The sequence below is a fragment of the Trachypithecus francoisi genome, unplaced genomic scaffold, assembly GCF_009764315.1.
Source record: "Trachypithecus francoisi isolate TF-2019V2 unplaced genomic scaffold, Tfra_2.0 Lachesis_group5, whole genome shotgun sequence".
NCBI classification, from domain to species: Eukaryota; Metazoa; Chordata; class Mammalia; order Primates; family Cercopithecidae; genus Trachypithecus; species Trachypithecus francoisi.
In genome coordinates, this window is record NW_022681470.1 from 93,461,773 (window position 1) to 93,921,582 (window position 459,810).

The window sequence follows — 459,810 nt, forward strand, 5'->3', positions numbered from 1 at the left end:
CGACTGTACATATACAGTCATGCATCACTTAACCATGGGACACATTCTGAGAAATATTGTGTTAGGTGATATCGTTGTGTGAACATCACAGAGTGGACTTACAAACCTAGATGGCGTGGCCTATTATACACCTGGGCAGTCTGGTATAGCCTATTGCTCCTAGGGCACAAACCTATACAGCACATTACTGTACTGAATACTGTAGGCAATTGTAACATATGATATTTGTGTATCTAAACATAGAAAAGGTACAGTGAAAATACATTATCATAATCTATGTGACTACCATTGTATATACAATCCATTGTTGACCAAAACATCATTATATGGCACAAGACAGTGTATACATATGTTAATTTACATACAGAGTGAGAGCAAATGGGCAAGATGTTAGTGACTGATAAATCTAGATGAAAGGCATACAGGTGTTAATTCAACCAGTTTTTCAAGTTTCTATAGGTTTGAACTGTTTCAAAATAAATAATTGTGCATGGAGCACTGTTCTTGGCTCTGGAATCTGGTGTCCTTTTCCAGCTAGACCTGACCATTGCAGGGTCAGCAACAGTGACTGTCTTCTCCCCGCATGGCTCAGTTATGCTCAGTGACTACTTATGGGGAAGCTATTCCACAAACACGAGGTGTGTCCCTGCCCTTTAGGTACTCACAGTCCAGGGAGGGGAAAGAGCTGGGACAAGTCATCTGACTACAGTGTGGTGGATGCAGTGGCAGAGCAGGAGCACAGCGCAGGGACTCGCCGACACTGCCAGCGTCCCCTAGTGTCTGGTAGGAGACTGAGTGCACACAGTTCATTGTGGAAAAGAAAACAGACCCCTTGGTAGCTGGTTGGTAACACACATAGACTCCTGGCCTGGGAGATAGGATGTGCATGCATGCCCTTTCTCCCAAAGTTGTCTTCCAGAGTCAGCCTGGAGCAGATACCCAGAAGTCCCTTTTCACAAAAGACCCTTGCCTTGTTCTTATCTACTTTCCCACTTTGTTTTTTGTTTCGTTTTGTTTTGTTTGAGACAAGAGTCTCCCTATGTCGCCCAGGCTGGAGTGCAGTGGTGCCATCTCGATTCACTGCAAACTCCGCCTCCTGGGTTCAAGCGATTCTCCTGCCTCAGCCTCCCAAGTAACTGGGATTACAGGCACCCGCCACCATACCCAGCTAATTTTTGTATTTTTAGTAGAGACAGGGTTTCACTATGTTAGCCAGGCTGGTCTCGGTCTCCCGACCTCAGGCCCACCTCGGCCTCTCAATGTGCTGAGATTACAGGTGTGAGCCACCGTGCCCGGCTACTTTCCCACTTTTAGTTGGGGCCCTACTTCTTCCTGCTGCTGCCTCTTAGGTGAGATCAAAGAGACCCCTGTTTCTGGCCTCCTCACTGACGTCGCCACTCCATCTTCAGAGTGTGACATCTACAACCAAACCAACATGTCATGCTCTCGCTCTCATACTGAGAGACTGCCTCTCAGGATGATGTGCCCTTATGCTAAAATGGCTCCTCATTACTGGCTGCGAGTCTGGGGGGGAACAAGAGGGTGAAAGGGCTGAGAGGACACAGACATCCTTCATGTGTGTAGGGGGAAGGGGGACACCCCGTGCTTTGTACACCTAGAAGCACCTACCTCAGGAAGGTGTCTGGATTCAGACATTCAATAGGGTCAGTCAAGATTTGGAGGTTTTGGGGGGACTCACTGGGAGCTGTCCCACATCCCATGCCTCAGACCTGAGCTTACCCAATGATGGAGGAAGAATTGTTTCAGAGAAAAAGCAGAGAAAATGCTTTCTCAGTAGCAAAATGCTGGGCTTCTGTACTTCAAGCCGAAGTCCAGACATGTGTCAGAGTACACTAGAGCTGTGAATGTTCAATATACTAGCCGCATGTAGCTATTCAAACTTAAATTGAAATGAGTTAAAAAAACGAGGCTGGGCACAGTGGCCCATGCCTGTAATCCCAACACTTTGGGAGGCCAAGGTAGGTGGATCACTTGAGGTCAGGAGTTGGAGACCAGTCTGGTCAACATGGCCAAACCCTGTATCCACCAAAAATACAAAAATTAGCCAGCCGTGGTGGCACCGTCTGTAGTCCCAGCTACTCGGGAGGCTGAGGCAGGAGAATCACTTGAACCGGGGAGGTGGAGGTTGCAGTGAGCTGAGATCGCACCACTGCACTCTGGCCTGTGTGACAGAGTGAGACTCTGTCTCAAAACAATTAAAAATCAATAAAAACAAAACAACCCCCCAAAAAAAGCAATGAGTTAAAATGAAATAAAATTAAAAATTCAGTTCCTCAGTCTGCCCAGTCACATTTCAAGTGCTCAATAGCCACATGTAGTTGGTGGCTACATGTTCGACAGTGGAGATATTATAGAATATTTTCATTACCACTGAAAGTTCTACTGGACAGTGCTGCATTAGAAAGGCATGGGAGGCCGGGCGCGGTGACTCAAGCCTGTAATCCCAGCACTTTGGGAGGCTGAGACGGGCGGATCACAAGGTCAGGAGATCGAGACCATCCTGGCTAACACGGTGAAACCCCGTCTCTACTAAAAAATACAAAAAACCAGCCGGGCGAGGTGGCGGGCACCTGTAGTCCCAGCTACGGGAGGCTGAGGCAGGAGAATGGCGTAAACCCGGGAGGCGGAGCTTGCAGTGAGCTGAGATCCGGCCACTGCACTCCAGCCTGGGAGACAGAGCCAGACTCCGTCTCAAAAAAAAAAAAAAAAAAGAAAGGCATGGGATATTTTCTGTTTAGAGAGAAAGGTAAGAAGATTTCTCTGTTTTGTCCACTGCTATTGCCCTAGGGCCTAGAACAGTGTTTACCACGTAGGAGGGTAATCAGCAAATCTGTGTTGAATTAATATTAGAGAAGTTAGAGCCAGTTTTCCATCACATCTACCTCTTTAACCAACGGATCTCAGATGGATACAGTTTGTCCAAATTGGTGAGGCAGGAAGATCAAGCCTAGGAGGTCAAGACTGCAGTGACCCATGATTATGCTGCTGCACTCCAGCCTAGGTAACAGAGTGAGAATCTGTCTAAACAAAAAAGGTTAAAATGGTCAATTTTGTGTTATGTATATTTAATCACAATAAGAAATTGACCAGGGCCGGGCACAGTGGCTCACGCCTGTAATTCCAGCACTTTGGGAGGCCGAGGCAGGTGGATCACTTGTGGTCAGGAGTTAGAGACCAGCCTGGCCAACATGGTGAAATCCCATCTCTACCAAAAATACAAAAATTAGCCAGGTATGGTGGCATGTGCCTGTTGCCTGTGATCCCAGCTACTGGGGAGGCTGAGGCAGGAGAATCTCTTGAACCCGGGAGGGAGAGTTTGCGGTGAGCGGAGATTGCGCATTGCACTCCAGCTTGAGTGAGACTCGGTCTCAAAAAAAAAAAAAAAAAAAACATTGGCCAGGCACAGTGGTTCATGCCTGTAATCCCAGCACTTTGGGAGGCCGAGGCAGGAGGACTGCTTGAGCCCAGGAGTTCAAGATCAGTCTGGGCAACAGACGAGATCTCGTCTCTACAAAAAATTTAAAAATTAGTTGGGCGTGGTGGCGAGCGCCTGTGGTCCCAGCTACTCAGGAGGCTGGAACAGGAGGGTCGCTTTAACCCAGGAGTTCGGGGCTGGAGTGAGCTGTGATCATGCCACTGCTTTCTAGCCTTGGCCACAGACGGAGACCTTATCTTAAAAACAAAACAAAACAAAACAAAAAACAAAAACAAAACAAAAAATAAAACACAATAAAAAAAAATGTAGGCCAGGCGCGGAGGCTCACACCTGTAATCCCAGCACTTTGGGAGGCCAAGGAGGGAGTATTGCTTGAGTCCAGGAGTTCAAGACCAGCCTGGCCAACATAACAAGACACCATCTCTACAAAAAACAAAAAAATTAGGCATGATGGGGCATGCCTTTACTCCCAGCTACTAGGGAGACAGGATTGCTTGAGCCCAGGATGTTGAGGCTGATTGAGTCACTGCACTCCGGCCTGCGTGACACAGGGAGACCCTGTCTAAAAAAAAAAAAAGAGAGAGAGAAAGAAAAGAAACAAGGCTTGAAACCTGTTATACCATCCTAGGGGCACAACTGACACCATAGGTGGCCTCACACTGGCTCTGTACACCTCCAATCCTGACATACAATTCCTGCTCATCTAACAAAGTCCTACTCAGTCTCTTGGTTTGGAGTCCCCTTGAGGATGGCAGGAAGCATTTGTATTCTTTTGGAGCTCTTTCAACAGAAACGCTTCCTTTAGCAATTGACTCAAAATCTCTCTACTCTAGTCAGAATGAATTCCAGTAGGGAGACTGAACAGAGATGATGTGTCCTCACCAGCCCATCCCTTGTCTGAGACTTTCTGATCCACAGTGAGATATGTGAGAGTTCCAGGGGTGAAATGATCTGTTATCACAGCATTTTCCCAGGTTCTCTCTAGTTCTAGAGAAAAAAAGGAAAAAAATCAATCTATACTAAATCTGAGATTTTCTTGACAGACTCACTTTGACATAAGTCACTTTGGCAGATGTTTCCCATCGACTATATCGGGGATGCGCCACCCCACCCAGCTAATTTTGTATTTTTAGTAGAGACAGGGTTTCTCCACGTTGGTCAGGCTGGTCTTGAACTCTTCACCTCAGGTGATCCGCCCACCTCGGCCTCCCAAAGTGCTGGGATTACAGGCATGAGCCACTGGCCTATGTGTTTTGTTTTGAGACAGGTTGTTGCTCTGTCACCAGGCTGGAGAGTAGTGGTGCAATCATAGCTCCCTGCAGCCTCAAACTCCTGGGCTCAAGTAAGTCTTTCACCTCAGCCTCCTGAGTAAGCTGGGGTTACAGGCACATGGCACCATATCTGGCTACTTAAAAATTTTTTTTTGTAGAGACAGGTCTCACTTTGTTGCCAAGGTTGGTCTCGAACCCCTGGCTTTAAGCAATCCTTCCTTCCAAGGTGCTGGGATTGCAGGTGTGAACCACCTTGCCTGTTTTTTTTTTTTTTTTGAGGAGTGCTTGAACCTCATTTGTCTTTTCATTATGGTTAGGCCTATATGTCATCCTTCTTGAAGGCAGGCTCCATATTCTATTTTGTATCTCTCTTTTTATTGAGATGGAGTCTCGCTCTGTCACCCAGGCTCAAGTCAAGTGCCACGATCTCGGCTCACTGCAACCTCCACCTCCCAGGTTCAAGCGATTCTCCTGCCTCAGCCTCCCGAGTAGCTGGGATTACAAGGGTGTCCCACCATGCCCGGCTAATTTTTGTATTTTCAGTAGAGACAGGGTTTCACCATGTTGGTCAGACTGGTCTTGAACTCCTGACCTCGTGATCCGCCCACCTCGGCCTTCCAAAGTGCTGGGATTACAGGTAGTGAGCCACTGTGCCTGGCCCTATTTTGTATCTCTTATAGTGACTATCACAGTGCTTGACACATAATAGGTGCTCAAAAAATGAATGCTAAATGTACTAATGAAAGAACAAGTGACTTGGATGGGATAGAGGCAGGAAAAGGGTCAATGTGTAAGTGGGCAACCCAAGGATGAAGACATTTCTCTTCTGGACTCAGAAGTGGCTCCATAGTAAGGCGTTTGGACAGTGAGTGCTAAAGATATATTCCTTTTGGGTGCAGCAGAGTCTGAGAAACAAGAACACCCACACTTTCCATCTTTCCGGTCCTGGAGAAATGGCTATAGAAAGTAATATTTGAGCAAACAAGGTGTCCCATGCCTGTAATCCCAACACTTTGGGAGGCAGAGACAGGTGGATCACTTGAGCCCAGGAGTTAGAGACCAGCCTGGGCAACATGGCAAAACTCCATCCCTAAAGTAAAATAAAAAAATAAAAAATTACCCAGGCATGGTAGGGCACACCTGTGGTCCCAGCTACTTGGGAGGCTGAAGTGAGAGGATCAGCTGGCCCAGGAGGTTAAGGCTGCATGCAGTGAGCCATGTTTGTGCCACTGCACTCAGCCTGGGCAAAGGGTGAGACTCTGTCTAAAAAGAAAAAAAAAAAAGCTGGGCGCGGTGGCTCAAGCCTGTAATCCCAGCACTTTGGGAGGCCGAGACGGGCGGATCACGAGGTCAGGAGATCGAGACCATCCTGGCTAACACGGTGAAACCCCGTCTCTACTAAAAAATACAAAAAACTAGCTGGGCAACGTGGCGGGCGCCTGTAGTCCCAGCTACTCGGGAGGCTGAGGCAAGAGAATGGCGTAAACCCAGGAGGCGGAGCTTGCAGTGAGCTGAGATCCGGCCACCGCACTCCAGCCTGGGCGGCAGAGCGAGACTCTGTCTCAAAAAAAAAAAAAAAGAAAAGAAAAGAAAAAAGAAAGAAAGAAAAAGGAAGGAGGAAGGAATAAAAATTTCTCCAATTGGCTGGGCATGGTGGCTTACACCTGTAATCCCAGCACTTTGGAAGGCCGAGGCAGATGGATCACAGGGTCAGGAGATCAAGAGCATCCTGCCAACATGGCGAAATCCTGTCTCTACTGAAAATATAAATAAATTGGCCAGGCGTGGTGACTCATGCCTGTAATCCCAGCACTTTGGGAGGCCGAGGCAGGCGGATCACAAAGTCAAGAGATTGAGACCATCCTGGCCAACACAGTGAAACCTTGCCTCTACTAAAAATACAAAAATTATCCAGACATGGTGGCACATGCATGTAATCTCAGCTACTCGGGAGGCTGAGGCAGGAGAATTGCTTGAACCGGGAGGTGGAGCTTGCAGTGAGTCGGGATTGCACTACTGCATTCCAGCCTGATGACAGAGCGAGACTCTGTCTCAAAAAAAAAAGAAAAAAAAAATGAAAATACAAATTAACTGGGCATGGTGGCACATGCCTATAGTCCCAGCTACTTGGGAGGCTGAGGCAGGAGAATCGCTTGAACCTGGGAGGTGGAGGTTGCAGTGAGCTGAGATAGCACCACAGAACTCCAGCCTCGGTGACACAGCGAGACTCTGTCTCAAAAAAAAAAAAAAAAAAAAAAAATTATCCAATCAGCAGATGTTTCTTGAGCACTTTCTTTGCCCTTGAAAAAGTGTACACTACAGAAATAGGACCTAATCATTAAGGTAGTTTTCTTTTCTTTTTTCTTTTTTTTTGTTTTTTTGAGACAGAGTCTTGCTCTGGCATCAGGCTGGAGTGCAGTGGCGTGATTTCACCTCACTGCAACCCCCGCCTCCTGGGTTCAAGCGATTCTCCAGCCTCAGCCTCCCAAGTATCTGGGATTACAGGCATGCGCTACCACACCCAGCTGATTTTTGTATTTTTTCTTTTTTTTTTTTGAGACGGAGTCTTGCTCTGTCACCCAGGCTGGAGTGCAGTGGCGTGATTTCACCTCACTGCAACCCCCGCCTCCTGGGTTCAAGCGATTCTCCAGCCTCAGCCTCCCAAGTATCTGGGATTACAGGCATGCGCTACCACACCCAGCTGATTTTTGTATTTTTTCTTTTTTTTTTTTGAGACGGAGTCTTGCTCTGTCACCCAGGCTGGAGTGCAGTGGCCGGATCTCAGCTCACTGCAAGCTCCGCCTCCCGGGTTCACGCCATTCTCCTGCCTCAGCCTCCCCAGTAGCTGGGACTACAGGCGCCCGCCACCTCGCCCGGCTAGTTTTTTGTATTTTTTAGTAGAGACGGGGTTTCACCGTGTTAGCCAGGATGGTCTCGATCTCCTGACCTCGTGATCCACCTGCCTCGGCCTCCCAAAGTTCTGGGATTACAGGCATGAGCCACTGTGCCCGGCCTAAGGTATATTTTTCAAGCCAGAAACAATTAGAGGAAAACAAATAAATTGTTGTGCTGTAAAAGAACACTCAAAGCCAAGGAGGGCTTCCCAGAGAGGACGAGACCAGAACAGGGTCCTGAAGGACTGGCTGGATTTGGATAGGAAAGAGGGGCAGGAGGACATTTCAAGGAAGTCACATACCAAGGCCTGAAGTCGGAGCAGACTGGAGGTTGTATGTAGAGAAGTCATTATTAATTCGTGGACTACTTCCTGTGTGCTCAGGCAGGACACTAAGCAACGGGAAATGGACAACCTTTTCTCAAGAAACTGCAATCTTGGAGGTGGAGAATGGAGGGACACATACTAAGGCAGATACAGGCGATGTGTATTATTCTACAAGAACAGCAATACTGATAATTACCATTTACTGAGCACATACATGTGCCAGGTACTGTACAGAGAGTTTTACATACATCATCTTACTTGATACTCTAACCTTTTGTGAGTGCTATAATTATCTTGTTTTACAGATGTGGGAACCAAGGTGTTATATAAGTAATGCTTGTTCAAGGTTACCTAACCACTAAGTGACAGAACTGGGATTGAATTCATGACTGCCTAACTCTACAGTTCATCCTCTGTACCTAAGATCTACTATTCAAAATGCTGTTTTGGGAAGTTCGGCAGCAGATTAAAAAGTGCAGGGAGGCCGGGCGTGGTGGCTCAAGTCTGTAATCCCAGTACTCTGGGAGGCCGAGGCGGGCAGATCACTTGAGGCCAGGAGTTTGAGACCAGTCTGGCCAACATGGTGAAACACCGTCTCTACTAAAAGTACAAAAAATTAGCCGGGCATGCTTCTGTAATCCCAGCTACTGCGAAGGCTGAGGCAGGAGAATTGCTTGAACCCGGGAGGTGGAGGTTGCAGTGAGCTGAGATCGAGCCACTGCATTCCAGCCTGGGGTACAGAGGAAGACCCTGTCTCAAAAATAAAATAAAATAAAATAAATAAAAATAAAAAGAGCAGGGAAAGACCTAAGATAGAAAGACTACTAGAGTAAAACCCACATCGAGTAACCAGCAAGAACTAAAGCAGTTACAGCAGGAATGGAGAAGAAAAGATCTACTTTTTTGGCACTTCAAAGGGCTTCTAAATAAAGCTCAGGGCGCGGTGACCTGCTGGATGTAGGGAATGTCTACGTGTCTTGCCTGAGAATAGAAAAAATACTGATTGGAATAGCTTTTCTCTAATTCTCTGTTCAACAGTATTAGTTGACATTTTAGATAGATGATCCAAATTTCTAGGTTTGCTAGTTTCCCAAAGCACCCAATCAGGTGCGGGTCACATACAGTAGTGAAAAATCAACCTGAAAAGCCCCCCAAAGAGGGCCGAATAAGAAGCGTGGAGAACGCACAAACCTCTCAGGAGCGCTCACAGGTTCTCAGGCAGGCGGGCACTACAAAGAGAAAGGTGGGGCTTCTCTAAGAACTACAACTCCCATAAGGCATTGGGCGGAACACCACGGTTTCCGGCCAGTGCTTATTTCCGGTCTTTCCGACGCTGACGTTCTCTTCCTGTCTTTGTGGCTCCGGAAAGGCATTTGGGATGCCCACGGTGAGTCTGGAGACTTAGGGCGTCCGAGCGGGACAGGCGAGAGCCTTGTGTCCGCTCATCACCCCGTGGCTGGGGGTTAGCTGGGGAAGGCGGGAAGGTCAGAGGACGCGCTGGCTGGAGGATGTGTAACCTAGACAAGAGGCGGGGGGCGGGGGTGGGCAGAGGTGACTGACCCCCGTCCCCTGCCCGAAGGACCCAAAAAGGGATGTGACAGGCGAGGACGAATGGGATCTCAGGGGCTGGACTGGAGAGTGGGGTACAGGGATGTGAGGAGGACCCCAAGAGTCCGCGGTGGGATCCCAGTGGAGCTGTGGCCAAGGAGGAGAGGAGCCGCGGGAAGGCTGCAGCTGTGGGCACTCCTGTGTGAGGGAAAGCTACAAACAGGCCCCTGCAGGTCCAAGATCGGCCGAAATCAGGCACCCCAAAGAAAGCCCTGCTCTGGCCACATGGTGTCCCTTCAGAAGACCCCACCGGCGGGTGAGCATCCCGGGGCTTCTGACAGGAAGAGGGCAGTAGATATACTGGTACTTGTACCGATTTTTCGAGGGCTGCAGGGTGAAGATGGTAGGAGAGTCTGGAGAACGGGTCTGCGCTGGTAGCTTATAGACTACTCTGTGGAAAGGGCTGCTGCTCGGGTAGCATCAAAGGAGCTTTCTACAGGAGCGCTGTCAAGAGGATTTTGGTGTATTTTACATACTTGATTTGATAACTCACTTTGCTTTTTTCTCTAAAGATGAGGCTGCTGGCGTTTGTGGCGTTGGCTCTATTTGCTGTCACTCAAGCAGAGGAAGGAGCCAGGCTTTTGGCTTCCAAATCACTGCTGAACAGATACGCCGTGGAAGGACGAGACCTGACCTTGCAGTACAACATCTACAATGTCGGCTCAAGGTAAGGAGGCCCTGGAGTTACAGATTAAGCCTATTTCTGGATTCTTAGTTTTCAGATGGGAATAGGGAGCATATTGGTGGGTAGTGATTTGTCTTTGGGACACTTCCAGCATCGGATATATTGAGTGAGTGAATATACTTGGTACCTGCTTTTGGAAAGGAGGACATTCTTACCTGAGCTACAAGAAACCATCTTTCACATTTTGGGTTGGAAGAATTTTACAGTAGGGAAGTGGCAAGAATTGTGGAAAAACAAAGAGGAAGAATTAAGACACAAAAAATACACAATCCCTTGTTACCTCAGGGGTTTAAAGTGTCATTTTCCAGCCGGGCATGGTAGCTCACACATGTAATCTCAGCACTTTGGGAGGCTGAGGCAGGCGGATCACCAGAGGTCAGGAGTTCGAGACTAGCCTGGCCAACATGGAAGAACCCTGTCACTACTAAAAATACAAAAATTAGCCGGGTGTGGAGGCAGGCACCTGTAGTCCCAGCTACTCGGGAGGCTGAGGCAAAAGAATCGCTTGAACCCAGGAGGCGGAGGTTGCAGTGAGCTGAGATCGCGCCACTGCACTCCAGCTTCGGCCACAAAACAGAGACTCCATCTCAAAAAAAAAAAAAGAAAAAGTGTAATTTTCCTTTCATTAGCCTAGAGCATTTTTGTTGCCTTTCTTTCATTTTATTCCCTTTAACTTTCTTCTCTGTATTCACTGTGTTCCTCTTCTCCCTCCCTCCACACACACAGGCATGTACATGAAGAAAAATTGAGGCAAGGATGAACTTGGACCTATTGCCTCCTGGATACTTGATTGTTTTGGTGCTTGTGAGCAATAGTATCCAGTCCTTGACCTGGATTCTTCAATGCAACAGAACCAAGTTACTATATTACTCATATCTCTCTTTTGCAATTCTGATTTTTTTGGAGAAACAGGCAGGTTTGATTATTTATTGCTTTAATTTAATTTAATTTTATTATTATTATTTATTTAGATGGAATCTCACTCTGTCACCCAAGCAGGAATGCAGTGGTGTAGTCTCAGCTCACTGCAGCCTCTGCTTCCCAACTTCAAGTGATCCTCCTGCCTCAGCCTCCCAAGCAGCTGGGATTACAGGCGCATACCACCACGCCTGGTTAATTTTTGTATTTTTAATAGAGACGGGGTTTCACCATGTTGGCCAGGCTGGTCTTGAACTCCTGACCTCAAGAGATCAGCCGGCCTTGACCTCCCAAAGTGCTAGGATTATAGGCGTGAACCACTGCGCCTGGACTATTGCTTTGATTTTTTTTGTTGTTTGAGACAGTGTCTCACTCTGTCCCAAGCTGGAGTACAGTGGCACAATCTCAGCTCCCTGCAACCTCCGCCTCCTAGTGTTCAAGCAGTTTTCCTGCCTCAGCCTCCCAAGTATCTGGGATTACAGGCACACACCACCACGCCCGGCTAATTTTTGTATTTTTAGTAGACACAGGGTTTCACCATGTTGGCCAGGCTGGTCTCGAATTCCTGACCTCAGGTGATCCGCCCGCCTCAGCCTCCCAAAAGTGTTGGGATTACAGGCGTGAGCCACCACACCCGGCCTGCTTTAATTTTATATCCATTACTTACTAACCCTTTTTGTTTCGTCCATTTTCTAGTGCTGCATTAGATGTGGAACTATCTGATGATTCCTTCCCTCCAGAAGACTTTGGCATTGTGTCTGGAATGCTCAATGTCAAATGGGACCGGATTGCCCCGTATCCTCTTGCTACTTGGTGATGAAGGGTTGGGGGCCAGGGATAGCCTTGCCTGCAAAGCAGCGGGGGTACTTCAAATAGGCTGGATATGTGTGGCTGTCCTCCTGTCATCTCTCTGGATAAGATGGAGCAAGAGAGGTTGGTGTAAATTGTGTGAGCATGATTTAGAGTAGACATGAAGAATGAGCATCCTGAAGTTCTGATTATAAGACCCTGAAACAAGCAGGGTACGATGGCTCACGCCTGTAATCCCAGCACTTTGGGAGGCTGAGGCAGGCGGATCACGAGGTCAGGAGATCAAGACCATCCTGGCTAACACGGTGAAATCCCGTCTCTACTAAAAATACAAAAAATTAGCCAGGTGTGGTGGCAGGTGCCTGTAGTCCCACCTACTCGGGAGGCTGAGGCAGGAGAATGACATGAACCCAGGAGGCGGAGCTTGCAGTGAGCCGAGATCACCCCACTGCACTCCAGCCTGGGCGACAGAGCAAGACTCCGTCTCAAAAAAAAAAGGCCGGGCGCGGTGGCTCAAGCCTGTAATCCCAGCACTTTGGGAGGCTGAGGCGGGTGGATCATGAGGTCAGGAGATCAAGACCATCCTGACTAACACACAATGAAACCCCGTCTCTGCTAAAAATACAAAAAAATTAGCCAGGCTTGGTGGTGAGTGCCCGTAATCCCAGCTACTCAGGAGGCTGAGGCAGGAGAATGGTGTGAACCCAGGAGGTGGAGCTTGCAGTGAGCTGAGATCATGCCACTGCACTCCAGCCTAGTGACAGAGCGAGACTCTGTCTCAAAAAAAAAAAAAGATTTTCTATGAGCTTAAGTGACTATAATTTCTTTTAACCATCCAAGAAGAAGCACTGATCAAATTAGTGTAATTTTTTTTTTTTTTGAAATGGAGTTTCGCTCTTGTCACCCAGGCTAGAATGCAGTGGCACATCTCGGCTCACTGCAACCTCTGGCTCCCTGGTTCAAGGATTCTCTAGCCTCAGCCTCCAGAGTAGCTGGGATTACAGGCACTTGCCGCCACTCCCAGCTATTTTTGTATTTTTAGTAGAGATGGGGTTTTGCCATTTTGGCCAGACTGGTCTCGAACTTCTGACCTCAGGTGATCCACCCACCTTGGCCTCCCATGGTGCTGGGATTACAGGTGTGAGCTACCATGCCTGACCAAATGACTATAGTTTTTTATCCATAACATATATTTGTTTGGAAGTTTACTTCAAAAACCAGTGCACTGAGTATAACATAGGCCCCTTAAAATTTAGCTGGAGGCCGGGCGCGGTGGCTCAAGCCTGTAATCCCAGCACTTTGGGAGGCCGAGACGGGTGGATCACGAGGTCAGGAGATCGAGACCATCCTGGCTAACACGGTGAAACCCCGTCTCTACTAAAAATACAAAAACTAGCCGCGCGAGGTGGCGGCGCCTATAGTCCCAGCTCCTTGGGAGGCTGAGGCAGGAGAATGGCGTAAACCCGGGAGGCGGAGCTTGCAGTGAGCTGAGATCCGGCCACTGCACTCCAGCCTGGGCGACAGAGCGAGACTCCGCCTCAAAAAAAAAAAAAAAATTTAGCTGGAAAAACAACCTGTAATACCATACACTTTAGATTTAAAAAAGAAGCCTAGGTCCCGTGTGTTGGCTCATGCCTGTAATCCCAGGACTTTGGGAGACCAAGGTGGGAAGATCACTTGAGCCCAAATTTTGAGACCACCATGGTCAACAAAGTGAGACCCCGTCTCTCTCTCTCTTTTTTTAATATTAAAAAAAAAAAAGTAAATTTTAAAAAGAAGCATATGTTTTTTCATTCCTGCAGAGTATTGACTGCATGAGATCAGCACGTACTGGCAACTGTTTTGTAAATGTTGCGTTCAGTCCACAGGTCCACAGGTCGAAAGGCTGCTACAACCTTAGCTTCATCTCTTTCCCTTCCTTAACTCTTGAGCCAGTGCTAGCAATGTCTCCCACACTGTGGTCCTGCGCCCTCTCAAGGCTGGTTATTTCAACTTCACCTCGGCGACAATTACTTACCTGGCCCAGGAGGATGGGCCGGTTGTGGTGAGATGCCCAAACCCTTAGCTGGATGGAGTTTGGATCTGCCTTACCTTAAAATCTCTTGTAGTGGGGGTGAGAGGGAGATGAAGAGAGGTTGATTAATAGGTACCAAAATACAGTTGGGGCTGGGCGCAGTGGCTCACGCCTTAATCTAGCATTTTTGGAGGCCGAGGTGGGCAGATCACCTAAGGTTAGGAGTTCGAGACCAGCCTGGCCAACATGGAAAAACCCCATCTCTACTACAAATACAAAAATTAGCTGGGCGTGGTGGCAGGCGCCTGTAATCCCAGCTACTTGGGAGGCTGGGGCAAGAGAATCACTTGAACCCAGGAGGCAGAGGTTGCTGGGTTGCTGTGAGCCAAGATCACACCATTGCACTTCAACCTGGGCGACAGAGTGAGACTCCATCTCAAAAAAAAAAAAAAAAATGGAATAAGACCTAGTGTTTGATAGTTCAGTAGGGTGAATATAGTTTTTTTTTTTTTTTTTTTTTTTTTTTGTTGTTGTTGTTGAGACGGAGTTTCGCTCTGTCGCCCAGGCTGGAGTGCAGTGGCCGGATCTCAGCTCACTGCAAGCTCCGCCTCCCGGGTTTACGCCATTCTCCTGCCTCAGCCTCCCGAGTAGCTGGGACTACAGGCGCCCGCCACCTCGCCCGGCTAGTTTTCTGTATTTTTTTTAGTAGAGATGGGGTTTCACCGTGTTAGCCAGGGTGGTCTTGATCTCCTGACCTCGTGATCCGCCCGTCTCGGCCTCCCAAAGTGCTGGGATTACAGGCTTGAGCCACCGCGCCCGGCCGGGTGAATATAGTTAACAGTAATCTAATGTATATTTCAAAATAGCCAGATGAGAAGCATTTGAACATTTCCATCATAAAGAAAAGATAAATGGGGCCAGACATGGTGGCTAATGCCTGTAATCCCAGTACTTTGGGAGGCTGAGGTGGGTGGATTGTTTGAGTCCAGGAGTTGGAGACCAGCCTGGGCAGCATGGTGAGACCCCCATTTCAAATAATTAGCCGGGCATGGTGCACGCCTCTGTGATCCCAGGTACTCAGGAGGCTGAGGTGGGAGGATTGCTCGAGCCCGGGAGGTTGAGGCTGCAGTGAGCCATTTTATTGCCACTGCATTCCAGCCCGGGTGACACAGTGAGACCCTGTCTCAGAAAAATAAATAAATAAATAAATAAATAAATTTTTTTTTTTTTTTTTGGAGACAGAGTCTCGCTCTGTCGCCCAGGCTGGAGTGCAGTGGTGCAATCTCGGCTCACTGCAAGCTCCGCCTCCCGGGTTCACGCCATTCTCCTGCCTCAGCCTCCCGAGTAGCTGGAACTACAGGCACCCACCACCACGCCCGGCTAATTTTTTGTATTTTTAGTGGAGACGGGGTTTCACCGTGTTAGCCAGGATGGTCTCAATCTCCTGACCTCATGATCCGCCCACCTCGGCCTCCCAAAGTGCTGGGATTACAGGCGTGAGCCACCGTGCCCGGCCAAGATAAATGTTTAAGGTGATGGATATCCATCTAAAAAGTATAGATTGTAAAAACAAAAACCTCTTACAGAAAATTTCTACAGTAGCTACTAAATTCTGAGGGAGATAACATTAACCAGACACTTGGTATTGTCCTAAGGAAGTATGTTTCAAATTAAAGTTCTGGACAAGAGTGATTGAAATGGATGGAAGAGGTGTACTATGTCCTTCCCCTCCTTTTCATTCCTTCTGCCTTCCTTTTCATCTGGAGTGTGTCATTTGCTGCCTGCTGATGTCCTTGCCTTTCTGATCTGTCTTCTCTGCCACTGTCAGATTCTTCCCAGTCTCCACTGTTACTCTCTCCTTCCCTTGCTTAGATTGCTTCCGCTTGCGGCATCAGGGCTGAGCTTTTCTGCCTCTCACTGCACCCCCTCCAATAGTTTAGCTCTTTTCTGCCTCCAGCCTTCTCTCCCAGTCTGCCCGTACAGACCCTACATCCTTATTAGGCCAAACTACTTCCCACACCTTCTCCCCCAACTCAGTCCTTATTCTTTCCTCTGTGCCTTTGTTCTGTTTGAAGTATCCTTTCCCCTCCACTCCATTATATCTGAAGCCTTCTCAAGACCCAGCTTTGAGCTATGTCTCCTTGTTTTCTGTCCTCAGTTCATATTACTCTTTGCTATTCATTCTTTTCTTTTTCTTTTTCTTTTTTTTTTGAGACAGAGTCTCACTCTGTTGCCCAGGCTGGAGTGCAGTAGTGTAATCTTGGCTCACTGCAACCTCCGCTTCCCAGGTTCAAGCGATTCTCTTGCCTCAGCCTCCCGAGTAACTGGGACAACAGGTGTGCGCCACCGCGCCCAGCTGCTTTTTTATATTTTTAGTAGAAACGGGGTTTCACCATATTTCCCAGGCTGGTCTCAAACTCCTGACCTGTGATCCGCCCGCCTTGGCCTCCCAGAGTTCTGGAATTACAGGCGTGAGCCACAGCGCCCGGCCACTATTCATTCTTTCATAAACATGTTGACTGCATCTAAACTTCTATAGCACTTATAGTCTATGCCACGTGAACATTTAATCACTGTCTTCAGTAGTTTCTTATTTATAGATGTTCCCTCTCCCCACCCCCACCTCCCAATTTAATTATAAACTCCCTGAAGCCAGTGACTGTCTTAGATTTCTCTGTTTCTCATATATGATATAAACTCAGTAGTAAACAATCTTTTGATTGATTGATGTAAAGGTCAACAGACATTTATGAAGTTCGTGAAATGTGCCAGACTCTGGGAATACCTAGAGGATTAAGATACTGTCCAAGGCCTCAAAAAGCTTAAGTCATAAACGTATAAAGCCAAATAAATGTATAAATTTATGAAGCTAAAATGTATGATCCTCCATACAAGTAGGGCTGTAGGCTAATTAGTACACAGTAGGGAAGGGACTTAACACGGTCAACCATGGAATGAAAAGAACTAACACTCAGTGCACCTTCTGCATTTTCATTTTTCATAAACTACATGGAACCATATTCTAAACCCAGCTGTGTTTTCACATCTGGTATCATTTCTGCTTTCAGAACCAACTTCAGGACTCTTTGGTTCTACCTAGTAGTTGATGGGTTAATAGACATAAAATCAGAGGCTCAGCTGCCACTTTGGAATAAAAGTATGCTCCAAACTCTTGGCCTCCTCTCCAAGACAAAGGAATGTGGGCCAGACTCAACCCCTCCTCTAATAATGTACATTTGGGTAGGGCTTTTTTTTTTTTTTTTTTTTTGAGGCAGAGTCTTGCTCTGTCGCCTAGGCTGGAGTGCAGTGGCCGGATCTCAGCTCACTGCAAGCTCCGCCTCCCGGGTTCCCGCCATTCTCCTGCCTCAGCCTCCCGAGTAGCTGGGACTACAGGCGCCCGCCACCTCGCCCGGCTAGTTTTTTGTATTTTTAGTAGAGACGGGGTTTCACTGTGTTCGCCAGGATGGTCTCGATCTCCTGACCTTGTGATCCGCCTGTCTCGGCCTCCCAAAGTGCTGGGATTACAGGCTTGAGCCACCGCGCACGGCGGGGTAGGGCTTTATACTTCATTATATACTTTTGCTATTTCATTTGAGCCTCACATTAACCCTTTGAAGTCGCGGATTTTTGCTGGAGGAATAAGTAAATGATTACCAAGGGTAAGTCATTCCATTGCACACCCTGCACTGTAGAGGGGCCAGTGGTGGTGAGCAACTTCACTCTTTCCAGAATCTGAGGCTCAGACAGAAGAATTTGGCTTTAATTTCAGTTGCATGCATGGCCTACCCTGTTTAATGTACATTCACCATGGGGTATTTCTCAGGTCTTCTGGCTCCTAGGTACTCCTCTTTACAACACACTAAGAGAGAATCATCCAACTCTGTCTAGCCAAAAGCTTTCCCTCATCTTCTTGAAGTTCTCCTGAGCCTTTGGGAACTAAGACTCTAATGCACAGAGTTGGGTTGGTTGGGACCGCCCTTTCTCAGATTAGATGAGGTGGAGACTTGCCTTAATGTTGTTCTTTTCTTCTTTTCAGATTGGCTCTACCAGTGCACCTGGACAGGGAGGAATCCTGGCTCAGCGGGAGTTTGACAGGCGATTCTCCCCTCATTTTGTAAGCTTTCTAGTGTTCTCTCTTATCGGTCCCTTGGTATGAGAATCCCCTTTTGATTCTGGACCCTCTTGGCTTCCATAGATTTGTTTTGTTGGTTGGTTCTTGCCCTGTCTGTTTTTTGGTGTCTGATATGGATACTTATCAAATAGATTGATTTAGCCATGTCCAGAGATTTTTGGCAATGAGATCACAATTGCCAAAACCATAAAACTGACTTGAGTAGAGTCCCATCTTTGAGTAGACACCCATCTTAGACTCTGGATCTATTTTGAGGTTTTAAAAAAAATCTGGTTAGATTCAGAGGGTCATAGATCATTGGGTAGGTTAAGTGGGAACTTTATTGTGGTCTAGTCTAAGAAATAATTTTTTGAAGATTAGCCTGAAGTAGTGAATGATGGAATTCATTCAGTGAATAAGTATGATGTTCCAAATTATGTGCTCATTCTGTTCTCTGCTTTGGGGAAACTGATGAATAAAACACAGTTCCTTCCATTAAAAATCTTACAGGCTGGCTAGGCACCATGGCTCATGCCTGTAATCCCAGTGCTTTGGGAGGCAGAGGCGAGAGGACCACTTGAGGCCAAGAGTTTGAGGCTGCGGTGAGCCGTGATCACACCACTGCACTGTAGCCTGGGTGACAGAGCAAAACCCTGTCTCTAAAAATAACAAGATCTTACAGGCTCACAGAGGGCTCAAAATAGGTAAATGGGGAGGCTGAGGCAAGGGAATTGCTTGAGCCTGGGAAGTGGAGGTTGCAGTGAGCCAAGATCGAGCCACTGCACTCCAGCCTGGACGACAAGAGCGAAACACTGTCTTAAAAAAAAAAAAAAAAGTAAAAGTAAATGGGGAAAATGCTATGATAGAGGTTATATGCCAGGTGCTAGAGGAGCATGCAGCAGGAACATCTTAACGAGACGGGACTTTCTGGAGGAGGTAAGGAAGGGCAGGCACTTGAGGAGAGAGACCAGCTGAGATTGAGAAAAGTGTGGTGTGATTCAGGAATGGCAAGTAATTTATCAAGGCTGAAGGGCAGAATATGAGGTGGAGGAATGGAAAAGAAGGAGCCTGAAGTGTAAACAATTAGATCATAGGAGGCTTGACTGTCAGGGGCAAGACCAGGGTATCTCCATTCTCAAAGATTGTCTGGAGCAGAAGCTTCTCTTCCAGTCTGTATTGGGTCAGGTGAGTCCTTTGGTTTCACAGCTTGAAAGACTGGTCTTTAGAGAGCCATTCTTTTTTTTTTTTTTTTTGAGACGGAGTCTCGCTCTGTCGCCCAGGCTGGAGTGCTGTGGCCGGATCTCAGCTCACTGCAAGCTCCGCCTCCCCGGTTCACGCCATTCTCCTGCCTCAGCCTCCCGAGTAGCTGGGACTACAGGCACTCGCCACCTCGCCTGGCTAGTTTTTTGTATTTTATTTTTTAGTGGAGACGGGGTTTCACCGTGTTAGGCAGGATGGTCTCAAAGTTTTTTGTATTTTTTAGTAGAGACGGGGTTTCACCGTGTTGGCCAGGATGGTTTCGATCTCCTGACCTCGTGATCCACCCGTCTCGGCCTCCCAGAGTGCTGGGATTACAGGCTTGAGCCACCACGCCCGGCTAGAGAGCCATTCTGTATCGGGATTGGTCAGAGAGGAACCTTCCTGGCCAAAGTTCTGCTTAAAATTTGTGCTGAGTTAGGCCTGGTGGTATGCACCTGTAATCTCTGCTTCTTAGGTGGCTGGAGGATTGCTTGAGCCCAGGAGTTTGAGGCTGCAGTGAGCTGTGATTGCACCACTACTCTCTAATCTGAGCAACAGAGTGAGACCCTATCTCTAAAAAAAAAAATTAAAAACTAAGAAAATTTAGGCTGGGTGTTGTGGCTCATACCTGTAATTCCAGCACTTTGGGAGGTCAAGGCAGGAGGATCACTTGAGCCCAGGAATTCAAGACCAACTTGGGCAACATAGTGATATTTTGCCTCTACAAAAAATTTTTAAAAATTAGCCAGGTGTGGTGGTACACCCCTGTGATCCTAGCTACTCAGGAGGCTGAAGTGGGAGGATCACCTGAGCCCAGGAGGTCGAGGCTGTAGTGAGCCGTGATCGTGCCACTCCACTCCAGCCTGGGCAACAGAGCAAGACCTTGTATCAAAAATAAATGTGAACTAGACTGGTCCCTTTCTCCTTGGACTCATATTTTCCCTGGCTTCTCCTGTGCCCTAATCCAGACTTCTAAGCAAGGTCTTTGTTTTCCTTCACAGCTGGACTGGGCAGCCTTTGGGGTCATGACCCTTCCCTCCATTGGCATCCCCCTGCTATTGTGGTACTCCAGCAAGAGGAAATATGACACTCCCAAAACGAAGAAGAACTGAGTGGGGCTTCCACAGCCCTCCGCTCCCAAGAAATCCAGGCTCCTCTCCCAAGAAATCCAGGTGCTTTCCAGACTCCAGAGGGTATCTTAAATGCAATCTCTTCTCTCTTAGCCCTTGGCCACTTTCTCCTGGTTCCTGCCCTGCTCTCAGCCATAGTGAAGGACCAGGCCTAGGAGTCTGTGAGAGCCTCCTTGGTTCCATGTGAAGCCATAAACAGGAATGCCTTTGGCAATAACCTTGAGCTTAGAGGGCCCTCTGATGCCCCACTGAGGTGCTGTTGGTTTATTGCTGGCAATGTGAATTCTCTCAGGGGTCTTGGAGGGGCATTTCTGAGACTGCCTGACACCACCCCCATCCCCTGGCCCCCACTCTCAGAAGAGGGTAGAAGATGAAATGAAAGCTATGGGACTCTTGGAGGATACCCAGTGTCTATTCTGGGTTAGAGAAGTGCTTACTAAGGGGTTTTCTAATAAAAACAAATGCCACATTGACTTGTCTGTTTTCTTAGCCCCCGGGTGAGCACAGGTGATTATTGGAACTCAGTCCTTGAATGCCCAGACCCCTGGGCAAGTGAGCTGAGTTCTGGCCTTGCTGTACAGGTTGTGGGTGGGTCCTGTTCCTGTGGCGATATCTGCCCTTTTGAATCTTTTGCTTCCATTCCTTATTTTCCTCTGATTATTCTCATCAGTCACCACCTATTGCCATACACCTTCCTTGCCAGGAAGCTCCTCCTCACAGCTGGAGAATGTAGGATGGGGAAAGATGGTCTGCAGAGGAACAGCTATTCTCACCCCCTTAGATCTTATCTGATTTATTGACTCAATGTTTGTTTGTTTTTGAGATGGAATCTCGCTCTGTCACCCAGTGGTGGTGCCTGGCCACTGAGTGTTCTTGAAAAGCCATCTCTCGTGCCTGACTCTAGCCCTTTCTCGTTAAGAACTAGCTTTTCGACCAGGCGCGGTGGCTCATGCCTGTGATCCTAGCACTTTGGGAGGCCGAGGTGGGCGGATCACAAGGTCAGGAGATCGAGACCATCCTGGCCAACATGGTGAAACCCCATCTTTATAAAAATACAAAAAATTAGCTGGGCGCAGTGGTACAGGCCTGTAGTCCCAGCTACTCAGGAGGTTGAGGCAGGAGAATCGCTTGAACCCAGGAGGCAGAGGTTGCAGTAAGCCGAGATCGTGCCACTGCACTCCAGCCTCGTGACAGAGCGAGACTCTGTCTCAAAAAAAAAAAAGAACTAGGTTTTCTTGAGCTTTAATTTTACTTTCTTTTTTTTGAGATGGAGTCTCTCTCTGTTGCCCAGGCTACAATGCAGTGTTGTGATCTTGGCTCACTGCAACCTCCACCTCCTGGGTTCAAGTGATTCTCCTGCCTTGGCCTCCTGAGTAGCTGGGATTACAGGCATCTGCCACCACGCCTGGCTAATGTTTGTATTTTAGTAGAGATGGGATTTCACTATGTAGGTCAAGCTGGTCTCGAACTCCTGACTTCAAATGATCTGCCTACCTCAGCCTCCCAAAGTGCTGGGATTACAGGTGTGAGCCACTGGGCCTGGTGCATTTTTTTTTTTTTTTAATTTTTTGAGATGGAGTCTTGCTCTGTTGCCCAGGATGGAGTACAGTCAAGCTCACTGCAACCTCCGCCTCCTGAGTTCAAGCATTTCTTCTGCCTCAGCTTCTCAAGTAGCTGGGATTAGAGGTGCACACCACCACACCTGGCTAATTTTTGTGTTTTTAGTAGAGACAGGGTTTCACCATGTTGGTCAGGCTGGTCTCGAACTCCTGACCTCAAGTGATCTGTCTGCCTCAGCCTCCCAAAGTGCTGGGATTACAGGCGTGAGCCACCAAGCCTGGTCTGAATTTACTTGTAATGCCTCTGTTCTTTGAGCTCTGGCAGGGAAGAAGTGCCTGGATCCCTTGAGGTGGGCTCTAAGCATGACCTGTGGAAAGGCAGTGACTTTTGCTGCTGCAGCAGTGGGGAGAAGCCACTCTGAGCTGACACTGTCCAACCCAGGAATGCCGTGGTCTGAGAACAGCCTCCCAGGCAGGAGGGAAACCCAACAAACGCCGGCTTTGTTTCTGCTACCGAGTTTCCCAGTTTAGATTCTGCTCCCCCGGCTCCACTGCCCAACTGGTTTAACCTTTCCTTAGCCCAGCAATCAGAGCCTCCAGGCCCAGGAGGATGAAAAGAACATGGAGACAACGGGAGGCTCCAAATGGAGTAGCCCTCTGCCAGCTCACATCCCTCTTTCAGGGGCTGCAGCTTGGACATCCCAGGACTGGCCAGGTTAGAGGCAAGGAGGATATATTTGCTTTTGTTCATTGTGTTCCTGGTGGAAACCTGGGACTTGCTCAGGAGAATGGGGAGGAAAGGCCAATGAGTCAGAGGCTTGGGGTTGAGAACAGGTGTGGGGAAGGGAAAGGGAGCTAGTCTGATACACATCATCTTGCACTCTAGGACTATGGAGTGTTATCCTCTGAAGGAGGAAATGCTATTTTCCATCTGTGTAGTCTCCATGAAAAATATAATGAGTTAACCTGTGGGCAGGGGGGATTCTGGCTTAGAGAACAGGGTAAACTTCGTAACTCTGGAAGGTAATACAGGTGCTCCTTGACTTCCAATAGGGTTATGTCTGATAGGTTTATATGATATGCATATCAGGAGGTAACCCTGGTGTAAATTGAAATTGCTTTAAGTTGAAAATGCATTTAATACACTTAACATACCAAACATCATAACTTTGCCCAGCCTACCTTAAACATGCTCAGAACACTTACATTAGCCTACAGTTGGGCAAAATCATCTAACACATAGCCTATTTTATTATTTTTACTTATTTTTTGAGGTGGAGTCTCACTCTGTCACCCAGGCTGGAGTGCAGTGGTGCAGTGCTTCTCTTGTCATCTATGTCAGGCCTGGGTTTCCCTCCTAGTCGCCTTCTCCATGACAAGGGCCAGGACACAAAGTGCTGAGTTTTGTAAGGGAAAGGTACAATAAAGACGCCCCCAGCTTTTGGGAAAGGAGCACCTCTCAGAGTTCAGATTAAGGAAAAAATCAGCATATCTGGGTTGGAGAGAGTCAGCTCAGAGTGGCTTCTCCCCACTGCTGCAGCAGCAAAAGTCACTGCCTTTCTGTAGGTCATGCTTAGAGCCCAACTCAAGGGATCCAGGCACTTCTTCCCTGCCAGAGCTCACTGCAACCTTCACCTCCGGGGTTCAAGTGATTCTCGTGCCTCAGCCTCCCTAGTAGCTGGGATTACAGGTGCCTGCCACATGCCCAGCTAATTTTTGTATTTTATTATTATTTTTTTTCCGAGACAGAATCTCACTCTTGCCCAGGCTGGAGTGCAGTGGCCCAATCTCAGGTCACTGCAACCTCCACTTCCCAGGTTTAAGCAATTCTGCCTCAGCCTCCTGAGTAGCTGGGACTACAGGCACGCGCCACCACGCCCGGCTAATTTTTGTATTTTTTAGTAGAGATTGGGGTTCACCATGTTGGCCAGGCTGGTCTTGAACTCCTGAGCTCAAATGATCCACCCACCTCAGCCTCCCAAAGTGCTGGGATTATAGGCATGAGCCACTGTGCCTGGCCCGCAAAGCCTATTTTATAATAAAATGTTGAATATCTCATGTAATTTATTGACTACTGTACTGAAAGTGAAAAACAGAATGGTTTTATGGTACTTGGAAAAGGGTTTCTACTGAATGTGTATGGCTCTCACACTCTTTTTTTTTTTTTTTTTTTTTTTTTTTTTTTTTTGAGGCGGAGTCTCGCTCTGTCACCCAGGCTGGAGTGCAGTGGCTGGATCTCAGCTCACGGCAAGCTCCGCCTCCCGGGTTTACGCCATTCTCCTGCCTCAGCCTCCCGAGTAGCTGGGACTACAGGCGCCCACCACCTCGCCCGGCTAGTTTTTGTATTTTTTAGTAGAGACGAGGTTTCACCGTGTTAGTCAGGATGGTCTCGATCTCCTGACCTCGTGATCCGCCCGTCTCGGCCTCCCAAAGTGCTGGGATTACAGGCTTGAGCCACCGCGCCCGGCCCTGCTCTCACACTCTTGTGAAGTCTAAAATCTTAGTCAAATCTTAGGTTGGGGACTGTCTGTATAAGATTCCTTCCTTAATCTGAACTCTGAGAGGTGCTCCTTTCCCAAAAGCTGGGGGCATCTTTATTGTACCTTTTCCTTACAAAACTCAGCACTTTGTGTCCTGGCCCTTGTCATGGAGAAGGTGACTAGGAGGGAAACCCAGGCCTGACACAGATGACAAGAGAAGCATTGTGAAGACGGTTGGTGTCACAGGCACCTTGAAAAAACGCCACAGCTAGATACCTCATCTAAGAGATCAACTTTCTTGGAGTCAGGATGGAATGTGAACCTCCCTTAAGTAGTGGTGTTGGAGAATATAAGAGCCTCTAAAATCTATAGACAGAAAGTCTTAGCTGGAATAGTTGGCTTTAGGATTGAGCCCTCTTAACTTCTGAGGTAATTTAATAGGAGGATGAGTGGCAGACAACACTCCTCCGCTCTAACTGAAAACCACCCTAGGGAGGTATGAACCTTGATCTCAGGATTGTGTGCAGATCTGTGAGGGGAGAGGAAAGTAAGCACTGATCCTACATCCTTCCTGGAGGCTGGGTACCCAAACTGAGGCTCCTCCCTAAAAGGCAATACAGACAGTAGGTCAGCCGCCAGCGTGTTCCAGGCGCCCCCACTCCTGGAGACCAGCCCTCCAGCCCTCCCTCATTGTGCAGACTTTCAGCTGGCATCAGCTCACCCACACACCCCACCCTGGTACCAGGAGGAGCCAGGTGCCTTGATTTCCGCCCCCTTCCTGTACTCGACTTTGGCACTCGAAGAAAGTAAGTGGGAATCAGGTATAAGAATTTCTACAGGCCAGGCGCAGTGGCACACGCCTGTAATCTCAGCACTTTGGGAGGCCGAGGTGGGTGGATCACTTGAGGTCAGGGGTTCAAGACGAGCCTGGTCAAAATGGCAAAACCCTGTCTCTACTAAAAATACAAAAAGTAGCCGGGCGTCGTGGTGGACACCTATAATCTCAGATACTCAGGAGGCTGAGGCAGGAGAATCACTTGAACCGGGTGGGCAGAGGTTGCAGTGAGCCGAGATCGTGCCATTGCACTCCAGCCTGGACAAAAAAGCGAAACTCCATCTCAAAAAAAAAAATAATAATAATTTCTAGAAAACTGGAAGTAATGGAGCGATTCAGTGAAAGGATGAGCAGTTCCCAAGGCTTAGTCCCTTGAGAGAGCAGCTAAGAGTAGGGGAAGCAGCATATGCCAGAGGCAGGAGTACTGGGTCCCAGCCCCAACTCCACCACTCACTGGCTGTATGACCTTGGGCAAATCATGCCCCCTTCTACTCAGGAGGCTGAGACAAGAGGACTGCTTGAGCCTGGGAGTTCAAGGCTTCAGTGAGCCATGATCATGCCACAGCACTCCAGCCTGGGTGACAGAGTGAGACCCTATCTCAATGGAAAAGAAAAATTAATATATATGTAAAGTATATATAAAATAACTCTGCCTCTTGGAGCCTGTTTCCTCATCTGCACAATCATGAAATTGTTTAGAGGATTTTTGAGGACCCCTCACCGGTATGATAGGGCAGGTATTACCCCTTCGTTCTTATGCAGTGAGGAACATGAGGAACAACCACTGTCACTTTCTCATCGTGTGGGTGAGATCCAGCCAGGTGGGGAAGGGCACACACAGTTCTACATCCAGCAGCAGCTGCTCTCTTCCACTCACCGACAGAGAGAATTTTTGAGTAAGAATAGACCATAGATTACCTAATGTGATGCTCTCATTTAATAGATCAGGAAAGACACAGGGTGAAGCGGCTTGTCCAAGGTTGCCCACCAGTGGCAGCTAGCATATTTATTTATTATGGATCCAGCATGTATGTTCCACTGTTTGCACATGTCTCATTTAACATCTGCATTTTACAGATGAGAGGATGAGGCTAAATAGGTGACACAAGGTCCTGTAACTAGTGACTTGGCAGAGGCAGCCAAGATCTTCCAGCTCTAACATGCCCTTTCTACTAGCCCACAGGAGGCAAAGAGGGCTCTCCGTTACCTCAGGAAGTCCGACGTCAGCCCCAGCTGTCCTCTGCCCCAGGGAAAGCAGTGAAGGTGAGTCAGCCCCTGCCCCGCCCCAGAAGCTGTTATCTGGGAAGAGAGTGGGGGAGCTGGTCAAATATCCTGCCTCCTGGTATCCACAACAAGCCATGAGCCCCGGATATGCTGAGTTCCTTGGTCACCCTTGTTCCTGGTGCTGACACTAGGGCCCTTCTCAGTACAGCTGCCCTTGTAACCGCTCCACCCTGTACTTTCATCACACAAAAAAAATCTTTCCTCCTCCATCGCTGTAACCTGCCTCTTAAAGGGACCGACAATCAGGTTTTTTTTATTGTTTGTTTGTTTGTTTTGAGATGGAATCTCGCTCTGTTGCCCAGGCTGGATTACAGTGGCTTGATTTTGGCTGGCTGTAACCTCTGCATCCTGGGTTCAAGCGATTTTCCTGCCTCACCCTCCCCAGTAGCTAGGATTACAGGTGCACACCACCACGCCTGGCTAATTTTTGTATTTTTAGTAGAAACAAGGTTTCTCCATGTTGGCCAAGCTGGTCTCTAACTCCCGACCTCAAGTGATCAGCCCGCCTCGGCCTCCCAAAGTGCTGGGATTATAGGCATGAGCCACCATGCCCGGCCGACAATCAGTTTTGAAGCCTAATTTGAGAGGGCAAAGGACACCACTGACCCCACTGAGGACCCTGCTGTGAAGTGGGTTTCCAGCTGCAGCTGTGTCTTTCCTGGAGCTGTCTGCTTTCTCCCCTCCCCAGTTTCTCCCTGACCCTGTTGGAGAAAGGGTGAACGTTCCCTGGGGTGTCAGGTTCCCATATACTCTCTCCTCAGGGTGACCCCAGCATGGCTTCTTGTACCTGTTTCCACACAAGTCTGAATTCTGTAGCCGCCCTGTGTTCAGGGAATGCTGAAGACAGAGGGACCCAGGAGTCCCTGGGATTAGTAGTGGCACTGAAAGAGTTAAGGGCCTGGGCACAGCACTGCTTAGGGTGTTTGAAGTAGGGCGGGGAAGGGAAGGGCTGCAGTGGATGAAGAGGCAGCTGGTCTGGATTGGAATGAGTTCCCCCTTATGCAAACTTCTGGACCATGAGCAGCTCCCTTAAAAGGACCAAGAGAGAGGGGACCCCCACCAAAGTGCTGGACTGGTTCTTAAAGGGGCCACCTGAAGCAGGACTTTTTCCCACACTGAAGTCACCAACTGAGGGCAGAAACAGGTCTCCCATCTTTGGGATATCTCCCAGGTCTGGTGAGTTTCCCTCTTCCCTTTCCTGGGTCCTTGCCCTCAGACCCTCTCTTGCCCCACATGTCTGGCATGGCACCCAGAACACATGCCAGGAAACTGGCAGGAGGTAGAAGAGGACGGGTTGGTCTTGACCCTTTTCTTCTCTATCCCTCCACAAATAAAGGGTTAGTCTAGGTCCCAAGCCCCTGGTAGAATAAGCATACAGCTACAGGTCCAGCAGAAAGGAAGAGGGCAGGGTCCCTAAGTTCAGTTTACTAACCAATTTTTTAAAAAAAAAAAAAAGGTGGTCACACTTGGAAGCCCAGAGCAGCAAAATTCCTGACTGACTTATGAACCTAGTACATCAAGGACATGGGGATGATTTAGGGAGAGTGTCTGAGATGCCTGTGGCTGACTTAGTAGAGGGGTGTGTGGTTAGATTAGGGGGCTGGGGACGCCTTGAAATTCCAGAACTAAGTACAGATGATAATGCCTCTCAGGAGACAACCCGGAAGCTAATACAACAGATGGCTTTTGCCCATACTGGCCTCTGCCCCACTAAGGGATGGTAGCCAGGGCCCACCATTGTATTTGTGCATAGACTCTTCTGGGTCTTCTTCTCTGTGCCTGACACTTAGAAGGTGCTAAAATAATCTTTGCTGAATGAATGGATCCTCTATATCTTTTACTTTGCTTTCATTTTTGGAATTGTGGCACTACTCTCTGACAGTGGTCAGGAAGGTCAGAGAAGGAGAATGAGTTCCAGGACACCAGCGTTCAGCCAAGTCAGGCGGTTGGGTGAAGCAGGAAGGTATGAGAGACTTGGGTGCTCCTGTCTTGGAATGGGGTATCTAGGGAGCACATGGGAAGGAATTGTAGCTCCTGGAGCCTTCTTTATCTGAGGCGAAGAGAAGCTCTGCTTTAGCCTTCTTTTCAGGGCACTGTTGGATTAATGGTTTACTTTCTACAGGAGAAGAAATGTTAGGTTAAATTTTGAACCATCAAAGAGTTTTTGTGACCCTGTGTCCCACCCCCAGGGCCAGGAGATTTGGAGGAGAGCCAGTACAACATGTCATTTGGCCTCTCCTTTCCTCCTCAGTCTTTATTATCTGATTCTCTTGGGTCTTCTCCAACATTGGCCACCTCGCTAGATTTAGGATCCCAGAGCCAGACTCAAAGCTTCTTAGGCTGCAAAAGGGCCAGCCAGCATTGCCTCCAGGCAACAACACCTGGCTGTTTGGTTGCTGTCAGCAGTTTCTCCCCCATGTTCAGTGTTCGCTGGCAGCAAACATAACCAGAGACCTGCCTGTGACCCATCACCTCATTCAGGGGTCTAAGCTAACAGAGGGAGCAGAAAGGATACACTGAACTTCTTTGGGACCCCTATCTCATTTCTTTTGGAAGCTGCTTCGTTTCTTTGGCTGGGGTCAGGGAGGTAGGAATGAGGTGGGTAAAAATATGTTGCCAGATTTCTTTCAAAGCTAGCCACTTGGCCTGGTGTGGTGACTCATGCTTGTAATCCCAGCACTTTGGGAGGCTGAAGTGGGTAGATCACCTGAAGTAAGGAGTTCAAGACCAACCTGGGCAATATTGTGAAACCCCCATCTCTGCAAAAATACAAAAATTAGCCAGGCACAGTGGCAGGTTCCTGTAATGTCAGCTACTTGGGAAGCTGAGGCGGGAGAATTGCTTGAACCTGGGAGGCGGAGGTTGCAGTGAGCCGAGATCGCGCCGTTGCACTCCAGCCTGGCGACAGAGAAAGACTATCTCAAAAAAAAAAAAAAGAAAAAAGAAACGGAAAAAAAAAGCTAGCCACTTGATAGGCTGGGCACAGTGGCTCAGGTCTGTAATTTCATCTCAGCACTTTGGGAGGCCAAGATGGGTGGATCATTTGAGGTCAGGAGTTCAAGACCACCCTGGTCAACATGGTGAAACACCGTCTCTACTAAAATTACAAAAATTAGCCGGGCGTGGTGGTGCATGCCTGTAATCCCAGCTACTCAGGAGGCTGAGGCAGGAGAATCACCTGAAACTGGGAGGCAGAGGTTGCAGTGAGCCGAGATCGTGCCACTACACTCTAGCCTGGGCAACAGAGTGAGGCCGTGTCTCAAAAAAAAAAAAAAGCTAGCCACTTGCTTTCTTTGAGAGCTTGTTTTCTGGTTTCAGAAAAGAATTCAGGCTCCATAATGTGATGGATCGGCTTTGAAAACTCATCTCCGCCTCCTATCAGCTCTGTGACCCCCAGCCAGTTACTTAAGCTCTCTATGCAGCCTGTTTCTTCATATGTAAATAGGGATAATAATGTCTGTTTCAAGAAATATTTGTGAGGATGGCACAAAATGGATGTTGGCACTCATTATCTCTCTCTATATAGGCCTCAGATGACATTTAGGAAGTAGGTATGTTGGTTGGGAGCAGTGGCTCACACCTGTAATCCCAGCACTTTGGGAGGCCAAGGTGGGAGGATCACCTGAAGTCAGGAGTTTGAGACCAGCCTGACCAACACAGTGAAACTCCCTCTCTGCTAAAAATGTAAAACTTAGCTGGGTGTGCTGGTGGGTGCCTATAATCCCAGCTACTTGGGAGGCTGAGGCAGGAGAATCGCTTGAACCCAGGAGGCAGAGGTTGCAGTGAGCCGAGATCGCGCCATTGCACTCCAGCCTGGGAGACAGAGCAAGACTCCGTCTCAAAAAAAAAAAAAAAAAGGAAGTAGTTATATTGAGGTCTCAATGTCTCAATGTCCCTTCTTCCCCAAAGCTTGTAGCCGAATGCCTGGTGTGCAGTGATCCTTTCATGTCCCTCTTTTATCTCTTTTCTCCTTTCTCCTCCTTCCTGAGATTTTGAGACCCGGTTGCTCTAGATTAGGAGTTGGCAAAGTTTTTCTGTAAAGATCCAGTTAACAGATATTTTAGGCCAGGCATGGTAGCACATGACTATAATCCCAGCACTTTGGGAGGCCAAGGTGGGCATATCACTTGAGCTCAGGAGTTCAAGATCAGCCTGGGCAACATAGCGAGACCTTGTTTCTACAAAAATTACAAATATTATCCCAATGTGGTGTTGTGTGCCTGTAGTCCTAGCTGCTTGGGAGTCTGAGGTGGGATGATGGCTTGAACTTGGGAGGTCAAGGCTGCAGTGATCAGAGGTCTCGCTACGTACTCCAGCCTGGGTGACCAAGTGAAACCCTGTCTAAAATATATATATATATATATATGTATGTATACACACACACACACACACACACACACACATATATATATAGCTGGGCGCAGTGGCTCACGCCTGTAATCCCAGCACTTTGGGAGGTCCAGGCAGGTGGATCACCTGAGGCCAGGAGTTTAAGACCAGCCTGGCCAACACGGTGAAACCCCATCTCTACTAAAAAATACAAAAATTAGCCAGAAGTGATGGCAGGTGCCTGCAATCCCAGCTACTTGGGAGGCCGAGGCAGGAGAATTGCTTGAACCCAGGAGGTGGAGGTTGCAGTGAGCCAAGATTACACCATTGTACTCCAGCCTGGGCGACAAGAGCAAAATTCCATCTCAAAAAAAAAAAAAAAAAAAAAATACACACACACACACACACACACACACACACATATATTAGGATCCCAGACTCAGGATGTATCTATATATCAGGCTTTGTGGGCTCTCTGTTGCAACTACCAACTTTGCTGTCATAATGCAAAAACAGCCATAGACAATATGTAAATGACTGAGCATGGCTGCATTCCAAAAATACTTTCTTTATAAGCACTGAAATTTGAATTTCATATAATTTTGTGTCTCAAAGTGTTCTTTTATTTTTTTTTTTTCCAACTATTAAAAAAAGATAGCAGGACAGATTTGTCCCAGAGGCTATAGTTTGCTAACCCTTGCTTTAAATTTCCAGAGGCCCTTCTATGCCTTTCTTCTCCTCAAAGAGGATAACTTTATCAGGGCTCATCAGGGTCTCAAAGGACAGAAAAGCACTCATTTCTTCTTGCTCTTCTTGCTCTGATTGCATATACACTTTTCCATCAGAAGTTGCGTGTAACTTGTTCCCATCATAGTTACGTTAGTGTCAGCCCATGAGTTATTTATTCTCTCTCTCTCTCTTTAAGAGAAAACAGTAGGTCACCATCATATGATGCCTATTTCTGCTTCTGTCCTGGGTTTCTTTCTTTTCTTTTCTTTCTTTCTTTCTTTCTTTCTTTTTCTTTTTCTCTCTGTCTCTCTGTCTCGCCTTCTCTCCTTCTTTTTTTTTTTTTTGAAACGGAGTCTCGCTCTGTCACCCAAGCTGGAGTGCAGTGGCTGGATCTCAGCTCACTGCAAGCTCCGCCTCCCGGGTTTACGCCATTCTCCTGCCTCAGCCTCCCGAGTAGCTGGGACTACAGGCGCCCGCCACCTCGCCTGGCTAGTTTTTTTGTATTTTTTAGTAGAGACGGGGTTTCACTGTGTTAGCTAGGATGGTCTCGATCTCCTGACCTCGTGATCCGCCCGTCTCGGCCTCCCAAAGTGCTGGGATTAAAGGCTTGAGCCACCGTGCCTGGCCCTCTCCTTCTTTCTTTACGGAGTCTTGTTCTGTCGCCAGGCTGGAGTGCAGTGGCGTGATCTCAGCTCACTGGAACCTCCACCTCCTCGGTTCAAGTGATTGTCCACCTCAGCCTCCTAAGCAGCTGGGACTACAGGCATGCGCCACCACGCCCAACTAATTTTTTTTGTTTGTTTTTTGCCACAGAGTGTTGCTCTATTGCCCAGGCTGGAGTACAGTGGCGTGATCTCGGCTCACTGCAACCTCTGCCTCCCAGGTTCAAGCAATTCTCCTGCCTTAGCCTCCTGAGTAGCTGGGATTATAGGCATGTGCCACCACGCCTGGCTAATTTTTTTTGTTTTTTCAGTAGAGACAGGGTTTCTCCATGTTGGTCAGGCTGGTCTCAAACTCCTTTTTTTTTTTTTTTTTTTTTTTTTTTTTTTTTTTTTTTTTTTTTGAGACGGAGTCTCGCTCTGTCGCCAGGCTGGAGTGCAGTGGCCGGATCTCAGCTCACTGCAAGCTCCGCCTCCCAGGTTTACGCCATTCTCCTGCCTCAGCCTCCCGAGTAGCTGGGACTACAGGCGCCCGCCACCTCGCCCGGCTAGTTTTTTGTAGTTTTTAGTAGAGACGGGGTTTCACCGTGTTAGCCAGGATGGTCTCGATCTCCTGACCTCGTGATCCGCCCATCTCGGCCTCCCAAAGTGCTGGGATTACAGGCTTGAGCCACCGCGCCCGGCCCCCAAACTCCTGACCTCAGGTGATCCACTTACCTCGGCCTCCCAAAGTGCTGGGATTACAGGTGTGAGCCACTATGCCAGGCCAATTTTTGTATTTTTAGTACAGACATGGTTTCACCATGTTGGCCAGGATGGTCTCGATCTCTTGATCTTGTGATCTTCCCGCCTTGGCCTCCCAAAATGCTGGGATTACAGGCGTGAGCCACCACACCAGGCCAAGCATTCTTCTTTCTAGCTCTCTGTTTCAATACACCCTGCCGTCTCTATGTCTTTAAGTAATAATAACAACAATAATAATAGTATTTATTGAGCACCTAATATGTACCAAAAACAGATGGAATGGGGACTAGGTGCATTGCATACATTATCATCAAGTCTCAACATCCTTACAAAGTAAGTACAGGCCCAGTGGCTTATGCCTGTAATCCTAGCACTTTGGGAGGCTGAGGCAGGCAAATCAGTTGAGCCCAGGAGTTTGAGACCAGCCTGGGCAACATGGTGAAACCCTGTCTTTGCTAAAAAGTACCAAAAAAAATCAGCCAGGCATGGTGGTGTGCACTTATACTCCCAGCTACTTGGGAGGCTGAGGTGGAAGGGTCACCTGAGACAGAAATCAAGGCTGCAGTGAGCCATCATTGTGCCACTGCACTCAGCCTGCGTGACAGAGTAACAATCCTATCTCAAAAACAAAACAGGCCAGGCACCGTGGCTCACGCCTATAATCCCAGCACTTTGGGAGGCCGAGGCAGGTGGATCACCTGAGGTCAGGAGTTCGAGACCAGCCTGACCAACATAGAGAAACCCTGTCTCTACTAAAAATACAAAAAATTAGCTGGACATGGTGGCATGCACCTGTAGTCCCAGCTACTCGGGAGGCTGAGGCAGGAGAATCGCTTGAACCCGGGAGGCAGAGGTTGCGGTGAGCCGAGATCACGCCATTGCACTCCAGCCTGGGCAACAAGAGCCAGACTCCGTCTCAAAAAAAAAAAAATAGCTAGCTGGGCTGGGCTCAGAAGCTCATATCTGTAATCCCAACACTTAGGGAAACTAAAGCAGGAGCATCACTTGAGGCCAGGAGTTCACGACTAGCCTGGGCAACACAGTGAGACTCCATCTCTAAAAAAAAATTTTTTTTTTTTTTTGAGACGGAGTGTCATTCTTTTTTTTTTTGAGACAGAGTCTCACTGTATTGCCCAGGCTGGAGTGCAATGGTGCAATCTCGGCTCACCACAACCTCCACCTCCCGGGTTCAAGCTATTCTCTTGCCTCAGCCTCCTGAGTAGCTGGGATTACAGGTGAGTACCACCATGCCCAGCTAATTTTTGTATTTTTTTTTTTTTTTTTTTTTTTTTTTTTTTTTTTTGAGACAGAGTCTTGCTCTGTCGCCCGGGCTGGAGTGCAGTGGCCGGATCTCAGCTCACTGCAAGCTCCGCCTCCCGAGCTTCTCCGCCATTCTCCTGCCTCAGCCTCCCGAGTAGCTGGGACTACAGGCGCCCGCCACCTCGCCCGGCTAGTTTTTTTTTTTTGTATTTTTTAGTAGAGACGGGGTTTCACCGTGTTCGCCAGGATGGTCTCGATCTCCTGACCTCGTGATTCGCCCGTCTCGGCCTCCCACAGTGCTGGGATTACAGGCTTGAGCCACCGCGCCCGGCCTAATTTTTGTATTTTTAGTAGAGACAGGGTTTCACCATGTTGGCCAAGCTGGTCTTGAACTCCTGACCTCGTGATCCACCTGCCTAGGGCTCCCATTTGTTGGGATTACAGGTGTGAGCTACCACACCTGGCCTATTTTGTTCTTTTTGTTTTGTTTTGTTTTGTTTGAGATGGAGTCTCGCTCTGTCGCCCAGGCTGGAGTGCAGTGGCCAGATCTCACCTCACTGCAAGCTCCGCCTCCTGGGTTCACGCCATTCTCCTGCCTCAGCCTCCCGAGTAGCTGGGACTACAGACGCCCGCTACCTCGCCCGGCTAGTTTTTTGTATTTTTTTAGTAGAGATGGGGTTTCACCGTGTTAGCTAGGATGGTCTCGATCTCCTGACCTCGTGATCCGCCCGTCTCGGCCTCCCAAAGTGCTAGGATTACAGGCTTGAGCCACCACGCCCGGCGCCTATTTTGTTCTTTCTTTGAGACGGAGTTGCCCAGGCTGGAGTGCAATGGCGTGATCTCAGCTCACTGCAACCTCCACCTCCCAGGTTCAAGCAATTCTCCTGCCTCAGCCTCCCTAGTAGCTGAGATTACAGGTGTGTGCCACTACGCCTGGCTAATTTTTGTATTTTTAGTAGAGATGGGGTTCCACCATATTGGCCAGGCTGGTCTTAAACTCCTGACCTCGTGATTCGCCCCCCTCAGCCTCCCAAAGTGTTGGGATTACAGGAGTGAGCCACCGCACTGGGCCCAAATTTTTTTTTTTTAACTTAGAGCATGGTGGTGCATACCTGTAGTCCCAGCTACTGGATGCTAAAGCAGGAGGATTGCCTGACCCAGGAGTTTGAGGCTGCAGTGAGCTCTGATCACAGCTGCACTCCAGCCTTGGCAACAGAGCCAGACCCTGTGTCCAAAAAAAAAAAAAGTTAAGTTCCCAAGGTTATGTGGTTTATGAAAGTGGCATAGCTAGGCTAGGTGCATTGGCTCATGCCTGTAATCCCAGCACTTTGGGAGGCTGAAGCGGGCAGATCACCTGAGTTCAGGAGTTCGAGACCAGCCCTGCCAACATGGCAAAACCCCATCTCTAGTAAAAATACAAAAATTAGCCGGGCGTGGTGCAGGCATTTGTAATCCCAGCTACTCAGGAGGCTGAGGCAGAAGAATTGCTTGGACCCAGGAAGTGGACATTACAGTGAGCCAGGATGATGCCACTGCATTCCAGCCTGGGCAACAGAGCAAGACTCCATCTCAGAAAAAAAAAAAAAAGAAAGAAAAAGAAAAAAAGAAAATGGCAGAGCTAGCAAATTTGACAGACTTCAAAGCTGTAACATCCTAAAGAAATTATGGTCTCAGAGTTTTGAATAACAGATGTCTCTCTCTATTAAAATATTATATATTCCCATTCCAGCTCCCAGTAGAATATCTAAGAAATCTTTGATGACCAGTACAATCTGTGGAGGTTTTACACCTAGAGGAAGGGACAGCACATGCTGATGGTTTGCAGTGGTGGGAAGACCATTTGATCCAGAGGCAGGAAGACAAGTAAAATGACTTCTTAGAGCCCCTTCCTGCTTTCCCAGCTCCCCTCCCCCATCTCAAGCATCTGATCCCAGACCTATTTCAGAATCTCCTCTCTGCTCAGCGGAAGCAGTGATATGACATGATGTGATCTCATTCGAGAGCTAAATAAAGCCATTGTGTGAGACCCAGCCCTGGCCTCTCCCATGCACCATTTCCTGAGCTCAAGAGGCTAAGGGAAAATGGGAGGGGGACTAGGAGAGTTAATCTAATGGAAAGAGAAGCAACACGATGATGGGAGCCCCAGTTTGAATTTCAGACAGTGGAGGAGGGAATATTGCTAGGAGGGAGTTGAGGAAGCCTTGCTAAACCTCATCTCTTTGAGGGACAGGATAAAAAGTATTGGCATCATAGCATAGGCAGGGTTAGTGGGGATGAGGATGTGAGGGAGAAACTGCCAGACAGATTCCATTTTCACAGAGGGCAGAGACTGTGAATGAAATGACAGAGATGCTGGAAAAAGGGTAGATCTTTGAGAAGAGGTTTGGTCTGAGCTGGAGGAAGAAGGGTGAGTTACAAAAAGATCTTAAGATCTGAAGTACCTGTCAATGGGGCCAGGGTAAGTTTCACAAAGATCTTGAGATCTGAGGTACCCATCAATGGGGCCCGGGTGACAGGACACCATCTCCAGCAGGAACATCCACAGGGACTGAAGAAAAGCAAAGGTCTCCAGTTCACTGCACTTCCTTCACTGCACTTCCTTCATCTTGCCAAATTCAACCACGCAGGCTGGGCGCAGTGGCTCGCATCTGTAATTCCAGCACTTTGGGAGGCCAAGGCAGGAGGATCGCCTGGGCCCAGGAGTTTGAGACCAGCCTGGGCAACATAGTTAGACCCCATCTCTATAAAAAATTTAAGACCGGGCGCAGTGGCTCACACTTGCAATCCCAGCACTTTGGGAGGCTGAGGCAGGTGGATCACCTGAAGTCAGGAGTTCGAGACCAGCCTGGCCAACATGGTGAAACCCTGTCTCTACTAAAAATACAAAAATTAGCTGGGTGTGGTGGCATGCACCTGCAATCCCAGCTACTCAGGAGGCTGAGGCAGGAGAATCTCTTGAACCCAGGAGGCGGAGGTTGCAGTGAGCTGAGATGGCGCCATTGCACTCCAGCCTGGCAACAAAAGTGAAACTCCATCTAAAACAAAGCAAAACAAAACTTTAAAAATTAGTTGGATGTGGTGGCATGCATCTGTAGGCCTGGCTACTCAGGAGGCTAATGTGGGAGGACTGCTTGAGCCTGGGAGGTGGAGGCTGCAGTGAGGCTTGAGGGTGACAGAGGGAGAGAGATCCTCTCTCTGAAAAAAAAAAAAAGAATTCAATCCTGTGGGCATAACTGAGACAAGGCTAGCAGGTAGACGTTGAGTACAGGGGGTATAGTTCAAACCAACTTTTTGCTTCTGGGAGGTCCCTGAATTCCAGAGCTCACAATATCCACCCAGTGTCCCTGCCTCCCCCTCACTGCCTCTCAGTTTCTGTCCTATTTCCAGCCCCTGTTCCCCTTTTCCTAGTATATCTCCAGATCCTACTCTTCTCTCCACCCAGCTTTTCACAATATTTTTGTCAACCTCCCTCTGCCTCCACATCTCAGCTTTGGAGGCCACTGGTTGGGAGGGACCCTGCCATGGCCCTCAGCCTCTGACCTGCTTCCTATAGATCTGCTCATCCTGTTTGTACCCAACATACCTGATGGCACAGGGCCCCTCTGTAGGCAAGGAGGGAGAGGATCTCTCCTGGTGGCTGGCTAACGGGTTCCCTGTCCATTGCTCCCAGACACAATGAGCATAGATGGGCACAGGGCCGTGGCCACTCTCCTAGGCTTCTCCTTTTCTCTCCTTAGACACCCACCCAATGTGGGAAAGCATTGTCGTCTGCAGAGGCCTGAGCACCTGCCTCCCTCCCTTTCCTGTGGTAAGCAGGCACACAGCCACCCCAGGCACAGCACTTTCTTTCTTTTTTTTTTTTTTCCTGCCTCAGCCTCCCGAGTAGCTGGGACCAAAGGTGCCCGCCACCGCTCCCGGCTAATTTTTGTTTTTGTATTTTTAGTACAGACAGGGTTTCACCATGTTAGCTAGGATGGTCTGGATCTCCTGACCTTGTGATCCGCCTGCCTCGGCCTGCCAAAGTGCTGGGATTACAGGCATGAGCCACCGTGCCCAGCCAGCACTTTCTTTTTTTCTTTCTTTCTTTTTTTTTTTGAGATGCAGTCTTGCTCTGTTGCCCAGGCTGGAGTGCAATGGCGCGATCTCAACTCACTGCAACCTCCGCCTCCTGAGTTCAAGCGATTCTTCTGCCTCAGCCTCCCAAGTAGCTGGGACTACAGGCATGTGCCACCACGCCTGGCTAATTTTTGTATTTTTAGTAGAGACAGGGTTTCACCATATTGGTCAGGCTGGTCTCGAACTCCTGACCTCATGATCTGCCTGCCTTGGCCTCCCAAAGTGCTGGGATTACAGGCGTGAGCCACCACGCCCAGCCAGTGGCACAGCACTTTCTTCTCAGCAGCTCTGGGTGGGGTGAGGGCAGAGTGGACAGATTACAGTGAGGGAGGAAAGTAGATTGAAGGTACAATAACTGATCACCTGGACTTCCCTGGGGTGGTTAAGACAACCTGGAGAAGGTCTGACAGCTCCACAGAAAGCCTTGAAAGAGGGAAGGTTCTGGGTCCCGGCTTCCTGATCCTTCTGGGCACTCCTGACATCTTAGTAGCTGAAAGTGGTGCCAGGAGAAAGGGAGCCTGGGAGACTCATTAGAGCAGAAGGTCTAGAAAGACATGGCCTAGGAGTGAAGTGTACAGAGGTATGTGGTAAATGCTGTTTCCCTTCCTGCCCTTCCTGCCCCTGGTACTCTGGGACTTGGCACTTCTTTCTGGAGTGGGGCTTATACTTTTCAACTTTAAGAGCACCTGAGGGTTCTTAAGTCTGAGACACACTGTGGCAAGCCCTGATGCCAACCAGGAGTGTTGGGCAGTGCGAACAATGCCCATATGGGATAGAGTAGAGGAAATACGTGCTCTGTGACTGATGCTTGGAGCCCTTCTCTCTGCACCATTGGGAGAGGTCAGACTGGCTTTCACTCTCCATATGACCAGACTCTTAGAAGAAGAAATCATGCAGGGCATGGTGGCTCACACCTGTAATCCCAGCACTTTGGGAGGCAGAGGCGGGCAGATCACCTGAGGTCGGAAGCTTGATACCAGCCTGATCAACATGGAGAAATCCCATCTCTACTTAAAAAAATACAAAATTAGCCAGGCCTGGTGGCGCATGCCTGTAATCCCAGCTACTCAGGAGGCTAAGGCAGGAGAATCGCTTGAACCCGGGAGGCAGAGGTTACAGGGAGCCAAGATCACCCCATTGCACTCTATCCTGGGCAATAAGAGTGAAACTCCATCAGAAGAAGGAGGAGGAGGAGGAGGAGGAGGAGAGGGAGATGGAGAGGGAGAGGGAAAAGGAGAAGAAGGAGAAATCACAACACTTTATCACTCATGAACCTTTTCCCCCTGCTGCTTTTTTCTACTTTTTTTTTTTTTTTTTTTTTGAGATGGAGTCTTGCTGTTGTCACGCAGGCTGGAGTGCAATGGCATGATCTTGGCTCACTGCAACCTCCGCCTCCCAGGTTCAAGTGATTCTCCTGCCTCAGCCTCCCAAGTAGTTGGGATTATAGGTGCTGGCTACCATGCCCAGCTAATTTTTGTATTTTTATTAGAGACAGGACTTCGCCATGTTGGCCAGGCTGGTCTTGAACTCCTGACCTCGTGATCCACCCACCTCAGCCTCCCAAAGTGTTGGGATTACAGGAGTGAACCACTGCACCCGGCCTCCCCCTGTTACTTTACCTGCCTAAAATCCTCTCCCTCTACCCTGGCCAAATCCTAACCACTTTACCCTTACAGGCACATCTCAAAGACCATCTACCCTTCTGTTTCCTCCTCCCCTTTAAAAACAAAAACAGGCCGGGCGCAGTGGCTCACGCCTGTAATCCCAGCACTTTGGGAGGCCAAGGCGGGCGGATCACGAAGTCAGGAGATTGAGACCATCATGGCTAAAATGGTGAAACCCCCTCTCTACTAAAAATACAAAAAATTAGCTGGGCATGGTGGCGGGCGCCTGTAGTCCCAGCTACTCAGGAGGCTGAGGCAGGAGAATGGCGTGAACCCAGGAGGCGAAGCTTGCAGTGAGCCGAGATCGCGCCACTGCACTACGGCCTGGGCGACAGAGCAACACTCTGTCTCAAAAAAAAAAAAAAAACAAGGCCTGGCACAGTGGCTCACGCCTGTAATCCCAGCACTTTGGGAGGCTGAGGTGGACGGATCACCTGAAGTTGGGAGTTCGAGACCAGCCTGGCTAATATGGTGAAACCCCGTTTCTACTAAAAATACAAATTATCCAGGCATGGTGGGGCATGCCTGTAATACCAGCTACTCGGGAGGCTGAGGCAATAGAATCGCTTGAACCCAGGAGGCAGAGGTTGCAGTGAGCTGAGATCGCACCATTGTACTCCAGCTTGGGCAACAAGAGCGAAACTGTCTCAAAAAACAAAACAAAACAAAAGCAAGCAAGGTCTTATTGTGTCACCCAAGCTGGAGTGCAGTGGCGTGATCATAGCTCACTGCAGCCTTGAACTCCTGGGCTCAAGTGATCCTCCCACCTCAGCCTCCCAAGTACCTAGGACTATAAGCACATGCCACCACGCCCAGCTAGCATTTTGTTTTCTTGTGGAGATAGGGTCTCGTTATGTTGCCCGGGCTGGTCTAGAACAGCTGGGCTCAAGTGATCCACCCGCCACAGACTCCCAAAGTGCTGGGTGAGCCACCTCACCTGGCCTTTTTAGAGTCTCCCACCTGGTCATGTGCCCTTACTTGTTTAACAGCCCAAAGCCTTTTGTTGAAACTTCTCTTGTGGCATTTGGCATATGTGAGCCAGTTATGGAATCATCTGTGTTTTGTGCTTTTGCTTGTGCACACACATGCACACTCACCCACTCAGTACACTCTGATTCCTTGAGGACAGGAAAAATATCGATTTCTCTTTGCTTGGCTTTCTGCTATATAAATCCTCAGTGAATGGAATAAGAATGAGACAATGAGGATCTCTTTATGTGCTAGAAAGGACACTGAACTGGGATCCAGAAAACCTAAGTTCTAGCCTTGACTCTGCAGCTAATTCACAATGTGACCCTGAGCCACACATTCTCCAGTTTTGTGTCTTAGTAAAGTGAGGGGTGGCTAGGCACTCCGAAGCCCAGCTGACTGTGACACACCTCTATTTCCAAGGTTACAGGGTTCTAGAACCCTGCTCACTCTTTTCTTTCTTGCTGATGCAGACTGGTCTGCGTGTGTCTCCCATGAACAGAGCCGTCCCAGACGTGTTCCTCGCAGGTGGAGCCCAGGTGCCCCGAGGCCACACTCGCCGCTGTCTTTCTGCTGTTGAATCCAGAGAACAACTGGAGGAAGAAGAGGAGGGGGAAATAAAGGAGGGGAATGGCTCGCATGCTGTACCCCTCCGAAGGTCGGGGGCTTTCTGGGCCCATGGCCGCAACTATGACGTCTTCAAAAGACATAGTTGGGGGCCTGGCAGGGAGCTCCAGGACCCACTGAGTAGGTAAGCCCCCAGGGAACCTCCTGTACCTCCTTCCCTCCAGGCCTAGGCCTTGGAGAAAATGGGAAAGTGAGAAAGAACTAGATAACTCTCTAGTTATCTCCCTCAAGAGACAACCATCTGAAGAACAACAGGAGTCGAGGAGACCTGGCCCCCAGTCCTTTCCCTGGAGAACCAGAGCTCAATCCCATTGGTGGGCCTTTGGGGAGGATGGATGCTGCCTTCCAAAATATGCCTCTCCCCAGTGGCTCTTATCTCCTTCTCTCAGGGCAGACTGAGGGTAGTAGTGGGTGGGAGGTGTGGAGTCAGGGTGAGTATCAGGACACTGGATCTTCTTGCTTCTGCCTCCTACAGTGGGTTTCATAGAACCACATAATGGTGTCATAGAACCACATAACGAACTCAGAGAGCATATGGCACAATCTCCTCATTTTACAGATAAGGAAATAGAGGCCCAAAGAACTTTCAGAGATTTTTTTTTTTTTTTTTTGAGATAGAGTCTCACTCTATTGGCAGGCTGGAGTGCAGTGGTGCGATCTCGGCTCACTGCAACCTCCGCCTCCCAGATTCAAGCAATTTTCCTGCCTCAGTCTCCTGAGTAGCTGGGGCTACAGGTGCGTGCCACCATGCCCAGCTAATTTTTGTATTTTTATTAGAGACGGAGTTTCACCATGTTGGCCAGGATGGTCTCAATCACTTGACCTCGTGATCGGCCCACCTCGGCCTCCCAAAGTGATGGGATTACAGGGGTGAGCCACCACACCCAGCTGTGAACTTTCAGAGATTTCTTGAGAGAGGTGGTCACAGGGTGGGACATTGGGCCTGCCCCATTGCCAGGTCCCTGACAGGCTTTTGGTTGCAGGCTGAGGACAACCCAGAATGTCTTAGATTAACTCATGGTCCTGCATTGCCACGTGAGATCAGTTGTTCTTGCTCAGACTTCTGCATATACTTGGTGGACTAGAGCAGAAAGATCATCTCTTCCCCCTCCCGTGGAAAACCCCTGACCACTTCCCCAAAGTCAGAGGAAGTCAGAAAGAGAAGGTCCGGGGGTCAGCATGAAGAGTTCAGTGTGAGTGAACATTGTAGGGGCTGCTGGCCATGGAAGGGCACTGTCTTTCTGCTTTGAAAATGGTCCCCTTGAACAAGTTCTTTTAGCTCTGGTGAGTGGACCAACCTTCCCTAGCTCCTGGGCAGGGCTGGCTGGTTTGAGTGAGGGGAGAGGACCCTGGGCCTTGTCCCTGAACTGGCTTGGGTGGGAACTCAGATGAGAAGCAATGCCTGCAGGACTCATGGCACCTTCCTAAGGGTAGCTGGCTGAAAGCAGAGATGCCCAAATGCCTGGGCCCGGCTATGTAGCACCAACTGTATCTCAGGGTCTTTCAAGTGTCACCCACCTTTCACAGTCAGGTATTAATTCTGCCCCTTGGTTAGAGAGGGAAGGGAGTCCTGAGTGCACTATTTGGCTGAGCAGGGGCAAAGGTTGGCATCAGCAACCAGGCAAGGAGGGAGAATTCAGCTTGCTCTTGCTGTTCGCCTTCCCCTGAACCCTGGCTTTCTTGTGGAGGCAGTACTGCCCTTTGACCAGCAGGGGCCACTCTTGCCCACAGCCAACTCTGCAGCCCTGGCCAAGCAGAGCCCCAAAGTGGGACCAGTTTGGGTCTATGTTGTGCCTATGCCAACAGGAAGGGCTGGGCTGGGGGCAAGCAACAGGGCTGGGCTGAGGCGAGGCGGTGTTCCTCCCTGGTGCCCGTCACTGGCCACTAGATACAGACGGTAGTGGTGGCAATGTGTGTTTCAGGAGGAGACTGCAAGCATCGGGATGCCCAGGCCCCCAGGAGGCCCCCTACCTGCAGAACCAAGAAGAACTGGACACCTTTCTGGGACTGCAGCACCAGGGTGGCTACCCTTCCTGGCTGGTATGGACAGACAGATCCCCATGAAGGCCCCTGCCTTGCTCCTCCTCTCCTGCCCCTTGCCTGTCTAGCCACCATTCTATTCCATGTCTCCTCTGTTCTGCCAGCTGCTGGGTCTCTCTGTGTCCAGGCATTGCTCTGACTCCATCTGACCGAATCAGAATCTATCCTCTATGCGCCTCTGTCTGCTTCCCTGGGTCTGTGTGCTCTGTCCCTGACTCTGGGTACCCTGCCTCTGTCTCTTTCTCTTTTTTTTTTTTTTTTTTTTTTGAGACGGAGTCTTGCTCTGTCGCCCGAGCTGGAGTGCAGTGGCCAGATCTCAGCTCACTGCAAGCTCCGCCTCCCGGGTTTACGCCATTCTCCTGCCTCAGCCTCCCAAGTAGCTGGGACAACAGGCGCCAGCCACCTCGCCCGGCTAGCTTTTTGTATTTTTCAGTAGAGACGGGGTTTCACTGTGTTAGCCAGGATGGTCTCGAACTCCTGACCTCGTGATCCGCCCGTCTCGGCCTCCCAAAGTGCTGGGATTACAGGCTTGAGCCACCGCGCCCGGCCTTTCTCTAAGACTCTCTGTTTTTTCCTTCCTGTGTTGGTGCCTCTGTGTTGATGAGGGTTTATCTGTTCCTCTCTCAGTAAAAGGGCCCTATTCCCCTAGTAATGATAACCACTTCTTTCTGTGGACCCCACATTTCCCCAATTTGGAGCTGAACTTATTTATTTATTTACTTATTTATTTTGAGACAGGGTCTCACTCTGTTGCCCAGGCTGGAGTGCAGTGGTACGATCTTGGCTCACTGCACCTCTGCCTCCCAGGATCAAGTGATTTTCCTGCCTCAGCCTGCCAAGCAGCTTGGATTACAGGTGCCCGCCACCACACCCTGCTAATTTTTGTATTTTTAGTAAAGATGGGCTTTCACCATGTTGGCCAGGCTGGTCTCAAACCCCTGGCCTCAAGTGATCCACCCGCCTTGGCCTCTCAAAGTGCTGGGATTACAGGTGTCACAGCCACCATGCCCAGCCTGGAGCCGAACTTATCTGTGGAATGCAACTAAGATCTGGTACTCTGAACAATAATAATTCTCTAACAAAATAATCATAGAATGATCGATGGAGAAAGGATATAGAGATTGCCCAGCCTTCTGGCTTAAGTAAACACAACTGGGGGGATCTTCAGTGTTTAAGGACCACTGAGGATACAGAAGGGCTTTGGAGACCCCACTGGGCCTGCTAGCCAGGAGACCCTGAGTACACCGATTGTCTCAAGCCTGCTGGTTAAAGGTTGCCTCCCCTCCAGCTCATCGTCTAACTGGCCAGGGGTTCCAACCCTGGCCTCATTGTTTGGGCACCTATGGTTTTGGGGAGAGGCTGAAGGGAGCTGTATATAGCCTGTCAGGGAAGCAGCAAAAATCACCCGCTTTTTTTTTTTTTTGAGATGGAGTCTTGGTTTGTTGCCCAGGCTGGAGTGCAGTGGCACGATCTCGGCTCACTGCAATCTCTGCCTCCCAAGTACAAACAATTCTCCTGCCTGGTGTAAACCCGGGAGGCGGAGCTTGCAGTGAGCTGAGATCCGGCCACTGCACTCCAGTCCGGGCGACAGAGCGAGACTCCGCCTCAAAAAAAAAAAAAAAAAAACAATTCTCCTGCCTTAGCTTCCTGAGTAGCTGGCATTATAGGTGCCTGCTACCACGCCTGGCTAATTTTTCTATTTTTAGTAGACACGGAGTTTCACCGTGTTGGCCATGCTGGTCTCAAACTCCTGACCTCAAGTGATCCCATCAACCGCTTTTCTCCATCAGCATCTTTGCATGTCTACCCTGATCTCCATTTCAATGTGCTATAGTAGAAAGAACAGGATTTTGGAGTTGAACTGACTGCTAGATCCTTCATTTATTTACCCACTGAGCAATTTATTTCATCTTTCTGAAAATCAGAATAATAAATTATCTTTTCAAGATGTGATTATTAAATGAACAAAAGGTGTTAAAGTACTCAGCACAGAGGCTGGCACATAAGATGAGCTCAATAAATGTTTTTCCTTTTCTCCCCTTTATTCCATTGTAACTTTCCCTCTCTTCCACCTTACTCTTCTCTTCCCCACTTCTTGGTATTATGTTTTCTTCCTTCCCCCTTTTCCCTAGTGTTTTCTTCCTTCTTATGCCTTCCTTCTCTACTGCCTCAGCACTCTTCACCTAATCCTTACACGTTCTCCTTCATATTCTCTTTGTCTATATGTTTGGAGGTTTTGTTTTACTTTCTTCCTGCAGTAGCCAGTGTGAATAAGTACTACACTAATGTCCACAAACCAAAAGCTTGAGACTTATTAAGCTAGACAAGGGGTTACAGACTGAACCAAGTCTAGCTCCAGTATTCATTTTGTTTGGCCAGTAGTGTGCTTACACTTTTTTTTTTTTTTTTTTTTTTTGAGACGGAGTCTCGCTCTGTCGCCCAGGTTGGAGTGCAGTGGCCGGATCTCAGCTCACTGCAAGCTCGGCCTCCCAGGTTTACGCCATTCTCCCGCCTCTGCCTCCCAAAGTGCTAGGATTACAGGCATGAGCCACCGTGCCCGGCCAATAGTTGTTAATCATGCTTACCTTCCTAGGATTATAACACACTTATTTCAATTATAACATACTTATTTTGATACTTATTTTCTGAAGATTCTAGTAGTCCTTTTATGAGTTTTAATTTTTCCTGAATGATGTGTTTTTTTCCTTGAAGTTTTCCTCTGGAATGATTTTTTTTTTTTTTTTTTTTTTTGAGACGGAGTCTTGCTCTGTCACCCAGGCTGGAGTGCAGTGGCCGGATCTCAGCTCACGGCAAGCTCCGCCTCCTGGGTTTACGCCATTCTCCTGCCTCAGCCTCCAGAGTAGCTGGGACTACAGGCGCCCGCCACCACGCCCGGCTAGTTTTTTGTATTTTTTAGTAGAGACTGGGTTTCACCATGTTAGCCAGGATGGTCTCGATCTCCTGACCTCGTGATCCACCCGTCTCGGCCTCCCAAAGTGCTGGGATTACAGGCTTGAGCCACCGCGCCCTGCCCGTGCTTACACTTTTAAAACTTTAGATGTTCCTTTCATTTTTCTTTGAGTCTTGTCATCCAGGCTGGAGTGCAGTGGAGCAATCATGGCTCACTGCAACCTCCACCTCTCAGGCTCAAGTAATCCTCACTCCTCAGCCAACTGAGTAGCTGGGACTACAGACACACACCACCACGCCTGGCCAAATTTTTGTATTTTTGTAGAGATAGGGTTTCCCTATGTTGCCCAGGCTGGTCTCGAACTCCTGGCATCAAGTAATCTGCCCATCTTGGCCTCCCAAAGGGCTGGGATTACAGGTGTCAGCCACTGTGCCCAGCCAAGATATTTTGTTTGTTTTTTGTTTTTATTTTCCCATATGAATATCAAGTTGCTCCAGTATCACTTATTTATTTATTTATTTATTTTGAGACAGAGTCTCACTCTTGCCCAGGCTGGAGTACAGTGGTACAATCTCAGCTCACTGCAGCCTCTGCCTCCTGGGTTCAAGTGATTCTCGTGCCTCAGCCTCCCAAGTAGCTGGGATTATAGGCACGTTCTGCTGGGTCTGGCTCATTTTTTTTGTATTTTTGTAGTGACAGGGTTTCACCACGTGGCCCAGGCTGGTCTTGAACTCCTGGCCTCAGGTGATCCACCTGCCTCGGCCTCCCAAAGTGCTAGGAGTACAGGCATGAGCCACCATGCCCGGCCTGTAAGTCTTTAAAATCTAGTGGTATAAGTCTTCTAATGTTATTATTCTCTTCAGGAATATTTTAATTTTATTTTTTATTTATGTTTTAGAGATAGAGTTTGCTCTGTTGCCTAGGCTGGAGTGCAGTGGCAGGCGATTCTAGGTCCTTTGCATTTCTGTGTGACATTTAGAATCACCTTATCAATTTCTAAAAAACAAAAATTCCTGCTGGATTTTGATTGAGATTGTGCTGAATTCAAAGATTAATGTAGGATGGGCCGGGTGCGGTGGCTCACGCCTGTAATCCCAGCACTTTGGGAGGCCGAGGTGGGTGGATCACCTGAGGTCAGGAAATTGAGACCAGCCTGAACAACATGGTGAAACCCCATCTCTACTAAAAATACAAAATTAACCAGGCATGGTAGTGGGCACCTGCAGTCCCAGCTACTTGGGAGGCTGAAGCAGAATAGCTTGAACCCAGGAGGCAGAGGTTGCAGTGAGCCAAGACTGCGCCATTGCACTCCAGCCTGGGCAACAAGAGCAAGACTCCATCTCAAAACAAAACAAAACAAAAACAAAACAAAGTTTAATGTAGGATGAATTGACTTATTTCCAATATTGAGTTTATCCATGAAAAATAATATAGCTATTTACCTAGGCTTTCTATAAAAAATGTCTTTAAAAAAATATTTCTTTACCCTTACCTAGTGAAAAAAAAATTTTTTTTTTTTTTTTGAGACGGAGTCTCGCTCTGTTGCCTAGGCTGGAGTGCAGTGGTGTTATCTTGGCTCACTGCAACCTCCGCCTCCCAGGTTCAAGCGATTCTCCTGCCTCAGCCTCCTGAGTAGCTGGGACTACAGGCGTGTGCCACCATGCCCAGCTAATTTTTTGTATTTTCAGTAGAGACGGGGTTTCACCATGTTGGCCAGGATGGTCTCCATCTCCTGACCTTGTGATCCATCCGCCTCGGCCTCCCAAAGTGCTGGGATTACAGGCGTGAGCCACTGCACCCAGCCAAAAATGTTTTTTAATAAAGTGTTTTCTTCATGGGCTGGGCGCAGTGGCTCATGCCTGTAATCCCAGCACTTTGGGAGGCCGAGGTGGGTGGATCACCTGAGGTCAGGAGTTGTAGACCAGCCTGACCAACATGGAGAAACCCCGTCTCTACTAAAAAAACACAGAATTAGCCAGGTGTGGTGGCGGGCGCCTGTAATCCCAGCTACTCAAGAGGCTGAGGCAGGAGAATTGCTTGAATCCAGGAGGCGGAGGTTGCTGTGAGCCAAAATCGCGCCATTGCACTCCAGCCTGGACAAGAACAAAACTCTGTCTCAAAAAAAATTTTTTTTTTCTTCACACAGGCCTTGTCAATCTTTATTAGATTTATTTCTAGGTAACTTGTAGTTTTTGTTACTATTAAAAATACTTTCTATTTTTTCTTTTTTTTGAGACGGACTCTTGCTCTGTCACCCAATCTAGAGTGCACTGGCACAATCTAGGCTCACTACAAGCTCCGCCTCCCGGGTTCATGCCATTCTCCTGCCTCAGCCTCCTGAGTAGCTGGTACTACAGCTGCTCACCACCATGCCTGGCTAATTTTTTGTATTTTTAGTAGAGACGGGGTTTCACCGTGTTAGTCAGGATGGTCTTGATCTCCTGACCTTGTGATCCACCCACCTCCACCTCCCAAAGTGCTGGGATTAGAGGTGTGAGCCACCGCGCCCAGCCAATACATTCTTATTACATTTTATAATTATTTTTGGTTTATAGAAATGGAATTAAATTATTCCTCATACATGGCCAGGTGCAGTGGCTCACACCTATAATCCCAGCTCTTTGGGAGGCCGAGGCAGGAGGATCACCTGAGGTCAGGAGTTCGAGACCAGTCTGGTCAACAATGTGAAACCCTGTCTCTACAAAAATACATAACTAGCCAGGCGTGATGGTGTGCGCCTGTAATCCCAGTTGCTCAGGAGGCTGAGGCAGAGAATCTCTTGAACCCAGGAAGCAGAGGTTGCAGTGAGCCGAGACCGAGCCACTGCACTCCAGCCTGGGCAACAGAGTGAGACTCTGTCTCAAAAGGAAAAAAAATATTCCTTATACAATAATCTTATAGTAATTTATCTTGCTAAACTCTTGTTTTAAATTAAAACCATTTATCCTTTTTTTTTTTTTTTTTTTTTGCTTTTCTAAGTATACGATTATGTCATCTTTACTTTTTTTTTTTTTTTTTTTTTTGAGACAGTCTTGCTCTATCACCCAGGCTGGAGTGCAGTGGTATGATCGTGGCTCACTGCAACCTCCACCTCCCAGGCTCAAGTGATCCTCCTCAGTCACCCCAGCAGCTGAGACTACAGGTGTGTACCACCACACCCAGCTAATTATTTCTTTTTTTTTTTTTTTTGTAGAGACAGGGGCCTCACTATGTTACTCAGGCTGATCTCAAATTCCTGTGCTCAAGTGATCCTCCTACCTTAACCTCCTAACCTGCTGGGATTACAAGTGTGAACCACCTCACCCAGCCTATGTCACCTTTAAATGAGCTTTGTTTTTTTCTTTTCCAATATCCACTCCTTTCATTGCTTTTTCTTGCACTCCTGTGCTGACTAGAACTCTATTTTTATTTATTTATTATTTAGTGTTTCTCCTCTCTTCCAGCATTAATCCATCAAAATAGGACTCTAGTGCTGTGCTGAACAGAAATGGTGATAATGGACATCCTTGTCTTATTTCTGGATTTTATTTTATTTTTTCTTAAAAACTATGCCATAAAAAAGTATTGTTTCTGATTTTAGAGGGAGTATATCTTGTGTTTCACTATTGAGGTTGATTTTTGGTTGCAGGTTTTAAAGATACTCTTTATCAGGTTAAGGAGGATTCTATTTCTTTCTTCTTTTTTTTTTTTTTTTTTTTTTTTTTTTTGAGAGCGGAGTCTCGCTGTGTCGCCCAGGCTGGAGTGCAGTGGCGTGATCTCGGCTCACTGCAAGCTCCGCCTCCCGGGTTCCCGCCATTCTCCCGCCTCAGCCTCCGAGTAGCTGGGACTACAGGCGCCCGCCACCGCGCCCGGCTAGTTTTTTGTATTTTTAGTAGAGATGGGGTTTCACCGTGTTAGCCAGGAGGGTCTCGATCTCCTGACCTCGTGATCCACCCGCCTCGGCCTCCCAAAGTGCTGGGATTACAGGCTTGAGCCACCGCACCCGGCCAGGAGGATTCTATTTCTAATTGCCACGCCTTTGGTTTTAGAATTAGTGGGCATTGGATTTTAATCCTATGCTTTTCTGCATTTACAAAAATGATTATGTATTTTTTCTCTTTAAATATATTAATATTATTATTAATTATTTTGAGATGGGGGTCTCACTGTCACCCAGGCTGGAGTGTAGTGGTGCAATCTTGGCTCACTGCAACCTCTGCCACCTGCGTTCAAACTATCCTCCCACCTCAGCCTCCTGAGTAACTGGGACCACAGGCATGTGCCACCACACCCAGCTAATTTTTTGTATTTTTGATAGAGACAGGGTTTCACCATGTTGCCTAGGATGGTCTCAAACTCCTGAGCTCAAGTGATCCCCTACCTCAGCCTCACCTCAGCCTCCCAAAGTGCTGCAATTACAGACATGAGCCACCACGCCCCTTCTCATTTAATATATTATTGAGGTAAATTACATTTAAGGATTTTTCTCACATTAAACCACCTTTGTATTCTTAGGATAAATCCAACTTTGTCATGACACATTTTATGTTTTTACATACTTCTGGATTTTATTTGTATCAATTATTTATTGCTGTGTAACAAACCAACCCTAAACTTAGCAGCTTAAAATGACAATTTTTTTTTTTAAACACACAATTCTTTGGGTGGGCAATTTGGGCTGGTCTCACCTGGACTCATTTAGGTGGCTGCCATTGTCTGGTGACCTCAATAGAGCTGATGATCAAGGATGGGCTTCCTTATCATTTCAGCTGGCAGCCTACCAGTTGCAGTACCTTGCTTCTCATCCACACGGCCTCTCCAGAATGCCATCTTAGGCTTGTTCAGATGAAAATAGCATTCCAAGTGGGCGAGAGTGGATGCTTTAAGGTTTCATGAAACTTAGGCTCAAAAATCACATGATGGCACTTCTGTGACACTCTAGTCATCCTAGTAAGTCACAGGCCAGCCCAGATTCAGAGTGAAGAGACAGGCTCCTTCTTAATGGGAGGAACTGCAAATAATTTGTGGCCATTTAAAATCTACTACACTGGCCAGGTGTGGTGGCTCACTCCTGTAATCCCAGCTACTCGGGAGGCTGAAGCATGAGAATCGTTCGAACCCAGGAGGCAGAGGTTGCAGTGAGCAGAGATCATGCCACTGTGCTCCAGCCTGGGCAGCAGATAAGACTCTGTCTCAAAAAAAGTAATAATAATAAATAAAAGCAGCTATACTTTCCTAATATTTTGTGTAAGATTTTTGTACTTATATGCATAAGAGAGATCAGCCTATAATTTATCTTTGTCATACTGTCTGTATGTAGTTTTGGAATCAAGGTTGTATTTACCTTATAGAAAGAGTTAAAGAGTTTCTTTTTTTTTTTTTTTTCTGAGATGGAGTTTCGCTCTCGTTGCCCAGGCTAGAGTGCAATGGCGCGATCTCAGCTCACTGCAACCTCCGCCTCCGAGGTTCAAGCAATTCTCCTGCCTCAGCTTCCTGAGTAGCTGGAATTACAGGCATGCAGCACCACGCCTGGCTAATTTTGTATTTTTAATAAAGATGGGGTTTCTCCATTTTGAGGCTGGTCTCGAACTCCTGACCTCAGGTGATCCACCCGCCTCAGCCTCCCAAAGGGTGCTGGGATTACAAGCATGAGCCACCGTGCCCAGCCAAGTTAGAGTTTTTATTTCAGTTGTCTATTCTTTGGAAGAGTTTATGTAAGATTTCAGTGATCTGTTCCTTGAAAGATCTGTCCCTTGTCTCTAAAACTGTTTTGACCTGGTGTTTTTGTTTTGTTTTTAGGAAGATTAATTACTGATTTCATTTCTTTAATAGGACCATTCAGAGTTTCTATTTCTTCTTGATTCCGTTTTGGTAAGTTTTATTTTGGGGAGTAGAAATTTGTCTACTTCATTTGCATTTTGGCATGAAGTTGTAGGTAGTACTCTTTTTTTTTTTTTTAAGATGGAGTCTTGCTCTGTCACCCAGGCTGGAGTGCAGTGGTGTGATATCTTTTCTTTTTTTCATTTTTTTTTTTTGAGATGGAGTTTCGCTCTTGTCAGCCAGGCTGGAGATCTCGGCTCACTGCAACCTCTGTCCCCCAGGTTCAAGCGATTCTCCTGCCTCAGCCTCCTGAGTAGCAGGGGTTACAGGCACACACCACCACACCCAGCTAATTTTTGTATTTTTGGTAGGGACAGGATTTCACCATGTTGGCCAGGTTGGTCTCGAACTCCTGACCTCAGGTGATCTGCCTGCCTCGGACTCCCAAAGTGCTGGGATTATAGGCATGAGCCATCACACCCAGCCATGCGATTTCTCCTCACTGCAACCTCCATCTCCCAGGTTCAAGTGATTCTTGTGCCTCAGCCTCCTGAGTAGCTGAGATTACAGGTGTGCACCACCACGCCCAGCTATTTTTGTATTTTTTGTAGAGACGGTTTGCCATGTTGGCCAGGCTGGTCTCGAACTCTTGACCTCAAGAGATCCGCCCACGTCAGCCTCCCAAAGTGCTGGGATTAGAGGCATGAGCCACCGTGCCTGGCCATAGGTAGTATTCTCTTATCTTTATAATCACTGCTCTTTCTATAGTCAGGTCTGCGTTTTCATTCTAATTTTATTTGTGCTTTCTCTTGTTTTCTTTATCATTCCTATCAGAGGTTTGCCTATTTCATTTGCTTGATCCTAGAAAACAACTTTTGGCTTTATTGATCCTCTCTAATTTATCTTTGTCTACTATTTATTATTTATTTATTTATTTATTTTTTGAGACGAAGTTTTCCTTTGTCACCTAGCTGGAGTGCAATGGTGTAATCTCGGCTCACTACAACCTCCACCTCCCAGGTTCAAGTGATTCTCCTGCCTCAGTCTCCTGAGTAGCTGGGATTATAGGCGCCCACCACCACACCCGGCTAATTTTTGTATTTTTAGTAGAGATGGGGCTTCACCATGTTGACCAGGCTGGTCTCGAACTGCCAACCTCAGGTGATCCACCAGAGTGCTAGGATTACAGGCGTGAGCCACTGTGCCTGACCTTACTATTTCATTTCGGCATTTATCTTTATTATATGTTTCCTTCTTTTTTTTTTTTGAGACAGAGTCTCGTTCTGCTGCCCAGGCTGGAGTGCAGTGGCCGGATCTCAGCTCACTGCAAGCTCCGCCTCCCGGGTTTACGCCATTCTCCTGCCTCAGCCTCCCGAGTAGCTGGGACTACAGGCGCCCGCCACCTCGCCCGGCTAGTTTTTTGTATTTTTAGTAGAGACGGGGTTTCACCGTGTTAGCCAGGATGGTCTTGATCTCCTGACCTCGTGATCTGCCCGTCTCGGCCTCCCAAAGTGCTGGGATTACAGGCTTGAGCCACCGCGCCCGGCCCTCCTTCTTTTTTTTTTTTGAGACAGAGTTTTGCTCTTGTTGCCCAGGCTGGGTGCAATGGCGCGATCTTGGCTCGTTGCAACCTCCGCCTCCCTGGTTCAAGAGATTCTCCTGCCTCAGCCTCCAGAGAGCTGGAATTACAGGCATCTACCACCACGCCCAGCTAATTTTTTGTATTTTTAGTAGAGATGGGGTTTCATTATGTTGGCCAGGCTGGTCTCGAACTCCTGACCTCAGGTGATCCACCTGCCTCAGCTTCCCAGAGCACTGGGATTACAGGCATGAGCCATTGTGCCCGGCCGCTTCCGTCTGTTTTCTTTTCTTTTTCTTTTTTTTTTTTTTTTTTTTTTTTTGAGGTGGAGTCTCGCTCTGTCGCCCGGACTGGAGTGCAGTGACCGGATCTCAGCTCACTGCAAGCTCTGCCTCCTGGGTTTACGCCATTCTCCTGCCTCAGCTTCCCGAGTAGCTGGGACTACAGGCGTCCACCACCTCGCCTGGCTAGTTTTTGTATTTTTAGTAGAGACGGGGTTTCACCGTGTTAGCCAGGATGGTCTCGATCTCCTGACCTCGTGATCCGCCCATCTCGGCCTCCCAAAGTGCTGGGATTACAGGCTTGAGCCACCGCGCCCGGCCTTCTTTTTTCTTTTTTGAGACCTGGAGTCTTACTCTGTTGCCCAGGCTGGAGTGCAGTGGTGCAAACTTGGCTCGCTGCAATCTCTGCCTCCCAGGTTCAAACAATTCTCCTGCCTCAACCTCCCAAGTAGAATAGCTGGGACTACAGGCGTATGCCACCATGTCTGGCTAATTTTTTGTATTTTTGGGACAGATGGGGTTTCACCGTGTTAGCCATGATGGTCTGTATGTCCTCACCTCGTGATCAGTTCACCTCAGCCTCCCAAAGTGCTGGGATTACAGGAGAGAGCCACCGTGCTCGCCTCTGTTTTCTATGAGTTTGTCCTGTTCTTTATCTGACTTTTTTTTTTTTGAGACGGAGTCTCGCTCTGCCGCCCAGGCTGGAGTGCAGTGGCCGGGTCTCAGCTCACTGCAAGCTCCGCCTCCTGGGTTCACGCCATTCTCCTGCCTCAGCCTCCCAAGCAGCTGGGACTACAGGCGCCCGCCATGTCGCCCGGCTAGTTTTTGTATTTTTAGTAGAGACGGGGTTTCACCATGTTAGCCAGGATGGTCTCGATCTCCTGACCTTGTGATCCGCCCGTCTCGGCCTCCCAAAGTGCTGGGATTACAGGCTTGAGCCACCGCGCCCGGCCTATCTGACTTTTTAAGTTAGAATAGGTCAATCCTCTAGCATTAAAAATTTTTCAAAAATAGGCCGGGCGCGGTGGCTCAAGCCTGTAATCCCAGCACTTTGGGAGGCCGAGACGGGCGGATCACGAGGTCAGGAGATCGAGACCATCCTGGCTAATACGGTGAAACCCCGTCTCTACTAAAAAAAAAAAAAAATACAAAAAACTAGCCGGGCGACGTGGCGGGCTCCTGTAGTCCCAGCTACTTGGGAGGCTGAGGCAGGAGAATGGCGTAAACCCAGGAGGCGGGGCTTGCAGTGAGCTGAGATCCGGCCACTGCACTCCAGCCTGGGCGGCAGAGCGAGACTCCGTCTCAAAAAAAAAAAAAAAAAAAAAAAAAAAAATTTTTCAAAAATAAGCACTCTGAGGCTACAACTTGCCCTTGAAATACCACTTTGGCCTTCTCCCACAGGTTTTGTTTTGTATTTTCATTATTGTTCAGTTACAAAACATCTTTAAATTTTCATTATGATTTCTTTGCCAATACATTTTTTTAGCATGGTGTTTTAAAATTTATAAATCTGTATTTTTTTAAACTTTTAAGATTTTTTTGAAATGCACATATACAGAAAAATATATAAAACATATATTTACAGTGTAATAAATTAGAAAGCAAACACCCATATAACCACCCCAGACTAAAAAAAAAAAAAAAAAAAAAAAAAAATAGGCCGGGCGCGTGGCTCATGCCTGTAATCCCAGTACTTTGGGAGGCTGAGGCTGGCAGATCACCTGAGTTCGAGACCAGCCTGACCAACATGGAGAAACCTGTCTCTACTAAAAATACAAAATTAGCCAGGCGTGGTGGCTGTAATCCCAGCTACTCGGGAGGCTGAGGCAGGAGAATTGCTTGAACCCAGGTGGCGGAGTTTGCGGTGAGCTGACATCGCGCCATTGCACTCCAGCCTGGGCAACAAGAGAGAAACTCTGCCTAAAAAAAAAAAAAAAAAAAAAAAAAAAAAAAGTTGGCGCGGTGGCTCACGCCTGTACTGTGTAATCCAGCACTTTGGGAGGCCGAGATGGGCGGATCACAAGGTCAGGAGATTGAGACAATCCCGGCTAACACTGTGAAACCTCGTCTCTACTAAAAATAAAAAGAAATTAGCCGGGCGTGATGGTGGGCGCCTGTAGTCCCAGCTACTTGGGAGGCTGATGCAGGAGAATGGCATGAACCTGGGAGACGGAGCTTCCAGTGAGCCGATATCATGCCACTGCACTCCAGCCTGGGCAACAGAGCGAGACTCTGTCTCAAAAAGAGAAAAAAAAAAAAGAGATTATCATAGCTGAGAAGCTCTCAGGGTTCTTACTCATAGCCCTCTCTCTGGCAGAGATGACCGCATTCTTGACTTTTGAGATCCATTTTCTTTTTTCTTTTTTTTTTTTTTGAGACGGAGTCTTGCTTTGTCACCCAGGCTGGAGTGCAATGGCCGGATCTCAGCTCACTGCAAGCTCCGCCTCCCAGGTTTACGCCATTCTCCTGCCTCAGCCTCCCGAGTAGCTGGGACTACAGGCGCCCGCCACCACGCCCGGCTAGTTTTTTGTATTTTTTAGTAGAGACGGGGTTTCACCGTGTTAGCCAGGATGGTCTCGATCTCCTGACCTCGTGATCCGCCCGTCTCAGCCTCCCAAAGTGCTGGGATTACAGGCTTGAGCCACCGCGCCCGGCCCTTCTTTTTTTTTTTGAGACGGAGTCTCGCTCTGCCTGCGCAGGCTAGAGTGCAGTGGCGCCATCTCGGCTCGCCGCAAGCTCTGTCTCCCAGGTTCACGCCATTCTCCTGCCTCAGCCTCCGGAGTAGCTGGGACTACATGCACCCGCCACCATGCCCAGCTAATTTTTTTGTGTTTTTAGTAGAGACGGGGTTTCACCGTGTTAGCCAGGATGGTCTCAATCTGCTGACCTCGTGATCCGCCCGCCTCAGCCTCCCAAAGCGTTGGGATTCCAAGTGTGAGCCACCGCACCCAGCCTTCTTTTTTTTCTGAGACCCAGGTGACATGATGGTGTCACTCTGTCACCCAGGCTGGAGTCCAGTGGCACGATCTCTGCAACCGCCCCCTCCCGGATTCAAGCGATCCACCTGCCTCAGCCTCCTGAGTAGCTGGGATTACAGGCGCAAGGCAACATGCCTGGCTAAGTTTTATATTTTTGGTAGATACAGGGTTTCACCACGTTGCTCAGGCTGGTCTGGAACTCCTGAGCTCAAGTGATCCACCCGCCCCGGCCTCCCAAAGTGCTGGGGTTACAGGCATAAGCCACAGCTCCTGGCTCTATTTTCTTTATAGGCTTACCATCTATGTAGGCATGGCTAAACAATGTCAATTAGTTTTACCTGTGTTAAACTTCGTATGCATATAATCATACCAGTATATACATCTTTGTGTCTTGGTTCTTTCATTCAACATGTCTGTGGGATTCGTCCTTATTGTTATGTGAGCTGTGATTTGCTCATTTTTATTGTTGAATAGTATTTCAATGCGTAAGTATACTACTGATTCTTTGGTCCACTGAGGAGGGACTTCTGGCTTATTTGCTGTTTTTTGTTTGTTTGTTTGTTTCCGAGATGGAGTATTGCTTTGTCACCCCAGGCTGGAGTGCAGTGGCACGATCTTGGCTCACTGCAACCTCTGCCTCCCAGATTCAAGCGATTCTCCTGCCTCAGCCTCTCGGGTAACTGGGACTACAGGCGCCCGCCACCACGGCTGGCTAATTTTTGTTTTTTTAGTAGAGGCGGGGTCTCACCATGTTGGCCAGGCTGGTCTCAAACTCCTGACCTGAAATGATCCACCCACTTCAGCCTCCCGAAGTGCTGGGAATACAGGCATAAGCCACTGTGCCTGGCCGTTTTTTTTTGAGTTGCTCTGTTGCACCAGTGCAGTGGCATGATCTCAGCTCACTGCAACCTCCACAGCCCGGGTTCAGTGATTCTTCTGCCTCAATCTCCTGAGTAGCTGGGATTACAGGCGCACACCACCATGCCTGGCTAATTTTTGTATTTTTTTAGTAGAGATGGGGTTTCACCATTTTGGCCAGGCTGACCTAAAGTGATCCACCTGCCTCACCCTCCCAAAGTGCTGGGATTACAGGTGTGAGCCACCACACCAGGCCTGCCTGTTTTTTTCATTACCTGGCTGGCCTCTATGGGTTGAGTTTGCCATCTCTGGAAACCATTCAGGGTAAATCTCTCTCCTTAGATACTTCTATATACTAAGAAAGCCTGGGCTTGAACTGCAACAGAATAATGACTGCTAAACAGAAGGAGCAACTTCCCAACTATTTAAAGTGCAATATCCCAATATGGGTTTTGGAAAGGGGTGGGAGGCCTGGATTTGAAGAGGGGCCAAGCTGTGGGGAAGTAAAGAGCATGAGGGGAGGACAGATGAAGCCTGCCCTTGGTGTGAGGACTCTTGACGTGATTCCAGGGCCAGGATTCCTGTCATCCATCTGCTGGCCCTTCGGACCACTCGGCCACTGGCATGCTTTCCAAGTCTGTATCCGTGAGTGGCATCAACTGTCTCTTGGACTGGTCGGATCCAGATGGTGAGCAAAAGTAGGGAGCAAAGCAGGGGTGGCCCCTTCCCCTGTACATCTCGTTGCCACTCCTCAGAGCTAGCTGTTTCGGGTTCAGATGTCCTGGATTATGTTTAGCCACATACCCTTGGAATCCCTAGAATGGTTTTATTATTTTTTCTTTTTTTTTTTTTTTTCGAGACCGAGTCTCACTGTGTCGCCCAGGCTGGAGTGCAGTGGCACAATCTTACCTCACTGCAACCTCTGCCTCCTGGGTTCAAATGATTCTAGTACCTCAGCCTCCTGAGTAGCTGAGACTACAGAAGCACGCCATCAAACCCAGCTAATTTTTGTATTTTTTTAGTAGAGATGGGGTTTCACCATTTTGGCCAGGCTGACCTAAAGTGATCCACCTGCCTCACCCTCCCAAAGTGCTGGGATTACAGGTGTGAGCCACCACACCAGGCCTGCCTGTTTTTTTCATTACCTGGCTGGCCTCTATGGGTTGAGTTTGCCATCTCTGGAAACCATTCAGGGTAAATCTCTCTCCTTAGATACTTCTATATACTAAGAAAGCCTGGGCTTGAACTGCAACAGAATAATGACTGCTAAACAGAAGGAGCAACTTCCCAACTATTTAAAGTGCAATATCCCAATATGGGTTTTGGAAAGGGGTGGGAGGCCTGGATTTGAAGAGGGGCCAAGCTGTGGGGAAGTAAAGAGCATGAGGGGAGGACAGATGAAGCCTGCCCTTGGTGTGAGGACTCTTGACGTGATTCCAGGGCCAGGATTCCTGTCATCCATCTGCTGGCCCTTCGGACCACTCGGCCACTGGCATGCTTTCCAAGTCTGTATCCGTGAGTGGCATCAACTGTCTCTTGGACTGGTCGGATCCAGATGGTGAGCAAAAGTAGGGAGCAAAGCAGGGGTGGCCCCTTCCCCTGTACATCTCGTTGCCACTCCTCAGAGCTAGCTGTTTCGGGTTCAGATGTCCTGGATTATGTTTAGCCACATACCCTTGGAATCCCTAGAATGGTTTTATTATTTTTTCTTTTTTTTTTTTTTCGAGACCGAGTCTCACTGTGTCGCCCAGGCTGGAGTGCAGTGGCACAATCTTACCTCACTGCAACCTCTGCCTCCTGGGTTCAAATGATTCTAGTACCTCAGCCTCCTGAGTAGCTGAGACTACAGAAGCACGCCATCAAACCCAGCTAATTTTTGTATTTTAGTAGAGAAAGGGTTTCACCATGTTGGCCAGGCTGGTCTGAAACGCCTAAGCTCAAGTGATCCACCTGCCTTGGCCTCCCAAAGTGCTGCGATTACAGGCATGAGCCACCATGCCTGGCCTCAGAATGGCTTTATTCAAATGAGCAATCTGAATTCTGGATTTTGGCATTCTGAAACTCCTACCAATGAAAGCGGACATAGGATATAGTGAGGTTCTCCAGCCTCCCCTATCACCAGAGATGGAGGACAGTTACCTGCAATGTACCTTGTCCTCAGATGGAGTACTGGGAGCTCTGGGTGAAACCTCTGATACATCAGTCTCCCAGCCACTGTCTCCAAATGACCCTGGTGCTCTGTTCCCCTGGATAACCCTGGTGCTGTGTTCCCATGGCTCCTAAATTCTTCAGCTCTGCCCTGCTTAGACCCCGCCCTCTCTCCCTGCTGCCCACTGCCCGCCCTCAGGAATGGCGTCACATGCACCTGCAGCTTGGGAACCTGATCCAGGTGAAGTGGGTGGGGGAGGAAGCCCTGGGCGCCTTTGTCTGGCTTTAGCTAGACACTTTTCGTCTCCTTTTGTGTTGGCAGGGAATTTATCCCAGTCCTCTGCCACTGACCTCAGGAAACGGTGAGTGTGGGGGACTCAGAATCCTTCAAAAGCCTCTATAGGGGAAGAGCAATAAGGTCTAGGCCATGGTTTTGTAGCCCCAGGGATCTCCCTGCTTCCCGAATCATTCCTCCCCTTAACATTTCTGATCTAAGACTTCCAAATATCCTTCCCTGAGGTGCATAGAATTCACCCTCTTTTCTTTGGTTTGGGTGGGCTCACCAGGTTCCCGGTAGCTGCATAAGACCCGGGGAGAAATTAGGGAAAGGAAAGGAGTATCCAGGGCACAGGGTGTCCACTGAATAACAGAGCATGGGAATTGCTTGCTGTTGTCAGTGGTATAGGGTGAAAGGGCAGATAGACTGTTGAACAGTCTTAGGGACAGTGACCAAGGACCATGGATCAGTTTAGGATGGCTCAGATAACAGATCAATGGGGACTGGCCCTAAGGAGGGCTGGGCAAGGACTGCGGAGCTCCCAGCAAAGAGGGCAGGGCCTGAAGGCAGAGTTCACGTCTGGAGGTGGAGGCTGGGAGATTTGAATAACTATGTAAATAAGCATGTAAAATCAGCACCTGCTTATTTGGCTCCTATGGCTGAAGCCTGATTAGAGTGGGTCAGCCCTCTAAGACAGTGTGGCTGTGTAAGCAAGTAATGGTCCCTTTAAGATATCAGGCTCTGCTTTGTGGTCCTGAAAATCTCTAGCTGACACATCCTCCTGGCTCTGGGTTTGGGATTAGCTCATGGGATGGGGCTGATGAAATCCCAGGAAATTCAGTCCTTATTGGCTTTAGGCCCAGAGGCCTTCTCCAAACAGCAGAGAGGGTCGTACACAGGGCTCTTGTTCTGAGAGGAGAAAATGCCCCTCGGGAGAGCCCCCACCCCATACCACTTCCGTTGGGGAGCAGCATGAGAGAGGAGACTGGGCCTCCCATCCTGAGCCTGGATTAGGTAGGAAGGAGGAGTCTGTATTTATCTGGGTGGAGCCTGGAGTTTTCTTCCTAAATAGAGGGGCTTGGGAAGCTGAAATGCCCACATCCAAGAAGTCCTAGGAGGTCAGGATGGGGGCTTATCTTTCTCTCCCAGTCCTTCCTCTTTCTTCCTTCCCATTCTGGCTCTGCTGGTCATGGATCCTTCATCCAGCATCTCTCAGGAAGTATCTTTTTCTTCATTTCCAGCATTACCTCCATCTTCTCATGTCTTCTTTTTCTCTCTGCAGCTGCAGCCAGCTGGAAGGACATTCAGGTACCTGGGCAGGCTCCTCCCTGCGACGGACCTTCAGCTTCCTCTTGGGAATGACTGGAAAGGCCAAGGTAGGAGTCAGCTGGGGAAGCAGGAGGCTTGGGACCCACTGCCCTCCCCAGTTCCCTTTCTCCCATCCCACCATCACCACCTCCCACCACTCCCCCTATTAGAAACTCAGAGCAATGGTTCCATTTTTTTATTTTTTTAAGAGAGGGGGTCTCTGTCTCCCAGGCTGGAGTACAATGGCACGATCATAGCTCACTGCAGCCTCTAACTCTTGGGCCCAAGCAGTCCTTTTGCCTTGGCTTCCCAAAGTGCAGGGATTATAGGTGTGAGCCACTGTGCACAGCCAAATGCTTCAAATTTTAAGGGAACACATGCTATCTCTTCCAGCCTGTGTCTCTGTGTCCCAGCAAATCACCTTTTCTCTGCTTTCCCCTACTCCTCCAGCTTAGCAGTCAGCTGTGGACAGCTGGAAGGGGAAAAGGGCCAGGAACCTCAGAAGCTGAGAAATGGCCTAGCCCTCTCTCTCTTCAGGCCTCACATAGCTGACAGGTGGGCAGGAGAAACCTCAACCATTGGGCATAATAATGATAATAATTACAGCACTACTTTTTACTTCTTTTTTTTTTTTTTTTTTTTGAGGCAGAGTCTCGCTCTGTCGCCCGGACTGGAGTGCAGTGGCCAGATCTCAGCTCACTGCAAGCTCCGCCTCCGGGTTTACGCCATTCTCCTGCCTCAGCCTCCCGAGTAGCTGGGACTACAGGCGCCGGCCACCTCGCCCGGCTAGTTTTTGTATTTTTAGTAGAGACGGGGTTTCACCGTGTTAGCCGGGATGGTCTCGATCTCCTGACCTCGTGATCCGCCCGTCTCGGCCTCCCAAAGTGCTGGGATTACAGGCTTGAGCCACCGCGCCCGGCCTACTTTTTACTTCTTCATAGAGTATCAGGGTTTGCTAAGTGCTTTTACACTCATAATTTTATGGGTGGATACAGCAGCTGAAGGAGATGAAATCAGACCACAGGCAGAGTAGAAGCTGGGAAAGTATATGATTATGGAAGCACATGCATACCCGTACGTGTGCGGCCATGTGCTGTTCTGATCCCAGGAAGTGAAGGCACATTGTTCTCATCCTTATTACAAACCGTTGGGCTCTAGTGAAACCGGGAGCTCTGCCTACTCCTTGAATTCATTTCCACTTTCTTCATTTACTGTCAGAGTGAGCTGCCCCCCTTTTCCTCCCCTGGCCTCTCCAAGTATGCATGTGCTTTCCAACTTGGGGTGGCTTCTGAGTATTGAAAGAAACCCCAGGGAAGTTATCATCATATTCACCTTGAAGAGCCATGAGATTCTCACCAGTAAGTTTGCCTGGGCTCCTCTCAGCCCCACCCGCAGTGCCAGGGTTCTCCCCCTTCCAGCCTTTTTTGGCCAAGATTCCCTTTTCTCTGGGTGGGCTGGGAAGGTCAAAATGAAAGCAGGTCATGTTGTTAGCACCTCTCACCACAGGCCATGGGTGAGGAGTTGAGGCCGATGGAGGCATGAGACTGGGTGAGCCTCAGAAGAGGAGCAGCTGGAGAATCTGAAAGCTGATGGGAAGGGAGGGCAAGTGGGACAGTGAGGTTTCTCTCCTGTGGGGGAACGGAGATCTCGAGGGAACAAAGCAAAAACAGAAACTTGGGGTCTGAGTCTCACCTTCCTACAGGCTGTCTCACTACAAGGTAGGGTAGTCTGCTAGTGGAATCACCCCCTTTTCTTGCCGTGGGAATGGTAGGGGAAGTCAGTACTGCCCAGGGGCCATCCAGATCCCAGTTAGTCTGTGTTTGTCCACGCTTGCCCTAACAGTCTGATGGAGGGTTGAGTAACCTGGTGAAGGGGAATGAGGGCAGAGACTTTGGAGCCCAGATGGGGAACAGGGAAGTGCCACAGTGAGTCAGGACATTGCCTCGCTCAGCCTTTCCTCCCCACGTCTGTGGTCCTGTCTTCCTTTGTTTCCCTCTCCGCCATCTCCTGGTCCATCTTCCTTCCACCTTCATGAATATGTGGGCCTGCTTCATCTAATCTCTTTCTCCATAAGCAGTAAACATCAGGGGGTGGGGCTGGAGAGAAGCTCAGTCAAGCAGTGAGAGAAGGAAGTGGCTTAGTCCCTCCTACTTGAGTAGCATTGCACACTTGATGAAACACTTTCCGGGGTCAGCTCATTTAATTCTTATAACAATTCTGGCAAAGATAAGTATTTCAATCTCAATTCTACAGACAAATACTTAAAGGTTAGTTACTTTGCCCAAGATCTCACAGCTCATAAGAGGTGGTGCCATATTAGAAACCCAGGGCTTTGGGTCTGTATTGCCTCTGTTTCTCTCAATAGCCCTAACACAACAGTTCATTCCCTCTCATCCTTTCCTTCTTCCAGCTTCTGGCTGGATGGCCACTTAAGGCAATTTGGCCTTAATCACTTCTTCCCAGAATATACAAGGTCCAGACCAATAGAAGAAAGAAGAAAAACAAACCACCTTGGGACAGTGTAGAGCTTGGGCTTGGGTATCCCCAGGAGACCCATCTCTTCACCAACTGGCCAAGACTTTGGCAACCAGGTTCTTCCCTGGGACCTCCTCCCTACCCCTGAAATGGGAGGGACACATTTCGTCAAGTTAAATGGGCTAAAGAAGGTGGTGGCTATTTTTAGATCCTGGTAGAAATGTTTGATTTTGTGTATCTAAAAAAATTATTTCTGAAAATCCAGAAGATATCACTGGATAGGAGTAGAGGGGAGGCCGGAATGAAGAAGGGGCTTGGAAAAGGGGGGCAGGTGACACCAAGGGGAAGGGAAAAGTGTTCATTGTTCAAGAGGATATAGAAAATGGAAACTGAGTCAAGCTGCAGGCCAAGCTCACTAAACACAGGTGTTTTTAAAGGCAGAACACTTTTCTTTACCCTGTCCCTAGTCCCTTTCCTTGTTATTCATCTCCTAAGAGGAAGAAGAGGGCATAGGGTGAGGGGTAGGGTAACAGCAGGGGGATGGAAAGTAGACTGAAGGTTGGGGTGGGAGACAGAAAAGGGTTGGAGGGTCGGGTCCTCTTCTTTCATAGAGACCTTCTTAGTTGAGTTGAGGGACCGTGAGGTCCCTTGAAAAACCCCAGGGTTCAAATTCTACATTTCCTGGGTACCCAGGCTGGAGTGTGGCCCTTTAAGATAGCTTGCAGCACTCTCCTGCCCCAGGCTTGGGAGAGAAGCTGAGGTCCCACCCCAGATCTTGTCTCTGGGCCTCCCGTGGGTGGAGCCTTGAGGCCAAGATTCTAGCCTCTGGCTGTCTGTTTTTAAATTTAGTACATTCCTGAGTCTTGGCTGCCCACCTCAGGTGAGGTGAGTCTGGAGTTCTGGGGCCAGGAGCCTCAGGATTCTTGGTTTGGGGGAGTTCCTACGCCCTCCCTGTAGGCAGGTATCCTTGGCAGGTGCAAGCCAGGAAGAACCAGCTATGGCCCTAGGAAAGTCCTTCCTGCTTTCTAATTTTCATCTAGCCTGAACTGGGCATGGTTTATTTCCTCTCCCTTTTTCCTGGTCTTTGCTATTTAAGGATTCTAAACAGGGGAATGGGTGAAGAAAGAGGTGAAGAAGGAGTTGCTAGGCAGGAGGGGAAGCCGGAGGGGCAGTGTAGGGGTAGTGCTGGGGGTGAGGAGCCTAACCAGCTCAGCCAGTGGTGAGGCAGTGGAGCCCAAAAATAGTGGCAGAGGCTAAAATTGGCACCTACGAGAGTGCTGAGTTGGGCTTGAAACCTGCAGCCTGGCCCCACTACTGAGCCAGGGCAGGGAGCTGCTGGATCTGGGTTGGGTCTCCCCTCCCTCCCTTCTTCTCCCATGCCCTTTGGGGTCAGAATCAGGCAGGACCCTGTTAACCGAAGGCTCTGTCCCAGGCCTCTCTGTGCTTCTAGTTTCTCCTGAGAAATGGGAGACCCTGAGAGGCAGAAATGAACTTCATTGTAAGTGATCATAGTTAGACTGGAGGAGGAATTTTCCCAATAGCAGGAAACTCACCCAAAGTGGCGGCTGGCTCAGGCTGGGGAAAAGGGTCCAGAGAGATGAATGCCCCACCTTACCCTGCTTCTTGTGGAGAGGCTGGTTGGGCCCTAACTTTCTTTGACTAGGCCAGGCTGGTTTCTGGTCTTTCAGTTTCGGCTTAACTTGCAACAGAGAGAACTGGAGTTAGACACATGGAAGGCCTTCGGTAAAAGTGGAGAATCCCAACCTAGTCCCCCAAAGTAGCTGGCAGATGCGGAGCTAGGAGGAGGATGGGCAGAGTGGGGTCAGGAAGGCCCCAGAAGCGTGGGGCATGTGGGAGAATTCTCTCCTCTCTATTCTTCGACCTCTGCGAGTGAATCCTACCCTTCCCGTGTACTGAAGACCCAGCGTTTAGTTCTCTGATTTCCTCTCTCTCTGGCCACACCTGCCTCAATCGTAAAAGGGGTCAGTCTGCTCAGGCCTGCTTTGATGGGACCCCGAAGGCCAGGAAGGAACTGGTCTTGGGTTCTCCAGGAGCTGGGGGCGGAAGGAATCCTCCTGCCTGCGGGTCTTTAAAGACTGAGGTAACGCAGTGGGGGAGGGAGAAACGGAGGGGGAGGGGAGAAGGGAAGAAGGGGAAGGGAGAGGGGAAAGGGCCGACCTGAGTCCGGCTAGGGCTGCTGTGTTGGGTTTTAGGAAAAGCAGAGCTAAGAGGCGGGTATCTGGGGCTAGAGGGCGCCCCCAGGCGCTGGAGGGGAAATGGGCAGTGGGGCCCCTCAAACCTGTCCTAGGACCCTCGTACCTCTCCAAGCTGCCCCTACACAAACCCTGGCGTCCCGTCCTGCGCGCCGGCACCCCGCCCTCCCTCTGCTCCGCCTCCCCCCTTCCTGAGCTTGGGCGGGGGAGGAGACTAGGGTTTGAGGAACTGGTGCTGGGTGCCGGGCGAGGGGAGTCAGACTTCCTGTCCCCGAGACCAACGCGTGCGGGCTGGACCCCTCCCCCGCCCTCCCCCCACAATAGCCGGACGCCGGGGTCCGCGCCGTGTCCTCCCTGGTCCCCCATTCCGATTATGTCTCGGATTGAATCCCTCACGCGGGCACGGATCGACCGGAGCAAAGAGCTGGCGAGCAAGGTGGGCTCGGAAACCCCTCTCCCTTCGCCGCGGTCCTCGGGGGCTCCCCGAACCTCGGCACCCGCGGTGCATCCCCTGCCTCCCCGTCTGCTTTCTGGGCGCCAAAATCGGGCGGAGCGGTGGATCGGCAAGCGGCGGGACGGGGTGGGTGGGGACTGCGAGCAAGTGGGTAAGGGTGGGGGGAGCGGCAGACGCGACGGTGCTGGGATCCCAGGAGGGAGCGGAGCGGACCTGGGCTTGGTCGCCTCGGAGCCAGCGGGACCGAGTGCTTTAGGCTGCTCGAAAGAAAGTTGCTCCGGTAAGGGACGGAGCAGGAAGAGGGAGGTGTGTGTCCCAGGGGTGGGGGCGGTGGAAGCTCCGGCACCTCCTCTCCCCCCGGGCCCTACCGGCTTGGCCTTGGCGTAGCGACCCCCCTCAACCCCCAGTCGCTGGCTTGGTCGTTCCCCCTTTGTCCCCGCCATCCGGCGGAGGGGACGGGAGGGGGTGGTTTCCCGGCTTCCTCCTACCACCACCACCACCTCTCCAAGACAAAAGTCAGCTCCTCCTCTCCTCGCAAATGGACTTTCCAGCTGTGATTCAGTTCTCCCCTCTGGGTGGGCGGGTGGCTGGGGTCGGGACGGCCGAGGGACGGCTTACTTCCCCCAAGCCATCACCTCTAGGTGAAGGGAGCAGAGGTCTTTGTGTAGCTGGGATCCTATCCTCCATCCTTAGCACTTTGCTTGGAACATAGGGCCTCCATCCCTATCTGCCCCGCCAGCCTCCTAGCTTCTCTTTCTCCCAACCTGAAACCCTTAGGCTGACCCACCTGGCACTATGCTGTGTTCCCTGACCTTCCTCCTCCTCCCCCAGCGCTCTCATTCTCTTATCTGCTTGTCTTGGGGTCCCTTCACCTAGCATTTCATGAGTCCGGGTGTATAATTATCCACACTCCTCCCCCATTATGACCTCTTGGCCACTCCTCTCCAAGTACCCTTTATCCCTGCCTTTTTACCAGCCCCATTCCCAAGTGCCCTGACCTTTCCACACCCAGACCCCAGGAAATGATGAAGCTGACTTGCAGGTGAATCAGTCAGAGCTGAAAGGAAGGTGGTACCTGCAGACAGTACCTCCCAGCTCCTTGGGGCCCCCCCGCACTGTACCCATTATCAGAAAGGCCAGGTCCCAGCCCAGAGCTGGTTTAATCTCTGGCTTCTCTCCGACCTGCGTGCCCTACCCTGGTGCCAGCCTATGCTGATCACCGTCTTCAGCCAAGGGAGCAGTACCCCTCTGGAGTCCTTAAGCGTGATGGAAAGCCCTCCCCTCCACCTCCCTGCTGGTTCCTAGCCAGGCTACCTGTCTTGATGCTAAACTGGGAGAAGCAGAGGTTCCATCCTGGGTTGGGGGCGGAGGGCCAGGGAAGGCAGCTTTAAAAAGACTTTCTTTCGGGGGTTGGGATTAGATTTTGCTCTCCGGAAAGCAATGAGGGATTTGAGTAGGGCCTAAGACAAACAGAGGGCCAGGGTGAGGTGGCTGAAGTGTGGTGGAACAGTGGGGTAGCAGACAGGCTCTTCACAGCCCTGCGCCAGGCCAGGCCCCAGCTCCAAAGTCTGTTTATTTTTTCAACCGTTTGAGCTGAGACCCTGGAGTAGAGCCAAGGGGGGCGGGAGAGGTTTTTTGAAACCACGGAAATTTGGTTCCACCCTAAAAAGGAAAGCCATGGGGGAGCCGGTTGGGGGAAGACCTGGCTAGGGGGTATAGAGAGAGGTTCTCGGGGGGACAGGTAGATACTGGGATCCCTTTTCCATTATTGTGGAGAGCTGGGAGGTCAGACACCTGGGTGTTCATGCTCTGTTTTTGTTTTTGTTTTTTTGGTGGTGAGGGGACTGGCTCTTCTTTCTACCGTGGGGGCTGGCTGTGTGGGGTGGGTAATTTGGGAATCTGGCTGGCAGCGGGGAGTGGGGGGCTGAGTGGGTGGATCTGAGAGGGCAAAGAGACCACAGGAGGAGGGTGGTTGTCAGTTTGGGCCGATCGGAAGGGGAGGGCCACCTCCGGAAAACTGTGGTTACAGAAGGGGGAGTTGGTTCTTAGCCAACAAACCCTGGATCCCCTCTCCCCCTCCCCCCAGCACACCAGCTGTCTCCTTTCTTTTTATACTGTGGTGGGAAGTAGAGGGGCACCCGCTGGAAAAGACATTATTTGAGGAAGATGGTCTCCCCTGCTACCTCCTTGGGGGGATGGGTCACAGCTAAGCCCTGACACCTCAGCCCTTCCCCATTCCTTGCCTCATTCCCTGGGAGCTCCTCCTAGGAGGAGGAATGTAAGTTTAACCTGCCCCTTTCTCTGTCCCATACTCACAGGATCTCTCTGTGTAGCCCCTCCATGCTTCCTTTTTCTTTCCACTCCATTTCTGTTCTCCCAGGCTGTCTTCAGTCCTCCACCTCCTCAGTTCTCTCTACTCTACTTCCTACCTCCACAAGCCCCAGACCTCACAGGTCCCCTTTCTCTCTTTAGCCCCCTGTTCTTCCCTTTCTCCCTTCCCAAACCCCAACCATCATATCCCTTAGAACAAAGGGTCCTTTTCTGCCAAGCAGGGACCAGAGGTCTAGGGATGGCTGTGGAGGCTGGGGGTCCCCTTGGAATCTCTGTGGTGGGCAGGTGGAGTGGGGAGTGTGCAGAGCGACTATCTCTTTGTTCTGAGGAGTGGAGAGGTGGCGGGCTTTGTGTGCAGGACTAGGAGTGCAGCGGAGAGGAGGGTTGGGGGAGCCGAGGAGGGAGCTGAGAGGGCTGACGGTGTTGGAGGAGAGTGGAAGAATAGGGGGTCCTCCCGGTGGCTGAGGCTTCTGGGGACATAGACAAAAATTCTAGGGGTCGTGAAGGTTAGGGAGAGAGTTGAGGGGGAGGGGAGAAGTGAGGATGGGGGAAGGGAGTCTAAAGCTTAGGGAAGTCACTGAGTGACTTGCTGGAGGTTTGACAGGGCCTAGAGAAGGACCTGCTGAGGCGGACCAGAGGAGTTACAGTGGGGCCTGATCTCAGCCACTCTGGCTGTGGAATTTGACCTTGGAATCAAGGAGGGGACAGATGTGAATGTGTACATCCCCTGTGTGCATGTTACTGGTGTGCTGTTGTGTCAGTGTGTCTGTCTGCCTGCCTGCCCTCCTATGTCTGTGCCCAGATGCTCTGGGCCACTGTTTTGAACAGTGGTCAGCAAAGTAGGGGTTCGTGCTCTCTGGCCATGAGAAAGTACTTCATCTTTAGCTTCAGTTTCTGGTTGGAAGTATCATCTAGGAGCTGAGTGAGCAGATTGGTCAGGATTTCTGAAACTGATAAGAGAAAAGGCTGAGAGGAGCTGGCTGGACCCTTCCGGGTTTGTTTATGTCTCCTTGGGAGAGGGTGGGGGTGGGGTTGCAGGCAGCAGCTGCCCCCCTCCCAACCCAGCCGGCCTGCCCTGTGCCAGGAGGGCAGGGAGTCCTGGCACAGCTATTGTTCACTTGCACAAATGCCTGTCTGTTTGCATCGCTACCCCCCCCCCCCTTTCTGCTTGTCTCTCTCTCCTGGCCTGACAGGTGTGGCCGGGTAGGGGGCAGGCTGGGGTCCAGGATGCTTGGGTCTCAGGGTCCCTAACCTGATTTATTCCCTGTGGCCCTTAGCACCCCTCTTCTGTTTCACCCATACCCACCCCCGTTGCCAGTGTCTCATCTTCATTCACTAAGCAAGCATTTATTAAGTGCCTTTGTATGTGCAGTGATGTCTTTCTGTGTAGTTTCTGGCTTTGGCATTAGTGTTTCCATTTGGCTGCCTTCCCCTCAGCCTCCTGTCTTCATCTTGTCCCGGGAAGCTCATAAAGGAGCAGGGCCTGGCTGAGACCACCCCAAGCCCTCTTCTCAGTCCCACTGCCAGCAATCCCTCACCTCTTCATTTCCCGGCCCTATAGCTCCTCCTCCAGGACTCAGTGCCCTTCATGGCCAGCGGCACCTCTGCTGTCCAGGGGCTGAGCCACAGGTGACTCGAGTCCCAGTGGAACACTCCACGGGCTCTCTGGTCACTATTAGAAAGGGTGTGGACAGAGGTGTAACCACCTTGGGGAAGGGGCTGCTGCCAGGTGCAGCTGGAGGAGAGGTGATTCTGAGTACTCTGTGACTCTCCCAGAAGTCTTGATTTGGACATAACTGAGAGAGAAGCAAAGGCAGATGAGAGAGCTGGGCACGGTGACTCGCACCCGTAATCCTAGCATTTTGGAAGACCAAGGCAGCCGGATCGCATGAGCTCAGGAGTTTGAGACAAGCCTGGGCAACATAGCGAGCCCTCATCTCTACAAAACTACTAAGTTTTAAAAATCTATTATTAAAAAAAGAAAAAGATGATAGCTTAGGGCTTGCTTGGAGAAGCTCTACCTTGCCTGGGTAGATCTGCCTGGCCTTGCTGCCCTCTGGGAGCACAGGAAGCCAAAGTCCTAGCCTTGGCATTGCCTTCCCTTCGTGTACGTCACTGTTTCCTCATCCCTTAGCCTGGGAGACAAAGTGGAGAGAAGAAGGGAGACTGTGTCTGCCTTTGAGCTTTTCAGTAGAGATCCACAATGCCCTCTGCCGTTGCTCCCATCTTTCTTTCTTTCTCTCTTTCTTTCTTTCTTTTTTTTTTTTTGAGACAGAGTCTCAAAAAGAGGCTGGAGTGCAGTGGCGCCATCTCAGCTCACTGCAAGCTCTGCCTCCTGGGTTCACGCCATTCTCCTGCCTCAGCTTCCTGAGTAGCTGGGACTACAGGCGCCCGCCACCACGCCTGGCTAATTTTTTGTATTTTTAGTAGAGACGGGGTTTCACCATGTTGGCCAGGATGGTCTCGATCTCCTGACCTCGTGATCCACCCACCTCGGCCTCCCAAAGTGCTGGATTACAGGCGTGAGCCACCGCGCCCAGCCTCTTTTTTTTTTTTTTTTTTTTTTTTTGAGACAGAGTCTCACTCTGTTGCCCAGGCTGGAGTGCAGTGGCGTGATCTTGGCTCACTGTAACCTCCACCTCCTGGGTTCAAGCAATTCTGCCTCAGCCTCCTAAGTTGTACAGGCACTCACCACCACACCTGGCCAATTTTTGTATTTTTCATAGAGATGGGGTTTTCGTAGAGATGGGGTTTTGACCTGACCGAGGCTGGTCTCAAACCCTTGACCTCAAGTGATCTGCCTGCCTTGGCCTCCCAAAGTGTTAGGATTACAGGCGTGAGCCACTGCGCCCAGCCCGGCCCCGTCTTTCTTTCCCAAAAGTGACTGAGATCTGGGATGACAGTGGAAGGAAATTTGAGGTTGGTCTTCTGACTTCCAGAGGAAACCCTCAGGGTCTAAACTCAAAGGAAATAGGAGAGAATGACTTAGAGCCCTTCAGGAGGAGGGAACAAGGAGAAACAAGAAGAGACAGAAGGGTTTAAAGCTCTGATAAGGAAGGAAGAGGGTTCCCAGAGTAGGAGCCAGGGTGCTTCTGAGACCCTGTGTCTTGGTGTCTATACATCCCTTCTTGCTTCTTTGCTTCCTTCCTTTTCTTTCATTTTGAGACTTGTATTGGGTGCCTGTTGTATACCAGGTATTGTGGTAAGGGCTTTCATGTTCTTTCTTTATCCTTGATGTAGCAGTAGTGTGGATGAAGGTGTGTAGCAAGAAGGACTTCCCATGGATTTGTGAGAAAGAGACAGAATGATTCTAGGGCTGAGCGTGGTGGTTCACACCTGTAATTCCAGCACTTTGGTGAGGCTGGGGCAGGAGAATCACTTGATCCCAGGAGTTTGAGACCAGCCTGGGCAACATAGCAAGACCCTGTCTCTACAAAAAAAAAAAAAAATTAAAAAATTAGCTGAGCATTATGATGCATGCCTGTGGTCCCAGCTATTTGGAGGGCTGAGATGGAAGGATCACTTGAGCCCGGGAGATCAAGGCTGCAGTGAGCCGTGATCATGCCAATGCACTCCAGTCCGAGCAACAGAGTGAGACCTTGTCTCAAAAAAAAAAAAAAAAAAAAAGAAAAAGATGATAGCTTAGGGCTTGCTTGGAGAAGCTCTACCTTGCCTGGGTAGATCTGCCTGGCCTGCTGCCCTCTGGGAGCACAGGAAGCCAAAGTCCTAGCCTTGGCATTGCCTTCCCTTCGTGTACGTCACTGTTTCCTCATCCCTTAGCCTGGGAGACAAAGTGGAGAGAAGAAGGGAGACTGTGTCTGCCTTTGAGCTTTTCAGTAGAGATCCACAATGCCCTCTGCCGTTGCTCCCATCTTTCTTTCTTCTCTCTTTCTTTCTTTCTTTTTTTTTTTTGAGACAGAGTCTCAAAAAGAGGCTGGAGTGCAGTGGCGCCATCTCAGCTCACTGCAAGCTCTGCCTCTGGGTTCACGCCATTCTCCTGCCTCAGCTTCCTGAGTAGCTGGGACTACAGGCGCCCGCCACCACGCCTGGCTAATTTTTTGTATTTTTAGTAGAGACGGGGTTTCACCATGTTGGCCAGGATGGTCTCGATCTCCTGACCTCGTGATCCACCCACCTCGGCCTCCCAAAGTGCTGGGATTACAGGCGTGAGCCACCGCGCCCAGCCTCTTTTTTTTTTTTTTTTTTTTTTTGAGACAGAGTCTCACTCTGTTGCCCAGGCTGGAGTGCAGTGGCGTGATCTTGGCTCACTGTAACCTCCACCTCCTGGGTTCAAGCAATTCTGCCTCAGCCTCCTAAGTTGTACAGGCACTCACCACCACACCTGGCCAATTTTTGTATTTTTCATAGAGATGGGGTTTTCGTAGAGATGGGGTTTTGACCTGACCGAGGCTGGTCTCAAACCCTTGACCTCAAGTGATCTGCCTGCCTTGGCCTCCCAAAGTGTTAGGATTACAGGCGTGAGCCACTGCGCCCAGCCCGGCCCCGTCTTTCTTTCCCAAAAGTGACTGAGATCTGGGATGACAGTGGAAGGAAATTTGAGGTTGGTCTTCTGACTTCCAGAGGAAACCCTCAGGGTCTAAACTCAAAGGAAATAGGAGAGAATGACTTAGAGCCCTTCAGGAGGAGGGAACAAGGAGAAACAAGAAGAGACAGAAGGTTTAAAGCTCTGATAAGGAAGGAAGAGGGTTCCCAGAGTAGGAGCCAGGGTGCTTCTGAGACCCTGTGTCTTGGTGTCTATACATCCCTTCTTGCTTCTTTGCTTCCTTCCTTTTCTTTCATTTTGAGACTTGTATTGGGTGCCTGTTGTATACCAGGTATTGTGGTAAGGGCTTTCATGTTCTTTCTTTATCCTTGATGTAGCAGTAGTGTGGATGAAGGTGTGTAGCAAGAAGGACTTCCCATGGGATTTGTGAGAAAGAGACAGAATGATTCTAGGGCTGAGCGTGGTGGTTCACACCTGTAATTCCAGCACTTTGGTGAGGCTGGGGCAGGAGAATCACTTGATCCCAGGAGTTTGAGACCAGCCTGGGCAACATAGCAAGACCCTGTCTCTACAAAAAAAAAAAAAAATTAAAAAATTAGCTGAGCATTATGATGCATGCCTGTGGTCCCAGCTATTTGGAGGGCTGAGATGGAAGGATCACTTGAGCCCGGGAGATCAAGGCTGCAGTGAGCCGTGATCATGCCAATGCACTCCAGTCCGAGCAACAGAGTGAGACCTTGTCTCAAAAAAAAAAAAAAAAAAAAGAAAGAAAAAGAAAAAAAAATGTCTCTAGATGCTGGAGAGCAAAGGAAGGGCCTCTCAGCATTGGAGTGGGTGTTACAGATTGTGGAGCAATGAGCCCTTTGTCTTGGTGAATGGATTGGGTCTTGGAGGTAAAGGGCTGTCCTACTTGGGCATGGGTAAATGGGAGACCAATGTGATTATCTTAAGAATACCTGGAAAAGAGTAGGACAAAGAACCAAACAAGCCCGCTCACTCCACCTCTGGAGCAGGCACCACTGGTAAGCAGGCCCTGTGTCCTTCCATCCTCAGAAGCCCGAGCCCTGGGGCGGGCACAGGCGACCTCTGGGACAATAGCACTAGGCAGTGCCAGGGCCGCTTGCTGCTGGGCAGTGCCCGTGTTGGGATGTGCTGCTGCTGTGGCTGCTGCCCGCTGCTGGCCCACCTAGAGCAGGGGTCACTTCGAGAGAGGGTGAGTGTTGGGAGATGGAGGAGGCAGGGCCCAGAGTACCAGGGCTGTCTGTGGAACATTGATGCCAGAGAGGGGAAGGGCCACTAGAGACCCTGTTCTCTGGCTCCCCCAGTCCTCTCCCTCCATTTGCCACTCCATCTGAGCTGGTCGAACAGATGAGTGTTTGTGGATGCCACAGGGGGAGGGTGGAGGGCAAAGGGCAGAGGTCAGGTGTGGAAGAGGCTACTTGTAGTAGCACTGCCCATTCTGGAGTGACCTTGGTCCAGTCATGTTGTTTTTTTAATACTGTTTTCAGCTTGCTTGCTTTTACTTATGTTTTTGTTTTTATTTTTTTATTTTTTATAGAGATGGGTCTCGCTGTGTTGCTCAGGCTGTTCTCAAACTCCTGGCCTCAAGTGATCCTCCCATCTCAGCCCCACAAAGTGCTGGGATTACAGGTGTGAGCCACCTCGCTGGCCTCTTGCTTTTAATTCAAATGTGATATGTGCTCAAACTTTTGGTTTGTGTTGTATAGAAGGATGGGAGGGTAGGAGAGGAGGAGAAAAGGGAGAGTGTATGGCAGTGGGAAGAGATATTTGGACTTGGTATTTGAGGTCCTGTGAGGTTATTATTCAAAGGTGAATTTGAACTTCTTTTTTTTTTTTTTGAGACAGAGTCTTACTCTGTGGCCCAGGCTGGAGTGCAGTGGCCCAATCTCAACTCACTGCAGCTTCCAACCTCCCCGGTTCAAGCGATTCTCCTGCCTTAGCCTCCAGAGTAGCTGGGATTATGAGTGCCCGCCACCATGCCCAGCTAATTTTTTGTATTTTTAGTAGAGACAGGGTTTCACCATGTTGACCAGGCTGGTCTCGAACTCCTGATCTCAGGTGATCCACCTGCCTCGGCCTCCCAAAGTGCTGGGATTACAGGATTACAGGTGTGAGCCACCACACCCAACCTGAATTCGAACTTCTAAAGAGCTTAATTTGGCACAAGATAGGTGGAGGTTAGACCAAAGGGAGCATTTTCTAGTGGTCCAGGTAGGTAGGTATCAGAATAGAAAAAAGGAGGCCAGAACAGTTTACAGGTTTGAGTTCGAGGCTAGAGGCAGCTCAGCTTCCTGAATAAGCTTAGGTAGAGGAGCAGTTGGCCTGCGTGAGGAGGAGGGGAAAAGAGGCTGTGGGCGGGAGAGGAGAACAGTGGCGGAGAAGCAAGGCTGAGAAAGGGAAGGCAGAGCGGGAGGAGCCCAGGAGGGAGACCCTGGGAGGAGAAGGGAGGACATGGAGAGACCAGGAGACAGGAGGAGGATGCGAACAATAGATGATTGGGGATGAAGAGGATGCATAAGGGGAGAAGGGATTGACCCCAAGACCTCTGGGCTCTGGACATCATCAGGCAAACCTGGAGCTTGGGAGGAGAAGCAGGAAAGAGAAGGATCTTGGGCCACCAGGAAGCTCTGAGACCCTAGGCACTGCAGCCCCATGCCCTCTGTCCCTGCACTGTTGACTCAGCCCCTCCACACTTCCCCTTTCTACCCTTTTCTGCCCCAAGCACCAGGGCCGTGCATCTCTTCCCCTCCTCCACCTCTCAGCTGCTAGTGTGGCCTCGGCTGAGTCGGTACTGGTCTCCTAGAGTCCGGGCTGAGTGCTTCCCGCTGAGCTATAATCCTCTGTCCCCAGCCCAGGTCCTCTGACTTGGGGCTTCTACCCTCAGCCATCTGGATCCTGCTCTTTGATTTCTGAGAGCCTGAGAAACCTTGGAGGGAGTGGTCTTCTCAGCTTCTAGTCCTGCTCTAAGAGGGGAGGGAAAATCCAGAGATCGGAGGTGACAACTGAGGAAGGTCCTAGAATAGTGGGAAGAGTGATATCCCCCTCTTCTCACCTTCTTAGGCTTTTTGGGAATCGCAGGGGCTTAAAGAGGGACGGATTGGAGGTCAGGGAGAATGACTTGACTTGCAGAGGCAGGGGCACTGGGGGAACTGGGAGACAGCAGAGATGGGAAACGCTGGCTCAGAGGCTCCGAGGAAGGTGTGCACCATCTCTGCGGAGACCAACACTGAAGGATGAAGGGTAGATGTCAGAAAGGACTTCCTAGGATGGGAGAGACCAGTTGGGTGAGGAGCAATTGAGGAAACTCTCCTAGGTTTTAACTCTGGAGATTAGTATGAGAGGGATAAAAGTTAGACTACAGGAGAGATTTTCCGCTGGAAGCAACCGAGATGGCTGGCTGAGCTTACTTACTTAAAGATTCCAGAGTGGAAGAATGACCCAAAGGCAGCTGCCCTCGCCTTGAGGTTAGTAGGGGACATGCTGCCTCCCAGACAGACCATGTGTGTTGAGGATGAAGGTGGGTGAAAAGAGTTAGAGGTCTGGGATCCTGATCCCTGGGTTGAGGGTGGCAGGGGAGGCATTCTGCCCCCTTCAGCCAATCTAATAAGGGGATCTCCTGCCCCCCCACTGTGACTGCCACAGAGACAGCGGCTCCAACACTGGTTGTCATGGTTATAAGAGGAGCTAACTCCCATAGATTGGAAAGCGCTGGTGAGCTGGCACCCTCCGCTTCGCCTGCTCTCCCCTCCTCTCTGCGCATCTTCCCCCAGCACAGAGAGGAGAGTACAGCAGCTCGGGGGCGAGCAGAGCTAGGGCTGGGAAGGTGGAGTGAGGACGCAGAGACCTAGAGCCAGGGAGATGAGTGGCAACAGGAGGCAGCCCAGCCGCAGGGGCCAGGTAGGTCAGGGACCCAGAACCCATCCGGACTGGCCGCCCCAGAGCCTGGCCTGGTCATTCCTGGACAGCTGCCTCTGACACTCAGTTGCAGGCTCTGCTTTAGGAACTGGTGTCTTTCCAGCATCCTCAGGCTGGCATTTCTTCCTTGCCTCTGCCCCCAGCCTGTCTCTCTGGACTTCAGGCACCCCGGCATTTTCCAGCCTCACTTCCTCTCCCTCTCATCCCTTCCACAGACCCGGGAAAAGGAGAAGATGAAGGAAGCCAAGGATGCCCGCTATACCAATGGGCACCTCTTCACCACCATCTCAGTTTCAGGCATGACCATGTGCTATGCCTGTAACAAGAGCATCACAGCCAAGGAAGCCCTCATCTGCCCAAGTAAGTTGTTTGGACCCTGAGAGTCACCCAGACTCGGTGCCCACTGACCCTGATCTTTTCATCTGTTTTTTCTGCCTGGATCCATGAGGGTCACTCTTGTCTCTGATCTCCGGCTGGGCACAAATGCCAGGGCCAGATGCTTGATCCCTTGTTCCCTGTCCTCACACTGAGGGGTGGTGGCTGTTGGAATATGGCATAAACCGGACTATCTGGGAATGTGGGGGAGGGGAGGCTGGGCTGGCTCCTCTTGCAGCTGTCATCCACCAGACACCCCCCTTGCTCCCCGAACAGCTGCTAAGGGTTAGGGGAACTGATTGGAGAAGGAGCAGGAATGTTGTGTGTGTGGAGGGGGTGGGGTGGGGGGTGATAGAGGAACTGGGTGGAAAGCTGCCAGCCTTGCAGCTGGCTCTGCCCATCTTGCTGGGCAGAGCTGGGCATTCAGGACTTCACAGTCCCCTTGCCCCTTTCTTTCTATTGACTATGGTCAATAGAAATCTCTGCTGTTTTAAGCAGAAGATGGGATTAGGAGCCTTCATCTCAAATTTCTAGTGAGAAAGAGGGAATGTAGCAGGGATGTGTGTGTTGGGGGGCAGGGGTTAGAATTCCTGCCCTTCATCCACATCTGAGTGTGGTCCTGTCTTTAGGGAGTATAAGCCAGGAATTCTTTCCTTCCCCAGTATACAGAGGGCTCCTGCTGCCCCCTCTTCCTCAATTCCTCCTGAAGTTATGGCAGAGATGCCTCTGATTAGAGCAGGATTGAAGGTATTCTGACGTGCTACTGAATAGCGGACAAAAGCTCTAGCCTGTAAATCCCTATGGAACTTGGGGAAGGAACCCCCAGAAAGAACCAGTGATGGGCAGCCTGTTCGGGTCCCCTTCCAAGCTGTGGAAGCTTTGTCATTTTGCTCTTCACAATAAACCTTGCTACCGCTCAAAAAAAAAAAAAAAAAAAAAGAAAACAACCAGTGAAGCCTCCCTACTTTCCGCACTGTTCAATTTAGAGTTGTGAGGATGAGGAGGGAACCCCAATCTAGATCCCTGTAGAGACCTGACAAAATTCCCAATCCGGAAGCTTGTTGCCAGGGGAACAGGGGAGGTGGGCAGCACTATTTTGAGAGCAGGTGGAAAGCGGAGGTTCGATCCAGAGAGCTGAGTGTTGGGGGTAGGAGAAGGGAGCTTCAGGGGGGTGGGGGCAGCGGCAACCCCCACTTCTGTCTGCCCCCCTCTGCTCCACCCAGTTTGCCTTGTATTTGTGGAAGTGAGCGTGGTGCTGGGTATTGTCTGAAAGAGTTAGCAGAGTTTCCGGTGTTGTTGGATGGGGAAGGGGAAGCTGGAGAGGGCCAGGAGCTGAGGGCATGTTTGGGAAGGGCACGGCCCAGGGTCGCAGTGCCTAGGCTCAGTGAATCCTCCTTTCTTCTTCTCTCCTACCCCATGGCAAGGTGGGGTGGAGGATGGTGGAGAAGCAGATGGAGTGTGGGAGCTGTGGATTTGCCTGAGTTGGGGGAACAGGACTCCCTGGGCCTGGAAGGGAGAAGGCCAGGCTTGGTGGGGAGGCGCCTGTCCCTTCTTTACCACTGGAGCCACTAGCCTTGGAGCTGCTGAGGCCCAGCCAGAGTCCAGGGCATGCGGTGCAAGTGAGGGAGCACAGCCTTTGGATTCAGGCCACCGCAGTGTAAACCCCAGCTCTCCCACTGGCCATGTGACCTCTGACGGATGGTTCAGCCACTCCAGGACAGGTTCCTTATACGTGAAATGAGGATAACTGAACCTCCCTCCATGGGTGGTTAGGATTAAGTAAATGTGGAACATTTGCTATTATAAAAGCTCAGGGAATGTAAATTTCCCCTCTGCCCCTAGCCCCCATCCCGGCTGCCTCTGTGCCATCTTCTGTTCTGTGGGAGTCCTCTCTTCCATCTGCCATTCGCAACCACCTTCGTGCTTCTTGAGCTCATCTCTGGCAGCCAGTGACCCCTGCTCCCCTCTGGTCCACCCTTCAGGCCACCTTGGGGTCAGGATTGCCCATCCCACTTGATTGTTTAATTTCATTCAGCACCTATACCCCCTCACTTCATTTCCTGCTTGAAGGAAGAGGGAGGTGGGAGGAGAGGGACTGGGGTGTGGTAATGGCCCAGAAGTCGGGGTAGGGGGGAGAGTCTCTGAGGACTGTGTGGCCAGGAGGAGATGGGTGTCTGCATGTGGGTGTGTCCCCTCCTGTACCACCCGGCCCTCCCTTCACCCTCTCTACCCCACCCTCCCAGCCTGCAATGTGACTATCCACAACCGCTGTAAAGACACCCTCGCCAACTGTACCAAGGTCAAGCAGAAGGTGAGATGGCAGGGAGGGCAGAGGGCTGGGGGAGAGGGTAGTGAGTGTGTGGTACCCTCATGCCTTTTCCATTCATTCCCTACCCTGTGTTTCTCACCACCCCCCCTCCTCACCAAGGGGCAGCCCAGACCCTCAACCCCAGGCCTCGGGCCCCAAGTAGGCCGGGCCTGTTGCTGCAGACATGTCCTCGCAGCACTGGGCTCAACCACCCTGATCCCCTTAACTACAGTGCCAGCTTTCTCCTAAGGGGACCGGCCACCTAGCTCCTGCCCCATACCTCTTTGGGTGATCCTTGGGTGATAGCCATTCTTGGTATCTCTCTCCTGCTCTCTGTCTCACAGCAACAGAAAGCAGCCCTGCTGAAGAACAACACTGCCTTGCAGTCCGTCTCTCTTCGAAGTAAGAGTGAGTAGTTGGGGAGTGGAGGAGGTCCCCTAAGACCCTGGACCCCAGGCTGCTCAACCCATGGACTCTGCTGCCCCACTAAGGTTGTTCCCAGGCACAGCGCCTTCCTCTTCTCAATTGGAAGCAGATAGTGGGGGCCTAAGGGATGGTTCAGACTCTTGGACTTAGGGGCAGGAGGGAGAGTCCAAATGGGCATGAGGGCTAGGGATGGGTGGTCGCCTGAGCCTGGCCACAGCCTGTATTTTATCAGTTATTTATACTGCATTTTGGGAGTGTTGGTAGCAGCTGTCAAGTGTCAATTCAGACAGCTCTGATGTAACAGAAAGAGCATGGTCCTTAGGTATAAAGAGCAGAGCCTCAGTCCCTACCTAGCCATTACCCAAGTCACCCAGGACAAGCCTTTTTGCCTTTCTGAGCTCCTGTTTGTTCATAGGCTTATGTCAGGGAGGAGATAAGAAAAAGCTCTTTGTGAACATTAGCGTGTTACACAAATGTAAGGTGGCATTCTCATTATCATCTTTCTTGACTAGAGGGGGCTGAGGTGGAGTGAGAGGATGCCTCATGCCTCATTGAGGAGCCTGTGAGGCCTCAATCCTTGAAAGCACCAGAGTCTGATGTTTGCCTGCTGGGCATCTCTCCCCCACAGCAACCATCCGGGAGCGGCCAAGCTCGGCCATCTACCCCTCCGACAGCTTCCGGCAGTCCCTCCTAGGCTCCCGCCGTGGCCGCTCCTCCTTGTCTTTAGCCAAGAGTGTTTCCACCACCAACATTGCTGGGTGAGCCTCTGTTTGGGGAAAGGGGCAGCGAGACAGTGTGGCAGTGGAGACCAAGGGCGTGCCGAGAGGTCCCTTTCCATCCCTGAGTTCAGAACTGTAGATAGACAAATAAGGAGAACTTAGCGGGGGCTGCCTCTTGGATCCTGGCTTTCGTTCCCTACCTGGGAAGGGGTCTCTTGCCCGACTGGGGGTGATGCAGACAGCCTCCACTTTCTTCAGACATTTCAATGATGAGTCTCCCCTGGGGCTGCGCCGGATCCTCTCACAGTCCACAGACTCCCTCAACATGCGGAACCGAACCCTATCAGTGGAATCCCTCATTGATGAAGGTGAGCAGGCCTGGGCCCAGGGAAGCCCTGAGGAAGATGAAGAGGGGCTGGGGATGAGGGACTGGTAGGAGTAGCCTGGAAGGGCAAGTAGGGAAGGGATCTAGAGAAGGGCCAGGGACCCAGGGAAGGGAACTCAAGACCTCTGAGTTGCTTGCCCTGCAAATATCCAGCAGAGGTAATCTACAATGAGCTGATGAGTGACTTTGAGATGGATGAGAAGGACTTTGCAGCTGACTCCTGGAGCCTTGCTGTGGACAGCAGCTTCCTGCAGCAGCATAAAAAGGAGGTGATGAAGCAGCAGGATGTCATCTATGGTGAGCCAAGACCACCCTAGTCTTCCTCTTCCTTCACCAGGTCCTGTTTACGTCCTTCTTGGGGTTTTTTTGTTTTTTTTTTTTTTGAGATAGAGTCTCACTCTCTCAACCAGGCTGAAGTGCAGTGGCATGATCTCGGCTCACTGCAACCTCCACCTCCCAGGTTCAAGCGATTCTCATTACAGGTGCCTGCCACCATGCCAGCTAATTTTTGCATTTTTAGTAGAGACAGGGGTTTCATCATGTTAGCCCTGCTGGTCTCAAACTCCTGACTTCAGGTGATTTGCCCGCCTCAGCCTCCCAAAGTGCTGGGATTACAGACGTGAGCCACCGCACTTGGCTGTGTCCTTCTTTCCACCAGCCCCTACCTCTCAAAACCCTTTCCCTTATATCCTCTTGGCCTACAAGACCCTGCCTGGTATGCCACAGGTTGCCCACTAGGTCCCCACCTCTTGATGCTGTTGGTCTCCAACGCCCTCTCTCTATCCCTTCTTTATCTCAATCTTCGGTCTTTACTCTGTGCTTATTCCATGCTTAACACCGTGCTGGAGACTGTGGGAAGCCTCGACATGTAGAAGACATATGGTTCTTACCCTAAAATAGCTCACAGCTTGAGATGATAAGGTGTAAAGATAAAAAATGGAACTGGGCATGGTGGCTCATGCCTATAATCTCAGCGATTTGGGAGGCCAAGGTGGGAGGATCACTTGATGCCAGGAGTTTGAGACCAACCTGGGCCATAAAGCAAGACCTCTGTCTCTCAAAAATATTTTTAAAAACTAGTCAGTGGCCGGGCGCGGTGGCTCAAGCCTGTAATCCCAGCACTTTGGGAGGCCAAGACGGGCGGATCACGAGGTCAGGAGATCGAGACCATCCTGGCTAACCCAGTGAAACCCCATCTCTACTAAAAAAAATACAAAAAAAAAACTAGCCGGGCGAGATGGCGGGCGCCTGTAGTCCCTGCTACTTGGGAGGCTGAGGCAGGAGAATGGTGTGAACCTGGGAGGCGGAGCTTGCAGTGAGCTGAGATCCAGCCACTGCACTGCAGCCTGGGCGAAAGAGCGAGACTCCGTCTCAAAAAAAACAAACAAACAAACAAAAAACAAAAAACTAGTCAGGTGTGGTGGCATGTGCCTATAGTCCCAGCTACTTGGAAGGCTGAGACAGGAGGATTACTTGAGTCCAGGAGTTCGAGGCTGCAGTGAGTTCTCATTGTGCCACTACACTCCAGCCTGGGCACCAGAGCAAGACCTCATTTCTGGGGAAAAATAATAATAATAAATTTTTCAAAAGATAAAAATGATTAGAAAATGATCTTAGATCATAATAATGCAGAATATTAACCTGGAAGATACCTTGAAAACCTCATGTGAACTGTGAGGTCCTTATCCTGGGGCCCCACCAGTTTTAGCCAAGCCAGGGTAGAGGCCAAATGTCCCATTGTCCCCCACAGAGCTAATCCAGACAGAGCTGCACCACGTGAGGACACTGAAGATCATGACCCGCCTCTTCCGCACGGGGATGCTGGAAGAGCTACAGTTGGAGCCGGGAGTGGTCCAGGGCCTGTTCCCCTGCGTGGACGAGCTCAGTGACATCCACACACGCTTCCTCAGCCAGCTATTAGAACGCCGACGCCAGGCCCTGTGCCCTGGCAGTACCCGGAACTTTGTCATTCATCGCTTGGGTGATCTGCTTATCAGCCAGGTGGGAAAAGGCAGGACTCCTGGGTGATATTCGTGGAAGGAGGTGTGACTGGGTTGGGCATTTCTTGGGTCCAAACTCTAGGGGTTGGAGGGGAGCCAGGGAGAGCTGGAGAAATAGGAAGCCAACCTGTTTGGCAGGAGGCCAGAGGTGTGTCCAGTGGGTAAAGTGTGGCTTTGGGGAAATGCTGACCTAGCCCTGCTCCACCAACTTCTAGTTCTCAGGTCCTAGCGCGGAGCAGATGCGTAAGACCTATTCGGAGTTCTGCAGCCGCCACACCAAGGCCTTAAAGCTCTATAAGGAGCTGTATGCCCGAGACAAACGCTTCCAGCAATTCATCCGGGTGAGCAGACCTCTCCAGATCCCATACTCATGACCCAAACCCATGCCCCCGACTCATGGAGGTAGTGCCTGTGAGCTGCACCCACATGGAGGTCAGGCATTCGCCACCCATGCGGACCATCCACATGTGGATCCTGTCAGCAGGAGCCCCTCAGAATGCTAGAGCACGCTGTGGTAGTTTCCCAAGAACTTTTTGCTCCTTCAGTTGGTCCTCACAACAAACCTGTGGCATTGTTATCCCCATTTTCCAGATGTGTCACTTAGGCCAGTGCGAGGTAAATGACCACAGTAGGGCCAGCACCAGAGCTCAGGCACCAGGCCTTTCCGTTGCCCTCCCCTCTGGCCCTGAGCCCTGCCTCCTCCCTTGTAGAAAGTGACCCGCTCTGCCGTGCTCAAGCGGCACGGGGTACAGGAATGCATCCTGCTGGTGACTCAGCGCATCACCAAGTACCCGGTACTCATCAGCCGCATCCTGCAGCATTCCCACGGTGAGTAGGCAGGCCCAGGAGAGGGCCGCTGGGAGATAGCCACCTGGGGTGAGGAAAGGCTCGGGATGACCACGGGAAGGGTGGGGTCGGGTGTGAAACCCTGGGCAGCCCCTAAAGTGGACTCAAGACATGATGGGAACGAAACGGGGGTGTGAGTGAAGCTGATTGAGCCGTCCCCCATGCCAACCCCCGGTGCCAGGGATCGAGGAGGAACGCCAGGACCTGACCACAGCACTGGGGCTAGTGAAGGAGCTGCTGTCCAATGTGGACCAGGATATTTATGAGCTGGAGAAAGGGGCCCGTCTGCAGGAGATCTACAACCGCATGGACCCTCGGGCCCAAACCCCAGTGCCTGGCAAGGGCCCCTTTGGCCGAGAGGAACTTCTGCGGCGCAAACTCATCCATGATGGCTGCCTGCTCTGGAAGACAGCAACGGGGCGCTTCAAAGGTTAGACCTGCTTGGCAGACTAGGCAGGAGTTCAAAGTCAGATGGAGAATGGGAGATGCCTTCAGGCCTTAGATCAACCTCTTTTTATGCAGCCCATATGACAGTGAGACTCAGTGGGAGAGAAAAATGGGGTCTCTGTGGCAGCAAAAGCCTGAATTCTGTAGTTAACTTTGTGGACCATACAGGGCCTTCCCTATCAGTATTTTATCATCTCTTTGGTCTTTACATGCCCAGAGAGCTCCTAGTTTTACTGAGGAAGACAAAGAAGCTCTCAGACTGGAGGACAGGATCAGTTGTTACCCCCAGCGGGAATCCCAGCTACCAGGGATGGGAGTAAGCAGGAGCTTTGGGGAGTGCAGCCAGAGGAGGCCCAGAGGAGGGGACTGAGCCGGTGAAGGACAGGCAGGGAGGAGAAGAGACAGCGGCGCAGAGGGGGCAGACCAGGGGCCAGGGTACTTTCCCAGGTTCTCTTTCCAGAATTTGTCTGCACTGGTAAAATCTTTCTCACCTAAATCAAAGCAAGAGAATAGCAGGCCTTGGCTTTGGGGATGAGATGTGAGGGACGATAGGAAACTGTAATACCTGAGGCTCCTGAGGCCAGAGCCTGCCTGAGCCTCTGGACCTATGTCATGAAATCTCTGCTCCCTGGGTTTGGATATTGTCAGTCTTCACCAGCCTCTTTCCTTTATCCCTTTCTCTCCTTCCCATCCCTCCCACGCAGCAGCTAAGAATATAAACCATAGGGGATTAAAAATAGCAAGGCTGGAGAGCGTTATTTCTGAAGCATTTAGCAAAAGGCCTCCCCTTCTGTGTGCCCACAGTTTAGTAAAATCCCCAAGGGCAAAGGGGGAGTGTATGTTTTCTCTCTCTCTCTTTTTTTTTTTTTTTTTTTAGAACAGGGTCTCGCTTTGTTGCTCAGGCTGGGATGCAGTGGTGCAGTCATAGCTCACTGTAACTCAAAACTCCTGGGCTCAAGTGATTCTTCTGCCTTACTTAGACTCCTGAGTAACTGGCACTACAGACCTGCACCACCACACCCAGCACATTTTAAAATTTTTTGTAGAGACAAGATCTTGCTATGTTGCCTAGGCTAGTCTTGCTCAAATTCCTGGCCTCAAGTGATTGTCCTGCCTCAGCCTCCCAAAGTGCTGGGGTTGTAAATGCGAGCCACTATGCCTGGCCCTGTGTGTTTTCTTGATTATGACATTCAAGTTTTATGGAATTGATTTTTGTTTCCTCCCTCAGTCTTGGAGTGCTGATCCCATAGGATCTGAGAGCTTGGAGTGTGCAGCAGAGAAGGAAATTGAAGCAGGGGCCTGCTGGGGTTGAAGGAGACGGATGGGTGAGGGATGGTCTTTCAGTCCTCTACGAGAGGAAGGAAACTTTCTCCCTCCCTACCAAGCTCAAAATTAGAAGTGGGAATATGCCAGGACAGGGAGAATTTAGGTCAGATAGCCATAAAGGTCTTCCACTAGTTAGATATTAGAAATGGAATTTAAAGGCTAAAAAGTGTGGTCCAGGCCGGGCGCGGTGGCTCAAGCCTGTAATCCCAGCACTTTGGGAGGCCGAGACGGGCGGATCACGAGGTCAGGAGATCGAGACCATCCTGGCTAACACGGTGAAACCCCATCTCTACTAAAAAAAATACAAAAAATTAGCCGGGCGAGATGGCAGTCGCCTGTAGTCCCAGCTACTCGGGAGGCTGAGGCAGGAGAATGGCGTGAACCCGGGAGGCGGAGCTTGCAGTGAGCTGAGATCCGGCCACAGCACTCCAGCCTGGGCAGCAGAGTGAGACTCCGTCTCAAAAAAAAAAAAAAAAAAAAGTGTGGTCCAGGCTGGGCACGGTGGCTCATGCCTGTAATTCCAGCACTTTGGGAGGCTGAGGCGGGCAGATCACTTGAGCTCCGGAATTCGAGACTAGCCTGGCCAAGATGGTAAAACCCTGTCTCTACTAAAAATACAAAAATTAGCTGGACGTGGCAGTGCTCACCTGTAGTCACAGCTACTTGGGAGGCTGAGGCATGAGAATCACTTGAACTCAGGAGGCAGAGGTCCCAGTGAGCAGAGATCATGCCATTGCCCTCCAGCCTGGGCAACAGAGCGAGACTTGGTCCCAAAAAATAAAAAATAGGCCGGGCACAGTGGCTCATGCCTGTAATCCCAGCACTTTGGCAGGCCAAGGCAGGCAGATTACTTGAGGTCAGGAGTTTGAGACCAGCCTGGCCAACGTGGTGAAACTCCGTCTACAAAAATGCAAAAAATTAGCCAGGTGTTATGGCACACTCCTTAATCGTAGCTGCTCAGGAGGCTGAGGCAGGAGAATCGCTTTTACCTGGGAGGCGGAAGTTGCAGTGAGCCAGGATGGTGCCGCTGCACTCCAGCCTGGGTGACAGAGCGAGACTCCGCCTCAAAAAAAAAATTAAATTAAATTAAATCAAAAATAAATTAAAAATAAAAGTATGGTCCCTCTTGCTCTGGGAATCCTTATGAATCTCACAAAAATCTTGGACCGTGTCACCCAAAAAAATACATACGAGTTATGTTGATATGTAAAACTGTTTACACACCTTCAGAAGGTTTACAGAGTCCCAGGGGGTCTGTAGGCCCTAGGTTAAGAAACCTGAGTCAGTTGGGTAGAAAGGGTTTTCCGTAAAGATACTGAGTGATCTCTATGGTTCCTGCTAGCCCACGACGCTGTTTTGTCTGATAAGCACATGAATCTTTTTCCGCCCTGCCCGCTCCCCCACACCGTTTTTAAGCTGTAAGAATGTATGACCAGGCGCAGTGGCTCACACCTCTAATCCCAGCACTTTGGGAGGCCGAAACTGGTGGATAAACCTGAGGTCAGGAGTTTGAGACCAGCCTGACCAACATGGTGAAACCCCATCTCTACTAAAAATACAAAATTAGCCGGGCGTGGTGGCGCATGTGTGTAGTAGTCCCAGCTCCTTGGGAGGCTGAGGCAGGAGAATCGCTTGAACCCAGGAGGCAGAGGTTGCAGCGAGCCAAGATCGCGACATTGCATTCCAGCCTGGGCAACAAGAGGGAAACTCTGTATCAAAAAAAAAAAAAAAGAAGAAGAATAGGTGAGGGGTGAGAGGTCTGAAAAAGTGAAAGCAGCCAGAGGGAAGAGAGGCCAGGAAGAGGGAAATTGGGACTTCTGACGGGATAAACCTGGTCCTCGGTAAAGAGGGAAACAGCTGCTCAGACTGTCTAGTGCTGACTGTTCTCCCACCTTCATCCCCTGCCAGATGTGCTAATGCTGCTGATGACAGATGTACTGGTGTTTCTCCAGGAAAAGGACCAGAAGTACATCTTTCCTACCCTGGTGAGACATTCATTCTTCACCTTTCTCAGCACAGACAAGTGTTTAGGCTCTTCTTGCTTTCCTGCCCAAGCCCATGAGAGCTCTGGAATCCCCCAGAGTCAAACAGCTATAATTGTTACTATTACTGTAATAATAAAAAATAAGAGCAGCTCACAGGTATTATTACTGTGCACAGGCACTTTCACACCTGTGGGAAAAGATTCTTTTCGTCTTCATTTTATAGATGATGAAAGTAAAGCTTCAAGTCAGTTAAATAATTTGTCAAGGGTTGCACACATTTCTAAGTCCCTTCTGGCTGGCACCAGTGCCTGGCTCTTAACTGGTATTGTAAGATGACTCTTCAGTCCTTTCAGTCCTTGTCCAGAAGGATTGAAGGCCTAAATATGCCAAGGGACAGGATTCCCAGGCTTAATCCTTCCTCTCCCCTGACTGGCAGGACAAGCCCTCAGTGGTATCGCTGCAGAATCTAATCGTACGGGATATCGCCAACCAGGAGAAAGGGATGTTTCTGATCAGCGCAGCCCCACCGGAGATGTACGAGGTGCACACAGCATCCCGGGATGACCGGAGCACCTGGATCCGGGTCATTCAGCAGAGCGTGCGCATGTGAGTGTCTGCCTGCCGCCTGCATGTGCCTATGACCTCAGGGTACCTGCAGCATTAGATCCCAACCATAGCACTCCCTGGGAACAGAATCCAGTGTTCAGACATGTGGGGGAAGAGGTTGAGGGAGAGACAAAATGGCCCAATACTGGAAAGGTTACCTATGTTCTTATGTCCTATAAAGTCACATTTTTTACATTGCCAACCTCAACTCCTTTTCAAATACAACATGAGCTGACAAGCAAAGGAATACTTTGAGCTATCACATGGTGGCATACCTGCCAGCCGACAGTACAGTTTCAGCTACATTTACATCTTCATCTGTAGGCAGAGGGCTGTTATTTGGATTGTATTGCATTTTACGTTTATTTTTCTAAAAATGAATGAAAAAGAGGATAATGAAAGCATCAATGCTAGAGAGGAAAAAGTCTCATAAGCAAACTCAACACAATAGAAGCAAGAAGGAAATTGGTGTGTCAAAGCAGCAAATCTTTAGCTTCTATTGGACACACATTAGATTTGAGGCAGTCAACTATGTGTCTAATTGTAATGGGAAAAAACATCAAATAAAGCACAGGTAAGATGTTTAAAATGAATTCTGGAAGATTATGCCTAAAGAATAAAGTATAGGCCGGGCGCGGTGGCTCACGCCTGTAATCCCAGCACTTTGGGAGGCCGAGACAGGCGGATCACAAGGTCAGGAGATCGAGACCATCCTGGCTAACACGGTGAAACCCCGTCTCTACTGAAAATACAAAAAAAATTAGCCGGGCGCGGTGGCGGGCGCCTGTAGTCCCAGCTACTCGGGAGGCTGAGGCAGGAGAATGGCGGGAACCCAGGAGGCGGAGCTTGCAGTGAGCTGAGATCCGGCCACTGCACTCCAGTCTGGGTGACAGAGCGAGACTCCGTCTCAAAAAAAAAAAAAAAAAGAATAAAGTATAATTCTAATTCAGATTTTTTTGTGTGTGTGTGTTTTCAGTAGAGACAGGGTTTCACCATGTTGGTCAGGCTGGTCTTGAACTCCTGACCTCATGATCTGCCCTCCGCGGCCTCCCAAAGTGCTGGGATTACAGGTGTGAGCCACCACACCCGGCCCTAATTCTAATTCAGATTTTTTTTTTTTTTTTTTTTTGAGACAGAGTCTTGCTCTATCGCCCAGGCTGGAGTGCAGTGGCCGGATCTCAGCTCACTGCAAGCTCCGCCTCCCGGGTTTATGCCATTCTCCTGCCTCAGCCTCCCAAGTAGCTGGGACTACAGGCACCTGCCACCTCGCCCGGCTAGGTTTTTGTATTTTTTAGTAGAGACGGGGTTTCACGGTGTTAGCCAGGATGGTCTCAATCTTCTAATTCAGATTTTTATAGTTTTTCTTTGTTTCTTTAGTTTTTTAATTTTTTTGAGACAGTCTCACTCTGTTGCCCAGGCTGGAGTGCAGTAGCACGATCTCAGCTCACTGCAACCTCCACCTCCTGGATTCAAGTGATTCTCCTGCCTCAGCCTCCTGAATAGCTGGGACAACAGGCACCCACCACCACTCCAGGCAAATTTTTTTTTTTTTTTTAATACAGCGTCTCTCTCTGTTGCCAGGCTGGAGTGCAGTGGTGTGTTCTCAGCTCACTGCAACCTCCGCCTCCTAGGTTCAAGCGATTCTCCTGCCTCAGCCTCCCGAGTAGCTGGGTTGTGCCACCATGCCAGCTAATTTTTGTATTTTTTTTTTTTTTTTTTTTGAGGCAGAGTCTCGCTCTGTCGCCCGGACTGAAGTGCAGTGGCCAGATCTCAGCTCACTGCAAGCTCCGCCTCCCGGGTTTACGCCATTCTCCTGCCTCAGCCTCCCGAGTAGCTGGGACTACAGGCGCCGGCCACCTCGCCCGGCTAGTTTTTGTATTTTTAGTAGAGACGGGGTTTCACCGTGTTAGCCGGGATGGTCTCGATCTCCTGACCTCGTGATCCGCCCGTCTCGGCCTCCCAAAGTGCTGGGATTACAGGCTTGAGCCACCGCGCCCGGCCTAATTTTTGTATTTTTAGTTGAGACGGGGTTTCACCATGTTGGCCAGGATGGTCTTGATCTCTTGACCTCATGATTGACCCATCTCGGCCTCCCAAAGTCCTGGGATTACAGGCGTGAGCCACTGCACCCAGCCAAATTTTTGTATTTTGTAGACATGGGGTTTCGCCATGTTGGCCAGGCTGGTCTCGAACTCTTGACCTCAGATTATCCGCCCACCTCAGCATCCAAAAGAGCTGAGATTACAGGCATGAGCCACCACGTCCAGCCAAGATTTTTATAATTGTTCTTTAGCTTTCAGGGAATCAGTTCTCCTCAACTTTATAATTTGTAAACCTTTTTTTTGTTTGTTTGTTTGTTTTTTTAACTTCTTCACGGTGGAATTTTGAAAAAGGTTTTCAGAAATGCATATTAAAGTACGAAATTGCGGGCCGGGCACAGTGGCTCATGCCTATAATCCCAGCACTTTGAGAGGCTGAGGCGGGTGGATCACTTAAGGTCAGGAGTTCAAGACCAGCCCGGCCAATATGGTGAAACCTCATCTCTACTAAAAATACAAAAATTAGCTGGGCGTGGTGGCATAAGCCTGTAATCCCAGTTACTCGGGAAGCTGAGGCAGGAGAATCGCTTGAACCTGGGGATGGCAGTTGTAGTGAGTCAGGATTGTGCCACTGCACTCCAGCCTGGGCAACAGAGTGAGACTTCGTCTCCAAAAAAAAATTATGAAATTGCCTGTTCCAGGAAAGCAATTCAAAATGACTTGTCCTATTAACACTAGATCTGTAGTGGCTTCTTTATGAATAGTATTAATATTTGTACTTATGGCCAGGTGCTGTGGCTCACACCTGTAATCCCAGCACTTTGGGAGGCTGAGACAGATGGATCACCGGAGTTCAAGACCAGCCTGGCCAACATGGCGAAACCCTGTCTCTACTAAAAATATAAAACTTAGCCAGGCATGGTGGTGTGTGCCTGTAGTCCCAGCTGCTTGGGAGACTGAGGCAGGAGAATCACTTGAACCTGGGAGGCAGAGGTTGCAGTGAGCCAAGATCGCATCACTTCACTCCAGCCTGGGCGAGAGAGCAAGACTGTCTCAAAAAAAAAAAAAAAAAAAAATCGTAGGGCCGGGCGCAGTGGCTCAAGCCTGTAATCCCAGCACTTTGGGAGGCCGAGACGGGTGGATCACGAGGTCAGGAGATCGAGACCATCCTGGCTAACACGGTGAAACCTCGTCTCTACTAAAAAAAAAATACAAAAAACCTAGCCGGGCGAGGTGGCGGGCGCCTGTAGTCCCAGCTACTCGGGAGGCTGAGGCAGGAGAATGGCGTAAACCCAGGAGGTGGAGCTTGCAGTGAGCTGAGATCCGGCCACTGTACTCCAGCCTGGGTGACAGAGCGAGACTCCGTCTCAAAAAAAAAAAAAAAAAATTGTAATTGTGGAAATTAATAATATTAATTGTAATTGATTTAATGAGCTTCTGTTAAATGTTCAAAGCACTTTAACATTTCATTTAATCCTAATGAAAAACCTATGAGGAAGATATTACCTTTATTTTTCAAATGAGGAAATAGAGAGGTTACCACCTGGTAAAAAGTGGAGCCAGGATTTGAATACTGTTTGCTTGATGCCAAAGCCTGTACTTGACCCTCTGCACTGTGCTGCCTTTCCAAGAGACCTTGGGAGAGATACATCTCAGTAAACGCAGATAATCAGTGCTAAGAAATGGGAGGTCAGCCAGGTGCGGTGGCTCACACCTGTAATCCCAGCACTTTGGGAGGCTGAGGCTGGTGGATCACCTGAGGTCAGGAGTTCGAGACCAGCCTGGCCAACATGACAAAACCCCATCTCTACTAAAAATACAAAAATTATCCAGGCATGGTGGTGCACACCTATAATCCCAGCTACTCGGGAGGCTGAAGCAGGAGAATCCCTTGAACCCAGGAGGAGGTTGTAGTGAACTGAGATAGTGCCCTTGCACTCCAGTCTGGGCGACAGAGCAAGACTCTGTCTCAAAAAAAAAAAAAAGAAAGAAAGAAAAAGGAGAAGGTCAAGACTGAATTAAAGCTAGGGTGTGAGGCTGAGGAGTCTTATCAGAAGAGGGAAGCATAAGGCATGTTTGGGAAGGAGGGAAGGCTGATTCTGATCTATAACCTAGCTTCTGTCTCCCAATGGCATGCAACCTGTTACTCCTCCAGATGCCCATCCAGGGAGGACTTCCCCTTGATTGAGACAGAGGATGAGGCTTACCTGCGGCGAATTAAGAGTAAGTCCACCCACAAGGAGCTCCTTAGTAATTTATAATACATTCACACAATGGAATATTATGCAACTGTTAAAAAGATGAGATGGCTTTGTGAGGGCTGGTATAGATCCACAGCTGAAACATATTAAGTGAAAAAAGCAAGGTTTAAAACAATGTAAAGTGTATACTACCGTGTGTGTAAAAATAATATGGAAGACCAAGGTTGGATGAGTAACTTACTTTTTCACTGTAAGGCCTTATATTAGTTAGGGTATGATTAAACTGCTGTACAAAAAGACCAACAAAAATCTTCTTCCTTAAAAAAGGAAGTAGATTGGCCGGGCGCAGTGGCTCAAGCCTGTAATCCCAGCACTTTGGGTGGCCAAGGTGGGTGGATCACAAGGTCAGGAGATTAAGACCATCCTGGATAACACAGTGAAACCCCATCTCTACTAAAAAATACAAAAAAAAAAAATTAGCCAGGCGTGGTGGTGGGTGCCTGTAGTCCCAGCTACTCAGGAGGCTGAGGCAGGAGAATGGCATGAACCCAGGAGGCGGAGCTTGCAGTGACCTGAGATTGAACTACTGTACTCTAGCCTGGGTGACAGAGCAAGACTCCATCTCAAAAAAAAAAAAAAAAAAATGTAGATTGGCTGGTGCAGTAGCTCACGCCTTTAATCCCAGCAGGATTTGGGAGAGGGAGGATCTCTTGAGGTCAGGAGTTCGAGAAACATACCTAGCAACAAAACATACATAGCAAGACCCCATAGTCCTGGCTACTTGGGAGGCTGAGGTGGGAGGATTGTTTGAGCCCAGGAGTTCAAGGCTGCAATGCACTATAATTGCACCACTGCACTCCAGTCTGGGTAACAACAACAAAAAAAAACCAAAAAGGTAGAATATTATTGCTGTCAACGTAACAGTTCAAAGTGGGAAGTGCAGAGTAGTGGTGCAGCTCTGCCATCTTTAACATGAAGTTTTCATATCTATGTCATGTCTGAAGTGGCTACTCCAGCTCCCACTGTCACATCTGTATCACACCTAGCAATGAGGCGTAAAGGAACAGAGTTTACACCCTTTTTTTCTTTTTCTTTTCTTTTTGTTTTTTTTTTTGAGACAGGGTCTCGCTTTGTCACCCAGGGTGGAGTGCAGTGGCGCAATCTCAGCTCACTGCAACCTCCACCTCCCAGGTTCAAGCGATTCTCCTGCCTCAGCTTCCCGAGGAGCTGGGATTACAGGCACCCACCACCACTCCTGGCTAAGTTTTGTATTTTTAGTAGAGATAGGGTTTCACCATGTTGGCCAGGCTGGTCTCCAACTCCTGGCCTCAAGTGCTCCGCCCACCATGCCTGGCCTATACCCATTTATTTTAAGAGCAGATCTGGAAGACACTCATATCCATTGGCCAGAATGTAGTCACATAGCAATATAGTCACGTGCAAGTCAGGCTAGAAAACATGGTTTTTTTTTTGGTTTTTTGGAGACGGAGTCTCGCTCTGTCGCCCAGGCTGCTGGAGTGCAGTGGCCGGATCTCAGCTCACTGCAAGCTCCGCCTCCCGGGTTTACGCCATTCTCTCGCCTCAGCCTCCTGAGTAGCTGAGACTACAGGCGCCCGCCATCTCGCCCGGCTAATTTTTTGTGTTTTTTTAGTAGAGACGGGGTTTCACCGTGTTAGCCAGGATGGTCTCGATCTCCTGACCTCGTGATCCGCCCGTCTCGGCCTCCCAAAGTGCTGGGATTACAGGCTTGAGCCACCACGCCCAGCCGAAAACATGGTTGTTAACTGAGCAGCCATGTGTGCCCAGATGAAACTTCTATGCATTTTCTCATTAAAGGAAGATGGGAAGAATGAACACTGTTGGACAACTTGCAACCCCTGCCACAATCTCTTTTTTTTTTTTTTTTTTTTTTTTTTGAGATGGAGTCTCGCTCTGTTGCCCAGGCTAGAGTGCAGTGGTGTGATCTCAGCTAACTGCAAGCTCCGCCTCCTGGGTTCATGCCGTTCTCCTGCCTCAGCCTCCTGAGTAGCTGGGACTACAGGCGCCCGTCACCGTGCCCAGCTAGTTTTTTGTATTTTTAGTAGAGACGGGATTTCACCGTGTTAGCCAGGATGGCCTCAATCTCCTGACCTTGTGATCTGCCTGCCTTGGCCTCCCAAAGTGCTGGGATTACAGGCATGAGCCACCGCGCCTGGCTCCTAGAAACCTTTTTCTTTTTTAATAAATGCCAAAATAACAAAATTAAGTCTTGCCACACTGCCCTGCCCTACCCTGTTTCCCCTAGGGCTGTCCTTTACCGGCGCTCCTGCATATCCCCTAGGCCCTCTCATATACTCACTTGTTCCTTATCTGCAGTGGAGTTGCAGCAGAAGGACCGGGCACTGGTGGAGCTGCTGCGAGAGAAGGTTGGGCTGTTTGCTGAGATGACCCATTTCCAGGCTGAAGAGGATGGTGGCAGTGGGATGGCCCTGCCTACCCTGCCCAGGGGCCTTTTCCGCTCCGAGTCCCTTGAGTCCCCTCGTGGCGAGCGGCTGCTGCAGGATGCCATCCGTGAGGGTGAGGGAGCTCCCAGGGAAGAGTCTAGGCTCAAGCACTCACTGTCACAGAATATGGACATGTGACTAGACATGGACAAACACAGACAAGTGGGATGCCAACCCCATGAACCATAAACAGCCCTTAGTGCCTCTTCTGGGCCAGTTCCTGGGAAAGGCAGGGGAGGACGTGTGGTCCTTACTGCTGCTCCATATCGTCCATGCTGCATGGACTCCTGCTGCCTCATAGGCATTTACTGCCCTTTACTTCATCAGTGGTTGTGTGAGTGAAACCCCACTGCCAGTGCAGGGGGCATTCCCCTGGATGCCCGAGTGTCCCACATGTGGGGGTGAATGGCATTCCCCTCAGGGTCTTGTGTCATTCCTGCTCTCACCTCTTCCTCTTTCCCCACAGTGGAGGGTCTGAAAGACCTGCTGGTGGGGCCGGGAGTGGAACTTCTCTTGACACCCCGAGAACCAGCCCTGCCCTTGGAACCAGACAGCGGTGGTAACACGAGTCCTGGGGTCACTGCCAGTGAGTGCCAGGGCAGGGGACCAAGGTAGTAGGTGGGAGGGGCCAAAGCGAGTGGAGTGGTACCAGGGATCGAGTGGTATCAGGGCCCCAGGGAAGTGAGCTCAGCCATCCTTTTCTCCTTCTCAACAGATGGTGAGGCCAGAACCTTCAATGGCTCCATTGAACTGTGCAGAGCCGACTCAGACTCCAGCCAGAGGGTAGGTCCTCAAGAGGTTCTGGGACTTGGCAAGAGGGTGGGAGAGGGACAGCCAGCCTCTGGATCCTCAACACAAAGCTGTCAGGGGCAGGCACCCAGGATTTGTGTGCCTGCTGACTCCCCATTCTTGCCCATTTCTGCAGGATCGAAATGGAAATCAGCTGAGATCACCCCAAGAGGTGAGATGGGAATTGATAGTATAGGAGACTAAAGGAAGGGTGTTCTTAGTCTGAGAAGTTAGAACCCAGTTTGGAGTGGGGTGGGGAAAGCGTCTATATCCAAGTATGTCTCCAGATCCTACTGTCCCCACACCTACCCTTGTTCAACTTTTGGGCAGTTCTCCCATCCTAAAGCTGGGGCCCTGTTCCCACCCCGTCTGTCCTCAGGAGGCGTTGCAGCGATTGGTCAATCTCTATGGACTTCTACATGGCCTACAGGTCAGTAGGGCAAGGGCTTGAATGGGGAAGGGGAGGAGCCAGGCTAGAGATGCCTGTTTAGGTAGAGCATGGTCATCCCAACAGGCCTTTCTAAATACCCTCCCAACCCAAGCTCTCCAGGAGTGATGACCTGGGCCTTGGAGGGTGAGGGCGAGGGGTAGAAGAGCACAGGGGCTTTTGATAAACCCTTCTGCCCACATTCTACCCCCAGGCAGCTGTGGCCCAGCAGGACACTTTGATGGAAGCCCGGTTCCCTGAGGGCCCTGAGCGGCGGGAGAAGCTGTGCCGAGCCAACTCTCGGGATGGGGAGGCTGGCAGGGCTGGTGCTGCCCCTGTGGCCCCTGAAAAGCAGGCCACAGAACTGGCATTACTGCAGCGGCAACATGCGTTGCTGCAGGAGGAGCTACGGCGCTGCCGGCGGCTAGGTGAAGAACGGGCAACTGAAGCTGGCAGCCTGGAGGCCCGGCTCCGGGAGAGTGAGCAGGCCCGGGCACTGCTGGAGCGGGAGGCCGAAGAGGCTCGAAGGCAGCTGGCCGCCCTAGGCCAGACCGAGCCACTCCCAGCCGAGGCCCCCTGGGCCCGCAGACCTGTAGATCCTCGGCGGCGCAGCCTCCCTGCAGGCGATGCCCTGTACTTGAGTTTCAACCCCCCACAGGTAAGGTGGCCTGCAGTGGTGAACGGACCTGGGGTGGACATAAGGGTCCCTGGAGCCCAATAGAAATTGGGCCGTTGGGGATTTGAGCCCAAATGCAATCAGGCAACTGACTTGAAGGATATTGAGATACTAGTTGGAGAACTGAAAAGAAATGTAGATGGGTGCGGGGTGGAGGAAACTAACTCGGGTGGTGGTGCTGAAAGAGGCCAGTTGGTGGTGGATCTCCTGAAGGGGAGTCATGGGTGAGCCCCAGTGGGAAGAGCTGCTGCCTTCAGCCAAACAGAACTTCCAGTCTTCGCACTACTCAGTCCCTGGCCTGCTGTTCTTCCTGCCCACTGTCCACAGCCCAGCCGAGGCACAGACCGCCTGGATCTGCCTGTCACTACTCGCTCTGTCCATCGACACTTTGAGGACCGAGAGAGGCAGGAACTGGGGAGCCCCGAAGAGCGGCTACAAGATAGCAGTGACCCTGACACCGGCAGCGAGGAGGAAGGTAGCAGCCGTCTGTCTCCGCCCCACAGTCCACGAGGTGAGACCCTGGCGGAGACATGGACCAGAGGTAGAGTGCAGCCTGCGTACAGGCCTTTGGGCTGTGGCTTCCAAATGGGCCCTAACTGACCTGTGAGGCTTACAGTAACTCTAGGGAGGGACTTCCTGTTTTGTCTGATGATGAATGGTTGGTGGAACTCTAAGAAGCAGGAGGGGCCTCTCTCCTCCAACTGGTTGGTGATTCCCAACCTTTAGAAGTAAAAATAGGTTTTTTTTAGAAAAGGCATGGTGGCTCATGCCTGTAATCCTAACACTTTGGGAGGCCAAGGCAGGAGGATCACTTAAGCTCAGAATTTTGAGGCCAGCCTGGGCAACATAGTGAGACCCACCTCCTCTACCAAAAAAAAAAATTTCATTTATTTATTTTTTTATTTAATTTAATTACTTACTTATTTTTTTATTATTATTTTTTGAGACGGAGTCTTACACTGTTGCCTGGGCTGGAGTGCAGTGGTGTGATCTTGGCTCACTGCAACCTCCGCCTTCCAGGTTCAAGCAATTCTCCTGCCTCAGCATCCCGAGTAGCTGGGATTACAGGCACCCACTACCATGCCCAGCTAATTTTTGTATTTTTAGTAGAAACAAGGTTTCACTATGTTGGCCAGGCTGTTCTTGAACGCCTGACCTCACGATCTACCTGTTTTGGCCTCCCAACAGGTTGGGATTACAGGCGTGAGCTACCACCATGCCCAACTAAATTTTTTTTTTTTTTTTTTTTTTTTTGAGACGGAATTCTTGCTCTGTCGCCGGGCTGGAGTACAGTGGTGAAATCTCGGCTCACTGCAACCTCTGCCTCCCAGGTTCAAATTATTCTCCTGCCTCAGACTCCCGAGTAGCTGGGACTACAGGCGCGTGCCTCCATGCCCAGCTAATTTTTGTATTTTTAGAAGAGATAGGGTTTAGGCCGGGCGCGGTGGCTCAAGCCTGTAATCCCAGCACTTTGGGAGGCCGAGACGGGCGGATCACGAGGTCAGGAGATCGAGACCATCCCGGCTAACACGGTGAAACCCCGTCTCTACTAAAAATACAAAAACTAGCCGGGCGAGGTGGCCGGCGCCTGTAGTCCCAGCTACTCGGGAGGCTGAGGCAGGAGAATGGCGTAAACCTGGGAGGCGGAGCTTGCAGTGAGCTGAGATCTGGCCACTGCACTCCAGTCCGGGCGACAGAGCGAGACTCTGCCTCAAAAAAAAAAAAAAAGAAGAGATAGGGTTTCACCATGTTGCCCAGGCTGGTCTCCATCTCTTGACCTCATGATCTGCACACCTTGGCCTCCCAAAGTGCTGGGATTACAGACGTGAGCCGTTGCACCTGGCCTATTTTATTTTTTATTTTTATTTTTTAAAAATGGAGTCTCACTCTCACCCAGGCTGGAGTGCAGTGGTGTGATCTCAGCTCACTGCAACCTCCACCTCCTGGGTTCAACTGATTCTCCTGCCTCAGCCTCTCGAGTAGCTGGGATTACAGGCATGCGCCACCACACCTGTCTAATTTTTTTTTATATTTTTTAGTAGAGATGGAGTTTCACTATGTTGGCCAGGCTGGTCTCGAACTCCTGACCTCAGGTGATTCATCCACCTTGGCCTCCCAGAGTGCTGGGATTACAGGCATGAGCCACCGTGCCTGGCCCCCCCAAAAATTTTTTAATTAACCAGGTGTAGTGGCGTGCGCCTGTAGTCCTAGCTACAGGCAGTGAGAGTGAGGTGAGAAGATCGCTTGAGCCCAGCAGATTGAGTTGACAGTACTCTGTGATTGCGCCAGCCTGGGCGACAGAAAGAGACCCGGAGACCCAGACACAGGATCTCGCTCTGAAATTTTTTATTTTAGAGACAGGGTGTTGTGCTGTTGCTGACGCTGGACTCAAACTCCTGGGCTTAAGTGATCCTCCCAAGTAGCTGGGGCTACAGGTGCATGCCACTGTGCCTGGGAAGATATAGTTTTTTTTTTTTTGAGACAGAGTTTTGTTCTGTCACCCAGGCTGGAGTGTAGTAGCACAATCTCAGCTCACTGCTACCTCCACCTCCCAGGTTCAAGCAATTCTTGTTCCTCAGCCTCCCGAGTAGCTGGGATTACAGGCGCGTGCCACCACATACAGCTAATTTTTGGCACTTTTACTAGAGATGGGGTTTCACCATGTTGGCCAGGCTGGTCTCCAACTCCTGGCCTTAAGTGATTCTCCCACCTTGGCCTCCCAAAGTGTTGGGATTACAATCATGAGCCACCAGGCCAGTTTTTAAAGTAAAAAAAGTTTCAAAGACCTTCAAGTTTTTATAGTTGGTTCATGAAATAAAAAATTACCAAAAGCTCTAACCTTAAAGTATTTTGTACTTTCCTAATCAGATTGTATCTTTGGATACTGTAAAAGTGTATCTGGTTCCTAGATGTGGATACCTCACTTACCGCGTTGCCAGAGGTTTTCCTCTCACCCAAGAATTTACAGAACCCTGTCATCCCTTCACAGCCCCAGAACCCCCTGAGCCTGCAGATGGGGAGGCATTAGTATAGGGGTACAGTTCCTCATGGGAGTCTCTGCTCACTCACTGGCTTTGTCCTGTCTCCCTTCAGACTTTACCAGAATGCAGGACATCCCGGAGGAGACGGAGAGCCGCGACGGGGAGGCTGTAGCCTCCGAGAGCTAAGGGGGCCCCTCACCCCTGCCCTGTGCCCCACTGAAGAACATTACTGAAGGGGGCTAACCTTGGGGACTCCAATTTGCCAATGATGAGGGAACATTTGAAAGAACTGCAGATTGTCCTTGCCAGCTCTTGGGATCTTTAGATACCTGGGGCCATTTAAGAAGCTGGGGGAATTAGGCCACAACACCCCCTGGGGCATCCGAAAGCTACACCACAGATGCCAGTGGTTCATGCCTTCTTCCCTCCACTTTAGGAAAATTTATTTATTTATTATTAGTTATGGGGGGAGAGGGGAGATTTAAAGGACCAGGGACATGGGAACCAAGCCATAGGGATCAGAGGGCCTTGTCCTTGAACACTACTGGGGTATATTCAGGCTCATCCATGCAACTGCTGGGTTCTTGCCCTAACAACCCTCCCCTGCAACATCCGTCTTGGAGGAGAGGCTGCAGCCACAGAACCCTACTGCCCTTTAAATAAAGGAGGGCTATGGGCAGGGCCATGTCTCTTTCTCCTCTCCCCTCAACCTCTTACTGCTGTTCTCCCTTTCTCTGTCCTTCATGGAAGCCCTGGGAGATAACCTGGCTTCCTGGAGTTGATGGACTAGAGGTTGGGGTGGCCATAATGGTTTGTTGGGGGTGAGGGAAAAAACCCACAGGGACCAGAATGTTTTGATGTTGTTTTGTTTTCTTTTTTGTACCAAAGTCAACTGCACGTGTTTTATATTTTTAAGAGATCGTAGGCAATTAGAAATCGAAGCCTCCTATCTCCACATCTCTGAAGAAGTTGAGGGGTAGGGGAGACAATGACTTCTGCCTTCATCTGCAGTAACGGGGGGACCTAAACTGACCTATTCCCCAGCCATTTGGAAACAAATTCTAGGGTGGGTTGGGAAATCTCCAGGAGCCCTGACCTCATCTTCCACCTCAGCAACCATGACCTGAAACCTCAGCGTGAATTTGGGGGATTTTTCAATGGAACCCCTGCCCTCAAATGTCGACCAGCCCCAGTTTTTGTTTTTTTTTTTCTGCCAATTTTGTTGTTTTAAAAAAAAAATCAGGGAAAATTAAAAACCTGGAACTCCATAAGGTACTGTCTCCCATAATGTCTGCCAATTCTGAAGAGGATGGTAGGAGAGAACCAGGCAGTGACCTAAGTTCCTCTGAAAGGGGCCTTTTCCTCTCACCACAAGGACAGCCTCTGCCTCACTGAAGAGAGGGGTCACTGACAACAGTAACCACTGCAAATCTTTTTTTGTTTTTTTAATTCACAAACACAAGGATAAAAACAAAGGGGCCATACAGGTTCCAATGCTGGGAACTCCAGTATCAGGAAACGTGTGTTCATCGTATTTGTATGCCATGCTCAGCAGTCACCTCCACCTATTTCCCATCCCCAGTGTTATTCATTGTCAGATCCAGCCCCCACAGGGCCCTTGTTCATCTCCATGATGTCGGGCCCTGGGGTTACCTGTCACAGGAGCTGCTCATTTACTGTCCCTCTTTGAAAGGCAGTGAGAGATGAGCTGGTTTCAGTTCTTGGTTTTAGTTGGTTTTACTTCCTGTTTTCAGGTTGGTACTTACTTTAGGGCTGTGGGGGGAGGGGAGGAGGTGAGAATCTAGGGTTGTATAAATGCTGGTATGAATTCACATCCGTGCTGGAGCCTGTGGGGTCAGATTAGCAGAAGGGGGCTCAGGCCCTCAGCTAGAAAGAGGAATTGAAGTCATGTAGGGAGCAGGCTGGGTGAGCAGCCAGCACCCTCCCCTTCTGTAACTCTCATCCACCAACATCAAGCCTTTACAAGGTGCTTTCTCAGCCATTAAGGGGATCCTGAGAATGGGGAATTGTTCTCATTTTACGGGCAGGGAAACCTAGGTGCACAAAGCTTGCTAGGCCAGGAGGGGACTGGCCTTCTTAGTTCAGTCCACCACTTTTCTCCTTTGGCTGCTCTGCCTAAACATACCAGGGCTGGCTGGGTGCAGTGGCTCACGTCTGTAATCCCAGCACTTTGGGAGGCTGAGTTGGGTGGATCACTTGAGGTCAGAAGTTTGAGACCAGCCTAGCCAACATGGTGAAACCCCATCTCTACTGAAAATACAAAAATCAGCCAGGCGTGATGGTGGGCACCTGTAGTCCCAGCTACCTGGGAGGCTGAGGTGGGAGAAGTGCTTGAACCCGGGAGGCGGAGGTTGCAGCGAGCCGAGATTGTGCCACTGCACTCCAGCACTCCAGCCTGGGCGACAGAGCAAGACCCTGCCTGGAAAAAAAACAAAACAAAACAAAAAAACAAATAAACACCAGGGCTTCAGATTTCATACACAGGGACACAGGGCTCAGCAGCTGTCTGCCAGGTCAGCTGGAAGCAGCTCAGACCCAAAGCTGTGAGGGTGGCACCTTTAGGTAGGAAAGGAAGGTAGGTGGGGGTGGGGTGAGGATATTAGATAGCATGCAGAGACCACCAAGAAAGGGGAATGCAGGCTCTCCTAGAATCCCCGACAGATCCAGTGAGAGATGCTGGTCAGGACAGGACAGAACGTGGAAACCTGGAGACAGCCCAGAGTGGGTGTGAAGTCCCCCGCTGCTTTCTTCCAAGCAGTGCTGTCCCTTCTGCCACCCTGTACCAACCCCCTCCTACGCACGCGTGCATGCATGCACCCACACACACACATCTTCAGCCCCAGAACATGGGGCACAAGCATTTGTCTGATGTGGTTGCTCCTGAGAGCTAGGCCCCTTCCTCACATCTTTGACCATTGTGTCCCCTGTCCCCTCCCTAACCCACTTTTGGGAACCCACAGCCTTAACCTCTGTCCCTCCTGCTGAAGTTTCAAAGCCATCTGGCTTTGTGTTCCAGGGACCCAGGGACCAGGTTCTCACCAAAACATTGCCTTCCTTCCATTCCAAGAGAAGCTCCAGGCTGCCTGCTCTGCCCAGCCCTCCCTTCTCCATCCTCCAGCTGCACCCTCCTCCTTCCACTCCCCCACAAGAGTAGGTCTTTGTGTATGCGTTCATCTCTAACTTGGACCTGTGTATACTTTGTCAATATTTACCTCTGGGGCCCATAAAGCAGAGATGCCCCCAGAGGAGCCAATATCCGGAGCCCAGCAAAGCCGTCAGAGGGAGCTGCTGGGGTGGGAAGATGGGTGCTTAGATGGGGAGGGATTTTCCATTGCCTGCATGGGCTAGGAATAGACCTGGAGTTTTGGAACTAGTTTAAACATCATCAAAAAGAGGAAATTAAACAAGAGGCTAATTAAGTTCCTTTCACATTGCTTAATCTGTTGTGAATTGGGTGCCTCTTTGGAGCCTCCTCTGCCCAGCAATTAAAGGAAGTGGGACAGGGGGCACCTGGAGGCACTGTGGCCTTTCCCTTCACAGGGGGCTCTGCGCTTAATAAGGTGGCACTGCTCCCAGCTGCTGTCCCAGGGCCTGAGCAGCCTGTGTCCTCATAGGTTACAAGTCATGCCAGAGAGCCTGGGGGTGGGGCAGTGGAAGTGGGAGCTCTACCTCATCTTCCCTCTGCCTCCCTCCTTTCTAGGGTCTGCCTCCCAGAAAATCCTTCTGATGGCTAATGTTTATCATTGATGCGTCTCAAATACAGGAACCAAAGAGGAGCCCCTGTCCTGAAGAACACACCTTCAAGAGGGTCTTAGGGGCCAACCTCTGAGTTCTTTATGTGAGACTTTCATTATACCCCACCTCAGAGCATATACAACCATTCCAGATGAGACATGGTTCCCCATCCCCATCTCCCAGCTGTGCGCTTATTTCCTCCTTTCTCTGTCTCCATTTTACACAGGGTGTAAGAATAATAGCTCGACTGGGTGTGGTAGCTCAAGCCTGTAATCCCAGCACTTTGGGAGGCAGAGGCGGGTGGATCACTAGAGGTCAGGAGTTCCAGATCAGCTTGGCCAATATGGTGAAATCCTGTCTCTTAAGAATACAAAAAAATCGCCAGGCGCGGTAGCTCAAGCCTGTAATCCCAGCACTTTGGGAGGCCGAGACGGGCGGATCACGAGGTCAGGAGATCGAGACCATCCTGGCTAACACAGTGAAACCCTGTCTTTACTAAAAAATACAAAACACTAGCCGGGCGAGGTGGTGGGCGCCTGTAGTCCCAGCTACTCGGGAGGCTGAGGCAGGAGAATGGCGTAAACCCGGAGGCGGAGCTTGCAGTGAGCTGAGATTCGGCCACTGCACTCCAGCCTGGACCACAGAGCGAGACTCCATCTCAAAAAAAAAAAAAAATACAAAAAAATCGGCCGGGCGTGGTAGTGGGAGCCTGTAGTTCCAGCTACTCAGGAGGCTGAGGCAGGAGAATCGCTTGAACCCGGGAAGCGGAGGTTGCTGTGAGCTGAGATCATGCCACTGCACTCCAGCCTGAGCGACAGAGCGAGACTCTGTCTCAAAAACATAAAATAAATAAATAATAGCTAACAGTGTATTTCACTGTTAAATCTTCAGTAGCCCATTTTACAGTTGAGAACAGTGAGGTACAAAAAGGTAAAGTAATGTGCTGGAGGTAAAGGTGTGAATCCAGGTGCTCTGACACTCAAATTGATACTCTGGGCTTTGCATTTGGGGCAGGCAGGAAGAGTAGCACCACTTTCTGAGGTCTCTGCTTTTCTGGCTCTACCTGCAGCCTGTTCTCCCAGCCCCCTCCCCTTTTTAATCTCTCACCTCCCTTCACCCCGCGCCCCCCATGTCTTTGATTTGTCATTATCTTCACTTCTTTCAAATCCTGATACAAGGGGAGACACACAGGCACTCTGTCAGCACCAGGGTTTTACACCCAGGGCCTGGCAGGTGCTGGGAATTCCAGCAGTACCCCACACCTGGCATCCCTTCAGGGGAACTACAGTTTTTGCAGCTGAGGCCTCTGTGGGCAGCAAGTTTCTGTGGTCACCACTGAGATGGTAAAGTGGGGACAGGGGAAGCAGACATTTTTGGCCTTGATACTGGAGAAAGACAAGGGATACCCTGTTTTGAGGTGGGGAGTGGGTACAGAGGGACAGGGGCACTGACCTCTGATTCATTAGCCTAGATCCCTTAGGGAAGTTTTTCTAGATATTTTGGCAGAAGGCAGAAATGGAGCAACGAATCCTTTTGTTCCATACTGCACTGGAGGTGGAACTGGGATAAAAGGTCAAGACAATTTGTGGATAATCCAGAGGTTTATTCTCAGATCCTCTTCTTTCCCATCTCCAAATAAAGACTTAAGCTTTGTCACACCCAGCTCTGATCTGGGCCCCCGCCTCCCCCATTCACCACACCCAGAGTTGGGGATCAAAGATCAGACTTTTCCCTGCGGGCGCTGCAGCCTGGCAGAGAGGGCAGCTTCTCCCCAGGACTCGACGATCCTACACTTGGTGGATCTCAGAAAGAGGAGCGTGTTCAGCTTGCGCCCTTTACCCGGGTGTCCCTCTGTCCAGGTTGGTGAGCAGGGTAGAAGGGCGGCTCTCCGGGGGGTTGCTCGCGACCCACCGCCTGCCTACCTGCTTTAGGGCCACCTGTTGCACCCAGCCTCCGCCCTGGGGCCACAGCCTCGACCGCAGATCCCTGAAGGTGTCTGCCAGAGCCTGCCGGGGCTCCCGCCTCAGGAGACAGTACAGCACAGGGTTGAGGCAGCTATTGCTGTGTGCCAAGCAAGTAGTGACAGGGAAGACATACGTCTGGATAGTATAGAAAGTACTGTTCCAGGGCACTAGGTCAAACTTCACCAGGACACCCCAGAGAGTGACCACATGGTTGGGAAACCAGCAGAGGAAGAAGGAAGCCACCAGGATGCGGACAGAGCGGGCCACGACCCTGCTGTCCTGCTGCCGCCGTTGCCGCTGCTGCAGGAAGGCCAGCAGCAGCAGGTAGCTGGTGGTGATGACGCCCAAGGGCACCATGAAAGCCAGCACCACCCTCTGCAGCTGGTAGGCCCCCAGCCAGTACCTGCTGGGGAAACGCAGCAGGCAAAGGCGCACACCACACACCTCACCCTCCACCCCGAAGACAGCTGTGGGCACCGTCACCAGAGCAGCCGCCACCCACACTGCTAGAGTGGCTATTCGGGCCCAGAAGAGTGAGAGGTGGGTGCCTGGCCCTGCAGCCATGGCCACCACCCAGTAGCGAGCAACACTCAGCGCTGTGATGAGGAAGATGCTGGCATAGACGTTGAGGACAGTGGCCGTCAGAACCATCTTGCAGAGGGCACCTCCGAAGGGCCAGTGAAAGTCCAGTGCCGACTCAGCTGCCCAAAAGGGGAGAGTGAGTGCCAGTCCCAGGTCCGCCAGAGCCAGGTTGAAGACGAAGGTGTCTGAAGGTGGGCCAGGGGCTCTCCGGGCACAGTTACTCAGTACCCACAGCACCGCCAAATTTCCCAGCAAGCCAACGGCCCCCACAAGCCCATAGGCCAGGGCAACCATGAGCCTCAGGGCTAGGAATTTGACAGGCATCGGAGCATCATCAGCACTCAGCACACTGCCTCCGGAGGCATTGGCCCAGAACATGGGTGGAGAGGCAGAAGTGTTGAGTGTGAGCATCGCAGGGCATCAGAGATTGGTGGCGCTGAGAAGAGAGGTCTGCAAGTATCTGCCAGACTGGCAGAGGCCACTGAAGGCTCTAGGCAGAAGGCTCTAGAACTAGGTCCTCTGGGGCCTCTGGTGAGCCCTGGCCCGCGCCCACACCTCAGAGGGAGGGGTATGGAAAGGACAACCCACCACCTCCCTGTTGGTCAAGATTGGTGGTGGGTGGGGCAGGGCGAGGCAGAGCCTGGGTATATGCGCATGCGCCTGCCTGTAAGAGGGACTCTAAATGGCAGAGAGGGAGGGGAGAAGGGAGAGTTACCTCACTATGGAGGGCAGCCCCAAGCCTCCACCCCAGGGAGAGTGCTGGAGGTTCCCTGTCCCAGAGATAACAGGAACCAAACTAGAGCTGCCTCTGTTCCTAACAGCGTGCAGAGGCCTCCCTCCTCTGCAGAAAGTGTTCCCTTGAGGCCCAAAGGAAGGGGCCTTTCTGGAAGGGCCCCTTCCAGAAAGGAACGGGCATAGAGGCAGGGAATCAGCATGGGTGTCCAAGAGAGGAAAGAGCAGAGGCTACGGAGTCCCAGACCTGCTACTCACTAGCCATGTGACTGGGAGAGTTACTTTACTCCCATAAACCTGTTTTCTTGCTTAAAATTTTCAGGTAAGTCTGCTTCACAGGAGTGGCATGATGAAATGAGAGAATACATGTGAAATAGCAATTTGTATGAATATTATTTCAAAGGAGAAGTTTGAGGTGTTTGTGGCAGAAGGGTACTGAGAGGCTATTACCGTGCTCAGGGAACAGTGCCAACTAAAACAGGTTGGAATTCATCTCAGCAGCAGTAACCTTGAGGCTAAGAGCAGGGAGGGAAAAGAGAAAGGAAGTCACAGCTTCCTGTTTCCTCCCCACTGGGAACACTGGGCCTGTGAGGGCCTGCATGGACCTGGGCATGCCCTCAGTTCTGTTCCTGCTTCTGATAATTACATATTCCTGCTAACCTCTATCGCCGCCCTTTCTTCCTTTCCTGCTCTAGTCTGGACAGAGCTCAGCGGTCCCCCTACTTTCTCCTGCAAACCGCATGTCAGAGCTAAGGATCCTGAGATACACCCTCACCACACCTCATCCTGTCTCCCCATGATCTCAATCATAACTGGAAAAAAAAATGCTTCACTGGGCCCTCCCTTTTCATTGCCTACATCTCTACCTACTGCAGAAGGAGCTGTGATGGGGACAAAGAGAAGGCAGGAAGCGGGTAGATAAAAGAGTAAGGCTTTCTCAAGGATTCCAATATATTCAGCCCCTTCTTGTCCTCTGCCAGCTAATTAAGATAACGTTCGATGTTCAGTTCCCTTGGAGTGCGGAGGGAAGAGCGGGGCCCTTTGCAACAATAAATCAGCAGTGGGCTTTGTGAACACATAGAAGAAACCCAGAGGTGAGAGTGATCCAGGCTGGGTGCCAACATATTGGGGCTTTCGAACCAGGGATGAGTATAAAGGGGGTGGCAGAAGGGGAGTGCCCAGCCTGAGGTCAGGTGAGCCCCACAGGCTACCTCCTGGCCTCGTGGCTGCTCCTGTGTGACTGTGTTGTCACTGTCTCTCTGGGCCATGTCTACTCCTCTGCCCACCCAGAATCACCTTGCTAATCTGGCAGTTAAGATAACCGCTTGGCCGGGCAAGGTGGCTCATGCCTGTAATCCCAGCACTTTGGGAGGCTGAGGTGAGCGAATCACCTGAGGTTGGGAGTTCAAGACCAGCCTGACCAACATGGAGAAAGCCCGTCTCTACAAAATACAAATTTGGCCAGGCGTGGTGGCGGGTGCCTGTAATCACAGCTACTCAGGAGGCTGAGGCAGGAGAATCACTTGAACCGGGAGGTGGAGATTTTGGTGAGCTGAGATCATGCCACTGCACTCCAGCCTGGGCGACAGAGTGAGACTCCATCTCCCCCCAAAAAATAAATAAATAAAAAACAACAACAAAAACTGCTTAATGCTTTGGACTTATTTTCTTTATTGACTTAGAGAAAAGAAAGTAGACCAGAATTCCAGGGTTGTGCTATTCATTTCAAACATCTGGTCCTCCAATCATTTCTTTACCTTTTTATCGTTTCTAGTCCTAAGCCTTTCCCTTGGTCTGAGACTAGCAACACCCCCTTGTGGTTATGTAGAGAGGTGATGCCACCAGCTGGCCATGTCTAAGAACTTCATTTGTCTAGCATTTCGTTCATTCATTCACTAATCACAGCATTCCCTGAACCCTTACTGTGTGCCAGGCACTGTGCTTGATGCTGGGAGACAAAAACAAAAAATATAGTCACACTCTTCATAGAAAATAATAAACTTGGCCAGGCGCGGTGGCTCAAGCCTGTAATCCCAGCACTTTGGGAGGCCGAGACGGGCAGATCACGAGGTCAGGAGATCGAGACCATCCTGGCTAACACGGTGAAACCCCGTCTCTACTAAAAAATACAAAAAACTAGCCGGGCGAGGTGGCGGGCGCCTGTAGTCCCAACTACTCGGGAGGCTGAGGCAGGAGAATGGCGTAAACCCGGGAGGCGGAGCTTGCAGTGAGCTGAGATCCGGCCACTGCACTCCAGCCTGGGCGACAGAGCGAGACTCCGTCTCAAAAAAAAAAAAAAAGAAAATAATAAACTTTTTAGATGGAAGGGATCTTTCAGACCATCTCGTTCAACTTCTTATTTTACGTAGAATGAGAGTGATTTGCCCAAGACCACCAGGGAGGTGACGGTAGAGTCAGGGTTTGAGACAAAAGTCTCTTGACTCCTAGAATAGGAGTCTTTGCCACTACATCACGAACCCTGAGGGACACAGTGCCAGGATGTGGATGGAGGGACAGTGACAACACCTTTCAAGATGATTCTTCACTCACAGCTGCTGAGAGATGAGGAGGAACTAGATTCAGCAAAAATGCTTGTGCTGTCCCCCACCTTCATATTACCCTGTAGAGCCAGACTTTGCCAGTGCCATTTTCTTGTCTGTTTGTTTTTACTAACTCATAGGCAGTGCGCTCAGTCAGCCACCAGTGCCATCTTCCATCTCAGAGTCCAGGGACCGGTAGTGGTACATTATGGTGTCTGCCTTCCATAAAAAGGACCTCTAGGGGCCAAACCATCCCCTCAGTCACCTGAATAGCCACACCTCCCTCAGCCGGCATCTCTCTCCAGCCCCACATCCCTGTCCCTGCCCTTCACAGCCCAGGCTACGGCGTCTCCGAAAAGGAATTGGAGAGGAGGCAGAAGGGACTGAGTTATCACTCTACAGAGCACAGAGAGGAGGGAGCTTTGCATTTACATTTGTAGTAGAGGGGACAGAAACTAAACCCTTGGGGGTACTACAAATGGTGAGAATAGGAAACCTACCTCTAATCCAAATCCCTAAGCTCACATCAACTCAAGCAGCCACCATCTCTACTCTGTCATACGTCTGCCAAGGTTCACTGGGGGAAAATCTCCAGTATTGGTAAGGGGTATGGGCAGCTCCAATGCTCAGGGGCAGGTTCTAAATCAGTCTCTCGGCCAGGCGCGGTGGCTCACGGCTGTAATCCCAGCACTCTGGGAGGCTGAGGCGGGCAGATCACGAGGTCAGGAGATTGAGACCATCCTGGTTAACATAGTGAAACTCCATCTCTACTAAAAAGACAAAAAATTAGCCGGGCATGGTGGTGGGCGCCTGTAGTCCTAGCTACTAGGGAGTCTGAGGCAGGAGAATGGCATGAACCCGGGAGGCGAAGCTTGCATAGAGCCGAGATCACGTCACTGGACTCTAGCCTGGGCAACAGAGCAAGACTCCATCTCAAAAATATATATTTTTTTTTCTTTTTTTCCTTTTTTTTTTTTTTTTGGTTGAGAAGGGGTCTCACTCTGTTACCCAGGCTGGAGTGCAGTGGCACAATCTCGGCTCAGTGCCTCGACCTCCCCAAGCTCAGGTGATCCTCCTACCTCAGCCACAGGAATGTGCTACCACACAGGCTAATTTTTGTATTTTTAGTAGAGACAGGGTGTCCCCATGTTGCCCAGGATTGTCTTGAACTCCTGGGCTCAAGCAACCCTCTCACCTCAGCCTCCCAAAGTGCTGGGATTACAGCCATGAGCCACCATGCCCAGCATCAAAAATACTCTTGAAATGTCAATTGATCTGTAGATTCAACACAGTTTTTTTTTTTTTTTGAGACAGAGTTTCACTCTTGTCACCCAGGCTGGAGTGCAGTGGGGTGATCTTGGCTCACTGCAACCTCCGCCTCACAGGTTCAAGCGATTCTCCTGCCTCAAGCCTCCCGAGTAGCTGGGATTACAGGCACCTGCCACCATACCCGGCTAATTTTTGTATTTTTTAGTGGAGACAGGGTTTCACCATGTTGGCCATGCTGGTCTTGAACTCCTGACCTCTGCCTTGGCCTCCCAAAGTGCTGGGATTACAGACGTAAGCCACGGTGCCCAACCTCAACACAATTCTAATCAAAATTCTAGCAGGCTTTTAAAAGCATGTATAGGCCGGGCGTGGTGGCTCACGCCTGTAATCCCAGCACTGTGGGAGGCCGAGGCGGGTGGATCATGAGGTCAGGAGATCGAGACCATCCTGGCTAACACGGTGAAACCCCGTCTCTACTAAAAATACAAAAAAACTAGCCAGGCGTGGTGGGGGACGCCTGTAGTCCCAGCTACTCGGGAGGCTGAGGCAGGAGAATGGCATGAACCCGGGAGGCGGAGCTTGCAGTGAGCCGAGATCACGCCACTGCACTCCAGCCTGGGCGACAGAGCGAGACTCTGCCTCAAAAAAAAAAGCATGTATAAAATTGACAAGCTGATTCTAAAATCCATGTGAAAATACAAATACCTGGCCGAGCACGGTGGCTCACGCCTGTAATCCCAGCACTTTGGGAGACTGAGGTAAGTGGATCACCTGAGGTCGGGAATTCAAGGCCAGCCTGACCAATGTGGAGAAAACCCTGTCTCTACTAAAAATACAAAAAAATACAAAATTAACTAGGCGTGGTAGCGCATGCCTGTATATCCCAGCTACTCAGGAGGCTGAGGCAGGAGAATCACTTGAACCTGGGAGGCGGAGGTTGCAGTGAATTGAGATCTCACTATTGCACTCCAGCCTGGGCAAGAAGAGCAAAACTCCATCTCAAAAAAAAAAAAAAGCAAATATCCAATTTTGTAAAATAGTAAAATCAATTTTTTGTTTTGAGACAAGGTCTCTGTGCTCTGTTGCCCAGGTTGGAGTGCAGTGGTGCAATCCAGGCTCACTGCAGCCTCTGCCTCCTGGGCTCAAACTATACTCTTTTTTTTTTTTTTTTTTTAATTATACTTTAAGTTCTAGGGTACATGTGCATAACGTGCAGGTTTGTTACATATGTATACTTGTGCCTCAAACTATACTCTTACCTCAGCCTCTGGAATAGCTGGGACTACAGGTATGCACCACTACAGTGGGCTAATTTTTTTTTAAAGTTTTTGTAGAGACAGGATCTTGTTATGTTGCCCAGATGGTCTCGAACTCCTAGGCTCAAGCAACTCCCACTCTGGCTTCCCAAAGTGCTGGAACTGTAGGTGTGTACCACCACACCTGGCTATGTGCATAGGATTACTGTAATTAAAAACAGTGTATGCTGGCTGGGCGCGGTGGCTCGCGTCTGTAATTCCAGCACTTTGGGAGGCCAAGGTGGGTGGATTACCTGAGGTCAGGAGTTGGAGACCAGGCTGGCCAACATGGCCAAACCCCACCTCTACTAAAAATACAAAAATTAGCTGGACGTGGTGGCGCATGCCTGTAGTCCCAGCTACTTGGGAGGCTGAGGCAGGAGAATCTCTTGAACCTGAGAGGCAGAGGTTGTAGTGAGCCAAGATTGTGCCACTGCACTCCAGCCTGGAGACAGAGCAAGACTCTGTCTAAAAAAAAAAAATCAGGCCGGGCGCGGTGGCTCACGCCTGTAATCCCAGCACTTTGGGAGGCCAAGGCGGGCGGATCACGAGGTCAGGAGATCGAGACCATCCTGGCTAACATGGTGAAACTCCGTCTCTACTAAAAATACAAAAAAAACTAGCCAGGCGTGGTGGCGGGCGCCTGTAGTCCCATCTACTTGGGAGGCTGAGGCAGGAGAATGGTATGAACCCAGGAGGCGGAGCTTGCAGTGAGCCGAGATGGTGCCACTGTACTCCAGCCTGGGTGACAGAGCGAGGCTCCATCTCAAAAAAAAAAAAAAAAAAAAATCAGCTGGGTGTGGTGGCTTACACCTGTAGTCCCAGCACTTTGGGAGGCTGGGGCGAATGGATTGCTTGAGCCCAGTAGTTCAAGACCAGTCTGGGCAACATGGCAAAACCCCATCTCTACAAAAGATAACAAAAAATTAGCCAGGCATGGTGGTGCATGCCTGTGGTTCCAGCTCCTTGGGAGGCTGATGTGGGAGGATCACCTGAGCCTGGGAGGTCAAAGCTGGAGTGAGCTGTGATCATGCCACTGCACTCCAGCCTGGGTGACAGAGTGAGACCCCGTCTCAAAAAAAAAAACACTGGGTAACTTCATGACAATCCAAGCACATGGCACAAAGTATAGCCAGGCCTCATAGGGGCTAGAAATGGGGCTATATACTCTCATTCTTTTTGAATAGCTGCTCCATTATTCTTTTTGATAGATTTCCCCTTGTAAGAAAGTGGAAATATATTTTAAAATTATTTTTAGAGGTGACATCAGAATCCCTCACAGGAAATCTCCTTGTTTGGAAAAATTATTCAATAAATGCTTGAGGTAGCACCCCTGGGGTGATGTGGTGAATACTGGAGACATTGAGAAAGCCCACCCTCCATCTTTTCTTTTTCTCCCATCACAACTCCTACTGCTGTGGGAAAGAATATTAGGCCAAAAGAGCATGACCCAGTTTGGCATTTTCCAAGGTTGGGCTGATCTAAATGAAGTTGGGGGAGATACTCTGGAGACAGGTATGGGAATGCAGCACCACCATCTGGAGAAAAGGGAATGAATCTTAGCTAGAAAGTGCCACTGAAACAAAGGGGGAGTAGCAAGGGGAGGAGACTGACAGATTATGGGGCCTAGCTTTATGGATTTTATGGCTCCCCAAGGTGTCACTACCTTAGAGTTGGTAGTAAATGACCTAATAATACCTAAATGACCACTAGGCAACAATAAATGAAATTCATATGTCAATTTTTTGACCATACCCCCAACAGAAAGGAAAAATGACCTCAGCCTAACCTATCTCACTTTAGAGAGACTTTTTCAATTAGCAGTAGAACAAGGTGCTATTGAATTGAGTTTAGAAAATCAGATTCGGTTGTATCAATAGAGAAATGTTTTATTATTTTATGTTTTTGTTGCTCTGTCACCCAGGCTGGAGTGCAGTGGTGTGATCATGTGTCACTGTAGCCTCAAACTTCTTGGTTCAAGTGATTTTCCCACCTCAGCCTCCTGAGTAGCTGAGACTACAGATGTGCCACCACACAGGCTAATTTTTATTTTTTGTGGAGATGGGGTCTCACTATGTTGCCCTGGCCTCAAGTGATCCACCAGCCTCAGAATCCCAAAGTGCTGGGATTATAGGCATGAGCCACCTCACTTGGCCATCAAAAGATAAATGTTATTGGTGAAATTAAGACTTTTATGAGAATTATAAGGCTGGGAGCAGGACTCATACCTGGAATCCCAACACTTTGGGAGGCTGAGGCAGGCGGATCACTAGAGGTCAGAAGTTCAAGACGACCCTGGTCAGCATGGTGAAACCCTGGGCATGGTGGCCAGCAACTGTAATCCCAACTACTCAGGATGCTGAGGCAGGAGAATCACTTGAACCCGAGAGGTGAAGGTTGCGGACAGCTGAGATAGCATCCTTGCACTCAAGCCTGGGCAACCAGAGGGAAACTCTATTTCAAAAAAAAAAAAAAAAAGAATTATAAATAAATGAACTAAATATTTAACTTAAGAAAGTAAGGGGGGCTGTGAGCAGTGGCTCATTCCTATATTCCCAGCACTTTGGGAGGCTGAGGCAGGCGGATCACGAAGTCAGGAGATCAAGACCATCCTGGCTAACATGGTAAAACCCCGTCTCTACTAAAAATACAAAAAATTAGCTGGTGTGGTTGTGCTTGGGAGGCTGAGGCAGGAGAATGGTGTGAACCTAGGAGGCGGAGCTTGCAGTGAGCCAAGATGGCGCCACTGCACTCCAGCCTGGGCGACAGAGCAAGACTCTGTCTCAAAAAAAAAAAAAAAAAAAAATAAGTGGGGAAAAACAATATAAATATTCCCAAAAGGAAGGCCGGGCGTGGTGACTCATGCCCACGCACTCAATCCCAGCACTTTGGGAGGCCAAGGCCGATGAATCATCTGAGGTCAGGAGTTCAAGACCAGCCTGGCCAACATGGTGAAACCCCGTCTCTACTAAAAATACAAATAATTAGCTGGTGTGCTGGTGTGCACCTGTAATCCCAGCTACTCAGGAAGCTGAGGCAGGAGAATCACTTGAACCCGGGAGGCGGAGGTTGCAGTGAGACAAGATCACACCACTGCACTCCAGCCTGGGCAATAAGAGCGAAACTTTGTCTCAAAAAAATAAAAAAAGTTAACATGGAATTGATGAATACAACTAAAAGCTAGGTTCTTTAAAAAGGCAAAAAAAAAAAAAAAGATAAGACACTGACAAGATTAAGGAAAGTAAAAAGAAAAAATATTTTTTAAAAGTTGAAAATACCAAGGGCCGGGCGCGGTGGCTCAAGCCTGTAATCCCAGCACTTTGGGAGGCCGAGACGGGCGGATCACGAGGTCAGGAGATCGAGACCATCCTGGCTAACACGGTGAAACCCCGTCTCTACTAAAAATACAAAAAACTAGCCGGGCGAGGTGGCGGGCGCCTGTAGTCCCAGCTACTCCGGAGGCTGAGGCTGTAGAATGGTGTACACCCGGGAGGCGGAGCTTGCAGTGAGCTGAGATCCGGGCACTGCACTCCAGCCTGGGAGACAGAGCCAGACTCCGTCTCAAAAAAAAAAAAAAAAAAAAGAAAATACCAAGGGTTGGGGATGATGTGGAGTAATAGGAACCCTGGTACATTGCTGGTGGGCATGTAAAATAGTGTAGCTAGTTGGTTTGGAAGTTCCACAAAAGTTAAACAAGATGTCCATGTGACCTAGCAATTCTGCTCCTACATATAAGCCCTAAAGAATTAAAAACAGATACTTAAATACTTGTGAATGTTCACAGCAGCACTATTTACAATAGCCAAGAGGTGGAAACAACTCAAATGTTCATCAATGGGTGAATGGGTAATTGTGGTCTATACATCCAATGGAAAAGAAATTCAGTGATAAAAAATAATGAAGTTTATTCAGTGATAAAAAAAGAATGAAGTTCTGACATATGCTACAACATGAATAAACTTTGAAAACACTGTAAGTGAAAGAAGCCGATACAAAAGGTCACACATTGTATAATTCCATTTATATAAAATGTGTAGAATAGGTAGATCCAGAGAAACAGTAGATTAGTGGTAGCCCATGTCTTGTGGGGCGAGAGAAATGTGAAGTGACTGTTAACAGGTGAGGGGTTTCTTTTTGGGGTGACAAAAATAATCTGGAAAAAAAATCTGGAATTAGATAATGGTGACTGTCGCACAATCTTGTGGACACACTAAAAAACACTGAATTGTGCACTTAAATTTACTCTTTTTAAAAAGGGTAAATTTATGGTATATCTCAAATTTTTTAAAATGACAAATATAATAAACAATGTAATTTCAATCAGAATCCCAACAGCATTGTGTTTCGGGGAGAATAGGAAAAGGGGCACTTTGGGGAGGCCGAGGTGGTAGGATCTGTTGAGCCTAGGAGTTTTGAGAACAGCCTAGGCAACATAGTAAACCCCCACCTCCGCATTCCCTGCCACCCCGGTGTCTAAAAAAAAAAAAAAAAAAAAGCCAGGTGTGGTGGCGCATGCTTGTAGTCCCAGCTACTTCAGAGGCTGAGGTGGGAGGATCTGGAAACCCATTGAAGTTCCAAGTCATCCCAAAGGTTAGAAGCCTTTAGCCTCGGCCGGGCGCGATGGCTCACGCCTGTAATCCCACCACTTCAGGAGGCCGAGGCGGGTGGATCATCTGAGGTCAGCATAGGCCAAACCCCGTCTCTACTAAAAATACAAAACAAAACAAAAATTAGCTGGGCGTGGTGACAGGCGCCTGTAATCCCAGCTACTTGGGAGGCTGAGGCAGGAGAATCGCTTGAACCCGGGAGGCGGAGAGTGCAGTTAGCCGAGATCACGCCATCGCACTCCCAGCCTGGGTGACGGAGTGAAACTCGGTCTCAAAAAAAGAAATCTTTAGCCTACAGAATCAACTCATTCAAGGCCTTTCAACTCCTGGCCTCCCGCACTCCAGCCAGCTCAACCGTTAAGTACACAGATCCCAGAACAGGGTGCTCCATAACCTACGCTTGATCGCTTCTCCAGCACTCTACCGGCTTTTTAGTGTTCCATTCTTAGACGCTCCAGCAAGATGAGCAGCTTATCTTCTTCGACCTTTGCTTAATATACAACTCTATCATACATATTTGCCTGCGTATCTGCCTTGCCACATTGAGTGTACCAGAACGGCAGGGCCTGCGGCTTATTCATCTTTTTATCTTTATATTCCCTGCTTGGTGCACAGAAATGGACCAAACAGACAGAGAAATTCTTCAAATGATCTTGGCAACGAATCCTTTTCCTTTTCCTAAGTAACAGAAACGTGAAACGGGCAAAAGCCGCGGGAAGGCTGTCTCCCCAGACAGAAACTAGGACTCAACACAAACGTAGCGGAATTTGAGGAGAAACCTGTTTAATCTGACTCATGCGTATTGTCTTCTTGTCTCACAACATGCCCACGATAAAGATGGATTCAGCTAGGCCCGATTCCGCATCTATAGTAGGCATAGCAGCCATCTTTCTTAAGGGTAAGGCGCAACCCGGAAGATCACACCCTACCTGTTTCAGAAACGCCAGACGCCTTTAAATCGTCAAGCGTCCAATCGGAATCGACATTTTCACCGGAACCGCTCGGCCTCACGACCGGAAAAGGCTGTGCGTAAGAGCGTTGGGGGCGGAAGTGACGAGAAGGTGGTAGTCGGGTAGTTGGCGGGTGGTTGAGTAGAACCGGTCGCCATGTCCGCGGGGAGCGCGACACATCCTGGAGCTGGCGGGTACGGCTTCAGAGGCGAGGGCATCGGAGCGAGCACTGGGGCGCGGGAGAGGCGGAGGGACCCTGAGAAGCTGCGTTTAGGGTGGAGGGCCCCTTAAGTAGGAAGTAAAGGGCTGGACGTTTGGGGAGAAAGATCTTGAGCAGGCCTGGGGCCCTTAAAGAGCCGGCTGGGATCCGAGGGAGGAGGGAAACGGGGACTTTTGGAAGGGCGAGCCAAGGGGAAGGCGTAAACGAGAGCGTGCAGGATAGAGTGGAGTCTTTTGATACAGGTGACAGTAGAAACGAAAGATTTTGGGGAAGGGTGGAAAGTGTGGGTTTGTTAAATATAGCAATAATTGTTTAAGGAGAGGGGAGTTTTAGATTTAGAAGGTGATTCGGAAGTGTAAGTGGAATATAATAGAGGGAAAATGGGGTGCTAAGGCGTAGTAAGGAAAGAATAACATACATGAAAGCTTTGAGGCCTAATGTTTTCCTTTTTCTACATGTAGGCGACGCAGCAAATGGGACCAACCAGCTCCAGCCCCACTTCTCTTCCTCCCGCCAGCGGCCCCAGGTGGGGAGGTCACCAGCAGTGGGGGAAGTCCTGGGGGCACCACAGCGGCTCCTTCAGGTGCCTTGGATGCTGCTGCTGCTGTGGCTGCCAAGATCAATGCCATGCTCATGGCAAAAGGGAAGCTGAAACCAACACAGAATGCTTCTGAGAAGGTATTTGAAGTCGAAGGGTCTCTACTAATTGCGAATTTAATAGTTGTTTTGCCAGGCGCGGTGTCTCACGCCTATAATCCAGCACTTTGGGAGGCTGAGGCGGGTGGATCACGAGGTCAGGAGTTGGAGACCAGCCTGACCAACATGTTGAAACTCCGTCTCTACTAAATGTACATAAATTAGTCGGGTATGGTGGCACGCGCCTGTAATCAGCTACTTAGGAGGCTGAGGCAGGAGAACTGCTTGAACCCAGCAGGCGGAGGTTGCAATGAGCTGAGATTATGCCACTGCAGCCTGGGCGACCCAATGAGACTCCGTCTTTTTTTTTTTTTTTTTTTTTGAGACTCCGCTCTGTCGCCCAGGCTGGAGTGCAGTGGCCGGATCTCAGCTCACTGCAAGCTCCGCCTCCCGGTTTACGCCATTGTCCTGCCTCAGCCTCCCGAGTAGCTGGGACTACAGGCGCCCGCCACCTCGCCCGGCTAGTTTTTTGTATTTTTTAGTAGAGACGGGGTTTCACCGTGTTAGCCAGGATGGTCTCGATCTCCTGACCTCGTGATCCGCCCGTCTCGGCCTCCCAAAGTGCTGGGATTACAGGCTTGAGCCACCGCGCCGGCCGCCTCCGTCTTTAAAAAAAAAAAAAAAAAAAATGGCCGGGCGCGGTGGCTCAAGCCTGTAATCCCAGCACTTTGGGAGGCCGAGACGGGCGGATCACGAGGTCAGGAGATCGAGACCATCCTGGCTAACACGGTGAAACCCCGTCTCTACTAAAAATACAAAAACTAGCCGGGCGAGGTGGCGGGCGCCTGTAGTCCCAGCTACTCGGGAGGCTGAGGCAGGAGAATGGCGTAAACCCGGGAGGCGGAGCTTGCAGTGAGCTGAGATCTGGCCACTGCACTCCAGTCCGGGCGACAGAGCGCGACTCCGCCTCAAAAAAAAAAAAAAAGTTTGTAATTCTGTAATCACATAATAATTTGTGTTAGTAAAGGATAAAATGGATATAGTAGTTGAGAGAGCATTCAGTTTTGGAATGTTCCAGAAGACATTTTGTTACAAATACATACGAGGCATTTTTGATTGGGCTGATTACATTTATGGATGAAATACCTTGTCTTGTCCTTGTCCACTTAGTTCAACTTAAGTTCTATTTCCATAGTCATTTAAAGCAACATAACATGTTTTTAATATATGTGCTTTTTCCCTGAACTCAAAGGAGAAGTTCAGGTAAATCAAGTGAGCCCCATAGTGTCATCTCTAATTAGAACCTGTAGGGTTTTATTTATTTATTTATTTTTTGATAGAGTCTCACTCTGTCTCCCAGCCTGAAGTGCAGTAGTGGGGTGATCTCGGCTCACTACAACCTCTGTCTCCTGGGTTCAAGTGATTCTGCTGCCTTAGCCTCCCAAGTAGCTGGGGTTACAGGTGCATGCCACCATGCCCGGCTAATTTTTTTTTGTATTTTTAGTAGACAGGGTTTCGCTATGTTGATCAGGCTCATCTCGGCCTCCCAAAGTGCTAGGATTACATGTATGAGCCACCATGTGCAGCCTATTGTTTGCAAAGATTGTTTTATGAGGAAAAATTAAAAGCATCTTGACAAAGATGTAATGCTCCTTGTATATTAAGATTCTTAATACTGATGTTAATAGTTTAAGCTCTTTTTTCCCTTAAAATAATAATCTTTAGATAGTTGACCTCAGCAGGATACATAAACACTGAATTTAGAATCATAAAACCTAAAAACCCAGAATCCATAATTTGAAACCCAGAATCCACAGTTACTGGTTACATGGCTTTGGCATAACGAAACTCAGCTTTCTCATTGGAAATATATACCTGCATTGTGTAGTGCAGTAGTCACTAGCCTCATGTGGCAATTTAAATTAAAATTAAGGGGCTGAGTGTGGTGGCTCACACCTGTAGTCCCAGCTCCTCTGTAATTCTTCTTGGATTCTTGGAAGGCTGAGGTGGAAAGATCACCTGAGCCTAGGAGCTTGAGGCTGCGTTGAGCTGTCATTTTGCCATTGCACTCCAGCCTGAGCATCAGAGTGAGACCTTGTCTAAATAATAAAAATAATTAAATACATTATCAGCCTCCATAACTGTGAGAAATAAATTCCTGTTGTTAAAGCAAAAAGCAAGGCAAAACCAAACAAAATACAATTTAAAATTTAGACCTTTAGTCACATTAGCCACATGTCAGGTGCTCAACAGACACGTGGCTAAATGGTTACCATATTGGAGTGATAGACTAGAACACCTGTCACCAAAAGTTCTCTTAGACAACATTGATAAGTACTATTAAAGGCGGTCATAAGGATTCATTGAGATGATAATGTAAATGAATACTGGCCGGGCGCGGTGGCTCAAGCCTGTAATCCCAGCACTTTGGGAGGCCGAGACGGGCGGATCACGAGGTCAGGAGATCGAGACCATCCTGGCTAACACGGTGAAACCCCGTCTCTACTAAAAAAATACAAAAAACTAGCTGGGCGCGGTGGCGGGCGCCTGTAGTCCCAGCTACTCCGGAGGCTGAGGCAGGAGAATGGCGTGAACCCGGGAGGCGGAGCTTGCAGTGAGCTGAGATCCGGCCACTGCACTCCAGCCTGGGCGACAGAGCGAGACTCCGTCTCAAAAAAAAAAAAAAAAAAAAAACAATGTAAATGAATACTATAGGGGGTTAAATAAAGGTAAGGTGATATTGTTGAGTTGTATTTAGTTTTGCCTCCACATTTAAAAAATGTATTTAATGCACAAAGTAAACAATATCTTACCTTCTAGACATAGGTTGGGGAGATAGGCCCCTATAGTCCCAGCTACTCAGGAGGTTAAGGCAGGTCAGTGGTTCACTTGAGGCCAGAAGTTCAAGACCAACCTGGGCAACATGCTGAAACCCTGTCTCTACAGAAAAGACAAAAACAATTAGCTAGGTGTGATGCATGCCTGTGGTCCCAGGGTCTGGCTTGATTGCCCAGGCAGTGACTGTGCAGTGGCACAGTTACGTAGTATGTACTCCGAAGTAGTAGGACTATAGTCGCATGCCACTGTGCCCAGCTAATTTTTTTTTTATTTTTGGAAGAGATGGGTTTGCCATGTTGCCCAGACTGCTTCAGCCTCCCAAAGTGGTGGGATTACAGGCATGAGCCTGTTTGGTTGGTTCGTTCATTCGTTCTTTCTTTCTGTCTTTCTGTCTGTCTTTCTTTCTGTCTTTCTGGATTTTCATGTGATAGAGTCTTGCTCTGTTGCCCAGGCTGGAGTTCAGTGGCGCAATCACTGCTTACTGCTGCCTCAGCCTCTTGAGTAGCTGGGACTACAGTCTCATGCCACCATGCCCAGCTAATGTTTTGTATTTTTTGTAGAGATGTGGTTTTGCCATGTTACCCAGGCTGGTCTGAAACTCATGGGCTCAAGTGAGCCACCCGGCCCAGCCTTTTTTTTTGTAATTTATTTATTTATTTTTGAGATGGAGTTTCACTCTTGTTGCCCAGGCTGGAGTGCAATGGCATGATCTCGGCTCATTGCAACCTGTGCCTCCCGGCTTCAAGCGATTCTCCTGCCTCAGCCTCCAGAGTAGCTGGGATTACAGGCACAAACCACCACACCTGGCTAATTTTGTATTTTTACTAGAGTCAGGGTTTCACCATATTGACCAGGCTGGTCACGAACTCCTTGTAGTTTAAATTGAAAGAAACTAGATCAGGTTTTACCATCTTTTTTTTTTTTTTTTTTTGAGGCGGAGTCTCGCTCTGTCGCCCGGACTGGAGTGCAGTGGCCAGATCTCAGCTCACTGCAAGCTCCGCCTCCCGGGTTTATGCCATTCTCCTGCCTCAGCCTCCCGAGTAGCTGGGACTACAGGCGCCCGCCGCCTCGCCCGGCTAGTTTTTGTATTTTTAGTAGAGACGGGGTTTCACCGTGTTCGCCGGGATGGTCTCGATCTCCTGACCTCGTGATCCGCCCGTCTCAGCCTCCCAAAGTGCTGGGATTACAGGCTTGAGCCACTGTGCCCGGCCAGGTTTTACCATCTTAATGGCTTTTCATTCTTCTTTGTTCTTCCGTAATAGAGTGAGGAATGATTAGTTAGATACAATTTAAGGGCTTTTGAGAACTTTACAAGGATGGAATTAGTTGGATTTTATGTTATGATTGTGGGAGTGGCACAAAAACAACTTCCTATTATACGCTTGAAGTATATGTGTTGTGTGCGTTGCTTCTCTACCTTCTATTATGTTTTACTCCATGTACAGCCAACTAACTGAGCTATAGAGTATCATAACTTTGCTCTTTAATTTTCTTTCTGAAGGTTGTAGCTTCTAGTCCCTAGGGCTTCTATAATTAGGTGGTCATAAAAATGCACATAGGGCTGGCCGGGCGCGGTGGCTCAAGCCTGTAATCCCAGCACTTTGGGAGGCCGAGGCGGGCCGATCACGAGGTCAGGAGATCGAGACCATCCTGGCTAACATGGTGAAACCCTGTCTCTACTAAAAAAATACAAAAAACTAGCCGGGTGAGGTGGTGGGCGCCTGTAGTCCCAGCTACTCGGGAGGCTGAGGCAGGAGAATGGCGTAAACCCGGGAGGCGGAGCTTGCAGTGAGCTGAGATCCGGCCACTGCACTCCAGCCTGGGCGACAGAGCGAGACTCCGTCTCAAAAAAAAGAAAAAAAAAATGCACATAGGGCTAAGGTCACAGAGAAATCTTGATTGTGGCCTTCAAGCAGATTGACTTTATTTAGTGAGGTTTTTGTTTGCTTGTTAATTCGTTTATGAAGAATGACCAACTGTGTTTACAGGCAGATGAAGGGAAGTGTAGGGAGGTGCGGGATTTGGGAAAGGATAGTTGTATTTTGGTTGACTAAAAGGCTTTATCTAGGCTGAGCACAGTGCTCATGCCTGTAATCCCAGCACTTTGGGAGTCCAAGGTGGGCAGATCACCTGAGGTCAGGAGCTCGAGACCAGCCTGGCCAACATGGTGAAACCCCATCTCTACTAAAAATACGAAAATGAACTGGATTTGTTGGCTCATACCTGTAATCTCAGCTACTCAGGAGGCTGAGGCAGGAGAATCATTTGAACTTGGGAGGCGGACATTGCAGTCAGCTGGGATTGTGCCACTGCATTCCAGCCTGGGTGATAGAGTGAGACTTCATCTCAAGAAAAAATAAAAATAGGCCGGGTGTGGTGGCTCAAGCCTGTAATCCCAGCACTTTGGGAGGCCGAGACGGGCGGATCACGAGGTCAGGAGTTCGAGACCATCCTGGCGAACACGGTGAAACCCCGTCTCTACTGAAAAATACAAAAAGCTAGCCCGGCGAGGTGGCGGGCGCCTGTAGTCCCAGCTACTCGGGAGGCTGAGGCAGGAGAATGGCGTGAACCTGGGAGGCGGAGCTTGCAGTGAGCTGAGATCTGGCCACAGCACTCCAGCCTGGGCGGCAGAGCGAGACTCCGTCTCAAAAAAAAAAAAAAATAAAAATAAAAAATAAATAAAAAATAAAAAATAAAAATAAAAATAAAAAAATAGGCCAGGCGTGGTGGCTCATGCCTGTAATCCCAGCAGTTTGGCAGGCTAAGGCGGGTGGATCATGAGGTCAGGAGTTTGAGACCAGCCTGACCAATATGGCAAAACCTCATCCCTACTATAAGTAGAAAAATTAGCCAGGCATGGTGGTGCCCACCTGTAATCCCAGCTACTCAGGAGGCTGAGGCAGGAGAATCGCTTGAACCCGGGAGGTGGAGGTTGCAGTGAGCTGAGATCACACCACTGCACTCCATCCTGGGCGACAGAAAGAGACTCCGTCTCAAGTAAATAAATGAATAAACTTTAAAAAAAGAAGACTTTATCTCACCATAAAAACCTTTTAATCTAATTTCTCTTTTTTCTAGCTTCAGGCTCCTAGCAAAGGCCTAACTAGCAATAAAAGCAAGGATGACCTGGTGGTAGCTGAAGTAGAAATTAATGATGTGCCTCTCACATGTAGGAACTTGCTGACTCGAGGACAGACTCAAGATGAGGTGAGGAGGCATTGGGACTCTTTGGGGAAGGTGGTGAGTGGATTCAGATAAAGAAGACCTCTGAATAGACAGGTGTTAGATATTTATTAGTGAGTTTGGGTCATGGTCTCTGAAGTCAGAACTGGGTTTAATTTAACTTCAGAGGAGGATAATGAAATGGATATAAATGAATTCTCTGCATTGATTTGAGTAAGAAACCATGAAATAAAAATTTCAGATATAGGAGAGAATTCATTCCTTCTTACTTGGTCGAATGAGTGAATGGGAAGAAAATCTGTCTGCCATTGAAATCAACCAATTGCCACATCTTCATTGAACATTTCCTTTTTTAGATCAGCCGCCTTAGTGGGGCTGCAGTATCAACTCGAGGGAGGTTCATGACAACTGAGGAAAAAGCCAAAGTGGGAGCAGGGTACGTATTCTCTTGTTTATGGAAGGGTTGGGTGTATGACTCACATTAGTCTCATGTTTTTCATCCGTAGGTAATACGTGTACACGATATTTGATTCGAGGTTTGAGGGGTATGTGTGTGCACACTGTATAGCAGAATTCTGGATATCAAACAGATACAAGATGATGGGAGCTGCTTTTGGACTTTTATTTCACATTTAATGTTTTTATTGGAGGGAACAAATTATAGGAAAGTGTAAAAGAAGATACTAACCACTAACATTTAATGTATATACTTTTTTTCTTTTTTCTGTCCCATATGATCTGCAGAAATAATGTATATACTTCCCTTTTTTTTTTTTTTTTAATTTGAAATGGAGTCTTGCTCTGTCACCCAGGCTGGATTGCAGTGGCACGATCTTGGCTCACTTTAAGCTCCGCCTTCCGAATTCACGCCATTCTCCTGCCTCATTCTCCTGAGTAGGTGGGACTACAGGCACCTGCTACCACGCCCGGCTAATTTTTTGTATTTTTAGTAGAGATGGTGCTTCACCATGTTAACCAGGACGTTCTCAATCTCCTGACCTTGTGATCCGCCCACCTTGGCCTCCCAAAGTGCTGGGATTACAGGCGTGAGCCACTGCACGCGGCCATGTATATACTTCTTAACTTTTTTCTGTGGAAATAGTTACCCTCACAAATGGGCTCATATATATATTTTTTGTCTTTATGATGGTTATACGTTGTGATTATTCAGGTAAAGACTTAATCTGTTTCATTTCATTCCTTCCATCATTCAGTGTTTGAGTTTCTCTTCACTGTCGGTTGATAGGTACTTAGGAAATGCAACATTTTTAACATTAGCTTAAACTACACAAAATAAGTAACAAAATTTACTTCCTACCCCAAGCCAAGAATTTATTTATTTATTTAGAGATGGAGTGTTTGCTCTTGTCACCCGGGCTGGAGTGCAGTGGCGCCATCTCGTCCCACTGCAACCTCTTCCTCCCGGGTTCAAGCAATTCTCTGGCCTCAGCCTCCCACATAGCTGGGATTACAAGCGTGCGCCACCGCACCCAGCTACATTTTGTATTTTTAGTAGAGATGGGGTTTCACAATATTGGCAATATTGTCTTGACTCCTGACCTTGGGTGGTCCCCCCGCCTCGGCCTCCCGAAGTGCTGGGATTACAGGCGTGAGCCACTGCGCCTGGCCCCAAGAATATATTTAAACTTTCTATATATTTTGGTTGCTGTTTTGAACTTTGTCTTTAAAAAGTTATTTTTATCTGCCACTTTTTATTAACTGTATATGGTTATTGATCACTTTATTATAATTTAAGTCATCTTAACATTTAGAATCTAAATTATCAGTTGATGTGGGCCTTAAGAGGTTTCTCTATATGCATGATCAATCTTTCCCCATTAATTTTGTGTGTGTGTGTGTTGTTTTTTTTTTTTGAGACAGAGTCTGGCTCTGTTGCCCAGGCGGGAGTGCAGTGGCATGATCTTGGGTCACTGCAACCTCCACCTCCTGGGTTCAAGCGATTCTTGTGCCTCAGCCTCCTCAGTAGCTTGGACTACAGGCATGCCACCATGCCCAGCTAATTTTTGTTATTTCAGTAGAGATGGGGTTTTGCTTTGTTGGCCAGGCTGGTCTCAAACTCTTGGCCTCATGTGATCTGCCCACCTCAGCCTCCCAAAGTGCTGGGATTACAGGCATGAGCCACAGCACCCGGTTTGCCCCATTGATTTGGATAAACAAGACCACATTTGTTTATAACCTATTAGCCAGCAAAAAGGAATTCTGTTCTTAAATATTGGGTTATCTCCATAGACTGGAAAATCATGATAGTGAATCCATAAGAACAGATTTGATCTGAAATCTGTTGGCCAGTTGACTTTTAAGATCAAGAAGTTTATAGCCGGGCACAGTGGCTCAAGCCTGTAATCCCCGCACTTTGGGAGGCCGAGACAGGTGGATCACGAGGTCAGGAGATCGAGATCATTCTGGCCTACACGGTGAAACCCCATCTCTACTAAAAAATACAAAAAAAAAAAACTAGCCGGGCGAGATGGCGGGCGCCTGTAGTCCCAGCTACTGGGGAGGCTGAGGCAGGAGAATGGCGTGAACCTGGGAGGCGGAGCTTGCAGTGAGCTGAGATCCGGTCACTGCACTCCAACCAGGGCGACAGAGCGAGACTCCCGTCTCAAAAAAAAAAAAAAAAAAAAGATCAAGAAGTTTATTTGTTCCCCAGCTGTTAAGGCATGTTCTTAGACATTAGCAAAAACCCTTCTAATGTATATAGTCCCTTTTGGTTATTTGGAAACTTGAAACAGTACAAATTAGATCTGGTGACCCATTTGACTCCTTTTTTGGTTCTGACCATGTTGAGATCATCCTTTTTTGTTTCTCTTTATAGGGATCGTCCATTATATCTTCATGTTCAGGGCCAGACACGGGAATTAGTGGACAGTAAGTAATGTTTTTGGCTCGCGTAGCACTTTTTGTGAAGAACAAAGTACAGGGGTCTGTATAGCAAGTTGGCAGACTGTCCCTGATGGCTGTTCTAGCCCTTGTTCATGAACCGTACACGAATTTGTATGGGAGTTTAGAGGGGTTGACAGCCGCATACTTGGGTAATGTATAAAGCGGATTTACGTGTGAGTGATTGAACACTGGCCTGCCTGGGCACTAGTCAGTTCATTCCATTCGGTTTTACTGTTTGTGTTTTTCCAAGGAGCTGTAAACCGGATCAAAGAAATTATCACCAATGGAGTGGTAAAAGCTGCCACAGGAACAAGTCCAACTTTTAATGGTGCAACAGTAACTGTCTATCACCAGCCAGCACCCATCGCTCAGTTGTCTCCAGCTGTTAGCCAGAAGCCTCCCTTCCAGTCAGGGGTATGTTTTGGGGAGGGATCATTAATAGCTTTATCATTTCTATAAAAATGATACGTGCCATCCAGGTGCAGTGGCTCATTCCTGTAATCCCAGCACTTTGGGAGGCCGAGGTGGGTGGATCATTTGAGATCAGGAATTTGAGACCAGCCTGACCAACACGGTGAAACCCCATCTCTACTAAAAATACAAACCTTACCTGGGCATGGTGGCAGGCGCCTGTAACCTCAGCTACTTGGGAGGTTCAGGCAGGAGAATTGCTTGAACCTGGAAGGTGGAGGTTGCAGTGAGCCGAGACCATGCCACTGCACTCTAGCCTGGGCCACAGAGCAAGACTCCATCTCAAAAAAAAAAATAATAATAATAAGACATGTGCCAAGTAATACATATAAAGAAGAAAAAAAAATCGTCAAATTCTAATCCCGAAAGTTACCTGCCATAGGTATTCTGTTAGTGTGTTATCCAGCTCTCCACAATATAATGAACAGCTGAGCACATATCTCTTCATATTGATATGTTCTAGAAAGGAGATTGATAGAGCAGAAGGTATGGTACATTTTGAAGTTAGTGGTTTTAGTTTGTATTTGTAAACTTGATGATAACTGGAGGACTAAGAAGGCTGAGTCTGATGAAGCAAGACTTTGCTGATACATTCCTCCTAGAAAAAAGGGTTGGAGAGAGCAGCCTTCACTGAAGAGTATCACAGGGCTGACTGTGCTACCCAACACTCTATCCCAGTTTTACAGGAGACTGTCTTTGCTATAATTTCTTATTGACTTATTTCAAAGATTGAGGATTTAATTATATATTCTCTGTTTAATATGAAGTATTCTTTTCTTCCTACAGATGCATTATGTTCAAGATAAATTATTTGTGGGTCTAGAACATGCTGTGCCCACTTTTAATGTTAAGGAGAAGGTGGAAGGTCCAGGCTGCTCCTATTTGCAGCACATTCAGATTGAAACAGGTGCCAAAGTCTTCCTGCGGGGCAAAGGTTCAGGCTGCATTGAGCCAGCATCTGGCCGAGAAGCTTTTGAGCCTATGTATATTTACATCAGGTATGGATGCATAGGGCAGGGGACATGTGAATTCTTGTCAACTTGTTGGTACAGTCAGGAGTGATTCAGAAGGAGCAAGAGAAAATGGGGTGTAATTAATAGTAACATGAGGGATTTAGGTAAATGCTAGGAGTAATTATAATTAGTTAAATAAATTGTAGAATTGGGGCATGGTGGCTCATGCCTATAATCCCAACACTTCTGGAGGCCAAGGCGTAGGACCACTTTAGCCCAGGAGTTTGAGGCCAGCCTGGGCAACATAGCGAAACCCCATCTCTACAAAAAAATTAAAGAAATTAGGCTGGGCGCGGTGGCTCACACCTGTAATCCCAGCACTTTGGGAGGCTGAGGCGGGCAGATCACGAGATCAGGAGATCGAAACCATCCTGGCTAACAAGGTGAAACCCCGTCTCTACTAAAAATACAAAAAATTAGCCGGGCGTAGTGGCGGGCACCTGTAGTCCCAGCTACTCGGGAGACTGAGGCAGGAGAATGGCGTGAACCCGGGAGATGGAGCTTGCAGTGAGCCGAGATGGTGCCACTGCACTCAAGCCTGGGCAACAGAGCAAGACTCCATCTCAAAAAAAAAAAAAAGTCAGATGTGGTGGTGCACACCTATAATCCCAGCTCAGGAGGCTGAGGCAGGAGGATGGCTTGAGCCCAGGAGGTTAAGGCTGCAGGTAGCTGTGTGTGCACCACTGCACTCCAGATTGGGTGACTGAGTGAGACCCTGTCTTAAACCAGGTGCGGTGGCTCACACCTGTAATCCCATCACTTTGGGAGACCAAGGCAGGTGGATCACTTGGGGTCAGGAGTTCGAGACCACCCTGGCCAACACGGTGAAACCCTGTCTCTACTAAAAGTACAAAAATTAGCCAGGTGTGGTGGCAGGCACCTGTAATCCCAGCAACTCAGGAGACTGAGGTAGGAGAATTGCTTGAAACCCAGAGGTGGAGGTTGCAGTGAGCTGAGACTGCGCCATTGCACTCCAACCTAGGCGACAGAGCAAGACTCTGTGTTAGCCAGGATGGTCTCCATCTCCTGACCTCGTGATCCGCCTGTCTCAGCCTCCCAAAGTGGTGGGATTACAGGCTTGAGCCACCGCGCCCGGCCTATATTCAAATCTTTTGGTTTTTTACAAGTCTGTACAAAAGTGAATCTTGGCCTGTAATCCCAGCACTTTCAGAGGCCTAGGCAGGCGGATCACAAGGTCAGGAGATCGAGACCATCCTGGTTAACACGGTGAAATCCTGTCTCTACTAAAAGTAGAACAAAAATAGCCAGGCATGGTGGCGGGCACCTGTAGTGCCAGCAACTCAGGAGGCTGAGAGGCAGGAGAATGGCATGAACCCGGGAGGCAGAGCTTGCAGCGAGCCAAGATGGCGCCACTGCACTCCAGCCTGGGCCACAGAGCGAGACTCCCTCTAAGAGTAGCTGGGACTACAGGCGCCCGCCAACACGCCTGGCTAATTTTTTGTATTTTTGGTAGAGACAGGGTTTCACCGTGTTAGTCAGGATGGTCTCGATCTCCTGACCTTGCAATCTGCCCATCTCGGCCTCCCAAAGTATTGGGATTACAGGCGTGAGCCACCACACCTGGCCAAAAAAAGTGAATCTTAAAGTGAGCTGTGATAAGCCTGAAATAATTTTCTTGTTTTTTTTTTTTTGAGGCGGAGTCTCGCTCTGTCGCCTGGACTGGAGTGCAGTGGCCAGATCTCAGCTCACTGCAAGCTCTGCCTCCTGGGTTTACGCCATTCTCCTGCCTCAGCCTCCCGAGTAGCTGGGACTACAGGCGCCCGCCACCTCGCCCGGCTAGTTTTTGTATTTTTAGTAGAGACGGGGTTTCACCGTGTTAGCCAGGATGGTCTCGATCTCCTGACCTCGTGATCCGCCTGTCTCGGCCTCCCAAAGTGCTGGGATTACAGGCTTGAGCCACCGCGCCCGGCCAATAATTTTCATTTAAACCTGTATCAATATTAAAACACTTTATAGTAATTTTATGAACTTTAAAATATTTTTATATCAAGAAGTACCATTACTCAGAGAAAGACTAATAAAATATTTGTGGTAATGATAATAGTTATATCTTAAAAGACTTACGTTATTTTGTGTTTCTGTTTTGTGATTTTCAGAGGCCTAGATTTTGAGCTATAGTAAATGTATTAATGTAGATTTGTAAAATAGCATGAAAAAATGAAAGCAGAATTCTGCATCTTTTATTTATTTTTCTCTCCTTTGAATTCCTGGTTATTTCTTTGCAGTCACCCCAAACCAGAAGGCCTGGCTGCTGCCAAGAAGCTTTGTGAGAATCTTTTGCAAACAGTGAGTTGTATTTGTCTGATACTCATTCAGAAAAGCAGTTGCCGTTTTGGAGTATGTCTTAACTGTTTCTTTCACCTGTTTAGTTTCCTAGTACTGCTATAACAAGTTACTGCAGTTGGGTGGCTTAAAATAACACAAATTTATTCTATCACAGTTCAGGAAGCAGTCTGAAATCAAGGTGCTGGCAGAATTGGTTCCTTCTGGAGTCTGAGAGAGAAATCATCCCATGCCTCTCCTCTCTCCTAGCACCTGGTCATTGTGTTGGTTTGCTATTTTTTTTTTGTTTTTTTTTTGAGACGGAGTCTCGCTCGGAGTCTCGCTATGTCACCCAGGCTGGAGTGCAATGGCGCCATCTCGGCTCACTGTAAGCTCTGCCTCCCAGGTTCACGCCATTCTCCTGCCTCAGCCTCACGAGTAGCTGGGACTACAGGCGCCTGCCACCACACCCAGCTAATTTTTTGTATTTTTAGTAGAGAAGGAGTTTCACCATGTTAGCCAGGATGGTCTCAATCTCCTGACCTTGTGATCCGCCCACTTCGGCCTCCCAAAGTGCTGGGATTACAGGCATGAACCACCGTGCCCGGCCCATTGTGTTGGTTTTGGCTTATATTAGCATAGCTCCAGTCTGAAGTAAGGGTAGAGCTATAATAATTTAAAACCAGTTAGACATGTTTGGGGGATGATTGCTCATTTGATTATGCATTCTTTTTTCCGTAAACAACCAAAAGTTAAACCTTAGGACTGTCTTTATAGCACTTAAAGGAAATCAGGTTTTGGACTGAATATGTTCAACCTTGTGTTCTCTGGTACCTTATGGGTAGCTTATAGTGTTGTTTTTTTTTTTTTTTTTTTTTTTTTTTTTGAGACAGAGTCTCTGTCGCCCAGGCCAATCTCAGCTCACTGCAACCTCCATCTCCCAGGTTCACGTCATTCTCCTGCCTCAGCCTCCTGAGTAGCTGGGACTACAGATGCCCACCACCATACTCGGCTTAAGTTTTTTGTATTTTTAGGAGAGACGGGGTTTTACTCTCTTAGCCAGGATGGTCTTGATCTCCTGACCTCGTGATCTGCCCGCCTGGGCCTCCCACAGTGCTGGGATTACAGGCATGAGCCACTGCGCCTGGCCTTGTTTGTTTGTTTTTTTACTTTGTTTTGTTTTTTTTTACTTCCTTTGTTTTTTTTTTACATATCACCTGATTTACCAACCCTTGTACCAGATAACTTTCTTGACCATTTCCCATCTTTTTGTTGGTACTTGAGGTTATGGACTTAATAATATATAGGAAGGAAGTATGAGGAAAATACTAAACCCCTTAGTAAACCATGAGTAAACCTTGAGGAAAAGTCACCCAGTAAATGTGAATGAATGAGGTCTCATCAGTTATACTAACAACTTGGAAGTTTCCTAGTTACTTAATTTCTGTGGCTTTCTAAATGATTTTGTACCCCAGAATTGAGTATACTTTAGGGGATTCAGGATTATTCATGCTCTTAATGCCCAAAATTGGCTTACTAGTTTATAGATCTGCCTTATTAAAATGTTGAGGTGGGCTGGACGCGGTGGCTCATGCCTGTAATCCCAGCACTTAGGGAGGCCAAGGCGGGTGGATAACGAGGTCAGAAGTTCGAGACCAGCCTGGCCAACATAGTGAAACCCCCATGTCTACTAAATATACAAAAACTAGCTGGGTGTGGTGGCACGCACCTGTAGTCCCAGCTACTTGGGAGGCTGAGGCAGGAGAATCGCTTAAACCTTGGAGGTGGAGGTTGCAGTGAGCTGAGACCATGCCATTACATTGTAGCCTGGGTGACAGAGTGAGACGGTCTCAAAAAAAAAGGTTGCAGTGATACGAGATCGCACCACTGCTCTCCAGCCTGGGTGACAGAGTGAGACTATATCTCAAAAAAAAAAAAAAAAAAGTAGGTTAAACCAGTTTAAATTTGATTGGAACATCAGTAGATATATTTTAATTGCTAATGGCTTTGGTCCTAGAATTATATAATCAGACCCTTGTAAATACACAGCTTGGGCTGTCCCATGTTAATTTGTTTCCCCCTCTCTTTCAGGTTCATGCTGAATATTCTAGATTTGTGAATCAGATTAATACTGCTGTACCCTTACCAGGTGTGTACATCTTGAAGTGTTTAAAAAATATTTTGCTAGTGATAGTTATGTGTAACTATGATACTGGAGGCTAGACTGTGCCAGGGCACTATTAATGTTCCCTTTAATTTAGGGTAATTTGGAAAGCCATTCATGCCTCAGTATTTTTCTTCCCTAGATATTAAGTTTAATATTCAGCTAAATTGTCTCATTCTGCTGCAGCTGATTAAACACTTTTTTTCTTCCCCCTCAGGCTATACACAACCCTCTGCTATAAGTAGTGTCCCTCCTCAACCACCATATTATCCATCCAATGGCTATCAGTCTGGTTACCCTGTTGTTCCCCCTCCTCAGCAGCCAGTTCAACCTCCCTACGGAGTACCAAGCATAGTGCCACCAGCTGTTTCATTAGCACCTGGAGTCTTGCCGGCATTACCTACTGGAGTTCCACCTGTGCCAACACAATACCCGATAACACAAGTGCAGCCTCCAGCTAGCACTGGACAGGTAGGATGTCAGGATATGCAACAAGATACTACTGAATTTAGGAAAAACTGGGGAAAGAGGGGAAGTAGTGGTATTCCAGAAATAAATCATGTAATGTGGAATGTTTTTTTCCTGTCTTCTGTGTTCCTACCACCAACCTACCTGAATATTTTGGATTAGCGTGTATGTGTGTATGTCATCCTAAAGTTTATATTTTCACAGTCTTGCACACCAAATCACTGTTTAAAGTGGGGCTGGTGGGCACACTTGCTATAAAGGGTCAGGTAGCAAATATTTTAGGCTTTAAGGGCCATACATTCTCTGTCACAACTATCACACTTGGTAGTTGTAGTGCAGAAGCAGCCCGTGGATAATACCTCAATGCATAAGCATAGCTGTACTCCAATAGAACTTTATTTATAAAACAGGTGGCAGGCCACAATCATAGTTTGCCATACCCTTGGCCATTGTTTGCCTAACCTTGCCTTTGCAGTGTTAACAAAGTCCTCAAGGAGAATGGGGCTACCTTCACCACACCTCTCAGTGATTGGAACTGAGTTACAATTTCACATCTTAGGAGGAAACATAATCTCAGCATTTGGGGAGGCCAAGGCAGGAGGACTGCTGTAGCTCAGGAGTTTGAGACCAGCCTAGGCAACATAGTGAGACCCCATCTCTACAAAAAAATTAACTGGACATGGTGGCACATACCTGTATTTCAGCTACTTAAGAGGCTGAGGTGGGAGGATCCCTTGAGCCTAGGAGGTCACGGATGCAGTGAACCAAGATGGTGCCAGTGCACTCCAGCCTCAGTGACAGAGTGAGACACTGTGTCTCAAAAAAAAAAAAACATTATGTAAGAGATATATAAATTTTTCAAATGTAAGGATTATAAATGCTGGTATGTTTCTTTTATAACTTAAGAAATGTATACTTACATTTTTTTTTTTTTTTTGAGATGGAGTGTCGCTCTGTCACCCAGGCTGGAGTGCAGTGGCACCTCTCGGCTCACTGCAAGCTCCGCCTCCCAGGTTCACGCCATTCTCCTGTCTCAGCCTCCCAAGTAGCTGGGACTATAGGCGCCCACCACCACACCTGGCTAATTTTTTTGTATTTTTGGTAGAGATGGGGTTTCACTGTGTTAGCCAGGATGGTCTCGATCTCTTGACCTCATTATCCGACCGCCTTGGCCTCCCCAAGTCCTGGAATTAGGGATGTGAGCCACCGCACCTGGCCACAATTTCTTAAATCGTGAAAGTAGAATTGTAGGAAAAGAGTAGATGTCTGGATGATAATCTGGATGGTTTATATACTGGTCTTAGAGGCAGGGGAGAGACTTCATGAGAGCATGGTAATGGATTTATGGTGGGTCCTTCGCTGTGGGCCTCTCATAGTGTACCCATGCCAGAGTAAATGGCAGCCTCAAACCATTGCCCAGCCCCCTTAACCTGTGGGCTGTGAGCACTGAAGGGGGTTGCACAGTGTATAACAGAAAAACTATGAACTAAATTTTATTTGTAGTCCCTGGTAAAATTTATTTATTTTATTTTTATTTATTTTTTTTATTATTGTTTTTTGAGACGGAGTCTCGCTCTGTCGCCCAGGCTAGAGTGCAGTGGTACCATCTCGGCTCACTGCAAGCTCTGCCTCCCAGGTTCATGCCATTCTCCTGCCTTAACCTCCAAAGTAACCGGGACTACAAGCGCCCTCCACCACGCCTGGCTGATTGTTTTGTATTTTTAGTGGAGACGGGGTTTCACCTTGTTAGCCAGGATGGTCTCGATCTCCTGACCTCATGATCCGCCCACCTTGGACTCCCAAAGTGCTGGGATTACAGGCGTGAGCCACCGTGCCTGGCCTTACTTACTTTATTTTGAGAAGAATCTCACTCTGACGCTAAGGCTGGAGTATAGTGGTGTGATCTTGGCTCACTGCAACCTCCGCCTCCTAGGTTCAAGTGATTATCCTGCCTCAGCCTCCCGAGTAGCTAGGATTATGGGCACATGCCACCACGCCCAGCTAATTTTTGTATTTTTAGTAGAGATGGGGTTTTGCCATTTTGGCCAGGCCGGTCATGAACTCCTGACCTCAGGTGATCCGCGGCCTCGGCCTTCCAAAATGCTAGGATTACGGTGCTAGTATTACAGGCATGAGCCACCGTGCCCGGCCGAAATTATTTTAATTTTTATATTTAGACAGCTCTGTAGGTCCCCACTTTTGAGTGTCAGTCCTTTGTAATTGGGAAGCAATACAGCAGAGTGGTTAAAAGCAGGGAGTTAAGGTGGCTGTGTTGGCTCATGTACCTGTAATCCCAGCACTTTGGGAGGTCAAGGCGGGTGGATCACTTGAGGTCAGGAGTTCAAGACCAGCCTGGTCAACATGGTGAAACCCTGTCTCTACTAAAAATATAAAAATTAGTTGGGTGTGGTGTTGGGCACCTATAATCCTAGCTACTCGGGAGGCCGAGGCAGGAGAATGCTTAAACCCAGGAGGCAGAGGTTGCAGTGAGCCGAGATCGCATCACTGCACTGCAGCCTGGGTGACAAGCAAAACTCAAAAAAAAAAGCTGTGAGTTAGAATTAGATTGACAGCGTTCATCATGCTTTCCCATTTTTGAGCTGTGTGATTATGGGATGTAACTTGACCTGTCTAGCGTTTGGTTTTCCTTAGATGTAAAATGGGCACAGTGATAAAAATCTAAGAGGTTTGTGAGTATTAAGTAAGATGATCCAGGCCGGGCACGGTGGCTCAAGCCTGTAATCCCAGCACTTTGGGAGGCCGAGACGGGCGGATCACGAGGTCAGGAGATCGAGACCATCCTGGCTAACACGGTGAAACCCTGTCTCTACTAAAAATACAAAAAAACTAGCCGGGCGAGGTGGCGGGCGCCTGTAGTCCCAGCTACTCCGGAGGCTGAGGCAGGAGAATGGCGTAAACCTGGGAGGCGGAGCTTGCAGTGAGCTGAGATCCGGCCACTGCACTCCAGCCCGAGCGACAGAGCAAGACTCCGTCTCAAAAAAAAAAAAAAAGATGATCCAATCTGCCAATAAATGTTAGCTGTGTTATTAATACAGTCAGCCACCTTACAACGTTTTAGTCAGTGATAGACTGCATATATGATGCTTGTTCTGTAAAATTGTAGTAGCATATTTTTACTGTACCTTTTCTACATTTAGATACACAAATACTTACCATTGTGTTACAGCATTCAGTACAGTAACATGCTATACAGGATTGTAGCCTAGAAACAGTAGGCCATATCATATAGCCTATGTGTGTAGTAGGCTATTTTAATCTTAAGTTTGTATAAGTACACGTTTGTTCAATGACAAAATCGCCTTGCAGTGCATTTATCAAAACATTCCCACTGGCGTAGTGGCTCACACTCGGCGTAGTGGCTCACATCTGTAATCCCAGTACTTTGGGAAGCTGAGACAGGTGGATCACAAGTACAAAAAAAAATTAGTAGTGCATGGTGGCACGTGCGTGTAGTCCCTCGGCAGGCTGAGGCAAGAGAAGCACTTGAACCTGGTAGGCAGAGGTTGTAGTGTCCCTCCGCAGGCTGAGGCAAGAGAAGCGCTTGAACCTGGTAGGCAGAGGTTGTAGTGAGCCGAGATCGCACCATTGCACGCCAGCCTGGGAGACAGAGCAAGACTGAGACTCTGTCTCAAGACAAAACAAAACACGTATTACCATTGCTAAGCAACACATGGCTGTATAGAGTTTTCTCTTCAGACCTGCCTATTCTTCTGTAATATATATATTGTCTTTTGATACCCCTTATTCCTTTTTGGAACAACATCTTCAAACATTAGACTTAATCTTGACATAGTAACTTACTAATAACTAAGGGAGTGGAAGAGAAATTGCTTCTTCCACAAGCATTAGCAGCATTTATAAATTACAGAAAGCTTATTACAGAAAGCTAATCACGTTGACTGTCAGTGGTTGGAGTTCTGTTTGTTAATGGTCATGTTTGCTTCTAGTAGCCCAAATGCACAACAGAGTTTTCTTAAAAGTCCAAAGCACTGGGCCGGGCACAGTGGCTTAAGCCTGTAATCCCAGCACTTGGGGAGGCCGAGACGGGCGGATCACGAGGTCAGGAGATCGAGACCGTACTGGCAAACACGGTGAAACCCCGTCTCTACTAAAAATGAAAAAAAAAAACTAGCTGGGCATGGCGGCGGGCGCCTGTAGTCCCAGCTGCTCGGGAGGCTGAGGCAGGAGAATGGCGTGAACCCGGGAGGCGGAGGTTGCAGTGAGCTGAGATTGCGCCACTGCACTCCAACCTGGGCGACAGAGCCAGACTCCGTCTCAAAAAAAAAAAAAAAAGTTCAAAGCACTGTATATAGGTTGTCAATTTCATGTTTCCCTAGGATGAAGGTGAGAAGGCTAGGTGATACTGTTACCAAATTATACATGAAGGAAACTAAGGACCTGAAGATGTAAAATTCATATGATACTTACTGATCCTTAAAGTATATTGTAATCATTGTTTACTTATTCCTTGGGCATTCTCACACTTTTTTTCTTCCTTGGTTTGTTTTGGTCCCAGAGTCCGATGGGTGGTCCTTTTATTCCTGCTGCTCCTGTCAAAACTGCCTTGCCTGCTGGCCCCCAGCCCCAGCCCCAGCCCCAGCCCCCACTCCCAAGTCAGCCCCAGGCACAGAAGAGACGATTCACAGAGGAGCTACCAGATGAACGGGAATCTGGACTGCTTGGATACCAGGTTAAATAAAATACCCTGTTTTCCTATCTTCATCTTATTCTCCTACTATATTCTCCCTTTAAAAAAGATAAATTCACGTCATTCTCCAGCACTAGGATTTCTGCTCTCTGGAATTTATTTTGGTTAGGTTTTTTATCCTATTCAACAGACTCTTGAAAGCCTCTGAGAGTTCTTACTTTCTTATACATCTCACTCAAAGCTATTGATCTACCAATATGTGGCTTGTATTTAAAACCTTGGCTTTCAATGGTGCTCTTTTACCCTCCACCTAAAAAAGAGAGTGATATTTCCCTCCAGTCTCCCCACCCCGCAAGACTGCTAGAAAAGGAGTGATTCTGTACATGTAATTGTAAAGTTAGCCACTAAAGTTAAAAAGATTCTTAATTTGCAGTTTTGGTGCAATTTTATCAGAAGTACCTTTCCATTTTGTCAGAATCCTTGAATCATTCTTTAAACCAAAATTTTTTTTATGGTTTCTAGCTAGGTTTATAGAAACTAGTTGAGCTATGGGCAGTCAGTTAAAAACAGGCTATAGATAGCATAATGAATTATCACCCCTGTCCAAGTCCTACAGAGAAAAAAAAATCCCTACTTTTGACTACAGTTACACAGCAAATCCCAAAGAGCTTTGTAGTAGTTTAACTTACTACAACTTATCAGAAAGATGAGGCACTTGACAGTTACATTAAGGAGCTAAAGTCAATACAGCAGTTGTAGATTTGCTAATGCCACTGTATTTTTCTGCTCATAGCATGGACCCATTCATATGACTAATTTAGGTACAGGCTTCTCCAGTCAGAATGAGATTGAAGGTGCAGGATCGAAGCCAGCAAGTTCCTCAGGCAAAGAGAGAGAGAGGGACAGGTAAGTTGGAATAATTATGCAAATATATTCAGATTTCATTTGTTTGCACCATTAGTCAGAGTAGTGATCATTGCTATGAGCTTAAGTATTCTGAAACTGAAATGAAATCTTTGAATCAAATATGCATCTGTTTGTTGTAATTGATGCAATGAAGGAAAAGATAATGATAGGCCTTTTACAGACTTAGAAGCAGTTATACTCAACTTTGAATAATTTATTACTTGTTCAGACATCTTTCTTGACTTCCATTGTCCGCATCTTGGCCATTTTCCTAAGGATAGACAGTAACAGAAATGTTATATAATTCAGCTATTTTTGCTACTTTAGAATTATTAGAATATCATGGATGGAAGTACATGAATGTGGGATTTCAGCCTGCCACACAGTGCTTGAATTTACCTTTCTTACATTAGTATATTAACCTTCATAAGAAAGGAGCTGATATCGTTCCATAACAGTTCATTCGATTTTTGTCATGGCAATTGCTGTGTAGATGGGCATTATACTTTTATAAAGGGGCTGTGGGAAGGTGGAAGCAGTTGAAATTAATAGTTAAGATGAATTTGAAGGATTGTCTGCAGACTTAATTGCACTTCTAATCCACTGGATAAGTTAAGAAAATTTAAGTTGTCTGAAAGAAAGTTTCATTTTGTCTTTCAATAGGCAGTTGATGCCTCCACCAGCCTTTCCAGTGACTGGAATAAAAACAGAGTCCGATGAAAGGAATGGGTCTGGGACCTTAACAGGGAGCCATGGTGAGTGTGGTATAGCTGGGGGAACAGGGGAATGACTAAGACTGGTCTAGAGCTATTAGTTTTCTCAGCCAGGCGCAGTGGCTCACGCCTGTAATCCCAGCACTTTGGGAGGCCAAGATGGGTGAATCACCTAAGGTCAGGAGTTTAAGACCAGCTTGGCCAATATAGTAAAACCCCATCTCTACTAAAAATACAAAAACTAGTGGGCATGGTGGTGGGCACCTGTAATCCCAGCTACTCAGGGGGTTGAGGCAGGAGAATTGCTTCAGCCTGGGAGGTGGAGGTTGCAGTAAGCCAAGATTAGACCACTGCCCTCCAGCCTGGGCAGTAGAGCAAGACTCCATCTCATAAATAAATAAATACATAAATAAAGCTATTAGTTTTCTAACCTGATGTTCATTCAGGTGTTTAATCCAACCTCTGTAATCTATTAGCCAGTGAAAATACTTTTGGGCCGGGCACGGTGGCTCACGCCTGTAATCCCAGCACTTTGGGAGGCCAAGGTGGGCGGATCACCTGAGGTCAGGAGTTTGAGACCAGCGTGGCTAACAAGGTGAAACCCCATCTCTACTAAAAATAGAAAAATTAAGCTGGACATGGTAGTGCATGCCTGTAATCCCAGCGACTTGGAAAGCTGAGGCAGGAGAATCGCTTGAACTTGGGAGGTGGAGGTTGCAGTGAGCCGAGATCACACCACTGCATTCCAGCCTGGGCAATAGAGTGAGACTCTGTCTCAAAAAAAAGGAAGAGAAAGAGAAAATAGTTTTTAAAAAATTGTATACAGATAACCTTTGATTTCCAACCAACGTGTTGTTTTGAGACAGAGAGAGAAAAAATAGTTTGAAAAAATTATATACAGACAACCTTTTATTTCCAACCAATGTGTATCTAGAAAAGAGTCGACTTATTTTATACATAGCATCACTGAATATTAATGAGTAGTAGGTCATTTAAAAATCCTGTTGCCTGGAGAATGGCGTGAACCCGGGAGGTGGAGCTTGCAGTGAGCTGAGATCCGGCTACTGCACTCCAGCCTGGGCGACAGAGCGAGACTCCATCTCAAAAAAAAAAAAAATCCTGTTGCCTATATTGTGTGAATACCAGGAGGTCATCTGATACGGACTTAATAAAGGTTGATTTTGCTTTGTATTGGGAGCTGAGCCACACACCTCCCCTTATAGCTCTATTGGTCAGTAATGGTCAGTTTGTGGCTGTTAGGAAAATGTTGCTTTTTAGCATCCCAAATCCTGTAGAGGTACATGGGATATTTTGTTCTTTGCTTGTACTCATAAAAATGAACAGAAGAAAAGACGTTTTTTTCTTTTCTTAACTTCTTTTCTTTTAACTCTTTAAAAGGTGAAATATCATCCCTCGAGACTCACTTGCTAACTTTCCTTTTTTTCTTTTTTTTTCTTTTTTTTGTGTTTCTTTTTTCTTTCTCTGTTTTCTTACATGGTTCTGGTGGATTCACATTTGCTGATGCTGGTGCTGTTTTTCGTGTGATCTTCAACGTTTTTGGGTGACCATTGACCCTGTGACCTCAAAATGGTGTCCAACTAACCACTTAAAATTAACATCTTTTTTTTTTAATTAACGAATTTATGGTATTTTTTTTTTTTCCCTTGGTGGGGATGGGGTTGGGGTTGTTTTTCTCTATTTTAGATTATCCAGCCAAGAAGATGAAAACTACAGAGAAGGGATTTGGCTTGGTGGCTTATGCCGCAGATTCATCTGACGAAGAGGAGGAACATGGAGGTCATAAAAATGCAAGTAGTTTTCCACAGGGCTGGAGTTTGGGATACCAGTATCCTTCATCACAACCACGAGCTAAACAACAGATGCCATTCTGGATGGCTCCCTAGGAAACAGTGGAACAGAGTTTTGACCCTCAGTGACTCTTCTTAGCAATAATGCATGCATTTGATTTAACAAGACTCTGGGGCCTGTGCTGGGAACCAACTTGGACTTTGCAGAAGTTTGAGATTCAGTGCCGCCCTTTCTTAAAGGGGTTCCTTAACAACAACAACAACAACAACAAAAACAAAAATCCTTATTTCTGCAGTGGCATAGAATCTGTTAAAATTTAATTAGAATCACAAACTTATCTCAGAAGCTTTTTAACAGTTCGTGAAATGTGCTTGTCCAACAAAGCATCCTAACAGGGTCATTCCCATACACATTTGACCTGGTCCAGCCTTTTCCAAATGAATAGACCCAATTCTGACATAAAGAAAGTTTTATTTGTATTTTACTACTGTTTGGTCAATTTTGATACATAACTGGTTACAAACAGAGCCTTACTATTTATTAGTGGGGAAATTATTTTAAGACCGTCCTTTTCAATATTTAATTCTGACAGATCTGCATCCCTGTTTCATTTTGGATTCTTTCTGTTTTGGAAAATGCTGTCTCATTTAAAACTGTTGGATGTAGCTGGATCCTGGATAGGAAAATGAAGTTATTTTTTCATTGTTTTTTAATTGGGGTGATCCAGAGCTGGCACCTTCAGGCACATTGGTCTCATAGCCATTACTGTTTTTATTGCCCTTCTAAGATCCTGTCTTCAGCTGGGTCAGAGAAAACTTCCTGACTAAAACTGGTCAGAACTCATCACAGAAATGAAACACAGCGGTCTGTCTCTCTCAGAACTGGTTGCAGCTAAAATAGAGAGATCTGACTGCTGGCTATAGGATTTTGGACTTAATGACTGAAATTGCAACTTGTCCTTTTTCTTGGCATTACAGGTTTTGCCAAAAGAACTTTTTTTGTATCAAATATTGATGTGTGAAAGTGAAGGAGCTAGTCTGCTGAACCAGGAATAGTTTGAGATATTGAACTGTCATTTTTGCACATTTGAATACTTTGCAGGCTGGCTTTGTATAAACTTACCCTCTGGTTTCCTATATGTTGTAAATATGTAGACCATAATTTCATTATAAATAAATGTATAAATATTCTGCTTGTGGTTTCTGTTTTCTTCCACAACCCATCCATACACTAAAATTCATAAACTTTTTTACTCATAGCATAATGCAACTATAACATTACCAGAAAAATACATATACAGACCCCAAGGTTTGCATATAGTTCCAAGAGTTATGTAACTGCAAAATGTACCCTTAAAGTTCAAATGAAAATGTTAAGGATGGCCGGGCGCGGTGGCTCAAGCCTGTAATCCCAGCACTTTGGGAGGCCGAGACGGGCGGATCACGAGGTCAGGAGATCGAGACCATACTGGCTAACATGGTGAAACCCCGTCTCTACTAAAAATTACAAAAAAAAAACTAGCCGGGCGAGGTGGCGGGCGCCTGTAGTCGCAGCTACTCGGGAGGCTGAGGCAGGAGAATGGCGTAAACCCGGGAGGCGGAGCTTGCAGTGAGCTGAGAGCCGGCCACTGCACTCCAACCAGCCTGGGTGACAGAGCGAGACTCCGTCTCAAAAAAAAAAAAAAATTAAGGATTATTATGCTGGATATTTTCCATTTTCATATTTTAGCCCTCCTTTATTAGAGTATTAAAAGGACTTCACGACTGAAGCAGATTTTAAAGGAAATATGTTACTCTTGGAAAGACATTTTATTTTATTTTTTTTTGAGATGGAATCTCGCTCTGTTGCCCAGGCTGGAGTGCAATGGTGCAATCTTGGCTCAGTGCATCCTCCACCTTCTGGGTCCTGGGTTTAAGTGATTCTCCCAGCCTCAGCCTCCTGAGTAACTGGGATGATTACAGGCACCTACCACCATGCCCAACTAATTTTTGTATTTTTAGTAGAGACAGGGTTTCACCATTTTGGCCAGACTGGTCTTGAACTCCTGATACTCAAGTGATCTGCTCACTTCAGCCTCCCAAAGTGCTGGGATTACAGGCGTGAGCCACCATGCCTGACCAGAAAGACTTTTTTTTTTGAGACGGAGTTTTGCTTTGTTGCCAGGCTGGAGTGCAGTGGCACCGTCTCAGGCAGCTCTGTAACCTCCACCTCCCGGATTCAAGTGATTCTTCTGCCTTAGCCTCCCGAGTAGCTGGGACTTACAGGCACACGCCACCAAACCCAGCTAATTCTTTTGAATTTTTAGTAGAGACGGTTTTACATGTTGGCCAGGATTGTCTCGATTTCTTGACCTCATGACTTGCCCGCCTTGGCCTCCCAAAGTGCTGGGATTACAGGCGTGAGCCACCGCGCCTGGCCCAGAAAGACATTTAAAAGGAACAGTGGTGGGCAGAGCTGCATCCGAACAATTTTCCAGTGTCAGTTTTTTCTAGCACCTGTGCTACCTAGAGGGGAATATGGTTATAGTGGCTTCAGTTTTGTATTTAACTCAAGGCTGCTTAACAAGCTCTCTTTCCTGTCAGAGTGTGGTACATGTATTTAAAACAAGTTTTTGTGTGTCTTATACGTGTTTAAAAAACATACACAGAACTCTGATTAGGGAGTTTTGTGAACATCTGGTTTTTGAGAATGAATCTGGGTTTCAATAGCCAAAGTCATTGTGACCACTCCTTTAGGAAAGTCATTTTTCTGCTGTGAAGCAGTCATCCCCGGTAGACTTTATTGAAATCCTGTGTTTTAGGAGGATTTGGGGGGTGCCCCTGTCCTCACTTCCTCTCATTGCATTGGGTCAAATTAGTTTCGAGTTTTTGTGGTTTTTTTTCCACAAGCAGCAAACAACCCTGGGTAAGTTGTTAATGTTTTTAAGTGTCCCTGCGTGTCTCTTACCACGTACTCCCCTTTTGTGTAAGTAATTTACTTTCTACTCCTAATTAAATACCCTTGTCTGTGAGGGCATACACCCTACGTTGGGTAGGTGACCAGAGGACGTTCAGCGGTGAGTCCCGGAACTGGGTTTAGGGACCTAGGGGGGAAAGAGGGCGGGGCAGGCTGTGGGCGTCACAGAGTGGCCCCGCCCCTCCTTCCGCGACTCGGGAGCCGGTGGCGCCATCTTACCCGGCTGCGGGAGGGGTCACAGGTCAGTGACGGAGCCTCTGCGGGTGAAGGAAGACAAGTGGGTGACCCGTCCGGCCGTGGTGTACCAGTCCCCACTGACCGGTAGGAGCAGCAGGGCGTCGGCTTGTGAGGAAGATGGGTGGGGAGTCTGGCGGCGGAGGAGCAGCTGGGGGCGGGGAGGGGTCTCGGAAGAGAATGGGGAGGGGGCGGAACCTCCGGGTACCGCAGGCGTGAGGGGACCCCTGCGGCCTAAGGGGTCGCATCCCTTAAGTCCCGAAACTTTCTCCTTGCCCCTACTGTGCCGGGACGTAAATTTATTTGTATCTTTTAATTTTTCTCTTTGGAAAAAGTAAAACCTGTGATGTGTCTGTCATGTGACTGAACTGTCTCGGAGGGAGGGTGAAGATGTGGGGGGTTTCTTAGGGCCACCAGAAGGGGTGCAGTGGTGAGCAAGACGGACAGGCCAGAGTATGTATGGAAAGGTAAGGCACTGGCTTGAGGGCTGTCGCCGTGGTGTCTCCATCCTGGATTAAGCATTTCCTCCTCCTTTTCTAGGTGGCTTTTCCTCGGGGCAGCCCAGGAAGGCCCCAAGAGGACAATGGATTCTGGAACTCGCCCAGTTGGTAGCTGCTGTAGCAGCCCCGCTGGGCTCTCACGGGAGTACAAACTAGTGATGCTGGGTGCTGGTGGTGTAGGGAAGAGTGGTAGGTAACATTTTCCATTTGACAGAAAGCATGGACGAAAAGTACTTAAGTGACCAGATGGGATACTTGCTATCTTGCAATGTTAATACTTAAAATTCTCTCTGTGGGTCACCTTTGTGAGGATTTGACTTTTATTTCTTCTTTTGAAGCCATGACCATGCAGTTCATCAGCCACCGATTCCCAGAAGATCATGATCCCACCATTGGTAAGCCAGATCATTACTTATGTTTCCAAATATACCCCATAAAAATATCTTAATGAATATCAATGGTTTCTAACTGTTTATATTTTGAGCCCCTGGAGTCTCATTCAGATTTATTTATAGACAAGGGTATCAGCAATTGGTAAGCAACTGAATATTTCTTTTTTTTCAGACCTTATGTCATAAGCCATCTTTAGTCTTTTGTCTCTTACTGAACATTAATGGGACTACTCTCTTGTATTTTTTTATGGTTGCATACAGGCCACTTAACGAAGCCTTTTCTTGCTGTCACTTCTCTAAGGGAATGACTTGAGACTCACTCTTTAACTGTGAGTCAGCTGGTTTGAACTTCCACAAAAGGAAGCAGAAAAACAAGTAGAGCCAGGCTGCTGAACTCTTACAACCCAGACATGCCAAGCCTGGACATCTTGCACTTGGAGCTCTTCATTTACTTCCTTATACCTTGAGTTCATTACATAGTAATGTCTTCTCCTATGTCTTTTTTTTCTTTTCTTTTCTTTTTTTTTTTGAGACAGAGTCTCGCACTTTCTCCCAGACTGGAGTGCAGTGGTGCGATCTCTGGTCACTGCAACCTCCGCCTCCTGGGTTCAAGCAATTCTCCTGCCTCAGCCTCCTGCGTAGCTGGGATTATAGGTGCCTGCTACCACACTCCACTAATTTTTGTATTTTTAGTAGAGATGGGATTTCACTATGTTGGCCAGGCTGGTCTCGAATTCCTGACCTCTAGTAATCCACCCGGCTTGGCCTCGCAAAGTGTTGGGGTTACAGGCATGAGCCACAGCGCCCAGCCTTCCAATGTCTTTTATAGTCCTTAACTCTTGTTGTAGAATGCTAGTAGAGTAAAAAAAGTCATTTTGTTTGCTTTGACTTTTTTTTTAATTGCTAGTCTCTACAAAGACTAAGAATATTACTGTCAAAAAAAAAAAAAAAAAAGAATATTACTGTCATTCCTAAACCATAAGGAAGCAGGTTTGATTCTAAGGGTTTATATCCTAATATGAAAGAAAAATGGATGTGGGAATGGGAGAGGACACAGGAAGTCAGCTGTGCTGCTGTTATTTTCTTTTTCCGGAGACAGTGTCTCGCCCTGTTGCCCAGGCTGGAGTGCAGTGCCACGATCTCGGCTCACTACAAGCTCCGCCTCCTGGGTTCACATCATTCTCCTGCCTCAGCTTCCCGAGTATCTGGGACTACAGGCGCCCGCCACCACCCCTGGCTAATTTTTTTTGTATTTTCAGTAAAGATGGGGTTTCACCGAGTTAGCCAGGATGGTCTCGTTCTCCTGACCTCGTGATCCGCCCGCCTCGGCCTCCCAAAGTGCTGGGATTACAGGCGTGAGCCACTACGCCTGGCCATGTTATTTTCAGTATGTGACACTCTTTGCCATGATTCTAGTTCTCTAGGAAGGATTTCCATTGGGTCAGGCGTCTGCTGCTCTGTTTCCCACAAAGCTAATAATGTTTTGTGGTGGCCTAGCTTTTGTATGGTTATTTCATACGGCAGATGATTCCAGGGATGGGAAAAATGGAAAAAAATCTTGACTTTTTCATGTAGTATATCAAATTTAGAACATTGTTCAGAGATTCAGGCTGGATGCAGTGGCTCACGCGTATAATCCCAGCACTTTGGGAGGTCAAGGCGGGTGGATCACCTGAGGTCAGGAGTTCGAGACCAGCCTGGCCAACATGGTGAAACCCCATCTCTACTAAAAATACCAAAACTAGCCAGGCGTGGTGGCGGGTGCCTGTAATCCCAGCTACGCAGGAGGCTGAGGCAGGATAATCACTTGAACCCGGGAGGCGGAAGTTGCAGTGAGCCAAGATAGTGCCATCGCATTCCAGCCTGGGGGACAAGAGCGAGACTTTGTCTCAAAAAAAAAAAGAACATTGTTCAGAGATGGTGGGAGTACTAGGAATAAAATGAATTTAGGGCTTATGATAATTTACTTGAGAATTCCAGAAGCATCTTTTGCTTTCTTTTTTTTTTTTTTTTGGACACAGAGTCTCACTCTGTCGCCCAGGCTGGAGTGCAGTGGTGTGATCTTGGCTCCCTGCAAACTCCGCCTCCCGGGTTCATGCCATTCTCCTGCCTCAGCCTCCCAAGTAGCTGGAACTACAGGTGCCCACCACCACACCCAGCTAATTTTTTATAGTTTTAGTAGAGACGGGATTTCACCGTGTTAGCCAGGATGGTCTCGATCTCCTGACGTCGTGATCCGCCCGCCTTGGCCTCCCAAAGTGCTGGGATTACAGGCATGAGCCACCGCGCCTGGCCGCATCTTTTCTTTCTTTAAAGTAAAACTTGGCCGGGCGCGGTGGCTCAAGCCTGTAATCCCAGCACTTTGGGAGGCCGAGACGGGCGGATCACGAGGTCAGGAGATCGAGACCATCCTGGCTAACACAGTGAAACCCCGTCTCTACTAAAAATACAAAAAAAAACTAGCCGGGCGAGGTGGCAGGCGGCTGTAGTCCCAGCTACGGGAGGCTGAGGCAGGAGAATGGCGTAAACCCGGGAGGCGGAGCTTGCAGTGAGCTGAGATCCGGCCACTGCACTCCAGTCCGGGCGACAGAGCGAGACTCCGCCTCAAAAAAAAAAAAAAAGTAAAACTCAAATACTCGTCTCCTGTAAGAGTTATCGGTTTTTTTTTTTTTTTTTTTTTTTTGAGACGGAGTCTCGCTCTGTCACCCAGGCTGGAGTGCAGTGGCCGGATCTCAGCTCACTGCAAGCTCCGCCTCCTGGGTTTACGCCATTCTCCTGCCTCAGCCTCCCGAGTAGCTGGGACTACAGGCGCCCGCCACCTCGCCTGGCTACTTTTTGTATTTTTTAGTAGAGACGGGGTTTCACCGTGTTCACCAGGATGGTCTCGAACTCCTGACCTCGTGATCCGCCCGTCTCGGCCTCCCAAAGTGCTGGGATTACAGGCTTGAGCCACCGCACCCGACCGAGTTATCTGTTTTAATTTTCCCCAGTTAACTATTCTCCTGGCAATATTATCTAATTCAACAGCAAATACTTACGTCTCCTGAGTTTCCGTTATGTGCCAAGCACTGCTTTCCCTCAGAGTACAGTGGTGATCAAAAAGATGAGGTTTGTGTTCTTGAGTTTATAATTTAGTGCATTTGGTTTCAAACTCTGATTGTAAACTCAGAAGGACTTTGCATTGTAACTGGTAGAGATATAAAAGCATACGAGGCTGAGCACAGAGGCTCATGCCTGTAATCCTGAACCTGTAATCCTGAGCCTGTAATCCTGTAATTGAAGCACTTTGGGAGGCCAAGGCACCTGAGGTCAGGAGTTCAAGACCAACGTGGCCAACATGGTAAAACCCCGTTTCTACTAAAATACAAAAATTAGCTGGGCGTGTTAATGCTGCTGTAATCCCAGCTACTCAGGAAGCTGAAGTGGGAGAATTCTTTGAATCCAGGAGGCAGAGGTTGCAATGAGCCAAGATTGCACCACTGTACTCCAGCCTAAGCGACAGAGTGAGACTTTGCCTCAAAAAAAGGTATATGAATGTGTGCATATGTATATGTAAATTATATACACAAGCACATGTGTATGTGTAACTAAAATATTATGAAACTTTACCTCATTACATCTGGTGCACTCTGATATTTTCTTGAGACAAGGTCTTACTCTGTTTCCCAGGCTGGAGTGCAGTGTTGTGATCTTGGCTCACTGCAGCCTAGACCTCCTGGGTTCAAGTGATCCTCCCACCTCACCCTACCAAATACCTGGGACTACAGGCATATGCCACTACACCCAGCTAATATTTTTGGTTTTTTAGTAGAGATGAAGTCTCGCTCTATTGCCCAGGCTCGTCTCAGACTCCTGAGCTCAAGTGTTCCTCCCACCTCGATCTCCCAAAGCACTGAGATTCCAGGTGTGAGAACCACTGTACCTCACCCACTCTGATATTTTCTTTCTTTTTTTCTTTTTGAGATGGAGAGTTTCGCTTCTGTTGCCCTGGCTGGAGTCCAGTGGCGCAAGCTTGGCTCACTGCAACCTCCGCCTCCCAGTTCAAGCGATTCTCCTGCCTTAGCCTCCCAAGTAGCTGGGATTACAGGTGCCCGTGACCAAATCCAGATAATTTTTCTATTTTTAGTAGAGATGGGGTTTCACCACATTGGCCAGGCTGGTCTTGAACTCCTGACCTCAGGTGATCCACCCGCCTCAGCCTCCCAAAGTGCTGCGATTACAGGTGTGAACGACTGCGCCCGGCCTGGTATTTTCTGTTTTTATTTAGGTTTCTGCTTGTTTATTTTAATACCGGTCCTGACCCATTAAGTAGATTTCACAACTCACTAATCCTAATGAATAATTGAGAAGCATTGATTTAATGAGCTCTTCTTGAGGACGAGTCTGAAGCAGGAATTCAAGAAAAAATGTTAAAAGGAAATACATTGAGATGTAAGCAGCAGTTGTTAAGTGAATGAAATATTGAGTGTTTTTTTCTCTTTTTAGTTTTCTATATTTTCCAAGGTTACTTTAGTAATATGCATAAAGAAATTTGCTTTCAGAAAAGAGAAATTATGGGCCGGGCGCAGTGGCTCACGCCTGTAATCCCAGCACTTTGGGAGGCCGAGGCGGGCAGATCACGAGGTCAGGAGATGGAGACCATCCTGGCTAAACGGTGAAACCCCGTCTCTACTAAAAAATACAAAAAACTAGCCGGGCGTGGTGGTGGGCGCCTGTAGTCCCAGCTACTCAGGAGGCTGAGGCAGGAGAATGGCGTGAACCCAGGAGGTGGAGCTTGCAGTGAACTGAGATCTGGCCACTGCACTCCAGCCTGGGAGACAGAGCGAGACTCTGTCTCAAAAAAAAAAAAAAAAATTAGCCAAACGTGGTGGTCACACGCCTGTAGTTCCAGCTACTTGGGAGGCCGAGGTGGGAGAATCACTGGAGCCTGAGAAGAAGTCAAGGCTGCAGTGAACTGAGATCGCAACACTGCACTCCAGCCTGGGTGACAGTGAGACCCTGTCTCAAGAAAAAAAAAAAAAAAAATGAGCTCTTGCTGTGTTGCCCAGGCTGGTCTTGAACTCCTGGGCTCAAGAAATACTCCTGTCTCAGCCTCCCAAGTACCTGGGATTATAGGCAGTCACCACTGTGTCCAGCTGGCCTGAGAAAGACATCTCAGAATCCTTTTTTAGCTTAGAATTGTAGGCGAAATCTTCAGCTATGAATAAACTACATCATCACCTATGTGGAAAAGAAAAAACTTCAGTTGAAGACTCAGTTTATGTATCTCAGTGGATTTAGCATGCTTCCTGAGCAAATGTGGGCATTTAACGAATTTGGATGCAATGTACTACTCTGTAAGATGAGTTTTAAATAGGTATTTCTTCCTGCATTTATGACTTTATAGTACACCTTTCTTCCCTCCTGTAGAGGATGCTTATAAGATCAGGATCCGTATTGATGATGAGCCTGCCAATCTGGACATTTTGGATACAGCTGGACAGGTATTAAATCCGAGAATGTTATGAGTAAAGGCTTTTTTACTCTAGTAAAGGGGAGGGGAAGGCCTATGCAGAGAAGATCACTAGTTTATCTCTCTTAATTTTTCATGCACTCTGACTCAGGATAGCAGGTAATGGACATGCATTTTCTTTAATCTGAAAGAAATAGCTAATTGTGTGTGTAGTAGCGCTAGAATGCGTCAATACATAATGATCCTTGTTTCCCTCTAGGCAGAGTTTACAGCCATGCGGGACCAGTATATGAGGGCAGGAGAAGGATTTATCATCTGTTACTCTATCACGGATCGTCGAAGTTTCCATGAAGTTCGTGAGTTTAAACAGCTTATTTATCGAGTTCGACGTACTGATGATACACCTGTGGTTCTTGTGGGAAACAAGTCAGACCTCAAACAGCTAAGACAGGTGAGGATAGAGAATAAAATACTGTCTGTAATCTTATACAATCAGTCATTTTTGTTTCTTGGCTTACAGATTCTTGACTTGGCTTACAGATTTTTTTGCCTTAAAATAGAAAATCAGGCTGGGTGAGGTGGCTCACGCCAGCACTTTGTGGGGCCAACGTGGGCAGATTGCTTAAGGTCAGGAGTTTGAGACCAGCCTGAGCAACATGGTGAAACCCCATCTCTACAAAAAATACTAAAAAACATAGCTGGGCGTAGTGGTGCATGCACATGTGGTCCCAGCTAGTTGGGAGGCTGAGGTGGGAGGATCCCTTGACCTGAGGTGGTGGAGGTTGCAGTGAGGTTGGGGCTACAGCTCACTGCAGACTCTACCTTCCCGCTCAAGCGATCTTCCCAATTCAGCTTTGAGGGTAGCTGGGACCATAGGTGTGTGCACTACTCACTGCTAATTGTTTTTACTTTTTGTGGAGACAGGCTCTCACTATGTTGCCCAGGCTGATCTTGAACACCTGGACTCAAGTGATCCTCCTGCCTTGGCCTCCCAAAGTGTTGGGATTACAAGTATGAGCCACCACACCTGGCTGGAAGTAGTTTTATAGTTGTCAAATTCATAATGCTTCTCTGTTAATCTCCATTGGAAAAAATTCTTAGGGATTTGTATATAACATGTTCATTGCAAGGATATATGGTAGCAGAAACAGTCTAACCATCCAAAAGTAGAAATTATGGCATATCCATAACTAGATGTATCAATTATGGGCTCCTAATAGTTTTCAGTATTTTAGTGTAAGCGTATATCTCTTTCCCTTCCTTTGTATTTCTTTTTCTTTTTTTTTTTGAGACAGAGTCTCACTCTGTTGACCAGGCTGGAGTGCAGTGGCACAATCTCGGCTCACTGCAACCTCCTCCTCCTCCTCCTGAGTTCAAGCGAGTCTTCTGCCTTAGCCTCCTTAGTAGCTGGGATTACAGGTGCATGCCACCATGCCCGGCTAATTTTTGTATTTTTAAGTAAAGACGGGGTTTCACCATGTTGGTCAGGCTGGTCTCAAACTCCTGACCTCATGATCTGCCCACCTCCGTCTCGCAAAGTGCTGGGATTACGGGTGTGAGCCACTGTCCCCAGCTTTCTTTTCTTTTCTTTTTTTTTAATTTTTATTTTAATTTTGTTGTTTTGAAACGGAGTCTCACTCTGTTGCCCAGGCTGGAGTGCAGTGGCGCAATCTAGGCTCACTGCAGCCTCTCTGACTCCTGAGTTCAAGTGATTCTCCTGCTTCAGCCTCCTGAGTAGCTAGGATTACACGCACCCTGCCACCACATCCAGCTAATTTTTGTATTTTAGTAGAGATGGGGTTTCACCATGTTGGCCAGGCTGGTCTTGAAATCCTAACATTAGGTGATCCACCCACCTTGGCCTCCCAAAGTGCAGGGATTATAGATGTGAGCCACCTTGCCCAGTGTTTTTTTGTTTTGTTTTGTTTTGTTTTTTAGACAGAGTTTCACTCTTATCACCCAGGCTGAAGTGCAGTGGCATGATGTTGGCTCACTGCAACCTCTGCTTCCTGGGTTCAAGCGATTCTCCTGCCTCAGCCTCCCAAGTAGCTGGCATTGCAGGCACCTGCCACCACACCCAGCTAATTTTTCTATTTTAGTAGAGATAGGGTTTCACCATGTTGGCCAGACTGGTCTCGAACTCCTGACCTCAGGTCGTCTGCCTGCCTGCCTCAGCCTCCCAAAGTGCTGGGATTACAAGCGTGAGCGACCACACCCAACTTTTTTTTCTTGAGACAGGGTCTTGCTCTGTCACTGAGGCTGGAGTGCAGTGGCGCAAACACAGCTCACTGCAGCGTTGCCTTGATCTCCTGGGCTCAAGCAATCCTCTTACCTCAGCGTCCTGAGTAGCTGGGACCACAGGTGTATACCACCACATCCAACTAATTGCTTTTTCTTTTTTTTTTTTTTGAGACGGAGTCTGGTTCTGTCGCCCAGGCTGGAGTGCAGTGGCGCAATCTCAGCTCACTGTAACCTCCGCCTCCCAGGTTTAAGTGATTCTCCTGCCTCAGCCTCACGAGTAACTGGGATTACAGGTGCCCAATACCATGCCCAGCTAATTTTCTTTTTAGTGGAGACAGGGTTTTGCCATGTTGACCAGGCTGGTCTCGAACCCCGGACCTCAAGTGATCAACCTGCCTCAGTCTCCCAAAGTGTTGGGATTACAGGCGTGAGCCACTGCACCCAGCCCCAGCTAAATTTTTAAAAATTTTGTAGAAATAGGGTTTCAGCCGGGCACGGTGGCTCAAGCCTGTAATCCCAGCACTTTGGGAGGCCAAGACGGGCGGATCACGAGGTCAGGAGATCGAGGCCATCCTGGCTAACACAGTGAAACCCCGTCTCTACTAAAAAATACAAAAAACTAGCCAGGCGAGGTGGCGGGCGCCTGTAGTCCCAGCTACTTGGGAGGCTGAGGCAGGAGAATGGCATAAACCCGGGAGGTGGAGCTTGCAGTGAGCTGAAATAGGGTCTCACCATATTGTCCAGGTTGGTCTCAAGCTCCTGGGCTCAAGCAGTCCTCCCACCTCAGCCTCCCAAAGTTCCGGAATTACAGGTGTGAGCCACCAAGTCCAGCCTATTTATCTTTCTTAAAATAAAAAGTATGGGGAAAATTAAGATTGTGTGTTTGGTATCTATAACTATTCCCTGTTCCAAAAAGTATCTTAAAAATAGACTATACTGGCCGGGCGCGGTGGCTCAAGCCTGTAATCCCAGCACTTTGGGAGGCCGAGACGGGCGGATCACGAGGTCAGGAGATCGAGACCATCCTGGCTAACACTGTGAAACCCCGTCTCTACTAAAAAATAGAAAAAAATAGCCGGGCGAGGTGGCGGGCGCCTGTAGTCCCAGCTACTCGGGAGGTTGAGGCAGGAGAATGGCGGTAAACCTGGGAGGCGGAGCTTGCAGTGAGCTGAGATCCGGCCACTGCACTCCAGGCCGGGCGACAGAGCGAGACTCCGTCTCAAAAAAAAAAAAAAAAAAAAAAATAGACTATACTTTGGGAGGCCGAGACGGGCGGATCATGAGGTCAGGAGATCGAGACCATCCTGGTTAACACGGTGAAACCCCGTCTCTACTGAAAAATACAAAAAAACTAGCTGGGCGAGGTGGCGGGCGCCTGTAGTCACAGCTACTCAGGAGGCTGAGGCAGAAGAATGGTGTAAACCCGGGAGGTGGAGCTTGCAGTGAGCTGAGATCGCACCATTGCACTCCAGCCTGGGCGACAGAGCGAGACTCTGTCTCAAAAAAAAAAAAAAAAAAATAGACTAGAGATCAGGCACAGTGGCCCATGCCTGTAATCCCAGTACTTTGGGAGACCGAGGTGGGCAGATCACTTGAGGTCAGGAGTTCACGACCAGCCTGACCAACATGGAGAAACCCCATCTCTACTAAAAATACAAAATTAGCCAGGTGTGGTGGCGCACGCCTGTAATCTCAGCTACTTAGGAGGCTGAGGCAGGAGAATTGCTTGAAGCCAGGAGGCCAAGGTTGCGGTGAGCCACAATCACGCCATTGCACTCCAATCTGGGCAACAAGAACGAAACTCCATCTCAAAAAAAAAAAGAAAAAAAAGCCAGGCGTGGTGGCTCACGCCTGTAATCCCAGCACTTTGGGAGGCTGAGGCGGGCGGATCACGAGGTCAGGAGATCGAGACCATCCTGGCTAACACGGTGAAACCCCATCTCTACTAAAAATGCAAAAAATTAGCTGGGCATGGTGGTGGGCGCCTGTAGTCCCAGCTACTTGGGAGGCTGAGGCAGGAGAATGGCGTGAACCTGGGAGGCGGAGCTTGCAGTGAGCCAAGATTGCGCCACTGCACTCCAGCCTGAGTGACTGAGACTCCGTCTCAAAAAGAAAAACAACAACAACAAAAAAAGTAGACTAGAAATAGAATCTTATCATTTAAAGGCAGAAAAAGAAACCTTAGAAGTAATCTTGCCTCCTAAAATTGCAAAAATTAGTGCCATATGCTTGAACACCTCCAGAGTTGAGAAGCTTTCTTTGTGTTAAGGTGGTGGTGCATTCAGGTTTTTGGACAATTTAATTGTTTTTCATCATTACTTTTTCTCACATTTTGCCTTTAAAGGTCACCAAGGAAGAAGGATTGGCCTTGGCCCGAGAATTCAGCTGTCCCTTTTTTGAGACGTCTGCTGCATACCGCTACTATATTGATGATGTTTTCCATGCCCTTGTACGGGAGATACGTAGGAAAGAAAAGGAGGCAGTACTGGCCATGGAAAAAAAATCTAAGCCCAAAAACAGTGTATGGAAGAGGCTAAAATCACCATTCCGGAAGAAGAAAGATTCAGTAACTTGAAGAGAAGATGGGAAGTGTTTATCTGTGAACTGCAGTGCTGTATCAAAGCAGTCCAGTAACCTGCAGTACTGAGCATGGTGCTTGCTCTTTCTCCTAACTGATAAGAGGGACATGCCTACTAGGAGTTTTTAGTGATGTGGTATTTGAAGTATTGTCTCTTAGTTAAGTATGATTTATTAACCCAGTGGAGCACTGTCTGCTTTTAAATTGTCACATTAGAATTTGATCTACCAATGTTTTGGGTTCTGTTGCGCTGATATTAATTAATGTAAATTTGTTTATACCCAGGAGAATATGTATACCATGTGTGTTTGACTAAGTTCACAAGGGAAGTTTTTGGCTCTGCACTCCACATTATCCTTCAATTTCAATTTCCTGGGACTATCCCAGAGAAAGACCTCAGTCTCTTCTATTCACACTATGTTTCCTAGAGACTGAACAAAAATCATGTAGGGAAATTCGGGCTAATGAGATCAATGCCAGATTTCAGCAGATACCTGTGGGGCTGACACCTGTTGCAGACTATGGAGTGGTGAGATTTGGGAAAGTTGGGCTATATGTTTGCAGGGACTTAAAAAGGTAGGTTCAGAACAATATTCTCAGTAAAAGCTTGGCTTTTCTAAGAAGTACACATTTGGCCCACATGCACCGGGATGAGTGAGAACAGCCAGAAGCATATAAAATGTGATGAAGGTTTCTCCCGGGAACCTTATTGTATGCTTCATTTCAGGGTTTTCTCTTTTTACCTTCAAAGGTAGACATTTTGGAAATCATAACTGTATTACTAAATGTGTTTAATCAAAATTCATAGTTGGATCAGCCATTGCCTTGTACAGGTTTATTTTTTCCCCATAGATGCACACGCCAACACATTTATATTAATTGCTTCCTCCTACGTTGTGCTCTGTAAAAGAACTACAGCTGGCAAGATGTGTTTTTGGCCCTTCATCACTGATTGCATTTTCCATACAGAAGAGACATCAGGGATTTGGGTAAAATTGTGTGTGTGCCTCCTTTACGTGGACAATCATTAGACTCAGTGCTCTGAGAAAATGCTATTTCTGTTTAATAGGTCAGTCTTAAAGCTTTAAAATTCACATAGGTGGAGTTTCTCATCTGAAGATTTCCTTACAAGGACTTTGCTAAGTTCACCTCAGGGTTATCTGAGCCTTGACTAAGTTTATTCTAAGGGAATACCACTTTGCTCCCTGTGCATAGTTTAGGAACTGTAGTCCGAGGAAGAAACAGTTAAATATTGGTAGTGAGTTCTCTGTTTTAAGATCAGGACTGTTTTGATATCTGACCTTGTTATATGTGGTGAGTAAATGCAAAAATGCTAAGAGTAATGCATCATATATTGAATATTAAATGTCACTGAAGCAATGTTTGTGTCTACTAGAAACAGATGACTTGTGTAGCACCTCTTTATAAGCACACAGCTCATCTTAATATTTTCCACTTTTATTAGAGGAAGTTGGACAGAGTTGTGTTTTTCTTTTTTTTTTTTTTTTTTTTTTTTGAGGCGGAGTCTCGCTCTGTCTCCCGGACTGGAGTGCAGTGGCCGGATCTCAGCTCACTGCAAGCTCCGCCTCCCGGGTTTACGCCATTCTCCTGCCTCAGCCTCCCGAGTAGCTGGGACTACAGGCGCCCGCCACCTCGCCCAGCTAGTTTTTTTTGTATTTTTAGTAGAGACGGGGTTTCACCGTGTTAGCCAGGATGGTCTCGATCTCCTGACCTCGTGATCCGCCCGTCTCGGCCTCCCAAAGTGCTGGGATTACAGGCTTGAGCCACCGCGCCCGGCCAGAGTTGTGTTTTTCTTTATAAACTAATGATAAATATTCTAGATTTTTTTAAAAAGTGACTGTTAGAACTTTTTTTTTTTTTTTTTTTGAGACGGAGTCTCGCTCTGTCGCCCAGGCTGGAGTGCAGTGGCCGGATCTCAGCTCACTGCAAGCTCCGCCTCCCGGGTTCACGCCATTCTCCTGCCTCAGCCTCCCGAGTAGCTGGGACTACAGGCGCCCGCCACCTCGCCCGGCTAGTTTTTTGTATTTTAGTAGAGATGGGGGTTTCACCGTATTAGCCAGGATGGTCTGGATCTCCTGACCTCGTGATCCGCCCGTCTCGGCCTCCCAAAGTGCTGGGATTACAGGCTTGAGCCACCGCGCCCGGCTAGAACTTTTTTAGCTCTGAGTAGTGGTCCCTTTTTAAACTCCTGGAAACATTTTTGTTACCAAATAAATCATGTTTTATGGTACTCAGCCATCCAAAAGTGAAAGACCTAGAATTTGATTCTGTGCAGGACAAAAATCTCACAGGAACTATAGCACTTTGGAAAAGCATCAAAGTAGAAAAGAAATACATTGCAATTCTATCTTGAGAATGTTTTACATTTAAACTGGTTTAGCACCTTTTAAGTTTAAAGCCCATAGCTTCTTATTACTAGTGACCTGGAGAAGGAATTATTAGCATTAAGCAATATATATATATATGTATATATATGTTTTGTTTGTTTATTTTTTCTTTTTTTTAATGAGATGAGGTTTCACTATGTTGCCCAGGGTGATCTCGAACTCCTAGGCTCAAGCAATCCTCCCAATATGCTGGGATTACAGGCATGAGCCACCACCTGGCCCAAGCAAGAAGTTGACACTATATAATTATTTAAGGTAGTCCAGGCAGTAGAAAACATTGCCAGAAGGATAGAAAGGAATTTGGATTATATATAAGGAAAATAACAAATTGGTGTTTTTAAGACTATCACTGTCATATGTTAGATCCTTGTATTAGTCCATCCATTAATATTAGTTCTATTTGCGGTGCTAGGTAGTTTGACAGGTATTGTATGCGTAAGTCATAGCTCTATTCTTAGTGTCATAAAGTGTAGCTAATTTATAAGCTCTAAGTTATCAGCTTTATCCAATTTGAGGGCATTAAAATTACGGCCTAGAACTTTGAAAAGAGAAAAATTCAGGGATAAGTTGAAAGGCACTGGAACTGTTTCTGCCCATACCAGACCAGTAAATTATAAGATCCAGATGTTAGTGTCTAGAATTAGCTCTTTAGAATTCAGAGGGGACATATGTTTTGACTTTGTCGTATATTAGCAAGAATTGGTCTACTGTGATGTTTGGGGAGGAGGAGGGGGAAATTTTTTTTAATGCACTTGTATATGAAGACAGTTTGTATGATATAATACAAAACTTTTAAACAACTTGGGCTTTCCTTTGCTTAACTATCAGTGGGCAGAATTTTTGGAATCATTGCAAAAGAGTTGTTTTAAGAAAAACATAACTATGAGATGTGATATTCTGGAAAACATGAATTCAAAAAATTTGAGTGCCCACCATGAGCAAAACACCCATGTCAAGTGCTAGGGAGCATGCCATGGAATCCTCGTTCATTTGAAGAGATTACCTCTTGGGAGGGGACAGGAAAAACACATATGGATAATGGCAGCACATTTGCTACCTGATCAAGGACTACTTAAAGTTGTTATAAGTAAATACACTAAATAAGAAGTGAAAGAATGATAATTTTTTACATGGTCATTTAATCTCCATTACTGTAAATGGCCACTAGTGGAGAGGGCCTAGTTTGGACGTTAAACAAATGGATTTTTTTGTTTTGAGACAGAGTCTTACTGTCACCCAGGCTGGAGTGCAGTGGTGTGATCTGGGCTCACTGCAGCCCCTGCCCCCTGGGTTCAAGTGATTCTCCCACCTTAGCCTCCTGAGTAGCTGGGATTACAGGCGCACACTACCACAACCAGGTAATTTTTGTATTAGAGACGGTTTCACCATGTTGGCCAGGCTGGTCTCGAACTCCTGACCTCTCGAACTCCTAACCTCAAGTGATCCACCCACCTTGGCATCCCAAAGTGCTGGGATTATAGGTGTGAGTCACTGTACCTGGCCCATCTTTGGTTTAAAAAAGACAGTGTCCCTCTGTCTGCTAGGCTACAGTGCAGTGGTGTGATCGTGGCTCACTGTGACCTTGAACGCCTGGGTTTAAGGTGATCCTCCTGCCTAAGCCTCTTCAGTAGCTGGGACTATGGCACATGCTACCATGCCATGCCAAATTTTTACATATTTTGTAGAGGTGGGTCTCGAACTCCTGGCCTCAAGCAATCCTCCTGCCTCAGCCTTCCAAAGTGCTGGGATTACAGGCCTGAGCCACCTCACCTGGCCCAGGAGTGGATTTTTATGTCTTCATTATTATTTAAGTTTTTTTTTTTTTTTTTTTGAAACAGAGTCTCACTGTCACAGGCTGGAGTGCAGGGATACCATCTCAGCTCAGTGCAGCCTGCGCCTCCTGGGTTCAAGTGATCCTTGTGCCTCAGCCTCCCAAGTAGCTGGGATTACAGGCATGCACCACCATGCCTGGCTAGTTTTTTGTATATTTAGTACAGACAGGGTTACACCATGTTGGCTGGGCTGGTATCAAACTCCTGGCCTCAAGTGATCCGCCTTCCTTGGCCTCCCAAAGTGCTGAGATTGCAGGTGTGAGCCACTGCACCCTGCCTATTTAACATTTTTGAATGGTCAGTAACTGTCAGTGTCCACTAGAAACAGGCACTGGAGGAATGGCATTCCATTTTTCCTTCTCTCTCTTTTTTTTCACTTAATTTAAAAAATCGTTCCCCTGGCTGGGTGTGGTGGCTCCCGCCTGTAATCCTAGCACTTTGGGAAGCCAAGGCAGGTGGATCACGAGGTCAGGAGTTCAAGACCAGCCTGGCCAAGATGGTGAAACCCCTTCTCTACTAAAAATACAAAAATTAGCCGGGCGTGGTGGTGGGTGCCTGTAATCCCAGCTACTCAGGAGGCTGAGGCAGAGAATTGGAATCGCTTGAACCTGGGAGGCAGAGGTTGCGGTGAGCTGAGATTGCGCCATTGCACTCCCGCCTGAGAGACAGAGCAAGAATCCGTATCGAAGAAAAAAAAATCATTCTCTTTGATTAAATTACTCATACTTAATGGCATTCCATTTTCTAATGTAACCTCTGTTCGAATAGGTAATGGAATTTCAGGTGAAGTATTTATAAGCCTCTTCCATGCATTAAGTACTGTTTTAAAGAGCTGTGAGGGATTCAGTGGAATATAGAATATGGGCTGGCGTGGTGGCTCAGGCCTGTAATCCTAGCACTTTGGGAGGTGGAGGCGGGTGGATTGCCTGAGCTCAGGAGTTCAAGACCAGGCTGAGAAACATGGTGAAACCCCATCTCTACTGAAATACAAAACAAAACAAAACAAAAAATTAGCTGTGCATGGTGGCCCACACCTGTAATCCCAGCAACTCGGGAGGCTGAGGCACAAGAATCACTTGAACCCAGGAGGTGGATGTTACAGTGAACCAGGATTGTGTCACTGCACTCCAGCCTGGGCAATGGTGAGACTATTTAAAAAATGTATATGTATACACACAATATATATTATTATTACATGTATATTACATATATACGCAAATATATATATTATCCCTACTCTGGAGCTTAGATAAAATTTGTATATATAAAACAACTAGAGATCAGTCTTAAAGTAATAAGTCATATGCTTCAAACTGGAAATGTTATAGGAATTCAGAAAGGAAGGAATTAGTAAATTTAGTAGACTCCTAATAAGTCATTGATAATGTTATGCCTTTTCCAAATTCTTATAGAAATTTGAAATCTTGGCCAGGCGTGGTGGCTCAAGCCTGTAATCCCAGCACTTTGGGAGGCCGAGACGGGCGGATCACGAGGTCAGGAGATCGAGACCATCCTGGCTAACATGGTGAAACCCCGTCTCTACTAAAAAATACAAAAAACTAGCCAGGCGAGGTGGCGGGCGCCTGTAGTCCCAGCTACTCGGGAGGCTGAGGCAGGAGAATGGCGTAAACCTGGGAGGCGGAGCTTGCAGTGAGCTGAGATCCGGCCACTGCACTCCAGCCTGGGCGACAGAGCGAGACTCCGTCTCAAAAAAAAAAAGAAATTTGAAATCTTGCCAGGCGTGGTGGCTCACGCCTGTGATCCCATCAGTTGGGAGGCTGAGGCAGATGGATCACTTAAGGTCAGGAGTTCAAGACCAGCCTGGCCAACATGGCGAAACCCTGTCTACTAAAAATACAAAATTAGCCGGGTGTGGTGGCATGCGCGTGTAATCACAGCTACTCGGGAGGTTGAGGCAGGAGAATCGCTTGAACCCAGGAAGAGGAGGTTGCAGTGAGCCAAGATTGTGCCACTGCACTCCAGCCTGGGCAACAGCAAGACTCCATCTCAAAAAAAAAAAAGTTTCCAATCAACTTTTGTTTTTTAAGTTCAGTCTCCACAGAGACTGTCAAAAATTGCCAATGCCAGGGTATTGGGAAAAGTTTTCAATTAGCACTAAGCGTGCCTCATTGGCTATGATCCTGTCACTGTGCAAAGCTGTCCAATCAACTTTTAAACATAGGTCAGACACGGTGGCTCACACCTGTAATCCCAGCACTTTGGGAGGCTGAGGCAGGCAGATCACAAGGTCAGGAGTTCAAGACCAGCCTGACTAACATGGTGAAACCCCATCTCTACTAAAAATACAAAAACAATTAGCCAGGCTTTGTGGGCACCTGTAATCCCAGCTACTCGGGAGGCTGAGGCAGGAGAATCGCTTGAACATGGGAGGTGGAGGTTGCAGTGAGCCAAGATCGTGCCACTGTACTCCAGCTTGGGCGACAAGAGCAAGACTCTGTCTCAAAAAAAACCAAAAAACCAAAAACAAAAAACCATGGCCTTGAGACAAAATTACTGAAATGTTTTAGCTTTAATAATCTTTGCTTAAAAAAAACTCACGATGAGCAGCTTTTGGTTCGGTGCATACATTCCACAGCACACGTGATCATATCATGAAGTCACTCAGTTTTTGAACAAAAGCTGCTGCAGTGGGGACATGTGTCATTTCCTGCCCTTCCTGGAGCTGGTTATTGCCAGAGTTTATTGCAGTTTGCTCTGAGCCAGAAGAAAAACTTTAGCTCCAAAACATCTCCCACAAAATGCTTTCCCTAGTTTCCTGGCAGAGGAGTGTGCAGGTGAGGGGGCAGAGGCAGAGAAATGTATGGTTTTTTATGAGGGTGGGTCCAAGTGCTCAATACACTGCAATCCAACGTAAAATCTCTGCTGCCCAGGAAGGCATACACATCAATGTAGTCAGCCAGAGAAGTGGGACTTGTGCAGTCCCACCCAAAACATTCTGGGCACTCTTACTTTCATGTCCTTAGACTCCTGAAGAGAAATACATGGGTGTAGTTGCAACTAACACACACCTACCACCATCACCAAAAAAGACAGAACCAAAATCAATCATTATACCAAAGTTCTTTTGAAACTCCAACTCAGAATAAGTAGGAAGAAGAGACAGCCTTTTCATGTTTGCTTTAAGTCTGCTTCCCAGGCAGTATTTTGTTCCCTGCCTGCTTGCCTTTATTGGGTACCTGCTGCACGCCAAGTAATGTGTTGGCATTGGGAATTCAACAGTGAATAAAGAAAAGCTCACAGTTCTTAGAGTCTCAGTTATTTTCAGTGGGCATCTCTAATTCTAACATTCATAATCTGACAGAGATTTGGGTTGAATGGTGGGAGAATGAGAAAGACTAAGGGACCCATAGCAATTTCAACTGCTTGGTAAACAATAATTAAATGTTAACTTGGAAAAAAGCGTGAGTAAGAAGCAGCTGATTTGATGTGAATTAATGTAAATCATGAAAATGTCCAGTTTCATCTGGGTGTGGTGGCTCATGCCTGTAAACTCAGCACTTTGGAATGCTGAGGTGGGAAGGTCACTTGAAGCCAGAAGTTCAAGACTAGCATGGGCAACATAGCAAGACCCCCATCTCTACAAAAATTTAAAAACTAGCTGGATGTGCTGGAGTGTGCCTATAGTCCCAGCTACTTGAGAGATTGAGGTGGAAGGACTGCTTGAGCCCAGAAGGTTGATGCTGCAGTGATCTATGATTGTACCGCTGCACTCCTGCCTGGGTGACAGTGTGAGACCCTGTCTCAATAGATAGATAGATGATTGATTGATTGATTGATTGATAGACAGATAGATAGGCTGGGTGCAGTGGCTCACGCCTGTAATCCCAGCACTTTGGGAGGCCGAGGCAAGAGGATTGCTTGAGCACAGGAGTTCCAACAAGCCTGTCTGCACAGAAAAAATTTTTAAGTTAGCCAGGTATGGTAGCACGTGCCTGTCGTGGTGGTGCATGCCTGTGGTGCCAGCTACTCAGCTACTTGGGAGGCTGAGGTGTGAGGATTAACTGAACCCAGGAGGCTAAGGCTGTAGTGAGCCATGTCACTGCACTCTGGACTGGGCAACAGAGCAAGACACTGTCTCAACAAGTAAAGAAGAAGAAAGAAAATGAGTTTTTCTCATTATGGCCCTGTCAGAGCTTTTCAATTAGATTGAGATTTAATGTACTCCCTGGACATGGTGGCTCATGCCTGTAATCCCAACACTTTGGGAGGCCGAGGTGGGCGGATCACCTAAGGTTAGGAGTTTGAGACTAGCCTGGCCAACATGGTGAAACCCCACCTCTACTAAAAATACAAAAATTAGCAGGGTGTGGTGGCATGTGCCTGTATTCCCAGCTACTCCTGAGAGGAAAATTGCTTGAACCTGGGAGGTGGAGGTTGCAGTGAGCTGAGATCAGGTCATTGCAATTCGGCCTGGGTGACAGAGCGGCACTCTGTCTCAAAAAAAAAAAGCACTGTTTGAGGTGAATTACCAGCTCACCAGGCTTAGACACAAGACTTGCTCATGAATTCCCATACTTTTATTCAAACTTTTCTGTTAGCGCATCTAATCCTGGGCCTGTTGAGCCTCAGGACTTCCTCTAGGACTTTGTTTCCTAAAGGCCAAGCAGAGTTTTGAGCTTTTTTTTTTTTTTTTTTTTTTTGAGACGGAGTCTCGCTCTGTCGCCCAGGCTGGAGTGCAATGGGGTGATCTCAGCTCACTGCAACCTCCGCCTCCTGGGTTCAAGCGATTCTCCTGCCTCAGTCTCCCAAGTAGCCGGGATTACAGGGGTGTGCCACCACGCCTGGCTAATTTTTGTATTGTTAGTAGAGATAGGATTTCACCATGTTGGTCAGGCTGGTCTCGAACGCCTGACCTTGTGATTCACTTGCCTCGGCCTTCCAAAGTGCTGGGATTACAGGTGTGAGCCACCGCGCCCAGCTGATGGTGGGCAACTTATTTTTGGGAGTTTGTTATAAGGAGATCACATGAAAAAGCACCTTGGAGTGAGAGGTCTATAGAAAACAAAATACAGTGGCTGGGCGCGGTGGCTCACGCCTGTAATCCCAGCACTTTGGGAGGCTGAGGTGGGTGGATCACGAGATCAGGAGTTCGAGACCAGCCTGACCAACATGGTGAAACCCCGTCTCTACCAAAAATACAAAATTTTCCGGGCGTGGTGATGCATGCCTGTAATCCCAGCTACTCGGGAGGCTGAGGCAGGAGAATTGCTTAAACCTGGGAGTGAGCTGAGATCACGCCATTGCACTCCTGCCTGGGCAGCAAGAGCAAAACTCCATCTCAAAAAAAAAAAAAAAAAGACAAGGTACAGTAGCTCGCAGTTACCCACAAGGGATACATTCATAGGCCCCCAGAGGATGCCTGAAATCATGGATAGTATCGAACCCTATAGATACTTTTTCCTATACACATGTATCTATAATGAAGTTAAATTTATAAATTAGATTCAGTAAGAGATGATCAACAATCTAATAAAATAGAACAATTATAACAATACACTGTAATAAAAGTTACAAGACTGTGGTTTCGCTCAAAATAGGATATTTTATTGTGTTGTACTGTGGGTAAGTGAAACTGCGGAAAGCAAAACCCAGGATTAGGATAGGGTGGACTACTGCAGTGCTCTTGGTTGGCTGCCTGCCCAGCATCTATTCCTCCTTCCAGAAAAACCGACATTTTATTCAAGAACGCACCTTTTCCCACACCCAGCTCCAGGACAGTCCTAAGTAATCTAAAGAAAATTCCATCCTCCTTGTCAATGTTTGGTTCAGAAATGACCATGTTACATTTTGGATCAGCAAAAACAGACGAGAGGATTGCTAGAGACTTTTCGGAATTTATTCTGGGAATAAGGCTCTCTTATTTTTCTGGGAGAGGTCCTGAGCCATCTCCTCTTTCCACCTGGAGGTGAATGAGGAAGCAAGAAACTTTGGGAGTGGCTCATCAGATGAAAGCCACAGGATGAAGCTGACATTGAATGTCAGGGGGCACCCACAGAAAGAATCTGAGTCCTTGACAGTATTAGTGACCTTTTGCAGAAGTCAACTCGGAAGGCTGCCCCACCTTTGGACTTCCAGTTAGGTGAGCTAATGCATTTTCTTAATGTTTAAGCCAACTTGAATTGGGTTTCCTGTTAATTGTAGCCAAAAGTATGCTGAGTGCCAAGATAATCTTACCATCATTGTGATATGATGATGATGTTATTTTTAAGACTGTCATCTAGAAAAAAGTAATATACAAAATTATATACATACCATGATTGCAATCGTAAGATAGTTAAAACAAATTGGAAGACGTGCCAAAATTAGCAATGCTTGCCTCTAAGTGGATTTCCCGCTATTTCTATGACTTGTACTTTATTTTACATATTTTCTACATTGATCCCGAGTGATGTATCAAGAAAAATATGCACAGGAAATAAATTCAGAAGATAAAATGGGCCCAGGCATGGTGACTCATGCCTGTAATCCCAGCATTTTGGGAGGCTGAGGCAGGAGGATAGCTTGAGGCCAGGAGTTCGAGACCATGGTCAATAGAGCAAGACCCCGTCTCTATTTATAAAAATAAGTAAATAAATAGGCTGGTCGCGGTGGCTCAAGCCTGTAATCCCAGCACTTTGGGAGGCCGAGACGGGCGGATCACGAGGTCAGGAGATCGAGACCATCCTGGCTAACATGGTGAAACCCCGTCTCTACTAAAAAATACAAAAAACTAGCCGGGCGAGGTGGCGGGCGCCTGTAGTCCGAGCTACTCGGGAGGCCGAGGCAGGAGAATGGCGTAAACCTGGGAGGCGGAGCTTGCAGTGAGCTGAGATCCGGCCACTGCACTCCAGCCTGGGCTACAGAGCGAGACTCCGTCTCAAAAAAAAAAAAGTAAATAAATATAAAAAATAAAGAGAAGACAAAGTAATTATTAAGATTTTGGAATCTTGACTTTTTTTTCCTTTTCTCTATTTTCCAATTTTCTTTTTCTTTTTTCTTGAGACAAGGTCTTACTCTATCACCCAGGCTGGAGTGCAGTGGCACTATGATGGCTTACAGAAGCCTTGAACTCCTGGGCTCAAGGGATGTCCCACCTCAGCCTTCCAAGTAGCCAGGACTTCAGGTACACGCCACCACGCCTAGCTAAGTTTTTGACTTTTTGTGGAGACAAGGTCTTCCTATTGCCCAGGCTGGTTTTGAACTCCTGGGCTCAAGCAATCCTCCTGCCCCAGCCTCCCAAGGTGCTGGGATGACAGGTGTGAGCTACTGCGTCTGGTTCTAGTTTTCTTTTTTTTCTTCTTTTTTTTTTTTTTTGAGACGGAGTCTCGCTCTGTCGCCCAGGCTGGAGTGCAGTGGCCGGATCTCAGCTCACTGCAAGCTCCGCCTCCCGAGTTTACGCCATTCTCCTGCCTCAGCCTCCCGAGTAGCTGGGACTACAGGGGCCCGCCACCTTGCCCGGCTAGTTTTTTGTATTTTTAGTAGAGACGGGGTTTCACCGTGTTAGCCAGGATAGTCTCGATCTCCTGACCTCGTGATCCGCCCGTCTCGGCCTCCCAAAGTGCTGGGATTACAGGCTTGAGCCACCGCGCCCGGCTTGTTTTGTTTTTTTGAGACGCAGTTTTTGCTCTTATTGCCCAGGCTGGAGTGCAATGGCGTGATCTTGACTCACTGCAACCTCCACCTCCCAGCTTCAAGCCATTCTCCTGCCTCAGCGTCCCAAGTAGCTGGGATTACAGGCATGTGCCACCATGCCCAGCTAATTTTGTATTTTTAGTAGCAATGGGGTTTCACCATGTGGCCAAGCTGGTCTTGAACTACTGACCTCAGGCAATCCACCTGCCTCGGCCTCCCAAAGTGCTGGGATTACAGGCATGAGTCACCGCACTCGGCCTCAAAGCCTTTCAAGAGCCATGAAGTATCTCCCTAGACCTCAACATGGGAGGATGTGGGGCTGAGGCTCCTCTAGTCACTGTGTCTCAGAGAGGAGAGAGCCTGAGAATGGAGTCTGCACAGAAGTACAGCTAAAACAGGGGGAGAGAGAAATCAGACTCCATGACATCATTTGATCTCAGATGAAGCCGTGTCTTCAGACAGATCTGAGCCTTCTCAGTTCTAAGGTTTAATAAATTATCTTTTTCTTTTTTTTTTTCTTTCTTTTTTGTTTTTTGAATCGGAGTCTCACTCTGTCGCCCAGGCTGGAGTGCAGTGGCGCTATCTCAGCTCACTGCAACCTCCACCTCCCTGGTTCAAGCAATTCCCCTGCCTCAGCCTCCTGAGTAGCTGGGATTACAGGCACACACCACCACACCCAGCTTATTTTTTTGTATTTTTAGTAGAGATGGGGTTTCACTATGTTGGCCAGACTGGTTTCGAACTCTTGACCTCAGGCAATCTGCCCGCCTCAGTCTCCCAAAGTGCTGGGATGATAGGCGTGAATTACCACGCCTGGCCTATTGTATCATTCTTATGACTTTGTGTCTTCATAGGTTACCTCCCAATTCACACAGTTAACTGCACCATTAATCTTATAGACAGGTTCAAGTCTATCAGCTTGTAGGAGGAAAAATAGAATTTCTGAAAAATAAACAAGATTAACCTTTGGTTTCATGGGTGTACTTATCTCCAAACTCACCAAGTTGTATATGTACAAAATGAGCCAATAAAATGGTGTTTAAAATTAAAATAGGCTTGGCATGGTGGCTCAAGCCTGTAATCCCGGCACTTTGGGAGACTGAGGCGGCTGGATCACAAGGTCAAGAGTTTGAGACCAGCCTAGCCAAGATGGTGAAACCCTGTCTCTACTAAAAGTACAAAAATTAGCCAGGCGTGGTGGCAGCCGCCTGTAATCCCAGCTACTCTGGAGGCTGAGGCAGAAGAATCGCTTGAACCCAGGAGGTGGAGGTTGCAGTGAGCCGAGATCGTGCCACTGCACTCTAGCCTGGGTGACAGAGCAAGACTCCATCTCAAGAAAAAAAGAAAAAAAAAGTACAAAAATTAGCTAGGCATGGTGGCGCATAGCTGTAGTCCCAGCTACTTGGGAGGCCGAACCCAGGAGGTGGAGGTTACGGTGAGCCGAGATAGAGCCACTGCAGTCCAGCCTGGGGAACAGCATGACTCTGTCTCAACAACAAAAAATGTAAATAATAATAATAGTAAATGAGGCCAGGTGCAGTGGCTCACACCTGTAATCCCAGTACTTTGGTAGGCCAAGGCAGAAGAATAACTTGAGGCCAGGAGTTTGAGGCTGGCCTGGCCAATATGATGAGACCCCATCTCTACTAAAAATACAAAAATTAGCCAAACTTGGTGGTGCGCACCTGTAGTCCCAGCTGCTTGGGATCGCTTGAACCCAGGAGGCGGAGGTTACAGTGAGCTGAGATTGAGCCACTGCACTCCAGCCTGGGCAACAGAGCAAGACTGTCTAAAAAAAAAACAAAGGTAAATGAATGAATGAGGGAACAGAATTGGCCTGTCTCAGGATTGCTTTTTGGGATAAGTATTTCCAATTAAAGGGGCAGATTGATTCTCAGCACTAAGAACCATCATCTCTCCCTCTGGTAGTGATGGTCTCAGAAATTACATTTCAAGAGGAAAACAGAAAGACTAGAACTAGGACTACAGCAAGCAGCAAACCAACCCACTTGCCAAATGAGAGTATCTAGGATGGGAGCCTGGAATCTGCATTTTTAAACAAGTGCCCTCAGATGATTCTGAAGCGAGTGGTCTGGGGACCACAGTTTGGAAAACATACCCTAGAACATCCTTTTGGAGTCTGAGTGTTCACCTCACTGATAGGCCTCCCGCTTTCCAGAGAATCAGGCTGACATCACTGTGCCTATTTAATGTGAATCAGTCTTTATTTTGCACTTGTGTGGTGCATTAACAAATTCAACATACAAGATAGCATTACATATTGTAGGTTAGCATTACAGCATTATGCAGTTTCACACAATTCATGTTAGCTTTTTCAGTTTTTCTTTTTTTTCAAAATTTGACACATTTATTTTATTTTTGAGTTTCATTTTTACAAGAGAAGACACAAGGTAAAGAAAGACAACCACTTCGGAGATGGATCATGGTAAGGGTAATGTCACTGTCATGGCCATAGTACAAGCCTTCCAAGAAAAGGAACCTGCGTTATTCCCTCTCCTAAGCAAGCTGCCCCTGTCCCACAAACCAGTTCTATCTGTTTTCACATCTAGAGCACTATCCATAAACATGTCCATCTTGGCTGTGCTCCAGTGAGATGAACTGAAAGAAGGAATAACTCGTAAAGGGATCTTTGTTATTAAGAAAATTTCTTGTCTTCCCAAAGGAATCAAGATATCTGCAGAGAAGGAGCAACTGTTGGAAAATCAGGAGTGACCATTCCCTAACCTATTCCTGACCACGAATGCCTTGTGCAAAAGCTAAGATGTGACTCTCTTGTCTTTCTTTCAACTGACTCTTAGGAGGCATTCCTCCTCCACTCTTATCAGTTAGCTCTGGAAAGAACAAATGAGAAAGCCAAAGTCAGCTAAGAAACTTTGGGACAGCAAAGTCAAGGGCACGATGGATCAGGCCTGAGGTAGGAGGAAGGAGCCCTGTACTGTCCGCCTCTTTGCCTTTTTCTGGCAAAGACACTGAGGCAGTTCCTAGGCTACAGAACAATTGGTTCCTCCGCTGTCACCTCAGCACCCACTGCTCAGTAGACCCAAAGAATGCAAGGAATAAAGCTACAAGGAAATGGGGAAGAGAGAGGAGAGTGGGGTGAGGCTGTTTTCCCAGACGTTTGTCAGGAGGAGCTACAGAGGCACACACAGCAGGGCAAAGACCAGACTATCTCCACCTGTTGTTTTGCATTGTTTCTGGGAAGGAAACAAAAGCGGGTTTGATCAGCGATTTCTGATCTTTAGACATTAAGGCGATGAAGAGGAACCATTTAAATTTTTTCCTAATGGGGCTTCAGAATGCTCCTGTCAGATTTACATTAAACTATCTCAAAATGCATTTTTAGAAAACAAAAATTATTTTCTTCTACTTATGATACAGTATTTACATTTCATGGGGTATAGGACAGAGACTAGTGGTGTGACCCCAACTGATGGTGAAATAGTGAGTCAGATTATGGGGGATGGGGGTTGGCAGGGACAAGAACAGAGAGTAGGCTTTGTGACTGCTCAGAATTGCTCTGCATTGTCAAGAACATGGGCTGAAATCAAACAAAAGGTTTAGGGGGAGCAGAGTGGTTTTAAATCCACAAAAGCTAAGGGAACACTGAAAGCAAGATCACCCCCTCTCCATGGAGACTCAGCTTTCCGACTCCCTTCGCGAAAGCAAGGTTAAAAGTGATGTTCTTGTGTGGACTCAACTAATCTTTCATGCCCTGGATCAAGTGGTTAAGCAACAGTTTGAGTGAGTTTCTCCTCAGGTGGGCAAAAATATCTACTGCCTACCGAGTTTACCTCGTTTGTTTTAATTAATTAATTTTTGAGACAGGGTCTCACTCTGTTACCCAGGCCAGAGTGCAGTGGTATGATCACGGCTCACTGCAGCCTCTACCTCTGGGCTCAAATGATCCTCCCACCTTAGCCTCCTGAGTAGCTGGGACCACAGGCATGCAGCACCACACCTAGCTAATTTTTTTTTTGTATTTTTGATAGAGATGGGGTTTTGTCATGTAGCCCAGGCTGGTCTTGAACTCCTGGGCTCAAGCGATCCTTCCACCTCGGCCTCCCAAAATACTGGGATTACAGGCGTGAACCACTGTGCGTGGCCTCAAGTTTACCTATTATCCATGGAGTCTGTGCCATCTGAAAAGTCTCAACTTTGGAGACATAGCTGCTGTAGGAGTAAAGAGACTTGAATTCTAATCCCAGAAATATGCTGAATCTCTCTCAACCTCTATTGCCCAGTGGTGGTAGAAGAATTGCATCCTGTAGTTCCCCCATCCATTCACTATGTGGTAAGACATATGTTCCTAGAACTATGCAGCTTGTTTTGAGGAAAAGAACGCTCTGAAAGAATCCAACTTATCTTCATTCACTCAGTCACACTGTTATTTTTTTAAGAGCTAAATTTTTATTGAAAAATTTAAGGAGAACTTCTGAGGGCCCCTTTTTTATGAAGCAAAAATTACAACATCTAAGCTATTTGAGAATAAGACTCTAAAGCATCTCCATGGTCAGCATTTCTGGAAAAACAAAGGCCAGTGTAATTCTTCAAACCTCTGATGACTTCCAACCCATTAACCAAGAAATGGCTGTCCCCACAGTAGATAGCTGCAAAGGGGAATTGCTGTCATCACTTGTCTTCTCTCCTTGTCCTTATACCTGAAAACAGCGTTTGGGATCAGCTGGATGTGTTCATTGGTACTATCCTATAGCTGAATTTGAAGTCTCCAAATTCCTTTTAGAGAAGTCATCAAGTTTGATAAAAGTCCAAGTTCTGATGTATTGGATGCATAAGTTTGATGTATTCTCTGTGCTTCAGTTCGGTCTGTCAGTTAATTATAGACTACCCTTTACTAATTCACAGCAGAAGAGCTGATAGCAAAAATACCCCCATTTCTCAATTCCTTTCTCCTGAAAACCTTGCCTCATCCACCCCACCTTTGTTTCTTGGCTTACTACAGACCTCTAGACCTTGAAGTCAAAGAGCAGAGATATAAGAGGCAATAAAAAGAAAAGATGAGAATGATGAAAACATGAGGTTTTACAAGAGCAAAATTTTCTTCTGCAGAGGTGGGGAGTGGGAGAAATTCTCCAGAAAAGCCCAATAAAAAGAAGCCAATTTCAGATAATCAGCAAATACAATGCAGCACAAAACACAATTTCCATGGATTAAAATCTGCAACTTGATATTAGCAGTTAGGTTAATTTCTTCAGTTTGTATTAGACATGCAAGTATATGGTTACATTGTTATATATAGATTTGTAGGGGTCTTTCCCTCTCTTTTGTCCCCCATTAAAAAAACAAAAAACAAAAAAAAAAAAAAAAACCACACACACACACACACACAAAAAACAGAGGCCGGGCATGGTGGCTCACACCTGTAATCCCAGCACTTTGGGAGGCCAAGGCGGGTGGATCACCTGAGGTCTGGAATTCGAGACCAGCTTGGCCAACATGGTGAAACCCATCTCTACTGAAAATATAAAAAATTAGCCAGGCATGGTGGTGGGCATCTGTGGTAATCCCAGCTACTTGGGAGGCTGAAGGAGGAGAATCACTTGAACCCGGAGGGCGGAGGTTGCAGTGAGTCGAGATCTCACCATTGCACTCCAGCCTGGGCAACAAGAGCGAAACTCCGTCTAAAAAAAAAAAGATTCTAGCGCCTTGCAAAGGAGAAAAAAACATCAAACATCATTGCTAAGAACTGATCTGCAGCTGTGGTCACGTAGGGTGTTCTTTGTTGAGTTTGTTTTGTAAGACATTTTCTTCTACAACTAAAATGAGGTTTTGAGTCCACTTCTCTGTCATCTCTTTCCCTGCCACATCCCTCCCCAGCCTGGCCCCAGGGGTTAGAGGAGAGAAGAACAGGATTAGTATTCGCTTAGACTGTGCCACTTGGCCACAGGCTTGCGGGGGCTCTCGCAGACCTCTCTCCAGTGTTCAGCACCACTGGCTGTGACACTGTGTGCTCCCAGGATCAGCCTCCCCACCACCTCGTTCTTGGTGGTGCGATCGAAGTCGATAACGAGGAACTCGATGCTGATATCAGGCAGGAGGTCAGCGGGGATGTCGTAGATGAAAGATTCGTTGAAGATGGGGTTCAAAGTGCACTTCTTCACATGGGTTTTCTTCTTGGCAATGCGCTTTCTGCCGTAGTAGACGTTCACCTTGACATAAGGATCTGGGGCCCCCAAAGAGATAAGAAAAAGGGAGACAGGCCTATGACACAGTCCTCTCCTATGTAATGGTAATTTCATGTTGGGAAAGGTGGGGGGCTCTGCTGTTCATATCTTTGATGGCCACCCCATGTGTTCTTTAGTGATTGCACAATAAACACACATTGACTATATGTGAGTCTGTCTGCCTGGACAACGGGCCAAGGAAACCAAGCAGGAATAGAACAGAACAACTTTCTCAAGTTAGGTCTGAAGAATGAAACCAATAAGTATTTTAAAGGGCACAGAGACAAATGCCTGCAGCCTTTTTGAGAAGTCTCTCTTAGCACCTGTCATGCAGGATACCTTGCCAAATGTAAAGACCCCATTTGTTCAACTGAAGAATCTTCCTAGCTAGGGAAATCTATTGGATGTAGACACTCATTGGGAAGAGAATGTCTACAGAAAGAGGAGTAGATTAAATTGAAAGAGGCAAGGATCTTGAAGTGTGGAGGTCTATCTGGGCCACAGGCAAGGAGTTGGGGGTGGTTCAGACAGTAAGAAATAGGTTGAAGTAAATAGCTGCTACCTGAGAGACCGGTGATATCCATCTTCGGCAAGTGTCTGGCTTTGAGGACCACCACTGTCATTCTCTGTGCCACAGGCTGATATGACAGAGACACCTGGAGCTCCCCTCTGCTGATGCACTTCTGTGAGGAAGAAATGGCAGGTGAGAATCCTGTCAGAGGGTGCAGGGCAGAGCACAAAAAGTGTGCAGAGCAGTGGGAAGAGTCTGGGGGAGGACAAGTGCAGGAATAAGTTTGTTGGAAAGATACTCATCCCCGAGAAACGTGTTATGATTTTATTTAACAAGGACGCAGAAAGGATACATTATAACCATATTCTGATATTAAATAATTTGCATGGAGAGCCTGCATAGCCATAGCCTTGCATTTATGAGCAGGACCTCTGGAACCAGAGTAGCCTGGATTCAAATCCTGACTATTTATCTTTTTTTTGAGACAGGGTCTTACTCTGTTGCCCAGATTGGAATTCAGTGATATGATCTTGGCTCACTGTAGCCTCTATCTCCTGGACTTTAGCAATCCTCCCACCTCAGCCTCCTGAGTAGCTAGGACTACAGGTGTGTGCTACCACACCTGGCTATTTTTTTTTTTTTTTTTGAGACAGAGTCTTGCTCTGTCACCCAGGCTGGAGTGCAGTGGCCGGATCTCAGCTCACTGCAAGCTCCGCCTCCCGGGTTTACGCCATTCTCCTGCCTCAGCCTCCCGAGTAGCTGGGACTACAGGCGCCCGCCACGTCGCCCAGCTAGTTTTTTGCATTTTTTTAGTAGAGACGGGATTTCACCGTGTTAGCCAGGATGGTCTCAATCTCCTGACCTCGTGATCCGCCCGTCTCGGCCTCCCAAAGTGCTGGGATTACAGGCTTGAGCCACTGTGCCCGGCCTTTTTTTTTTTCCCTATACACAGAGTCTCACTATGTAGCCCAGGCTTGTCTTGAATTCCTGGTCTCAAGTGATCCTCCCACCTCAGCCTCCCAAAATGCTGGGATTACAGGCATGAGCCACCGTGCCCAGATGCTATTTCTTATCTGTGACCTTGGACAAGTTACTCAACATCTCTGTACTTCAGATTCCTCATCTATAAAATGTAGGTGAAAGGTTGTACCTACCACATAGCATTATCAAAAGGATTAAATAAGTTAAAATTTGTAAACTGCAATGGTGCCCAGCACATAGTGTGCACTATAGAAGTGCATCCTCTCATTTGGTTCTTAACCTTTAAAAAGTTCAAAGACTGTACGGTGGGAGGTAGGAAAACTGGGTTTGAATCTTAACCTTGCCACTTACTCACCACATGGCCTTGGGCAAGTCCCTGAACCTGTCCCTGCATTTCACAAGGTGAATATCCACACCTGCTCTACCCACCCCAATGTGCACTCTAGTGTATTTTCTCCAGCCAAGTCAGCTTCCTCCCTAGCACCCTGATCTTTGTTTCTCCATCTTTAAATGTGATGCTAGGCTCCCTTTTGAGCTTGAAAAAAACCTCTAGTCCTCCAAGAACTTTTTTTTTTTTTTTTTTTTGAGACAGAGGCTTATTCTTGTTGCCCAGGCTGGAGTGCAGTGGCATGATCTCGGCTCACTGCAACCTCCGCCTCACGGGTTCAAGTGAATCTCCTGTCTCAGCCTCCAGAGTAGCTGAGATTACAGGTGCCCACCACCGCGCCCGGCTAATTTTTGTATTCTTAGTAAAAACAGGATTTCACCATGTTGGCCAGGCTGGTCTCTAACTCCTGACCTCAGGTGATCTGTCTAGCTTGGCCTCCCAAAGTGCTGGGATTACAGGCGCGAGCCACCGCGCCTGGCCCCTCCAGGAACATTTTAAAGAACATTTGCATAGGCACTGCATGCCAGGTTTTGAGGATCCAGAGCTGATGTGACTCAGCTGTTGCTCCCAAGGAGCTTACCACTCAGTAGAAGAGACAGAGAAGTCAATAAGCATGTACGGGACTTGTCAGAGAAATGAGAAGCCTGTCTAAGTGCTCTGGGCACCTACAGCTGGGAGATTGAGGGAAGGCTTTACCAGCTGATGCCTGGACTGAGTTGCTGGGGGTACAAAACCATGAAGCAATGGGCAGAGAGATGATCATGTCAGGCAGGTGGACAGGAGTGGCTGGCACAAAGGAGTTGGGCCTGAAAAGGTAAGCTGTGTTTAGAGAATGGCTGAGAGGTGACTATGCCTGAAGTAGGGGTGGCTGATAGGACAGGTAGGTCAGGAACCTGGAAAGGTAGGCAAGGCTGGAGTAAAGGGCTGTTGGGACACTACCAAAGAGCACAGTCAGCAGCACCCATACAAGAGGAGGTTGGTGAGTATAGGAGTGGCAAACCTGTCATTATTTTTTTTGAGTCTGTTGCCCAGGCTGAACGACAGTGGTGAGATCTCAGCTTTCTGCAACCTCTACCTCCTGGGCTCAGAAGAGCCTCCCACCTCAGCCTCCCAGGTAGCTGGGACTACAGGTGTGCACCAACATGCCAGGCTAAATTTTGTATTTTTTGTAAAGACAGGGTCTCACTATGTTGCCCCAGCTGGTCTCGAATTCCTGGGGTCAAGCAATCTGCCCACCTTGGGCTCCCAAACTGCTGGGATTGCAGGCGTAAGCCACCAGGCCTGGCCAGTTGTCATCATTTTATTAAAATTATTATTATTTCAGAGAAAGGTGGAGAATGAACTAAAGTGGAGAAAGACCAACATCAGAAAGCTTAGTTAAGAGGCCGCTGTAGCCGGGCGCAGTGGCTCATGCCTGTAATCCCAGCACTTTAGGAGGCCGAGGCGGGCGGATCACGAGGTCAGGAGTTCGAGACCATCCTGGCTAACACAGTGAAACCGCCATCTCTACTAAAAATACAAAAATTAGCTGGGCGTGGTGGCGGGCATCTGCAGTCCCAGCTACTCCGGAGGCTGAGGCAGGAGAATGGCGTGAACCCGGGAGGCGGAGCTTGCAGTGAGCCCAGATCGCACCACTGCACTCCAGCCTGGGCGACAGAGCGAGACTCCGTCTCTGGAAAATAAAATAATAAAATAAATAAATAAATAAATAAATAAATAAATAAATAAACAAACGCTGGGCGCAGTGGCGTGTGCCTATAGACCCAGCTACTCGGGGGGATTGATTGAGCCCAGGAGATCGAAGCTGCAGTGAGCTGTGATCGAGCCACTGCACTCCAGCCGTGGCCACAGAGCGAGACCCTGTCAAAAACAGGCTGCTGTGGCTGGGTGCAGTGGTTCACGCCTATAATCCAAGCACTTTGGGAGGCCAAGGCGGGTGGGTCACCTGAGGTCAGGAGTTCAAGACCAGCCTGGCCAACATGGTGAAACCTCATCTCTACTAGAAATAGAAAAATTAGGGCCGGGTGCAGTGGCTCACGCCTGTAATCCCAGCACTTTGGGAGGCCGAGGTGGGCGGATCACGAGGTCAGGAGATCGAGACCATCCTGGCTAACACGGTGAAACCCTGTCTCTACTAAAAATACAAAAAAATTAGCCAGGTATGGTGGCGGACACCTGTAGTCCTAGCTACTTGGGAGGCCGAGGCAGGAGAATGGCGTGACCCTGGGAGGCGGAGCTTGCAGTGAGCCAAGATTGCACCACTGCACTTCAGCCTGGGCGACAGAGTGAGACTCCATCTCAAAAAAAAAAAAAAGAAATATTAGGCCGGGGCAGTGGCTCACGCCTATAATCCCAGCACTTTGGGAGGCCGAGGCGGGAGGATCACGAGGTCAGGAGATCAAGACCATCCTGGCTAATACGGTGAAACCCTGTCTCTGTTAAAAATACAAAAAAATTAGCCAGGCATGGTGGCAGGCGCCTGTAGTCCCAGCAACTTAGGAGGCCGAGGCAGGAGAATGGCGTGAACCCAGGAGGCGGAGCTTACAGTGAGCCGAGATCGCAGCCACTGAACTCCAGCCTGGACGACAGAGGGAGACTCTGTCTCAAAAAAAAAAAAAAAAGAAAGAAATAGAAAAAATAGCCGGGTGTGGTGGCTTATGCCTGTAGTACCAGCTACTCAGGAGGCTGAAGCAGGAGAATCGCTTGAACCAAGGAGGTGGAAGTTGAGGTGAGCCTTGATCATGCCACTGCACTCCAGCCTGGGCAACAGAGTGAGACTCCGTCTCAAAAAAACAGACTCCGTTGTTCTGTAGCAACCTGCTACAGAAGAAATGATTGGGACTGGAACTAGGGATATGGCAGACGAGATGGACATGGAGGTAAAATATGTCTCAGGAAGAATTGTCAGGGCTTTTTAGGCTTGGGCAGTTAATTGGCTGTGAAGCCTAGGGAACAGGGAGGAAAGGGTGGACTATTTCTTATGTTTTTAGCTTTAGAAAGTGGGGATGAGGCCAGGATAAAGAAAACAAAAGGAGGTGAGTTTTGAGGAATGTAGAACACAGTAAGTTAAATTCGGGACAAATCATCACCCCGCTATCACCCTATTCCTTGTATTCTTCAAAGACCCAAAGAAATGTCATCTACTCCAGGAAGTCTTAAATTAAGCAAAAATAGACTATGCTCATCACCAGCCTTATATACACCACACACTCATAAAAACGACTTATTAGGCACTTACTTATTAAGTGCCAAGCACTCTCTGCTAGAAGCTAGGGCTGAAAAGATGGATACTGAGGAATCCTACCCTTAAGAAGCTCCCAACCTAGTTCACTATCTACTCAGGTATGTCTGGTGCAGGAAAGAATAGCAGCAGCAAATATGCCAATTAACTCATCAATAAAAAACAAGAGCTGGGCGCAGTGGCTCACGCCTGTAATCCCAGCACTTTGGGAGGCCGAGGCGGGTGGATCACCTGAGGTTGGGAGTTCGAGACCAGCCTGACCAACATGGAGAAACCCCGTCTCTACTAAAAATACAAAATTAGCTGGGCATGGTGGCACATGCCTATAATCCCAGCTACTAGGGAGGCTGAGGCAGGAGAATTGCTTGAACCTGGGAGGCGGAGGTTGCGGTGAGCCGAGATCATGCCATTGCACTCCAGCCTGGACAACAAGAGTGAAACTCCACCTGAAAAAACAAAAAACAAAAAACAAAAAAAAAACCAAAAAACAACAACAAAAAAAACAAGAAATAAGCCTAATAGTTTGTGCTTTGATTCTAGGCCTTAAGTCATCTCAAGGAATGAAACTGTGACATTTCACATGACTTTAAAAATTTCTTCAGTCTATGTTTCATCCTAGGAGCATGTGGAAATGTCTCTCATAAGGCATAAAAAATAACTAGGCCGGGTATGGTGACTCACACCTGTAATGCTAACACTTTGGAGGCCGAGGAGGGCGGGTCACTTGAGGTCAGGAGTTCAAAATCAGCCTGGCCAACATAGTGAAACCCTGTCTCTACTAAAAATACAAAAGATTAGTGGGGCATGATGGTGCACACCTGTAATCCCAGCTACTCAGGAGGCTGAGGCAGGAGAATTGCTTGAACCCGGGATGTGGAGGTTGCAGCGAGCTGAAATTGTGTCACTGCACTCCAGCAGTGCACAATTGAAATTGGGTGAAAGAGCGAGACTCTGTGTCTAAAAAAAAAAAATCTAACCAAGGTTTAAACCCACCCCTTAGCTTTTGAAATTGAAATACAAAAGGAAATCAACTTTAAAAATATTTGCATGGTTTTTCTCTGCTAGAGAGAAGCCCCACATTTTGTCCTTACCCATAACGTGTGTATTGTCAGTTCTTTTCTTTTTTTTTTGAGATGAAGTCTTGCTCTGTTGTCCAGGCTGGAGTGCAGTGGTGCAAAGGCTCACTGCAACCTCTGCCTCCTGGGTTCAAGCAATTCTCCTGCCTCAGCCTCCCGAGTAGCTGGGACTACAGGCGTGTGTCACCATGCCCGGGTAATTTTTGTAGTTTTAGTAAAGACGGGGTTTCACTATGTTGGTCAGGCTGGTCTCGATCTCCTGACCTCGTGATCCGTCCGCCTCAGCCTCCCAAAGTGCTGGGATTACAGGCGTGAGCCACCGTTTCCGGCCTATTGTCAGCTCTTAATTGTGTCCATAGGAAGTACACTCAGCCAATTTTATTTTATTTTTATTTTTGAGCTAGGGTCTCACTCTGTTGCCCAGCTGGAGTGTAGTGGTGTGATCTTGACTCACTGTAGCCTTGACCTCCAGGGCTCAAGTGATCCTCCCACCTCAGCCTCCTGAGTAGCTGGGGCTACAGGCATGTGCTAACATGCTCAGCTAATTTTTGTGTTTTTGGTAAAGATGGATGGGGTTTTGCTATTTTGCCCAGGCTGGTCTCAAACTCCTGGGCTCAAGTGATCTGCCCGTCTCAGCCTCCCAAAGTGCTGGGAATACAGGTGTAAGCCACCATTCTTGGTCCCTCAGCCAGTGTGTTTTTTTGTTTGTTTGTTTGTTTTTCCCCTCGAGACAGAGTTTTGCTCTGTCACTCAGGCTGGAGTGCAGTGGCACGATCTCAGCTCATGGTAACCCCCACCTCCTGGCTTCAAGTGACTCTGGTGGCTCAGCCTCCTGAGTAGCTGGGATTACCGGCGTGAACCACCGCGTCCTGGGTTTCCGCCATGTTGGCCAGGCTGGTCTTGATCTCCTGAGTGGAAGCAATCCGCCCACCTCAGCCTCCTAAAGTGCTCCTAGGTGTGAGCCACCATGCCCAGCCCTCGGCCAGTTTTGAATTACAGTCTGGTTGCCCTTGCCAACCAGTATACTTCTGGGCTGTTTCATTTTGCTAGAAGTCAGAATGTAATCAGTGAATATAAACTCACTTTTACTATTAGCCACATCAAATGAAAAGTAATCCCTTATGGAAAAGAAAATTGAATGGATTCCAAAACATTCAGAACTGAGCTATCCAATACAGTAGCCACTAGCTACATGTGCCTATTTAAATTTTAATTTAAATTAAATAAAATTAAAATTATAGTTCCTCAGTTACACTAGCCACATTTCAAGTGCTCAACAGCGACATGTAACTAGTAGCTACCACACTGCATGGTGCAAATCTAGAACATTTCTATCATCATTAGATAGCACTAATCTAAAAAGGACTTTTGCATGGTTTTGGCTACTGCCCCCCTCTGTTTCCATGAATAATAATAAAATGTTAGCTAGGTTTGATATCAATTTCTGGGGCCATCCTTCAATACTGAGTAAATACTAAATATGCAGTCTTTAACTATGATTCTAACTTTCTACACGGAGGAAGGATAGGTGAGGGGAAAAGCAACATTTGATTTTTTTTGAGACGGAGTCTTGCTCTGTTGCCAGGCTAGAGTGCAGTGGTGTGATCTCGGCTCACTGCAACCTCTGCCTCCCAGGTTCAAGCAATGATCCTGCCTCAGCCTCCCGAGTAGCTGGGACTACAGGCACGTGTCATCATGCCCAGCTAATTTTTATATTTTTAGTAGAGACGGGGTTTCGCCATGTTGTCCAGGATAGTCTCAATCTCTTGACCTTGTGATCTGCCTGCCTCAACCTCCCAAAGTGCTGGGATTACAGACATGAGACACCGCACCCGGACAAAATTTGATTTTAAAAGCAGAGTTTTATTTGCAAGAATAACATGAATGACAAGATTATAGCTTAGGTTTCCTGATTACTTATTTAAAATTCTGTATCCTAAATCATATATTCTAGCAAAATCTTCGTAATCAAAATCCCCATACCTCTTTCCTAGTGTTTTTGGAAAGTAGACAACTTCTGGTTACCATTTTCATCTTTTTCTCCCTTAAAAATCACTCCTCAGGCAACTGTCCTCCATCTGATCCCTCCTTCACCTTGGGCCATCTCACACTGGCAGCATGCCCATCCCCACTCAGCACCACTTTGCGACGCCCAAGTCTGTAGCCACAACACCACCTGAATGCCACTCCATCCTGCATTGAAGGCAGTTTAATGTCGTTCCCTCAGGCCCCCTCCTTTTCTCTTTCTACCCAATTCCCATTCCAAGTAGTTATGTCAATAGCTCTTTCTTTTGAAAGAGCCATTGAAGGCTGGGAGCAAGCTCTGTTTCCCAGCCCCTTGGCCTAGTGAGGTAAAGGCCCTGTTGGGGGGCAGGCAAGCAGAAGGACAAGGGGGAGAAAGGATTTTCTCATGCCTGACAGAGCTGCGGTGCTCGGCTGTCTGAGAGCAATCTCCTTGCTCCTTCAGTGGAACAGAGGAACAGGAACAGTGGTCCTAAAGAATACACTCAGAAGAAATAATACTTAGGCAAGGAATAGTCTGTTTTCCTATAATTAGCAGAACCTCTTTCAGAGTGATGTCTGGCCAAGGAGCCCTTGTATTAGGTGGACCAGCATAACCTCAATAAACCCTTCTTGGGGCCAGATGTCCTGAGGGCCACCTCTACCCTAAATCACAACCATAGAAAAACAAAACCTTAACATTCAACCCCATCCCCCTTTTCCTCCCTGCAATACACATACATGATCTGTTGCTCAGTCTGGAGTGCAGTTTGTGGTAACAGCTCACTGCAACCTCAAACTCCTGGGCTCAAGCAATCTTCCCGCCTTGGCCTTCCAAAGTGCTAGTATTACAGGTGGGAGCCACTGTGCCTGGCCATATTTTCTTTTCTTTTTCTTTTTTTCTTAAATTTTATTTTGAGACAAGGTATCATTCTGTCATCCAGACTAGAGTGCAGTAGCTTTTTCCTGGTCTGTGTAAGCCAGACCAGGAAAAAGCCTATTACAGCCAGTGTGGCATGGTCCAGGGCAGCTCTAGCTCATGTTCACCTAGGGGAGATCCTACTTTGCTGCAGTAGGGAGGATTTGGGATAGACATTTGCAGCCTGCACTGCTAGGGAACCTAGTGGATGAGTGACTAGGGAGATGGCAGCCATGGCTCAGATGGAACATAGTCCTGCCTACGGGCACTGGTTGGGAAAATGGGTTTAGGAAGCCTGGGAGGCTGGAAAGCTCTGGGGTGGGGCTGCACAGGCTCTGGGTGTCCTATCTCAGGCCTCCTCCAGGGCATGTGTTGCTCAGGATCCTAGCCCTGGCTTATCCCTCCTCAAGGGAGTTAATAAAGTGGAAAGAAATGTGGCTCTTGCCAAGAGCCCCTGGCAGTTTAGCAAATGCCATTGTCTGTGCTGTGTCCAGTGCCCTTGATTTGAGACTGTTTTGTTCCCAGCCCAAATCAGTCCCTTTCATTGCCAATCTCTTCCCAGCTGCAGCTTGGCACAGAGCCATATTCCACTCCCAGCCTTGGGCTGCAAGTGTATAGCTGTCTGGAGGAGTCCAGCTGGTTGGTGGCTTTACCAAGGTTGGAGTCACATGGAAGGGTATACTGGAAAGGCTCCTCCTTTAAGGAGAGGTAGACAAGGGAAGGAGTGGAGGATGGGAGCCGCTGTGAAGGGAATAAGGAAACAGCGGAATGGGTGGGCAGAGCCCTAAGGAAAAAAGATGGGAGGAGAGGGAAGGGGAGAGAAGGAGATGAAACAGGCCCCTGCATCTGTTTCTGGTCACACCTTCTGATTCCAACCTCGGAGGATGCGAAAACCCCTGCAGTGCTGGACTCTGGGATGTCTCATTGTATCCTGGCATTGAGAACCACAAGATGTGGCAGTGTCTTGTTTATGCTCTGACCAAATGTGTCTAATATTCTTCAAGATTCTTGGACTTTCCTGGCCCCTGTGACAAGGATCTGAGTGTGCCAGGTGGCAGTAGCAGTTCCTTCAGGAAATGAAAGGCAGGACTGGGCTGGCTGCAGGGGGACAGGTGCCTACTACAGAACAGAGAAGGCAAGAACACACACACACAGAGTGTGCTCCCCACTGTCGCTGACCCAGACTTGACACAGTACCCTTCTTCAGCAGGCAAACCTTCTTCCTGGGTGCTCACTGCTCACTCTGCACCTGCTAACTTAGGAGCCTCTTCTATACAATCCTGAGCCTCCTGTCTCCCTACTGAGTCCAGTGAGGGCTTGCAGGTAAAAAAGGTATCAAGAAATAAGTATGGGGGCCGGGCGCGGTGGCTCAAGCCTGTAATCCCAGCACTTTGGGAGGCCGAGACGGGCGGATCACAAGGTCAGGAGATCGAGACCATCCTGGCTAACACGGTGAAACCCCGTCTCTACTAAAAAATACAACAAACTAGCCGGGCGAGGTGGTGGGCGCCTGTAGTCCCAGCTACTCGGGAGGCTGAGGCAGAAGAATGATGTGAACCCGGGAGGCGGAGCTTGCAGTGAGCTGAGATCCGGCCACTGCACTCCAGCCTGGGCCACAGAGCGAGACTCGGTCTCAAAAAAAAAAAAAAAGAAGAAGGTGAAACTTCGGCCGGGCGTGGTGGCTCACACCTGTAATCCTAGCACTTTGGAAGGCCAAGGCAGGCGGATCACAAGGTCAGGAGATTGAGACCACCCTGGCTAACACAGTGAAACCCCATCTCTACTAAAAGTACAAAAACATTAGCTGGGCATGGTGGTAGGTGCCTGTAGTCCCAGCTACTCAGGAGGCTGAGGCAGGAGAATGGCGTGAACCCGGGAGGCAGAGCTTGCAGTGAGCTGAGATCACACCACTGCACTCCAGCCTGGGCAACAGAGTGAGACTCTGTCTCAAAAAAAAAAAAAAAAAAAAAAAAGAGAAAGAAAGAAAGTGAAGCAGCTTGCCCAAGGTCATTTAGCTGGTGGAATTGGATTTAAACTCAGGTCTGATTTCAAAGTCCTTGCTTTTTTTTTTTTTTTTTTGAGACGGAGTCTTGCTCTGCCACCCAGGCTGGAGTGCAGTGGCCGGATCTCAGCTCACTGCAAGCTCCGCCTCCCCGGTTTACGCCATTCTCCTGCCTCAGCCTCCCGAGTAGCTGGGACTACAGGCGCCCGCCTCGTCGCCCGCTAGTTTTTGTATTTTTTAAGTAGAGACAGGGTTTCACCATATTAGCCAGGATGGTCTCGATCTCCTGACCTCGTGATCCGCCCGTCTCGGCCTCCCAAAGTGCTGGGATTACAGGCTTGAGCCACCGTGCCCGGCCTCAAAGTCCTTGCTGTTTTAACCACTTACATTATACCCTGAAAAAGGCATGAAACTCTAAGTTTAAAATTTCAACAACTTCTTTCATAGCACCTACCATACTCACTATAGAGAAACTGCAAAAAATATTTGTCTTTCTCCTCCAATAAAATGAAACCTCTTCAAGAGCAATCATATGCCAGGCATATTATCTCATTTGATTATCATAACCCTGTAAGGAAGGCAATATTATAAGCTCCATTTTACAGATGAGAAAATAGAGGCTTAGAGGGGTCGAGTAACTCACCTGTGTCACACAGCTGGCAAGTGGTGAGCTGGAGACTAAAGTCGTGCAGTACAATTCTGGAGCCCAAGTGTTTAACTGCAGCATTTCACTGCCTCCCCAGTTGTGGAAGAAATAAATGAACTAATGGGGTTGGATGGGGCTACATTTACTGTGCTCCTGAAATGACAACTCAAGAGCCAATGTCCGTCCAGTGGGAAGAGGGGGAGAGAAAACAGGATGGAGGGCCCTCGTCCCTCTTCTAATACAAAGAGGGAGGACAGGAGAAATGGAGAGAGGGGAAGTGTCTATGGCAAAGGTTTGGGCCTAGAAGGGTAAAGCAATTCATTGAATTGCATTGTAAAATGGTCATAAGGAGACATATGCATGATGGCTGGGCGTGGTGGCTCACGCCTGTAATCCCAGTACTTTGGGAGGCCAAGGCAGGTGGATCACCTGAGGATAGAAGTTCAAGACCAGCTGGGCCAACATGGTGAAACCCCATTTCTACTAAAAATACAAAAAATTAGCCAGGTGTGGTGATGGGCGCTTGTAATCCCAGCTACTCGGGAGGCTGAGGCAGGAGGATCGCTTGAACCCGGGAGGTGGGGGTTGCAATGAGCCAAGATCGCACCATTGCACTCCAGCCTGGGGGACGAGAGTGAAACTCTGTCTCCAAAAAAAAAAAAAAGACATATACGTGGTATCATTTACACCCCTAGGTTAGGTTGGGAAAGGGAAGCTGAAGGAAAAATTACTGAACTATTGTCCTAGCTTCTCAGCTGTGAAAAATAAATTCACTGGAGGAAGATCACATCATTTTGGAGAGAAAATTAGCCCCCATATCCCTGATATGATGGAGGATCTACAACTGGTAGGCCAGCCTGTTCCAAGTAAGCTGAGCAGCATCAGAATGCCAACCACTAAGTGAAATGGTGGAAGCTATCTGACCTTCTCTCCTCAGGAAATTGCTGCTTAGAGGAGACCTAATCTGCCAGGTCCTCTGTCTTACTCTGACCACTGCTTATTCTTGACAGCCAAGAGCTTCCTCTCTATAGCCCTTCTTTGCCACCCATCCGACTCCCCTCCCACTCCCCTCCCACTTCCATTTATCCACTGAGATATTTTCTCCCCCAACCTACCATTGCTCCCCAACACACACTTCCTACTCACCTGGATGTTCCTTTTGATGATGTCCCTGGTCAGTTGTACCTTGCCTGTGCTGGGGTCCACCCCTGCCAGTGGCACCATGACCTCGCCGATGACATCATCCCGAGAGAAGCGGTCAAAGCTGAGGACGAGGAAGTGCAGCACCAGGTCTTGCAGCTGGCTGTAGGGGATGCCATAGAAGGTGAAGGTCTCGTCAAACACAGGGTCCAGGGTCTTCCGCAGCACTCTGGTCTTCACCCGATGCCGCTTGTCAGGAAGGATGGTCATTTTGATGTAGGGGTCAGATCCCTGGGTCTGGTCATCCATCACTGGCAGCCCATGGGCCTCCTGGATTGTCACCACCAGGGCTTTTTTCGGGAAGTTATAGTCCACTGAGAAGGTGAGGGATCCTAGCATGACATCCTCCTCCGGAGATGATGGAGAGGTGGTTTTGCTCTCCCCGGGGGTCAGGCTTGTAATAGGGCTCCTTAGTTCTTCCCCATAGTCCATTTTGATGGGTAATTGGTCTATACAAGATCCAGAGCTAGGCCCCCTGGGACTTTTGTCTTGGCTTAGCAGGCCAGCCTCTGCTGCGTCCACCAACAGGTTCCTATGTCCACCTTCCCTCCCAGGACCATCTTTGTCTCTCCGCACTTTGATGATTTTCTTCTTGTTGCTGAGGGTCTCTGGGTATATGCTGATGCCTTTGAGCATGTGAATAAACTTGTATGGTGGGTTCTTGTGCTTCTTCTCTGCCTGCTGGTGGCAGCATGACCAGACAAAGACGGTCACCGAGACACACACCACCAGCACAGAGGCCCCAATGAGGCCGGCCACCACCGGTGACACATCTGAAGGCAGAGACCAGAGCTGCGTCAGGGCGGGTGGACTTTAACTCCTGTCTAGATCTCCCCTGCTCATTGCTGCTGCTGGAGCCAAGCTAATCTGCAGTCTAGCCTCTAAAGCAAAATGTGCTCATCTGGGCTTCAGAGTCTTTCCCTTCTATTAGAGGCACCTTCTCCCAACCTCTCCAACCACTCCATGGCTTTTCCTCCTGGCCAAACCTAGATGAAAGGTTTATCTTCTCTAGAAACCCTTCTCTGAAGCACCCCACTTGACTTTCTGTTATTTTCTAGACCTTCTCTCAGCACTTATAGACTTGGTTTGCTCATATTGATTTGTGCTTCACATAAAGCTGCTGTGTATATGTTCCAAGGTCACCTTTTTCATGGGCACCTGTTCACTTCAACTGTTTTTTTTTTTTTTTTTTTTGAGACGGAGTCTGGCTCTGTTGCCCAGGCTGGAGTGCGGTGGCCGGATCTCAGCTCACTGCAAGCTCCGCCTCCCGGATTTACGCCATTCTCCTGCCTCCGCCTCCCAAGTAGCTGGGACTACAGGCGCCCGCCTCATCGCCCGGCTAGTTTTTTGTATTCTTTAGTAGAGACGGGGTTTCACCGTGTTAGCCAGGGTGGTCTCGATCTCCTGACCTTGTGATCCGCCCGTCTCGGCCTCCCAAAGTGCTGGGATTACAGGCTTGAGCCACCGCGCCCGGCCCACTTCAACTGTTACAGAAGATTTTTGGTTTCAAGAGGATATTCCATAACATCCAGAACAGAGCCTGCATTGACTGACTCACTGTCAGGGTAGGGTGGAAGGGTGTGGAGCTGAGTTTAGATGGTCTTGGTAGGGTGCTCAGGGTGTTAAAAATGGATGGGTGGGCCGGGCACGGTGGCTCAGGCCTGTAATCCAGCACTTTGGGAGGCCAAGGCGGGTGGATCACGAGGTCAGGAGATTGAGAACATCTTGGCTAATACGGTGAAACCCGTCTCTACTAAATATACAAAAAATTAGCCGGGCGTGGTGGCAGGTGCCTCTAGTCCCAGCTACTCAGGAGGCTGAAGCAGGAGAATGGCATGAACCCAGAGGGTGGAGCTTGCAGTGAGCTGAGATTGGCCACTGCACTCCAGCCTGGGCAACAGAGTGAGACTCTGTCTCAAAAAAAAAAAAAAAAAAAAGGATGGGTGCCAAAAGGAAGAACTCTGGGTTTATGTACTTTCAAAATATGTTCCAAAATTTTAGCTCCCATGTATATAAAATACAAGGCTGGGTGCAGTGGCTCACACCTATAATCCTGGCACTTTGGGAGGCTGAGGCAGGTGGACCATCTGAAGTCAGGAGTTCAAGACCAGCCTGACCAACATGGTGAAACCCTGTCTCTACTAAAAACATAAAAAATTATCCAGGCATGATGGCATGTGCCTGTAATCCCAGCTACTTGGGAGACTGATGCAGGAGAATCGCTTGAACCTGGGAGGCAGAGGTTGCAGTGAGTTGAGACCGCACTACTGCACTCCAGCCTGGGCGATGGAAAAAAAAAAGTATTCCTCCAGGATGAATACATCCATTGTAGGCAAAAAATAGGTGTATATATATGTGTGTGTGTGTGTATGTGTGTGTGTGTATATATATATACATGCATGTATTTATGTATACATATATTATTCTAAATAGGAAGAAATAGGGACTTTCTCTTTTCATTATTATTACCTTAATAAATCATTCGCTGGAAGACATAGGGGTTTTCTTCCCTATTAGTGGAAAATGTCAGACTTTGCTCAAATGTCACCTTCTTAGGCCTTTCCTGACTCCCCTATTTAAAAGTGCAATCTTCTCCATCCTTGCCACCCACCCTTCCTAGCCTTAATTTTTTCAACATGCCTTGTCATTATCTCTCTCAGATACACATACCCCTACACATGTAAGAAAAAAATATAAAATACATACACAAATATGTAAGAATAAACACCCACATGCACATTATTTTACAGTTCATTATTTATCTTCACTAGAATGTAAGTCTCATGAGGACAAAAATTTATGTCTGTTTTGTTCATTGCTGTACCCTCAGCGCTTAAAACACATAGCAGGCACTTAATATATATTTGTTGGATGAACAAATAACTAAAGAGAAATAGGCCGGGTGTGGCAGCTCACGCCTGCTATCCCAGCACTTTGGGAGGCCGAGGCAGGCAGATTACCTGAGGTCAGGAGTTCAAAACCAGCCTGGCCAACATGGCGAAACCCTGTCTCTGCTAAAAAAAAAATACAAAAATTAGCCAGGTGTGGTGACACACACCTGTAATCCCATCTACTCAGGAGGCTGAGGCAGGAGAATCACTTGAACCTGGGAGGTGGAGGTTGTAGTGAGCAGAGATAGTGCCACTGCACTCCAGCCTGGGTGAAAGACTGAGACTACATCTCAAAAAAAAAAAAAAAAAAAAAAAAGAGAGAGAGAAAGAAAAATAGATTGTTTTTTGTTTCCCTTACCCTAGTCTTATCTTTTCCCACACAAATTGGACCCTCAAGTTTTTTCACTCCCTCAGGTTCATTGAGGCTAAGTTGGGTTTAGGCCTTAAAGGTCCAGATAAGGTCTACAGTTTTCCTCTTTACCTTTTAGGGGACCATTTGGAAGGGAGCGACAACTAAGGAAATAAATGCAGCCTGGGCAACATGGCAAAACCCCATCTCTACCAAAAAAATTACAAAAATTAGCAGGGCATGGTGGCACATGCCTGTAGTCCCAGCTATTTGGGAGGACAAGGTGGGAGGATCACTTGAGCGGGAGGTGGAGGTTGCAGTGAGTTGAGATCATGCCACTGCACTCCAACCTGGGCAACAGAGCGAGGGAAAAAAAAAAAAAAGAATAGACATAATTCCAGCATTTTCCAGATTCTTTTTGGAACATTCTTTTTTTTTTTTTTTGAGATGGAGTTTCGCCCTTGTTGCCCAGGCTGAAGTGCAATGGTGCGATCACAGCTCACCGCAACCTCCGCCTTTCAGGTTCAAGCGATTCTCCTGCCTCAGCCTCTCAAAGAGCTGGGATTACAGGCATGCACCACCATGCCCAGCTAATTTTTGTGTTTTTAGTAGAGACAGGGTTTCTCCATATTGGTCAGGCTGGTCTCAAACTCCCAACCTCAAGTGATGCAATCACTTCAGCATCCCAAAGTGCTGGGATTACAGGCGTGAGCCGCTGCATCCTGCCTGAAACATTCTTGTATCAGGCATCTGTGCAGCTCACTGCTTCACTTATTGTGAGCCTCAAACCTCACTGGATAAGAGAAGTATTTCCTGTCTGCCCCAAGTAAGATAATGTTCCCATCATCCTTCCTTATTTTTCTTCATAGAGCTTATTATCCTGTCATATATTTATTATCTGTCTTCGATCACTAGACAAGCTTAATAAAACAGCAACTCTGTTTTGTTCACTGCTATAGTCCCAGGTCCTAGAACTATGCGGTACATAGTAATTTTTCAGTGAACAAAAGAGTCAGTGAATTCAAAACAGCCTCTGAAGATTAGAAAGAGAGGATTGAGGCCGGGTGTGGTGGCTCATGCCTGTAATCCCAGCACTTTGGGAGGCCGAGGTAGGCAGATCATCTGAGGTCAGGAGTTTGAGACCAGCCTGGCCAACATGGTGAAAACCTGTCTCTACTAAAAATTTAAAAAGTAGCTGGGCATGGTGGCAGGTGCCCGTAATCCCAGCTACTCAGGAGGCTGAGGCAGAGAACTACGTAAACCCAGGAGGCGGAGGCTGCAGTGAGCTGAGACTGTGCTACTGCACTCCATTCTGGGTGACAGAGCGAGACTCCATCTTAAAAAAAAAAAAAAAGGATTGAGTCAAGATGATTACATATATCAGGGATAAATGCAAATTTCTATTTGGACTTAAAAACCTATTTATAGTCAATAACCTCACTTGATGAGTCAAAAATGACTTAGGAATGTAGGCAACCACAAGCTTGGACTATAATTAGTATAATGCCTACTATTTTCCCTTTTTTTTTTTTTTTTTTTGGGACGGAGTCTCGCTCTGTAGCCCAGGCTGGAGTGCAGTGGCCGGATCTCAGCTCACTGCAAGCTCCGCCTCCCGGGTTTACCCCATTCTCCTGCCTCAGCCTCCGGAGTAGCTGGGACTACAGGCGCCTGCCACCTCGCCCGGCTAGATTTTTGTATTTTTTTAGTAGAGACAGGGTTTCACCGTGTTAGCCAGGATGGTCTCGATCTCCTGACCTCGTGATCCGCCCGTCTCGGCCTCCCAAAGTGCTGGGATTACAGGCTTGAGCCACCGCGCCCGGCCTATTTTCCCTTCTATTAGAGGTATCCTCTCCTATCCTCTCCAACCAATCCATGTCTTTTTCTTCCCTCCAAACCTGGATAAAAGGTTTATCTTCTCTAGAAAGCCTATGGGCATGATGAGCACAATACTATGAGCATAATGTCCAGATTACATGAGAGGCAGGTATAATTTCATCTGCACTGGTCATAATACACATGTAATATTGTGTATCGCAGTGACAATGATAAAACTATTTTTTGTGTAAATTTATATGTCCCTGCCAGACATTGTGGTAGAGCTTACTTTTTTTTTTTTTTCTCTTGAGACAGGGTCTCATTTTATTGCCTAGGCCAGAGTGCAGTGGCACAAGCTTGGCCCACTGCAACCTCCACCACCTGGGCTCAAGTGATCCTCCTGCCTCAGCCTCCTGAGTAGCTGGGACTACAGGCACATGCCACCACACCTGGCTAATTTTCGTATTTTTTATAGAGGTGGAATTTCACCATGTCACTCAGGCTGGAGTGAAGTAGCATGATCACAGCTTACTGCAGCTTTGACCTCCCCAGTTCAAATGATCTTCTTGCCTCAGCCTCCTGAGTAACTGGGACTACAGGCATGTGCCATCATGCCTAGCTAATTTTTTTTTTTTTTTTTTTTTTTTTTTGAGACAGAGTCTTGCTCTGCCACCCAGGCTGGAGTGCAGTGGCCGGATCTCAGCTCACTGCAAGCTCCGTCTCCCGGGTTTATGCCATTCTCCTGCCTCAGCCTCCCGAGTAGCTGGGACTACAGGCGCCCGCCTCGTCGCCCGGCTAGTTTTTTGTATTTTTAAGTAGAGACAGGGTTTCACCGTATTAGCCAGGATGGTCTCGATCTCCTGACCTCGTGATCCGCCCGTCTCGGCCTCCCAAAGTGCTGGGATTACAGGCTTGAGCCACCGCGCCCGGCCGCTAATTTTTTTTTTTTTTTTGAGATGGAGTCTTGCTTTGCCCAGACTGGAGTGCAATGGCGCGATCTCAGCTCCCTGAAACCTCTGCCTCCCGGGTTCAAGCGATTGTCCTGCCTCAGCCTCTTGAGTAGCTGGGATTACCGGCCTGTGACACCACGCCCAGCCAGTTTTTGTATTTTTAGTAGAGACAGGTTTCACCATGTTGGCCAGGCTGGTCTTGAACTCCTGACCTCAAGTGATCTGCCAGCCTTGGTCCCCCAAAGTGCTAGGATTACAGGTGTGAGCCACCATGCCCAGCCAATTTTTTGATTTTTTTTAGAGATGAGTCTTCACTATATTGCCCAGGCGGTCTTGAACTCCTGGGCTCAAGCAACTCTCCCGCTTTAGTCTCCACCAAATTGCTAGGATTACAGGTGTAAGCCACTATGCCTAACCAAGGAAGAGTTACATTTTATTTAAAATTATATATATTTATTATTATTATTATTATTATTATTATTATTATTTTAGAGACATGGGCTCACTCTGTGGCCCAAGCTAGAGTGCAGTGGTGCAATCACAGCTCACTGCAGTCTTGAACTCCTGGGCTCAAGCAAATTTACTACCCTAGACTCCTGAATAGTTGGGACTACAGGCCCATGCCACTATGCCTGGTTAATTAAAAAAAAATTTTTTTTAGAGACAAGGTGCTATGTTGCCCAGTCTGGTTTCGAATTCCTGGCCTCAAGATCCTCTTGCATCAGTCTCTTGAGTTGCTGGAATTATAGGTATGATCCACTGTACCCAGATACATTTTCAAATAATATAGATAAGGAGCAAAACATTATTAACAAAATAAATCAAGGTGACTATGTCTATATCCATACCGAATAATACTAGTGTTTAGTCTCAAAGTATTAAATGAAATAGCTTTTAGGGAAAGTTTTCACAAAATGGAGACAGCCTTGGTAGTAAGCTACTTGAAGGCAGGCAGGAATATCCTATGGATCTTTGAATCCCTCAGAGTCTCTTGCTTCTAATAGGAGTTCAGTAAATATTTGGTTGAAAAACTAATTGGATTCAGTTGCCAATAAGAATGGGCACAGCCTAAGGAAGTGGCTCTCCATTCATCAATCAGGTGCTTTCCTGCAAATTGCTTCCTACTCATTAGTGAAACTGAACATTATCTCTATTAGAAGAGGAAGACAGGAAACTACCAAGACAGGCATATTTTTTAGAATGATCATAAAGAGAGATCTGAAGGCTGATTAGGAGACACCTGGGCAATTCTTTTGGCTCTATCATAGATTTATTCTCTGCAGCAGTGTGTGGCGGGGGAGCTGCTTACATGTTTACAATGCACCAACTTTTATTGTTAGAAAATGGAGATAGGGTAGTAAAGAGAGAAGATGAAGAATTCTCATATTCCAGGAGGATAGAGAGGAAAGGAAGAGAAACAGATGAACGCATCTTTGAATTATCCAGGTGTTCCCCCGGCCTTGTTTCCTATTTTTGCTGTCCTTTCTTCATTTTAGTATTTGTTGACTCTTGCCTCTCTCCCTGAAACCCAAGACAATGAGCTAGAAACATCAAAGATATTGAAACCTAGAGCTCGCTGTCTTGCTTTAGTCAAAAGCTTGGTGGGAAATGGAAGTTGAAACTAATGGCCGAAGTGAGTATTTTAAAGTAGCTATAAATTGCAATGACCTGTGCTTCTTGCTCCTTTTGTTCTCCATGGTCATAGATAATTGAGTGTTGGCTTGGTGTATCACCCAAGTGCTGTGGCATTTGAAATGAAGTACTCCATGAGATGTGAAAAAGTTGGAAGTGGTAGTTCTCTGTGTAGAAGACCCTCTGTAATAGTTAAAAAACCTGCAAGACACATCTGGGCTATTGGCCAGCTCCTTCAGCTTCTGACCAGAACTGCTTTTATTGATACCCCCTTTCCTAAACATAGCTTTTCGCTGTCAAGTAGGCCAATACAATACAATGGAATGAGAATAAATTTTGGTTTCAGCCAGACATTGGTTTAAATTCTAGCACTGGCCAGGTGCAGTGGCTCAGGCCTGTAATCCCAGCACTTTGGGAGGCCAAGGTGGGCAGATCATCTGAGGTTGGGAGTTCAAGACCCGTCTGACTAACATGGAGAAATACAAAATTAGCCAGGCGTGGTGGCACATGTCTGTAATCCCAGCTACTTGGGAGGCTGAGGCAGGATAATTGCTTGAACCCAGGAGGTGGAGGTTGCGGTGGGCCGAGATCACGCCATTGCACTCTAACCTGGGCAACAAGATTGAAACTCCGTCTCAAAAACAAAAACAAAAACAAAAACTAGCACTACCTTTACTCATTTGTTTGACTTTAGCCAAGTTATTTTATTTCTGAGCCTTGGTTTCCTTGTCTGGCAAGTATATGTAACAATACGTACAGTCAAGGGTATTTGTTAGGATTAAATAAAATGTAGTATGTAACAGGCTGATATAATTTATTTTCCCTTTTCCAATAATAGTCCCTCTAAGAGAAATCACTATATTATGTTCCACACCATCTCCTTTTTCAAGGATTCTGGAACTGCAGTTAGGGAAAGGAATCTGTTGGAAGGGCATAAGAAGAAAAAGAACAGGAAGAAATCATGGATTGCTCATGTGATCATGAAAGGGACTTTTGTTTTGGGAACTTAGAACTCAAAAGAATAAAGATGAGGAAGGTGAAGTGGAAGAAAAAATACAATCAAGATTTAGCCTTGGGGAGTAAGTGAGAACAAGTAGTTAATAAGTGTGAAGATCTGTTATCCGAATACATCTGATTTGATTTCTTCTTCCCTATTCTGAGAGGATAGAGCACACTGGGTTCTGCTCATTTCACTGCACCTCTTATTCAGGAATGAGAAAAGCCATTTCCTAGCTGGATTGTGTCTCCACCCTAAAAACTGGAGTCCCGATGCTCAAACCTTCTGGATTGTCTGAGGAATAGAATCCCTGAAGGAATAAGAAGGTTCTTTGGCAGCAACTCTCACTGGCTTCCCCCTTCTAAACTGTAGTAGAATTAAGGAGAAGCAGGGCAATTATATTTTATTTATTTGGCCAGGAAAGCATAACACAGGAAGTTTGCTCCTTTAGCATATACTGGAGGAGTCCCCAAAGAGGAAAAAACTTCCTTCCCAAGCTTGTCTTTGCCACCTTCTTCCCTATTTTCCACTCCACTTTCTTCTCCGGAAGTGTAAAACTAATCTTGGAGCCCACAGGGCTGGGTCGGGGACCAGCCGCTCTGAAATGACGTAATGCTTTCTGCGGTACACAAAGCGGCCTCCCCCAGGCTGGGCCTCTTTCGCCCCTCCCCCTCCGGCCTGGATCGCGCCCCCGCCAGCATCAACGCGGGTTAGTCCCCCTTTTTGAAAAGCCGGCCCAGGGAAACAGGGAACAAAGGCCCCGGAAGGAGAGCCTCGGCGCTGCCAGGAGGCCCAGAAATAGACATCACGTCATCCCCCAGCCCAGCAGCGCCAAGCGCCATTTGGTAGCATCGGATGGACCCCACCATTACGATGCAGAATGGAACTTGCAGGGCTCACGTTTCCTCCTAGCTCCAGCATCCAGCTGACCGGCTTAAGGAGTGGCTTCCTTTTTGCTTCCCACCCCCGCACCCCTCTTTCCCCAGAGGCCGCCGCGTCCCCTGGCTGCCAGCCACACGGCCCACAGTCTCCAAGCTGCCATCTTGATGCCCCATCCCCCTTGTCACCTCCCTCCCCCGCAGCCCTTAGGAATGGGAGGGGGAGGAAGGGGCACCGCCCTGCGCGCCCCAAGGGGGAGGGCTCGTCCTACCCCACCTCTCCTCCCCCAGAAGGAGGGGTTCACATCCTCCGCACGCTTGCTGTTTCTCACCTCCAGCAGTGCTGACAGTGCACCATACAAGGTTTTAGCATCCTGGACTTCCCCACCCTCGGTGTGGCTCTGGCCCTGCCAGTCCCTGCAGCCCATAGCTCAAGTTCATGCACTGTCAACTGCCCACTACCCACCACCACAGGCCCGATTTTAACGGGGCTGGCACTTTGAAGGCTCTGGTCTGGGCTGCATTCTCTGCCCTGCCGCTGGGCCCCCTTGGCCTTGCACCCATTCTGACCACCTCAAGCTTAGTTTTCCCGAGTCTACTTACCAAAGCTAGGTCGGATATTGGTGATTTCAGCCATGTCGTAATCAGAGGCTGTTGCTATAACGTTTTTGCAATGGTGAGACAACTCTGGGAACCCTCGGTCAGTACCGAGGCCGCAGCTGTAGAGCTCTAGGTCAGGGAAGGGGGAAGGTATCCAGCGGACGCCTCCTGCGACGGTCCGGCCCCTAGTTGTCAGCTGCGCTCGGCTCTTAACGATGCTCCGGGGATGCTCTGAGCTAAGGATGCAGGTGCAGTCAGACTGGTCCTGATGCGAGGTAGGCTCCGCCTTCTTCCGAATGGTCCTCGGAAGAAGACTCCGCCTCTGTCCGAAAGATTACGGAAGTGATGCCACGCCCCTTCCGGAAGATCTCCGGGAGGGGACTCCTCCCACCGCCGAGTTTTCCCGAGAATGAGGCCCCGCCCACTGACGGGCCGTGGTTCCAAAACGAGAAAGTACTGAGGAGTAAGAAGCGTCGGTAGATTATTACGTGAAATCCTCCGATTTCAGTTTCCTGGGCTTTAATACAGCAGCAAAATGTTCTCGGTCCTGAGATCCAGAATTTTGGGAAAATAAAATTCTGTACTGCCTGGATTTCAGTATCGATTGCCATCATTGTGCCATCATTGTCTGAGACCGCTAAAGGTTATTACGGAACCTTTTTTTTAGGCTCATATTTCACAGTGGATGGAAACTGTCCTAAACCTCAGAAACTCTGATGAAAGACCAAACCTGGGGATGGTTGCACAACTCTGAACATCTACTAATTTTTAAAAAACAGCCGGGCACGGTGGCTCACGCCTGTAATCCCAAACCTTTCGGAGGCCGAGGCGGGCAGATCACTTGAGGTCAGGAGTTCGAGACCAGCCTGGCCAGCATGGTGAAACCCCCCCCCGTCTCTACTAAATATACAAAGATTAGCCAGGAATGGTGGTGCACGCTACTTGGAAGGCTGAGACACGAGGATCGCTTGAGCCCAGGAGGTGGAGGTTGCAGTGAACCGAGATCGCGCCACTGCACTCCAGCCTGGGCAACTGAACAAACCCTGTCTCAAGAAAAAAAAAAAAAAAAAAAAAAAAAAAAAAAAAGGCCGGGAGCTGTGGCTCAAGCCTGTAATCTCAGCACTTTGGGAGGCCGAGGCGGGCGGATCACGAGGTCAGGAGATCGAGACCATCCTGGCTAACACGGTGAAACCCCGTCTCTACTGAAAAAATACAAAAAACTAGCCGGGCGAGGTGGCGGGCGCCTGTAGTCCCAGCTACCCGGGAGTCTGAGGCAGGAGAATGGCGTGAACCCGGGAGGCGGAGCTTGCAGTGAGCTGATATCTGGCCTCTGCACTCCAGCCTGGGCGACAGAGCGAGACTCCGTCTCAAAAAAAAAAAAAAAAACATTTAATTGTACACGTAAAACAGATAGATATTGTGGTATGTAAAGCTGTCTTTTTTTAAAACAAACAAACAAAAAAAAATAATGAAAAGTGCCAAAGTTAATCAGTGTTGAATTGTTTTTCATGAGCCTCACTGTGCTTAGGGTTTCGTATGAGAGAGAGGCCAAACCAAAGGATCTGTGTATTGTGTAGGTCAAAGGACAAAACACATGAAACTCTGAGCTTCTGGAGTCTTCCTTGGTATTTGGGAGAGCTGGTGTGATTCAGGTTAGAGTCAGACTACTGCCGATTATAGCCATGTTTGCGTAAATTTCAGCCTTCATTTTGGCTGTGGATAATTTCATCCTGTTGGATTCTGTTTACAGATAGGATTAGTTCAAATGTATAATTTTTTGTTGGTGGTTTACCTGTAAAATGACGGGGTTGAAAGTATTTTTTCAGCTTTTGACATTGTTTTTATTTTTATTATGTTTTTTAATCTCTGTGGATTCCAGACATTCTGTATTTCTAGAAAAGTGGAAATAACATCATTTTAGGAGTCATTCATTCATTCATCCATTCGCTCATTCAAAAAGCGTGTATTGAATTATTGAACATCTGTTACACTCCAGGCAGCCTCCTGGGCACTGGGTCAATGCATTATTAGCTAGAAATAGGAGACTTAATACCTGATTCTCCTTGATAGCTGTCTGTGTACCGTTGTGAAATCACCTACTCAGCTGAGCCAGAACTTTGTCCTGTGCAAACTGGAATATGACATAATAATCTGACAGTTTATTGTGGAGACCACGTCACCGAAGAAAATGTGAGAGCATTTTGTAAAATGTAGAATATTGTACATATATGAATAATTACTGTAGCCTGAGTCCAAGACTGCCTTAGTTTTAATCAGAAGACTGCACTACTTGTAACTTGGAGACTTCTTTTTTTTTTTTTTTTTTGAGACGGAGTCTCGCTCTGTCGCCCAGGCTGGAGTGCGGTGGCCGGATCTCAGCTCACTGCAAGCTCCGCCTCCCGGGTTTACGCCATTTTCCTGCCTCAGCCTCCCGAGTAGCTGGGACCATAGGCGCCCGCCACCTCGCCCGGCTAGTTTTTTGTATTTTTTAGTAGAGACAGGGTTTCACCGTGTTAGCCAGGATAGTCTCCATCTCCTGACCTCGTGATCTGCCTGTCTCGGCCTCCCAAAGTGCTGGGATTACAGGCTTGAGCCACCGCGCCCGGCCTTGGAGACTTCTTTTTCTGGCATTTTATGACTTCTTCAGTCCCTTGGTCCTGTGTTCCAGGTGACTTATAGTGAGAAAAATTGGTTGTTAATCTTTTTTTTTTTTTTTTTGATACGGAGTCGGACTGTCGCCCAGGTTGGAGAGCAGTGGCAGGATCCCGGCTCACTGCAACCTCCACCTCCCGGGTTCAAGAGATTCTCCTGCCTCAGCCTCCGGAGTAGCTGCGATTACAGGCGTGCGCCACCACACCCAGCTAATTTTGTATATTTAGTAGAGACAGGGTTCACCATATTAGCCAGGCTGATCTCGAACTCCCGAGTAGCTGCGATTAACAGGCGTGCGCCACTACACCCAGCTAATTTTTAGTATATTTAGTAGAGACGAGGGTTCACCATATTAGCCAGGCTGATCTCGAACTCCAGACCTCAGGTAATCCGCCCTCCTCCGTCATCCCAAAGTGCTGGGATTACCGGCGTGAGCCACGGCGCCCGGCCCCTAAATTAGCTGTTAATCTAAACGACTGAACCTTAACCTCATTTTTCAGTAGGCTAACTCCTTGGGCACAGAAAGTCAAGTAGTGCCTTTAAATTTTTTTGCCAATAACTGACGCACTAGCGCTGTGGCTTCACTCTGCCCTAAAATGGGATGGCGCATAGTGTTAGGCGCATGCTCCTTGATGCCCTGCGTCGCGGCGCTCCTAGGCTCGGGGACGCGCACGCAATTCGCCGTTGTTGGCTGACTTCCGGTGGTGCCAAAGCCGTTTCCGCGGAATCAGGCCGGCAGGTGAGGGTACAGGTTTGTGTGTGGTGTGGTGGGAAGAGGCAGGTGGGAACTGGGACACCTGGGCGAACGATGTCCAGGATGAGAGGGTCCGGTCTGAGGGTGGGCGCTGGGTGCGTGGCAGAAGTTGAGGGCGTGAAGGTCTCTAGTTGGGAATGGGGATTGGGGCCAGCCCTGGGCACCGAGGTGGAAGCGCGGTTAGGACCCCTTTTGAAAATGTTTTCCTAGGAGAGGGCCGTGCCGGGGCTGCCTCCACATTGGCATTCATTCACCCTGCTGGTCCGACTTGGGTTCCCAAAAAAGCAGACTCTGTCGAGCTACTGTTGTGTTTGAGGCGTCTGGAGCTGAAGTAACTTTCTTTCCTTCTTTTTCTTTCTTTCTTTTTCTTTTGTTTTCCTTTTTTTGATCTCAGTAATTATCCGTGAAATAAAAGAGCTGCCCTGGCTACTCCCATTCTATTTCTCATCCAGTCACTACCATCTCTCACAGGAATCTAACGAAATCTTCATGTTTTATTGAGCTTTAATTACTAAGGACATCAGTTGATTGAGGGGATGGAGAATCTCCCCTAACGTGTTGGAGAAACAGAAGGGAGGTTTAAAACTAACTGTAGGTCGGGTGCGGTGGCTCATGCCTGTAATTCTAGCACTTTGGGAGATTGAGGTGGGAGGATCGCTTGAGGCCAGGAGTTTGAGACCAGTCTGGGTAATAAATGGAGACCCTGTCTCTACAAAAAAAAAAAAATCGCTGAGGGTTGTGGCAAGTGCCTGTAGTCCTGGCTACTCGGGAGGCCGAGGCCAGAGGGTCATTGGAGCCCAGGAGTCTGAGGCTGCAGTGACTAGGATCTTGCCACTGCACTCCGGTCTGGGCAACAGAGCGAGACCTTGTCTCTGGAGAGAAAGAAAAGAAAGAAAGAGAAATCTAACCTTAGACTCTTAGAGTTACAAAGAACTTTTGTTTTTCAGTTCTCTAGTTCCAGCTTTCATCTAGTACTCTGATAAGTGGACATTCAGGCTTTGCTTGAACATTGCCAGTGATCTAACACAAGGCAGCTTATTCTATTGTTGGATCTATTTATGACAGTAAAGTTTTCCTGGGTAATAAGATGTCTTTTTTTTTTTTTTTTTTTTGAGACAGAGTCTTGCTCTGTTGCCCAGGGTGGAGTGCAGTGGCATGATCTTGGCTGACTGCAACCTCCACCTCCCGGGTTCAAGTGATTCTCCTGCTTCAGCCTGAGAAGCTGGGACTACAGGTGCCTACCACCACGCCTGGCTAATTTTTGTATTTTTTAGTAGAGACAGGGTTTCACCATATTGACCAGGCTGGTCTCGAACTCCTGACCTTGTGATCCGCCCGCCTTGGCCTCCCAAAGTGTTGGGATTACAGGTGTGAGCCACTGCGCCCAGCCACCATCAGTTTTTATATAATGCTTAACACTTGGCCCAAATGCTGCACAGAATAAGTTGTTTAACCTCTGTTTCATTTATTATTCAGGGAGCTTTCACTGAGTATCTGCAATATTCAGTGACATGTGGAGTATCAATACTCAGTGATACACTGAGTATCTACAATACCCAAATACTGAACTGGTGCAGTGGCTTGGATGGGACCATAATCCCAATGACTTGGGAGGCTGAGGTGGGAGCATTGCTTGAGCCCAGGAGGTCGAGGCTGCCGTGAACTATGTTCATGCCATTGCAATGCAGCCTGGGTGACAGAGCAATACCTTGTTCCAAACAAAACCCAGATACTGCTGGATGTTAGGGATATGAGTTGAAATAATCCTGTTTCTCAAAAAACTCATAGTTTTGGAGGAAGCAGATGAGAAACAGAAAGACGAGAAACCATTACAAAACTGATAAGTACTGTAAAAGAGGTTTGCAAACAGGTACTAAAAGAACATAGAGGATACCCTCTGGTTTAGGTCAGTAGTGCCCTTAAAATGTGATAACTAGAATTGAAGCAAAAAGCCAAGAAGTAACATAGCACAGAGGATAGTAGGACTCTCATCTTCCTTGTTTCAACACAAAATTTGTTAATATAGCCTAACCTTTTTTTTTTTTGAGATGAAGTTTTACTCTTGTCGCCCAGGCTGGAGTGCAATGGTGAGTGATTTTGGTTCATGGCAGCCTCCACGTCCAGATTCAAGTGATTGTCTTGCCTCAGCCTCTGGAGTAGTTGGGATCACAGGCGTGCACCACCGTGCCCGGCTAATTTTGTGTTTTTAGTAGAGACAAGGTTTCTCCATGTTGGTCAGGCTGGTCTCGAACTCCTGACCTCAGGTGATCTGCCCACCTTGGCCTCCCAAAGTGCTGGGATTACAGACGTGAGCCAGCGCCCGGCCAACATAGCCTAACCTTTTAAACAATCACGCTTTGCTTTTGATTTGTTTCTGTTAATGGAAATACCTGTTTATAAAAACAGCAATAGCAAACATGTATTGATCATTTACCATCTAATGAAGTGGATGTTACTATATTCCATTTTATAGCTGAAGAAACTGAGATTCAGGTTGAGTAACTTACACAAGGTCATAAAGCTGGAGAGAAGGTGACTTGGGAAACATCCAGACAGTCTGACTCCACAGTTTATTCTCAGCATCATGCTAGTCTACCACCCTGATGGTAATAATAACAATGTTTATTAATCACTTACCCTTTAATTCTTGTAACAATTCTATGAAGTAAGAGCAATTCTTTTTTACTGTTGAGGATACCGAAGACTTGCAAAGTTAAATCACTTGGCCAAGGTAACAGTAGTCCATCAGTAGTAATCAGTAGAGTTGAGATTTGAACTCAGTCACTTAACCACTGTCTCTCAGCTTCCACCTAAAGGGAAATTGTGCATTTGGTGTGAAGTATTGTGTTCGTGATTGAACATGAATAAATGAAAAGATAATTGAGTAAATGTTATTACGATTAATTAATACGAAAGCAATAAGAACTTGTTTTTATTCTTTCAGAATGGAACAAAAGTGGGACTTTTAAAATGTTGCCCTGTAAGAAGAGAAGAACTACAGTGACAGAGTCCCTACAGCATAAAGGCAATCAGGAGGAAAACAACATAGACCTAGAATCAGCTGTTAAACCAGAATCTGACCAGGTTAAGGACTTGAGGTCGGTGTCACTGTCCTGGGATCCAAGTCATGGCAGAGTAGCTGGCTTTGAAGTACAATCTGTGCAGGATGCAGGAAATCAGCTTGGTATGGAGGATACATCTCTGAGCTCTGGGATGCTCACCCAGGACACAAATGTACCAATTCTAGAAGGTGTTGATGTTGCCATCTCTCAGGGAATCACCCTACCTTCCTTGGAGTCTTTTCACCCCCTTAATATACACATTGGTAAAGGAAAACTCCAGGCTACTGGCTCAAAGAGAGGGAAAAAAATTACACTGAGGCCTGGGCCAGGTACCCAAGAAGACAGACGTGATCATCCTATGCTAAAGGAGCCTTTTTCAGAAGAGCCTAGTGAAGAAGTCAAGGAAGAAGGAGGTAAGGTATAAAAGATCTCTAGGTTACATTCTTGTCAATACCTCTTTGCCGTTGCTATTTCTGGGTGTCTTTACAGAGTAGTATTTCTGAAAGGGGATATTGATTTGGTATGGAATTAGAACTGTTGTGTTTCTAAGGGTCAGCAGTGAACTATTTTTTTTCTTGAGACAGAATCTTGCTCTGTCACCAGGCTAGAGTGCAATGGTGGGATCTCGACTCACTGCAGCCTCTACCTCCTGGGTTCAAGCGATTCTCTTGCCTCAGCCTCCCAAGTGTCTAGGATTACAGGCATCCGCCACCACTCCTGGCTAATTTTGTATTTTTAGTAGAGACGGGGTTTCACCACATTGGTCAGGCTGGTCTCGGAACTCCTGACCTCAGGTGATCCATTCACCTTGGCCTCCCAAAGTGCTGGGATTATAGGTGTGAGCCACTGTGCCTGGCCAGCAGTGAACTTTATGAATGAATATAGACTTTCTTTTCCCCTCCCATTCCCTATATCCACTTCTGTATCCCTTTCATTCCATTCTCTCATCCTTTATTTGGTGCGTCTGGAGATGTGTATGGTCTTTTGTGATTGGGCAGCAGCTTAAAGGGGGAGACTACTGCCTGGGACACTGGGAAAGGCTCTACTGAGATGAATGACCCTTCCAATTTGAAGGATGAATTGCGGTTTGACAGAAAGTGGTATGGGCACATAGGCTGAGAACAGTACACAGAGATACACTGGCAGAAGAGAATGGTGACATGGTTGCTTGGAAGAGGTGGTGGGAGATGACTTCTTTTTTTGTTTGTTTTTTTTTTTTGAGATGGAGTCTCTTCTTTGTCACCCAGGCTGGAGTGCAGTGGTGTCATCTTGGCTCACTGCAACCTCTGTCTCCCGTGTTCAAGTGATTCCCTTGCTTCAGCCTCGCGCGTAGCTGGGATTACAGGTGCCCGCCACCACGTCCAGCCAATTTTTGTATTTTTATTAGAGATGGGGTTTCCCCATGTTGGCCAGGCTGGTCTCAAACTCCTGACCTCAGGTGATCCACCTACCTTGGCCTCACAAAGTGCTGGGATTATAGGCGTGAGCCACCGCGCCCTACTAAGATGACTTTAGAGTAGTAGATTGTGCTAAGATTGTGAAGGGTTTTATTTTTCATACCAAGGCATTTGAGCTTTTCCTGTAGGTAGGCAGGTGATAGCCTTTTTCTTCTTTTTTTTGAGCTCTGTCTCGTCTCACTGCAACATCTGCCTCCCGGGTTCAAGCAATTTTTCTGCCTCAGCCTCCCAAGTAGCTGGGACTACAGGTGCATGCCGCCACGCTCAGCTATTTTTTTTTTTTTTTTTTGTATTTTAGTTGAGATAGGGTTTCACCATGCTGGCCACTCTGGTCTCGAACTCCTGACCTCGTGATCTGCCAACCTCAGCCTCTCAAAGTGCTAGGATTACAGGCGTGAGCCACCGCACCTGGCCTATTCATTCATTTTGACTGTTAAGATGTTTTCCTTTTTGCCGAATTTTAAGTCCACTTGAGTCTTGCTCTGTGGCCCAGGCTGGAGTGCAGTGGCGCGATCTCAGCCACTGCAAGCTCTGCCTCCCGGGTTCACGCCGTTCTCCTGCCTCAGCCTCCTGAGTAGCTGGAACTATAGGCACCCGCCACTACGCCCGGCTAATTTTTTGTATTTTTAGTAGAGATGGAGTTTCACCGCGTTAGCCAGGATGGTCTCGATCTCCTGACCTTGTGATCCGCCCACCTTGGCCTCCCAAAGTGCTGGGATTACAGGCGTGAGCCACTGTGTCTGTCCTTAAGTCCACTTGTTCTTATTTTGTCCTACTGGTACCTTTTCAGCATGTGGTGTTTTATTGTGTCTTGTGTGTGTTTATATTGAAGAATTTCATGTTTCTGACCCTGCTGTGTTTGAAAACTGATGAAGTGCCCAAGATGAGGGAGTTTGATGGTGTACTGTGTTGGTCATGCCCTCTCTGGTATGAGCTGCCTGAAGCACATTGTCAAAGATGAAAGCTCTTTTGGGGAAAAGTGCTCTCCTGTGAAATCATCCCTTGTCATAGCATATTACTGTATATCTACAACTGCATTCACAGTAGCTTGCATTGTTGTATTGCTTTTGGGACACCTGTATTTTATCTGGAAATGTAGATAGAAATAGTATTTTTTTTGTATGTATTACATATTGTTTCACTGCTAATCTTCTACACAATTTTTTTAGAATAAAAAAGGGTAAATAGCTTGTGCCATTTTGCTAATTACATAGATTTGACTTTTGATCACATAAATAAAAAATAAAACAAGGCAGGACATTGTCCTGCACATAGTTGATGTGGACAAATACTTTTTATTACTTTGAAATTCTTATTTTGATAGTTTTTCACTTAATGAGGCAAGTGCGTAAGCCTCAGTCTTTTTGAGTTCTCATTATTTACACATAAGGAAAGGAGAAATGAAGGTTTTTCTTTATTCTCCCCGTGCCTTTCCTTTTTTTCTCTTTTATTCTTTTTTTTTAAAAGTAAGAGCAGAGTATACTAGATCAGGACCAATTAAGGTGATACTGGAATTTAGGTGTTTTTACTGGAAAAAAGGCATTTCCTTTGTGATGGTTTAAAGAAAATAGTAAGGAGATAAGAATCAGTTCAACTACTTAATTCAGGAAGTCAGGAGAGATGTACATACAAAGCATAGGAGGGAATCAAGTTTTCTTGCTTTCTTTTTTTTTTTTTATTTTTGAGACAGAGTCTCATTCTGTCGCCCAGGCTGAAGTGCAGTGGCCCCATCTTGACTCACTGCAACCTCCGCCTCCTGGGTTCAAGCAGTTCTCCTGCCTCAGCCTCCTGATAGCTGGGATTACAGGCGTGTATCACCATGTTTGGCTATTTTTGTATTTTTAGTAGAAACGGGGTTTCACCATGTTGGTCAGGCTGGTTTCAAACTTCTTTTTTTTGAGACAGAGTCTTGCTCTGTCGCTCCAGGCTGGAGTGCAGTGGTGCGATCTCAACTCACTGCAAGCTCCGCCTCCCGGGTTCATGCCATTCTCCTGCCTCAGCCTCCCAGGTAGCTAGGACTATAGGCGCCCGCCACCACGCTCGGCTAATTTTTTGTATTTTTAGTAAAGACGGGGTTTCACCATGTTAGCCAGGATGGTCTCGATCTCCTGACCTCATGATCCGCCTGCCTCGGCCTCCCAAAGTGCTGGGATTACAGGCTTGAGCCACCGTACCCGGCCTCAAAGTTTTTCAAGAGCCATAAAGGATCTCCCTAGACCGGAACATGGGAGGACGTGGGGCTGAGGCTTCTGTAGTCACTGTGCCTTGCATTACGCTGGTGGTAGACTTTTAGTAGGTGCTCAATAAATCATTTTGAGTGACTGAGACCAACTTTGGGGTAAAGATTTTGCTTTTTTTCTTTTGAGACAGAGTGTTACGCTGTTGCCCAGGCTGGAGTGCAGTGGTGTGATCTCGGCTCATTCCAACCTCTGCCTCCCAGGTTCAAGCGATTCTCTTGCTTCATCCTCCCGAATAGCTGGGATTACAGGTAGCCACCACCACATACAGCTAATTTTTGTATTTTAGGTAGAGACAGGGTTTTACCATGTTTGCCAGGCTGGTCTTGAACTCCTGACCTGAGGTGATCTGTCCGCCTCGGCCTCCCAGAGTGCTGGGATTACAGTCATGAGCCACTGCACCCAGCCCAGAAATACTATTAGTAGTAGTATTATACAACTTCCTTGTATGATAAAAGACTCCACAAAAAGTATTCAACATGAATTATGATAGTTCTGTAGTTTTAGTAAGCCATTGCAGTAACCTATAAAACACATTTTGATGTCTAACTTTATCTGTCAGATTTTTTTTTTTGTCTGAAAATGACAAATCCTTTGTTCTGAGTTTTCATTTAAAACATATAATCTCTTTATCTGTGTGACATTTAAAAGAAGCAGAAGACATAGTTCTGACCTCAGGAAGTTTAGAATCGTAATTGGGAAGACAACCATAAGCACATACTTTTTGGAATTGGAGCTTGAAGGATTCACAGGATTTGATAGATTGTGCGGGAAGAAGTGGAAGTAGAATAGCATATTCTGCAAACATGTAGAAATGCTGTGTTTGTGTGGGAGAGTACTAAGGCTTCAGGTAGAAAGAGTAGATCCAGATTATAGAGAGCCTTGAAGCTTCCCCTTAAGACCTTAAGATTTAGAATAGGATGCTGGCAGTAAGGGTAGAGAAGAATGGGTATACCATGGATACATTACAAAGAAATAATTAACACTACTCAGAGACTGACATGTAAGATATCTGGAGTAGGGGATGGTGATGCATGCCTTCATGGGGAAAGTATTTAAGACTTTGAATTTGAATTCAGATTTGGGTATGAGGTATGCAGGTGAACCTCAAAATTGGGGCTCAGCCCAGGGGGCTCTTGGCTTTGTGCAAGGTTCATGAGCAAGCCAATAGCGAAAAAGGAAAGCAAGTTTATTAGAGCAGCAGAGTATAGGAAATGGCTGCTCCATAGACACAGCAATAGCAGCAGCCTTTGTGAATAGATAGCTATTCCATGACTATATACTAAATAAGGGCAGGTTATTCATCAATTTTCTAGAAAAGGGGCAGGGAGTTCCCAGAACCAAGAGATCCTACCGTTTTAAACCATTTAAGGTAACTTCTAGGGGTTGCCATGGCATTTGTAAACTGTCATGGCACTAGTGGGACTTTTCTTCTTTGTATGTATGTATGTATGTATGTTTTTATTTATTTTTTATTTTTTTTGAGACAGAGTCTCACTCTGTTGCCCAGGCTGGAGTGTAGTGGCACGATCTTGGCTCACCACAACCTCTGCCTCCTGGGTTCAAGCGATTCTCTTGCCCCAGCCTTTCGAGTACCTGGAACTACAGGCATGCACCACCATGCCCGGCTAATTTTTTTGTTGTTTTTTTTTTTTTTGAGACGGAGTCTCACTCTGTTGCCCAGGCTGGAGTGCAGTGGCGTGATCTCAGTTCACTGCAACCTCCGCCTCCTGGGTTCAAGTGATTCTCCTGCCTCAGCCTCCTGAGTAGCTGGGGTTATAGGTACCCGCCACCATGCCCGGCTAATTTTTGTATTCTTAATAGAGACAGGGATTCACCATGTTGGTCAGGCTGGTCTTGAACTCCTGACCTCGTGATCCGCTCTCCTCAGCCTCCCAAATTGCTGGGATTACAGGCTTGAGGCACTGCACCTGGCTTTTTTTGTATTTTTAATTGAGATGGGGTTTCGCCATATTGGCCAGGCTGGTCGTGAACTCCTGACCTCAGGTGATCTGCCCGCCTCAGCCTCCCAAAGTGCTGGGATTACAGGCATAAGCCACCACGCCCGGCCCGTTTTTATTTTTTAAAACCAATCCATTTAATTGTGTCTTTCAAGGTAAACAATATAGGGAGCCTGGATCCCAAGCCTGAGAATGCTAGAGCTATGGGTCCAAAACTTGTGGTATTCTCAGAGTTCAGAAGGGTTAGAACTCATGGTGTTATGAGGCAGAGAACATACGGAATTTGTGTATTCTATTTAGCAATTTTGTAATTACCAGAAACAGACCGAAAGAGTCTTTCAAGATGGGAAGAATTCAACTCCTGGTTTGTTTTTTTTTGAAACATAGTTTTGCTCTTGTTTCCCAGGCTGGAGTGCAGTGGCACAATCTCAATGGCCCCTCCTCAGTTCAAGCAATTCTTCTGCCTCAGCCTCCTGAGTAGCTGGGACTACAGCTCAGCTAATTTTGTATGCCACCACGCTCAGCTAATTTTTGTATGTTTAGTAGAGACGGGGTTTCACCATGTTGGCCAGGCTGGTCTCAAACTCGTGACCTCAAGTCATCCACCCACCTTGGCCTCTCAAAGTACTGGAATTATAAGCGTGAGCCACCATGCCTGGCCCAGGAGAGCTTTTTTTTTTTTTTTTTTGAGACGGAGTCTCGCTCTGCCGCCCAGGCTGGAGTGCAGTGGCCGGGTCTCAGCTCACTGCAAGCTCCGCCTCCTGGGTTTATGCCATTCTCCTGCCTCAGCCTCCCAAGCAGCTGGGACTACAGGCGCCCGCCATGTCGCCCGGCTAGTTTTTTGTATTTTTTAGTAGAGACGGGGTTTCACCATGTTAGCCAGGATGGTCTCGATCTCCTGACCTCGTGATCCGCCCGTCTCGGCCTCCCAAAGTGCTGGGATTACAGGCTTGAGCCACCGCGCCCGGCCACCAGGAGAGCTTTTTAACAAGCAGTTAAAGTGGAAAAGAACCCGCTAGTAGCACACTGATTTAGTTTATAAGATTTTAGTTTACAAATTAAAAAGGCTGTATGTTTTACATTTTCTCCTTTTTCTCTTTATATCACTTTTTTCCTTTATCTTTCTCTTTGTCGTCTTTTGTATCCTTTTTTGCTCTCTTCTTTTTCCTATCTTTCTTCTCTACATCCCAGTTCGCAATCTTGTTGGTGAGGTTGTGCAGGGTGATCACAGAATGGATCGACGAGGCCAAGTACACCACCACCATTTGGTTATTGGTCTTCGGTAAAAGGCCTTGACAAGGGCCGGGCGCGGTGGTTCATGCCTGTAATCCCAGCACTTTGGGAGGCCGAGGAGAGTGGATCACCTGAGGTCGGGAGTTCAAGACCAGCCTGACCAATGTGGAGAAACCCCGTCTCTACTGAAAATACAAAATTAGCCAGGCATGGTGGTGCATGCCTGTAATCCCAACTACTCGGGAGGCTGAGGCAGGAGAATCGTTTGAACCCAGGAGGCAGAGGTTGCGGTGAGCTGAGATTGCGCCATTGCACTCCAGCCTGGGCAAAAAGAGTGAAACTATGTCTCAAAAAAAAAAAAAAAAAAAAAAAAGGCCTTGACAAACTGGTAGGCTGATGACTGGCAGCAGCTTGAAGACCTCCTGAAGCTGATAGATGATTTGGTGGTTGGTGGGCAGTTTGCCTGTGGCAACTTTTTCCAGGTAGCTTCTGATACCCAGAAGTTTGGAGTTCAGTCCCTTCAAATCCAGGACCTGGTTTGTGATCCACTGGGAAAGAGTGCCCACTGTAGTGTCTTTGATGTCTTGTAGCAAGTGTTTAACTCCAATTTCCTTAGCTTCCTCTGCTCCAGTTTCACTGGTCACATGCTCAAATGTTTTCAAGGCTGAAGTTCCATCATCATAGACTTCTATTGAAATATATGCTTCTATAGGCAGCCCTAAGTCCTTTGGCTTCATGTCACTAGTGACCAATACTAAGTTATGGCAGTATCTTTTCATGATTTCATTGAAGGCAGTGTCATTCCCGTGTAGTTTAGGGCCTGTGTGGTACCACCCAACTGTTCTTTCTCTGGCATTCATCCTCTTAAACATTCTATATGTGTTTTCCAAATAATCGTGGGCTAAAAAACAATCATCTTTGTCATCTTCATTAAAAGGGACTGCAGAACTGCTGGATACATCAAGTACTTTCATTTGCCATGACCACAAAAGCACATGAAGAATGCATTTCTGTTTTCCAACCTTGCTGATTCTGTTGAAATGATCCACCACACTGAGCAGTATACCTGGGGGTGGACCACCACCTTCTGCCTCACCAGGTCCAGCCTCATGATATACTCTGGCCCCCAGGCCTGGCTCCCTGTGACCCACTGGAGTTTCTTTTAGCATGGAAATGCGTTATAATTAGTGTGTAATAAGCAGTGAGAACAACCAAAGGTCACTTTTGTTGCCATCTTGGTTGTAACCGGTTTTGGCTGCTTTCTTTGCTGCATCCTGTTTTGATCAGGGTTTTGTTCTTGTTTTGTTCAGCAGGGTCTCTGGCCAGTGCTTGGAAAACAAATCCTGCTTCTCTCCTACCTCACTCCCCACATTATATACTCCCCTTCAGTCTTAACAGGGTTGTAGAAGGGTAGAAGTCCATCTTCTGCAACTGCTTCCTGTTGTTTTTATGGGCATTGGCCCTGCCTAGCACTGGAGGAGTAAAAATCTCTTGATGCATTATCTAAGGGATCAGAACAAGGATGTGTTGGAAGCCATGTGCTAGCATCATCTTCACATGGAAATTGTTGCAATCTAGAAGACACAAACTTTACAAGGAGGCTGTAGGAGGCAGGGCCAAAGTCTGGTAGTTATAGAATAGCCACTAGAGGTCCTAAAAAGAGTAGAAACCAGGTGAGACTTGGGAGGGTGTTCTCTTTGTTGTTATTTTTTGGGTTTTTTTGAGACAGGATCTCGCTCTGTCACTAAAGCTGGAGTGCAGTGGTGTGATCGTGGCCCACTGCAGCTTCAACCTCCCAGGCTCAAGTGATCCTCCTGCCGTAGCCTCCTGAGTAGCTGGGAACACAGGTGTGTGCCAGCAACACCCAGCTGATTTTTAAATTTTTTTGTAGAGACAATCTCACTATGTTGCCCGGGCTGGTCTTGACTCCTGAGCTCAAGTCATCCTCCCACTTTAGCCTCCCACAGTACTGGTATTGCAAGCGTGAGCCACTGTGCCTGACCAGGAGGGTACTTTTTATGGTCAACCAGATATAGTTGGGGTCAGTTCCCTGGTTATATATATGTAACCAGGTGGCTTGCTCTTAGAACTTTTGAGTGTTAACCTCAACCTGTCCAGAGTTGTTAATATATGTGCAGTGGGTCTTATTGATAACAGTGCAGACTCCACCTTTTTCAGTCAATAAACAATCCAAGACTAGTCTGTTATCAGGGTTACATTTGCCAGAGAGTCCAGAGATTCCTGAATTTTTCTTAATGTCTAACTTGTGTTGGTGGCCAGAGATTCTAGGGCCTGAGTTATGTTTCTTAGTGTTGACTTCTGGTATGCAAAGCCCCCCACGTGGGGCCACCACCCCATTGCTGTCCCAATTCCTGTAAAAATTAATCCTATTGCTCTTTTACTTCTTGTTTTTCTAGGTTTTATGGGGTTATGAATGGATACCCCCTGAAGGGATAATGGTGGCCAAAATACATTCACTGGTGTTTCAAGTTTTTGATAAGCAAAATAGAAAGCTATTCCTAGAAGAATAAATGGTTCCCTACAGGGTTGGAAGTGGGTGTGGGGTAGGATTTCTTCCCCTAAAGGTGAACCCAGATGGGTCACAAATTGAATCCTTGCAAGGTATGCCGTTCGTTTTTTTATTGCCAAACTGGGTCTATAGAGATACCTTTTCCAGGTTCCAATGTGGGTGATTGGATAGCCCTCATTTTCCACCAGAGGGTGGTACCTCCATCTTCCCAAATTAAGCAGTCGTTTCTCCCTTGCATGTATTGGTCCTGGAGGAGGCACCATGTATAGTCTCCTTGTTTACCAGTGGGATCCCATTTGCCCTTCCATGGCCTTGGGAATTTGGCCACTAGGGTTAATTCAAAGCATCATAGGGAATTTCTGTCTCTGTGTCATTGTCACAACAATTTGTGCAAAAGATAGTATCATTAGTACACTGGAGCTGTAGATACCCAACGTCCTAGGTCCAGGTAATAGTGGGGGGTAGGAGGGTGGTTGGTGAGGAGTCAGGTGAATCTGTTAAGTGTGGGAGAGAGCCATTTTACAAGTAGGAGCCTAGGTACCAGAGGAACACCATGGCCAATTAGGAGGTTTGGGGAGATGGCTGTGAGGTTTGCAGGTTGCACCAGAAGGTGATGCTGTCTATCCTGAGGGTGCTGATGACAGATTCCGCAATCATGCATGCTATTTCCCGATGCTATAATTCTAGAAATGTTTACTATGGAGTTTTGTTCCCATTCCACAGTGAGTTAGATTGATTAGAAGCAGGGAGCAAGAAGAACAGGGACAACTGGGTATCACACTGGACTTTAGGGTGGTCCCTATACTCAATAAGGACAAGTAAGGTGTTTCTCAGGAGGAGGTGGTTACTACTTACCTGTCTTGTGAAATGGCAACTTTAAGTCTTCCAGAGGTTTGCAGGTATAGGTCATAGTGTCCTAGTCTTGTGCCTGTAGGGATTCACAAAAAACAGGTTTGTTTAATCCAGGACAGGTGTACCTAGCTGGTGATTCCCCGAAGTTTAACAGCAATGGGAGTACTTAACAATACCTAATGGGGAGTAGGGGCCCTTCCATATTGATTTTATTATAATTGATCTTCAAGGGATACTTCTTTCCAAGTTTTTTTTTTTTTTTTGAGATGGGGTCTTGCTCTGTTGCCCAGTCTGGAGTGCAGTGGCACTATCTCGGCTCACTGCAACCTCTGCCTCCCAGGTTCAAGCGATTCCCCTGCCTCAGCCTCCCAAGTAGCTGGGACTACAGGCGTGTGCCACTATGCCCAGCTAATTTTTTTGTATTTTACTAGAGATGGGGTTTCACCTTGTTGGCCAGGATGGTCTTAATCTCCTGACCTCGTGATCCACCCACTTCGGCCTCCCAGAGTGCTAGGATTACGGGTATGAGCCACCGGCCTGGCCCTTTCCAGGTTTTTAATAGGACTAAGTTTCCTGGTTAAATGGAGGAATCTTTTCCTTTGTGGGAAAGGGCAATACTTTATTTTCATATTCTTAGAGGGCCTTTTGAACCTGGCCTCCTAAGTTCCAGAGGAGAGAGGGGAAGGTATAGTGAGGCTTGTCCAACCCCTTGTTTCTTGTTATGGCCTGAATTAGTTTTTCAAGTTTCTTTCTTTTTTTTTTTTTTTTTTGAGACGGAGTCTTGCTCTGCCGCCCAGGCTGGAGTGCAGTGGCCGGCTCTCAGCTCACTGCAAGCTCCGCCTCCCGGGTTCACGCCATTCTCCTGTCTCAGCCTCCCGAGTAGCTGGGACTACAGGCGCCCGCCTCGTCGCCCGGCTAGTTTTTTGTATTTTTTAGTAGAGACGGGGTTTCACCATATTAGCCAGGATGGTCTCGATCTCCTGACCTCGTGATCCGCCCGTCTCGGCCTCCCAAAGTGCTGGGATTACAGGCTTGAGCCACCGCGCCCGGCTCTTTTTTTTTTTTTTTTGAGATGGAGTTTTGCTGTGTTGCCCAGGCTGCTGGAGTGCAGTGGCGCCATCTCCGCTCACTGCAAGCTCCACCTCCTGGGTTCTTGGGTTCATGCCATTCTCCTGCCTCAGCCTCCTGAGTAGCTGGGACTACAGGTACCCGCCACCATGCCCAGCTAATTTTTTTTTTTAGTAGAGACGGGGTTTCACCATGTTAGGATGGTCTCGATCTCCTGACCTCGTGATCCGCCCGCCTCGGCCTCCCAAAGTGCTGGGATTACAGGCGTGAGCCACCGCACCCGGCCCCCCCCTTTTTTTTTGAGACAGAGTCTCATTCTGTTGCCCAGACTGGTGTGCAGTGATGCAGTCTTGGCTCACTGCAACCTCCGCCTCCTGGGTTCAAGCAATTCTCCTGCCTTAGCCCCATCAAAACTAGCTGGAATTACAGGCATGTGCCACCATGCCCAGCTAATGTTTGTATTTTTAGTAGAGACAAGGTTTCACCATCTTGGCCAGGCTGGTCTTGAACTCCTAACCTCAAGTGATCCACCCACCTCGGCCTCCCAAAGTGCTGGGATTACAGGCGTAAGCCACTGTGCCTGTCCTATACTACATTTTTCTTAAATAACTAGTCATTCTACTACTCTAGAACAATAATTTACCATATAAGATCCTTTTTTTCCCTGCCGAGATTTGCAGGATTCTTTCTTATGTAGAATTATTCTCTTTTCTTTATAACCTTCCTTACCAAAAATACCTCTGAATGTCCATAACTTTCTTTACCTATCTCTCCCCTACTTACTGGTTCCTTTCTACCTGGTTTCGTAAATTATCTTTTCAAGTCCAACCTTTAGATAACTTTTGAATTAGACACAATTATTCTTTTTCTCAATAAAAACGCATCTTCTTTGGTAAGTTTTATATCAACCTAGGAAGCAAGAAATCCTGAACTATCAGATATTAGGATTTTATAGATGAGAACCATTCCACAGTTTTTAAAATTTTTTATTTTATTGTAAAATGTTTCCCTATATCATATTCCTTTCTTAATTGGAAATGACCCAGGCATCCAATAAGCATCCAAAATGATTTTAAGATTTTAAATTAAAAACAATAAAAAAAGACAAAAAAAGATTTTAAATTATACAAAAAGTTCACTTACAAGCATTTATCTCATTACATTTACCTAATTTATTATTATTTATAATTTTTTTTTTTTTTTTTTTGAGACAGAGTCTCACTGTGTCACCCAGGTTGGAGTGCAGTGGCATAATCTTAGTTTACTATAACCTCCACCTCCTGGATTCAAGAGCTTGGGCCTCAGCCTTCCAAGTAACTGGGATGCATGCACCACCACGCCTGGCTAATTTTTGTATTTTTAGTAGAGATGGGGTTTTGCCATATTGGCCAGGCTGGTCTCAAACTGCTGACCTCAAGTGATCCACTTGCCTTGGCCACCCAAAGTGCTGGGATTACAGGTGAGGGCCACTGTGCCTAGCTAGAACTATATTAGACAAAATTGGTCATTCAAAGTTATTTCCTGGTTAACCATTTTTAAATTCTGAACATTAGGTGAACCCCTAAGTAAGAATCTTAAACACATGGACATTTTGCCAGTAACTCAGAACATTCGGCTATTTTCATTGAGCCAACAATCTTGAATTAGTCTTATTTATACAATTTTGAAGACATTTCTATTTCCAGCAATTATTTAATTAATTGATTTTTTGAGACAGGGTTTCTGTTTCCCAGGCTGGAGTGCAGTGGCATGATCACAGCTCACTGCAGCTTCCACCTCTTGGGGTCAAGTGATTTTCCCATCTCAGCCTCCTGAGTAGCTGGGACTATAGGTGTGTGCCACCACACCTGGCTAACTTTTTTGTTTTTAGAGATGGAGTCTCACTGTGTTGCCCAGGCTGGTCCTGAACTCCTGAGCTCGAGCAGTCCTCCCACCTTAGCCTCCCAAAATGTTGGGAGGTGTGAGCGGCAGCACCCAGTCTTTATTAATAATTTGAAAACAAGTTTTATTTACCAAAGGACTCATGTGAAAAGCATTTGGACTTTATTAAAGACAGCTGGATTTAAATTATTTCTGACAATTTTGAAACCTGTTCACATGGCTAAACTTTGTTTTTTCTAATAGGTAATCCAAGGAAACTGTAGACTAGAATTTGGGTAAGGTAGTTTTCATAACAGTTTTATTTTAAAAACCTCTTTTATGCTTTTTTTTCCCCTTCAGCTTCAGAGGAGGAGGAGATGATTAAAAAGGGCAGGAAAGAAAAAGAGGGAAAGGAAGCAGAGTGGGGGATGAGGGTACCTTTCCCTTTGTTTCTCTGGTGGGGGAGAGAGAAAGAGAGAGAGAGCAAGCCAGAATACTCATTGACGGATGAAGGGGCACCTTACTATGTGACAACTTCAAGATCAGAGATCTTGGACCCAAGACCTTGGGACTGTCCCAGGGTAGGACTCTAACCCACAATCCTAGAGAGACATGACCAGTAGAAGTATAATAAAAGAAGACAGAAGAGGTGGAAAGGGAAAGGAAGCTAGGAAAAACAGGCTCCTGTAGCAGCAAATGTGAATTGGGAAAGAGAGGAGTTGTTGTTCAGGGGATGTCCTTGGAGTCCCTGAGACAGTGGAGAACTCACCCATCAGCGGAGACACCAAAAAAAGTGTTTAGGCGGCTGCTTTTCTGTATTGCAGGGAGTCATCATCAGGTCAGAGGGTCAGGGCCTCCAAAAAAATGGGCTTGAATAGGGTAGCTCATTTGGGACCCTCATTTTGAGCAGAAAGAAAAACAGACAGGAAGAGACCTGTTGCAGAAAAGAAAATTTATGATTTTAGGAGGGACTAGAAGAAGTTGCTGAAGTGGGTGCAGTGACAAAGAGAGTAAGGAAAAAAATGAAACGGCACCAAGTGCTGAAAAACCTGGAGTATCTAGACGTTGGCCAGTGAGGGTCCCCATACCAGATGCTGAAAACCTGGGAGCATCTGGGGGTGGCCAACAGTGAGGCTCAAAGACATGAGACCTAACACAGATGTGGCCACAGAACAATGTGACTCTGACATCCCAGAGTCAGCACAAAGGAATACCTCTCAAAATAAGCCTGCCTTACATGGAATAGAAACAACTATCCAAATTGCCAAAACAGAGACTATAAACATGACAACAGGATAAACATAAGCATGCATTTAGGCACTAAGAGCAGAAAAGTAAAATGACAGGTCGTTAGAAGCTAAAGAGAAAGGTCCAAGAGAGAAGGTGACAAAGTATTACAAAGGACTTGGATGCCCAGGTGTGCTTCTGTCTGGGGCACCCAGATGATGGGGGACAACGAACTGCCTGACAACCTAGAGACACCATTCCCATTTCCTGATTGATTTGAAAAGGTAAAGGGAGAGAGAAGAGAGTGAAAGAGAAAGTAAATCAGTTAACACCAAATTGGCCAGGCGTGGTGGCTCACGCCTGTAATCCCAGCACTTTGGGATGCTGAGGCGGGTGGATCACGAGGTCAGGAGTTCAAGACCCACCTGGCCAATGTGTCTACTAAAAATACAAAAATTAGCCAGGCATGGTGGGAGACACCTGTCATCCCAGCTACTCGGGAGGCCGAAGCAGTAGAATCGCTTGAACCCGGGAGGCAGAGGTTGCAGTGAACTGAGATCGTGCCACAGCACTCCACCCTGGGCAGAGCAAGATGCCGTCTCAAAAAAACCCCAAAAAACAAAACACACATTGAGGGGGAACAAAGGGGACACTCACCTTTTCGTGGAGGCCAAATGGTGCCAGTCAGTCTTTGGGTTCAAGCAATTCTTATGCCTCAGCCTCCCAAGTACCTGGGATTACAGGCGTGCATCGCCATGGCTGGCTAATTTTTCGTATTTTTAGTAGAGCCAGGGTTTTGCCGTGTTGCCCAGGCTAGTATCGAACTCCTGAGCTCAGGCAATCCACCTGTCTTGGCCTCCCAAAGTGCTAGGATTACAGGCGTGAGCCACAGTGCTCAACCCAATCAGTTTTAATTTAGGGTCTGGCTAAAGGTCTCCCTCAGTTCCCTTTGGCTTATTATTGGTGCCTTCATAGTCACCAAAGAATGATGCAGGTCAACCCCAAATTGGGGCTCAGCCCAGGAGGGTTCTTGGTTTTGCACTGGAAGGAATCATGACTGAGCCAACAGAGTGAATTGAAAGTAAGTTTATTAGAGAAACAGAGGAAGGGAAATGGCTGCGCCATAAGAAAGAGAAGTAGCAGCAGCAGCAGCAGCCCTGTGGATTGCTGGCTAGCTGTATATATACAAAGACAACAAGGAAAAAATATGTAACGGTGCCAAATGTCAAAATACCCAGAGTATCCAGGCATCAGCCCATGAGAGTCCCCATACCAAATACCGAAAATCCCAGAGCATCTGGGGGTGGCCAACAGTGACCCCCCAAAGGCATGAGATCTATATAGCCATATATATATGGCTATACTTTGATTATATGCTAAATAAGGGGCGGATTGTTATTGGATTTTCTGGAAAAGGGGTGAGGAGTTCCCGGAACTGAGAGTCCCTCCCTTTTTAAACCATATAAGGTAACATCTGGGGGTTGCCATGGCATTTGTAAACTGTCATGGTGCTGGTGGGAGGTTCTTTTAGCATGCAGATGTAAGGAGGACAACAGGAGATGGCTTTCATCACCATCTTGCTTTTAGCTGGTTTTGGCCAGTTTTTTGATCAGCTCTTGTTTTGTTCAGCGGGGTCTTTTGAACAGTGCTTGGAAAACAGGTCCTGCTGATCTCCTACCTCAAATGGAATGTGAGGTGACAATAGGGCCAGCACAAAAATAGAAATCTGAGACTGAAATTTAGTAAGAGGCAAGGACTAGAAATGTTCACAGTGTTAGTCATGGTGCTTCTCCATGGAAACAGACATGGAGGGGGAAGAACAGTGGATTAAAGAAAACCTTGCATTGAGGAAGAAGATAAATAACAGAGAAGGAACAACTGGAGAAGTAGTAGTAAAAGTGAAAAGAGGAAGGAGAGCTTTAAGAACAAGGTACTTTAAAATTTAGTAGCAAAGGAGGGATAAGGATAATGCCTGAGAAAAAGGTTACATTTGAAGATTGATGATCTTGGAGAGTAGATTCAGGAGTTTGTTGAGGAAAGGACATTATATGAAGGATTTAAAGAGGAAGGAATGGGGCTAGGAACAGTGGCTCACACCTGTAATCCCAACACTTTGGAAGGCCAAGATGTGGGGATCTTGTGGCCAGGAGTTCAAGAACAGCCTGGGCAACATAGCTAGGTTCCACCTCTACAGAAAACTTTTTTTTTTTTGGTCTTTTTTTTTTTTTTTTTTTGAGACGGAGTCTGGCTCTGTCGCCCAGGCTGGAGTGCAGTGGCGGATCTCAGCTCACTGCAAGCTCCCCCTCCCGGGTTTACGCCATTCTCCTGCCTCCGCCTCCCAAGTAGCTGGGACTACAGGCGCCCGCCTCGTCGCCCGGCTAGTTTTTTGTATTCTTTTAGTAGAGACGGGGTTTCACCGTATTTGCCAGGGTGGTCTCGATCTCCTGACCTTGTGATCCGCCCGTCTCGGCCTCCCAAAGTGCTGGGATTACAGGCTTGAGCCACCGCGCCCGGCCTTTTTTTTGTCTTTTTGAGACAGAGTCTTTCTCTGTTGCCCAGGCTGGAGTGCAGTGGCGCAGTCTCAGCTCACTGCAAGCTCTGCCGCCCGGGTTCACGCGATTCTCCTGCCTCAGCCTCCCGAGTAGCTGGGACTACAGGCGCCCGCCACCACACCCGGCTAATTTTTTGTATTTTTAGTGGAGAAGAGGTTTTACCGTGTTAGCCAGGATGGTCTCCATCTCCTGACCTCGTGATCTGCCCTCCTTGGCCTCCCAAAGTGCTGGGATTACAGGCGTGAGCCACTGCCCCTGCCCAGAAAACTTTTAAAAATTAGCCAAGTGTGGTGGTGCATACCTGTAGTCCCAGCTACTCAGGAGGTTGAAACAGGGACAGTTTGAGCCTAGGAGTTCAAGGTTTCAGTGTGCTCTCATTGCATCACTGCACTCCAGCCTGGGTGACAGAGCAAGACCTTGTCTGTAAAAAAAGGAAAAAGGAGGAGGAGTGAAACACCAGAGATTTCTTTCCTCCCTCTCCCCCATCCCTGTCCTCCCCTCCTCCCTTCTCTTCTCCCTTCCTCCCCTCCCTTCCCCCACCATCCCCTCCCCTCCACTTTCTTCCCTTTTTTTTTTTTTTTTGAGACGGAGTCTCGCTCTGTCGCCCAGGCTGGAGTGCAGTGGCGCGATTTCAGCTCACTGCCAACTCTGCCTCCCGGGTTCATGCCATTCTCCTGCCTCAGCCTCCCGAGTAGCTGGGACTACAGGCGCCCACCACCATGCCCGGCTAATTTTTTGTATTTTTAGTAGAGATGGGGTTTCCCCATAGCCAGGATGGTCTTGATCTCCTGACTTTGTGATCTGCCCGCCTCAGCCTCCCAAAGTGTTGGAATTACAGGTGTGAGCCACCATACCCAGCCTTCGTTCCTTTTTTTGTGGTGGAGGAATGGGCAATGATAAATAGCTAGAGAAGGCAGCAAGATTATTGAATATTTTTTCAAGATAAGTTGTCAGAAGGAACTGGAAGAAATTATGAGATTAAAATGCTAGAGAAGGAATGGATAAATATGGGTTCATAGTCACTCAGTTATTGATAAGTGTAATTAAGAGATATTTAAAATCAGTTTACAGATATCCAGATTTAGATATCCAGATTTATTGTTTAGTATTATCTGTGATATCACTCCCCTTCATTAATCTGGAGAATTAAAAATTGATTCTACTACTTTGCACTTTGATTAGTTGTATATACAAGTAATAGCAATAAAAGTACACTGTGAGAGTCTCTCCAGAATTTTTCTTTAAGTGACTTTTTTATTTTTTGTAACACAAAACAGAGAGGAAGAAAGAAAGATTGACAGTTCATATATATCTACTTTGGAAAACATTGAAAACTTTAAAGGAGAAAATAAAAATCACCTGTAACCCTGCTGTTTAGTTGTTCTTTTTGTTGTTTTACTTTATTTTAAATAACATTTTAGTTTTGTGATTATGAATGCAGCAGCATCATATACACTGTAGAAAAAAATGAAAATACTGCATAGATAAGATAGTTGGATTATTTTGAAGTATTGATATTGTGTTACAATCAATACCTTTTTTTTTTGTTGTTTGTTTGTTTGTTTGTTTTTGAGACGGAGTCTTGCTGTGTCATCCAGGCTGGATTGCAGTGGCATGATCTCGGTTCAGTGCAACCTCTGCTTCCTGGGTTCAGGCGTTTCTCCTGCCTCAGCCTCCCAAGTAGCTGGGATTACAGGCTCCTGCCACCACACCTGGCTAATTTTTGTATTTTCAGTAGAGATGGGGTTTCCCCATGTTGGTTGGGCTGGTCTCGAACTCCTGACCTTGTGATCCACCTGCCTGGGCCTCTGAAAGTGCTGGGATTATGGTGTGAGCCACTGCGCCTGGCGATACATTGTTAAATCATGTTTCTTTTTTCTTTTCTTTTCTTTCTTTTTTTTTTTTTGAGAAGGAGTCTCACTCTGTTGCCCAGGTTGGAGTGTAGTGGCATGATCTTAGCTCACTGCAACCTTCACCTCCTCAGCTCAGGTGATTCTCTTGCCTCAGCCTCCCGAGTAGCTGGGATTACAGGCACGTGCCACTGCGCCTGGCTAATTTTTGTATTTTTAGTAGAGACAGGGTTTTGCCATGTTGGCCAGGCTCGTCTTGAACTCCTGATCTCAAGTGATCCACCCACCTCGGCCTTCCAAAGTGTTGGGATTACAGGCTGGAGTGCAGTGGCACGATGTCGGCTCACTGCAAGCTCTGCCTTCTGGGTTTGCGTTGCCCAGCCTAAATCATGTTTCTTGACTGCAGGTGTTAGTGTTTAAACTTTTTTTTTTTTTTTTAAAGAGATGAAGTCTCACTCTGTCATCCAGGCTATAGTCCAGTGGTACAATCATAGCTCACTGCAGCTTCTAACTCCTGGGCTGAAATGATCCTACCAAGTCCCTGGGACTGTAGGCAGGAGCCACACCATCCAGCTAAAAAAAGCTGGGACTGCAAACCTGCACGACCACACCCAGCTGCTGCTTTTTTTTTTTTTTTTTTTTGACTTTTTGCAGACACAAGTTCTCTGTTAAGTTGCCCAGCATGGAAATGTTTTTTGTTTGTTTGTTTAACAGGTGAGGTCTCATAATTCACTGCAACCTAGAATTCCTGGCCTTAAGTGATCCTGCTGCCTCAGCCTCCTAAAGTGCTGGGATTACAGGTGTGAGCCACTGGGCTTAGCTAGAAATGACTTATTTATTTATTTATTTATTTATTTTTAGAGAGACAGAGTCTTACTGTGTAGCCCAGGCTAGAGTGCAGTAGTACAATAATGGCTCACTACAACCTCTAACTCTTGACTTCAAGTAATCCTCCTGCCTTGGCCTCCCAAAACGCTGGAATTACAGGCATGAAGCCACAAATGACTTTTTTTTTTAGACAGGGTCCCACTGTGTTACCTAGGCTGGAGTACAGCGATGTGATCGCGGCTTACTGTTGCCTTGACCTCCCGGGCTCAAGTGACTCTCCCACCTCAGCCTCCCAAGTAGCCAGGACTACAGGTGTGCACTTCCATGCCTGGCTGATTTTTGTATTTTTTGTCAAGACAGTGTTTCACCACATTAGCCAGGCTGGTGTCAAACTCCTGAGCTCAAGTGACCTGTGCACCTCAACCTCCCAAAGTGCTGGGATCACAGCCGTGAGCCACCCATGCCCAGCCCACAAATGACTTTTTAAACAAGCATACCAGAACTTTAAAATCTAAGCAAGTATTGCCCCTCAAAACACAGAGGTTCACTTTGGTAGGCAGAGCCTCTTCTACTGACGTTTTTACTACTTAAAAAATATTTGGGGTCAGGCATGGTGGCTCACACCTATCCCTGTACATTGGGAGGCTGAGGTGGGAGGATTGCTTAAGGGCAAGAGTACAATACCAGACGTGGCAACATAGTGAGTCCCCATCTCTAAAAAAAAAAAATGAAATAAAATTAGCTGGGCATGGTGGCAGGAACCTGTAGTCTCAGCTACTTGGGAGGCTGAGGCAGAAGGATCACTTGATATAGTGCCTACAGCACTATTTGTTACCTGATGCATTATAGAGTTTTCATTATGGTATATAAACTCAGACCCAAACATCAATCAATTCTTCAAGTATCTCCTCATTTTCCTCATCACTATACTAATCTTAATTACCGCCAACAACCTCTTTCAACTCTTTATTGGATGAGAGGGCGTAGGAATTATATCTTTTTTACTAATCAGTTGATGACATGCTTGAACAGACGCCCAGGAGGTTGAGGCCGGAGTGAGCTGAGATCACACAACTGCACTCCAGCCTAGGGGACAGAGCAAGACCCTGTCTCAGCAACAACAAAGAATTGGAAGTACTTGACCAAGCGCGTTGGCTCATGCTTGTAATCCCAGCACTTTGGGAGGCGGAGGTGGGCAGATCACCTGAGGTCAGGAGTTCGAGACCAGCCTGACCAACATAGAGAAACCCCATCTCTACTAAAAATACAAAATTAGCTGGGTGTGGTGGTACATCCCTGTAATCCCAGCTACTCAGGAGGCTGAGCTACAAGAATCTCTTGAATCCGGGAGGCGGAGGTTGTGGTGAGCCAAGATCGTGCCATTGCACTCCAGCTTGGGAAACAGGAGTGGAACTCTGTGTCAAGAAAAAAAAGAAAAACAAGAAAAAAAATTGGAACTACTTTTTAAACTGTCCCTGCAGGACTGGGTGCGTTGGCTCATGCCTGTAATCCCAGCACTTTGGGAGGCCTAGTGGGGTGGATTACTTGAGGTCAGGAGTTTGAGACCAGCCTGGCTAACATGGTGAAACCCTGTCTCTACTAAAAATACAAAAATTAGCCAGGCGTGATGACATACGCCTGTAATCCCAGCTACTTGGGAGGCTGAGGCAGGAGAATTGCTTGAGCCCGGGAAGTGGAGGTTGCAGTGACCCAAGATCGTGCCACTGTACTTCAGCCTGACCCACAGAGCGAGACTCTTTCTAGAAAAAAAAAAAAAAACAACTGTCCCTGCAAACACATTATCAGCTGCACCACAAAATCATTTTTCATACTCTACATAGAGGAAACGTTCCTTTTTTCTACAACCTTTTTTTCTCTCTGACTCCACAATGCTTTTCAATCTAATTCCCCTTCCCTGAGCCCTTTAGGACCCCACCTTCCTTTATAGATATGCTGGATGCTAAAAGACCTCAGAAAGAGAAGCTGAGCAGGGTAAGAGAAATAGAGAAAGCAAAACCTTATTCAGAGCATATGTGTAACTTATTTACTGCCAACCTAAGAACTCTGTGTTGATAACATCAAAATTATTTTTTTAAATTTATATTTATTTGTTTATTTTTTGGAGACAGTGCCTCACTCTGTCGCCCAGGCTGGAATGTAGTGGTGCGACCTCAGCTCACCGCAGCCTCTGCCTCCCGGGTGCAGGTGATTCTTGTGCCTCCTGAATAGCTGGGATTACAGGCACCCGCCACCACGCCTGGCTAATTTTTTGTATTTTAGTAGAGATGAGGTTTCACCATGTTACCCAGCATGGTCTCAAACTCCTGAGCTCAGGCAATTCGCCCACCTTAGCCTCCCAAAGTGCTGGGATTACAGGTGTAAACCACCACAGCTGGCCGATCATAACATCAAAATTAGCTGAGAACAGTACAAATCAACTAATTATAAGCTAAAATCATGCTACTCACTTTTAGGAGGCAAAGAAAGAAGCAGCATAAGTGGAAATTAGGGTATGTAAGTCAAATTCAGAAGAACAAGTAAAATTCTATTAGAATAAACACCATTAAAACAGAAGATTTAGCTGGATGGTGTGATGGAAGTAAGCTATAACAATGCCACTGCACTCCAGGCTAGGCGACAGAGTGAGACCCAAGTATAAAGACTGTCTGCGGCCGGGCGCGGTGGCTCAAGCTTGTAATCCCAGCACTTTGGGAGGCCGAGACGGGCGGATCACGAGGTCAGGAGACCCTCCTGGCTAACACAGTGAAACCCCGTCTCTACTAAAAAATATAAAAAACTAGCCGGGCGAGGTGGCGGGCGCCTGTAGTCCCAGCTACGGGAGGCTGAGGCAGGAGAATGGCGTAAACCCGGGAGGCGGAGCTTGCAGTGAGCTGAGATCCGGCCACTGCACTCTAGCCCGGGCGACAGAGCGAGACTCCGTCTCAAAAAAAAAAAAAGACTGTGTTTTGAAAGAAAATGTTCAACTAAGTAGTACACAAACTAGGGAAAAAATTCGGAAATAGAACAAGTACACAGTGAAAACTTAGGCGTCCTTTCATTCAGTACTCTTGCTCCCCAAGTCCTCTTCCCAGGTAACTTTTATTTTTTATTTTTTATTTTATTTATATATTTTTTGAGACAGAGTCTCGCTCTGTTGCCCAGGCTGGAGTGCAGTGGCCGGATCTCAGCTCACTGCAAGCTCCGCCTCCCGGGTTTACGCCATTCTCCTGCCTCAGCCTCCCGAGTAGCTGGGGCTATAGGCGCCCGCCACCTCGCCCGGCTAGTTTTTTGTATTTTTTAGTAGAGACGAGGTTTCACCGTGTTAGCCAGGAGGGTCTCGATCTCCTGACCTCGTGATCCGCCCGTCTCGGCCTCCCAAAGTGCTGGGATTACAGGCTTGAGCCACCGCGCCCGGCCCCAGGTAACTTTTAAACAAATTTTTTGTGTATAGTCCAGGGATATTCTGTATATATGCAAGCTATTTCCTTGATAGCCTGATTTATGATGTTTACTTTTTACTTTTTTTTTTTTTTTTTTGATACAGAGTCTTGCTCTGTCGCCCAGGCTGGAGTTTAATGGCTCAATCTCGGCACACTGCAACCTCTGCCTCCTGGGTTCAACATATTCTCCTACCTCAGCCTCCCAAGTAGCTGGGATTACAGATGCCCGCCACCATGCCTGGCTAATTTTTTGTATTTTTAGTAGAGATGGGATTTTGCCATGTTGGCCAAGCTGGTCTCGAACTCCTGTCCTCAAGTGATCCACCCATCTCAGCCTCCCAAAGTGCTGGGATTACAGGCATGAGCCATTGTGCCCAGCATTCTTTTTTGGTTTGTTTTGTTTGAGATGGAGTTTCACTCTGTTGCCCAGGCTGGAGTGAAGCGGCCCTGTCTTGGCTCACTGCAACCTCTGCCTCCCAGGTTCAAGCAATTCTCCTGCCTTAGCCTCCCAAGTAACTGGGATTACAGGTGCCTGCCACCATGCCTGGCTTATTTTTGTGTTTTTTTTTACAGCCAAGGTTTCGTCATGTTGGCCAGGCTGGTCTCCAACTCCTGACCTCAAGTGATCTGCCTACCTCAGCCTCCCAAAGTGCTGAGATTACAGATGTGAGCCACTGCGCCCAGCCTACTTTTATTTTTATTTATTTATTTATTTATTTATTTTTTGAGACGGAGTCTTGCTGTGTCGCCCAGGCTGGAGTGCAGTGGCGCGATTTCGGCTCACTGCAAGCTCCGCCTCCCGGGTTCACGCCATTCTCCTGCCTCAGCCTCCCGAGTAGCTGGGACTACAGGCGCCTGCAACCATGCCCGGCTAGTTTTTTGTATTTTTAGTAGAGACGGGGTTTCACCATGTTAGCCAGGATGGTCTTGATCTCCTGACCTCGTGATCCACCCGCCTCGGCCTCCCAAAGTGCTGGGATTACAGGCTTGAGCCACCGCGCCCGGCAAGCCTACTTTTAATACTACATGAATATTTCTTTGTGTGTGTGTGTGTGTGTGTGTGTGTGTGTGTGTGAGAGAGAGAGAGAGAGAGAGAGACAGTATCCTGCTCTGAGAGAGAGAGAGAGAGAGAGAGACAGTATCCTGCTCTGACACCCAGGCTGGAGTGCAATGGCATGATCACAGCTCACTGCAGCCTTGAACTCCAGGGCCCAAGTGATTCTCCCACCACACCCTCCTAAGTAGCTGGGACCACAGGTGTGTATCACCACACCCAGCTAATTTTAGAGCCCCTCACTTTTGTAGAGACAAGGTGTCTCCTTATGTTGCCCAGGCTGGTCCCAAACTCCTGGATCCTGGCCCAAGAAATCTTCCTGCCTTGGCTTCCCAAAGTAATGGGATTACAGGTGTGAGCCACCTGGCCTAGCCTAATTTTAAAAAATTTTTATTTTTAGTAGAGACAAAGCCTCGATATGTTGCTCAGACTGGTCTCAAACTCCTGGGTTCAAGTGATCCTCCTGCCTCGGCCTCCCAAAGTGCTGGGATTATAGTCATGAGCCACGTAATGACTGTAAGCACCTGGCTTTTTTTTTTTTTTTTTTGCACGACAGGGTCTTGCTGCATTGCCCAGTCTGGAGTGCAGTGGTGCAGTCATATCTCCCTGTAACCTCAAAATCCTGGCCTCAAGCCATCCTCCCAGCTCAGCTCCCCAAATAACTAGGACTATAAGCATGCACCATCACCCCTTTTTTCTTTGTCTTTTTAATGCTATCCTCACCTACTCCCCCGACAAAGGGAGTGTTTATGAAGTGTTGAGGTGAGAAAGTTGTCTAATGGACTGTAGAAGCATATATTTACAATTTTATGGTGACAATTACTCTTCTGCTCTGTCAAATTGATTTACAAAGTCAGGGCATTTTATAATTATAGTTGATGAAATGTGGTTTTAATGGTCATCTATATAAAATGTCATCAGGGATTTCCTCTACAATTAGGAGTCTGATTTTTCGTAGGAAAAAATGCAAAACTGAAAGCATGTTAGAAACAAAAAGGCCTTAGCAATTACCTAGTTTATTTCCCTGACTTTACAGATGAGTAAATTGGATCTGAGCTTTGATTTAAGAAAGGAAAATGCCTGTATAGTATATGCTTAATTCATGAAGTTGTCTACCTAGAAAGACTGTAATAAGACGCTGAATTTTGCAACAGAGTATGATTCAGAATGGTCAAAGTGTGGAGCAATATTTGTGATTCTTCAGGGAAACCTCAAATGCATTCTGAAGGGGAGATACCTTCACTGCCATCAGGCAGCCAATCTGCAAAACCAGTAAGCCAGCCCAGGAAATCAACCCAGCCAGATGTTTGTGCCTCTCCTCAAGAAAAGCCACTCAGGACTCTGTTTCACCAACCTGAGGAAGAGATAGAAGATGGTGGACTCTTCATTCCAATGGGTAGGCTTTCTTCTTTTTAATTAAATGAAACATCTTTATTGAAGTATAATATGTAGAAAACTGCACATATCCTAAGATATCCTGAATTCACTATATTTTCACCAATTTAATACACCCTTGTAAGCAGGACCCAGATCAAGATACAGAATGTTATCAGTACCCAGAAGTCCATCTTGTCTTCCCTTTCAATTACTCTCTACCCATAGGTTAACCACTATCCTGATGCCTAGCAGCATATATTGGTTCAATTTTTTTTTTTTTTTTTCCTTTTGAGACGGAGTTTCGTTCTTGGCTGGAGTACAGGGGCGTGATCTCGGCTCACTGCAACTGTTGCCTCCTGGGTTCAAACGATTCTCCTGCCTCAGCCTCCAGAGTAGCTGGGATTACAGGCACCTGCCACCACACCCGGCTAATTTTTGTGTTTTTGGTAGAGACATGGTTTTGCTATGTTGGCCAGGCTGGTCTCGAACTCCTGACTTCAGGTGATCCAACCACCTTGGCTTCACAAAGTGCTGGGATTACAGGTGTGAGCCATTGCGCCCAGCCAGTTGTTTTGTCTTTTTGTCTTTTATTTGAATGGAATCATGTGTGTACATTTTATAACTGCCGTTTTTTTGTTTTTTGTTTTGTTTTTTGAAGACAGGATCTCACTCTGTCACTCAGACTGGCGTGTAGTGGTGCCATCACAGCTCACTGTGGCCTTGACCTCCTGGGTTAAAGTGATCTTTTTGTCTCAGCCCTGAGTAGCTGGGACTGTAAGCGCGTGCTGTCGCAGCCAGCTAATATTTTTTTTTCTTTTTTTTTTGAGACAGAATCTCGCTTTGTTGCCCAGGCTGTTGGAATGCAATGGCTTGATCTCAGCTCACTGCAACCTCCACCTCCTGGGTTCAAGCAATTCTCCTGCTTCAGCATCCCTAGTAGCTGGGATTACAGGCGCCTGCCATCATGCCCAGCTAATGTTTGTTTTTTTTGTAGAGGCGGGGTTTCACCATGTTGGCCAGGCTGGTCTTGAACTCCTGACCTCAGGTGATCTGTCTGCCTTGGCTTTCCAAAGTGCTGGGATTACAGGCATGAGCCACTGCACCCGGCCCAGCCAGCTAATTAAAAATTTTTATTTTTGTAGAGATGGAACCCCACTGTCTCAACTCCTGTGCTCAATTGATCCTCTTGCCTCAGCCTCCCAAAGTGTTGGGATGACAGGCGTGAGCCACCGTGCCTGGCATTGTGACTGCATTTATTCTCTCAATGTTTTTTTTTTTTTTGAGACAGAGTCTTGCTCTGTCACCCAGACTGGAGTGCAGTAGTGCTATCTTGGCTCACTGCAGTGTCCACCTCCTGGGTTCCAGCGATTCTCCTGCCTCAGCCTCCTGGGTAGCTGGGATTACAGGCACGGCCACCATGCAGGGCTAATTTTTTTATTTTTAGTAGAGACGGGGTTTCACTATGTTGGCCAGGCTGGTCTTGAACTCCTGAGCTCAGGTGATCTGCCAGCCTCGGCCTCCCGATGTGCTGGGATTACAGGTGTGAGCCACCGTGCCTAGCCTCAATTTTTTTTTTTGTTTTGTTTTGTTTTTGTTGTAGAGACGGAGTCTCGCTCTGCCGCCCAGTCTGGAGTGCAGTGGCACAATCTTGGCTCATTGCAAGCTCCGCTTCCTGGGTTCACGCCATTCTCCTGCCTCAGCCTCCCAAGTATCTGGGACTACAGGCGCCTGCCACCACGCCTGGCTAATTTTTTTTTATCTTTTAGTAGAAACAGGGTTTCACCGTGTTAGCCGAGATGGTCTCGATCTCCTGACCTCGTGATCCACCCGCCTCGGCCTCCCAAAGTGCTGGGATTACAGGCGTGAGCCACCGTGCCCGGCCAACATTGTTTTATATTTATGAAATTCATCCATATTCTTGGATGTACTTGTAGATTGTTCATTTTTATTGCTGTGTATCATTCTGTTGTTTGAATATTTTATGTATCTTTTATTTTCTTTTCTTTAATTTTTTTTTTTTTTTTAAGAGATAGGTACTGCTCTGTCACCCAGGCTGGAAATTCAGTACCATGATCAAAGCTCACTGCAACCTTGAACTCCTAGGTTCAAGTGATCTTCTCACTTCAGCCTCCCCAGTAACTGGGACTCTAGGTGCACACCGCAATGCCTGGCTAATTTTCATTTTTATTTTATTATTATTATTTTTTTAGAGACGGTTTTCACTATGTTGCCCAGGCTGATTTTGTATTTCTGGGCTGGAGCAGTCCCTCCTTGATCTCTCAAAGTGTAGGATTACAGGCATGAGCCTCCTCACCTGGTCTGCTTTACGTTTTCTTTATCCATTCAACTCTTTGTTTTTTCTTTTTGCTTCTTTGTGCCCATTGTTACTCCCAGGCTGGAGTGCAGTGGTGTGATCTCAGCTCACTGCAACCTCTGCAACCTCTGAGTTCAGGCGATTCTCCTGCCTCAGCCTCCTGTGTAGCTGGGATTACAGGCGTGCGCCACCGCTCCCCTGCTAATTTTTGTATTTTTAGTAGAGATGGGGTTTCATCATGTTGGTCAGGCTGGTCTCGAAGTCCTGACCTCATGATCCACCCGCCTCAGTCTCCCAAAGTGCTGGGATTACAGGCGTGAGCCACTGTGCCTGCCCTTTTTTTTTTTTTTTTTTTTGATATGGAGTTTTGCTCTCGTCGTCCAGGCTGGAGTGCAATGGTGCAATCTTGGCTCACTGCAACCACTCCCTCCTGGGTTCAAGCGATTCTCCTGCTTCAGTTTCCCAAGTAGCTGGGACTAAAGGCATGTGCCACCATGGCCAGCTAATTTTTTTTTTTTTTTTTTTTTTTTTTTAGTAGAGGCAGGGTTTCACCCTGGTCTTGAACTTCTGACCTCAAATGATCCGCCCACCTTGGCCTCCCAAAGTGCTGGGTCACAGGTGCAAACCACTGCACGTGGCCCCATTCAATTCTTGATGAGTATTTGGATAGTTTTCAGTTGTGGCTACTCTGAGTGGTGCTGCTGTGAATAATCTATAGATTTTTTGCTGAACATATGTACTTCTTTTTTGTTGGATGGAAATGCTAGCTCATAAGGTTAGGCATCCTTAACATTATTTTGAAATACTGAATTTTTTATTGTGAAACATAACACAGACACATGACTAAAGACTTCTTTATTTGATTTAGCAAATGGTGTGTGTGTGTGTGTGTGTGTGTGTGTGTGTGTGAATCTTGCTCAGTCGCCTAGGCTTGAGTGCAGTGGTGTGATCTCAGCTCACGGCAACCTCCGTCTCCGGGGTTCAATGATTCTCCTGTCTTAGTCTCCTGAGTCATTGGAATTATAGGGGCACACCACCGTGCCCGGCTAATTTTGTATTTTCAGTTTCACCATGTTGGCCAGGCTGGTCTTGAACTTCTGACCTCAGGTGATCTACCTGCCTTGGGTTCCCAAAGGGCTGGGATTACAGGCAGTGGGCCACTGCGTCCAGCCTCACTTTGGCAAATGGTTTTAAAATGAACATGTAATTTTTCTTACTGCATATTCTAGACCTTCATTACTATGTAGGTTATAAGTAGTAGTGATAGTTGACATCTGTGTCTCATTTCTGAACAAAACAGGAAAATGTTCAGTATTCCTTCATTATATATGAGGATAGTTACAGGCTTTCCATAGAAATATTTTTTAGGTTAAGGAAATAATTTTCTTTTCCTAAGTTTTCTGAGTTTTTCATATATTGAATTTCATCAGATGCTTTTTCCTATCTCTATTAAGATCATGTGTTTTTCCTCTTTCATTTTGTTAATGTAATAAGTTACATTAGGTGTATTGAGGTATAAAATAAAATGTATCTGATGAGTTTTGAAAAATATGTACAGTGGGGCCAAGCGCGGTGGCTCACGCCTATAATCTCAGCACTTTGGCAGGCTGAGCCGGGTGGATCACCTGAGGTTGGGAGTTCGAGACCAGCCTGAGCAACATGGAGAAACCCAGTCTCTACTAAAAATACAAAATTAGCTGGGCGTGGTGACACACGCCTGTAATCCCAGCTACTCAGGAGGCTGAGGCAGGAGAATCACTTGAACCCAGGAGGCAGAGGTTGCGGTGAGCTGAGATTGCACCATTGCACTCCAGCCTGGGCAACAAGAGCGAAACTCCATCTCAAAAAAACAAAAGAAAGAAAAATATATACAGTTGTGTTAAGTGCTGCCACAACCAATGTGGAACATTTCTGTCACGCCAAAAGTTGCCTAATTCCCCTTTGCTATCCCCTGTTCTCAAACATTGGCAACCACTGATTTCTTTTCTATTTCCATAGTTTTGCATCTTCTGTGCAAATGTTCTATACTGGGCATACTGTCATATAATATGTGTCCTTTTACATCTGGTTTCTTTCACTTGGCATAATGCTTTTGAGATTTATCCACTTTATTGTCAGCTTTCTGGGCTAAGTTCCTGGAGCAACTGTTTTGGAATTCTGGTGATGCTCTTGGTTTATTTGCAGAAGAACAAGACAATGAAGAAAGTGAGAAAAGGAGAAAAAAGAAAAAGGGTACCAAGAGGAAACGAGATGGAAGGGGTCAAGAAGGGACCTTGGCATATGACCTGAAACTGGACGACATGCTTGACCGTACCTTGGAGGATGGTGCCAAGCAGCACAATCTAACAGCGGTCAATGTCCGAAACATCCTTCATGTGAGTAAGACTGGGGCAGCTATGTTAATGGAAGGGAACTTTTTCATGGAAAGCATATAAAAATATTCAGCAAATTCTTGACTCTTGGCATGTTAATCACCAATTTTATGGGTTACCTGTGATAGAGCATTTTACGTTTTTACCTTTTTTTTTTTTTAAGACGGAGTCTGGCTCTGTCGCCCAGGCTGGAGTGCAGTGGCCGGATCTCAGCTCACTGCAGGCTCCGCCTCCCGGGTTTACGCCATTCTCCTGCCTCAGCCTCTGGAGTAGCTGGGACTACAGGTGCCTACCACCTCGCCCGGCTAGTTTTTTGTATTTTTTAGTAGAGACGGGGTTTCACCGTGTTAGCCAGGATGGTCTCGATGTCCTGACCTCGTGATCTGCCCATCTCAGCCTCCCAACGTGCTGGGACTACAGGCTTGAGCCACCGTGCCCGGCCCATTTTTACATGTTCAAGATAGCTTTCTCCTTGTACTCAGTACAAGTTTGAAATATGAACACATGTTAAAGAAGAATTTAATTGGAAAGATAAACTGTTCCTGTTTTCCACTGATTTGCATATTTACTGTATTGTTTAGCAGATTCAATGTTGATAATGTTCATAGTGGGTTTGCTCTTTTGTGGGTCGATATGTCTAAAAAGATGCCCGGTTAATAGTTTATTGCTCTTCGTACATATGTAAATACTTTTCTTGATATGTAGCAACACAGCTATTTGCAGAGCTTTTGCTCTTTGTTACTCTTTCTCTTAAGCATATAGTTACTTACCTCAGGATCTCTTTTTATGTGAGCCATTCCTGTTCCTAGTAGCAGCTAATGAGATTGGTTCATTTGCTGCTACCTTGTTTGAAACTGTGGTTCTGGTCAAAACTTACTTCTGCCTTCTTTGCTTTCAGTTGCGTTGCTTTATCCCAGTCTGATGCTATTCGAGTATATGGTTCTCATTTGTCCTGTATACACGTCTAACAGAGTTACATAGAGAGAAGAGTATTGTCTAGGTGACAAACCCTTGTTGCATAAAGTGTAATTTCATCTTTCTCCAGGAAGTAATCACAAATGAACACGTGGTAGCTATGATGAAAGCAGCCATCAGTGAGACAGAAGATATGCCAATGTTTGTGAGTAGTTGACTCTTTTAATGTCTTGGAACAGAGTTGTCTGTAAACTGGCTAAGGGTAGGAAGTCACTTAGGAGTTTGTAAACAGTTTGGCAGCTGGGGTGAAAGTTAGCATCCCAAAACACAAGAATTACGTGGTAATTTTTACTTATTTTATTTGTTATTTTGTTATTTTTTTTTTTTAGAGACAAGGTCGTGCTGTGTCACCAAGGCTAGACTCAAACTCCTAAGCTGGACTCAGAGATCCTCCTGGTTCAGCTTCCTGAGTAGCTAGGACTACAGGAGCATACGACTATGCCCAGCTAATTTAAAACAATTTTTTTTGTAGGGGATGTCTCACTATGTTGCCCAGGCTGGTCTCAAACTCCTGACCTCAAGCCATCCTCCCACCTTGCCCCTAAAATGCTAGGATTACAGGCATGAGCCACCTCACTGAGCTGTGATTTTTATTGAATATTTCCTTTCTGTTTTTTTCTCCTTAGGAGCCTAAAATGACACGCTCTAAACTGAAAGAAGTAGTGGAAAAAGGAGTGGTAAGCATTCTGTTTTTTTGTTTGTTGGTTGTTTTTAGCTTGGTAAATAGGATCTAATTCACCCATACGGAAAAATATAGGAAAGATTGTGGTCTGAATTTTCCTCTTTAAAGAAATATTTGTAAAAGACAGTAGAATTGTTTCTACATGATCATAAGCTGTAATGATCATAGTTTATTTTAGTAGATATGAAGCATTGCTTTTTGGAATTGCTAGAATGATAACCATTTGGAATGGCTGAAACCAATGGGTGAGACCAGTTTTTCTATTTATGTTACAACACTTGTTGCAAAGTGTTTAGTATTTTTCAGTGTGTTCTAGGGGACACACTTTGTAAAAATATCTTTGGTGTGGGATCCCTCAGGCATGCTTATTAAAAATGCATACTTTTGGCCAGGTGTAGTGGCTCATGCCTGTAATCCCAGCACTTTGGGAGGCCGAGGCAGGTGAATCACTTGAAGTCAGGAGTTCGAGACCAGCCCGGCCAACATAGTGAAACTCTGTCTCTATTAAAAATACAAAAATTAGCTGGGCGTGGAGGTGTGCGCCTGTAATCCCAGCTGCTTGGGAGGCTGAGGCACAAGAATCGCTTGAACCCGGGAGGCGGAGGTTGCATTGAGTGGAGATTACACCACTGCACTACACATCCTGGGCAATGGAGTGAGACTGTCTCAAAAAAACAAAAACAAAAACAAACAAAATAATCCCCATACTTTTGGGCCCACCCCAGACCAGAGAATCAGGACCCATGGGCAGGGCCTTGGAATATGCATTGGCAAAAACACAACAGTTAATTCTTTTGAATACTAAAGTGTGAGAACCACTTGAAGACATCTGAAGTATTCTGGTACAGCAAGCTCTTTGGTGCTTGGAGCTATGCTATATCCTTCTTAATAAGCACTTGACTAGTTCGTGCTTACAAGACAGTTAATAGTCATGAGGGAGTTCATTATATTTCTGATAGTAAGGAAGATTTGCCTTACAGACTGAAAATACGTATCATAGGTTTTATCTGTCCTGGTTTTATTCCTTAGAGCCTGATAGAAGAAACAAGTCTAGGCTGGGCGTCGTGGCTAATACCTGTAATCCCAGCACTTTGGTAGGTAGAGGTAGGAAGATCGCTTGAAGCCAGGAGTTCACGAGCAGCCTGGGCAACATAATAAGACCCTGTCTAGAAAAAAAAGCAAGAAAAGAAATTGGTGTATTCTTCCACATGACTTTTCCTACAGTTGAAAAAAACTAGTATGTCGTTTCATAACATTTTCTTGGCTATACATCCCCCAATTTGTCCCCCCCCCCCTTTTTTTTTGAGATGAAGTCTTGCTTCATCATCCAGGCTGGAGTGCAGTGGCACAATTCTGGCTCACTGCAACCTCCGCCTCCCAAGTTTAAGTGATTCTTCTGCCTCAGCCTCCTGAGTAGCTGGGATTACAGGTGTATGCCACCATGCCCGGCTAATTTTTTTTTTTTTAATTTTTAGTAGAGATGGGGTTTCACCATGTTGGCCAGCCTGGTTTCAAACTCCTGACCTCAAGTGATCTGCCTGCCTCGGCCTCCCAAAGTGCTGGGATTACAGGCGGAGCCACTGTGTCTGGCCTTTCTGTTTTGAGATGGAGTCTCACTCTGTCACCCAGGCTGGAATGCAGTGGTGCAATCTCAGCTCACTGCAACCTCTGGCTCCCAGGTTCAAGCGATTCTCATACTCAACCTGCTCAGTAGCTGGGATTATAGGCATGCATCACCACACCCGTCTATTTTTTGTATTTTTAGTAGAGGTGGGGTTTCACCATGTTGGCCAGGCTGCTTTTGAATAGGCCCATGTGATCACCCGCCTTGGCCTCCCAACATGCTAGGATTACAGGCATGAGCCACTGTGCCCGTCCCATATCCTTTTAAAAGTACGCCAAAAGAGCTGGGCATGGTGGCTCACGCCTGTAATCCCAGCACTTTGGGAGGCCGAGGTGGGCGGATCATGAGGTCAGGAGATCGAGACCATCTTGGCTAACATGGTGAAACCCCATCTCTACTGAAAATACAAAAAATTAGCCAGGCGTGGTGGCAGACGCCTGTAGTCCCAGCTACTCTGGAGGCTGAGGCAGGAGAATGGTGTGAACCCGGGAGGCGGAGCTTGCAGTGAGCAGAGATCGCGCCACTGCACTCCAGCCTGGGCGATAGAACGAGACTCCGTTTCAAAAAAAAAAAAAAAAAAGGTATGCCAAAAGAAGACTACTAAACCAGATGTGGTTTGACTAGTATAGTTAGATTGTCTCCACAGTGTTCCAGATTGTATATTTATCCTAATGTAGCCTAAGGTCAAATTGACCTTTTTTTTGGCAATCACATAACTTTTTTTGGTCTGGTTGACTAACCCTTGTTGCATAAATTGAAATTTCATCTTTCTCCAGGATGTGATCACAAATGAATAGGTGGTAGCTATGATGAAAGCAGCCATCAATGAGGAAGTTCTATGAAGTCTACTTGACATATAGAATATAATTAACATGGCTGGGCGTGGTGGCTCATGCCTGTAATTCCAGTACTTTGGGAGGCCGAGGCAGGTGGATCACCTGAGGTCAGGAGTTTGAGACCAGCCTGGCCAACATGGTGAATCCCTGTCTCTACTAAAAATACAACAATTAGCCGGGCATGGTGGTGGACACCTGTAATCCCAGCTACAGAGATGAGAGGATCGCTTGAACCCAGGAGGGAGAGGTTGCAGTGAGCGGAGATCACACCACTGCACTCCAGCCTGGGTGATAGAGCAAGACTCTGTCTTACAGGAAAAAAAAAAAAAAAAAAGAATATAATTAACATTAATTATTTGATTTGGTGAAAAAAAATCCAAGGAGATCCAAATTAGGCTCTGGATTGTGTTTATTGGCCATAAATACAGATGTAGAGAAGTTGGGCCATCCAAGACTGTGTAGTTTATGTAGGAGAGCAGGTATTTTTTTTTTTTTTTTTTATAACGGAGTCTCGCTCTGTCACCCAGGCTGGAGTGCAGTGGCTGGATCTCAGCTCACTGCAAACTCCACCTCCCGGGTTTATGACATTCTCCTGCCTCAGCCTCCCGAGTAGCTGGGACTACAGGTGCCTACCACCTCGCCTGGCTAGGTTTTTGTATTTTTTTTTTTTTTTGAGACGGAGTCTCGCTGTGTCGCCCAGGCTGGAGTGCAGTGGCCGGATCTCAGCTCACTGCAAGCTCCGCCTCCCGGGTTTACGCCATTCTCCTGCCTCAGCCTCCCGAGTAGCTGGGACTATAGGCGCCCACCACCACGCCCGGCTAGTTTTTTGTATTTTTTTTTTTTTTTTTTTTTTGAGACGGAGTCTCGCTCTGTCGCCCAGACTGGAGTGCAGTGGCCGGATCTCAGCTCACTGCAAGCTCCGCCTCCCGGGTTTACGCCATTCTCCTGCCTCAGCTTCCCGAGTAGCTGGGACTACAGACGCCCGCCACCTCGCCCGGCTAGTTTTTTTGTATTTTTAGTAGAGACGGGGTTTCACCGTGTTAGCCAGGATGGTCTCGAACTCTTGACCTCGTGATCCGCCCGTCTCGGCCTCCCAAAGTGCTGGGATTACAGGCTTGAGCCACCGCGCCCGGCCGTTTTTTGTATTTTTTAGTAGAGACGGGGTTTCACCGTGTTAGCCAGGATGGTCTCGATCTCCTGACCTCGTGATCCGCCCGTCTCGGCCTCCCAAAGTGCTGGGATTACAGGCTTGAGCCACCGCGCCCGGCCGGTTTTTGTATTTTTTTAGTAGAGACGGGATTTCACTGTGTTAGCCAGGCTGGTCTCGATCTCCTGACCTCATGATCCGCCCGTCTTGGCCTCCCAAAGTGCTGGGATTACAGGCTTGAGCCACCGCGCCCGGCCGAGAGCGGGTATTAAAATGTAGGTCTCTTGCTTCTTAATTCTTTCTTTCTTTTTTTTTTTTTAGAGACTTGCTCTGTTGCTCAGGCTAGAGTACAGTGGCCTAATCATAGCTCACTGCTGCCTTGAACTCCTGTGCTCAAGGGATCCTCCTGCCTCAGCCTCACAAACAGCTAGGCCTACAGGCATGTGCCACCATGCCCAGCTAATTGGTTTTTTTGAAACATTTTTTTGTAGAAATAGGGTCTTGCTTTGTTGCCCAGGCTGATCTCAAACTCTTGGGCTCAAGTGATCCTTCTGTCTTGATCTCCCTACATGCAGGGATTACAGGCATGAGCCACTATACTTGGCCTTCTTAATTCTTACTAGACTGACTCCAACACACTTCTGAATGCTGGCTTGCCTTTCTAATGGATTTGGCAGTAGGTAGGAAAGGGAAATGGACCTGAATCGCATCATTCCCTTTACCCTATATTGGTCCCATCTACACAGCACTAGGTAAATGGTCAGAACATAGCAGAGCTGATTTGATTTGAGAAGCTAAGACTCCTTTTAGAGACAGAACCTAATGGCCAGTTGGCTTTTGTTCATAAGGTGATTTTGGTTGGGTTTCAATTAAATGGTCAAGAAATTATACATCCTCAATGGCATTTTATCAGCAATATATAAGAACTTTAAAAAAGTTCTTTAGGCTAGGTGTGGTGGCTCACACCTATAATCCCAGTGCTTTGAGAGGCTGAGGTGGGAGGATTGTTTGAGCCCAGGAGTTTGAGACCAGCCTAGGAAATCTAATGAGACTCTGTCTCTACAAAAAATTTTAAAAATTAGCGAGGTCTGGTGAGGAGGCATGCCTGTAGTCCTAATCGGGAGGCTGAGGCAGGAGGATCACTTGAGCTCAGGAATTTGAGGCTGCAGTGAGCTCTGATAGTGCTACTGCTCTAGCCTGGGCAACAGGGCAAGATCCTGTCTCAAAACAAAAACAAAAACAAGAAAAACTTTCCCTCTAGGTCTTTTTTTTTTTTTTTTTTTTTTTTTTTTGAGACGGAGTCTTGCTCTGCCACCCAGGCTGGAGTGCAGTGGCCGGCTCTCAGCTCACTGCAAGCTCCGCCTCCCGGGTTCACGCCATTCTCCTGTCTCAGCCTCCCGAGTAGCTGGGAGTACAGGCGCCCGCCTCGTCGCCCGGCTAGTTTTTTTGTATTTTTTAGTAGAGACGGGGTTTCACCGTATTAGCCAGGATGGTCTCGATCTCCTGACCTCGTGATCCGCCCGTCTCGGCCTCCCAAAGTGCTGGGATTACAGGCTTGAGCCACCGCGCCCGGCCCCCTCTAGGTCTTATAAAAATTTTCAAACATTCAAAAAGTTGAAAGATTGTTACAATGTATGTAAATTCTAAGAGTAATATTTTGCCATATTTGCTTTATATCTCTGTGTTGTTTTTTCATGTCCTATTGGAAAAATAAGTGTGGACAACTTGCAACTTTGCCCTAAATCCCCTAGTAAAAGTGTTTTTTGTTTCGTTTTGTTTTGTTTTTTTTTAAAAGCAGCTCCATAGGCAGAGCAGGTCTACTCCATGGGCAGAATAGTCCATAAAAGCTTTTCATGGCTGGCTTTTGGAGTTGTACTTAAGGTGGATTCATGTAACTGATTACAAAAATATATTGCTGTTAAAAGACTACTGTAACCAAAATATCTTAGGTTTGTGTAGTTTAATAGTTTATAAATAGTTTTCACATCTGTTGTTCCATGTGAACTGCAGCTGTGATATGAACAAGGTAGACATTGTTTTCTTTATTTATAGAAAGAAGTGAGGCTTACCAGGTGTAAGGCAGAAATGCTCATGACTGTAATAGATTCTTTCCTCGTTTCTTTCTTTCTAACTCTGACAAATAATTGAGAGTATAGGCCGGGCGCGGTGGCTCAAGCCTGTAATCCCAGCACTTTGGGAGGCCGAGACGGGCGGATCACGAGGTCAGGAGATCAAGACCATCCTGGCTAACACAGTGAAACCCCGTCTCTACTAAAAAATACAAAAAAAAACTAGCCGGGCGAGATGGCGGGCACCTGTAGTCCCAGCTACTCGGGAGGCTGAGGCAGGAGAATGGCGTAAACCCGGGAGGCGGAGCTTGCAGTGAGCTGAGATCCGGCCACTGCACTCCAGCCTGGGTGACAGAGCGAGACTCCGTCTCAAAAAAAAAAAAAAAGAAAGAAAAAAGAGCGTATACCCTCAGGGATAATCAACACCTCTAGATCATTGCAGGTGCTTGTTAAGTATATGGCTGTTAGTGATGGTACAGAGGAAGTAAACATGAAAAACAATTATTTCAGTTAAGATAACTTAATTATTTATATTCTTTGTTGGTAGGTAATTCCAACATGGAATATTTCACCAATTAAGAAGGCCAATGAAATTAAGGTAAACTTGGAAGAAATAATTGTTATTCTTTTCCAGAAAGACTTCATCGGTTTTGAAACTTAAGTACTTCCTCTTTAACTTTTCTTGATCAGTCTTTGTTTTAATTCCAGCTTTGTTTTTTTCCATTCTATTACTCTTAGGTTTGCATCTCATGGAATTCACTTTAACCTCTGCCTCGTGTTATTTGCTTTAGCTGTACATTATGCTCTTAGGATTTTTTTTTTCCTGCCCTGCTTCTTCCCCTTATTTTCCAAATACATATGATTTGTGTTTCCCATTAGTTCATTTCTTTCTAATTGTACTAATGTAGCCTCCTCAGTTTGTGGATATCCACCTTGAAGAAGATGATTCCTCAGATGAAGAATACCAACCGGATGATGAAGAAGAAGATGAAACTGCAGAAGAGGTCAGTGAGTGTTAGTTGGTAATGTTTGTCTTCATAAAGCAGGGTGTACTTTGCTTCTTTAGTAACGTCACTTGTAGAGAGGATTGAGACATGGTTATTTTTTCAGCTCATTTCTGTGCTTTAAGCTGTTTTTCTGCCTTTTATACTCCCTTAATTTTATGATCTATTGTATTATGAAATATAGCATAGAAACATGCATAGAATAAAAATGTATAGCTTCAGTTATTATAATGCAAATCCTCATGAAACTCATAGCAAAGTCAAGAACTGTAACGTTAGTAGGACACCCCCGTATACCCTCCCCAGTCATAATCACCTCCCTCCCCCTAAAAATAACTACCACCCTGCCTTTTAGTAATTATTTCTTTGCTTTTCTTTATAGTTATATCACCTCAATATGTATCTCTACACACTATAGTTCAGTTGTTACTGTTTTGAACTTTATATAAATGGACCCATGTTTACATGTTTTGTTCCTACCTTTTTAAAATTCAACATTGTGCTTTTGAGATTCATTTATACTACTGGTTTTAGCTCTACTTTGTTCACTTTCATTGCTGTGTTAATATGTCCTTTGACTTGTTTCTTAATGTATTCTTTGAATTGTTTTGTAAAAGGATTTTAGACCAAGGCCTTATACTTTGTAATACGGATTAGGATAGTGATCTGATCCCTGTCCCCATCTTTAGGATTTTTTTTTTTTTTTAATCTCCTCTGTTGCCTATGGAGTGCAGTGTGCGATGTTGACTCACTGCCATCTCCACCTCCCGGGTTCAAACGATTCTTCTGCCTCAGCCTCCTGAGTAGCTGGGATTACAGGCATGCGCCACCATGCCTGGCTAATTTTTATATTTTTAGTAGAGACAGGGTTTTGCCATGTTGTCCAGGCTGGTCTTGAACTTCTGACCTCAAGTGATCCACCCGCCTCGACCTTCCAAAGTGCTGGGATGACAGGCATAAGACACTGCACCTGGCCTTTAAGTTTCTATTTAAATTTTATTTTCTGTTACTGTAACTAGTTGAGTGATGGAATTTTTTTTTTTTTTTTTTTTTTTTTTTTTTTGAGACAGAGTCTTGCTCTGCCACCCAGGCTGGAGTGCAGAGGCGCAATCTTGGCTCACTGCAACCTCTGTCTCCTGGATTTAAGTGATTCTCCTGCCTCAGCCTCCCAAGTAGCTGGGATTACGGGTGCGCACCACCACGCCTGGCTTATTTTTGTATTTTTAATAGAGACGGGTTTTCACCATGTTGGCCAGGCTGAGTGATTGATATTTTATGATTCCTTCTCTTGAGATACTTCAGGCTTTGTGGAATGAGGTAGGGGCGTAAATATTAAGGTGAACTGGATTTATTTTGTAGAGCTTATTGGAAAGTGATGTTGAAAGCACTGCTTCATCTCCACGTGGGGCAAAGAAATCCAGATTGAGGCAGTCTTCTGAGATGACTGAAACAGATGAGGAGAGTGGCATATTATCGGAGGTAAATCGGCATTATACGAAAGAGATAAGTTAGACATAACTGTGTAAGTAGATTTTTCAGCTGTGTAAGTAGATTATCCATGGTGATTCTGGGCTGTCACCGTTTTTCAAAGTTTGTTAAGTTAGTAAACAGTTCAGAGAAGGCTAGAGCTCAGTGGTAACTAAAGAACTTTTCTGAGTTCTCATTAAGGGGCCAAAAATGTGCAACTAGCGGAGTTTCTTTTCTCCTACCCTTCTCTTCTTTCATATCTGTGCTTTCTAATGTTGTCCTAAAGCCATTGTTATTAATTTCCCACATTTTGGTAAACTAAGTAGCATTCTGTTGACTTCTCTAGAAATAGGATGAAAACTAATTAGATCAATACACTTGGAGTCTTTGTTTTTATGTACCTCTAACTAGAGAAGAGAAAGGACAATGGTGTATGGAAAGTCTGCCTCTTTTTCCCTCTCTTTTTTTTCCTTTTCTTGCTTTCTCTTTCTTTCTTTCTCTTCATTCTTTTCTTTCTCTTCTTTCTCTTCTCTTCTTTTCTTTTCTTTCCTTTCTTTCCTTCCTTTCCTTTCCTTTTTTTTTCTTTCTTTTCTTCCCTCCTTCCTTTTTTGATGCAGTCACCTCTTTTAATCAGGTTGAGAAAGTCACCACACCAGCCATCAGGCACATCAGTGCTGAGGTAGTGCCCATGGGGCCCCCGCCCCCTCCAAAGCCGAAACAGACCAGAGATAGTACTTTCATGGAGAAGTTACATGCAGTAGATGAGGAGCTGGCTTCCAGTCCAGTCTGCATGGATTCTTTCCAGGTAAATATTAAAACTGTACTTCACTGAGAAAGTCAAATGGAGTAATCTAGTTGTTGCTCAGGCTGGGAAGGGAGAGGAAAAGATAACTACAACTTTATATAAGTAAGAGTTAGTCTTTGATACTTTATATTTGGCTAGTGTTATTTTCTGCTAAGTGACAATGGCAGTTTGGGTTTTTTTTTTTTTTTTTGAGACAGGGTATCACCCTGTCACCCAGGCTTGAGTGCAGTGGTGTGATCTTGGCCCACTGCAACCTCCGCCTCCCAGTCTCAAGTGATCTTCCCACCTCAGCCTCCCGAGTAGGTGGGACAAGTATATGCCACCACACCTGACTAATTTTTTAGTTTTTTGTAGAGATGAGATCTCCCTATATTTTTGCCCAGGCTGGTATCGAACCCCTGGGCTCAAGTGATCCTCCCACCTTCCTCTCAAAGTGCTGGGATTACTGGTGTGAACCATCCTGCCTGACTGAGAATGGCAGTTTCTAAGGAAGAAATGAACTATGTAGCAGAGAGCATTTTAAAATGTAGAACACAGCAAAAAGCTTCACCCAAATTCCCCCAAATTAACCTTTTACCACAATTGCTTGATGGTTCTCTTTCTCTTTCTCTCTGTATACACATACTGTTTTCTGAATCATTTTAGAGTGTGGTGCAGGCATGATGCCATTTTACCTCTCTACATGCTTTTGTGTATATTTTCTTCTTTTTTTTTTTTGAGATGGAGTCTCGCTCTGTAGCCCAGGCTGGAGCGCAGTCTCGATCTCGGTTCACTGCAAGCTCCGCCTCCCGGGTTCACGCCATTCTCCTGACTCAGCCTCCGGAGTAGCTGGGACCACAGGTGCCCACAACCACACGCGGCTAATTTTTTGTATTTTTAGTAGAAACGGGGTTTCACCGTGTTAGCCATGATGGTCTCGATCTCCTGACCTCGTGATCTGCCCGCCTCTGCCTCCCAAAGTGCTGGGATTACAGGCGTGAGCCACCGTGCCCGGCCTTAGCCAGTAAATTTTAATGTTCCAAGTTTCCCCTATCATTCTTGCAGGTCAATGAAAAAATGTCTGTCCTAAAATTTTAAAGTGTAATATAATAATTTAAAAATAAATCCTAAAATTAAAAAATATAATTAAGGCTGGGCGCAGTGGCTCACACCTGTAATCCCAGCACTTTGGGAGGCTGAGGCAGATGGATCACCTGAGGTCAGAAGTTTGAGACCAGCCTGGTCAACATGGTGAAACCCCGTATCCACAAATACAAATATTAGCTGGGTGTGGTGGCAAGCGCCTGTAATCCCAGCTACTCAGGAGGCTGAGGCACAAAAATTGCTTGAACCCGGGAAGCGAAGGTTGCAGTGAGCTGAGATGGCACCACTGCACTCCAGCCTGAGTGACAGAGCAAGACTCCATTTCAAATATATACGTTTGTATTTATAATTATATATATGTAATGTATATAATTAAAAATAGAATATTGAATGGAATAGTCAGTTATTTAATCACCATGCTTTTGAGTGAATAAATTGTAGTAGGGGCAGTAATAGTTTTTTTTTTTTTTTTGAGACGGAGTCTCGCTCTGTCACCCAGGCTGGAGTGTTGTGGCCGGATCTCAGCTCACTGCAAGCTCCACCTCCCGGGTTCACGCCATTCTCCTGCCTCAGCCTCCTGGGTAGCTGGGACTACAGGCGCCGCCACCTCGCCCGGCTAGTTTTTTGTGGTTTTTAGTAGAGGCAGGGTTTCACCGTGTTAGCCAGGACGGTCTCGATCTCCTGACCTCGTGATCTACCTGTCTCGGCCTCCCAAAGTGCTGGGATTACAGGCTTGAGCCACCGCGCCCGGCCAGTAATAGTTTTTTTTTTTTTTTGAGACGGAGTCTCGCTCTGTCGCCCAGGCTGGAGTGCAGTGGCCGGATCTCAGCTCACTGCAGGCTCCGCCTCCTGGGTTTACGCCATTCTCCTGCCTCAGCCTCCCAAGTAGCTGGGATTACAGGCGCCCGCCACCTCGCCCGGCTAGTTTTTTGTATTTTTTTAGTTGAGACGGGGTTTCACCGTGTTTGCCAGGATGGTCTTGATCTCCTGACCTCGTGATCCGCCCGTCTCGGCCTCCCAAAGTGCTGGGATTACAGGCTTGAGCCACCGCGCCCAGCCAGTAGTTTTTTATCTAACCATTTATTTAGCAAACACATACTGAATGGTTGAAGTTGAGAAACAACAGTGTAAAAGACAGAAAAAGTTGTTCTTCATGGAACTTATAGTCTATTGAGGAGAGATAGACTATAAGCATATAAACAAGTAAATTCGGATAGTGGTTAAGTGCTATGAACTAAATTAAAATGAGGAAATATGAAACTTCCTATCAGAGAACTTTAGATAAGCTGATCAAAAAAGACCTCCTTGGCTGTAATTCCTTCACTTTGGGAGGCCTAGGCTACAAGATTGCGTGAGGCTAGGAGTTTGAGACCAGGCTGGGCCATATAGCGAGACTCCGACTCTCCAAAAATTCAGAAAAATTATCTAGGTGTGGTGGCGCATGCCTGTATTCTTAGCTGCTTGGTGGCTGAGGCGGGAGGATTGATTAAGCCTGGGAGTTTGAGACTACAGTGAGCCATGACTGCACCCCTATACTCCAGCATGGGCAATAGTATGAGAACTTACTTTAAAAAAATAAAAAAAACAGGTTCGGGTTTGGTGGCTCATGTCCGTAATCCCAACACTTTAGTAGGCCAAGGAGAGCAGATCACATGAACCCAGGAAGTCAAGACAGTGAGACCTTGTCCCTACAAAAAATACAAAACTTGGCTGGGCATACCGGCACGCACCTTTAGCCTCAGCTACTTGGGATGCTGAGCCTAGGAGGTCGAGGCTGTAGTGAGCTGTGATCACGCTATGGCACTCTAGCCTGGGCGACAGAGCAAGACTGTCAAAAAACAAAACAAAACAAAAAGGCTTCTTTGAGGAGATGGCATTTAAGCTGAGATCCGAATGAGAGGAAGCCAGGCAAGTAAAAGATCTCGGGAGGAAAAGTGCTCCATATGGAAGAAACAGCACATTCTAAGTCGCTAAGATAGAGACAACCTTGGCATGGTTAAGGAACAGAAACTACATGAATGGTGGGATTGTGAAAAAGAGAGGTAGAAATGAGGTCAGAGAGCAAGGCAAGAGCTAGATCAGCTAGATCATGAAGGTCTTAGGAAACCATGATTAGGAGTGTAGATTGTATTTTAAACATTAGAATAGATGCCCAGTGTGGTGGCTCATGCTTGTAATCCCAGCACTTTGGGAGGCCGAGGCGGGTGGATCACCTGAGGTCAGGATTTCGAGACCAGCCTGGCCAACATGGTAAACCCCGTCTCTAACAAAAAATACAAAAAAATTACCGGGTGTGGTGGCACACACCTGTAAGTAATCCCAGTTACTTAGGAGGCTGAGGCAGGAGAATTGCTTGAACCTGGCAAGTGGAGGTTGCAGTGAGCTGAGATCACGCCACTGCACTCCAGCCTAGGAAAGAGTGAGACTCCATAAAAAAAAAAATTAGGAAAGATTTTTGTGATATTTTCGGATTAATGTTAAAAATTCCTTTTGGTTAATGTGTGGGAAATGGACTAGAGTAAAGCAAGAGGGTAAACAGAAACCCATTAGGAAGTTGATGCAGTGTAGTCTAGGGAGAGTTTCCCAAATTGATCCACAGATTCAATGCAGTCCCTATCCAAATCCCAGCTATGATTTTTGTAGAAATTAACAACCTAATCCTAAAATTCATGTGGAATTGCACAGGCCCAAAATAGCCAAAACAGTCTTGAAAAAGTACAAAGATGGAGGTCTCTCACTTTCTCCCCCATCTGTACAAAAAATGAAAAAAATTAGCTGAACATGGATCCAGTGGCTCACACCTGTAATCCCAACACTTTGGGAGGCTGAGCAGGTAGATCACCTGGGGCCAGGAGTTCAAGACAAGCCTGGCCAACATGGTGAAACCCCATTTCTACTAAAAATACAAAAATTAGCCAGGTGTGGTGGCACATGCCTGTAGTCCCAGCTATTCGGGAGGCTAAGGCAGGAGAATCGCCCGAACCTGGGAGATGGAGGTTGCAGTGATCCGAGATCGTACCACTGTACTCCAGAAGGGGCGACAGAGCACGACTGTGGGGAAAAGAGAGGTCAGCTTGTTACTGTGTTTATATAGAAAGAAGTAAATTTAAGAGACTCCGTTTGGCTCTGTATTTGGGATGCTGTTAATCTGTGACCCTACCCCCAACCTTGTCCTTGCAAGAGACATCGCTGTGGTGATGTAAGGTTTAAAGGATTTTGGGCTGTAAGGAATGCGCTTTGTTAAACAAATGCCTAAAGGCTGCTGGTGGTTAAAGGCCATCACCATTCTCTTAAATCTCAGTAAAAGAAAAACATCTGTCTCCAGCCCGTCCCTGGGAAATGGAACATCTCCGTGTATCTGTATGTCTTACTGCTGATTTACTCCCTTATCTTTTGAGCAATAAATACTGAGGGAACTCAGAGACCAGTGCCGGTGTGGGTCCTCTGTAAGCACAGCACCGGTCCCCTGGGCCCCGCTTTTCTTTCTCTATACTTTGTCTCTGTGTATTATTTCTTTTCTCAAGTCTCTCGTTCCACCTAACGAGAAGCACCCACAGGTGTGGAGGGGCAGGCCACCCCTTCACACGACTCCATCTAAAAAAAAAAAAAAAAAAAAAAGCCGAGCATGGTAGTGAATGCCTGTAGTCCCAGCTACTTGGGAGACTGAGGCAGGAGAATTGCTTGAGCCCAGGAGTTCGAAGCTGCAGTCAGCTCTGATTGTGCCAGTGCTCTAGCTTGGATAACAGATAGAGACCCTATCTCTTAAGAAAAAAAAAGCCCGGGCGCGGTGGCTCACGCCTGTAATCCCAGCATTTTGGGAGGCCGAGGCAGGCGGATCACAAGGTCAGGAGATCGAGACCATGGTGAAACCCCGTCTCTACTAAAAATAAAAAAAATTAGCCAGGCGTGGTGGCGGGCGCCTGTAGTCCCAGCTACTCGGGAGGCTGAGGCAGGAGAATGGCGTGAACCCGGGAAGCGGAGCTTGCAGTGAGCCGAGATCGTGCCACTGCACTCCAGCCTGGGCGACAGAGCGAGACTCCACCTCAAAAAAAAAAAAAAAAAAAAAAAAAAACGCCAGGCACGGTGGCTCACAACTGTAATCCGAACACTTTGGGAGGCTGAGGCGGGCAGATCACCTGAGGTCGGGAATTCGAGACCAGCTTGCTCAACATGGTGACACCCCATCTCTACTAAGAATACAAAAATTAGTCGGATGTGGTGGCCAGCGCCTGTAATCCCAACTACTTGGGACGCTGAGGCAGGAGAATTGCTTGAACCCAAGAGGCAGAGGTTGCAGTGAGCCGAGATGACACCATTACATTCCAGCCTGGGCAACAAAGCAAGACTCCATCTCAAAAAAAAAAAAGTATTGATAGATACTACAACAGGGTGGGATTCGAATGCATTATGCTAACTGAAAGCGGCCAGAGACAGGCCACACATTGTATGATTCCATCTAAGTGAAACGTCCAGCATAAACAAATCCATAGAGACAGAAAATAGATTAATGCTTAATGGGGCTGGGAGGAGGGGGAAAGGGAAGCGATTACTAATGGATGGGGTTTCTTTTGGGGGTAATGAAATGTTCTGAAATTAGATAAGGGTGATGGTTGTATAACTCTGTGAATATATGAAAATCCATTCAATTATACACTTTAAAAGGGTGAAATTTATGGTATGTGAATTATATCTCAATAAAGCTGTTACAAATTTTCATAAAATGTTGGTTTCAAACTGATGTCATTTATTTTATTTTATTTCTTTTTTATGTCGTGTTTCTTAAAGTTTCTCAAGCAATAATAAATCCAAATTGTTTAGAGGAAAGATCCTGTTACTTAAGCTGAGAAGAAAAGGAGTGATGATGAGGTTTGGAAACATCGCTCACTCAGTGACTTGTTTTTCTTTCTGCATTGTCCAGCCCATGGATGACAGTCTCATTGCATTTCGAACGCGTTCTAAGATGCCCCTGAAAGATGTTCCCCTGGGCCAACTAGAGGCAGAGCTCCAAGCTCCAGACATCACTCCAGATATGTATGACCCCAATACAGCAGATGATGAGGACTGGAAGATGTGGCTAGGGGGACTTATGAATGATGATGTGGGGAATGAAGGTAAGTTTTGGTTTGTGATTTATTATATATAGTGTCCATTATCTGTTGTAAAATTTTTATTATTTGGAAGGGTATAGAATGGAATGGTTTGGGTTAATTGATTTGATTTACATTTAACTGATAATTTATCTTAAATCAGTAGTTAATTTTTCTTTTTCTTTCTTTTTTTTTTTCATGAGATAGGGTCTCACTCTGTCACCCAGGCTGAGTGCAATGTTGCAGTCACGGTTCATTGCAGCCTTGACCTCCTGGGCTCAAGCAATCCTCTGCTTTATCCCACTGAGTAGCTGGGACTACAGGCACATGCCACTGTGCCTGACTAATTTTTTTTTTTGTAGAAACGAGGTCTCACTATGTTGCCCAGGCTGTTCCCAAACTCCTGACCTCAAGCAATCCTCCTACCTTGGCCTCCTGAATGCCAGAATTATAGGCATGAGCCACCATGCCTGGGCCTTCTTAACATTTCTTTCTTTCTTTTTTTTTTTTCTGGGTAAGGAATCTTTTGAATCCTAAGATTGTTGAATGCTGAGATTTGAATCCCTTGAAACATACATGCACACATAGTTTTGTTGTTGTCTTTTGTTTTTGAGACACCATCCCAAAACAGGGTGTTGCCCAGGGTGGATCACAGTGGTGTGACCATAGCTCACTGTAGCCTTAAACTCCTGGGCTCAAGAGATCCTCCTCAGGTCTCAGCCTCCCAAGTAGCTGAGATTACAGGCATGCAGCACCTCGCCTGGCTAATTTTCTTTTCTTTTTTTTTTTTTTTTGAGATGGAGTCTCGCTCTGTCGCCCAGGCTGGAGTGCAGTGGCCGGATCTCAGCTCACTGCAAGCTCCGCCTCCCGGGTTTACGCCATTCTCCTGCCTCAGCCTCCCAAGTAGCTGGGACTATAGGTGCCCGCCACCTCGCCCGGCTAGTTTTTTGTATTTTTTAGTAGAGACGGGGTTTCGCCGTGTTAGCTAGGTTAGTCTTGATATCCTGACCTCGCGATCCACCCGTCTCGGCCTCCCAAAGTGCTGAGATTACAGGCTTGAGCCACCGCGCCCGGCCTCGCCTGGCTAATTTTTAAAAAAATCTCTGGGCCCGGCACGTTGGCTCACGCCTGTAATCCCAGCACTTTGGGAGGCCGAGGTGGGCAGATCACGAGGTCAGGAGATCAAGACCATCCTGGCTAACATGGTGAAACCCCGTCTCTACTAAAAATACAAAAAAATTAGCCGGGCGTGGTGGCGGGCACCTATAGTCCCAGCTACTCTGGAGGTTGAGGCAGGATAATGGCGTGAACCCAGAAGGTGGAGCTTGCAGTGAGCTGAGATCGTGCCACTGCACTCCATCCAGGGCGACGAGCAAGATTGCGTCTCAAAAAAAAAAAAAAAAATTTCTGTAGGGAAATGTTGCTCACGCTGGTCTTAAACTCTTGCCTCAAGAGATCCTCCCACCTCGGCCTCCCAAAGAGCTAGGATTACAGGCATGAGCCACTGTGCCTGGCCCGTTCAAAATTTTATATATGATTTCATTAGGGTTCAATGATTTACCAAAAGAACATCGTGTTAGTTAAGGGTCTGCATGATGAAGTGAAAGAATCCTAACTCTATCTTGCTGGGGTGAAATGAAACCAGACTTTGGAAGTGTAGTAAATCAGCAGTGGAACTGAGGCATTGTTAGGATCCCCCTTTCCTCTCTATTTTACTTCCTTTTGTCACTCAGCTCCCTTCTCACATTTATTTTTCTACAAGGTTAGAACTCTGTTCATAAGCACTCCATGATTACTTTTTGCTTTGTCTACACTTCAGGACTCTCCCCTACAAGCTTCACTTATAAAATCCAGGGGAACAAGTCAGATCGGCTTGGTTTGATCTCATGCCCAGTCTCTTGGTGTTGCATGGGATTAATAGGGAGACTGTTCAGCATGGAGTCTGGTGATTGATAGCACCTCATAGAACAGTGTGGTTGAAATATGTGGTAACCCTAAAGAAGTAATGGTATTATCAGAAATGGGGAAGGAATAGTGATCAGGTAAAAGTTTGGATAGAAACAGACTAAGTAGGCCAGGTGTGGTGGCTCACGCCTATAATCCCAGCACTTTGGGAGGCCAAGGTGAGCGGATCACAAGGTCAAGAGATTGAGACCCTCCTGGCCAACATGGTGAAACCCCGTCTCTACTAAAAATACAAAAATTAGCTGGGTGTGGTGGCGCATGCCTGTAGTCCCAGCTACTCAGGAGGCTGAGGCAGGAGCATCACTTGAACCTGGTAGGCGGAGGTTGAAGTGAGCCGAGATAACACTACCACACTCCAGCCTAGCAACAGAGTGAGACTCCATCTCAAAAAAAAAAAAAAAGAAATAGACTGAGTAAATGGTTGTGTAGGTAATGCTAGGAGTAAGTCAGGATAAGTGAATGAAAGAAGATAACAAGTCTTTGAATGTACCTTATGATACTATTAATCATTACATTGTCTATCATTTGGCAAATGTTTGTGTACTTTCTTTATACAAGGCATTGTGCTAGAATCTGTGAGGGATAAAGGAGCATAATCATTTGGTCATGGAATAAAAGCTGTATGAATGACAGGGTGCCTGGCCCATTGTTAGATTCACAATACATTGTATTTGTTTGTATGTGTGTGTGTGTGAGACTGGGTCTCACTCTGTCACACAGGCTGGTGTGCAGTGGTGAGATCTCAGCTCACTGCAGCCTTGACCTCCTTGGCTCAAGCAATTCTCTCACCTCAGCTTCCTGAATAGCTGGGACTACAGGCTTGTGCCATCACGCCCGGCCAATTTTTGTATTTTTTGTAGAGTTGGGGTTTTGCCATGTTGCCCAGGCTGATCTCAAACTCCTGCGCTCAAGCGATCCTCCTACCTCTGCCTCCCAAAGTGCTGAGATTACAGGAGTGAGCCACTGCACTCAGCCAATACATTGTAAATGAATGAAGCTGTTGAATAAACTCAGATACACCATCAAAGTGGCGTAAATGCTGTTGTAAGGTTTTAGAAGAGGACAAGGTAGCTTTTGTTTAGGATGATCAGAGACAGCTACATGAAAGAGCTGGTAATTGGAATGGACCTTGGAAAGATTTTTGAAAACAGTGACAGGGAGGAGAGGAGGCGTCTGAGTAGAAGTGATGTGATATACTCTATATGCTGGGTTCTGTAGGATATATTCTTTCCAGAGTTTTCTCTTTTTTCACTGTTAAAACTGTAAGAATATGTTTGGTATAAAGAAATCAAATATTATAAAAATAAAACAATTGAAGCCTTCCCCCCAAGAAAAATGTATGTATCTACATAAGTGAAATTTTTAATATGATTTTTTTGGGGTTTATGTGTCTCTTAGAGTTTATTTATTGACACTTCATTTTCCTACCAGTCCTTTCCAAGGCGTTTGACACCAAGGTTCAAGTTTCATTTCCCAGAGGCACCACTGATAATAGTTTGATATGCGTCTGTGAGAGTTCCAGTGTGTAGTTACTTTTTAGTTTTCCACATTAATGTGGGGATAAGAATAATTAAATTTTAGTTCTAAATTTAAATTTAGAACTTTTCTCAAACATTTGGAAAAGATAGTCCAGTCGTGGTGGCTCATGCCTGTAATCCCAGTACTACGGGAAGCCAAGGTACGAGGATTGCTTGAGGCCAGGAAGTCGAGACCAGCCTGAGAAACACAGTGAGACCTCATTTCTACTTTTTTTTTCTTTCTTCACATGGGCATGGTGGCGGATGTCTGTAGTCCCAGCTACTTGGTAGGCTGAGGCAGGAGAATTGCTCGAACCTGGGAGGCAGAGTTTGCAGCGAGCCAAGATCGTGCCACTGCACTCCAGTCTGGGTGACAGAGTGAGACTCCGTGTCAAAAAAAAAAAAAAGAAAAGAAAAAAGACTATTAAAAGACAGAAAAACACTCACATTTCTATTATTCTAACAAATGTTTATTATTTTTGTGTATTTTTAGTTATGATTCTTATTGTAAGGATATAATTTTTCATGCTTATGATTATTATGTATGTATTGTACTTTTGTCATACATGTATTGAACATTTATAGAATGGTTACATATTCACATTTTATATATATACATGTTGAGTATCACCATCATCCAAAATGCTCAGGACCAGAAATGTTTTGACTTTCAGATTTTTGCAGATATTAGAATATATGTATTATTATACTTAACAGATAAGCATACCAAATTTGAAAATTTGAAATCTGGGCGGGGTGCAGTGGCTCACGCTGTAATCTCAGCATTTTGGGAGGCCGAGGCATTCAGATCGCTTGAACCCAGGAGTTCAGGAACAGCCTGGGCAACATAGCAAAATCGTGTGTCTACTGAAAATAACAAAAATTAGTTGGGCATGGTGGCATGTGCCTGTAATCCCAGCTACTTGGGAGGCTGAGGTGTGACAATCGCCTGAGCCTGGGCAGTCAAGGCTGCAGTGAGCCATGATCATGCCACTGCACGCCGGCCTGGGTGACGGAGTGAGACCCTGTCTCAAATAAAAGGAAAAAGAAAATTTGAAATCTGAAATGTTCCAGTGGCTATTTCCCTTGAGAGTCATGTTTGCACACACAAAGTTTCAGATTTTGGAGTTTTGGATTTGGAATGCTCAACCTGTACTATTTTATACTAAGAAATTATAATTATATAGTCATTCTCTAATTGTTGGGAATTTGGGCCATTCCTTTTTTCACTGTCAGCTTCATTGTACAAGTAGCTTTTACAGAAAGTATTATTTTCATGGAATATACTACACAAAATTAGCTGGGCGTGGTGGCATTTGCCTGTGGTCCCAGCTACTCAGGAGGCTGAGGTGGGAGGATCACTTGCGCCTGGGAGGGGGAGGTTGCAGTGAGCTGCACTCCAGCCTGGGCGACAGAGTGAGACCCTGTCTCAAAAAAAAAAAAAGAAGAAATGTGCTTTATTGGAACAGATTCTTAGAAGTGTGAGAACAAAGTTGGGAATAAGCATGTGAAACACTTTTTTCTCTAGATGAAGCAGATGATGATGATGATCCAGAATATAATTTCCTGGAAGACCTTGATGAACCAGACACAGAGGATTTCCGGACTGACCGGGCAGTGAGAATCACCAGTGAGTCTGTGTTTATTATAAGTCCTGCTCTTGACTGCTTTGCAGCTGCCTTTGTTTACTTTGTAGATTTTTAGGGGTGAAGTTTGCAGCTTATCCATGTTAAGACATCTAAGTTTCCTTTACCCATTTATTTATCTGATTCTTTAATTTAGGTATATATTCAGAAAGCCCATCAGTTGTTCATTCGTATATCCCACAGTCATGTATTGAGTCTTTACTGTTTGGCAGGGATTGTGCAAGATGAATAAGACATGGCATCTGTGCTTTAGGAGTTCAGCCTAGTAGGGTGATAGAAACAGAAAAAGTTACAATACAAAGTGATAAATGCTGTAACAGGTTTTACATAAGGTATAATAATGATCTAAAAGAGGGTGTTGGCCGGGCGCGGTGGCTCAAGCCTGTAATCCCAGCACTTTGGGAGGCCGAGACGGGCGGATCACGAGGTCAGGAGATCGAGACCATCCTGGCTAACACGGTGAAACCCCATCTCTACTAAAAACACAAAAACTAGCCGGGCGAGGTGGCGGGCGCCTGTAGTCCCAGCTACTCAGGAGGCTGAGGCAGGAGAACGGCATAAACCCGGGAGGCGGAGCTTGCAGTGAGCTGAGATCTGGCCACTGCACTCCAGTCCGGGTGACAGAGCGAGACTCCGCCTCAAAAAAAAAATAAAAAAAAAAAAATAAAAGAGGGTGTCATCTCCTAGTGTGTGATATGGACTAGGATAGGAGAACTTAGGAAAGAATTTGCAGAATGAAATGGTTTTTTATCTTAGTTTTGAAGAAGGAATAGAAATTTGGTGAATAGGGACAGAGAGGAATATTGCAAATAGAAGAGCATCTGCAAACCACAGAATTGTAAAACATCAAAAAAGTATGTTTGGAAAATAGTAAGTACTTTGGTGGTGTTATATAAGTGAAAAGATAGAGAAGTGGTAGATAAAATTAGGTAGTGTTTACATCATGGAGGATCATTAAGCTCTCAAAATGAAGTTTAAGGGCGGGCATAGTGTCTCACGCCTGTAATGCCAGCACTTTGGGAGGTGGAGGCAGGCGGATCACCTGAGGTCAGGAGTTCAAGACCAGCCTGGCCAACATGGCGAAACCCTGTCTCTACTAAAAATACAAGAATTAGCCAGGCATGATAGTAGGTGCCTGTAATTCCAGATACTCGGGAGGCTGAGGCTGAAAAATTGCTTGAACCCAGGCTGGAGAGTTTGCAGTAAGCCGAGATCATGCCAGTGCACTCCAGCCTGGACGACAGGGCGAGTCTCCGCCTCAAAACAAAACAAAACAAAAACGAGCTTTAAGCAGTAAATCAGTAGGAACTGATTCGGATTTTAGAAAGATCACTTTGATTTAATACCAGTTTCATGTATTTATTTGTTAGGTAAAGTGAACAAGACTGGAGGTATGGAAAACAATTATGATAACTTGGCTTGAATTATTTGTATAAAAAATTATATTATTGAGCTAGGCGTGGTAGCTTACACCTGTAATCCTAGCACTTCGGGAGGCTGGGGCAGGAAGATTGCTTGAGCTCAGGAGTTTGAGACCGGCATAGGCAACATAGAGAAACTTTGTCTCTATTAAAAATTTAAGAAGTTAGCCAAATGTATTGGCACATACCTGTAGTCCCAGCTACTCAGGAGGCTGAGGCAGGAGGATTGCTTCAGCCCAGGAGGTCAAGGATTCAGCAAACTATGATGGTGCCACTGCACTCCAGCCTTGGTGGCAGAGGGAGACCCTGACTCAAAAAAAAAAAAATATGTAATTGGCTAGTGTGTCAAGCATAGAAAACATATATTTCATCCTGAAGAAATTCTACCTATGGGGAGAAAGAAAAATAGAAAATATATTTCATAAGCCATTGATTTTTATCGCATGTATGCATGATCCTGTACTGGAATGATATACATGACATGGAGAAGGTAAGTTGCTGGCTCTTGACCAGATTAACGTCTGTCTTGGATGTTTATAAAGCAGAGAGCTTTATAGAAACTTGAAACTTTCCTATGTTTTGCATAGGAAAAAAAAAAAACTTAAGAAATATCTTTTAATATGGTACAGTTGGGGATAAATTGCTTTTTTTTAATAGCAAAAGACTAGGAGGCAGAGAGCTTTATAAATATCCAAGATATACCTAATTAATGCAGTTCTTTGTGTAAAGAGAATTATATGTAAATACAATCCTTTAGAACTTACATTTTATTTTATTGCTTTATTGTGCCTTTCACCTTGATTTTAAGATTAGAATACCATTTCCTTTGTGAAGATCTTTCATTTATTTTGATATATTATGACAAGGATAGTGGAAGCATTGAAAGGAAAGCACCAAGAATTAGAGAAAATATAGAATGAAAAGGTTTGAGGATTTAGACTTTGAGAAAACTGAAAGGAGAATCTAGGAAAGTACAAGAATAACCTAGAAAATCTAGTGTCGTAGAAACCAAAGGAAGAGTCTTTTGGCTAGGGCACAGTGGCTCGTGTCTATAATGCCAGCACTTGGGAGGCCGAGGCAGAAGGATCACATGAGTCCAGGAGTTCAAGACTAGCCTGGGTAAGATAGTGAGACATTGTCTCTATAAAAAAATTTAAAAAATAAAATAAAAATTAGTCAATTGTGGTGGTGCACGCCCGTAGTCCCAGCTACTTGGGAAGCTGAGGTGGGAGGATCACTTGAACCCAGGAGGTGGAGACTGTAGTGAGCAAAGATCATGACACTGTACTCCAACCTGGGTCAGAGCAAGACCTATTTCAAAAAAAAGAGTCTTTCTGGCCGGGCGCGGTGGCTCACGCCTGTAATCCCAGCACTTTGGGAGGCCGAGACGGGTGGATCACGAGGTCAGGAGATCCAGACCATCCTGGCTAACACAGTGAAACCCCGTCTCTACTAAAAAAAATACAAAAAACTAGCCAGGCGAGGTGGCGGCGCCTGTAGTCCCAGCTACTCGGGAGGCTGAGGCAGGAGAATGGGGTAAACCCGGGAGGCGGAGCTTGCAGTGAGCTGAGATCCGGCCACTGCACTCCAGCTTGGGCGACAGAGCAAGACTCTGTCTCAAAAAAAAAAAAAAAAAAAGTCTTTCAAGAAGGACAGAATGGTCAACAGTGTCATATGCAAGTAAAGAAACATCTGCTTAGGCCGGGCGCGGTGGCTCAAGCCTGTAATCCCAGCACTTTGGGAGGCCGAGACGGGCGGATCACGAGGTCAGGAGATCGAGACCATCCTGGCTAACACTGTGAAACCCCGTCTCTACTAAAAATAAAATACAAAAAACTAGCCGGGCGAGGTGGCGGCGCCTGTAGTCCCAGCTACTCGGGAGGCTGAGGCAGGAGAATGGCGGGAACCGGGAGGCGGAGCTTGCAGTGAGCTGAGATCCGGCCACTGCACTCCAGTCCGGGTGACAGAGCGAGACTCTGTCTCAAAAAAAAAAAAAAAAAAAAGAAACATCTGCTTAAAGCACAAAAGCAGATCTTTTTATTTATTTATTATTTATTTGAGACAGAGTCTCTCTCTCTCTCCCAGTCTGGAGTGCAGTGGCATGATCTCAGCTCACTGCAAGCGCTGCCTCCCGGTTTCACGCCATTCTCCTGCCTCAGCCTCCTGAGTAGCTGGGACTACAGGCGCCTGCTGCCTTGCCTGGCTAATTTTTGTATTTTTAGTAGAGATGGGGTTTCACCGTGTTAGCCAGGATGGTCTCGATCTCCTGACCTCATGATCTGCCCTCCTTGGCCTCTCAAAGTGCTGGAATTATAGGCTTGAGCCACCGCTCCCGGCTGTAAAAGCAGATCTTAAGTTCAGCTATCATTCTGGAATGTATTTGCCTTCCCTTTTTGATTGTTGTTTTCTTCAGTTTACATATAATTTCTCAGGGAGATCCTCCTTCATTAGGATTGATCTTGCTTTGCATTCCCGTACCACTCTTTTTGTCCTTTTATATACTGTCCTTTTATATAGTTTTATATCCTTTTTTGTCCTTTTATATATGTCATAATTGCTTATTTAGTATCTGTCTTCTCCCCTAGACTGTGAGCTTCTCAAGAGCTTTGTGTTGTTTACTGCTGTAAAGCTGGTGGCAATATTTGCCAATCAAATAGAGATGGGTAAATGAAGGGCAGTCTTGCTAGTCATACAGTTCTGTGATGATAGTGAAAGCTGGAGTAGAATTTTTAATTTTTTTTTCCTGCCTCTTGTCCTCTTGTGTCTCATTGTCATATTTGATTATAATCCCTTTAAAAGGACTTATCCTTATATGGATAACTAAAATTAAAAAATTAAAAAGCATAAAATCACAGAGTTTGAAAAGCTCCATGTGGTCACATGTTTTCCGCCCACTTGAGAATTTGTTTGCACTTCCTCTGAGGTGGCCTTTTTAGTCTCTGTTTGTATACTTTCAGTGACAGGGAGCTCAGCAATTCTGCAGATAGTGTATTGTAAACTTGAACACCTCCTCAATTAATACTTTTCTTATTGAACCCAAATCTGAATGCAAATTCAGATACTTTCCTTATTGAACCCAAATTTGAATGCAAAGCAAGAAGATCAATCCTCTTATATTCCTCCTATTTGTCTTGTATTTTTTAATTTTCTTTTGAGATGGAGTTTTGCTGTTGTCGCCCAGGCTGGAGTGCAGTGGTGTGATCTCAGCTCACTGCAAACTCCGACTCCTGGGTTCAAGTGTTTCTCCTGCCTCAGCCTCCCAAGTAGCTGGGATTATAGGCACCCGCCACCACGCCCAGCTAATTTTTGTATTTTTAGTAGAGATGGGGGTTTCACCAGGTTGGCCAGGCTTGTCTTGAACTCCTGACCTTGGGTGATCCACCTGCCTTGGCTTCCCAAAGTTCTGGGATTACAGTCATGAGCCACTGCGCCCGGCCTCCTATTTGTCTTTTGCTGTTAAAAAAAAAAAGCAATTTATCCCCAACTGTACCATATTAAAAGACGTTTCTTAAGTTGTTTTTTTTTTTCCACTATGCAAAACATAGGAAAGTTTCAAGTTTCTTCTGCAAGATTTCTTCTTCTCCAAAGCCTTAGTGTCCAAACCTCTTACCACACGTTACTCTTCTCTGGATTCTAGCATTTATTTTCTTTAAACTTTTCCCCTGTTACATCTTATTATGAAATTTAAAAATATATATAGAGAAGTTGAAAATTATACAGCTAACATTCATGTTCTCACCACCTACTTTTTTTTTTTTTTTGAGACAAAGTCTCACCCTTGTTCCTCAGGCTAGAGTGCAATGGTGTGATCTCGGCTCACTGCAACCTCCACCTCCCAGGTTCAAGTGGTTCTCCTGCCCCAGCCTCCTGAGTAGCTGGGATTACAAGCTCCTGCTACCATGCCCGGCTAATTTTTGTGTTTTTAGTAGAGAAGGAGTTTCACCATGTTGGTTGGCCAGGCTTGTCTCGAACTCCTGACCTCAGGTGATCTGCCTGCCTCGGCCTCCAAAAGTGCTGGGATTATGGGCGTGAGCCACCATGCCCAGCCTCACCTCCTACTTTCTATAGTTTTTTTCTTTTTTTTGAGATGGAGTCTCGCTCTGTCTCCAGGCTGGAGTGCTGTGGCGCCATCTTGGCTCACTGCAACCTCCGACTCCCTGGTTCAAGTGAATCTCCTGCCTCAGCCTTCCGAGTAGCTGGGATTACAGTCACGCGCCACTATGCCCAGCTAATTTTTGTATTTTTAGTGGAGATGGGGTTTCAGCATGTTGGCCAGGATGGTCTCCATCTCCTGACCTCATGATCCACCCACCTCGGCCTCCCAAAGTGCTGGGATTACAGGCGTGAGCCACCATGCCTGGCCAAATTTTCGATAGGTTTGATATAAACTGTGGGCCTTTCATATGTGCAGATTTCACATCTACAGATTCAACCAACCTTGAAAATATTCTGAAAAAAAAAAAAAAAAGCAACAGCAGAAAATAATACTGGCTGGTCATAGTGGCTAACATCTATAATCCCAGCACTTTGGGAGGCTGAGGCAGGAGGATCGCTTGAGCACAAGAGTTTGAGATCAGCCTGGGCAACATACTGAGACCCCATCTCTACCAAAAGTTTAAAAATTATCTGGGTGCAGTGGTGTGTGCTTGTAGTCCCAGCTGCTCGGGAGACAGTCAGGAGGATCCCTTGAGCCCACAAGTTCAAGGTTGCAGTGAGCTGTGATTATACCACTGCCACTGCACTCCAGCCTGGGTGACAGAGTGAGAGCTTGTCTCAAATAAATAAGTAAAAAATAGTAGTGTATAACAACTATTTACGTAGCATTTACATTGTATTAGGTGATAAGTAATCTAGAGATAAGGTATACAGGAGGATGTGCGTAGATTATGTGCAAATACTACACCATTTTTGTAAAAGGGACTTGAGTATCCTCAGATTTTGGTATCCATGGGCTCCTGGAACCAATCTCCACATATACTGACGGATGACTTTATTTGCCTTATCATGCAGCTGTCCATCTCCCTGTCCGTCTGTGGATGCATCTTAGTTTTCAAATGCATTTCAGAGTAAATTATACTTCACTTTTTTTTTTTTTTTTTTTTTTTAATTCAGATGAGGTCTATGTTGCATGGGTTGGTCTTGAACTCTTGCAGTCAAGTGATCCTCCCAGCTCAACCTCCTGACCAGGTGAGATTACAAGCGTGCACAATGGCACAGTGGCACCTGACTATATGTCATTTTTTTTGTTTTTTTTGGAGACAGTCTCACTCTGGAGTGCAGTGGTGCGATCTCGGCTCACTGCAACCTCTGCCTCCCGAGTTCAAGAAATTCTCCTGCCTCAGCCTCCTGAGTAGCTGGGATTACAGGCGCACACCACCGTGTCTGTCTAATTTTTGTATTTTTAGTAGAGACGGGGTTTCACCATCTTGGCCAGGCTGGTCTCGAACTCCTGACCTCGTGATCTGCCCACCTCTGCCTCCCAAAGTGCTGGGATTACAGGCATGAGCCTATACTTTACTTTTAACCACTTCAGCACGCATATAATGAACTAGAGCTCAATATTTATGATTTCTTTTTTTTTTTTTTTTTTTTTTTTGAGACGGAGTCTCGCAGTCGCCCAGGCTGGAGTGCAGTGGCCGGATCTCAGCTCACTGCAAGCTGCGCCTCCCGGGTTTACGCCATTCTCCTGCCTCAGCCTCCCGAGTAGCTGGGACTACAGGCGCCTGCCAACTCGCCCGGCTAGTTTTTTCTATTTTTTAGTAGAGACGGGGTTTCGCCGTGTTAGCCAGGATGGTCTCGATCTCCTGACCTCGCGATCCACCCGTCTCGGCCTCCCAAAGTGCTGGGATTACAGGCTTGAGCCACCGCGCCCGGCCTATTTATGATTTCTTTTTATAGGTGATTTTACACACAGTGTATCACACACATCTTAAGTGTACCATTTAATGAATTTTGACATGTGTGTACCTGTGTGACCCAAATCCCTATCAGGATATGGAATCCTCACCCCAGAAAGTTTCATGCCCCTTCCAAGTCAATCCCTACACCATCCCCTCAGAGGCAACCACTGTTTTGATTTTTTTTTCTTAATCACAGGTTAATTTGCCAGTTTTAGAACCTCACATAAATGGAATCATATAGGATGTGCTTTTTATGTGTATGGCTTCTTTCACTCAGCATAATATTTTTGAGATTCATTTCTGTTGCATGTGTCATTAGTTTGTTCCCTTTTATTGTTGACTATAATTTCATTGTGTAAATATACTACAGATTATCTATTTTTGTGTTGATCACCTGGGCTGTTTTTAATTTTGGGTAATGATGAATAAAGCTGCTCTGAACTACTTTGTGCAAGTCTTTGTGGAAATGCTTCATTTCTCTCTCTCATTTGTCCCCACTTATGAATTAGAAAAGGCATATTTCATTTCTCTTGGGTCAGCTACATAGGAGATAAATCACTGGATCACAGGATAGGTATGTTTAGTTTTATGAGAAATTGCCAGACCATTTTCCAAAGTGGCTTTCCATTTTATGTTCTCATTAGAGTTCCATTTGCTCTACATGCTCAGCAACATTTGGATTTTATTTTTTTTTGTTGGCTGGGCATGGTGGCGCAGGTCTATAATCCTGGCACTTTGGGACACTGAGGCAGGCAGATCACTTGAGGTCAGGAGTTCAAGACCAGCCTGGGCAACATGGTGAAACACTGTCGCTACTAAAACTACAAAAAAATTAGCCAGGCGTGGTGAATGAGAATTGCTTGAAGCCCAAAGGTGGAGGTTGCAGTGAGCTGAGATCGCGCCACTGCACTCCAGCCTGGGCAACAGAGTGAGACTCAGTCTCAAAAAAAAAAAAAAAAAATTTTTTTTAAAATTAAATTACTTAATTGATTTTGTTTTTGTTTTTGTTTTTTTTTTCGTGTTTGAGACAGAGTCTCACTCTGTCTCCCAAGCTGGAGTGCAGTAGTATGATAAACAGTCAGTGTAGCCTCTGCCTCCTGGGTTTAAGCGATTCTTGTGCCTCAGCCTCCCAAGTAGCTGAGATTACAGGAATGTGCAACCATGCCTGACTTATTTATTTATTTATTTATTTATTTATTTATTTATTTATTTATGTGCAACCATGCCCGACTTTATTTATTTATTTATTTATTTATTTATTTATTTTTGAGATGGAGTCTCGCCCTGTTGCCCAGGCTGGAGTGCATTGGTGCTTATTGGCTCAGTGCAACCTCCACCTCCTGGGTTCAAGTGAGCCTCCTGCCTCAGCCTCCCAAGTAGCTGGGATTCCAGATGTGTGCCACCACGCCTGGCTAATTTTTGTATTTTTAGTAGAGACGGGGTTTCACCATGTTGGTCAGACTGGTATTGAACTCCTAACCTCAGGTGATCTGCCTGCCTTGGCCTCCTAAAGTGCTGGAATTAGAGGCGTGAGCCACCACCCCTGGCCTGGATCTTAATTTTTTTAATGTCCTCCTAAGAAAGGCCTTTATAAAATTGTTCACAGTCTTGCAGATATAGTGTTAGACTCTGCTCTAGTTCAGTGATATGTTTGCCTTGTTGGTTATAAGCTCTGTTTTGGAGCAGCTGTGTCTTATTGAACTTGATGTCAACCAAAACTTTTTTTTTTTTTACCTCAGATTCTTGTACCAACCAAAACTTTCAGGTCTTTTTCACATTATTTTTAAGCCACGTCACCTTTTCATGTAGTTAATAAACTGATCTTTAAAACTCTTTGACTGTAGGACTGGGCACCATGGCTCACACCTGTAATCCCAACACTTAGGGAGGCCAAGGTGGGAGGATCACTGGAACTAAGGAGTTTGAGACCAGCCCGGGCAACATAGCAAGATGCTGTCTCTATTTAAAAAAAAAAAAAAAAAAAAATTCTTAAACATAGAACTTTAAATTTATCCCTATATGTTCCATCCAGTTGATTTGAGAAAATATAATTTTGAATTTTCTATCAGTTGGATTGGCAGTCCCTTTCAGCTTTACATCATCTACAGATTTGTTAAGTATGTTCTCTGGGTCTTTTAAGTCACTGATGGAGTTCTTGAATAGTTCAGATCCAAAGACAGCGTCCTATAAAACCCTGTTGGAAACTTGTCTTTCTCTCTGTCTCTTTTTTTTTAGACAGTATCTTGCTCTGTCGCCTAGGCTGGAATGCAGGGGCATGATCTCAGCACACTGCAGCCTCTGCCTCCTGGACTCGAGATTCTCTCACCTCAGCCTCTTGAGTAGCTGGGACTGCAGGTGTGCACCACCAAGCCCAGCTAAATTTTTTTGTAGAGATATGGTTTCAACATTTTACCCAGGCTAGGAGACTCGTCTCTTGATTCCATTCAGTACTGTGTGGATTTGGATAGGCCATCTAATTATAAAATCGTCTAGCTCACATTTTTTCCTGTCTTCTTCCTTTCAGAATTTAAGCTTCATGCAAATAGAACTCTGTCTCTCTCTCTCATTCTCTCATATATCCCAAGCATCTAAAAAGCATAGTGCTCAATAAATGTTTTTTGTTGTTGTTGTTTTTTTTTTTTTTTTTTTTAGACAGGGTCTTGCTCTATCGCCCAAGCTGGAGTGCAGTGGTGCAATCTCGGCTCACTGCAAGCTCCTCCTCCTGGGTTCAAGCCATTCTCCTGCCTCAGCCTCCCAAGTAGCTGGGACTACAGGCACCCACCACCATGGCCGGCTAATTTTTTGTATTTTTAGTAGAGAGCCTCCCAAAGTGGTGGGATTACAGGCGTGAGCCACCGCACCCGGCCTCGATAAATGTTTTTGAATAAATGAAGGAAGGATAGCCAGTCATGGTGGCTCACACCTGTAATGCCACCATTTTGGGAGGCCGAGTTGGGCTGATTGCTTGAGCTCAGGAGTTTGAGACCAGCCTGGTGAAACCTTATCTCTACAAAATATACAAAAATTAGCCGGGTGTGGCGGCATGCGTCTGTAGTCTCAGCTACTTGGGGAGCTGAGGTGGGAGGATCGATTGGACCAGGGAGGGGATGCGGAGGTTGCAGTGAGCCGAGATCGCGCCACTGAGCTCCAGCCTGAGTGACATAGCGAGACCCATCTCAAAAAAAAAGAAGGATAGATATGAAGAATTTGTCATTCCTTGTTGAAAACATTATACATTGTCTTCATGGAATTCCTCCTTATTGTAAAATCTAATTTATACCAACAACATACTGTTTGGCTTTCTTGCAGAAAAGGAAGTAAATGAGCTGATGGAAGAGCTGTTTGAAACTGTGAGTAATGATCCTCAAGTGAGAACATGGGATTGTAAGTCAGTTCTCCAGCAAGATGTGTCATTTGGTCTCTGTGATGCTCCTTCTAGGATAGGGGTCTAACTGAACCAATTCTACTTTTAGTCTACCTGGGAAAGAACATAATGACAGGGCATTTTTCTAACTGCTAGACTCTTGATTATATACATGTATGTTGTTCTTATTAACATTTTCCTTGAAACTTCTTTTTTTTTGAGGGGGGTTTCACTCCGTCACTGAAGCTAAAGTGCAGTGGTGAAATTACGGCTCACAGCAGCCTTGACCTTCTAGGCTTAAGCAGTCCTCTGTCTAAGCCTCCTGAGTAGCTGGGACATACCAACACACCCAGCTAATTATTTTATTTGTAGAGACAGGGTCTTACCACATTGTCCAGGCTGTTATGGAACTTCTGGGCTCAAGCAATTTTCCTGCCTTGGGCCTCCCAAAGTGCTGGAATTATAGGTATGAGCCAGCACGCCTGGCCCCTGGAAAATTTTTGATGACTTCCCCTACTGTCATTTGGTGTGTCCTTAAAGATTGTCAACTAGTTTTAAACTACTTTGTGCGCAGATAATTACCTTTTTCATAAATTTGTCTCAAAAGGTATTTCTCTTTAAGAGATGGATCATTTTGAGGCTGGGTGTGGTGGCTCATGCCTATAATCCCAGCACTTTGGGAGGCCACAGCGGGTGGATCATCTGAGGTCGGGAGTTTGAGACCAGCCTGGCCAACATGATGAAGCCTTGTCTCTACTAAAAGTACAAAAATTAGGCATGGTGGCGGGCACCTGTAGTCACAGTTACTGCAGAGGCTGAGGCAGGAAAATCACTTGACTCTGGGAGGCGGAGGTTGCAGTAAGCCCAGATTGTGCCACTGCACTCCAGCCTGGGCGATAGAGCAAGACTGCAAGACTCCGTCTCAAAAAAAAAAAAAAAAAAGAGAGAGATTGATAATTTTGAGTTATCCATGCTCTGTCCTTACTGTTACGAGTTGACTGGTTGAACGACTTCTTTCTTGGCATAATAGCCATCCTAAGTGTGGGTTTGTGGGAGTCCTGAAGTGAGAAGGTTCTGACATTGGCTCTTTCTGGGTGCCAGCGTTATTAAAGTCTTGTAATCTGTAGTTTTCACTCTTCCTTCCCAATACTGGAGCAACATTTGAGACCTATTCCCCAGGAAAACCCTCCCTTTGCCCACAGTTCCAAGATGAGATGGGATTCTCCAACATGGAAGATGATGGCCCAGAAGAGGAGGAGCGTGTGGCTGAGCCTCGACCTAACTTTAACACTCCTCAAGCTCTACGGTAGGCTAGTTGAAAGACCTTGAGATTTGGAATAGAGGAAAAGTTTATTTCTGAAAAGGTTTTCAGAAGTTGCAGTTAACAATTTTTCATCCCCAACCAGCTTCTGTTACTGAGGTAAGGATGCAGAGCCCTGTCAGGAGTTAGGTGTCAAGTGAAGTCTCCTTGGTATGGGGCAGTGCAGCTATAGGCCCAGCTGTATCTGTTTGGGAAGGGAGAAAAAACAGTAGCTGGCATCCATATCCACTTCTCCAGGTGAGTGGTGCTGGAGAGGTATGTAGGAATTTATGTGGCCAGACACACAAACTACCCCATATTGTAATATCGAGTCTGTCCCTTTCGTTCTTTTTATGTGCCATTAATATCTGCTAAATGTGACTGAAACTTTGTTAGTCACCTAGGCATTAGTGGAGCAAACCCTGAAGCACCTGCAGTAACGAGTCTGAAACATATGTGCTGACCTTTTTGCCTGAAGTTGGCACTTGAGTTACAGCATCCAGAAAGTAGAGGCTTTAATTTTTTCCTCATTTTCTAGTGGATTTGCATCTGCACTTTATTCTATTGTTATCCATTGCGAGTAGCAGCATATAGTCATTAGATGGATGGCTAGAGATCAGGATGCATTTTGTGCCGTAAGTGGAACTACACAAAGAGAATAGACCCTCTTAATTAGTCATGTGTCCTAACAGCATTACTACCCAAGTAGAAAGCTTGGGATCTATCTGAAAGCTAGACCTTTAGGGATTTTCCAGTTTAGTGAAAAAAGATAAGATATGCCAACCAATGTCTAAAAACTAGAAATACCAGTAATTCTCCATTACAACAAATATAACAATACAACTACATCAAAAACCTCAAGATTGCTAAGTCAGTATTTGACCCATTATTTTAAGTTACAGCTCATAGAACAAAATTCCGGCCGGGCGCGGTGGCTCAAGCCTGTAATCCCAGCACTTTGGGAGGCTGAGACGGGCGGATCACGAGGTAGGGAGATCGAGACCATCCTGGCTAACACGGTGAAACCCCGTCTCTAATAAAAAATACAAAAAGCTAGCCGGGCGAGGTGGCGGGCGCCTGTAGTCCCAGCTACTTGGGAGGCTGAGGCAGGAGAATGGCGTAAACCTGGGAGGTGGAGCTTGCAGTGAGCTGAGATCCGGCCACTGCACTCCAGCCCCGGCGACAGAGCGAGACTCCGTCTCAAAAAAAAAAAGAACAAAATTCCATTCGGCTATGAATGGAACCATTCATCATGGGAACATATAATGGGATTTGATCTATAAACGTGTTTTGGTTCTGCTGATCAACTCTTTGTAACTTCTTAAAATTTGGGAAGTATAGGCCAGGCGCAGTGGCTCACGCCTGTAATCCCAGCACTTTGGGAGGCTGAGGCGGGGGGATCACCTCAGGTCAGGAGTCGAGACCAGTCTGGCCAACATGGTGAAACCACATCTCTACTAAAAATACAAAAATTAGTCAGTCATGGTGGCGGGTGTCTGTAATCCCAGCTACTCGGGAGGCTGAGGCAGGAGAATCGCTTGAACCTGGAAAGCGGAGGTTGCAGTGAGCCGAGATGACAGCCTGCGTGTCAGAGAGAGACTCTGTCTCAAAAAAATAAAATAAATAAAATTTGTAAAGTATAGAAATAATTTAAAACTCCTGTTAGAATTCAGTTACCTTCTGGTATTCAGTAGAATAGTCATATGTCATCTCATGGTGATACATTCTGTGAAATGTTATCATTAAACGATTTCATCATTGTGTAAATGTAGAAAGCACTTGGATAAACCTTGATGGTTTAGCCTACAGCATACCTAGGCTATACGGTATAACATATTGCTCCCAGGCCACAAACCTGTATAGCATGTTATTCTGCTGAATACTGTAGGCAGTTGTAACACAGTGGTAAGTATGTATGTATGTAAACATAGAAAAGATACAATAATCTTATGGAGCTACCTCTGAATATGTGGTTCATTGTTGACTGAAACATCTGGCACATGACTGTACTTGGGCCGCTGCTGCTTTTCTTTCGGTTGCAAATGCAAACCTGTTATAATCTTTGACTCAATAAAGCATCCTGGATTCTGTAAGTCCATAGATAGTAAAAACATCTTAAAACACAATAAAGAAGAGAGAGAAAAAAAAGAACAAAACAAAAACCCTGGGAAAGTGAGTTATCTGTGCCTCCCTTATCAGTTATCCAAGTAATATTTATTAAAACCAGGTGCAAGGCCACGTGTGGTGACTCACACCTGTAATCCCAGCACTTTGGGAGGCTGAGGTGGGCAAATCACCTGAGGTCAGGAGTTCCAGACCAGCCTGGTCAACATGGTAAAACCCCATCTCTACTAAAAATACAAAAATTAGCTTGGTGTGGTGGCACGTGCCTGTAATCCCAGCTACTTGGGAGGCTGAGGCAGGAGAAATGCTTGAACCTGGGAGGCGGAGGTTGCACTGAGCCGAGATTGTGCCACTGCACTCCAGCCTGGGCGACAGAGTGAAACTGCCTCTCAAAAAATAATAATAGGCCGGATGTGGTGGCTCACACCAGTAATTCCAGCACTTTGGGAGGCCAGGGCGGTCAAATCACGAGGTCAGGAGTTTGAGACCAGCCTGACCAACATGGTGAAACCCCGTCTCTACTAAAAATATAAAAATTAGCCAGGCATGGTAGTGCACTCCTGTAATCCCAGCTACTCAGGAGGCTGAGGCAGGAGAATCGCTTGAACCCAGGAGGCAGAATTTGCAATGAGCCAACATCACGCCACTGCACTCTGTCCTGGGAGACAGAAAGAGACTCCGTCTCAGAAAAGAAAGAAAGGAAAAAAAAATAATAATAATTATAGGTCGGGCACAGTGGCTCGCGCCTGTAATCCCAGCACTTTGGGATGTCGAAGCGGGCATATCACCTGAAGTCAGGAGTTTGAGACCAGCCTGGCCAACATGGCAAAACCCTGTCTCTAGTAAAAATGCAAAAAAAAAGGCCGGGCGCGGTGGCTCAAGCCTGTAATCCCAGCACTTTGGGAGGCCGAGACAGGCGGATCACGAGGTCAGGAGATCGAGACCATCCTGGCTAACACGGTGAAACCCCGTCTCTACTAAAAATACAAAAACTAGCCGGGCGAGGTGGCGGGCGCCTGTAGTCCCAGCTACTCCGGAGGCTGAGGCAGGAGAATGGCGTAAACCCGGGAGGCGGAGCTTGCAGTGAGCTGAGATCTGGCCACTGCACTCCAGTCCGGGCGACAGAGCGAGACTCCCCCTCAAAAAAAACAAACAAACAAACAAAAAACAAAACAAAAAACAAAAAACAAAAAAAATTAGTCGGACGTGTTGGCAGGTCCCTGTAATCCCCACTACTTGGGAGGCCGAGGCAGGAGAATCGCTTGAACCTGGGAGGCAGGGGTTGCAGTGAGGCAAGACCGCTCCATTGCACTCCAGCCTAGGCAACAGGAACAAAACTCCATCTCAAAAAAAAAAAAAAATAATAATAATAAATACAACTACGTGCAGGCTATGTTTCTATTACCTACTTTTTTATGCTTCTGGGCTTCTGTTCCTTTAGTGGTAGTAGTGCAGGTGATCAGGTTTTCAGTTCTCAGAAGATTGTATAAGACAGTCCCACAGGCTTTAGGTTTTTACCCTGCACTGCCCAAACCCACAGTAAATACTATAAAAGCATAATTTTTATCCCCAATAGATAAATGATAACTTTTTTAAATTAACAATTGAAAACACTTATTTATCTATTGCTGTAATATTGGAGATTACTTGAAATATGATAACCTGCTTGTTGTAGCTACATCAACAGGTCTTATCCTGATTGCATAGGGTATCAGCACGTGCTTAATCATTTAAGTATCTTATTCTCCTTTTATTTCAGAACTGTCATGCTGGATTTTTCCATTTTTGCTTCAGCCCTGGAAACAGTCTCACAGGAGGGTAGGGGTGGGAAGTTAGAGTTAGGAACCTTAGAAGAGGAATTTATTTGTTTATTTATTTAATTTAATTTTATTTTTTTGGAACAGAGTCGTGCTCTGTTGCCCAGGCTGAAGTGCAGTGGCGCGATCTCGGCTCACTGCAACTTTTGCCTCCTGGGTTCAAGTGATTCTCCTGCTTCAGCCTCGCGAGTAGCTGGGATTATAGGCACCCATCATCACAGCCGGCTAATTTTTGTATTTTTTCGTAGAGACAGGGTTTCACCATGTTAGCCAGGCTAGTCTTGAACCACTGATCTCAAGTGATCCACCAGCCTTGGCCTCCCAAATTGCTGGGATTATAGGCGGGAGCCACAACGCCCGACTGTTTCTTGACCTTTTAATAATTGTCATTCTGACTGGCAAGCCTTGCTTTCTTAAGTCAAAAATCTTCCAGCATGAAGCAGGAAAAGGATATACTAAAATAAGTAGTGGTAGTTCACATGAACAGAACTGAGTGGTTAGTTCAAATATTACCCTACTGCTCTCCATGAAGGTATTTTCTTTTAGCCCTTTAAACTCCTCTTCCTGGCTGAGCGCAGTGGCTCCCGCCTGTAATCCCAGCAATTTGGGAGTTCGAGGTGGGTGGATCACTTGAGGCCAGTCGTTTGAGACTAGCCTGGCTAACGTGGTGAAACCTTGTCTCTACAAAAAATACAAAGATTAGCTGGCCGTGGTGATGCATGCCTGTAATCCCAGCTACTCAGGAGGCTGAGTCAGGAGAATCACTTGAACCTGGGAGGCAGAGGTTGCAGTGAGCTGAGATCATGCCGCTGCACTCCAGCCTGGGCAACAGAGCAAGACTCCATTTCAAAAAATAAATAAATAAATAAATAAATAAGGAAATAAATTCCTCTTCTAAGGTTCCAAACCCTAACTTCCCACCCCGACCCTCCTGAGAGACTTTTTTCAAAAACCTAGCATGTCAGTTCTGAAGTAAAAAGAGAGTAAGATACTTAAGTAATTAAGAATGTGCTGATACCCTATGCAGTCAGGATAAGATCTTTTGGCTGGGCGTGGTGGCTCACACCTGTAATCCCACCACTTTGGGAGGCTGAGGCAGGTGGATCATGAGGTCAAGAGATCGAGACCATCCTGGCCAACATGGTGAAACCCCGTCTCTACTAAAAATACAAAAATTAGCTGGAGCGTGGTGGTGCATGCCTATAGTCCCAGCTACTCGCGAGGCTGAGGCAAGAGAATCACTTGAACCAGGGAGGTGGAGGTTGCAGTGAGCCGAGATCATGCCACTGTACTCCAGCTTGGCATCCGAGCGAGACTTTGTCTCAAAAGAAAAAAAAAATCTGTTTATGTAGCTACAACAAGCAGGTTCTCATATTTCAAGGAATCCCCAATATTATAGCAATAGATAAATAAGAAAATGTAGTATTCCACCATGGAATACTATACAGCCATAAAAAGGTATGATATCACTTCCCTTTCAGGGACATGGATGGAGATGAAGCCATCAGCAAACTAACATAAGAATAGAAAAACAATACTGCATGTTCTCACTTACAAGTAGGAACTGAACAATGAGAACACATGGACGCAGGGTGGGGAACAACACACACTGGGGCCTGTTGGGGGAGTGGGGGAAGGGAGAGGATCAGGATAAACTGCTAATGCAGCTGGGCTTAATACCAAGGTGATGGGTTGATAGGTGCAGCAAAACACCAAGGCACACGTTTACCTATGTAACAAACCTGCATGTCCTGCACATGTATTCCGAAACTTAAAATTTTGAGGGCCAGCCGTGGTGGCTTACGCCTGTAATCCCAGCACTTTGGGAAGCTGAGATGAGTGGATCATGAGGTCAGGAGATAGAGACTGTCCTGGCTAACACAGTGAAACCCCATCTCTACTAAAAATACAAAAAATTAGCTGGGCGTGGTGGCACATGCCTATAGTCCCAGCTACTTGAGAGGGTGAGGCAGGAGAATCACTTGAACCTGGGAGGCAGAGGTTGCAGTGAGCTGAGATCACGCCACTGCATTCCAGCCTGGGCGACAGAGCGAGACTGCGTCACAAAAAAAAAAAAAAATTAAATTTTGAAAAAAAGATGCAAGGCAGTGCAGCCTGAGTGGATAGGGAAATGGGACAAGCTGAACCTGGGATGGGAATAACAAGTAAATGAGGGAAGAAATGAGAATGATGAGTTCCCACCAGCTCCTTGGCTGCTTTCTTACCCATATATTTCTCTGTTCCTAGCGTTTTGATTTTTTCTTTATTTGTATATTATTTAGAAGAGGAATTGTAGAGGAATGGGATGGAATATAATATAGAATCATCATATTTGATGCATGCTAACTACTTTGGGAAAAGATTTGTATAAGGCTGAGAGTTTGATTGTTGACTAAAGTGAGTTGTCAGATTTGAAGGCAGTGAAAATTGTTCAGGCTCTTTGCTCATCATTGGAACAAATTAGATGTGTTGTAGACCTAGGGAAACACTCAGATTCAGTCATCTCCCTGTTGGGAATAGGTTTGAGGAACCACTGGCCAACTTGCTAAATGAACAACATCGGACAGTGAAGGAGCTATTTGAACAGCTGAAGATGAAGAAATCTTCAGCCAAACAGCTGCAGGAAGTAGAGAAGGTTAAACCCCAGAGTGAGAAAGTTCATCAGACTCTGATTCTGGACCCAGCACAGAGGAAGAGACTCCAGCAGCAGATGCAGCAGGTAAGACTTTTCTTGGTCATGTTAATATTGGATTATACCAAGGCCTAACTCTGAGGCCAGAAATTAACAGCTTTGTAAAAGTCAGAGATAGTTACCTTACCACCTGCTAAAACCATAGTATCTTCACATCATTAGGAGCTGGAGAAGTCATCATGTTCATGCCCTATGGCTCAAGGAAGAGAGCATACAAGGACAGTAATGGTATTCAGAAATATAGATTTCAAAGAGTCCTTAGTAATCTATTCTGAAATTTAACAACCTTTACTGTGAGAAGTAGGGTTTTTTTTTCCTTTTTCTAATCTCAGTCCCTCTGGATTGAGGTTAGGCTTCTTATGGTTCTGTCATTTTGTTCAAGGGAACATGTCTGAGAGATTTATGCCAAGATTCTATGTTGTTCTCATACTCCTTTCAGAAAGCAAAATATATGTGATAAAGTTGCAAACATCTTGATTATTGTCTGTCTGGGGGCTGGGTTATGGTGACTCACACCTGTAAACCCAGCACTTTGGGAGACTGAAGTGGGAGGATTGCTTGAGCCAGGGAGTTCAAGAGCAACCTGGGCAACATAGTGCGACCCTGTCTCTACAAAAAATAAAAATACATTAGCCAGGCATGATGCCATGCACCTGTGGTCCCAGCTACTCAGGAGGCTGAGGTGGGAGGATTGCTTGAGCACAGGAGGTTGAGAGGGCGTGGAGCCATGATTGCATCACTGCACAACAGCCTGGATGACAGAGAGAGATCCTGTCTCCAAGAAGGAAAAAAAAAAAATCTCTCTGGGTTCCTGAAATGACAATGTGGTAACATGTCACTTCATTATTTTCTTTCCATCCCCAGCACGTTCAGCTCTTGACCCAAATCCACCTTCTTGCCACCTGCAACCCCAATCTCAGTCCGGAGGCCAGTACCACCAGGATATTTCTTGTAAGTTTCCAAATATCCCTAACTCTAAAGACTAGAGTGTGAAATTAGGTTGGCAGGTTATTTCTCACAGTTATTCACTGATCATAATCTATATTTATTCTTCTCTCTTGGGTATTTTTGATTGCTTTTTTCTGTTAAGGCTTCCTGTGTTTGCCGAGAGAACATAAGCCACTGATTTCCATGGAAGGACAAGGAGTGTATTCAATTTTCTTAGTACTGTCCTTCTGATATTTTTTTTGAATCCTCCTCATCTTTAGATCCAACCTAACTTCCTAGGTTTTTTGGTACCACTGTTCCTTTTACAGATGTTGAGACTGGGCACGGTGGCTATCCCTGTAATCCCAGCACTTTGAGAGGCCAAAGCAGGCAGATTGCCTGACCCCAGTAGTTCGAGACCAGCTGGGGCAACATGCCGAAAGCCCGTCTCTACAAAATACAAAAATTAGCCAGATGTGGTGCGTACCTGTAGTCTCAGCTACTTGGGAGGCAGAGATGGAAGGATAGCTTGAGCCTGGGAGGTAGGGGTTGCAGTGAGCTGAGATCGCGCCACTGCACTCCAACCTGGGCGGCAGAGTGAGACCCGGTTTCAAAATAAATAATAAAATAAAAGTAATAGTCCTAATTCTTGGCTGGGTGCAGTGACTCATGCCTGTAATCTCAGCACCTTGGTAGGCTGAAGTGGCTGGATCGCTTGAGGTCAGGAGTTCGAGAACAGCTTGACCAACATGGTGAAATCCGGTCTCTACTTAAAATACAAAAAATAGCTGGGCATGGTGGAGGGCGCCTATAATTAATCCCAGCTACTTGGGAGGTGGATGCAGAAGAATTGCTTGAGCCTGGGAAGTGGAGACTTCAGTGAGTCAAGATCGTACCACTACACTCCAGCCTGGGCGACAGAGCGAGACTCCATCTCAAAAAAAAAAAAAAAAAAAAATGAATTCTCATTCTTCATAATCTTCATTCTAGTTCAGGAACTAGACAGTATATTCCTTAGTGTTTCTCACTAAGTCTAAAAGTAAACCAAGAATACAATCCCTGAATATCTGGGAACTCAGGTGTAATCTTAACAGAGTAGTTTATTGTGAAAGACTTTATGATGATTTTTACCTGTTTTTATCCTGTAGTAGGAAGGTCACCTTCTCATTTAGATTCTAAAAGCTACTGGTATTAATTGTCTGGAATTGTCTTAGATCTTCCTTGTGTCCTGTTTTCCCAGAAAGAGCTGGGAACCTTTGCTCAAAGCTCCATCGCCCTTCACCATCAGTACAACCCCAAGTTTCAGACCCTGTTCCAACCCTGTAACTTGATGGGAGCTATGCAGCTTATTGAAGACTTCAGCACACATGTCAGCATTGACTGCAGCCCTCATAAAACTGTCAAGAAGACTGGTAGGAGACAGATGTGTCAGCTTTAAGTTTTTACTTGCGGTGAGAGGTGGTGGGAATCTTATCCCATAGATAACTTCCTAGGATACTTGCCTAGGAATGGAGGACACAGGACATTTGTAATTTCTTCCTTCTCTCTTTTATCCTCCCTTCATACTCATTATCCACGTTCTAGAATTACGTGATAATCTCTGGGCCTGGGTAAGGCATGGAGTCAGTGGACAGTATAGGAATATGGGAGGTAGAGATCTGAAGCTCAGTGCTAAGAATTTGACTACAGCAATATGAGGGGTAAGTATTAGGAGTCAAATCAAGATAAACTGGGGCCTGGTAAAGATGAAAGTCAGGTGGTAAAGTTTGGTCATGTTTAGCTTTTTACTGTCTTCATTAAGTTTGGTCATGTTTAGCTTTCTACTGTCTTCAACTAAGGCCAGGTGCTGTGGCTCACGCCTATAATCCTAGTACTATGGGAGGCCGAGTCGGGGAACACAAGGTCAGGAGATTGAGACCATCCTGGCTCACACAGTGAAATCCCGTCTCTACTAAAAATACAAAAATTAGCCAGGCATAGGGGCACACGCCTGTAGTCCCAGCTACTCGGGAGGCTGAGGCAGGAAAATTGCTTGAACCCAGGAGGCAGAAGTTGCAGTGAGTCGAGATCGCGTCATTGCCCTCCAGCCTGGGCGACAGAGCGAGACTGCATCTCAAAAAAAAAAAAAAATCAACTAACTTTATTTAGCATACTGACTGCAGCGTAAGTGATATCTCCATTCTGAATGAAATGTTGACTTGGGAGTTACGCATAACTTAGAGATTATACATTTGCCGTGTTCAGTATTATAAAGAAATTTGCAGGTTTAGATTCTACCTTGCGTTGGTTTAGTATTTTTTGAGAAAATATTTGCTGTATACTTAAGCCAAATATTTGCTTCTGATTTGTTTCCTCATTTAGCAAATTAGTTGTGGTTTGTTCTGGATTTGTGTTTGTCTTTGGATTGTATTTTAAATCCCCGAGTCTTATCGTTAAGTTGAATATAGTTGTATTTAAGTGTATTATATCGTAGACACAGATCCCAAACTACTTTAATAGCTGTATTAACTGATATGAAATGGTAATGAAAACTTGATTTAACATCAAATTATAATAATATCTTACACATCTATTGACCTGTTGCTTTCTTCTGGGGATATAAAAATAACACTTATGGAAAGAGAAATACGGATATAGTAGTTTTGTCTCTAGAAATGCAGAAGTTCCTGAAAGTGAGAGGCTGAGAGAGGCAGAGAGAAATGAATGAGACTGAATTGTCTCATTCCTTTTGTGGTTCTTTTGTTCCCAACCTCAGAAGGAATCTGGGAGAACTTAATGAAAGTTAAGTAAGAATCAAATAAAAGTAAAATTTGGAATACCAGATTTGTGAGGGAGATTAAAGAAGTTGGAATCTTATTCTGGAAGAAAGAAAGCATTGTTGAAGGTCTCTTATCCTTTGAGGATTTAAGAGGGGAAGGAGGTAAAACTTTTTTTTGAGCATACACTATTGCCAGCACCTTTTATTACTAGGTGCTTTTTAAGTGTTTGTTTTACTTAGTGAATAAAGTGTTCCACGTAAGAAAGAATAAGAGTCAATTTTTATTGCCATTGAATGGGACTCCCTTTAGATATAATGTTAGCTTAAGAAAGACTGTGGAAACTCTTTGGGGAGGGGTGGGCAGATGGGAGGGAAATCCAGTTAGATAAGGACAGCTCCACCTAAATGCAAAAGTGCATTCACAGGCTTTTTGAAGCCCTCTTTTGTCTTAGAAGTTGATTTATCTGAGATTTATTTTCTTATAGCCAATGAATTTCCCTGTTTGCCAAAGCAAGTGGCTTGGATCCTGGCCACAAGCAAGGTTTTCATGTATCCAGAGTTACTTCCAGTGTGTTCCCTGAAGGCAAAGAATCCCCAGGATAAGATCATCTTCACCAAGGCTGAGGACAAGTAAGTGTTTACTCTGGGGGATCAAAATAGCAGAATATCCCAAGGAGAAGACATAGTTCTTTTGAGGAGTTTAGGGGAAGTAAGATTTGTATAATAAAACATGGACACAAAAGACAAAAGGAAGAGCAGTATAGATAAGCAGAGCCCTCTAGGACATGCTTGTTTTAGCAGTGCCAAATAACTGCTTTTTGGGGGAATGTCACACACATTTTTAAAGCATTTTAGACCGGTCATGGTTTCTCCCACCTGTAGTCTTAACACTTTGAAAGGCCAAGGCAGGAGGTTCACTTTTATTTTATTTTATGTTATTTATTTATGTAGAGACAGGATCTTACTCTGTCACCCAGGCAATCACAGCTCACTGCAGCCTTGAACTCCTGAGATCAAGTGATCCTTGCACCTCAGCCTCCACGGAGCAGCTGGGACCACAGCCGTGTGCCACCATACATGGCTCATTTTTTTGTGTGTGCAGATGAGGGTCTCTCTGTGTTATCCAGGCATCTTTCAATCTCCTGGACTCAAGGCATCCTCCCACCTTGGCCTCCCAAAGTGCTGGGATTATAGGCGTGAGCCACCACACCCACCAGATTATGAACATTTTTATGGCTCTTTGTGTGTATTGCCACACTGTTATCAGCACATATGTATATATGCAACCACGATTATCTGTGTTGTTAGAGGGTAGTATTGGTGCCGGTTTAAGTTGTCTGACAGGGTACCTATTCATATTGTATTAGTTTTATTAGAATCATTCTCCTTCCTTTGTATTCTCTTTGAAGTTCCTTTGTGTTGTTAGTATACAGCTCATCATGATACAGCTCATCATGATCTCACGTTTATTAATGATTTATGCCTAGTTTCTTATGTTCCCACGTAATTGTGAAGTATTTGATTTTTTTTTAAATGGAGTCTCACTCTTGTCACCCAGGCTGGACTGCAGTGGTGCGATCTTGGCTCACTGCAACCTTCGCCCTCTAGGTTCAAGCAATTATCCTGCCCAAGTAGCTGGGATTACAGGTGCCCACCACTATACCTGGCTATTTTTTGTATTTTTAGTAGAGACGGGGTTTCATCATGTTGGCCAGGCTGGTCTCGAACTCCTGACCTCAAGTGATCTGCCTGCCTCGGCATCCCAAAGTGCTGGGATTACAGATGTGAGCCATTGTGCCTGGCCTTATTCTTATTCATAATGCTTAATCAGTACTCACTAAGCATCTGAAATTTTCTATTGAGTAGTCACCAACTTGTACAAGAATTAGATTTAGAAAAAGTAGATTGGCCAGGCATGGTGGCTCATACCTGTAATACCAGCACTTTGAGAGGCAGGAGGATTGGTTGAGGCCAGGAGTTTAAGATCAGCCAGGGCAACAAAGTGAGAACTGGTCTCTACAAATAATGGAAGAAAAAAATTAGGCATGGTGGTGAACGTCTGTGGTCACAGATACTTGGGAGGCTGAAGTGCGAGAATCGATTGAACCCAAGCATTCAAGGCTGCAGTGCACTGTAATCATGCCACTGCTCTCCAGCCTGGACAACAGAGCAAGACCCTGTCTGAAAAAATGAAAAAGTAGATTGGGTCACACACCATGGCTCATGCCTGTAATCCCAGCACTTTGGGAGGCTGAGACTAGAGAATCGTTTCAGCCTAGGAAGTAGAGGCTGCAGTGGGCTGCGATTGTGCCACTGCACTCTGGCCTGGGTAACAGTGTGAGACCTTGTCTCAAGAAAAAAATAAAAAAGAGTAGATTGTAAAATGTGTTAGTCTGGGGAGGCCCTTTAGAAGGAAGGACTGTGAAGTGAGATTTAGTGTCATTGCTCCTTTCTCAGTTTGTTAGCTTTAGGACTGAAGCATTTTGAAGGAACTGAGTTTCCTAATCCTCTAATCAGCAAGTACCTTCTAACCTGCAAAACTGCGCACCAGCTGACAGTGAGAATCAAGAACCTCAACATGAACAGAGCTCCTGACAACATCATTAAAGTGAGTGTTTCCTGCATGCGCCATCCAGGCACCTCACCAATGTGTACTCATTCTTTCGTTATTCTCAAAGAAAAGAGGAAACTTCTTTTATCTAAAGCACTGACAGTATTCCACTTACATGCTTTTTTTTTTTTTTTTTTTGGACTCTTGCTCTGTCACTAAGGCTGGAGTACAGTGGCGTGATCTTGGCTCACTGCAGTCTTTACTTCCCAGGTTCAAGCGATTCTCCTGCCTCAGTGTCTCTCCTGCCTTAGCATCCCAAGTAGCTTGGATTACAGGCATGCACCACCATGCCTGGCTAATTTTTGTATTTTTAGTAGAAACGAGGTTTCACCATGTTGGCCAGGCTGGTCTCAAACCTCTGACCTTAAGTGATCCACCCGCCTTGGCCTCCCAAAGTGCTGGGATTACAGGCGTGAGCCACTGCACCCGATTTCTTCTTTTTTATTTAGATATTTATTTATGTTGTGTTTTTATTTAATTTAATTTTTATTTTTTGAGATGGAGTTTTTGCTCTTCTTGCCCAGGCTGGAGTGCAACAGCATGATCTCGGCTCACCGCAACCTCCACTTCCCAGGTTCAAGCGATTCTCCTGCCTCAGCCTTCCCAAGTAGCTGGGATTATAGGCATGCGCCACCAAGCCCAGCTAATTTTGTATTTTTAGTAGAGATGGGGGTTTCTCTGTGTGGGTCAGGCTGGTCTTGAACTCCCGACCTCAGGTGATCAGCCCACCTCGGCCTCCCAAAGTGCTGGGATTACAAGCGTGAGTCACCATGCCCGGCCTATGTTGTGTTTTTAGAGACAGTTTCTTGCTCTGTCATCCTGTCTGGAGTCCATTAGCACAGTCATAGGTCACTGTAGCCAAAAACTCCTGGGTTCGAGTGATCCTTCCACTTCAGCCTTCCAAGTAGCCTGGAGTACAGGCACATTTCACCAAGCCTAGCTCATTAGTTTATTTTGTGTAGAGATGCTGTGTCACTTTGTTGCCCAGACTGGTCTTGAAGTTTTGACAACTGTCAGTCTGCCTGCCTCAACTTGGCCTCCTAAAGTGTTGGGATTACAGGCGTGAGCCACTATGCCCAGCCTTTTGTTCTGTTTTGTTTTTGTTTTTTTCTTGAGATAGGCTTTTACTCTGCTACCCAGGCTGGAGTACAGTGGTATCATAGCTCACTGTAACTTCGAACACTTGGGCTCAAGCATTCCTCCCACCTCAGCCTCCCAAGGAACTGGGATTATATGCATGAGCTACATTGCTAGCGTATTAAAAAAAAATTTTTTTTTTTTTTTCAGAAATGGAATGTCCCTATATTGCCCAGGCTAGTCTAGAATTTTTCGCCTTAGGCAGTTCTCCTGTCTCAGCCTCTAATTGCTACTTCCTGGTATATTGGATTTAGGCCTTATTTATTAACCATTAACCATAAGCCAGGGAAGTTGAGGATTTATCTGTCTCCTCACTCCCTTACTCCCACCACAAACATGCACATTTTCTGCTCTCCAATCTCCTCACTAGTAAATATGTCACAATTTTGGTTAGGTTGTATTCAGGGTTTACACTGTAAAATTTTAAGGACTGTATAAATGCTCTTCACATCTGAGCTTTGTTATTGTAATACCTTGCCTTTCCTGCTGAACATTTTGTTTCTCTTGGAGTAAATAATCACATTTTTTTAGGGGAATGGGGCTGGACTTGATTTTATTAAGTAATTATTCCCAGATCAACAGTAAAGGTTACTTAAATTTTCTTAATCTCCTTTCAGTGTGTCTGGCCTTCTAGATATTCCGTCATTTTCATCTTGAAGGAATTGCTCCCTGAGCCCTCTGACACTATTCTACTCTAAGCTTGTTGCCCTATGGGCTTGCTGCACTGATGTCTTCTTGGACTTTCTCTTCACTATAATCCTGGGGATTATTTTTGCCTCTTACTGTGTTGGATCTTCTTATTTCCTGAATTCTACATCTTTGTTTTTGTTTTACTTCCTTCCCTCAGTGGAACACATTCTAGTAGTATTTTTTTTTAACTTTTTTCTAAATTTTTTTTTTTTTTTTTTTTTGAGACGGAGTCTCGCTCTGTTGCCCAGGCTGGAGTGCAGTGGCCGGATCTCAGCTCACTGCAAGCTCCGCCTCCTGGGTTCACACCATTCTCCTGCCTCAGCCTCCCGAGTAGCTGGGACTACAGGCGCCCACCACCACGACCAGCTAATTTTTTGTATTTTTAGTAGAGATGGGGTTTCACCGTATTAGCCAGGATGGTCTTGATCTCCTGACCTCGTGATCCACCCGCCTCGGCCTCCCAAAGTGCTGGGATTACAGGCGTGAGCCACTGTGCCCAGCCTATTCTTTTTTTTTTTTTTTAAGCCGGCGTCTCACTCTGTCACCCATGCTGGAGTGCAGTGGCACGATCTCTGATCTCAGCTCACTGCAACCTCCACCTCCCAGGTTCAAGGGATTCTCCTGCCTCAGCCCCCTGAGTAGCTGGGATTACAGGTGCGTGCCACCACACCTGACTAATTTTTGTATTTTTGTAGGGATAGGGGTTTTGCCATGTTGGCCAGGCTGATCTTGAACTCCTGACCTTAGGTAATCTGCCCGCCTTCTAAAGGGCTGGGATTACAGGCCTGAGCCACCATGCCCAGCTTTCATTTACTCTTAAAATTGAACTTTCTCGGCCGGTCGCGGTGGCTCAATCCTGTAATCCCAGCACTTTGGGAGGCTGAGACGGGCGGATCACGAGGTCAGGAGATCGAGACCATCCTGGCTAACACGGTGAAACCCCGTCTCTACTAAAAAAATACAAAAAAACTAGCCAGGCAATGTGGCGGGCGCCTGTAGTCCCAGTTACTCGGGAGGCTGAGGCAGGAGAATGGCGTAAACCCAGGAAGCGGAGCTTGCAGTGAGCCGAGATCGGGCCACTGCACTCCAGCCTGGGCCACAGAGCGAGACTCCGTCTCAAAAAAAAAAAAAAAAAAAAATTGAACTTTCTCAGGCTCTTTTTTTTTTTCCCCTTCTCTTCTAATGCCTTCACACCATCATTTGCTTAAAATGAAGCTTTCATGTGTCCAAGGTATAGATTACGATGCTGTCTTTGCAGCTGTTGAGCAGGAACAAATCTTACATAAGATTGCTCTGAGCATCTGCTTCCTTTTCTCTCTGTGACCTAAACTGTCCCCTTCCTGGCAACCAGATAGAGATCATCAGTTAGAAAATATTGAAGAAAGATTTTACAATTATTGTAAAATCTTTAAATAGAGATTAGTTTAATTCAAAATATACAAGTATTCAGCATATGCTATTTATATATCTGTGTTCGTGGGTGTGTATGTGGTTTTGTGTGTGTGTGTGTGTGTGTCTCTCGATCCACCAGCCACCCCATTCACCAGCCTGACAGAGGACAGTGTTTCCAGAAGGAATGTAACTCATGCGCATTTTCTTCATGTTAAGTTTTATAAGAAGACCAAACAGCTGCCAGTCTTAGTAAAATGCTGTGAAGAGATCCAGCCACATCAGTGGAAGCCACCTGTAGAGAGAGAAGAACACCGGCTCCCATTCTGGTTAAAGGTACAACCCTCTTCCTTAAAGTCTGTGGGAGGCAGAAGGTCACTGAAAGTTCTGAGAGAATATCAAGGGCTTCCTTATCTACTAATGCTTTAGTTGTAGAAGTAGGACTTCAGAAATCTTCCTCATTCACCTTTCTTCCCTTACTTTTCTGCCCTTCTCTGGGTGATTCTACATTTTCAAAATAATATATAAAATAATAATTTGCTAAAGGAAATTCACAGAAGTTTCTAAAGTATATAATTGGAATGTGGTCTTTGTAGATTTGATATGCAGAGAGACTTTTCTTGGAAAGATGCCTTGAGCTTGTCTAAGGTCCCTAAAACCTAGAAAGCCTAATTGTTTTTCCCAAATTCTTTTTTTGTTGTTGTTGTTTTGTTTTGTTTTTGAGACAGAGTCTTCCTCTGTCCACCGAGGCTGTGGTGTGATCTCGGCTCCTCGCAACCTCTGCCTCCCAGGTTCAAGTGATTCTCCTGCTTCTGTCTCCCGAGTAGCTGGGATTACAGGCACATGCCACTACACCCAGCTAATTTTTATATTTTTAGTAGAGATGGGGTTTCACCATGTTGGTCAGGCTCGTCCTGAACTCCTGACCTCAAGTGATCTGCCCACTGCAGCCTCCCAAAGTGCTGGGATTACAGGCGTGAGCCACTGTGCCAAGCTTCTTTTTCCCAAATTTTGACATATGCTGGATCAGAGTGTTCTTGTTTCCAATAGGCCAGTCTGCCATCCATCCAGGAAGAACTGCGGCACATGGCTGATGGTGCTAGAGAGGTAGGACATGTGACTGGAACCACTGAGATCAACTCAGATCATGGCCTGGAAAAAGACAACTTGGAATCGGAGAGTGAAACTCGGTACCCACTGCTATTGCCTAAGGGTGTGGTCCTGAAACTGAAGCCAGTCGCCACCCGTTTCCCCAGGAAGGCTTGGAGACAGAAGCGTTCATCAGTCCTGAAGCCCCTCCTTATCCAACCCAGCCCCTCTTTCCAGCCTAGCTTCAACCCTGGGAAAACACCAGCCCGATCAACTCATTCAGAAGCCCCTCCGAGCAAAATGGTGCTCCGGATTCCTCATCTGATCCAGCCAGCCACTGTCTTACAGACAGTTCCAGGTGTCCCTCCACTGGGGGTCAGTGGAGGTGAGAGTTTTGAGTCTCCTGCAGCACTGACTGCTATGCCCCCTGAGGGCAGGACAAGCTTCCCTCTGTCTGAGTCCCAGACTTTGCTCTCTTCTGCCCCTGTGCCCAAGGTAATGCTGCCCTCCCTTGCCCCTTCTAAGTTTCGGAAGTCATATGTGAGACGCAGACCCTCAAAGAGAAGGGGAGTCAAGGCCTCTCCCTGTATGAAAGCTGCCCCTGTTATCCACCACCCTGCATCTGTTATCTTCACTGTTCCTGCTACCACTGTGAAGATTGTGAGCCTTGGCAGTGGCTGTAACATGATCCAGCCTGTCAATGCGGCTGTGGCCCAGAGTCCCCAGACTATTCCCATTACCACCCTCTTGGTTAACCCTACTTCCTTCCCCTGTCAATTGAACCAGCCCCTTGTGGCCTCCTCTGTCTCACCCTTAATTGTTTCTGGCAATTCTGTGAATCTTCCTATACCATCCACCCCTGAAGATAAGGCCCGCGTGAATGTGGACATTGCTTGTGCTGTGGCTAATGGGGAAAATGCCTTTCAGGGCCTAGAACCCAAATTAGAGCCCCAGGACCATCTCCTCTCTCTGCTACTGTTTTCCCCAAAGTGGAACATAGCCCAGGGCCTCCACCAGCAGATTCAGAGTGCCAAGAAGGATTGTCAGAGAACAGTGCCTGTCGCTGGACTGTTGTGAAAACAGAGGAGGGAAGACAAGCTCTGGAGCCGCTGCCTCAGGGCATCCGGGAGTCTCTAAACAACTCTTCCCCTGGGGATTTAGAGGAAGTTGTCAAGATGGAACCTGAAGATGCTCCAGAGGAAATCAGTGGATCCCCTGAGCACGACATTTGTGATGACATCAAAGAGGAACATGCTGTGGAATTGGACACTGGTGTCCCAAGCGAGGAGTTGAACAGTGCTAGAGAGGTAAAGAAACAGACAGTCTTACAGAAGGAAGAGGAGAGGAGTCAGCCAGCTAAAACCCCTTCATCTTCCCAAGAGCACCCTGATGAAGGAACCTCAGGGACAGATGTGAACAAAGGATCATCAAAGAATGCTTCGTCCTCGATGGATCCTGAAGTGAGGCTTAGTAGCCCCCCAGGGAAGCCAGAAGACTCACCCAGTGTTGATGGTCAGTCAGTGGAGACTCCAGTTGGGCCAGAAACTGGAGGAGAGAAGAATGGGCCAGAGGAAGAGGAAGAAGAGGACTTTGATGACCTCACCCAAGATGAGGAAGATGAAATGTCATCAGCTTCTGAGGAATCTGTGCTTTCTGTCCCAGAACTCCAGGTGAGAGCTGGAGAATATTCTCAAGTATTTTGTGGACTCAGTAATATGTTTCATTTATTGATATGCCACCTGCTTGCTTGCTACACTATGGATAGTCCTAAAGTCATTTTTATTTTATTTGTAATGCATTATGGAACATGATTGTGAAGTTGAGGTGAAATGAGATGGAAAGGATGAAATTTTACTGATCATATTAAACTGATTTACAGATTAAATTGAATCACCTGACCATACTTTAAATGCCTTAAAAAATTAAAAAATAGTAATTGGCTGGGCTTGGTGGCTCACGCCTGTAGTCCCAGCACTTTGGGAGGCCGAGGTGGTTGGATCACAAGGCCAGGAGTTTCAGACTGGCCTGGCCAACATGGTGAAACCCCATCTATACTAAAAATACAAAAATTAGCCAGGCGTGGTGGTGGGTGCCTGTAATCCCTGCTGCTCGGGAGGCAGAGGCAGGAGAATCACTTGAGCCCAGGAGATGGAGGTTGCAGTGAGCCGAGATCGCATCATTGCGCTCCAGCCTGGGCAACAGAGCAAGGCTCTGTCTCAAAAAAAAAAAAAAAAAGTGAGGCCGGGCGCGGTGGCTCAAGCCTGTAATCCCAGCACTTTGGGAGGCCGAGACGGGTGGATCATGAGGTCAGGAGATCGAGACCATCCTGGCTAACACGGTGAAACCCCGTCTCTACTAAAAATACAAAAACTAGCCGGGCGAGGTGGCAGGCGCCTGTAGTCCCAGCTACTCGGGAGGCTGAGGCAGGAGAATGGGGGAAACCCAGGAGGCGGAGCTTGCAGTGAGCTGATATCCGGCCACTGCACTCCAGCCTGGGCGACAGAGCGAGACTCTGCCTCAAAAAAAAAAAAAAAAAAAAAAAGTGTAAATAGCCTGGCACGGTGACTCATGCCTATAAATCCCAGCATTTTGGGAGGCCAAGACAGGCAGATCACCTGAGGTCGGGAGTTCAAAACCAGCCTGACCAACATGGAGAAACCCTGTCTCTCCTAAAAATACACAAGTAGCTGGGTGTAGTATCGCCTGCCTATAATCCTAGCTACTCAGGAGACCAAGGCAGGAGAATTGCTTGAACCTGGGAGGCAGAGATTGCAGTGAGCCGAGATTGCACCATCGCACTCCAGCCTGAAAACTATCTTCAGGTTACAGAAGTTTGTAAAAGGGAACTTCTTCCCCTCTCCTGCTGTCAGGCCGAATGTCAGCTATCACTGGGATTTCTTTTTTTGTCTTGTTTTGTTTGTGTGTGTGTGTGTGTGTGTGTGTGTTTAATTTTTTTTTGAGACGGAGTCTCACTCTGTCTCCCAGATTGGAGTGCAGTGGTACAATTTCAGCTCACTGCAACCTCCGCCTCCCGGGTTCAAGTAATTCTCGTGCCTCTGCCTCCCAGGTAGCTGGGATTATAGGCATATGCCACTGTACCTGACTCATTTTTGTATTTTTAGTAGAGACGGGGTTTCATCATGTTGGCGAGGCTGGTCCTGAACTCCTGGCCTCAAGTGATCCACCCACCTCGCCTTCCCAAAGTGTGAGGATTACAGGCGTGAGCCACTGTACCTGTCCCTTTGCTGGGATTTCATAACTCAGGGAATTCCCCTCTGACAGCTGTGGTGGGCTCCCCATTGTTTAACTTCAGATTACCCTGATATAGCTTTGTGCTGTTCTGCAATTCATAAGCCACTAAGAGCCATTATAAGTACTCTTTGGAGGGTTTTACAGGAAACAATGGAGAAACTGACTTGGCTGGCATCTGAAAGGCGCATGAGTCAGGAGGGTGAGTCTGAAGAAGAGAATTCTCAGGAGGAGAACTCTGAGCCGGAAGAAGAGGAGGAAGAAGAAGCAGAAGGAATGGAAAGCCTGCAGAAAGAGGATGAAATGATGGATGAAGCAGTTGGAGACTCAGCTGAGAAGCCTCCTTCTACTTTTGCCTCATCTGAGACTGCTCCAGAAGTGGAGACCAGCAGAACTCCACCAGGTGAGTTAGGCAAGCCTATACTGAAGGACCAGTCTCACTTAACCTCATTGTCTAGAGGACAGTGTGCAGAGTGGATAGCTTATAAACAGGTGGAGGATTTCCAGAGGAAACCCTCTGGATCTCTTCTGCAACCCCCCACCCCCAAAACACGTTTAATGTGTTATCTTTGTGGAGAACAGATACTCAGAAATTTTTAATTTGATTCTCATCCATTGTTAGATTTATATTAGCTTCCTTCACTTTCTTTTATTTTTTTTTTCTTTTTTTTTTTTTGAGATGGTGTCTTGCTGTGTCACCTAGGCTGGAGTGCAATGGCTTGATCTCGGCTCACTGCAAGCTCTGCCTCCCAGGTTCAAGCGAAACTCCTGCCTCAGCCTCTTGAGTAGCTGGGATTACAGGCATCCACCCCCACACCCAGCTAATTTTTGTATTTTTAGTAGAGACAGGGTTTTACCATGTCAGTCAGGCTGGTCTCGAACTCCTAAACGTAGAATCCGCCTGCCTTGGCCGGGCATGGTGGCTCAAGCCTGTAATCCCAGCACTTTGGGAGGCCGAGACGGGCGGATCACGAGGTCAGGAGATCGAGACCATCCTGGCTAACACGGTGAAACCCCGACTCTACAAAAAAATACAAAAAAACTAGCTGGGCGTGGTGGCGGGCACCTGTAGTCCCAGCTACACGGGAGGCTGAGGCAGGAGAATGGCGTAAACCCGGGAGGCGGAGCTTGCAGTGAGCTGAGATCCGGCCACTGCACTCCAGCCCGGGCAGAGCAAGACTCCGTCTCAAAAAAAAAAAAAAAAGAATCCGCCCGCCTCGGCCTCCCAAAGTGCTGGGATTACAGGCGTGAGCCACAGCACCTGACCATTCACTTCATTAAACTGATTGTTACCTTATCTGTCCTGTGGGGCTAAGACCCATGTTTGTTTCAGGAAACACTGCTTGTTCCTCATCCAGACATAGTCTCTCAAGAGCACTACAGAAGCCACACTTGCTCTTTAGACTTCCTTTCTCAATATGAAGTAGCTGATTATCTTGTCATCCCAATTAAGGCAGTTACACTGTAGACTCTGCGTAGAGCTGACTTGACAGACTTACTTCTCATACCATTTTCCCAACAACCTTTTCCTTGACTTGCTCCATAATATTGAATAGGATTTGGCTGGGGTGGTGCATGTGGTGGAATGGGAAGAGCAGGGGTTTAGGGACAGAGAAACAATCTTTTTCATGTGTGCTACAAGGAGACAGCATCAAAGCTGCTGGAAAGGGCCGGAACAATCATCGAGCTCGCAACAAGCGGGGAAGTCGGGCTCGGGCCAGCAAGGACACCTCCAAGCTGCTGTTGCTGTATGATGAGGACATTCTCGAACGAGATCCCCTCAGGGAGCAGAAGGACTTGGCCTTTGCCCAAGCTTATCTGACCAGGGTAGGCAAATGCTGCTTCCTGTTACTGCCAGTTTCTGTGAATGTGGCTGCTTCTTCAAGGGAGATGTTTTTTAAAATGACGTCTGTTTTTCAGGCTATACAACAGGCATCATATTCCTCTATGTTGGCTTTTCTGGCAAAAGATCTCTGTGACAGAACCACAAAGAGACATAGAATTCAATCATAAGTATGTTTATTGTTAATACCCTGCCATCATCCTTCTGTTTACTAGAGATTGGCAGAAAAATGATACCACCATCATCAGTGGGAGGTTGTGACTTTATTAGGTGGGCTGATAAGGACCTTTATAGAACCTTTGGCTTGAGAAGAAAGACAGTGGGTACACTGGCCAGCAAGTGGATTTCAGAGAAATACATTGCTCTTAAGACATGAACCAGCTGGGCATGGTGGTTCACATCTGTAGTCCCAGCACTTTGGGAGGCCGAGGCAGGTGGATCACCTGAGGTCAGGAGTTCGAGACCAGCCTGGCCAACATGGTGAAAACCTGTCTCTACTAAAATACAAAAATTAGCTGGGCGTGGTGGCGGGCACCTGTAATCCTAGCTACGGGGGGAGGCTGAGGCACAAGAATCATTTGAACCCGGGAGATGGAGGTTGCAGTGAGCCGAGATCACACCACTGCATTCCAGCCTTGGTGACAGGGTGAGACTGTGTCTCAAAAAAAAAAAAAGACATGAATCAGGCTGGGCGTTGTGGCCCTTGCATATAATCCCAGCACTTTGGGAGGCTGGAGTAGGGGAGGATTCCTTGAGTCCAGGAGTTCAAGACAAGCCTGGGCAACATAGGAGACCTCCAACTCTACAAAAATTAAAAAATCAACTAAGCATGGTGGTATATGCCTGTGGTCCTAGTTACTTTGGGAGGCTGAGGTGGAAGGATGACTTGGGCCCAGGTGATTGAGGCTGCAGTGAGCCATAATTGCATCAGTGCACTCCAGCCTGGGCAACAGAATGAGACCCTGTCTCAAAAAAAAAAAAAAAAAAAAGACATAAGCCAACCTCTTCTTGGTAGTGTCCTGGAGAACTATATTATTCTGTTGGTAACCACCTCGTTCCTTTATCCCCCTGGAAAGCAGAATACTGGCAATGATAGTCATAGCTTTTTCTTATCTCCTAATGTTTTACTGATATTCCTAACTTAGGTATTATTTACTCTCAGGTTTCGCCCATGCTGAAATACATGTACAAACACATGTTACCTATTTCATTATGGGGATGTAATCAGTAAGGAAAGGTTAGGGCTGCAACCCAGAGAAAAGCATTACTTGGTTTTGTGGGTACAGCTGTGGAACTTGGAAAATGATTTCTCACTTGCTCACTCCCAGAAAAAGATCTTTACCTTGCCTGTTGCTCTGTGTCTTCCATTAACAGTCAGATGTTAAGATCTGTTGGAGGCGCAGCCTCTGATGGATAATTCTTGGAGCTCTCTAACCATAACCCTGCCTTCTCCCTTGTACCCTTATTGCTTGTTGTGGCCCAAATAAAGGGTGTTGATGATTGAAAGTCTTCCCGTGTAGGTACGAGAAGCCCTACAACATATCCCTGGCAAGTATGAAGACTTCCTTCAAGTCATCTATGAATTTGAGTCAAGTACCCAGAGACAGACGGCTGTAGATCTCTACAAAAGCCTGCAAATTCTGCTCCAAGACTGGCCTCAGCTGTTGAAAGACTTTGCTGCTTTCCTGTTACCTGAGCAAGCTCTGGCCTGTGGATTAGTAAGTGAATGGGGGAAAAAAGTACACTAGGACTTCTGGGTCAGAGTGAGACTGGGATTGAATGGGGTTGAATAAGACTGTTTCAATCTCCCAACTCCTTCCAGACACACAGACGTCCCCTAGCCCAAAGTGATAAGAGCCTCTGTCTTTTCAAGGGATTATCTTTCCAATCCCATGCTCCCATTTTCTTTACATGATAAATGAGAGGGTTTTACCTGTAGTTGCCAAAGGAGACTTTAGGTGAGTCATATGCTCTCTGCTTCTCACTGGTATCAAACCAGACATTCATTTAACAAGTATTTGTTAAGTGCCTCCTAACTATCAGACAATTCCTGACCTCAATTGCTAAGAATATAGCAATTACAAAAGACTAAAATCCCTGCCCTCATGGAGCTTACGTTTTCATGGGGAAGTTCAGATGATATTCCAGAAAACATATATATAATATATGAAATATAAATTATAAAAATAAATATAGGCCAGGCGCAGTGGCTCACGCCTGTAATCCCAGCACTTTGGGAGGCCGAGGCAAGCGGATCACGAGGTCAGGAGATCAAGACCATCCTGGCTAACACGGTGAAACCCCGTCTCTACTAAAAATGCAAAAAGAAATTAGCCAGGCGTGGCGGCGGGCGCCTGTAGTCCCAGCTACTTGGGAGGCTGAGGCAGGAGAATGGCGGGAACCCGGGAGGCGGAGCTTGCAGTGAGCCGAGATCGCGTCACTGCACTCCAGACTGGGCGACTGAGCAAGACTCTGTCTCAAAAAAAAAAAATAAATATAAACAGTGAAATATGTAGTATACAATGTTTTATAGTGATCATGTTTTACAGAAAAATAAAGCAGGAAAGGAAACTAGAGGGGTGGTTTTATAGACAGTGGTCTAGGAAGGCCACTGTGGTACGGTAACGTGAAATGTTGCAGAATAGGAGGCTAAACATGAGGGATATCCCAGTAGTCCTGGACTTCTTGTCACAAAAATAGGAACAAAGAGAGGAATGACATTATTCTAAGAGTTTTATTAGGGTTAAGTGACAGTGGGGTAGTTCTGTGTATAATGTGTGATACCCATTTTCTCTTCTGGTATTATGAGGATCCAATCAGTGTATATGTGAAAAAAAAATTTTGGCCGGGCGTGGTGGCTCAAGCCTGTAATCCCAGCACTTTGGGAGGCCGACGCGGGCGGAGCACGAGGTCAGGAGATCGAGACCATCCTGGTTAACATGGTGAAACCCCGTCTCTACTAAAAAATACAAAAAACTAGCCGGGCGAGGTGGCGGGCGCCTGTAGTCCCAGCTACTCGGGAGGCTGAGGCAGGAGAATGGCATGAACCCGGGAGGCGGAGCTTGCAGTGAGCTGAGATCCGGCCACTGCACTCCAGCCCGGGCCACGGAGCGAGACTCCGTCTCAAAAAAAAAAAAAAAAAAAATTATTTTATTTTTTTGAGATAGAGTTTTGCTCTTGTTGCCCAGGCTGGAGTGCAGTGGTGCGATCTCTGCTCACCGCAACCTCCACCTCCCAGGTTCAAGCGATTCTCCTGCCTCAGCCTCCCGAGTAGCTGGGATTACGGGCATGCACCACCACCCCTAGCTAATTTTGTATTTTTAGTAAAGATGGGATTTCTCCATGTTGGTCAGGCTGGTCTTGAACTCCAGACCTCAGGTGATCCGCCCGCCTCAGCCTCCCAAATTGCTGGGATTACAGGTGTGAGCCACCATGCTTGGCCAAAAAAAATTTTTTTTTTTTTTTTTTTTGAGACGGAGTCTCATTCTGTCACCCAGGCTGGAGTGCAATGGTGCGATCTCGGCTCTCTGCAACCTCCACCTCTCGGGTTCAAGCAATTCTCCTGCCTCAGCCTCATGAGTAGCTGGGACTACAGGTGCCCACCACCACACCCGGCTAGATTTTTTTGTATTTTTAGTAGAGACGGGGTTTCACCGTGTTAGCGAGGATGGTCTTGATCTCTTGACCTTGTGGTCTGCCCGCCTCGGCCTCCCAAAGTGCTGGGATTACAGGCATGAGCCACTGCGCCTGGCTAAAAATTTTTTAAAGAGATAATGTCGGCCAGGTATGGTGGCTCACACCTGTAATCCCAGCACTTTGGGAGGCCAAGGCTGATGGATGGCTTGAGGTCAGGAGTTTGAGGCCAGCCTGGACAATGTAGCAAGACCCCATCTTTACATAAAATAAAAAAATTAACTGGGTGTGGCGGTGCACACCTTTGGTCCCAGCTATTTGGGTGTCTGAGGTGGGAGGACCACTTGAGCCTGAGAGGTTGAGGCTTCACTGAGCCATGATTGCTCCACTACATTCCAGTTTTGATGACAAGAGCAAGACCTTGTCTCAAAAAAAGAGAGAGAGACAATGGCCAGGCACAGTGGCTGGCACCTGTAATCCCAGCACTTTGGGAGACTGAGGTGGGAGGATCCCTTGTAGCCAGGAGTTTTGTTGTTGTTATTGTTGTTGTTTTTTGAGGCAAAGTCTCACTCTGTCACCCAGGCTGGAGTGCAGTGGCACAATCTCTGCTCACTGCAACCTCTGCCTCCAGGTTCAAGTGATTCTCCTGCCTCAGCCTTCCCGGTAGCGGGGATTACAGGCATGCACAACCGCACCTGTCTAATTTTTGTATTTTTAGTAGAGATGGGGTTTCACCATGTTGGTCAGGGTGGTATTGAACTCCTGACCTCAGGTGATTTGCCCACCTCAGCTTCCCAAAGTGCTGAGATTATAGGCGTCAGCCACTGCGCCTGGCCTGTAGCCAGGAGTTTGAGACAAGCCTGGACAACACAGGCCCCTGGGAGTCTCCTGCCTCAGCCTCCCAAGTAGCTCAAGCTACAGGTGTACACCACGACCCCTGCCTAATTTTTAAATTTTTCTGTAGAGACATAGTCTCACTGTGTTGCTGGTCTTGAACTCCTGGCCTTAAGCGATCCTCCCGCCTTGGCCTCCCAACATGGGATTACAGGCATGAGCCACCTTGCGCAGCCTGAAAATTCTTTGTAATATAAACTCTAAAGTATCATATGAATTTTGGTGTCTGATTTCACAATTCATAATATAGCAAACACTTTGAAACATGTACATCTCTTGAAGCTGTTGCTCACATCTTAATTGCTTTGGGTGGCTACCCACCAGTGGTCCAAGGGAGATGGAAGTTAGGGTTTTTAATTAGATCTCATAGTTGTAAACTAGAATTTTAAACCAGGATTCTGTCATCTCTTGTGTCCTGGTCCACTAGTTCTTATCCTTAGAACCCTCAAGTCCTGCTCTAGCTGTATTGTGACTCCTCTTTTGCCCACTTTCCACTCTGGTAGTTTGAGGAGCAGCAGGCTTTTGAGAAGAGCCGCAAGTTCCTTCGGCAGCTGGAGATTTGCTTTGCAGAGAACCCCTCACACCACCAGAAGATTATCAAGGTCCTCCAGGGCTGTGCAGACTGCCTTCCCCAGGAGATCACCGAGGTATTCTTTCCTGTCCTGCTTTCTTCCTGTTGTCTTCTGGGCCTTAGACCTTTCCCTTGTCTCTTTCCCCAACCTACTCCATACCTTTTTGCCTCTGGAGTGTCATGGGCTTCCTGGAGGAGATGAACAAGGCAAGGACTTTTTAGGCTTACCCAAAGCATAAAGCACTGGGGTAGGGAGGATTGCTACCTGAAACCAGAGCCTGTCTGATCTTCACAGGCTCAGGAATGCCATGGATGTCCTGGAAGGGATGCTCAAGGAAGGAGGTTCTGGGGCCTGGGAGGGGCCTTACCTCCTTGCTCTGCTTGGGACAGTGTCCTAGCTGGAGACCAGTAGGGCAGAGTGGAGAGTGGAATTGTTAGGAGTCAAATCTAGTATTAGTACCCTTCCCCTGTAGGCAGCTAAGGAGGAAGAGAAAGTTTTAGTATTCTTTGTTACCAGGCAGAGTCTCTATGTGTTTCCCAGTTGACTAGGAAAGCAGAACATGGAGGTATATGGGATTGGTTGGGAAGGGTAGCCTAGAGAGGCTCTGGAGACTTCCTCTTTCCCTCTGTGATTCTCCTCAGCTCAAGACACAGATGTGGCAGCTCCTCAAGGGCCATGACCACCTACAGGATGAGTTTTCTATCTTCTTCGACCACTTGCGCCCAGCAGCTAGCCGGATGGGTGACTTTGAAGAGATCAATTGGACTGAGGAGAAGGAGTATGAGGTATAGGCCCTGAGGCTGCTGTAGCCTTATGAAGGGGGAAGGCCACATGTGGGAGGGATATTGGCCTGGTGTCTGTGCTGAGCAGCACCAACTCCTTCTCAGTTTGATGGCTTTGAAGAAGTGGCCCTGCCTGATGTGGAAGAAGAGGAGGAGCCTCCCAAGATACCCACAGCCTCAAAGAACAAGAGAAAAAAAGAGATTGGGGTCCAAAATCATGATAAGGTATTTTCTTTGTTTATTTGTTTGTTTTCGAGACAGAATCTCGCTCTGTCACCCAAGCTAGAGTGCAGTGGCGTAATCTTGGCTTACTGCAACCTCCACCTCCCAGATTTGAGCGATTCTCCCACCTCAGCCTCTCAAGTAACTGGAATTACAGACACACGTCACCACGCCCAGCAAATTTTTGTATTTTTAGTAGAGATGAGTTTTCACCATGTTGGCCAGGCTGGTCTCGAACTCCTGACCTCAAGTGATCTACCCGCCTTGGCCTCCCAACGTGCTGGGATTACAGGTGTGAGCCACTGTGCCCGGCCTAAAATTATGATAAGGTATGCCAGGTTATTGAAAAGTATCTATGTTTCATGAATCAAGCCTTGCGTTTTCTCACTAATCATTTCTCTGGCTTACTATGGCCCAAGGTTTCTAGTTGAAAGACTGTAGGATCTGAGACAATCGTGGAGAACAAACCAAAAGTCAGGCTGAGACAGACATGCAGAGCCTTTGGGAAAACAGGGGCCTTAGGAGTCCCTAGTTAGAAGGATTTGTTTCTTCCCCTTTTCTCTCTAGCTCGGAGTTATTACCCTTAATTCAACTTTTTCTTTTTTTTTTTTTTTTTGTGACAGAGTCTCACTCTGTCTCCCAGGCTGGAGTGCAGTGGCATGATCTCGACTCACTGCAAGCTGCGCTTCCCGGGTTCACGCCATTCTCCTGCCTCAGCCTGCTGAGTAGCTGGGACTACAGGCGCCCGCCACCTCGCCTGGCTAGTTTTTTGTATTTTTAGTAGAGACGGGGTTTCACCGTGTTAGCCAGGATGGTTTCGATCTCCTGACCTCGTGATCCGCCCATCTCGGCCTCCCAAAGTGCTGGGATTACAGGCTTGAGCCACCGCGCCCGGCCTCAACTTTTTCATTTTTTTTCATGTGAGAAAATAGAGCCAATTGAGGATGAGCTTGTTGTTTAAAAAAAGAAAGTAGAAACAAGATTTCCTATATTAATAATAATGATAGCAGGTAATACTTAGTTGTATTACAAAGTGACAGGCATTGCTGGGAAGTATTTTAATGGATTATTGACACGTTTAATTCTCACAGTAATCCTATGGAGAGATTGCTCTTGTTTGCATTTTACAGAAGACATAACTGACGCAGAGAGGTTGCTGTCAGGGTCTCATATTTAGTAAGTGGCAGTGCTAGGATATGAACTCCTCAGGTAAGCCAGCTGCAGAGTCTACTGGTTGTCACTGCTCTTCAAGTAGTATTTTTTTTTTTAATTCATGTTTCTGCTTCTTAGTAGCTGTATGACCTTGAGAAACTTATTTAACCTCTCTTTGTTTCAGTTTCTTCATCATAAATTGGGATGATAATGGTACTTATGTCTTGAGTTTATTAAACAGAGTATCATTGAGTGGGCCTTCCATGGGTACAAAGTTCTCTCTCAAGGGGATTGGAAGAGATGGGAGAGCTGAAGGCACAGAGAGACAGAAACAAAGACATTGTGTCTCATGATGGAGCTCTCCAGTGACTTTGCCTCAGATTTTGTCTGACTTAAATATTTCTTGAAACATCTGGAGCAATTGGGATATGTCAGTCTTTAGGTCATTTAGGGATTGTTTCAGGGATTCATAATAGGCCTTAATCTAGTTCTGGCTATTGATGTCCCCAGGCAATGTGAGGAGTTGATACATAAAACAGGAAGGGGTCCGGGAGTGGTGGCTCACGCCTGTAATCCCAACATTTTGGGAGGTCAAGGTGGGTGGATCACTTGAGGTCAGGAGTTCAAGACCAGCCAGAGTAAGATGGCGAATTCCTATCTCTACTAAAAATACAAAAATTGGCCATAGGCTAGGTGCTGTGGCTTACGCCTGTAATCCCAGCACTTTGTAAGGCCAAGGCGGGTGGATTACTTGAGGTCAGGAGTTCGAAACCAGCCTGGTCAACATGGCGAAATCCCATCTCACTAAAAATACAAAAAAAATTAGACGGGCATGGTGGCATGCACCTGTAATCCCAGCTACTCGGGAGGCTGAGACACGGGAATCACTTGATCCCAGGAAGCGGAGGTTACACTGAGCTGAGCTCACACCACTGCACTCCAGCCTGGCAGAGAGAGCGAGACTCTGTCTCAAACAAAAAATAATAATAATAATTAGCTAGGTGTGGTGCACAGTCCCAGCTACTTGGGAGGCTGAGGTGGGAAAATCACTTGAGCCCAGGAGGCAGAGGTTGCAGTGAGCCATGAATGTGACACTGCACTCCAGCCTGGGTGACGGAGCCGGACCCTGTCTCAGAAAAAAAAAAAGACATGGGGAGAGGGTGGGCTGTGTTGTGCTCACATGGCTCACAACTTTAGCTTCCTTTCTTGGTACCAAAAATACGGCCAGGCATGGTGGCTCATGCCTGTAATCCTAGCACTTTGGGGCTCTGAGAGGGGCAGATCACGAGGTCAGGAGTTTGAGACCAGCCTGACCAACATGGTGAAACGCTATCTCTACTGAAAATACAAAAATTAGCCGAGTGTGGTCGTGCCTGTAATCCCAGCTACTCAGGAGGCCGAGGCAGGAGAATCGCTTGAACCCGGGAGGTGGAGGTTATGGTGAGCCGACATCGTGCCACTGCACTCCAGCCTGGGCCACAGAGTGAGACTCTGTCTCAAAAAAAAAAAAAAAAAACAAAACTTGGCAGCTAATCAAGCCCAAGTATCTCCTAGGAGACTGAGTGGCCAGATGGGGCCAAGGACTGTGCCTGCTCCTGCCACGAAGGAGGTCCAGATTCCAAGTTGAAGAAGAGCAAAAGGCGGAGCTGTAGCCACTGTAGCAGCAAGGTGAGGAAAGTATCAAGGGTACTGGTCGCAAGGGGTATCAGAGCTGCTGGGGGCATTGTTTCCTACCAAGAATTATACCTTACTGAATTCCTAAAAAGGCATATATATGTATATAACATTCAGTACACACATATGTGTACGTATGCAGAATAAATGGAATCTGCTACAAATACGTGATTTTGTTTTTTAAGGAGAATTCTGTGAGTAAAACTTTCGGAATTGGAAAAATAAAATACCAGTTAAAATATTTCCCTCAGATATTAGAAAATGAAATAAACTTCTGTCATGAAAATAGTCTCTACAAGTAATCCTGGTTCTCTAGAGTGGAGTTGGTTGGCAGGAAAAACACAGTTATTAGTAAGAGAAGGAGTTGTGGAATCCAATACTCTATTCTGGGCAATTTAAAATCCTTGGAGCAGGGAGGCAGAGGCTGCAGTGAACCATGATGATACCACTGAGCTCCAGCCTGGGTGACAGTGAGACCGTGTTTAAAAAAGAAAAAAAATCAAATCCTTAGAGGAGTAGCTGGGCAACAAAGGACTCAGGAGGCTCAGGTGGGAGATCACTTGAGCCCAGGAGTCTGAGGCTGTAGTGTCCCACCATGGTCATGCCTGTGTAAACAGCCACTGCACTCCAGCCTGGGCAAGATAATCTGTGTCATCTGAGACCGTGTCTGTCTTTTCTTTTTATTGTCATTTGAGAGTCTCACTAGGTTGCCCAGGCTGATCTTGAACCCTTGAGCTCAAGTGATCCTCACACCTTAGCCTCCCAAGTAGCTAGGTTTATAGGCATGTACCACTGCACCCAGTTGAAACCCTGTCAACAAAATTGTTGGAGCAGACATGCATGTGGGTTGACTTGGTGAGTATCAGGCAGGGCTTCTTCCTTTAGTGGGCTGCAATCAAAGACATAGGCGGTCAGAACACCTTTGACCCAGTAGACCATCCCTGCAGGTCTGTGACAGCAAATCCTACAAGAGCAAGGAGCCCCATGAGTTGGTGGGCAGCAGCCCCCACCGAGAGGCTAGTCCTATGCCTGGAACTAAGGAAGCTGGGCAGGGCAAGGATGTGACGGAAGAGGAAGCCCCAGAGGAGCGGGAGAGCACTGAGGCCACCCAGAGCAGGACTGTTAGGACCACCAGAAAGGGAGAGATGCCTGTTTCAGGTGAGTGATCTACCAGCCCAGCCCTTCTGTTCCTGTCTCATTCTCCTGTACTCCAGACAGGAACCTCCATGAGCCTGGATAGATAGCCTTTTCAGGGATGGATATACCACCTCTTTCACTGATGCACCCATAGGAAGCCCTTCTCCTGTTCAGGCTTTTTCTGTCCTATGGCCTCACTCCTCTTGCAGAATTAAGAATGCCACAAATTTCACGCGATTCAACATTGTCTTGTGTTTCTATTCCTAAACCCTTCCCCCTATCTCCAAATCTACTGTAATCTACATCGTAAAGACTGGGCCATTCTCAGCTTTGGCAGTAGGACTCTATATATTTGCATAAGTGACATTATGCCCCCCACCTCCACCCAACTCTTTTATTATTTATAATTTTTGTAGTGATGGGATCTCACCATATTGCCCAGGCTAGTCTCAAAACTCCTGGCCTCAAGCGATCCCACCACTTTGGCTTCCCAAGGTGCAGGCATTATAGGTGTGAGCCACCATGCCCGGCCCTCTTTTGTATTAGAATTTTTGCACAGTACCTGGCCACAGTGACCCATGGTAATTTCTCGTGCTTAGGTGCATCTTGATCCTGACAGACCCTGAGATCCTTATTTTCTTCCTAAGCAGGATTGCCAGTGGGGGGCACTTTGCCGTCCCCTCGAGAAGTGACTCTTACAGAACGGCTCCTCCTGGATGGCCCACCACCTCATTCACCAGAGACTCCTCAATTTCCCCCCAAAACTGGAGCTGTACTGTACACTGTTAAGAGAAACCAGGTTGGGCCTGAGGTTCTCTCCTGCCCCAAGGCATCCCCCAGACTTCAGAAAGAGAGGGAGGGCCAAAAGGCAGTGGGTGAGTCAGAGGCTTTGATGCTGGTCTGGGATGCATCAGAAACTGAGAAATTGCCTGGTACCGTGGAACCCCGTGCTTCCTTCCTGAGTCCTGTTTCCTCAAAGACCAGAGATGCAGGGAGAAGACATGTGTCCGGGAAACCAGACACTCAAGAGAGATGGCTGCCCTCAAGCAGAGGTAGGGTGAAGACAAGAGACAGGACATTCCCTGTCCATGAATCTCCATCAGGAATTGACACGTCAGAGATGTCTCCCAAAGCCCCTAGAGGGGGTTTGTCTAAAGACAGTGGAACACAGGGCAAGGGTCCAGAGGGGGAGCAGCAGCCAAAGGCCACAGAAGCTACAGTGTGTGCCAACAACAGCAAGGTCAGCTCCACTGGGGAAAAGGTTGTCCTGTGGACAAGGTAGGTAAGGGTGGATGACGTGTGTTTGGAAAAGAGCATAGACCACATCCATGTGGCTCCCTAGGGTTGATCATGATACCTGGGTTACAGGGAAGCTGACCGTGTGATCCTCACCATGTGCCAGGAGCAAGGGGCACAGCCACAGACCTTCAGCATCATCTCCCAGCAGCTGGGAAATAAGACCCCTGCTGAGGTAAGCGGGAGTGGGGGTGGAGAAGACCCAGTAAAAAGAGGACAAGGTGGCCAACGAAGAGATAGAAAGGCCAAAGAAGGAGCTTTCACATCCAAGACAGTAAGTGGTTTTTGTAAAGGTCTGATAAAAGGAAAAGCTTGAGTCATCACGGTGGTAGTGGTTCTAGAAGAGAAAGGACACTGCATTTTTTGGTGGAAGCCCCCGTTTCCATTCTAGCTTTTTCTTTTTTACTTTTTGAGCCGGAGTCCTGCTCTGTCACCCAGGCTGGAGTGCTGGCATGATCTCAGCCCACTGCAACCTCTGCCTCCCGGGTCCAAGCAATTCTCCTGCCTCAGCCTCCCGAATGGCTGGGATTACAGGCGCCCGCCACCCGACCAATTTTTGTATTTTTAGTAGAGACAGGGTTTCACCATGTTGGCCAGGCTGGTCTCAAACTCCTGACCTCAAGTGATCCACCTGCCTCGGACTCCCAAAGTGCTGGGATTACACGTTGTGAGCCACCGTGCTGGCCATTCTAATTCTGTTTTTAGGAGGCGTGTGACTTTGGACAAAACATTTAGCCTCTTGAGTTTCCTTAGCTATAATGACATAGCTCTCCCAACCTTGCTGTGTTGAATACATAAAAGATTTTGCAAATCAATATATAGTGCTTCATAAATGTTAACATGTTACTAAGGATCAGTGAATACAGCCCTGCTCCTTTCTTAGGTCTCCCACCGTTTTCGAGAACTCATGCAGCTCTTCCACACTGCCTGTGAAGCCAGCTCTGAGGATGAGGATGATGCTACCAGTACCAGCAACGCAGACCAGCTGTCTGACCGTGGGGACCTTCTGTCTGAAGAGGAGCTGGATGAATGAGACTCTGGGAATACTTGGGTATCATCTACGCAGGACCAAACCCAACAGGTGCCCTGTCATTAGGCAGGAGGGTAGTTGTACTCTGCTTGTACAGTCCTTGCGCCCAGTTTACAGACCGGGAGAGGAGCCCAGGACGAGGACAAAGGCTGGAGGATGGAGTAGGACCCAGGGGCTCTGCCATCCTAGGCACCATTCAAGGTCTTATGAAGACCTTACAGATCTCCTCTGTAAATAGCATCGAGTGAGAGTGGAATTCAGCTCCTTTCTCTACTTTTTTTTGGTCTGATGGCACATATTTATTGTTCTGTGGTCTAATCACAATGTTTCTAAATGTAAAAAGTGCATATGTTGGTGTAGCTAGTCCTGCAACATTGAGCTCCTCTGCAGGAAGACACTGGGCTCCTGCATCCAGCTGTTTTTATTGCAAACTAGCTCCTCTCTCCCACACTGGGAACTTTAGTCCACGAGGCTGTCACCACCCTGGTAGCACTGGGCCAGGCTTTGTAGCTCCTGCAGGAGCTCTGCTACGTCATCATGCTCCACTCCAGCATCCATGAAGCTGGCCCAGCGCCGCAAGTCGAGTTTGGTGAGGTCTCTGGCCAAGGCCTCCAGGGTCTGGTGCAGGGACGAAGAGGAACACAGTGCCCCAAACACTGGGATGCTCTCCACAGCTGTGGAGGGAGAGGAAAGACAGACCTGTAGATGGATGATTATTCTGCCCTGGGACTCTGTCAAACTGATGAGGAAGTCCAACCTTAGTAGACTTGATTGTAAACTCAACAAATTTGGTGTACTGTCCCCTTAGTACACCAGTACTCCAGAGGAAGAATGCTTTTCTTGGGAGCCATAGGGTGAATAAAACAATGTTTAACTGTGGACTTTTTCAGCACTTTTAATCCAGGAACGGAGATAGTAAAAACTCTCCCATACTTGAAATCTCAGTTTTCTTTACCTCCTACATACCTGCTCCCTTGGGGGAACCATCCAGAACCATACCCTGTGGACTGCAGCTTGAGAAGAGGTGCGGGTAAGGAGGAGCCACCCTGCAGGGAGTCAGCAGCAGATGGGAAGAACTGTGGGGGCAGAGAACAGATGCTAAGCGCGTAAGAAGTCACAGGAGGGTTGAGGTTGGCAAGAAGGGCAGGAGCAACCGCTACACTGACCTCATGACTCTAGGCTGCTGCTGTTGTAAATACTGAGCCAAGACTTCTTCCCCAGTGGTACATGCGTGAAGGGAGGAGGGTGGAGGTGTCCCTGGGGTGAGCTGGCTGCCAGAACAAAGCCAAAACCACCATTAGGCTGTGGCAGCATGAATAAGAAACTAAGAATTCTTATGTTCTCAGGCCATCAGCTGGATCAAAAAAAAAAAAGAGCTCCCCCTCTTTTTTTTTTGCTTCCTTTTTAAGGGGTGGGGAGGGAACAATATCATTAGACTGTCCCAGAGAAATTAGGGGGAAAAGGATACGAAACAAAATCTGACAAGGGTTCCTAAGGACCAACAGCTCTCACCTCGTGTGGCATGCTCCGTCTATACCCCTCAGCACCACTGACTGGGCAAAGCAACGTGTTCCAGAAGGCTCCCCACATGCAGACAGTGGGGTCCATGGGGTGGCTCCTCCAAACTGCATCAGGGAATCAGGAAGGGACTGGCCTGGAGCCAAGGGGAAAGGAATGGTTGCTCCTGCTGTCACCACCTAAAGAGAAGGAAGAGAACACGTTAGAGGACATTTTCTCAGCACTGACCCAACCCCTCACAAAGCTTCATACCTTTTTCCCACAGAAGCTCAGCATGTCAGCCAGATGAACCATGGAAACTGGAGAAGAATACAGGCGATAAGGAACAGTGACTGTGTCCAGGGCTATAGCCAGGATGGCACTGCAGTGGAAGGGCAGAGTGGCCTGTAAGAAGACACCAAGAGGTGCACTTGGCCTCAGGCCTGGAAAAGAATGTGTGGAGGCAGAATATTAACACCAGAAAGATCCAGGGGACAAAGCAGGGGTATGTCTGGCCTCTGGTTGGACCAGCATAGGGCATAGGATAGTGTGATCTGAGAGACCACATCACAGCTGAGTTCAAGCTCGGGCCTCAGGAACAGAACCAATAACAGACAGCGGCTGACTGGGAGTATGAGGAGGCCCCGTAGCCTGCTGCAGTCAGAACAAGAGCACCGAGACTTACATCATAATGCAGGTAAGGGAAGTTGACAGGTGGCTCAGGTCGCAGGCCCAGGCTCCCACCCAACGACAAGGGACAGACGAGAGAGCTGTGAGTAGTCAGGTGCATGAGACCAAAAGCTGTGTTTAATAAACGATAGATGTTTCTCTGGGCCTCCTGGTGAAGAAAAAGAGTAGTTTGCATTAAGCAACTCTCCCCCTGGGATTCTCATTTCTCCCTCCCCACTGTGTGACTGCTTACTCCTCCAAGTTCCACTCACCCCACGATGGTAGGGACCAGGTAGCAGGCCCCACGTTATTATTCCCCGCCCTGAATATTCATCTTGTAGCAGCTCTGCCGCCTTCGCGCCTACCCCAGAGAAGCCATCGTGCAGGTCACACAGGATCTGGAAGCCCTGAGCGGAGGTGAGTGATGAAAAATAGGGAGTAGGATGAGAAGAGCTTCTACCCTGGAGTGCACGTTGCCACGCCGCTACCTGCAAGTAGTCACATTCCTCCACGTAGAAGTGCAGCCTGCCTCCAGCTCTTCCTGGTACATGGGTTCCTTTAGGACACTTTCCCCTTGGCCAAAAGCTTCCAGCCGACCTGCTTCCCTGCCACAAGGCAACACGATCCAAGACTTACATCTCTTCTCTCAGCTCCTCAACCTCTTGTCCTGGGGGAGGGCAGGGAAGATGGCCTCAAGAGCCTCATCCTGCATTGGTGGGGACCCACGTTTCTTGCCTCACAGCCTCTGGGGTCCCCATACCCATCATGGTTGTACTTCTGAATCATACAGATGCTCCGGGGATGGAGATGGACTCTGAGGAAGTCTGACCAGACCCTGATGCTGCCCTCTGTAGGGATAAGTGGTTTTGGAGTTGTAGCGGTGGTGAGTGGTGGGGAACCTGAAGACAAGCAGAGGAAATGTACCTTTCTCCACGTTTCTGCTCTACCCAGACCCGCATCCATCAGTATCTGGAGAAGTCTCACCTTTGCCATTGGGAATGGATTTGACCCTCCAAACACCATCACTACTCAGCACTCCCTGGGAGGGGTGAAAAAATCTACATTTAGTTCTGGGCAGTTTAGAGGCAAAGGTTGGTTCATCCTTCTTGAGTTGGCTGGCCACACCGCACAGCCTCCTTTCTGTTCACCGAGTCGTGGTCCTTAGGAAAAGACGTGCTTTTTCCCAAAATATCATTCTAAGACATTTAAAATGATTAAAATTCCCTTTTACCTGCCCCTCTGGAGGCCCTCGGCTTAAAAAGTTCAGGGCAGAGGCCCTCACCTCTGTACTCAAAGTCCTGGAGATAAGGGTTCTTGGGGCAGAGTTCCTCTTTGTGTGTGGTGAGCTTCCCCTGCCTGAAAGAGATTGGAGATTGATCAAAGAAACCGCACTCTGATGAGTTCTCCTGCGTTCTATGTACATGTATGTTCCCCACCCTTATCCACACATCAATTACACACCATGCTATTGCAGCATCCAACTGTTTGTCCCTGTAGAGTCCACCTTCCTCTTTTAGGGAGCTCAAACTACCTGTACAGAAATAATAGAGACAAAGTTAGGTCAAAGCCTGGGGCACCCTCCCCCTCTAGCCAACCTTCCTCTGATCACCTGACAACCTCCTGTCACCATCTCGCCAGCACTTGGCTCTTCCAAGCTTTCTGGATATACACTAGTTCGGGCAGGGGAACCTTGGTCTAGGAGAATCTAGATTCTATCTTTCCGTTCTCAGCTTAGTCATTAGCTGTGGGACCGGGGGCAAAAACAACATCCAAGGGTCCGACAGGAGTGCTGTAGTTCCAAGTTCTCTGTCTCTAGGGCCTAGCAGCCTATTCCCGAGATGGCTCTTGAGCAAAATAAAGTTTTGCCGTCCTGCGCCTCTCGGGTGTTGGCATGCTGTGCTCAGCTCATCTCCGGTCCTGGAGCTCGGTAAGGTGCGAGGGTCTTGAAGATAACGGCAGCGCAAGGACTCGGCTCGCGGAAGGGAAACACAGGGCACTGGCTGACCCTGCCACCACCTCACCCTTCAGATCCATGAGGATGAGTCGCGGCGTGCAGGCCCGTACGATACAGGACGTCGGGGCACAGCTCTCCCGGCGACTCCTTGGCATCGGTTGCTCGGCCCAGCGCAGCATCCTGGGGAAGCAGAGAGGACGAGGCAGGCCGGCCGAACGTCGGGACTGTAGATCCCGAAGGGGTCCTCGGGGGGCAGCTGCCGGCCGACCTCACCTGCTGGTTCCACCAGTGCGCGCCCTCGAAACCGGCAAAGTGTCCCAACTGCAGTGAGCACTTCCCGGGCCCCGCCCGCCATACTGCGCGGCTCCAAGGGACCGCAGCGACCCAGCCCCGCCGCTCGCTGCTCCTAGCTCATTGGCTTGGCAGGCGCGTGGGCGGGTGTCATTCTCGGTGACCTATTGGTCCGCAAACACATCCTTTTCTATTGGGGAAACGATTCGCCGATTCCTGCCTCTTCCTAGACGTGGCCCAGTCCGGCTTCTCTGTGGTTGCCTGCGAGGGGCGGGGTCCACGGGCCACGCCGTTGCTCCTGCTCCACATTGGAGCCGGCTGGGCGCTGCCTCGGCCGCTGAAGCGGCCGCCAGGTCGCGGGCCGCGGAAGGCTCTTCCTCGTACTTCCCCTGAGGTCTTATCCCTTCTCACAGATCTCCGCTGGCTGATAGCTCCCCGGGCAAAAATAAAACCTCGCCAGAAAAGCGGAAGCTCCCCTAAAGCCTCCCATGCCCTCTCATGTCTTCAGAAGTCACGCGGATCACGACTAATACCCTGTGGACTGGCCTAGCTATCATATCTCTATCATTTACATGTATTTATCTATCTCTGGTATCTAATACCTTATGTAAATAGAGTCTGTATCTGTTGGCGTCTTTTGTTCAATATGGTTTATGTAATTTATATTTTGTGTATATATTTTTCATCGCTGCACCACCACTGATCTATTCTAAAGAAAGAATATATTCTGCGGATAATAGCTTTTGGGATTGTTTCCTATTTGGGGCTATTAGGCGCTATGATTAACATCCTTGTGTATATTTAGAAAGATAAAGCAAATATTGGCCCGGCGCTAAGCCTCATGCCTGCATTCCCAGGTTTTGGGAGGCTGAGGCAGGAGGATCACTTGAGTCCTGAAATTCCAGACTGGGCAACCTAGTGAGACATCCGCCCCTGACACCCTATAAAATAATTTTTCAAAAAGGCAGGCAGCTCACATCTGTAGTCCCAACTGGAGGCTGAGGTGGGAGGATTGCTTGGGCCCAAGAATTCGAGGCTACAGTGACCTATGATCACACCACTGCACTCCTGTCTGGGCGACAGAGCGAGTCCCTGTCTCAAAAAAAAAAAATGCCAGGCGCGGTGGCTTAAGCCTGTAATCCCAGCACTCTGGGAGACTGAGGTGGGCGGACCACCTGAGGTCGAGAGTTCTAGACCAACTTGGCCAACATAGTGAAACCTCCTCTCTACTAAAAGTACAAAAATTAGTTGGGCATGGTGGTCGGCGCCTGTAGTCCCAGCTACTCCGGAGGCTGAGGCAGGAGAATCACTTGAACCCGGGAGGCGGAGATTGCAGTGAGCTGAGATAGCACCACTGCACTCCAATCTGGGCGACAGATCAAGACTCCGTCTGAAAATAAAAAATAAAATCTTAGACTCTCTTGTCTATTCTGAGCTCTTTGTAATTCCGCATTTATTTAGTCTTATTTATTTAGAGACAGGGTCTCACTCTCTTGCCCAGGCTGGAGTGCAGTGGTGCAATCTTGGCTCACTGCAGCCTCAACCTCTTGGGCTGAAACGATCCTCCCACCTCAGCCTCCCACGTAGCTGCAATTACAGGCATGGGCCACCACACCTGGCTAATTTTTGTATTTTTTGTACTTACGGGGTTTCACCATCTTGCCCAGGCTGGTCTCAAACTCCTGAGCTCAAGCGATCTGCTCACCTCAGCCTCTGAAAGTGTTGGGATTACAGGTGTGAGGCACTGTGCGCAGCTACCATTTCACTTATAAATATGATGTGGGCTGAAAAGTTTCTGTAGGTACTCTGGCAGTTTAAGGAAGTTCTGTATTCCTGTTTTGCTAAGAATTTTGGTCATTAATAGATTTGAATGTTTTTTCAGCTTTCTCCACACTGAGATAATTATTTTATCCTTCCTTTGTTGCACTAATGAATACTTTACATCGTCTGATTTTCATGTAATACTATCTTGCATTCCTAAAATTATCCCAAACTCATTTATGTTGATTATCGTTTTAAAATATTGGATCTGGGTTTGGTGTAGTGGCTCATGCCTGTAATCCCAGCACTTTGGGAGGCTGAGGCGGGTGGATCACCTGAGGTCAGGAGTTCGAGACCAGCCTGGCCAACGTGACAAAACCCCCCCTCTTCTAAAAACGCAAAAATTAGCCAGAGTGTCGTTCTGTCACCGAGACTGGAGTGCAATGGCACGATCTCAGCTCACTGCAACCTTCACTTCCCAGGTTCAAGTGATTCTCCTGCCTCAGACTCCTGAGTAGCTAGGACTACAGGCACACGCCACCACACCTGGCTCATTTTTGTATTCTTAGTAGAGACAGGGTTTCACTATGTTGGCCAGGCTGGTCTCGAATTCCTGACCTCGTGATCTGCTAGCCTCAGTCTCCCAAAGTGCTGGGATTACAGGCGTAAGCCACTGCACCTGGCCAATTTTAATATTTTTAAATTTTAATATATATATATATATTTTTTGAAATGAAAGGCCTCACATATTACTGAACCCAGCCAACCAACGCATTCATAATAGATTCAGAGAGGAAAATACGTCGAACTCTCCAGAGAGTGGTGACATTTTCAGTTTGATATGGTAATGTGATCGTGACCTTCAGACAGCACAAATATATGTGCCATCTCATGTGCAATTCCTTATAGACCCAGCTTGGTTCTTCTCCAATGTCTCCTTTTGGAGTTGTACCTTATTTCCAGTTTTCATCCGAATCCACTGGGGAATGGGACGATTTTGCTTTTGTTTCTTGGCCAGGAATCGCTTAATCCTGAAAGTCTTGTGAGAAGACATGGCGAGAAGTGGAGGCAAGAACACACCACGATGGCGGAGAAAGGAAAAGAGAGCAAATTTTAATATTTTTAAAAAATATTTGAGATAGGATCTCACTTTGTCACTCAAGCTGGAGTGCAGTGGCACAAACACGGCTCACTGCAACTTCGACCTCTGGGGCTCAAGCCATCCTCCCACCTCAGCCCCCCAAGTAGCTGGGACTACAGGTGTGCGCCATCACGAATCCAGCTAATTTTTGCTTTTTTTTCTTCTTCAGACGGAGTCTCGCTCTGTCACCCAGGCTGGAGTGCAGTGGCGTGATCTCAGCTCACTGCAACTTCCCCCTCCTGGGTTCAAGCAATCTCCCTGCCTCAGCCTCCCGAGTAGCTGGGATTACAGGCGTCTGCCACCACGCCCAGCTAATTTTTGTATTTTTTAGCAGAGACAGGATTTTGCCATGTTGGCCAGGCTGGTCTTGAACTCCTGACCTCAGGTGATCTGCCCGCTTTGGCCTCCAAAAGTGCTGGGATTACAGGCATGAGCCACCACGCCCGGTCATATATATATTTGTGTAGATTTGGTAACAGAGATTCCTTTTAGAAAAGCACTGGGAGAAAGGGAAGATACCTGATTTTCCATTATTGTTATTCCTCATACCTATGCAGGATTCCTTCCAGGACCCCACTTCCCCCAAGTAGCAACATCCTTAGATGCTGAAGTCTCTCATGTAAAACAGCACAGTATACTTTCTTTTTTTTGAGATGGAGTCTTGCTCTGTTGCCCAGGCTGGAGTGCAGCAGTGCAATCTTGGCTCACTGCAACATCTGCCTCCCAAGTTGAAGCAATTCTCCTGTCTCAGCCTGACGAGTAGCTTGGATTACAGGCACGTGCCACCATGCCCGGCTAATTCTTATAGTTTTAGTAAAGACAGGGTTTTACCATGTTGCCCAGGCTGGTTGCAAACTCCTGAACTCAAGCAGTCTGCCCGCCTTGGGCTTCCAAAGTGCTGGGATTACAGGCATGAGCCACTGTGCCCGGCCAGCTGTGAATTTTGACATGCTGAATTCCATAAAGCCTCAACAGAACCACTGGAAATTTCTGTAGAATTGATCTCTTCTGACCTGCAACAAGTAGAATATCAGAGAAATGCAATTTGGCCAATCTAAAGACTCCTTCCATATTATTAATCTAATACAACACTTAAGAAAGGTATTTTATTTTCTAGGAAAAGAGTCACAATTATCTTAAATGTGAAAAACCACATCCAATAAACCAATAGAAGTTTCAAGAACAAGGGAACATCTTATTGTCACGCATTCACAGTGAAACCCATTTTAATGCAGGTCTAGAGCCAACTGCAGTCCTGTCCAATCCCCTGGGTACAAGGGCCTGGCTCCTCTTCCTGTGTACTGCCCAACTTCCTCATCTCACTAGATCCAGCCAAAAGCAGATGTCCACTGTCTTCCTCACATGTTGTGATCGTGGCTTAGAGGTAGGCACAGTGCCGCTCCAGCAGCGAGGGGTTCGCGTTACTTAGGAACAGTAGTTCTTTTTTCCCTTCTTCTGTAGGAGCTAAAATGGAGACAAACACAGGTAAGTGGCAGTTTCCTGCTGCTGCACTGTGTTCCCCAGGAAATGGTGGAGTCAGAGGCTACCATATCCAAATTACGTTCTGAGGTGATTATCATCTCCCAAGAGATCTTACTTCTAGACCCTTACCCCAACAAGCTACTCTTCTTTTGTATGCATTATTTCCTTTTCTGTGTCTACTCCTCCAATCCACCATGGAGCTCTCCTTCCACTCCAAGAGTGTCTTCTGGACATCAGGATTTTGTCAATCTCCCAACTCTTAGAAATCTGTCCATTGTGTGTCCCAACTTAACATGCTGCAGTTAGTCTCACACACTTCACTGTACTCCTTGAATAAGCTATTCCAATTAGTACTTTTTTTTTTTTTGCTTTTTTCAATAGAGATAGGGTCTCACTATATAAACCAGGCTGCTCTCAAACTGCCGACGTCAAGTGATCCTCCTACCTTGGCCTACCAAAGTGCAGATTACAGGCGTGAGCCACTGCACCAGGCCTCCAATTACTATTAACTTTCTATTATTTTTTTTTTTTTTTTTTTTTTTTTTTTTTTTTTTTTTGAGACGGAGTCTTGCTCTGTCGCCCGGCTGGAGTGCAGTGGCCGGCTCTCAGCTCACTGCAAGCTCGCCTCCCGGGTTCACGCCATTCTCCTGTCTCAGCCTCCTGAGTAGCTGGGACTACAGGCGCCCGCCTCGTCGCCCGGCTCGTTTTTTGTATTTTTTAGTAGAGACGGGGTTTCACCGTATTAGCCAGGATGGTCTCGATCTCCTGACCTCGTGATCCGCCCGTCTCGGCCTCCCAAAGTGCTGGGATTACAGGCTTGAGCCACCGCGCCCGGCAACTTTCTATTATCTAGTGATAGAACAGCCTTAGCTTTTCTTCTATATCCCCTCTCATATTCAAAGGTGAGGTCAAGGGCAAATAAATGAACAGCTGGAATGCTTTCAGAATAGATGAAATATGGTGCTGAAAGTTAATTTCTGTACATCTACTAGGACAGGTGTGGCAAAGATTTACTTAGGTGCTGGAGTAGCCCTCGCGCAGTATGAATTATTCTATGGGTGTCCCAGAATGAATCTCTCAAGTGAAGTCTGTTGAATGAATAAATTCATTAAGGAGAATGTGGCAGGAACCCAATTACCTGGAAACTCTGCCCAGTGGATGGAGTTGGTTTTGCTCCCTTCTTTATCATGAAATATTTAGGGATAAAATCTCTTTTGTAAATTAAACCATAACAACCTTCCACCCACCTTTCTGTACCATTTATCAGCCAGAAAGAAGTCAAGATAAAGGATAAAGTACAAATTAGAGGCTGTTGTTGATGGAAGAAGAGATCAAGGCTCTGACTGAGTGGGATTCTACTGTGATCACAAAGCCCTGATAGGAAAAAACTAAATGATGGACCTTTCTCATGTTGAAGCCAATTGTTTTCCAAATAATACTGAATACAACTTTCAAATTCCTTTGGGTTATAGTTGGAAACCAGGATGGGAATAAAGGGATCCAGGGCATCAAATCCTTCCTGGGGAAGAAAAAGGATCAGGAAACATATTAGTTAAGGGACAAAGCACCAGAACAACTACTTAAGCACTTTGAAGGCAAGGTCTTTGTTTTTCTTCTATGTAACTCTACTTCTCATTCTCTGGCAACATTGCCTGATACAGGATTCCACATATGGTGTCTGGCTACTCGTGCTCTACGTGGCCACAAATACTATATATATATATATATATATATATATTATATATATATGTATTTTTGAGACGGACTCTCACTCTGTCGCCCAGGCTGGAGTGCAGTGGCGCGATCTCAGCTCACTGCAAGCTCCGCCTCCCGGGTTCACACCATTCTCCTGCCTCAGCCTCCCAAGTAGCTGGGATTACAGGCACCCGCTGCCACGCCTGGCTAATTTTTTTTTTTTGCATTTTTAGTAGAGACGGGGTTTCACCATGTTAGCCAGGATGGTCTCAATCTCCTGACCTTGTGATCCACCCGCCTCGGCCTCCCAAAGTGCTAGGGTTACAGGTGTGAGCCACCGCACCCGGCCTGGAACATATTCTTATGATAGAAAATAAAGAAGTGGTCAAAGAATGATAGCTGGATATGATGGCTCATGCCTGTAATCCCAGCACTTTAGGAGGCTGAGGTGGGAGGACTGCTTGAAGCTAGCAGTTCAAGACCACCCTAGGCAAAAACATAGTTAAGACCCTGCCTCTAAAAAAAAAAGGAAAGACAACATTCAGCGTGGTTGGGTATGGTGGCATGTGCTCAAGGCTACAGTGAGTTATGATGGTGCTACTGCACTACAACCTGGGTCACAGAGTGAGACCCTGTCTCCAAAAACATAATGATCGGGACATGTTAAAAGGATATAGAAGCAAGTTTGAAGGAGCTTTTTTTTGCTGTTGAGACAGGGCCTCACTCTGTTGCCCAGGATGGAGTGCACTGGCAAAATCAGGGCTGACTACAACCTTGACCTCCCGGGCTCAAGCGATCCTCCCACCTCAGTCTTCAGAGTAGCTGTGACTACAGGCAAATGCCACCATGCCCAGCTAATTAAAAAATTTTTTTTGTAAAGGTGGGGTCTCACTTTGTTGCCCAGGCTGGTCTCAAACTCCTGAGCTCAAGGGATCCTTCTGCCTTGGCCTCCCAAAGTGCTGGGATTACAGCTGTGAGCCACCATGCTCATAGGAAGGAATTTTTTTTTTTTCTTGAGACGGAGTCTTGCTTTGTGGCTCAGGTTGGAGTGCAGTGGCGCAATCTTGGTTCACTGCAACCTCCGCCTCCTGGGTTCAAGCGATTCTTCTGCCTCAGCCTCCCAAGTAACTGGGACTACACACACGTACCACCACGCTCGGCTAGTTTTTTGTATTTTTAGTAGAGACAGGGTTTCGCCGTGTTAGCCAGGATGGTCTCGATCTCCTGACCTCGTGATCCACCTGCCTCAGCCTCCCAAAGTGCTGGGATTACAGGCGTGAGCCACTGCACCCGGCCAGAGACATGACAACTTAATGTGACACATTATCTGGGATTTATTTTTGTATAAAAGATGCCGGGATAACTGGCTACATCAGAATAAATTCCACTAATTAGGTATAAGTATGACATCAATGTCAATTTTCTGACTTTGATAATTATGCGCAGGGTATATATTAAAGTATCTTTGTTTATATGAATGAGACATTATTTGGAGACAAAGAAGCATTAAGACCAGGCACCGTGACTCACGCCTATAATCCTAGCACTTTGGGAGGCTGAGGTGGGCAGATCACTTGAGATCAGGAGTTTGAAACCAGCCTGGCCAACATGGTGAAACCTCATCTCTACTAAAAAAAAAAAATGTAGCTGGGTGTGGTGGTGGACACCTGTAATCCCAGCTACTTAGGAGGCTGAGAAAGGAGAATCACTTGAACCCAGGAGGCGGAGGTTGCGGTGAGCCGAGACTGCGCCATTGCACTCAAGCCTGGGTGACAGAGCAAGTCTCCGCCTCAAAAAAAAAAAAAACCAAAGAAACTCTGGAGAAAGAAAGACGGCTAAAGCAATTATGATCAAGTTAATATTTTAGGAATCCAGGAAAAGGGCATAAAGGAATATGATTTTTCTCTAAGTCTGAAATTCTGTCAAAATAAATAGATTAATAAATATTTTTCTTTAGACAGGATAACAATCTAAGACAAATTTTCCTTTGACTTGACCTTTCCCAGCAACTCCTGGGGCAGATAGGCTTTCCGGGGCTTAAAGAGAGACCCAGTCTGGCTCAAAGTTGACACAATGGCGCCACCATGCTGAAAGAAAGGAGAAAAGGCTGAACTGGAAAAAGTTGAAAAGGATAGAAAACTACAATTTAATCATCTGTAAATGTGTTTTTCTTTCTTGGGCATACAATGTTACAAAAGTATGGTCTAGCACAGTTAAATGGCAATTAAATTGGTTATTACAGCTTTGGCTCTGACAGTAAACTGCTGCCTGATTTTAATTTACCATGACATATGTGTAGGTCTCAAACTCTTTTCCAAAGACCATAAGGAAATACAAAAACACTTTAAATGTCTGCAAGCAAAATAAAATTAGGCCAATATTTAAATAAAATGGTTATGAATAAACTTACTCCAGTTAAGTGGAAAGATTATAAACCATATACATAGATTTTAATTCAGACCTTATTTCTAACTTGGTACAGATACAGGAATTAAATAAGACATAATAACTTACTGTCCATAAAATTAGAGACTGTAAAGTACTAGCAATGAAATAGGAGGACATGTTTAAAATGAAAATACATTTCTTTCTGAAATGTGTGAGGTATCATATACACTTACCCAATCATTTTTCATCATTTTCCTCAAGTTGTGAACAAGTGCTAATTCCTCTGGGGCAATCTGCATATTGGACAGAAAGAGAGAAGAGACCATCACGTGCCTTTCCCAGATGTTCTCCTGAAACAACTGACAATTTTTTTGTGTTTTTTTTTTTGTTTTTCTTGACAGAGTCTTGCTCTGTTGCCCAGGCTGGAGTGCAGTGGCGTGATCTCGGCTCACTGCAACCTCTGGGTTCAAGCAATTCTCCTGCCTCAGCCTCCTGAGTAGCTGGGACTACAGGCAGGTGCCACCAGCACCTAATGTTTTGTATTTTTAGTAGAGACAGGATGGTCTCGAACTTCTGACCTTGTGATCCGCCCACCTTGGCCTCCCAAAGTGCTGGGATTACAAGCATGAGCCACTGCGCCTGGCAACAACAATTTTTTTTAAAACCCTCAACTAAGACATAATTGTATACCTGAAGGTGCTCCCTCTGGGATAAGCCACATAGCCTCTGGCCTTAGAACTGCCATGCTTCTGGAGATTAACAACAGTCACCGAGAAAAACACCCACTACCCCAAACCAGCCCCATTTTGATGCTTCTGATCTCCTCTGCTTAGACAATCTAGCCTCATTTTGAAAAAAGAATCAAAAGATAAAAAAATTAAGAAAGAAAGAAAACATAGCTTCTGCTGTCATTCTCTTTCCACAATATACTCCCTTAGTTTTCAATGAATAGTGGAACTCTTGGCATTACCTGCTCCTCTGTTTCCATTTTACTGTTTATCTTTTTTTTTTTTTTTTTGAGACAGTCTCATTCTGTTGCCCAGCCTGGAATGCAGTGATACCATCTCCATTCATTGCAGCCTCTGCCTCTTGGGCTCAAGCCATCCTCCCATCTCAGCCTTCCAAGGAGCTGGAGCTACATACAGGTGCAAACCACCATGCCCAGCTAATTTTTTGTATTTTTTGTAGAGACAGGGTTTCACTGTGCTCCCCAGGCTGATCTCAAACTCCAAACTCCTGGACTCAAGCAAACCACCCATCTCGGCCTCCTAAGTGCTGGGATTACAGGCATCAGCCACCACAGGCCTTGCTGTTTATCTTCATATATATATACACGCATATATGAATAGGAATATATGTGTACATATGCACATATGAATATATATGCATATACATATATGAATATACGTGTATATATGTGCATATATACATATGTGAATATGTGCATATATACGCAAACATATGTGCACATACATATGAATATATATGTATGTGTGTGTGTGTGTGTATATATATGGGTTTTTTTTGACACGGAGTTTCGCTCGTTGCCCAGGCTGGAGTGCAGTGGCGCGATCGCCTCCTGGGTTCAAGCGATTCTCCTGCCTCAGCCTCCCGAGTAGGTGGGATTACAGGCATGTACCACCATGCCTGGCCAGTTTTTGTATTTTTAGTAGAGACGGGGTTTCACCATGTTGGTCAAGCTGGTCTCAAACTCCGACCTCAGGTGATTCGCCCGCCTCAGTCTCCCCAAGTGCTGGGATCACAGGCATGAGCCACTGCGCCCAGCCATATATATATTTTTTAAGAGACAGGATCTCACTCTGTCACCCAGGTTGGTGTGCAGTGTTGCAATCATGCCACGTTACAACCTTGAACTCCAGGGCTCAAGTGATCCTCTGGCTTCAGCTTTCCAGTAGCGGTGACTACAGGTGTGTGCCACCATGCCTGACTACTGGCTAATTTCTTATTTTTTTTAGAGGCAGGGGCTTTGCTATAGTGCCCATCCTAGTCTTGAACTCCTGGCCTCAAGCGATCGTCCCACCTCAGCATCCTGAGCCACTGGGATTACAGGCGTGAGCCACTGCACCCAGCTGTTAACTGTTTATCTTACTTTATAAGAAAAATAAGAAAACATATTGTATGGTCTACAAGGCTAAGACCCAGCCTCCATACTGATGGAACCAGAAATCAGAGAAAGAATATCGATAGAGACACCCAGTTTTCCTACCGGGCTTTTATCTTCTCTTTTCAGGGTGGTTCTTCCCCAAAGAGCATTGATTCCATCCACGGCCACCAGGAGGTGAAAAATACCCAAAGAACTTTGCCTCTTTAGCTCTTTCAGCACAATTCCAACTGCATCTGTGGCGTTCCTCACCTGCATGATGCCCTATTGGGAGAGACAGTGGATTGTAGTGCTACCGGAGGCCTTCTCTTGTTATCGCATGTTACACATTCAGTGTCTTTTCTTATACCTGTTCAACCACTTCTCCCAGAGGACTGCCTTTCTCAGTGCTTTCTCTCTTATTCCAGACATACTGCTCTTGAACTTTTATCTAAAAGCAAGCAAAGAAAATTAAAACCAAAAAAAGGCTACTTGGCCTAAGGGTGAAAGCATTGCTTGAAAAGGTTGGAGGCTAAGGTTAATAGGAGTTCATTTTAATCTATTGTTCAGGTTCTGTAAGAGATCTCAACGTAGAAGTGAATGCTTTCTTTTTTTTTTTTTTTTTTGAGACAGAGTCTCACTCTGTAAGCCAGGCTGAACTGCAGTGGTGCGATCTCAGCTCACTGCAACATCCACTTCCCAGGTTCAAGCAATTCTCCTGCCTCAGCCTCCTGAGTAGCTGGGATTCCGGGCGTGTGCCAACATGCCTGGGTAATTCTTGTACTTTTAGTAGAGATGGGGTTTCACCATGTTGGCCAGGCTGGTCTAGAATTCCTGACCTCAGGTGATCTGCCCACCTTGGCCTCCCAAAATGCTAGGATTACATGTCTGAGCCACCACGCCTGACCTCTTTTTTCTGTTTTTTGAGACCATATCTCGCTCTGTCACCCAGGCGGGAGTGCAGTGGTGCTATCTCGGCTCACTGCAACCTCTGATTCCCAGGTTCAAGAGATTCCCCTGCCTCAGCCTCCTGAATAGATGGGCCTACAGGTGTGCACCACCACGCCCAGCTAATTTTTGTATTTTCAGTAGAGACGGGATTTCATCATGTTAGCCAGGCTCATCTCGAACTCCTGACCAAAGTGAATGCTTTCTAATCCATTTCTGCTTGGAGTATTGAAAAAACATACATAAGGGATTCTGATGAAAATGTCCAGAATGGAAGGCCGGGCGCGGTGGCTCAAGCCTGTAATCCCAGCACTGTGGGAGGCCGAGATGGGCAGATCACGAGGTCAGGAGATCGAGACCATCCTGGCTAACACAGTGAAACCCCGTCTCTACTAAAAAAATACAAAAAACTAGCCGGGCGTAGTGGCGGGCGCCTGTAGTCCCAGCTACTCGGGAGGCTGAGGCAGGAGAATGGCATAAACCCGGGAGGCGGAGCTTGCAGTGAGCTGAGATCTGGCCACTGCACTCCAGCCTGGGCGACAGAGCGAGACTCCGTCTCAAAAAAAAAAAAAAAAAAAAGAAAAGAAAATGTCCAGAATGGCATCTGCATTATTAACAAGCTCTTAGGTGACTCTGCTTTATACCCAGAGTTGAACGGCCCCTGGTCTAGACAGGGTATCCAAGAATCACCAGGGTAAAGAATTTTTCCAATACATTTCTGGTTCCCTAAAAAGATCTTATCTGGAGAAAATCATGTAGTTGGAAATGTGCTTGTGAGGGATGGGAGGATGTACCTTGACAAGTCAATGAATCAACTGGATTTCACTTTGCTACCCACAAAATGGGAACAACTTACTGTTGCCTATTTATTTCACATGGATAAATGAGTTTCAAGTTATGAGTCCACTGTGAGCAAAACTTACAAAAAGAAATTAAAAATGATACAGTTATTCCAACTCCAGTATCAGTTCTCCATGGTCCATTGGTACTCAGGGCACAAAGAATCCATATAAGGACTACCAAGAACTCAACTGAGAGTCTAGTCACCTGGTTCAAGAAGCGCTCATTTGTAGTTTTGAAATTCTTCAGCCAGGTTGAAGCCTCTAAAGGTTGATCAAAGCGCTGTTTGTTGTAGTTGGACTGCAGAAGATCCTGACAATTTTTCACCCAAAGATGAGCTTTAAAAAAAAGAGGCAGAAGAAAACAAGCCAGGCAGAAACTGTATTCAACTCAAAATATTCCAGCCTCTTTTAAGTTACGGGAAATGACTTTAGTTTCTCATATATATTTCTTTTCTTTGTTTTTTTTTTTTTTTTTTTTGAGGCGGAGTCTCGCTCTGTCGCCCGGACTGGAGTGCAGTGGCCGGATCTCGGCTCACTGCAAGCTCCGCCTCCCGGGTTTCCGCCATTCTCCTGCCTCAGCCTCCCGAGTAGCTGGGACTACAGGCGCCCGCCACCTCGCCCGGCTAGTTTTTGTATTTTTAGTAGAGACGGGGTTTCACCTTATTAGCCAGGATGGTCTCGATCTCCTGACCTCGTGATCCGCCTGTCTCGGCCTCCCAAAGTGCTGGGATTACAGGCTTGAGCCACCGCGCCCGGCCTTTTTTTTTTTTTTTTTAAGACAGAGTCTCGCTCTATCGCCCAGGCTGGAGTGCAGTGGCTGGATCTCAGCTCACTGCAAGCTCTGCCTCCCGGGTTTACGCCATTCTCCTGCCTTAGCCTCCCAAGTAGCTGGGACTACAGGCGCCTGCCACCTCGCCTGGCTAGTTTTTTGTATTTTTTAGTAGAGACAGGGTTTCACCGTGTTAGCCAGGATGGTCTCGATCTCCTGATCCACCCGTCTCGGCCTCCCAAAGTGCTGGGATTACAGGCTTGAGCCACTGCACCCGGCTCTTTTCTTTGTTTTTTGAGACAGCCTCTTGCTCTGTCACCCAGGCTAGAAGGCAGGATGTGATCACAGTTCACTGTAACCTTGAACTCCCAGGCTCAGGCGATCCTCCTGCCTCAGCCTCTCAAAGTCTGGTGCACCACTGTGCCTGGCCTTGTCAGGTCCAGCTTAGACTAAACATTATGATTAGAATCAATATATAAATCATACCAAGTGAATTAAATGTCACTTCTGCTTACCGGCAGGTTTGAAAGGTAAGTTAGAAAATGTGATGTTACTACGCGAGCAGGGTTGTTTAAAAAAGAAAATGTGGATGCACACAACATTGAACACAAAAGAGATAAATGCAAGTTTTGACAATCCACACTGACGACTCTAGCATGCTGATAAATAGTAAAAGGCTCTATGGGTACTCAGGATTGTTAACCGATGGCAAAACAAAAACAAAAACAAAAAAACAACAAAAAACTCCATGGCGACCTCTAAGGCAGAAGTTTATGCTCATGGGTATTAAATATCAAAAGAAGGACTGCTTAGCATCAAAAGGCTTCAGGAAGCTTTTACTCCAATTTCCTTTTGTCACATTAACTTCACCTTGTAACCTGCTTGGCAATAATAGCACGAAGAAATCATGATGGATGAGCTCAGACTGCTCTACATCTGGAGCAAAGGCTTTTTTTTTTGAGACGGGGTCTTGCTTTGTTGCCCACGCTAGAATGTACTGGTGCTATCACGGCTCACTGCAGCCTCCTCCTGGGCTCTAAGCAATATTCCGGCCTCGGCCTCGCAAAGTGCTGTGATTATGGGTGTCAGCCATCGTGACTGGCAAAGCCTTTTCCTTTAGCTAGGAAAGTTAAAGCTGAGGCCGGGCGCAGTAGCTCATGCCTGTAATCCCAGCACTTTGGGAGGCCGAGGCAGGTGGATCACCTGAGGTCAGGAGTTCAAGACCAGCCCGGCCAACATGGTGAAACCCTGTCTCTATAAAACTACAAAAACTACCTGGGCGTGGTGGTGTGGTGGGTACCTGTAATCCCAGCTACTTGGGAGGCTGAAGCAGGAGAATCTCTTGAGCCTGGGAGGCAGAGGTTGCAGTGACCTGAGATTGCACCACTGCACTCCAGACTGGCCAACAAGAGCGAAACTCCATCTCAAAAAAAAAAAAAAAAAAGAAAAGAAAAAAAAATTAAAGCTGCAAAAGAGATAAATGCAAGTTTTGCATTTATCCTGTTACCACAGTAACAGGATAACTAAACCTAACAGACAGAAGAAACAACAGGAAGTTCTCACCATCTGGAATATGTAGTATCAGCCAGTCCTGTTTTGCACAGAAATGAATAACATGGCAGAGACTGAGGGTTTTTCCTGTTCCCTTCTCTCCATCTAAAATATGTGTTGTTAAAGAAAACATGACTAGAAGGATCATTTGTACTGTGAACAGTAGTTACGCTTTGTTTTTTTTTTTTTTTTTCTGAGACAGGATCTCACTCTGTCTCCCAGGCTGGAGTGCAGTGGCTTGATATCAGCTCACAGCAACCTCCACTTCCCAGGTTCAAGCGATTCTCCTGCCTCAGCTTCCCAAGTAGCTGGGATTACAGGTGCACGCTACCACACCCGGCTAATTTTTTGCATTTTTAGTAAATGCGGGGTTTCACCATGTTGGCCAGGCAGGTCTTGAACTCCTGACTTCAGGTGATATGCCTGCTTCGGCTTCCCAAACTCCTGGGATTACAGGTGTGAGCCACAGTGCCCGGCCTCAATAGTACTTTTTTTCATTTCTTCTTTTCCCTTATTTGAGGGGAGAAAGCATTGGTTCATGAGGGTCCAAGCAGGCAGGAAAGGATACACAGAAGATATCGTACAGCCGGATAAGCAAAATTGGTGTTTTTCAGGTAATGCAGAAGTTCTAGGGCTGGTTTCCTTACCATCAGGCAAGCTTCACTGAATGTCTTCACCTGATAAAATAGGAAAGAAGGAAGGAGTGGGTGGGGTGTGGAATTTCTAGCCAGTTCTTGGTATACATACTCTGCCAAAAGTGGCAACCAAGATCATCAAATTGCATGCCTCTAATTTATTCGGTTAGGAGAAGCTGGGTTGGTACTGAGTTTGAAAATCTATCCATATAACTTAGCTAAAAACTGAAATACATTATTCCGCACTAAGTAACATGATAGTCAGCTTTTGATTATTCCTGTTACTGAAGCATATATTCTATCTCAGCTGAAATCTATAAATAATTGATATGTCTCGTGACAAAATTATGTATACCACTTAGGGCCACTGTAAATATGGAAAGCATAAAGAAAAATGCTTAAAATTTCTGACACAAGTTAATAATTCAATAAACATTAACTTTTTTTTTTTTTTTTGAGATGGAGTTTCACTCTTGTTGCCCAGGCTGGAATGCAATGGCACGATCTTGGCTCACCACAACCTCTGCCTCCCGGTTCAAGTGATTCTCCCACCTCAGCCTCCCGAGTAGCTGGGATTACAGGCATGCACCACCACGCCCGGCTATTTTGTATTTTTAGTACAGATGGAGTTTCTCAATGTTGGTCAGGCTGGTCTCAAACTCCCGACCTCAGGTGATCCCCTTGCCTCGGCCTCTCTTAAGTGCAGGGACTACAGGCATGAGCCAGTGCGCCCAGCCTAAAATTTATTTTTAGTTATTTTTTTTTTTTTTTTTTGAGATGGAGTCTCGCTCTGTCACCCAGGCTAGAGTGCAGTGGCGTGATCTCGGCTCACTGCAACCTCCACCTCCTGGGTTCAAGCAATTCTCCCGCCTCAGCCTGCTCAGTAGCTGGGATTACAGATGCCGCAACCACGCCAGGCTGATTTTTGTAATTTTAGTAGATACAGGGTTTCATCATGTTGGTCAGGCTGGTCTTGAACTCCTGACCTCATGATCCGCCCACCTAGGTCCTCCAAGGTGCTGGGATTATAGGCATAAGCCACCGTGCCTGGCCTAAAATTTATTTTTATTACTTTAACCATTTACTTTTTTCTCTAGAACTAAATACATGGCAGCTCAGGAGCAGGCGTTACCAGCTGCCCCCACAACTCTAAGGCCATCCATACCTCACACCCCCAGCATACCAACCTTTCAGAGTTTATGTGTTCATTCCCCTTTTGCTACCAGAATACTTTGGCGGGAAATTTGGGAAGCACTAATGTGTGTGAAACTGACTTGCAAAGAAAATATTAAAATACGTCTACTAATAAGAATATCTAACAAATACTGTTTGTAAGTATAACTAAAATAGTGTTAATTTTTTAATTTTTTTGAGACAGAGTCTCGCTCTGTCGCACAGACTGGAGTGCAGTTACACGATCTCAGCTCACTGCAAGCTCTGCCTCCCAGGGTCAAGCGTTTTTCCTGCTTCAGTCTCACAAGTAGCTGTGACTACAGGCGTGTGCCACCATGCCCAGCTAATTTTTGTATTTTTAGTAGAGACAGAGTTTCACCATGTTCGGCCAGGCTTGTCTTGAACTCCTGGCCTTAAGTAATCTGCTCACCTCGACTTCCCAAAGTGCTGGGATTACAAGCATGAGCCACTGTACCCAGCCAGTGTTGATATTTTTAAAAGAAATCCTAACAAAACAATTGAATTGGTGTAGGATTTGACAGGCGATTCCAAACTTAATGGAAGCATCAATGTTCAAAAAAACATGATACAGGTATTAAAACAAATGTCGACTGGGCGTGGTGGCTCACGCCTGTAATCCCAGCACTTTGGGAGGCCAAGGCAGGTGGATCACCTGAGGTTAGTAGTTGGAGACCAGCCTGGCCAATACGGCAAATCCCCATCTGTACTAAAAATACAAAAAATTAGCCGGGCGTGGTAGCGGGTGCCTGTAGTCCCAGCTACTCGGGAGGCTGAGGCAGGAGAATGGCGTGAACCCAGGAGGCGGAGCTTGCAGTGAGCCCAGATCACACCACTGCACTCCAGCCTGGGCAACAGAGTGAGATTCCGTCTCAAAAAAAAAAAAAAAATTAGCTAGGCGTGGTGGCGAGCACCTGTAATCCCAGTGACTTGGGAGGCTGAAGCAGGAGAATCACTTGAACTCAGGAGGCAGAGGTTGCAGTGAGCTGAGATCACATCACTGCATTCCAGCCTGGGTGACAAAAGTGAAACTCTGTTTCAAAAAAAAAAAAAGGCACATAAGGGCTGGGAGCTGTGGCTCACACCTGTAATCCCAGCACATTGAAATACCAAGACAGGAGGATCACTTGAGCCCAGGAGGTCAGAGACGTAGAGTGTGCTATGGTCACGCCACCGTACTCCAGCCTGGCTGTCAGAGTGAGACCCTGTCTCTGTAATTAAAATAATAATAATAATAGGCCGGGCGCAGTGGCTCAAGCCTGTAATCCCAGCACTTTGGGCGGCCAAGACGGGCGGATCACGAGGTCAGGAGATCGAGACCATCCTGGCTAACACGGTGAAACCCCGTCTCTACTAAAAAATACAAAAAACTAGCCAGGCGAGGTGGCAGGCGCCTGTAGTCCCAGCTACTCGGGAGGCTGAGGCAGGAGAATGGCCTAAACCCGGGAGGCGGAGCTTGCAGTGAGCTGAGATCCGGCCACTGCACTCCAGCCTGGGTGACAGAGCGAGACTCCGCCTCAAAAAAAAAAAAAAAAAAAAAAAAAGAATGTTTTAAGTTCTTCCAGAGCATTGTTGGTTAACCCAGTCTGAAAACAACTTCAAATAGTTAATAAAGACAACACCTCGCCGGGCGCGGTGGCTCAAGCCTGTAATCCCAGCACTTTGGGAGGCCGAGACGGGTGGATCACGAGGTCAGGAGATCGAGACCATCCTGGCTAACACGGTGAAACCCCGTCTCTACTAAAAAATACAAAAAACTAGCCGGGCGAGGTGGCGGGTGCCTGTAGTCCCAGCTACTCGGGAGGCTGAGGCAGGAGAATGGCGAGAACCCGGGAGGAGGAGCTTGCAGTGAGCTGGGATCCGGCCACTGCACTCCAGCCTGGGCGACAGAGCGAGACTCCGTCTCAAAAAAAAAAAAAAAAAAAGACAACACCTCACAACCCTGAAGCTAAATCAACATTGTACTTGAATGTCTTGAACAGTTTAAAGTGCCACTGCAGATGCTTTCTTCTGGTTGTGTCCCATTTCCAATCTTAACAACAAAATTTTTTTTTAATTAAAATTGTTTTTTAGAGACTCTGTTGCCCAAGTTGGAGTGCCGTGGCACTATCCTACTCCTGGGCTCAAGCCATCCTCCTGCTTCAGCCTCCTAAGTAGCTACCACACAGGACTAAATGTTTTTTTTTTTTTTTTTTTTTTGAGTGAGCAACAGCAAGAATTTATTGCGAAGAGGAAAAGAACAAAGCTTCCACAGTGTGGAAGGGGACCCCAGCAGGTTGCCCGTGTTTTTCTTTCTAAATAAAGATACAGTCTCATTATATTGCCCAGCTGGTCTTAAACTCCTGCACTCAAACGATCATCCCATCTTCACTTCCCAAAGTGCTGAGACTACAGGCATAAACTACCTTGCCTGGCCTGTTATACCTTACTTTATTTTATGCTTGAGATAAGGTCTCGCTCTGTTGCCCAGGCTGGGGTACAGAGATGCAATCACAGCTTAATGAAGCCCCCACCTCCTGAGCTCAAGTGATCCTCCAACCTCAGCCACCCAAGGAGCTGTGACTACAGGTGTGCACCATGTCCAGATAATTTTTTTATTTTTAATTTTTGGAGAGACAGGTCTCCCTATGTTGCCCAGACTGGTCTCAAACTCCTGGGCTCAAGTGATCCCTCCACCTTGGCCTCCCAAAATGCAGTTGGGATTACAGGCATGAGCCATAGCGCCCGACCTGTTATGCCCTTATTATTCATCTAATTTCCTGAAATAAACCACACTGAAGAAATAAGATCCTCTGGCTCGCACGCTAAAACTCACCTGCACAGGCAAGTTTGATAACATTTTCACAAAATACATGGGAGAATAAAAACCAATGCATCTAATCAAAATATCGCTTCTATTTAGCTCAGGAGTATATTATGATTTTGCTTTAGTGCAGCATATTAACTATTTTCATGATATTTTGCCAAGGCAAATTACAATTATTTGATGCTGAAATTACTGGAATCTTCTTGGGCTATACAAGGAGGAAAACATCAATGCTGTTTAAACATGAGCTTAAAGTAATTGTACTAGTCACAAAAGGTAATCAACAGATGAATTTCTGTTTTTCAGATTAAATTTCATCTTTTATAATTTTCTTCTCATTTAGCCCAACCCCTTTGCAGCAGCTTGTATTCTGGGCTCCCCCCAGTACCATTCCCTGTCTTGAGCACCTGCATCGCAAAGCGAGGAGGAAGGCCATGGGGAAATACAGTCTTCAAATCCTGGGGGGAGATGTTGTAGTGCTGACCCTCGTGCTGGTCCCCATGCTTGGCCTAGGAAATAAGAGGGCAAACAGGTATAATGGTGACAAAGTGACCAAGACTTTCTTTTTGTCTTCTTATCTGTGTATGTGTGTGTGTGTATATATATATAATAAATATATATATATAAATATATATATAAATATATATAAATAAATATATATAAATATATATATAAATAAATATATAAATATATATAAATAAATATATAAATATATATATACATATACTTTTTTTTTTTTTGAGACGGAGTCTCGCTCTGTCGCCCAGGCTGGAGTGCAGTGGCTGCATCTCAGCTCACTGCAAGCTCCGCCTCCCGGGTTCAAGCGATTCTCCTGCCTCAGCCTCCCGAGTAGCTGGGACTACAGGCGCCCGCCACCATGCCTGGCTAATTTTTTGTATTTTTAGTAGAGATGGGGTTTCACCGTGTTAGCCAGGATGGTCTAGATCTCCTGACCTCGTGATCCACCCGCCTGGTCCTCCCAAAGTGCTGGGATTACAGGTATGAGCCACTACACCCGGCTTAAATTTTTTTTTTAAGATGGAGCTTTACTTTTGTCACCCAGGCAGGAGTGCAATGGCGCGATCTTAGCTCACTGCAACCTCCGCCTCCCAGGTACACGCAATTCTCCTGCCTCAGCCTCCCAGTAGCTGGCATTACAGACATGTGCCACCACACCCGGCTAATTTTTGTGTTTTTAGTAGAGACGGGGTTTCACCACGTTGGCCAGGCTGGTCTTAAACTCCTGACCTCAGGTGATCTGCCTGCCTCAGCCTCCTAAAATGTTGCGATTACAGGGTGAGCCACCCTAGTCTTGTCTTCTTTTTTTTTTTTTTTTGAGACGGAGTCTCGCTCTGTCACCCAGGCTGGAGTGTAATGGTGCGATCTCAGCTCACTGCAACCTCCGCCTCCCAGGTTCAAGCGATTCTCCTGCCTCAGCCTCCCGAGCAGTTGGGACTACAGGCGCGCACCACCATGCCCAGCTAATTTTTGTATTTTTAGGAGAGATGGGGTTTCACCATATTGACCAGAATGGTCTCAATCTCTTGACCTCGTGATCCACTCACCTCGACCTCCCAAAGTGCTGGGATTACAGGCGTGAGACACAGTGCCTGGCCCAGCCTTGTCTTCTCATCTGTGACCAAGACTTTGAAAATTGGGTAAGGCCTGCTACTCACTCATATCTTTATGTATTCTTTTTTTTTTTTTTTTTTGAGATGGAGTTTCACCCCTGTTGCCCAGGCTAAAGTGCAATGGTGCGATCTTGGCTCACCACAACCTCTGCCTCCTGGGTTCAAGCAATTCTCCTGCCTCAGCCTCCCAAGTAGCTAGAATCACAGGCATGTGCCACCACATCTGGCTAATTTTGTATTTTTAGTAGAGACAGGGTTTCTCCATGTCGGACAGGCTAGTCTTCAAGTGATCTGCCTGCCTTGGCTTCCCAAAGTGCTGGGATTACAGGTGTGAGCCACTGCACCCAGCCTTTATGTCTTGTTTTTTCTTTTTGAGACAAGATCTTGCTCGGTTTACGAGGATGCAGTACGGTAGTGCAATCACGGCTCACTGAGGCCTCCAATTTCCAGGCTCAAGAGATCCTCCTGCCTCAGCCTCACGAGTAGCTGGGACCACAGGTGTGCACCACTACAACTGGCTAATTTTTTGACTTTTTTGGTAGAGATGAGGTCTTGCTATGTTGCCCAGGTTAGTCTTGAACTCCTGAGCTCCAGTGATCCTCCCGTTTTAGCCTCTCAGTGTTGGGATTACAGGCGTGAGCCACTGCGCCCTGGACCACTCATCGTTATAAAGCTGGAAAAGATATCTCCCATTGTTTTGAGAAAGCCTGTTGCCCAGACTGGAGTGCAGTGGCCTGATCTCAGCTGACTGTAGACTTGACCTCTTCGGCTCAAGTGATCCTTGTACCTAAACCTCTCGAGTAGCTGGGACTACAGGCGCATGCCACTATGCACTGCTAATTGAAAAACTTTTGGCCGAGCGCAGTGGCTCATGCCTGTCATCCCAGCACTATGGGAGGCCAAGGTCGGTGGATCATGAGGTCAGGAGTTTAAGACCAGCCTGGCCAAGAGGGTGAAAGCCCGTCTCTACAAAAAATACAAATAATTAGCCAGGCATGGTGGCAGGTGCCTGTAATCCCAGCTACTCGGGAGGCTGAAGCACAGAACTGCTTGAACCTGGGAGGCGGAGGATGCAGTGAGCCATGATCATGCCACCGTACTCCAGCCTGGGCGACAGAGCAAGGCTCCATCTAAAAAAAAGAAAAAGAAAAAAAAATTTTTTTTGGTTGTGTGCAGTGGCTCACGACTGTAATCCCAGCACTTTAGGAAGCTGAGGTGGGTGGATTGCCTGAGGTCAGGAGTTTAAGACCAGCCTGGCCAACATGGTGAAACCCCATCTGTACTAAAAATACAAAACTTAGCCAGGCGTGGTGATGGGTGCCTGTAATCACAGTTACTTGGGAGGCTGAGACAGGAAAATCACTTAAACCGGGAGGTGGAGGTTGCAGTGAGACGAGACCACGCCATTGCACTCCAGCCTGGGCAAAAAGAGTAAAACTCTGTCTCGAAAAAAAAAAAAAAAATTGTCTAGAGTTAGGGTCTTGCTATGTTGCCTAGGCTAGTCTAGAACTCCTAAGCTCAAGTGATCCTCCCGCCTAGGCCTCCCAAAGTGCAGGGATTGCAGGCATAAGCTAGTGTGCCCATCCTCATTTATCTTAGCCAAGAATGCTGATTGCTGTCCCCAAACCCAGTATGTATATAAAAGTGGTGGCCCAAATAATGAAGCCAATTGCTCATCAAAGTAAACTGTAGATGTAGGGGTAGCAAAGACAATTCTTGCCATCTGGATTCTTCTGTGCTGTGTATAGAGATGCTCCAGTCATGTGACAAGATCATCTGCATGCTGCTGTTTCCATAGAAACCCCAGAGGAACTGGCAGAAAAAGGACTACAATTACAGAGAAAACTGAAAGACACTTCAGTGGCTTGATTCATTTATTCTACTTCATTTTGTGTTTGTCAAAATAGGTGAATGGGATTACAGGCATGAGCCACCTCACCCAGCAATATATATATACTTTTTTTTTTTTTTTTTTGAGGCGGAGTCTCGCTCTGCCGCCCAGGCTGGAGTGCTGTGGCCAGATCTCGGCTCACTGCAAGCTCCGCCTCCCGGGTTCACGCCATTCTCCTGCCTCAGCCTCCTGAGTAGCTGGGACTACAGGCACCCGCAACCGCGCCCGGCTAATTTTTTTGTATTTTTAGTAGAGACGGGGTTTCACCATGGTCTCGATCTCCTGACCTTGTGATCCGCCCGCCTCGGCCTCCCAAAGTGCTAGGATTACAGGCGTGAGCCACCGCGCCCGGCTATATATATACTTTTTAAGACAGAGTCTTGCTCTCTTGCCCAGGCTGGAGTGCAGGGGCGCAATCTTGGCTCACTGCAACTTCTGTCTCCTCGGTTCAAGCGATTCTCCTGCCTCAGCCTCCTGAGTAGCTGGGATTACAGGTGCCCGCCACCACACCCAGCTAATTTCAGTATTTTTAGTAGAGACAGGCTTTCGCCATGTTGGCCAGGCTGGACTAGAACTGACCTCAAGTGATCCTCCTGCCTCGGCCTCCCAAAGTGCTAGGATGATAGTCATGAGCCACCCCGCATGGCCAAAGGCTAGAGATATATTTAAAACACACCCTGCTGAGATCATGTTTTGGGTAATGGGTGATTATTTTTTTTCCTTCCACACAGACTGTATTAAGATGGGAAGACTCAGAGGGTAGGGGCAGGGGAAGGAAGCTACTGGTTCTTCACATTACAGCACAGACCACAAATTAATTTCATTTATGAGAGGTAGCAACAAAAAGAAATCAATATCCAGTCTAATGGGGAACTGGACTAGAAAGTGCAACACTAGATATTGCTGGAATCCTGGCTTCTGCAGACAAAATTCACTTTAAATGCTGCTCTTCTCATAACAAATCAAGTTAGTTCCCTCTCCAGACCCTAGGAAATCCACTTACAAAACTGCAAAATAGCACCAGATTGGTTATTAGAAAAACTGGGTTCTGAACCTACCCTGGTAGAAAATTGTGGGCAAGTAGTTTAATTTCTTTAGTATTCTCCATACCAGAGGTTGTTAAGTTATGGCTGGGCACCTGCTTTGTAGACAGAGTTTTACTGGTACATGTTTACACCCATTTGTTTATGGCAGAGTTGAGTACTTGTGACAGATCATCCCAGTCCATCGGCCTAAAATATTCACTACATAGTCCTTTAAGAAAAAGACTGTCACCCCAACACATAATATAAGCAATAATAATTGGTAAACTTACCCTGTAAGAAATTAAACTTAGTAAGTATTGAGTATTCGACAACTTTACGCTCAGCAAAATCTGTGAAACTAGGTGAATTCACTAGTCGGGATTACATGGGAACAGATATGGATGGAGCTGGCCAGTGTATGTTACCACAGTATCAGACAGGGACAGGGAGAATCTGGGTTCCAGAGTGCTATCTCAGGTGCACTATCTGAGTAAATGCAAATCTACTAAGCTTCTTGCAGTTTCAGTTTTCCTATGCAAAATGAGGATAGGAACACAAATCATAAGTCCTGAGAAACCCATATACACATTATTAACTCACCGGGTCATTCTCATTGGTGCGGGAAATAGCTCTGGGACTGTCAACTGGAATCTGGTTATCTAGGTGAGCAGCAATGCTTTGGCTTGCCTGGGTCCCCATGTGTAAAAAACGCCCAGGGTCCAACTGTAAGAGAAATCATTTCAGTGTCATGGGGTTATCAAACTTTTTTTTTTCTTTTGAGACAGAGTTTCACTCTTGTTGCCCAAGCTGGAATGCAATGGAGTATAGCGATCTTGGCTCACTACAACCTCCGCCTCCCGGGGTTCAAGTGATTCTCCCGCCTCAGTCTCCTGAGTAACTGGGATTACAGGCATGTGCCACCATACCCAGTTAATTTTTTGTATTTTTAGTAGAAACGAGATTTCACCATGTTGGCCAGACTGATCTCGAACTCCTGAACTCAGGTGATCTGGCCGCCTCTGCCTCCCAAAATGCTGTGATTACAGGCTTGAGTCACCACACCTGGCCAATCAAACATTTATGCTCGCTATAACACTGAGAAGGTGAGCCATGTCTGTAACAGGGATGTCACTAACATACATTTTTCTTCTATGTAAAAAAGATCCCTGTTATTATTTAAAATTCACTAAGTCCAATGACATTGTTCATATTCTACATCTGTTCCAGTCTGTGTATTGCCTTATCAGGGATCTGTCCTATATGGAAACAAACAATTCTGTCAGAGATTATTCAGGAGCATACACAGCATAACCATTAGCAAACTTGAAGCAGGAAAGCTCTTTTAATGCGCTTGCACAGTGATGAATGGTTGCCAAAACTGTGTAATTCTCATTCTCTGTCAGTCACCTCAGTTATCAGGGGATCAGTGCAATGCTCCTCACTATGTGACAGCTATAATTACATGCCCTGTAACAATTTTCCTGCTAATTGTGCCCTGGAATAAAGAATCTTTCATTAGAGACATGTAATAAGGGAGTATGTCAGATACATAGCTAAGTGAAAGCAAACTGCTCTATAGGTAACTCAGTGAACTGTACACTGAAACCTCTGAACCAACAGAGAGGGGAAGAGGGGGGATTTCAGGAGACAAATCTAACAAAATGGTAAGTGAAAAACTCCAAAACTGAGCTTAAGGATAACAAGCCTTATGTAGAAAGTGAAAAGATGTGTTATGAGGAAAAGATTAGGGAATGCAGCCAGGAGAAGCAAGAGAACAGAAATAGAATGGATAGTGTAATAAGGGAGTTGCTTAATAAATAGGTTATCATATGAAAGCTATCTGTATTTTATAGTCTCATCAAGCAGCTTCTCACCCTCTTTTTTTAAAGACAGGGTCTTGCTCTGTTACCCAGACTGGAGTACAGTGGCACAATCACGGCACACTGTAGTCTCAAACTCCCAGGCCCAAGCCATGCTCCCATCTCAGGCTCCCAAGTAGCTGGGACTACAGGCGCATGCCACCACGCCCAGCTAATTTTTAATTTTTTTGAAGACAGGGTCTTGCTATGTTGCCCAGGCTGCTCTCCAACTCCTGCACTCAAGTGATCCTCCTGCCTCGGCCTCCCAAACTGCTGGGATGATAGGTGTGAGCCATTGCACGTGGCTCACCAAGCAGCATTTGGTGGTGTTGTTTTTTTTTTTTTTCTGAGACGTTGTCTTGCTCTGTTGCCCAGGCTGGGGTACAGTGGCAAGATCTTGGGTCTCTGCAACCTCCGCCTCCTGGGTTCAAGCGATTCTCCTGCCACAGCCTCTACAGCAGCTGGAATTATAGGCGTGTGCCACCACGCCCAGCTAATTTTTCTATTTTTAGTAGAGACGGGATTTTGCCATGTTGGCCAGGCTGGTTTCAAACTCCTGACCTCAGGTGATCCTCCTGCCACAGGCTCCCAAAGTGCTGGGATTAAAGGCGTGAGCCACCATGCCCAGCCTACCAAGCAGTTTTTTGAGTGCAGAAAATATGTTATCTCTGTACCATCCCTCCTCACACTTATACCCATTTTATGACATGATCCTAAACTCCATACATAAATTCTGTGTCTAACATTCCCACCGCACAGGTTGAGAGAGAGTATTGTACACATCACTTTTGTTTTTGTTTTTTTTTTGAGACAGAGTCTCACTCTTGTCACCGAGGCGGGGGTGCAATGGCATGATCTCCACTCACTATAACCTCTGCCCCCAGGTTCAAGTGGTTCTCCTGCCTCAGTAGCTGGGATTACAGGCACCGGCCACCACGCCTGGCTAATTTTTGTATTTTTAGTGGAGACTGGGTTTCACCATGTTGGTCACGCTGGTCTGGAACTCCTGACCTCAGGTGATCTGCCCACCTTAACCTTCCAAAGTGCTGGGATTATGGGCGTAAGCCACCACTCCCGGCCAACACATAACATTTTAGCTTTTATCTCTAAATCTTTTGATTTTTTCCTCTTTCATAGTCCTTCATCTTCCCAAAAATAGGTTTAACCTTCGACTAATCTAAAAGCTTGGATGGAGCCAGGTGTGGTGGTCCACTCCTATAGTCCCAACTACTTGGGAGCTAAAGTGGAAAGACTGCTTGAGGGCAGGAGTTCCACATCAGCCAGGGCAGCAGTGAGACCCTGACAATAAAAAAATTTTAAAAAGCTTAGAAGGTTCCAGAATGATGTCAAAATAAGTCTCAAATTCCTTAGCATAACAATCTAGACCACTGTGATGACTTCAGCCTACCTTTGTAATTACATTTATAACCATATGACCATGCTAAAACAAGTCACTTTTATGCCTCTATACTTCTGCTCATTCTACTTCAACTTCCCTCTCTCCCCATTTAAATCCTTCCCATTCATCAAACCTCAACTCGAATGTCACATCCTCAGTGAAAATTTGCTAGACACCTCCAGTCAAAAGTAATTCTCTTTCCTTTCTGCTAATAGCACTCTTTGTATTGCACAGCAATTTTATTACACTGCCTTGAGTTGTACTCATGCCTACTGTTAACTGAGTATCTATTAGATGTCAGGCAATACAGTATTATATATGTACTAGTTTTAAACCTAGAAATCCTAGGAGATAGGCAGAATATTATCAACCCTTTGTTATGATGGGGAAGACAAGGTTCAGGGAAGCTGAGTAATTCTGATTAAGGTCACAAAGTTTTAGGCAGTGAACTGGAATTCACATCCAAGTTTGTCTGTTTAAAAAAAAATTGTATCATGTTATGTTATACATGTTTGTCTCCTAGGCTACACGCTTAGAAGAGAAGGGGTTAGATTTTATTCATTTTTGTATCTCCCTCTCTGAGTACTTAACACACTACAAAGTACTTAGCCCTTTGCCCTGGAATAAAGAATCTGAAACTGAAAACATGCAATGAGAGAGTACGTAGAGCATCTATGAAGAAAAGTAAATGCTCTATAGGAAACTCAGTGAAGTATACATAGAAACCTCTGAACCATTACTTGTAGATTTTAATATAAAGTAACTGTCAAGTACTAGAGTTGCTCCAACTCTGTCTGAGAATGTATGACTGTAAATTACAGCAGAAGGAGTAATGCTTGGGAAATATCCAAATATCCAAATCGTTCTCTACACTTCTCAGCCTCCCTTGAAGACAAGGGAGAGGTCATGTGATTCCTTTGGCTAAAGACCTATGAATGGAAATAACTTGTGTCATTGTGTCCTTTCTTTTTTTTTTTTTTTTTTTTGAGACGGAGTCTCGCTCTGTCGCCCAGGCTGGAGTGCAGTGGCTGGATCTCAGCTCACTGCAAGCTCCGCCTCCCGGGTTTACGCCATTCTCCTGCCTCAGCCTCCCGAGTAGCTGGGACTACAGGCGCCGCCACCTCGCCCGGCTAGTTTTTGTATTTTTTTTTAGTAGAGACGGGGTTTCACCGTGTTCGCCAGGATGGTCTCGAACTCCTGACCTCGTGATCCGCCCGTCTCGGCCTCCCAAAGTGCTGGGATTACAGACTTGAGCCACTGCGCCCGGCCCCATTGTGTCCTTTCTAGTCAGAGCCAATTAAGTGTGAGGTATAAATTATCTCTCCCTCCCCATCTTAAAAGCTACATGTTGAGATGTATCCCAAGAAGGTAAACTTTTGTCCCTCCATCCAGACTTCAATCTTGCTTGCAAAACCTTTTTGAAAGATAGGAACAGAAAAACAAAGCAAAACACATGCACACAACACAAACAATGTCCTTTGTGTTAGGCCACTGAGAATACAAGGCTTGTTACTTCAGCATAGCAATCTGAATAATATACCCTAGTACTACTAAAATGCTACTCAATTTTATCTACTGGAGAGAAAGCACCATGTCTCTTTACAAAGCAAAGTGGAAAACAAACTATTCAAGGGCCACAAGGTGGTGCTATTTCTACAGTAATGTGATGACGTTTTTATTATACTTTTTTTTTTTTTTTTTGGACATAGGGTGTGGTCTTGCTATATTGCCCAGGTCAGTCTCAAATCCTGGGCCTACATGATCCTCCTGCTTCAGCCTCTCAAGTAGCTGAAACTACAGGTACTTTTTGAAGCAAATTAAAAGATAGCAAAATGGAATCTTTTTTTTTTTTTTTTGAGATGGAGTTTCGCTCTTGTTGCCCAGACTGGAGTGCAATGGTGTGATCTTGGCTCACTGCAACCTCTGTCTCCCGGGTTCAAGCGATTCTCCTGTCTCAGCCTCCCGAGTAGCTGGGATTACAGACATGTGCCACCACACCTGGCTAATTATGTATTTTTAGTAGTGATGGGGTTTCTCCATGTTGGTCAGGCTGGTCTCGAACTCCTGACCTCAGGTGATCTGCCTGCCTCAGCCTCCCAAAGTGCTGGCATTACAGATGTCAGCCACCGTGCCTGTCCTACAGCAAAATGGAATCTTTTTTTTTTTTTTTTTTTTTTTGAGACGGAGTCTTGCTCTGTCGCCCGGGCTGGAGTGCAGTGGCCGGATCTCAGCTCACTGCAAGCTCCGCCTCCCGAGCTTCTCTGCCATTCTCCTGCCTCAGCCTCCCGAGTAGCTGGGACTACAGGCGCCCGCCACCTCGCCCGGCTAGTTTTTTGTATTTTTTAGTAGAGACGGGGTTTCACCGTGTTAGCCAGGATGGTCTCGATCTCCTGACCTCGTGATCCGCCCATCTCGGCCTCCCAAAGTGCTGGGATTACAGGCTTGAGCCACCGCGCCCGGCCGCAAAATGGAATCTTTAGTTCTTAAAGTTTTATATTTATCACTCAAGTAGACTGTTGTTTCCAGAGAAAACAACTATGTGTACAACTGCCTCTGTACAGTTCCAGAATGAACATCTTGCAGTTTTTGAAAGAGCATTTGTGGGCCAATCTAGAAGGTCACTGTGATGGTTAATATTAAGTGTCAACTTGATTGGATTAAAGGCTGTAAAGTACTGTTCCTGCATGTGTCTGTGAGCGTGTTGCCAAAGGAGATTAACATTTGAGTCAGTGGACTGGGAGAGGCAGACCCACCCTCAATGTTTCACCATCTAATCACCTGCCAGGGCAGCTAGAATAAAGCAGGCAGAAGAAGGTGCTGACTTGCTGAGTCTTCCAGCCTTCATCTTTCTCCTGGGCTAGATGCTTCCTGCATTCGAACACTGGCCTCTGAAGTTCTTCAGCTTTTGGACTCTTGGACTTACAACAGTGATTTGCCAGGGGCTCTCAGGACTTTAGTCACAGACTAAAGGCTGCACTGTCATCTTCCCTACTTTTGAAATTTTGGGACTTGGACTGGCTGACTTGCTCCTCAGCTTGCTCATGGCCTACTGTGGGACTTCGCCAGATGGTGTGACTCAACACTCCTTAACAAACTCTCCTTCATATATACTTCTATCCTATTAGTGCTGTCCCTGTAGAGAACCCTGACTAATACAGTCACCCTGAACCAAATTAAAAAATAAAAAACAAAAAAAAAAACCCAAAACTTTCTCTCACCAACAGCGCGCTACAGTCTGGCCTCAGGTCTTTCGCGACTGTTATTAAGAGGAACTTTTTTTTTTTTTGAGATGGAGTTTTGCTCTGTTGCCCAGGCTAGAGTGCAGTGGCATGATCTCGGCTCACTGCAACCTCCACCTCTTGGGTTCAAGCGATTCTCTTACCTCAGCCTTGAGTAGCTGGGATTGTAGTCATGTGCCACCACATGCAGCTAATGTTTGTATTTTTAGGAGAGACAGGGTTTCACTATGTTGGCCAGGCTGGTCTCAAACTCCCGACCTCAGGTGATCTGCCCACCTCGGCCTCTCAAAGTGCTGGGATTACAGGCATGAGCCACCGCGCCCAGCCGATAAAGGAAATTTATTTTAGCTTTGTAATATGATCAGTTGAGTCCAGAATCCATCCCTCTGCTGATCCTTGCTTTCATTTCACTTTATAATAATGGGTTATTTTATGTATTCATATATAGGCCTGAGGGAAGGGGGCACACTCAGGGAGAGCCATACAGGAGGAAGGGCTCCTCTTCTAGGAAATCTAATCTGTAATTAAATAATCAGCTGAAAATGACCTAGTCTTTCTGGCTCAGTTCTGAGCCTTTCAGGATCTCCTATTGACTCGACTAATCCAGCTCAGGTGCTCCTCTTTGGTGCTATAAGAGCACTGTACTGAAATAGTCATTTATTCATGATTCTACTGGACTATAAGCTTCTGGAGAACATGGACCATAAAATGCCATAGAGCACAGTGGTTAGGCCACAGGCTTTGAAGTCAGACAGACCTGGCACCTCGTGTGGGCTTTGCAGCCTCACAGACTATTTCCTCAGGTGAGTTACCTAGCTAATCTCATCCTTAGTTTCTAAATCTGTGAAACAAGGATATTATCTCGTTCATGGGTTGATCATGAGGATTAAAAAAATGAAGCACTTAGTGTATTACCTGGCACATAATAATACCCAACAAATAATAACTATTATTAGTGAAATGAGGCATCTTAGAATTCTGAGTACCTGCCATATAGAAGGTACTGAAGGCCGGGCGCAGTGGCTCATGCCTGTAATCCCAGCACTTTGGGAGGCTGAGGTGGGCAGATCACGAAGTCAGGCGTTCGAGACCAGGCTGGCTAATATGATGAAACACCGTTTCTACTAAAAATACAAAAATTAGCTGGGCATGGTGGCACGCACCTGTAGTCCCAGCTACTCGGGAGGCTGAGGCAGAAGAAATGGTTGAACCCGGGAGGCGGAGGTTACAGTGAGCTGAGATTGCACCACTGCACACTCCAGCCTGGGTGACACAGTGAGACTCCATCTCAAAAAAAAAACAAAAACAAAGTACTGAACAATTATTTGGTGAAAAAATGAAGCAAACCAGCAGAATGGTCTTTTTCATGTACAATTTTATTTTTTATTCTATTTTAGATGCTAAAGCTGTAAACTGGCAACTTGTTTTTCTTTTAAATACTTCATTAAGGGATGATAACCATTCTCTAGTTGGCTAGAGAAAGTTGATAAAGATAATTACAGTCAAACTTACTTATGTTTTCTGGAAAAATATTAATTCTCCTATCCCATGGTAAATTCTCAAGCACAATTATTCTACTGAAACCTGTTACATATGAAGTTTTCCAGAGCATTTCACTCTAGATACAATGAATCCATCTAAAAATAAGAACCCAGGAACCTAAAGGCAATATGCACAGAGTGTTCAGGTCAGTCAGGACTCACCTTATGGATCCTAGAGATAAGCCTTGTTATTCCTTTCAGCATCATCCTTGCACTCTTAAAACAAAAAAAATGAAAAGGTAAACCACAAATGGGAAAAGATATTTGCAACATGGAAAACTGACAATAGATTAATACGGATTAATAATCTATATTAATATCTAGAATATATAAAGAATGCCTACGGTTTCATAAAGAAAAATGAGCAAAAGACATAAACTGGCATTTCACAGAAAAGAAAACACAAAAGGCTAGTGAACCCATGAAAAGATTTTTGAACCTCATTACAAATCAGGGAAATGCTAATTAAAATGATGAAAACCAGATACCATTCACAATCATCATACCGGGAAAATTAAAAAGTCAGGCAGGACACAGTGGCTCACACCTACAATCCCAACACTTTTGGAAGAACACTTTGCGGGGCTGAGGTGGGTGGATTGCTTGAGCCTAGGAGTTCAAGACTGGCCTTGGCAACAGAGTGAGACCCTATCTTTACAAAAAATATAAAAATTAGTAGGGTATGGTAGTGCATGTCTGTGGTCCCAGGTCCTCGGGAGGCTGAGGCAGGAGGATCACTTGAGCTCAGGAGGTGAAGGTCACAGTGAGCTGAGATGCACTACATTCCAGCATGGATGACAGAGACCACCTCAAAAAAAGAAAAGAAAAGAAAATAGGCCAGGTGTAATAGCTCATACCTGTAATCCCAGCACTTTGGGAGGTCAAAGTGGGCAGATCACTTGAGGTCAGGAGTTCGAGACCAGCCTGGCCAACATGGTAAAACTTTGTCCCTACCAAAACATATTTTAAAAAATGAGTTGGAGGCCAGGTGCAGTGGCTCACGCCTGTAATCCCAGCACTTTGGGAGGCCAAGGTGGGCAGATCACGAGGTCAGGAGATTGAGATGGTCCTGGCTAACATGGTGAAACCCTGTCTCTACTAAAAATACAGAAAAATTAGTCAGGCGTGGTGGCGGGCGCCTGTAGTCCAGATACTTGGGAGGCTAAGGCAGGAGAATAGCATGAACCTGGAAGGTGGAGCTTGCAGTGAGCTGAGATCACGCCACTGCACTCTAGCCTGGGAGACAGAGCGAGACTCTGTCTCAAAAAAAAAAAAAAAAAAAATTAGGAGTAGTGATACGCACCTGTAGTCCCAACTACTCTGGAGGCTAAGGCAGGAGGACTGCTTGCATCCAAGAGGTAGAGGTTGCAGTGAGCTGATATCACACCACTGTACTCTAGCCCAGAAAACAGAGTAAGAATCCGTCTCAAAAAAGAAAAGAAAAGAAAAGAAAAAAAATTAAAAAGACAATAGCAAATGTTAAATAGGCTGTGAAACATTACATTGTATTAAACTTTCATACATGTCAATGAAAGTATAAATACAAGTATCTTTGCAAAGTTGAAAATGCACAAACCAGGCCAGGCGAGGTTGCTCGTGCCTGTAATCCCAGTACTTTGGGAGGCCACGGCAGGTGGATCACCTGAGGTCAGGAGTTCAAGACCAGCCTGGCCAACATGGTGAAACCCAATCCCTACTAAAAATACAAAAAATTAGCTGGGCGTGGTGGTATACACCCATAATCCCAGCTACTCAGGAGGCAGAGGCAGGAGGATCACTTGAACCTGGGAGGCAGAGGTTGCAGTGAGCCGAGATCGCGCCATTGCACTCCAGACTGGGCAACAAGAGTGAAACTCTGTCTCAGAAAAAAAATAAAGGGGGGGAAATGCTGCACAAGCCGGCCGGGCTCAGTGGCTCACACCTGTAATCTCAGCACTTTGGGCAGCTGAGGCGGGCAGATCACCTGAGGTCAGGAGTTTGAGACCAGCCTCGGCAAGACAGTGAAACCCCATCTCTACTAAAAATACAAAAAAAAAAAAAAAAAAATTAGTCAGGGTGGGGGGCAGCGTGCGCCTGTAATACCAGCTACTCAGGAGGCTGACACAGGTAAATCGCTTGAACCCAGGAGGCAGAGGTTGCAGTGAACTGAGAATGGACCACTGCACTCCAGCCTGGGTGACAGAGCAAGACTCCATCTCAAAAAATAAATTAATTAGTAAATAAAATAAAATACACAAGCCTATGACCCAGCTATTCTACTCCTTGGTACTTACTCTAGAAAAACACTTCTACGGCCGGGCATGGTGGCTCATGCCTGTAATCCCAGCACTTCGGGAGGCCAAGGTGGGTGGATCACCTGAGGTTAGGAGTTTGAGACCAGCCTGGCCAACACGGTGAAACACTGTCTCTAATAAAAATACAAAAAATTAGCTGGACGTGGTGGTGTACGCCTGTAATCCCAGTTACTCAGGAGGCTGAGGCAGGAGAATCGCTTGAACACGGGAGGTGGATGTTGCAATGAGCCGAGATCACACCATTGCACTCCAGCCTGGGCAGCAAGAGTGAAACTCTGTCTCAAAACAAAAACAAAAACATTTCTATATGTACACTGGGAAATATATATATGGAGGTTCATACTAGCAGAGTATGAATTGTAAAAAAACTGTAGAAAAACCAAATATCCCTTAGTAGAACAGTACATAGAGACAGTCATAAAATGGAATATTAGAAAGCAATTAAATGAAAAAATTACCATTGCATGCATCAATATGGATCTCAAAAATGAATACTGAGTGAACACTATTTGGAATGATATAACATACAAAATTCAAAACCAAAAAGCTTCTTTAATTATTTGGGGGATATAAATAGGAAAACTGAAACAAAAAGGCAAGAGAATGATAAAAACAACATTTAGAATAATGGTTACTTCTGGGGAGAAAGAAAAGGGAAAAAGATTGGGGCAGGGCACATAAGGAAACTGACAATAAACTATTACTAACACTGCATAATGGATACATGAGAATTTATTAATAATTTTTTTATAATTAATAATTTTATTCATATCATGTGTATTATATTCATTCTTTTGTATACAGGAAATATTTAATTTAAAAGCCCGAATCTTTTGGAGCTAAGAGGTTTAAAATACTTAAATGTAACTCTTAGTATCTAGTAGTTGTAGAATAACTGAATTAAATGTCTATGTAATTAATTAGTTCATTTTGGCTATCTTTTTTTGTTTTGTTTTGGTTGTTTTGAGATGGGGTTTCACTCTTGTTGCCCAGGCTGGAGTGCAATGGCATGATCCCGGCTCACTGCAACCTCCACCTCCCGGGTTAAAGCAATTCTCCTGTCTCAGCCTCCTCAGTAACTGGAGTTAGAGATGTCAGCTACCACGCCTAGTTGATTTTTATATTTTTTAGTAGAGACAGTGTTTCACCATGTTGGCCAGGCTGCTCTTGAACTCCTGACCTCAGGTGATCCACCTGCCTCGGCCTCTCAAAGTGCTGGGATTACAAGCATGAGCTACCACACCTGACACCTTGGCTATCATTTTCACCTTTCTTTATTTTATTTTTTTATTTTTTATTTTTTGAGATGAAGTCTTACTCTGTCACCCAAGCTGGAATGCAGTGGTGTGATCTTGGTTCACTGGAACCTTGCCTCCTGGGTTCAAGCAATTCTCCTGCCTCAGCCTCCTGAGTAGCTGGGACTACAGGCACACATCACCATGTCCAGCTAATTTTTGTATTTTTAGTAGAAACGGGGTTTCACCATGTTGGCCAGGCTGGTCTTGAACTCCTGACCTCAGGTGATCCTCCCACCTCGGCCTCCCAAAGTGTTGGGATTACAGGCGTGAGCCACCACACCCTGACACACCTTTTACAACCCAAATCTTTAAAGCAACAATAATAACAACCATAGAGTTGCAACCAATTAACCCAATAGTTACTGAGCACCTACTGTGTGTCAGGCTCTGTGAATACAATGGTGAACAAACTATTACAGTCCCTGATCTTATAGTCAAGAGAATCACATAGGCTGGGCATGGTGACTCAGTGTGTACAGTGGCACAATCACAGTTCACTGTAGCCTCTGGGAGGCTGGTGTGAGAAGACTGTTTGAGCCCAGGAGTTTGAGACCAGCTTGGGTAACAGTAAGACCACCAATTCCACAAAAAAAAAAAAGAAAGAAAGAAAAAAATTAATTAGTTGGCCATGGTGGTGCAGGACTAGTCGTAGCTACTTAGGAGACTGAGGCAAAAGGATCACGTGAGGCCAGGTCCTAAAGGCTATAGGGAGCGTGCCACTGTACTCCAGCCTGCATGATATAGTCAGATCTGGTCTAAATAAATAGATAAATAAATGAAAAGAGGCCAGGTGCGGTGGTTCATACCTGTGATCCTAGTACTTTGGGAGGCTGAGGTGGATGGACTACCTGAGCTCAGGAGTTTGAGACCAGCCTGGACCATATGGTAAAACCCCATCTCTACTAAAATACAAAAAATTAGCCTGGCATGGTGGTACATGCCTTTAGTCCCAGCTACTCAGGAGGCTGAGGCGGGAGAATCGCTTGAACCCGGGAGGCAGAGGTTGCAGTGAGCTGATATTGTGCCACTGCACTCCAGCCTAGGCGACAGAGCAAGACTCCATCTCAAAAAACAAATAAATAAATAAATAAAATTTAAAAATAAATAAAAAGAGAGAGAGAGTCACATAAATTCCTTTAATTTTATTTCCTTTAAGTTTTTTCTTTCTTTTCTTTTTTTTTTTTGAGACAGGGTCTCACTTGGTTGCCCAGGATGGAGTGCAGTGGCAAGATCACAGCACACTGTAGCCTCGAACTCTTGGGTTCAAGTGATCCTCCTTCCTCAGCCTTTCAAGTAGCTGGGAATATAGGTGTCGTTGCCTGGCATATTAAAAAAAATTATTTTTTTTTGGTAGACATAACCCTTGCTATGGTGCCCAGGATGGCCTTGAACTCCTGGGCTCAAGTGATCCTCCTGCCTCAGCATCCCAAAGTGCTGGGATTACAAGTATGAGCCACCATGCTCTGCTTCAGCTCTATCACATTTTTTATTTTTCTTGAGACAGGGTCTTGCTCTGTCATCCAGGATGGAGTACAGTGGCACAATCACAGTTCACTGTAGCCTCGAACTCCCCTGCTTAAGCGATCTTCCCACCTCAGCCTCCCAAGTAGCTGGGATTACAGGCACATGCCACTGTGCCTGGCTTTTTTATTTTGTAGAGACAGGGTCTCACTATGTTGCCAGGGATGGTCTTGAACTCCTGGACACAAGTGATCCTCCCACCTCAGCCTCTCAAAGTGCTGGGATTACAGGTACGAGCCATCGTACTTGGCCTTAAATATACTGGATTTGTTTATCTCTGAGATGGAATCTCGCTCTGTTGCCCAGGCTGGAGCACAGGGGCATGATCTCGGCTCACTGCAACATCCACTTCCCGAGTTCAAGCAATTCTCCTGCCTCAGCCTCCCAAGTACCTGGGACTACAGGCGCCCACTACCACGCTAGCTAATTTTTGTATTTTTAGTAGATACAGGGTTTCGTCATGTTGGCTAGACTGTTCTCGAACTCTTGACCTTAAGTGATCCTCCCGCCTCGGCCTCCCAAAGTATTGGGATTACAAGTGTGAGCCACCATGCCCAGCCATACTATTTAATGGACATGCCAAAGCACTTCTAAACTCAGTCATTCAAGAAGTGTATGACATGATTCCAAATGCCCACACTATAGAGTCTACAGTGGTGAATAAGACTGGGATGGTCTCTACTGGCCTGCCTGCCTTTTTACTTGTGGGATTTCAGGGCTCCTTTTCTAGAGTGCAACGTCACTCCAATAGTATTTGACCTGCCCCACTGTGCTCCCCAGATCCTCTCAATGCTCCCCGGCACAACCACTACTGGAAGAGCTGTGGACTATGAAGCAGGCTGGATACTGGAGAGGAAGGAGTGTGTGACATGGTCCAGATGCACTTCTTTCCATAGGTGTGCCTGTGGACACTGGGGCTATTATTTTGCCTATGTTATAGACACTATGAGAAATGATGGTCAGAACGTGTAATCAGCTTTCATTCTAGGACACTATCATCTTAAACCCAAATTAAAATAAATGATCTACCAGCATCCAGTCTTAAACATTTTCTCCACTGAAGCCTTGCTTAAAATTCTTCAGTATTTTCTCACTACTTTATTATTTTGTGAGTTCGGGTCTCAGTCTGTTGCCTAAGCTGGAGTGCAGTGGCGCAATCTCGGCTCACTGCAGCCTCTAATTCCTAGGCTCAAGTAATCTTCCTTCCTCAGCCTCCTAAGTAACTGGGACTACAGGCACATGCAACCACCTGGTGGCTAATTTTTTATTTTTATAGAGATGGGGTCTGGATATGTTGCTTGGGCTGGTCTCCAACTCCTGGCCTCAAGTGATCTTCCTGCCCTGGCCTCGCAAAGTGCTGGGATTGCAAGCGTAAGTCACTATGCCTGGCCCTCACTAGTTTTCAAGTTAAAAAAAAAAAAGTCGGCCGGGCACGGTGGCTCAAGCCTGTAATCCCAGCACTTTGGGAGTCCGAGACGGGCGGATCACGAGGTCCAGAGATCGAGACCATCCTGGCTAACACGGTGAAACCCTGTCTCTACCAAAAAAATACAAAAAACTAGCCGGGCGAGGTGGCAGGCACCTATAGTCCCAGCTACTCGGGAGGCTGAGGCAGGAGAATGGCGTAAACCCGGGAGGCAGAGCTTGCAGTGAGCTGAGATCCAGCCACTGCACTCCAGCCTGGGCGACAGAGCGAGACTCCGTCTCAAAAAAAAAAAAGTCTAGGTAGGGTGCAGTGGCTCATGCCTCTGGGAGGCCAAGTCAGGTGGATCATGAGGTCAGAAGATCGAGACCATCCTGGCTAACACAGTGAAACCCCATCTCTACTAAAAATACAAAAAATAAGCCAGGTGTGGTGGCGGGCACCTGTAGTCCCAGATACTCAGGAGGCTGAGGCAGGAGAATTGCTTGAACCCAGGAGGCAGAGGTTGCAGTGAGCCAAGATCGTGCCACTGCACTCTAGTCTGGGTGACAGAGCAAGACCCTGTCTTAAGAAAAAACTTGTCGGCCGGGCGCGGTGGCTCAAGCCTGTAATCCCAGCACTTTGGGAGGCCGAGACGGGCGGATCACGAGGTCAGGAGATCGAGACCATCCTGGCTAACACGGTGAAACCCCATCTCTACTAAAAAATACAAAAAACTAGCCGGGTGAGGTGGCGGGCGCCTGTAGTCCCAGCTACTCGGGAGGCTGAGGCAGGAGAATGGCGTGAACCCGGGAGGTGGAGCTTGCAGTGAGCTGAGATCTGGCCACTGCACTCCAGCCCCGGCGACAGAGTGAGACTCCGTCTAAAAAAAAAAAAAAAAAAAAAAAAGAAAAAACTTGTCAAGCTGATTTGGTTTGGCTATGTCCCTACCCAAATCTCATCTTCAATTGTAACTCCCATAATTCCCATGTGTTGTGGGAGGGACCCCATGGTAGATAACTGAATCATGGAGGTGGTTTCCCCATACTGTTCATGTGACAGTGAATACATCTCACAAGATCTGATGATTTAATAAGGTGTTTCCCCTTTCACTTGGCTCTCATGCTCTGTTGTCTGCCACCATGTAAGATGTGACTTGCTCCTTGTTGCCTTCTGCCATGATTGTAAGACCTCCCCAGCCACATGGAATTGTGAGTCCATTAAACCTCTTTTTCTTAATAAATTATCCAGTCTTGGGTATGTCTTTATCAGCAGCATGAAAATGGACTAATATACAGGCTAATCTCAAAATTCATATGGAAATGCAATAGACCTAGAATAGCCCAGGTATTCTTGAAAAAGAACAAATTTGGAGGCCTCATACATCCTAATTCCAAAACTTACTACAAAGCTACAGTAATCAAGATAGTGTGGTATTGGCATACATTTACATCATGGTCAAATGATTTTTTTTTTTTGAAATGGAGTTTCGTTCTGTCACCCAGGCTGAAGTGCAGTGGCGCCATCTCAGCTCACTGCAACCTCTGCCTCCTGGGTTCAAGCAATTCTCTGCCTCAGCCTCCTGAGTAGCTGGGATTACAGGTACCCACAATCACACCTGGCTAATTTTTTGTATTTTTAATAAAGACGGAGTTTCACCATCTTGGCCAGGCTGGTCTTCAACTCCTGACCTCATGATCCACCAGCCTTGGCCTCCCAAAGTGCGGGCATTATAGGCATGAGCTACCACGCCCAGCCTGGTCAACTGATTTTCAACATGGATGCTAAGACAATTCAATGAGGAAAGAATAGTGTCTTCAACAAATGCTGTTGGGACGGCCTGAAATTCACCCACAAAAGAATGAAAATGGACCCCTACTTTACATTATATACACAAATGAACTCAAAATAGATCACAGACCTACTCATAAAAGCTCCAGGTACAAAACTTGCAGGGGCAAGTTTTTGAATTTTTTTTTTTTTTTTTTTTTTTGAGCCAGAGTCTCGCTCTGTCGCCCAGGCTGGAGTGCAGTGGCGTGACCTTGGCTCATCAGCTCACTGCAACCTCTGCCTCCTGGGTTCATGCCATTCTCCTGCCTCAGCCTCCCAAGTAGCTGGGACTACAGGCACCCACCACCACGCCTGGCTAACTTTTTGTATTTTTTTTTAGTAGAGACGGGGTTTCCCCCTGTTAGTCAGGATGGTCTCAATCTCCTGACCTCGTGATCCACCTACCTTGGCTTCCCAAAGTGCTGGGATTACAGGCGTGAGCCACTGGGCCCGGCCCAAGTTTTCTAATTTTCTACAGAAGAAAGTAAATCTTCATTATAATGTGTTATGCAATGGTTTCTTAACCATAACATCAAAAGCACAAGCAAAAAAACTGAAAATGGAGAAATGAATTTTATCCAAATCAGACACTTGTACTTCAAAGGATACCATCAAATAAGTGAAAGACAGCCCACAGAATGGGAGAAAATATTTGCAAATCACACAAAACTTAACTTATATCCATAATATATAAAGAAGTCTTACAACTTAACGATACGTCAACTCAAGGCCAGGTGCAGTGGCTCATGCCTGTAATCCCAGCACTTTGGGAGGCCAAGGTGGGCGGATCATGAGGTCAAGAGATTGAGACCATCCTGGCCAACATGGTGATATCCTGTCTCTACTAAAAATACAAAAATTAACTGGGCATGGTGGTGCACGCCTACAGTCCCAGCTAGTAGGGAGGCTGAGGTAGGAGAATCGCTTCAACCCAGAAGGTGGAGGCTGCAGTGAGCCAAGATCATGCCACTGCACTCCAGCCTGGTGACAGAGTGAGACTCCGTCTCAAAAAAAAAAAAGGCAACTCAATTTTAAAAATAGGCAAAAGGGTCAGGTGCAATGGCTCATACCTATAATTCTCACACTTTGGGAGGGTGAGATGGGAGAACTGCTTAAGCCCAGGAGTTTGAGACCAGCCTGGGCAACATAATGAGACCCTGTCCTCTACCAGAAATTTAAAAAATTAGCCAGGTGTGGTGGTGTGAGCCTGTGGTCCTAGCTACTTGGGAGGCTGAGGTGGGAGGATCACCTGGGCCTGGGAGCTTCAGGCTACAGTGAGCTGTGATCACACTGCTACACTCCAGCTCAGGTAACAGAGTAAGACCCTGCCTCAAATTAAAAAAATAAAAAGGAAAAATATCTGAATAGGCATTTCTCCAGAGTAGTTATATAAACAGCTGATAAGCACATGAAAAGATGTTCAACATTACTAGTCATTAAGTGTTGGGAAAAAGGCTTATGCGGTGCCTGCATAAACTGGCCATAAAAATACAGGACAATAAGTTGTGGAAAGCCACAAGAGGCCTCTGAGGAGGAAGTTCTTCTTATCACCATTATGTTCCCATGCTCTGAGCGCATCCTGCTCTCTTATCTACAAACACTGTACTCAAGAAGAAGGATGCTCCTCTGAAGCATTGGAATGTGGCTAGATATGCAGGATCCTACTTAAGCCCGCTCCCACCAGCTAACTAAAGATATGCTGTTTGAGTACAAAGGAGATTCACTTAAACTGCCACTGCTACAGATTACGTGTATGACATACTGCCTCCCTTTCATTGTTTTGCTCTGAACGTCTGCTTCTTAGATCTAAGTGACTGTACTCAGTAAACAGTGTGAAGACCAGAACTCCGGGCCTCTTGCAGCCTCCATTTTGTGACTGGCTTCCTGGATCCCACCTTTATGAACTCTTAACCCGTCTCTTCTCATTTCTTTGTTGCCACCGGACTTCGGATACCCTATGGATGGTGTTGAGGCTGGTCCCCAACATTCTGGTGCCCAACGTGGGGCTCGAAAGAATCCAGTGAAGGAACACTCGAGCATGTGAAATGGAGGATCGACGGACAAAGGACTCGCCAGGACGAAAAGGTTTTAAGCTCTGCAGGTAAGCGTGGCACTCCGAGAAAGCTAGGGACACAAATGGAACAAACTGAAAGTAAGTACGCCATGTATTTGAGCTTGCTATGGCAGCTCTTGAAGCATGGTGGGATAAAAGTTGATACGAAAAATCTTATGGATTTGTTTTATGCTGTGGAACAACTTTGCCCTTGGTTCCTGGAACAGAGAACTTTGGAATTGAAAGACTGGGAAAGAGTTGGAAAGGACCTTAAAAGAGCACATAGAAAGGGAAAGGAAATTCCTTTGCCTGTTTGGTCAGTTTGGTCATTGGTGCGTGCAGCATTGGAGCCTTTTCAGATAGATGATGAGGCTGAGTCAGAGGAGGAGAGAGGGGAGTTTAATGATCAGGCCTCTGAGCCGCCTCTACCAAGTACTAACAAAAAGGGAGAGTCCGGAGTGTTGCTGGAAGTCCGGGACCCCAAACGGAGGGACCGGCTGAAGCCATGGCGAAGAACATAAATTGTGAAGATTTCATGGACATTTGTTAGTTCCCCAAATTAATACTTTTATAATTTCTTATGCCTGTCTTTACTGCAATCTCTGAACATAAATTGTGAAGATTTCATGGACATTTATGACTTTCCCAATCAATAGTCTTATAATTTCCTATGCCTGTCTTTAATCTCTTAATCCCGTCATCTTCCTAAGCTGAGGATGTATGTCGCCTCAGGACCCTGTGATGATTGTGTCACCTGCACAAATTGTTTGTAAAGCATGTGTGTTTGAACAATATGAAATCTGGGCACCTTGAAAAGAACAGGATAAAAGTGATTTTCAGGGAACAACGGAGATAACCATAAAGTCTGACTGCCTGAGGGGCTGGGCAGAACAGAGTCATATTTCTCTTCTTTCAGAAAGCGAATAGGAGAAATATCGCTGAATTCTTTCCTCAGCAAGGAATAACCCTGGGAAAACAAATGCATTCCCAGGGAGAGGTCTGTAAAATCGCCACTCTGGGAGTGTCTGTCTTACGCAGTTGTAGATAAGGGATGAAATACACCCAGGTCTCCTGCAGTGCCCTCAGGCTTGCTAGGATTAGGAATTCTAATTCTAGCAAATTAGCGAATTCTAATCAGACCGGTTGTCTGCTCTCGAACCCTGTTTCCTGTTGCGGGACCTTCATCAGTAATTCTAGTTTCACCCTGGCCTTACGATCTTGCTCTGCCTCTCTGCTCTTGTGATATTTTATTGCCTTTGAAACATGTGATCTCTGTGACCCACTCCCTATTCGTACAACCCTCCCCCTTTGAAATCCATAATAAAAACTTGGTTTTGTGGCTCAGGGGCATCACAGAACCTGCCGAAATGTGATGTCACCCCAGTGACCCAGTTGTAGAATTTATCTCTTTTGTACTCTTTCTCTTTATTTCTCAGACCAGCCGACACTTACGGAAAATAGAAAAGAACCTACGTTGAAATATCGGGGGCTGGTTCCCCCAATACCAGAGGTGATTTCTGCCAATCCTCCCAGTCTCCCTAAACCTATGCAGAAAATTGTTCAGCCCACAGCTACTTCAGAGAAATGTCTGGAATGGCCACCTCCTCCTCAGCCAAGTGAGTGCAGGGGGAGGGAGCCTGAAACTCGGCTTGCCATGCCCATTACTGTTCAACCCACAGTTCACTATGGTGAAGGAGCAATTCAGGCTCACCCTGAAGCATCCTGTTTGGGTTGAACAGTGACGGCTCCCTCAGGAAAACTTGGGGGTGCTCCATGAAATAGTTAAAAAGCTACCAGAAAAAGGATATATTTCACCCACTTTCTCTTCTTGGAATTCCCCAGTATTTGTGATTTTAAAAAAATGTATGGTAGATGGTGCAGGCTGACCGACTTACGGGAGGTCAACGCTGTAATTCAACCAATGGAAGCTTTACAACCAGGACTCCCATCCCCCACCATGCTCCCTAAAGACTGACTGCTTGTTATTATAGATTTAAAAGACTGCTTCTTTAATTCCATTCTTTAATACAATTCCTTTAGCAGAGACAGATTTTGAAAAATTTGCCTTTACTATCCCTGCCATTAATAACAAAGAACCTACAGCCAGATATCATTGGAAGGTTTTATCCCAAGGTATATTAAACAGTCCCACAGTTTGTCAAACTTTTGTAGGCAAAGCTATCCAGCTTGTTGGAGATTAATTTCCAGATTGTTACATCATTCATTACATGAATGACATACTATGTGCAACAGAAAAATAGAGACCAACTTATTCAACATTATTCATCTTTGCAAAAGGCAATTACAAATGCTGGATTGCTTATAGCACCTAACAAAATTCAAACAACTCTTCCTTTTCAATATTTGGGGATACAAGTACAAGATAGAGCCATTAAGCCTCAAAATGTTCAAATCAGAAAAGATTCTTTAAAAACCTTAAATCATTTTCAAAAATTGTTAGGAGATAATCATTGGATTCAGCCCACCTTAGGAATTTCTACTTATGCTATGTCTAATATTTTCTCAATATTGAGGGGAGATTCCAACTTACACGGTAAAAGAGAATTAATACCCAAGGCCATGAATGAGTTAAGAGTAAATGAAAAAAAGTTCAGTAAGCCCAGGTCAGTAGGATTGACTCAGTCTTGCCTTTTCAATTCATTACGTTCCCTACTTCTCACTCCCCAATGGGGGTTATTGTTCAAAATAATGATTTGGTTGAATGGTCTTTTTTGCCACATAATACCATGAAAACACTTACAGTGTATGTAGATCAGATGACAATTTTAATTGGACAGGCTCGTATGCAAAGTGTTAAACTTTGTGGCACTGAGCCCAATAAGATTATAGTTCCAATAAATAAAAATCAGGTTAAACAAGCATTTATTAACTCAGTTACATGGCAAGTTGATTTAGTAGAATTTATTGAATGTATTGATAATCATCATCCTAAAAATAAAATTTTACAGTTCTTAAAATTAACTACATAGGTTCTTCAGAAAATTACTCATGATGCCCCTTTGGAAGGAGCCATGATTGTTTTTACTGATGACTCCAGTACTGGGAAAGTGGTACATATGGGACCTTGTGATAAAGTTATCCACACTAATTTTTCCTCAGCCCAAAGAGCTAAATTACAGGCAATGATTGCAGTATTAGAAGATTTTCATCAGCTAGTTAATACTGTTTCAGATTCAGCTTATGCTGTATAAGCTACTCAGCATATTGAAATTGTCTTAATTAAATATATTATTGATAAACAGCTTTATTAATTGTTCAACTATTTACAAACAGCTGTGCGTGCTCGGGATTTTTCTTTCTATATAAGCCATATCCGAGCACATACCAATCTTCCAGGACCCTTAACTGAGGCTAATGAGCAAGCTGACTTGTTGGTTTCCCCCATACTTACTAATGCCCAAACTTTCCACTCATTAACACATCTTAATGCAGCAGGACTTAAAAAGAAGTACCAAATTATGTGGAAACAGGCCAAGGACATTGTACAACATTGTCCTCAGTGCCAGGTACTACAACTAGCGCATCAAGGAAATGGTGTTAACCCTCGAGGGTTGGCACCTAACATGATCTGGCAAATGGACATCACCCACATTCCTGCATTTGGCACACTTTCTTATGTCCATGTGACCATAGATACCTATTCTCATTTTATATGGGCTACTCGTCAAACCAGCAAGACACCACCACATATAAAAAGACACTTGCTTTCCTGTTTTACTGTCATGGGAATTCCACAAAAATTAAAAACAGACAATGGACCAGGCTACTGTAGTAGATCTTTCCAAACATTTTTAAAACAATGGAGCATTGAACACAGTATGGTTATTCCCTATAATTCTCAAAGGCAAGCGATTGTTGAGCGAGCCAATTGAACCTTAAAAATGCAATTACATAAATAGAAAATAGGAAGAGATATGGAATATTCCACTCCTCATATGCAATTACAGTTGGCTCATTACCTTAAATTTTTTGAACATCTCCCGGAATCAGGTTACTACAGCAGCTGGACAGCATGTAAAAGGACAGAAGGTAAATGTTCATGAAGGAAAACCTGTGTGGTGGAAGGACTTTAAAACAAAGACCTGGGAAAGAAGGAGAGTTATAACATGGGGAAGAGGGTTTGCTTATATTTCTCTAGAAGAAAACCAGTTTCCAGTTTGGCTACAAGATACCTTAAATTCTACAATGAGCAAAATTCCAAAGAAGAGAAAAGGCTTTTGGAACCAAGATCTCTACCCCCTAGCATGCCTGATGGCTCGAATGAACATTTCAGCCAACCAGATGAAGACCAACAAAACCTGTCAAGCAAGCCCACCAACTTGGGGACAGATCAAGAGGCTGACCCACCTTGCAGAAGAAAACCTGAAAACACAACAAAAACCACTAACCTCGAGTAACCTGACGGTAGCTATGATTGCGGTAATTACTATGGCGGTAAGTCTCCCTGTGGCTACAGCAGACCAAAATTATACCTATTGGGATATGTCCCATTTCTGCCATTAATTAGGCCTGTCACATGGTTGGAACCCCCGGTTGAGGCTTATGTTAATAATAGTGTTTGGATGCCTGAGCCTACAGATACTCATGGGCCCTCTCACCCAGAGGAGGAAGGAATGTTAATAAATGTGTCCATGAGTTATCAGTTCCCCTGCTTTGCATAGGGCCAGCTATCGGTTGCCTAAAAGGCTACAGACAACAGTGGCTAGTTAAAATTCCAGGTCATAATCAAACACCAGTATCCTATCATTTATTTTCTAGATGGAGCCCGGATCACTCAGAGCTCAGTTCAATTGTAACAGTTTAAGCCCAGAAAAGAGAGGCGTCAACAACCTCAACAAAGGTCAAAGGATTTAGAAATATTGATTTGAGAGGACTGCATCTCTTTTTTTTTTTCTTTTTTTTTGAGACGGAGTTTCACTTTTGTTGCCCAGGCTGGAGTACAATGGTGCAATCTCCGCTCACTGCAACCTCTGACCCCCAGAGTTCAAGGGATTCTCCTGCCTCAGCCTCCCAAGTAGTTGGGATTACAGGCATGCACCACCACACCCTGGCTAATTTTTGTATATTTAATAGAGACAGGATTTCTCCATGTTGGCCAGACTAGTCTCGAACTCCCGACCTTGGGTGACCCACTGGCCTCAGCCTCCCAAAGTGCTGGGATTACAGGTGTGAGCTACTACTCCCACCAGGATTCCATCTCTGATCACGCTGTGGTACCGCGAAATAATTCCTATGGAATCGTCATTGACTGGTCCCCTAAGAAGACCTTTGCAGTTAATTGTACCAATCAGAATGATAGATGCAAGACAGGACTAAAAAAGGAACTATACTATCAAAGAGATGACACTGCTTACACTGAAAAACGTGCCCAGTTTCCCATAATTCCGACCGATTTTGGTACAGCCGGCCTACATCCAAAAATGATTAATCCAATAATAGGCCCTGAACATCCCAAATTATGGAAGTTAATCATGGCCCAATCTCATATTCGGGTTTCGGAAGAAAAATATTATCTTGAGGGAAAAGGTGAGAGACTTCAATTTGTGTATCAGTTCCCACCAGCTAACTAAAGATATGCTGTTTGAGCACAAAGGAGATTCACTTAAACTGCCACTGCTACAGATTACGTGTGTGACATACTGCCTCCCTTTGACTGTTTTGCCCTGAACATCTTAGATCTAAGTGACTGTACTCAATAAATAGTGTGGAGACCAGAACTCTGGGCCTTTTGCTGCCTCCGTTTTGCAACTGGCCCCCTGGCTCCCACCTTTATGAATTCTTAACCTGTCTCTTCTCATTCTTTTGTCGCCGCTGGATTCTAGATACCCTACGGGTGGTGTTGAGGCTGGTCCCCCAAAATTAAGAAAATGCAAATAAAAACCACAATGAGATAACACTTCACACCCACTAGAATGACGAAAATCAAAAGAACTGATAATAACATGTTCTGGACAGAATCTGGAAAAACTAGGATTCTTTTTTTTTTTTTTTTGAGACAGAGTCTCGCTTTGTCGCCCAGGCCGGAGTGCAGTGGTGCCATCTTGGCTCACTGCAAGCTCAGCCTCCTGAGTTCACGCCATTCTCCTGCCTCAGCCTCCCAGTAGCTGGGACTACAGGCGTGCACCACCACCCCCGGCTAATTTTTTTTTTTTTTTTTTGTATTTTTAGTAGAGACGGGGTTTCACCATGTTAGCCAGGCCTGTCTCGATCTCCTTACCTCGTGATCTGCCCACCTCAGCCTCCCAAAGTGCTGGGATTACAGGCGTGAACCACTGCACTCGGCCAAAACTAGGATTCTTACATGTTGCTGTTGCGATTTTTTTTTTTTTTTGAGATGGAGTCTCGCTCTGTCGCCCAGGCTGGAGTGCAGTGGCCGGATCTCAGCTCAATGCAAGCTCCGCCTCCCGGGTTTACACCATTCTCCTGCCTCAGCCTCCCAAGTAGCTGGGACTACAGGCACCGGCCACCTAGCCGGGCTAGTTTTTTGTGTGTGTTTTTTAGTAGAGATGGGGTTTCACCGTGTTAGCCAGGATGGTCTCGATCTCCTTACCGCGTGATCCGCCCGTCTCGGCCTCCCAAAGTGTTGGGATTACAGGCGCAAGCCACCACGCCCGGCGTGATTTTTTACGTGGTAAGGCCACTTTGGAAAAGTCTGGCAGTTCCTCAAAAGGTAAAACATGGAGTTACCATATGAACCGGCAATTCCACTCTCAGGTATAAAAGAGAAATAAAAACAAGTGTATACAAAACTTGTACACAAATGTTCATAGCAGTATTATTCATAAGAGCCAAAAAGTAGAAATACCTCACATGTCCATCAATTGATGAATAAACATAACGTGGTATACCCATATAATGGAATATTATTTGGCAATACGAAACAAGTTCTGATTGCATGACACAATCTGGATAGATCTTGAAAACAAAGTAAAAGAAGACAGTTGCAAAAGACCACATATAATATGATTTCAATTATATGAAATGTCCATAATTTGCTTATTAATTATGTAACTGATTTAGTGGTTGTGAGAGGCAATGGGAGGGAGAAATGGAAAGCAACTTACTGACAGGATTCTTTTGGGGGTGATAAAAATGTTCTGAAGTTAGATAGTGGAGGCTGGGCATGGTGGCTTAGACCTGTAATCCCAGCACTTTGGGAAACCAGGAGTTCAAGACCAGCTTGGGCAACATAGGAAGATCTCATCTCTAATAATAATCAAAAAAATTGGCCAGGCATGGTGGCTCACGCCTGTAATCCCAACACTTTGGGAGGCTGAGGCAAGCAGACCACTTGTGGTCAGGAGTTCAAGACCAGCCTGGCCAACCTGGTGAAATCTCATCTTTACTAAAAATACAAAAATTAGTCAGGTGTGGTGGCTGGCACCTGCGATCCTAACTACTCGGGAGGTAGAGGCATGAGAATCGCTGGAACCCAGGAGACAGAGGTTGCAGTGAGCTGAGACTGTGCCACTGCACTCCAGCCTGGATGACAGAGCAAGAGTCAGTCTAAAAACAAAAAACAAAACAAAACAAAAAGGCGGGTGCAGTGGCTCACCCCTGTAATCTCAGCACTTTGGGAGGCCGAGGCGGTCAGATAACAAGATCAGGAGATCAAGACCATCCTAGCTAACATGGTAAAACCCCGTCTCTACTAAAAATACAAAAAATTAGCCGGGCGTGGTGGCAGGTGCCTGCAGTCCCAGCTACTCGCGAGGCTGAGGCAGGAGAATGGTGTGAACCCAGGAGGCGGAGCTTGCAGTGAGCCCAGATCGCGCCACTGCACTCTAGTCTGTGCGACAGACTTGAGACTTCGTATCAAAAAAAAAAAAAAAAAAAAATTAGCTGGATGTGGTGGCATGTGCCTGTAGTCCTAGCTGATCATGGCTGAGGTGGGAGGATCCCTTGAGCCAAGGAGCTTGACGTTGCAGTGAACCAGGACTGCACTACTGCCTTCCAGTCTTGGCGGTGAGTTCCTATCTCAAAGCAAACAAACAAAAAAAGTGTAAATTTGCAGAAGAGTTGCAAAGGCAGTACAAAGTGCTTTCTTATAATTCTCATTAAACTTTCCTTAATGTTATATACATATGACTACAGTACAATTTTCAAAATTAAGAAATTAAAGCTGGTACAAGACTATTTACTAAATTGCAGACTTTATTTGGATTTCCTCAGCGTTTCTGCTAATGTCTTCTTTCTTTTTTTGAGACAAGGTCTCACTCTGTCACCTAGGCTGTAGTGTGATGGCGTGATCTCGGCTCACTGCAACCTCTGCCTCGATCCTCCTGCTTCAGCCTCCCAAGTAGCTCAGACTACAAGCGTGTACCACCACACCTGTCTAATTATTGTGTCTTTTTGTAGAGATGGGGTTTCACCATGTTGCCCAGGCTGGTCTCGAACTCCTGGGCTCAAGCAATCCACCCTCTTCTGCCTCCCGAAGTGCTGAGACTACAGGCGTAAGCCACTGCACCCAGCCTAATGTCTTCTTTCTGTTACAGGATCCAGCAGAAGATTCCACATCTGGAGATCTTCTTCTGTCTTTATATCTATCACTGACATTACCTACCCTTTAAAAATTTTGTAAAAGGCATAAATTTGAAAATTATATCCTCATTAATCTAATTCAAGTCATTGATACAACTATTTAACAGGATAGGGTTACCTAGCATAGACTAGATCAGTAGCTCTCAACCACAGCTGCATGTTAGAATAACTTGAGTATAGTATATAAACTATATACTCGAGTACATAGTTTATATACTTTTTTTTTTTTTGTAGAGACGGGGTTTCATATGTGATCCAGGCTGGTCGTGAACTCCTGAGCTCAAGCGATCCATCCACCTTGGCCTCCCAAAGTGCTGCCATTACAGGTGCGTGCCACCACGCCCAGCTGATTTTTTATCTTTTATATAGAGTTAGGATCTCACTATGTCGCCCAGGCTGGTCTCAAACTTCTGGGCTCAAGCGATCCACCCGCCTCAGCCTCTCAAGGTGCTAGGATTATAGGCTTCAGCCACGGTGCCCAGCCCCCCTCGGTACAGTTTAAAAATTCTGATATACAGATTGTGCCTCAGACCAATTAAATCACAGTCTCCGGTAGTGGGAACTTAACATCAATTTTTTTTTTTTTTTGAGATGGAGTCTGGCTCTGTCGCCCGGGCTGGAGTGCAGTGGTCGGACCTCAGCTCACTGCAAACTCCGCCTCCCAGGTTTACGCCATTCTCCTGCCTCAGCCTCCCGAGTAGCTGGGACTATAGGTGCCCGCCACCTCGCCCGGCTAGTTTTTTGTATTTTTTAGTAGAGACGGGGTTTCACTGTGTTAGCCAGGATGGTCTCGATCTCTTGACCTCGTGATCTGCCCGTCTCGGCCTCCCAAAGTGCTGGGATTACAGGCTTGAGCCACTGCGCCCAGCCAGATGTCAATATTTTTAAAGCTTCACAGCTCATTCCAATGTGCAGCCAAGAGTGACAACCACTGCCTGCATGTCAGTGGTTAACAGAACTTCAACCCGTTTCACTAACATGTAGCCTTTAGGTATGGTTATTCAACCAATTAAACATTCAGTATACATCTCTCCAAAAAGCCACTGTGAGAGATTATCAAATGTCTAACTTTAATGAGGACATACCAATAATGTAATTTGATCTACCATTCTAGGAATTCTAACAAGAAGGATGTACTAGTCTGCCATGACTTTCTTTTCTACTAAACCCAGACTGATTCCTCACGATCAGTAATCTTTCTCTAAATTAGTAGTTCTCTACCAGGGGGATTTTGTCCCCTCCCCCAACATTTGACAATGAATGGTTGGAGACATTTTGGTTGTCACAACTGAAGGAGGGAGGGGAGGATGCTACTGGCATCGAGTGAGTACAGGCCAGGTATGTTGCTAAACAGTCTACAATGCACAGGAGAGTCCCCCACAACAAAGAATGATCCATCCCCAAATGTCAACAGTGTTGAGATTGAGAAAGATTGTCCTAAATTCCAAGTCCCATAGGAAAACTTTGGTTCACAAAGACTACTTTCATTGCTTTCATAATTTCAGCTAGAAAAAGCAGAATTCCTTATGCTGTATTTTCTTTTTTTTTTTTTTTGAGACGGAGTCTCGCTCTGTCGCCCAGGCTGGAGTGCAGTGGCCGGATCTCAGCTCACTGCAAGCTCCGCCTCCCGGGTTTAAGCCATTCTCCTGCCTCAGCCTCCCGAGTAGCCTACGGGCGCCCGCCACCTCGCCCAGCTAGTTTTTTGTATTTTTTAGTAGAGACGAGGTTTCACCGTGTTAGCCAGGAGGGTCTCGATCTCCTGACCTCGTGATCCGCCCGTCTTGGCCTCCCAAAGTGCTGGGATTACAGGCTTGAGCCACCACGCCCGGCCGTGTATTTTCTTATCTTAATAATATCTATCTCCCCAGGTCTGGATTCCTAGAACAACATTAGGGCTACAAAAGTAAAGGAGTTCTGAAATTTACTGATTATCACAAACTTCAACAGTGCTAACTTCTCCAAGGTCTCAGGTTTTCTGTTTGTTTTGTTTTGTTTGAGATAGGGTCTCCTTTTGTCCCCAAGGCTAGAGTGCAGTGGTGCTATCATAGCTCACTGCAGTCTTGGACTCCTGGGCTCAAGAGATCCTCTCCCTTCAGCCTCCTGAGAAGCTTGGACTACAACAGGGATGTCCAATGTTTTGGCTTTCTTGGGCCACGTCAGAAAAGGAAGTGTCTCAAGCCATACATATAAAACATACTAACACTAATGACAGCTGATGAGCTTAAAACGACAACGGCAAAAACGCTGCCAAAAAAAAAAACTCATGTTTTAAGAAAGGTCATGAATTTGTGTTGGGCCTCATTCAAAGCCGTCCCGGGCCGCATGCAACGTGCAAGCCATGGGTTGGACAACCTTGGACTACAGGGATACACAACGATGGCCAGCTAATTTTTTAGTTTTTTTTAATAGAGATGAGGTCGATGTTGCCCAGGCTGGTCTTCAACTCCTGATCTCAAGCAATCCTCCCACCTTGGCCTCCCAAACTCCTGGGATTACAGGTGTGAGCATCACGTCCAGCAAAGCTCTCAGTCTTATACCTCTAGGTGGTTTTGGTAGAAATTATGCAGGTAGTTTACAATTCTTTTTTTGTTTTTGAGACGGAATTTTGCTCTTGTTGCCCAGGCTGGAGTACAGTGGCGCCAACTCAGCTCACTGCAACTCCCACCACCCAGGTTCAAGCGATTTTCTAGCCTCAGCCTCTTGAGTAGCTAGGATTACAGACATGTGCCACCAAGCTCAGCTAACTTTTTGTATTTTTTTTTTTTTTTGAGAGAGTCTCGCTCTGTTGGCCAGGCTGGAGTGCAGTGGCACGATCTCCACTCATTGCAACCTCTGCCTCCCGGGCTCAAGCAATTTTCCTGCCTCAGCCTCCCGAGTAGCTGGGATTACAGGGGTGTGCCACCACGCCCTGCTAATATTTGCATTTTTAGTAGAGATGGGGTTTCACCATGTTGGCCAGGTTGGTCTTGAACTCCTGACCTCAGATAATCCACCCGCCTCGGCCTCCCAAAGTGGTAGGATTATAGGCGTGAGCCACCGTGCCCGGCCTGTATTTTTAGTAGAGACAAGGTTTCATCATGTTGGCCAGGCTGGTCTCGAACTCCTGACCTCAGATGATCCACCCACCTCGGCCTCCCAAAGTGCAGGGATCACAGGCATGAACCACTGAGTCCAGCTGAATATACACTTTTTAAACCTCCCCAGTTTTTAAAGCCCTCTTAGCTCTTCTATAATGGAGAAAGCAAGAAAGAAGGAAATACAGTAGTCCCCCTTATCCTTGGGAGAGCCACTGCAGGACTCCCAGGGGATGCCTAAAATCATAGAGAGTACTGATCACTAAATACACACACACACACACACACACACACAATTTTTTTCCTATAGGTATATACCTATAATCAAGTTTAATTTATAAATTTTGCACAGTAGGAGACGAACAACAATAGCCAGTAAGAAAATAGTAGAACAGGCCGAGCTCAGTGGCTCATGCCTGTAATCCCAGCACTTGGGGAGGCCGAGGCAGGCGGATCATGAGGTCAGGAGATCAAGACCATCCTGGCTAACACGGTGAAACCCAGTCTCTACTAAAAATACAAAAAAAAAAAATTAGCTGGGCGTGGTGGTGGGCACCTGTAGTCCCAGCTACTCAGGAGACTGAGGCAGGAGAATGGCGTGAACCCAGGAGGTAGAGCTTGCAGTGAGCCGAGATGGCACCACTACACTCCAGCCTGGGCGACAGAGCGAGACTCCGTCTCAAAAAAAAAAAAAAATAGTAGAACTGGGCTGGGCACAGAAGCTCATGCCTGTAATCCCAGCATTTCGGGAGGCTGAGGTGGGTGGATCACATGAAGTCAGAAGTTCGAGACCAGCCTGACTAATATGGTGAAACCGTCTCTGCTAAATATACAACAAATTAACCGGGCATGATGGCGCACACCTGTAATCCCAGCTACTGGGGAGGCTGAGGCAGGAAAATTGCTTGAACCCAGGAAGGGGAGGTTGCAGCGAGCTGAGGTTGCAGCAAGCAACTGCACTCCAGCCTGAGCGACAGAGTGAGACCCCGTCTCGGGGGTGGGGGCGGGGGCGGGGCAGGGGGATGGAAAGAAAATAGTACAACTAGAACAACATACCATAATAAAAGTTATGTGAATGTGGTCTCTTTCTCAAAATATCTCATTGAACTGTGCTCATCCTTCTCGTGTTGATGTGAAATGACAAAACATTTACAAGATAAGATAAAGTGAGTGACTTAGGCACTCACTGATGTGATATAGTGTTCATCTACTATCAATCTTCTGGACCTTCTGACTATGCCTAAGGGAGATCATCTGTTTTGGGTGATCCTGAATCATTGAGTCATGCCAATGTCCACAGTTGGATGTCAAAAGCAGATGATGTCAATGACTAACCGACGGGTAGCACATACAGCATGGTTATGTTGATTCACATCCAGGACAGGGTGGTGCAAAATTTCATCACGCTACTTAGAACAGTGGACAATTTAAAACTTAAACTACCATGGAAGGGACTATGATTGCTTCTTAGGGTAGTGGATATTCTAGATACTCTTCAGCAAATTGGACTCCAGGCTGTATTTGAGAAGTTTCAAAAAACTTCACAAATGCATGTTAAGTGTATACATATGACCAGGGTTAACATCCTAGAATTACAAGGCTCAATAGTACACCCATGAGGTACTGACCTCAATCCAACTGTATATTTACATTATGGTTCTGATGTGGCGATGCATAAAGATAAAAACTTAAAGGAAAAAATATACCAGCACAATTGGTATTTCTGGGTGATGATGTTGCAGATAATTACCTTTCTTGATTTTCATTTCTAATGTTAACAATTAGCAATATTAATAATGTTTATAAAATACTGTCCTAACTTTATTAAGGTGTTCATGCTAACATTTGAGATTTCATATTTTCATATTTGGGTTGTTCACCCAGTAAGTATAATGGAAATATTCCAAAATAAAAAAACCCTCAAATCCAAAATACTTGTTCCCAAACATTTTCATTAAAAAAAAGAAAAACTCAACCTGTATCCAAACAAAAATCTCAAATTTCTTCCCTCATTAAATAAAAAACTCATTTATAGACTGTTACAACATAGCAGTTGCCATAACTTGTCAAATGTAAACCCTGACCATACTCCAGTAAATTTTATCTTAAAAAAAAAAAGGGCCGGGCGCGGTGGCTCAAGCCTGTAATCCCAGCACTTTGGGAGGCCGAGACGGGCGGATCACGAGGTCAGGAGATCGAGACCATCCTGGCTAACATGGTGAAACCCCGTCTCTACTAAAAATACAAAAAACTAGCCGGGCGAGGTGGCGGGCGCCTGTAGTCCCAGCTACTCGGGAGGCTGAGGCAGGAGAATGGCGTGAACCCGGGAGGCGGAGCTTGCAGTGAGCCGAGGTTGCGCCACTGGCGCCACTGCACTCCAGTCTGGGCGACAGAGCGAGACTCCGCCTCAAAAAAAAAAAAAAAAAAAAAGGCCGGGCGCGGTGGCTCAAGCCTGTATCCCAGCACTTTGGGAGGCCGAGACGGGTGGATCACGAGGTCAGGAGATCGAGACCATCCTGGCTAACACGGTGAAACCCCGTCTCTACTAAAAATACAAAAAACTAGCCGGGCGAGGTGGCGGGCGCCTGTAGTCCCAGCTACTCCGGAGGCTGAGGCGGGAGAATGGCGTGAACCCGGGAGGCGGAGCTTGCAGTGAGCTGAGATCCGGCCACTGCACTCCAGCCTGGGTGGCAAAGCGAGACTCCGTCTCAAAAAAAAAAAAAAGTTCCGCACACCTGTAGTCCCAGCTCCTGAGGAGGCTGAGGCAGTGGTAGGATCCCTTGAGCACAGGAGCTACTCTCTAGCCTAGCCAACATAGTGAGAGCAGGTCTCTAAAAATAGAAATTAAAAAAAAATTTTTTTAATATTTTAAACCTTATTTTATTTTAGAGATACGGTCTCGCTCTCTTGCCCAGGCTGGAGTGCAATGGTGTGATCACGGCTCACAGTAGCCTCAAACTCCTGGGCATGCCACCATGGCCCAGCCAAATTTTCTTATTTTTTGTAGAGATGGGGTCCTGCTATGTTGACCAGGCTGGTCTTTAACTCCTGGGCTCAAGTAATCCTCCTGTCTCAGCTGTCCAGTGTGTCGGGATTACAGGCATAAGCCACTGTGCCCAGCCTGAAACCTCATTTTAAAAGTTTATATCAGACCAGGACCCCAAGATGGAGTCAACTGTACCAGTGAAGGAGAAGAAACTCCTGGATGTCAAACTAGTGGAACTGCCAAACTAAATATTAATGCGTAATCTCACACAAGAAGGCACTGTTGGAGCGTTCAAAGAGGTTACTACAGGTATTACCACAAGTACTCCAACGTGAAGAAACAGGGCTTGATGGGAATTCTGTGGCGCTGGCAGCTTCTGTGCTTTTCAGCTACTGCCTTTCTGAAAAGGAACACAAGCATGGGCAGCTACAGAAGTAAACCTGAAGAGGGCCACTGCGGAGCGCTGGCTCCTGGATAATCTCCCTAGTTTAATGTCAGCTGATTAGCAACCTTAATTCCCTCTGCATCCCGATTTTTCCCTTGTCATGTAACATATCATATTCACAGGCTTCAGGGATTAAGAAGTGAATATCCTTGGGGAAACCATTATTCTATCTTCGTTGGTTCAAATAATTCAGAGTTTGTTCATTCATTTTATTGAGCATTTAATATATTTTAATTTCTGGTATGCTCTTACAGTCACAAAAGAACAGAATCCTATCTCATTTGCTTATATGTAGCTGACAATTCATTAATCAGTATAGTTATTGAAAGTTACTTGAACACAGAGACCATATGTAAGTAACTCTCCCTGTACACTGGTGTAGTGCAATTTCATTAAAGGCTCTTTTCTTCTTTGACACACAGTTATGCTGCTGATGAGAAATTTTACTACGAAAACAATGTGATGTAGTGAAAAAAGTTTCTTTTTTTTTTTTTTTGAGACAGAGCCTTGCTCTGTCGCCCAGGCTGGAGTGCAGTGGTGCAATCTCAACTTACTGCAACCCCGCCTTCCGGGTTCAAGTAATTCTCCTGCCTCAGCCTCCCGAGTAACTGGGACTACAGGCGCCCGCCACCACGCCCGGCTAATATTTGTATTTTTAGTAGAGACGGGGGTTTCACCATGTTGGCCAGGATTGTCTCGATCTCTTGACCTTGTGATCCACCCGCCTCGGCCTCCCAAAGTGTTGGGATTACAGGCGTGAGCCACCGCGCCCAGCCCTATCTTATTATTTCACACACCAACCCTGGAGGCATGTTTGGAGTTGCCTAATTTTCTTTTTTTTTTTTTTTTTTTTTTTTTGAGATGGAGTCTGGCTCTGCCGCCCAGGCTGGAGTGCAGTGGCCAGCTCTCAGCTCACTGCAAGCTCCGCCTCCCGGGTTCACGCCATTCTCCTGTCTCAGCCTCCCGAGTAGCTGGGACTACAGGCGCCCGCCTCGTCGCCCGGCTAGTTTTTTTGTATTTTTTTAGTAGAGACGGGGTTTCACCGTATTAGCCAGGATGGTCTCGATCTCCTGACCTCGTAATCCGCCCGTCTCGGCCTCCCAAAGTGCTGGGATTACAGGCTTGAGCCACCGCGCCCGGCCTTTAGTTGCCTAATTTTCATGTACACTTTTTGACAAGGAACTAAGAAAAATAGCTTGCTGAAAACAAGGGAGACTGAGTCCAGAACTGAATGAGAAGCACATGGTTTCTTCATCCTCTATAACCAGGCTATCTAACGAGGCTGAAGAAGTACTATCCATAAGTAGCGCGTCAAGGGCAAACAAACATAATCGCATATGGACACTGGTGTGAAATTCGAGAAATCCGAGGCGGGTTAACAACAAGCAGATCACCAGGCCGATCTTCCTCGGGTCCCAGGTTGGCAAAGCAGCGCCCGGGAGGAATCCCCACGGAGGCGCGCCGGTCCTACCGGCCTCACTCCCTACCTCCTGGAGGTCCGGAGTCCCGCTCCTTTCCCTCAGCGATACATCCCCCGTGCCGGTCCACTCCCTTACCGTGAGTCGAGGACTAGTTCTCCAGACCAGACAACTGACACACACTGCCTGAGGCCGGCACCAAAGCGCCCGTCCTGCGACTGCGTAAAAGGCTCGGGTCATCCGGCCGGAAACGACTCGACGCGCAGCCGCCGCGGCCTCCAACTACCTACCCGCAGAGGGGCGCTAGGCAGCCCTCCATCCGATCGCCGGGGTCCCGTGGAGGAGGAGGCGAGCCGCAGCGTGGCGGGAACGAGCCCAGGGAGGTAGGTTGTCGTGGGACTCGGCCCGCCACCCTGGCAATTCCAGTCAAACGGCAAGCCAGACTCGCTTTGCCGGCCCCTTCCTCTCCTGCCCCTGCAGCCGACAGGAATGGAACAGTCCCACGGTGGGGACTGTGGAAGGCGCACGCGCGATGGTTGGGGGTTGCGGGGGTGCTGGCAGCGGCTGCTTTGGCGGCGGTTGGTGGCCGTGGGAGCGGGAAGAGAAGGTGGAAGAGGCTTAGGCTTGCGCCGCTGAAGGTACGCGTGAGGGTCTGCGCCGGAGGCGGCTTGACAGGGCCTGAGGGGGAATGGGGGACTGGGCGAGGAGGTTCCCGTGGGTGAGCGCGTACGGGTTGGCTGGCGCGCTGGGCAGCCGAAGGTGGTGGTTGGTGGGAGCAGCCAGCGACTAGCCGGTAGACACTCGTACGCTTGCGGGCGGGCGTGCGCGCTACGCGGCCGGAGTCGGGCGGAGCGGGGGACGGTGGGGAAGAACGCGAGGAGGGAGGAGTGGGAGATTGGGGGGCCTCTAGGCGCCCTTCGCTCCCTCCATCTGGAGGAGCAGCTGCCGCCACCGCCGCCACTCTGCTGCCTCCGCCGCCATTTTGGGTTCGCTTTGCGGAGGGGAGACGATCCCAGTCTCGGTTGCGGGACCCGCCTCCCCTCAGTTTGCCCCCGTTAGCCTCCACCTTTCCCTTCTCTCTCGCATTTCCGCCAGTCGGCTTACCCGCTGGCCGCCTCCTGACAAGCGGGAGGGATCCGCCGTGGACCCAGGGAAGCGGAGGAGCCTGGCGGCCACCCCCTCTTCCCCACTTCCCTGCACTCTCGTCGCTCTCGGCCTCGGCCTCCGACATGGTGAGTAGAACGATTTGGGCAGGCCTTCGGGCCTAAGCATTCTCTCAGCGATCGAATCCTGGACTTCCTGGGAGCCACTGTCATCTCCCGGACCTGGACCTCCGGGAGAGCTTAGTGGTGAAGATGGGGGAGGGGAGAGCGGGGAGGGGGATCCTGAGCCTACCGGGAAGTCCCTCCAGGCGGGGTGAAGGGGTGTCCCTGACAGGCGGACTCCCGGAGGGGGCTGGAAAGTAAGCGAGTGGAGGCGGAGTCGTGTGTGCCCCTGACAGGTTAGTTTGTGTTTGTAGGCATGATCGGAGCCTCCCCCATAGTCCAGTTTGTGTGTGTTTAATTAAGGGATAAGAGTGGTCGAGGACACGATCCTGAGAGGGGAGTTTACCTGTGTGACAAGGTCTGTGGTGTCCCTGCCGCGTTGAATGGTACGTAGGAACGGCAGGATGATCTCAGTGTTGTAAGTTTAATAAATGTCACTGATTAGTTTTTCCATGGAAAGAGGTGTTTTTGGTCTAGAAGACAGATGGTCTGTTGATGTGTAGCGGCTGTGTTGGTGTGTGTATGCGAGGATGGAAAGTGTTTCCGGAAGAGTTTGCCTTTATTTGTGTAAGTGTAATGGAGTTCCCCTTATAAGTTAGCTTATTTCTTGAATAAATGTTGGGAGGTTCCTTGCAGGTTGATATGTGTGTGTATTTTAGGAATTGGGAGCCCCTAGTTACTTGTTGGGAAAGAGTGGCAATGGTAGTGTTCTATACAGCATGTGTCTGTGAGGTCATGGAGGGGAGAAACTTGGCATAGCCAGTTGTGGTCTTAAGAATAGTTTGTGCCTTTGGTTAGAGTGAGTTGTGTAAATGTGAAGGCCCAAAATATCTTTAACAGAATCATTGCTACAAAGCTGTAAAGAATGGGTGGCCTTATTTGTTGTCGCGGGTTTATAGTAATAGTTTACAATACAATAAGAAAGCGCTTTCAATTTCTTTGTGATACTAAATCTGTGAAAATGGTAGGATACTTTCTTCCATTTTACAAAATAGTTAATTTAGGCATAAGGAGAGAACTTCTCCAAGGCCGCATGTTAAATTGGTGACAAAGTTGAGACTGTAACTCCCATATTTTCACTACTACTGCAGCAGTATATTCAGCATACCATGGTGCCTCAGGAAGTCTTTGTCGGCAAATCTGAGTATGTTGAAAAGATAGGAGCACATATGACTGGTTGGATTGTATTTGGAGGAGGCCGATGGTGTCAGATATGTATGTGGAAAGTAGATGTCCTTGCCCAGTCTGACCTGTATGAAATGCATATCCATGGCTATCTTATTTTGTTTATGGGGGAAGCAGAGCATTTCTGACACTTGAGATTGTATGTGTGAGGGAGAGAAGGCTTTCACGGCTTAACTTCTACCAGAGCAGCTGCATGGGTGCTGACAGCTTAACTTGAAATCTGTGGGAGGAAGGATCCTTTTTCATTCATTCAACAAATATTTGTTGACTGCCTGTTCAATAAATCGTCCATGCCTTGGGGTGAGGATAATCAAGGTGTCTCTGTAAATAGCTTGGATGCAATATGAGGGGAATTGTTTTGACAGTGGTAGATACTGAGTGAGCAGTGTGGAATTAAAATGAGAGAACTGTTTTTGGGTTCTGGTGATTGTTAATATATGTACCTGTGGATGTTGGAACTTGGCTGGGCTGAAGAAATCCTTTGAAAAATTGATTTCATATAGTAAGAATCTCCTCTGTGAATATGAGGGAAGAATGCATGAACTAAGCCAACTTAACTGTATTCTTCTGGAAAATGGGATGTTTCTTGATAGGCTAGATTAGTGGTTCTTAAAAGTTTTGGGGGGGGTCATTTATCCTTCTGAGAATCTGATGAAAGACACTGGGCCCTCAAGTTAGAAGATGAGCATAAGCACAATCACATGATTTATACATATGATTTTAGGAACTTAAAGTGTAATGAAATAGAGCCAATTTATATTTAGGTCTCATTTGAAAACCTTTCATTTTCTTTGTTTGGGTGTGTGGATGTTAGTATGAGTTTAAGGTGAAGGAGTCTATGATAGTATTTGAACATGTTGACAGTAGAACTTTAGGATCTATGTTTTTTATGTATTCTTTTTATCGTCTGCAAACTTATTTCTGCAGTGTTAGTAAACAATTCTGTATTTGGTAAAAGGGGAAGCTAATGTAGCACAAGTATCTATGGCTTTGTTCTTTGTCAGTATCTTTTTGTTCTCAAACTCTGAGAAGCGCCTTTTTTTCAGTTTTGGATTGGGCCTGAGGTGATCTGAAGCTCCTGTCTTGGAGTTTAGCTTAGTTATAACAAACACTGAGTTAAGCCTATGCAGGAGACACAAAGATTAATATATGGTCTCTGTGCTTTAAGAGATGCTACTTTTCTGTGGTTGGAGAGATGATGTGAATTGTATGATGGTGGCAGCTCTCAAAAGGACAAGGAAGAGGGAAACATATTCCTAGAAGTTTAAATTTTATAACCCTGTTGCAAAGACTTTTTGTCACTACTTATTCTTAGGAATAACCGTAAAGTGTTTACACTCTGTATGGAACTTTGTACTTTAAAAAAATATGTTTTGTATCAGCTGGTGTTTTTGTATAAAGGAACTGTTGGTTTGAAAAGAAAGCAAACATCATTTGTATTCCTTACCTGTTTTGGGATATATTTCCACAGTGAGTTTATGTAAAAAGGTCTTAATGTCATTTTGGGGTATACATACATGTAGGAAGCCCTCCTGATGTAAAATCCAGTAGCTATTTGACAGACTACCCATTAATTGAGTACTAGAAATTAAAAATAATTACTGTACTTTTAAAAGAACAAGAAATTGGTCAGGTGGGGTGGCTCATGCCTGTAATCCTACCACTTTGGGTGGATGAGGTGAGCGGATTGTCTGAGCTCAGAAGTTCAAGACCAGCCTGGGCAACATGGTGAAACCCCGTCTCTACTAAAATACAAAAAATTAGCCGCATGTGTTGGAGTGCACCTGTAGTCCCAGCTACTAGGGAACCAAGAATTGCTTGAACTGGGACGGGGAAGTTGCAGTGAGCTGAGATCACACCACTGCACTCCAGCCTGGGCATCAGAGCAACACTCTGTCTCACACACACACACACAAAAAGAGCACGAAATTCAAAAAGGTGTTTTAATAGGACAGATTATAGGATTCAGTGAGATAATGGAGAAGTTTTAGGAAAAATGGTCTGTTAGTCCTTTCTCTCTATTGACATGGCCCCTGTGTAAGAATGCTATGTAAATTTGTGAAGTTTAGTATTTTCTCTAAACTTTTAACGGGTAGTAGGTTCATGGTGTTATTTTTCTCAAAACGTACATGTGATATGTGTGTGTAGTCTGTATATATGTGCATGTATATTTATATAGTTTATTTTTTTTAATAGCGATTAGGTCTTGCTATGGTTTTGTTTTTGTTTTTGGGAGTTTCACTCTTGTCGCCTGGCTGGAGTACAGTGGCGCAATCTTGCAACCTCCACCTCCCAGGTTCAAGTGATTATCCTGCCTCAGCTTCCCAAATAGCTGGGATGCCAACACGCCCTGCTGATTTTTGTATTTTTAGTTGAGACAGGGTTTCACCACGTTGGCCAGGCTGGTCACGAACTCCTAACCTCAAGTCGTCCACCCACCTCGGCCTTCCAAAGTGCTGGAATTACAGAAGTGAGCCACTGCACCTGGCCCAGGTCTTGCTATGTAGATCAATCTGGTCTCGAACTCCTGGCCTCAAGCCGTCTTCCTGTCTCAGCCTCCCAGTTTGCTGGGATTACAGGCCTGAGCCAGCATGCCCAGCCAAAATTTTTACCTGCTTACCAAATCAAAGATTTTCTCCAAAATAAACTGGAATAGCCTTCTTACTGTGTTAATGTTACCTTGGTGGCGACGCCTAAGTCTTGGAACTAAATTGAGGTAGTTATGACAGTTCTCTTTTTAAAGCTGATCAGTATTTCACTTGTGTTTTAGAAGTCCAGTGTACTTTAAAGTAGGACCAACCATCTCTTTTCTCTCTTTTTTTTGAGACGGAGTCTTGCTCTCTAGCTCAGTTTGAAATGCAGTGGCATGATCTCGACTCACTGTAGCCTCTGCCACCTGGATTCAAGTGATTCTCCTGCCTCAGTCTCTTGACAGCTGGGTTTATAGGCACGCACTACCACGCCTGGCTAATTTTTGTATTTTTAGTAGAGACAGGCTTTCACAATGTTGGCCAGTAGCCAGGCTGGTCTCGTACTCCTGACCTCAAGTAATCCACCTGCCTTGGCCTCACAAAGTGCTGAGATTACAGGTGTGAGCCCCCGCACCTGGCCAAACCCATCTCTTTCATTAAACCACCTTATTTTGGTTCAGAAACAAGACTGCCATGTATGTATTTAGTGCTTATTATGTGCCAAGCACTATTCTAGGTACTAAGATACAGTAATGGACAAAACAAGATCCCTGCTCCTCTATCTCAGGACTTAATAATTTGGGCATTTTCATTTTCCAATCTAGGATCTTTCAGTACTGGTATAGGATTCCTGAAGGAATTCCTGAAATATAATTATTTTTCTGGTAGAGCAAATCAATTTTTTTTGTTTTTGTTTTTGTTTTGAGATGGAGTTTTACTCTTTCCGCTCAAGCTGGTGTGCAATGGCGCAATCTCGGCTCACTACAATCTCCGACTCCCGGGTTCAAGCAATTCTCCTGCCTCAGCCTCCCGAGTAGCTGGGATTACAAGCGTTAGCCACCACGCTTGGCTAATTTTGTATTTTTAGTAGAGATGGGGTTTCACCAGGTTGGCCAGGCTGGTCTTGAACTCCTGACCTCAGGTGATCCACCACGCTCAGCCTCCCAAAGTGCTAGGATTACAGGTGTGAGCCACCACGCCCAGAAGAGCAAAATTCTTCTGTTGACAAAAATGTCTTTCCTCTGAGGAAAAGACACTATGTGCCTTTGTTTTCGCCAGGAATTCCACTGGATAGTTTGTCCTTTGGGATATCAGGGGATTAAATCCTCCTTTAAGAATCAAAGTACTCGGCTGGGCACGGTGGCTCATGCCTGTAATCCCTGCACTTTGGGAGGCTGAGGCGGGTGGATCACCTGAGGTCAGGAGTTGGAGACCAACATGGCCAACATGATGAAACCCTGTCTCTACTAAAAATACAAAAAATTATCCAGGTGTTGTGGTAGGTGCCTGTAATCCCAGCTACTCAGGAAGCCTGCGGCAGGAGAATCACTTGAACCTGGGAAGCAGAGGTTGCAGTGAGCTGAGATTGCACCACTGCACCCTATCCTGGGCAACAGAGCGAGACTCCGTCTCAAAAAAACAAAAACAAAAACTCTAACATGTAGAGTATGTAGATGTAGAGACAAAAGTAAAATGATTGTTGAAAAAATGTCTGTTTTTTATCTTCTAAATGGCTTTGTGTGTCAGAGATCAGAACGCTCATTTTACATGATATCAAGAACCAGAATGCTAGATGGCTAGAATGGTCATTACCTTCCTAGATATCCATTGTAGAGGAACACATAAGGTAAAACAAATGAATAAAAGTTAAAAAAAAAAAAGAAATATCCAAAGATTTGAAGTTCTTTACCCATTAACATGATAATCATTTCAACCTTGAAAATTTATAGAACAAGAGTCAGAACTCAGAACAAAGATCTCTGAGGAAGTAAAGATCAAGCTGCTTCCTAATTTCTCATTTAGTCTGTCATTGGGCACTGTCAAACTATATTTAGAGATTCTGGTTTTCATCTAGAGACTTAATGAGTCGTGTAGTATCTTGAATACACATATAAGATCTTGCCAAGGGGGGTGGCTCACGTCTGTAATCCCAGCACTTTGGGAGGATGAGGTGGGAGGATCACTGGAGCCCAGGAGTTCGAGACCAGCCTGGGCAACATAGCAAGTCCCTGGCTCTATTAAAAATAATAATAATAATAATAATAATCCTCAACGTAGAACTTTAAATTTATCCTCGTGTTGCATCCAGTTGATTTGAGAAAATGTAATTTTGAATTTTCCATCAATTGCATTGGCAGTCCCTTTCAGCTCTACAGCTTTACATCATCTACAGATTTGTTAAGTATGTTCTCTTGGTCTTCTAACTCACTGATGGAGTTCTTAAATAGGTCAGGTCCAAAGATAGGGCCCTATGAAACACTGTTGGAAACTCGTCTCTGACTCTCTCTCTCTTTTTTTTTTTTTGAGACAGTGTCTTGCTCTGTCGCCTGGGCTGGAATGCAGTGGCACGGTCTTGGCTCACTGCAACCTCTGCCTCTAGGAATCAAGAGATTCTCTCACCTCAGCCTCTCAAGTATCTGGGACTATAGGCGTGTGCGACCAAGCCCAAATAAATTTTTTTTTAGAGATATGTTGACATTTTGCCCAGGCTGATTCCATTCAGCATTGTCTCTTGATTCCATTCAGCATTGTGACGGTTTGGATAGGCCATCTACTTATAAAATCATCGGGCCAGACGTGGTGGCTCACGCCTATAATCCCAGCACTTTGGGAGGCCAAGGCGGGTGGATCACCTGAGGTCAGGAGTTCAAGACCAGTGTGACCAAGATGGAGAAACCCCATCTCTACTAAAAATGCAAAATTAGCTGGGCGTGGTGGTGCATGCCTGTAATCCCAGCTAGTTGGGAGACTGAGGCAGGAGAATTGCTTGAACCCGGGAGACGGAGGTTGCAGTGAGCTGAAATTGTGCCATTGCACTCCAGCCTGGGCAACAAGAGCAAAACTCCATCTCAAAAAAAAAAAAAAAAAGAATCATCTAGCTCACATTTTCTTTTGTCGTCTTCCTATTAGAATTTAAGCTTCATGAAATTAGAACTCTCTCTCTCTCTCTCTCATTCTCTCATATATCCCAAGCATCTAAAACAGGGATTGAAACATAGCAAGTACTCAATAAATGTTTTTGAACAAATGAATTAAGGATAGCCGGGCGTTGTGGCTCAAGCCTGTAACCCCAGCACTTTGAGAAACCAAGGTGGATGGATCACTGGAGCTCAGGAGTTCAAGACCAGCTTGGACAACATGGGGAAAACCCATCTCTACAAAATATAGAAGAATTAGCTGGGCATGGCAGCACACTCCTGTGATCCCAGCTACTTGGAGGGTTGAAGTGGGAACATTGCTTGAGCCTGGGAAGCAGAGATTGCAGTGAGCCAAGATCAAGCCACTGCCCTCTAGCCTAGGTGACATAGTGAGACCCTGTCTCAAAAAAGAATAAGGATAAATATGAAGAATTTGTCAGATGCCTTGTTGAAAATGTCATACATTGTCTACGTGGAATTCCTCCTTATTGTAAAATGAATCTAATTTATACGAACAACATGCTGTTTGGCTTTTTTGCAGAAAAGGAAGCAAATGAACTGATGGAAGATCTGTTTGAAACTGTGAGTAGTGATCCTCAAGTGAGAACATGGGATTGTAAATTGGTTCTCCAACAAAATGTGTCCTTTGGTCTCTGTGATGCTCCCTCTAGAAGAGGGACTAAACCAATTCTCCTTTTAGTCTGCCTGGGAAAGAATATAATGACAAGGGACATTTGCTAACTACTAGACTCTTGATTATCCACATGTAGGTTATTGTTATTAAAATTTTCCTTGAAGCCTTTTTTTTTTTTTTTTTTTTGAGCAAAAGTCTTGCTCTGTCACCCAGGCTGTGGAGAATACAGTGGTGAAATCTCAGCTCACAGCAGCCTTGACCTCCAGGGCTCAAGCAATTCTCTCATCTAAGTCTCCTGAGTAGCTGGGACTACAGGCACGCACCTACAGGCCCAGCTAATTCTTTTGCTTTTTTGTAGAGACAGGGTCTCGCTATGTTCTGGAACTCACAGGCTCAAGTAATCTTCCTGCCTCGACCTCCCAAAGTGCTGGAATTATAGGTGTGAGCCAGCATATCTGGTCCCTTGAAAACTTTTGATGACTTCCCCTACTGTCATTTGGTGTGTCCTTAAAGATTGCCAACTAAAGTATTTTGCACACAAATAATTACCTTTTCCATAATTTTGTCTGAAAAGATATTTCTGAAGAGATTGATCATTTTGAGTTACTCTAGCTCTGTCCATACTGATACAAGGTGACTGGTTGAGTGACTTCTTTCCCGGCATAATAGTCCTTCCAAATGTGGGTTTGTGGGAGTCCTGAAGTAAGAAAGGTTCTGATGTAGGCTCTTTCTGGGTGCCAGCATTATTAAAGTCTTGTTTATACTTTTCACTTTTCTTTCCCAATACTGGAGCAACATTGAGAAGCCCATTCCCCAGGAAAACCCTCCCTTCCCTTTGCCCACAGTTCCAAGATGAGATGGGATTCTCCAACATGGAAGATGACGGCCCAGAAGAGGAGGAGCGTGTGGCTGAGCCTCGACCTAACTTTAACACTCCTCAAGCTCTACGGTAGGCTAGTTGAAAGATCTTGAGATTTGGAATAGAGAAATAGTTTATTTCTGAAAAGGTTTTCAGAAGTTGCAGTTAACAATTTTTCATCCCCAACCAGCTTCTGTTACTGAGGTAAGGATGCAGAGTCCTGTCAGGAGTTAGGTGTCAAGTGAAGTCTCCTTGGTATGGGGCAGTGCAGCTGTAGGCCCAGCTGTATCTGTTTGGGAAGGGAGAAAAAACAGTAGCTGGCATCCATATCCACTTCTCCAGTTGAGTGGTGCTGGAGAGGTATGTAGGAATTTATGTGGCCAGACACACAAACTACCCGATATTATAATATCGAGTCTGTCCCTTTCGTTCTTTTTATGTGCCATTAATATCTGCTAAATGTGACTGAAACTTTGTTAGTCACCTAGGCATTAGTGGAGCAAACCCTGAAGCACCTGCAGTAAGGAGTCTGAAACGTATGTGCTGACCTTTTTGCCTGAAGTTGGCACTTGAGTTACAGCATCCAGAAAGTAGAGGCTTTAATTTTTTCATTTTCTGGTGGATTTGCATCTGCACTTTATTCTATTGTAACAGCATATAATCATTAGGTGGATGGCAACAGGTCAGGATGCATTTTGTGCCGTAAGTGGAACAAAGCAAAGAGAATAGACCCTCTAATTAGTCCTGTGTTATAACTTAACAGCATTACTAAGCAGAGAGTTTGAGATCCATCTGAAAGCTAAACCTTTAAGGATTTTCCAGTTTAGTGAAAAAAGATAAGATATGCCAACCAATGTCTAAAAACTAGACTTACTAGTCATTCTCCATTACAACAAATATAACAATACAACTACATCAAAAACCTTAAGATTGCTAAGTCAGTATTTGACCCATTATTTTAATTTATAGTTCATAGAACAAAATTCTGGTATAGCAGAATGGAACCATTCATCCTGGGAATGTATAATGGGATTTGATTAATAAACATTTTGGTTTCGCTGATCAACTCTTTATAACTTCTTAAAATTTGGAAAGTGTAGAACTAATTTAAAATTCCTGTTAGAATTCAGTTACCTTCTGGTATTCAATGGAATATAGTCATATATCATCTCATGGTCATACCCTCTGTGAAATCTATCATTAAACGATTCGTCATTATGTATTAAATGATTCATCATTGTGTAAACTTCGTAGAATGTACTTACATAAACCTAAATGGTTTAACCTACTGCGTACCTATTGCTCCCAGGCTACAAACCTGTACAGCGTGTTACTGTACTGTACTAAACACTGTAGGCAGTTGTAACACAACGGTGAGTACGTATGTATGTAAACATAGAAAAGGTACTGTAATCTTATGGAGCAGCCTCTGAATATGTGGTTCATTATTGACTCAAACATTATGTGGCACATGACTGTACTTGGGCCGCTGCTGCTTCTCTTTTGATTGCAAATACAAACCTGTTTTAATCTTTAACTAGAAATCCTGGATTCTGTAAGTCCATAGATAGTAAAAACATCTTAAGGGCCGGGCGCGGTGGCTCAAGCCTGTAATCCCAGCACTTTGGGAGGCCGAGACGGGCAGATCACGAGGTCAGGAGATCGAGACCATCCTGGCTAACATGGTGAAACCCCGTCTCTACTAAAAAATACAAAAAACTAGCAGGGCGAGGTGGCGGGCGCCTGTAGTCCCAGCTACTGGGGAGGCTGAGGCAGGAGAATGGCATAAACCCGGGAGGCGGAGCTTGCAGTGAGCTGAGATCCGGCCACTGCACTCCAGCCTGGGAGACAGAGCGAGACTCTGTCTCAAAAAAAAAAAAAAAAAAAAAAAAAATCTTAAAACACAATGAGGAAGAGAGAGGAGAAAAAGATAGTCAAAACAAAATCTCTGGGGCTTCCGTTATCAGTTATCTAAATAATATTTATTAAAACTAAGTGCAGGCTATGTTTCCATTTTCTCCTTTCTTATGCTTCTGCTCTTTTGTTCCTTCAGTGGTGGTAGCACAAATGTTCAAATTTTCAGTTGTCAGTAAAGATTGTATAGACAGTCCCACAGTCTTTAGGTTTTTACTCTGCTACCCAAACCCACAGTAAATACTATAAAAGAAAACTTACTCAAAGGTAATCTTTATCTGCAAAAACTATTGAAAAACGTTACCATTTAATTATTGCTGTAATGTAATGTAGGGGATTCCTTGAAATATGATAACCTGCTTGTTACAGCTACTTCAGCAGATCTTATCCTGTTGCATAGGGTATCAGCATGTGCTTAATCACTTAGGTATCTTATCCTCCCTTTATTTCTTTCTATGTAAACATAGAAAAGGTACAGTAATCATACATAGAACTGACATGCTAGGTATTTGAATTTTTGCTCCAGCCCTGCAAATAGTCTTTCAGGAGAGTAGGAGTGGGAAGTTAGGGTTAGGAACCTTGGAAGAGGAATTGAAAGGGCCAAAAGAAGATAGCCTTCATGGATAGCAGTAGGGTAGTATTTGAACTAACTTCTCGCTTCTGTTGGTTTGAACTACTGTGTACTTCAGTTATTTTGGTATATCCTTTTCTGCTTCATGCTAGAAAGTCTTTGACTTGTTAAGATAGCAAGGCAGTGCAGCCTGAGTGGATAGGATAATGGGACAAGCTGGACCTGGGATGAGAGTAACAAGTACATGAGAGAGGAAATGAGAATGATGAGTTCCCACCAGCTCCTTGGCTGCTTTCTTACCCATATATTTCTCTGTCCCTAGATGTTTGTTTTTTTTCTTCATTCGTATATTATTTGGAAGAGGAATTGTAGAGGAACGGCATGGAGTGTAATACAGAATCATACTTCATGCATGCTAACTACTCGGGGAAAAGATTTGTATAAGGCTGGGAGTTTGACTGTTGGCTAAAGTGAAATGGGGGGATTAGTAGGGAATGAAAATTGTTCAGGCTGTTTGCTCGTCATTGGAAAGAATTGGATGTGTTGTGAACCTAGGAAAACACTCACATTCAGTCATCCCCCTGTTTGGGATAGGTTTGAGGAACTACTGGCCAACCTACTAAGTGAACAACATCAGATAGCAAAGGAACTATTTGAACAGCTGAAGATGAAGAAATCTTCAGCCAAACAGCAGAAGGAGGTAGAGGAGGTTAAACCCCAGTGTAAGGAAGTTCATCAGACCCTGATTCTGGACCCAGCACAGAGGAAGAGACTCCAGCAGCAGATGCAGCAGGTAACACTTTCCTTGGTCATGTTAATATTGAATTATACCAAGGCCTAACTCTGAGGCTTTGGTATAATCCAAAATTAACAACTTTGTAAATGTCAGAGATAGTTACCTTACTACCTATTAAAACTGTAGTATCTTCACAACAGTTAGAAGCTTGAGAAGTCATCATGTTCATATCCTGTGGCTCAGGGAGGAGAGCACATAAGGACCCTAATGGTATTCGGAATTACAGATTTCAAAGGGTCCTCAGTAATCTATTCTGAAAGTGTTTTTCCTTTTCCTTTTTCTTTTTCTTTTCTTTTTTTTTTTTTGAGATGGAGTCTCGCTCTGTTGCCCAGGCTGGGGTGCAATGACTCGATCTCAGCTTACTGAAAGCTCTTCTTCCCGGGTTCACGCCATTCTCTTGCCTCAGCCTCCCGAATAACTGAGGCTACAGGCACCCGCCACCATGCCCGGCTAATTTTTTGTATTTTTAGTAGAGACGGGGTTTCACTGTGTTAGCCAGGATGGTCTCGATCTCCTGACCTCGTGATCCACCTGCCTCGGCCTCCCAAAGTGCTAGGATTACAGGCATGAGTCACTGCGCCCGGCCTTTTCCTTTTGTAATCTCAATTCCTCTGTTTTGAGGCTAAACTCCCTGTGGTTCTGTCATTTTGTTTGAGGGAACATGTCTGAGAAATTTATGCCAAGATCCTATGTTGTTCTTATACTTTTTCCAGAAAGCAAAATACGTGTCATAAAGTTGCAAACATCTTGTGGTTAATGCCTCCCTAGGGGCTGGGTGCAGTGGCTTACACCTGTAATCCCAGCATTTTGGGAGGCTGAGGTGGGAGGATTGCTTGAGCTGGGGAATTCAAAAGCAGCCTGGACAACAGAGTGAGACCCTGTCTCTACAAAAAATAAAAATAAGACTGGGCACAATGGCTCACACCTGTAATCCCAGCACTTTGGGAGGCCAGGGGAGGTGAATCATGAGGTCAAGTGTTCGAAGCAAGTCTGGCCAACATGGTGAAACCCCATCTCTACTAAGACAAAAAATTAGCTGGGTGTAGCAGCAGACGCCTGTAATCCTAACTACTCGGGAGGCTGAGGCAAGAGAATCACTTGAACCTGGGAGGCATAGGTTACCATGAGCCGAGATCATGCCACTGTACTCCAGCCCAGAAGTCAGTGTGAGACTCTTGTCTAAAAAATAATAATAATAATAAAATAGCCAGGCAGTGTGGTCCCAGCTACTTAGGAGGCTGAAGTGGAAGGATTGCTTGAGCATAGGAGGTTGAGAGGGCATTGAGTCATGGTTGCACCACTGCACTCCAAGCTGCTCTGTCACACAGAGCAAGACTCTGTCTCCAGGGGAAAAAAAAAATCTCTCTGGGCTTCTGAAACGGCAGTGTCATAACGTATCACTGTATTATTTTCTTTCTCTCCCCAGCATGTTCAGCTCTTGACACAAATCCACCTTCTTGCCACCTGCAACCCCAGTCTCAATCCGGAGGCCAGTAGCACCAGGATATGTCTTGTAAGTTTCCAAATTGCTGTAATTCTATAGACTAGAATATAAAATTAGCTTGGCAGGTTATTTCTCACAGTTATTCTTCTCTCTTGGGTATTTTTGATTGCTATGGTTTCTTATGTTTGCTGAGTGAAGATAAGCCACTGATTCACATGAAAGAACAAAGAGTGTATTCAATTTTTTCTTTTTTTTTTTTTTTTGAGACAGGGTCTCGCTCTTTCACCCAGGATGGAGTGCAGTGGCACAATCTCAGTTCACTACAACCCCTGCCTCCAGGTTCAAGTGATTCTTCTGCCTCAGCCTCCCAAGTAGCTAGGACTATAGGCAGGCACCACCACGCCTGGGTAATTTTTTTTTGTATTTTTAGTAGAGACAGGATTTGCCATGTTGGCCAGGCTGGTCTAGAACTCCTGACCTCAAGTGATCTGCCCACCTCGGCCTCCCAAAGTACTGGGATTAAAGCCATGAGTCACTGTGGCCTGTCCTGATATTTTTATTGGGTCCTCTTCCTCATCTTTAGATCCACCCTGACTTCTTAGGTTTTTGGTACTGCTATTTGTTTCATAGATGTTGAGGCTGGGCTTAGTGGCTCACGCCTGTAATTCCAGCCTTTGGGAGGCTGAGGTGATAGGATCACTTGAGCCCAGGGGTTGAAGAACAGCCTGGGCAACATAGTAAGACCCGGTCTGTGTTCTTTTTTAAAAAAAATTAAATAGTAAAGTAAATACACATGTAGGTGTTGAATTCATTATCCATTAATTACGCTCAATATTAGTGTTTTATGTGTAGAGCTAGTTTTGCTCATGACGTTTTGAGGTATTTTGAGCTTTTAAATTTGAAATTTGGCCAGGTGTGATGTCTCATGCCTGTAGTCCCAGCACTTTGGTAGGTCAAGGCGGGAGGATTGCTTGAGCCCAGGAGTTTGAGACCAGCCTGGGCAACATAGTAAGACCCCATCTCTACAAAAAAACTTACAAACAAAAAATTAGCTGGGGATAGTGCCGAGTGCCTGTAGTCCCAGCAACTTGGGAGACTGAGGTAGGAGGATCACTTGAGCCTGGGACATTGAGCTATGATTATACATCACTCCAGCCTGGGTAACAAAGTGGGAATCTGTCTCACAAAAACAAAACCAAATTTTACCTCATAAAAGTTGCCTCAGACTTTTGGACAGGTAATGATAATACTCTCAGCTTTTTCAACAAGTCGTCTTTGGAGTTTGAAGAATACATTTGCTAGTACTCTAAAACTTACTTGGTGATCAACAGGATGTCTTCATCTCTTACTGTATTCAGAGGAGGATGAGGAGTACTTGGTTGTAGGCATTATTCTGAGACCAAAAGACAACAGTTTTAAAAGTAATGTCCTGGTTGGGTGAGGTGGCTCATCCCTGTAATCGCAGTACTATGAGAGGCCGAGTCAGGCAGATTGCAAGCCCAGGAGTGCGAAATCAGCCTGCTCAACATGACGAAACCCTGTCTCTACAAAAAATACAACAATTAGCTATGTGTGGAGGTGTATGCCTATAGTCCCAGCTTCTCAGGAGACAGCAGTGGGAGGATGGCTTGAGCCTGGGAGAAGGAGGTTGCAGTGAGCTGAGATCATGCCACTGCACTCCAGCCTGAGGGGCAGAGCGAGACCTTGTCTCAAAGTAAATAAATTAAAGTAATAGTCCTCATTCTTGAGCCTCTTAATTCTAGCTCGGGAGCTAGACCATGTATTCCTTAGTGATAAACAGTTTAAAAATAAAACAAGAATATAATCCCTGAATATTTGAGAACTCATGCGTAATCTTAACAGAGTAGTTTATTGTGAAAGACTTCATGATGATTTTTACCTGTTTTTATCCTGTAGTAGAAAGGTCAGCTTCTCATTTAGATTCTGAAGGCTACTGGTATTAATTGTCTGGAATTGTCTTAGATCTTCCTTGTGTCCTGTTTTCCCAGAAAGAGCTGGGAACCTTTGCTCAAAGCTCCATCGCCCTTCACCATCAGTACAACCCCAAGTTTCAGACCCTGTTCCAACCCTGTAACTTGATGGGAGCTATGCAGCTTATTGAAGACTTCAGCACACATGTCAGCATTGACTGCAGCCCTCATAAAACTGTCAAGAAGACTGGTAGGAGACAGATGTGTCAGCTTTAAGTTTTTACTTGTGGTGAGAGGTGGTGGAATCTTATCCCATAGATAACTTCCTAGGATACTTGCCTAGGAATGGAGGACACAGGACATTTGTAATTTCTTCCTTCTCTCTTTTATCCTCCCTTCGTACTCATTATCTGAGTTCTAGAATTACATGATAATCTCTAGGCCTGGGTAAGGCATGGAGGCAGTGGACAGTATAGGAATATGGGAGGTAGAGATATGAGGCTCAGTGCTAAGAATTAGACTGCAGCAATCTGAGGGGTATCAGGAGTCAGATCAAAATAAACTGGGGCCTGGTAAAGATGAAAGTCAGGTGGTAAAGTTGGTCATGTTTAGCTTTTTACTCTCTTCATTAAGATCAACTAACTTGATTTACCATAATGATTCTATCATAGGTGATGTCTCCATTCTGAATGAAATGTTGTCTTGCAAGTTAGGCATGTTAGAGATTGTACATTTGCCATATTCAGTATTTTTTAAAAATTTGCCAGTTTAGATTCTAGCTTGCATTGGTTTAGTATTTTTTGGAAAATATTTGCTGTTTGCTTAAGCAAATATTTGCTTCTGATTTGTTTGCTGATTTAGCAAATTACTTGTGGTTTGTTCTGGATTTGGGTTTGTCTTTGGATTCTATTTTAAATCCCTGAGTCTTATCATTAAATTGAATATAGTTGAATTTAAGTGTACTATATCATAGACACAGATCCCAAACTACTTTAATAGCTATATTAAGTGATACAAAATGGTAATGAAAATGTGATTTAATACCAAATTATAGTATTATCTTACACATCTATTGACCTGTTGCTTTCTTCTGGGGATATAAAAATAACACTTAGGGAAGGAGAAATATGGATATAGTAGTTTTGTCTTAGAAATGCAGAGGTTCCTGAAAGTGAGAGACTGAGAGAGGGAGAGAGAAATGAATGAGACTGAATTGTCTCATTCCTTTTATGGTTCTTTTGTTCCCAACCTCAGGAGGAATCTGGGAGAACTTAATGAAAGTTAAGTAAGAATCAAATAAAAGTAAAATTTGGAATACCAGATTTGTGAGGGAGATTAAAGAAGTTGGAATCTTTTTTGTGTTTTTTTTTTTTTTTTTTTTTAAGATGGGGTCTCGCTCTGTCACTCAGGCTGGAGTGCAGTGAGGTGATCTCGGCTCACTACAACCTCTGCCTCCCAAATTCAAACAATTCTCCTGCCTCAGCCTCTCGAGTAGCTGGAATTATAGGTGCGTGCCAACATGCCTGGCTAATTTTTGCATTTTTAGTAGAAATGGGGTTTCACTATGTTGGCCAGGCTGGTCTTGAATTCCTGACCTCAGGTGATCCCCCTGCCTCGGCCTCCCAAAGTGCTGGGATTACAGGCATGAGCCAGCATGCCTGGCCTAGAATTTTATCCTGGAAGAAAAAAAGCATTGTTGAAGGTCTATTATCCTTCAAAGATTTAAAGGAGAAAGGACGTAAAACATTTTTGAGCATACACTATGTGACAGGTATTACTAGGTACTTTTTAAGTGTTTGTTTTACTTTGTGAATAAAGTGTTACACATAAGAAGGAGTAAGAGAGGTGGGGCTCAGTGGCTCACACCTGTAATCCAGCACTTTGGGAGGCTGAGACAGTCGGATCACAAGGTCAGGAGATCGAGACCATCCTGTCTACAGTGAAACCCTGTCTCTACTAAAAATAACAAAAAATCAGCTGGGCGTGGTGGCAGGCACCTGTAGTCCTAGCTACTCAGAAGGCTGAGGCAGGAGAATGACGTGAACCTGGGAGGCAGAGCTTGTAGTGAGCCGAGATTGCGCCACGCACTCCAACCTGAGTGACAGAGCCAGACTCCATCTTAAAAAAAAAAAAGAGAGAATAAGAGAGTCAACTTTTATAGCCCTTGAATGGAACTCCCTTTAGACTTAATGTTAGTTGAAGAAAGACTGTGGAAACTCTTTGGGGAGTGGTGGGCAGATGGGAGGGAATCAGGTTAGATAAGGACAGCTCTACCTAAATGCAGAAATGCATTCACAGGCTTTTTGAAGCCCTCTTTTTTCCTAGAAGCTGATTTATCCGAGATTTATTTTCTTATAGCCAATGAATTTCCCTGTTTGCCAAAGCAAGTGGCTTGGATCCTGGCCACAAGCAAGGTTTTCATGTACCCAGAGTTACTTCCAGTGTGTTCCCTGAAGGCAAAGAATCCCCAGGATAAGATCCTCTTCACCAAAGCTGAGGACAAGTAAGTGTTTACTCTGGGGGATCAAAACAGCAGAATATCCCAAGGAGAAGACATAGTTCCTTTGAGGAGTTTAGGGAAAGTAAGATTTGTATAATAAAACATGGACACAAAAGACAAAAGGAAGAACAGTATAGATGAGCAGATTCCTCTAGGACGTGCTTATTTGTGCCAAATACTGCTTTTTGGGGGATGTCACACACATTTTTAAATTGTTTTAGACCGGACGTGTTGGCTCCCACCTGTAATCCCAGCACTTTGAAAGGTCAAGGCAGGAGGTTCACTTTTCGTGTTACTTATTTAGAGACAAGATCTTACTCTTTTACCCAGGCTGGAGTGCAGTGTTGCAATCACAGCTCACTGCAGCCTTGAACTCCTGGGATCGAGAGATCCTCCTGCTTCAGCTTCCATGGAGTAGCTGGGACCACAGGCGTGTGCCACTATACCTGGGTAATTTTTTGTGTGCAGGTGAGGGTCTCTGTTGCCCAGGCTGCTCTTGATCTCCTGACCTCAAATGATCCACCCACTCCTGGCCTCCCAAAGTCCTGGGATTACAGGCATGAGCCACTGCGCCCAGCTAGATTGTGAACATTTTTATGGCTCTTCGTGTGTATTGACACACTGTTATCAGCAAATATGTATATATGTAACCATGATTGTATATGTTATGTTAGAGAATAGTATTGGTGCCAGTTTAATTTGTCTGACAGGGTACTTATTATTCATTTTATATTTGTTTTATTAGGATCATTTTCCTTCCCATGTATTCTCTTTGAACTTCCTTTGTATTGTTAATATACAGCTCATCATGATCTGACGTTTATTAATGATTTATGACTAGTTTCTCTTGCTCCTACTTAATTGTGAACTATTTGATTCTTATTCATAGTATTTAATCACTGCTCACTAAATACCTGAAATTTTCTACTGAGTAGTCACCAGCCTGTGCAAGAATTAGTTGTCAAAAAAGTAGATTGGCCAGCCATGGTGGCTGACACCTGTAATACTGGCCCTTTGGGAGGCCGAGGCAGGAGGATCACTGGAGGCCAGGAGTTCAAGATCAGCCTGGGCAACAAAGTGAGAACTGGTCTCTGCAAATAATGAAAGAAAACATTAGCAAGGCATGCTAGCAAACGTTTATGGCCACAGATACTCGGGAGGCTGAAGTGCGAGAATCGATTGAACCCAGGCATTCAAGGCTGCAGTGCACTGTAATCATGCCACTGCTCTCCAGCCTGGACAACAGAGCAAGATCCTGTCTGAAAAAATGAAAAAGTAGATTGGGCCACACGCCATGGGCTCATGCTTGTAATCCCAGCACTTTGGGAGGCTGAGACTGGAGAATCGCTTCAGTTTAGGAAGTAACGGCTACGGTTGGCTGCGATTGTGTCACTGCACTCCAGCCCAGTTAACAGAGTGAGACCTTGTCTTAAGAAAAAATAAGAAAAAGTAGATTGTAAAATGTGTTAGTCTGGGGAGGCCCTTTAGAAGGAAGGACTGTGAAGTGAGATTTAGTGTCATTGCTCCTTTCTCAGTTTGTTAGCTTTAGGACTGAAGCATTTTGAAGGGACTGAGTTTCTTAACCCTCTAATCAGCAAGTACCTTCTAACCTGCAAGACTGCCCGCCAACTGACAGTGAGAATCAAGAACCTCAACATGAACAGAGCTCCTGACAACATCATTAAAGTGAGTGTTTCCTGCATGTGCCATCCAGGCACCTCACTAATACATATCCGTTCTTTTCTCTTGTTACTCTGAAAGGAAAGAAGAACCTTATTTTATCTTAAGCTAATTTCTCCTACTTATACACTAGATGAATTCCCCTGTTGCCCTTTCAGGGATATTGAGTCATTCATTACACTCCTCTGGAGCATCTTCATCCTGTTAAAAGATTTCACAAATCCATGTTTCCCTGTAATAATTATTTCTTGACCCCTTTTTTTTTTTTTTTTTTGAGACAAGAGTCTCGCTCTGTCGCCCAGGCTGGAGTGCAGTGGCGCAATCTCGGCTTACTGCAAGCTCCGCCTCCTGGGTTCACGCCATTCTCCTGCCTCAGCCTCCCAAGTAGCTGGGACTATAGGCGCCCACCACCACACCCGGCTAATTTTTTTGTATTTTTAGTAGAGATGGGGTTTCACCGTGTTAGCCAAGATGGTCTTGATCTCCTGACCTTGTGATCCACCCGCCTCAGCCTCCCAAAGTGCTGGGATTACAGGCGTGAGCCACTGCACCTGGCCTCTTTTTTGAACTTTCTAGAAATGATATGCAGTATTCCACTTACATGGTTTGGGTTTTTGTTTTGTTTTGTTTTTTGGTCAACTGTAATCTTGCACTGTCACCCAGGCTGGAGTGCAGGAGTGTAATGGCATGATCTTGGCTCACTGCAGCTTCCGCCTCTCAGATTCAAGTGATTCTCCTGCCTCAGCGTCCCAAGTAGCTGAGATTACAGGCGTGCCTACCATGCTTAGCTAACTTTTTGTATTTTTGTGTGTTGGCCAGGCTGGTCTTGAACTTCTGATCTCAAGTAATCCACCGTCTTGGCGTCCCAGAGGCTAGGATTAAAGACATAAGCCACCGTGCCCAGCCTATATACTTTTTCTCAACTCTGTGTTTGTTTGTTTGTATGTATGCATGTATTTATTTATTTATTGAGATAGAGTTTCGCTCTGTCGACCAGGCCCAGCCTATATACTTTTTCTCGACTCTTCTTATCGATTGATTGATTGAGATGGAGTTTCGCTCTTGACCCTCAGGCTGGAGTGATGGCACGACCTCGGCTGACTGCAACCTCTGCCTCCTGGGTTCAAGCGATTCTCCTGCCTCAGCCTCCCTTGTAGTTGGGATTACAGGCCCCCACCACCATGCCCATCTGATTTTTGTATTTAGTAGAGTCGGGGTTTCACCGTGTTGGCCAAGCTGGTCTTGAACTCCTGACCTCAGGTGATCCATCTGCCTCGGCCTCCCTAAGTGTTGGGATTACAGACGTGAGCCATCACCCCCGGCCTTCTTTTTTATTTAGATATTTATTTATGGTTTGTTTTTTGTTTGTTTGTTTCTTTGTTTGTTTAGAGACTGGTTTTCACTTTGTCATCCTGGTTGGAGTGCATGGGCACAATCATAGGTCACTTCAACCTCAAACTTCTGGGTGATCCTTCCACTTCAGCCTTCCGAGTAGCTTGTACTACAGAGGCATGCCACCAAGGCTAACTAATTATTTTATTTTGTGTGAAGACAGGGTGTCATTTTGTTGCCCAGGTTGGTCTTGAAGTCCTGACCTCAAGCAGTTCTCTTGCCTCAGGTCGGCCTTCCAGAGTGTTGAGATTACAGGTGTGAGCCGTGATGCCCAGCCTTTGGTTTCGTTTTGTTTTTGTATTTTTCTTGAGACGAGGTCTTACTCTCCTGCCTAGGCTGGAGTACAGTGGTATAGTCATAACTCACTGCAGCCTTCAACTCCTAGGCTCAAGCATTCTTCCAACGTCAGCCTCCCAAGGAGCTGGGATTATATGCGTGAGCCACTGTGCTTGGCCATTAATTTTTTTTTTATTTTTTTATTTTTTGACAGAATCTCGCTCTGTTACCCAGGCTGGGGTGCGGTGGCACAATTTTAGCTCACTGCAACCTCCGCCTACCGGGTTGAAACAGTTTTCATGCCTTAACCTCCTGAGTAGCTGGGACTACAGGCATGCACCACCACACCTGGCTAATTTTTATATTTTTAGTAGAAACATAATTTTACCATATTAGTCAGTCTGATCTTGAACTCCTGACCTCAGGTGATCTACCCACCTCGGCCTCCCAAAGTGCTGGAATTATAGGCATGAGTCACAGTGCCTGGCAAAAAAAAAAATTGTTTTTTTTCTTTTTTTTAGAGATGGGGTGTCCCTGTATTGCCCAGGCTGGTCTTCAATTTTTGGCCTTAGGCAATTCTCTTGTCTCAGCCTCTAATTGGTACTTCCTGGTGTATTGGATTTAGGCCTTATTTATTAACCATAAACCATGGAAGCCAAAGATTTGCCTCTCTCCTCACTCCCTTTTTCCCACCACAAACATGCACATTTTATGCTCTCCAAACTCCTCACTGGTAGTTATGGAACAATTTTGGTTAGATTGTATTCAGGATTTACATTGTAAGATTTTAAGGACTGTTGGCCAGGCGTGGTGGCTTATGCCTATAATCCCAGCACTTTGGGAGGCCGAGGCAGGTGGATCACGAGGTCAGGAGATTGACACCATCTTGGCTAACACAGTGAAACCCTGTTTCTACTAAAAATACAAAAACTTAGCCAGCCATGGTGGCAGGCCCCTGTAGTCCCAGCTGCTTGGGAGGCTGAGGCAGGAGAATGGCGTGAGCCCGGGAGGCGGAGCTTGCAGTGAGCTGAGATCGCACCACTGCACTCCAACCTGGGCAACAGAGCGAGACTCCGTCTCAAAAAAAAAAAAAAAAAAGATTTTAAGGACTGTATAAATGCTCTTCACAGCTCAACTATGTTACTGTGATACCTTGCCTTTTCTGCTGAACATTTTGTTTCCCAGATCATCTTTTGGTGTGTTCAGGCATTCTAGATATTCTGTCACTTTCATCTTGAAGAAATTGCTCCCTGAGCCCTCTGACACTATTCCACTCTAAGAGTGTTGCTCTCCAGGTTGCTGCACTGATGTCTTCTTGGGCTTTTTCTTCACCATCATCCTGGGAATTCCTTTGGCCTCCTACTGTGTTAGATCCTCTTATTTCCTGAATTCCACATCTTTGCTTTAGCATTACTTCTTTTTTTTTTTTTTTTTTTTTTTTTTTTTTTTTTAGACATAGTCTTGCTCTGTCCCCCAGGCTGGAGTGCAGTGGCATGGTCTTGGCTCACTGCAACCTTGGTCTTGGTCTTGAATTCCTGGCCTCAGGGGATCCACCCGCCTCAGCCTCCCAAAGTGCTGGGATTACAGTCGTGAGACACCATGCCTGGCCTTGTTTTTTATTTTGTTTTGGTGTTTTTTTTGAGACTGTGTCTTGCTTTGTTGTCCAGGCTGGAGTGCAAAGTCGCGATGATCTTGGCTCACTGCAACCTCCGTCTCCCAGGTTCAAGCAGTTCTCCTGCCTCAGCCTCCCGAGTAGCTGGGATAACAGGCACATGCCACCACGCCTGGCTAATTTTTTGTATTTTTAATAGAGATGGGGTTTCACTGTGTCAGTCAGGATGGTCTTGCTCTTCTGACCTCTTGATCCACCCATTTTGGTCTCCCAAAGTGCTGGGATTACAGGTGTAATTACTTTTTACTTTAGTGGAACACATTCCAGTAGCTTTTAAAAAAAAATTTTTTTTTCTAAATTTTTAAAAATTGAGGCGGGCGAGGTGGCTCAAGCCTGTAATCCCAGCACTTTGGGAGGCCGAGACGGGCGGATCACGAGGTCAGGAGATCGAGACCATCCTGGCTAACACTGTGAAACCCCGTCTCTACTAAAAAATACAAAAATCTAGCCGGGCGAGGTGGCGGGCGCCTGTAGTCCCAGCTACTCAGGAGGCTGAGGCAGGAGAATGGCGTAAACCCGGGAGGCGGAGTTTGCAGTGAGCTGAGATCCGGCCACTGCACTCCAGCCCCGGCGACAGAGCGAGACTCCGTCTCAAAAAAAAAAAAAAAAAATTGAGTTGAGGGGGTCTCAGTTTTTTGCCCAGTCTGGTCTCAAACTCCTGGATTCAAGTGATCCTCCTGCTTCAGCGTCCCAAAGTGCTGGGATTATAGGCATGAGCCACCCTGCCTGGCCCCATTCCAGTAGCATTCTGAGGGAGAGTGCTTGGGAAGGGAATTTTCACATTTAAACCATCTCTATTCATGGTCTTTTGATTGTATCAATGTCAGTTTCCTCGTTTTTTTTTGTTGTTGTTGTTTGTTTTTTTCTTCTTTTTTTGAGACAGAGTCTCACTCTGTTGCTCACTGCAGCCTCTGCCTCCTGGGTTCAAGCAATTCTCTTGCCTCAGCCTCCTGAGTGGCTGGGATTACAGGTGTGTGCCACCACAGCCAGCTAATTTTTGTATTTTTAGTAGGGATGGGGTTTTACCATGTTGGCCAGGTGATCTCGAACCCCTGACCTCAAGTGATCCGCCCGCCTCGGCCTCCCAAAGTGCTGGGATTACAGGCGTGAGCCACATATACACCACGTCTGGCCAGTTTCCTGGTACTAATATTGTACTGTGAACCTTGTTTATATGTATCACTCTTGTTACTATGTAACATAAAAACATTATATTGGAAGAAACTGGTTGAAGAGTACATGGGACCTCTTGGTACTATTTTTTGCAATTTCCTATGACTATAATTATTTCATAATAAAAGGAAAAAAATAATACTTTCCTCTGTCGCTATATCTAGAATTCTAGGTAGGAAATAATTTTTTAAGAAGCTTTTAAGGGCCTCACTTCATTTTCTTCTAGCTCCTAGTGTGGTGCTTAGAAATTTCATGCCATTTAACTTTTTTTTTTTTTTTTCTAAGACGGGGTCCCCCACCCTGTTGCCCAGTCTGGAGCATGGCTCAATCATGGCTCCCACCTAATTTTTTTTTTTTTTTTTTTTTTAAAGACATGGTCTTGCTATGTTGGCCAGGCTAGTCTCAAACTCCTGGCCTCAAGTGATCATCCTGTCTTGGCCTCCCAAAGTAATGGGATTATAGGCATGAGCCACGGCCCCATTTTTTCTCAACCTCTGACAGCATGCAGATTTTTCTTTTGGCTTCAATATTTTGAAAATTCATGATAATATGCCTTAGTATTTGTCTATTTTTATCCATGGTTTTTTAAGTTCTCTCTTTTTTTCTTTTTTGAGACACAGTCTCGTTCCATCACCCAGGCTGGAATGCAATGGCGTGATCTTGGCTCACTGGAACCTCCGCCTTCCGTTTCAAGCAATTGTCCTGTCTCAGCCTCCCAAGTAGCCAGGACTACAGGCGCTCACCACCACACCCTGCTAATTTTTGTATTTTTAATAGAGACAGGGTTTCACCTTGTTGGTCAGGCTGGTCTCAAACTCCTGACCTCGTGACTCACCCACCTTGGCCTCCCAGAGTGCTGGGATTACAGGTGTGGTCCACCATGCTCGGCCTGTCCATGGTTTTAAGGCACACATGATACGCCTTATTCTTCTGCAGAAATAATGTTTTGTTTTGTTTTGTTTTGAGATGGAGTCTTACTCTGTCTCCAGGCTGGAGTGCAGTAGCATGATGTCAGCCCACTGCAACGTCCGCCTCCTGGGTTCAAGTGATTCTCAGCCTCCCAAGTAGCTGAGATTACAGGCTGGTGCTACCACAGTTAGCTAATTTTTGTATTTTTGGTAGAGACGGGGTTTCACCATGTTGGCCAGGATGGTCTTGATCTCCTGACATTGTAATCTGCCTGCCTCAGCCTCCCTAAGTGCTGGGATTACAGGCATGAGCCACCGCGCCTGGCCAGAAGTAATTTTTGTTTAAGTTTTAGTTTTGTGTAATTTGTCGTGTACATCTTTGTACTTTTTTGGGGGTCCGGGGTGGGGGTCGGGAATGGAGTCTTGCTCTGTCACCCAGGCTGGAGTGCAGTGGTGCAGTCTCGGCTCACTGCAACCTCTTAATTCCTCGGTTCAAGCGATTCTCCTACCTCATCCTGCCAAGTAGCTGGCATCACAGGCGTGCACCACCATACCCAGCTCATTTTTTAAAATACTTTTATTAGAGACAGGGTTTCGCCATGTTGGCCAGGCTGGTCATGAACTCCTGACCTCCGGTGATCCATTCTCCTCGTTCTCCCAAAGTGCTGGCATTACAGGCATGAGCTGCCATGCCCAGCCCTTTGTATGTTTTTTAATGTAGCATGTCATTATTTGTCCACTTGACTCTCTCCCACTGGTCTGTAAGCTCCCATGAGAGCAGGAATTGCTTCCCTTATGTGTGTGCTTAACTTTTAGCACAGTGCCTAGGATATAGAAAACCTCCTGTATATGCTGGATGAACAGATGCTTATTGTCAGTGGTTTAAGTTCAGTTCTTACCTTCTCTTTTTTTTGAAATGGAGTCTCACCCTGTTACCAAGACTGGAGTGCAGTGGCGTGATCTTGGCTCCCTGCAATCTCCACCCTACCACCCCCAATGCCGGGCTCAAGTGATTGTTTTGCCCCAGCCTCCCAAATAACTGGGATTACAGGCACCCACCACCACACCTGGCTAATTTTTGTATTTTAGTAGAGACAAGAGTTTCACCATGTTAACCGGCTGGTCTCAAACTCTTAACCTCAAGTGATCTGCCTGCCTCAGCCTCCCAAAGTGCTGGGTTTACAGGCGTGAGCCACCATGGCCAGCCTATTTACTCTTAAAACTGAATTGTTTCAGTGTTTTTTTTTTTCCTTCCCTTCTAATGCCCTTCACACCATCATTTGCTTAAAATCTTTGATGTGTCCATTTTATAGATTACAATGCTGTCTTTGCAGCTGTTGAGCAGGAACAAATCTTACCTAAGATTGCTCTGAGCATCTGCTTCCTTTTCTCTCTGTGACCTAAACTCTCTCCTTCTTGGCAACCAGAATGGAGATCATCAGTCAGAAAATATTGAATAACTGGCCGGGTGCGGTGGCTCTCGTCTGTAATCCCAGCACTTTGGGAGGCCGAGGCAGGTGGATCACGAGGTCAGGAGATCGAGACCATCCTGGCTAACACGGCGAAACCCCGTCTGTACTAAAAACACAAAAAATTAGCCGGGCATAGTGGCAGGCACCTGTTACTTGGGAGGCTGAGGCAGGAGAATGGTGTGAACCCAGGAGGCGGAGCTTGCAGTGAGCCAGGATCACGCCACTGCACTCCAGCCTGGGCGACAGACTGAGACCGTCTCCAAAAAAAAAAAAATAGTAACTATAAAATCTTTAAATAGAGATTAATTTGAAATGTACAAGTATTCAGCATATGCTATTTATATATGTGTGTTCATGGATGTTTGTGTATGTGGTTTTGTGTGTGTGTGTGTGTGTGTGTGTGTGTGTGTCTCGATCCACCACCCACCCCATTCACCAGCCTGACAGACGACAGTGTTTCCAGAAGGAATGTAACTCATGCACATTTTTTCATGTTAAGTTTTATAAGAAGACCAAACAGCTGCCAGTCTTAGTAAAATGCTGTGAAGAGATCCAGCCACATCAGTGGAAGCCACCTGTAGAGAGAGAAGAACACCGGCTCCCATTCTGGTTAAAGGTACAACCGTCTTCCTCAAAGTCTGTGGGAGGCAGGTCACTGAAAGTTCTGAGAGAATATCAGGGGCTTCCTTAATTGACTAATGCTTTAGTTGTAGAGCTAGGACTTAGAAATCTTTCTCATTCACCTTTCTTCCCTTACTTTGCTTTTCTCCGGGTGATTCTACAACATTTTCAAAATAATGGGTAAAATGGTAATTTGCTCAAGGAAATTCAGAGAAGACTTTCTAAGGTGTATAATTGGAATGTGGTCTTTGTAGAAATTTGATATACAGAGTCCCTTCTTGGAAAGATGCCTTGAGCTTGTCTCAGGTCCCTAAAACGTAGAAAGCCCTATTCTTTTTCCCAAATTCTGACATGTGCTGGATCAGAGTGTTCTCATTTTCAATAGGCCAGTCTGCCATCCATCCAGGAAGAACTGCGGCACATGGCTGATGGTGCTAGAGAGGTAGGACATGTGACTGGAACCACTGAGATCAGCTCAGATCAAGGTCTAGAAAAAGACAACTCGGAGTTGGAGAGTGAAACTCGGTACCCACTGCTATTGCCTAAGGGTGTGGTCCTGAAACTGAAGCCAGTTGCCAACCGTTTCCCCAGGAAGGCTTGGAGACAGAAGCGCTCATCAGTCCTGAAGCCCCTCCTTATCCAACCCAGCCCCTCTCTCCAGCCTAGCTTCAACCCTGGGAAAACACCAGCCCAATCAACTCATTCAGAAGCCCCACCGAGCAAAATGGTTGTCCGGATTCCTCACCCGATTCAGCCAGCCACTGTTTTACAGACAGTTCCAGGTGTCCCTCCACTGGGGGTCAGTGGAGGTGAGAGTTTTGAGTCTCCTGCAGCACTGACTGCTATGCCCCCTGAGGGCAGGACAAGCTTCCCTCTGTCTGAATCCCAGACTTTGCTCTCTTCTGCCCCTGTGCCCAAGGTAATGCTGCCCTCCCCTTCCCCTTCTATGTTTCGAAAGCCGCATGTGAGACGGAGACCCTCAAAAAGAAGGGGAGCCAGGGCCTTTCGCTGTATCAAACCTGCCCCTGTTATCCATCCTGCATCTGTTATCTTCACTGTTCCTGCTACCACTGTGAAGATTGTGAGCCTTGGCAGTGGCTGTAACATGATCCAGCCTGTCAATGCGGCTGTGGCCCAGAGTCCCCAGACTATTCCCATTACCACCCTCTTGGTTAACCCTACTTCCTTCCCCTGTCAATTGAACCAGCCCCTTGTGGCCTCCTCTGTCTCACCCTTAATTGTTTCTGGCAATTCTGTGAATCTTCCTATACCATCCACCCCTGAAGATAAGGCCCGCGTGAATGTGGACATTGCTTGTGCTGTGGCTAATGGGGAAAATGCCTTTCAGGGCCTAGAACCCAAATTAGAGCCCCAGGAACCATCTCCTCTCTCTGCTACTGTTTTCCCCAAAGTGGAACATAGCCCAGGGCCTCCACCAGCAGATGCAGAGTGCCAAGAAGGATTGTCAGAGAACAGTGCCTATCGCTGGACTGTTGTGAAAACAGAGGAGGGAAGACAAGCTCTGGAGCCGCTGCCTCAGGGCATCCAGGAGTCTCTAAACAACTCTTCCCCTGGGGATTTAGAGGAAGTTGTCAAGATGGAACCTGAAGATGCTACAGAGGAAATCAGTGGATTTCCTTGAGGAAGGAGAATAGAGTCTGGAGACTGGGAGCCTTCACTTCAGCCTCTGATTGGTAGCGAATAGGACGTAACCAATAGGAAACCTTTAAAAGGGTACTTAAACTGCAGAAGATTTTGCAACTGGGGCTCTTGAGCAGCTTGCTTTAGCCTGCTCCAACTCTGTGGAGTATACTTTTGCTTCAATAAATCTGTGTTTTTATTGCTTCGTTTCATTGATTTGTGCAATTTGTTCAATTCTTCATTCAACATTCCAAGTACCTGGACAACTTGGAGTCAAGACCCTCCGCGAGTAACATATTTTGGCAAGCCAGCCTGGAGGTAAGTCCAAATTGGGGGGTTATTTTTCTGTTCTTTTTTCGTTTTTCTTTCCCTCTCTGTTAAGCCTTCATTTTGGGGCATGGGCTGGAACTATCTCTGTGCAGTGCTCCCTCCACCCTATACAGGGGAACCTTTTCCTCTCCCTTTTCCAAGTTGAGACTCAGTGGATAGCATCTAAACATGGAGGCAACTGCAGGTCTGTGGCCGGGGCCACTCTCCAGTGAGACTGAAGGGTATCCATGTGGAAGCACTTGATCACCATCACCCAGTTTGGGTGAGGGACCTGAGTTCTTCTCTTTTTTTGAGTCTTTCAGCTGCTGTTTTCTAATAGCTCTTTGGTAATTAAGGGCAGCTGGACAGGGCCACTCTCCAGTGTTACCTGAAGGCCAAGGAGTGAATGGCGATAGCTTCCCTGCCCAGAAGGGAGAAAGACTCTTTTCTATCTTTCCTGGTTATAGTCTCTGATTTCTACATGTGACACCACTGGCAGTGGTAGCTCATTCAGGGCGAATTCACACTCAGTCCTCTTAAACCCTCTTATGCCAAATTTTCTTAAGAGTTAGCCAGTGAGGACAAAAGACAGTGTCTCCTGGATATTTTGACTCTTCTACTCAATCCGTTTGGCTGGATGATGACCTTTGGGGCCCACAAACTTTAGAATACATTCTACATCTTGGACCTCCACTGAGGGGACCTTGTTTCCTTCATCTTCACCATATTATTTCAGTAGAATGGCCTGCCCTTACACAGGATCCATTGTCATGGTGGTGGATTTTTAAACATTCCCTCTCTCATCCAGGGCCAGAATGGAATAGCCAGCCCTATTATTTTATTTTTAATGTCTAAAATCAACCTTTTCCCCTGAAATTGCCCATAATCCACATGACAAAAGAAACTACCAGCCTCCTGTTCCTCTCATTAAAGTACACAACTATCACTTTAGTGGAACAGGAAGTATGGGAAACCATGGCCTTACCAAATTACAAGGATTCTAGAGGCCAGTTGCTGTGGCTCATGCCTGTAATCCCAGCACTTTGGGAGGCCAAGGCGGACGGATCACCTGAGGTCAGGAATAGGAGACCAGCCTGGTCAACATGGTGAAACCCCGTCTCTACTGAAAATACAAAATTAGCCTGGCATGATGATGCACACCTGCAAGCCCAGCTACTCGGGAGGCTGAAACAGAATTATTTGAACCCAGGAGGTGGAGGTTGCACTCCAGCCTGGGCAACAAGAGCGAAACTCCATCTCCAAAAAAAAAAAGATGCTAGAAGTCAAGGCCTTCATCCAGGGATAAAAGGAGTTCATAGTGAGTCACCAATGGTGGAGAGAACCTTCCCAAAGTAGTGCTGGCATCCATCAAAGGTCAGGGATGTCAGACAAAGATGGGACCCTAAAGGGGAACACCCTTAAGGACTCCAGTCAAGCAGCCAGGAACAATGGGCAGTCAGTGGAATTCTTAACTGTAACACTGCAATTAGACTTATTTTGCAAAATGCAGGGTAAATGGCCAGAAATCCCATATGTGCAGGTCTTCATGGGTGTATATCAAAACCCAACCGTGTGCAAAACTCCAGAACCTGTCGCCTAATCAAAAGTCCTGAGGCAGAACCAGGTATTGTAGATGATCTTTTTACAAGGGCCACCTGTCTCTCGGGGAATGGCAACCTCCCTCGTGTATCCTGTTGCCAGGTGCTCCTGAGGCTCAAACCCAAGAGCAAAAACCGGGACCCTGCTAAGTTCCCCTCACAGTGGAACACCTTACTCAACTCCCTTCCAGCCCTGCCACTCCTTAGGGAAGTAGCAGGAGCTAAGGGGCCAGTTGTAGTGCAGGCTTGCTTCTCCATAACACAATGTAAAGAAAAGCTAGGAAGCTATTCTGAGAACCCCAGGAAATTTGCAGATGAGTTCCAAACTTCTGACTTTAGCTTTTGATCTCTCATGGAGGAATGTTCAATTCATTCTAGCAACCTGTTGTACCCCCTTGGAAAAGGAACAAATCTTTGAGGCTGCCTGCCAGGAAGCCGATGATTTACTTGCCTGAAGCCCTTAGGGCAATCACCAGGGCCTAGCCCCAGCTCCTACTACTAATCCGAATTGGGCCTATGACACCCCTGTGGGAATGAGCAACTGGGCCAAATTTCTTGAGGCTCTCCTTGGAGGCATGAAAAAGGTAGCAAATTATGATAAGGGAGGTTACACAAGGCAAGAAGGAAAAGCCAGCCGTGTTTTACCGGAGGCTGGGGAAAGGAAATATGCCAATCTGGACTCTTCCTCTCCAGGAGGCAAAATATTAATGGCACAGCATTTCATTAGCCAATCTGCTCCAGTCATTAGGTTCCAAAAGCTATAAATGATGCCACAAACTAATCAAAATCAGCTGCTTGATACTGCCTTATATGGTGTATAACAATCATGACCTGGAGGAAGGAAAAGGAATAAAGAAGAAGCAAGCCAAAATTATGATAGCCAAGCCATCATTGGAGATGCCCTGAATGCCCAGAGTGTCCAAGGGAATCCCGATGGGCCATAAGGATAATGCCAGCAAAGTCTCTTGCTTCAAATGCAAGAAAAATGGGAATTAGGCAAAGGACTGTAGTTAAAGCCCCCACTGGGACCCTGTTGTCAGTACAAAGGCACCAATCACAACCCCTGGTGCTGGAGAATTAACTGCCCACTCTCCCACAGAGGAGGTCAGTCAAAACTCTATAACAGTGCAAAAGGAGAAACTGATGAAGACTCATGGGGCCCAGGGCCTTCCTCACTACCCCTGTCCAGGAACATCATTCATTACTATTATAGAAGCCCTGGGTAATTCTGGACGTGTTGGGCACCCAAATTTGGTTTCTTTTTGATACAGGGACAAATTACTCTGCCCTTACTGCTTATGTAGAAAAAGTTTCATCCCCATCCACAGGCGTTACGGGAATGGAAGGAAAGCCACAAAAAGGATTCTTTATTCCTCTTTTGACTTGTCAATTTGAGAAACAAATCTTCCAATAAGAATTTCTAGTAGTACCAAGCTGCCCAGTCCCCTTGTTGGGAGGGGATATTATAGTTAAAATAGGGACGCTGCTATGATTTAGGCACCACCCAGCAAAATTGCTAATAGTAATGCAGACAATATCTCAGACCACATTAATAAATAGGTCAACACGGCCGGGTGCGGTGGCTCAAGCCTGTAATCCCAGCACTTTGGGAGGCCGAGACGGGCGGATCACGAGGTCAGGAGATCGAGACTTCTTGCTTGGCGAACACGGTGAAACCCCGTCTCTACTAAAAAATACGAAAAACTAGCCGGGCAAGGTGGCGGGCGCCTGTAGTCCCAGCTACTCAGAAGGCTGAGGCAGGAGAATGGCGTAAACCCGGGAGGCGGAGCTTGGGGTGAGCTGAGATCAGGCCACTGCACTCCAGCCTGGGTGACAGAGTGAGACTCCGTCTCAAAAAAAATAAATACATAAATAGGTCAACACACTAACATGGTATACTGGGAAATTGGGTAGGGCTAAAACAGCAATACACTTGGACAATGCCCGTCCCTCAGGGCTTTCAGGATAACCACGTTTTGTTTTGTTTTGCACAACCCTTGGGGATCTAAGGGATCTAAAATTGGAAAAAGGGGTGTACTGTAGTATGTAGATGACCTTCTTGTGTGTAGCCCAACCCAGGGGGCATATGACTAAAATACTATTAAGAACCTTAAATTTCTTGGCAAATGGGATATAAAGTGTCCAAAAGGAAGGCTCAGATTGCCCATCAATGGATTCAGTATTTAAGGTGTATCTTAACACCCGGAGCCCAGCAAATATCCCCAGAACGAGTGCAAGCCATATGTGGTTTGGAGCTCCCCCAACACCAAGCAACAGCTTTGTTGTTTTCTGGGGATGGCTGGGTTTTGCAGAAGATGGGTACCACATTTTGGGCTCAAAGCAAAACCCCTTTATGAAAGCAAGAAGGGGGCCAGAAAATGAGCCGATTGAATGGACTTTGGAAATTAGAGAAGCCTTTGTGAAGTTAAAACAGGCTGTGAACCAGCCTCCTGCTCTTGGCATCCTAGACTTCACTAAGCCCTTGTATGTAGCAGAAAGGAAAGGCATAGCTGTGGGAGTGCTAACTGCCTACTTCCCAAATAAATTGGACAGGGTGGCCAAGCTGCTTGTGGTCAATGGCAGACACTGCTATTTTAGTGGAAGAAGCCACTAAAATCACCCTGGGTCAGCCACTGGAAGTATTAACCCCACATCAAGTCAATCCTAGAAATAAAAGGACACATCTGTATGATAGGGGAAAGGTTAACCAAATACCAGGCCATGCTCCTGGACAATCTAGATGTGACCCTTAAAACCTGTAACACTGTGAATCTAGCTTGATTGCTGCCCACAGCCCCAATACTTAATCATTCCTGTGAGCAGGTTATTGCACACACACGTTAGCCAGCCTGATTTAAAAGGTTGACCTCTCCCAGATTCAGAGGATGACTGGTTCACAGACCTCAGCAGCTTTGTATCAAATGGGGGAACGCTGGGCCAGTTTCACAATAGTAAATTACAATACAATTATTGAGGTCCAACTCTTGCCCCCAGGTGTGTCAGCACAAAAAGCTGAGATCATTGCTCTTACTCGAGCTCTGACATTAGGCAAAGGGAAAAAGCTTAACATCTATACAGATTCCAAACATGCGTTTCTCGTGTTTCATGCTCATGCTGCAATTTGAAAAGAAAGAGAAAGAGGACTACTAATTAGTAAATATTCCACCATAAAGCATGGGTCTGAAATTCTTCAACTGTTGGAAGGAATACACTTGCCAAAAGCATAGCCATAATTCATTGTAGGGGGCATCAAAAGAACCTAACCCCTATAGCACAAGGGCACAGAAAGGCTGATAAGCCAAAGGCACACCGCTCAGGGTGTAATCCCAACAAATTCTAGCACTGCTTCCTTTCTATGAGTCCCCAAAATAACCTGAATATACATCACAGGGAGAACAGTTAATAAAGCAGGAAGACGGACAAAAGGATCCTGGTGGTATATGGTATCAAAAGTGTATCTCCCTCAAATAACCCAATGGAGAATTATAAAAATCCTACACAACTCTTTCCATATACGAGGAGATGCCACTCTTGCCATGATAAACAGGCTCTTCATTGGGCCTGACTTAACTTCCATGGTTAAGCAGGTCTGTCAAACCTGTTCACTGTGAGCATTTAACAACCCTAGGAACAAAATGCCTCCTCTAATAGAACCAGTCCGGAGAAGGGGCACTTCCCCAGGGGAAGACTGGCAATTGGATTTTACCCATATGCCAGCTTGTAGGGGATACAAGTTTTTGCTGGTACTAATAGACACCTTTACTGGCTTACCCTAGCAGAACAAAGAAGGCTAATAAAGTTATAAAGGTTCTCCTAAGATAAATAATCCCCAGTTTGGGTTACTCCAAAGCCTCCAAGGTGAGAACAGTACATCTTTCGTTTCGCAAATAAATCAAGGGGTTGCTAAGGCTCTCAGAATCAAATACTATTTACATTCAGCATGGAGACCTCAATCCTCTGGGAAAGCAGAAAGGACTAATCAACCTCTAAAATGGGCGTTAGCTAAGCTATGTCAGGAAACATCAGAAACGTGGGTCAGCTTGCTGCCCATCGTCCTTTTAAGGATCCATAATTCCCCTAGAGCAAAAATTAATATGAGCCCATTTAAAATGTTATACAGAAGTCTTTTTTATTTTATTTTATTTTTGAGATGGAGTCTCTCTGTTGTCCAGGCTGGAGTGCAGTGGCACAATCTTGGCTCACTGCAACCTCCACCTCCCAGGTTCAAGTAATTCTCCTGCCTCAGCCTCCCAAGTAGCTGGGATTACAGGTGTGAGCCCCCACACCCAGCTAATTTTTGTATTTTTAGTAGAGATGGGGTTTCACTATGTTGGCCAGGTTGGTCTTGAACTCCTGACCTCAAGTGATCCACCCACCTTGGCCTCCCAAAGTGTTGGGATTATAAGAATGAGCCACTGTGCCTGACTAGGAAGGCCATTTTTAATGGATGATCTAATTACTGCTCCAGAAATAGCCAGTTTAGTAAAATACATAATTAACCTGAGACAATTTCATCAGGCATTTCAAAAGTTTGGAACTCACCAGCAACCCAAGATCAGGCCAGGAGATAAAAGTATTTGTTAAACATGGAAAGAGGGGTCAAGGAACTTTTTCAGTGGTGTTGGCCACGCCTTCTGTAGTCAAAGTACTAGGAAGTTGGATACATCTTTCTAGGGTCAAGCCTGCAATACCTGAAGCCCCAGACCTGTAACCTGAAGCTTCCATCAGCCACTATACCTATGAACCTGTGGAAGACCTGAAGTACCTGTTTTAAAGACAGTCAAAAGATAAGTGAATGCCTACCAACTTTCCTTGGTATCTATGCTGCATAGTTACTGTAGATTTGATAATAGTAACAATTTTTATATTTTTACAATTTAATTGCCTTCTTCCATTTGGAAGAATAATTAAGCAAAATGTTTTAATTCATTTTTGTAACATTATTCCTGAGAGGATATGTATACACCCCCTGAGGTTCCTATTCAAAAGAACAAAATAACAGGTAAGTATTTTTAGTCCCATAATGGTTAGCCCTGGCCTGTGTATACTGGGACAAGGCATACTGGGAATCAGCTTAATTTTACAGCAGGGCTTTATTTTATGTCTCTGGCAATTAATGGATTCTGGGTATTAAGAACTTTAAAATTTAACCCAAAGACTGTTAAATATCACCAGTCCAGCTCTGGCAAAGGACTTTTGGCTTTGTTTATCTCCACCATCACCAAAATACACTGCCATCGCAATCCCAGGCTTATCTTGGGCCCTTGAAAAAATGTCCTACCATCTCAATTACAAGGGAGGGACTCCCTTCAAATTAATGAACCTGCCTGACTTCTATGACTTCAAAATTACATAAATGACAAAAGTTACAATGTCAGGATGAGCAGTAAGCCTTCTACAGTCCTACAAACGTAACCTTTCTGGGGTTGCATACCCTCAAAAACCCATTTGGGGCCCAATAACGCACAAAGAACTAAAATCCCAGGTGCCACTTTGTATTAAAAAAAAGAAAAATTCTAGTCAGACCCTGGGAACCTTGAGTCATCAGAGTAACTACACCCTAGGGATTAACCTCTCACATGATATGTAAGCTATGCAGTTACCTAGGCTGCATCATTTAGAAAACCTGTATGGTTTTCATGAAACTATTCCTAATTAAAGGCACTTTAAAGGACACATAGTCTAAGTACTGTCAAGGTAGGCCCACTAGCTGTGTTCACATTTTCACTTGGGAACCCGGTAGTAATCCTAAGACAGCTAGTTGTCTTTTGGTTCTCCAGTATGAAAATACCTCTGGGTCATTGCTGGTGGACACTAAGCATAACTACCTTCACCAGGAAAACTTAACTGCTGGGACAACTCAGGATACTTCCCAAGGTCCTTTCTAGCCTTTAGCTGGAGCCACCTTAGCAGGGACCTTAACCACTGGGGAAAGCAAAAACAAAAAGCTAACCCATATGTTCACCACAGAGAATGATTTTTGTCTTGAAAAACACGGAGTCTTTTTCCTGTGTGGAACTAATTCCTAGTTATGTTTGCCAACTAAATGGACTGGAACCTATACACTTCTTTATTTAGCCCCTGAAATCAATATAACCCTCAATAACCAGTCTCTCATTCCTTTAACTGCACCCGCCAGGCACAAATGAGCCTTCAAACTCATACCCCTTTTGGTAGGACTAGGAATAACCACAGGAATAGGAACAGGAGTTAGTAGGCTTGCAACATCCCTATCCTATTACCAACGTTTGTCCAATGATCTTTCAGAGAGCTTGGAAGACATTGCCCAAAGTATTGTCACCTTATAAAATCAGATAGACACCTTGGCAACGGTCGTTTTACAAAATAATAAGAGATTGGATTTCCTAGCTGCTGAAAAAGGTGGCTTATGTCTTTTCCTAAAAGAAGAATGCTGGGTTTTTTTGTTTGTTTTGTTTTGTTGTTGTTGTTGTTGTTGTTTTGTTTTGAGACAGTCTTACTCTGTCGTCCAAGCTGGAGTGCAGTGGCGTGATCTCGGCTCACTGCAAGCTCCATCTCCTGGATTTATACCATTCTCCCACCTCAGCCTCCCAAGTAGCTGGGACCACAGGCGTCTGCCACCACGCCCGGCTAATTTTGATTTGTTTTTTTTTTTCAGTAGAGACAGGGTTTCACCGTGTTAGCCAGGATGGTCTCAATCTCCTGACCTCGTGATCTGCCCACCTAAGCCTCCCAAAGTGCTGGGATTACAGGCATGAGCCACCACACCCCACCGAAGAATGCTGTTTTTATGTCAACCCATCAGGATTAGCAAGAGATGCCCCCTGAAAATTAGCTAACGGGGCCTCTAAAATATAGTAACAGCTGTCCGAGTCATGGGGCTTCTAGTCAAGGGCACTAAGTTGGGCTTCATGGCTACTTCCCTTAGCTGGCACATTATTAACAATTATACTTTCATTGACCATGTTTTGAACCATGTTTGTTAAATCTTTTAACTAAATGTATTTTTTCTCACCTAGAGGCCATTAAGCTTCAAATGGTCATGCAGCAGGGCTTCTATCCAGGTAACAATGCCAGCCCCAGCCATCAAGAAGTCATCCTGTCTCCACTAGACAGAGCAGGGTGAGAGTTCCATGGTCCCTAGTAGGTAGGGACTGTGTCCCAAACAGCATGAAGCAGTTACAGAAGAAAGACTCAGTCCCTCTGCCTCCTATAAATATTTATAGATATTATGTCTCTCAAGGGGGAATGAGGCAGGAGAATAGGGTCTGGAGACAGGGAGCCTTCACTTTAGCCTCTGATTGGTCGCAGGCCAAATCTTCATTTGCGTAGGGTGTAACTTCACTTCAGCCTCCAATTGGTCATGGGCCACATCTTCATTTACAAAGGGTGTAACCAATAGGAAACCTCTAAAGTGTACTTAAACCCCAGAAGATTTTGCAACTGGAGTGCTTGAGCCACTTGCCCAAGCCTGCTTCTGCTCTGTGGAATGTACTTTAACTTCAATAAATCTGTGCTTTCATTGTTTCGTTCATTTGGTACTTTGCTTGTGCATTTTGTCCAATTCTCTGTTCAATATGCTAAGAACCTGGACAACTTGTAGTCAAGACCCTCCACTGGTAACACTCTGAGCATGATATTTGTGATGACATCAAGAAAGAACACACTGTGGAATTAGACACTGGCTCCCCAAGTGAGGAGTTGAGCAGTGCTAGAGAGGTAAAGAAACAGACAATCTTACAGAAGGAAGAAGAGAGGAGTCAGCCAACAAAACCCCTTCTTCTTCTCAAGAACCCCCAATGAAGGAAACTTGGGGGGAGATGAGAGCAAAAGATCACCAAATAATGCTTCATCCTCCATGGATCCTGAAGTGAGGCTTAGTAGCCCACCAGGGAAGCCCAAAGACTCATCCAGTGTTGATGGTCAGTTAGTGGGGACCCAAGTTGGACCAGAAACTGGAGGAGAGAAAGATGGACCAGAAGAAGAGGACTTTGATGACCTCACCCAAGAAGAGGAAGATGAAATGTTACCAGCTTCTGAGGAATCTGTGTTTTCTCTCCCAGAACTCCAGGTGAGAGCTGGAGAATATTCTCAAGTATTTTGTGGACTCAGTAATATGTTTAATTTATTGATATGCCACCTGCTTGCTTGCTGCACTATAGATAGGCCTAAAATCATTTGTATTTGATTTGTGAATGCATTAGGGGACATGATTGTGAGGTTGAGGTGAAATGAGATGGAAAGGATGAAATTTTACTGATTATATTAAACTCATTTACACATTAAATTCAATCACCTGACCACACTTTAAATGCCTTAAAAAATAGTAAATAGGGGCCGGGTGCGGTGGCTCAAGCCTGTAATCCCAGCACTTTGGGAGGCCGAGACGGGCGGATCACGAGGTCAGGAGATCGAGACCATCCTGGCTAACACGGTGAAACCCCGTCTCTACTAAAAACTACAAAAAACTAGCCGGGCGAGGTGGCGGCACCTGTAATCCCAGCTACCCGGGAGGCTGAGGCAGGAGAATGGCGTGAACCCGGGAGGCGGAGCTTGCAGTGAGCCGAGATCCAGCCACAGCACTCCAGCCTGGGTGACAGAGCGAGACTCCGTCTCAAAAAAAAAAAAAAAAAAAATAGTAAATAGGGCCGGGTGCGGTGGCTCATGCCTGTAATCCCAGCACTTTGGGAGGCTGAGGCCAGTGGCACCTGAGATTGGGAGTTTGAGACCAGCCTGACCAACATGGAGAAACCATGTCTCTACCAAAAATACAAAATTAGCCGGGCATGGTCGTGCATGCCTGTAATCCCAACTACTCGAGAGGCTGAGGCAGGAGAATTGCTTGAACCTGGGAGGTGGAGGTTGCAGTGAGCCAAGATTGGGCCATTGCACTCCAGCCTGGGCAACAAGAGCAAAACTCCGTTTCAAAAAAAAAAAAAAAAATAGTAAATAGGCCAGACTTGGTGGCTTACACCTGTAGTCCCAGAACTTTGGGAGGCCAAGGTGGGCGGATCACGACACGAGGTCAGGAGTTTCAGACCAGCCTGGCCAACATGGTGAAACCCTGACTCTACTAAAAATACAAAAATTAGCCAGGCATGGTAGCATGCTCCTATAATTTCAGCCATTCAGGAGGCTGAGGCATGAAAATCCCTTGAACCCAGGAGGTGGAGGTTGCAGTGTGCCAAGATTGCACCGCTGCACTCCAGCTTAGCTTGGGTGATGGAGTGAGACTCTGTGGCAAGAAAAGAAAAAAAAGAGGCACATAAATATGGGCTAAGGCAAAAGAAAACTATTTTCAGGGTAGAGAAGAAGTGCTTAGCTTTTAGCACAGTGCCTAGGACATAGAAAGCATTCTGTATATGTTGGATGAGCAGATGCTTATTGTCAATGGTTTTAGTTCAATTCTCATCTTCATTTATTTTATTTTATTTTATTTTTGAGATGGAGTCCTGCTCTGTCCCCCAGGCTGGAGTACAGTGGTGGCATCTCAGCTCACTGCAAGCTCCACCTCCCAGGTTCACACCATTCTCCTGCCTCAGCCTCCCGAGCAGCTGGGACTACAGGCACCCGCCACCAAGCCTGGCTAATTTTTTGCATTTTTTAGTAGAGATGGGGTTTCACCGTGTTAGCCAGATGGTCTCGATCTCCTGACCTCGTGATCTGCCTGCCGTGGCCTCCCAAAGTGCTGAGATTATAGGCCTGAGCCACCGCGCCCAGCCCATTCTTTTTTTTTTTTTTTGAGACAGAGTCTCGCTCTGTCACCCAGGCTGGAGTGGCACGATCTCTGATCTCAGCTCACTGCAACCTCCACCTCCCAGGTTCAAGCAATTCTCCTGCCTCAGCCCCCTGAGTAACTGGGATTACAGGTGCGTGCCACCATGCCTGGCTACTTTTTGTATTTTTGTAGGGATAGGGGTTTTGCCACGTTGGCCAGGCTGGTCTCAAACTCCTGACCTCGTGATCCGCCCGCCTCGGCCTCCCAAAGTGCTGAGATTATAGTCGTGAGCCACTGCACCCAACCTATTTTTTTTTTTTTTTTTGAGATGGAGTCTCACTCTGTCACCCAGGCTGGAGTGCAGTGGCACGATCTCTGATCTCAGCTCACTGCAACCTCCACCTCCCAGGTTCAAGCAATTCTCCTGCCTCAGCCCCCTGAGTAACTGGGATTACAGGCACGTGCCACCATGTCTGGCTAATTTTTGTATTTTTGTAGAGAGAGGGTTTTTGCCATGTTGGCCAAGCTGGTCTTGAACTCCTGACCTTAGGTAATCTGCCCACCTCCAAAAGTGCTGGGATTACAGGCGTGAGCCACCACACCTAGCCTTCGTTTACTCTTAAAATTGAACTTTCTCGGCCAGGCACGGTGGCTCAAGCCTGTAATCCCAGCACTTTGGGAGGCCAAGACGGGCGGATCACAAGGTCAGGAGATGGAGACCATCCTGGCTAACACAGTGAAACCCTGTCTCTACTAAAAAATACAAAAAACGGCCGGGTGCGGTGGCTCAAGCCTGTAATCCCAGCACTTTGGGAGGCCGAGACGGGTGGATCACGAGGTCAGGAGATCGAGACCATCCTGGCTAACACGGTGAAACCCCGTCTCTACTAAAAAATACAAAAAACTAGCCGGGCGAGGTGGCGGCGCCTGTAGTCCCAGTTACTCGGGAGGCTGAGGCAGGAGAATGGCGTAAACCCAGGAGGCGGAGCTTGCAGTGAGCTGAGATCCGGCCATTGCACTCCAGCCTGGGCCACAGAGCGAGACTCCGTCTCAAAAAAAAAAAAAAAAATACAAAAAACTAGCCGGGCGAGGTGGCAGGCGCCTGTAGTCCCAGCTACTTGAGAGGCTGAGGCAGGAGAATGGCGTAAACCCGGGAGGCGGAGCCTGCAGGGAGCTGAGATTCGGCCACTGCACTCCAGCCTGGGCGACAGAGAGAGACTCCGTCTCAACAACAACAAAAAAAAATTGAACTTTCTCAGGCTCTCTCTTTTTTTTCCCCTTCTCTTCTAATGCCTTTCACACCGTCATTTGCTTAAAAGGAAGTTTTCGTGTGTCCAAGGTATAGATTACGATGCTGTCTTTGCAGCTGTTGAGCAGGAACAAATCTTACATAAGATTGCTCTGAGCATCTGCTTCCTTTTCTCTCTGTGACCTAAACTCTCCCCATCCTGGCAACCAGATGGAGATCATCAGTTAGAAAATATTGAATAATTGTAAAATCTTTAAATAGAGATTAAATTTGAAATGTACAAGTAGGCCGGGCGCGGTGGCTCAAGCCTGTAATCCCAGCACTTTGGGAGGCCGAGACGGGCGGATCACGAGGTCAGGAGATCGAGACCATCCTGGCTAACATGGTGAAACCCCGTCTCTACTAAAAATACAAAAACTAGCCGGGCGAGGTGGCGGCGCCTGTAGTCCCAGCTACTTGGGAGGCTGAGGCAGGAGAATGGCGTAAACCCGGAGGTGGAGCTTGCAGTGAGCTGAGATCCGGCCACTGCACTCCAGTCCGGGCGACAAAGCGAGACTCTGCCTCAAAAAAAAAAAAAAAAAAAAAAGAAATGTACAAGTATTCAGCATATGCTATTTATATATGTGTGTTCATGGATGTTTGTGTATGTGGTTGTGTGTGTGTGTGTGTGTGTGTGTCTCGATCCACCACCCACCCCATTCACCAGCCTGTCAGATGACAGTGTTTCCAGAAGGAATGTAACTCATGCGCATTTTTTTCATGTTAAGTTTTATAAGAAGACCAAACAGCTGCCAGGCTTAGTAAAATGCTGTGAAGAGATCCAGCCACATCAGTGGAAGCTACCTATAGACAGAGAAGACACCGGCTCCCATTCTAGTTAAAGGTACAATCCTCTTCCTCAAAGTCTGTGGGAGGCAGAAGGTCACTGAAAGTTCTGAGAGAATATCAAGGGCTTCCTTAATTGACTAATGCTTTAGTTGTAGAAGTAGGACTTCAGAAATCTTCCTCATTCACCTTTCTTCCCTTACTTTTCTGCCCTTCTCTGGGTGATTCTACAACATTTTCAAAATAATAGGTAAAATAATCATTTGCTAAAGGAAATTCAGAGAAGAGTTTCTAAAGTATATAATTGGAATGTGGTCTTTGTAGATTTGATATGCAGAGAGACTTTTCTTGGAAAGATGCCTTGAGCTTGTCTGAGGTCCCTAAAACCTAGAAAGCCTAATTGTTTTTCCCCAATTTTTTGTTGTTGTTGTTTTGTTTTGTCTTGAGACAGAGTTTTGCTCTGTCCACCCAGTATATGGTGCAATCTTGGCTCCTCGCAACCTCTGCCTCCCAGGTTCAAGTGATTCTCCTGCCTCTGCCTCCTGAGTAGCTGGGATTACAGGCACATGCCACTACACCCAGCTAATTTTTATATTTTTAGTAGAGATGGGGTTTCACCATGTTGGTCAGGCTCGTCCTGAACTCCTGACCTCAAGTGATCTGCCCACTGCAGCCTCCCAAAGTGCTGGGATTACAGGCGTGAGCCACTGTGCCAAGCTTCTTTTTCCCAAATTCTGACATATGCTGGATCAGAGTGTTCTTGTTTCCAATAGGCCAGACTGCCATCCATCCAGGAAGAACTGTGGCCCATGGCTGATGGTGCTAGAGAGGTAGGACACGTGACTGGAACCACTGAGCTCAACTCAGATCGAAGCCTAGAAAAAGACAATTTGGAGTTGGAGAGTGAAACTCGGTACCCACTGCTATTGCCTAAGGGTGTGGTCCTGAAACTGAGGCCAGTTGCCACCTGTTTCCCCAGGAAGGCTTGGAGACAGAAGCCTTCATCAGTCCTGAAGCCCCTCCTTATCCAACCAAACCCCTCTCTCCAACCTAGCTCCAACCCTGGGAAAACACCAGCCCAATAAACTCATTCAGAAGCCCCACCGAGCAAAATGGTTGTCCAGATTCCGCACCTGATCCAGCCAGCCACTGTTTTACAGACAGTTCCAGGTGTCCCTCCACTGGGGGTCAGTGGAGGTGAGAGTTTTGAGTCTCCTGCAGCACTGACTGCTATGCCCCCTGAGGGCAGGACAAGCTTCCCTCTGTCTGAGTCCCAGAGTTTGCTCTCTTCTGCCCCTGTGCCCAACGTAATGCTGCCCTCCCTTGCCCCTTCTAAGTTTCAGAAGCCATATGTGAGACGCAGACCCTCAAAGAGAAGGGGAGTCAAGGCCTCTCCCTATATGAAACTTGCCCCTATTATCCACCACCCTGCATCTGTTATCTTCACTGTTCCTGCTACCACTGTGAAGATTGTGAGCCTTGGCAGTGGCTGTAACATGATCCAGCCTGTCAATGCGGCTGTGGCCCAGAGTCCCCAGACTATTCCCATTACCACCCTCTTGGTTACCCTACTTCCTTCCCCTGTCAATTGAACCAGCCCCTTGTGGCCTCCTCTGTCTCACCCTTAATTGTTTCTGGCAATTCTGTGAATCTTCCTATACCATCCACCCCTGAAGATAAGGCCCGCGTGAATGTGGACATTGCTTGTGCTGTGGCTAATGGGGAAAATGCCTTTCAGGGCCTAGAACCCAAATTAGAGCCCCAGGAACCATCTCCTCTCTCTGCTACTGTTTTCCCCAAAGTGGAACATAGCCCAGGGCCTCCACCAGCAGATGCAGAGTGCCAAGAAGGATTGTCAGAGAACAGTGCCTGTCGCTGGACTGTTGTGAAAACAGAGGAGGGAAGACAAGCTCTGGAGCCGCTGCCTCAGGGCATCCGGGAGTCTCTAAACAACTCTTCCCCTGGGGATTTAGAGGAAGTTGTCAAGATGGAACCTGAAGATGCTCCAGAGGAAATCAGTGGATCCCCTGAGCATGACATTTGTGATGACATCAAAGAGGAGCATGCTGTGGAATTGGACACTGGTGTCCCAAGCGAGGAGTTGAACAGTGCTAGAGAGGTAAAGAAACAGACAGTCTTACAGAAGGAAGAGGAGAGGAGTCAGCCAGCTAAAACCCCTTCATCTTCTCAAGAGCACCCTGATGAAGGAACCTCAGGGACAGATGTGAACAAAGGATCATCAAAGAATGCTTCGTCCTCGATGGATCCTGAAGTGAGGCTTAGTAGGCCCCCAGGGAAGCCAGAAGACTCACCCAGTGTTGATGGTCAGTCAGTGGAGACTCCAGTTGGGCCAGAGACTGGAGGAGAGAAGAATGGGCCAGAGGAAGAGGAAGAAGAGGACTTTGATGACCTCACCCAAGATGAGGAAGATGAAATGTCATCAGCTTCTAAGGAATCTGTGCTTTCTGTCCCAGAACTCCAGGTGAGAGCTGGAGAATATTCTCAAGTATTTTGTGGACTCAGTAATATGTTTCATTTATTGATATGCCACCTGCTTGCTTGCTACACTATGGATAGTCCTAAAGTCATTTTTATTTTATTTGTAAGACATTATGGAACATGATTGTGGGGTTGAGGTGAAATGAGATGGAAAGGATGAAATTTTACTGATTATATTAAACTGATTTACACATTAAATTGAATCACCTGACCATACTTTAAATGCCTTAAAAATAGTAATAGGCTGGGCTTGGTGGCTCATGCCTGTAGTCCCAGCACTTTGGGAGGCCAAGGTGGGCGGAACACAAGGCCTGGAGTTTCAGACTGGTCTGGCCAATGTGGTCAAACCCCATCTATACTAAAAATACAAAAATTAGCCAGGTGTGCTGGCGGGTGCCTGTAATACCTGCTACTCAGGAGGCAGAGGCAGGAGAATCGCTTGAGCCCAGGAGACAGAGGTTGCAGTGAGCCAAGATCATGTCATTGCGCTCCAGCCTGGACAACAGAGCAAGGCTCTGTCTCAAAAAAAAAAAAAAAAAAAAAACTAGTAAATAGTCATGGTGGCTCATACCTATAAATCCCAGCACTTTGGGAGGTCAAGGCAGGCGGATCATTTGAAGTTGGGAGTTCAAAACCAGCCTGACCAACATGGAGAAACCCTGTCTCTACTAAAAATACATCCACCCCTGAAGATAAGGCCCTTGCTCTTGAGCACCGTTCTCTGACATCAAGAGCACCCTGATGAAGGAACCTCAGGTTCACAAAGTTAGCTGGGCGTGGTGGCGCATGCCTGTAATCCCAGTTACTCAGGAGGCCAAGGCAGGAGAATCGCTTGAACCGGGGAGGCAGAGGTTGCGGTGAGCGAAGATTACACCATTGCGCTCTAGCCTGAAAACTATCTTCAGGTTACAGAATTTTGTAAAAGGAAACTTCTTCCCCTTTTCTACTGTCAGGCCAAATGTCAGTTATCACTGGGATTTCTTTTTTTTGTCTTGTTTTGTGTGCTGTTTTCCTTTTTTTTTTTTTTTTGGGATGGAGTCTCACTCTGTCTCCCAGATTGGAGTGCAGTGGCACAATTTCAGCTCACTGCAACCTCTGCCTCCCAGGTTCAAGCAATTCTCATGCCTCAGCCTCCCAAGTACCTGGGATTACAGGCATGTGCCACCATGCCTGACTAATTTTTGTATTTTTAGTCGAGATGGAGTTTCATTGTGTTGGCGAGGCTGATCTTGAACTCCTGGCCTCAAGTGATCCTCCCACCTCGGCCTCTCAAAGTGTCGGGATTACAGGCATGAGCCACTGTACCTGGCCCATTGCTGGGATTTCATAACTCAGGGAATTCCCCTCTGACAGCTGTGGTGGGCTCCCCATTGTTTAACTTCAGATTACCCTGATACAGCTTTGTGCTGTTCTGCAATTCATGAACCACTAAGAGCCATTATAAGTACTCTTTGGAGGGTTTTACAGGAAACAATGGAGAAACTGACTTGGCTGGCATCTGAAAGGCGCATGAGTCAGCAGGGTGAGTCTGAAGAAGAGAATTCTCAGGAGGAGAACTCTGAGCCGGAAGAGGAGGAGGAAGAAGAAGCAGAAGGAATGGAAAGCCTGCAGAAAGAGGATGAAATGATGGATGAAGCAGTTGGAGACTCAGCTGAGAAGCCTCCTTCTATTTTTGCCTCATCTGAGACTGCTCCAGAAGTGGAAACCAGGGTAACTCCACCAGCTGAGTTAGGCAAGCCTATACTGAGGGACCAGTCTCACTTAACCTCATTGTCTAGAGGACAGTGTGCAGAGTGGATAGCTTATAAACAGGTGGAGGATTTCCAGAGGAAACCTTCTGGATCTCTTCTGCAACCCCCCACCCCCAAAACACGTTTAATGTGTTATCTTTGTGGAGAACAGATACTCAGAATTTTTTTTTTGAGATGGAGTTTTTGCTCTTGTTGCCCAGGCTAGAGTGCAGTTTCGTCATGATCTCACCTCAATGCAACCTCCACCTCCAAGGTTCAAGCGATTCTCCTGCCTCAGTCTCCTGAGTAGCTGGGATTACAGGCACGTGCCACCATGCCCAACTAAATTGTTTTCATAGTTTTAGTAGAGACGGGGTTTCATCATGTTGGCCAAGCTGGTCTCGATCTCCTGACGTCAGGTGATCCAACCATCTCGGCCTCCCAAAGTGCTGGGATTACAGGCGTGAGCCACAGCGCCTGGCCTACTAAAAAAATTTTTTTTGTTGTTCTTTTTTGAGACGGAGTCTCGCTCTGTCACCCAGGCTGGAGTGCAGCGGCCAGATCTCGGCTCACTGCAAGTTCCACCTCCCGGGTTTACGCCATTCTCCTGCCTCAGCCTCCTGAGTAGGTGGGACTACAGGCGCCCGCCACCTCACCCGGCTAGTTTTTTTGTATTTTATTAGTAGAGACGGGGTTACACCATGTTAGCCAGGATGGTCTCGATCTCCTGACCTCGTGATCTGCCCGTCTTGGCCTTCCAAAGTGCTGGGATTACAGGCTTGAGCCACTGTGCCTGGCCTCAAAAATTTTTAATTTGATTCTCATCCGTTGTTAGATTTGTATTAGCTTCGTTTTCTTTCTTTCTTTCTTCCTTCCTTCCTTCCTTCCTTCCTTCCTTCCTTCCTTCCTTCCTTCCTTCCTTCCTTCCTTCCTTCCTTCCTTCCTTCTTTCCTTCCTTCCCTCCCTCTCTCCCTCCCTCCCTCCCTCCTTCCTTCCTTTCTTTCTTCCTTTCTTTCTTTTTCTCTTCTTTTTTTTTTTTGAGACGGAGTCTCGCTCTGTCACCCGGGCTGGAGTGCAATGGCACGATCTCAGCTCACTGCAACCTCTGTCTTCCAGACTCAAGAAATTCTCAGGCCGGGTGCGGTGGCTCAAGCCTGTAATCCCAGCACTTTGGGAGGCCGAGACGGGCGGATCACAAGGTCAGGAGATCGAGACCATCCTGGCTAACACGGTGAAACCCCGTCTCTACTAAAAAGTACAAAAAACTAGCCGGGCGAGGTGGCGGGCACCTGTAGTCCCAGCTACTCGGGAGGCTGAGGCAGGAGAATGGTGTGAACCCGGGAGGCGGAGCTTGCAGTGAGCTGAGATCCGGCCACTGCACTCCAGCTTGGGCGACAGAGCGAGACTCCGCCTCAAAAAAAAAAAAAAAAAAAAAGAAATTCTCCTCCCTCAGCCTCACGAGTAGCTGGGATTACAGGAGCCCACCACCACATCCGGTTAAGTTTTGTTTTGTTTTGTTTTGTTTTGTTTTGAGATGGAGTTTCACTCTCGCTGCTCAGGCTGGAGTGCAGTGGCACAATCTTGGCTCTCTGCAACCTCCACCTCCTAGCTTCAATAGATTCTCCTGCCTCAGCCTCCTGGGTAGCTGAGATTACAGGTGAGCACCACCACGCTAGATTTATTTTTGTATTTCTTTAGTAGGGATGGGGTTTCACCATGTTGGCCAGGCTGTTCTCAAACTACTGACCTCAGATAATCTATTCCCCTCGGCCTCCCAAAGTGCTGGGATTATAGGCGTGAGCCACCGCACCCGGCCTGGTTCATTTTCTTGTACTGGTTCTTAGCTCATCGGTCATGTGTGGGGCTAAGACCCATGTTTGTTTCAGGAAACACTGCTTGTTCCTCCTCCAGACATAGTCTCTCAAGAGCACTACAGAAGCCACACTTGCTCTTTAGACTTCCTTTCTCAATATGAAGTAGCTGATTATCTTGTCATCCCAATTAAGGCAGTTACACTGTAGACTCTGCGTAGAGCTGACTTGACAGACTTACTTCGCATACCATTTTCCCAACAACCTTTTCCTTGACTTGCTCCATAATATTGAATAGGATTTGGCTGGGGTGGTGCATGTGGTGGATCGGGAAGATCAGGTGTTGCAGGGACACAGTTTTTCATGTGTGCTATAAGGAGACAGCATCAAAGCTGCTGGAAAAAGCTGAAACAATCATAGAGCTTGCAACAAGTGGGAAAGTTGGGGTTGGGCCAGCAAGGACACCTACAAGCTGCTGTTGCAGTATAATGAGGACATTCTTGAGCAAGATCCCCTCAGGTAGCAGAAGGACTTGGCTTTTGCCCAAGCTTGTCTGACCAGGGTAGGCAAATGTTGCTCCCTGTTACTGCCAGTCTCTATGACTATGGCTGCTTCTCCTTCAAGGGATGTGTTTTAAAAAATAAAGTCTGTTTTTCAGGGTACAGCCTTTTTACGCCTCTGCTTTAGTTTTTCTGGCTAAAGATATCTGTGAGAGAACCACAGGAGAACTAGAGTTCAATCATAAGTATGTTTATTGTTAGTACCCACCACTGAGAGGCTAGCTTGCTTCAGGTAGACAGCAAGGGAGGGGTCCCCTGAGAGCCCCCAACCCATGGGTTAAGTGCCTCATCTTCACATAATATAAAAAGCAGTCTGGAAAAAAAAATCCAACTGCAGGCACCAATAAGGGAACTAGCACAGGGGGTTGTGTCTGGAGACATGCCCACAACTGCACAGATAGGAGAACCTCCAGCCCACTTATAAAAACTTGCACAAACCTCTCACTCACTCAGATAAGGGAACAAGGCCAGACATAGAAATGCCTTTTTCCTTTGTATAATCAGTGGGCTCCCAGGAGAATGTTTCTGCTTTTGTGGGCACGAACACAGTGGGCTCTGGTGGGTTCTGATGGGCACTTTCCTTTCAATTTTGGACTATGAGCCTGACTTCTATGAATCATCTCTTCAGGTCCTGATTGGTCCCAGGCGAAGGTCCCAGGCCAAGCTTTCACTTCAGCTACTGAAAGGTCCTGGGCCAAGCTGAGTAGCTCTTATAAATCTTCACTTCAGCTCCTGACTGGTCCTGGGCTAAGCTAAATCATGCTTTCTGTAAGACAGCCAACAGACTAAGCATATTCCTTCCCCTTCCTAGTCTGTAAAAACCCCAGACACCAGCCTCATAGTGGGCAACACATTCAAGCCCCCTTCTCCACTGCAGAGAGCTTTCTTCTTCAACTTATTAAACTTTTGCTCCAACCTCACCCTTGTTACCATGCACCTTTATGTTCTTGAACATGAGACGAATAACTCCAAGTACTATCTCAGACAACAAGAGACTGCTACATCTTGTTGCATTGGCAAGACTACAACATATTCTGGAGCATTGGCTGGGAATATAGGGATTAATCAGAAGGATGAATAGGAGCGGACCTTTAACTCTTTACTTTCCAAGGCTTCTTGTCCTCAGTTTTGTCTCCCAAAAGCAAACAAAACACTGGCCTCCTGTCAGCCATTTTAAAACAGTTAGCATGGCTGCCAGCCATAAGACTCAGCAGACAGGCTTGCTGGAGAGGACTTTGGCAATCCCCATTTGCCCTTGGGTGTTGGGAATTTTGGCTCTGTTCCCAATTCAGTTTCCTTTCACAGAGGGCCTAGCCATCATGTGGAATTGGAAGGAGGTCCTAGAGCAGCTGAAGGTTCCTGGCTGAGACTACACATTGGTGTTACCTGAAGGTCCTTGACCTAACTCTGGTCACTGACAGCCTGTCAGGGCATCAGCACAAGGTCTTCCAGTCTTTTTCTATTGCATTATTTTCCTCCCTTCTTTTCATGGCTATCATGTTTCCTATCCCTTCTTTGTTTTTGTTTTTTTTTTTTTTTTTTTTTTTGAGACGGAGTCTTGCTCTGTCGCCCGGTCTGGAGTGCAGTGGCCGGATCTCAGCTCACTGCAAGCTCCGCCTCCCGGGTTCACGCCATTCTCCTGCCTCAGCCTCCCAAGTAGCTGGGACCACAGGCGCCCGCCACCTCGCCCGGCTAGTTTTTTGTATTTTTAGTAGAGACGGGGTTTCACCGTGTTAGCCAGGATGATCTCGATCTCCTGACCTCGTGATCCACCCATCTCGGCGTCCCAAAGTGCTGGGATTACAGGCTTGAGCCACCGTGCCCAGCCAGAGTTTTACTCTTGTTGCCCAGGCCAGAGTGCAATGGCATAATCTCAGCTCACCATAACCTCCACCTCCTGGGTTCAAGTGATTCTCCTGCCTCAGCCTCCAGAGTAGCTGGGATTTCAGGCATGCACCACCATGCCTGGCTAATTTTGTATTTTTAGTATAGACGGGGTTTCTCCAAGTTGGTCAGACTGATCTCGAACTCCCAACCTCAGGTGATCAGCCCACCTCGGCCCCCCAAAGTGCTGGGATTATAGGCGTGAGCCACCATGCCTGGTCAATTTTTGTATTTTTAGTAGAGACAGGGTTTCACCACGTTGGCCAGGCTGGTCTAGAACTCCTGACCTCAGGTGATTCACCCACCTCAGCTTCCCAAAGTGCTAGGATTACAGACGTGATCCACCATACCCAGCCATCCTATCCCTTCTTTGTATGCAATGTTGCGGGTGTTTTTACAGTCTAGGAATATAATCTTGCTGGATAGAGTCAGTTGGTGCCTTAGTAATTAGCACTGTAATTCAGTGAATTGTCTCTGTGGTTTTCTTGAAATAGGGGTATTCCAAGACCTGGATCTGAACACCTATTTATCTCCCAATGATAGCACTCAGTTGGAAGGGGGTTATTTCTCCCCAAGAAACTATCCCCCACTTTATTAGGCTGTTTCTTTACCCATGTGAGAAGCCAGCACTGTCCAGGAGAACTAGACCGCCTGTCCATAAAACAAGTTCATTTTCTTCTGCTGGGAGGCATACTGTGGGGACAGCCTGTCAAACCCCAAACCTCTCTTTATAACTATTGTCTGAAAGAATTTGGAGTCAGTTTTTCCCAAGCATTTCTAATCCTACAGTGCCACATAGTGGAATGGGATTTTTCTTTGTGGGGAGCCTTGTTAACTCTTTGTCCAAAACTTACAGTTCCTCAATTATTTTCCCTCTTGTGTCCCATTATCAGTGATCAGGCCCCATGCCCTATTTGTAGACAGGAAAACTATACTTCCCAGCACCCAGGAGGAAGCCATCCTGGCAAGACAGAATTAGCCTCAATACTGTCCCCTAAAAGGAAGGACAGCCATTCAATCCTTACGTTATTTTGAAGCACCTGTTCTGCATCCAACAACACTGGGATGGGATTCAAACAAAAAGGGATTTTATGTTTGGAAGTCAATCTGTCCCATTCTCTGGAATTCTGATGTTTCTCTGGGGCCATAGTAAGGGAAGCCAGAGGTAGTGTTAGGACACATTCTCCATTACAGAGACTCTGGGGTACCTTGGGAGCCTTTTGGGCTGAGTTGGTCTAGGAAACCAACAGTGTGGACAGCTAGGGCTTTGTGCAGGTGAGCGTGAATAGTTCTGCTGACCAGCTCCTCTGGATGCATGGGTGAAGGTCATGCTTCCATTCATGGGTAGCATCTATGATAATAGCCAGGACCCAAAGGATGCGGAGGAAGGAGGAGAAGGGGGATCCCATGCCTCTCTTTCCCTCCACCCTTGGTCATACCAAAAGCAGGAAAGGGAGGGAGGGATGCCTTATATCCCTTCTCTTTCTAGATGGGTAACAAACTGTTGCGGGAAGTCAAGGACCCCGAACGGAGGGACTGGCTGGAGCCATGGCAGAAGAACATAAATTGTGAAGATTTCATGGACATTTATCACTTCCCTAATGATACTTTCATGATTTCTTATGCCTGTCTTTATTTTAATCTCAATCCTATTATCTTCGTAAACTGAGGATGTACGTCACCTCGGGACCACTGTGATGATTGCATTAACTGTACAAATTGATTGTAAAACATGTGTGTTTGAACAATATGAAATCAGTGCACCTTGAAAAAGAACAGAATAACAGTGATTTTAGGGAACAAGGGAAGACAACCATAAGGTCTGACTGCCTGCAGGGTCAGGCAGAATAGAGCCATATTTTTCTTCTTGCGGAGAGCCTATAAACCGACATGCAAGTAGGGAAGATATCACTAAATTCTTTTCCCAGCAAGGAATATTAATAATTAATACTCTGGGGAAGGGATGCATTCCTGCGGGAGGTCTATAAACAGCCGCTCTGGGAGTGTCTGTCTTATGCGGTTGAGATAAGGACTGAAATATGCCCTGGTCTCCTGCAGTACCCTCAGGCTTATTAGGGTAGGGAAAAACTCCGCCCTGGTTAATTTGAGGTCAGACTGGTTCTCTGCTGTCAAACCCGATTATCTGTTGTTTAAGATGTTTATCAAGACAATATGTGCATAGCTGAACATAGACCCTTATCAGGAGTTTTTGATTTTGCCCTTCGCCTTGTGATCTTTGCTTTGCCCTTTGCCTTGTGATCTTTATTGGCCTCAGAAGCATGTGATCTTTGTTCTCCTTTTTGCCCTTTGAAGCATGTGATCTTTGTGAACTACTCCCTCTTCATACACCCCCTCCCCTTTTGAAGTCCTTAATAAAAACCTGCTGGTTTTGCAGCTCAGGTGGGCATCACTGTCCTACTGATATATGATGTCACCCCCGGAGGCCCAGCTAAAATTTCTCTCTTTGTACTCTTTCTCTTTATTTCTCAGCTGGCCAACATTTATGGAAAATAGAAAGAACCTACATTGAAATATTGGGGGCGGGTTCCCCCTATAACAAACCATCTGCAATCTGCACTCTCCTCGAGTGCATGCTGAAACACTGGAACTCCTTTGATTTTGAGACTCTAAAGAAAAAACAGCTTATATTCTATTGTACAAGGGCATGGCCATCTTACACACAGGAGGTCTGGCCTCCTCAGGGAAGCATTAATTTCAATACCATCCAACAACTAGATCTTATTTTGCCCTGTGAGACAACCCACATCTTTGTAAGTGTTGTAAAATTAACCCTTCCCTCTTAGCAGCCATATCAGGCAAGCCTACAGAATATAATTCCCCAAAGTCAGAGAGGCAAACCCTTGAGGAATCCTCTAATGCAACTTCTCAGTGCCCTAACTGCCTCCCTTATCTGGGGCCCCCAATAGCCATATCATCAGCCCCTCCAGCTATGCTACCCAAAAAGCCGCCAACTTCGCTGTTGCCTTTGCAGGAAATGCTGAATGGACATGGTGCTACTAAGTTTCAAGTCCCTTCTCATTGCAGGACCTTAGACAAATAATGGGATACCCAGGCAAGTTCTCTGATGACCTTCATAGATATATACAGGCTTTCTAAAATCTAACCCAAGTGTTTGATCTTACGTGGAGAGATGCTATGCTACTTTTATGCCAAACCCTAACTGTTGCAGAGAAACAGGAATCCCTACAGGCAGCAGGAATATTCAGAGATGAACAGCATGTCTCCTATAACCAGTCAAAAGAAAAACCCAATCAAAAGGGGAAATGGGGTAAAAAAGAGACAAAATCCCCTTTCCCAATAGGAAGAGAAACTATGCCCCTTTAAAACCCTAATTGGGGCCGGGCATGGTGGCTCATGCCTGTAATTTCAGCACTTTGGGAGGCGGAGGCAGGTGGATCACCTGAAGTTGGGAGTTCGAGACCAGCCTGACCAACTTGGAGAGACCCCGTCTCTACTAAAAATACAAAATTAGCTGGGCACGGTGGCGCATGCCTGTAATCCCAGCTACTCGGGAGGCTGAGGCAGGAGAGTTGCTTGAACCCTGGAGGCAGTGGCTGCAGTGAGATGAAATCGGCCCATTGCACTCCAGCCTGGGTAACAAGAGCAAAACTCTGAAAAAAAACAAAAAACAAAAAAAACAAAACAAAACTCTAATTGGAGTCCTGGTGAGCCCATAGATGAGTGGAAAAGAAAACACTTTCTGATGTGCAAGCCTTTTAAGGCCTGCAAAGAATCAGAACCAAAACTCTTAATTACTCAAAACTGTCCTTGTTGAATCAGAAACCAAATGAAAATCTCTCAGTCTTTTTGGAAAGGATGTAAAAAGCTTTAGTGAAACACACCTCCCTGTCTCTCAATTCAATGAAGAACAGGTTCATTACTCAGGCAGCCCCTGATAGCAGATGCAAGTTGCTGAAACAGGCCCTGTCCAAAGATCTTTCTAGTTTTTGTCACCCTCAAGTTGAAACTTTGTAGTACGTAAAGACACTCTCCTCTGTGCAGCAACCAAGGAGGTCTCAGGAAGGTACTAAGGCTCTCCTCAATTTCATAGCTGAAAGGGAATATAGGGTCTCAAAATCTAAAGCTCAGCTTTGTCAAACTTCAGTAAAGCATCTGGGTCTGGTCTTATCAGAAGGGAACAGAGCACCAGGTAAGGAAAGGATTAAGCCCATTTCCTTTAACAGTTAAGAGTATTCTTAGGCATTACTGGATTTTGCAGACTGTGGGTACCTGGGTATGGTGAAATAGCTTTCCCTTTATACCACCTCACAAAAGTAACTCAAGCAGCTAAAACTCACTCCCTAACTTGGGAACCTAAAACTCAAAAGCCTTTAACCAGTTAAAGCAAGTTTTATTTAATGCACCATCCCTCAGTCTTCCCATAGGGAGGGCATTTAATTTCTATGTATCACAAAGGAAGGGAATGGCCCTGGGAGTTTTAACTAAGGCTCAAGGTTCAGCTCAACAGCCAGTGGTTTACCTAAGCAAGGAACTTAGCCTGGTGGCAAGCAGTTGCAGCAGTGGCTTTGCTGGTGCCAGAAGCCACTGGGTTAAACATGGGGAATAATTTAACTGTTTGCACCCCACATAGTATAGCAGACTGTTGTCCTCTAAGGGAAGTCTCTGACTAACAGGAAAATTGCCTCATCAAAAATCAAGCTTTGCTGCTAGAGGAATCTTGCAGTCCAGTTGAAAACCTACCCTTGCCTGAACCCAACCACTTTCTCCCACAGGAAATTGGAGAACATGAACATGATTGTGAACAGATAGTGGTACAAACCAGTAAAAGAAATGATAAGGATTGGCTGGGCACCGTGGCTCACGCCTGTAATCCCAGCACTTTGGGAGGCCAAGGCGGGCAGATCACGAGGTCAGGAGATTGAGACCATCCTGGCTAACACGGTGAAACCCCGTCTCTACTAAAAATACAAAAACTTAGCCAGGCATGGTGGTGAGCACCTGTAGTTCCAGCTACTCAGGACACTGAGGCAGGAGAATGGTGTGAACCCGGGTGGCGGAGCTTGCAGTGAGCTGAAATGGTGCCACTGCACTCCAGCCTGGGCAACAGAGCGAGACTCCGTTTAAAAAAAAAAAGAAAGAAATGATAAGGATCACTGTTTATATTCTCTGTAAAGTTTTGATTAATGAAAAAGGATTTTCATGAAGAGCACTCAGCTTAATTGACACTGGGTATCCAACCTATAGGTATGTTCAAAAGTCCTTTATGTTTTTCTCTTCATAAATCTTGTTTTTCTGGAAAAGGCTTTTTTTCCTCTGTCAACTGAATTACTTTTTCCCACTCTGTCTTGCCATTCTTAGTGCATGCATGAAAGGCCCTAGGATGACTTCTGGTGGCCTGGGACTCTTTGGGAAAACAGACAAGATGCCAGAAATCCCATTTTAGAAAAAAATATCTGTTTTCCACATGGAACCCCTGGAATCCCTCTTAAAATCTGTTTTTGTCTCCCAACTATGCATGTTTATTAGGCTCCAAAACGACATGCTTTTCTAGCCCTGTTCCTAAAAAGCTCCATCCCAAGCTGCTGGATCTTTTTCTGTCTATATAGTTCTATATGAGTTATGTGTGTGATGTCTATTAAAAACCCCTCTAATTAATTGACTTAAAGAAGGATAAGTGCTTGGATTAAATTTTTTTTTTTTTTTTTTTTTTTGAGATGGAGTCTGGCTCTGTTGCCCAGGCTGGAGTGCAGTGGCCGGATCTCAGCTCACTGCGAGCTCCGCCTCCCGGGTTTTATGCCATTCTCCTGCCTCAGCCTCCGGAGTAGCTGGGACTACAGGTACCCGCCACCTCGCCCGGCTAGTTTTTTGTATTTTTTTTTTTTAGTAGAGACGGGGTTTCACCATGTTAGCCAGGATGGTCTCGATCTCCTGACCTCGTGATCCGCCGATCTCGGCCTCCCAAAGTGCTGGGATTACAGGCTTGAGCCACCGCACCCGGCCGATTAAATATTCTTATAGGGATAATGAAGGCTGTGGTACCTTTCAGTTCATGTGACTTTAATTTTTTTTTTTTTTTTTGAGACGGAGTCTCGCTCTGTCGCCCAGGCTGGAGTGCAGTGGCCGGATCTCAGCTCACTGCAAGCTCCGCCTCCCAGGTTTATGCCATTCTCCTGACTCAGCCTCCCGAGTAGCTGGGAATACAGGCACCCGCCACCTCGCCCGGCTAGTTTTTTGTATTTTTTAGTAGAGACGGGGTTTCACCAGGTTAGCCAGGATGGTCTCTATCTCCTGACCTCGTGATCTGCCTGTCTCAGCCTCCCAAAGTGCTGGGATTACAGGCTTGAGCCACTGAGCCCGGACGACTTTAATTTTTGAAAAATAAAAACAGCCTTAAAAATTATTGGGAAAGTGTAGATATCTTCAAGATCTAAATGTGTGGTCTAAATTATGCAGTGTGGGGAAAAGAAAGAGAGATCAGCCTGTTACTGTGTCTATATAGAAAGAAGTAGACATAAGAGACTCCATTTTGTTCTGTATTTGAGATACTGTTAATCTGTGACCCTACCCCCAACCTTGTCCTTGCAAGAGACGTGCTTTGGTGAATCAAGGTTTAACGGATTTTCGGCTGTGCAGGATGTGCTTTGTTAAACAAGTGCCTGAAGGCAGTATGCTTGTGAAAAGTCGTCACCACTCTCTTAATCTCAAGTACCCAGGGACACATACACTGCCAAAGGTCGCAGGGACCTCTGCCTAGGAAAGCTAGGTATTGTCCAAGGTTTCTCCCCATGTGATAGTCTGAAATATGGCCTCGTGGGATGGGAAAGACTTGATCATCCCCCAGCCCGACACCTGTGAAGGGTCTCTGCTGAGGAGGATTAATTTAAGAGGAAAGAAGGCCTCTTGGCAGTTGAGATATAGAAAGCATCTGTCTCCTGCCTGTCCCTGGGCAATGGAACATCTCCGTGTAAACCCCGATTGTATGTTCTATTTACTAAGATGGGAGAAAACTGCCTTAGGGTGAAAGGTGGGACTTGCTAGTGCAATGCTGCTCTTTATGCACTAAAAAGGTTTATGGAGATGTTTGCATATGTATATCAAGGCACAGCACTTTTCCTTAAACTTATTCATGTCACAGAGATCTTTATTCATATGTCTTACTGCTGACCTTCTCCCTACGATGATCCTATTATCCTGCCACTTCCCTTTTTCTAAGATGGTAAAGATAATGATCAATAAATACTGAGAGAACTCAGAGACCTGTGCCGGCGTGGGTCCTCTGTATGCTGAGCTCCGGTCCCCTGGGCCCACTTTTTCTTTCTCTATACTTTGTGTGTCATTTCTTTTCTCAAGTCTCTCGTTCCACCTAACGAGTAAGAAGTGGAAAAATACTGAATATCAGAGGTCAGAAAAGTCAGGAAACTCCCCTTAATGCTAAAACAACAAGGTTATCTGGAAAGTCCCTAGCAGGGCAAGCAGCCGTTTGTGGTTTGGTCAAAGGGCGGGAACCAATGAACAACTGACTAATGTTTAACTTTAAATGTCAGCCAATTGTAAACCTACAACTGTAAAAATCCCCAGTGACTCTGTAACTTGCTGTAACTTGTTTGTGTCTGACTATAAAAGACGGCTGAACACCGAGCTTGGGGTCTCTCCCTAGGATCTGATACCTAGCTGGAGGGAACCGAGTTCAAACTCGAAATAAAGCGATCCCTGCCGCTTGGCTTTGTCTCTGGACTGTGGTGGTTGCTTTCGGGTCATTGCGGGTCTGGGCATTACATCTTGGGGGCTCGTCCGGGATTGCCCCTAAGCCCACCAGACCCCAGGCCAACGGGTCATCACAAAAGTGAGTAAGCCGGCTCTGTTTATATGTTGTCTGTCTGCCTCTGAATAATCCCGCGGGGTCTGTATATGAGACTGATCTAGTCCTGGCGGACACGCTATAGGTCAGTCAGTGGAGGCCGGTGGGAGACGTCCTCCAGTACTCATCTGGGGCTCTGTATTCTGTGGCCCATCTGCTTCTGGTCGGGTCCTAAGCCCGAGATGCGCTAGCGATCAATACATCTTGGTTGTTGGAAGTTATCTGTTGCTCGCCCCTTACTAATTTACCTTGATTTACAGGAGCTTCGGAGCCAGTCCTGTACCAGGCACTAATATCCCTTACCACCCATCTTCTATCAACAGGACTTCCTCGGAATGGGCAACTCCCAGACCACACCACTTTCTCTCCTTGTCAATAATTTTAAAGATGTGAGAGCAAGGGGACATGATCTCAGTATAGAACTTAAAAAGGGAAAATTAATAACCCTCTGCCACTCTGAGGGGCCCACCTTTGGCGTAGGCTGGCCAGCCAACGGAACTTTTTGCCTCCCCATTATCCTCCAGGTAAAATCAAGGGTTTTCCTGCCAGGTCGTTTGGGACACCCAGATCAGATCCCCTACATTTTAGTCTGGCAAGATCTGGTGGAAAATCCGCCCCCGTGGCTAGCTCCCTTTCTGCTGACCTCTGAACCCTGTAAAACCCTAGTCGCGCAACCAACTGGGACCACCAAAAGACCAAAAACTCCAACTGCCCCCTTGCCCCCTGTGTTGCCTGACAGCCAGGACCTCGCATCCTTGGAACCCCCGCCTTATCCTCCCCCTCCCGGACCCCATGCCCAAGCCCAACCGGCCGCACTCCCAGGAAGCCATGAGGGCCGAGAAGCGGCTGCGGCGCCAGGAGAAACTGAAAGTGAACATGGCTCGGGAGGGCCGGCAGGGCGAATGCGCGGGCGTGTCCAGCGTGAGGCAACTCCACGAGTTCCCGATTCCACTGTAGCGCTCCCCTTAAGGGAAATAGGACCCCCCGATGACACAGGTAACCCTAGACTCCAGTATTGGCCATTCTCTACCAGTGACCTGTACAACTGGAAGACTCAGAATGCCCGGTTCTCTGATAACCCCAAGGACCTAACAGCCCTTCTAGATAGTGTCATGTTCACTCATCAGCCCACCTGGGATGACTGCCAACAGCTCCTCCGCATTCTGTTCACAACGGAGGAATGGAAGAGAATCCAGGTAGAGGCTAGAAAGTTGGTTCCTGGAGATGATGGTCCACCGACTGCAAACCCCGACCTCATTAATGTAGCATTTCCCTTGACCAGGCCAACGTGGGACTACAATACAGCAGAAGGTAGGGGAAAGCTACTCGTTTATCGCCAGACTCTAATGGCGGGTCTCCTGGCTGCAGCTCTCAAGCCCACTAATTTGGCTAAGGTATATTCTGTTTTACAGGGAAAGACAGAAAGCCCCGCTGTTTATCTAGAAAGACTAATGGAAGCCTTTAGACAGTATACACCTATAGATCCAGAGGCACCTGAAAATCAGGCAGCAGTCATTATGTCCTTTGTCAACCAGGCGGCCCCAGATATTTAAAAAAAGCTACAAAAATTAGAAGATTTGGAGGGAAAACAGGTCCAGGACCTCCTTCGCATAGCACAGAGAGTTTACAACAACAGAGATGCTCCAGAGGAAAGACAAATTAGGGCCACTGAGAAAATGACCAAAGTCCTGGTGGCGGTTGTCCAAAAAGAACAACCACCGCCAGGAAGCACCCAATCCACGCATGCCCCTAGGCGCAATCTGAGTAAAGACCAATGTGCATACTGTAAAGAAATTGGTCACTGGATAAAAGACTGCCCCAAAAAGAAACAGCACCAGCCAGGCCAAGGACAATGGCAGCCCAAATCTATGCCGATACTAGTTACCCAAGATACAGACTAGGGGAGACGGGGTTCGGATCCCCTCCCCAAACCTAGGGTAACTTTACAAAGTGGAGGGGTCCCCGGTCCAGTTCCTGGTCGATACCGGGGCACAACATTTGGTCTTAGTCAAGCCCTATGGAAAGTTATCTTCCAACTCCTCCTGGGTTCAAGGGGCCACAGGAACCAAGAAATATCCATGGACAACCCAGAGAGCAGTAAACTTGGGAACCAGGAAAGTGTCCCATAGCTTCTTGGTCATCCCTGACAGCCCTTGTCCCCTGTTGGGGAGAGATCTGTTGACAAAAATGGGGACACAAATCCATTTTCAACCAGAAGGGCCCAAAGTGACTGACTCCCAAAACAGGCCACTATCTGTTCTTACCGTAACTCTAGAGGATGAGTACCGGCTTCACCAGGGGTTAACGCCTCCTAACCAAAATATAGACTCCTGGCTCCAGAACTTCCCGGAGGCTTGGGCAGAAACAGGAGGGCTAGGGCTAGCAAAGCACTGTCCCGCCATTTTTGTTGAGCTTAAGCCTGGGATGGACCCTGTTCGGGTGTGCCAATACCCAATGGCCCTGGAAGCCAAAGAGGGAATTATACCACACATCTGCCGACTCCTAGATCATGGAGTCCTATGCCCCTGCCACTTACCATGGAACACTCCGCTGCTACCAATACAAAAACCCAACAGTAAAGAATATAGGCCAGTACAAGACTTAAGAGAAGTCAATAAAAGGGTAATGGACATACACCCGACGGTGCCAAATCCATACACCCTCCTGAGTACCTTGAGTCCTGAAAATCAATGGTATACTGTTCTAGACCTAAAAGATGCTTTTTTAAGCCTGCCTTTAGCCCCTAAAAGCCAGGAAATTTTTGCCTTTGAGTGGACAGACTCTGAGAGAGGCATAAGTGCCCAACTGATGTGGACCAGACTGCCACAAGGATTCAAAAACTCCCCAACTCTGTTTGATGAAGCCCTCCACGAAGACTTGGGTGAGTACCAACGCCAACACCCCAGTATAACTCTCTTGCAGTATGTTGATGATCTCTTAATAGCAGCAACGTCCCCAGAGGCCTGCATCCAAGGAACCAAAAACCTCCTGAAAACCTTGGGAAACCTGGGTTATCGAGCCTCAGCTAAAAAGGCCCAGATCTGCAGGCCAGAGGTAACCTACTTGGGGTATCTACTTAGAGGGGGACAGCGCTGGCTAACAAATTCTCAAAAAGAAACTGTCCTACAGATCCCCAGACCGCAGTCAACACGACAGGTAAGAGAGTTCCTGGGATCTGCAGGGTTCTGCAGACTCTGGATACCTGGCTTCGCTGAACTGGCAAAACCCCTCTATCAGGCTACCAAAGAGCAGCAGCCCTTCAATTGGACTGAAGAGGCTGAGCAAGCTTTCCAGCAAAACAAAACTGCTCTGCTCTCGGCCCCCGCGCTGGGTCTTCCGGATGTCTCTAAGCCTTTCCACTTATACGTGGACAAAAGCCAGAGCATAGCGAAAGCAGTATTAACTCAAAATTTAGGTCCCTGGCGCAGACCGGTTGCATACCTCTCAAAGAGACTGGACCCGGTAGCTGCAGGATGGCCTCCTTGCCTCCGGATGATTGCTGCAACGGCCCTGATGGTCAAAGATGCTAACAAACTGGCCATGGGCCAAGAATTACAAGTCACCACCCCTCATGCTGTCGAAGGCATCCTCCGACAACCCCCTGACCGATGGCTCAGCAATGCTCGGCTTACCCATTATCAAGGGCTGTTACTAAACCCCCTCAGAATAACATTTAAGCCCCCGACAACCCTAAACCCAGCATCATTGCTGCCAGACCCAGACTTAAGTAAGCCGCTCCACAACTGTGCTGAAATACTAGCCCAGATACATGGAGTCAGAGAAGACCTCCAGGACCGACCGCTACCAGATGCAGACCTCACCTGGTTCACTGACGGAAGCAGCTTCGTTCACCAAGGACAGAGGTATGCGGGGGCGGCGGTAATCTCAGAGACTGAGATAGTTTGGGCTGAGCCTTTACCTCCAGGAACATCGGCTCAAAAGGCTGAGTTAATAGCCTTGGCACAAGCCCTGAACTAGGCAAAGACCGTAAACTGACAGTATATACTGACAGCCGATATGCATTTGCCACTGCCCACATACATGGGGCTATATACAGAGAGAGGGGGCTTCTCACAGCTGAAGGAAAAGACATTAAAAATAAAGAAGAAATCTTAAATCTTCTGGCTGCCCTTTGGGAACCCAAAAAGCTGGCTATCGTCCACTGTCCGGGGCATCAAAAAGCCACTAACCCAGTCACTTGAGGAAACCACCTGGCTGACCAGACTGCAAAAGACGTGGCTAAAACCACTCCTCAGCTGCTGGCCCTCCAGCTGCCTGATCCCGGGCCCAGAGAATTGCCCTTTCACCCAGAATACCCAGAAGAAGACCTCCAGTGGATAAGTAAACTCCCTGGAACATAGGTCAGTAATCAGTGGTGGAAAGATTCTAACAACAATACCATTCTCCCGGACAGGTTGGGGCAGCGAGTAATAGCACAAATCCACCGAAGCACTCATCTGGGCCTGTGGCGGATGTTAGATTTGATTCAACACGCTGGACTAAAAATTAAAAATGCCCCTGAAAAAGTAGACGCCACGGTTAAAAACTGTGTAGTATGTCAACTCAATAACGCCAGTCACGGGACCCAGACCATGGGAAAAACACACAGGGGAGATAGACCTGGTATATATTGGGAAATTGACTTCCCTTGCCCAAGTTACTTTACAAAACCGCCGTGCACTAGACCTGTTAACGGCCGAAAAAGGAGGGACCTGTCTTTTCCTCAGAGAAGATTGTTGTTTCTACATAAATGAATCTGGACTCGTAGAAACGCGAGTTCAACAACTACATAAACTCAGCCTAGAATTGCAGAAACAACAATTCACCTCTGCTGCCAACAGCTGGTGGAATTCCTCCATGTACTCCCTTCTAGTGCCCCAATAGGACCATTCATAAGTATACTTCTCTTACTCACTATAGGACCATGTATAATAAACAGATTAACAACCTTTGTAAAAGAAAGACTCAACACTGTCCAGCTTATGGTCCTCAGAGCCCAGTACCAACCTGTACTCACGAGACTTCCGAGTCAGACCTATAAGACCCAAGATTGGCTCTCAAGATACTAGAGAGAGGGGGGAATGAGGAGTGGAAAAATACTGAATATCAGAGGTCAGAAAAGTCAGGAAATCCCCCTTAATGCTAAAACAACAAGGTTATCTGGAAAGTCCCTAGCAGGGCAAGCGACCGTTTGTGGTTTGGTCAAATGGTGGGAACCAATGAACAACTGACTAATGTTTAACTTTAAATGTCAGCCAATTGTAAACCTACAACTGTAAAAATCCCCAGTGACTCTGTAACTTGCTGTAACTTGTTTGTGTCTGACTATAAAAGATGGCTGAACACCGAGCTCGGGGTCTCTCCCTAGGATCTGATACCTAGCTGGAGGGAACCAAGTTTGAACTCGAAATAAAGTGATCCCTGCTGCTTGGCTTTGTCTCTGGACTCTGGTGGTTGCTTTTGGGTCATCGCGGGTCTGGGCATTACACGAGAAGCGCCCACAGATGCGGAGGGGCAGGCAACCCCTTTAATGCAGGCCAGATACTAGGCTTGCTGAATGTTTAAAGGTTGTAAACTGCTTCTTTGGCCTTTAAACTTGCCTGCTTTACAATTGGTAAGACCTGGGGACGTATGGAAGTAACCATTCCCCTAACTATGCTGGAAGGAGTCAGACTTTATCTGCACCTAACACATAATTAAAACAACTTTACCAGGTTTTACGTTCAAGTTTAAAATTGCCAAGAATTACCATTATAACATGTAATTTAGACTACTGAAAATAGATTTACATGCAAGTTGTGCAAAAACAGTAAAATGCCTTTTTAGTCAAAGATTATAAGAAGGCCTGATGTACATTTTGCCTAGGGATAAAGGATTGTCTTAAATTAGATAAAATAAAGCAAAAAGTTTAAGCAAATGTGGAAAGAAGGTAAAAATCTTCCAAAAGGAAACTGTGAACATATTGACTGAATTCAAAAGGGATTTTCTGAAAATGGAGCATTGAAATAAAAGCACATGGCCACGCATGGTGGCTAACACCTGTAATCCCAGCACTTTGGGGGGCAAAGGCGGGTGGATCACCTGAGGTTGGGAGTTCAAGACCAACCTGACAAGCATAGAGAAACCCCATCTCTACTAAAAATACAAAAAATTAGGCGGGTGTGGTTGCACATGCCTGTAATCCCAGCTATTCAGGAGGCTGAGGCAGGAGAATTGCTTTAACCCTGTAGGCGGAGGATGTGGTGAGCCTAGATCGTGCCATTGCACTCCAGCCTGGGCAACAAGAGTGAAACTCTGTCTCAAAAAAAAAAAAAAAAGCACAAAGTTTTCTTAAGATGCTACACGCATCTGTTTGGCCAGGCGCGGTGGCTCAAGCCTGTAATCCCAGCACTCTGGGAGGCCGAGACGGGCGGATCACGAGGTCAGGAGATCGAGACCATCCTGGCTAACACGGTGAAACCCCGTCTCTACTAAAAAATACAAAAACTGGCCGGGTGAGGTATCGGGCACCTGTAGTCCCAGCTACTCCGGGAGGCTGAGGCAGGAGAATGGCATGAACCCGGGAGGCGGAGCTTGCAGTGAGCTGAGATCCGGCCACTGCACTCCAGCCTGGGGGACAGAGCGAGACTCCGCCTCAAAAAAAAAAAAAAAAGAAAAAAAAAAGATGCTACTCTCCTCTTTAGCAAGATTTGTAAAGGGTTATGAAAGGTTCATGAAAATCTCACCCCATGGTCAAACTGATTAAGACTGAATAGAATTGGACAACCCTTGGCCAGGCGCGGTGGCTCACACCTGTAATCCCAGCACATTGGGAGGCCAAGGTGGGCAGATCACGAGGTCAGGAGATCGAGACCATCCTGGTTAACACAGTGAAACCCCGTCTCTACTAAAAATACCAAAAATTAGCAGGGCATGGTGGCAGGCACCTGTAGTCCCAGTTACTTGGGAGGCTGAGGCTGGAAAATGGCATGAACCCAGGAGGCAGAGCTTGCAGTGAACCTAGATCGCACCACTGCACTCCATCCAGCCTAGACAACAGAGTGAGACTCCATCTCAAAAAAAAAAAAGAACTGGGCAACCCTTCTGGGTCCCCTTCCACTGTGTGGAAGCTATGCTTTTGCTTTCACTTTCACTTTAATAAATCTTGCCATCACACACTCTTTGGGTCCGCGTGTTTCTCTGATGGAGCTGTAACACTCACCGCTGCAGTCCATGGCTTCATTCCTTGAAACCCGTGAAACCACGAACCCTTCAATCGAGAAAAGACCTTTGATTAGGAGAAGACTTTGCGTCTCATTCCCAGGGACCCATCCAGGTTTTCTCCAAAGCAGTAACATTGGACCCCTTTTGCTTGCTATTCTGTTCTATCTTCTTGCTAGAAATTGGAGGAAAACACCAGGCACCTGTCAGCCATTTAAATGTGACATGCGGCCATGCACAGTCGCTCACGCCTGTAATCCCAGCACTTTGGGAGGCCGAGGCGGGTGGATCATGAGGTCAGGAGATCGAGACCATCCTGCCTAACACAGTGAAACTCCGTCTCCTAAAAATACAAAAAAATTAGCTGGGCGTGGTGGCGGGCACCTGTAGGTACTCGGGAGGCTGAGGCAGGAGATTGGCAGGAACCTGGGAGGCGGAGCTTGCAGTGAGTCAAGATTGCAGCAGGTACTCCAGCCTGGGCAACAGAATGAGAGTCTGTCTCAAACAAACAAACAAAAAAGTGACAAGTGCAGCCACCAGACTTAAGACATGGGTGTGAGGCTTTCTGGGAAAGGGCTCTCTAACGACTCCTGGCCCTCTGGGCTGGGAGCGCTGGTTTGCCTGGAACCAGGTTCACCTTTCTCTACCTTTCCTGGGAAAAGCCGAGGGCTGGCTAGAGGCAGAAAACTGTTGTCCCAAACTCCTGGCACTGACCCAGATGACATCATGGCACGGCGAGAAGCCTCTACTGCACAGCCACCCATGGATGCATTCCCTGCCTTTTCTGACTCATGCCTCCTGGATCCTAATGTTTTCAGAGAAGACTTTCTTGAGTCCCTATCCTTTAGGATCTTTCCTACCCCTGAGTCTAAGAATCTTTTGGCTAAGAGCCTAAGTCGAGTGGGGAGGTAATCCAAAGACCTTTGCCCATGGTGCCCCCAGGCTTATTCTTATGCAAATGGGTATCAATATACTTATACGGGACCTGTCCCTCATAACCTGTACCCTAGGCACTATCTGGAAGATCAAAGGCAGCAAGAGTGAAACTCCATCTCAAAAAAAAAGAGAAGAAGAAAAAGATTTTAAAAAAGCACAACAGGCCGGGCGCGGTGGCTCAAGCCTGTAATCCCAGCACTTTGGGAGGCCGAGACGGGCGGATCACGAGGTCAGGAGATCGAGACCATCCTGGCTAATACGGTGAAACCCCGTCTCTACTAAAAATACAAAAACTAGCCGTGCGAGGTGGCGGGCGCCTGTAGTCCCAGCTACTCGGGGGGCTGAGGCAGGAGAATGGGGGAAACCCAGGAGGCGGAGCTTGCAGTGAGCTGAGATCCGGCCACTGCACTCCAGTCCGGGCGACAGAGTGAGACTCCGCCTCAAAAAAAAAAAAAAAAAAAAGCACAACAAGGTTTTCTTTTTTTTTTTTTTTTTTTTTTTTGAGGCGGAGTCTCGCTCTGTCGCCCGGACTGGAGTGCAGTGGCCGGATCTCAGCTCACTGCAAGCTCCGCCTCCCGGGTTCACGCCATTCTCCTGCCTCAGTCTCCCGAGTAGCTGGGACTACAGGCGCCCGCCACTTCGCCCGGCTAGTTTTTGTATTTTTAGTAGAGATGGGGTTTCACCGTGTTAGCCAGGATGGTCTCGATCTCCTGACCTCGTGATCCGCCCGTCTCGGCCTCCCAAAGTGCTGGGATTACAGGCTTGAGCCACCGCGCCCGGCCCACAACAAGGTTTTCTTAAGATGCTGCTCTCCTCTTTAGCAAGATTTGTAAAAGGTTATGAAAGGTTCATGAAAATCTCACCTCATGGTCAAACTGATTAAGATTGAATAGAATTGGGCAACCCTGGCCGGGCATGGTGCCTCATGCCTGTAATCCCAGCACTTTGGGAGGCCAAGGTAGGCGGATCACGAGGTCAGGATCTGTATATCACACCATCCTACAGCTAGATCTCTTTTGTAAACAAGAGGGCAAATGGAGGGAAGTGCCACAGGTACAGGTTTTTTTCTCACTAAGGGATAACCCACAATTATGTAAAAAATGTAATTTACATCCTACTGGGGGTCCTCAAAGCCTATCCCCATACCCAGGTCTCCCCATGGCTCCCTGTCCCACTAGTAAGGACTCTCCTTTGGCCCTATCGACCCAAAAGGAGCCAGACAAAAAGATGGCCAAGGAACCAAAAGGCACCAATGGCCCTTGATTGTGCCCCTCCAAGCCGTGGGAGGAGGAGACTTTGGCTCAGCATGAGTACATGTCCCCTTCTCCCTCTCAGGCTTAAAACAGATCAAACTGGACTAGGAAAATTCTCAGATAATCCTGATGGATACATAGATGTCTTATAGGGATTAGGACAATCTTTTGATTTAGCATGGAGAGATATTATGTTGTTGTTAGGTCAAACATTAACTACCAACAAAAAAGAGTCTGCCTTAGCTGCAGCCTGGGAGTTTGGGGATCTCTGGTACCTAAGACAGGTAAATGATAAAATGACATCAGCAGAAAGGGAACAATTCACCACAGACCAACAGGTAGTTCCCAGTGTGGATCCCCACTGGGACCTCGATTTGGAGCATGGAGACTGGAGTCACAGGCATTTATTGACTTGTATACTAGAGGGATTAAGAAAGACCAGAAAAAAGCCAATGAATTACTCAATGATGTCCACCATAACTCAGGGAAAGGAAGAAAACCCTACAGCATTTTTAGAGAGGCTAAGGGAGGCATTAAGAAAGCATACCTCTTTGTCAACTGACTCTATTGAAGGCCAAATAATTTTAAAGGATAAGTTTATCACTCAGTCAGCTGCAGACATTAGAAAAAAACTTTGAAAGTCTGTCCTGGGCCCCCGAGCAAAATTCAGAAACTCTATTGACTTTGGCAACTTTGTTGTTTTATAATAGGGATCAGGAGGAGCAGGCTGAATGAGACTGACAAGACAAGAAAAAGGCTGCTGTCCTAGTCATGGCCCTCAGGCAGACGAACTTTAGTGGCTCTGAAAGAAAGAAAGGCTGCGCAGGCAACCTGCCTAACAGGGCTTGTTATCAGTGTGGCTTACAGGGTCACTTCAAAAAGGACTGCCCAAACAACAATAAGCTGTCCCTTTGTCCACGTCCCTTGTGCCAGGGAGATCACTGGAAGGCACACTGCCCCCAAGGGTGAACATCCTCTGGGCCAGAGGCCACTACCAGATGGTCCAACAACAGGATTGAGGGTGCCCAGGGCAGGCACCAGCCCATGCCATCACCATCAAAGATCCCCAGGTAAGCTTTACCATTGAGGACCAGGAAACTGACTTCCTCCTGGACACTGGTGTGGCCTTCTCAGTTTTACTCTTCTGTCCCCGACAACTCTCCTCCAGGTCTTTCACCATCAAAGGGGTCCTAGGACAGCCAGTCACTAGGTATTTCTCCCGCCCCCTAAGTTGTGACTGGGGAACCTTATTTTTCTCATATGCTTTTCTTATTATGCCTGAGAGCCCTACTCCTTTACTAGGGAGGAACATATTAACTAAAGCAGGGGCCATCATATACTTGAATATAGGAGAAGGAATACCTGTTTGCTGACCTACTTAAGGAGGGAGTTAATCCTGAAGTCTGGGCAGAGGAAGAGCAATACAGACAAGCAAAAAACGCTTGTCCAGTTCAAGTTAATTAAAGGATCCTACTTCCTTTCCTTATCAAATCCATACCCCCTCTGACCAGAAGCCCAATAAGGGTTACAAAAGATTGTCAAAGACCTAAAAGCACAGAGATTAGTAAAACCATGCAACAGTCCAGGCAACACTCCCATTCTAGGCATACAAAAACCCAATGGACAACGGAGGTTAGTGCAAGACCTCAGAATTATCACTGAGGCAGTTGTTCCTCTGTATCCAGTGCCGAGATCAGCTCGGTTGGGGAGACCCTAACCCAGCAGTGCTAGAGGAATTAAAGACACACACACAGAAATATAGAGGTGTGAAGTGGCAAATCAGGGGTCTGACAGCCTTCAGAGGTGAGAGCCCCAACCAGAGATTTACCCATGTATTTATTAACAGCAAGCCACTCATTAGCATTGTTTCTATAGATATTAAATTAACTAAAAGTATCCCTTATGGGAAGCGAAGGGATGGGCCAAATTAAAGGAATAGGTTGGGCTACTTAATTGCAGCAGGAGCATGTCCTTAAGGCACAGATTGCTCATGCTATTGTTTGTGGCTTAAGAAGGCCTTTAAGCGGTTTTCTGCCCCGGGCGGGCCAGGTGTTCCTTACCCTCCTTCCGGTAAACGCACAACCTTCCAGTGTGGGCTTTATGGCCATCATGAACATGTCACAGTGCTGCAGAGATTTTGTTTATGGCCAGTTTATGGCCAGATTTTGGGAGGCTTGTTTCCAATAATCCAGTTGTACCTAATCCTTATACTCCACTCTCCCAGATAATAGAGGAAGCAGAATGGTTTAAAGTTCTAGATCTTATGAACGCTTTCTTCTGCATCCCTCTGCATCCTAACTTGCAATTTTTATTTGCCTTTAAAGATCTATCAAAAATTTGCCTTTAAAGATCTGTCATCTCAGCATACCTCAACTGTCCTGCCATTCATTTTTGGGGCTGAGATACTAGGAGGACTAGGAACTGTCATTGGAGGCTTTACCACCTCCACCCAATTCTATTACTGTTGGGGAAAAGCGGAGTGTTGGGGAAAAAACTGAGGCAGGACTTGCATGCCTGACATAATGTAAAAGAGTCTTGGAACATGTCCCGGGTCCAGGGTCTAAAACCCCTCATGGCCTTTGGAACACCAAGCTCTGTGCCAAAGAGTGGAAAGCTGCCCTGCTGCACCACACTCTAAGCCCAGGGCATAATACCCTCATGACTTGGATGGAATCCAGGGCTCAGGGCATAAAACCCCTCATGGCTTCTGGAATGTGTCTAGATGTGCTGGCTCCTTGCTTCTAGCCCTCCCAGGCTCATAGATTGATTGTATCTTAAGCTAGAAGAACATGTTCCCCACTATCTCAAGTAGCAGAACATGTTCCATATGCTTCAAAGAAAATGCTAAACCATCACAGCTGTAGATCATGTGCTTGATACACCGTTCTTTCAACCCCCACATCCTCACCACCTGCTTCTTTGTTTGATCACCAATAAATAGTGTGGGCTTCAAGAGCTCGGGGCCTTCACAGCCTCCATATTAGCATCGGCCCCCTAGTCCCACTTTTTGCACTCTTGTCTTGTCTCATTCCTTTGACTCCGCCAGACTTCATAGCCCCCATGGCCTGGTGTTGGGTCTGATCACCCCAATATATTACAAATTATCACAAGAGTTAAATGATGACATGGAACAAGTCGCAGATTTGCTGGTCACCTTACAAAGCTAGCTTAACTCTTTGCCAGCAGTAGCCCTCCAAAATTGGAAAGCCTTAAATTTATTAACAGCTGAAAGAGGTGGGACCTGTCTTATTCTAGAAAAAGAGTGTTGCCATTTCATTAATCAATCCAGAATTGTCACCAAAAAGGTTAAGGAGCTTTGAGACCGGATACAGTGCTGGCCACAAGAGCTCCAAGACACAGGACCTTGGAATATTGTCAATCAATGGATGCCCTGGCTTCTCCCCTTCTTGGGACCCTTGGTGGCTATTGTGATGTTGCTTATCTTTGCACCCTGCATTTTTAACCTCCTTGTAAAATTTGTCTCTTCCAGAATAGAATCCATGAAACTGCAAATGATTCTATAAATGGAGCCCCAAATGACCACCACTAGCACCTACTATCGAGAACCCCCAGACTGACCCACCAACCTGTTCTCGCACCATGACACCAAAGACTCCCCTCCCGAGGAAGCCTCAACTGCAGAGCCCCTTCTATGACCCAGGTCAGCAGGAAGTAGCTAGAATGATTGTTGCCCAACTTCCCAATAGCACTTGGGCTTTCCTATTGAGAGGCGAGACTGAGGGACTAAGTGGCTAAGTTGGCTGCACTTCCTGTGTCAATAGGGACTTCCCTAAGGGAACTTTTCCCTAAGCCAAAATAAGTCATAGCTGCAAGCTAAGGGATTGAACCTTCAACCAATCATACAGGGAGTTTAAGCTCTAGCTGCAGCCTGATGTTTTTAACCAATCACGCCTGCCAACCTACAAGCGCACAGAAAATAAGCTAATTCTATATGACATAAAGAGAAAAAGGGGAGGGGCCATAAGGTGATATAAGCATAAGACACCCAAGCCAAAAATGGCAACGCTTCCAGGTCCCCTTCCACCATGTGGGAGCTTTACTTTCACTTTCGCTTTCACTTTAATAAATCTTGCCAATGCAAAAGAAAAAAAAAAAAAGTAAATAGAATTGCGTATAGGATTTCATTAAAATTGGGGTTAACATTAATAGCAAACTTATGGAAGGGTAAAATTTGGCTTTCTCTCTTGAACAGGATTTTTATGTAATAGTAAAGGCTAATCAAAGCATTTTGCTTTTTCAAATTTTTGAGTCATCCTTTTGGGCAAAACAAATGACTTATGGTAATCTGAAATTCTATTTCATAATATCAAGAGTTTTAAACCTGTAAGGACCAGTCACAGTGGGTCACGTCTGTAATCCCAGGACTTTGGGAGGCTGAGGCAGGTGGACCACTTGAGGTCAGGAGTTCAAGACCAGTTTGGCCAACATGGTGAAACCCCATCTCTACTAAAATTACAAACTTAGCTGAGTGTGTTGGAGCATGCCTGTAATCCCAGTTACTCAGGAGGCTGAGGCAGAAGAATCACTTGAACCCAGTGGAGGTTGCAGTGAGCCAAGACTGTGCCACTGCACTCCAGGCTGGGTGACAGAGTGAGACTCTATCTCAGAAAAAAAAAAAAAAAAAGACATAATTAATTACATCAGCGTGGTGGTGGGTGCCTGTAATCCCAGCCACTTGGGAGGCCAAAGAATTGCTTGAACCCGGGAGGTGGAGGTTGCAGTGAGCTGAGATCAGCTCCATCTCAAAATAAAAAATAAAAAAATAGGCCAGGCACAGTGGTTGATGCCTGTAATCCCAGCATTTTGGAAGGCCAAGGTGGGAGGATAAGCTGAGGTCAGGAGTTCGAGACCAGCCTGGCCAACATGGCAAAACCCTGTCTCTACTAAAAATACAAAAACTAGCCAGGCATGGTTGTGTGTGCCTGTAATCCCAGCTACTAGCGGGGCTCAGGCAGGAGAATCGCTTGAGCTGGAGAGGCGGAGGTTGCAGTGAGCCAAGATCGTGCCACTGCACCCAGCCTGGGCGACAGAATGAGAGTCCATCCCAAAAAAATAAATAAAATAAAAAATAACAAAATAAAAATAAAGAGATTATGTCAGCCAGGTCTTTTGGCTCACACCTGTAATCCCAGCATTTTGGGAGGCCAAGGCCGATGGATGGCTTGAGCTGAGGGTTTCGAGGCCAGCCTGGACAACATAGCAAAACCTCACCTCTACAAAAAATAAAAAGATTAGCTGAGTGTGGGGGTGGACACCTGTGGTCCCAGCTACTTGGGAGGCTGAGGTGGGAGGACTGCTTGAACCTGGGAGGTTGAGGCTTCACTGAGCCATGATTGCTCCATTAACATTCCAGCCCAGGTGACAAGCTCAAGACCTTGTCCCCTCCCCCACTCCAAAAAAAAGAGAGACAATGTCTCAGCCATGCACAGTGGCTCACACCTGTAATCCCAGCACTTCAGGAGGCTGAGGTGGGAGAATCCCTTGTAGTCAGGAGTTTGAGACTAGCCTGGGCAATACAGGTCCCAGGGATCCTCCTGACTCAGCCTCCCAAATAGCTAGGGCTGCAGGTGCACACCATGACATCTGCCTAATTTTTAGGGTTTTTTGTAGAGATGGAGTCTCACTATGTTGCCCAGGCTGGTCTTGAACGCTTGGCTTTTTTTTTTTTTTTTAGATGGAGTCTTCCATTCTCACCCAGGCTAAAGTGCAGTGGTGCAATCTCAGCTCACTGCAACCGGCACCTCCCGGGTTCAAGTGATTCTCCTGCCCTAGCCTCCTGAGTAGCTGGGATTACAGGTGCCTGCCACCGTGCCCAGCTAATTTTTCTGTATTTTATAGTAGAGATGGGGATTCACCATCTTGGCCAGACTGGTCTCGAATTACTGACCTCATGATCCACCCACCTTGGCCTCTCAAAGTGCTCTGATTACAGGCATGAGCCACCACACTCACCCAAACTCCTGGCTTTAAACGATCCTCCTGCCTTGGCCTCCCAAGTGGTGGGATTACAGGCATAAGCCACCTTGCAAGGCCTGAAAATTCTTTGTAATGTAAGCTCTAAAGTAGTACATGAGTTTGGGTGTCTCATTTCACATCCATAATACAGCAAACAACATGAAATATATACATCTCTTGAAGCTGTTACTCACATCTTAATTGCTTTGGGTGGCTACCCACCAGTGGCCCAAGGTGGATGGAGGTTAGGGTTTTAAATTAGATCTCATAATTGTAAACTAGAATTTTAAACCAATCATTTCTCGTGTCCTGGTCCACTAGTTCTTATCCTTAGAACCCTCAAGTCCTGCTCTAGCTGTATTGTGACACCTCTTTTGCCCACTTTCCACTCTGGTAGTTTGAGGAGCAGCAGGCTTTTGAGAAGAGCCGCAAGTTCCTTCGGCAGCTGGAGATTTGCTTTGCAGAGAACCCCTCACACCACCAGAAGATTATCAAGGTCCTCCAGGGCTGTGCAGACTGCCTTCCCCAGGAGATCACCGAGGTATTCTTTCCTGTCCTGCTTTCTTCCTGTTGTCTTCTGGGCCTTAGACCTTTCCCTTGTCTCTTTCCCCACCTACTCCATACCTTTTTGCCTCTGGAGTGTCATGGGCTTCCTGGAGGAGATGAACAAGGCAAGGACTTTTTAGGCCTACCCAAAGCATAAAGCACTGGGGTAGGGAGGGATTGCTACCTGAAACCAGAGCCTGTCTGATCTTCACAGGCTTAGGAATGCCATGGATGTCCTGGAAGGGATGCTCAAGGAAGGAGGTTCTGGGACCTGGGAGGGGCCTTACGTCCTTGCTGTGCTTGGGGTAGTGCCCTAGCTGGAGATCAGTAGGGTGGAATGGAGAGTGGAATCACTAGGAGTCATATGTAGTATTAGTACCCTTCCCCTGGCCGGACATGGTGGCTCACACCTATAATCTAAACACTTTGGGAGGCCGAGGCAGGCAGATTACCTGAGGTTGGGAGTTGGACACCAGCCTGAACAACATGGAGAAACCCCGTTTCTACTGAAAATACAAAATTAGCTGGGTGTGGCGGCGCATGCCTGTAATCCCAGCTACGCAGGAGGCTGAAGCAGGAAAATCGCTTGAACCTCGGAGGCGGAGGTTGCGGTGAGTGGAGATCGCACCATTGCACTCCAGCCTGGGCAACATAAGCGAAACTCCATCTCAAAAAATCAGTCAATCAAAAATATTTGGAGCAGTAGCTGGGCAAAGGGGCACTCAGGAGGCTCACGCCAGATCATTACTTGAGCCCAGGAGTCTGAGGATATAGTGTACCACTATGGTCATGCCTGTGTAAATAGCCACTGCACTCCAACCTGAGCAAGATAATCTGTTATCTGTGAGACCTTGTCTCTCTCTTTTTTTATTTTTGAGATGGAGTCTCACTTTTGTACAGCCTGGAGTGCAGTGGCACAATCTCAGCTCACTGTAACCTCTGCCTCCTGGGTTCAAGTAATTCTTGTGCCTCAGCTTCCCAAATAACTGAGACTACAGGCCCCAGCCACAACATTACACTAATTTTTGTATTTTTAGTAGAGATGGGGTTTCACCATGGTGGCTAGGCTAGTCTGGAATCCCTGACCTCAAGTGATCCCCGCCTTCAGTCTCCAAAGTACTGGGATTACAGGTGTGAGCCACCACACCTGGCCTCTGTTTTTGTTGTTGTTGTTGTTGTTTTGACACAGGGTCTCGCTATGTTGCCCAGGCTGATCTTGAACCCTTGGGCTCAAATGATCCTCACACCTCAGCCTCCCAAGTAGCTGGGTTTACAGGCATGTACGACTGCACCCAATTGAAACCCTGTCTCTTAAAAAAAACAAAATTGTTGACTGGGTGCGGTGGCTCATGCCTGTAATCCCAGCACTTTGGGAGGCCGACACAGGCAGATCACGAGGTCAGGAGATCGAGACCATCCTGGCTAACACGGTGAAACCCCATCTCTACTAAAAATACAAAAAATTAGCTGTGCGTGGTGGCGGGTGCCTGTAGTCCCAGCTACTCAGGAGGCTGAGGCAGGAGAATGGCATGAACCCGGGAGGCGGAGCTTGCAGTGAGCTGAGATGGCGCCACTGCTCTCCAGTCTGGGCAACAGAGCAAGACTCTGTCTCAAAAAAAAAAAAAAAATTGTTGGAGCAGACATGCATGTGGGTTGACTTGGTGAGCATCAGGCAGGGTTTCTTCCTTTGGTGTGCCCCGAAGACATCGGCGGTCAGGACACCTTTGACCCAGAAGACCATCTCTGCAGGTCTGTGGCAGCAAATCCTACAAGAGCAAGGAGCCCCATGAGGCCACCCAGATCAGGACTGTCAGGACCACCAGAAAGGGAGAGACGCCTGTTTCAGGTGAGTGATCTGCCAGCCCAGCCCTTCTGTTCCTGTCTCATTCTCCTGTACTCCAGACAGGAACCTCCATGAGCCTGGATAGATAGCCTTTTCAGGGATGGATATACCACCTCTTTCACTGATGCACCCATAGGAAGCCCTTCTCCTGTTCAGGCTTTTTCTGTCCTATGGCCTCACTCCTCTTGCAGAATTAAGAGTGTGTGGCTGGGGGCAGTGGCTCACGCCTGTAATCCCAGCACTTTGGGAGGCCGAGATGGGTGGATTACCACAGGAGTTCAAGACCAGCCTGGCCAACATGGTGAAACTCTGTCTCTACTAAAAATACAAAAAAAAAAAAAAATTAGCTGGGCCTGGTGGTGGAAGCCTATAATCCCATCTACTCAGGAGGCTGAGGCAGGAGAATCCCTTGAACCCCGGAGGTGGTGGTTGCAGTGAGCTGAGATCACGCCACTGTACTCCAGCCTGGGCAACAAGAGCAAAAATCCGTCTCAAAAAAAAAAAAAAAGACTGCTACAAATTTCAGCGATTCAACATTGTCTTGTGTTTCTATTCCTAAAACCCTTCCCCCCATCTCCAAATCTACTATAATCTATATCGTAAAGACTGGGCCATTCTCAGCTTTGGCAGTAGGACTTTATATCTTTGCATAAGTGACATTATGCCCCCCACCTCCACCCAACTCTTTTATTATTTATAATTTTTGTAGTGATGGGATCTCACCATATTGCCCAGGCTAGTCTCAAAACTCCTGGCCTCAAGCGATCCCACCACTTTGGCTTCCCAAGGTGCAGGCATTATAGGTGTGAGCCACCATGCCCGGCCCTCTTTTGTATTAGAATTTTTGCACAGTACCTGGCCACAGTGACCCATGGTAATTTCTCGTGCTTAGGTGCATCTTGATCCTGACAGACCCTGAGATCCTTATTTTCTTCCTAAGCAGGATTGCCAGTGGGGGGCACTTTGCCGTCCCCTCGAGAAGTGACTCTTACAGAACGGCTCCTCCTGGATGGCCCACCACCTCATTCACCAGAGACTCCTCAATTTCCCCCCAAAACTGGAGCTGTACTGTACACTGTTAAGAGAAACCAGGTTGGGCCTGAGGTTCTCTCCTGCCCCAAGGCATCCCCCAGACTTCAGAAAGAGAGGGAGGGCCAAAAGGCAGTGGGTGAGTCAGAGGCTTTGATGCTGGTCTGGGATGCATCAGAAACTGAGAAATTGCCTGGTACCGTGGAACCCCGTGCTTCCTTCCTGAGTCCTGTTTCCTCAAAGACCAGAGATGCAGGGAGAAGACATGTGTCCGGGAAACCAGACACTCAAGAGAGATGGCTGCCCTCAAGCAGAGGTAGGGTGAAGACAAGAGACAGGACATTCCCTGTCCATGAATCTCCATCAGGAATTGACACGTCAGAGACGTCTCCCAAAGCCCCTAGAGGGGGTTTGTCTAAAGACAGTGGAACACAGGGCAAGGGTCCAGAGGGGGAGCAGCAGCCAAAGGCCACAGAAGCTACAGTGTGTGCCAACAACAGCAAGGTCAGCTCCACTGGGGAAAAGGTTGTCCTGTGGACAAGGTAGGTAAGGGTGGATGACGTGTGTTTGGAAAAGAGCATAGACCACATCCATGTGGCTCCCTAGGGTTGATCATGATACCTGGGTTACAGGGAAGCTGACCGTGTGATCCTCACCATGTGCCAGGAGCAAGGGGCACAGCCACAGACCTTCAGCATCATCTCCCAGCAGCTGGGAAATAAGACCCCTGCTGAGGTAAGCGGGAGTGGGGGTGGAGAAGACCCAGTAAAAAGAGGACAAGGTGGCCAACGAAGAGATAGAAAGGCCAAAGAAGGAGCTTTCACATCCAAGACAGTAAGTGGTTTTTGTAAAGGTCTGATAAAAGGAAAAGCTTGAGTCATCACGGTGGTAGTGGTTCTAGAAGAGAAAGGACACTGCATTTTTTGGTGGAAGCCCCCGTTTCCATTCTAGCTTTTTCTTTTTTACTTTTTGAGCCGGAGTCCTGCTCTGTCACCCAGGCTGGAGTGCTGGCATGATCTCAGCCCACTGCAACCTCTGCCTCCCGGGTCCAAGCAATTCTCCTGCCTCAGCCTCCCGAATGGCTGGGATTACAGGCGCCCGCCACCCGACCAATTTTTGTATTTTTAGTAGAGACAGGGTTTCACCATGTTGGCCAGGCTGGTCTCAAACTCCTGACCTCAAGTGATCTACCTGCCTCGGACTCCCAAAGTGCTGGGATTACAGGTGTGAGCCACCGTGCTGGCCATTCTAATTCTGTTTTTAGGAGGCGTGTGACTTTGGACAAAACATTTAGCCTCTTGAGTTTCCTTAGCTATAATGATATAGCTCTCCCAACCTTGCTGTGTTGAATACATAAAAGATTTTGCAAATCAATATATAGTGCTTCATAAATGTTAACATGTTACTAAGGATCAGTGAATACAGCCCTGCTCCTTTCTTAGGTCTCCCACCGTTTTCGAGAACTCATGCAGCTCTTCCACACTGCCTGTGAAGCCAGCTCTGAGGATGAGGATGATGCTACCAGTACCAGCAACGCAGACCAGCTGTCTGACCGTGGGGACCTTCTGTCTGAAGAGGAGCTGGATGAATGAGACTCTGGGAATACTTGGGTATCATCTACGCAGGACCAAACCCAACAGGTGCCCTGTCATTAGGCAGGAGGGTAGTTGTACTCTGCTTGTACAGTCCTTGCGCCCAGTTTACAGACCGGGAGAGGAGCCCAGGACGAGGACAAAGGCTGGAGGATGGAGTAGGACCCAGGGGCTCTGCCATCCTAGGCACCATTCAAGGTCTTATGAAGACCTTACAGATCTCCTCTGTAAATAGCATCGAGTGAGAGTGGAATTCAGCTCCTTTCTCTACTTTTTTTTGGTCTGATGGCACATATTTATTGTTCTGTGGTCTAATCACAATGTTTCTAAATGTAAAAAGTGCATATGTTGGTGTAGCTAGTCCTGCAACATTGAGCTCCTCTGCAGGAAGACACTGGGCTCCTGCATCCAGCTGTTTTTATTGCAAACTAGCTCCTCTCTCCCACACTGGGAACTTTAGTCCACGAGGCTGTCACCACCCTGGTAGCACTGGGCCAGGCTTTGTAGCTCCTGCAGGAGCTCTGCTACGTCATCATGCTCCACTCCAGCATCCATGAAGCTGGCCCAGCGCCGCAAGTCGAGTTTGGTGAGGTCTCTGGCCAAGGCCTCCAGGGTCTGGTGCAGGGACGAAGAGGAACACAGTGCCCCAAACACTGGGATGCTCTCCACAGCTGTGGAGGGAGAGGAAAGACAGACCTGTAGATGGATGATTATTCTGCCCTGGGACTCTGTCAAACTGATGAGGAAGTCCAACCTTAGTAGACTTGATTGTAAACTCAACAAATTTGGTGTACTGTCCCCTTAGTACACCAGTACTCCAGAGGAAGAATGCTTTTCTTGGGAGCCATAGGGTGAATAAAACAATGTTTAACTGTGGACTTTTTCAGCACTTTTAATCCAGGAACGGAGATAGTAAAAACTCTCCCATACTTGAAATCTCAGTTTTCTTTACCTCCTACATACCTGCTCCCTTGGGGGAACCATCCAGAACCATACCCTGTGGACTGCAGCTTGAGAAGAGGTGCGGGTAAGGAGGAGCCACCCTGCAGGGAGTCAGCAGCAGATGGGAAGAACTGTGGGGGCAGAGAACAGATGCTAAGCGCGTAAGAAGTCACAGGAGGGTTGAGGTTGGCAAGAAGGGCAGGAGCAACCGCTACACTGACCTCATGACTCTAGGCTGCTGCTGTTGTAAATACTGAGCCAAGACTTCTTCCCCAGTGGTACATGCGTGAAGGGAGGAGGGTGGAGGTGTCCCTGGGGTGAGCTGGCTGCCAGAACAAAGCCAAAACCACCATTAGGCTGTGGCAGCATGAATAAGAAACTAAGAATTCTTATGTTCTCAGGCCATCAGCTGGATCAAAAAAAAAAAAGAGCTCCCTCCTTTTTTTTTTTTGCTTCCTTTTTAAGGGGTGGGGAGGGAACAATATCATTAGACTGTCCCAGAGAAATTAGGGGGAAAAGGATACGAAACAAAATCTGACAAGGGTTCCTAAGGACCAACAGCTCTCACCTCGTGTGGCATGCTCCGTCTATACCCCTCAGCACCACTGACTGGGCAAAGCAACGTGTTCCAGAAGGCTCCCCACATGCAGACAGTGGGGTCCATGGGGTGGCTCCTCCAAACTGCATCAGGGAATCAGGAAGGGACTGGCCTGGAGCCAAGGGGAAAGGAATGGTTGCTCCTGCTGTCACCACCTAAAGAGAAGGAAGAGAACACGTTAGAGGACATTTTCTCAGCACTGACCCAACCCCTCACAAAGCTTCATACCTTTTTCCCACAGAAGCTCAGCATGTCAGCCAGATGAACCATGGAAACTGGAGAAGAATACAGGCGATAAGGAACAGTGACTGTGTCCAGGGCTATAGCCAGGATGGCACTGCAGTGGAAGGGCAGAGTGGCCTGTAAGAAGACACCAAGAGGTGCACTTGGCCTCAGGCCTGGAAAAGAATGTGTGGAGGCAGAATATTAACACCAGAAAGATCCAGGGGACAAAGCAGGGGTATGTCTGGCCTCTGGTTGGACCAGCATAGGGCATAGGATAGTGTGATCTGAGAGACCACATCACAGCTGAGTTCAAGCTCGGGCCTCAGGAACAGAACCAATAACAGACAGCGGCTGACTGGGAGTATGAGGAGGCCCCGTAGCCTGCTGCAGTCAGAACAAGAGCACCGAGACTTACATCATAATGCAGGTAAGGGAAGTTGACAGGTGGCTCAGGTCGCAGGCCCAGGCTCCCACCCAACGACAAGGGACAGACGAGAGAGCTGTGAGTAGTCAGGTGCATGAGACCAAAAGCTGTGTTTAATAGACGATAGATGTTTCTCTGGGCCTCCTGGTGAAGAAAAAGAGTAGTTTGCATTAAGCAACTCTTCCCCTGGGATTCTCATTTCTCCCTCCCCACTGTGTGACTGCTTACTCCTCCAAGTTCCACTCACCCCACGATGGTAGGGACCAGGTAGCAGGCCCCACGTTATTATTCCCCGCCCTGAATATTCATCTTGTAGCAGCTCTGCCGCCTTCGCGCCTACCCCAGAGAAGCCATCGTGCAGGTCACACAGGATCTGGAAGCCCTGAGCGGAGGTGAGTGATGAAAAATAGTTAGGGAGTAGGATGAGAAGAGCTTCTACCCTGGAGTGCACGTTGCCACGCCGCTACCTGCAAGTAGTCACATTCCTCCACGTAGAAGTGCAGCCTGTCCTCCAGCTCTTCCTGGTACTTGGGTTCCTTTAGGACACTTTCCCCTTGGCCAAAAGCTTCCAGTCGACCTGCTTCCCTGCCACAAGTAAACACAATCCAAGACTTACATCTCTTCTCTCAGCTCCTCAACCTCTTGTCCTGGAGGAGGGCAGGGAAGATGGCCTCAAGAGCCTCATCCTGCATTGGTGGGGACCCACGTTTCTTGCCTCACAGCCTCTGGGGTCCCCATACCCATCATGGTTGTACTTCTGAATCATACAGATGCTCCGAGGATGGAGATGGACTCTGAGGAAGTCTGACCAGACCCTGATGCTGGCCTCTGTAGGGATAAGTGGTTTTGGAGTTGTAGCGGTGGTGAGTGGTGGGGAACCTGAAGACAAGCAGAGGAAATGTACCTTTCTCCACATTTCTGCTCTACCCAGACCCGCATCCATCAGTATCTGGAGAAGTCTCACCTTTGCCATTGGGAATGGATTTGACCCTCCAAACACCATCACTACTCAGCACTCCCTGGGAGGGGTGAAAAAAATTTACATTTAGTTCCAGGCAGTTTAGAGGCAAAGGTTGGTTCATCCTTCTTGAGTTGGCTGGCCACACCGCACAGCCTCCTTTCTGTTCACCGAGTCGTGGTCCTTAGGAAAAGACGTGCTTTTTCCCAAAATATCATTCTAGGACATTTAAAGTGATTAAAATCCCCTTTTACCTGCCCCTATGGAGGCCCTCGGGTTGTAGCACTGGGTTAAAAGGTTCAGGGCAGGCCGGGCACGGTGGCTCAAGCCTGTAATCCCAGCACTTTGGGAGGCCGAGACGGGTGGATCACGAGGTCAGGAGATCGAGACCATCCTGGCTAACACGGTGAAACCCCGTCTCTACTAAAAAATACAAAAAACTAGCCGGGCGTGGTGGTGGGCGCCTGTAGTCCCAGCTGCTCAGGAGGCTGAGGCAGGAGAATGGCGTGAACCCGGGAGGCGGAGCTTGCAGTGAGCCGAGATCCGGCCACTGCACTCCAGCCTGGGTGACAGAGCGAGACTCCGTCTCAAAAAAAAAAAAAAAAAAAAAGTTCAGGGCAGAGGCCCTCACCTCTGCACTCAGAAAGTCCTGGAGATAAGGGTTCTTGAGGCAGAGTTCCTCTTTGTGTGTGGTGAGCTTCCCCTGCCTGAAAGAGATTGGAGATTGATCAAAGAAACCGTACTCTGATGAGTTCTCCTGCGTTGTGTGTACATGTATGTTCCCCACCCTTATCCACACATCAATTACACACCATGCTATTGCAGCATCCAACTGTTTGTCCCTGTAGAGTCCACCTTCCTCTTTTAGGGAGCTCAAACTACCTGTACAGAAATAACAGAGACAAAGTTAGGTCAAAGCCTGGGGCACCCTCCCCCTCTAGCCAACCTTCCTCTGATCACCTGACAACCTGCTGTCACCATCTCTCCAGCACTTGGCTCTTCCAACCTTTCTGGGATATACACTAGTTGGGGGGAAAACCTTGGCCTAGGAGAATCTAGCTTCCATCTTTCCGTTTCCAGCTTAGTCATTAGCTGTGGGACCGGGGGCAAAAACCACATCTAGCAGTCCCACAGTAGTGCTCTGGTTCAAGTCCTCACTGTCTCCAAGGCCTAGCAGCCCATTCCCGAGATGGCTCTTGAGCAACTATCGTGGGCCCCTCGAGTGCTGGCATGTTGTGCTCAGCTCCTCATCTCCAGTCCTTGAGCTCAGTAACGTGGGAGGGTCTTGAAGATAACGGCAGCGCAAGGACTCGGCTCGCGGAAGGGAAACACAGGGCACTGGCTGACCCTGCCACCACCTCACCCTTCAGATCCATGAGGATGAGTCGCGGCGTGTAGGTATCCTGGCCGTGCAGCGTCCGGCCCGTACGATACAGGACGTCGGGGCACAGCTCTCCCGGCGACTCCTTGGCATCGGTTGCTCGGCCCAGCGCAGCATCCTGGGGAAGCAGAGAGGACGAGCCAGGCCGGCTGAACGTCGGGACTGTAGATCCCGAAGGGGTCCTCGGGGGGCAGCTGCCGGCCGACCTCACCTGCTGGTTCCACCAGTGCGCGCCCACGAAACCGGCAAAGTGTCCCAACTGCAGTGTGAGCACTTCCCGGGCCCCGCCCGCCATACTGCGCGGCTCCAAAGGACCGCAGCGACCCAGCCCCGCCGCTCGCTGCTCCTAGCCGATTGGCTTGGCAGGCGCGTGGGCGGGTGTCATTCTCGGCGACCTATTGGTCCGCAAACACATCCTTTTCCATTGGAGAAACGATTCGCCGATTCCTGCCTCTTCCTAGACGTGGCCCAGTCGGGTTTCTCTGTGGTTGCCTGCGAGGGGCGGGGTCCACGGGCCACGCCGTTGCTCCTGCTCCACGTTGGAGCCGGCTGGGCGCTTCCTCGGCCGCTGAAGCGGCCGCCCGGTCGCGGGCCGCGGAAGGCTCTTCCTCGTACTTCCCCTGAGGTCTTATCCCTTCTCACAGATCTCCGCTGGCTGATAGCTTCCCGGGCAAAAATAAAACCTCGCCAGAAAAGCGGAAGCTCCCCTAAAGCCTCCCATGCCCTCTCATGTCTTCAGAAGTCAGGCGGATCACGACTAGTATGTGGACTGGCTTAGCTCTCATATCTCTATCATTTACATGTATTTATCTATCTTTGGTATCTAATACCTTATGTAAATAGAGTCTGTATCTGTTGGTGTCTTTTGTTCAATATGGTTTATGTAATTTATATTTTTGCACATATCTATAATTCATTTTCATCGCTGCGGAATAGTCTATTGTATGAATACATCACCACGAAACTATTCTAAAGAAAGAATATATTCTGCTGATAATAGCTGTTGGGATTGTTTCCAATTTTGGGCTATTAGGTGCTATGATTAACATTCTTGTGTGTATTTAGAAAGAAGGCAAGGGCCGGGCGCAGTGGCTCACGCCTGTAATCCCAACAGTTTGGGAGTCCGAGGCGGGAGGATCAGCAGAGGTCAGGAGGTTGAAACCAGCCTGGCCAACATGATCAAACCCCGGTGTCTACTAAAAACACAAAAAATTTAGCCTGGCGTGGTGGCGGGCGCTTGTACTCCCAGCTACTCAGGAGGGTGAGTCAAGGAATCCTTTGAACCTGGGAGACAGTGAGCCGAAATAGCGCCACTGCAATCCCCCCTGGGCGACAAGAGCAAATCTCCGTATGAAAAAAAAAAAAAAGGGCTAGGGGCCGTGGTTCACGCCTGTAATCCCAGCACTTTGGGAGGCTGAGGCGGTCGGATCACGAGGTCAGGAGATCGAGACCATCCTGGCTAACACGGTGAAACCCCATCTCTACTAAAAATACAAACAATTAGCCGGGCTTGGTGGCGGGCACCGGTAGTCCCAGCCACTGGGGAGGCTGAGGCAGGAGAATGGCATGAGCCTGGGAGGCGGAGCTTGCAGTGAGCCGAGATCTCGCCACTGCACTCCCGCCTGGGCAACAGAGCCAGACTACATCTCAAAAAAAAAAAAAAAAGATAAGGCAAATATTGGTTGGGCACCGAGGCTCACACCTGTATTCCCACGTTTTGGTGAGGCTGAGGCAGGAGGATCGCTTGAGTCCAGAAATTCGAGAATTTGAGGCTAGACTGGACAAAGTAATGAGACTCCCCCTACCCCCAGCCTCTCTATAAAATAATTTTTCAAAATATTACCTGGGCAGCCCACATCTGTAGTCCTAACCAGAGACTAGGGTGGGAGGATCACTTCAGCCCAGGAATTAGAGGCTGTGGTGAACCCTGATTGGACCACTGCACTCCAGCCAGAGACAGAGGGAGACCCTGTCTCGAAATTTTAAAAAGTGACAAAATGTTAATTGAATCTAGGTGAAAGTTATAGGCGTTCTTTTGCAGTACTCTCTCAGCATTCTTGTAGGTTTGAATTTTTTTTTAAAAAAAAGGTTAGATCCTCTTATCTATTCTGAGTTCTTTGTATTTTCTCATGTATTATATTTAGTTTTTATTTATTTATTTTGAGATGGTCTCACTCTCTTGCCCTGGCTGGAGTGCAGTGGTGCAGTCTCCCGGCTTACTGCAGCTTCAACCTCTTGGGCTGAAGCAATCCTCCCACCTCAGCCTCCCACGTAGCTGCAATTACAGGCATAGGCCACCGCATCCGGCTAATTTTTGTATTTTTTGTACAGAGGGGGTTTCATCATCTTGTCCAGGCTGGTCTCCTGAGGTCAAGTGATCTGCCCACCTCGGCCTCCCAAAATGTTGGGATTACAGGTGTGAGCCAACGTGCCGGGCTACTATTTCACTTTTCTAAGTATGATGTGGGCTGAAAAGTTGTATAGTCTGACAGTTTAAGGAAGTTTTCTGTCCTGTTTTGCTAAGAGTTTTGATCATGAATAGATTTGAATGTTTTTTACAGCTTTCTCCAAACCAAGATAATTACATTATTTTATCCTTGATTGTTGTGCTAATGAATAAATTACATCGTTAGATTTTCATGTAATACTATCTTGCTTTCCTAAAATAGACCTAAACTTGGCCGGACACAGTGACTCCTGCTTGTAATACTAGCACTTTGGGAGGCCAAGGCAGGCGGATCACGAGGTCAGGGGTTCGAGACTAGCCTGGCCAACATAGTGAAACCCCATCTCTACTAAAATACAAAAATTATCTGGGCGTGGTGGCACGTGCCTGTAATACCAGCTACTTGGGAGGCTGAGGCAGGAGAATCACTTGAACCAGGGAGTCAGAGGTTGCAGTGAGCCGAGATCGTGCCACAGCACTCCAGCCTGGTGACAGAGCAAGACTCTGTCTCAAACAAACAAACAAAAAAACCTGAACTAATTTGTGTTGATTATCCTTTTAAAATATTGGATCTGGCTGGGCGTGGTGGCTCACGCCTGTAATCCCAGCACTTTGGGAGGCCAAGGCGGGCAGATCACAAGGTCAGAAGTTTGAGACCAGCCTGGCAAACATGGTGAAACCCCATCTCTACTAAGAACACAAAATTAGCAGAACGAGGTGGCACATGCCTGTAATCCCAACTACTCTGTAGTCTGAGGCAGGAGAAGCACTTGAACCCGAGAGGCAAAGGTTGCAGTGAGCCAAGATAGGGCCACTGCACTCCAGACTGTGCAACAGATCGAGACTCTGTCTCAAAAAATAAGTAAACATAAAATGTTGGATCTGGGCCGGCTGCAGTGGCTCATGCCTGTAATCCCAGCACTTTGGAAGGCTGAGGCAGGTGAATCACTTGAGCCCAGGAGGTCAAAACAAGCCTGGGTAACATAGTGAGATCGTGTTGCTAGAAAAAGAAAAAAAAAAAAAAAAGGCCGGGTGCAATGGCTCATGCCTGTAATCCCAGCTTTGGGAGGCTGAGGCAGGCAGATCACCTGAGGTCAGGAATTTGAGAACAGCCTGGGCAACATGGTGAAACCCCGTCTCCACTAAAAATACAGAAATTAGCTGGCAGTGGTGGCATGCACCTGTAGTCCCAGCTCCTCGGGAGGCTGGGGCAGAATTGCTTGAACCTGGGAGGCGGAGGTTGCAGTGAGCCAAGATCACATCATTGTACTCCAGCCTGGGAGATAGAGTGAGAATATATCTGAAAAAAAAAAGAAGAAGAAGAAAACATAGAAAAAAAAGTTGGATCTTGGCCAGGCACAGTGGTTCACACCTGTAATCCCAGCATTTTCGGAGGCTGAGGCAGGAAGATCACTTAAGGCCAGGAGTTCGAGACCAGCCTGGCCAACATGGCAAGACCCTGTCTCTACTAAAAATAAAAAAATAAAATAAAATATTTTTTAAAAAGGCTGAACATGGTGGCCAGAGCCTGTAGTCCCAGCTACTCGGGAGGCTGAGGCAGGAGAATTGCTTAAACCCAGGAGGCGGAGGTTGCACTGAGCTAAGATTATGCTACTGCAGTGCAGCCTGGGTGATAGAACAAGACTCTGTCAAAAAAAAAGAAAAAAAAGTTGGATCTATTTACTGATATTTTGTTTGGGATTTTTGCATCCATATGTATGAATGGAATTGGCTAATTTTCCTTTTCTTTGATGTTCTTATCAGCATTTGATATTAGAGTAACAGTGGCCTCAAAAACAAGTTGGGAAGTATTTTCCCTCTTCCACAAGAATTTGTATGAGGTTGGCATCATTTCTTTAAATGTTTGCTAGAATTTACAGGCCAAGTTATATAGACCTAGAGTGGGTTTTTCTTTGTTTTTGAGACATTATCTCATTGTCAGCCAGGCTGGAGGGAGTGCAATGGCTAGATCACAGCTCACTGCAGCTTGAACCCCTGAACTCAAGCGATCCTCACACTTCAGCCTCCGGAGTAGCTGTGACTACAAGATTTTAAACCTTTTTTGTAGAGAGGAGGTCTCTCTATGTTGCTTTTCTTCTTCTTTTTTTTTTTTTTTTTTGTTTTCTTCTTCTTCTTTTCTCTCTCTATGTTGCTCAGGCTGGTCACGAACTCCAGGGCTCGAGCCATCCTCCCACATCGGCCTCTGAAAGTGCTGGGATGGTAGGAGTGAACCGTGCCCTGCTTGGAGTGTTTGTTGAAAATTTTTCACTTATGAATTATTCAAGTTCTGTATTAGTACAGGAGTATTTAAAGTTTATATTTTTTCTGTGTCAATATTGGTAAGCATATTTTTCTGGAAATTTGTCCATTTCATCTACAAATTCAGAGCTATTACTACCAAGTTATTTATTGTGAACTCATTTAACCTGTTTCACATCTGCAGGATCTGTGGTGATGTGCTTTTTTATTTTCAATATTGTTTTTGTTTTGTTTTGAAATGGAGTCTTGCTCTATTGCCCAGGCTGGAGTACAGCGGTGCAATCTCGGCTCACTGAAACCTCCATATCCCGGGTTCAAGTGACTCTCCTGCCTCAGCTTCCTGAGTAGCTGGGATTACAGGTGTCTGCCACCATGCCCGGCTAATTTTTGTATATTTAGTAGAGATGGGGTTTTGCCATATTGGCCCTGCTGGTTTTGAACTCCTGACCTCAGGTGATCCACCCGCCTCAGCCTCCCAAAGTGCTGGGATTACAGGCATGAGCCACTGCGCCCAGCCCAATATTATCTGTTTTAAAGGCGAAAAGTTACCTGTTTTCTGTCCATAGTAAATCAATTTTTATCAATTTTAATATTTTTAAATATTTAATTTTATCATGTTTTGAGATAGAATCTCACTTTGTCACTCAAGCCAGAGTGCAGTGGCACAAAATGGCTCACTGCAACTTCAACTTCTTGGGCTCAAGCCATCCTCCCACCTCAGCCCCCCAGGTAGCTGGTACTACAGGCGTGCGCCACCACACCCAGCTAATTTTGCATTTTTGGTGGAGATGAGGTTTCACCATGGTGCCCAGGGTGGCCTTGAAGTCCTGGGCTCAAGGAATCCTCCCGCCCCGGCCTCCCAAAGTGCTGGGATCACACCCTGAGCCACCGTGCCCTGCCAGCCAGTATTTTCTTTTTTTTTTTTTTTTTGAGACGGAGTCTCGCTCTGTCGCCCAGGCTGGAGTGCAGTGGCCAGATCTCAGCTCACTGCAAGCTCCGCCTCCTGGGTTCCCGCCATTCTCCTGCCTCAGCCTCCGGAGTAGCTGGGGCTACAGGCGCCCGCCACCTCGCCCGGCTAGTTGTTTTTTTTTTTTTTTTTTTTTTTTTTTTTGAGACGGAGTCTTGCTCTGCCGCCCAGGCTGGACTGCAGTGGCCGTCTCTCAGCTCACTGCAAGCTCCGCCTCCCGGGTTCATGCCTTTCTCCTGTCTCAGCCTCCCGAGTAGCTGGGACTACAGGCGCCCGCCTCGTCGCCCGGCTAGTTTTTTGTATTTTTTAGTAGAGACGGGGTTTCACCGTATTAGCCAGGATGGTCTCGATCTCCTGACCTCGTGATCCGCCCGTCTCGGCCTCCCAAAGTGCTGGGATTACAGGCTTGAGCCACCGCGCCCGGCCAGTATTTTCAACATACAAAATTTTTGTTTAAGTTTTGTGTTTAGTAATTATATCATCATTTAATTTGAATTAATTTCTCACTTATAGTCTGATTTTTTTTCCTGACCAATGGGCACATCAGAAAAATATGTTTTAATTTCCAGACATGTGAGGAGTTTCTACTTCTCTTTTTGTTTCTGGTTTCTAGTTTAAATTGCATTAGAATCAGAGTACACAGTTGTATGATTTAAATTCTTTGAAATATATTGAGTCGGTTTATGGTCCATTGTCAGTCAATTTTGAACAGGTTCTTTATGTGTTTCAAAAGAAAGTACATTCAGAAGTTTTGGGATTTGATAGGTGGAAGGTGAGGCCAGAAAGGCAGGTCTACTCCGTATAATTTCTATTGAAAAAGATCTGCGAATAAGTGGACCCATGCGGTCCAGAAATGTTGTTGCTCAAGGGTCAAATATAATGACCTGATGTATTTTCTACTTTGTAGAACAAGTCTTTATTAAATTAATAATATGTTGGCTGGGCGCGGTGGCTCACGCCTGTAATCCCAGCACTTTGGGAGGCCGAGGTGGGCGGATCACGAGGTCAGGAGATCGAGACCATCCTGGCTAACATGGTGAAACCCCGTCTCCATAAAAAATACAAAAAATTATCCAAGTGTGGTGGCAGGTGCCTGTAGTCCCAGCTACTCGGGAGGCTGAGGTAGGAGAATGGTGTGAACCCAGGAAGCGGAGTTTGCAGTGAGCCTAAATTGCGCCACTGCACTCCAGCCTGGGAGACAGAACGAAACTCCTTCTCAGGAAAAAAAAAAAAATTAATAGTATGTTTATTAAAGCATTATTTCATAATCTTATGCCTTTCTAGAGGTTTGGTGATGTCCAAGTTCAGCTTTATGCAATTTAAGTTGCTCTCTTTTCTCTCTGTCTTCCTGGGTTAAAAAAGATGACTGTATTTAGACTGTCAAAAATAAAATATATTATGTGAATGTAAAAGAACTTCTACCAAAAAAAAGTTGTTTTGAGATTTAATTTTGTTTTTTCTTTTGGAGACAGAGTCTTGCTCTGTCACCCAGGCTGTAGTACAGTGGTGTGATCTCAGCTCACTGCAACCTCTGCCTCCCAGGTTCAAGCAATTCTCCTGCCTCAGCCTCCCAAGTAGCTGGGATTACAGGTGCCCGCCACCATGCCCTGCTAGTTTTTGTATTTTTAGTAGAGACGTGGTTTCACCATGTTGTCCAGGCTGGTCTCGAACTCCTGACCTCTGGTGATCCACCTGCCTCGGCCTCCCAAAGTACTGGGATTACAGACATGAGCCACTGTGCCCAGTCTGGGATTTCATCTTTAAAAACACTTCCATTAGGACAAGTGTGTTAATCATGCTATTAAATCTTTATGTTCTTACCAATTCTTTTGTCTCTTCTACCAATTACTGAAGTATGTTAATTCTGTAACCATGATATTCTATTTCTTTTTGTAATTTCTGTTTTCTTTTGTTTTTTTGAGAGAGAGTCTCATTGATGCCCAGGATGGAGTGAAGGGTGTGATCTCAGCTCACTGCAATGTGGGGAAAAGAAAGAGAGATGAGCCTGTTACTGTGTCTATATAGAAAGAGGTAGACATAAGAGACTCCATTTTGTTCTGTATTTGAGATGCTGTTAATCTGTGACCCTACCCGCAACCTTGTCCTTGCAAGAGACATGTGCTGTGGTGACTCAAGGTTTAAAGGATTTTGGGCTGTGCAGGGTGTGCTTTGTTAAACAAGTGCCTGAAGGCAGTATGCTGGTTAAAAGTCATCACCATTCTCTTAATCTCAAGTACCCAGGGACATGTACACTGCCAAAAGTCGCAGGGACCTCTGCTTAGGAAAGCTAGGTATTGTCCAAGGTTTCTCCCCATGTGATAGTCTGAAATATGGCCTCGTGGGAAGGGAAAGACCTGATCGTCCCCCAGCCCGACACCCGTGAAGGGTCTGTGCTGAGGAGGACCAGTACAAGAGGAAAGAAGGCCTCTTGGTGGTTGTTGGCAGTTGAGATAGAGAAAAGCATGTGTCTCCTGCCTTGTATGTTCTGTTTACTGAGAAAGGAGAAAATCGCCTTAGGGCGAAAGGTGGGACTTGCTAGCGCAATGCTGCTCTTTATGCACTAAAAAGGTTTATGAAGATGTTTGCATATGCATATCAAGGCACAGCACTTTTCCTTAAACTTATGTCACAGAGATCTTTATTCATATGTCTCACTGCTGACCTTCTCCCTACGATGATCCTATTATCCTGCTACTTCCCTTTTTTCTAAGATGATAAAGATAATTATCAATAAATACTGAGGGAACTCAGAGACCGGTGCTGACGTGGGTCCTCTGTATGCTGAGCGCCGGTCCCCTGGGCCCACTTTTTCTTTCTCTATACTTTGTCTCTGTGTCTCATTTCTTTTCTCAAGTCTCTCATTCCACCTAACGAGAAACGCCCACAGATGTGGAGGGGCAGGCCACC

At 46.7% G+C, this 459,810-nt stretch overlaps 12 protein-coding genes, 2 long non-coding RNA genes, 2 other non-coding genes and 3 pseudogenes across 65 annotated transcripts; 9 read left to right on the forward strand and 10 right to left on the reverse strand.

Annotated features, from left to right (window-relative positions):
* The first annotated feature begins 9,232 nt into the window (after nucleotides 1-9,232).
* Nucleotides 9,233-20,936, forward strand: SSR2 (signal sequence receptor subunit 2). The gene is made up of 6 exons (XM_033200537.1): nucleotides 9,233-9,335; nucleotides 10,069-10,223; nucleotides 11,856-11,954; nucleotides 13,905-14,013; nucleotides 18,020-18,097; nucleotides 20,335-20,936. Exons 1-6 carry the CDS (start codon nucleotides 9,327-9,329, stop codon nucleotides 20,443-20,445), a joined length of 561 nt encoding a protein of 186 aa, XP_033056428.1. The 5' UTR covers nucleotides 9,233-9,326; the 3' UTR covers nucleotides 20,446-20,936.
* Nucleotides 20,937-28,454: 7,518 nt separating this feature from the next.
* LOC117076730 lies at nucleotides 28,455-41,535 on the reverse strand. Its single transcript, XR_004434457.1, has 2 exons — nucleotides 41,220-41,535; nucleotides 28,455-28,737 (listed from the first exon to the last, which is right to left on the reverse strand). It is a non-coding gene; the product is annotated as an uncharacterized LOC117076730 (long non-coding RNA).
* Nucleotides 41,536-43,497: 1,962 nt separating this feature from the next.
* On the forward strand, nucleotides 43,498-102,100 carry ARHGEF2 (Rho/Rac guanine nucleotide exchange factor 2). Of its 19 annotated transcripts, XM_033200543.1 has the most exons (25): nucleotides 43,498-43,758; nucleotides 58,735-58,852; nucleotides 60,635-60,674; nucleotides 61,872-61,965; nucleotides 78,026-78,170; nucleotides 80,429-80,496; nucleotides 80,838-80,901; nucleotides 81,548-81,677; nucleotides 81,897-82,006; nucleotides 82,177-82,320; nucleotides 83,774-84,024; nucleotides 84,239-84,364; nucleotides 84,734-84,851; nucleotides 85,051-85,299; nucleotides 88,551-88,627; nucleotides 89,064-89,233; nucleotides 93,428-93,495; nucleotides 95,829-96,029; nucleotides 96,423-96,542; nucleotides 96,672-96,739; nucleotides 96,882-96,917; nucleotides 97,125-97,175; nucleotides 97,387-97,830; nucleotides 98,176-98,389; nucleotides 100,942-102,097. In XM_033200543.1, the coding sequence occupies exons 2-25, from the start codon at nucleotides 58,789-58,791 to the stop codon at nucleotides 101,013-101,015; spliced, it is 3,126 nt and encodes a 1,041-aa protein (XP_033056434.1). In that variant the 5' UTR covers nucleotides 43,498-43,758; nucleotides 58,735-58,788; the 3' UTR covers nucleotides 101,016-102,097. The 19 variants fall into 19 exon arrangements, with proteins under 19 accessions (XP_033056434.1, XP_033056433.1, XP_033056429.1 ...); XM_033200542.1 differs by lacking the exons at nucleotides 43,498-43,758; nucleotides 58,735-58,852 and adding an exon at nucleotides 59,586-59,722; XM_033200538.1 differs by lacking the exons at nucleotides 43,498-43,758; nucleotides 58,735-58,852 and having other exon boundaries at nucleotides 60,651-60,674; nucleotides 82,180-82,320; nucleotides 100,942-102,100.
* Nucleotides 61,416-65,045, reverse strand: LOC117076728. 3 transcript variants are annotated; one of them, XR_004434455.1, is made up of 3 exons: nucleotides 64,408-65,045; nucleotides 63,254-63,483; nucleotides 61,416-61,951 (listed from the first exon to the last, which is right to left on the reverse strand). It is a non-coding gene; the product is annotated as an uncharacterized LOC117076728 (long non-coding RNA). The 3 variants fall into 3 exon arrangements; XR_004434454.1 differs by having other exon boundaries at nucleotides 63,230-63,483; XR_004434456.1 differs by lacking the exon at nucleotides 63,254-63,483.
* Nucleotides 102,101-106,173: 4,073 nt separating the features above from the next.
* On the reverse strand, nucleotides 106,174-107,608 carry RXFP4 (relaxin family peptide/INSL5 receptor 4). The gene has a single exon (XM_033200558.1). It carries the CDS (start codon nucleotides 107,540-107,542, stop codon nucleotides 106,421-106,423), a length of 1,122 nt encoding a protein of 373 aa, XP_033056449.1. The 5' UTR covers nucleotides 107,543-107,608; the 3' UTR covers nucleotides 106,174-106,420.
* A 10,991-nt stretch (nucleotides 107,609-118,599) lies between these two features.
* Nucleotides 118,600-143,991, forward strand: KHDC4 (KH domain containing 4, pre-mRNA splicing factor). 3 transcript variants are annotated; one of them, XR_004434121.1, is made up of 14 exons: nucleotides 118,600-118,718; nucleotides 119,206-119,422; nucleotides 125,297-125,425; nucleotides 125,758-125,837; nucleotides 128,238-128,290; nucleotides 128,556-128,719; nucleotides 129,563-129,774; nucleotides 132,036-132,096; nucleotides 134,164-134,221; nucleotides 134,454-134,707; nucleotides 139,242-139,415; nucleotides 140,195-140,279; nucleotides 140,943-141,034; nucleotides 142,697-143,991. XR_004434121.1 is itself a non-coding variant. In XM_033198495.1 (14 exons), exons 1-14 carry the CDS (start codon nucleotides 118,681-118,683, stop codon nucleotides 142,894-142,896), a joined length of 1,845 nt encoding a protein of 614 aa, XP_033054386.1. In that variant the 5' UTR covers nucleotides 118,600-118,680; the 3' UTR covers nucleotides 142,897-143,991. The 3 variants fall into 3 exon arrangements, 2 of the variants coding, with proteins under 2 accessions (XP_033054386.1, XP_033054387.1); XM_033198495.1 differs by having other exon boundaries at nucleotides 140,167-140,279; XM_033198496.1 differs by having other exon boundaries at nucleotides 140,943-143,991.
* LOC117077056 lies at nucleotides 129,318-129,446 on the forward strand. The gene has a single exon (XR_004434645.1).
* On the forward strand, nucleotides 136,033-136,170 carry LOC117077051. Its single transcript, XR_004434641.1, has one exon. It is a non-coding gene; the product is annotated as a small nucleolar RNA SNORA42/SNORA80 family (small nucleolar RNA).
* A 1,930-nt stretch (nucleotides 143,992-145,921) lies between the features above and the next one.
* Nucleotides 145,922-157,971, forward strand: RIT1 (Ras like without CAAX 1). The gene is made up of 6 exons (XM_033198498.1): nucleotides 145,922-146,077; nucleotides 146,531-146,679; nucleotides 146,829-146,885; nucleotides 152,292-152,365; nucleotides 152,594-152,785; nucleotides 156,920-157,971. The coding sequence occupies exons 2-6, from the start codon at nucleotides 146,574-146,576 to the stop codon at nucleotides 157,148-157,150; spliced, it is 660 nt and encodes a 219-aa protein (XP_033054389.1). The 5' UTR covers nucleotides 145,922-146,077; nucleotides 146,531-146,573; the 3' UTR covers nucleotides 157,151-157,971.
* Nucleotides 157,972-163,446: 5,475 nt separating this feature from the next.
* Nucleotides 163,447-163,552, reverse strand: LOC117076922 (annotated as a pseudogene).
* Nucleotides 163,553-171,225: 7,673 nt separating this feature from the next.
* SYT11 (synaptotagmin 11) lies at nucleotides 171,226-198,629 on the reverse strand. 3 transcript variants are annotated; one of them, XM_033198500.1, is made up of 4 exons: nucleotides 198,309-198,629; nucleotides 188,140-188,966; nucleotides 175,788-175,911; nucleotides 171,226-175,227 (listed from the first exon to the last, which is right to left on the reverse strand). In XM_033198500.1, the coding sequence occupies exons 1-4, from the start codon at nucleotides 198,340-198,342 to the stop codon at nucleotides 174,917-174,919; spliced, it is 1,296 nt and encodes a 431-aa protein (XP_033054391.1). In that variant the 5' UTR covers nucleotides 198,343-198,629; the 3' UTR covers nucleotides 171,226-174,916. The 3 variants fall into 3 exon arrangements, with proteins under 3 accessions (XP_033054391.1, XP_033054392.1, XP_033054390.1); XM_033198501.1 differs by having other exon boundaries at nucleotides 174,494-175,227; nucleotides 175,791-175,911; XM_033198499.1 differs by having other exon boundaries at nucleotides 174,494-175,236.
* Nucleotides 198,630-201,681: 3,052 nt separating this feature from the next.
* GON4L (gon-4 like) lies at nucleotides 201,682-304,474 on the forward strand. The gene is given in 34 exon segments (XM_033196129.1): nucleotides 201,682-201,696; nucleotides 204,185-204,317; nucleotides 204,656-205,186; nucleotides 230,127-230,318; nucleotides 234,798-234,988; nucleotides 236,031-236,105; nucleotides 236,587-236,637; nucleotides 242,866-242,916; nucleotides 243,227-243,322; nucleotides 244,682-244,801; nucleotides 245,424-245,594; nucleotides 251,596-251,788; nucleotides 256,775-256,876; nucleotides 267,523-267,563; nucleotides 268,780-268,883; nucleotides 275,339-275,537; nucleotides 276,375-276,461; nucleotides 277,678-277,849; nucleotides 279,681-279,825; nucleotides 281,653-281,803; nucleotides 285,242-285,358; nucleotides 286,073-287,066; nucleotides 287,069-287,781; nucleotides 289,508-289,763; nucleotides 291,003-291,187; nucleotides 292,724-292,921; nucleotides 296,234-296,377; nucleotides 296,944-297,087; nucleotides 297,190-297,309; nucleotides 300,013-300,126; nucleotides 301,080-301,290; nucleotides 301,920-302,547; nucleotides 302,638-302,740; nucleotides 303,449-304,474. Coding segments are annotated over 33 exon segments (6,771 nt in total). The 5' UTR covers nucleotides 201,682-201,696; nucleotides 204,185-204,295; the 3' UTR covers nucleotides 303,599-304,474.
* Nucleotides 211,505-212,772, reverse strand: LOC117076017 (annotated as a pseudogene).
* LOC117074553 (protein misato homolog 1-like) lies at nucleotides 303,383-308,917 on the reverse strand. Its single transcript, XM_033196130.1, is given in 17 exon segments — nucleotides 303,383-304,269; nucleotides 304,562-304,671; nucleotides 304,762-304,866; nucleotides 305,108-305,292; nucleotides 305,366-305,497; nucleotides 305,778-305,930; nucleotides 306,034-306,168; nucleotides 306,250-306,290; nucleotides 306,293-306,366; nucleotides 306,522-306,660; nucleotides 306,746-306,819; nucleotides 307,052-307,117; nucleotides 307,223-307,292; nucleotides 307,783-307,817; nucleotides 307,819-307,895; nucleotides 307,989-308,040; nucleotides 308,042-308,917. Coding segments are annotated over 17 exon segments (1,692 nt in total). The 5' UTR covers nucleotides 308,071-308,917; the 3' UTR covers nucleotides 303,383-304,054.
* A 1,573-nt stretch (nucleotides 308,918-310,490) lies between these two features.
* On the reverse strand, nucleotides 310,491-310,875 carry LOC117074555 (annotated as a pseudogene). Its single transcript, XR_004433615.1, has one exon. The product of XR_004433615.1 is annotated as a 60S ribosomal protein L39-like (transcript).
* A 671-nt stretch (nucleotides 310,876-311,546) lies between these two features.
* DAP3 (death associated protein 3) lies at nucleotides 311,547-367,044 on the reverse strand. Of its 8 annotated transcripts, none has more exons than XM_033196156.1 (14): nucleotides 366,923-367,021; nucleotides 356,871-356,972; nucleotides 340,064-340,117; nucleotides 332,464-332,586; nucleotides 327,724-327,825; nucleotides 323,253-323,361; nucleotides 322,697-322,789; nucleotides 320,570-320,700; nucleotides 318,945-319,025; nucleotides 318,701-318,859; nucleotides 316,707-316,766; nucleotides 316,083-316,172; nucleotides 313,792-313,909; nucleotides 311,547-312,372 (listed from the first exon to the last, which is right to left on the reverse strand). In XM_033196156.1, exons 3-14 carry the CDS (start codon nucleotides 340,106-340,108, stop codon nucleotides 312,287-312,289), a joined length of 1,197 nt encoding a protein of 398 aa, XP_033052047.1. In that variant the 5' UTR covers nucleotides 340,109-340,117; nucleotides 356,871-356,972; nucleotides 366,923-367,021; the 3' UTR covers nucleotides 311,547-312,286. The 8 variants fall into 8 exon arrangements, with proteins under 8 accessions (XP_033052047.1, XP_033052048.1, XP_033052045.1 ...); XM_033196157.1 differs by having other exon boundaries at nucleotides 356,871-356,982; nucleotides 366,923-367,012; XM_033196154.1 differs by lacking the exon at nucleotides 356,871-356,972 and having other exon boundaries at nucleotides 366,923-367,044.
* A 15-nt stretch (nucleotides 367,045-367,059) lies between these two features.
* YY1AP1 (YY1 associated protein 1) lies at nucleotides 367,060-396,542 on the forward strand. 13 transcript variants are annotated; one of them, XM_033196145.1, is made up of 11 exons: nucleotides 367,060-367,167; nucleotides 367,880-368,016; nucleotides 375,384-375,424; nucleotides 376,322-376,425; nucleotides 379,415-379,613; nucleotides 381,043-381,129; nucleotides 383,070-383,241; nucleotides 385,350-385,494; nucleotides 387,027-387,177; nucleotides 394,564-394,680; nucleotides 395,051-395,671. In XM_033196145.1, the coding sequence occupies exons 3-11, from the start codon at nucleotides 375,404-375,406 to the stop codon at nucleotides 395,129-395,131; spliced, it is 1,077 nt and encodes a 358-aa protein (XP_033052036.1). In that variant the 5' UTR covers nucleotides 367,060-367,167; nucleotides 367,880-368,016; nucleotides 375,384-375,403; the 3' UTR covers nucleotides 395,132-395,671. The 13 variants fall into 13 exon arrangements, with proteins under 13 accessions (XP_033052036.1, XP_033052030.1, XP_033052033.1 ...); XM_033196139.1 differs by having other exon boundaries at nucleotides 367,070-367,167; nucleotides 395,071-396,538; XM_033196142.1 differs by having other exon boundaries at nucleotides 367,070-367,167; nucleotides 387,087-387,177; nucleotides 395,071-396,538.
* A 14,232-nt stretch (nucleotides 396,543-410,774) lies between these two features.
* On the forward strand, nucleotides 410,775-447,579 carry LOC117074122 (GON-4-like protein). The gene is given in 9 exon segments (XM_033195335.1): nucleotides 410,775-411,567; nucleotides 411,570-412,486; nucleotides 413,971-414,213; nucleotides 442,091-442,234; nucleotides 443,045-443,082; nucleotides 443,973-444,085; nucleotides 445,026-445,653; nucleotides 445,744-445,846; nucleotides 446,554-447,579. Coding segments are annotated over 9 exon segments (2,787 nt in total). The 5' UTR covers nucleotides 410,775-411,116; the 3' UTR covers nucleotides 446,704-447,579.
* Nucleotides 446,473-452,200, reverse strand: LOC117074559 (protein misato homolog 1). Of its 6 annotated transcripts, none has more exons than XM_033196147.1 (14): nucleotides 451,443-452,174; nucleotides 451,214-451,349; nucleotides 450,663-450,732; nucleotides 450,482-450,557; nucleotides 449,857-449,911; nucleotides 449,633-449,771; nucleotides 449,360-449,477; nucleotides 449,140-449,274; nucleotides 448,884-449,036; nucleotides 448,472-448,603; nucleotides 448,214-448,398; nucleotides 447,867-447,971; nucleotides 447,700-447,776; nucleotides 446,473-447,374 (listed from the first exon to the last, which is right to left on the reverse strand). In XM_033196147.1, the coding sequence occupies exons 1-14, from the start codon at nucleotides 451,524-451,526 to the stop codon at nucleotides 447,160-447,162; spliced, it is 1,680 nt and encodes a 559-aa protein (XP_033052038.1). In that variant the 5' UTR covers nucleotides 451,527-452,174; the 3' UTR covers nucleotides 446,473-447,159. The 6 variants fall into 6 exon arrangements, with proteins under 6 accessions (XP_033052038.1, XP_033052037.1, XP_033052041.1 ...); XM_033196146.1 differs by having other exon boundaries at nucleotides 446,488-447,374; nucleotides 447,667-447,776; nucleotides 451,443-452,170; XM_033196152.1 differs by having other exon boundaries at nucleotides 447,236-447,399; nucleotides 447,667-447,776; nucleotides 451,443-452,194.
* Between the last annotated feature and the right edge of the window lie 7,610 nt (nucleotides 452,201-459,810).

What these genes read in the sequence shown, in the direction of transcription:
- YY1AP1 (XM_033196132.1), top strand. Translation starts at nt 375,362, where the DNA reads ATGCTGTTTGGCTTTTTTGCAGAAAAGGAAGCAAATGAACTGATGGAA. An exon ending in TAAAACTGTCAAGAAGACTG is followed by an intron (nt 383,242 to 385,349) that starts GTAGGAGACAGA and finishes ATTTTCTTATAG; the next exon opens with CCAATGAATTTCCCTGTTTG. An exon ending in GGCTCCCATTCTGGTTAAAG is followed by an intron (nt 394,681 to 395,070) that starts GTACAACCGTCT and finishes CATTTTCAATAG; the next exon opens with GCCAGTCTGCCATCCATCCA.
- ARHGEF2 (XM_033200541.1), top strand. Translation starts at nt 61,714, where the DNA reads ATGGGGGCTTATCTTTCTCTCCCAGTCCTTCCTCTTTCTTCCTTCCCA. An exon ending in GCTTCCAGCAATTCATCCGG is followed by an intron (nt 84,365 to 84,733) that starts GTGAGCAGACCT and finishes CCTCCCTTGTAG; the next exon opens with AAAGTGACCCGCTCTGCCGT. An exon ending in GACTTCTACATGGCCTACAG is followed by an intron (nt 97,176 to 97,386) that starts GTCAGTAGGGCA and finishes TTCTACCCCCAG; the next exon opens with GCAGCTGTGGCCCAGCAGGA.
- LOC117074559 (XM_033196146.1), bottom strand. Translation starts at nt 451,526, where the DNA reads ATGGCGGGCGGGGCCCGGGAAGTGCTCACACTGCAGTTGGGACACTTT. An exon ending in CATCCTCATGGATCTGAAGG is followed by an intron (nt 450,733 to 451,213) that starts GTGAGGTGGTGG and finishes ATTTCTGTACAG; the next exon opens with GTAGTTTGAGCTCCCTAAAA. An exon ending in TGAGCTTCTGTGGGAAAAAG is followed by an intron (nt 448,399 to 448,471) that starts GTATGAAGCTTT and finishes CCTTCTCTTTAG; the next exon opens with GTGGTGACAGCAGGAGCAAC.
- DAP3 (XM_033196154.1), bottom strand. Translation starts at nt 367,024, where the DNA reads ATGACCCGAGCCTTTTACGCAGTCGCAGGACGGGCGCTTTGGTGCCGG. An exon ending in GGCTGTACGATATCTTCTGT is followed by an intron (nt 322,790 to 323,252) that starts GTATCCTTTCCT and finishes CACATATTTTAG; the next exon opens with ATGGAGAGAAGGGAACAGGA. An exon ending in TTGGCTTCAACATGAGAAAG is followed by an intron (nt 312,373 to 313,791) that starts GTCCATCATTTA and finishes TCTCCATTTTAG; the next exon opens with CTCCTACAGAAGAAGGGAAA.
- SSR2 (XM_033200537.1), top strand. An exon ending in AAATGGGACCGGATTGCCCC is followed by an intron (nt 11,955 to 13,904) that starts GTATCCTCTTGC and finishes CTCTTGAGCCAG; the next exon opens with TGCTAGCAATGTCTCCCACA. An exon ending in AGGAGGATGGGCCGGTTGTG is followed by an intron (nt 14,014 to 18,019) that starts GTGAGATGCCCA and finishes TCTTCTTTTCAG; the next exon opens with ATTGGCTCTACCAGTGCACC.
- SYT11 (XM_033198499.1), bottom strand. Translation starts at nt 198,342, where the DNA reads ATGGCTGAAATCACCAATATCCGACCTAGCTTTG. An exon ending in CAATATCCGACCTAGCTTTG is followed by an intron (nt 188,967 to 198,308) that starts GTAAGTAGACTC and finishes CTCTGCCTTCAG; the next exon opens with ATGTGTCACCGGTGGTGGCC. An exon ending in TCATCAAAAGGAACATCCAG is followed by an intron (nt 175,912 to 188,139) that starts GTGAGTAGGAAG and finishes TCTTCCTCACAG; the next exon opens with AAGTGCATCAGCAGAGGGGA.
- KHDC4 (XM_033198495.1), top strand. Translation starts at nt 118,681, where the DNA reads ATGTCCGCGGGGAGCGCGACACATCCTGGAGCTGGCGG. An exon ending in CCTATGTATATTTACATCAG is followed by an intron (nt 129,775 to 132,035) that starts GTATGGATGCAT and finishes ATTTCTTTGCAG; the next exon opens with TCACCCCAAACCAGAAGGCC. An exon ending in AAAGAGAGAGAGAGGGACAG is followed by an intron (nt 140,280 to 140,942) that starts GTAAGTTGGAAT and finishes GTCTTTCAATAG; the next exon opens with GCAGTTGATGCCTCCACCAG.
- RIT1 (XM_033198498.1), top strand. Translation starts at nt 146,574, where the DNA reads ATGGATTCTGGAACTCGCCCAGTTGGTAGCTGCTGTAGCAGCCCCGCT. An exon ending in AGATCATGATCCCACCATTG is followed by an intron (nt 146,886 to 152,291) that starts GTAAGCCAGATC and finishes TCCCTCCTGTAG; the next exon opens with AGGATGCTTATAAGATCAGG. An exon ending in ACCTCAAACAGCTAAGACAG is followed by an intron (nt 152,786 to 156,919) that starts GTGAGGATAGAG and finishes TTGCCTTTAAAG; the next exon opens with GTCACCAAGGAAGAAGGATT.
- RXFP4 (XM_033200558.1), bottom strand. Translation starts at nt 107,542, where the DNA reads ATGCTCACACTCAACACTTCTGCCTCTCCACCCATGTTCTGGGCCAAT.